Raw genomic sequence first — 576,716 nt, 5'->3', positions numbered from 1 at the left:
TTGTCTTCCAAGGGAATTCTACTTTTATTTGACACATGAAGCATATTCATGCTTGTTCTCAACATCCAACTCTGGATTTAATGCTCAAATGTATTATTTTAATCAATATTCTCTTTGATACCTCAAACTAACTTACCTTCTGCTAACTAGACCACAGAGAGGCAATGAAGAGGTCTACAACTCCTGAGACCCCAGTCAGCGACAGCAAACAGTTGCATATGAACATTCTCTTCAGAACATTAGCCCAGTCAGCTAGGTTTCTCTCGCAGCCCTGTCTGCCTTGCCTGTCATCCCAAACACAGGCTCCCCACGGTCACTCATCTCTCCTGTACTCCCACTTCCTTATCGCTTTGCTCTTCCTGCTTCCTGAGTCCACTGCCAAATGAACTCCCTCTGCCTCTTTGCCCTTATAAAAATCTGGCTTTCCCCTGAGAACTGGCTATGCCTTGCATGTCTGGAGTTAGAGAAGTGGAATGGAGGGATTAATTACTCTGCCAATTTCTGGTTTTCACTTTAAGACCATTTTGTTCCTCCTTCATATCAAATCTTTTCCGCTTTCAGGTTTTGCCTCCTAGGATGTCATGTTTTACTTCTCCTTGCTGTTGTCACTCACATTATCTTTACTTCATTCCACTTCATTCCCCGTCACTTCTCTACATGTTTTGAGCACTTCAGAACCTGGCTTTTTGTCTTCTCCATCCCAAGTTCAACCTTTGTTCAAAGGAGCTCCAATTTCCATAGGAAAACCCTGTGTCACAGTGAGTTGGCTTCTCAAGTTTAGTGGGTTTTACTTCTTCTCCGAGCATCCCCCACAAAAAATGTTTCATTCCCACAAAATGTCCTATAATTAAACTATTAAAATCCGTGACCTTCTCTGACCACACTTGCCCTCTGTCTAAGCTCGTTTGTATTGTCTTGTTCCGTAATTTGTTGACATCCTTCAGCTTCCAGTCCCACAGCAATGACAGAGGAAAAATGTCACTTATTTGCCCTTTTTTTCCTCCACTAGAAATGTAAGGTCTGGAACTTACATTGCACTTCCAACACTTCTTGGCATTTCTTCTCCGTAGTTCACTTTTCTCCTCGCTGCTCTTTCAAAACCTTACTCTCATTCATTGCAAACATAGTCTTTTTCAGAATTATCTAGTGACGTGATCTCTTTTCCCATGAAAGTAAAGCAAAAAGGTCAATAAAGGGGGGGAAATTGTTGAACCCTCTACCTTTCTTACAGTTGTTTATGTCCCTTAATTGATGTGCAAGGAAATCCTAAGTTCCCATGTACCAACTGGGATGTAAAGATTGGCTGAGAGAGCTAGCAGGGGTTTGGGAGTCAAATGGCCAGGAGAAGGGGACACAGAGTTGGTTACTGTTCCAAGAAACCTGAGAACAACATGGCTGCATAACAGAGAAGTCAGCTGACCCAAAGATCCAAGCAGTGTCCCTATAAAACCACAGACTAGTCATCATTGAAGAAACATGGAACACCATTTACATCAAGGGAACAGCTATAAGTCACATCTGGAGAAAACATCTGTGCAGAGCCAAATCAGAACTCGTCCCCTCTCTGAGCCTGGTGGAAATTGCAAAATCCCCGTGGACCTTGGAACTGACTCTGGGAAGAATACGATGAGAGAAAGCCAGAGTAGAAAATTTAAACCTCCATGTGTGGCTAAGTTTTTAACCTGCATTAACCAATTGTAAGTTTAGTTTATTGAACCAATTGAACCTGAAATTGACTAGGCAACATTTTCTGTTATCCAGAGAAATGGGGGCTTACAACAGAATAATGTTGAATTATGAGAAAACAAGGTTATAAATCCTACTCATGAATATGGTATGCCAAGTTAATAAAAATTTTGTATAATTACCAGTGTCAAAATGCACAAATCCTACCTGAAGAAATTTTCCCTGAGAAGATATTTAGTCAACCATACAAAAAGAGATATGTGTCCTAGGTTGTTCATCACAGCATCGTTCATAATAAGGAAAACTAAGGTATCTGTCAATGAAAGACTAGTGTTTATTTAACCATAATTAATATACATAATAGTATGCAATGCAGTAATTTAAAATAATGATGTAGATCTATATTTGTGTGCATAGATAGATGTCACCACATAATACTGAGTGAAAGGGGAAAAATGACAGCTCCTCCCCATATATGAAGTATTAAATTTTCATTCTTCCTGAAATAAACAAATTCTTAATAACCACTTGGCACTCATCCAGGGCTCATTTTCCTATTATGGCCAAAGATATGCTTATCAGCATCCTTGCTAACAGTATCTTTGTGACACTTCATCAGACAACTCCTCATCTCTTCACATTTAGAAGCAGAAGGAATTTTGTCCCATCAGAAAGAGAGCGAGGGGTGAGGAGAACAGGTGGTCTGAGAGGACATTGTTGGGCCCTGATGATGACCCTACCCATAATTGTCAGATTCAAGATATGGATCTCTTAGCCTATCTCTTACCTGGGATGCTAGCCTAAGTTCCTTTGTTGGATATTTTTCCTTTTCGTTTTAAATACTCTACTTGACTGGTCTTATTCACAACAAATCTTAGGTAGACATCCCAGAAAGAGACCATGAGATGAGAATTTGTGTGCAAGCGATTTCCTGGGAGGCTAGCCAGGGAGTAGGGAAATAGAGTGGGGATTTGGAACAAAGCAAGCTAAGGTGTGGTTTGGGGAAGAGTCCGAAAAGGCAAATTATACCTCACAGTTTGTCCCAACTGGAGGCAACAGAGTTGGGCTTTTGTACACCTGTACCCCTTAATTAATGGCTAAGGTCTACCATGGGCACTGAAATAACCAGACATCCCCTACTCTCTGAGGATGCAGACAAAGCAACCACAGAACCTCCCTCCATGGGTTCAGGCCACTAGATACAAAACCATAAGGAAGTTGGGGTAGGGATGCTGGCTAGAAGACAGAAATTACAGAAGGGATCCTGGGACATCTTTGTGCAAAATATCAGTGCCCACGATAACACCCACAGCTTCAGCCAGTGTAACAAATTCCAAATCTGTATCACCACCACAGACCTAGCCCCTGAACTCCAGACCCATGTACCTGTCAATTGGACCTCTTTCTTGTCAACCAGCCTCCCCAAATACACCTTGTCCAAAATGGGGCTCACATCTTATCCTCAGATACTGCTTCTCTCAGTGAATATCACTTTCATACCCTCATGAATCAGTCCAGAAAATTCCACTCACTTTGCAGATACCTCATCCTTAATTCACCAAGCCCCCCCTGATTTTATCTATTCAGTATACCTCTGATCTATTCCTGACTCCCATGCCTTATTTCCAATAAGTCCTTTCCCAAATGTCCCCTTGTTTCTTCACTGCACCCCCAATAATACATCTTCTGTTACACTACCTATCTTGGATTATCACTCTTAGATTTAAATCTCACCATGACACTCTTCTGTTTAAAATCTTTCCATGACCTCTCATTTTGCAGCTTAAAAAACTAAATACTTGGTATTTCCAATTATGTCCATCCTGTCCTAACTTCTACTATTCCAGCATCATCTTCCACCCTTAAAATCCCAAACTCAAGACACATTTAACAATTTATAGTTTCACACAGTTGCCTTGCTCTCTTACTCTTGAGGCAATCAATGAGTACCTTTCATCTGCCAATAGTTGGTTCCTGCATTAGATTTTCTGAAGACTTCCTTGGCATACCCTTTCCATCAGGCTGATGAATTTCCCCTGTTGTTCTCCACTGCAGGCTATGCATATTCTCATGGTAGTCTTTGTTTATTCCTAGTTTGTTAGATGACTGGATCTTAAAGGACAGAAATATCATATATATCCTGGGCCTGCTTTGCATTTTGCCTGATGTTCTAACTCCTGTCCTTTTGTCCTTCTTTTGACCCCTTATCCATGATCAGGCAATAGACTGTTGTATTTGGGACCAGGGATACAACGATAAGTAATGCTGGGTCTCTGCATGCAGTCTAATAGGGAAGCTGTTCATATATGAGATGATTCAAATATAATCCTATGATGAGTTCTGAATTAGGGGGCTCTACTGGGTGCTGTGAATTTCCAAGAGAGACATTAAACCTAACCTAGAGGATTAGAGAAGGCCCGCTGTAAAAAATGACGCCTGAGCAGAATTTCAAAGGAGGAATAAAGGTTAGCCAGTGAAAGAAATGTGATTCCTCCAGATGTTTCTATTTCAGCTTAAAGTCAGCAGTATTATCAACCAAACGGGTCTTGTCCTTAAATGTCACCAAAGAAACAACCAGCCAACTTGGGAAAGAACAGTAGAATGATGGGCCTTCCTCACCAAAGGTCTGTGTGATTTTGTCACTTTGTTGCATTGTTTCTGAGACTCAGTGAAGTTAAACACCAAGCAGGTTTATGCATATATTTAATAGACTCCCCTTAATGTACGCATTATCTGGAATGAACTTTATTCACACTCATTCTAGATTTTACTAGAATTAAGCAAATTTCAGGCAAACTTTATATAGCTGGTCTTCCATTGTCTTTTTAAAGAAAGGTATCACCAGAGTCCAAAATGTCTGCAAGGGTTTTTTTTTTTTAAACATTATTGAAATAGGGTAAATTTTTATTATTATATATGGAAGCTAATCATTTCAGAGTAAACAACAGATGTTTGCACCCTTATTACTGTTTGGTACTGACATCGGTATTAAAAGATAATATGAAAACATGTCACAAATGTGAATGATGAATTCAAATGTCAGGAATGGAGGCAAAGAAATGTTTAAAATAGAAAATTTAAGGGTCTTGGATGAGAAGTAAAACTACGAGCACCTTCTTCAGGCAATGTGAAATACTATCTTTCCACAGAAAAATAATAACCTGGAAAATTCCAACGCACATTTCCCTTCAAAGAGTTATCACCAAAATGCTCACTTGACCTATTTGGTAATACCACCTGCCAAAAAATTCAGTTGTGTCAAAAGTAATAAATTTATCAGATATTATGTATATAGATAAATAAATAGACCCATTGCTAGATAGATGTTTTCATGTTGCATACTATATTTTCTGGACATTATATAATATGTTTCTAGATACCTAAGTTCATATGTTTAGATACTGATTGACCTATCTTACATGCAGTTGCAGATTATATTATTAATTTAAATTATTACCACCATTCAGTGTTTCCTGAGACAGAATCTGATTATGCTAAGCCATGAGACTGCCAAAATGGATTAGTTTTCATCCTGTAAAAATTTACTAATCTTTTTTATCCATGTAATTAAAAAAATATTGGTGCATTTCACGAAAGCAAACATTCTATGTCTTTTTTCTCATCATTAACTTAAAGTCATCAAGCCCAAGGAAATGAGACATCAAAGGCTTTACCTCTAGAGCACAGGATCTGTCTCCTCTGAACAGAAGATAGGCTCCACTTAGTTGGGCATCTTCTCTGTCTTGTTGAGTGCCTCCTCAGGGTCTATGATAAGGTTCAGAACCTAGGAAGATATACACTACATATCTGTTAAATGAATTAATGAATGACATAATAGTAACAGCATTCAGAGATTTTTGGGTTTCCATTAAAACAGTATCACCTTCAGTACAGTTTTGTAACTTTCAAGACATTGAAAGTATATTAGAAATCATAAACGTTATATCTATAACAAAATTTAGAAATAACACTGTTAATGAAGAGGCTAGAAAAGTAAGTTGAGTTCACATTCATTTTTGCTCTCCACATAGAAGTAAATGGGAATTGACTACAGCCCCCTGTTGTCTACAAGGGAAGGCCAGGGAGGCAACTGGCTCATTTCCTTCTCCACAACCATTGACTATTCATCTAGCAGTCTCTAAAGTAGCCCATGAAAAACAAGAATTGTTCATTTCCCTAGAGAATTAGTAAAGATGACATGACTTAACTTTATAGTGTAAAGACATTGTTACTGCTGGAGGGACGGTTGTGACTCTTACCTAGGGAAATGAGGTGGGGATCTAAGGCTTGGCTTCTCATCCAGGTCCCTCTGTGTTTCTCCACAGATTTGGGACTTTACTATTAATCTGAAAATATCTATTCTTGGTCACAACAGAAGCCACGATAAAAGAAAGTGACTGAATTCTTCCAGTCACATCTCTAGCATAGTGGCCAATAATATGGGCTCTAGAAGTAGAACATGGGGTATGAATCTTCACATGAACTCTTAGAAGTGAGGTAATCTTGGGTAGCTTCCATAACTTTGTTGTGCTCCTTTATTGCCTGTGAAAAATTAGCATGCAAGAAGTATCTGTGCTACAGCAGCACTAGAATAGAATATGACAGTCATTGCTTGGCCACAAAGGGTGAGAGTCTCATGTAGGGAAGAACAAACCTCCCTCCTTCCACACTTCTCACACTGGCTGACCTAGACACAGAATGTTAAACTGAGGCTATTAAAATATGTAAGGACATTTTTCACTTGCGGGAAATAAAAGGGAAAAAACTGAAATGTATTATCTCCCTACTTCTGGCATGTACTCACCATACTGTCCTTCAAGTCATCTTCAAAATAAATCTCAAGGTCACTATCATATTCCTATTTTCACATTCAAGAATATGAGGCTGAGAGAGATGAAGTAACTGGCCGAGCTCCCAGTCCTGATAAGTGGTAAATCTAGGACTCAAACTCAGGTACATATTGTTTGAAGAATGCCCTGTGCTGCTCATGGTCCTGGACCTCTTGTGCAGGGCCCTGTCCACACATCCTGTCCCAGCTACTATGAGAACACTCCCGGCAACTATGAGAACGGGTTGTGTCCCCATCGCTCCTCTGCTCCACGGCTCCTAAAGTAGTTTGAGTAATGAGAGCCTCAGCTGAGCTCTTAAGGGAAGGTAATAATTTCCTAAACCAGTGCTTCCCAAAAGCTAACATGCCCTGGAGTCACCTGAGAAGTACACATTCTGGTTGAAGAATTGTACACAAGATTCAGTATTTCTAACACCTCCCTATGATTCTGATGCTGCCTGCCCTGAAACTATGCTCTTGGGTAGTGAGAACATCCTATCTTAGGCGTGAAAAACAGAAATCAGTTTCATTCAGTGCCTGTTTGTGATGGCATGCTTTGGTTTGATCTAAAGTAAAAAAAAAAAAAAATTAAAAAATTTAAAAAAATTCAATAATAGGGATCGATGTCCTTCTCAAGTAAGTTTACTTTCCTAAATCAACTGTTTTATTTGAATGGTACAGAAGGGTCACTTACCAGTGAGGAAAAAAACAAAAAACAAAAAAACAAAAAGAAACAACTGAGAACAGCCTGAAAAAATATGAGAATGAGAGAGAGAGAGGCATATTATGAGGCATCATGACGTAAGTATGGGCACCTAGACCTCTAGCCCCTTCAAAATAAGATTCATTGACTTATCATTATTATTATACCTCTTTCAGCTATCGTATCTGGCTTAGACATCCTCACACAGAAAGCTACACCATGAGCTGAGGTACAGGAAGCTGTATGCAGATACATAGGTAAAAATAAAATAAAATAAAATCTTCCTCTCTAGTCCCTAAATACCTACTTGAGAAAATAATCTAGACAAGTGAAAAAGAAACACACATGTTCTTCCCCACTCCTCTTCTTTCCTTAAAGGAGAGGAAATTTTCCCCTCTATTTCCCAGGAAGAGAAAGGTCCAAGGGGATCCATGCAGCCTTCACATTTAGGTCTCAGGAAAGGGGGAGCAATTTCTCTTAAGATGCATTCAGGAGAAAGCTCAGCATTTTTCTCCTTCAGGTCTGCCTGACAACAGGGAGAATGTCTAGGTCCACACTTCTGTGAGTCAAGAGACTCCAGCCCTGCTAGGGAGGCCTGCAGGTATGTGACATTGCCTGAGAGGGGTGGGAGGTCTATTTACTGAGTGGTGTTTCGAGTGGTTCACCTGTTAATCAGACCCTATTTTCCACCACTTACCAGTTAAAGCTGGCATTCTGGCTTCCTCCAGCTGCCTTGAATACCTATCTTTTATTTGTATATTAATTTATTTGCCTACTTATTTATTATTGATGTATAATTAACATACAGGGTTCTATTAGTTTCAGGTGTACAACTGAATACTTAGCTTGTAATTGATTATTTATTTAGGAGAAAGAGAAGTGATTTTTACTGGCCTCCTCCGAAACCCTAGTCACAGCTTACTGGAATGGGGAAGGTTGGTAGAGAAGGGCACAGTATGATTTGGAAGGAGAGGCAGCCATCACTGGTAGATTTAGAACATGTCAAATAAATGCTGTTTTTGCTACTGAACGAATCATTAGATGGGTTAATTTGTTGGTTATTTTTTCCAAATAGCTTTGTGTGTAAAAGAAATTTTCTGATCCTTTTTCTGTAGACTACTTTGCTTTGGAGAATGTAGAGTGTTGAAGAAATAATGCTAGAATTAAAGTTTGGATTCCTAATAGTGCAGCTGACCTATTGCATGACCTCTGGCAAAAGCTATGCAAATAGTGAAAACCAAAAGATAGTGTTGATTGAATTATCATCCTTCTGACTCAATTTTGTAATCCACATGTGTATAGGGCTCTTGAGATTCTTGGAACAGAGAAGCTAAATGACTTCTATATATTCTAGCCCAAATGCATTAATTTTACTAGGACTATGAATTGTATCTGTTAAATTTCTTACCACCTTTCTTTTGATAGAAAATACCCTTCTGTTGCATTTACTCTATTCATAATATATTCTGATATTCATCTGCTCTTCTTTCCATTAATATTTCATTCAAATTGCAAGGTGACATCATTGTTTACATACTGGTATTTAAACATCTTTCCTGGGGAATATTTTCCCTTTTTATTGTTTAAACAAGGTAGCAAGCAGATGAATTTAAATTCAAGCTGAAGATAAGTTTTATATACATGTTTTTATTCTACTGAATACCATATACAACTCAAACTAAATATAGCCCCCCAAATTCAAAATCCAAAATGTAGGTGGAGGAAAAATATTTATTCTTCATTAAGCCTATTTGAGCTTTTGCACAAAATCTAGTATTCATGTCATTTCCCACCTAGAAAATACGAGATGAATTTGACATTTAAAAATACACTTTTCCCCTCCAGAACCCACTTTCACAATAGCTTCTGCAAGCACCAAAGGCTCAAGGGACAATCTTTAAAATAGCAGTTTATTTCCTGATTTCTTTTTCAGAATTCAGATAAAATTGGGAAAATAAATGCTGGAAGCCTTCAAGTTGAAACTTACCCATTGAAAAATAACATACATGTCTCCATTGTCAAAATGTGTTTAAAAGGGAAGAGCTTAATGGTTTCTCATTTTAGCAACCCAGATGTTTGTTGTCAGCTGATCCTATTATTATTAATAGGACTCTAATTGATATTAATTCTTCAACAACTAGGTTAGCACTTTCTCGCTGTTTAACTTCTTCTCTATCGTTGCCACATTTAACTGTTTTTTAAATTCCCTCCAGTCAAATTCTACATGACCTTGTCATCTGTAAAGATAAGCTGTAAAGATAGCAACTTTGTTTAGAAATACATTTTACCAAGCTTAAATGCTATCGAATTCTCATCAGCCAACGAAGAGCAAGCCACACTTCATTTTTTAGATAGCTCACATTGTTTTCCATAATGTAATGACTGGAACTTGGGATGTTTAAATGGTACTTCACAGTGCAGACGTGGTCTAAACTTCCTTGTGATTATACATATGCTTTTCTATGGTGCGCACTAATCTCTTCTGCCTTGGGTGTTTTAACAAAATGGCTGAAATTTTCAGCCATTATGGATGAGTTATTCAGCAAATCTGTAAAAAGCAATTCCACTTGACAAGCCTATAGTACTACTTTAAGTGATTGAATCTCTTTGATTCCACAATGGCAAGGTCCTTATTATTCTTGCAGGAATTTTACAAGTTCTAAGAATATTTCCAAAATGCCACTAGCCACACTGCCAAAGAGAGACAGGCAATTCAGTCAGAACTATACTAATTTGATTTAGGGAACCCAGTTAAAGCAATGATTTCTTTTAGGGAAGAAAATAAAATAAGATGATTTGTTATACTTTATACTCATACGTGCTGATCTTTTATTGGATTGAGTGTCTTAACGTTCAGTCCATAACATGGCCTTATTCTCTTGCTTAAATTTATTTTCTAGTAAATGAATGGAAGCCACAGAATTGGTGAGGTCATGAAACTTATTTATCCGAAACACTGAATTGTATACATCCCTTAAAGGCAAAGGGATGTTTTTTGCCCTGAGGGTATTAGTCATGGTCCATAGTTCGTGGGAAAAACGAAGGAAGTCTCAAAATTGTGTTCCTATTATTTCCATTTCTCTAAGACTTTGTTTGAATTCCAAAGTGAATTTTCTATTATCCCATTGTACATTGCATAGGAGGGTACCAACCAACAGCCTTTGGGGAGCAGCACCTGCAGTTACATTCAAAGGCATGACTTTTCCAAGCAGTTTGTGAACTGGCCGGCATTGTCCCCGAAAGGATAAAGGCCTAGGTTCTTTACCTGACTGGCAGAAGCATTCCAGCACCACGAAAGGACTCTAAACATTGTTTTGTAAGTAATGAGTCCTGCTGGTTTCATCCTGCAAGACACTGAAATCCCACAGGGAAAATGTGGTTGGAAATAAAACAGAGGGCTGGGGCCTTTAATGAGTTTCCTATCCACAGATGCCATCAAGCTTTTATACTATTCATTTTATTTCTACAGCTTCAACAAAGATTCCCAGAGTTGTGGGCCATACTCTTAACACTGAAGTGCATAGAACTTGGCAGAAATCTACACTTCAGAGATAATAACATATCATTCCATGAAATAAAGAAAAAGGCATAATCAAAAAAAGAAGTTAAATATGGAAACCTGTTTTGACAACAAAGAAATACAGACGAAGCCAGACAGGAAAGGTGTTATGTATGCATGTTTTTTTCATGTTTCACATAAATTATGATATTGTAAGAACCTATCAAGTTTTCTGTTTTCTTTTTTCATATATTTTTAAGTCAGATAGATTATTTATATTGTTCTCCATCTTATATCAAGGAAAATTTTCAGACTGGTGCTTTAAATGAACAGAACACTTGCAAAATCTATCAAAAACATATATGGCTCATTCCTCAATTGCATTTTATTAACTATTATAGTTGGAGATTCCTCAAAGTCACTTGGATGTCCAACAAAATGAAATTAGACTTTCTGAATTTAAAAAAAATTGGAAAAATGAAAAGCAATTGTTACTTAGGAGATGGAAATTACCAGTGGAAACAAATATTCATTACATGTATTTTGTTAATAAAGATAATTACTGAGTTATAGAAATTTCCCTGAAATTTGTACCGGAGGAAACATCAAGTCTCATCAAATTTTTAATTAAATGACAGATGAGGGATTTTTTTTGGGGGGGGGATTTGTAATTAAAAAAAAAACAAACTTAGATTTTTCCAATCTTATAAAACTATCCCTGGCTTTATTTTTCACTTACAAAGGGTTTTCATTTTTATTCAAACTAGAAAATTTTGCAAGAGACTAAGAGCAAACCAAGAATCATGGAGAAACTATACCATAAAAATCTATCTCCCCCCCTACAAATCTCTTTCCAGAAATATTTTTACTTTAAAAAATATTGAGCTTCCATTTTGAGAACTTGATATTGACACTTGGCTGAATTTTTCAAATTGACTTCTGATAAGTCAAAACTCTCTGAATGTTTTAGATTTTACAATCCTATCAAGAAAATCATTGTTGCTTAACTAAATTAATGGTAAATCTCAAAAATGATATTCTGAGTTATTATTAATAAAAAATAATGCTGAAACAGCTAGTAAAAAATTATTGAAACCATTCTACCATTTCTAACATGTCTATTCCAATGCAAATGAAGGAGAAGGTAATAATTCAGGAAAGAGACCTATAAAAACTTAAAAAAATAATAGATATGCAAGAGACCTAAGTTGATGAACCTTCTGAAGTAGATGCTTGAGGTAGTTCAAAGGTATTAATGGAAAAAAAAAGAAAAGAAAAGCTTTTTGGAAACAATGAATGAAGAAAGCTATAACATTTCTATCCCTACCCCAAGTCATGTGTTTTAAATTCCTTAATTAATAACTTTCTGCATTTTTGTTCAACTGATGTTTGTAACTAAGAGGCCAATATGATGGGAAAATTATGTGTATTCAGATTCACGGATAAAACCCAGAAGTCAGAGCCCTTACTTCTACCACATCCACCATCACCTCACACATTTTCTTTTCTTCACTGCATGAGTCAGAAGAGCAGCTTTCATTCTTGTGAGTGCCTACTATGTGCCAACCATGTTAATGTACATTTGCAACAGAACAACTTCCCACAACATAGATTGTTTATTCCCATTTTATAGATGAGACTTAGAAAGTTTACATCAGAAAAGTTTCCCAAGCTCAGACCCCTTTAAAGAAGTTGATCTAGGATTTGAACTGTCTTTTTCACTCCAAAACCTATGATCCTCACACAAAACATGCTGCATTACATGTTAACTTCTATTCCCTCTTCTTTGTATACTGTATTTATGTCTCTATTTCTTCTCTTAAATCAAAGAGCCTTTTTCCAGATGATTTGATCAGTGAATTTAGTCAAAATGATCAAATGAGTTAACATTCGCAGATTTAATCTGAAAGCATCAATTGAGAGGATTAATTTTTCTTAAGTGAATTTTCCAAGCTTGGCAGTTCAAATAATGTTAAATTAGTGGAGCTATATTTAGCACATAATACTGCTTGAACCAACTGTAATACCTGAGATCAGCATGGTGCATCAAATATGAAAACTACAGAGAACTGTCAAATAGGAATGCCATGATCCCAGCAACAATGGGAAATCATTAAAGAGAAGACACTAGCAAAGATGGGACAACTTTAACAAATTGAAAAGAAACACTTCTCATGAAACAGTAGATAATAGAGGTACACTTAAATTTAAGAGACAAGGAATTTTTTACCTCTATACTATTTGTCTTTAATCAGAATCATTGCATCTCCACATTAGGCAAATGTTTTAAAGTACATGCAAGATTTGATGCTATCAAAGAATTTTCCCAGTTGTTTTATTGATTTTGACAGCAAAATAGTGGTTTGGGGCTTCATTTGCCCTCTGACTATCTCTTTGGGTTTCCAGACAATTTAATAATTTAATTCTCTCAGAAAAAAAATAGCATTGATTTACTATTATGTTTGCATTATTTTGGTCTATTTCCTAGTATTATTTATCTTACCATGAATTTTAAGTGACAATACCTTGACATTTTAATTGCACATTATTTGGAATGTGTTAATTTAGTCAGTTAACCCATTCGAGATTTTTTGGTTTGTTTTTGTTATTCAGAATCGCAAAGACTTCTATTAACCCTTGTGGTTTTAGCAAGCAATGGTTTGAACTAATTCAAACTAATTCACTGGTTAAAAAAATTAACATGCAGGAAAAGTGACTTTATTCCTCAGTATGCATTAAACAAAGGCCTCAGTGACTTCACACAAGATTCCTTCTGTATTTGAGGGGAAAGGAACATCTTATATTTTTTGATTGGGAATCATGCACCTATCTCGGCTTTTTGATCAAGAAATAATAAAATAGGGTTTCATGTTTGTGGGAGCTATGTGAATTTTAGAAATTTTAGCTGATTTTAAGGTTTACAGACTTTAATTTGGGAGAAAACATTGGAGACTTGGATTTCACAAAGTAATTTAAAGAAAAGGTATTCTCCACATTTTAAGGACTACGGAATTGGAGTCATCTGGCAAACAGTTAATGTGAAAGTTATGCACATTCTTTCATTGTGTGTTATTAACCTTAATTTCATTTTTAAATTCTTCTCATTTTAACACAAAATGTGACATGAACCTTTTCAGTCATTTGAATCGATTTTTGTTTCCACAGGCACATCTTTAAATGAGCAGAGCTTTGGGAAACTGAAAAGAAATTATATAGGAAATCTGTAAATTATGGAGAATGTATTCTGGCAATACCCTACTACGTACCAAAAATTACATATTTTTTTAAACAAGCAACACTCGGGATATAGATAGATTCTATGCCTCATATGTTTCTAGAGAAAGTCTCTTAAAGGCTTATGGTCACATATAATGGAAAAAACAACACACAAGAAAATTTCTATGCATAATCTATTGTTACTACCTATTTTGTGTAAGTAAAATAAGTAGCAAATTATTTCAAAGGTAAATAACCATTTTTAATGCTTAAGTTAAATTATTTGGTAAAGTGAACAAGTTTAGTGCTAACTAGTATTTTGCATACATACCATAAGATACAAAATAGCACGTGCTTTCTATTTATGTTGGTTATCAATCTTGATATTCAAGGGAAGAGTGTATAAAGTTAACAAGCAATTATTATTTGGCAAATTAGTACTCAACAACCCTGAGTAAATAGGAAGTTTGAAACCTATCTGTTATACAGCTACTTTAATTTGCATAGCACACTGGTGTGTTTGCTTTGCAAATACTTTGCAATGAATCATCATTTGTACTATACAGTCCAAAGAAAAGCAATCAAAATTCACAGCAAGACAATGAAATTAATTATAACTGTTGAATTCTGTGGTGGTAATTCCTCCTCATGCAGGAAGATTAATTGCATTGCACTTTCCTTGCACTCCACTAAATGATCTGATGAATGTATAATCATTTACAGATTTCTCAAATGCTGAAAATTGATTACCTTTGATTAGCTCTGATCTGCACAAAGAGCTCTGACAGAGTATCAGTGAAACATTACAACATTACAGACAAAGTAACAAATGATTTAATTACCAGTGTGCTTATTAATGTTAGATTCCCTGCAGTGATCCTGGCAAATCAGGGGCCTGTAATAGACCTGTGGGTTTCACTGAATTCCATTAGGGTTTAAATAATATTTCTCACTATTTCTCAAATCCTTCTTTTCATGGCTCCTTAATAACTCTAATTAATTTTAATTTGCACAAAAAAAAATCCATGGCATCTTTAGAAACTTTTAATTAGCTATAAAATAAAACTCTTCTCCTCCCAAGAAGACGTATATGATCAGCTTTGGAGTAGACTCACAAGTAAGTTTTCATTACTGGTAGTTAGCTCTCCATAATATTATTAAATGAAAATCTAAAACAAATGTTGAATTGCGTATGTGGTCCAACTCTCTCTCCTCTTCTAGTGGCAAACAAAATGAAAAATTTCAAACAAGAACCAAGTTAAAAAACAGTGTGCTAAGATGTTTAGATAGTAGTGTGGTAAGTAAGCATCATCATAATACCCTCGCCTCTTTGTCGCAAACGCATACTTTCAACCATTTTGTTAACTAAAGTATAGAAAACACACTGATTAAGAAGCTTCAGTGTATGTTGAAAGAGGATTTGAAAATGCAAGAGCAAGAGAACACTGGCCCAGTTAGACACAGAATGTGATGAATAATGTTGGCACAAACAAATCAAGCTTATCTAGGCTTGTACGCGGGAACATTCTGAGATCACTTTGGATTGGCAGCTTTTAGGGCTTTCCTCAATTTGATGCCATTATATATGACATTAAATTATTGTGAAGCAATGACAATGAAAACCCAGATGATCAGAGGAGTCAAACAGAGCAGCTTAAATTAAAATATGTGGCTGCAAGTGTTTCCAGGCAAAGAAAAATTAGAGGGTAGGCAATTAAAAGGTTGTTTAGCACAGAATGCTGATATACAGACAACTTTATAATAATATTTTTTCACAGTGGCTTTGCAGTTCTGCAGAGACAAGGCAGTGCTGCAGGTGTTTCTGGGTGGCATTTCAAAGCCACTAGCTGGAAAACTTAAGACATGGGGATATGCAGCCCCCAATGCTAATGAAAACATTTATTATGTTCCGTGCTGTCAGCAGCTGAAAAGCTATCCATCACAGGGAAATAGCACCGAGTCAGGAGTCTCTTTTTGTGGAGAAATATTGAAGTCAGATTGTTGATGTCAAAAGTCAAAGTCTAGTTCAGCTATCTGTTTTATGAATCTGACTGAGACACATTGTGCCTGTGCGCAAACTGATATCTAGCAGAGCTCATTTTAGCAAATGTGTGATTTAGAAGTCAAAAAAACATTCGTACAACCAAACTCATAGCAGGCAGAGGCTGTGGCACGCATGCATAGTTTTTACATTTTAATATGACACCGTTTGGTAGTGTTTATCATCTGAAATCCAAACCATATCAACTCTCTAGCTACGATATTTAAGATCTGTGTACTTTCAAAAAAAAGAAATTCACACAGAATAAGAGAATACATTAAAATACCGCCACAATAGCAGAGTGACTGGCCTCGTTGGGCTTGGTTTTGTTTTCATTTTCTTCTGCAAATCAAACCACAAATAAATAGTGAATTCACTTTATTCCCAATTAAAAAATAGACATGCGAGGTCAAAATGAGATGAGTATTTAACAGCCAGCAAATTGCACACACGATTCAAAGGCCTTTTTTGGACATATGCACATCATTACACTCCTGAAACCTCTATTATAATATTGTTTATTATGTCTGAATATATATGTTACATAGCCTTATGAACCAAACATCTCCAATAGCCAAATTTGTAGAAACAAAAGTAAAATAAGAAAAAAAAAATGAGTGAACTCACTATGCTTAGGGCTTCTTTTTTTTTTTTTTTTTGGTTCTTTTGATACTCAGCTCACCTTGTTTCAAAAGATATCCACCTTCTTCCTTTTATCACTGGAAAAAAATTTCAAATTTATTTACAATAAAAGTAAATGAGGTAAAATTGGTTTGGGTACTGCATATTCAATCCTGTTTAATCAAATTCTTAAACTAACTTCAAAATACATGACACAGCTTGGAAACTATAGTTTTCTTTTAACAAATCATGGGGATCAAAGTGTACATTCCGCCTGTATTTCTTTAAGCAAGGGCTTTGTGCCTCCGAGGGAGCATATGCTCAGAATGCTATTACACTTGCCAGCCTTCCCGCAAATTTGTGGTGTTTAACAAAAAACAAGCACATTTTTCAATTCAAGTCAGGAAGACTCTTTTATTTTTGCTGATTTCGCTTTCTTTTCTCTTTTCTAGCACAACCCTCAGGGCGCATGATGTAATGGTCAGCGCTTGTACGTGGGAGCAAGAAAGCCTTTCATGAACTGCAAACTTTATTCAATAAAAATGATTGTGCTCCAGCCCTTATTCCCTCCTAAAGAGGAGAAAACATACAAATATCATGTAGAAATCTCGAGGAATCCTGAAGACTCCAGTAGGTCTTAAAAACATTAATTTTGGGGGTGGAGGGTTGTTTGTTGTTTGGTTTTCTGTTGTTGTTTTTAAACAAGGAAAAGAAGCAACACACACACACACACACACACACACACACACACACACACAATAGCAGAGATTATTTTTACCCTAACTTGGTTCAATGACACTAGATGTAGAGTAGGGATCTATGGCTTGAAGGGTCACGAGTTTGAGTCAAAACCCAACTTCAAGTTAATTGGCTGGCATTGGGGGCCGCACAAATTGAAGAGAGACATATTTGTTTCTAATGGGGGATGAGTAGGTCACTGTTCCAGAGCCTCTGCCCCTCCTTGCTATCTTGCCAAGAACTCACTCTCATAAGTAAGTATCTTTAGAGCAGACAACTTTCATCTTTCCTGATAATAAATAAATAAATAAAATGATCACAATAGATCCTGTTAGAAAGTGAAAGGAACAAAAAAACCTCCAAAAACAAAAAACAAGACAAAACCAAAATAAAGGTGGGACTTTATTCCTTCCAGATGCATATTTGAAAGCAATGTTTGTTTGCTAACTCTGGGGTTTGCCTGTATTATCCAGCAAATCTGCTGACACCCATATGCATTTAAGTAAAACCTAACATCCTACCCTAATTTTAATACTTTGTAATGTATAAAGGCAAACCCTATATTTTAGTGGTCATATTTTCTTCTATCTTTTTTTTTTTAAATCAATTTTTTAAATCAACTGAAAACTTCTTCGGGATAGTAGGCAGGAATGTTTTCTTCTAAAACTCTTTCCAGGTAAATATGTCAGCTTACTGCTATTTGGAATACTGCTATTCGAAAATCACTATATGTCTGTCAGGGAAAAAAGAAATCCACAAAACGGTGGGGGAAGCCACCATATGGAATTCACTAGACACTAAACCTCTTGTCCACCCAAATTACACCAGTCCTCACATAATAAGAAGACATTGCAGAGGCTGTGCTGTATGCCTTCCAGGCAGAGCTCCATAGCCAGCAATTAGTCTATATAGTCAGAGGCCAAAAAACCTTATTGTCTTACTTGCTGTATAATTATCTGTTATGATGAACTGTGATTCTAAGGACTATTGTCTTTATGCTTGGATCTGTGTGTGGAGTGGTTGTCTGGCTGAGACCCAAGAATGGACCTTCCTTTTAGTATCTCTGCCTGAGTGATTTCTCTGGTCTCTTCCTGGCGGGGTAAAACAGAGACTGTTTCTGCATGATTTCTTGGGTTGATGAGAAGCAATTATGCCTTAAATGAAGTCATTCATGTCTGCCATTTTGTTTGCATATTTTCCAGTGTTCACCTGTTATTAAACCTGTCTTTAAACTGTAAGCTAGTTTCAAGTAGACTTTTGTGTCTAACACAGTTTGGTAATCAGAGGAAAACAAAATAGATAAAATGTTTTCTGCACAAATCACTCAAGCAAGAAATCTAATAAAGTGATTAAAATCTAAAATAGCTTTTAAGAATTTCCTGGGCATTTTTATTACTTTGAATATTCCCTCCATTCACTGAAAGATGGCAATTGTCTTAGTAGTCTTAGTTTGAAACTCAAAGCAACTTTGTCATCTGTTGGGAGAGGAGGACAGAGCAGGAAAAGGAGAAAGGAAAGTGCTAGTAAATCTTATTCTCCTTGTCAAAATAGTTATGTTGTTCATTATAATATAAAAGTGATATGTTGGCATATATAATACAAGGATATTGGAAGTATTGTTTTAAATTGATGATATCTTAAAGATTGAGTCCATTAGAAAATATGTATTAAAAATTTTAAGATTCTATATTGTCACTAGGCATTATTACTAATTAAAAGTATATCCTAATAAGCTTTATAAACTAAAAAGAATATTTTACATGGACTCTTATAAAGCAAATGTTCTACTGTACACCTTCTGGTCTTAAAATATCTGAAAAATAAATGCATGTACTAGCCTACAATGCAACATTAGATGAACTATAATTTAAAGATAGAATAGTTATAAAACAAAAATTAAGATTACTATCAATTTATCTAAACCAATGCATGTTTTATTAAATGGAGCTTTATTGAATAACTTTTTTCCCTGTTTTGGAAGTTTTTACATTTAGTTAGCTATTAGCTACTCTTTGTTAGTGAATATACTTTATAGGTACAATTCATTTTAAAATAAGGCTCAGTAGCTGAGCCAGAACAATTTACTGGACAGTTTTTTAACAGTAAATACAACATGGAATTTTGTTAAGCAAGTTGCACGTATAATTGATGTTATAATTATTTAAATTATTTCATATTATTTATTCCCATTCATTTTAGAAAAGAATCTTTTTTAAAAAAAAAAAGGATATAGACTTGAACGCAATTTAATTTTAAAACAATTTCATTTTGTCTAACTTTTTAAAAATTCAGCTAAGCATGTGTGTTTGATTTTTGAGCTTCAATGAAATAAGAGAAGACTTGTTGATGGTTTAAAAGTACTTAATTTATCACCACTGAACAGAAACCATTTCCCCCCTGAAGAGGTTTGTACTAAGGTGACCTCTGCTGTTTAAAAAAAAGGCTTGCAAAAAAACAGTCCCTTTCCTAAAATACTCAGTAATCTTAAATTACAAGGATAGAAGTGGATACTGCTGTGCCTAAAAGTATTTACTAAATTCATTACTGTTTCGATTATATATGTGATTTCTTAGCCTTTTTCCTTTAGAGCTGGGAAATTTCCTTACCTCCTTGCATTTTGCGTATAAATTCTGACTGACTGGGATCCCTGCCATTGGATTTTCTTCTCACTGAAGGGTTTTCTCTACTCCTAGTGGGGCGAAGTCATGACCCAGAAAAAAATTGATTCATGAATTCTCAGGGTATAAGTAAAGAAGAGAGGAAATATGCCTTGGCTAAGCTCCGACTAGTGACAATTTAAAACCTGTAATTAGACTGAATTCAAGCTGCAAAAGGAATCTGAATTTAAAATTCATTAATTTGAACTGATATATTAACTTTAACAAACTAGGTCCCTTATTTAAAGAGTCATTTTCACAAGCTGTTGAGTTCACTGCTGGAACCTAAATTTTACTGATTTTAAAATTATTTAAAGATGGTGGAAAGACCACCAGATTGTATTACATTGTGTTTGTTCTACCTTGATAAACCTAACTTTTACTGGATCTGCTGAGTATTCACACCCTAGTCCTGGGTTTTACTTCCATCTTTGTCCTAAATTTCATGTTTGTAAATCCCCATTGTCCTGGGGAACACGTGTCCTTTAGCTGTTTCCCCCCTGATGTTTCCAAGACCCCAAGTCCCCTTTAGCTAACTCCCTGACATTTCCATGAACCACACTGCTGAAATGTTATACAGTAATTAATGTTGATCCTAGTACACACTCAGCCTCCAGTACAAATTAGGATGGAAAAGGTTATCATAATATTTTGCTAGTCTATTTGGTAGATTTGAATTGCTCCCTGTGGGGGACAAACAAAAAAGAAAGGTGTTTTCAAGTTAGGCTTCAGAAGGAAAAAACCTTCTAGGTAGTAACGAGTCCTTGAGAATCACACACATTTTAAACTTTTCATTCAAAAATACTTAACCGTCCTGCGTAAGCATATTGATTACTAAGCTATAACTCCCTCGGGACCAACGTGCAAGACTAACAAGTGGGTCGTAGGTACTGTCAATGGATGGGCTCCGGAATTCAGACTGAAACTGTTATCATTGGGTGGAGTTCAAATCCAGGTACGACCAGCAGCTGGAGCCTCTCCAACTGTCAGTCGTGTCTGAAAAACACCAAGAGACTAAATAATTTAGATTACACTATATTGACCTGTATAATTGTTTAAATGAGTAATGCAGCCACCAACTGAAAGAGGTCAACCATCTGTAGAGGAAACACAGAATTCAGTTTCATTTCCAAACAAACTTTGGAAGAGCAAATTGTTTTTTCTGTGGGAAGTAGGGGAAAGTCTGAAGACAGATTAATGGCTTCTCCCCCTAAATAAAGGTTAAAGCTTCTGTCACTTATAGAATGCAACTTCAATAGAAAAGAAGTCATAAGGCAGCTGGACCAGCTGCCACATAATCAGCATAAATGGGTATTGTTTCGGGTAGGTTAAAAGGTAAGTGGCTTTGAAAATGCAGAATTATTTCATTATATGCCGTCATCATTCATTACGTATATGTGTGAGTACATGTGTATATAAAGGGGAAAGACTTTGGAAAGACTAGATCCTGAAGTTAGACTAACCACATTTTTAGAGACGATGGCAAAGTATTTGTTTTAAATGCAACTCTACCTCAATCCTTATCTCTGAAGTTAGCTATAAATCAGGATTTGAGATGCATACATTATGCATCCAGTTTATTTTGAGAAAAAGTGCCTATTTTAACTAGATTAACACATACTGATCAAACTCTTGGCGTTCGGGCAGTTCACATCAGATGAAAGGCTGCAACCACCAAGTACCCCTACCAAATTATTGTCCCAAGCCACTACTTTTCAGTGGGTTACTTGCCAGGCAAAGTGGGTTAATTACTGGATTTCTTCCCTGATCTTCTGTTCTCCTGCCATTGTACTTGGGAATGGGCTTCTCCAAACTCTTCATGGTATACAAATTATAAAAGAAGAGAATTACACAAAGGAAAGAGATTAAGTTTTGTATGCCTACGAGCTAACTGAATTTCAGGCCATGAATTAAAAAGTAACAGAAATATCTTTGCCATTGGTCCTTACTTCCTACTTATGTGTGCACACACACGTACACACGAGCTTCCTCCTAAATTGCTTGAGGCTGTGCATAGATAAATGTTTAGTGAGTACTTTCCTCAAATGCCTTTGGGCGTGCTGCCTATCCATCTAACAAGAATATCTTCAGTATTCACCTTTGCATCATTAGTCATCTGATAAAACCTTTTATGACAATGATTCAACACATCAAGAAGATACTTGCATTGCATATGTGAAATGTTGAGCTTTTAAATCACTATTTATTTAGAGTCACAAATCTTTGCAAATTTGGGCAATATCCACATATTGTTACTGAACTATAATTTTGGGAGCCACTGGCTGATAACAAATGCTAGTTGGAAATCTATCATTTTTAAATATCATTTACTGAGAGTTGGTTCTGTGAAAAATGCAGCAATAAATAAATTCATCATTTCCTTTTAATATAATAATGTTGAAAAATCCATTGACTTATAATAGGCCCAGTCTGAAAACTATGCCCAGAGCACATAGCCGTGATGCCAGTCCCTGTACTATATTCTCATGCTGACTTTCATGAGTAAGCACTTTGTCTTCTCTCTCTGTCTCTCGCTCTCTCGTTCTCCCCTCTTCCCTTTCTCCTCCCTCTCTTTCTCTCCCCTCCCTTTTCTCTCTTTGTCTGTCATATACACATCTTACAGAGCCTCACATATTCCTCATCTAAGCCAAGTTAAATCAAGAAGAGGAGAAGAAGCAGGACTTTTCATGGTTTTTGTGTTTATCTGTGAGTCTTGCAGGCCACCAATATTGCCCTTTCCCTCCTCATTCATATTCCAAAATTGAAAGCTGCAAAGGGTGGTGATTTGTAAAATATGTCCCAATTGATGGATATTTTTCAACTAGAAGCTAACATATTGGATATTTCCATTGTAGCAAGCAATCCTAAGAAAAATGAAAAACTCAGTGGTGGCTAAGGAAAGAAAAACTTCAAATATGTTTTCCACTTTTCCGACATGGTATACCAATTACATTGACATAATCTTGACACTTTGATGTCAACTTATTTCTCTTTTGGTCTAAATATTTCTCTATTATCTATTACAATATTCACCAGAATATTGTACCAGAAACCGGAAATAGAAAAAATAGATAGTTCCAGAACACAATTACTGAAATGCTGTGCTGTATTTCTGAATATTTTTCTGGTCTTAAAACAAAAGTCATATTTTGTTTGAATAATGCTAAATATAATCATCCTTTATTTCAGCAAATCTGAGGCCCTTACCTCCTGCTAGACGCTGTACTGAATGCTGAGGATGTGGTAGTGAATAAACATACTGCCCCAGCTCTCATGGAGCTTACACATTAGCTATAAATTATGGAAACTATTAAGCCCCTTTAAGTGAAGGAGAACCCAGTTTTGATGGAAAGATAGTTTGGGGACACATATCATCTAGATCAGCCCTGTCCAGTATGGTAGCCATTAGCAACATGTGGAAATAAGAGGCTACTGCAGGTTTTCAGTGAACACGCCTTACAGTTTTCAAAGACCACTGTGGCTTCTTTGTTGAGAATAGAACAATCCTGGTATATGCCAGTTGTGTTGCAATATTATTAATAGTGCTCTCTCTCATTCTCAAAGATGCCTGTTTGGTTAACAACTACACGGTCACCCTACAGGATGAGGCTCTGGAGGTGACCCAGTAGAACACTGATCCAGGTAGTTTGGATAAAGACAACAGTAGTGAAACAATGCATATTATGCACAGGAAATTGACATTTCTATCACATAATCTTATGATTCTTTTCGTTTTTAATTGGGGCAAAATGCACATAACAAAATTTGCCATTTTGACCACTTTTAGGGTGCAGTTCAGTGGCATTAAGTACATTCATAGTGTTGTACAATCATCACTACCAGTCATCTCCTGAACTTTTTTCATCTTACAAAATGGAAACTATATACCCATTAAATAATAGCTCCTCATTCTGCGCTCCCCCCAGACCCTGGAAACTATCATTCTACTTTCTGTCTCTATTAATTTGAGTACTCTACGTACCTCATATAAATGGAATCCTTTGGTATTTCTCTTTTTGTAACTAGCTTATTTCACTTAGCATAATGTCCTCAAGGTTTATTCATGTTGTAGCAAACATCTCTTCAAGACTCCTTTAAACTCTTCTAGGTGGGTGTGCCTGGGTGACTCAGTCGGTAAAGCATCTGCCTTCAGCTCAGATCATGATCCCAGGGTCCTGGAATCGAAACCGGTGTCAGGTTTCCTGCTCAGGGGGGAGCCTGCTTTTCCCTTTCCCTCTGTGCACCCCCAACCCTGTCCTCATGCTTTCTCTCTCTCTCTCTCTCTCTCTCTCTCTCTCGTTCTGCACTCTCGCTCTCTCAAATAAATAAATAAAATCTTTAAATAAATAAAACACATTATTTGGGGTGTATACTCAGAAATGGAATTGCTGGATCATATGGTAATTCTATTTTTAATATTTTAAGGAACAACCATACTGTTTTCCATGGAGTCCACACCATTTTACATTCCCACCAACAGTGAACAAGGGTTCCAATTTCCCCACATCACAGCCAATACCTGTTATTTTTGTTTGTTTTTGGTATTTTTGGTAGCCATCCTAATGGATATGAGGTAAAATCCTGTATTTCTTAAACTCAATTAGCATATCCAGATTCAACATGGTATATCTTCCTAGAATGTCAAGTTATTGCCAAGTGTTGGGTAAAACCTATTTTTGTGCTTAAACAGATTTTTTGTGAAATTGAATATATTTTGCATAAGAATTTCTCATATATATTTGTAAGATAAAAGTTTCAGCAAGACACTTCAGTCCAAGCATGGTCCCTCCCTAGATCTCCTTGGAATGCTAGTTCATTCTTCTCTCCTTTTTGAGGTGTTTGGAAGGCAGCTATGCTCACCACTATACCACCAACGCCTTTTTGAGGTGTTTGGGTGGAAGTTTGTGAATCAGTGGGAAATCTTTCTTACTATTACTCATACCAGTTAATATCATCTAATATTTGAGTGTATGGTTAACCAAATGTCTGATTTATCAGATATGACTTTTAAATATTTGAATTTTTTTTTACTGGAGGTAAGAAATGGCTGTCATACCAGTTGCTAATAACTGTGAAGATCCACAAATCATCTGAGAACTACACTTTGGCAAATTCTTCCAACCTAATTCCTCCCTTGTTTTTTCATAAATGTAACTAACAATTATTAATGTGTCCTGATTTCTTTATTTTTATGAAGCAGCAGCATTGACAAGTAGTTAAAAGAATGGCCTCTGAAAACACACTGCCTAGATTTTTTTTTAATTATTTATTTGACAGACAGAGATCACAAGTAGGCAGAGAGGCAGGCAGAGAGAGAGAGCAAGGGAAACAGGCTCCCTGCTGAGCAGAGAGCCCAATGCAGGGCTCAATCCCAGGACCATGGGATCATGACCTGAGCCAAAGGCAGAAGGTTTAACCCACTGAGCCACCCAGGCGCCCCCACACTGCCTAGATTTTAATTTTAGTTCAGCAACTTGCTAGTTGTGTGGTCTGGATGACCTCAGACTACTTACTTATCCTCTCTGTGCCTTTAGTGACTTCACGTTTAAGATGTCAATACATGTAAAGTATTTTGAGCAGGGCTTCAACTAATGTTCATTATTTTTATCATTATTTTAATTTAAATTGTATTTAAACATATATATTTCAACCAAAAGACTAAGTGTATGCTTTCTGATTAGTCAACATTAATGTTCACTATGGTTATGAAAATTTATTATTTCTGCTAATGGATCACTGTATAGGTAAACAAAGATAAACATAAAAGACATTCACATTGAAAAATCTCCAGATTTGTCAATCAAAAGCTTTGACTCAATTAGAAGCACAGAAGAAAAAAATTATTTCAAACCATTTGATTTAACATTACTAGAAATTATTCAGATTGAGAGAACATTTCATTTGATTCATCATCTCTAAGACTACTCACCACTGACACCAGTCAACTGAAGCACTTATTTCTTCCAAAAATGTGGCATTGTATAGATGTTTTACTTTTTTAAGATTTATTTATTTACTTATTTATTTGAGAGGAGGAGAGAGAGCACCCACAGGGAGAGAGGGAGGGAGAAGCAGACTCCCCTCCTGAGTAGGAAGCCCCGACGTGGGGCTCAATCCCAGAAACCTGGGTTTATAACCTGAGCCAAAGGCAGATGCTTAACCCACTGAGCCACCCAGGTACCCCAAGATAGATTTTTTATATGGCTGTATTACATATTATTCTACAACTGCAGTGTATAAATGCCTACTCCAATGCACTATCATCTGAATTAGAAAAGGGCATTTCAACTCCACAGACATCATGATACATTCTCATCTATAAATCCAGAAAAGCCACTGACATTAAGTAAATGGCAACAACAAACTCAGTAACTTATCACAAAAATTCACAATCACTAAATTATTCAGTTCTCTGTTGACATGACATAATTTCTAGTGGCCCAACCATTGCTACAAAAGGACTGCATGTCATTATTATCAAAATATGAACTTAACCCATCATAATGACTACATCTGAATTTAACTAAGAGTTTATTAGTGAGATGAAATATTGTTTTATATGAAGATAATATTTTTTTGGTCATGTGGTCTACAGTAGGCCTGAATATGTCCTTACCTGGGAATAATTTGGCTAGTAAAAATGTTAGTTACAAAAAAAAAATCATTCTCCCCAAATTTAAAGATAAAAATACAAGCCTGAAGAAGTTTTAAAATTCAAAGATAAAAAAACCACAAAATATTAATTAAGTTCAATACAGTTTTCTCAGAATTTTACCATGTTAGTTTCTAATGAAACTAGATACAGTGTAGATTTAGTCCAGCACAGGACAGCCAGAGGTAATACACAATGGCATTTTTAGGTATCTGTGATTCAAGGAATTGTGTTTATCACTGATGACTAGTTGTCAGAAAACAGATTTAATATGGAAGGGAAGATCCAGTCAAATTCTGGTGGATGATTTTCAGTTGATTCAGCTCATTCATTCATTCATTCATTAAGTTGACATATAATTCACTTACCATAAAATACACTTTTTCAAACTGTGCACTTCAACAGTGTTCAATATATCTATAAAGTTGTGCAACCATCACCATTATCTATGTTCAGAACATTTTTTTGTCACCTAAAAAGGAACTCTTTAATCCATTAGCAGTCACTTCCCATTTCCCAATCCCTCCACCTCTGGCAACCACTAATAGGATTTGCCAATTTTCAACATTTTATATAAATGAAATCATACAATATGTGGCTTTTTGTGTCTACCTTTTTTCACTAGCATAATATCTTTAAGGTTCATCCATGTTAGAGCATTTATCAGAACTTTATTTTTTTATGATTGAATGATATTTCATGGTATGAATTATAGGATCAGCTTTCAATTCCTGCAATAAAGCAGCTGTGATTTTTATAGGGACTGAAATAAATCTGTAGAAAAATTTAGGAAACATTGCCATTAACATAATGTTGAATTTAAATCCCTGAACACAGGATCTCTTTCCACTAATTGAAATCGTCTTTAATTTCTTTCAACAGTATTTTGTATTTCTCACAAGTCTTGCATTTCTCTTCTTAAATTATTCTTAAACCTTTATTATTTTGATACTATTGCAAGTGGAATTATTTACTTAATTTCATTTTGAAATATTCACTGCAAGTGTATAAGAATACAATTTTTATATATTGTTTTTGTATCTGGTAGCCTTGCTGAACTCTAATAATTTTGTGTGTGTGAATTCTTTGAGATTTTCTGTATACAAGTTCATATCATCTGCAAATAGAGATAATTTTATTTTATGCTTTTCAATGAACTTGTCTTTTATTCCTTTTCCTTGTCTAATTTCCCTTGTTCTAATTTCCCAGGAAAAAAGTTGAATAGAAGTAATGAGAATAGATTTAATCTTGTTCCTGACCCTAGGGACAAAAGATTTGGTGTTTGAACATTAAGTATTATGTTAGCTGTGGTTTTTCACAAATGTCCTTTTCTATAAGTGCTTTTTGTAGATGAGAAATTTCCTTTCTGTTCCTATTTTATTAAATGTTTTTATCATGAAAGTAAACTGGATTTTTGTCAAATACCTTTTCTACATCTATTAAAGTGGTCATGTGGTTTTTCTCTTTTATTCTATTAATATGGAGTATTACATTGATTGATTATTGAATGTTGAACCAACCTTGCATTCATGACATAAATCCCACTTGGTCATGATGTAAAATCCCTTTTATATGTTGCTGAATTAAGGTTGCTAGTGTTTTGTTAAGAATTTTTATTTCTATATTCATAAAGAATATTGGTCTGCAGTTCTTCATTCTTGAGATTGGTTTTGGTATCAGGCTAATCCTGGGATAGGAATGAAGTAGAAAGTGTTCTTTCCTTTTCTTTTTCTTGGAAGACTTTGTAAAGAATTGGCATTAATTCATCTTTAAAAGTTTTTTTTTTTTTTTAAGATTTTATTTATTTATTTGACAGAGAAAGATTACAAGTAGGCAGAGAGGCAGGCAGAGAGAGAGAGAGAGGAGGAAGCAGGCTCCCTGCCGAGCAGAGAGCCCGATGTGGGACTCGATCCCAGGACCCTGAGATCATGACCTGAGCCGAAGGCAGTGGCTTAACCCACTGAGCCACCCAGGCGCCCTCATCTTTAAAAGTTTGACTGAATTCATAGTGAAGCCATTTGGGCCTGGACTTTCCTTTGCAGGGATTTAAATGGTAGCAAGAGGAGGAGGAGGAAGAAGAGGAGGAGAAGGAGGAGGAGGAGTAATTCCATATTCTTATTATAGAATTATTATTTTGGATTTTCACTCTTATTTCCATTCTTTATTTCTTTCTTGTCTAGTTTTGGTAGTTTGGGACTTTCTAGGAATTTTTCCATTTAACATAGGTTACATAATTTGTTTCCAGGCAATTGTTCATAGTATTCCATTATAATTCTTACTATTTCTATAATAATAATAGTAATATCTTCTCTCCTATTATTGATTTTAGTAATTTGAATCTTCTCTCTTTTTTCTTCATCAGCCTACCTAGAGATTTCCCAATTTCGTCAGCCTTTTCAAAGAACCAGCTTTTGTTTACATCACTTTTTCTCCATTTTCCCCCTATTCTCTAATGCATTAATTTCTACTCTAATCTCTATTTTCTTCCTTCTTTTGGTTTGAGTTTAGAGCTCCTTTTCCAGCTTCTTAGGGTAGAAACTTGGGTTATTCATTTGAGATTTTGTTCTTTCTTCATATAGATGTTTACTGTTACGAACTTTTCTCTAAGCACAGTTTTAGTAGTATGCCACAAGCTTTGGTATACTGTATTTTCATTTAATTTCATCTCAAAGGATTTTCTAATTTTTCTTTGTGATTTCTTCTTTGACCCATTTGTTATTTAGGAATTTGTTGTTTAATTTCCACATGTTTGTGAGTTTCCCTTAATTTTTAATTATTAATTTCAAATGTCATCTCTTTGTGGTCATAGAGCATACTTGGTATAATTTCAAGGTATTTAGTCTTATTGAAAATTGATCCACTATATAATCTATCTTGGAGAAGATTTCATGTACACTAGAATTAATGTGTAGTCTTCCATTACTGGTGAAGGGTTATATAAAACTGTTTGTTTTATAGTATTTTTAAAGTCTTCTAATCCTTTGTTGATTTTGTCTTGATATTCTATCCATTATTGATATTGGAGTATTGAAGTCCCAACTGTTATTGATGACCTGCCTATTTATCCCTTCATTTCTCAGTTTTTGCTTTAGGTATTTGGGGCTTCTGTCATTGGGTACATATATGTTTACCATTGTTATGTCCTCTTGATGCATTGATCCTTTATTATAAAATGTCCATTATCCCTTGTAAAAAATTTTTTCTAAGACTCTATTTTGTCTGATATTATTTATAGTCACTACAGCTCTATTTCAGTTAATGTTTCACAGTATATTCTTTTATATCCTTTTTACTTGTACTCTTTTGCATCTTTGGTTCTGAAATATGTCTCTTACAGAGAGCAAACAGTTAAATTGTGTTTTTTAATTCATTCTGCCAATCTCTGCCTTTGGATTAGAGTATTTAATCCATTTATATTTAATGTATTTACTGATAAGACAAGATTATACATAACATTTTGCTATTGTTTTCTATATGTCATATCTTTTTTCATTCTTGCATTCATCTATTATTGGCTTCTTGTAGGTTAAACAGATATTTTCTAGTGCAGCATCTTAGTTCAGTAGCACTTTCTTTAGTGTATATTTTTATTTTCTTTAGTGACTGTTCTGATATTTATAATTAATATCTTAATTAATAATATTCTAGTTTACATTAATACCAAATTAACTTAATAGTATACAAAACTTTGCTTCTATACAGTTCCTACTCCATGCTAATATATTTTTAAAAGTTCCTTAAATGTAATTTCCTTTAGTTCTTTGAACATATTTTAAATTGTTGATCTAAAGTCTTTGTATAGTAAGTGCAACATCTGGACTCCCTCAAAAGCAGGTTCTATTGATTCCTTTTATACCTGTGTATGGGCCATATTTTCTTATTTCTTCTTATGGCTCACAAATTTTTGTTAAAAACTAGACATTTAAAATTAATATAATGTGACAACTCTGGAAAGCAGATTTCCTACTCCAGGTTCATAGTTGCTGCTGCTGCTATTATTTATTCATGAAGTGACTTTCCTGAACTAACTGTTACTTTGGAAAGCCTATATTATTGTTATGTGTGGTTACTGAAGTCACTGTTCAGTTAGCTTAATAGTTATCTAATGAATGGACAGAGAATTCTTTAAATTCTTGAAACTGATAAGTTTTCCAGCCTTTGCTGACATTCTATGTGTGTATTTGAGGCATCCCTTCAATGTCCAGGCAGTCAGTTTATATCTCTGCTTTAGTATTTACTGCCTACTTTTACAGAGCTTCAAGGTCAACCAGAGGTGAGAACTTATATCCTTCTCAGACCTTTCCTAGGCATCCACACAGCCCTGGGCATGAGCACAGCATTGTTTATACATGGCCTTCTACCTTCCCTAAAGACATCTCATTCCCTAGTAGATTTTCATTCAGCATCCTGTTTGTTCCAACTATCACGGCTGCCTTAGAAGTGATGTTAAACAATTTCAACTAATAGTTTTCTCTCAGGAAAAAAAGCTGTTTTCACTGAGAGATCTGAATCGAGTCAAGTAAATATAAACCCTAAGTGGAGATATCCAAAGAACTACCAGTCAGGTCAACTGATGACAATTCTGAGAATGGGGCTTTAAAAAATCTTCAACCCATCATGACCTTTCCAGTGGTGGCTAAGTTGCTTGCTTTCATTGTGCTTGTGGGGCTGTTGGTTTGCAAGACCACTACAGAGTTGGGAAGTAGGGCGTGTTATTAGACCAAGTTAAAATAAAACCATAAACCTTGCTGTTCCTATCAAGATTCAATGATTTTTTTTCCCCTTAAGTAAATGTTCCTCGGATTGCTGCAGGCCTTTGCGTAATTTCCAGAGTTCTGAAAAAGTTATTTTGACCATTTTGCAAATAGTCTCATTCCTTTATGTAGGAGTAAATTTTGAAGTTCCTTACTTTGCCATTCCTGTTGACGTCCAGCCAAAGCCCTTGATATTTAAACACCAAGCTATTTATCACTTTTAAAGAAGATTTAAATAGATGATCTGGAATGTTTACTTCTTTAATTCCTCTCAATCCATTTCAAATAATAGTTATTGAAGTTCTACAGCTGCTAGGGCCTGAGAATAACTTTCCAATATGCTCTAGGTCTAGTGCACTGACTCAGATTAAATATAGATAAAATACTACAATTACTAATAGCTCAGACTTAATAAAGAGGCATCTTTGATCCAGAGAAATTATTATTTTTTTCTTATTAGTAACTCAGCACAGGTCACAATAGGTGTCACAGCTGGTGACTACAAAGAGGAGATCACATCAGTAAATTAAAAATATACCAGTGACAGCACTTCTTAGTTAATGTGCCCCCAAGTTTGGAGGTCAGTTCAGTCCAGAGAGAAGGAAGAGAAAGACCTGTTGAGTCACTGGGGTTCCCTGGTGGGCATGCCAGGAAATTTGCAGAGTATGCTATGTTCAACAGTATTGCATATTTTCTCTCCTAAGTCATGTCTACAATGAGACCCATTCCTATATTATGAAATGTTTTAAGTAGCCCTACTGAAATGTCATAGTATAGCTAAATTACCCTTTGCCTGTCTTTTCAAATCTTTACAATTTATAAGTTCTTGCCTTGTTATTGCTAACTTGTAATATTTCTGATATCAATTCTACAAAGCCAAAATTGATGTTGGCAATATTCAATAATCAGGTCTGGTACATCAATTTATTTAATTTTCTAGAAATAGATTTAACCACTAACTTTTGCTAGTTTAGCTGATGATTTTGGTAGAATTCAAGATCAAACATTTCAATTAGCAATAATCGCGCCTCGGATAAACCTCATTGGCTACGATACTGCAAGATCAAACATTTCAAAGATATAAAGCCATATCTGAGGTGGATGCTTACTCTTAAAAAAGTTTCAAGGTAAAATTACCTTTGCTGTGTACTTTTCCAATACATCTTCAGGAATTTCAGTAGCTCTAAAGCGCTTTTTAAAGGAAAAGATTAGCCCTGAGGGTCAGCATCTTTCAACTCACCTCTGTGCAGGAAGGTGCTCTTCTCTATAAACAGAATCTAATCTGACTTCCTGAAGGTCATAACAGCATATTAAACAGCCACTTGTCTGATGATAAGAGTATTCAATTAGATGTCACATATGTATTTAATCCTTGCTTAACCCCTCTCTATTATTAATCCCATTTTATAGAGGATGCTGAAGCACTGAGGTCCTGCTGCTAAAAAAGAGAGTAAATTTTATATTTGAACTTTAGCATTTTATTTCTACAACTGCACTTTATACTACTACTCTAAATACCTGAGAGTCAAACATACTTATTCCTAATACAGAACCTGTATTCAAAATGCATTTTTTAAAGATTTTATTTATTTATTCAACAGACGGAGATCACAAGTAGGCAGAGAGGCAGGGAGAGAGAGAGGGGAAGGAGGCTCCCTGCTGAGCAGAGGGCCCAATGCAGGGCTCGATCCCAGGACCCTGGGATCATGACCTGAGCTGAAGCCAGAGGCTTTAACCCACTGAGCCACCCAGGAGCCCCTAGTCCTGTAATTTTCAGTAGAGATGATGTATTTCCCAATCTAGTTTCCCACTAAAAATTCAAAGCAGTACATACCTAAAGGAATATTTAGAGGAATATGTATAGATCATTTGTCTAATAGATTGAAAATTACTTCATAGAAAGGTAAATCAGAAAGCAATAAACTTGGACCACATTATCTAAATTCCCTCACCACAATCATAGATTTGTTAAATAATTTATAAATTATTTACCAAGAAATTACCAAAATTATTACAAAAAATTTACAAATTGCTAAAATTTTGATATGATGCCCTAGATTTTTATCAAGAGTCTAAATAGGAAAACTCATACAAAACTATCATTGTAAATACCTTCTATATATTTTGTTCAATGTCTCTTATATATAATTAGAAAAAAAAAACTGGTAGCAAAAAGGTTTCCTTTGAAGAAGCAAGCTATATATTTTCCAAGATAATAAGAGTTCTGTAATCCATCCTCCTTACCTTGTTATCAGCTGCCAGGAATCTCTAAGCTAACTGTAGGGTTTGATCACAGTTAATGTATTTGCTCCTGTGAGAGAATATTTTCTTCCTATTTCAAAAAATCTTTCTTTCTTTATGCTAATAGCATTTTTGTATACATGTATTTAATAAGTTACTCTGAAACCATTTTAGAAGCAAGCAGGTGATTTTTTAAGTTGTCTTTCTCAAAATTAAAGTTAAAAAAAAAACTGTTGTAGTTGTTTCCCTGTGACTTAATACTGAAGCTCTGTAAAAACCATAAACACTATTTTGAAAAGAATCTTTAGTGATAATTTTTAAATGTCATTTACTCTCATCATATCAACTAAATAAGAGGAAAGGGGATTGATGAACTCTAGACCTTTTACTTCCACAAACCACCCCTTCAACCACACAATGGAAGAAGTAGCAATGTCTACTCTTCGTATTTATAACTTCCATTGGCCCTCCAGTAACAGTCTACCATACAGTTCGAGACTTGAGTAGTCCACAGGCTGGAGAGTCCTGATATCAGGACTGTACTAGAAATGCCTCACCACTCTACCTCATGGTATGGAGACTGTTCCTGTCCTGTGACTTAAGTTCAAGAGCTGTAGGCATGGCTCATCTCAAAAAAAGGTGATTTATATTTCTCTTTGTGTATTTGTGTGGGTGCACTAAAGGACAGGGATCGACAGATAAATCAGGTTGTCTCTTGTCTTTTGGGAAATAAATGAGAATTAACATAATTTTTGTGTACTTCTTGTACTTCTTCCTGTTTTAAGAAAATAGTTGTGTCAAATATGCCTGTTATCTCAATTTCTACACCAGACCCTCTTAATGTTGATTGCTTTATTTCTCTCCTCACTCCTTTTACCTATCTTAGACCGGAATTTTCATAGTTATCTCTATTCTACATGATATTTTGCTTCTATGTGTGAACATATCCATCTTCCCATCGAGGTTTCTAGATTTGAAGACAAAGAATGTGTATTTTTGTATGCTTCTAGAATCTGGCTTTAATCCTTGTACACAGCAGTTCTTCAGCAAATACAGAGAGATTTCACTGTGTTAGGACTACTACAGAAGGATTTTGTTGAATGGATTTTTCAATACAGTTATCCCTATTTTTTATAAGCTGGCCTTATTTTTAAATTAGGAAATAAAGTACTGGCAGTAGTGGGCTAGAGCAGTTAGAAATGTCAACTGTCTGGGTCAATAATCCTGGCAAATTATCCACCTCTTCTCAATATCTTTATCTGCGAAAGGGGATAATAATTAGACACACCTCACAGGGTGTCAAGACTATTAGTTAACACATACAGAGTACTTCATGCTTGCACAAATTATATGTTAGCAATAAAAATAAACAGGAAACACAGAAATTCTGACTGAAAAATCAATAAAGTCATGATTAAAAGAGTAACTTGTAGGGGAGAATTTGATATGTAGAATTCCATTAACAATTTATAGATCTATAGCTATAAGTCTATAGGCACTGGTGTTACATCAACATGGATTATATGACTTTCCAGAAACAATTTTATTATATGAGACATTACGAACATTGAAAAAATCTTGCCTGATAATTTTATCAGAAAAAAATTCTTATTTTATTAATGACACAATTTTGGAAAATATTGTTTTATAACTAATATAGAAAAGATAACTTTTGCATGAGTTTTGTCTCGGTGAGATTTATCCTAGAACACTTGTTTTTAGAACACCTTCCTTTTCATAACTTGGGCAACAACTTATATTCTGAGGTAATCAGCTATCTTAATAGATCACTTCACCTCTAGGGTCAAGAATTGAATAACATATTAATCTCTCTTTTGTAAATGAAGTGAAATAAGCATTTATGACATGATACTATTAATAATGTCTGTGCACTCATAACAAACGTTCATCCATTTACTGGTCTACTACATATTCTGATACTGCCCACAAAGGAAGAGAAACATATATTAGAAACCATAATCAACAGTTTTACTCTACATCAAGATCAGGCAGTCATAATTTATAAATTCAAGCAGCTAACTATCTTTATGCCTCTATTTGGATCTTTACACCTTCAAATTTAAAATAACTCTAGTTTCTGTCACAGATATTCTCATAGGAATTGCCCAAGGTAAATAAAGAAAACCTAAGAAAATTTTTTAAAAATAATTAAGTCAAAGTTTTAAAAATTGATAATAAGCCAACATTTATTTCCAAAATTCCTTCTAAATATCCCTTTGATTCTTCTTTATAAACTCTGTACTTTCTTAATAACTTAAGTTTTTCTTTTAAAAAAATTTTTTTAAAAGATTTTATTTATTTATTTAAGAGGGAAAAGGGTAGGGATGGAGAACAGAGAGGGAAAGGAGAAAGACAAGCAGACTGGCTGAGCACTGAGCTCAATGCAGGGCTCAATTCCAGGATCCGAGATCATGACCTGAACTGAAACCAAGTGGGACATTCAATGGACTGAGCCACCCAGGCACCCCGCACTCAAACTTTTCTAGTTAACTCAATATTTGTCATTTTTGTGTATTAGATTTTTTAAATACAGCCTTGTAAAATAAAAATAATTGTCCATTACCATAAAAAATAATTTCTAAATTTACTTTTTGCCATTCCTACAGTTTCTGAGAATTAAAGACATCAACATAAATCTTGGTAAGGGAAACACAAGTTATGGCTTTATAATTCTTTGTACTTTTGCATTTCTTAAAAATATTCATGATTTAAAGACCTTTTTTTAGCTTTTGGGGGGGAAGAGAATTTGGTACTATAATGAAGAAATTCTTAAACAGCAGTAAGCCTATACTATATATTAATTCTTACACAATTTAAAGATAGTTTTTTTTTCCTTTAGCATTTATCATTATCAGTCACTCGAGTTTATATTTGTTTTGCTTTTTTTTTTTTAAGATTTTATTTATTATTTATTTGACAGATAGAGATCACAAGTAGGTAGAGAGGCAGGCAGAGAGAGGGGGAAGCAGGTTCCCCATGGAGCAGGGAGCCTGATGTGGGGCTCAATCCCAGGACCCTGGGATCATGACCTGAGCCAAAGGCAGAGGCTTTAACCCACTGAGCCACCCAGGCGCCCCATCGAGTTTATATTTGTTAACTAAACATAGAAATGGTCAGAAAGGGAAATAACTTGATAATGATTTTAAACCTCATATCCATGAGAGATTTTTTTTTTAACGTTCTACTTCATGGCAAGGAATTTAAACCTTGGCATTCACAATATACTACCTTATGAGCCTTCTACAAAAAACACTCAGTTAGATTTTATAACATTTAGTATGGAGTTTGAGTCATCATCCCAACAGTCAAATTAGCATCTGAAATTTAGGCTGTACATTCCACACTGGCAATAGATGTTCCCATATTTTAAAGGAATAATAATATTGTAATTTATTTTTTTTAATGATTGAGGAGCATGCAACCTTGTGAGTTGCTGTGGAATTAATGACAGACTATCTTAATGTGCACTTTTTAACTAAAGATTGCAAAGGACTAGATGATTGTCAGATATCAAGGGAAATTAAGGGATTGATTTTGAAAGTCATTTAAATTAACAACAAACAGTTTTCTTTTAAAATATTTTTGAGAGCTGGGTGCTGCTGGATGAAAAGTATCAAATACAAAAGGAAGTTTATTTTTCATATTAATATTAGAGATTGAAAAACATGATACAGAATTCTAAAATAGCATGCTAATTTATCTCTATAAAATGTGAAGTGGACAGGCTTGATTAGCGAATTGATTAGTTAATTTCTTTAAATCTTTAGTTCTTTCTCACAATATGTTAAAATCTAAAAGAAGGCTGGAGACAATAAGCTAGACATGTTTGAAGAGATTGACAATTTAAATGTGAATAGGGGTTTATCATTTAATAACAAGGCAAATGACAGTAAGAAATATGACAAAAATGTCAGAATTTGAGATAATAACTTAAAAATATACCATAAAGATAAGTATGATTATGGACATACACACCTATGAAAATCATATGCCTATATTTTTGTTCCAAAAAATTTTAGAGTATATAAAATAACTACATGTTAAATTGTGAAAGTTTAAAAGAAAATATTAGGCATTTTAAAATATTTTACCAACAATGAAAAAGTAAAAATCTAATATTCTATGCTATTTTCTTCTGGCATACTTACACATTGAAATAATTTTAATTTCCAGAGGTAAATTTAAAATTATGAAATAGAATCAAAATGTTGAGATATGTGTGCTTGCATGTACATTGAATCAATATTTATAATCATATACATATAATATGTAATATGCATAATAAATTAGTCAATATATCCAATGTGGTGACAGTCTATAAAAAGAATAATTCCTGGGGTGCCTGGGTGGCTCAGTGGGTTAAAGCCTCTGCCTTCGGCTCAGGTCATGATCTCAGGGTCCTGGGATCGAGCCCCACATCAGGCTCTCTGCTCAGCGGGGAGCCTGCTTCCTCCTCTCTCTCTGCCTGCCTCTCTGCCTACTTGTGATGTCTCTCTGTCAAATAAATAAAATTCTTTAAAAAAAAAAAAGAATAATTCCTGTATAATAAGAAATGCTACCTATTTCCCAAACTATGGGTAAATAGCAACAGCCTGTGGTCATTTCTGATGTTGCAGTTTTCATAACTATCCTGTTACTTTAAGTATAAACACAATATTTACTTTAAGCAATTTCTTTAAGTATTACTAACAGTACTGCAGTATTCATTTACAAGAAGTATTCTTTTAGTACCTATCCTAAATGGTCTGAAATGTTCTCTATCCTCCTTCCACAAAGCACCAGCTTTCAGGAAATAAAATCTGGAACTAAAAGGTTTGATTAGCTCGTCCTTGGCTACTGTGGAGGAGGGGTTGTTACCTTCCTCCTGAAAACATAGCAAACTTCCAAACCTTGCAGACATCAACATTCTGTGTGACCCAGTTTACATCCTGAGTGGATACTAGGGATGATTCAAATCCCATGGGTGTTGGTAAGGAGTTTAGATTGTAAAGTCAGGGCAAGGAGAAGTCATTAGAAATTATTAAGCAGGAGAATGAGATGGCATTTTAAAAACACTCTGTTGGATTTCTGTGTGGATTAGTGTGGAGAGATTAGTGTGAGGACGGGCAGTGAGGAATCCGTTCAGATGCAAGTGGGTAGCCGCAAAGATGGAGCAAGATGGACAGATTCAGGAGATGTTGTGCCAAAGGGAATTTCTGATGGATTAAAAGCTGGGCGAGGGAATCAAAGACAAATACTAAGTTTTTCACATAGGTAAATACGTCATGAGATGAGAAAGGCTGAAGGACTAACAGGTTGGAATCATCCAGCCTGAAGAATTGTGCTTCAGACATGATAAATCGGCAATCTTTTTAAATGCTACCTGTGGAGACATGGGAGGGATCAGAATCACAGATCTGGAGCTTGCGAGCTGAAGAAGTCCAGCCGGAGGTTATCCTTTGAAAGTTATCAACATGTAAATAATACTTACACTTTGAGCCTAGAGTCATTCATTCATTTGCCTATCAAACAAATATTTATCAAGCACCAAATATTTATTAACCAGGTACTGTTCTAAGTGTTAGGAATACAAAACTGAAAAAATTGAGATGGAAATCCTTGCTGATACAGGGCTCACATTGTATGAAGAGATCCTCTAGAAAGAAAATGTAGATGGCAAGAAGAGAACCCAGGATGAATCTCCAGGGCATTCTCACCTTGATAGAATGATGGGGCAAAGAATCCACAGAGAATAGAGTGAACAAACTGCCAGGGAGATAGGAGACAAACCAGAGAATTATAGTTTCACAGAAGCCAAGAGAAAAAGTGATGCTTTTAAATCATCTTTTTTTTTTTTTTAAACAACTGTTCAGCTGTGCGAATGTCTGCTGGGGTGTGTAGCAAGATTGGAAATATAAAATGGCATTTTAATTAGGTGATAATAAGGTTGTGTTCTTCAAACCTAGTGAAATGGCAGGCAGAATCTGTATTCAATTATTATTTTTTTTATTCAAGTGTTTCGAGCCAAAAATTGGAGGAGGGTAACAAAGTATGGACCGTAAGTATGGACCCATTAGTGAGTGTAAGTATGGACTCATTAGTGAGTGTTCCTATCAATGGAAGTTGAGGAGTAGGCAAGTGGCTAGGAAGCAAATGGGTAGATTTATGTATGACGTCTGAAGGCCCTTGCCAGAGCAAGTGGCACAAACTCAACATTCCGTAAATACTACACATTATCATTGATGATAAGTGATATTTAAACGTAATAGTTTGGATTAAAAAAATAATGTACTGGCAGTAGGTTGTCACTGAGCCTTAGAGTTATGAATTTTTCTATTGGAAGTCTTAAAATTAGTTCAGATTACATAAATATTAAATTTACAAATGAATAAATACAGTAAACAATAAAGATATGTGGGTGGCATTTCCATCAATTGAATTGGCAATTTTTTAAAAGAATTTATTTATTTATTTGACAGACAGATATCACAAGTAGTCAGAGAGGCAGGGAGAGAGGGAGAGAGGAAGAAGCAGGCTCGCCACTGAGCAGAGAGCCCGATGCAGGACTCAATCCCAGGACCCTGAGATCATGACCTGAGCTGAAGGCAGAGGCTTTAACCCACTGAGCCACTCAGGCACCCCTTGAACTGGCAAGTTTTAAAGGTATAATATTCAATATTGGTGAAAGGGCAAGGAAATGAATCATAAGCTGAGTCTGTAGGATTATAACCTTTGTGAAAAGCAATTTTATATGTATCAAAAGCCTTAAAAATGTGCTTACTTTTTGTTTTATTTTTCTATGAATGTCATTATAGAATATTTAATGGAAAAGAAATTCTAAAGTTAGGGAAATACAAAACTCTGATACTGTAAAAAAGAAATGAAAAATATATACATTCTGTAAGAAGCATCTGATAGGGGGCTGTTCACATAAAATTGGTGAAATACCCATCCATTCAAACTTCAGTTACCTGCAGGCTAATTGCTATAAAGCTCTATCCTTAATGCTAGCCTTCAAGACCACCCAGAGTTTTCTGCAGGTGGAAATGCAGCTGTTTACCTTCTTAGTGGGGTGAGCTTCTAGGAGCACAAACACTTGAGTGCCAGCCTCCAGGTTGATTTTGTTTGTTTCCCCTATTTTCTGAAACAGTGCTAGGTTGGCCATATTCCTCCAAGTATTTAGTGGTTAGGAACTGATTTACCTACAAGAGCTCTATGCTCCCTTTAAGCATCCCTGTTTCAAAGCATTACAGTTCAAATCTGGGCTGCTTCTGCAGGGTTCAAAGAACCATACCACCACACCAGAGAATTCTGATTTGTATAAAATTTGGTGGCCCGAGGACACAGCCCTCAAGCTGGCATGTTGAGTGAAGGCAGAAGTTCTTCACACAACCACAAAACCAGTTCAGCATCTTGGAATGAGAGGATTCTGATGTGAAGGGGACTGCTGCTGATTCCCTAAAGCTTTAAAGTACAGACTTTTACAAGCTCAAGACAGGACTCATGTCACAAAGCAGTGCTACAATATTTTATATTTAGCACTTTACAAGATTTGAAATGTTTTATTACTTCATTCGAGCTTTGGAGTAATCCTCTCCCCATTTAAGATATTGAGAAACTCAAATTCAGGGACATCATGCCCTCTGCAATGAGATTTTGCTTCATAAGATTCCCTTAACCTCTGTGGGCCTAATCCTAAAATACGGACGGCACAATACATGGCAGGAAGGCTACGAAGTGTGAGCGGGTATAAGGGTGTTACATCAATTTACCTCTGCCCTTTAAAGGCCGGAGGGAATACACCGACAAGGCTATCTTTGCACTAGCTGCTTCTTACATATGGCCCAGAGCATGCTTCCGGCACCAGTGTCTTTGGAAGAGGTGTGAAAAAACTTCTCTCTGAGTCCAGGAGAGTGGGCTGTTCAAATCCTCCTGGAGACAAAAGAAAGAATTGGTTCCAGTGCCTTTTTCAATCCTAACAGCTTTCAGATGACACATTGGGAGTCATTTATACAGACTTGAATATACCCAAAAGCATTTCTCGCCAAGCCTTCCCACAGTCTACACGAGCCAATGCAGATCACTTTATTTAAAAAGGTTATATGTTATGTAAAACCCACACAACTAGCTGTCTTAGATTTTTCTCTTCCCCCTACTTGGACTTCTGTGGGGTTTCCTCCATATTTTCCATCTCTAACTATAGACTAACTGATTTATTGTCACCCATAAAGCAATGTTCATTTTAGTAAGCCACCTTCCGAAGGTACCAGCCCTTGGATGTTCTGCTCGGCTCATCAATAAAACCATACTGCTAAGAATTCACTGTCCCTGCCAGTTGACAAGCAAACTAAATTCAAAAGGCTACACTCCTGAGAATTTTTGGGGGGGCGGGGGGGGAGGTAGTAAATCAAACCAATATACTACGCAGCTTATGCCCAAAATGTCACTTTTTTCCTGATAGAAAGCTCTTGGGGTCATTTTTTAATCTCTTCCTTGATCTGTGGGTTAACTGTACTTAATCTCCTGCTACAAGTGGATGCTTCAGTAGAATGTGTTTTCCTAGATGGTCATACCAGCAGCTGGAAAGTCGGCCTTATACATTTCAAAGGTAAAGACTCCACTCAGCATGGTTTAGCAACAAAGGGGTCACTAAACTTCTCTGGTGACACTGGAGTGGGGAGACTCGTTGCTGGTTATGTCTGGACCAAATGTCCTGTCTCCATGAAAGACCTTTGACAGGTACTATTGCCTCCTATCTACACAGTGGAGAAAGGTTTTATTCTCAATTATCTGTTACTGTATCTACTATTGTAATTCTGCATGATGCCTTTCATTTGTTGTGGTAACAAATGGCTTACTTTTTATCTTTTGTTCATATTTACAAATATGGATAGTTTTAAATAAGATTTACATAGATAATATTTTTTAAGCTTGTATTCAAACTCCAGTTGGTTAACATACAGTGTAATACTACTTTCAGTTGTATAATTTAGTGATTCAACACTTAAACACAATACCTGGTGCTCATCGCAAGTGCACTGCTTAATCCCCATCACCTTTTCACCCATCTCCCCACCCACCTCCCCTGTGGTTACCATCAGTTTGGTCTTTATAGAGTTTGTTTGTTCTTGGCTTTCCTCTTCTTTTTTTTCCCCTATGATCATGTGTTTCATTTCTTAAAATCCACATATGAGTGACATCATACGGTATTCCTCTTTCTCTGACTTATTTCACTTAACATAGTCCTCTCTAGCTCCAACCACATCGTTGCAAATGGAAAGAGTTCTTTCTTTTTTATGGTTAAGTAATATCCAATTTTATATATATCACATCTTTTTAAATGTAATTTTATTTACATTCAATTAATTAACATACAGTATATTATTAATTGCACCCAAAACCATTAGATAGCTAGGAATAAAGTTAGCCCAAGAGGTATAGGATCTGTACTCTGAAAACTATACAACACTCATGAAAGAAATTCAACAAGAAACAAAGAAATGGAAAATTTTTCCACACTCATGGATTGGAAGACTAAATATTATTAACATGTCTGTTTCCCAGAGCAATCTGTACATGCAATGCAATCCCTACCAAGATACCATCAACATTTTTCACAGAGCTGGAACAAATAATCCTATAATTTGTATAGAACCAGAAAGAACCCAAAGAGCCAAAGGAAAGTTGAAAAGCTGGCAGCATCACAATTCCAGACTTCAAGCTCTATTACAAAGCTGTAATAATCAAGACAGTATGGCACTGGCACAAAAACAGACACACATATCAATGGAACAGAATGGAGAACCCAGAAATGGAACCTCAACTCTGTGGTCAAGTAATCTTCAACAAAGCAGAAAAAAATATCCAATGGAGGGGGGAAAAACACAAAACAAAAATAAAACACTCTCTCCAAAAAATGGTGTTGGGAAAATTAGCCACATGCAGAAGAATAAAACTGGACCATTTTCTTACACCATACACAAATATATATACCACATCTTTTTTATCCATTCATCTATCGATGGACATTTGGGCTCTTTTCATAATTTGGCTATTGCAGACATTGCTGCTATAAATGTGAGGAGGCATGTGTACCTTCAAAACTGTGTTTTTCTGTATTTTATGTAAATAACTAGTAGTGCAATTGCTGGATAGTAGGGTAGTTCTATTTTTAACTTTTTGAGGAACATCCTTACTTTTCCAGAATGGCTGGATGAGTTTGCCTTTCCACCAATAGTGCAAGAGTGTTTCCATTTCTCCACATCCTCACCAATACCTGTTGTTTCTTGTGTTGTTAATTTGAAGCATTGTGACAGGTGTGAGGTGATCTCTTTCTGTAGCTTTGATTTGTATTTCCCTGATGATGAGTGAGGTTGAGCATCTTCTTTTGGCCATCTGTAATCTTCTTCTTTTTTTCATATGTGTTCTTGTTTACAGTAATGTCTATTCATGTCTTCTACCCATTTTTTTTTATTTTCAGCATACCAGTATTCATTATTTTTGCACCACACCCAGTGCTCCATGCAATCCGTGCCCTCTATAATACCCACCACCTGGTACCCCGACCTCCCACCCCCTGCCCCTTCAAACTGGATTATTTTTTCTTTGGGTATCGAGTTTTGTCAGTTCTCTATATATTTTGAATCTTAACCCTTTATTGACATCATTTGCAAAAATCTTTTCCCATTCCATTCTGTATGTTATCTTTTAGTTTCGTTGATTATTTCCTTGACTGTGCAGCAGCTTTTAATTTTGATGAAGTGCCAAGAATTTATTTTTGCTTTTGTTTCCCTTGCCTCAGAACATATCTAGAAAGAAGTTGCTACATGCAATGTCAAAGAAGCCATTGCTTATGTTCTCCTCCAGGGTAGGATTTTTTATGGTTTCAGGTGTCACATTTAGGTCTTTCATCCATTTTGAATTTATTTTTGTGTATGGTGTAAGAAAGTTATTGTTTCATTCTTTTGCATGTTGCTGTCCAGTTTTCCCAACCATTTGTTGAAGACACATTTTTCCAATAGTTATTCTTGTCTGCTTTGTTAAAGACTAATTGACCATATAATCGTGGGTTCATTTGTGGGGTTTTCATTCTGTTTCATTGATCTACATGTCTATTTTTCTGTCAGGACCATACTGTCCTGATACCTACAGTTTTGTAATATAACTTGACATCCAGAATTGTGATGCCTCCTGCATTGTGGTTTTTTTTTTAATCCTGCTTTGGTTATTCATGGTTACATAGATAGTATTTTAGATATGAGAAATAATTCACTACCATGTTACAGCCCTGATGCATTTCACATGTATTTCAGTGAAATAGCAACAAGGGAAAACATTTGCTGATGGGCGTTTGTCACTCATTATCTTCAGCCTCTTTTATTTCCTCTGCTTTATAATATCACTTTTATTCTTCCTTGATTGAGCCTATATGATTTTTGTTAACATATTCTTTGGTTCAAATAATTCCAAGTACAATTACTCTCATGTAATTTCAGGCTCAGCTTGCTGGTTGACCTGCAACCTCATGTTTCAAATATGCAAATACAATTAAAATGCAATTCTTCCAACTTGAGAACCTATAGCAAAGCTAGGTTTTTATAAATATAAATATTTTTAAACCATTAAAAGGAATTATACACATATATTTATAATTTCTAATTATAACTTAGTGAAAATTTATACTTTAAAGAGTATAATTCAAGTTTTATAAGTATAAATTAAATTTTATTTATAAATTAAGTTCATGTATATGTGTGTGCATATTTTTTCTGGATTTTTTTCAATGCACATGTAATAAAATATGTATACATACTCGATTTTTAGATTTCATGTTTGAGTCTGCGACTAAGTGCAATGAGCAGTTTTTTCAAATCAGTTTTTTTTATTATTTATTTGCTAGAAATGAAAACAACATGAAATTATACTTTAATAGTGGATTGCCAATGCAATTATAAGTTATTTTCCCCAACTATCTCTATTTTTGGTAGATGATTAGTGCCCCGTGGGATCCAGAGACTTCTCTGATCGAGAGCTGTTTGTTTTCTTCATGCTGCAATTATATATTACACATACACCAATGATGAGTAGCCTCATGTGTTGGGATAAATATGTTATTATAAGTTCAAATGCTTAGATACTTTTTCGATGTTTATTTGAGCTAAGCAAAACATAGTGGTTTGAGTTCACAGGGGGCTTACATAAACCTTTTGGGGAAGAATTTCAGCTCAGAGGGGTTTGTAAGCAGATGGCATATGCAAGCAATCGCACTTCTCCTTGGTGGGAGGAATGGCATTCTCAGGGTATCAAAATAAGAGAGGGAGGTGCCATGACAAGTCTGTTCTCAGAGTCTCCACCTGGGCTTTCCCCACAAAGCAGAGATACTAAGCATAAGTTAGATAGATAACATGGAATCAGAACACAGTGAAGTGCTTCTCTCAATACCCCATTTTCCCTCTGGGAGCCTTGGAAACAAGTTGAATCATCCCACTGAACTGAGGGGAAATTGTGCGGAAATTTGATGAGATTATGTTAAGGAATGTTAGAACACAGCACTACCCACTACTTATCCTCCCAGTGTGCCATGGGTGGAACTACAAGAAACAATTTCAAAACGGGAATCAACTTTTAAAATAGTAGGACCAGCACCCAGTTCTCAAATGTACAGAACCCTGAAAAATCTAGGTTGGGGTACATGTAAGAAAAGTCCTCTTTTCAACCAGGTCAGTCCATTCTCCACCTAAATCCTAGAAGGTTCATTCTGTTCATTGTTATATGAACACAAAACAGAGATGAGTAAACTAAAGTGAAAAGAAAGAGATAACCTGGCCCCAAGGAAAGCCTTCAACCAGTATAGTAAATGCACATAGTTGGGTTGAATGGGGAGCAAAACAGAAGGAAAAGAAAGAAAGGGAAGCAAAGGGAAGAGGAGAAGGGAAGAATGGATATATCTTAATGTTATGATCCCACTAGTGAATATGTCTCAATCAAAATTCTACAATCTGGCAGAAACACTTCTTCTCCCTCTGAGAGGGGAAACGAAGAAAAAAATGGACACTGAGCAAGTCGGGGAAGACACGTTTGTCCTCTCCTCCCCACCAAATCATTGTGTTTTAAAGTCTAGCCAGACTTCAAGTCATCCTCTCTAAAAAATACTACAACTACAATAGATGTTTGTGGGACAGGTGTTCGTGGGACATCTTCTCTAAAAAATACTACAACTGCAAAGATGTTTGTGGGACAGAACATGGTGCTCACATATGCTCTAAAACAGGTCTGTGTTTTGACCACTGAAACTACACAAACATATAAAACTGACTCCTGTCATTTTGGCTAAACTGAAGAAAACTTGTTTTAAAGATTTCACACCCACACTTACCTAGCATGTCAACTCATAATAAATGTATATTTCAAAGGAATTCTTTTCTATCTTGATCAACATGGATTTCCTCAGGATTACACAGAAGCCATATTGTGGCAAAGAAAAAAACAAAGGGCACTGTCATATTCAAAGAATTTTTTGTCTAAACTCACTTCGTAGACACTGAAAGAGTCCTGAAATGTAATACCTAAATAGAAAGATCATTTACATTTCCTTATGTCATACCATTTTCCTAGTGGCTGCTACTCCAAAACTGTGAACTTAACCTTGTTCTAGTCTTCACATTCAAGTCCTTCAAAGAAAGCCATGAGTGTAACAACTGGCAATGGTGCTCATAGTTGGAGTTCCGTCGTTTCACTGGTATCTAGTTGACCCCATGATAATAAAGACAGTAAATATGTGAAAATTATTCTATAAGTGGAAAAAAATCATGTTAAATCCTGAAAATGTGGGAGATATCCTTATTAAGGCAATGGACTATTTCTTGAAAGCTGTTAGAAGAAAAACTAAGCTAATACCAATTCTAGTCACTTACATCTACTACTTACAATGTATGCCTAATTACTATGCTGTTCAATAATGAGCATGGAGGGGGCGCCTGGGTGGCTCAGTGGGTTAAAGCCTCTGCCTTCAACTCAGGTCATGGTCTCAGGGTCCTGGGATCGAGCCCCGCATCGGGCTCTCTGCTCTGCAGGGAGCCTGCTTCCTCCCCTCTCTCTCTGTCTGCCTCTCTGCCTACTTGTGATCTCTCTCTCTGTCAAATAAATAAATAAAATATTTAAAAAAAAAAAGAAAAAAAAATAATGAGCATGGATATCTCTAAATGTAAAGATTATATCTGATTAGATTACAAGACAATACTTAGGTATACACAGACTTACAGTGGGTTGTTCATATAGTAGAACCATACTAAGTTTAAAAAGAAAGAATTTTAGCCTATTATCACAACCGAATGAAAGAAGAAGGATGGATAAATTCAAAGACGTCGCAAAGGAAAAATAAAGATTTGGTGACCAGGAAAATGGGTAAATAAAAAGAGGAAGATCTCAAAGGTATACTGAAGATCTGAAAATCATTCAATTGCTCAATAGTTAAGCCATCCATTTATTCCATTAATTTATTAGTTATATAATAAATATTATATATTATAAATATATAATATATAATAATTCCATTATTTCTTATTTATTTATTTCATTAATATAACAGCTGTTTTACTCTTTACCACCAGGAACAAGACACTCACAAAGACCAGTTTTTGTGATGCTTTTCCTCCAAAGTAGGGACGGATGACTTGGTTTCTTTAATGGGAGGTAAACCAGAACGTAAGAAAATATTGTGGAAATCTTGGCTCATGTTTTTAAATGACAAGGTGACAACCAGAGAAGTCATGATGAGGTGACTCAATGAGAGCAGATGTGACAATTAGATAAATGTGAAGAATTAAAACTGCCCTTAAGATTACAACAGTATTTGGGGAGAAACCTGATTTAAAAACAAAACAAAACTGAGTTTCCTAAGAGTATATTTGTGTGGGATATTGAGCATTAGAGCAAACTATATTTTCCATATTTATTTTTCCATATGGAACATTTGGAACAGATAAAGGGCTTTAGAGAAAAACGAATGAAATCTGATGGAGTTTAGTTAATAATATTAACAATACTAATAATAACACATGGAGTTTGTTTAATGGTGATGTACCAAAGTTGGTCCATTAGTTGTGGTAAACATATAAGTAAGATGCTAACAATAGAGGAAAATAGGTGTAGAGTATTTGGGAACTCACTGTACTATTTCTGTAACTTTTCTGTAAATCTAAAACTGTTCTAAAATAAAATGCTTACTTAAAGTAAAAAAAAAAATTAAAAAGCACTTGCTAACATAGGCAAATTCCAAAACTGACCCATGAACTTAGATCAGTTCTGAGTATACAGTAAATGCTTGATAATGATTAACATTATGCACAATGTATAGAAATTTAAAAATTTAAGTAAATCTTGTACATAATATAAAGAAAGTTTTAGAAATATTGACTTAAATAGTGACTGTTTGGTGGCTGTTTTGGATAAAGTCAGTAGATGTTATAGATTCTAGGAGAGCACTTAGAAAACTTTTGTCTTTCTGTATATTGTTTTTTGTATTTATAAAATTCCAAAACTAAATTTACCTATCTCGTAGGGTTTTGTGAGGAGTCTGTGAGTTGTTAAATGTAAAATGCTTAGACAGTGCTTGACATATAGAAAGAATTCAGTAAATATTCTTATTTTATTTTTATTATCATTGCATCGTACTGAGGTTTGCTGAAGGAAAGAATAATATTAACAAAATGAGGTTGGAGGAACGGCAAAAAAACAAACAAACATAGTTTTGGGAAGAGAAAATGATCAGCTAAAAAAAAATGTCTAGTAGAGATTTGGCAACACAAGAAAACTTTTGAAGTAATCATGTAAATGAGAATAAATGAGGTCTCTAACACTATAGAAAAAGAAGAGAGCCCAAATCTTAGCCTCAAAAGAAACCCTCAACTAAATAGCAGAACAAGATACAGAAAGTTATGAAGGTTGTCCCAGGAGGGAACAGAATAAGATTTAAAAAAAGAAAAAAAGAAGAAGAAGAAGAAGAAGAAGCTCAGCCATGCAGAAGACCTGAAGAGATCAAATAAAATGACATCTAAGAAAAGCAAAAAAGGATTCACTCATGACCTGAAACGAATAGTTCAAAATAGGGTGATTATGGAGGAACCCAAACAAGAATGGTTTCATTCACCATGCATATTATTTTTTACTATGTTCTACTCCATGAATGTAAGTTGCTCTAGGGCAAGGATTTTTATCTTACTTCTTCATTGATGTAAGCTACTGCCTGGTACACAGTAGGCATTCAAAAATATTGGTGAATTGGGGTACTTGGGTGGCTCACTTGGTTAAGCATCCCACTCTTGGTTTTGGTTCAGGTCATGATCTGAGGGTTGTGAGACGCAGCCCTGCATTGGGCTCTGCATTCAGTGGGGAGTCTGCCTGAAGATTCTCTCCCTTTGCACTCTCCCTCTCTCTCTCAAATAAATAGATAAATCTTTAAAATATACATATATATATGATGAATTAAGGAGTAAAATAATTCCTATCAATTATTTTTAAAAGAGTCTATGTTGCAATATAATCGTTACACTACAGAAAAAGTGGCTGTTGTCCAAAATTATTCTTTTTTTTCTTAAACAGAAGCTTTTCTGTTAAATCTTTGGCCAAGAAATACCATAATGAAGGTAATTCAACACCTGTTGTTGTTGGGTTTTTTTGTTGTTTTTTGTTTTTTGTTTTTTTTTTAGTTTGTTTTGCTAGGTCATAGCACATTTTATACTTGTTTCTGCTAAAAGCTATATGACTTAATCTCTGATTTAGACTTATAAAAATAAATCTCCATAATTTTTACAAATAGCATTAACTTTTAAAAGATAAAAGATAAACTAATATTAAATCTTATATCTTTCTTTTCTTTGTTTGTTTATTGCTCTATTTCAAGTGCTCAGAATAATACCTGGCAGGTAGTAAGTGCTCATTTTTCTTTTTTCTTTTTTTTTTTAAATGGAATATTACTCAGTCATAAAAGAGAATGAAATCTTGCTATTTGCAACAACATGAATAAAACTAGATAGTATTATGCTAAATGTAAATACGCCACGTCAGTCAGAGAAAGAAAAATACCATATGATGTCATTCATACGTAAAATTTAAGAAACAAAACAAATGAGCAAAGGGGGGAGAAAAAAACAGAGAGGGAGGCAAACTAAGAAATAGACTCTTAACTATAGAGAACACATTGACAGTAACCAGAGGGGAGGTGGGTCAGGGGACAGGTTAAATAGGTGATGGGGTTAAGGGGGCACAGGCGATGAGCGCAGGGTGATGTATGGAAGTGCTGAGTCACTATATTGTACACCTGAAACGAATAGTACATTGTATGTTAACTAACTGGAATTAAGTACTAGTTTTCTTTCCCTTTTTAAGATTTTATTTATTCATTTGAAAGAGAGGGCAAGCAGGAGAGGCAGAGGGAGAGGGAGAAGCAGACTTCCCGCTGAGCAGGGAGCCCAATATGGGACTCAATTCCAGGACCCTGGGATCGTGACCTGAGCTGAAGGTAGATGCTTAACAGACTAGGCCACCCAGGTGCCCCATAAAGTACTAGTTTGCACTAAGAAAAAAAAAAAAAAAATGGAACTAAGACTACAGAATTCCAAACTAGCAACAATATATCTTTTTTTTTCCCCTAGGAAAAACATCCAATAATAAATATCACCATTAATCACATTTCAGCACTAATTACATTTTACTTTTTATCAAGAGGAATGGCTGGCTTTCTTTTCTAGCACACCCAAAACTATAGTTATTCTATACATTTTTCTCACTTTTGCTGTTTATTGTAAATTAAACTGTAAAATTTAGAAGTGAAGTTTCTGATTAAGAAAAAAAAATGGACTATTGAGATGATGAAGAACAAAAGGATGCCAAACTCAAATCTTGGTTGAAGATCAGGTTATCAATATTCCTTATGACAATAATGAAACTAAAGTCAAATATTTTATAGAAATAGAGGGAGAAAAGAAATGGGATGTAAAATTTCAAATTACTAAGAGATTTTTTAAATGAGCAAAGTCAACATAATCATTCCATAGATGTCAAAATTAAATAAATGCAAATAGAAGGAAGAAAACAAAAAATAAGATGTTAAAAACAACATATAACAGAGGTCATAATATAATGAATGGACTAAAAAGCCCCTTCCAAAAGCCAACCATTCCATTTGAATAAACAAAAAGGAAAATCTATAAATGCTGATTTTGTAGGGACAGAGTTAAAGTAAAATGACACAGAAGAATTGAAAATAAATAGAAAAGTAAAAACATAATCAGAAATAAAAATAAAGCAAACTTGAAAATAATATATGAATAAGTGTTCTGGCAGAAAATTTTTAACATATTCAGTTCAGATAACTTGAAGGGAGTTGAACGGAAGGAAATTATTATCATCCCTAGGTCTCAGTGGGTAAAGGGAGAAACCTTATTACTGGAATCCAGAGGCTATCTGACAGAAGCTGTGATTTTGTTCAAAACCTATAGGCATATGACAACTCTGCATGAAGGAATCAAGGAATAGGTATCCCAAGTTCATTCTGCTCCCTTCATGGGATATCCTGCCTTTGCTCCTGCTGGTCGAACCCAACTAGAAGCCAGGGGGCAAGGGCATCTCTTGATGTGTATGGTCCATACAAATTAGCCTGTAGAGGCAGAGAACAGTAAAGAGTGGAGGGTGAATCTGGGAGGAATGCATAAGTTTGCCACCATGAATTGTCATAAAAGATAAGTAGAATTCAGCTTACAATCATTAAGTGAAGAAAAGTGGGGATGGATAAAAGTGGATAAGGTTAAAAATTTCAAAGATACATAGGAAGGAGTTTTTATGTGCCAATAAATGTATCATTAAAATATATAAAATAAAAAACATCAGCAATATAAGAATAATTTGATCAAACTCTGGCTGTGGAATGACATAGCTTAAAATCTGACATAACCAGAACTGACGGAATGATTGACAAATGTGCTTGGTAAACATATACAGAGAGCTTTGCACTTAACTGAGAAACATATTTTTTCTAAAGACTCAGGAAAAATTAGTCATCCACAAGAAACAAAATAAGTCTCAGTAATTTCCAGAAGAGAATATTTATAGAAACATTCTCCGACCACAATTCAATAACTAGAATTTACCAAGCATGAATTTTACATTCTAGTATAAATCACATATGACTATAAGGAATATGTTATTATTACCTTTATTTCAGAAATGATAAAATCATAAAACTCAAGGAAAGACATTCTTATTTTAAACTCCTGTGGAGGTAGTAAATAAAACCAAATATCAGTTATATGTACTCTTGCAACAGAATGAAGTGATAAAGATAATGTGGGGGGAAAGATAGCACCAGAAGATAGTATGCATAATATATATTATAGCTACAGATTATGTATGTATATATGTAAGTGTATATATATAGACATATATATATATGCATATGTGTGGAGATTTTGTGTGTGTGTGTGTGTATATATATGAATATATATATGAAACCAGAAGGAAAAATCAAATAAAAAAGGAATTTCTCTAAAGACTCAACTATTCAGATTGAAACGGTACCAGACAAAATGAAAGGAGTAACATGACTAAACACATCTTGTAAAAATTTCCTATTTCAAAGATTGTTAATCTTGTTAACCACAAGTCTGTAGCTACAAAAACCTAAGAATAATCATAAATACATCTAACATTTAAACAGGTAGGAAAGATCTCAACTGGAAAGAAAACTTAAAATTTTTGTTCCCTTCTGCCCATCTTCTGAGTACTTACTTTCTCTTCTGGACAAATGTACCCATGCACTCAGATCATGGTTTTCTTGAGATTTCCTGTCAGTTGCTTTCAAACACTGATGTCAAGGCCTAAAAACAAAAATCACTTGAGGTCAGTTACAATTTCTCTCTATATTTTTATTAGCTTTCTTTCAAAATGCATTGATACAGCAATTGATGACTTAGATCCTTCTGAAACTTTATGTTTGGAAATAAATTACAGAACAATGATTCAGTGTATGTTGAAAAAAGAAAACCTATGAGGTGTGTGTGTGTGTGTGTGTGTGTGTGTGTGTCTAAATAGAGACTGAAACTGGAAGGACACAGGCATACAGCTAAGAGTGGTTACCAGAAGGATATCCAAAACTTCATGAAGATCCAACTATTGATCTGAAGAATATTCCCAGCCTTACCCAGGACAATCAGCACAGATCCATGTTCAGCAATCAACCAACATAATTATGCTTACATGAAAAAAAAGTCCAAATGTACAAGCAACTGTATTCAAACCAGGTGACTTCATCTGAGGCCATTTCACTATATAGATGAATTAAGTGGAAAATATCATTTAACAGACTACCACATTCTCCAGACACCTTTATTTTATTTTACTTTTATTTATTTGGGAGAGAGGGAGCAAGTAGAGATGCAGAGGGTTAGGGATAAGCAGATGTCATACTTAGCATGGAGCCCCAGGTGGGGCTTGACCCCATGACCTTGAAATCACAACCTGGGCCAAAATCAAGAGTCAGACACTCAGTGGACTGAACCACTGAGGTGCTCCTCCAGACATGTCTCTTGGCTTATGTTAACTATAATAGCTTTAGAGATATATAAATATCTCTTTAAAATTTTGAAAATTTTGTTGCAACATTTTTGCCTTGTCCATACATTTGTGGTTCAATCAGTTACTGCAATTGTTCTGATTCCCTGTGGTTCCTTAAGATAGCCCACTGAGTTGAGAGAGTTGTTATTTCTGAGTTCCTGCAGTTCACATTGCTATCTAGAAAGTGATACACGTAAACAATCACATCTTATTCACTTTGAACTCATTCATAAAAGAGCATTTGCCTGTTTCATAGCCTAGTTTTACAATTTTGTGCTTTAGTTGTGCTATCAATGCATTTTCTGTTATTGAATGTCTTACTCATTGTTCCACAAATTCCTTGAGGATAAGGATCAAATTCTATTCATTGCTGCATCCTTATTTCCTAAGATCTGCCTACCTATGACTGGAATAGAAAAATAGAAAATAAATATTTTATGGGTACATAGAATGATGGGTGGATGTCTATATTCATGTACAACCTTCAGCTTTATTTCATCAGAAGAATTTTGCATATAGGATTTCTAGAGAGGTAGTTTGTATATATCCTTTGTTAAAACCATTAAACATTGTTCTGACTTTACCGTGTTGATATGCTATAATAAACAGTTTTTAAATCTCCCTACCTTCCCCCCCAAAAAAAAAATTTAACCCAAGTGATTAACAAGTAACCTGACATGAAAAATACTGTATATTTCTATCTTTCTGGCCAACCATTTTCATTGATCCTTACAATTCCTCTTTTCTTTGTTCTCTAAAAGATTATTTCCCAATCTTTTCTATCCAGGGTCATCAAACAATACTAAGATTTTATTTCAAAATGTGTTCTCAGATTTCTAAGATACATTTTAAACTCCTGTAACCAACATTTCTATTAAGAGATAGTGCCGTACTGGGTGTGGTGAAAAAATAATGAATACTGTTTTTCTGAAAATAAATAAATTGGGAAAAAAAAAAAAAAAAAAAAAAAGATAGTGCCGTGTCTTTATTTGACCAATTCAAGATTGACAAGTCCCACAAAGTGATAGAGAAACTCCTTCTCTAAAGCCTGTCACTCCTAAGTCTTTACCAAAATACTAAATTCATTTTTACTTTATTTTTGTATCATCAGCCCAGCTGCAGGTTAATCATCCCATGACAGCTGTTGCTCACTGAATTAAACCAAAATGACATTAGTGAACAAAATTGAGCAAGCAAACCATAAAAATCCTAGAATGGAACAGATTATTTTTCATTGTGTTCTCAATCTGAGAAAAGAAGAGATGTTAGAGGAGCTGTTACATTAAAAATTTCACATTAAAAAAATCCACTTCTGGCTACTTTCCTGTTTTCTTTTGGTCAAATGGCTTTAAATTGCCATTAAAAATCAGTAAAGAAATAATAAGAAGGAAAATCTCAATCTAAACTGAGATCTGTGAAATTAGGCTCACTCTCTATTGAATATACCCTGCACCTGTTACATTTTGCCACTGGAACGGGATAAGCATTGTAACTAAATGGATTACGCTGCATTTTACTAGAAACAAATTACCCAATACTACCATTTATGAGTTAAGACTTCCTGTAAGAAAATAGTGCAGGAAAAAAGAGGGATTATTTCATATCTTTGAAGGGTGTTTTATCACACTGTGCAATTGCATGCAATTTAACACCTAAACTGCTTAAAGTGCAAATGATATCAACTAGTCCACCCTAAGGGCTTGGTAATAGTCCTGCGTTTGTGCTGCTAGGGCTGGTTTTGTCAGCACTTCCATTATAAGCCTGGTCTTTCAGGATTTTTTTCCACTCAACCATGAAAATTTGCTGTAGTTTACAACTTGGCATAGCAGGTTTTAGCTTAACAGCTCCTATTTTTCTTCCAGCTATTTTGTTCCAAAAGAAGTCAGTTGGCCATCTCTTTGTAAAGAAAGGAAGAAAAAGAATTTATGCTATAAATTATAGAAAGTAAATTTCAAATTAATAGTTCAACTCGAGTTTTATCTAACCTTATTGATGCTAGGGTAGTTTTGCCCTTATGGTCCCATCTCCTCATGAGGCTCCCGAAATATTTGGGGAACAAGAATCAATCCTTTCCAAAGTAACTTCTGGCCTGGCAAGTTTTCCTCGGTCCATAAATACTGGGACTACAGTGGAAAAATAAGAATATGTTTCATAAATGGCCAGGTAAATCTCAAGAGGGTTAAAAAGGATGGGAGCAGAGACATGATGACAATTACATCTATTAACCGCCTCCTGGAAACACACATGTCCTCAGAAGAAAACATTGTCAGCCTTAGGCCATTGGAAGCAAGGTGTCCCAGTGTGGATGTTCCAACTTTTCTGATTTCTCTCACTTCTCCTGCGGATAAAGGGCATTTCTCAAGTGCACTTCTGGAGACATTCTCCCCATTTCTCACAAGAAATAATTTTTCATCTACAACCTCTAGTTTTCATGAAGAAAACTACATTTTCGTTTCTTTTGTTGTCTTGACAACCTAAAGCATCTCTACACCTGTGATAGCTCAGCAGAAGAGGGGCTGTGGTCTCTTTGGGTTGACCGTCTCCCCTAGAGAAATAGTTTAAAAATAGTTTAAACAACATTGATGTACTGGTTCCTTGGAAGTTAAATATAATGTACATATAAAATTATTTTGGCCCCCAGCCTTATCTACTGGTTTAACATTGACTACATTTTAAATTTCTTCCACTGCCATATGTTTAGAAATCCTTTTGTATAATACTGATAATATCATATTTATCATAATAATATAAATTTTAAATTTAGAATATTGTAAATTTGCTTGCTTTGTCTCATTCATGTCAGGGATTTATACATTTTATTCAATAGTTTCAGGTGAAAACTTTTGGTTTTACTCATCATTTCTACTTTTTTCCTATTCAATCATTTTTTTAATTGAGGTAAAAAGACTTAACATGAGATCAACTCTTCTGGTAATTTTTAAGTGAACCACACAGTATTGCTAACTATGGGTGCAATGCTGCAGAGTGGGTTTCTAGAATTTCTTTGTCTTGGACATTGATGGACATTGATGTGACTTTCATTTTGTTGCTTTTCATTTTTTTCTATGTTTACAATGAATATTTAATAATAAACTACTCAAAGCCATAGATCTTAAACATGGCCTGCACCGTGGTCATGGGTTTTGATATATTCATGTTTATTCTCTTAAATTGCAAATCATTTGCTTTCATTATGACTGGCTGTTTAGTACCTGTGTTATCTGGAATAGCATTTTTCTCAGGTTCCTAATTCTTTTGTATCTTTTTATCCCTAGTTTTTTGTTTTATTTAATCATGTACAGCAAATTTTCTGTAAAAGGTACCTGTTATGAATTATAATTTAAGCTTCATTTATAACCTTCCCTTGAATGAAAGTTTCTTTCCTTCTCACAAATGTTTTGTGAAAATAAAACCTCTGTATCCTACAGAGAATACATATTCTGCCCTCCTCCCCTCACTCTCTCTCTTTCTGTCTTTTCTCTATGTGTATTGGGGGGTATAATTAAGATTTTTTAAATTTGTGTTAATCAAATCTTTCTTATCATTTTTATCATATTTATCATATTTCATCTAGTTCATCTGTTAAATTCTAAGATAATATATTAAAATCTGCTGTGATTATGGTATTATCAACTCTTTTTATTTCTAAGGAATTATGAATATTCTACTACTGGATTGTTTGTAAGATGAACATTAATGTTATTATGTCCTTCGTTTAGTTTAATTTTATCCATACACAGATAAATTAGACATAGATAACAAAGACTTAAATATATTTGTTAAAAATAATGAAGATAACCACCAGAAAAACAGACTTCATAGTACAACAGGGAATTCAGAAGACATTGCTATCAATTGAGCAAAAGCAAGGAATGGGACAAGAGGAAAGTAGAAAGTGATACTGAAAGAGTAGCAAAGAATCATCATACAATTGTAACAAAATAGAACACAACAACAAAAGATGAAAGGAATGAACATTTCAGTCATCCAGAATAATATGAATTGATTAAATTCTTATATATTAAAACAAAGATTGTTGAATTAAATTAAAAAACAAAATGGAGAGGGGTGCCTGCATGGCTCGGTTGGTTAAGCATCCAATTCTTGATCTCAGCTTGGGTCTTTATCTCAGGGTCATGAGTTTAAGCCCCGCATTGGGCTCCACTTTTCTGAATAGAAAGAGCCACATTTAGAACAAAATGGCAAAAAAAAAAGTCAAGTTACATTACTTATCAACCTTTACATTTGCAGCATCCAGCCCATTTTAGTATGTCCCCACTGATTTTATTACAGTAGTCTTTCTCCATTCTGATTTTGACTATAAAATAGCTCTTTAAGTGGACTCCATACCTGCAAATTTGCTACATCTAATTCCTCGACATTATAGCTTGAGTAATCTTTCTAAAATGCTCTCTGAGTTCCTCTCAATGTCTCCGACTGCGTTTCTCCCTAAGTCTCCAGTTTCATCACCCACTGCTGCCCTGTGAATCTTTGCCTTTAGCCACAGTAAACTGCAGTTCTTAAAGTTCTCAACATAACCCGTAGTATAGCATGTCTGGGTTTTATTATTCAGTAAAAGCTCCACGAGAACAGAAATCGTGTCTGCACAGGCTCTCAATAAATATTTGTTCAGTGAATGAATGAGTGTGTGAATAAGTAAATGAACAAGGAATGAGGGAATGGCTAAATGGATGAATAAATTCTATTCCCTTTTTCTGGACTTCCACTTCCATCAGACTGTCCAATACCTACACTCGTTTTTCAAGGCTCCTCTGAGAAGCTTATGACAGTGTATGATATAATTACTTCTTTTGTAAAAACTTCTATATAAGCTGGAAGTAATGCTTGATGTACTACCTAAAAATAACATCCTTTTATCAAGTGACCGGGATTCATGTTCATTCCTCTCTCTGCCTTTATTTCCTTCCTATTCTTTATCCAATGATCCCAATCCTTTCCTTTTTGTTTTGTTTTGTTCCACTCAATTCAGGATTTTTCTTTTTCTCAGTGACAAGTATTCCTCTTGTCTTCTAATACGAAGTCAAGAGTTCAGCTTTCTGAGGTTCTGGAGAATGAGTTACAGTCCCAGGAGATGACTCACAGAGAGAAAGGAGATCAGCCCACACACTTTCACCTACGCTTTCTCTGAGCTGACTCACGTCTAGAAAAGAATGGCATAGTGGAGAGGAAGGGCAGGGACAAACTTTCTTGGTCTCAGTTTCTTTTTGTGTAAAACGAGGATCTCAGATCTGATGATCTTGACCACGGCTAATCTATGACCCGAAAGAAAAATATTTTGTACCAAATAATCCCAGTTCTACCTTAGATACCTAAAACTCTGACAGTTCTTTCCTTTACATGACTTTTTTCCAAACCCTCCTACTATATCTCAAGAAGTGAGGGAGGGACTAGTTTTAAACGAAACTGACTATGGGAATTAGGGTAATGAAGGAAACCCTCAGCCTCTCACTTTGGAGCCTATTGTGATTAGATGACGAAGGCAGGCGTAAGGCAGACCAAAACCCAGCCCATCTACGTATACTCTTTTCTGTGTCTCTTAGACTAAAGGACCCTCAGCTGGAGTCAAAAACCTGACCAGTTTCCACACATATTAATTTGTTCTTCTCAATCTCCAAATAGCTCTAAATTGTGGTGTGCCTTGATTAATTGTGAGGTGTGCCTCAAGTAATTTCTTGCTAATCATAAACTACCAAATTTTGCAAATAATTATTTTTTTAAACAAATTAGATATCTACAGTATCATTCTCACTAACTTGTAGCCTAGTCTTTCCTGGAACAACAAAGATGAAATTAGAAGCAAGAATATTTAGAAAAATAAGCATGGGTTCTGCATGTAGACATCATTCCTTATATCTGTTACTGGAAAGATACTATTTAGGACTAATGTAGCAAATGATTAATTCAATTAATAACCAATCATTGATATGAGAATGCATGTATGGTAAATAGGGGAGGATGATCTAAGTGAGAGGGAATGGGGATAAGAAAGAAGTGCTTTGATTAGCATAATCTTATATAAGAGGGAGTCTGGGAGGTAGGCTTTCCTCTGCTCCGTAAATTAATTTATTACTCAACTCTTATCTACCAAATGCCCTTCAGAGGGTCTGTGCTATGATTTCTTGCAGTGTTTCTCAGCCGCAGCTACATATTAATACCACTTAGAAAACCTTTTATAAGATATCCTTGCCTAGGCCTTGACTTCCAGAGATCCAGTTTCAACTGGTTTCCCATTAATCCAGTGGTTCTCAAAGGTTAGCATGCCTCAAAATCATCTGGTTGTCTTGTGAAAATACAAATTGCTAGGAACCACCGCTGGGGATTTTGAATGGTCTTGGATAGAGCCTGAGAATTTGTAAGTATCGCTGGTCTGTGAAGCACATTTTAAGAAACACTGTATTCAACCATGCCACAAAAAGCAGCAAAGGATCATAACACCTTGGAAACCTATTAAAAACACAGCTTCTCAAACTCTGCTTGTTACAGGTGGGAGAGCCTGCCTCATGTAAATGGAGGTTTCAAGTCGTGGATTCCCCATAAAAGATTTACGCGAGGATCCACACTCAAATGAAGACAACCAGAGGAAAGGTAACAAGTACAAAGCAGTTCATTATGGACACTATGCTCTCAAGAAGGGAGCGTGGGCAGGCCCGGAGGTGGCAGTGCACCAGGATTAGGAGTGTCTTTTCTTTGTTTGCATAGGTTATGGGTCATAGGTAGAGTGGTCTCCCACTGAGGTTGTTTCCAGTCATCTAAAGGATTCCTTCTAGGGGCACCTGGGTGGCTCAGCTGGTTAAGCGATTGCCTTTGGCTTGGGTCATGATCCCGGAGTCTTGGGATCAAGTCCTGCATCTGGCTCCCACTGGGAGGGAAGTCTGCTTCTCCTGCTGACCCTCTCCCCTCTCCTGCTCTCTCTCTCTCTCTTGAATAAACAAAATTAAATAATACAAAAGACTCCCTCTATCTGTTGGTGGGGGGTGTTTTGGCTCTATAAGGTTCTTGCCAGAATGTCTTGGCCATCTTAGGGGTGGGGTGGGGGGAGTAGGTGTCAAAACCACAATGTAAATTTATCATACTGAAGCTGTAGGTTGCCCTGGGGGCAGATGTTGAAGAGGAGAGTGAATGTTCTACACCTGTGGCTCTTGGTCTGTCAGCCCCAGAGGATGGAAAGCCATAGAGCCAGGATGGTAAAAGACACAAAGGCAGGATGTTTTGCCCTCAGGCTTCTAATGTGTCACGTATTTACCCCGACCTTTGCCTCTGGCTGGTGTCTAACTAACAGCCTGCTCTATCATTCTTGTGAAGATTTTGATCAGAATGTTTGGCATGGAACCGGGAAAGTTCAATTTTAACAGTTCCCCTCAATGACTCTTCTCACCAGGCTAGGTTGGTGATCCCTCCAACAAGAGACCTCTGGCAGAAAGTGGAGATGGACAGTGGGGATGGTGTCTCAGTTTTTTACATAGTGTTCGTCATGGACTGAACCCAGATGGCAAGGTGCCTTGTGTTATCCATGTATTTCCAGATGGCAAGTGTCAGAATAGATCTTGTTCCACCATAATCTGCTCTCCCTGGCCTCTCCTTCCATGACTTTCTAACCACACTGGCTTCACATCATGCCCAGGTCTTCCCTATCTTCGCCCAGCCTGACTAACTCAGCTGATTCTTCTAACACCTGCCCTATTTTTCCTATTCTTTCCTCTACCGCATTTCTCTAATAGATGTTTTAAATCACTATGACCACTGATTTCTCACCCTAAACTTCCCTGAGATGAAAGAAATCTAGCTGGAATCCACATTACTCTATGAAATAAACTCTGAACAGTTTTTCTTATATTTCAGATATGTACGTTTTGGAACAGAATACTCTTTTAATATATTGGCAGTGTTAAATTATTTGTATTTCCATGTTACTTAAATATGCAGAATTTAATTTTTTTTCATCATCAACCCATAGACCCCAAGATTTATATCTATGAATTTCAGGACTACCCTGAGGGGAGTTTGAAAAAGCTACTTTAGAATACGGGTTCTCATTGGGTTGGAGGAGTTGCTTGATTGCCTCAGGCACTGGATCTGAATAAGTTGAAATATTTGTAAGCTACCCTTGTCCTACTAGGAGATTCTGGTACAAGATACTGCTTTTGGTAACTTCCTGCCCTGACAATGCATCATTGCTCTTGAGAGTGGTTATATATCTTGTGTTATAAAGAGAAAAAGAAGTATAAGAATCAGTATATTCAAAACCACCAAAAACTCTTTAAGATCAAAATCAGATGCTTTTCCTCAGTTGTAAGCCTTATCTCTCAGAGCCAGGGGATGTCTACTATCTCTTTTGTGAATCTCTATCCCATGATTCTTAAACATTTATTCTATTGTCTACCCTTCTACTTATTTGACTGTGCCTAATCTTTCTTTTTCACGGGTTCCTCTTCCTCTTATTTGCTGCTGCTGTTGTTGTTGTTGTTTACGATTTATTTATTTATTTTAGAGATGGAGAGAGAAAGAGAGGGTGTGAGCAGGGAGAGGGGCATAGGGGGAGAGAGAGAATCCTCTAGCTGGCTCCCACTCAGCACAGAGCCCCGTCTGGGACTCGATCCCAAGACCCTGAGATCATGACCTGTGATGAAATCAAGAGTTGGGGGCACCTGGGTGGCTCAGTGGGTTAGGCCGCTGCCTTTGGCTCGGGTCATGATCTCGGGGTCCTGGGATCAAGTCCCGCATCGGGCTCTCTGCTCAGCGGGGAGCCTGCTTCCCTCTCTCTCTCTCTCTCTGCCTGCCTCTCCATCTATTTGTGATTTCTCTCTGTCAAATAAATAAATAAATAAATCTTTAAAAAAAAAAAAAAGAAATCAAGAGTTGGTCACTTAACAGACTTAGCCACCCAGAAGACCCTCTTCTTTGTTCTTAAATTTATATGTTCCCTGAAAAGTTATTTTCTACATCTACATTTTCATTCTTAGCAACCATTCCCACTTCCATAAAATACTCAGAAGACTGCTTTTAATCTTCATATTATTAGTCATGGGAATAAAAAGTTCCAAAAGTAAATGCATTTGTCAAATATAGATTTAAATAATCCCATTTCTCATCACTGTACAATTACAAAAATAAGTCAATACTTTCAAGAAGTAGCCAAACATTGGAAAAACAAATTCAAATTATAACCAGAAATTTCAGTCCACACTTATCCCAGCACAATAAAAAGTTTCATTAAGGGCAAGTGGCATTAAAAAAAATCCTTTATAGAATATAGTACCTGATTAATTCAATTTTAGAACTTAAAGTACTTTAAATTCATATTTTTTTTAAATTTAACCAACTGCTAGTCAGAGAAAAAAAATCAAGAAAAGAACTTCTGGTTTCAAATATGTTCTTAATGAATAGGATTTGATATCTGGCCCATAGCTTAAAACACAAAAATAATGATATTTGGACTGAGATGATGACGAGAATAGATAGACAAGAAGGTCTTTTCCAAAAGACTATCTGGCCTAGTTGGGAGGACTTTATGTTGAACACAGATGGAAGGAAGGAGAAAAATTATATTAAAAAAAAGTAATTTGAGATGTTATTCACTGTAGAATTTAGGAATATATATTAGGTATATTTATATAGAGGAACTGAAGAAGAGCCTGTGACTCGTAACATATGAGACTTAACATTTGAAAATGATCCGATACCTCTACATTTAATCTTTGCATTCTAGTTTTGGCTATTACACAAACTGATTTCTTGGACTTTGATTTCCTTATTAATAGAATAAAGTGTTTGGATTAGATCAGATTATGAATTACGGTGCAATGATAATTAAATTCCTAAATATCAGTGGCCTAATGTAACAAATGTTTGATCCTGCACATGTCCATGCTGGCCTGCAAGGAATCTGGTCCATTTAGTCATCTGATAACCCAAAGGATGGAGAACTCGTTCATTGAGATGCCACCATCTCAGGACCAGGCTTCATAGGGTACCCTGGTGGGGGAAGATATGATGAAGAGGGCATATACCTTTTAATGATCTCCGCCAAAAAGTGATACACATCATTCCTACCAAAGCCAATTGATCAGAACTACTCTCACGATCCAAATTAAACACTAGGGTGTCTTACAAATTTGAAGGAGCACATGAAAAATTTTGTAATCATTTCTATCTCTGTCAATATCTCAAACATCTCAATGGAAGTCCTAAAATCGATGGCTCTCTAATTATAAAATCCGGTATTATACAACCCACTAAAGTGGGTCATATTACTCCAATTTTATAGATGCAAAACAGATACAGATAAAACAATTCCCAATACTTACTGGAGTTGAGCTCTAAATCCAGGGCTGTTAAACTGAAATAAACAGTAAGACTGTTTTCCCACGTCTCACTGTCCTGAGTATGATATAATGAAAACGACTTTTGAAAGCTTGTGCTTTGGCATAAGTAGGAAAACAAATCTGAAATTTGTTTTAATTATGTTAAAATGCCTAAAGGAAATTGTATGTTTATTTGTAATAAGACTACAGGTTATCTAAAATGTCACATTTCACTGTTTTGGTTTTTTTTTTTAAGATTTATTAATTTATTTGAGAGAGAAAGAGAGCACAAGCAGGAGAGGCAGAGGGAGAGAGAATAGCAAGCAGACTCTCTGCAGAGCCTGGAGTTAACACCGGGCTTGATCTCAAATGCTGAGATTAGGATCTGAGCTGAGCCAGGAGTCAGTCATGCAGGCAACCCTAAAATGGCACATTTCTTTACTTTTGATTGAAATTATATAAAATCATATGCTAACAGGGATTATGTAATACTTATTAAATAGTCATATAGCCCATCACAGATCTTGGATGAATAAAAATAAAATATTACAAAATATTGGCTCAATGGGATAAAAATCGAATCCTTCAAGATATAAATTAGATGTTAGTGCAATAGACTAGATGATGAAAAGCTTTGTAGCTCTAGCATTCCCAGATCACATTACATACATTGTTGTTCCCATATTTGCAAATTCTTTGTTCTTGCCAATTGAATATGTACATAGCATCACATTGGCTCTCCTGATGTTTTGTTTATATGGCACCAACTCTGCAGTTATTTGGAAACCCCAGGTGATTGAATGAAGTTTTCCCTTTGTATTTGAAGGTTTGACATCAATTAATGCAACAAGAAAGTCATTAATTTAATTAATAATCACTGAAAATTCTCCCTTGCCCTGCCACTTCTAAATTTATCCTCAATTACAGAGATGCTTTCATTTATTCATTTAGTTATATTCATTGAGTACCTACTGTATTCTCAGCACCATGCTGGGCTGGGATTATAAAGATGAATATGACAAAGGCCTTGCTCTTCAAGAGCTCAAGATATTATGAGTAAAAATATCTTAACGTTTGTTTTAGTTTGGTTTTTTCCCCTTAAGTGGGCCCCAGCACACTCTCTAGCAATTTACTTTACCTATTTGCTAATAAAACTAAGCTTTTCATTATTTTATTAAGGCATTTATGCTTGTATTGTCTAAATGGCACCTGTTTTCAAAATACTTAGGAATATTAATTAGCTTCTTTTTCAGCACAAAAGATAAAATCATGTTTTAAAATGTAATTACCTTTTATCAGTTGTAGTAATAACATTTATTTTACATATTTGTCTTACAATAGTATACAAACAAATGCTAGAAACAAGATATGTGTGTTTTTTTTAAGCTAATAAAATATTTTTAGGATTCAGTATTTTGAGGTAATGAGTCACTTACACCAAATACTTTAAAGTATATACTAGTTTTCATCTGACAGAAACACCAGAAAAAGAACAGCCGACTTCCTAGAGAAGAATTAATATAAGATAAAAACTTTAGAGACTTCATTTTTCTCCCCTTAAATTTTTATGATTAATTATTCTTAGTTTGCTTTTGGGAGTTGGAAATGCTTTCAGTGTTTTCCAATATAGAAAACTGTACTGAGTTAATCCATAAATGCCCTCTTGTGACAGTCTCCAAAAATGCAACTACCTTTTCCCCTATTTATTTTGCTTTGTTTCTCCTAAAATGTCCAAACTGTAACAGATTTAATAAAGAATAATCAGTTTTATATTTTAACTAATAAAATTAATATTTTTTAAATAAGATATGTGATGTTTTGAAATTTAGGCAGAAAAACTTGTGACAATACTATTTCCCTGTGTAGGATAATTATCAGAAAAACCTAGGAAAGATTCTAATCCTCCTTTACCTTACTGCCCTTTGATGTGTGTGGCAAGGGAATTCTAGATGTTGTGAAAATATCCTTTTTCGAGAACTTCTAGGTTCACAGCACATTTCTCAATGTGAGAGCTAAAAGATAATCAATAGGTTGACTTGGTTTGAGCTAAATTATTGATGACTTAGGGTGCCTGGATGGCTAGGCTGGTTAAGTGTCCAACTCTTGGTTTCAGCTTAGCTCATGATCTTGGGGTCCCAGGATCGAGTCCTGTGTCAGACTCTGCACTCAGCAAAGATCTGCTTAAGGACTCTTTCTCTCCTAGGCCTCTCCTCCTGCTCTCCCTCTTAAAAGAAAATAAATAAATTTTAGATAACTAACTAAATAAATAATGATTTTAAGCAATTATCTCATTTATATTCATTGGTCATGTTGGAGTTCCTAGAAATGAATGTTACTATTCACATTTTAAAATGAAAACAATTCATTATTAAGGCAGTTAAATGGCCTGCCTGGGATAAAAGTAAGTGTACTACTAAATGACCTGTGGGCCAACCTCTGGCCTTTACATATACCTATAAAGTCATTGGCTTTATACATACCCGTATTCAAAATCAAATGTTGGCAAAAGCTTTTCAGAGCAAATCACATGTACTTCTTAAAATTTATTTCTAATACTTTGCTATAGGCTAAGAATACCTAATTTTACTCTAGTTTCAAAACATAAAAAGAATGTTGAGAAGTCAGTCTTTCCACGATTCAATCTAGAGCTTTCAATAAAAATAAATATCGTGAATTTCTTAAGAAATTTATATACACAGAACTTTGAAATGAGCCAGACCTCTGTTGGAACAAATTACTTGATTTTTTAAAAAAAATATGTTTCTTCTTCTGAAAAAAATGGAAGTAATAATAACCCATGTCATAGGATTTTAGTGAGGTTTGCATGAGATCATGTATCTACACATTTCCTTGCCCTCAATAAAGGCTTAAAAATTATAGCCATTATTATTAGACAAAAGGCTTAACTTCATGTTGTGAACTAAAAGAAAACACAGTTTAACTTTATGTTGTGGCTAGATGGCCACATATTAATAACTGCTAATTCCTTATCCTTCGCATTTAAAAATAGTGTAAGTACACAGGTGACTCTTGAACAAAATGGTTTGAACTGCGAGGGTCCACTTATATGCAGATTTTTTGGATATATACAATAAAGTATTATATATGTATTTTTTCTTCCTTATGATTGTGTTAATAACATTTTTCTCTTGTTTACTCTATTGTAGGGATACAGTCTATAACACATAACACACAGAATATGTGTTAGTCAACTATTTTATTACTCAGGCTTCTGGTTAACAGTAGACTCTTAGTAATCAAAAGTTATATATACATTTTCCCTTGCTCAGGGGGTTGGCACTCCTCACCCCCATGTTGTTCAAGAGTAAACTGTATATGGCATAGCTAATGTTCACAAGCAGATGAGAATGATAAAAATAATCCAATAATGTGAGTCCTATTTATACTTCCATCATTAACTTCAATAATTTGTTTAAATTAAATTCTCTTCATGGTAAAACCCGATAAGTAGCAGAGATCCACAGTTTTTCTTAAAGTTGATAAGATCTTGAACTTAAAAAGACTCTCCATCACCAACTGAGGGCAAGAGGCATGTAGAGAATACAATCAATAATCTGTGATGGAATTCGGAAGCATCCTGGACAAAGAAATATCAGAGGAGAAAGGAGGGAGCAAGAATGCTTGTCTTTCTTACATCCAGGAAGGAAGCCTTTGGAGTAACATAACACTGAATTTCACCCCATTTTGGAAATAGACAAAATATTTTGCAGAGCTACCAATCCAATGTGATTTTCCATTTGGGAATCCCCCACAAATAATCATGCTCTTTAATTACAAAATCATGTATGAATTTCAAACCACAGTGCAGAAAACATGTGAGAAAATAACTGTCAGTTATGATATTTGAAAAGGCTCCCCATCTCAAGAGTAGCCTTTGACATCCTCATTTCCTCAACTCCCCTTCCCAATGTATCGCGCCATTCTTGTAAATTTTACTTTCTTAAATACATCTTGAATCTTCACACTCCATAGCCCATTGCCCTCCTCCACCTTCCCCATAGCCCTTTGGATAAAGATATCATCATCTTTCATCTGGGTTATTATAATAGTCTCCAAATCATTATTCCTGAATCCATACCATTTCCCCAGTAACCCCTCCTTGCTCCTGCCCCACCCCAAACACACAGAATTCTGTCTCCAAATTACACAATCAGAGCGATCTTTTGAAAGCACAAATATGATGAAATAACACAGTAGTTTGGAAATTTTGGCCATTTTCTGTGACTCATAGGATAAAGTGCCCAATCCTAATTTTGCCTAACATTCCTACCCGACCTTCCTTGTCTACTTCTCCAATCTTGTGTCTAACCACTCCTTCCAGCAGGTTCTAGAATACACTGGCCTTTGCCTAGTCCCACAAACACATTAAATGCATTCCTGTTTTAGGGTTCTCCTGCATCATTTTTTCTCCTTCTATCACCTTTTGCCTAATTCCTGTCCACTCCTCTTCTGATCCTAGCTCAAACATCACTTCCACATGGGGCGCCTGGGTGGCTCAGTGGGTTAAAGCCTCTACCTTCAGCTCAGGTCATGACCTCAGGGTCCTGGGATCAATCCCCTGTATTGGGCTCTCTGCTCAGCAGGGAACCTGTTTCCTCCCTCCCTCTCTGCCTGCCTCTCTGCCTACTTGTGATGTCTGTCTGTCAAAAAAATAAATAAAACCTAAAAAAAAAATCACTTCCACAGAGAAGTTTTGCCACCCATAGGACAAGTATAGCACATGTGTCATAAAACAACTCACTCTTAAGGTACCTGCCTGGCTCAGGTGGTAGAGCATGCACCACTTGATCTCAGGGTTGTGAGTTTAAGCCCCACGTTGGACACAGAGCCTACTTTAAAAAATAAATAAATAAAAATAAACAGACACAAACAAAACAAAACAAAACAAAACAAAACAAAAAACAATACACTTCTGTCCTGGTTCGTTTCTTCTAAACACCTTAGCACAGTTTATACTTACATGTTTATTTGATGGTACATTGATAAGTACTGGCTGTTGCCCTCATTAGACTATAAACTCCAAAAGACTATGTCTATTTGCTCACTATCATATTTCCAAGGCCTCTAACCGTACATGTGACACATAGTAGGTTCTTCATAATCATCTGGGATTAATTTAATTGCTTGTTTTTACTCTCTGCTAGAGAAATCACTTAATCTTTCTTCAAGATAGATACGTGTCCCATGCAATATTTTCAGTCTTTTTTCACCCTCATTCCAAACTGACTGGATTGTACTTGCCAAACAACTCAACTGCCTCAACCCATTGGTGCCACCTGTTGGCTCTTCTGTGCCTCACGGCTTCTCTTCATCCCCTTACTCCTTCGAAGGGAACTAGGCCCCTAAGGCATTCTTGTCCCATCATCCTTCTCTCAAATTTTAAACACATAACCAAACTTACCTTTGGTCAATCTCTTTCTCACAAATACACACACATCTTCTAAATTTACAGTCTTTTTCTATTTCAAGCTTTGTTCATTCATTCAGGCAAATTTCAGTGTGTCCCCCTTCCTCACTCACTCTTCTTTTCCTCCATCCTTCTACCTTCCTCCCTTCCTTTCTCCCATTCTCCTCTTTCCTGCTTCTCATCCTCTCTCTCTCTGCTTGCTATCTCTCTGCTTCTTCCTCTTCCTTTTCATTATAATATCGTATATGTAGAGAGTTCCAGAAATCCACTTTCCAAATTTTAGCTTGTAATTATTTGTGAGAAGGAACTTTCCAAAATACCCATGGCTTACAAAACCAAGGTGGTATATATTTGTCCCATTACCGCCTTGACAAATCCCCAAATTCTAGAATGGTAATATTGTGTTCTGCATCTGTTTTATGGATAAACTTAGAAAATAATCTTAGTAAACTTAAATAATCTCAATGAATTACTCTGCTATTAAGTAATAATCAACTTGTATGTACTATATATGTGTATGTATATATATATGTATATATTCAATAAAACAATTTATTATGAGCTTAAGAACAGGAAAATAAAATAAACATTTAAAAGGTGAAAGGAAAATGTTTTATACTTTTTGTATACAATTATTTGCTTCCTCGCTCTTACCAATTGTACTTAATATTGCAAATTTAGGATTATGTTTTTTTAATAAGATATTTCTAGTAATAACCTAAACAGGCAGAAAACTGTGAATTCTGAGTAGAATTTAAATTATAATATTGACTAAATAATTCAATCTTTCTGGAATTACATGTAAAACTCAATAAGCTCCATGCTCAATTGAATGGAAACTTCCCTACGTAGATAGATGTTTTACAAGTACATCGAGGAACACTGAAAATAAAAATATATATCAAAGCCTTCTTATATGTCAAAGTTAACTTTTGAAAATTATTTGGTATGAGTATTGATTACCTGCCTATTCTATTGATTACCTGCTGAAGGCAGAGGCTTTAACCCACTGAGCCACCCGGGTGCCCCACCATTATATTCTTTTTAAAGTTTCTCAGCATGGGTGCCTGGGTGGCTCAGTGGGTTAAGCCGCTGCCTTTGGCTCAGGTCATGATCTCAGGATCCTGGGATCCGGTCCCGCATTGGGCTCTCTGCTCAGCAGGGAGCCTGCTTCCTCTATCTCTCTCTTTCTCTCTGCCTGCCTCTCCGTCTAGTTGTGATCTCTCTCTGTGAAATAAATAAATAAAATCTTTAAAAAAAAAAAAAGTTTCTCAACATGAATGTTAAAGTGGGATTTATAGAAAAAAGTACACACCCTTTATTGAAAAACAAATGAGAAATTATTATCATGGTAGAAGTTCTACAAGTAGCATCTCTATATTAAAGATGGAAAGTTCCAGTTCTGATATGAATATCTTAGTATGTACTCTTGGTTTATGAAATAGTCTTTGATTTTATCAGAAGAGAATATGGTTTATGGGGATCTGGTTTTCTAGACAAGTGTTTTTTATATAGGCCCAAATTTTATTTTCTAAAGAAAAATTCAAATTTGAAAATGTGTACTTTTCTTTAGTACATTTTTTATCCCCCACAAGAATCTTTCTTTCTGAGGCATAAGTTTCTTTCTTGGTATTTAATAGGAAAAAACAAAACAATCAAACACAAAGAAAACCCTGTTGTATTAACTAGCACATAAGAACCTGTAAGTGAAATGTCCAGTCTTCAGATATGATTATGACTTCCTATTATACTGCTAAGTTGGGCTGCTTATCAATTTGACCAGAAGTTAAAAAGGAGACAAAACTCAAGAAAACACATGGTATATATCTGAACAATCTTAACATTAACTTAGGAAAATTTCTATCTTCCAACTTGTTCTCTTTAAGTCAACTTGAAATATACAAGAAACTACTACCCAGTGCTCCAGTATTTCTTTTAAAAGTCTTTTATATACTTATTATATTATAAAAGTATGGGTTGTATGTGCTATAATATGTCCTCCTATACCATATGAGGTAAGCTTGGAAAATAATTTACCAGGACTAGATATTTTAGCATACACTAATCACCAGAATAGTTAGAAATAAGTTAATGGCCAACAAATGTTTGTTGAGAAAAAAATATAAAATAATATTATGTATATTTTTTAAAATAGTGTAGCATGTATCTTATATCTTCCTCATTTACTTGGGAAGTGTTATATGTATAGCATATAATAAATAAGGAAAATTTAAAACAGAGATCTGAATTTTCCAAGAAAAGAACACAGCCCAAATCACACCATTATCTTTATATTGACATATTTGTCTCTATCGCCCTAAAGCATTTTTTTCAGTATTCAACTATTTAAAGTTTATTATTTGCATCACATTACATACTTTGTGTTTAATGAATTATGACAATAGCAAATTACATCTCAGTTTAAAATATCTTTTGAAAACTTAAAATTTGCATTCTTATTGTACAACTATTTTAATACAATTTTATGGTAAAGGATTTGAGAGGCCATTTAATTCTTTTCCTCCTTTTCCACCACTGAGCAAATTTACACTGAATTCAACTGGACTGAAACCTTACTTTATAAAAGAGGAACTCCATAAGTTGAGCGTAATTACCTACCGCTAAATTTTAAATCCTTACTTTAGCACTCTTATAATCAAAATGCTCCATGAGTAAGACTGGGAACACTATAAATTTAGTGAGTATGTGACTAGAAGATTGGTATGAATGCAAGTATACTTACATATTTTATTGTTCACTCGTTTATTCAACAAGTATTTATGGACTGTTATTTGACCTGTACCATTTAAAAAATATTTTAATGTTGGTTTTTTATATACTTCCTTTGTCCCTTTATAGTTCTTAAACAAATACTCAAACAGCTCAAAAATATCTATTTATACTTGATATGAATCGGCTATATTTCATACACATTTCAAAATAGTGACGATAATATGTATTATCTATAAAGAATATTTTATAACATTGTGGGTAAGAAGTTGTGAAACACATAATAATTTAATATTATCAGAGTTGAACTCCTCAGACTCAAATACATTAACAAATAGATACATAAAGCTGACCTTGAATGCAGTTAGCCTTCATGACTGTTGTTCTCGATTCTCATATTCCTGCATGGAAATAAAGCAAACACAACTGATGGTATCAGTGAAAAAAGGATAGTTAACCTGATGAGAGTATACATCTAAACATAATAAATCGACTTCCTGCTAATTTTTATTTCATCTTTTTTTTATTGTCATGTAGGTACAATAGTTTTCTTTGGTCTTGCCAGTAAATGTGGATTTTGGAAATCATCATGAGAAAATAACAGGAAGTTTCACTAAGGTAATGTTAGATAGAAAACCTATGGTTTTATTTATCAAGAGAAAATTTTAAAATATATTAAATAACATAAAAGTATATGTGTGAACCTATATACACATATAAACTTATATATGTATGTTTTCCAGTTTACAATCTTTTTTTCTATCCTTACATTGATAAATATATTAATTAATGGGGTCGATGAATACAAGAAACTGTTAAAATCAAAATGATTTAAAATTGGAGGTGTTATATACCACAAGATAATTTTTTTATTTAACCAAAGTCATAGTAATATGTGCCATATTATTATAGTAAGCCTAATCAGTGAATTTTATTATAAAGCTACCCATAATTTAGTGTACTTAAAGCATAAATATGGTGTCATTTAACTGCTGACAAACCAGTTTTATTGACAGAAACAGCTCGAGTTGAAAGAAGGATCTTGAAAAGTTTACAGCTTATTTTTTCAAGCACCACAAACTAATAAGTAAAAACATATGAATTAGATAAAATACTTCATTAAGTTACTTTTATTGGGTGAGTCAATGTGATATGATTACATTTCAGAGACATTTAATTCCCTATCATATAAAATCACATTGATGTTTGGTTATATTTTCTCTTCTGGTGATGTAGCCATTCAAAGTATTTTACCCATATCAAAGCAGAGATATTATGAAGTTAAAACTAAAGTCATTTTCATCAAAGCTAATCATAAATTTTATTTTCTTAAGTGTTTCCCAGAGTAATCGCATTGCAGGTCTGTAAAGAAGACTCTTAAAAGTACTCTTGGGTCTTGGGTTCTAATTAGAAAGAATCCCATCAAACTCGGGAGCACTGCAGTGAATATAGTCAGGAGAGCAAAAACAAAAACACCCACATTTGGTTCATGAAGCTTTGGATGAACCCATTGAATACCAGCACTTTAGGAAGGTATTTCTTAATGTTGAAAGTATAATTGGCCATTCATTACTTAGATGGCCAATTGCACTCGTTTGTATAACTTATGGAAATGTATAAATGGCTTCCTTTGAGATGACATAAACCTTGAATCGCTACATAAACTGGTAAATGATAGTTGCTCGCTATCTTGTGCACGGGTCCCTTTCTATTGGTTCGAGAAGGTAGGTGAACATCACAGATGCAAACTGTTTGTTGTTAAGAATGTGTGTTTACAGGTGTGGAATACCCTAAGGATGGGTAGAACCGATATCCTTCTGCAGGTGCAGACTTTAATAAACAGGAACTTGTCTTTCCCCTAATCACTTCTCTCCTTTATCATGCTTTTGGATTATCTCAATTCACATTAAGTATCACTTGTGCATAAAGCATATACAGTGTTCTATATTTATTTAGATATACATGTGACTACATTTTCTGTGAATAAAACCCAAAATGCATTCACATGAGAAAATGGAGTGGTTTAATTTAAATATTTTAGGAGTGCTAGAATACTAATAAACATCTGGAAGAACAGATAAAACTAGATAAATGTTTAGTCTTGTTATGAGTAACACACTAGCATACGATTAGGTTTATAATGGTTGTAATTTAACAAAACTGTTGTATGAAATATTTTGTTTAGCATTCATTAAAAACTGTTAATGCACTTGTGTCTTCCATGGACTAAATTTTTTGCAGCAGACGCACGTTATTAGTATAATACAAATATGCTAAAAAGCAAACAGTTTGGTGTTAAAATGTTTTAACTAGGATTGTGAAGAGGAATTTTACACCAATCTTGATTTTTTTTCATTTTTACAGGGAAAATTTTACCACAAATTCCATATTTTAATGATATTATACCAACTCTATTTTTTAAACTCATTTTGTCACTGTTTTGTAACAGAAACACTGTAAATATTATAGATGTGGTAAACTATTATACTTGTTTTCTTATAAATGAAATGATCTGTGCCAACACTGACAAAATGAATTAATGTGTTACTAAGGCAACAGCCACATTACATGCTTTCTCTTTCACAGTAGGCAGCAGAGCATATGGTTTTCTCTTAATGGAATGCTAGCTTCTCATTAACATACCAGTAGCAGTGTCAGAACTTACAAACCAGCATAACAGGGAGATGGAAAAACTTATAAATTAGACCCTTTCAGTACTATTGAGAAGGAAATGACTGATGTTCTAAGGTACAATATTTAGCTAATACTGTGCCCTTTTCTGCACCTCCTTTCCACAAAAAAAAACTTTTTTCTTATAATAAATATAAATATAAATATTGAAGTGCAAGTAATTTTTACCCTGCTTCTAAAAGTGATTGGCACCCTGATTTTGATAACTCTTCTTAAAAAGATTTCATTGCCTTTTTGCTCACAGTATGTTTTAAACAGCTGTATTTTCACCATCCTGTTTCAAGACAGTGAAGCAGCTGAAATGTAAAGCTCATTGTCATGTCTTCCTAAAAGAGGAAATCCATCAGGTAAACAAAAAATGAGAATGAGAAGGAAACCTTTCCTGGAGGCCAGAGATGACCATTCCAGTTACAGAAGTGGAGCCACCAAGAGGTCACGCTCGGTAGTGAAAGAAGAGAAGAATGAATTTTTTATTTAGTCCCCATTTCGCTATGTTGTTTAAACCATATTTAGCTGTCTTGTACTAATTATGGTGATTTGAATTTTTCAGCCACTTTTTTTCTTTATTTCAAAATCCTTCTTGCTGAGAATTCAGCTGTATTTGTAGATGGAATATATCAATGTCAAGTCTTGAGACACGTTTTAAAATTTAAACCTATACACAGGGCATCGAAATGATACTTACATATGGATAATCACGACACGACCTCATATGCCAGGAATTCTATAAGATGAAGTTGGTTTTGTCACATATATATATATATTTTTAAAAATTTCATAATATTTACCTATGATTAGACGGTTGAGTGCTATTAAAAAGTGAAATATCAAGTCCTGGAAAAACAGCTTGTGTATTCTGGGCCACTGTAGAGTCATTGTCAGGAAGAAAGCAGATGTATTAATCCTCTGATAACCAAACCTCCGGGGAGATAGCAAAGTGGGCTGATGTTTCTTTCCAAAGACTTTAATGTCTATACCAGTTCAATTCACTGAATGGAAAATTTCACTCCTAACAGTTCACCCATTTACTAGACCTTTTTTCTGCAATATTTGCTGTAGGTGTATTCCTTATGCCTGCCCATCATGGTGAATGACAAGAATCTCTTTTAAAAGAATAAGTCAGGAATATATAGATAATACCAGTATCTTTTGAATCTTAACCATAAAGATACCAAACAACCTTTCTAACAATTATTATTCTGAATAAGTAATCCACTGATATATGTAGTTTTTAAGATTACTTTTTCCCCCCTTTTTGGTGAAATTCAAAATTTTCCTGATATTTGATAATACGCAAAGCTAGAATATTTGTGAGTTCAGTTTCTATAAATGTCTGAAGAATGGCCCAAAGGATCAGGAATCAATAGTATAATTGCCATAATAAGAAGGTATCCCAGTTATGTTATTCCCAGAGATCATCAGCCTAGTCTTATAAATTGAATCCCAGTGTTTAACTTTCTGAACTTATTCATTTTCCTTTTGCAAAGAGAAAGATACACTTCTATTCACAGGAGAATTTCCTTTTTCTCATCCTCCACAGGACTTGACAATATGTTCATTTCACAATCATTCTCTTTTTTCCCCCTGACACAAAATTTGCCATTACCCCCAACATGACTGCAAATGCTTTGGAAACTAAGTTAATAACTATGATTGATTCAGACCCAATGTTATTAATGCAAACTATTAATTTAAGGGTGTTTCCATACTTTCTCAGTAGCAAGCAGCCAGATAACCATGGCCCATGCTGCAGATTTAATCTTCACGTCAACTAGATTCGGTTTACCCTCTGGTAAGCAAACTATGATTTTCCACTTTACCAGGATCCAGGAGCACCACAGGAAAGAACTGGCTGCTTGGCACACTCCTTTCCTACACACAGATAATGTCTCTAGAACCTGAACAAAGGTGTGTGAAAAGTCGCTACTTCTCCGTGTGTTTTTCAACACCATGGAATCAGGACCATCTCTGCATACAGGTGTTAAAAGAAGCTTCCACCTCATGTCTAGCATTAAAACTTAAACTGTTATTCAGCTGAAGACAGTATCAGTGTAAAGTGTCACCGATCTGGTCACTATCTCTGGGAGGCTGCCAGAGCCTCTACAGTGGCTTCGTGGTGTCGTCTGTGAAGGAAGCCAATTAAGATCACAAGATAGTGGCTGGTAATAATAAACTTCTAATGATGTTCCTGACTGAAAAGAGGTAATTAAAATGTGTATATGGATGACCCCAGCTTCTGTCAGCTCAGTGTAGCTGTTACATTGACAATGTCCATGTTTTGTTTCGGGGGGGAATAAAAAAAGAGTGTTGCCTAACAACAATAAAATAAGCAATTCAATAATATATAAAGGATTGCCTTGGAAATGCACACCAGTTTCAATTCTGTTGCATCCGTGATGGAATTCCATTGACAGCTGTCTCTGGACTGGATATTTTGTTTTTTTGGTTACTGACTAGTAACACCACCCTCCTCGCCCCTCCATCCTTCCTGTCCGTGCACTACACTCCCACCTCCCATCCCCATTTGAGTTTGTGGTTGCTGTTGTACTAGGACTAGGTTTTACCTTCTTCAGGTGCTTCTTGAAATCAAAGACCATGTTTTGAAAAGAAAGACAATTAATTAGAAAGCAAAGGAAGCCGGTCCTCTTATCACTCGATCTGGTCATGGACATAAGTGCTTCACACTTTTTCCATTCCCTAACCCTGCAGCGCAAAGCTTTCCTGTACACCTGCTCAGCTCAGCTCATCAATTTTCTGTGAGCCCGTTAAGTTCCTTTAAGCCTGTCCACTGAGAGGTGGTGATAGCTCTCTGAGAAAAAGAAGAGAAAGAGAAACAGAATGCTGCTCCAGGCCTTTATCTTGATCACACTGTTTGTTTTCTAACTGATGTCTGTAATGAAACAAAGAGGATTTAATCGTGTTAAACAAAAGGCTGTTGGTACCCAGAGGAAACTCATTTAACTCTTCTCCAAGTCATCGAGTTTCAGGTTTCTTGTCTTCCTCTTTGCCGATCCACCAGGCTGAGTTTCTTACCTGGGGCTTAAAATTGTGAGGTGTGAAACTCTTCTTTTGTTTTGACAGGTGCTCTTTGCTAAACATCAGCCTAGCCCTGATGGTGATAATACACAGAAGGGGGAAAAAACTTCAGAGACGCTAATGACTGTAGTTACCCAACTTCTGCCTTAAATGGGTTTTATTAGCTTCCCTCCTTGGAGTTCTTTAGGATAAAGTGGGAAAACAAATTGGCCTGATGGGAAGTGAGTTGTGAAAAGAGAATCGCTAAGGAGAAGACTCAGGAACCATCCTGTCTGAGAATTCCAAGAGGAAAATAAAGGTGATGAAACAGGGCCTAGACTGCTCTTTCTTGATCTTGAGCTTGATTCGCTGGCAGATCTGACAACATGACGTGTTACTGGGGAGAAGAGACAGACTCCACGAGCCACATCAGTAACTTGACATTTGGCCAAGGAGTCTCCAAACGGGATTCTCAACTCTAAAATGCTACGAAGGTGGGAGACTGTGAGCTGATAGCACTCGGAGACACAGAAAAAGTTCTCTCTGGGTAGGAGAGAGAAGCCTTGAGGCCCTCTGCCCTGACTTGAAGCCACCCCAAGTGCTCCTTCGCTGGCCACTCCTTCAGTGATTCCAAGATGGGCTCCGAGATTCCTTCCTGCAATTTGTTTAAAGCGCAAGTTTCCTATATTCAATTCTACCTGCTACTGCATTTCTCCGTGCCTCCCACTCTCTCCTAAATCACTCTTTCCTTGACATATTCTTGAGGAGTGGGAACTTTCCCCTTCCGCAGACACTGATAGATCTGCTGTGCTGACCAGGCATCCTGGGGTAAGGACCAGCTGAGCTACATTTCCAGAGGGTGAAAAAAGGTGTTAGGGTTGAGCTTTGTTATCAACACTGAGCGTTCCACTGCTCCAAAATTAAGTAAAAAACCAACCAACAAAAAAGCTTTCTCTTTTTGCCATATGAAACCTGTTTTTTCTCCATCTCTATTTAGACAGTAGTGAAGTACTCACAAAAGGTTTGTAGAAAATAATTAAAGAGGTGATATGGATTAGTGATTAAAAGAGAACTGAGACCACTCGGGGTCAATTTGGGTAGAGCTATTAATGCTTTCGATTCCTCAGCTTTAAAATGTATATACTGCAGGGGCGCTTGGGTGGCTCAGTCAGTTAAGTGTCTAACGATGGGTTTCAGCTCAGGTTATGATCTCAGAGTCCTGAGATCCAGCCCTGCATCAGGCTCTGTGCTCAGAGGGAAATCTGCTTGAGATTCTCTCTCTCTCCCTCTCCATCTGCCCCTTCCCCCTGTTATTCACTCACATACTCTCTCTCAAAATAAATAAATAAAATCTTTTTTTAAAAAAAAATAAAATGCACATACCATACATTAGCAGAAAGATCACATGATTGGTATAGCATTTAATTAATTTATATACATGTTTAGAAGAGTCCCTAAGTGACAGTTTGTGCTCAGTGTTAATCATTCTTGCTTACAACTGGATGATCTTCTCCAGGCAGGTTGTAAATTCACGGACCTTCATCTCCTTCTCTGTGAGGTTCATCTTCCAAGCACTGGCCTCACTTGGTTCCCAGGCTTTTGGCGGATGTGGGCTGCTTTTCTCATGAAAAGGACTTTGCCTCCAGGAACCATTCTCTTTCTTCGCAAGTAAATTACCCTAATTTCTTCCCAAATACCCTAGCCCTAAAATACCTAGTCAGGTTGTTTAGCCTTTCCTTCTTTTCATTCAAGGCCTTCAAGAGGATGGAATTATATACTTAATTTCAGTCCTTTCTTGAGCAAGACGTAGCAGTTAGTGTACAGAGAAAGCAGATCGGGGCTGAATGTAGTTACTGCTACCTCCTGTTACTGCTGCCATGTACCTAAAGTTTCCATCTCAGACAGAGGGTTGGTCTTGGATCCTGGGGAGTTTTTATACCCAAGTTTGACTCTTTCATTACAGTTCCTTGCAGAGTTAATTATAAACCGATATATTTGTAGAAGAATTGTTAGGGACTGAGGCAGGTGAGGGGGTTTAGCCAAAGGCCAATAACTTGGTTACACTTTTCAGAGACCAGAAAGTGATGGGTAAACTGTAGATCTGGTTGATTCCTTAAATCAAATACCTGGAATTATGCAAAAGATGAAGGAAAAAAAAAGTGATAACCCTAACATCTTCCAAAACAGGAATATACTAATCCCTTATGGATGCATTTATCATGACCTTGACAAAATATTCTGTATTTGCTTTAAAAAAAACAGCACATAAATAGCAAGGGGGGGGGCATTCAAACACTAATTACCTAATTGGAATAATTCAAGCTGAGTAGGTCTGAAATTGAAATGGGCATTGTGGCAGGTATCTTGGGTACAGATTTCATGTTTAAGTTCTTCTTAATTAAAATGTATAAGACAAAACAAAACAAAACAAATCCCTAGTGACATGTCTGACAGTGGAAGCAATCAAAAAGAATATTTATTTCACCAAATTCCCTTTTTTTTTTTTTTTTTGGCTGGAAACCATATGGATCAGTCCATTTTATTCCTTTCTGTGTAATCATGCTACCTTTTCTAGTTGGAGTTTTCTGCAGATTTATAGAGGATTTTCTTATAATAGTGATTCATCTAGCTAGGTATTCACAAAATAAAGAGTAATAAGGAAAATGTTCTTTCTCCTTTCCTCCTCAAATAAAAATTGTCTGACTCAAGAAGAGCAAGTGTTATCTTTGGTTTTTCTCTTTCTATCCTGCATATCCAAATACAGTGAACTTGCCTTGCATTTGAATGTACAGAGGGCTCTGAAAGTTCACCTATGGCACACAAATTATTTTGTTAGGGTGCCATCTGCTGGTGTCAAACTACCAAAGACTTATTTTTCTTAAAGATTAATGGAAAGCTTCTAATAACACTAAAGACTTTGGAATTATCTGATTCAAATAACTCTTTGTCTTTTCTCATTTATAATAACAGCATAGACTATTTTCAAATGGCTGTCTGATGCATAATTCTTTAACACCCCAATATAGTAATATAAAATGTCACTTTTTTATTTTAAAGTTAGGAAAATGAGGCACCAGACCTAGCCTTGACTTATTGGTTCATGACCTGTTTGGATTCAAATTTCATTTTTCAGTTTCCATGGCTCCCTGACTTTTAAAAAAGTTCCGTTCAATTTTCCCCCTTAGAAAAGCAATTTAAGTGCTCGCTTCGGCAGCACATATACTAAAATTGGAACGATACAGAGAAGATTAGCATGGCCCCTGCTCAAGGATGACACGCAAATTCGTGACGCGTTCCATATTTTAAAAAAAGGAAAGCAATTTAATTGCCGTGTTTGTATTACATCGATTTCAACACTTAATGTATCTATTCACTGAATTTGTTCTCTATGCCACGATATAAGGTGTGTGCACAATTTGTTGCCTCTGCATAAAGCAAGCTTATCACCATAGTCCTAATTATTTATGATCAATATCAATGCAGTTCTCAAGTATTTTTCCCGATCTGCCTTCTATAGGAGGTGAGGAAAAGGAACTATACCCCGCCCATCTTCTTTTAAAATCTCTATCTCTTACTCTCTGTGTAAACCTTGAGTAAGTCTTTTCACTTTCCTGTGACTCTTCTTCATTATCTGTAATTTTCAGATAAAAATAGTAACTACTTGATAGGGTTATCTATCAGGTTACTGTGAGTGTGTTAAAGAAAGTCAGGGGCCCCTGGGTGGTTCAGGTGGTTAAGCATCTGCCTTCAGCTCAAGTCACGATCTCAGGGTCCTGGGATTGATTCCCACACAGCGGGGAGTCTGATTCTCCCTCTCCCTCTCCTCTGTGTGCTCGCTCTCTCTCTGAAATAAAAAATAAAACCTTTAATTTAAAAGAAAAAAGTCATAATACCCAGGGGCAGGTGGGTGGCACAGCCTATTGGGCTCCTGACTCTTGGATTCAGCTTAGGTCATGATCTCATGATCTCCAGGTTGTGGGAGTGAGCCCCCCTGTCGACTCTCCTAGTACAGAGTCTGCTTAGGACTCTCTGTCCCTCTCACTCTGCCCCTGTTCTCTGGGCTCATGTGCATGTACTGGCTCACTCTCTCTCTCTCTCTCTTAAACAAATAAATAAATCTTTTAAAAAAAAAAAAGTCATGCTTATAAAGTTCTTACTTTACAGTGCCTGTAACATAGTAAACACACAATAACTATTAGCTGCTTAACTACACTTAACCATAGTTAATTAAGCATGTCAAATATGGGTTAATATCCAATAGTCATTGCTTTACAGTAATCTCTGGGATCTTTAACTTCCTCCCAACTGAGAGATACAAAGTATGTGTGTTTATATTTTGGAGACTAGGGGAAGAATAATCACTTTGTTACCTTTTATTCTCACTCTATGAGCACTTAACTCCCTTAAATCCTATGTAAAATCTTCTATTTACTTTTCCATCCTCATTTCTCAATATTCTCATTTTCAGATTCTGTATTCCAGCCATAAAGAACTTCTTTCAGTTGCCTGAATGAGTCAGGAATTCACTCTCCACATCTTTGTGCAAGCTCTTGTCCCATGTTCCTGGAATGCCCTTCTCTTCCCAACCTGCTTCCAGTAGCTGACTAACACCTTCTTATCCCTCAGCTCTGCAGTTAGGAAGTTTTAAATCAAAGATCATTCTTTCATGGGCTCCTGGAACACTCAGTACTCTTCTACCCCACCCTTAGGCCAGCACATTTCCTCAGGGTCGGGGGGGGGGGGGGAGGTGGGATCTGGCATGTTTGCCATTCTACTCCCAGCGTCTAGAGAGGTGCGGACGCTCATTTGGGACTAAATATTTCCTCGCCCCCCACCCCCCACCCAGGGGAGCATGTTTATTTTGGGGGAATTGAGAGAGAAGGCATGAGTTATCTCCTGCTTACAAGGTTGAATTGTATCTGAAGTAGTGAACATCTTTCTCCAGTTATTTCCATTCGGACACCACCAGTGTCACTCTCATTCTTAAATATCTTTTTTATTCAAATATTTGAATATATGTACAATTAAATATATGTAATAAAAATGGATGTGACTGAAGGTTTTTTGTGTGCATGTAGGAATTTATTTTTAATTTCTACATTGGCAAATCATAAACATTATCTGCTGAACAATTAAAGTTCTCATTAAAAATTATATGTATAACAATATATGCAATAAATATGTATCGAGGGGCGCCTGGGTGGCTCAGTGGGTTAAGCCGCTGCCTTCGGCTCAGGTCATGATCTCAGGGTCCTGGGATCGAGTCCCGCATCGGGCTCTCTGCTCAGCGGGGAGCCTGCTTCTCTCTCTCTCTCTCTCTGCCTGCCTCTCCATCTACTTGTGATTTCTCTCTGTCAAATAAATAAATGTTAAAAAAAAATATGTATCGAGTGCCTACTGTATGCCAGATACTCTTCCTGGCACCAAGCAAAGCAGACAGAAATTCCTAACCTCACAACTGAGCTCTATGTTTTTGCTTAAGTTTTTCTGTATCTATCATGAGAAAAACAGAAAAGGAAAAGCTAGTCCAGCACCCTGGGGCTCACAGTGAGAGGAGCTATTCCTCTCCCTGCCTCCAGAGGGAAAGGGAAGGAGTAGTTCCCTAAATTCTAGTTAGGTGATTGCATGGGGAAGGCTGGATGATGGAAGCAGCAGCCTTCAGTAGAGGATGTAGCCAGCATGCAGTGTATCGCTAGCGAGGGGACCTGGGAAGTCAATTCTAAGACTTCACTTCTTCCTCCTTCCTTCTTCCTTCTTTTGTGTCCTCCATTAGCTGAAGTCCAGGGAAGCCACAGGGCTTCCCTCTGTGCACAGAGCTCACCCTCCCAAGCACGGAACAAGTGCCAGGAACAGCGGAGTGACTTGGAAGGACAAATGGAAAATAGGCAGCACTAACCCTGATCAAGAACATTTAATTACTATTTTCAGTCTCTCAATCTTTTTGAAATGCAGAGGATTCTTTCAAATAATTGGCAGATTTTGTGTAGCATGGTGGGTGCCACCTGTTGGATATTAGGGCTGATTTTTAATTTATTTTTTATTTTTTTAAACCCCTGCCATTTAAACAAATAATAACATTCTGTATATTTGGAAGCTCTTTTCTGGCATCAAAAGGAGAGAGTTAAGTGATTTAACGTGAGCAAATAAACATGTTCTAGGTTGTGATTCTGAGGCTCACGTCAGAATTTTTTAAAAGGAAAGAACACCAGCAGGGTTTGAAACTCTCTGACTATGGAAGAACTAGGGGTGACATCAGTTTTGTGCAGCCGTTCTGGGCTTCTCCTGGAGCTGTTGCACATGGCCTTGTGCTGTAGCTCATGACCTGAAAAGCAGGCCCTGGGAAAGTTACACTGAGGTCCCATGGCATCTTTAAGGAGAGCATGATTTCTTTTAACAGTTCAAGTTTAATCTGAATATACCTAAAATCCAAAGGCACAAAATGCAAGACCGCTATATTAACCTTTGCATCCTACCATCCAATTATCTGTCATTTGCTTTATCCTCTATCTTGAAAACCTTACTAGAATTTCGCTTGGTACTACACATAGGATTTATGCTCTCAGAAGAAGTACTGTTCTCAATCATTTATAAGTCAGGTGCGTATATTTGTTATATGCTCAACTTTTTTTCAGAACACCTGACTCAATTACTTCTTTCTGAAACCACACTTGCACTCCTTGTCCCCCGTAAATATTAATTCATTAATCTAACAGCTTAGAACTTAACACCAACAATGTTTTCCATGTTGTGAGGTTACCAGCTTGTTTGATTTCCTTCTAGGAGTTATAAACGAAGGAATACTTGGGAACACTAAGAATGCCTTACAAATGGGTACTGGAAAATTTTCACAACATTGTCATGTGCCTTTTTGAAATTGGATGCTCGTGATATTCTGTGCAGCAAGACTTTGACTCCTATAAAAAAATAAGAAAGCAGGGGCACCTGGGTGGCTCAGATGGTTGAGCGTCTGTCTTCAGCTCAGGTCATGATCTCCAGGTCCCACGTCAGGCTCCCAGCTTGGTGGGGAGTCTGCTTCTCCTTCTTCCTCTGCCTCTGCCTCTCCCCAGTTTGTACGCTTTCTTTCTCTCAAATGGATAAATAAATCAGAAAGAAAGAAAGAAAGAAAGAAAGAAAAAAAAGCAAGCAAGCAAGCCGGCCAGCCAAGAACGTAAATGAGTCCCTAAAACAAATCAATATATGAATTTGGGTTCTGTGGTGCACTCTCTGACAAATAAACAGTGCTCCTATGAGCCTCAGAAGCCCTGCCTTCTATTCCTAGGGAGTCCATAATAAGTGAGTCTCTCCGAACCTCAGCTTCATCTTCTGCATCGTGAAGGGCTGGGCCAGATGCTTTGGCTCCCTTCCAGAAGCTAGCTTCTATGGAATTATCTCTGCGCGTTTTGACATATTGTTCTTTTGATTTTTTAATCTTCTGGATTAAAATCTACTTGAGGGTTGAATCCTCACTACACAGCACAGTGCCTGCAAAATGAGTATAGGAAGTCAATAATCATGTGCAGATCTGAGTATTTTGCTGAGCTGTTCAAGCATCACCAGGTCTCTAGAACTATTTCAAAACATTTTGTAACTTCTACAATGTTACCTTTCAGCTGCTAGCGATGTACAAAGATGTAGGTCAATGTAGTTAGTGTTTTGGATGTTTTAGAAAACATCCAGGGTTAGAACTCTCCACTCGATTAGATTTCTGGAAAGAGGATTCAAGTATATTTATCTCAATTGCGCAAAAGACCATGTTTGCATCTCATATTTTAGCTAGAATCAGACATTTGGTTCATCTTTAACTAACACCCTTAAAAAAAAAAGGTAACCCTGTGCAAGTGCTATGGACTGAATGCTTGTGTCCCCCAACTTCATCGGTTGAAGCCCTAACACCCCATGGGATGGTACTTGGAGGTGGGGCCTTTGGGAAGGAATTAGTTTGGATGAGGTCATGGCACCGGAGCTCCCATGGGGAGACTGGTGCTTTTATAAGGGCATGAAGGGACAGAGGTCTCTCTTCACAGTGTGAGGAACAGCAAGAAGACGATTGTCTACAAACAAGGAAGTGGACTCTCAGCAGAAACCAAACTTACTGGCATCTTGATCTTGAGATTCCCAGCCTCTGAGACAAGTAGAAATAAATTTGCATTGTTGAAGCCACTTTGTCTGTGGTATTTTTGTTACAGCAGCCCAAGCTAATGAAGACAGCAAGTGAATCTGGTTTGTACACACACATAAAAAATGGAATCTCGTGGTTGAGAATTCGGTTGGTAATGGATTCTTTTATATGTATAATGAAGGAGTAAGAAATCTAACAATATATGGGCACCTGGGTGGCTCAGTGGGTTACGCCTTTGCCTTTGGCTCAGTTCATGTTCTCAGGATCCTGAGATGGAGTACCACATCCAGCTCTCTGCTCAGCAGGGAGCCTGCTTCCTCCTCCTCTCTCTCTCTCTCTTTCTCTCTCTCTCTCTCTGCCTGCCTCTCTGCCTACCTGTGATCTCTCTTTGTCAGATAAATAAATAAAATATTTTCTAAGAAAAAAAAAAAGAAGAAGAAGAAGAAGAAATCAACAGTATAATCATAAGGAAAGACCACATGGAGCACTGACACCAACAGCAGAAACGACCAACTCCAGCCAATCCACAGCCTAGATGGATGTATTCAATGGCAGAGATATTTCTAGCCCAAAGAAGAACTTCCAGAGTTTGCCAGGCTGTGACTCCATTGCTGGACTTGAACTTTTCCATTTATTTTCCACTGAAAATATTTTCAGTGAAGATATTTTCACTGAAGATATTTTCCACTGAAATATCTTCTTATGGATCTTCTCAGAGAACATGGGTTCTCTATAAATGCTGCTTTAAAAAAATACATAAAAGTAAAAATACACTCTTTAGTATTATCTTGGTTGTATCAGGTCACACCAGGTGGAATTCAATTCCTATTTTATCTTTATACTGTCTACAAAGAATATACTACTTTTGTTATAAATGGTAGGTTTTCTTCAAACACTGATGAAGTGAATGTGTCTATCAAGGCATATGTGTTTGAGAAATCCAGTTAAACCAGTTCAACAAAAATATTCTTCTTTTTTGTAATAGAATGTGCTCATCAAAATGATATACAACTAAGTTATATCAAGTACAACCAAACTATCGGTGACTTGGTATTGGGACAGGAACCCCTTCATGAATTACAATAGCTACTTGCCCATTTCTCTTGGCTTTTCTTATCTGTTGTCTCTCTCCTACTCTTCTTTTCTCTCTTTTTATCTTCTTTCTCCATTTCTTCCCCGTCTTTCCATGTTATTTCTAGCTGCTTAATTTATACGGTAGGTTTCCTTTTAATACATACTGTGAGTTTATTGTTTCCTGGACTTTACAAGTGTCTTATGACTGGTATTCCAAACCTCCTAAAACATATCCCCAGTTATACTGCTATAATAGCAGGACACAATTTCTGTGAGGTCCCAGAAAACTTCACCTTTGACTAAAAACATTTTAGCCTGATTTCAGACCCCAGTTGACATCAAACCTCTGTGGTGAAAGGTCATGTCTCCAGACCAGACTTTGGGATTATCCTGTCTACACAAGCAGAACTTCTACATTCCTAAGTGAGTGTTTCATTCTAGTGAGGCAAGAACTTAGTATATGGAACTAGAAATTCATGACTTTTAAGGGCACGCTCTTTCCCTGCTCTCATAGACCCTAAACACTGAAATATTTTCATTAACAAAAAAATCGAGGGGGCGCCTGGGTGGCTCAGTGGATTAAAGCCTCTGCCTTCAGCTCAGGTCATGATCCCAGCGTCCTGGGATCGAGCCCCGCATCGGGCTCTCTGCTCCGCAGGGAGCCTGCTTCTCCCTCTCTCTCTGCCTGCCTCTCTGTCTAGTTGTGATCTCTGTCTGTGAAAAAAAAAAAAAAAAAAATCGAAACCACACCAGGTCAAGTAGGCACTGTTCTTCCAGGTCCTATCAAGAGGTTAACTACCACCAAGGGACTGTGGTGTGCCCATTACTTCATTCTCAATCTATCTTTTCCTGCTTTTTTCTGAAAATGTTACATCTCCCATCTCTCTTTCTCTTTGGCCATGCCATGAAAGGATTGGTCCTGAACTCTAGCTCCACAATTTTCTGGTCTTCAGTTGCTTGATGCCTACAGTTTGGAATAACTATGAGATGATTTAAATAAATAAATAAATAAATAAATAAGGAAAAAAGAAAACAGAAAGAAAGAAACTTGGGTGAAGAGGAATTCTGGAAGGAAAAGAACTGAATTCCAAGCCTGATTATGCAGCTTGCTATCTGTACATGACTTCTTTGATCTTCAACTCCTCCTTTATAAAATGAAGCAAAAACTATATTGCAGTTTCTTTGTGAATACGTGAGATAGAGCACAGACTGTCTCCAGCAGAGTATGTAGCACGTAGCATGTAATAGACAGATAACCAATAGCATCTACTGCTATTACTATTCTAAGGTAAATTCAGTAAAGAATATTTAAGTAAATTCTAATGAGTATATCATAAGACTACCAACAGCGTATTTCATAAGCTCTAAGAAAGGCACTCAGGACTTAATTACTTTTCATAAAAGATAAACTACCAACGACCATTTAACAATTGTCTTTACCACCCTGGTTGCAGGAATATATGGTCTTGTCTTGTTTGTCCATGCATCTCTATATTCATGCTTAATCTACAACAAAACATCTGCCTTAGCATTAAAAATTAGAAAAGATGATTTAACAAAATCAATATTACTTCCCCTAAGTATGTTTGAATATTAATTCAAAGGAGTTTTGATTTAGGATTTCCAAATAGCCACATATTTCTGTAACACTGTAAACGGTGATGCTATTTTCTGTAATTTTCTAAAATAAAGTGTTTGTTTTGTATTATTTATAATAGCTACCTGATTTCAAGTGAGACCAGAGAAAAAAATAAATTTGTGTGCACTGTAATTTGTTTTGAACAGAAACACAGGACTTATTGAATGCTGCAATTTGACTTACTACATATACAAACATCCTTAGGGAACAATAAAAAATCATATGCACTACTTTATCAAGTAAAATTGAGGTAGCAACATGAGTAGCCAGGGAAATACATTCCAAGTTCAATGGCTCCCTCTGTGACCACCTAAGTATTGGCAAGTTCTACAAGCAGAAGTTTTAACCCTCTGAATCAGGACACATTGTTTCATGGTTTTGGGTAAAATTGTATCACAAGAGGGCACCTGGGTGGCTCAGTCCCTTAAGCAGCTGCCTTTGGCTCAGGTTGTGATCTTGGGGTCCGCTCCCTGCTCACTGGGGAGTCTGCTTCTCCTTCTGCACCCACCCCCAGTCACACTCTCTCTCAAATAAATAAGTAAAATCTTTTTTTAAAAAGTTGTATCACAAGTAATCTGTTGCCAATAATTATAGAAATCGACATGCTTTTCAGAGAAATTAGAGCAGATTTAAGTTTATCCCCACAATGTCACTCTTGCTCCCAATTTGCATGCTTATCGTGATGGGAAGAGAAATGGGTGAAGTCTCCTTAGGAGGGAAACGCTGGTTACTGAAAACCTGCATACTCATTTAAAATTACATGAAAATGCATATGTAGAGAAGTTTGAAAAGATAATCAAAATTTTGAAAAGATAATGGGATCATGCTTAATATGTATTTCTTTATGTGCATCTGTACTTCTCATTTTCCTACAATAAAAGTACATTGCTTGTAGTAACAATCATTGGTTTCTACATGTCCTTGTGCCCATCTACATTTCCAAGCTCCTAGGCCTCTCCATAAGATCATGTGACGATCTCTCCGTTATCAAATACTAGGGGAACTGATGTGTTACTTCACGTCCTAGAAAATGAAAATTGGGTGTACTTTCTATTGTGTGCTCTCTCCCATCAGTGCTGCTAGAAACCCAGGATCTCTGAGTCTTGGCTTGGAAAAGAGCTGTGCCAGCTTTACCTCACACTGTAATACAAGCAAGAAAAAAGACTTTTTAATGTTAAGCCACTGAGATTTGGGGGTTTATTTGTTATTACAGCTTAGTCTTTGCTAACCTAATACCTTTGTTATTTCTAATATTTTCCTATTTAGTGTTCCTGAGTTCACTTGAGGGAAGTCTAATTATTTGAGGAATATGAGGAAGCCGAGAACCAGAGACATTTACTAACTTGCCTAACTAGGAAATGGTTGAACTGGGTTTTAAATCCAGCTTTCATCTGGACTTTTTTTTTTTTTTTTTTTTACCTAAAAGTATTCCTTTATTATATCACATATAATGTGACTTGCATGTGAATTGAGCTACTGTTTTTGCATCATATCACCCTGATAAGTAAACAAAAGTAATTCCTTTTATCCTGTTTTATCCTTATGTTTTTCAGCATATCCCTGCTATGACCATCCTCACTGCATAAATAAAGTTTCTTGGATCCTTGAGGAAAAATCCAACTTCAGCCATGAGAGTTAAAGCTTAAGAAGGTATTATGATTTGTTTCCAATACATAGCAGAAAACAATCTATTCTCTAAGAAATCTCTCTCCTCATTTTTGTTAAAACTGGTGGGTAACTGGGAGCAAATATGGGGCAGAAACTTGTGTGTCCTGGCTACTTGATAGTTCTGCAGGGACTTGGTCCTTTTTTGGACATATAGCCAAAATACTTCTTGAGAGCCCATCATGTAAAAGAAGTACTATGGGCCTAATCTTAAGAGAATCTTTAATTTGGTTTGGTTTTCCAGTAATAGAGACAGAATTCTATCATTTCTCCCTGTATTTTCTTACAGTCAAGGCTGAGTGTTTTCACATGGCTCCTTTACTACTGGTGTAACTTTGGGAAAGTCTCTTCAGTTGAATAACATGAGTATATAAGCAGTCTATCAACTGGATCAGCAGAGATTAAATGAGTCAAAAATTTCTTTCTTTCTTTTTTTTTTTTTTTTTTTGACAGAGAGAGAGATCCCAAGTAGGCAGAGAGGCAGGCAGAGAGAGAGCAGAGAGCGTGACTCGGCACTCCATTCCCAGGACCCTGAGATCATGACCTGAGCCAAAGGCAGAGGCTAAACTCACTGAGCCACCCAGGTGCCCCCAAGGTGTATCTTATTTTAAAGGAAAAAAGTTTAAGGAAATTTAGCTCAGCTGTTCTTTGCTAAATTTTAATGGTATCTCCTATATTTTGAGAGGTAAAGTGCAGCTTAAGAATGGTTAATTGCTATAAAACCGTTTGTTCAAAACCCAGTTTATTGCCTCAAGACACAGGGAGCTAGTGACTTGGAATGGCAAAAGACCTCTGTTTATACCTCAGAAAGAGCCCTAAAACAAAGATGAAGCTCCCTGCAGAGCTTCCAAGACAAACACTTGAATATTTCGTAGATTCACAAACATTGGAAAAATCGAATCTCATGTGAAAAGGAATCAGAAGATGAAACAAAAGTATAATGAAGTGTACAGTAATTATTCTCTTTCAAATCACCCAAACCTCTCAAAAATGCATCTGTATTACATTAGTTATCTGGCAATGGCTACTAAACCTCTAGAGGCATTTTAAAAATTCATTTCTCCAGCACATTTGTTTCTAATAGAATGAACTAGAAAAATAGAAACTAGAGCTTAACCTAAACACTCCTGGATGCTTCGGCTTGAGTTTTACAGAAAGCTGTCTTACTTAATCATATATATACTCTGTATATGCCATATCATGAGATTTATTTTCTGTTAAAACTTCAGTGAAATTCAAAAAAAATATGCTAATACTCAGACTGTCGAGAGTAATAAACATTTTCTTATTATTATTAACATTTATTCTGTATGAAAATGATTACTGTAGCAACACGTGGAAAAAACACATTTAAGAAAGGTCCAGAAAAAGTTATCAAGCAAATATATCAGCCTGCAATAAATTCATCAGATAAATATTCATCTTGGCATGACAATCTTTTTTGTCAAAGTCACTCAAGTTTATTCTAATATATTTGTGCTAGTATTGCTGTTAATTAAATACATAAAAACATCAAGCCATTTTAACAGGAAAGTCTTCAAACTACAGTACAGATGGAGTCATGCAAAGAACCACAATGACCACAAGGTGGCAAAGCATACAAATCTACATGGTTTAGATGGGCTCTTCCAAAAGAAAAAAAATGTCTTTCAGCTTGGGGGATGGGGTAGGGGTAGGGCTTCTCATGATTGTCTGCTGGCTAGAGAATAGCAAAATTATACTAATTTCTCAAAATTTGGTAATTACTCCAAATTCCTGGTTCTTGAGATGAGTGTATGTATCATGTTACTATTCTAATTTGTTATAAATTTTTTTCTTTTTAGAGCAAAATTGAATTTCTAAAATCCTAAATGTATATTTTAAAGGCAAAATTATTGGGTCCCTCTCTTACCACATTTTAAATCTATTTGATATGTATAAAACGAGTCAGTCGGAAAGTGGGCGTTATTGCTACACAAACTCAGAACCATGATGTGATTGTATGATTAGAGCTAGTTATCACAAAATTACAGTTATTTATATTTCAAAAAAATTCGGTTTAGAGAAGCTAGATTATAAGACTTCTTAATATTGTTGCTCCCAAAACTCTGTGCTCTGGTTTCTCTTTTCCCTGTCATGTACTTTGAGTGATCAACCAGTTTCCAGTGACCTATAAAATAATGACTCTCATATCTACATCTGAAGTCCTGGCTTCCTGAGTTCTTGACCAGAAAATCTAAAATAGCCATCTGGATATGCCATACACAGTTTATATTTAATATATTTAAATCTGATCTCATTATCTTTCTTCCAAACTGACTACTCTTTTCATCTGATTTCTCTTTGGGTGATCCAGTAGACTCATCCAACTCAGAAACCTAGGAGTGCTTAATATCTATTTTTTTTTTTTAATTTCCCTGTACGTCATGGCCTGGATCCTGCCTGCTTCTGTCGCTCTTCCATGGCTGAAACCACCATGTTATCTCACCCTGTGTGTCTTTGCTTATGCTATCTTTTGTTATCTAGCTAGTACTCCTGGGGTTGTAAATTGATGTAAGCCTTCTGGAAGCCTTTTGCCTAATGTATTAAGTACCTTATAAAATTCACATTCTTGTATTTGTCAATTCCACTTTTAAAAAAGCAATTATCAAAAAGTTGGTCTGACATTTGTATAAATATTATTTATAATAGCAAAAAGATCCCAGAAAACTTAGATAAGGAATAATAAAATAAATTACAGTAAAAATACAAGAATGTTGTATAGCTCTGTCGACAGCATTTTCAAATAATGGTAATTATTTAGGAAAATGTTTATTGTATAACATTAAGGAAAAACCCAAGTTTTGGGGAGTTGAGAGGACTCTGGAGCAAAACTACCTGGTTTGTATCTTGGCTCAAGTTATTTATTCTCTCTGATCCTCAGTTTTCTCATCTATAAAATGGGAATGATAACAACAGAACTATTTTGAGTATTCTATGAATTAGTGCATGTGAAGCACTCACAGTGGTGTGCCTATGTCATTGTTCAGGACTGGAGTTCTGGTGCCATGAAACCACTGACATTCTCTGTTGACGGTTGTTTTGATTCATACCACTTGATTAATTCTCTATGCTAATGTAGAAAATGATGGGGCAAATTATTAAACCAAGCTGAAATCATTCACTTTTGGTCTAAATAGGGTACTCCCTAGAGAAATTGTTTATAATTCAATAGAGCAAATTTTTTTATATTTCAGTAACTGAACTGTTAAAGAACAATAATCTCCTTAGAGAAAGGTCTTGAAAAGATTAGCCTCAAACTGAATGTTCTAGACAAAAGCAAGGTTTCATATTCCAGCTTTTGTTCTTGAAATAGAAACTATGATACACTTTTCCCAAATGAATATTAATGAATATAATTAAAAGCACATTATGATAGTCTACTGATTTACTTTTAGGGTAGCTGAAAATTCCTTAGATCACAACCTAACTTAGATAAGTAGATATGAAGAGCCTCATCTTTCCTATTATTTTCTGATATTAAAAAAAAGATAATTTTAGTTTGCTTAGCCAATTGGTGAGAAATTACTGACATTATAATATACCTGTGATATTGTAGGTCAAGATTTAGGACTTTAATATCTTCTTTCTTTTTTTAAAATGTTATTTATTTATTTGAGAGAGAGAGAGAGAATGAGAGAGAGAGAACATGAGAAGAGAGAGGTCGGCAGGAGAAGCAGAGTCCATGCCTAGCAGGGAACTTGATGTGGGGCTCAATCCTGGGACTCCAGGATCATGACCTGAGCCGAAGACAGTCGCTTAACCAACTGAGAAACCCCCGGCGCCCAAAATATCTTCTTATTTCTTATTAAGCCCATCAAACTGGGACTTCTTCCAGAATATAGAATAATACTAATCTATAGGAGTATGTTTTGAGATAAACAAGTGTCCAAGTGAATTCAGGTAAGTTTAAATTCTTCAGCTATGGAAATCCTCATTCAACTTAAAAAAAATTGTGAGTGTTATATTTTATAAGCTCAAATTTAACTGATTTCTGAATATTCTAAAGAGCTCAGCTAAAATTGATTCTACCTGTGATCAAAGTATCTGTAACCATCTCAGCAATCATACATTATAATATAAAGAATAGTCTCAAGGGGTAAAAAGAAGTTTCAAATTTCCACTTTCATTTCCCTGATATCATAATTCATTTACTAGATTGTTAGCTTTGCTAAAATTATTGTATATACTAAAATATAGCCAGATTTTCAAGTATTTTTTACCATTTCATGTTTACCCTAATTCTACCCAATCAGTGAGATTTTTCTAGAAAAGTTTTTTTCCCCCCTACTAAGTTTATTATCCATTTTCTGAGCTGTGCTGGGTTGACCTGTGGTCTCAAAAAAGATATGTCTGTTTGTAAATTAGGCTGCAATAAACATAAGGATGCATTTTTTTTTTTATAATTAGTGTTTCCATTTTCTTTGGGTAAATATCCAGTAGTGGAATTACTGGATCTTATGGTAATTCTATTTTTCATTTTTTTGAAGAAACTCCATACTGTTTTCCACAGCTGTACCAATTTGCATTCCTATCAATCATTTATAGTAGCAAAGATATTGAAGACTTAAGTGTCCATCCACAGATGAATGGGTAAGGAAGATGTATCTATCTACAAAGGAATATTACTCAGCCACAAAAAAGAATGAGTTCCTGCCATTTGCAAAAACATGGATGACCTAGAGAGTATAATGCTAAGTGAAATAAATCAGTCATAGAAAAACAAATACCATATTATTTCACTCTTGTGGAATTTAAGAAACAAAACAAATGAATGAACAAAGAAACAGAAATGAGACAAACAAAAAAACGGACTCTTAAATATAGAGAACCAATTGGTGGTTGCCAGAGGGGAGATGGGTGAGAGGAAGGGCAAAATATATAAAGGGGTTAAGAGTATACTTATTGTGATGAGCACTGAGTACTGTATAGAATTACTTAACCATTATGTTCTATACCTGAAACTTACATAACACTATGCTAATTATACTTCAATTTTTAAAAAATTGTTAAAAAAAAAAAGGTATACCTATATCCTAACTTCCCAAATCAGAGAATGTGACCTTATTTGGAAAAATAGTTTTTGCAGATGTAATTAAGTTAAAGATGAGATCAAGATGAGATCATCATGGCTTAGGGCAGGCACTAAATTCAATGACAGCATATCCTTACAAGAAACATACATAGGTGAGCCTGGTGGTGGGTATTATGGAAGGCACATATTGCATGAAGTACTGGGTGTGGTGCATAAACAATGAAGAGGAATAAAATAAAATAAAATGGGGAAAAAAAAGAAAAAGAAAAAAAGAAACATACAGAGAAGCCACACAAAGTAGGAGGTCATGTGAAGTGTGAGGTAGAGATTGGAATTATGCAGCCAGAAGCCAAGGAATTCCTGGAGCCAGCAGAAGCTGGAAAAAGAAAGGAAATACTCTCTACTAGAACCTTCAGAGGGAGCACAGCCCTGACACCATCTTGATTTTGGACTTCTGGTCTCTAATACTACGAGAGAATACATTTCTGTTGTTTTAAGCTACCAAGTTTTTTTGGTACTGCAGCCCTAAGAAACTAATACATGAACAGTATCTAAAAATTCAGTAAGTAGAAGAATAAGTTTGGTTAAATATTTGAAAGTTTGTTGGCTTTTTTCCTTAGAGGTCTGTTAGTATGAGATTTTATTTCTTTGGAAAGAGTGTTTTCAATATAATTTTACCTGAATTGATTAAACAAAGAAATCCAAGTCTTTATTTCTTATTTAGATTTGCTGCTTATAGCTTATTACAAGATTGAATGTGGAACAATATATTTTTTTTAAGTAGGCTCTAGGCCCAACCTGGGGGTGGAACTCAAGACCCTGTGACCAAGCGTGACATATTCTACCGACTAAGCCAGCCAGGCACCCCTGAAAGTGGAACCACATTTGATATGAGTTTTCTAAGAGTCACTTTCCACCCAATCTAACTCTCCTTCCTTCAACGATGGTTTCAATACTGGAGATCGCTTCGGGTAAAATCAAATTATAATTTGGGGCTACTTTAACTTTTAATCTCACAAGTGATTGGCCTGACTCCAACTGTTAGAGTAGTGGAGCAATTCCTCCTTGATAGGTCACTTGAGCTTGGGCAATGAACGGGTCCATCAAAAGATTCCTGGTCCCATGTCTGACATGAGACAAGGAAAAGGGGACAGGGAGAGAGGGAGAGGGATACAGAAAAAAAGATATATAGAGAGAGACCCTGAGCAAGTGAGCTGAGTTCCTTTGCCTAAGAAAAGTTAATAGGAACTAAGATATGTACAGCTGGGTTGAAAGAGTGATATCCATACCATTAACCCTAAATTAATAATAACAACCAGCATTTATTAGATGTTTACTGTATACCAGGGAGTTCCCTTTCATATGTTCACTTTATGCTCTTAACAGTTCTATGAAGTAGGAACTATTATGAACCCAGTCTTCAGGAAAGGTTTACAAAGCACAGATGCCTTGTGAAGTGATAATTTAGGGAAATGAAAGACTATCGTTCACATTTGGGTAAATACAGACTAGAAAAAAAAAAAAACACAAGGAGATCCAAACTATTTTTTTGTAAGCAGGAAGAGATATCACACTGGGAGAAATATCAGGCTGCCCCAAGAATTTCCAGGAAATCCTGGACAAAACACTGGGTTTCCTATCTCACAAAAAACATTTATTAATTTTTACAAGATAGATTTGCTCAACTATTTGGAAAGACTTAAATGTATTTAGGCAACTGATATCAGAAGGCTATAAGCCAACACTGATGGACAAGTTTAGAGGACATGATATATATATAACAACTTAATTTTCTTTTCTGTATTTTTTGACTAATTCTTATTAGTATTTTTGTTAGAACAAACTCAGACATTTATATGTCCCAATTTTCAAATTCTGTAAATACTTTTGTTTTTATAATACTGAGATTTGGATCTACTAGGGGGTGGAAAAGGCAAAATAGAAAAGAAAATGTCTTGAACAAATTTGGATAGGTTTTTCTGATTAAATGTTATAAAACTTTATCACAAGGAACACAATCTCCACACTGTAGACCATTCTTTTCTCTAAGAACAAATTTACTGTTTGTTGCAATACATTCTTTTATTAAGATCTAATTCTAGATATTTAAGGAAACCTCCAGAGAAGTTGGCTGATTGTTGTGTTAAACCAGACATCAATGTTTATGTAGCATGTGGGTGAAAAAATATTAATTAGTAGGATGTTGGTTGAGCTGATTAAGAGTAAGATCTGTTTGTTGTGTTGAGTAATAAGGTAAATAGCCAGTCTTGTGCTGGGATGCACTTGCTTCCACTCCTCTCTCTTTGGTCTTCACTGCCTTTTATCTCCTAAGGGCTAAGAAACGAACAGTGGTCCTCAAGGATGTCCAGTCCCCTGAGAAGTCCCACCCAGGCCAGGACCTTACCTGTCCTCAGTAACCTTCCCCTGTGGCAGCAGCTTTTGGGCTCTTCCTTATGGAACTGGGGGGTGCTTACTCTCCAAGCCTAAAGTTCAAGGGAAAAGAAAGAAATATAAACACCAGCTTTCAGAGATTCAACATTAGTTCTGGGGACTTTCTCTGGGACTTCGTCTCTTATACAACCTTACTTAAAATGCCAGGCATACTTTATAGAAACACTAAGAATCTCTGAAGGAAGAAAATCATGTCAGGGACCCTGTGTTCTAATTAATTTTGCCACTGTTTCTTCTAAAATTAGAAGGCAGTGTGGCACTTTTCAAACTGGTGAGGTAAGCAGGGGTTTTTTCTGTTTTGTTTTGTTTTAATTTCCAATCCAAAGTGTAGTTACACTTTTAGAAAGTATAGTAAAAATGAATTACTATAAGAGTAAAATAAAAATGAGGACAAAAAATATGAGTCTGCTTTTTAGTTATTATATTTAATAACAGAAAAACTATCAAATTGTCATAAAAATACCTAAACACTTATTATTTCTGTACTCATCTTGTGGTAACCCAAGACTAGCTCTACTTAACAGATTTCACTTTTTATAGGCTTACATTAGTATCTTGGTTGAGGTTTTAATTTTATAGATAAGGGAAAACTATTGAATTTTTAAATAAAAAAATATATTTTGATAGCAGGGACTGATTCTAACAAAAACCTCCTATCTTCCATATGCCCTTCTACTTAACATTAGATTTTAAAGATATGAAAGGAAAAGAAGTGTGTGAATAAATCCAGCTGAGACACACATATATTCAAATGATCAGTGGACTTTAAAATTGTTTTGATTCCCAAAATATTCTCTCAGTTTTTCTGAGAAGTGGTCATATCACTGCTTTGCTAACTAATCTTTTCTGCCTCCTAAACTTGAGGTAAAATAAGCTATGCTTGTAGCTATATAGTTATATTCACTGTTCTCTCATAAATACACAACAACACATACACTAAAATAAAACAAAAAGAAAATAGAAATAGAATATTAAGCACCTGTGTATGATTAAGGGCTGGGTCTGTGGAGTCAGACTATCTAGATTAAAACCTGACCCCATTAGTTATTGCTGTGTGGCCTTGGGTAAGTTACTTAATTTCTTTGTACCCCAGTCCCCTAACTGTAAAGATAAAAATATATAAGACACCTATCATACAATTTTCAGAGTTATGGCAGAGTTAAATGAGATGTTTGAGTCTATGGCAAAACCTTTGCTACTTAAAGTGTATATACTTTTACTGTTTGGACATTTGCTTTAGGCTTTAGACTAAAGCACACTTTCAAGATTGGTTTGATGACCAGGACTCAAGAACATAAACCTTGGTTTCTGGTTCCAATCAAAATGGAATAAACATATTCCACTCCATTTCTTCCCCCAAAGAGACTAAAACCCTTGAACATAATGCATACAGCCGCTATCTGAGGACTGTGAAAAGTAAATTGTAGTAGGCAGATTGGGGAAGGAAACCAGAATGTGAAGGAGCATCAAATCAGTAATAAATTTCCCATTTTTTTTCTTCTCTGGTATCTCTTGGCAATGAACTCACAAGCAGCCTGGAACTTGAGACTGTGCATTGAATGTGAACAGAAACAGCTCCAAGAGAAGCTATCACCTAGCTAATGAGCAGGAAAGGGCCCCTGGTCAGAGAAAGGGAGGGAAAATACTCTATGCTTTTGTCTATGATATTTCACCACAGCTAACCCTAAAACAGCAGTGATAACAATGGTAATGACTGGTAGGCACTTAACACTCAAATGAAGGAGTGCTTCTCCTTGACCAGAAGAACTCTTGTTGCAAGAATGTAGGAAAATACCCCACTGCGTCTTTTTCTCTATATCTGCTTGGTCCTGGAGACAGACTCAGACATGCTGATTATGTTACAGAGTGGGAAAGCCACAGTCCTGACTTTCTAGACAGAGGACCATTAAAAGGGTGCTCCTGTGAGACAGAAGTTGTCAGGAAGATCTCAGAGAAAAGGGAGCTCAGGAAAATAACTCCAAAAAGTTGCATATGAACTTTTGGGCTCAGTCACAAGTTGTGCATGCTTAAACCTTATCTAATCTGCTTATCAAAGGCTTTGAGAACTGAATTGTGAGGTAGACCATTTTCCAGATCCTAGAGTGCCCCTGGATAGTGCACACAAGAGACAGGTCCAAATGGCACAGCACAAGTGTTAAAAAGTTAACTGACTTTGGAACTATAGCCCATAGAAGGCAAATAGGAATTTGTAGCTTGAATCTAACAGGATTACTATTAAAATTGAGAAACAAATAATGCAATCAATACTCTACAACATTAAAGCAAAGCCAAAAAACCCACATAATATTCAAAATGTTCATGATAAAATCCCCAAATTTAGCATACAAAGAAGCAAGAAACTCTCAACAGATGGCATAGATGTGGAAATTATCAGGAAAAAATTTAAAGTAGTGGTTTTAAATGTACTTCAAGAAGTAATGCCAAATACTGTTGAAATGAATGGAAAGGTTAAAAAGTCTCAGAAGAGTAATAATAGACATGAAAATAAAACTGTAGGTAAACTTTAGAGCTGAAAAATAAAGTAACAAAAACTAGAAATTCACTGGATGGATTCGAGAACACAATGGAAATGACGGAGGAGCAAATTAGTTTGAACTTGATCAACAGAAAGTATCTCATTTGAAAAAGAGAGATTAAAAAAATGAAGGGAGTCTTGGGGATCTGTGGAACAATACTAAAAGGTTAAACATTCATGTTATTGGAGTCCCATAAAAATAACAGAAAGACTGTGGTTAAGAAAATCCATTATAAGAAAGAATGAGGAAATACTTTACAAATTTGGCCAGCTGTAACTTAAAGATTCATGAAGCTCAGTGAAACCTAAACAGGATGTGTGCAAAGAAATCCATGCCCAGAAATGATGGCATATTTCTATTATTATTACTATGTTATGTTAGTCACCATACAGGACATCATTAGTTTTTTGGTGGCAGATTTCTTATCAGAATCCAGAAAGCAGTGGTCTGAAGGTGGTGGGAAATTTTCAAGTACTGAAAGAAATGTCAACCTAGAATTCTACATTTAATACAAGAATCCTACATTTAATACAAGAATCCTTTACGAATGGAGGCAAAATAAAGATATTCTCAGATGAAGGAAAACTAGAGAAGTGTTGCCAGCAAAAATGCTCTTACAGAAACATAAAAGGGAGTTTTTTGGGTTGACTCAAAATGGCATTGGAGGACAATTTGGAATGTCAGCAGTGAAAGAAGAGGGACAGAGGTAGTAAAAATAAGGGTAAACATAATAGACAAATCTCCCCTTAAGCTCTTCTTAAAAGCGTATGTTGAAAGCAAAAATTTTAACAGTCTGATGGGATTTTTCAGTATATGTAGATGTAATATGTATTACAACCACAGCATAAAGAAGAGAAGATAAAGCATCTAAAAGGTGGCAAACTTTCTATATTTCACTTGAAGTGGTAAAATATTACCTTTACATGCACTATGAAAATGTTAGGTATGTCTACTGTTATCCTTAGATCAACCACTAACAAAGAGAAATAGTAAAACTCAACAAATAAAGCAAAATGGAATAATGTAAAGTATTCTAATAATTCAATATAAGACAAGAAATAGAAAGGAAGGGAATAAAAAAAAGAGAGGAAATGAAAACAAAAAATCATGGTAGACTTAAATCCAAAAATAAGAATAATTATGTCAAGTTTAAATTGTCTCAACATACCAATGTAAAAAAAAAAAAAGATTTCATAATGAATTAAAAATTCAGGACCCAATTACATTTTATCTACAAGAAAATTACTTTTAAATATATGGATGTAGGTTTTGGATAAAAGAATGGAAAAACATATACTGTGTAAAATTAACCAGAAGGACACAGAAGAACTGAACGACACCATTAATCAAATAGATTTAGTTGATCTTTGTAGAACACTTCAGCCCACAATAGCAGAATACATATTCTTTTCAAGTTCACATGACACATTCTCGAGATTAGCCATCTCTTCATCATAACAAATTCAAGAGGAATGGAATCATACAAAATATTTTGCCTGATCATAAAAGAATTAAACTAGAAATCAATAACAGGAAGGTAACTGAAAAATCTCCAAGCAATTGGGAATTAAAGAATATACTTCTAAATAATCCATGGGTCAAAGAGGAAGATTGAAGGTAAATTAGAAAATATTTTGAATTTAACAAAAAATTAAAATACAACACATCAGTATTTGAGAAATGGAGCTAAAGTATGCTTGAGGGAAATACTTAGCAATAAAATGCTGTATTAAAAATAAAAATATCAAATTGATCATTGAAGACATACCTTAAGAAATTAGAAAGAAATTTAAAGGAAGCAGAAAGTAATAATAAAGATAAGATCAATTAGGTTTAAAACAAACAAACAAAAAGCAGTAGAAACAAATAATTAAAACTGAAAGGGGGTTCTTTGAAATGGTTGATAAAATTATAAACCTGTATTTGGACTAACAAAGAACAAAGAGAGAAGATACAAATTGCCAAAATCAAAAATGGAATAAAGAGTACCACCACAAGCTCCACATATTAAAAGGATAATAAGGGAATAATACAAATAAATGTGTGCCTAAATTTGACAGTTTAGATACAAAGATTAAGAAATAAATGCCTCAGATTGGGAATAAGTAACATTTTGTCTATTTGCAGATGATCGCCTGAGTAGAAAAGTTCCCAAGAATCTATAAAATTTCTAGAACTACTAAGAGCAGAACAGTTGAACAGACACTTTACTAAAAGAGATATTCCAATGGAAAATAAACACGGGAAAGATACTAGTATGATTACCCATTATGGAAATGCAATGCAAACCACAATGTCATACCATTGCATGCTGATTAGAATGGGAAAAATAAATTTTTTAAAAAAGATTTTATTTATTTATTTGACAGAGGGAGAGAGATCACAAGTAGGTAGAGAGGCAGGCAGAGGGGAAGGGAGAAGCAGACCCCCTGCCGAGCAGAAAGCCCGATGTAGGTCTTGATCCCAGGATGCTGAGATCATGAACTGAGCCAAAGGCAGAGGCTTAATCCACTGAGCCACCCAGGCGCCCTCGAAAAATAAATTTTTTAAGAGTGACAATACCAAGTGCTAATGAGACTATAAAGCAGCTGGAACTTTCATATGCCTCAGGTGGGAATATTGAATGGTACAGAACTGAAAAACAGTTAATCAGTTTCTTATAAGGTTAATAGACACCATGTAACTCAGCAGCGTTGCTCATGGGAGTCTAATCTAGAGAAATGAAACTTATTTTCATACAATCTGTAGATAAATCTATTAAAAACCAACTCAAACTGGAAACAACCCCTATGTCTTGCAATAAGTGAATGGATAAATAAACTTGATACATCGGAATATTACTCAGCAATAAAAAAGAATAAACCACTGACTCATGACACGACACAGATGACTCTCAAAGGCATTATGCTGAGGGAAAGAAACCAACCACAAAAGTTTATAGACTCTGTGATTCTATTCATATGAAATTCTAAAAAAGTCAACTCTGTAGGGATAGAGAGCAAATTAGTGTTCGCTAGGGGTGAATGTTGGAAAGAACTTGACTCCAAAGGAGTATCATAAAGAATTTTTTTTTTTTTGAGTGATAGGATTATTCTGTACCCTGAATGTGATGATAGGGACATTGATTTATATGCGTTAAAACTCATCAAAAATGTAGACCAAAAAAAGCCAATTTTACTATACGTAAATTTTAAAATAAAAAATGAATCTAACTACTTCCACTTCATCTGCTCATAATTCAACGTGGAACATTAGAAACAAACTGTAGCCCTTCTCTGCATCAATTTCCTTAGCGCAGAGATCTATTTTTTATTGCTTTACTCATAGGATTAATGAGATAATGTTTGTGAAATGTTTTGAGCTCCTTAAAAGGAAGTTGCTATGCAAGTATAAAATGTTGTTATCATTACCCAGGCCCTATTTTTTCTTTTGCTTATATGATGAAGTTTATGATCATCTTCATTTTCACATTATTTTTAATGAATTGTAACAATAAAATGTGGTAGCCAGGATATAAAATGAAGCACATGCATTAACAAGGCTAAAACTTTGTAATTAGAATTTGAAACATCAGTCTGTCTAAAGATAATTGGCTCTAATGATTATTTCTCTATGTACACAAGCTACAATTTTATGAAGTCCAAGTGTGGCTTATTCTTCAAGTCACTATCTCCTTTGAGATGTTCTTAGTTTATCTCGGTGTCTGAAGAAAGAGAAACAAGTGTGAGGAAAAAATTCACATCTGAAAATTAAAAAAAAGAGTACTCTGTCTTCAAAAGGAAGTAATGAGAGAATAGTCTGTTTAATTTGGACTCTGCTTGTATTATTTTTCAAAATCCTTTTACTTTCTATTAACAAAAACATGACTTAAAGATAATATTTAAATTCTTAGAAATCCCCCTCCCAAATTTTCTTCTTTCTTAAGTGCAAAATAAAGAATTCTGTGATTCCCCTAACAAAAAATTTCTGATAGCTTCCTACTTATTTGGGGGCTAAGGTTGAATTCCTCTTCCTGGTTTTTGAGGCTTTTGCTAATTTAGCTTTACTTAACCTGGAAATGTTACTCCCTGTGTCTTCCTTCATATTAGCCCTTTACTTCATCAGAAGCTTTCCCTCCATTCATGTCAGTGGTTCTTCTGACTTCCATATCAAGTGATTCCTTCTGCTCCTCTGCCTGAAAGGATGAAATCTCCTGCATAGATTGCAGCTAGAGACTTGACACAAGACCTAATAAATATGGGTCACACTCAGGTATTGGCCTCTAATTATCCCTGTCTCTGTGGAAGCAAAATTATGAGAAGAAAATAAAAATTTCCTTGACAATTGAGATCAGTTAAGTGCCCAAAGCTCAGGTAAAGCCTAACCTTTGTTCTCAGACTAAGCTACACTAAAATATTTCAAAAGGAGAAGATCCAAGTGTTTTAGGGCATATTAAAAAAAGAAAAAACAAACAAAACAAAGCAAAACAGCAGAAGACATGAAGATTCTTCCATTTCCGAAAAACTAAATCTTATTTCAAAGTCTTACCATTTCACTTGATACAAAAAGAAGTTCTGCAACAAATGTTCACACTTTTCAGTAGATTAGCTGGTAGCCTAGATTCGCTTAAAGAAGTCACCTATTGTCAAAATTTCCTGGACACAATCTTTGACACAAGGGAGACCAGGGAAGGATGTGATGGTCCCTTTTTCAAAACAGCATTGCCCCAGAGAATTAGAAACAAAGAGAGTTGAGAAAAAGTGTGCATCATTGACATCTTGATGACATTAAAATTAAACCATGCTTTCATAAAAATCTATGAGTTAGGAGATAGTTTAGAAGTCATATTGTCTAGCTTCCCATTTTGTTATAGAAATGAGAAAAGAACTTCAAAGAGGTGAAACTAATTCCTGTCTAAATCCTGAAATTCTATCTGTGGTCCAGAAACCTGTGAGATACATAGAATTCTTATTGAATAGGGCTTTATTAATTTTTGGACCCCTCGACTTTTGTAACATTAGGGAATTTGAATGTATCTTGTAGATAACTGGGAGCAGAGTCTTTGAGGATTTTAAAACATGTGAATAAAGGATGAAAGCAATTTTGGTGAAGATAAGCCTGGCAGTGGTGTAGGGAGTAGATGGAAAGGAGAAGAGCCTGAAGAAAAAGGTTCCACTTAGAAGAAGTCTACGAAGCAGCTGATTTGAGGGTGAAAATGATAAAACTGATTTTAGACATGTGGAATAGAGGTTACTGTGGGAACTTTAGATAAATAGAGTCTATATTCATAGAGAGAGTAAACTGGATGGCTAAGAGTTTAGGGTAGCCAATATGGATTTGGAAATAAACCACAAGGAGAAAAGATTGAAAAACAAAGTAAGAAAAGCCTTGGCAAATACATACAGAGTTCGGGGAGTGGAGAAAATTCGTATCTGTTGACCTGCAACGTATGCCAGCAATTTGCCTTAGAAATTTACACACTTACCTCAGTTATCCCACCTGCACTTTAAAATGGGCCTTGTTGCCCCTCTACTCATGAGGAAACTGAGATTCAAGGTAGTTCGTCTAAGTTTACTTAACAAAACCTGGGATTGGGATTTGGATCTATGCCTGTTAAGCTTCAAAGTTCATGCCCCTTTCAGTAGCCATCAAAATAAATGGAGGCAGGACCTCAGAGAGAACAGGTCATAGGAAATATGGATAGTGACCATATCTACCTCTCGGCTGCTCTAGTCCCAGCACACAGAAAGGAGTCAAGAGTAGTTGATGAATGACTGAAGGAAAGCAAACCACTTATTGACGACTTTATTGATGTCTGGAGCCAGTTATGCATTGAACCGTATGTTTGTATTATTTTAGTCTTTCACAACACTCCTAAAGATGTATGAGGGATTGCAGACCTTCCATGGTCACCCAGAAATCAAGCCAAAGTTAGTCTGTCTCTACATTTGGGTTTCTAATCTCTAAGCTATATTGAGAAAATTCATCCATTTTCAGTTAGAGGACACTGATGACTTTTGTGAGATAAGCTTTATCAACAATAAAAGTGAAAATTGTATTCCATGGTATATAAACACAGAAGCCAAAGGGGGAAAAAAAAGGAAGAAATTTGCCAGAGAAAGAAAAGACAGAAATTAGATATTTGCGAAAAGGAGACGCAAGGTTCAAGCCGATTTGTTTACATTGTTTTCTTGAAAGTGGGAAGCTGAGCCTGCTTTAAGTCAAGGGGTAATTTGTTGGTGGATACTAAAATATCTAACAAAAAAGAAGGTAGTTAAAGAGAAGCAGGGGAGCAAAAACAATAGGAGACATAGGTCAAATGCAGGGTTAAAGGATGACTAGGAGTAAAGACAAGGGAGTGGGGTGGACAGAACCGTCTTTTAAGCAATGTGTAAAGGCTGAGATGAAGAAACTGTTCCTTTTTGGCCGCTGAAAGCAGTCAGCCCTTCTCCATGGGCCTTGGTGGATCTTCAGATGAACCAGTACGTGGTTTCTTAAACCAAGTCCAAACGAACAGTCTGCAAACATAATCACTTCACAGGGGTAGTCAGACTTAACCCTGACTGGATAATGAATGCAGGGGAGACAGATGGCTGCCTTATTTTCACCGCTGTACTTGTTTTATACATTCAATACAATGGTTCACTACATATTTCTCAAAACAGTCTCCATTGGAGTGAGTATTCACTAGATGTAAGACGGTCTCTTCCTTAGGGACAAATGGACATATCAAGAGCATCAGGGATCAAAATACTTTTCTCAGCACTGGCCTCTTGCTCAGGCCAAATGCAAGAACAGTGGCAGTTTCTGCTGATGACTCAGGATACGTAGAGACCAGCAATTTTTATGGCATCTTGGGTGGGCTGATAATGTCATTGCCTAAGGAGTATCGCCTCTGAGACAAAGTCAGAGGACACAGCCTCCCTAAGACCTGCTTTTGTCATTTCTCTTCTTTTTGTTAGAATCAGAAGATACTTCTGTATCAAAAATGCTGGGATGTCTTTTGAATTAAACATAGACTACAGAGCTGCCCATATCATTTGATACCATGAGATACCACAGATGTGAATTCTGGACAGTTTTATTGATGATAATTTAGCATAGAAAGTGAGTGCTCATTCAATGAAAGTGGATTCTTTGCAGCATCCCTGATATTTTGGGTGGAAGAAAAGGGGCATGATTTTCAGTGGCCCCCCTCTTTCTCTGAACATCAGCCTTCCCCCCAACCCTGCCCCGTGCTTCATAACAAGGCACAACAGATTGTGTCAATAGCATTGCCACACAGTTGTCCCTTTGACGTGGCTGTTCTGAATGTAGCTGTAGTCATATTCATTCCAAAATGCTGGAATGGTTGGCAAGGGTGGTCCCCAAAAGGTTGAAATCATTCTCTTTCCATAGAATTTTTTACTGTTGTCTACTTCATTTTTGAACTTGTTCCTTTGGCTTCTGTAATATTGCTTCATTTAATTCCTCCTTTAAACATTTCTTTTCAATTTTCCTTTCATTCTGACTGAACCTTCCATATTGGTATTTCTCAGGTTTGTGTCCCAAGATCATTTCTGTCTCACTCTATCCCCAAGGATCCAAGTCATTTTAATCAACATATGGTGGGCTTTTGACTCACAAATATGTACCTTCACCTCCAGAATTCTTCCCTAATCTCCAGGCACATATATAAATACCTTCAGGATATCCCAAACTTGGTGTTGTATAGAACTTTACATTCAACATGTTCAAATATGAACTCACTCTTTCTAAGGCTGTAACTCCTTTTTATTATTAATTCCATCAATCATCCAAGCCAAAACCTAGGATTCATTCTGGATTTCTTTAAATTCCACATTTAAATTCCATTTACTACTATTTTATATCCGGTCCTCATCATCCCAGAAGGTTTATTACAATAGTTTAACTGGTCTTTTGGCTCACTCCTTGTCCTGGCTTCTATCCAGACTTTGTCTGGCTGGCCAGGTGAACTCTATGATGTCGCTTACTCTTCTGCTTGTAAAGTTTCAGTTGGTGCTCTGAGACATAAATTTCAAACCCCTTAGAATAAGAGATAAATGACAATATAAAAGAATAAGGAAAGGTAATAATACAAAATAGTGACTAACCACTGGAAAGATCCAACTCTCCTGCTGCTATCTGTACATATTGTGTAGTCTTAACATGTTTACCTAATACATTCAAGTATCTCATAACAATTAAAAAATTCTTCCAAATATTTATAACATTTCTGTGACAAAGTAACAATAATACATGATAATGCTCTGTCATCTTCCTATAAAGAAAAATAGCCCACATTACCCATTCCTTACCCCAAAGTCTGAAAAGTCCAATATTAGGTCTCTCTTTCTCAGGCTATAGAACTTCACCCCAGGTGGCTTTCTCCTTAGGAATTATTCTCCAGTCTTTGTGTATTTTTGTAGTTCACTTTAGAACCTTCTTGTTTAGATAATTACAGAAAGAAATTAGAGCCATTATTTAACAAAACATGGTTTTATATTGACTAAACCAGAAAGGTACATTGAGATTGCCATTTGTAATATTCTCATTGATGCCTCCAGGTCTCCTGTTTGGCTATGGCTGTTTTTCGCTTGGAGAGCTCTTTTTTCTACTGGAAACTAGATGACACACAAGACAGCAATCTTCATTACGCTTTGAAACATACGTTAAGGCTTCAGAGTAGTTAAAGCTAAATTCTAAACCATGAGAGTTTCTCTGTTTTTTGAGTAGATACCTCGGCTCCCAGATGGCCTGAAAGCAGATGAAAATGATTCAGTCAAGTGGACACATGCTTTGACAAGAATATTTATTTGTTATTATTGAAAAATACACAAAAGCAAAAGTTTGCTTAGCTGCTGATTTTCCATAGTACACAGGGTATTGTAAGAAAGGGGGAAGTATCTGTAACATACGGCAGTTTACATTTCTAAGGCATTTAGGCTTATGAGTAGTAGGCGCACCTAGGTCCATTTATTTGAGTTTAAACAAACTGAGGCACACCAGGCAGGCAAAGGATTTGAAACTATACAGTAAACTCTTCTGTGCACTTTTGTTGAGCATTGTAGATCCATCTCCCATTCCCCATTCTTCTTCTTCTCCCCCCCCCCCACATGAGTTTTGGAGTTGTTCATAGAACTGGTAATAATCTACTCTTCAAGAGTTTCCTTATAATGACAATGCTAATGGGACACAAAGAACAGAACTAGTTCATGGACAGGTTCCATAGACTCTTACCAATTTGAGGCTCCAGGAAGAAAGACACCGATTTGCAAAGGCACAGTGGAGACAGGTTTAATGTATTAAATACAACATGAATCATTCACAATAACAAGTTTAGTGTTTCAGGGAACTTTTGTTAATACAACACAGTTGGTCACACAAAATACAAATGCTTCTGTTGATTTGTCTTGGCAACTCAGATACATCAACAGTGCTAACAGTTTAACAGCTTTGTTCTCATCTGACAGAAAATAATGGCAGTTCTGCAAGGCAAATGTTAAACCTGACCGTATGTATTTATTAATTCCACAGTGTTTTGACAGATTATAGGGGATGGAACTCAGAGGATGCTGACACGCTCACTGAGGGCTTTCATCTCTGTTTCTTCATTTTCGGGATTGTCACTGTGGCTAGCACTTGGATTGATCAGGTGAGCAGGGTACTGTAGCCCCTGCTCGCCTGCGTACTGCTCCCACCGCAGGTCGTCGCTTTCGTGGGTGATGTAGCGTTCCCCGATTTTGCACTCTAGCTCTCGTAAATCTAACCAGGTCTGATAATCCTGAGGAGGAAATTCCAAAATATTACCATAGAGATGATTACAACTCATTAAAACACGGTTTCATGTCTTGTCAGTTCCCTACAACCTTTTCCTTTCCACTCTATCTGTGCTGTGTCTTTCCTCAGGCACCCTGAGGGGACAACATCAGCACCAAAGCCTTCCTATTTACCTAAACTCTGCCAATGCAGACTGTATATACAATATCATGCATAAAAGAGTGGGCAATTATGCTTGCAGTCAAACAGTTAGGAATACTGATATTCCTTTGAAATTTAATGCCTACGAATAATCCTTCAGTATTGCATAGTATCATTTCTCTAATGTTTAATGTGAAAATAAATATATAAGAGGAGCCAAACACATGCATATACTTGATATTTGCCATGCATTTGTTCCACACATATTAGCCCAGGACTTAAAAATATAGCCTCCAAATAAGCACAGTGCTTGACCAGATGGGCATCTGCTTGGACATTTATCAGGATTACACATACAGATGCTCTTGAAATCTGGTCCTTGGAGTTTTATAATGACCCTTAGATTTTGTTTTGTTTTGTTTTGTTTTTCTGTTTTTATTTTTGGTGCATGTATAAGTGCACATATGTGAGTGTGTAATGTGGTATATTTCTCCCCTGTCAAATAGTCATGGGTAGAGAGAGAGAGAGAGATTTAGAAACACTAAACTGTTATTAAGTCCTAAGAAGTTGCATGCATTTTGGCAAACAAATTGATATAAGACTAACACTTTTAAGAATGTAACAAAAGATTTTTTACAAATAATACCAAGATCTCGTAAATATTTATAAGTCCATCTGATTGGGAAAATATCCAGTGATTAATGTTTACCTGTAGCCAAGGGTGACTCAAGGTCTTATCCACACTATAGCGCTTTCTCATTTTTACTTGCAGCAAGTTATTGATAAGATCAATGGCTGAAAAAAATTTCAATTATTGATAAAAACATGACAAATGTGGAACATATGCACAATTCATTTACAGTTTATTTCACATCTGCTATTTCACACTGTTAAATGCAGCATAGTGATAACAGGCACTAGAACCTGAAGAAAATACCTCTTGAGAATTCTAAAACTTTGGCCTTCATTTTATTTCGGATGTTAAAAAACGAAATTGAAAATAATTACGGAGGAGGAAGTCTGAATCTTCTGTGAATATGATGTGAATTTCTCTTGGTCTGGTCTTTAATACATTTTTTTAAAGCAGGGGTTTGGTTTAAATGTGCATCATTTAACTATTTTTTATACTAACTGTAGGATACAACTGATATTCAAGAGAAAGCATTTACTAATTTTGTTACAAAATGTGCTTAAAGTTTAAATACACATAATAGGCTTCATTGTCTTGAATCAAATGACAGACAGTTAGATACCAAATTTAAAAGGAATAAAATAAAACACAACATGGGCCAAGACTCAGCATAAACTCAGAGCTTAAAAACCAATGGCCCAATAGGAAAATCCTCTGGTTTCTTTCACTTTGCTTTTTAAAATACCCAATGAATTGGAATTATATTAGACTTCACTGTTTTCTAGAGGAAGACAGGAAAGAAACTTCTCTAATAGGAATTATTCAATGAGGTTAGAACCAGTCTACCCAGCTTAGTGCTCTGACTTTGATTGGGACTCCTATGGAGTGTAATTTAGGAGGGAAAAAGTGATTCTTCCTTTTTTTTTTTTTTTTTAAAGATTTTATTTATTTATTTGACAGAGATCACAAGTAGGCAGAGAGGCAGGCAGAGAGAGAGAAAGAGGAGGAAGTAGGCACCCTGTTGAGCAGAGAGTCCGATGTGGGGCTCGATCCCAAGACCCTGAGATCATGACCTGAGCTGAAGGCAGAGGTTTAACCCACTGAGCCACCCAGGCACCCCAAAAAAGTGATTCTTCTAGTTATCTAGTCTACAGATCACCTGAGATACCCATAGCATCATGTGACATGACACCTTTGTAAAAATTATATTTTTGGCCTAGATTACTAATAGTTAACTTATTAAATTCACTATTACACTTACTTATGCTTGTAATAACTTCCCGTATTTCCTTCATCTTAGCATCTTCTCAAAAAAGAGCTTAGTGAAATCTTCCAAACCAATGGAAGCATTCACATTTCACCAGAGTTAATTTCTACCCCTAACCTACCCTGGTCATTAGGTTTCCTGAAAGATGGATCTTTCCCCTCCAAATCTTAATCAAGCTGATATTAAAAAAATGTCAATCAATTCCCCAACTTCCCCAACCAACCAAGCGCCTTTGACTCTATAGTATGGTCCCCATCAGCCTGTATGGATCTGAAATACAGGTGATCACAGGGGTCCAGAGGCAACTAGGACAGACTGCTTCAGACAGAATGAATCAGAATCCTTCTCATTATCAGGAAAAGAGAAATTATTTCTAGAGTCTTTTGGCAACCCAGAGTTCTTCTCTCTGATACTAATACTCCAAATATTTGTCTGCATGCTTGAACGGCTGGAGAATCAAACATCTCAGAATTCTTTGAGACTGGGGAAAGTAAATGCAACAGCACACATTTCAATGCCGTCTAGGCCCATACACCCTTGCCTTAGTTAGGGTACCTCAGGAAACACGGTACTTAGTATAATTTCAAATTCCATGCATGTGTTCCCAGAGAGCTTTTGAAAGTACAGTTCTCTCAGTGAACTGTGAATTGGGCATGTGCTTTAAAACAGCCATTCACATGATTTACTCACTGGTGAGTAAAGTGCACCTTCCATTCTTGCTGCTGTGAAGTCACAGAGCAAAATGGAGGATGAGGGGAGACGGGAGAGCTTATGTGCTACTGTAAGTGCGCCACGGCATTACGCTTCCCCGGACCCTGCAGGCAATAAATACATGTTATTAATTCACTCATTCTGCTTTGAATTCTATAATTAGGAAGGTAGGAGTACAGTAACTCAACAAAAGGTCTGGTTTGTGCCCAAATGCACCCCAACGGTGAATCACACTGCCTAATGGGAAGGGAAGGACTGCCAGAGGAGAAACTGTAAGCGTCTGAAGGGAATGGAATATGTGGAGATGGAAAAATTTTTCTGCTGAATGAAGCACACAATCACAAGTTTGACTACAGCCGCAGTACCCGGGCGATGTGAATAAACACAGCAAAATAATGGCAAGTACCGCCAAGAGAAAATAGTTGAGGATATAAGGAGAGAATTAGAAGGGATACATGTGCGGATAAAAATAGGTGTGTGTGTGTTTGTATGTTTATAAACATTTTGTAGGTTTTGGTAGGAAAAAAACCAGGATAATTAACTTTGGGCATGTGGTATTATTCCGAAAATAGGCCCATCGTTTGTGTTTGAGAGCTCCATTCTACTTGTCCCTGTTTCTGGAGCTCTTAAAACATCCATCAAGTCATACAATCCACCATTAACTGCACTATCCAAAGTGCCTAAAAGAAATTCTAAAGTTTTGTTTTGTTTTCACAATGTTCTCTTTATTGGCTATGTTCCTCACAGGTGTCAACCATTCATTCATCTGTTCATTCACCAAATCTTCCCTAAGGAATGACTCTTGGCAACAACTTAGGGGACAAAAGCTTTTTTTTAATGATAAAGCTCTAACCCTAAAAAGCTCCCAATCTAGTTGCAAAGGCAAAATGTGAGCGCGAGCACAGACACACCGGAGACGGTATGAAACGGTCTCCCATGGTCCAAACTATTTCCTAGGTCAATGAGTTACATGATACTAGTGACAAGAATTTGTTTCTCCTATATTGTGCCACAAACTGTCTTTTTATAACTAAACCACACGAACTTGGCTCTATTCTGTATGACAGTTTTTCAAGCCTTAGGGCCAGCAATTCCCCTTTGCTTCAGCTTCCACCTAGCGTTCCTTCAGCTGTTCCTTCACATTCCTCAGTCTTCCCTGGCACCCTTATTTTGACTTTCACTAGCTTTTCTTCAGTGTTCCTATTCATTGTTGACAGAAGCTTCCTCGTAATTAACTGACTTATTTGTACACATAGATATTAATTCAGGTAGCATAGAATTGAGGGTTTTTAAAGTTCACATTCATATTCTTAGATAGTCCTGATAACAATCCTATGAAAGTAGTTTTTATTATTTTCATTGCCACTTTATATAAAAGGAAAAGGTCATGTAACTTGGCCTAAGTCAGAAAGCTCCTGGACTGAGGCTGAAATCCAGGGGTCTGGCTCCAAAGCCCTTGCTCTTAGAGACTATGGCATATAGTAACTAGATCATACTATTAACTCATTATTATTAACTGATTGAATGTTAAAACTTAATTAAGACAATTATCATATGATCTCCTTGATATAAGGAATTTGAGAGGCAGGGTGGGGGGCTTGGGGGGTAAGGAAGGAAAAAATGAAACAAGATGGAACTGGGAGGGAGACTCTTAATCTCACAAAACAAACTGAGGGTTGCTGGGGGGAGAGGGGAGGGAGAGGGTGGTGGGGTTATGGACTTTTGGGAGGGTGTGTGCTATGATGAGTGAAGTGTGTAAAACTGGTGATTCACAGACCTGTACCCCTGGGGCAAATAATACATTATATGTTAATAAAATAATTAATTAAAAAAATTAAGTTTAACATTTTTTCTAATTATGAACATTAAATTCTTCTTAATTATGTTTTTACTATACTTTTATGTTCTCATGTTCTTCTGTGAGTTTAACTCAACATTTTGGTGTTCAAAGACTATTCTGAATGTGATATGAGCCCCTCCTACCATAAAGGCTAAACATCCTAATTACCTACCACTTCCAACTGAATGAGTCTATCTGCTATGTATTAATTAGACTTTAAGAAACCTTTTTTTTTTTTTTTTTTTTTCCGGTAAGGAAAATGCTTTAATATGAGGCTGGATGACTCTATCCTAGATCACAACCCCCTACTGGTTATTCTCTGAGCAAGGCTGATGAAAAAAGGCAACTGCCTCCCAGGAGTACTGCCATCCAGTCCCTACTTTATCATCTTTTCTAAAGATGGAAGATAGATGGGAGATTTTTTCCAAACGTTTTATTATACTGAAGGCACATTAGTCCTTAGTAGTACTCATTCTACCATTCTTATTTTAAAAGAAAATTCAATTAGTCCAGAAAAAATTTTAAGTAAACTAATATTGACTAATACTGACTTATAGTCATCTCCTTCTAAGGGCCAGGATTTGTTTTCTAAATGTCTGCACACTATCTACTCAATCATTCAGTCTAGGATTTTGTCAAGGATAAATGTTAAGCTTCTTGTTGAATGACTTTAGAATTTATTCTTTCCCCCTTTCAGAAATTCAGAAAACTCTGGCCTGTCTGAAGTATTCTAGCATCTCTCTCATTTTATCGATGATTTATTAAAAATTACTCACAATGGTTCTAAGAGTACCACTGTGAGCTTCTTTAACATGCAGTCATTAACATCTATCATATTTATAGCTGCCACTGAGTGTCCTCTTTCTTGTGATACAACCACCCCCTGCCCCCCCCCATCCCCAGGTGCTAACTCCCAGCGGAAGCTGCTAGGTATAATTTAAGAGTGCAGAGGATCCAAGCTAAGGGAAGAGGAAGCGAGTAACAAATAAGCAAAAAGACTAGTAAAATGGGCATAGTCCCAGCAGTCCCAAAAGAGAGCCAGCAATCAGAAGAAAAGTCCAGATGGGGGTCTTAACTCCAGTTCCCAAACTTAAATCTAGGTGCAGCAATCTGATTTAGAGGGAATGCAGGGGAGGAGGGGGAGGGAGAGAAAATGGGAGAGTTAGATGCAAAACTGGGCCGTTCTGTGAATTACTCTCAAAACTAAGCAACGGAGACCAGAAGCACAGTCTGGGTCCAGCTGTGGGAAACAGGAATAAAGAGGACTGATGTAGCATGGGAAGTCAGAAGGGAAGGTACATGCTGGCACTGCAGCAGAGCAGGATGCCAGTGCCCAAGGCGGAAGATAGGAGGCAGAAACTCCAGGTTCCCCAGAACCCATGAGGATATGCAGCTGGGGAAGAGGTCTCTGTAGTCCCATGAGAAAGGGATATTGGAGAAGGAGATAATGTCTCAGAAAATCTTGATATCTTACACTTCCTTCCCTAGATAGAGCAAAAAGGATATATCCAAGTACCTGCCTTTCAAGAGTTGACGTTTATTGCAACACAGTGCTGGTCTCCACAGTTTTGGGCAATCAGCAGATGCCATTTTGAAGAGCTGACACTGGCTGGGGCCAAAGCTATGCAGGAACTCCTCTATTCCCTGGCATTATATATATATTTTTTTGTTCCACATTCTCCCCCCTTTACTCTCTCAGTTCGAAGACTCCCCATGCCTCCCTGAAGAAAACAGGAGAAAATGGGCACTGGCTGATTTCTCCTTCTCTTTGCAGTAAATATCATAACTTTTTCAGAGACTGGTAGGATTGCTTTTCTGATTTTCCTGCCCATTTATTCTGGGAGTTAGCCTTTCTCTTTCTCTTCCTTAAACTCAATCCCTTCTTTGTCATTAATAAATAAATCCAAGCTCTCTAAACACCTTGGACAGCCCCATCAAGGTTATGAGGGAGAGAAGCAGAAAAATATTCACCGTTAGCCCAGAAGGCTGCCGATAGCCTGCAGAGTTTCAGTAAAGATCAAATACATGCTGGGTGCTACCATTCTTTTTATTATTATTTTAAAATCTATTATTTATTTTTTATTATTATTTATTTACTCGACAGAGAGAGACACAGTGAGAGAGAGAACACAAGCCGGGGGAGTGGGAGGGAGAGAGAAGCAAGCTTCCCACTGAGCAGGGAGCCCGATGCGGGGTGCCATCCCAGCCTGAGCCAAAGGCAGACACTTAACGACGGAGCCACCCAGGCGCCCCTGGTTGCTCCAGTCTTAAAGGGTCTCATGACTGCCTGTCTATCTCACCGATAGCTAATACTGAACTGAATGATAAGCACCAAAGAAATCTTATGAAAGCAGTTTTATGAGTAGAAATTCGAAGAGGACATTTATGATGTAATACTCCCCGCACCTTCCCCCTTGAGCACTAGGCATATAACCATCAGCTTCAATCAGCAGAAGTGCAGCTCCTGTCTGCTCATGGGTCCTGTCCTGGGCTACTCAAATAACCTTATGAAGTTGCACCATAAAAAAATTCAAGAATTCTTTCTTAACCTTTGTGCCTGGGATCCCACAACAGAGGCCATGTGGGCAAAGTCTTTCCTTTTTCTTTGTTTACTGGAAAATTTTAGGCAATTGTATGGTTCAGGTTTCATTTTTAAAAGAATACTTTATCCTTTGTGCCTTCTAAAACATCTCTAGCCATGGATTCACACTAGTGTTTCCTATAAGTCAGAAAATAAGAGAAAAGAAAATCTGTTTTTTGAAGCCCGAGGTTTCTTTTTTGCTACAATAAATTCTTGGCTAACATGGTTATTTCCCCCCTAACTTCCTGTACAGCAATTTCTCTCATTGCCCCCATCAGCTGAAAGACTAAAATGTCAGGAAAGTGCAGAGAAAATTTAATCAGACGTTCTCTTTTGCTGGAATGGAACTTTCAGCAGATGTTAGGAGAGCTAAAGTTCTGGGTAGCCTGTGTGCCAGGTGTACAAGTATATCGGAACAGAACCAAAACTAAATGGTATATGCAGGTGCTGAAGGGCTTTGTGTTTTAAGATGAAAAGAAATGTTCCATCGCAGTGTTAATTGTATAGATTCCATTTTCTTCTGGCATCAAAATTCAGAATTACCTCTGAAACTGCAGAGACTATATGGCAGTCATTTTGTATTTCAAAGCAAGTACCAAGTGTATGGACAGAACAGATTCTCTGTGGGGGCCTGGCTGGGTCAGTCGGTTGAGTGTAGGAGGGTAGGACTCTGGATTTCAGCTCAGGTCATCATCTCGGGGCTGTGAGATGAGCCCCAGGTTGGGCTCCGTGCTGTGTGTGGAACCTGCTTAAAATTCTCTCTCTCCCTCTCCCTCTGCATACCCCTCCCCTGACCTTTCTTCCTCTCTTTAAAAAAAAAATAGGTTCTCCCTATATAGATAGCACATTTGCATATGCCGTTACTATGGCTAAATTGAAGGATGTCCAAAACCTGGAGAAAATCCTACCAAATGAATAGAACTGGCCATATTTGAATATACATTAGGTCCCACGGGTTAAAACTCTCAGTCACTTCCCATTTCCCATCTTGTATTATCTCAGTATATGCCTGACCTCCCCCCACCCTTTCCACTAGATTTTTACTCCTTTAAGGTCACACAGATTATGTACTGATTTTTGCACATAAGTTTCATAAATATTTAAAATAAAATGCATCATTCAGTGCATTAGAAAAATGCTCGCTAAACAGCATCTGGTAGATTGAATACATTAATTAGAAATTTAAATGGCCATTTTCTCAGCTCTAAGTTTTAATATCCACATTGTGTGCATATGGTTCGTATTATTTTGGATGGAAAGACTCACAACTCAATAAAATGTAATCGAACGCAGTACTGGGGACTCCTAGCAGAATTTCAGAATAATGCTGAGAATACCGGCAATAGAGATCATGTTATTTTGCAATGTTGATCTAACAGAAGTGAAATTACCTGTGAATCCCATGGGCTGACCTCTTTTCTCCAGAAACAGTACCTTTTCAACATTTTTCCCACACTGTCTTCTGTCCACCCACAATTAGTCAGGTACAAATTTTCAAATGGGAAACCAGATCAGAACTATTATTCTAGTGATGGGGCCATCATCCGTCGACCACCGAGCTCCTTGCCTTCTTTTTTCATTTTTCCCTTTCGATTCCGTCTCCCTGCCTGTCACAGTGTAGTGCTCAGTACTTCTCTTGGTTTGCTTCATGCTGATGGTAAGTTGTGTGTTTATTTTAAAAATCGTTTTGCAACACTTCACATTCCAGCTCTCAACCCAGCAAGCTGTTGCCCGGCAACACTAACTGGGCCGCTCCTCCCGGGCTGAAACTCGAGGCTGCAGGCCGCAAACAAGGCCACTGGAAATCCTCCTCTGACTCTGTCTGAAGTCAAGGACCACAGTCCAACAAAGCGCAGGACCCTTCCAGACTCAAGTCGGTATCTTTCCTTTTCCAGTTCTTTCCTCTGTAGAAAGTTACTCTACCAACGGTTATGCCTTTGCTTTATGTTCAATTTCATTTCCTTGTGAAAACTAGAAACACCATCTCGGAAATCATGAATTGTTCAAACACAGCATACAGCAGCCCCGAAATGGATGCCAAAGAGATTCAAAATTTAAGGTAGAAATTGAAATACACTTATATGATCCTAATGATGTTCGGGTGGACTTTTTTTTTTTTTTTCCCCTTTTCACTGCACATTAAAATCCTTTGGAGAGGTTTCTGCATTTCTGGTTTTCAAAAAATGCTAATACCCAAGCTGCAGGTTCAAGTGAAAATCTTTAGGGAGGGGCTTCCAGGTATCAGTATTTTTAGAAACACCTCGAGTGTTTGCTAGTATGTGCAGCTAGCATTGAGAACGACTGCCCAACCGTGCTTCTCAGAAGCGTGTTACAAACCTGCCTATGAATAACCCAGGGATCCTGCACTGAGAATTCTGATTTGGTAGATGTGGGGTAAGACCTAAGAGTCTATCTTTTAGTAGATCCCAGGAAGAGCCTTAGACCACATTTTGAGTAGCAAAAAACTAGGGGTATGAGAACACTGACAGTAATTAATAGTTGGTTTCATGTCGTCCAAAGGGCCCCTGAATGGATGGACGTAAACATAGAGAAAGGTCTTTAAACACAAAGAAAGCTATCTGTCCTCAGCCCCATCTGGTTCAGTATTCTGCAGGGAAGACACAAAAGGGTTTTAGGATTCAGAGGATGCCAACAAGAAGAGCAAATGAAGGGGATTACACAAATAAGTTCCAAAGTAACTGTATCTGGAGTTATGGGCCCTCTTAGTAAGATGACATTTAACAGGGATGAATGAAACGAAGTCCTCTTTTCAGGGTGAAGTCCTCCTTTTGGGTCCCACTTCCCTACCCGCCAAGGAAAGGTTGAAGCATAGACTCGGGAAACCTGGCTTATCAACAACATCCGTGAGAAAGAATTCCGGATTCTAAATCCACAGTAAACTCATCATTTGTTCCCAGCTCAACTGTGAGTTTATGCCACACTCAAAGAAATGTATTCTTCATCATGAGGAAGAGGCGGCTTCACTTTACACTTAGCTAGACTCACAGAACCTTGATTGTGAACAGTTTTGAGGCGATTTCAAAAGACCATAGACAAAGATGAGCGTGTTTGGACCGGGGTGAACAAGAGACTGAAGGAAAAGCTGACTGCCCAAGAGAAGAGAAAAGAGGAGGGGAGTGGAGCTCAGGGGTGGCATGACAGCTGCTTCCAAACCTCTGATATGAGCCTCTATTTGGAAAAAGAAGCCGGCTTACTCTACCAGTGGATGTAAACACTGAGATATTTTTGCCGATTGTGCAAGGGTCAAATTCAGAAGAAGCAGGGCTCCTCATGGAACTTTGCATTTTCTCTCACTGAAGCAATTTAAGAATGTTCTGGATATCTTGGAACTATAGAGCAGTATAGGGGTTAAGTAAGATTTTTAAGATGCTGTACTTTGGAGTATTCTGTGTTGTCATTATAGAAGAAAGCAAACTCAAAGAGTGCTTTAAACTTCACTGCTCCTCTGCCCTGACATTTCAGATGTCATATTTCAACTCAATTATGATATACATTCATAAGTGAAATTTTAATTTTATAATTGAGATATACAGGAAACACTTCAATTTGGGGGACAAATAAACTACCAACTTTTGAGCACCTATGTCAATATTCTTTTTTTTTTAATGCCAATATTCTTGCTAAAACCTCTCAGCAGTTTCTGTCTACAAATTACCGTATTTTAGAGAAAATTCTATTAGTTTTATCTTACTTACTATCAAAATAAATGATTCCTTTCCTGGAGGTACATCTTTTCATATATTATCTCATTTAGATTTTGAAATGCATGTATACATACATACACATACATAATACAGAATTCACTCTATCAGATTTTAAAATATTACTCTATGCCTTTGGTTCATAATCTTAAAGTTCCTTATTATTGAATGAATTGCATGACTTAAAAAAAAAAGGAAATATAAGTAACTCCAGAATTTCAAGCGGGGATTATTAAACTCCAGTGGAAGTTCAAACCCACATTATTCACTTTAGTTTACCAATCGTGATAGAATTTCCTGGCACTCAGTCAAGCATTTTGAAGCAGTTCACTGGCTAGTCCCCTCACATCTCCTCCATGCTGTTATGTCTGACAGTGGTGCTAATATGTTGACAAATCAATCTATTCATTAATATTCAGCAGGCTTGCCGGATCTGCAAGCCTCATAAACTGTTACAAACAGAGTTTAATTATTAAAATGACAATTGTCTTTCTTTTGTTTCTTATACATTTGGATTTCTGGGTCTCATCTACCCAAGGCTTATTTTCAATGGGGTTATTTTTTGTTTTGAACAATATGTAGTGCAAGAGGGACCTACAGCTGGTTCCTTTTCATGGCAAAGTGCTACTTCCAACTTAAGTGTTTAGCGTTCTGGAACACTGTTGGATTTTGAAAACATACCATGTGGTATTCTTGGTGCTAGGCTTTTATTTAGCTTTGCTTTGTGTTTGTACTGGCTGTATTTTTCATCTTCAATTTCTGAGGGAAAAACACACTTGTGACCAATTTTATTTGAATTAACCACACTGAATGGTTAAAAATTGCTTTTAAAGTAAAAGTGAGGTGCTTTGATAAATGTAGTGGTATATTAGGATAGCCATTCCATGATTCGAGATGCCATGTATTCTACCTTATGCATCAATGTCACCCTAGGATTGAGACCTGCTGGAAGAATAAATTACAGCTATGTTTATCAGGGCAAGGAGGAGGCAGAAATACTAACATTGAGGCTATTTGAGTATACAGGTGGAAAAAGCCCATGTCACTGGGGCATTGTCATTATTTGATCATTTTGAACTGAAGACAAGCTACAGGATTCATGCAAGGAGTTTTCCTCCCCCACCCCTTTTAATATGTGGAATGTCAAAGCTTCCTGTCAGCTCTTAATTCTTGATAATACCATCTAACCATGTGACTCTGACGCTGAGCAGTAACAACACAGCAGGTGATTTGAGAGTAGGTGCTCCTTCAGACTTCACCTGTGAATACAGAATATGATCTCTGTCTGCGGGGGTTGGGGGCTCATTGTGAGACAATTGCCAAGGTTGCCTCTGTGTTGATTACTGCCTGCATGCCTCCCTGATGGCACATAAAGGAATATCAAAACTCAGAAGGAAAAAAAATAGTAATTTCCCAGGTGATCTTCACTGTCTATTGCTAACCTTCCTCAGATTCAGCATGTGTCTCTAATGGAACACATCGATTCAATTAAATGATGGACATATACTTTTGACTTTAATAAATGCTTTCCCATTGCTGTGGGTTTGTCCTCATTCTGGTATGATGACTTGCACTGGAGAACTGTGATATCTCACTTTACCAGCTATGCAACCCATATCACTCAGTTATCTATGTCACTTCCCTTCTTCCTCTAAAACTCTTGGAAAAACAAAAGCTGCCTACTAAAGTCATACATAAGAAAGAATATGTTAAGATGTATGTTACGATTATCAGCAATTGAATGAATACAGGAAAAGAGAATTTGTATGACTTTCACACTTGAAAATTCTCCTTCGTGTGGGCACAGGTTTAGAGTGAAGGTTACATCTTCATCTGCCCAGTCACAATACAAGAGCTGGTGTTAAGGGAAAGGAAACATAATCCTGGCTCTTTGGTGAATAAAACTTATATATAAAATATTACATATATTGTTTGTGTATTTAAAATTTTAGACATTTTCAGACCAGGCATGGAAGAATGATAGTTACATAAAAGGTTGTACTCCATTTATTTCTGGAGCCTTCTTTCCCCTCCACACACTTTTGTTCATTTTATTTTTTATATATTTTTAAAGTAGGCTCCATGCTGGGCATGGAGCCCAACATAGCACTTGAACCCACGACCCTGAGAGAAAGACCTGAGCTGAGATTAAGAGGCAGAAGCTGAACTGACTGAGGCATCCAGACACCCCACTTTGATTATTTTGTAATGAAAGTATTACAAGCACTTGGTAAAAGATCTAAATTAATCAGCAAAAGAAGTTCAAAATGAAAAATAAAAACCTCACATCTCATTATGAGACCCATTTTCCAGAGATTACCTCTTTCAACTACTTAAAAAATTTCTTCTGATTTAAACCAGTGCTACTCAGAGGAGGTCCATAAACCACTGCCAATCTGTTCATTGGTCTATGGCGAGATAAGTATAGAAAGTAAGACCAAGTCTTTGGAAACTTTTATAGCAATCTGATACTGCTGTCACATTTATTTTATTTTACAAAGTACTAGTCCATATGTTTGGAAATCAAGATAAAATAAAACTGGTCCTTTATCACAGAGTTTGAGAAAAACCACCTTGTGGTCACCTGGGTGGCTCAGTCGTTAAGCATCTGCCTTCAAGTCATGATCCCAGGGTCCTGGGATCCAGCCCCTGCATTAGGCTCCCTGCTCAGCGGGGAGCTTGCTCTCTCTCCCATTCCCCCTGCTTGTGTTCCCTCTCTCGCTATGTCTCTCTGTGTCAAATAAATTTTAAAAAATCTTAAAAAAAAAGAGAGAACCACCTTAAAAACGAAACAAACAAAACAAAACAAAACAGATTCCCTCCCTTTAAGGACAATGAATCATTTCATTTTTTCCTAGACCTTATTGTCCTCCTTCCCCCAAGTAATGAGATTATCCTAAAATTAATGTATTGGTCACGTTTGTAATTTAGAACAGTGCCTGGCACATAATATGAATATGTATATAATATATAGAGTGAATATTTATTCACAAGTATTAACTCTTAAGATTAAATTATACATTAAATCATATACAGGTAAATTTGTATAACTCAGTCCATTCACCTAGGCAGAATCTTACATGAACTCTGTGAAAGCTATGGCTCTTAGAGCTCTCTTTACCTCTTCTCTGTTCTCCTTCTCAGCATTGTAGATGTTTCATTATCTACATTCTTTTGCATAAGTATAATAAAGTCTGACATGCTTGGTCTAAAGGTTATCTAAAATTTTAAACCAATAATATGTGGAATAATCTATATGTAACTATTATGAACTATAAAATTATAATGCCTCCCCCCATACCCTATAATATCAAATTTGCAAAACTATGTCCATTCAAAGGAGAATTTTCATGTGTAAAAAGGATTCTCTTTTCCCATATTCTTTTAATTGCTCAAAATCATGGCACCTATGTTAGTTTCTTCTGTATTGTATATAACTTTATTACACAACTTTTTGTATTTCCTGGAGTTTATATGTTTTTTTTTTTTTATTCTTCACAGAAGAAACTGGTCAAGAAGCTTTTTCTATTCTTACCAATCTCATGACAATGTATATTGTACTACATTTAATATTTGGAAGAAATTACATGTCCTGATATTAAATATCTGATGAAGAAAATGTGAGTGCAGAAAGAGGTTGGGAATTAGGAATTTTATAGTTTACTTATATTTAAATCCTGGGAATTTATTTTAAAAATGTTTTAGAAAAAAAATTTAGAACACTTTTCAGCTGTCAGATCTTTCAGAGGATCAGGGCTCTGGAGCAGCGTTTTTGAAAGTGTGATCCATGGACTTTTTACATTCTCAGGGCGGGATTGCTATTTATGGGGATGGAGACTGGGAATCTCCATTTTTAACTAAAAATTGTTGGCATGCCGAAGTTAAAAAATGCCTGCTATAGACCTAGAGCTAGACTACGACAGGTTATTTAAAATGAGCCATAATCAAGAAGGTTCTTTGGCAAAATTATTAGAAATCCCTTGCCTTGCCAATATTCCTGTGTCCTATTAGCTAGTTTTTCCAATTCCCATTTCTAAGCCCTACACTCCTGTTATCTACTTCTTAAATCATAGACAGAGTCTTGTTTGTAATTTTCTGATGTTTTGGCAATGTCCATCCAAGATTTACCCTTATTATCGTACCAAATGTGGTAAACATGGAGAATAGCCTGATCTATCTCTTGTTCTTTTGGAATTGCTAAAAATGCAATGAAAGGAAGGGCATATTGACGCATGATCAGGTAAGTCATCATTTTCCTTAGTTTCACCCAATTATCTAAAAAATGTTTAAGGGAAAATGGGCTGCTCTTTCCATAAGACAAATTTGCCTAATCAAGTAAGTATTTTAAAATAGGTATATGTCCTTTCAAGGAACTGAGAAAGGTCATAGGATGAATGTGTTGAGGGCCAAACTGAACTTAGTATGTGATAAAGCTGATCACTGATGGGTAACTGGATGTGAAAACTGGATGGTGTCAAACACCCATCTAGTAGTCACAATGACGACATGAAACAAGATGAAACACACAACACTGGCTTCGAATGAACTGTAACATTCTCAAACTCCCATCTCATGATTACCAAAAGTCTTCTCTTGTGTAATTAGTTGTAATCATGTGATTCATTCTGGAGTGTTTTATTGTATACATGTATTCTTATTTAGCTGTATTTATAATGTGTTATTTGGTTATATATATATATAAATACCTATACATAACTGTAATTAAATGTGTTTAGTTACACATATAACTTTAAGTAATTATATACAAGTGTGTGCGTATAGCTAAATACATATATATAGACAGATACACCGATCATGTAAAGTGGCTGGAAAACAGAAAGTGTTCATATATTTAAGGTACTCTAGCTATGTCAATCACTGGGCTGAGCACTTTCCAGTATAATTTCATTTAGTACTTAATAAAACCCAGTGAATTAGGAATTACTGTCACCATATTTCAGACAAGAAAACTGAGACCTAAGAGAGTAAGTAACTTGGATGGGGTCACCATTACTCTAAGTGGAAGAGCTCTCAACTCAGGTCATTATCACAACATGATCTTGTTTCCCTGTATTTTAAGACATTATTGAAAATTGTGTTGCTACTGTAGCTCTAAGCTAGTGAAAGCATATTAAAAATTTAATGTGACAGCATGGCAAAATCCATTAGGATAATCAAGAGGCTGTAAATGTAGTAGATAAGAGCCTCTACCTTGGAGCTAGCTGACAGGATTTGCACCCTGGCCCCACTTAGGCAAGTCACTTAACCCTCTGTGTCTACAGCACTTCATCTTCCAAACAGAAACAATTATCGTATCTATTCAAAGGTTGGGGATGAGTAAATGAATTCATATATATAGAGTGCTTGGCTATAATGCAAATGTTATAGAAGGGCTAGCTATTGTTATTTTTTTCTTTGAAAGTTTAATTTTATTATCTCTCCTTTACCTGTAACATTTGGTCAGTGAAGTTTTCCTCAATTTTTTTTTTCTCATTTTTCAAATCATACCTTGATTCACACAAAAAAATCTATTTTTATAATGGACATCTGTTAATGCTTTTGTGTTTGTTTTTAGCCTACTATCCTTTCCCTGCAGGAACTTACTCTCTCCAAACTGGAGAGGCTCTCCATCATCTATATGGCCAATCAAAGCCAGGTTCCTGTGGTGACAATGGGTTTGTTCCCAGGGTATTACGGGATTTAAGCAGAGCCAATCAGTGCCCCTTTCAGAGACTCTGTGGCTACTGAGAGATAATTACTCTTCCATTCTGAGATCATGTACAATGAGTAGCATGTAAAACCTGGGGCTGCTGGGGATCACTTGGCACCACATGAAGAATCTACCTGAGAAGGAAGCCATCATAAAGGAAAGCAGAGATGATGAGAGATGGAGGAATAGGACACTTGAACTGCCGGCTCCAAAGAGACGAGATTCACCTTTTGGTCTTCCCAGTTGTGTGAGTCAATAAATTATCTTCTGCTTAAGTTAGTTATAGGTTTCTATTATTTGCACACAAGAGTCCTGATTAATTAATTCACTGCTAAATTATTAGTAAGCACATCTCTAGAATGCTAGTACTTGACTTATATTATCATAGCAAAAATAATGAATGAGTTTAAAATATTCTCTATAGTGTCCTAAATAAACATCAAGCCATGAGAAATAAGCACCCTTTCATGTACAACAATGTATGATATAAAGAATGAAGGCAGTAACTTCAAGTCCAATTCCTACCACTGTGTGACTTTAGGCAAGGCACTTAACCTTTCTGGTTTCTGCTTATTACAGAAACGAAAACAAGTTACATATTGGAGGACTGTTGTGAGGTTCAAATGGCACAATGGTAAGTCCAGAACTCCAGTATATATATTATATTATATCAGGTACAATTCTATACCAACAGAAAAAAAATGCAGGATCCAGGAATTTTTTCATCTGACACATCTATGTATGCTACAAAGACCTTACAACTTTCTTTTTTCTTTTGCATTTTCATGCCAAGAAAAAAAAAATACAACTACCAATATGTCTGAAGAATACTTGGGAAACATGCACATCAGTTTGCATATAATTTCTTAAAATTATACAATCAATTCCTGGTTACCCGCCAGAGCAACTGCTTAACTTAGTGTTCTAGCCTCCTCCTAACTCGAAGTCCTTGGTTCACCCCACACCTGCCTTTGTAGATGCTTTTCCCATCCTTTATCTCATTCAGTCTCTGTTACAACCTCATTCTATAGGCAGGAATCATTATTCTGTGGTACAGTTAAGGAATCGAAGCTCGAAGAAGGTTAACTGACGACTAATTAGAACGGCAGGCAGCATGATAACTTGAACTGTTGGGCTGTTGCTCCTTACCTTTGATTTTAGAGCCCCTGAAGCGCTTTATTTTATTTCCTTGTATCCGGATTGTTAGGGGTTCTTGGTGTGGTTTTAAAGTATAATGAGACTAAAAATTCACTAAGATCAGTTGTGACCATCCTCTGCCAATACTAGTTTGCTTGTGTATTTCTCAGATCCCATGTGCTTGAAATTATGTTGTACCAGCCCATTATTACTTTTCACGAGAGAATGGTTTGTTCTCCACCAGACAGTGGGACAGACTCCAGGCCAGTAACTACCTCTATAACATCTCAGCTGTATTAAGGCATCTTTAACTGACTTTTTTAAAGATTTTTTTAAATTTATTTATTTGACAGAGAGAGATCACAAGTAGATGGAGAGGCAGGCAGAGAGAGAGAGAGAGAGAGAGAGAGAGAGGGAAGCAGGCTCCCTGCTGAGCAGAGAACCCGATATGGGACTCCATCCCAGGACCCTGAGATCACGACCTGAGCCGAAGGCAGCGGCTTAACCCACTGAGCCACCCAGGCGCCCCTAACTGACTTTTTTATATTCAACTATTAGTTCTGTTCATACACCAGCAGCTAGGTAAGTCATTTGCCATCTAGAGCCTCAATTAGCAAGTAGTACAACTCTTGTGCCTCAAAGGCAAAGATGAATCAGAAGAAGATACTGAGGAGAAATGCTAGTTAATTCCCAAACTGACTTGAGTGGTTTAGAAAAGCGAGGTTCTATCTGAGCTGGAATCCACATCACTTTGTCTCAGTGGTAGGAAATTTTCGGCACTTAGAAATATGTACAGCAAGTAAAATACGTACTTCCTGGTCAAATATAAATGTCTTCTAAATTGCCCATGTAATTGTCTTTCTGAAATGCTACATCTCTTTCTTTGCAAATTTTCATGACTTGCCTAAATTCCATCTCCTCTGAAAATACTAGTCTGACTAGTCAAAGCCACAGTGATTCTTCTTCCTTTGACTTGACATCTTTCCATTCAACTTTAAGTTCTTTGAAGAATATTTTATGTTTTGTCCTTTGGAGATATGATATCTATATCTATAGATATATATGTGGTTTCCCAACAGCAGTTCATTGAGGCATTAATATTTAGGTCTCTGGTATCTACTATCAGAGATAATTAAACATTCACAATCTGTAGCTGTATGTTTCTGGCCTCAATAGGTTGTATCGACACAGCTAGGCCAGCGCATTTCCATGGTACCAGAGAGGGAACGTCATTTACTCCACTACTCCAAGAAAAAGATTTTAAAATGTGGAGGCTCTTTTCCTAATGTCCTATTCCTGCATAACAGGAAAATGTTGACTGGCTTCAGAGGTATTCCAGATTTGTACTGTGGTAACAATGTCAAGTCATTTTACTGGATTTCTGGATTGCAGGTATCAAGCATAATGGTCAACCATATTTAAAGGTAGTGTTTCCTAACAAGGATACTTGTCACAAGATTATGTGATAATCCCACCTTTCTGCCTTCTAGAAAGGAAACATAATGGTAACTTTGCTTTTTGCCTCTGTTAAATTATCCTAAATATTTCATTAGTGCTTTGGCTACATGATAGTTCTTCTGTAGGTTACAGATTCCTTTAAGATTTATTCATCCAGCTATAACTTGCAACTAATTAGAGGATGTCAAAGGGTTGTTGCTAATAGTAACTCAAAGTCCTGATAATGTATAGCTCTTGCCATTTAATACCAACCATAGCCTCAGAACGTAATTACCTCAGGCAGTTTACATACACTCTTTTCCGATTCCTACATCACCACACTCAGTAACAGGTGTCAAACAGATGTTTATCTATGACCGTATTTGCCTTTTTAAGTGGCGAAAAATCTGAATGAGCTTAGAACTAGATGTGGCCTGAAAACTAAAGAAGGACCAGTCATTAAACCATGGTTAAAGGATGTACGCACAGATTGTCTGGGTATGAATTCTGGATCTGCCACTTATTAGCTTTGTCATTTTGGCCTGTGGTGTCCCTTCTCTTGCCTCAGTGCTCTTACCTGAATTACAGATATAATAGTAAAACTTATCTTATGGGGTTGTTGTGAGAATTAAATAAATTAAATACTTAAATAAAGTATGTTCATCGGGAATTCTATTCCAAAGTGCTGAGTATGTCATTTTCTCTGCCTTGATTGCCCCTGCCACTTTTAAAACTCTCTCTCAGGACACCTGGGTGGCTCAGTTGGTTAAGCCGCTGCCATCAGTTCAGGCCATGATCCCAGGGTCCTGGGATCGAGTCCCACGTCAGGCCCCTTGTCCTGAAAGGAGCCTGCTTCTCTCTCTGCCTCTGCCTACCACTCTGCCTGCTTATGTGTGCTCTCTCTCTCTCTGGCAAAAAAATAAAAACAAACAAACAAACAAACAAACTCTCTCTCTTTAAGAAGGAAAAATTTTTTAAGAATTTAACTTAAAATTAATGCAACATTGCCAAGGCAATCTAACCTAAATAAATCAATCAGAGATACACATAGTAATTATATATGTAAGGATCAAAAAGGAACAACCTAAAAATAGAATACCAGGGAAATGGCTAAAGAATGTCATATGAAGGAAATCAGCACACAAAGAACAGGCATACTAATATATAATATGATAATTAAAATATCACTATCAAAGTTCTTGTGTCCGTAAGAGATTTAAGTGCTTAATACAGAAATAAGTATATGGTTAGTAAAGATTACTCCTAATAGAGATTAGCCATTTCCATTACACCAATGTTTATAAGTTCTAAGGCAATATGCCAAAATATTTTGGTTTTTTTTGTTTCATTTACCTCTTAATATGTATCACTCAATTTGTCTATAAAATATGTACACTTCATCAGAAGATGTTATTGGTCTCCATTTGCTTTACTCCTTCCCAATCCACCTTAATTTATGCCTCTGCTCCAGTGGACAATTTACAATGAACATTTGACAATTTAGTAATTCACAATTGAATTAATAGTATAACACTGAAGCATTAAACCACTATCATTTATGAATGGCAGATTACCTTCGTGAGAGATTTCCTTCCAGGGATTTGGTGGATACATGAAAGCTGCGTTCTGGATTTGGTCGTGTATGTCTTCATCTTCATTAAACGGGAACGTGCCACTTAGGCTTACATAGATGATGACTCCAACAGACCACATGTCTAGAGAGCGGTTATAGCCTTTGTTCCTCAGAACCTCAGGAGCCAGGTAAGCTGGGGTCCCCACCACTGACCTCCGGAAAGACTTTTCTCCAATGATCCGGGCAAAACCGAAGTCACAAAGTTTCACCTGTTGGTAATAATGGTTTACAGAAATGGTAAAGTCACAGATTGTGTGTCTATGTGTGTCTTAGCCCAGGTCTACCAAAGACAATTAGAATACTTTGCATATCCCGTATAGACTTCTCATGCATGACAGAAGTAATAGCTACTTTCCATTTTATATTCTTGAAGACAGTGGCTGAAGTATTGGTACAAAAGTATATTTTCATTCATAAGAAAAAATCATGTAAACATTCACCCTTCCTTTGCCCGCAAAACCAAGAGATAAATGTGAAAATATGTATACTCAGAAGTGGGTAATACTCTTTTTTTTTTTTTTTTTAAGATTTTATTTATTTATTTGACAGATAGAGATCACAAGCAGGCAGAGAGAGAGAGGAGGAAACAGGCTCCCTGCCGAGCAGAGAGCCCGATGCGGGACTCGATCCCAGGACCCTGAGATCATGACCTGAGCCAAAGGCTGCGGCTTAACCCACTGAGCCACCCAGGCGGCCCTAATACTCTTTTACCAGGCAGAAAAACATCACACAAATCTGGAAGTGACAGATTGAACACAAGGGCTTATTATAAATAAAGGTTGAGGGATCAGCACAGGGACCCGTCATGTTACCTACAATAATCCTCAAACTCAGGTCTGCATGGGAACCTAGACAGGACCTGAAGATGTCAGGGAAGCAAGGTGGACAGTCGCCTTAGGTCATGTCAGATAGAAGATTCCCTGGGGAGATGGGCAGTAGTTTTCTATGCTCTGAGATGAGGAAAACCAGAAATGTTTGCCCTTGTCCCTCAGAACAACGCTGAACTGAAATAAGTCCCTGGGAAGTGTTCTCTACCCTCTCTGGCCCCAGCTTTCAGCACTGGCCTGGGGTTGCCCCTGCTGCAGGCTGTGCCTACGTTGGCCGCTGAATGAGCACAAGGAGAAGGCTCATTGTTGCACTCGGGGAGGCTGAACCGAGAAGCCAGAGTAACAAAGCCGTAGTCCCCAAGATCTAAGAAGGAAGCAAGGGGATGAAAACGAACAGGTAAAACGTGAAACAAATAAAGCTTTTGAGAAAAAAAATATCGCAGGGGAGCCAGTACTGGCGCTGCCGTCAGCTGGCTTTGCTGAGAGAGGCTTTCAGACTTGCCTGGGGGAAAGGATCTGCCGATGCCAGCAACACGTTTTCTGGTTTGAGGTCACAGTGAACGATATTTTTAAAGTGAAGATGCCGCAGAGCCACAAGTATCTAGAGAGAAGAAAATCATCAAGATAATCTTATTTTGGTCTATTTTATTTCAAAATGTTTTTTCCTAGGACATAAATTGGAGGGGTCACGAGAAAACCCACAGTGAACAGTTAAGCCTCTTTATACGCAAGACACGGAAATGAGCTAAATTCACATGGCAGGTTTCTAAGGAAACGTCAGTGGAAAGAGTGGCCTATTATGGTATTGATACAGCAACCAAGACAGGTGTAGATAACAGATGGCAGGACTAGCTTCCAGGGGCATCCATTCTTGAATCATTTCAAAGAACCAGGACTCAGCCACTGTGCAACTGAAAGTTTCATGAGTAGTTTTAATACAAGGGCCTGCACACGCATGACTCCCTTGGTACGCTGGATTCTGGAGACCACAGATAAAAATAAATAATACAATAAACCCCCCGCCACCTTTCTGAGTGTTAAGTCAGACTTGGGACTCAGGGACTAAACAAGGCTAGGAAGCTGCAGTAAAACAGTGGTAACATTTGATATTGAATATTATCTTTTTTTTTTTTTCTGCCTCTAATTGATTTCTTACCTGAGTAATTAAAAACTTCGTTATGTGCTCTGGCAACCTGCCCTTTTCACTTGACAAGATCATCTCCAACATGTCTCCATGGAGTTTTTCCATAACAACAAACACTCTTTCAGGCGTCTCAAACATACACTCCAAATTTACAACACCAGGGTGATGAAGGTTCTATTAAAGATAAATAAAGCACTTGAAGAAAATGAGTTTTTTGATACTGTTTGGCAAGCTCACTGATTATATAAAACTGTTCAAGCTTAAAGCTATGGAGAAACCCACACTTCGGATTCTTAACATTTCTGAATTCCACATGTGCTGTCTTATATTTTTGAAATTCTAATGTCTCCAAAAAATATATCTTTACTTTCTATGCAGAGTGAAATTATTTTCTTCTACGCTGAAAAACCTAAGTTCCAGCACAGTGAATTGCTAATTAGGTTTTAATTAGAATGCCATATTGAGAAATCCGAATTTCGCAGGATCATCTCCAATATTAAGCACAACACCCTAAATAAGCATACCAGGCCATCTCTACACCCTTGATAGAAAGTTAACGTCGACAAGATGAAATCTGTACTTGCAGCACATCTGACGGCACTGAAGAAGCACATTAGTCATAAACCGTTCGGAACCGCTCTGCTATCAATTGCTCTACAACAGAGTGAAGACCGCCAGGAAAACCGTGGGAAAAAAAAAAATTATTGAGCTCACGTTCTGCTTGGTACCCCATGCTATGTGGTCATCCTGTGTGGTTCTCAAGCACTCAATAAATATTTCCACAATAAAGCAATGGCTCATGAGAGGCTGCATTTGGCTTGACATGTTAATTGTCACATATATCAAGCAAAATTACTCTTAACATTAGATGGACCGTTAGGAGGATGCTTCAGTCTGAATGTGGCTGTGGGGTCATCAACAAAGCCTTCGATCATCTGACCTTTATCTTATTTTTCTTCTGGGCACAACAACAACAACAAAATCCTAACATTAAAAGAACTCTTATACATTCCACTTACATTTCAATGAGAAACAGAAAGAAAAAAATCATCGTGAACATAAACTACCTGAAGAAAAAAATCAGGGACTCACTGAAATGCACTAACAGCTGAACAGAGAAAAAAATAAAGAAATGATTTTAGAAAAAAAAATTCTCCATCAGGGATAAAAGTGCATGTAAAATGAAATTCTCACAAACTTCTCGAAACCGCAGACGGCTTTGCTATTTAGACCTCACAGATGGATACTGGCTGGTGAGCAGCAGAAGGGACCACAGGTGAGTCTGTACCATTGCCGTCCTCCTTCTGCCCATGCGCAAGGAGAGCCTGGCGTGAACTGGATACGGAGGCTGGCAGAAGCTCCCATGATGACGACCCGTTTCTCAGGATGCCCTGCCCCTACTTGGGCCGTGTTGATCTCTACCTCATACATCTGATGGGTCTTTTGGATTTTGGTGCCTTCATGCCCAATCTTGTCACCATTAATGGGGTCAGGGAATAACAAGTTTCTGAATGTGGTCTGAGCTGATGTCTACACCTCTACCCCAAAACCTTTCACCTCCAGAGGGCTGGAGTCACTGTCCTTGAAACTATCACACTGTTAACTGGTCAAAACTGGCTACTTTGGGATAGACTAGCCCTCCAGAGTCAGAGCTGAAGCACATGGGTGGTGGGGGGGGATGAGATGACCAGAACTGCTACTTTATTTGTCCTGACTGATTACAAATAAGACTGGACAGCTGCTGGGGCTTTGGCCAGCATGCGGGTGCCAGATCAGTAAGTGGGAGATGCTAACAAATGACTCCATGGATGCATTTGATACGTATTATGGAAGACCAATGATAGCACTGCTCGTACCTGAACCCATGCCCAGGCTGTCACATGGTCTTGAATCCACTTCCTGGATCCAAAGAAGCCACACCAGGTGGAAAGATCACCAGCCTCTGGGGTATCCGGGCATTTCAGCTATCCTCTTTTAAATCAGTGATGACAGTAAAGGGTCTAAGAATGACATTAGAGGGGTGCCTGGGTGGCTCAGTTGTTAAGCATCTGCCTTTGGCTCAGGTCATGATCCCAGGGTCCTAGGATCGAGCCCCGCATCAGGTTCCCTGCTCAGCGGGAAGCCTGCTTCTCCCTCTCCCATTCCCCTTGCTTGTATTCCCTCTCTTGTTGTGTTTCTCTCTCAAATAAATAAATAGAATCTTAAAAAAAAAAAAAAAAAAAGAGTGACATGAGAGTCCTGCCTAGGTTATTCTTCTCCTGGGGCAAGTCCACTGTGAAATGTGCTAAGTGTACCTTCCTCTGTGAATATCTTCTGAACTGCTTCTTTTTAAAATTTATTCTAACTTTAAGCATTTAAGCAGTATTCTGAAGAGTTTGGCTTTCTTTCTTTCTTTCGTTCTTTTTTAAAAAAGATTGTATTTATTCATTTGAGAGAGAGAGACAGAGAGAGCACAAGCAAGGGGAGTGACAGGCAGAGGGAGAGGGAGAAAGCAGACTTCCCGCTGAGCAGGGAGCCCGATCAAGGCCCAGTCCCAGGACCTGAAGATCATGACCTGAGCCGAAGGCTGTGCTTAACCCACTGAGCCACCCATGCGTCTCTGAGTTTTGCTTTCTTAAATGACCAAGGCCTTGTTGACTGAGTGAGGAGCAGGAAAAATGAATAGGAAAGCAAGAGACCGATAGAAGATAGCAAGGCAAGGGGTCTCCTGTGTAGACCCAGGAAAACTGGAGTGTGAAGAAGATCAATGTAAAGGGGCTCAGGAAGGACAGGGGAGAAGAGGGAGTCAGGAAATGGCCAGGAAGCTCTCCTACCTAAATTATCCAAATATAAATGCAATGTGATTTCTCATGTGCTTCTTCTACTTGCATTCCTCTAAGTAAGTGAGGTCTTAAAAATACTAACGTCCTATATCAGTATTTCTTTTTTCCTTTTCCCTATTCTAAAACATGATTTAAGAAGCCCCTATATAGAGGTGAGGACTTAAATGGGCTTATCTCTTTGGTGTATTCCCAGAACGTTTTAGGCCAAAAGTATGGAACAGACTAAGGAGATTGTTCATTGTCAACTATCTTGTTAAGTTTACTTATCTATAAACTCTGAAGGACTGTGAAACGTCCCCTACTAACATCTTTATGAAAGGGATAAGGGAAAATTTTGTTATTTTTAATAAAGGACTTTATAGTTAGGTATGTAGATTGATAAAAAATTCAGTAACATGGGGTGCCTGGGTGGCTCAGTGAATTAAAGCCTCCGCTTTCGACTCAGGTTATGATCCCAGCGTCCTGGAATCGAGCCCCGTATCGGGCTCTCTGCTCAGCAGGGAGCCTGCTTTCCTTCCTCTCTCTCTGCCTTGTGATCTCTGTCAAATTAAAAAAAAAAAAAAATTAAAAAAAAAAATCTGTAACACTGAACTAAAAGTCATGTATACACAACTGGTAAAGAGATGTTTTAGAAAAGTTTAGACTAATACGTTTGCTGTACTTGGCCCTTGCTCTTTTATAAAAATCTTTATGCTTTATGGGTTGGCTAAAGAGAAGATTGAGTGGTAGTTGAAAAATCTTTCCAAGAGGAAAATGACATTTTTTTTCCCCCTGCAGAGCTGATATATAACAAGTTGACATTTTTAAAGATTATCATGTGTAGCTGAGACAAGGCCATCATAGATGCTCACTCATAAGCTATATTTTTTGCATTGAACCAAATGACCAAACTTGTTTTTGTATTTGGCAGTAACAAAAGAAAAGAGAATAGAAAGAATCATGCCTTATTTATCCACATTCTCCATACTATACTGATGAATACTTCTCCACTCTAGAGAAGATAATATTTGGAGATAGGAAATTAAAAAAAAAAATTCAAGGCATTATATTCTATTACAATTCATATTACCTTTTTAATTCCTTAAGGGTAACTCTAAGATAAGCTTCAACCCAAGTAGTCCATGTCACTTGTTCACAATTTTACTCTTCTATATAAAATATGAAATAGCTTCTCAATTTTTCCTACTAATGTCCAAAGTAACTGAATTAACTTAAAAGTGGCTTGATGACCAAAACACTATGGCAGACTGGTGTTCAGAAAGAATTGTGCTAACTTCTCAGGCCTACCTCAGGAATTCAGATAATAAATTTCATGGCAGAATAATCTACTACTGGACTCTCTGGCCATCTGTTTGTTGCATTTAAGTAACTTAATTTTCAGGAAATGAAACATTTGGTCAAGTACAGGAAAGAATAGTGTCCATTCACACTTAACAGATTGATGACATATCCATGGGGTGAATATAAATTATTCTGAAGTGTGGAGGAAATACCATTTGGAGATCGAGACAAAAATTTTCCTGATTCAACCTGCCTAGAACATTCTTATGTAATCAATGGAAATTCATCACTAAAAGCAAAAGTTTTTATAAAAGTTACGATATTTTATCTTAAAAAAAAGGAAGGATTTAATTAACTAACATTTTTAGAGTATGCATACATTCTATTCTATATTTTTTGGATTCATGTTAAGCAATATTTCATTAGTACTTATATTCTTTAATTCTAATAGTGTTGCTTTATTTTAATATTCAACTCTGAAGTTGAGTATTCATTCCAAATATTTAGCTGTGATAAGTTAAAGGTGTCATGTTTTCCCCTTCTTTATCCTGCCTTCAGGATTATTATATTCAAACATATGAGAGGGAGGAAAGGGGAGAATTAGAATCAACTTATCTTTTTAACAGGTTATTTAGGAGTAATACAGCCTTAATATGGGGACTTCTGCCTACTTTCCTATCAAACATCTGAATGATTTAGTTCATAATGAGACAGAGAGATATAATCGGTGTAATCAGTGATGAGTCCAAGGTCTAAATTCTAAATGGCATGCCAAACAGAAGGAAGCATGTGCTATTACACAGTGGTATTGGTGGGGACGTGAGGTGCCGTTCTCAGAAGTAAAGCACTGTGGCAATGGCTTTGTTAATCCTCATTACTGCCTGTTTGCCAGGGTTGAGAGAAGAGCACACTTTCTTATCCATTTTCCAATCACATTCTTTTTCAATCCATACTTCATTTAAGGCCCCTTGAAATCACCATCTTTTGATGTCTTATAAAGGGGAAATAGCATATAATTCCCAGAGAGATGCTATAAATGTGAATGTAGAAAGCGGATGTTTATAAGAAGACTCAGTAAACCTAGTAACAAAATGGTAAGGGAGGCTCAGCTCTCTCCCCTAAATTCCAGAATCTTTTATCCAAGTGTCTTTTAGGTTTGTTCATGTAAATGAATGATGCCAACAATGGGATCAGTGTCTTTCCATCCAAACTTACTCTTCTGGTGTTTCCTCTCTTGGTAAATGGCCTGCCATCTAGGTCAGAAACCTGAGTCACGGGGTGCCTGGTGGGTGCCGGGGTGGCTCAGTGGGTTAAAGCCTCTGCCTTCAGCTCAGGTCATTATCCCGGAATCCTGGGATGGAGCCCCACATCAGGCTCTCTGCTCAGCTGAGAGCTTGCTTCCCTTCCTCTCTCTCTGCCTGCTTGTCTACCTACTTGTGATCTCCGTCTGTCAAATAAATAAATAAAAATTTTAAAATAAAATAAAATGCTGTAGGTTAAAAGAAAGAAAGAAAGAAAGAAAGAAAGAAAGAAACCTGAGTCACCCTAAACATTCCCTTCCCTCTCACTTCTAACAACCACCTGGTCTCTGAAAGTTTCAGAGTTCATCCCCTAATGACTAATATCAGAGATGCCACCACTGGTGTGAGTTGAAAAATGATTTTCTGAAGTCTCAAGGGAATGACAAAGACATTCACTCCTTCAAAATATACAAATTTTGGTCACTGCTCAGGTAAAGACTTCAGCATCTTTGGTAGGAAGAAACCCATAATTTTCCTGCTACTTGGGTGACTTGTATTTATTTTATATCTAATTCTCAATAAGGAGATATTCATAGTTTCAGCTAATTCTCAAAGGCTACTAGGCAAGAGTAATCAGCAAGAGAGAAGCAAAGGAGCAGCAGCTGAAGGCCACCATCATGATGTTCCTTTTATATTATCCATTTCCCTCCATGCCAACCTCCACTCCCTCTGGATACATGAGTTATGAAAACCAAATTTCTTAGGATTTCATTACTGTCCTGAGGATGAGAAATAATGCAATTAAAATGGACTTTTCAGATAATAAGGATCACTGCACTTCCACCTTCTTGTGTAGTGAAGACTTTTGGACTCCCTTCTCTTTCTCCATTTTTGCTTTAGCTGGGAGCAGGCATGACTACAAGGAAAGTCTCAAGGTGTGGAACATAATTTTAGGAGTACAGTCCTTGGAGACAGACTGCCAGAGTGTATTGGAGCTCTGCATTTCCCAGCTTTTGACTTCCATTTCTTTGTATGTAAAATGGCATAAGAATAATGTGCCTAAATCGGAAATGTGACTAGGACTTAATTATTTAATGTGTATAAAATACTTGAAATGATGCCTGGTACATAGTAAAAGTTAACTGATATTATTATTAGGCAGATTTTCGGTGATTTTAAAAAGATCTGGATCACATTTTTCTCTCTAGTTTGATACCTGTGAGTTTACAGTAAGTGGCAGCAAAGAAGATTTCCTTTTGCTTTTCATCTAACAGAGGCTAAGGGTAAGTGTGAACTGCCACAAACTTGCACCTTCTAGTATATCCACCGCCATTCTTCCCCTCACTGTGATCTTAGACCTCAGTGATGGCAGAGATGCATCTGCTCTGAGGTCAACGAACTGAGGGCTGTGTCACACTAGGTGAAGGCCCTCCTGGCCTCAGGTGAGAATGAGATCACCTGGTTGTTGTGTGTAAATGTGTACCCATTTCATGCTCAGCTGGCAGAAGGTCTACAGTTTAAATGAGCTCCTACTGTAAGTAGGTATCTTTTAGCATTTTTTGCAAACTTCATCTGCAAACTTTTGCAAAGGTACATTCATAATAACCTAGAACAAAATAAAACTAACATGTCAGAGGAATAAATGCACACAATATTACTTCAGCCACGACACCGGATAGAACAATCCATCCTCCTGTATACAGATGTCACTGGCTGACATTTAGATCAATGGGGCCACAATCAACGTAACCCACTGGATTCTCAGAACTCAGAGACCTTCATACAAGTTTTGGTAAGAGTTGTCTGTCTGCTCATACCATCCATCACAACTGGAACGTAATTTGCTTTTGTTGTAGCAGTAGTTAGCACAGATTAATGCCAGTTTCATATAGTAAAATTTTGTGAGAAAAACAGTAAGTTGAAGCCTGTTCATTAACTGCTAAAAACAAGAGATACGCCTGTATCATGCCTGGTTCTCAAAACAGTCAACTTGCAGGTGGCTAGCTTGTAACGAACAGTTGACAACAGCGTCTTAAAGAGCTGTAAGTCTTAGGGATTCTATTAACACTGGCCCAAGAAATAAAAAGAAAAGAAAAAGAAAAAGGACCAATTCAATATTTGCACAGCAAGAAAATCAGCTGAGGTCTGATGCACGATTTTGTATTCATGTATACCCATAAGCCTATCCACACATCTCTGAGTCATTCTTCTCTTTATCAAATCTGGAAAAGCTTCAGTCTAGCTTTGGATTCCAGGGTTGCTGCAAACACATGATAAATATAATGAGTCTTCTCCTTTCCCTATAATCGAAGCAGCTAAGGGCGGGGGACGGGGACTGGGAGGGAGTATATATAAAACAATTCTTAAAAAAAAACAACAACCCTTCTGTCATCTTCTCTTATACTGTTTCAAGCTTTTTTTGACTTCTTATCAGGTAGAAATAGTACAAAGATACGTGATATTTTCCATCCATCACCAAGAATCCTTCAAATTAGAGGTACATGGAAGATTTAAAAAAAAAAAAAAAACCAACCAAATCTAGATGTTCTAAGTTTGTCTTCTGGACTGATACACTGAGGTTTCACTGAAATTAATGTTTATATATGGGTGAATTTGATACTGTGATTTTGGGGGGAGAAACAGTGATTTCTATCAGGAAAACTTGGGACAGGCCATCAGTAGACAGAATCTTGTCCATATTCTGGAGCCCACCCCTTGACCCCTAACTAAGTCCAGAATTTCAAGTTGACTAGGTAAAAAAGTGTTGATATTTGAGAGCCAACAACAAAGAATTCAAAGACAGAAAATCAACGACTGATCAATACCTTCAAAAAAAATCAGTGTTAGTAACATTTCACCCATAAAATATGACCCCCCCCCTTCTTCCATGCTATTACTCAGTTTGTGCTTTGGGGAAAGGCAAGATTTAAAGTATGGTTGTTAAAATAGAAAAATTGGAATTTGTAAATCTAGATGTGCTTATTATATATAAAAGCTGAAAAACAGCTCAAATATCTGGATTTTTTTCCCCAATCTGCTATCAAATGCATAGCAATGGAGACACATCTGGAATACTTTTTTTATTTCCTGTTAATCTATCTGGCTAGAGACATGAATGCATAAATCCCATCTAGTCTTGGTGTTAGATTTAAAGTGTAATTTTTAACAAATCATATCTCTGTAGCCCAGCTTCTATATTTAGATGCCAGCACTCCAGAAAGTATAACATTCTATTATGCCATTAAATGATCTGTGCAGATACATAATCCTTCTGATGTCTTATATATCAGATAATGGGAAGTGGAGCGAGTATATAGGGTCTACTGGACAGGAATAGAAGATAGACCTTATGTGCAAAAAGGTCAGTTGGTGATATTTCACATTTGTGTAAGCATTCTAAGGCAAAACGTGTTTAATTGGCATATTCTCAAAATTAAATAGGTTCTTAATTATGGGGCTTTTATAAGTGAAAAGACTGTATTCACCTTCAAGACATGGATATCATAGACAGCATTTTCTAAACTGTCTAATGAGGGAAACTTGACTCCCATCCCCCTTCATGAAGAAACTCAAAAGACTAGTGTTCTTCCAAAAATATGATGGGAAACACTGATTTAAAAAACACTTTATATATTATTTAATTTAGTTAGTTCTCCAAAGCATTCTTGCAAACCAAGTACAGCAAGTCAGATAAACTCCAACTCATAATTAAGGAAAGCAAAGTTAAAAATGATTCCACCCCCACCCCCCAAAAGGGAATAGTTTTGACTTGGAACCTGGCTTTCTGACACTTAAGTTTTCACTACGACTAACTTCTTACTGAACAGAATATCTATTTGGAAAAATTTCTAAGTTCCTTTTCCTTTTCTTATAATAGATGTTTGTTTCTTTTTTGCCTCTATTTTAGATACGTAAAAACCTAATCATTGGGCTTCATTTTTTGGAACATGCAGAAGATAACAAGATTACCTTAGAGCTGCAAAACATGTCTTATTTGAAGAAACAATTTCATGAAAATTCTTCATGAAATAAAATATGAGGAAATATTTGAAGAAATATAATAAACAAACATATTAAATGAATTGACAGAAGTATAAACTAACGTTTCCCTACACACTTAAAGAAAAAATCAAATTTTGCAAATTGTTCTCTAGAGAAAGAAAAATTGGCTCCTTCATGATTTTTCTGAAAAAAAAAAATCACCAGTTTGCAAAATTTTCATTTTCCCACTCACACTTAGCAATACTATTCTCTGCTTGTCTATCATGATCATTTCTTCTCCACCTCCTGATCATCTTTCTAGACTAAGAGAACAAAGCTGTTTACTTATAAGATATATATTTCTGGGGCACCTGGGTGGCTCAGTTGGTTAAGTGGCTGCCTTCGGCTCAGGTCATGGTGCCAGAATCCTGGGATGGAGCTCCACATCAGGCTCCCTGCTTAGCGGAGGACCTGCTTCTCTCTCTCCCTCTGCCTGCTATTCTGCTTACTTGTGCTCTCTCTCTATCCCTCTGTCAAATAAATAAATAAAATCTTAAAAAGATATATATATATATATATATATATTTCATCTTGCTCAATGAAGACAAATTGCCATGTTTTTAGACAAATGATAAGGAATTGTTTATTATCTTATTGGCATGCTCTGCAATTCTGTATTTCCTGAGCTTCTTCAAGGTGACATAATTTTTTCAATAAATATTTACTAAGGCCCTTCAGGGGCCAGGCATATGTTAAGGTATGTTTCAGCCTGAGTCTAGGCTTTGAGTCAACCATGTTCTTTGTTATGATGAAACAATGTGTTTCAAGGTTCTCTACTTAGGGAATTCACCAGCAAGTTATTGGAACTGGTTTCTAGAAGCTAGACTTTACAACCTAGTGTGGCAATACTAATACTACTTTAGTAAGTATGTAACCTTTCCTATCTGCCAGGCACTGATAAGAGTTTCACAAAATTATCACATCTGAGTCTCACAACATCTCTACAAGGTTTTCCAGAGAAGGAAACTGAGGCTTAGACAGTGCAAGTAACTTATCCAAGCTCCGAAGAACTCTTAAATTAAAAGTTTGAGCTTTGAAACCAGGCATCTGATTCCAGAACTCATGTTCTTTAAATGCTGTATTACACATCGCTTTAATTTTTTCTGTGGACTCAAATCCATTTAGGACTGGGGTCCTAACAGGGATGCTTCAGGTGCTGTGCCACGTAAGCCTCCTCACTGTGATCTCACAACCCATCTGGGCATATTGTCTGGTTTTCTGAATGCTGCCTCTGGTCAGTCTTCTCAGTGTTCCCTCTGCCTGTTATGACATCCATCTTGACAAGCTGCCTTGATGACTCCTTATTTTCCTGACTGGCAGGACTTCCCATACAGCTCATTCTATTTCTAAACCCATGTACCACCACCACATTGTAGTTCTATGTTACCAAATCCCCTCTCGATTTTGAGGTTCCTCTGTCTTTAAAGGTATTGCCCTGACATATTATCTGACTTCTTTTGCACCCAAAGCCCAATTCCCCCCCGCCCCCCAGGATCCAGCTTTTGAGACAGCCTGTAACATCTGGAACAATTAACATCTATTCTACAAACTCTCGCCCCTCATCAAATACCACAATTTTCTAATTAGAGCCTAAAATTTAATGATTCATGCAAAAAGTTTTATAACAAAGGCCCTAAAAGTTTAGTATAGTATGTGATTTAAGACAATTTTGTCAAACGTTAACCTATTACTTTTAATGTTTTTACAACTATGCTAGGCATTGTGGAAACTGAAAACGAGGTGTTGCTGAGACCTTCATATTTTTTATAATCTAATTATGAAATAAGAAGTATTTGATAAGTATTACTGCTTTATATGAAGACTAGAAACCATACGTAAACAGGAGATATGGAAGAGCGCATAAGACAGAAAGGATTGATACCTCTCAAAGATCAATCAAATGTGGATAAACAAAGGAAACCAAGATGGGCATCCAGGCTTGGAATTAAAAGCTGACCAATGGCCAGAGATTAAGAGTATGAAAAGAACAGTAACTTGAAGAGAAATGAAGGACTCAGTTGAACAGGAGTGATAAGGTCCAGCATGATTAATGCACAATGCTAAAAGTGGATTTGATGAAATAAAACTAAGCTAGGGAGGGACAGGATGGAAACCCACTAAAAACTCATCTGACTAAGATCTTCAGGATGGACCAGGGGAAAAGGCAGGGTTAGCAAGATGATGAGAGAGTGGGGTCAGGGGAGTGGGGAACCAAACTATCAGAATATCACCCATTGCAGTAATCAAGTCATGAATTTAAAAGCCTGGTCAAGGGATGCCTGGCTGGGTCAGTTGGTTAAGTGTCTGCCTTCAGCTCAGGTCATGATCCCAGGGTCCTGGGATTGAGTCCCACACTGGGTTCCTTTTTCAGTGAGGAGCCTGCTTCTCCCTCTGCCTGCCACTCCTCCTGCTCTCTCTCTCTCTCTCTGATAAATAAATAAATAATATCTTAAAAAAAAAAGAAAAAAAAGTATGGTCTAGACTAGTGCCAACAGAAATGTTAAGGATGAAGCCAAGACAACAACATAGCAAGAAAGAAGAGGAACAGGGGTACTTTGTCACTACCAGCTGAAAATAGCAAATAGTCTCCAACAAGGTTTTTTTTGGCCTTTAGACATTTTTCTCTATAATATGCCATCTCCAGATGCTAATTTGATCATAACATTTTTTCAAAACATTTCAATAATTTACAATCACCCAAGCATAATACAATCCAATCAACTTGGCACAGTATCTAAGGTTCTCCATGAACTCACATGAAAGCCATTTCCTGGTTTTACTGCACACTATGTCCCACCACAAGCAGTCTCCTAACCAAGTAGGCATACTCTTGGGGAACAGAAAGATTTCTAAGAGATATGTGAGCAGAGCATAGTTTTAGGAAAATCTGTTTTGTTTATATAGTTTTAACAAAATCTGTTTTGTTTATATCTGTACCTTACTGCCTGGAACATGGTGGGCACTCAATAATATATGAGGAATAAATGAACGAATCAGACCAGTCTACAAATAACTGCTAATACAGAGCTGAAAATATCTGTGTAGTCCTCAAATTCTCCATCCCCATGTTTCCTTTCATAATAATTTTTCTTACTTTCTACGGATGCTTCTTACTCACTCCAAATATTACTAGAGTGCCTTGCCATGGGGAGAAAAAGTAGAGAGAAAATTTGAAATACTGTGCCAGTCTGAAATGAATGATTCTAACATGGAAATCATTTCATCTGTAACTTAGTTTCTAATTCACGCTTTCATCAAAATTAGAGATTTAATAGATTTATTAGCAGAGAGAGGGCTGAAATGGGTTTCTGAAGATAAATGACTGTTTTTGTTTGTTTGGGTTTTAACTTGGCTCCTAATGTTTTAAAAAAAAGAAAGAAAAAGGTTGCTGAATTCTAATTCAAACAAGTAATATTCACATGCCAATTTATGAACTAATTAAAAAAAATCAATCTCAATAGTGTATTTTCAGTGTATTTTTTATGTTTAATAAGTATAGATAAAATTTTATGGATAAAGTTTTTACTAATAATTGTAATGATAACTGAACTCAAAAGAATGTTTTAAACACTTATTAAAGTGTTATAATCAAGAAATTAAAAATATATACTTATTTTTACTGTATATAATTAGGAAAGGGGACCAATAAAAGGCTTTCAAGTATAAAAACACATTACATCAGAACACAATTTTGTGGGACAAGTGTAATATATTCAATGAAAACAAGGAATATTGTGAATCATATTGTTAAAGAAGAGCCCATTCATATATTTTCTTAAATGGCTGGTTAAGTATATCAAATGTCTACAACAATTAGATTCAAATGCACACTTGGAAAGGAGTGATATAATGGCTTTATTTTAAAATATCAGTATTTTTAATATAGTACAAAATTAAAACTCTTTAAGTGAGAAAATAGTTCTAGTTGTCATCTTAAAAATATACAACCCAGGTACAAGGTACAAAGTTTTTCAGAATTCTTTTTGAAGAAAAAATGCAGAAAATGTTTGAAAGCTACTCTTCTAAAATGATCTAAATTTTTCTACTCATTTTTCATAGAATATTTATTTTACTAAGGTAGCCCCTCAGCCTAATAATTCTTTCCAACATTTCTTTGGTTATCAAAACCCATAAATCTTTCAAGACTTCACCAATGCCATATTTCTCTTGGAACTGATTCCAGCATCCTGGCCTCAGTCATAAACCATGATTCCTTTCACTATTCTTCCATAACTATCCTGACTTGTGGTTACTTGTACCTGACTGCCCAGATAGATGATAAACGTCTTGAAAGACGTCTTGAAAGGTTTCATTCATTTTTACATGGCCCAGAGGCTCAGTACATCGCCTTGTATGAATGAAGCAAGAAAGTACTTATTACTTAAAGCAGGTATTGTTGATTGACTTTATATTTTTATTAATTGAGGAGGAGGGTTCTTGCCTTAGCAAGTGGAAGAATGAAAGCCAAACAAAGTTAGGTAGAGAGTATCTTGCAGGGAAAGACAGGAGGATTAAGTATTTGGTTTTAGGTTGGCTGGTATGGGGTGAGAATTGCCCAGCAAAGTGAAGATGTCCTAACGTCAAAACTATGAGACTCAAGCGCCACCAAGATAAATTAAGGAATGACCTGGGAAGGGATGAGGGAAGATGCATTTAAAGTGGAAGACCTCACTCTGGGAATGAGTCCTACATTAACACAGGCCAGTTTGCTAAAAGAAAGGAGAAGTTCAGGAAGAAGGCTGGAGGAACTAGCAGGGAAAGAGAAAAGGGATCTTGTAAATGCGGGAGGAACAAGTGACCAATGCCTCATGAGGACTGAGATTAGTCAAGTTGGATAAAAACTGAAAAAAGCCAAAGGGTGCTAGATGGGCAGAAGGAGGAAACAAGGGGATGGCAAAAGGACCTTGCATTTTCTTTAAGAAAGGTGTGGAAACCAAAGACAAGGGAGTGTTTGAACAAGAATGGAAAGAAGAGGAGAGCACACATCTAAAGTGTATGGAAGGGAGAATTGGATGCACCTGTGCAAGGCAGCCTGGACAAATTGAGACCATATTTGATTGTTGCTACTGTTTTGCTTTTGAGTGAAGAGGGAATTGAATGGGAAGAGGAGTGCCTCACAACAGAAAAACCAGAATAATAGAGGTAATTTTGGAGGTAAGTGTAAGGGGATACATTTAGTTTATGGCTTATAAAATTCTCCTGTATTTTTTTCTATATTGTGTATTCTATATTCAGTTCTTTTTAAAATCCAAAATGCAGGTGGGAGGTTGGGGTACCAGGTGGTGGGTATTATAGAGGGCACGGCTTGCATGGAGCACTGGGTGTGGTGAAAAAATAATGAATACTGTTTTTCTGAAAATAAATAAATTGAGAAAAAAAAAAAGGATGGCCAAAATTAACAAGACAGGAAACATTGTTGGAGAGGATGTGGAGAAACGGGAACCCTCTTACACTGTTGGTGGGAATGCAGGTTGGTGCAGCCTCTTTGGAGAGCAGTGTGGAGATTCCTCAAGAAATTAAAAATAGAACTTCCCTATGACCCTGCAATTGCACTCCTGGGTATTTACCCCAAAGATATAGATGTCGTGAAAAGAAGGGCCATCTGTACCCCAATGTTTATAGCAGCAATGGCCATGGTCGCCAAACTATGGAAAGAACCAAGATGCCCTTCAACGGATGAATGGATAAGGAAGATGTGGTCCAAATATACTATGGAGTATTATGCCTCCATCAGAAAGAATACCCAACTTTTGTAGCAGCATGGACGGGACTGGAAGAGATTATGCTGAGTGAAATAAGTCAAGCAGAGAGTCAATTATCATATGGTTTCACTTATTTGTGGAGCATAACAAATAGCATAGAGGACATGGGGAGTTAGGAGAAGGGAGTTGGGGGAAATTGGAAGGGGAGGTGAATTATGGGAGACTATGGACTCTAAAAAACAATCTGAGGGGTTTGAAGTGGCAGGGGATTGGGAGGTTGGGGTACCAGGTGGTGGGTATTTAGAGGGCACGGATTGCATGGAGCACTGGGTGTGGTGAAAAAATAATGAATACTGTTATGCTGAAAAGAAATAAATTTAATTAAAATAATAAAAAAAAATAAAATCCAAAATGCATTCACACATTGTGAACAGAACTGCTCATGTTGTACTTCTGACCAAACAAGTCTGTGTTAGGAAAGTACATTAGATCTACCAGTACTATTTAAAGTTTAAATTTCTACGTTTTGTAAGATATAGTTGCCATCTCCTTGTAAAACGTCAGTTTTCTGTGATATCCCTAATCATAAAACAACAATCTTCTTATTCTTACTTTGCTGACATGAATAGAAAAAAAAAATCAAATTTGCTACCTTTTTTTAAATCAAGACACAACTTTTAAAATAATAATACAAGTAGGATTCCTTGAGGATTTTATGAAATATTTAACATCTACATTAATTAACATTCTACTGAAACATAATAATAATGAGGTATTTACATCTAATGAAAACAGGCTTTTCTAAATGCTATAAGTAAGCAATGACTATGCCATAAGATTCACACTTGCCTTAATTTTTCAACTACTCAAAAATATCTGCAGAGCTTACTTTTGTAATGACTGAATCAGATTTTGGAAAGCCCTCACCTGGGTTATAAAGCAAAGAGAAAAGGGAAAAAGAAAGAATTCTACTGTTTCATATATTCCTTATTTACATAATTCTGAAGCCTTCCATAAGCAAAGGTACTTTTCTACAAATAACAGAAACAAATCAGAATTTAACCAGAGGACTAGGAGAGCTTCATGAGCAAGGACTTCTGCCATTAGTCACTTCAGTTCATATGGCCGCTTCTGGAGAACCAGGAGGAAGGGGACAGGGCAGAACTCGTGAAACTCCAGGCACAGCCATAAACTAGGACTCCAGCTTTTGTAAGTAAGGGACCACAAGGCAGAGGATACCAAATGTTTCTAGGAATCACTTTTATATCCAGAGGGACAGAATTCTGTTCTCAAGAGTAGTAAAAAACAAAACAAAACAAAAAAAAACCTTGCTCACCATCCAGTTGACTTCAATCATGGTACTTTTGCTGAACATGTAAGTTAGTGAGTCAGAATTCTAACCTCCACTCTCTATCCCTGTTACCACTTTGTGTTTTCAGGTCCTAAAAGATGAATTCTTACTTTTGATAAGAAATAGAAAATGAGGCAATGGAGGGCTTTCAAAGAACTAACCCCGTTAACCATAGTTAATCCTTCTTAACTAACCAATGAACCAATTAACCATTAGTAGCAAATGCAGACTACACTTCTGCTACCTGGTTGGATACTAGTAGGCCATTTTATGTGACAGGATGGTGTTTCTGTACAATTTTAATTCAACAAATATTTGCTAAACATCTGATGTATGCCAGGAACAATTTCTGCTATTTGGGATATATCAGTAAACAAAAGAATGATATCTACCCCCACCCCCGAAGTGTATATTCTTGTGAAGGGGCGGGGGCTGGGGGTGGGGAAACACACAACAAATACAATAAATGAAATTCTGTAATAGGGAACAAGGTGATAAGTGCTATAGAAGAAAAAAAACAAAGATCAGAGTAGGAGGGATGAGGGGTAGGAATGGGAGGGGGTTTGAGTGAACTGTAGCTTTCAATAAGGTAAGAAGGGTACTTATACAGTATATTTGAGCAAAGACTCAAAGGAAGTGAGCTTGAACTTCACTGTCTCTGGATATTGAATTATAATCTTTTCTGAGAGGCTGATAAATCAGACAATGGTTAAAGGGTTAAAACATTTTCTTTCATTAGTTTCAGTTGGGAGATAGGATGAGTCCCCTAATTTTGAGGAACAAATTTTGAAATAATTGGCAACTTTATGACAAAGTATGAACCTCTAAATCCCGTATATGCATATAATGAAGCCAAACCTTAGTAATTGGAATCACTTAGCTATACCTTCAGTCAGATGTTTGCAACTTATTTTTCTGTTGAATTTTCAATCACGTGTTACGTTGCAAACATCTGACTGAAGGTATAGCCATGTGATTCAAAGTAAGACTCATGGCAACGGGCAGCTCTTTCTGTCCATGCTTTCATAAAACCACCTTAAAAAAAAAAAAAAAGACCCATGAGAACAAGGATCTTTGTGTCTTGTCCCCACTGTATTCACTAGACCCAGGACAGTGCGTAGCTGATGACAGGTACTCAATGAATATGAGTTTGATGAAGAAAGTGAATGGTTAGGGACAGAGGGGATGAGTGATAAGCGAAGACTTTTTTTTTTTTTTTTTTTAAAGATTTTATTTATTTATTTGAGAGAGAGAGAGAGAGACAGTGAGAGAGAGCACGAGCAAGGAGAAGGTCAGAGAGCGAAGCAGACTCCCCATGGAGCTGGGAGCCCGATGCGGGACTCGATCCTGGGACTCCAGGATCACGCCCTGAGCCGAAGGCAGTCGTCCAACCAACTGAGCCACCCAGGCGTCCCATAAGCGAAGACTTTTGAGATTCCAGGCCATAATATGAGAACTGGTCAAACTCTTTACATGCTCAAGGGGCAGAATTTGACTTTTAAACCAAACAAACTTTTTTTTAATGAAATTTTAATGAAAATTTTCCCAAATGTATGTTTCTTGTATCTGAGTTGCTGATTGCACCTATTCTTTTAGAAGAGGAGCTGGGAGGCAGTTTAGGCTCAGGCATATCTTATTTTTCTACCTCACTATAGAGTCCTCAGCTGATACCAACTGACAGGCTTGGGAGAACCAATTACAGGGCTTAGATACAGAGAATTAGACCTCCAACATCTATCCAATCACTCTATGCCACTGCAAAAACAGGTAGAATGACAGAGCATGTTAATCAGGAAGCTTCTCTCTCTCACGTCTGGTTAGCAAGAATAAATGCCTCTGTACATATGCCAGTCTGGAGGTTGGTATGTTGCAAAGGATCTGCCTTCAGGACACCACTTGGGAGTGGAGACTGGGAGAGCAGGGGCCAGGTTTGGCAAGATGTCATTTACTAAGTTTTCAGATGTCATTTACAGCTCAATGTTGCCAAGTTAAGAATTTTCTAAAAAATCTTTTTTGGTAACCGATTAGCAAGCACTACACTATGAATGTATGTAAGTGGCACCTTCAGAGCCTAGTTATCATCTTTCCCAGGAAAACAGAGAACACTGTGGTAGCTCTCTGTGTTACACAGTTGTCCAAAAGCACAAAAACACCATCTTTAGAAATTCTGAGTCCCAGAAAATTCTGTGTTATTTTTCTATGTATAACAGGCATTATTTTTGGTTGTCTGTACACATGAGCTCCTTTGGGGCAGAAATTGCATCTTTCTCCATTTTTTATTGTATGAAACTCAATAAATGGCAGTTCAATGAAACAATAAGTGAAGAAATGCAATCTGTTTTGCTTTGTTGGCCATGTTCAAATGTAAATTACTCAATAAAGCTATGAATTAAAAATTATGACCAGCTTGCACAACAAGTAGAGAATTACGGTGGTTATATAAAATATGGGCACTTATCAATGGTCTAATTGTCTAGACTGAATAGCTAGGTCGACTACATTGAGCAAACAGTTGCTCAATTTCCTTTCAGTCTGTGGAAAAAGTTTTAATGGTTACAAAAATTATATATACCGCATAATAACCTTGACTAACATATTCTGGCTTGAGAAGGGGATTACTGTTAATGAAAGGAGTTAAGTAACATGCTCAGTATTAAGGGAAAGGCTTACAGTGAGAGACAAAAAGGACATTAATAATACCAAGACGATCTGATTCTCAGGCATACACTACTCATTTACCTGATATGCTGACAGTTACATACTGAATTCATGTAATTATCACAGCATAAAGGAGGGATGTTTATGAAGGCAAGGTCATTTATAATGTAAAACAAAATGGTCTCAGCATGTCCCCCATGAGCAAATGCTGAAACATTACCAATTTAATGAGCATTAATAATATATTAAAACCCAGAATTAAGTACATAGAAAAGAACAACTCCTGCCCAGACTTTGGAGAGATACTACCCAGGCAATAGTTTGATGCTCAAGCTGCCTTTCCAGTTATGTTAAAGTGTACCCAAAAAATCTACACCACAGATATCTGGAGAACTTTTCTTTGTTCTGTGCAAGTTGAGGGAGTGTTTTAGAGACTCCAAACGAAAAACAAAGAAGTACCTGTAAAATTGCAACCTCATTACGAAGCTGGCTTTCTTGTTTGGTTGGAAATCTTAATTTGTCAATGATTTTAATAGCTACATCTCTTCCTGTTTTACGATGCTTTCCTTTAAAATAGAAAAGGAAAGATATAAGCATAATGTTATTAAATATCACCTATATTAAAGAACACCAGAATTTACAAGGACAATTTTGGGAAATACAAAAATGTTTCATTGAATACATTAGGATTTCTAACAAGCAATAACTTATATCCATCAAGATTTCATTTCTTAGCTCCATTATTCTAAATCAAATATGTACTATAAAATTAGCCACAGTTTAGAACATAAAAGTGGGACATTAAAAGCTATACATATCAACAGCCTGATATTTTCTCACAAAAATATATGTTTTAGAAACAGGATATCAAGCTACTTAATACACACAATCTTATACCTCCAGCAAAATGCTCTCCTTAAGAAATTATAATTTTAAAGTCCTGATAAACTAATGCATGTCGCAAAGGAAAGAATAAAAAGTCTTGGCTCTCACTTACTAGCTTGGTGACCCTGAGTTTTAGGTTCCTCATCTTCAGTGGAGGGGTTGTTGTGAGCTTTAGGTGAGTTAAGATACTTGAGTGCACTCAGTGCCCAGATAATAATAGAAACTCAAAAAACCTTCATCATCATCACTGTCATCACAAAGACAGGTGTTTTAGATAAATTACACCCCACTGAAGCCTCACAACAAACCTTCAGGGAATCTATAAGGCACCCTCAAGCTCTTGACTCCTATACTACTACACTGTATTAGTATAAAATATAGCAGTGTTGGGGCGCCTTGGTGGTTCAGTTGGTTAAGAGACTGCCTTTGGCTCAGGTCATGATCCTGGAATCCTGAGATTGAGTCCCGCATTGGGATTGAGTCCCACATCAGTGTCACTGCTCTCTCTCTGTTTCTCTCTCTCAAACAAATAAAATCTTTAGAATATAGTAGTGTTAAATAAGTATGGAAATGACCTAATTACTCAAGTTTTTTTCATATACAAACTAACCTGAAATTCCATTATATCAACCATTTCTTTGGGTATTACCATTTCTTTGGGTATTACAAATTATCTGGTACCTGCTGGTCCCTCTGACCTGATTTCTCACCCATACATGATGTGCAGTTATGTATATTCACTACGTTCTTTTTTTTTAAGATTTTATTTGTCAGAGAGAGCATGAGAGCACAAGCAGGGGGAGCAGCAGCAGGCAGAGGGAGCAGCAGGCTCCCCGCTGAGCAGCAAGCCTGACGTGGGGTTTGATCCCAGGACCCTGGGATCATGACCTGAGCCAAGGGTAGACACTTAACCGACTGAGCCACTCAGGTGTCCCTATTTACTATGTTCTGTATATCGCATGACTTTTTTTTTTTTTTTGCAAGCAGTGATTACACTGTACAGCACTGTTACACTGATGTGCATTAACAAAAACCACAGTGTCTGCCGATTCATTGGTGGGTTTTCCATAAAAAATATCATTTCAGCATTTTATAAGAATCAGAATTATTTTTTATTTTTTTATTTCTTTAATGTGAACTCCACACCCAGTGTGGGTCTCAGAGTCTCAGAGTCACCACCCCAAGATCAAGAGTTGCAAGTTCAAATGACTGGACCAGTCAAGTACAGCGCAAATCACTTTTTAGAACAGAATATAACTTAATCAGTTTTTAACTAAAAAAACACATATTATAATAACAGATAATATTGAGTGAGACACTGTGATTATTTCAGAAACCTCCCACCTCACAAAAAAGATAATTTTTTTAACTGGTTATACCCAGGAACTGAAAATTGTGGGGTCAGTTTATAGTAGAGATAAAGCATAAATATTAAATGTTTCTTAAAGACTTGAAAAATATAACTGAACTGGCTAGACTCTGTAATAGCAGAGGATTAATAATAATTTTACCAGATAGCCTGACAATAAGGAAAAGGGTAAAAATCTAGTATTTCATTTCAAAAATTTAAAAAATGACAAGCGTAATGAAATACATTCTCATGGATATTAGAATTAAAAGATTATTCCTCTAGTTATGTGAATCTATTTCTGTAGAGTTCTGATTAAATATGCTAAAAGAAAATGGAACTAATTTCTTTATGAATTATGACTTCCTTGCTTCTCAATATTTTGTCTAAATATGCCAATATTTAATCAGTATTATGTGTAGACTTTGTCAATAGTTAAGCAAAAGAAGTTTTTTAGTAGTAGAAAAACTTCTCTTACAAGACAGAAATACCGAGTTTTTCAGATAGTGACTATCTCAAGAGAAATTTCTGAAAAGGTAGAACATGGAAAGATATACATACAAAAATATATATACACAGGTCTTGTCTTTTTTTTTCTTGGAGATATTACTGTTAAATACAAGTAGCTTAATACTTAAATACAAGTAGCTAAAATTCCAAGTTAATAAAAATACTAGTGAACTAACCTACCTCCATAAACAATCCCAAATTGTCCAGAACCCAGTACTTCATCAGGAAAAATCTGATATACTGTGCTGATATCCTACAGGTTCAAGTCCAATGAAAAATAAAGATGAAGTGGAAAAAAACATTAGCCCTGATAAATTACATAATTCTATTATATATATTACTAATATTACTAGATATTTTAAGGTAAATGATAAGATTGTAAATGCTAGATGAAATGTACAGCTTCACTACAGAAATCAAAGCACATTCTTCAATTAATCAAATAGTGTAATGTTTTTGCAAACTATTTGGTTCTTAAGCAGCAGAGGTTTTGTAATGTTCAGTCAAATATTTTAGTGGAGAGAAAAAGACTTGAAACTATACTAGGCTACTTACTCTAAGTATTCAAAAAAGGATTTGCTAGTGGGGATGGTTATTTAGAAATTTCAGGTGAAATAATCATAGGTCCCTGTCACATGTCTGTGTGAGTCCTGATTCCAATCACTTCACTCTTTATGGCTAGGATGGTAGGATGCTTCTTTATCAACCATTCATCCCCAGGTGGATTAAATGCAAGGGGCTGAATCACTGTGAGTTGGAGACACCACAAAGGAATGGCAATCCATTGTGACACTCTTGTCCGTGAGGTAGCTATTTTTACTATTTTTTACTACTTTTGGAGGCCAAAGGATCCAAATGTCTAGTCTTTTCTCTTTGAAATAATAATTGCTAAAGAAAGCATTAGGTTTTAACATCTCACAGCCTCTGATTTGATGATTACACTCATGAAAACACAAATAATACTTTTCACTTTATATATTCCTATTTTATCATACTGAATTTTCTGCCCATCCCCCACTCTTAGTCTTTGTCCTTTCAGAAAGTCCTTTAACATCAAATCCTACCCTCTTCATCTCCTACCCACTTTTATCTTTTCCTTTGTTCCTCTTCCTATAAAATAACTCCCAACTGTCTCTATTTTGTTACCCATTCAGAATAACCAGGGGGTGAATTCAAGGTTGTCTAGAGACAAGAAAACAAATTAATACTGTTCAGTATTTTGAGTACCAGCTGTTCCATATGAAAAATCATAGGGCTCAATGGCCCACTCCAAATTTTGAGTGGATTAACAGTGCCTCAACAGGATGGAATGACCTAACAGGTATCTAGAATTTACCAAGAGGCTTACAGATTAACCTTCATTTCCCAAAGTCTTCTCTGGCTGAGCAAGAGCAACAGGAATCCAAGTGTTTACAAATATATTTCAAGATTAACAGCATAAGACCACAACTAACCTTCACCACGAGGTTTTCCTAATTCTCTTCAATTTGGCTTTGGTTTTCAGTTTACTTTATGCCATTAGCAAAGGATGCAAAGCTATAACTAGTGATGAATAGTTTCATGGATTTTAGTCATCAAAAAGTAAACTCACATCAGGGAAAGTAAGTCTATAAACGTTTTGCTTTTGGTCATAGGTATAGCAGGGAAAATAGAGCAAAAGGTCTGAGTCAAAGGACAGGATAGGAAAGGCTCTATTGTATTTTGGCTCCCTGCCATGACAAAATATAATACATTATCTCATGTCTATAATTTTCCAAAAATTGAGTTGAAAGGATGGAGTTATGGGGCACAGCCGACTAGGGTGTTGGAATATGGACCCATAAAATCTGATGATTTATGCAGTTTTTGGAGGTCTTGATATGCACGAGTGACTCTTAAAGAATTTGCAACTCCTTGTCATAAGACAGTACTCCTAGGTAGCAATCGAAGAACGAGAATAAGGGTATATTTAAGCTACTTGTGCAGCTCAAAGAATTAATTTTGTTTGGTATTGTGTTATATCAACCATTAAAATTCTAATACTGAGGTGGGCAAATGTGGGAAAAATCAGTCACTGCATTATAATTGTTTATCCGAGATGAATACTAGGTATTTAGCTCTCCACAACATGATATAGAAAATCACTTAAAAAATCTACATAATGTAATGTTTCTAAAATCTTATGAAGAAAAATTTCCTAATAGACCCTACTTTACTTTCTAGAAAATACTGAAAATTAAAATGTTAGATAAATAAACATGTACTTTAGGATACTCTTATTTTCCAATAAAGAATCACATTACCAAGTTTTATATAAGTAGGTACATACTCACCACATTTTCTTGAATCTGGCAATTTGATACCGAAATACTCACAGAAATATCTCCTGGAAATATATGTTAAAAAATACACAAAAGAAGTAAGAGAAGTAACAGCAAAGCGACCAGATAGATGTTTACTAATCAAGTTGCAGGGCTATTTTTAAATCACAGCAATTAAATGTTTATAGGAAAATGTTCATTGGAACCTTTCTTTCCTTTTATAATTACAGATTTACCCTGTGCTTGTCTTTGAAAAATAATATTTTGTCAGCTTAGAGTCTGGAGTCCTGAAGCTTTGGGTTAAATGCTGACTACTGCTTCACAACTCTGGTAAAGCTGAGACAACTTACTCTCTCTAGGGCCTGATTTCCTCACCTGTAACACAGGCAAAATCATTAATGTCCACCTGCCAGGGTTGTTTTAGGTATTAAAATAAAGACCTCACATAAAATGTTTAGCACCCAAATAAACATATATAACTTATTAATCCATATATTGGTTTATACATCAATTAAAAAGTTGTAATCATTCACCAAATAACTTACTGAGATATGAAAAACAGGTTTTTCCCCCTCATAGGCTTCATTATTAAGAGCCATTATGAAATATAAAAATTAAACATTTTTACATAGATATTACTTTAAAATACGTTTTTAAAATTCATCTCAACACTTGATTATGGTTGCATTTTGGTAAAATCTGTCTCATTCTACTAATTTACTAACAGAGATTTCTTCCTAGGATACAATTAACAAGTATTTTCAAGTACTCTGCACAGAGTACCATGTTAGGGGGTTTTGAGGGAACATGTTAACTCAGATTTACAAAGAACAAGACTGGCATTCCAGATCAAACACAAGCCAAGTAGATTATTTGTTCTCTTATGACCAATAGCTCTGGGTTTCTGCTGTCGCCTAATATATAGGGTTTACATGAATTTGTTCAATGTTCAAACATGAATTTGTTAAACTGTTCATATAAAATAAAGAAAACAATAACCTAGGATAATTTAATGAAATACTTTAGTAGGTGGGGCAGCTTCTACCTAAGAAACCCTATGTTCCCCAATAAACTAAGTCAGCCCCAAAGAGGCTCTCTTCAACTGTCCTCCAGACATGAAAGTAGAGCAGACTCACTGTGCGAGTTGGTTCCCGAACCTACAGTCGAGCCCTTGGGAATGACGGGCATGAGGGCATGCTGGATCGCCATCTCCCACATCCTGGCCACATCCGCACCAACGCCACTGGTGAGGACGCTGCTATTTGGTGGTGGACTGGAAGGATTGACCACGTTTTCTCCCACATAATACACTACATTGGCCGTAGTGATCTCAAAACAATGAGGATTGGCCCCATTAGGAATTAAATCTGAAGGTTTTGCCGGTTCCAGCGATAAAATTTCTGATAAAGGAATTTCCTGTGGATGAAAGAGTGTACTAACTGCAGTTTATCAAAAGCCTATAAACGTTCAAATAAAATTCATGCTAGGCACATGTGACAAATGACATTACAAATAGCCATCGTTCTTATAAAACAGTTTTATTAAACATAGAATACTGTTAAGCAAATTTCAAAAATACCTTTACTAGGGGAAACTTTATCATCTCCTCTTGCCAGAAAAATTCAAGGGCCTTTTTTACTATTCATGTGGCAAGAAAAAGTACAAATAGTAATGATGACTTTGAACCTGCATCAAGGTCTAAGAATACAAATGATTAATTTTTATAACTTTGAGATAGAATCACAACACTTTTGAAACGCATTTGGATATGCATGGCTGCTGCTAAGCTTTAACTATCCTTTTGGGCCCTGAAAATGAATCATATACTTTCATTCAATAGATGCTAATATAATAATATAGCCAAATGAATGATTTTAGTGAGGTAGACCACAGAGATTGGTTTTAAAAGTAGTTGCTTTTAAGACAATTTTGTTAATAAAAAAAATTAATCACCACATTGTCTACCCAGAGGTATGGAGTGACTAAGAAATAATAACTTTTAAAGTAAAGTTTTTCATTTAAAATTTAATGAGGTTTCCTTTTTCTGTTAGAGCTATGTAGACACTGTGAGTCACGTCAGCTATGGCTGAGGTTGCATTAATTGTGAGGGAGTGAGTATATACTGTTTTCACTATGAACTTCTTTTGGAACCATGTTTTACTGGGTGATACATTATGTGACATCTGTATTATTTCACATAGAGAGACAAAATGGAAACTGCAGCCAAATTTTTCTCTAAAGGAAAGTCTTCCTTATGCATATTGGCAATGCATGGAGATATCATACAATGTTTCTTAACCCCCTGTGGAATGTGCTGCAAGACTACAGATGAACAAAAAAACTGGATGTAGTCGATTTCAAGAATTGTAGCTAACCTGCTGGACCTTGAATATTCTAGTTAAGATACACATATCTAACAAACTCTATTAAACCCTCTTCTCCACCACCATTACGTGGAGCCAGAAGCACTCCTCAGGGAAATTTGAAATTCACAGATGACTAACTTGGGGTCACAAATGGATTCCCCCCAAGTACAAAACTACCTGAAAAAAAATGTGCAACAAGCACAAAACAGTCATATCTAGTAGACGTATTTTCTATTCCTAACATCCTACATTCCCAAAAAGACAAGAGGAAGTAGGAGACGTCAGTTAAGGCACGAATCATCCTTACCTTGTAGTACCTACTTCCAGTGTCATTCTGAAAGAGGGTAATACATTTGCTATCCAATCTCCAATAGTGCCGTTTCCGCTGAAACAGAAGGGAGATTTAGGATCTTTTAAAATTTATCCATTCATCTGTTGATGGACATCTAGGTTCTTTCCATAGTTTGGCTATTGTGGACATTATTTTTTTTAAATACCCAGGATTAAAAAAAACACCCAAGAATGATAAAACCAAAACATTTTCCCAATGGAGACATGAGATCTGATGGTGGGAAGCTCACAGGCTCAACCAGGAAGACTCACACTGAATTTTAGACTCTAGAAGATGACTATTTAGCAACTGTGTGGTTAAGTTTCTGCTTCCACTTCTACATCAGAGTAGGAGTAATAGAGGAAGTAATATATTTGCACTCAGTGTCGTGCCTGGCACTTAATGCATGCATAGTAAATATTTCTGGTTTCTTTCTTTTTTTTTTTTAAAGAATTTATTTATTTATTTGACAGAAATCACAAGGAGGCAGAGAGAGGGAGAAGAAGGCTCCCTGCTGAGCAGAAAGCCTGATGCGGGGCTCGATCCCAGGACCCTGAGATCATGACCTGAGCTGAAGGCAGAGGCTTAAACCTCTGAGCCATCCAGGCTCCCCTCAGTATTTCTGGTTCCTTAAAGACGTATTTATTTTAGAGAGAGCAAGCATGCATAGGTAGGGGCAGAGAGAAATTGATGGAGAATGAAAAGCCCAAGGAGCTTGATCTCCTGACCCTGAGATCACCTAAGCCAAAACTCAGAATAGGATGCTTAACCTACTACTCCACTCAGGTACCTTTCTATTTTAAAATATTTCTATTTCTATATATTCTAATATTCCTATTTAAAATATTTCTATTTTAGGGGCACCTGGGTGGCTCAGTGGGTTAAAGTCTCTGCCTTCAGCTCAGGTCATGATCCCAGGGTCCTGGGATTGAGCCCTGCACCGGGTTCTCTGCTCAGCAGGGAGCCTGCTTCCCTTCCTCTCTCTCACTCTCTCTCTCTCTCTCTCTCTGTCTGCCTCTCTGCCTATTTGGGATCTCTGTCAAATAAATAAAAATAAAATCTTTAAAAAAATAAATAAAATATTTCTATTTTAAAATTTATTTGACTGTGTGAAGAACTAAAGGTGAACTTGTAGTTTTTAATATAATAAAGTTAGATATAAAAGATGTAAAATTTATGTATACTCATTATTTCAGAACATAGGGAATAACATGTTTATCTAGTCAAGTATTCTGGCCTTCATGAGAAATGGAAGAATTCTGAATTTTACAGAAGAACTAAAAAATATTTTGTTGATATCAAGTCTGACTCCATGACATCAACATAACACACTTGATCTTAGCCAAAAGGCCGAGAAGCGATGACATCAACATAACAAAGTCAGGGAAAGGCATCAAGCTCTACGTTCTCTTAAGTCCACTACAGATCTAAACTTCCATGATCTGATGATGAGGTTCTTTCAGTCTAGGTATATGCTCCATAATTTTAGGGTGTGTGTGTATGTATGTGTGTGTGTGTCTGTGTCTGTGTCTATGTGTGTGTGTGTGTGTTTATGTATATTCATCTTTTTAGAATAGGAAGCCCTAGCAGTATTCTTGGTCTCAACCACAACTAATCTTAGACCGGTCAAATATATTAGATATGTTTTAAATACCTTTATGTATGCCATGTCTAGGAAGAACTAGAAGATGATATTCAATTGGATCCTATAGTAAGTCATATAAATCTCTCTTCAGCAGAGAACACTGTTATTATAGATAGAGTAATTATTAGGTTATGGGCGTCTATCTATCTAAAGAAATGTTGGGGATCCTATAGATAGGAGGTGAGGAGGAAAACAATACCAGTAACTGAGAATGATGCTTAGCACCAAATGTCAGTAAATTCAACAAAAATGATGATTTTTTTTCTCTCTTACACACATGCACAATCTTATTCATCACCTATTAGAAAAATCTGGAGTAGTGAACACCCCAGACTACATTTTAAAAATTAAAATATATGTCTTTTATCAAATAAAATACAGGACTACTGTATTCCCAAATAGGTCAGTTTTTAAGTGAACACTTAGGGATTTAAAAGCATATTAACAGTTATCATTGTTTTTTCTCTCCCTAAAATGTAGTAGTTGCTTTTTTTTTTTTTTTTTTTTTTTTTAAATTCTGAATCACGAAGGAGCATTCTGAAAGCACATGCTGTCATTTCCATGACTGCTATAAAATGACAGGCAGACATTCAAGTTGTTTGGAGATCATCTCAAGTAACAGAGGTAAATGACTTTGTTTCTCTGAGATTGCTGTCTACAATTTCTTCTAACTCAGTTGCTTACTCAACTACATCTGACACCTAGAGACTGTTAATGTGTTCTACCTGATCCTCCGCCATGCCCAAACACAGCTTTGCTCCTGGTAACTCAAGTCTCCCGTGGTCTTGACAAGGCATTAGCAATTCTTCTAATGAAAGCTAGGGAGCCATGAGTCAGCTGTGGGCTGTAGATCTTACCAGGGTGTCCTTGCTGGTGTAGTGGACCATCCACCCTTCTTTCAATACTGTGCTGCTTTTCCTCTTCGTGTGTTTGACAGACTGCACGACTCTCATGAGTGGGATATTGTTGCTTGTTGATGGACTTGAAAAGTCAAAATATTTTGGGAGAGAAATGTTTTTAGATACAGATCCTTTCCTGCATAAAACCTTATTTCAGCTATTTCAGAGTGAAAGTCAAAAAAATATTCAGATCCCATTTTTGGTGAGATGGATTGTCAGAATACCATGGTTCAGAATCTGGATTACTTTAAGTGACAGGCACTTCACATGTACTCTTTAAAAATCCCAAGGGAGGATAATAACCACCTTAGTTTTTAGGTTGAACCACATGGTGTTCAGTTTGCAGGGAAACACAGATAGATTACCGTCTTAGTGTACTGAGGCGACGGTATTTGGAATACACATAAAAAGTTTATTTGCTTATTATCACAGACTACAGGCAAAATATTAATCATGTGCATAATATCACAGAACATGAATTTGAGTCTGGATAGTTTCATAAAAAGTAGAATCTGCTATTTAAACTCTCTTAAATAACTATTATTCATAGAATTATGCTGATCCTTTATCTCTTTGCCTTTCCCTTCTGTCTCTTCCTATTTTCTTCCTCAACCACTGTGCATATATGCAAGCACCTTCTCCAATATTCCCCCTCTTGGAAACTACAGAAACGTATGCCTTCAAGAGACAGTTCTGTCATAAGACTAATATTTTTCAGTATATTTCTTATGCCATTAAATGGAAAAACTCCAACTACTTTATTGCTCTGCCCATGTACAATTTCAGTTTGCCAATAAATATGGCATTTGTAAAATGGACACCAAAGCCTGAATACATTTTATAACATAAATCAGAGGCTGGAAACTTTTTTTGCAAAGGGCCAGGTGTAAACATTTTTAAGTTCTGCAGAAGACTTAACTCTGCCCCTGAGGTGCACAAGCAGCCACAGACAATATGAATGGTCATGCCTATGTTTCAATAAAACTTTATTATGAAGCAGTCAGGAGCCTCATTGGCCATAGTGTACTGATCCCTGATACAAAAATGGCGTTCATCTAGTAAATAAGAAGGATAGATGATTAAATCCCAAGTATAAAATTTCACATACTTCTGAAATAAAATACATAACAGTAAGATGTAGACATAAGTGATATTTGTATAAGGGGTCAGCTATAAGATAGATAGTGTCCACTGAGGTTGGCCCCTGATCTTTGCAGGTCCACACAATGAGCTATGAATCATCATTAACTTAGCAGTAAACCTGTGGCTGGCAAATATGAGTAACTCTCACATGCAAAAGAAAAGAGATCACAGAAAGAGGCAGCTAGGAAAGGATGCAAACCTATACCTCTCTAGGGCCATCCAGACCTCCTAACTCCACTGGCTTTCCTCTACAGTTCACAGCGCATTCATAAACAAATCAAGCACACACTTTAAATTTCTTCTCCAACAGATAAAAATAGCAAAGACTCTTAAAGAGGAAATTCCCCTGCTGGAGTGAGACCAGGAGTGCAGCTCCCACCTGATGGTTCTGTTGGAGTCCTCTGGGTCCGGGTCTGGGTCCTGCATTTCCCCACTGTCATTCTGGCACTCTGCCATCACCACCTCAGCATCTTGAACCATTGCCTCTTCCATGTCATCCATGAGCCCACTGTTCCTTTCACTGTCATTGTCATCACTCCCTTCTTCCATGACCACATCAGACTCTGCCCCAGGGCTAAGCAAATCTAAAAAATTGTTTGCATCCATGAAGATAAGCCTGGAATCCTAGAGTCAGGGCTTAAGAGGGTTAGGCAATCCTACAATATATCAATTGGAAGCCCTGAAAAATACTTATTTCAAGAATTTATCTTTCCTTTTTTAAAAAATTTTAGTTCATAAATATCTGAAGTTATCAGAGGATGAACAGATAATTTTTCAACCAGATGTTTCTTTTTCATGCCCCTAAGCCTAAAAACATGAAAAGACATGGATAGCCATGGCAGGAAGCCAAGTGCGGGATAGAAGCAAAGTTCTAGGAAGCAAAGTGATATCAGGAATGAGTGAGGAGGAAACTGGTCTATTTCAGTACATAGCCTTGGTGGGAGAAAAGGGATACATGGGAAGATGAGGGAAACTTTCACATGCAAGAAAAGTCAGGGTCATTGATTCTTGCTATTCCAGTAACTTTTTAAGTCACGGATTCCAATATATCAAATTGGTCACATAAGCAGCAGTTTTTAAATACTTAAGATATTTGATATTTTAAGTAATATTGAATCCTGTCATCAAGCATTTGGTGGTAATGTAATAAATTATAATTGCTGTTGGTCCTTGAACAACATGGATTTGAATGATGTGGGTCCATTATGCAAATATTTTCTTCAATCAATACAGTACTGTAAGTGTATATTTTCTTTACAATTTAAATAACTATTTTCTTTAGCTTACTTTATTGTCAGAATATATTATAGAATACATGTAAATACAAAATATGTGTTAATCATCTATGTTACTAATAAGCTTCTGGTCAATAGTCGGCTATTAACAGTCAAGTTTTTGGGACCCAAAAGCTAACAGTCAGATTTTCAGCTGCCTGGAGGGGAGGCAGTGGGTAGCTAAGCCCAAGTCCCAAGTTGTTCAAGTGTTGACTGTACTTACTAACGCAGAGTCCTTATTTTAAAACTGGGAAATGGATCAGGGACTGCAGCCTGCTAAGTCTGAGAAATTCACATTTTTACCAAATTTTTCTAACTGTGTGGGAAAATGCAATTTCAAAGTAATCAACAATATAAAAATCTGCACTGTTTCCCCTTAGTTCCAGTTATCAAGAACATACTGACATTTCCTGGCCTGAACAAAGTCAATTCCACATGCCACAGAAAGTAGGAAAACTGCCAAGCTTTCCATTTTGGCAGCTAATCCATGAATCTCCAAGGCAGGAACTGGTAAAGAAATGCTTTCCTTGAGAGATTTCCCCTCTTCTTCTAGGTACATATTTCTTCTAGAGAAGAAAGTTCTAGAGTAAAGATAACCCTTTATTCTTCAGAGTTTTAGCAATAAAAATATTTGTTTCTCTGGCCTTCTGTCCACCATTTTTTTTTTCCCTCAGAGGAATCACAAAACTGGTATTAAACTGAAGGTATAAAGCAGTCTACCATCTATAGATAAAGTTAGCCTGGGGTACTAAATCAAATATTTTGCTAAAGACTCTATTAGGAATACTATTTGGGAAGAAAACATCAATTGTTCCTTTAGGACATTGTATTTTTCTTAGGAGTCCTTCAGTGTTAATTTTTACAGTTGAGTTTTCCCAAAAGAATATTCCCAAGTATAAAAAACAATATATATTTTTAATTGACTGAATTAAAGTTCTTTTTATTATTATTGAGGATTCAAATTAATAAGCATACATATAATGGAATTAACTGGGTAGAAGAAGGAAATGGGTGATTATTTCTTGATGGGTCAGTTTCTGATTCTTCCCTCCCTTGACAGGAAAGATAGATTAATCTTTATCCCAGTGCTTGGAATGAGAAGGATGGAGAAAAAGAGACCAAGAGCTATAACTTGCAGGCATTCCAACATTTTCTACACTTCTGAACAAACTAGGAAAGGAGTATTAAGAAGAAAGCTGAGAAAGAAATTCTGGACATCCAAGACTTCAGTACTGGCTGTGCACTGCATAAAAATCATGCAAAGCTCTTTGGATTCAGTCAAAACTCAATGACGAGCCCTTTTCTAATGTAAAATAGGAAAAACTGAGCCCATAATTTACTTTGGGCTGGGTCACATGTATATGAACAGGAAAAAAAAAAAAATCCTGCCAAGTCATTATGGACACACTCTTGAATAGGGCAGAAGCACAGATGTGACGGTTGATCTTTTGCTTACCTCCATTAATGGTCACTTCACCAAGGCAGTTGTTGGGCACTTTGGAGGCACAACGTTTGTGACAGTTGAATCTGCAATCTGATTGTAATGATGTAGAAGGAAACAAAAACCAAGCACTTGTCAGAAGGAGAAGTTGTGGACTAAGTAAAAGAACAGTGACTTCAAACGGATGAGGACTACTTTCTAGATCAACATGTGGCTGGCGACAAATGTCCAGGGGGGACAAGATCTTTCTCACCTTTGCACTGAAGGCCCTGCCGAAAGAGGCCCCTGAGCAGCTTCTTGCAGTACTGGCACACGGTGGGCCGGGTGTATGAGTGGATGACGAACGTGTGTGGCACTTTCACCTTAGACATCAAAATCTTGTCGAGCTGAATTGGTCGTCCAATGTATGACTGAGAATTCGACCTCTTCTCCCGACCAATAAAGGACTCAGATGGTGACTTTTGCTATTTTTGCAATACAATAAAGGATAATAAGATGTAAGAGGTGACTTGATTTATATATACATATAAACATACAGATATCTATCCATCTATCTGTATGTTTATTTTTTTAATTGTTTTGTTTTACTGCTTAGTGATGGTCCATAAGGAAGTGAAAGAAATAAACTAAAGCCGTGTTTCTGTTATTTAATATACTTTAATACCCCTTCTATTTCTCATCTGACTTACCTTATTTTTATAGTCTAAAAAGAAGAGAATTAGAGATCAGAATATTTGAACCTGATTTCCAGGACTTTCAAATTTGGGGGTTTTAAAAAGTAAAATCCCCATAGTGTGGGGTCCTTTACCCCACTGCACATGTCATTTCATTGATGTTTTTTGAGGTATGACATGCACATGGTTTAAAAAAGGCAAGGAATTCTGCATATGACATCATTAGAAAAGTGCTTACAGTTCCTCTGAAGTTCCTCAAAGAAAAAATAAATGTGGCTTGGTATTATTCCTCAACAAAAGAAAGTTAAGGGTTAAATTTATACTATCATTTTATAATTAAAAACAAAGCAACTAGTGGACTATACAAGACACTCAAATATGGGTGTTTGGTTAGAATTACACATCTGTGCACTCTTGTGTTTCATTTTAAAATTAATCAGTCCAGTACGTAGGTTTTTTCTCTTTTTTCTTTTTTTACTTAAATGAATTAAAATTAACTGTGTTTCTATGTTTTTGGGCAATTTCATGTAGCTCTTGATATCATGGAAATGTACTTAAGAATTATCAGAATACAAGAGAAACTGAGTTACTTTTTAATAGTTATGACTTACAGATCTCATGTATTAAACTTCTACCCTCAGCTATCATTGTGTGAGACACTTACAAGATAGGCTTTGTTATCTAAAGTCAAGGTATCTAAGCCCATAAAATTTAAATATATTCTTTTGAGTTGAATGTCAGAACACGAACTTCCATTTGTTTGCCTCCAGAGCCCTTATATTATTACCTTACTCAGCTTCTGATTTGAATGGCTACTGACAAGATGAGAAGAAAATCATATTTATGTAAATTTCCACCCATTTCAATGCCTATCAGCACCAAAAGGTAGCACGATTTGTTACCAAATGGGGGTATTTTGATTTGCAGATTTACTAGCTACAATAAAAAGAAATTTGAGATGAAGTTCTACATAGGGATAAATTTATAAGTACAATCCTATAAAAGAAAACTATAAAGGATAATTACTCTGGAAAGTTCAACTCTTCCAGAGAAGTTTAAGGAGCTTATAATGATACGCCAAAGGTTTGCCAGACCAGAATCATGAACACGAATATACCGAATAAGTATCTTCAATGGAATTGAAAAATAATTAAATCCACAGGGTTAGGTCTCAGTTTTATGTGTCCTTCTTTAGTAACTGTAGTTAACGGGCCAGTTTTAAGTATAGACTAAAATGAAAATTGATATTTTTCCATAGTTGGAAAGTTTCAACACTCAGAATAAAAGTTGATCTGATGTCACATTTTAAAATGTTCTCAGATTTGGAAAATCCTATGAAAAGCTGACCAAATCACTCATCAACTATTTTCCTTAATTTAAGACACCTAATTCTAGGCTATGATAACAGAACCCATTTCACAAAGGACTATTTACCGTGGAGCAAAGTCAGTCAGAAAAGCAAGAGGCAATCTGATAAATTGAAATGTCTTCTTCTTAGCCAACACGGTAACATTCACATAAACACTGCCTTAAACTACAAGTGATTTCCTTTATCACCTTCAAGGCAGGATTGCATCCGGAATTTTAAAATGTTATGTGAGTTTATAGAAGAGAAGTTAGCTGTCACTGTAGCCCAGAGACTGTATTATACACACATTGAGGCAATGGTGAGATTCACACAGTTGCATGTGTGCTTGGCACAGAATAACAACTCAAAAATTCTGTAATTTATAGTGTCAGAAATTAAGACTTCAACAGCACTTAAAATTTAATAGCAATTTAAGGTTTTAATAGCATTAATGAAGAATGCCCTCCTGGCATTCATGACATTTTAAAATTAAAATCAGCTAGCATCACAACCAGAAATATATATCATTACCTTTCTTATAGTTCCAAATGAACTTTCTTATAGTTCATTACTTAATTTCAGTGTGGCCTATTTTCTAAATTAAAAAGTAAATCTTTAAAATCTCGAGTTGGGTTGCATGCATGGTGACTTATGTGGGAACTGATCTACTGCTGGAAAGAGCTTGTGTTGACTAATTTTACTAGACAACACACTCTCTGGGAATGGAAGAATGGGAAAGGCTTTGGAAATTTTGTTTGCAGAATTAGAGTCTATGTTTCTGGAGTGTACGCACACACACACAGATGAATGTGCTTTCCCTTGTGAGGTTGCAAATCTCAGAAGCTAAGACGAAGAAAAGAAGACTGGGTCATTATTTGATAACTCTATAAGTGCTTATATTTACCTATTCTTCGATCAAAATGCAAAGCAAGGCCTTCACTGATATACAACAGACCGTAAAACAAACTAAAGTCTAAAAAATAAGGCATTGCCCTGTAATACACATTCACCATTGTTTATGTAAATTTTAAAGAACCAACTTTTCTGTAATCCTGCCAATCATCCCTTTAAAACCGCTTCTAATGATGTGAACACAAACCAAATATTCCTAAGGATTTTCAGAATCAGTGTACATTTTCCCTTAATAATTAATATTCAGTTACCACTTTAAGCCAAAAAAGTAATTTCAATTGTGTGAAGTTTTATTTGAAGGTATGTGCACCAGAAAGCCATAATTACACTGTTTTGTTTGTTGTATCAAGTTACAGAGTAGGCAAAATTTAGAAATTGGTAATGTTAAAAAAAACCGATCCTTAACAAAATCTCACTGATCTAAATCCAACTAGCTTAGTCTTTAAAATAACTTCAACATGAAATTAGACTTAGCCGTGAGTCAAAGAACTGGGCTTTTGTGCCTGCTGACACATTGTCATACAAAACAAAGAGAAATAGTCTTGTCTCATTCCTTCCTTAACTTACTTCATTTTATTTTTTTATTTATTTGTATAATTACCATGTGCACAGTCCTTTAAGATCTTCCTTTTCTCTCTCTCTCTCTTTTTTTTTTTTTAAAGTAGGCTCCATGCCCAGATGGGCTTGAACTCATGAAACTAAGATCAAGAGTCAGATGCTTAACGACAGAGCCACTCAGATCTGCCCCATAAGATCTTTCTTTAAAGTTAACTCTGATAAAGGGAAAAATTCTTCTTTACTCATCAACACTAGTGGAGGTTTTACTGGGTAACTAAATGCTGCTTCAATTATCTTCCACTGTTACTTGCTGTTCCAGCTTGCCACCATGAATTGGGTGAACCTGAGCAACCTGCAGAATGATTTTTTTTTTTTATGGGAATAGTGAGGATAAGTGGAAACGCTCTGCAAAGGGAACAGCTACATTGTGTTTCATTCTGCTTCATTATTGTGTTCCCAGCAAAAACTGGCTCAAAACTCACAGAGCAGATCTCAAATTCCCTTCTTTAGAATTATGGCAAGCACATGCAGGAGAGAATGTACTTCTAAAAATTTCTACATTTCTACATTAGCCAGTGGTATTATGAATTGTTCTCTTCCTGTGAAGAGTTTAGATCAAGTTACAGGTGCACAACTTTTGGGAGATTCGACACAACTGTTAAGTGTGGTATTGGGATGCCTGTGTATAAACGATGTGATTTGGCAAATTGTACCTGATGCAAAGTGTAAAGATTTCTTCTCTGTTCTCAGTGTAAGATGTATCACATCACAGACCGGAGAGAATATGAAAACAGAAAAATTATGAAAGCTGATTTTTAAAGCCAGGATTAGAGATGAAATAAAGATTGCAGAGATTAATTTTTAAGTCTATAGTATTGTAAAGTATCTGTAGTATTCTTATGCTAAGAGTATTCATTTGCAATTACCGCCAAAGTTAAAACTACATGCACTGAACACCTACTCACATAGATAATATACCCCGCTTCTCTACAGACTGAACTTGTTTTTTAACCTGGTATTCTAAACTAATGACTCAGCAAGTTTGGAACCTTCCCAGGAAATGATTGCTTAGATTACATTATGGAAACTCCAACTGCCAGCCCGTCTTTAACATTTAACAGGACTCTGAAACCATTTCCCAACAAGGTATATTCCACTTCGCAGTTGAAAATGAATTCTCTGCATTAGAAAAGCTAGAAAACAGAGGAGGAAGAGTTGCCTTTCCATGTCGTTTGCTGATTGCCAATGATGTAAAAATTAGACATAAGATTTTGGAAGATACACCTCACTTTACAAAATGCCTGGTTCAAATGAAAATTTCTGCAGTGTTAATATATTTATATTAACTAAAATTCACTTCACAGCCTCATATTGGGAATAGATTTGGGGTGACATAAACACCCCCTGACTTAAAGAGAACAGAAAAGTAGAGAATGCTTTAGCATACATGTTGACATCCTTTTTGGACTTGTCTCAATCATTAGGCAATACATCCTAATAGATACTAGGAGAAGGACACTGTCTTAATCATATTTGTCCTCTGTTAATGGAAGAAGTGCTCAGTACATGATAAACAAAAACACTGCTTGAACTGAATGGAAATAATGTTTTTAAGAAGTAACTGCATGGAAATAATAGATGTGACATTTCAATAGAGAAATTCAAATACACACTATCATATAAGCCTCTTTTTAAAAAAAGTTGGTTTTTTTGTTTTGTTTTGTTTTTTAAATTTGAGAGAGAGAAAGAGACAGAGAGAGAGAAAGAAAGAAAGAACAGGGGGAAAGAACAGGCAGAGAGAGAGAAGGGGAGAGGGAGAAGCAGGCTCCCCAATGAGCAGGGAGCCCAATGTGGGGCTCGATCCAAGGACCCTTAGATTATAACCTAAGCCAGAGACAGATGCTTAACTGACGAGCCACCCAGGCGCCCCAGGCCTCTTTTTAAATTATTAAAATTTAGTAGTATTATATGGGTTGTAACTTTGACGTATTTGCTTTACAGGATTTCAATTTTAAGAGAATACAGTTGGCTAAGGAATGTTTTTCATTGCAACTGCTCTCTGTACTTATCTGCCTGTTTCTGACTCCTACTTGTGTATCCAACACAAATAGAAAATCTGTCAGAACTCTTCTGCTCTAGAAAGGGAGGGACAGTTCAAATACTTGTAGGTTGCAATACAGAATTTTATCAGTAGCAGTATCAGGGATGCAATAGGGAGTAGTAGAGACTCTGGAAAATTGGAGGAAGATTCAGAATAAAAGGAATGGCCACTGTTCATACACTGCTGATAGCTGCCATGTGAGCATGTGGCCTAGTGTTGTCAGGCCTCTCCGTTTTTCAAAACAAAAACAAAACAAAACAAAACAAATTCTAGTTGTTTTATGAAATAACTCTATTTCTAAATGTTGGCAACCCTGGAAAAAATTTCATTGTGCCTGTCAATTCACTTGGGGAATAAACCTGGTCCATGGAGATTCCCAGATCTGTGAACTAGACAATGACATAAAACACTTTCTTTAAACTTTATATGTGCCAAGCTCTTTTCATAGCACTTCACATTCACTGATTTATTTAAACTTCATGCCCACTAATGTTATGACCCCCTTTTACAAATAAGAGAACGGAATCTCAGGGAGGTCACACCATCTGGTCCAGATCACACAGCCTGTTGGTAGCGGAACTCTGAATTCAGGTGGTTCCGTGCTGGGTAATAACAGTGACTCCTCTTCCTTAGCCCCTCCCAGCTCTCACATCCCCTGGTTTTATGCCAATGTGAAAGCAGAAAGTATTTTCTTCCCTTCACTTAAGTCATGATGGAAGAATTCTTGGGGGGAGGGGAAGAGTGAGAATAATTAAGTAATAACATGTTCTACACATGCCAAAATGCAGTGTGAAAATATTGTGAATCTCTTAACCTTGACCTACAGAAGAGACTTTCAACCAGCTTGTCTGTGCTCAGAGGAGAACATCTGAGTCATGCATGTTGTCTAGAACAGAATGACTAGATGAATAAACAGCTTCTGTTGTCTGAGCATCACCCAGTTGTCTGCCTACTTTCCTACTCAGGTGCTGTTATACTTAAAAGATATGAGCACAGCTGTGTGAAAACATCCAACCAAACATTAATCCTTTATTTCAAAAGTTTTAAGATCTAGCATTTTGGACTATCACTCCAAGAACTATGTGGAATAGCGCCTTATGATAGTTCTCTTCTCCTGCCAACATGATTGATCTATTTAATTGAACAAGTGTTTCCTGGGGCAAATCTTTTTTTTTGAAGATGTTATTTATTTATTTGACAGAGAGAGATTACAAGTAGGCAGAGAGGCAGGCAGAGAGAGAGAGAGAGAGGGAAGCAGGTTCCCTGCTGAGCAGAGAGCCCGATGCGGGACTCAATCCCAGAACCCTGAGATCATGACCTCAGCCGAAGGCAGCAGCTTAACCCACTGAGCCACCCAGGTGTCCTGGGGCAAATCTTACCTGAAAGCCGAATTCAGATGCTGCAGGACAGAGAAAGATCAGTAAATAAATCTCTGTGCCAGGTAACCTTAAATCCAGGTAGAGTTCTGGATACAAAATAACTTACTATCAACAATCACAATATGTGCTCTTCCCTTCTTTCTGCATACCGGGTTCTGCTTTATTCTTTAGATTTCAGCTCATATGTCACTTTCTCCAAGAGATCTCCAGACCACCCAGCCTACTGCTCACTCCGCATTCACACTCTATTACTCTCTGGCACGCCATTCTGTCTCCTTCAGGGCTATTATTGCAGCCTACGACTGTCTTATTCACCCACTTGGATATTGGGTTTTTACTGTTTCCTTTCAATATAATGTAAGAGCCATGAGGAGAGCATCTTGATGATTTTGTTCATCACTGTATCACCAACTTCTGAAATGCCGTCTTGCATAGATTAAGTGCCCATATATACGAAGGTTTGAAGAAAAGAGAAACCACCCCCATGGTGGAGGCAAAGGTGGTCATTCAGAAAAAAGGCTTCCCTAAGAATAAGCATTTCGTGTCGACCCTGACGTGAATCCTGCCATGAATGACTATGTTGAGACAACTTGGAGATTTCTTTTACATACTCTGATACCTCTTTAATTTCTCTTTGAAATGATTATCTAACCCTACCCCGAGTTGCTGCCAGTAAAACATCACCATGAAGGTGCAGTCTGAGGCTGACCACTTTCTTTCTTTTTTTTTTTTTTTTAAAAGATTTTATTTATTTATTTATTTGACAGAGACAGAGAGCACAAGTAGGCAGAGAGGCAGGCAGAGAGAGGGGAGAAGCAGGATACCTGCTGAACAGGAAGCCCGAAGCGGGGCTCGATCCCAGGACCCCAAGATCATGACCTGAGCCGAAGGCAGAGGCTTAACCCACTGAGCCACCCAGGCGCCCCTGAGGCCGACCACTTTCTGAAGCAAAAAGAAACGATCAACTTCTCTCAACACCATTTAGATGAGCACACTACATCTCACACAAGGAGTGAGGGATTTTCCTGCACAGACCAGTTGTTGGGTAAACGATACACATCTGAAGACCGCTGGGAAATGGAATTCATAGAGGAACAATCATGTTTCCATGCCCTGTACTTCACTGAGTACAGGGAGGTTAGGGGGTCTGGTGACTTGATTGTTCAGTGCTGTTCTGCTACAGGTCTGATTCTACATCCCTTGAACTGTCTGCCAAGCGTGCCAGATAAATGAGTTTGCCTCCTCACTCAGTTGGATACCCTAAATATATATAGCATAAATAAAAGCTAATCAACACCTTTTCATAGCAGTGAAAAGAGTTGCTATATGGCAGGAAAAAAAAAGTGTGCCCTTGCTTAGTGGTGACCGAAGCCATATTTTACAGTGGAGAATGCATTTCTTAATGTTGGTTGCAATTTGTGAAAGCTTTCATGGTAATAACATATATATGTATAGTCTTGTATTAAAAATACAAGGTGGTCTGGATTTCCTAAGTGCTAAAATAATCGTGAAAGTTACATTAACTTTTTTATTGCATTACTCTATTTTGGGTAAACAGAAATGAAGGGTAAAGGAGCCTTACTATCTGCTTAAGCAATCCACCCTTTGCACGGGAAGCACCAGACTGTTCAAGAATTGTTGCAAATTACATGCACTGTTCTTTCAAAATGTCAGTTACCAGCACCCTACAAATCGTGGGCTCTTGGAGGAAAGAGGAAACATAACAGAAGATAACCTCTCTTTTTACTTGAAGGCAATGTGACCTTAATGCCAGGCACTCTAAATTTACACAATACAAAAGGAGCACTTTCACTGAGGAAGAAAATAATTTTGCATGTCAACAGTTTCTTCTCTGGGGCTTCAAATGTCAGAGTTGGTCTACACATAGAAAGTAGAGCAGAAGGTAAATAGATTACGTGGAAAAATCAAGAATAGTGATGTCAGGAACATCCATTCCTGTAGTATCTGATCCTGCCTAGATTGACAGGGGCCTGGTCTGGGTTTATGAACTCACAGGAAAGCTGAATGAAATGATGTGGAAAGAGGCTGTCACACTGACTACTGCCTTAGAGACACCAAGGAAAAGCTGGAAAAGCACGCCATAAACACAGTTCAAGGCTATAAAGGTTAGCCTCTCCCTTCAAAAATAAGGTTAACTTAAGGCCTCATAAGAATAATTTTATAGTGTTTTATAGACTCTTAACCTATAACAGTGAATGCTGAACACACAGCGCTGTGTGTGTGTGTATGTATGCACACGTGTGCTTCTGAAACATGGTAGAATCAAGAGCTAGATTTTAATATAACTCATTTAAAAAAGAGAGAAGAAGATGAGACTTTTTCCCCATCAATTTTGAGTTTAAAAAATACAAGAAAGCACAACCTCAATAAAATTATACCACTCAATAGTATTTTCAATGCTCAGCTACAGAAAAGTAGTTAGCACCCAAAACATTGGGCTATTTGAGGAAAGAGTATATTTGTTCCTAACTTCTGGACATTGTTTCATCTTGCATTTCACTATATTTATTATCAAAATGGTAATATTTTCACTCTTCTTGAGAAGGAAGAGAGGAATTCATCGGATCAAATAGAACCAAATAGTAGAAAACCATGTCTAATGATTGAAGTAAAATCACGTATCTAAATATTTCTGAGAACACAGATAAATACGTTAGAATCTGAATTATTTTTCAAGTTTCTGGAAGTGTAATTCATAACACCAATTCTAATCTTCCATTTTCCTCACACTTCATTATTTCTCTTAGACAAAACTTCACTTTTTTTTTTTTTTGAGTAGAAACATTCATGAAGACACAAGCTCTCAGAGTTAACATCGAGTAATCTTTCTTTTCTTTTCTTTTCTTCCTTCCTTCCTTCTTTTCTTTCCTTCCTTCTCTTTCTTTCTTTTCTTCCTTCTTTCCCCTTCCTTCTCTCCCTTTCTTTCTTTCTCCATAGTAGTCAGCTAAGAACCCACTAGGACCTCTGTAGTGGTGACTGGTCAGGAATTAAATGAGAAGGGACTGAAATCTGGCTAGGTCTGGCATGACAATAGACTAAACAAATGTCTCTTATTGATAAGAAGGGGTGGAGGCTGTTTTGCAGGGCAAGGTAGAGACCAGTGTTTTGTGTCTTAAGGCTTAGCTGTGGGAAGAGTTAGGAAAGCCATGGTCCCTTTTCTGAGGGGAACACAGGCCCTTCAAAGCCTGCTCTAAAGATCCATTAGTTCCCAAGACCTATATGCTTTTAAGTGTGGGCAAGTGGTAAATGCCCCTCTCCCAGGGGGGAGTTCATGAAGAACACTCCTGAGTGTTTACATTTAGAGTTACATCTGGAAGTTTTTGTTCAGAGTATGAATTAATAATATACATGTACTTAATATTACAGAGCATGTAATTAATAATAAGGCGGACATGGTGAATGAAATTAGGCAACAGCTGATTAGTAACACATCAAGCAGACCACACACTCTTAATTTTACTGAAGGGCTCCTTCCTGACAAACCCACCACTGCACGTACTCTCCTAACTCTCAGGGGATGGAGACGTGCTGGTTCAAGAATTCTTGGATGTCTTTCCTCACTGAACATATACACTACTCAGGTCTGAATCTGGAGAAATAGTTTACACAATCATCAAACGAAACCTTGCAATATCTGGCAAATGTACTGCATGGACGTTATGGTGCGTATTTCAGTGGAAAAATGACTTTTTTAATTCAGATGAATCATGAGGATTCCAGGAACCCCAGAACACAAGAGTAATAACAATTCAAGTCGCTTTTCTACATAGACTTTTCTACTTTGGAAAATATCCTGGAAAATATTTTATTTGGTCAGAAATATCATCATAGTTTCATTCAGGATTAGAAATAGCTCCCCCCCCCATTATTTGCTCATTTGAAAAGAATCTACCTGGACTATGATAAAGCGTATCAGGATATCCAGTAACTGATAGATAATTCAATACTGGTATTTTCTTGTCTTTTTTTTTTTTTTTTTAATGAGCAGAAACAGTAACTGAATGAATCATTTGTGGGGGAGATTTTTCTAGGAAAGTATTCAGGCATGAGTTCCTTTTAATACAATGCTTATGTAATTAAATGTGAGTCAGTAAACGTTATAAAAGTAATAGCAGTTTGTGGCAAATTATTATTTAGAAAATATGCACCCTTAATAACAAGTTAAACTGAATATTATCTAACTTTCATAAAAACTAAAGGATGCAAAAGGTGAGGATATAAAACAGTCAAACACAGGGAAAACTTTTGGAATTAGCAACTTATTTCCTAATAATTTCTGTAAGGCGGTCTGAATATTAGGAATTACCAAAAGGACTAGACTAGAAGCATTCAATTTTACCAAAAATAGATTCTCTGTAAAGCCCTTTAACTTCAAAGCAATAATAGCAAATGATTTCTGAAAGATATTTAAAAATAATTTTAAAACTTTAGTAAAGTTCTTAAATTTTGAAAATTCCATAAGACCCCCAACTTATTTTTTAAAACAATGTATCATCACTATATCTTGTGACTGCAAAGGACATCACTGTCTTAAATTCTGCTTCATTCTACTAAAAGCGGTGTGGGAAAAGACAGCAAAAGCACACAGGAAACTGAAAATATGCTTTTACCGCAGATGAACAGAGGGTTAATCATATATAAAGATTCTCAGCAACCAATAAGCAGCTCAACAGAAAAAAGATAGGCAATTTACCACAGGTGAAATACAAATGGCCAATAAATATATGAAAAGCTGTTTATCCTCCAATAAGGAAATAATACTTAAGCACAGAAATTTTTCACCTATCAAATTAGTAAATAAAGCAAAACAAAACCTTTTAAAATACTGATAAAATCTATTGTCAGGAAGAATGTAAGGCAGTAAAAACTTTCATACACTGTACTTCTCAAGGTTATAAAGTTAAACTCTTATAACTTTTTGAAAACCCCTTTGGCAAAAAATTGTATATATTCTTCAGTCCATTTGGCTTCTAAGAAGCTAACTTACCAAATACACTCAACAAATGTTGACCGGAAAACCTACTAACACTTTTACAAATGAACAACAAAAACATACGTATGCTTATTTCAGCTATGTATAAAATAAAAGAAATGAAAACAAACTACTCAATAGGAGAGATTAAGAAAATTAATATATATCACTGCATTATAACACCAGGAAGCTTTTACAAAGACATATATACTATAACTATTTGTTTGTACATTGGCCATTTATGCAAGCTACATAAAAGCAGAGAATTTAAGTAATTTTGTATGCTTTCACAATCCAGAGTTATAAACCTAAAAGCGTTAATTGACCAGGACACGAGCGTGGAACCGTGACCAGGTTTTTATAATAATTCTGCAACTTACACTACTATCACGAATTTTATGCATCATTTTCTTCCAAGGCAAGTATAAAGACAAAAGTCTGCTATCTTTTCAACAAACTGGATATAAACAAGTTCAAGAACAACAGCTTGTGCTGAAAATGCATCTTATTTGCATCAGGAGCCATCTTGTGAAAGCCTAGTGGCCTTTAGGTTGTATAACTTTCACATAAAAGTAGACAATCTCCCTCAGTCCCTTAGATAATCTTTCCTGATTGTAATGTAGGAGAAAGAAGTGAAAAAATGCTTCTCGTTCTTCTTTGGCTTCATTCCCAAAGGACAGTCTGAAGGGAAAGATACTAATTCCCATTTCAAATTATGTCTGGAAGGCATTGTAAATTACACAATTTAAATTTGCAAGAATATAAAAAAAATTACCTAGCTTTCACCCTGGACTTTTCTAAGTAGGGCATGTTTTGCCCAAACACAGAAATTTACTATTATTGAAGTAGATTTCTTCACTTTATAATCCTATGAATCAAGATATCTTGACTTCTCAATTCTATTTAACCTAGAACACGTTCTAGTTGTGTTTTCATTAGCTTCCTTTGTTAGAGTTACTTTAACAAGACCATCTAAGAATGGACACTAATAATGGTATTTGAAATTTATAGTCTCTTGAGAAAAATAATATGTCAATTCTCAATTTGCCAGAAGTATGGAAATAAGGAAAACTAAATATTAACATGTCAATTGGTCAAAACAAGTTATCATAATAAAAGCACTCTTGTATACTCTGCTTTAACACTTGATCTAAATGCCTTTCCCCATATTCAGGCTATCAATTCCTTAAGATAAATAAAAGGCCAGTTTTGGAGGGGTGGGGGCTTAATTAAAACCTCAAGGAAGGAAATTTGTGAATTTTCTAGATTTAATTTCTTCTTGGGCTGAGACCTGATATATCTATTTGCATACCATCCTTTTAAAAAATAACTAAATAGAATGTAATAGATAATACATTAAGGATTAAAACCTCCTTTCTTAAAAAAAAGTTAAGTTCATCTTCAGGCAGTTCTTGTTGTATACCTCACCATGCCAGCTAAAACCTGCGTGTGTGTGTGTGTGTGTGTGTGTGTTGGGATGGTGGCCTCACTCTGCACGGTTCTGTGGAACCTGTCTTCAGGATACAATTCTAATATGCACGCATTTCAGTTAACATGCTACCGGTGAGGTGCGTGCTGACTGTATTGTTCTATTCTCAACCTGACTTTTCAATTTCCTAGAAAAACCTATGGGCTTTCTGTAGTTCAACAGGTTGGATTTTGAGCTAAACTCTGACTTGACTACTCTCACAGAGTCAATGTAAATAATTGTCTGATGTCAACCTATTAGCATTATGCTGGTTTGTAAAAGATGGGGAAGCATATTCCTACTGTCAGGTAGAATTAGTACCTACCTCAAAGCCAGGACTCACAGGAGACTGAAACATGAAGTTGGAAGAGCAAAAAACAGGCAAAGGTGCAGAATAAAGGGGAAAAAAGACAAGAAAATGATGTTATTTGAAGAAAGCAAGGCACGTTACCAGTAATGTTTTATATAGATGTATTTTTAAGCAAAATATTACACTAATTAGCCTTTAGGGCCACAGAGACATCTGAGTTGGAAACCACTTTTTAACATTTAAATGGAATTATGGACACTAAGCCAAGACTGCAGAAGCACAGTTTACAATTGTGAGTTGGGAGAGGTGAAAAAAAAAAAAAAAACCTACTTGTTAAGATGTCAGTGATGAAAGACAGCTCCTTCACCTTGTTGAAAATAAATTATAGTCAAAATGAAGCATTTTTGACCTTTACGGGAAAGATTAGATTTTCTTCACAATAATTCATCCTCTCAATGGGAAAAGAATGAAAAAGGTCATCAAAGTAATCAAATGTTACATAGCTGTTATCTGCCTGCTGGCGAGAATAACCTGATGAATAATCGGTATTAGTCAGTGGCTTACAAACCTGGAAAGTCCAACAGTGGGTTAAAGTTTTAATGAGAGAAATATGCCTACAGTGCATTCTTTGCTCATCTTAAAAGTCTTTGCTGCCTATCACTGTTTTCTATCTGATTTCATTCAAGGTTGAAGTACAATTCAAAAAAAGAAATTTGGTTAAGTAGACTTACATATCCTGTATTTACACTGAATATGTCGTTTTCATCCCAAATCAAAACCAAAATACAGCTGACTCTTTTTTTTAACAAAAAGGCATGGCCATTGTTTTCTGGACCCTGATATCCTATTCAACAATCAGAGACATTGGGAAGTAGTGGACATTTATATTGAGGTTCAGCTAAGATTGACTGTTACCCAGTAATATCTGCTATATTTCTAGATTGACAGGAAGCAAGTGCAGAACTCAGGGTTAATAACTGCTCGTTTGAACAGATCCAAACAGACTACTGGGGATGTTAGGGAAGAAGAGCTTCCTCTGCCTTATGGTCCTTCTAGCTGGACTTAGAGGCGAATTGACATGAAGAGATTAACAGGAGAAAATCAAATTTAATAGGAATACATATGGAAAATCCACACAGACTTGAAATTTCAAAAACAGTGAGGAAACATGAAGCTCGTATGAGTTAATGAAGGGGGTAGAGTCTGAGGATATGTAAAGGGAAGAAGGTCTTTGGGAAGAAGGTTTTAACAAGAAGGTGAAGGGAGATGACTGGAAAAATAAAGCTGCCCTATTATGCAGATAAGTTCCTTAGGTAAAGGGGAGTCTCTATTAATAGCTCTCTTCCTGTTACAGGCTCTCTTTTCCAATGTAAATTTAGGCAGTTGTGGGGGAGGCCTAGAACTTTTCCTGCATCTGCTGGGTTTTGATTGCTTTTAACTCAAAATAATCTTTATGCCAAAGTGGCCCATCTTGGGACAGCCTGCCCTGTGTCCCTACAAGATAAAATTATAACCCTGTTTTTGTGTACTTTTATGGAACATTTTCCTATGACAAAGCTTTCTTTTTGGGAGAAAATCAATTTTCTTAATTTCCAAAATAAGGTATTATCCTTATGCTCCTCAACATATCTGATATGTAAAGTTCATGATTTTCTTCTCATTTGTAAGTTCTGAATACCTTAACTCAGGGCTCTCATCAGCATTCAGTTTTGGCTGAATGCTATTCATCTCATGATATTTGAAGATGATCTATGCAACATATGTTCATTTATTCCTCTAAATTACTGTTTCTCAAGGTGCATTCTGCCCCCAAATAGGATATCCCTAGGTTTTATGAGAAAAAGGGATTCCATACTTGAGTTAATTTAGGAACACTGATTTCATTATTCCAAGATTTCTGAGACCCATAATTGTTCTTAATAAATATTACAATGTCCAATACATGAATGAACTGAGAAGGATTTCCCAGTATTGTCTGATCAGGATTTTTTTTTTTTTTTTTTTTGCAGAGTATTTGATAGGACCATTACTTTAAAGAAAAAGTTGGGGGAGAACACACAGCTCTTTCTACTTTGCTATCAAGGTAGAATCACCAGAAACACATGATGATAAAGATAAAAGATAAAGAGAGCTGCCTATTTCTTTAGTAGTTGGCTGTAATATTATATATAGAACTAAATAATGGAGAAATATTCCATGTTCATGGATAGGAAAATTTAATATTGTAAAGATGTCAGTTCATCTCAACTTGATCTAAAGATTTGATGCAATCCCAATCAAAATCCTAGCAAGTTATTTTATGGACATCAACAAAATAATTCTAAACTTTAGGAGGAAAGGAAAAACATCCAGAATAGCCAACATAATATTAAAGGAGAAGAACATTATTGGAGGACTGAGACTGATGTTACTTGACTTCAAGTCTTTCTATAAAACTAGAATTATCAAGACAGTGTGGTACTGGTAAAAGAAGAGACAAATAAGATCAATGGATCAGATTAATGAGCCCCAAAATAGTCCTTTATAAATAGAGTCACCTGATCTTGGACAAAAAAAAGGCAATACAATGTACAAAAATAGTTTCTTCAACAAATGCTGCTCAAACAACCAAACTCCACATGCAAAAAAAATAAAAAATAAATAATAATGGTAATAAAAACTCTAGACACATACCTTACACACTTCAGAAAAATTTAACTTTAATCATAGATCATAGACTTTAATGTAAAACACAATACTATAACATTCTTAGAAGAAAACATAGGATAAAACCTACATGACTTTGGATATGGTTGTACCTTTTGAGATATAACACCGAAGGTACAATTAATGAAAGAAACAAATGATAAGTTGCACCTCATTAAAATTAAAAACTTCTGCTCTGCAAAAGACATTGTCAAGAGAAGTAAAAGACAAGTCACAGACTGGGAGGAGAACATATTTGCAAAATGTGTGTGAAAGACACATCTAATAAAAGATCATTACCTAAAATATACAAAAAACTCTTAAAACTCAACAATAAGAAAAACAACTTAATTTTAAAAATGGGCTAAAAACCTTAACAGACATCTCACCAAAAAAGATATAAGCAGGGGTACCTGTCTGGCTCAGTCAGTAGAGCATGAGACTCTTGATTGCGGGGTTGTAAGTTCGAGACCCATGCTGGGCATTGAGATTACTTAAAAATCTTCAAACAACAAAAAAAGAAGACACAAGCAGATAGCAAATAAGCATTATGAAAAGAAGCTCCACATCATATGTTATCAAGAAAATGAAAATTTAAACAATGAAATACAATCATACACCTATCAGAATGGCCAAAATCCAGAACAGTGACAATACCTAATGCTAATAAGGATGTGGACTAACAGGAACCCTCATCCCTTGCTGGTAGGAATGCAAAATGATACAGTCACTCTGGAACACTGTTTGATGGTTTCTTATAAAACTTCACATACTCTTATGATCTATTAATCAAGCTTTTTGATGCTTACTCAAAAGAGTTAAAACTTATGTCAACACAGAAACCTATACATGGATGTTTATAGTAGCCTTATTCATAATTGCTGAAATGTAGAAGCTACCAATATGTTCTGTGTTCAGTGCATGGATAAATAAACCATGGATATCTAGACAATGGAATATTATACCATGCTAAAAGGGAAGAGTTCTCAGGCTAAGAAAAGACATGGAGGAAACTTTAATGCATATTACTAAGTAAAAGAACCCAATATGGAAAGGATACACACTATATGATTCCAACTATATGACTTTCTGGAAAAGGCTGAACTATGGAGAAAATAAAAGGAACACTGGCTAGCAGAAATCAGGTGAACATGAAGAGGGAAGAACATGTGGAACACAGAGGACTTTCAGGACAGTGAAAGTACTTTATATAATATCATAATGATGAACAGACAATCACACATTTGCCCAAACTCAAAGAATGGACAGCAAGGTCGAACACTGAGGTGGAACTTTGGGTGATTATGATGCATTAGAGTAGACTCATCAGTATTAACAAAAGTACCACTCTGACAAGTGATGTTGATAATGGGAGGGGCAATGCATGTGCTTGGGGCAAGTGGTATACGAGAAATCTCTGTATCCTTCTTTCAATTTTGCTGAGAACCTAAAACTGCTCTAAAAATGAAGTCTAAAAAATTAAAAAGCAAGAAACAAAAACGATGCTTGTACATATCTTTCTATAGAAAGACACATATAGAAATATATGTCTATAAACTTTTCTGTTGAATATAAACCTAGGAGTAGAACTATGGAGTCACATGATACACATATGTCCAGCTTTAGAAGATAAAGGCCAACCATTGTCCAAAGCTGTTGAACCAATTTATATCCACACAGTAGTAGTATATGTGAGTTCCAGTTCCTCCGTATCTTCATCAATACTTGCTATTGTAGGGTTTTTTTTTTTTTTTTCAATGTTAGACATTCTGGTGTGGAACTATTTCACTGTTGATTTAACTTTATTTTATATTTTTAAAGATCTTTATCCACTTATTTGAGACAGAGACAGAGAGAGCGATAGACAGCACAGGAGTGGGTAGGAGAGAGAGAAGCAGGCTGTGCAGTGAGTAGGAAGCCTGACATGGGGCTTGATCCCAGGGCCCTGGGACCAGGACCCAAGCTGAAGGCAGATGCTTAGCCAACTGAGCCACCCAAGCGCCCCTTGATTTAACTTTAGACTCCTTATAACTAATGAAGTACATTATTGGCTGTGCTCTTTTATAAAGTGCTGTTCAAGTATTTTTTGCCTGTATCTTTTATCTTATGCCTTATCTTTATCTTATCTTTATCTTATCTATATCTTATCTTTATCTTATGCCTTATCTTTGAATGGAGTTGTCTATCTTCTAAATTTTTGTAGATGTTCTTTGTATATTCTGAATATGAGTCTTTTATAAGACAGATAACTTGAAAAGATCTTTTCCCATTCAGTGACTTACTTTCCACTCATTGGTATTTTTTGCTGAAAACAGTTTCTTAATTTTAATGATCTCCAATTTTTCACTCTTTTCCCTTTGATAACAGTGAGTTGAATCTTATTTTAAAAAGCTTTCCAACCCCAATTTCTTGTAGCTATTCTTCTATGTTATCTCCTTGAAGCTCCCAATCTACCTGGAATTAATCTTGTATATGGTGTAAGGTAGGGTCAAGATTCAAATATTCCATATAGATAACCAATTGGTCCCAGAAATATGTGTTGAAAAGACCATCTTTACTCACAGCAGTGATATCCTTGTCAGAAATCAGTTGGCTAATACATACATACAGGTAGTTTCTAAACTCTCTTTATTCTATTTGATTGGTTTATTGTTCTGTTCTTGTATAATACCACCTTGTTTTTTTAATACTTAAGCCTTGTGCTTAAGACAATCTATATTGTCTTCACTGTGACTTTATAATATGGAAATTCTCCAGCATGTTTCTACCTCAAGGGTTCTCAGCCTCAGTACAACCGACATTTGGGGCCAGATAGTTGTTTGTTATGGGGGCATGTTGGGTGTATTGACCTCTCTGTGACTTCCTTCCTTCTGAGACATTGGTACCTCAAATCCTGATTGCTTTGGTAGCTCTTGGGTACCTCCAAGTATTATTTTGTTCTCTTTTCTTCTGTTATGTTTTATTCAGCTTTTATAATTGTCCCTTGTAGGACACTGATGAGATATAAATAAACTTCTTCATAGTTCTGAAAAAGATCAACTTTTTGTCTAAGACTAAGTCTTGTAAAACATGGTTTCAATTGGTTTTGACTTTTCCCAAATACCACAAGAACATTTGTAAACTAAAACAAAAAGAGGAAAAAAAAAATGAATAAAACAGACAGAAATGACAAGATCATCTAACCCTGACTTCTACGATTTTCTTAAAAGCATATAAAATGGTTATCATCTTAATAAGTATACTTATATATAATGATAGAATATATTAATGTATCCTACTTAAGAACCTGTTGAGTTTTTCTCATTTCCTTCTAATACTGGTGATGGTTCACTAAAAGGTATATACCCTGTTGAGTTGTTATGCCATAAACTGACTGCATTTTGGGTCTTCCTAAAAGAGGGGCTGCCTCATGGTTGTTATAATGAATAGTTTACTGCCAAAATTGGTGACAGACAGAGCCTGTCATATGATCTATGTTGTTATGCTTTTTTTTTTTAAATCTTAGCAGTAATATGAAAATCTGAGATTCAATTCATGTGTCAAAAATTAATAAATTAATAGAATTACCAGTGTCTTCATCTGTATGTGAAATGATGATTTTATAGTCAAAATAACCCATCAACAATGGACAGGAAAAATCATTTTCTTATGTTTGAGAGAAAAATCTATACACTTGTCATGGCATAATTGCAACATGGATGAATAATGGAATTAATAAGCAATGCTGCAAAAAAAAAAAAGCAATGCTGCAATGCCATCTTTTTATCTTGGTCATTGTCTTTTTCAGAAATGGAAAAATATCTTTTATTATATCTATTACTAAAAGGTTTTATTATTATTGCCATAATATTACTTTTGATTAGACATTTACTATAAATTTTTAATTGCAATTACTGACCTTTCATGTCTTGCCCAGGGATAAAGAGGGACATAATCAGTGTACTCCAAAATGCCTGGGTAGGCCAGGGTGGTTTTGTCCCTACATAAAGTAGGTAAGGCATGACCATGACCCAAGACAACCAGAAAATATGTGCCCTCTCAAAGTGGGCCAGTGTTGGCTTCCTTTCTCAGGTATTGGATAAGAAGAAGAGATAAACAGGTATACCATAAGGGCACAAAGAGCTTTGATACGTGTAAAACATGACTTTTCAAATAGTGTCACAAATATTATTTCGAAAGTCATTTCTCATTTAAAGGCTACCTGTTGGGCATTTTATAGTATGTTATGAAAATTTATGATAATAGTATCTTTCAAAGTATTTTATGGCTCCAGTATTTTCTCACCTCACAAATTTCTAAGTTGGTCACAATCTTATAAGCCTCTTTGACAGACATGGTTAAAAACGGATTTTAAAAAATACATTAAAAAAACATTTTAAGCATTCTACTATAAGAATTTCCATTCAGCAATAAAGCACTAATGAATTTCAAGATTTCGTGTAAAATATAGCTTGTAATCAAGTAATTCAAATGATGAAATAATTATTTAATTTGGTTAAATAAAGCAATTAAATAATTTGATTTAAAAACCCATGTTAAAGACTATAGTTACGTAACCTAAATTATATTTACATATAAATTATATATATTTATAAATATATACATGCATATAATTTAAATATGTAATTCAATTTATACTTATAAAGTCTAAATTATGTATGTAATGTTCTATATTATTTATATGGCTGTATGTGTATGTATATATATAAATGTGATAGATGTATATGTACATATTATAAAAAGTTAACATAGATCTAAAAGAAGGATCTTTAGCATTAATCATCTAGATTCTAATCTAGTCCAAAAATGAATGACTTTAGAGCTTTAGATTTCTTGTGGGATGTTAGATAAAATTTTAAGAACTTTTCTTGGTAAAACTAAAAATAATATACAATTAATTTACAATTTTGCTTCTTAAACTTACTTTTAAGTATTCTATAAACATTGTCTCAGTGACTGACTTAAAAGTGAGAGTAACTGCTATAACTTGAAAAATCACAACCTATAAAAATTAAAACTAAATCAAGGAATTTCAGAATTGGGAAGCTGACATGAATTATTTGAAAAAGTAAATAGCTTTTGATTTAAGCATCTTCCAATTAGACTATCACTAGTTTCCATTAATGCAACATTACAGGATAATATCACACACATACATTTTGATAGTTACCAAACATAAGATATTCTTCTAGTTAATGGCAGGATTAAGTACTTGCCTTCCCTCAACAGGTTTCCTTCATGAAAGACAGACTGAAAACACAACAAGGTCTCAAAAGAAAGTCTTGGGAAGACAGACTATAACATTTTCCTATTTACCAAAATGGGCATTCATTTGGGCGATATGTCTGGTTTATGCTGTAATAAAATTTAAATGATATAAAGATCACAATAAAACATTTTCCAAACAAGGGACTCATTGATACACCTTTTTTAGAGATGTCTTCAAAATTTATTGCCTCTCTCTACTCCAAGAAGGATGAATTTAACCTTAATGTTGTAATAATTTTTAATGTTTTTCTTTAATTGATTTTTATAATAGCTAGATTATAAAAAGTCTTTGTAATATTCTTTGGGGCGCATGGAGTAAATATGGGAAATTTAATGTTTCACACTGTTAGCTTATGTTCTTATTTTAAATAATTCACATAATTACCACAATTTTTACTTGGTTTTGTATGTTTGGAAAAATCCAATTTAACTGTCTTTAAAAAGAATATTTAAGTGATATCCATAGGATAAGTATTTTTAGAGCTAATGGAAATATTTAACGTATTCAAGTCCAATTTTTCTCTCAGCATTTGTCAATCAGTGTCACTCTGACAATATTCCAAAATGTATGCTAGTGATGCCAAGACGTTAAAGACTTTCCTATTTTCATAAGAGCAAATTTAAAATTTTCTCCCAGAATAAATATTCAGCTACGTCACAAAGTACTCTAATCATCTTCGGAGAAGTACTTCTTTTATCTCTGGTTTCTAAATTCCAACAAACTATGTTTTGCAATAGTCACACATGAATTTGTGCTGCTCTGGCCTGATGACCACGATGAAACTTCACATATCTCTAATTGCAGGAGGCTCACAGATAAAAGCAAACTCAAAGCTGTTGGATATTTGATGAAGCACTGACCAACCTATAGCACAGGCCCTGAAGAAACCTAGTCATTAACACCCTGGCTGTGTCCTCCCTCCCAGGGCCCTGTCTTGATTGACACTGTTATCACATTGGCCCACAGGTTCTTATGTAAAAGTATAAATGGATAAACAGGAGGCTGTACCAGGAGAGGCTCCTCAGGGGCGCTGGTGGAGAGCTCAGCAGACGCTGTACGGACGGTGCTGAGCCCAGTGAGGGAAACGTTGGAGAGCCTTCTCCTCCTCACACCACTGCAATTGTTGGGGATTTTAAATGCACATCTCTTATGGTAATTTAGACCGCATCCTGGAAAGAGAAAGTAAAAAATGATTTTTGTTCAACCATAAATTAAAAGCTCTTCTAGTATTAAATTATGCATTTTTAAAAATAGTACTGTTTCTTGAGGCTATTTGGAAATTCAAATTTTCTCTTGAGCTTTTTCTGATCTCTTTTCACATTTTGTAAATAGGGTGGGTTTTGAATTCTGATTCTATTGGACAAGCTCAGCATCTACTCTAGTTACCATTTTAAAACAAATGTTCTTTGATAGAATGGACTTGGGTTCTGAGGGATCTAGCAATAAAAACCCAGAGGGATCACTTGAGGTGCATTTTTACTGCCACAAGTTTTAATGTGAGTGGATACATAAGGGAAAGTTAATCAGAGTGCATCACACTTTTGAACTACATTGATTTGAATCCTGGGTTTACAATTTTTTGTCCACATGACCTTGCAAACCTCAGTTTTGCTATCTATAGAATAGGTCTAATAACCATGTAGAATTAAGAAAATATGTAGGATAACTTACATGGTAATTTCCACAAGGTAGATAATTAGCAACACACTATTCTTTTCAATATTCCCACTATTCATTGTTTACATGAGAAACAGGGGTACAAGCTCATCTGCCACTCTCCAGCTGAATGACCTTGCATGGTTTGATGAGCCTCCTAAATCTCTGCTCCTTTCAACAAACATTTATTGAATGTCTACTAATCTAAATTCTGACTAAAGATGCAGATATTATTTTTAGTTTGTTGCCAAAATAACACAAAAGAAACATAGCTACAAAATATGGGGGAAACAGTATGAGTGTCAAGTTTCCTGGATCACAGCAACTATGCTGAAGACAGGAAATGTAAAGAAATGAACAGAACAGAATCCATGCACCCCAAAATCACTGGAAGACATTCGAGGGAAAGAAGACATTATTGTAGAGGACACAACATAAGCAGAGGGCAAAATGTAAGCAGATAGCTCATATGTTCCCACATGTGACTTGACTTGACTAGGGAAGGAAAGACCTTACCTTCACATTTAAGGCCTTGTCGCACCAACCCCCACAGCATTTCTCCACAGTGATCACAGAAAGCTGGAGCTCTGTATGAATGAACAAAAAGAGCGTGGGGACGAATCTGAAAGTCTTCAAAGGTGGCAGAAGCTGTAGAAATAGTAAGATCAATAAGTGAAATGGATACTCTGATCTGTAGGTAATTAGCATACAGGATAATTAATATACAAGTATGGATATAACGCTCTGGGCAAAGTCAGGAAAAATAAGATGCAACGGTGCTTGGCGTTAGCCGTGAGATTCCATTCTTCCCACCCACAGCTTTACCATTGATGGCACGGCATAGCCTCTCTGCCCTCTTCCTACAAGTCAAAGTCTCAGGGTACTTTGAGAATAGGTAAAATGGGGAAGAAAGCATGAATCAAAGGACAGTTCAATCAGATTTATAAATACCAGATGTTACTTTAAAATATTTTGCTTTTTCTTCCCCAGAAAGGCAATCAGAAATACTAATGAAAAAAAAAATTTGGTGGATTGAATTCGATAGATAAGAAGATGGGATAGTTGAATATGACCATGAAAACCTACATCAGAAGAGTGGGGCCCCACTGGAAGACAGATGAGAAATCTGAGCATCTTCTTCTTGGGGAGATAGGGTTGTTTGAACTCTTAGGCAATATAAACGACCATTTATTATGACCTAAAAATAACTAAGCAGCTTCTTCAACAATATGTAAGAGGGACTTAAATACACACTCTGGTGAATTCCAATCCACTCCTTAAGAAATACACTTAAGCATCGTGTTGATGATGTGGGGTACTTTTTGTTATTGGATATTGCTACTTATGGTACTCCAGCAAAGTACTAAATTTCATTACTCTTTTAAGTTATATTTTTCCAAATGATATTTTTTATGGTGTTTCAAAAGTAGTTTATGGTTTTTATTGTTGTTCAAGTCAAGAAAGATACAGAGAATTGGAAGTTAAAGACCACCCACCTTCCCAAAATTCTAACGGGCAGGAGGTATATCTTTCTGGATTTATTTGCGTATGTAGATTAATGCTGAGCTTATCCACAACTGTCCAGGGAGAGCTGACAAGGGAGGGAGAAGAGCTGAATGCAGCTTTGCTATTATTCAAGTGACACCTCACTTAATCATCATGAGCGTCAGTTTCCCAGACATAAAAAGAGATCTGGCTGATGGTAACTTCTCCAAGCCCTAGAAGTTCACACTTCCATTAAAGTTAGGACCATGTGCACTTGATTTCATGAGGTTTTATTCAAAGAGAACTTGGGAGGAAAACTTAGGCCTTAAATATATTGTTCTACTCTGCCCCTCTCTCTTCCTTCTGGTTGCTTTCTTGCCTTACTTTTTCAAGATACCTCTGTTAAGCACCTTCAGTGTTGTCGATGGTACAAATGGGGATAAAGATCTAATGACGATAAGACATCTCTACAGAGCCTACACAGCTAGCAAGAAAGATAGGTTAAAAACAAACAATCCCCCTCCCCGATAATAAGTATAAAATGACTCCCAAATTTCAGAGAAACAGTAAAATGTGGCCTACAATACTAAAGAAAACTAAAACTACAACCCATAGATGTTCTGGCTCCCAAATCACTGTCCTTCTCATCATGCCAGCGTTACATTTTGTCTTCCCTATCTCCACCCAAAGAGTTATGTCCAATAGCCCAATGCTATGGGGAATAAATATTCACAGTTTTCCCACTGCTGCCTTGGAGAGCAGGCTACAGGTTAACAAATCACTCACTGAGTGTACTTCGGAAGTGTTTACCTTGTTAACTCAGGTATGAAGGTATCATAGAGTGCATACTGAAAATGTAGGCCATTCACCTCTGCTAGGTAGGTGTCCAAAATTATGAGGACAACTCTGAGGGTATCACGTCCCTCAGGGCAAGTGATAAGAGAACGTTCAGGAAAGTGAATCACTTCCAGTATAAAGAATATTACTGATGGTTCACAGGACATACAACTGGACCATAATAGAAGAGCAAAAAAATTTTAATGGGTTGATTGTTCTTTGAGCCTTGAATAAAAGCACTTTATTCTCAATTAATGTGCTTTATTGTTGAAAATCAGCTTATTAAAATTATGACTTTTACTCAGTTGGAGAGATAATTAAAATAACAAGAATAATTAGGATTTCTTGAGCTCTTAATATATATTGAACATTATGCTAAGAGATTTAAGTATGGGAAGAAGAAGCTGACAAAAAAGCCACCAACAACCACGTACCAACACTGTCTACATGAAGTTTTGACTAGTGTTAATATTCTTTATAAAAAGGATATCAACTGAAATAAGTTTGAGAGATTGCATACTATGTTTCTCACTTCAAGATTCACAATATTATAGTCAATGCCTATCAGTAAAGGAGCATGATTTGGGTACCAATCATCTACTTTTGTGGTTTGGTCAAAACACATCTAATTTGGGGATGGTAAATTCTCTTTAAAACTGAGCTCTCTTACTTACAGATAAAATTTATTTTTAAAATATCAAAGAAAATACTCTGTGCAGATCGTTAACTCCTTCCCTCTTCTTTTCCCCTACCCCTAAAAAAGTTACCCCTTAGGACCAAACAACTATGATGATACTATAATACAATAGTTAATCATTATTGTGGCTTTCAAAATAAGGAACATCAGTATTTGAGAATACGAATACTAAGCTGTGCACTCAGATATTTTTGAATTAATCAGAAAAAATATAAATAATTTACCTGAAGATTTTCAATGACCACATTCCTCCACCCCCCCAACCCCATTTATGTGAGGTAAGTTTATTTTTTTCACTTTTTGAAGGGGATTAACATTCATAAGCAGTTAGCACCCTTGACTTATGTTTAAATGCCATTTTCTAAAGTTCAATTTTAATATTCTCCTGTTAATTTTAGAATAATTAAATACATTTTTAAAATAAAACTACCAAGTGTGGGGAGGTTTTACATCCATTTGAAATCAAAGCACAACATCCATTCATTATGAATTTACCTGTTCTGCACCCTGGGGGAAATCAGCATTAGCTGAGAGTATGCATGCCATCTCGTCTAATCACAAAATTGCACTTCAGAGATAATCACTTAGCACAGGAAAACAAAGTGAATGCTGTAATTCCATTTCACTTAAGTTTTGGAATCAAAATGGACAGATAAGAGTACGAATATTAAAGTGTCTAGAGACTCTAAGAGAGGAACAATGTGCTATCTGTCAGTTTGTCATAATCAATCAACCGACCTAAATTAAAAGCATGTGACAGGGCTACAAACTAAGCACAATGGGCCCCTTATACTGGTATTTGTGTCTCTTTGATTTGCTCTATTCAAAATCTATTGTTATACACCAGTGTGCAGGAGAGGAGAAAATGACATGCTTTCCTTAGTCACTGAGCATTTGAAACAGGTAATTGAGCCAAAAACTCTAAAATAATCAGTAGTTCTTTTAAGATTCATTATGAATTGTTGCACAAAATGGAATAAACTGTTTGGTTAGCGGTACAGAAGAAATGAGCCTTCTGAAGCAAAATAAATAATCTCTGGAGGTCAAAATTATTTGCATAATAAAATAAAATAATGTCAGCTCCTCCAAGATTTTCAGTAATTTTTTTTATTGATAATTTTGGCAATTTGGGAGAACCATTAAGTCTTTTTTTTATAAAGATTTTATTTTATTTATTTGACAGAGAGAGAGAGAGAGAGAGAGACAACTAGAGAGGGAACATAAGCACGGGGAGTGCGAAAGGGAGAAGCTGGCTTCCAGCTGAGCAGGGAGCCCAATGGGATGTGGGGCTTGATCCCAGGGTCCTTGACCTGAGCCCAAGGCAGATGCTTAATGATTGAGCCACCCAGGTCCCCCAGAAACATTAACCCTTCCTGGCATTAACAATTTGGGACAGATATAAGAGAAAAAGTTAACACATTGCAAGTATCATCTCTTTCCATTTTTAACAAACAATCTATGAAGTAGATATTATCATCCCTACTTTACAAAGGAGAAAACTGAGTCTCAGAGAAATTAAGGAGCTGTCCTAGGTGAAATAAGATCTTGATTCAGTCTTCACACCTGAACCATACAAATTCTTTAAGCTGCTCTGGATCAAATTATCATATTTCTCTGACCATTAAAAACACTGGATTATAAACTGCATCTTTATTTTATTAATCACTAGAAAAGATTTTTTTTAACTCGCTATTAGATATAACACACTAACCTTGTATCATGCATCCTTATCTCAGATGCAAAAGATACTGGAAGAAAAGGAGTCCATGTAGTAACCATAGAATGAAATTAATTCCAATTAGGATCAACTATCCTTTTAATATGCTTTCTGCATGGACTCCATTTTTTGAAAGCCTTCTGCTTCCAAACAAATAGGAATTAGTAACAATAACTTGTTTTAAAATTGTCACAAAATCAAAGGTAATAATACATCACTAACTCCATTGGAATTTTGTGTCCACGTGATAACCAGTGTTGCCGGTTATGGCCAAGAGCAAAATATTATGAAGTTTTTTAAAGCTGTTAAGATTTGTTGTAGATAAATTTGCCTTTTCTTAACCTTTTCTTAACCTCCAGAATATTGCAAAGAGCTTCTGGATACCATTCCCACATACTCATCAGTTTTAAGGCTAAGAAACCATTCTGTCCTTTAACATTCCATCATTTATCCAGACACACATAATAGATATACACAAATCATCCTCTGTTCTTTGAGAGCTTCCACTGGTGGAATGATGACTCCTCGCAAATCAGTTTATTGCATTTGTGAGTATCTCAAATTAGTAGAAAGATTTTTTTTTTTTAAATACTGAGACCCAAACACTCCTTTGTAACTTCGATATGGTCCACATCTTTCATAAATTAGCTCACGGAGGCCAAGTGGTCCTAATATCTTCAAGCATGTAGTTGACGGACACTAGTTTATTTTTTTAATTTTTTTTATTTTAAAGATTTTTATTTTATTTATTTGTCATAGAGAAGCGAGAGCAAGCAGGCAGACAGAGTGGCAGGCAGAGGCAGAGGGAGAAGCAGGCTCCCTGCTGAGCAAGGAGCCCGATGTGGGACTCGATCCCAGGACGCTGGGATCATGACCTGAGCCGAAGGCAGCCGCTTAACCAACTGAGCCACCCAGGTGTCCCGACGGACACTAGTTTTATTGACGTATCTACAGCCTACTAACTAATGTCGTACATGTTTGAAATAGAAACATGACAAGGAACCGTATCTGTTGTTGAGGGTTCAAAGTCAAAGTGAGGATGACAGATCCATAAAAATCATAATAGAAAATGCAGAGAAAAAACACAAAAGAAAGGGTGACTAGAACTGCCTGGATCTGTCAGGGAAAGCTTCCTCAAGGACAGAAGCAGAAGAGGACTGAAGGATGAAGTGTATTGTATTGTGAAAAGTAGAGAATGGGACTAAGAGGGAACTTTTTTTTTTTTTTAAGATTTTATTTATTTATTTGACCGAGAGCGAGATCACAAGGAGGCAGAGAAGCAGGCAGAGAGAGAAGGGGAAGCAGGCTACCTGCTGAGCAGAGAGCTGGATGAGGGGCTTGATCCCAGGACCCTGAGATCATGACCTGAGCTGAAGGCAGAAGCTTAACCCACTGAGCTACCCAGGTACCCCAAGAGGGAAACTTTTTTTTTTTTTTTTAAAGATTTTATTTATCTGTTTGACAGAGAGAAACACAGCAAGAGAGGAACACAAACGGGGACAGTGGGAAAAGGAGAAGCACGCTTGCTGGAGAGCGGGGAGCACAATGCGGGCCTTGATCCCAGGACCCTGGGATCTGGACCTTAGCCTAAGGGAGATGCTTAGCGACTGAGCCAGCCAGCTGCCCCAAAAGGGAACATTTTTATATAGTCCGATTTTATTTAATTATAGACAATTTATAGGATTAGCTACATATTTCTTTATATTATGATTACTGTGCACTGTCAGGATGGTTAGCAAAGGGATTCCCAACAGTCCATGAGACAGTTACCTGAAGTTTGACAACAGATCATTTCGATGCTATTGTGGCCCACATATTTGACGGTGCTTATAAAATTAAGTTTGCATATGTCTGTACTACCTCTGCCCCCCATATACACATATCTGGTCATTTCTTTCTGCTTCTTCATTTGTCCCAGTCTCTCTAAGCTATGTTTGTACCAGATTCTCCCTTTGAAGAAATGAGATGGGAATTTCCATTTTTGACTCATATGTGGCCAGAAAAACATTAGTGAGGTGCAATGATGGGAACTTGGGAGGCTATGAATATCCCAGAGATTAAAGCAGCCAAGAGGAAAAATACCATAAAATGTATTTAGATATGTTTGATTAGGCAGTTCAGAAAGTTCTGGGAAAGTATTTTATAAGTCCATGGCCAGAGACCCTTAAAAAAATACAGCTCTAAGAGGAATGGTCTCTCAAGCCAGACTGATAGCACAATACCAAGTTACCCTATTTAGGAAGAAAAAGGGGTGGGAGCTAGAGAAACTGATGTAACCCCCCAGGGAGCTCTCTGACAAGCTCGTACTGAACAAGAAAATGCATCAGCTGCAGAAGGAGTAGCACAGACTTGGGTGAGGGCAAATGGTGGTTCCGGACAGTAAGAGCCACCCTAAGAAGACTAACAGAAAGAAGAAGCCAAAGCTTTGAAAAATTCTGAAACAGAACTAAAGGCCTTGCAGCCGTGTTATATGTGGAAAGGATGACCTGAGATAGCCCTTAACCATGAAAAACAAAACACTTTAAGGCTAGCAAACAAAATAGAAAAAGCTGAATTTTTCAGTTGTAATTCTTTCCCTATTTTTTCTAGGGGAAGACGACTATTTTCAAACAACAAAAAATTAGAAGAACAAACACATTTGAGAAGAAAACAGTGTAGATGAACAAAGATTATCTAAGGGCTTTAAATGAACTATTTTAAGTAGGTCATAATAAATTATACAAGAGGGCTCAAAATTCACTCTTCATCTTAAGAAAACATCTACTGCAATAACCTAACAGAATATTCTAACAAAATTTTATTGGGCTTAATGAAATATTCTGAAGTCCTTCTATAAGAAAAACAGAAAATATTCTGATGCAAATGGAAGAGTTTATAAGGAGAAGAAATTAAGCCCTAGTTAATATCAGAATATTCTATAAAGCTATGATATTTTAAAAATGTCCTGGCTGTGTGTAAGACAAAAGAGAGATAAAAAGGACAGGTGTTGATTGCATAGTAATCCACTCTACGTAGGAATTTAAAATATGATGCAGGAAATACCGTAAATCGGTGCAGCAGGAAAATATTTAACAAATGATTAACAATTAGCTACATGGGGGAAAATATAATTTAGAAACTCATTTCCTATATTATAAGAAACACATTTTATATAATATTTATAAATTACAAATAATTTATAACATATTTATAGCTCATAAAAGTATTTTATATTATTTCCTATATTACAGGAAATAGTCCTATAATAGAGTAATAAGGAAACACAGGAAATATATGTACATATACATACACATATATCTGTGTAATATTATAGTATATGTATTATACCTGATGAATAAGAAGTTCAAATAAAACACCAACATGAAGAAAACAGAAGTGAATGCTCATCACATCTATGTAGAAAGTGACTATAGAAAGTAAGAGGAGCTCATAAATCTTAATAGGGATGGCATAAACTGAATGGGAAAGTTCATGAACATGAACATGTAGCAGGCACTACTGGCTGGCTGACTTGCCAAAGGGTGATAATAATAGTCTCTTTTTAAAGTATAGTTACAATATGTTTATTTATGATAATTATATAAAGCCAGGTCACAGAAAGCTAGTTATGTTAATACTTTCTGGTATTCAGAATATAACTACTAACATACAAAGGAAGCCCCCCATGCATTTTAGACATCAGACGTATAGGTGACAAGGCCTATATTCTGTTATGAAAACTGGGTAAGTCTGCATGTATTCATTCTTGCTCAGGAAGAAATAAATCCTTCTTTTTCTTTTTTTTTTTTTTTCCCTCTGTGTAACCAGAAGCAAGCAGCAAGACAGTAGCAGTGTTGGATGGCAGGGCTACAACCCTGCTCAGGAAGCAGCCTTTGATCTGTTCATGAACCAGCAGAGTCAGAGTTAAGGCCTCAGTGACCCACCCTTTGGTTCCCTCCCAGGCAAATACACTCTCTGGTTGTTGCAGAACATCTGCTTTAGAAGCAGCAAGGCCTCCCGCCTGGAAGTGCTACCAGCATGAAATAGATACAAACGAGAACCCCATGTAACTAAAGGCTAGCTATAGGCAAAGTTACTGTATTCCATCCATCTCCATACTGAGAAGCCTACCAGGAACACTCCCCTCAACATACTTTTTGCTCCAGCTGCTACTGATATATGCTTCCCTGTCTTCTACCCAAACCTTTGTTTTGTTCAGTATGTGGCTACTCCCAGGTAGCTAACTTCACTCATCCCCAAACTCAGGCGATGAGTAACACCTGCTCTGGGAAGCCTTTTGTGATATGACCTCTCCCCCACCCCCAAACCTGATGTAAAACGTCCTTTTCTCTGTTCTCATAAGATCCTGGGCACCCTTGTATTATAAAATGTATCACTCTATACTGCAATCTCCTTCCTTACTCCTTTATCTGTTCACGTCTGACATAACAGATTGCTGGAGATAGAGATCATACCTTCTCTCTCACTTCATATGCACATATTAATGATCAATTAATATGATTCAACTACGGTTGAATAAATAAAGCAATGCCTTCAAAACTCATACGCTTGTCTGCAGATCCCAGGTTCCACATTTTAGGAAGTCCCAACAATCTGTAAATACAGTATTTGAAGTTTAAAAGCGAAGCCTGTCAAAACCATAATTTAGATCACATTTTAAAAAGTGTCTAGCAATGCTTTTCATAGATGTCCTTGCTAGTTCTTTATTACTGTAAAGGTAATACGGTGTTGTAGTGATGAAAGTCATGGACAGAGCATCAGAGCAGACCGGGCTACTAATCTTGGTCATGGCAAATGAGTGGGTAAATCACAGTTTACCTCTCTGAACCTCTGTCTATTAAACTGAACCTGTCTATTAAACTGGCTTAGTAAAGCTCACCTGACTGAGTCATGAGGAAGTCACAAAGAAACCAGCCCAGTTCCAGTGGTGGTTATCACAAAAATGTCTTAGCATAATTTAGATTAACAGTATGGTGGCTTTGTGATCTGGAAGACATGGGTTTGAATCCCAGTTATTATTAATATTATTTATAATATTACGGTCACCATCAATATTAATAGAAGGCAATACTGCTTTTAAATCTATTACCAATCCATAGCACTTAAAAAATCCAAGGGGTTTAAAAACTATTACTCTTTGTTCCCTCTATTACCTCATAAAGAATAAGTTTCCACTCCAGAGGAAATTGCTTTTCTATCTACTGTTCTGGTTAACACTAATTAAATGGAGCTAAGCCCACAGGACAGTGTCTAGTTCCTTCTCTAAAATGAATCAATTAACAGTTAGGAATTGCCATGGGGAAAGAAGGGTCACCATATCCTGATGTGACTGAATGACAAATGCCACAGCTGGAAAGAGATTAGAGAGCATCTCAGGTCAAGAAAGAACATAAATGGTTGCCCCATGTGTCCAACGTAGAGGAAAAAGAAAATTAAGTAAAAATGTCATGGAGTCAAATTCTAGCTAATGAGGGCTGGCTCTGCAGGCACCCTGAATGAGGGAAAAAAGGTCAAGTCTATTTCTTCAAAAGCTCCAGCGCATACAGGAAACGTTATACCTTTAAGAGGATAATGACCTCATTTACATGAGGAACAGCCGCGCACAAACCACCCTTTAGACTGCTTACAAATGGCTGGTGGTACACAAGGCGAGGTAGAGTACTCTCTGAAATTCTCTGATAGACCGTGGGGTTTCCGGCAACAATTGGCATCACTGTTGACAAGGACAGTTGCACAAAGAGATACCAAACTGAGGTCCTAGATGCTTGCTTAGAGTTGAAGTTTCACTGTATCTTTCATAAAAACAGATGCTTACTTTGGACTCATAAACAACGGAACCCTTAAGAGCTGTGAAACCTGCTGGGTATTCCCACTGCAGAAGAAGCAAGAATTCAGTGCAGGCTGAACTGAATCCAGGGCTTGCTGCAGGCAGGAACAGTTCTTGCTACTGCTGAGGGGACCCAGAGCAGGAGACATGCTTTTAAGAACTAGGCTGACTCATTCATTGTTCTACTCTGGCTCACCAGAATAAGAGCTTGATCCATTGAATATCTAAGGTGATGCTTTTTAGTCAGGTGCACTGAGGTACAACTTACATTAAGTAAAATCCATGCTTTTTTGTGTACGGTTTTGATAAATAAATCATTATATAACTAACACCATAATGGGCCAATTTTATCAACTCCTCTCAAATTCTCCCACGCCACTGTGTAGACAATCCCCTCCTCTCCCCTCAACCCCCTCCCCTGGCAACCCCTGATTTATTTTCTGTCCCTTTTTCAAAATGTCACATACATGTAGCCTTTTGAGTACAGCTCTGTCAACATAATGTGTTTCAAATTCATGCATGTTGTATGTGAATCTGTAGTTCGCTCTTGTGTATGGCTGAGTTGTAGTCCACTGGTTGATTTGAAACAGCCTGCTTACCAACTCCCCAGGGGGATGCTTCTCATAGACCATCAGTTTATCCATCTAGCAGGGTATTAGGGCATACAGTCATCCTGAGATTGAGGCTGGTAGGGTTGTTAGGATCCAGGGCCCAGGTTCCAGTGGGACGGCAGAGGCAGAAAGGAATGTTTGTGATCAGTCCAAGACATCCAAACACAGACTTTACTGTTGAAACAATTTTTTTTTCTTTTTTTTACAACACTGGACAGCAAATGACTTTGGGAGGGGATGAGGTGGCTACACTGCTGTTTCCACCTACCACTTGTAAGCTGCAGGATCGCTCTGTACCTCATTTCCCTCATCTTTTGAAACAGGTATTAATTATAAACCCAAATAACAGTTTCACAACCATTTTAATGAGAAAACATTTAAAAATAACAGTATTATCTTTGGCACTACACTGGGGTAGTACACAAAATATGGTGAAACATAGTAGACATGGAGATTTATAATAATCTTATGGTTTTTTGTCATTAGCAAAAAATAAATCCAAAATAGATCATAGACATAAAACCTAAACCGTAAAACTTCTAGAAGACAACCTTAGAGAAAATGTTTACGACCCTGGGCTAAGCAAAGATTTCTTAGATACAACCAACACTTTCATTAATTTTTAAAAATTGGTAGACTTTATCAAAATTAAAAACTTCTGATCTTCAAAAGATCTCTTAAGAAAATAAAAAATAGGTTTGAAAGACAGTTGATCAAAGAATCTAAGGTAGATGGTAAATAAGCACATGTAACCTAGTTCACTGGGGGTACATTGTAGGTTCCGTGGGCTTTGGTACATTAGTTTGGAACTATTATCTCTATTTATGATACTCTTTCTGGTGTAAAATTATTCTTTTTTTTTTTTTTTTGAAGATTTTATTTATTTATTTGACAGACAGAGATCACAAGTAGGCAGAGAGGCAGGCAGAGAGAGAGAGAAGAGGAAGCAGGCTCCCTGAGGAACAGACAGCCCTATGTGGGGCTTGATCCCCGGACCCTGGGATCATGACCTGAGCTGAAAGCAGAGGCTTTAACCCACTGAGCCACCCAGGTGTCCTGGTGTAAAATTATTCTTGTTCTAAATATTTAATTTACAAATTAACATGTTTGGGGACATAACCCATATACAGGTCTGTCTATACTTATTATAGGATCTTATATCACATTCCACCTTTATAATTGAAATTACAAACTTTGGTCCTATTTAAGAAAATATTTTGGGAGATCATCATTACCAATTTTTAGAAAACACCACGAGTACTTGCAGATTATGATTTTTAATCTAAATTAACTATGTTTGGACAAGCTTTAATTAATTTTGTGCAGCAACATTCACGTTTTGAATATCAAAATGCTCTGCATGTGTATGGTAAGTGAAATACTATTGCAACTGTTCATTTCCTCATTCAATATGCATTTTATTCTCATACAGAATAGTCATATCTGAAATTTAGCATTTAATTCCACTTTCCTGTTTCAAATTGCAAATCCCAATATCATTATTATTTAAAGCAACAAAAGGTTTATTTTATCAGCATATAAATTCTAAACAAGCTACCTAGTGATTTCAGGACAAAAAAGGATAAATAGCATAGGAAAAAAAACATTTAAAAGAAGAAAGATGTAAATTTTTTATGTAAATTTGATATTTCCTGTTCCAGTTTTAGGTAGTAATGCTCTTCCCATGGGATACACCAAGTACTGAGAGGGAGGGGAACAAAGTAGTTTTCAAATTATATATGTAATCCTTGAAATTCAGATAGTAGCTCCTTTCCTAGTCTACAGTAATATTCTCCTATGGTCAAGTATCATTTCATGTGATGGCAGAGTTCACTGTGCACTGGGCATGTAGATAACACAGAGGCAGAAAGGACTGTGTTATTCAATACAATGTAACGGGTTAGGAAGGCCAGTTGTGGAGCAAGACTGCCTGGTTTGAAACCCGGCTTCACCCCTTATGAGGTGTCTAAGCCTGGCCATGATTCCTGATTCTGTAGGAATTGGTGACCGCATCTGCACAATGAGAGTGATACCAGTAACAGCAATTCAGGTTTTGAATGTGGACAAATTAGGCTGAAACTCATGACACTTTTGAGAGGGGAGTTCTGGAGAATAATTTAGATCATCTTGAATCCAGACCTACATATGGATTTTCCAAATTATCATATCTGCTACAAATTTAGTATCACTTTGCCTGTTCCTTTCCAATATTTCTACTTCATTTCTTTTTTGTTGCATTATTCCATTTTCTAAGGATTTCCTGAACAATGTTGAAATATGCTCTTTAATTCTTAAACTTAATTGGACTGTGCTTTGCATATTCTTGTTAAAAATGATGTGGATTTAACTATTTCTTATTAAAATTCATGAAAGATTATAAAAATTGACTTACTAATAATGTCAAATCAACTTTTTATTCCTAAAGTAACTTGGTTATTTTGTATTATTCTTTTGTATTCTTACAGATTCTATTTTTCTCAATACTTTATTTAGGACTTTTATAGCCAGAAAGAAAAAATATTTCATTAATTGCTTGTAGGTTCTGATTTCAGGTATTCCTGGGTTTTAAGTACAATTTTACTACTAAGTAACTGACTGATTTCTGGCAAATTATGTAATTTTTCTACACTTCTGAAAAAGGCTTCTCACAGTGCCTAGTGAATGGTTAAGTGTTTAAAAACACTTGTCATCCCATTGGTGGACACAGTCTATTCTTTCTTAGTTTCCTTTCTGTCTTAGTCAGCTTGGGCTGCTATAACAAAATATTACAGACTGGAGAGCTTATAAACCAACAGTTCTGGGGGCTGGGAAGTCCAAGATCAAGGCAGTAGCAGATTCAGTGTTTGGTGAATCTGTTTCCTGGTTCACAGATGGAGGTCTTTCCCTGTCACTAATTGTAGATGGCAGAAGGGGAGATAGAGCTCTCTGGGGTACCTTTTTTTTTTTTTTTTTTTTTTAAGATTTTATTTATTTATTTGACAGAGATCACAAGCAGGCAGAGAGGCAGGCAGAGAGAGAGGGAAGCAGGCTCCCTGCTGAGCAGAGAGCCCGATGTAGGGCTTGATCCCAGGACCTGGGATCATGACCTGAGCCGAAGGCAAAGGTTTTAACCCACTGAGCCACCCAGGCACCCCTGGGGTATCTTTTATAAGGATACTAATCCCATTCATGAGAATCTACCCTCATGAACTAATCACCACCTAAGACCAATCACTTCGGAGCAGGGATTTCAATGCGAAGTTCAGGGATGTAAACATTCAATCCGTAGCATTTCCTTTTCCTTCTTCTTCTTCTTCTTCTTCTTCTTCTTTTTTTTTTTTTTTTTAAGATTTTATTTATTTATTTGACAGACAGAGATCACAAGTAGGCAGAGAGGCAGGCAGAGAGAGAGAGTAGGAAGCAGGCTCTCACTGAGCAGAGAGCCTGATGCGGGGCTCGATCCCAGGACCCTGAGATCATGACCTGTGCTGAAGGCAGAGGCTTAACCTCTGAGCCACCCAGGCACCCCCTTCCTTTTCCTTCTTAAACTGTCTTTTCCAGGTTTTAGTATTAAAATTTTGCTGGGTTAGGGTAAGGTATTTGACAAGAGTTTCAACTTTCATGTGTTCTGAAATAGGCTGTACTTAGGTGTTTGATAGAAATTCTACCAAAATTGCCGATACATTTCTCTTTCTTTGAGTGTGCGGGGAGAAAGTTAATACATCTTAAAGAAATTGTAATTTTTTTTTCTATCAGTTAAGTGTGTGTATGTGTGTATGACTGTATATACCAGAGAGTAAAGAGAACATTCCAGTGAATTATTACAACCCAAATCATATGACAGTGAATAAATCTTACAGTTAAAATATATTTCAGTACTCAATTGATTTAATTTTATCTCTAATGAAAATAATGGACTTTAACATAAACGTGCAGTTTTAAATTAATAAACTGTGAATACTTGAATCACAACATGATTAGCATACATTTAACATGATAATCCCTACCTTAAATCATAAAATAGTATTTGAAATGATAAGTAAGCATTAAAATAAACCTTAAAAACAAAGGACAATTTGTACATCAACTTCCAGCTTTGGTAAGTTAAATCTCCAGCCATTATTAAATGCTGCATTCTATCAGAAGGCCATATTGCAGAAGAAAGTGTAATCATTTTCCTGGACTCTTTTTTAGTAATTTTCCTAGATGAAAATGATAAAGAAAAAAACCAGAAACCAAGCCATGTGCCACATTTATCTAAAAAGCTGATGAAAATAAACCCTAAAAGTGGAAATTTTAATGGAAGAAAATTGATTTGATAATAAGCAGAGAATAGTTTCAACATGTACCATGTGTCAATTTTAGCCCATCTTCCTAAAGGGTGCTATAAACATAATATTAGCACAAGGGATTCTAAGCAAAATGATCCAAAAGGTGATTTTGCCTGTAGGATTATTACATTTGGTAGAGCTTTGAAGTCTTTTCAAAGGTCATTGTTCTTGGCACTCAAAGATGGTATCTGGCCTTCAACATTTCTTGGCTCGCTCTACATTTACAGTAACACTCTCTGGATTATTTCTACACTCAACATGATTAAAGCAAACAGATACAGCCTCCTCCAACATATTCCAAAGTAGCAAAAGATTCATGGTCATTCCTCTAGGATTTTATATTCTAGCTGAGGAAAGATGGTAAATATACTAAAAACAAACAAAATAGGTCAAGTAGACCATAACACAGTATGTAACCAAACATGGATTTGGAGATTATAAAGGTCAGGAGGAGTTCCTGGGAAGGAGAAGGGAGACTGCACAGAACGATATGCTGTAAAAGTTGAAGGCAAGTATTAATCTTGGATTGAAGAAGAAAAAGAATTTCTCAGTTAGAAACACAGTGGGAATAAGGTTCAGGAGAGGAAATAAATGTGGGACATTGGGGGTATTGAAGGAATCAACATATTTGGATGGGAAGGTTATTACAGTCAAAAAGTAGGAAAGACAGTGGACAGTTTATTGGAGGTCAGCTGATGGCCAACTTTGGAATTTCAAGTTGAGACTCTAGAATGTAGTAAGACATCATTTAAAGTCTTTTTTTTTTTTTTTAAAGATAGGAATTTATTTTAGTTAAAAGTATCACATATAGAAAAGAGCATATAAGAACTAATGGGTAGGGTAAAAATAATAACAAACTTTCTATCCAAATGAAGAAAATTACCATTACCTTAGAAGCTGCCTTGTGATCCCCTCCCTAGCTAGGCGGATTACATAAAAAAGGGTTTTGGTGAGATTAGCTGACTCATGTTTAGAGCATGTAAAGGGAAAACACAGAAAATACAGAGACACTTGAGAAAGCAACAAGAACCCAGGAGGCCTTGAGCTAGGAAAGAAGCATGGGAACAGAATACAGAAGAAAGGAACAAGCTATGGAAGAATGGGAAGGCAAATATGACTCCACTTGTTTGTTCTGCTTGTTTATTTCTGGAGTTGTTTTAGTTTGGCTTGTTTTTGGATGCATGAAACAAAATATTGGCACCACTAAAAAAAAAAAAAAAAAAAGGAAAGAAAGGAAGATTTGAAGGAAAGGCCCATGTTTTAGACCCATAGTTGAGAGAATGAAATGTTTAATTGTAAAAACTATATCAGTCTAGTAGAGACTACACAGACCTTTGAGAAGTAATAAGTAGAGCAAGACTTAGGATTTGAGGCCTGAGGGCTAAGAAAGAACCAGGTGGCAGGATTGTTAGAGGAGGAAGTACAGGGCAGGGGGACCCAGGAGCACATGGTCACAGATGAAGGAGGAAGAAAGCCTTTGGAGAAGGATGAATTGTGTGGCCTGAGAAAACAGCTCCATACTTTAAACATCAGGTCAGTTAGAGACTTTTGCAAGAGTAAGTGAAGCAGCAGAACGCAGCCTGCTGGAAGCTAAGGAAGAGAAAGAAAAGAGAGGAAAGCAGTTATGTTAAGTACTTCTTTCCTCATTTAGAAAACCAAATGAATCTCCTGTACATAGACCAATGGGACAGAATAGAGCCGAGATAAGGACTCTCAACTCTTTGGTCAACAAAAGCAGGAAAAAATATCCAATGGAAGAAAGACAGTCTCTTCAATAAATGGTGCTAGGAAAATTGGACAGCCACATGCAGAAGAATGAAACTGGACCATTCTCTTACAACACACACAAAGATAAACTCTAAATGGATAAAAGACCTCAATGTGAGACAGGAATCCATCAGAATCCTAGAGGAGAATGTAGGCAGTAATCTCTTCACCATCAGCCACAACAACTTCTTTTTCTTTCTTTTTTTAAAGATTTTATTTATTTATTTGACAGACAGAGATCACAAGTAGGCAGAGAGGAAGGCAGAGAGAGAGGGGGAAGAGGGCTCCCTGCTGAGCAGAGAGCCTGATGCAGGGCTCCATCCCAGGACCCTGAGACCATGACCTGGGCAGAAGGCAGAGGCTTTAACCCACTAAGCCACCCAGGCGCCCCGGCCACAGCAACTTCTTTTAAGACAGGTCTCCAAAGGCAAAGGAAGCAAAAACGAAAATGAACTTTCAGGACCATCAAGATAAAGCTTCTGGGAGTGCCTGGGTGGCTCAGTGGGTTAAGCCTCTGACTTTGGCTCAGGTCATGATCTCAGGGTCCTGGGATTGGCCCCGCATCAGGTGCTCTGCTCGGCGGGGAGCCTGCCTCCCCCTCTCTCTCTGCCTGCCTCTCTGCCTACTTGTGATCTCTCTCTCCCTGTCAAATAAATAAATAAAACCTTAAAAAAAAAAAAGATAAAAAGCTTCTGCACAGCAAAAGAAAGTCAACAAAACAAAGAGGCAACCCACGGAACGGGAGAAGATATTTGCAAATGACACTACAAACAAAGGGCTGATATCTAAGATCTATAAAGAACTCCTCAAACTCAATACCCAAAAAGCAGATAATCAAGTAAAAACAAAAAACAAAAAACAAAATGGGTGGAAGACATGAGCAGACACTTCTCCAAAGAAGACATACAAATGGCTAACAGACACATGAAAAAGTGCTTATCATCATTAGCCATCATGGAATTCAAATCAAAACCACACTGAGATACCACCTTACACCAGTTAGAATGGCAAAAACAATAAGGCAAGAAGCAATAAACATTGGAGAAGTTGTAGAGAAAGGGGAACACTCTTACACTATTGGTGGGAATGCAAATTGGTGTAGCCACTTTGGAAAACAATGTGGGGGTTCCTCAAAAAATTAAAAATAGAGGTACTCTATGACCTAGCAATTGTACTAGGTATTTACTCCCAAATATACAGATGTAGTGAAAAGAAGGGCCATATGCACCCCAATGTTCATAGCAGCAATATCCACAATAGTCAAACTGTGGAAAGAGCCATGATGCTCTTCAACAGATGAATGGATAAAGAAGATGTGGTCCACATATCAAACGGAATATTACTCAGCCATCAGAAAGGATGAATACCCAACAGTTGTATCAACATAGATGGGACTGGAGGAGATTATGCTGAGTGAAATAAGTCAAGCAGAGAATGTCAATTATCATATGGCTTCACTTACTTCTGGAACATAAGAAATTACATGGAAGACATTAGGAGAATGTCTTTAGAAGGGAGGGGGTGGGGGAATGGGTGAGCCTGTGATGGGTATTAAGGGGGTATGGATTGCATGGAGCACTGGCTGTTATACGCAAACAATGACTCATGGAACACTACATCAAAAACTAAGGATGTACTCTATGGTGACTAATAAAACACAATTTTAAAAAAGAGCTTCTCTTATGCAAAGCAACTGGCATTATAAGGTAGCAGAGGTTCAGAGAGATGCCTTTAGTTCTGCAGCAAGATCAAAATGTCCTTAGATTGTAGCTGTATCATGATAATCCTGCTGAGGCATCCCATAACTAGCCCTCTGGTTCCTTTAATAAGCCCAAGGCAGAGCTGAGATTTTCATCACCTCTCTCCTCTTTCATTACTTCTTTTCCTCTTTATGCCTTAAGAAGGAGAAACAAGACATATACATATTTCCTATTCAGTGTCAAAACAGTTGGACTTTCCTAAACCTCCCTGTGCTTTCTTCTCACAAATGGCATACATCTACTGCAGAAGTTCTTGATCTTGGTTGTGCACTAGAATCACCTAGAAAGTTTTAAACCCATGGAAAGTTCTGGTTCTAACCCTTAGAGGATCCAATTTAATTATTCTGGTTTGGAGCACAGACGAGAATTTTTTTAAACTCTCATGAGTGAAGAAGGTTGAGAATCACTGCCCAAGGCTGACCTCACTGATTTTCATGGGTCTCCAGAAGCTGATCACTTAAAAAGGACTTAGGACCTAGTATCAGTTTATTGTTTTTCAAGTTATTGAGGGACATATTTGAAGTAAGATGTGATCACCATCCACAATTTTGCTAAGCAAGGAAATTTAAAAAAAAAACTCCTATATATAAAAATTTTAAGAATATCAAATGCCATATGTGACTCTGAACTCTATAATGGCAATCAGTGAGGACTAACACAGTCAAAAATACATGCCTGATGCCATGCTTCAAAGCACAGGAGCAAATACATCAGTTTAACACAAGCCTACTAAAATCAGAAACCTATGAGAAAGACAGTCTATTACTTCAGTTAGAAGTAATAAATTCTTCCATCTTCCAAACATCCTTTACCACTGATCAGTGTTTGCCTGCAGGTTCAATAACTCTCTGCAGGCAATGCTGTGAACATCTCCCATAAGAATAGGGAGTGACGGTAGCAAAACAGGGGCCATACAGATGTCATCTTGCCTAGCATCTCTACCTTCATTAGTTGCCAGGATAAACAAGGGAGAGAAGCTATGCGTTTCCCCTCTGGGGACTCTAAAATACAAGTATATTTGGACTTGGCCACTGTGGCATGAAAGATTACATAAGACTCAGAGCTATGGTACCATTCTATTAAAAATGCCACTTATTGAGATCTGATGGTCCACCCTGGACCTTGGTGAAACTGATTCTAGGCAGCAAGAAGCAGGCTTACTGTGTCTTACTGAGTTTACTTTCTTGATGAGAATCATTCACCTCTAATCCAGTAAGCTCACTTGGTATCTATTTCCTGTCAAGTCCTTCATCAGAAATTCTCATCTGAATTCAGCTTGGCCTGGGGACATCCATACCTAAAGAAGCAGATCCCCCTGATGGGGGTCACCAAGGTGACCATTTCTGGATTACCACTGTACCTGGTCCATTCTCAAGGAGGAGTTACATTGTAATTAATTGGTCAGACTGCAAGAAACTATGTAGACTTCAATCCTACAAATGGGTGGATAAAGTCAGCTGGAGGTAGAAAAGGTGTGGTCTCTTCTCTTCAATCTTCCTAGCAGCCTACAAGGTGGGAGGTAAGGGTAGCCTTTTACGGTGTTTTCTCTAATTGGCTCTGGCCATCCAAAGCTGAAGCAACTGGCCTCATCAACTTGACCTATAGGTGGAGCAAGAATAGCCACTGCAGTAGAACAATATGACAGATCTAAGTCATGGCCAAAAGTACACACTGGGGTCAAAGCCCTAGGCATAAGCCTTTGGCCTCCTCCTTCCCTCCCACTTATGTGTGTGTGTGTGTGTGTGTGTGTGTGTGTGTGTGTGTGTGTGCGTGTCCACTAGATAGCATTGATTTAAAGTCTGTCAAAGACCTGCCCTGTGTATCTGATCCAAAAGTCTAAATCCAAATCTCACGAAAGGTTTTCCAACAATACCCACTAAAGCTTTTGGGAAAAAAGTTAAATTCTTGCTATTTAAAATGTGGTCCAGGGACCTGAAGCATCAATATCTGAGAGGTTCACTTAGAAAGGCAATCTCAGGGACGCCTGGGTGGCTCAGTTGGTTGGACGACTGCCTTCGGCTCAGGGCGTGATCCTGGAGTCCCGGGATCGAGTCCCACATCAGGCTCCCAGCTCCATGGGGAGTCTGCTTCGCTCTCTGACCTTCTCCTCGCTCATGCTCTCTCTCACTGTCTCTCTCTCTCAAATAAATAAATAAAATCTTAAAAAAAAAAAAAAAAAAAAGAAAGGCAATCTCAGATGACCATACCTCATACTCCTACCCACTATCCTGCCAGGCCCACTGAATTAGAATCTACATTTTAACAAGATACCCAGGATATTCAAATGCACATAATGAGATCTGGGACGTTTGAACTGATGAGGTTTTGGACTTTGAGTTGATTCTACCATGACTCTGGGTGATCTTGGGATGTGGTCTGTGTATTTTGGAAATGGGCTGGATGTGAATCTTTTCAGGCCAGAGGGAAGACTGTGATAGGCAGAACAGTCACTCCCTCCCCTCCTAAAGATGTCTACATCTAAATCCCCCACACCTGTAAATATGTTATGACAAAAATAAATTAGAGTAGCTGTTGGAATTAAGGCTGTTAATCAGCTGACTTTAGACAGGGAGATGACCTTGGATTATCTGGGTCAGCACGATGTAATCACAATGGTCCTTATATGTGGAAGAGGGAAGCAGAGGAGTTGAAGGCAGAGTGATACAAGATGAGGAGGACTGACTTGGTCGTTGCTGGCTTTGAAGATGGCAGAATGCCAAGGGCCAAGGAGTGTGGGCCTCTAGAAACTGGAAAAGGCAAGGGAACATGTTCTCTTAGGCCAGTGAAACCCTTGGATTTCTCACCTCCAGAACTATAAGATAAATCTGTGCTGTTTGGAGACAATAAAATTGTGGTAATTTGTTAAACCAGAAAAAGAAAACTAAAAAGGGAAGAGCTGCTCCATTTGTTTCAACTTTGCTCTGTAGAGTTCTATACCAGTATTTGGGACAAATATCCTGCTACAAAGAAAGTATAACTGCTGCTTCTTTACCTGCTCCCTTTCATATTTTTTTTGAAAAAACTGGGAGACTAATGCATTCAAAAAAATCCCCAAACTTTATTTAGTTACTGCCTCCAATGTTTTCTCACAGTAAAACTTCAAAGTTTTCTTGCATAGTTTCTTATGTACTTTCTGCTCCCTGACCTTTGCCTTCTCATGATAATGAGAACAGGTGATGAATTAAAAGCTTAAGAATAAAAAGGGAAAAGAGAAGGGAAATAGTATCCTGGCAAATTTGTTCTGTGTCTGAGTAAACACAAACCAGTCATATTTATACGTGTCTGAAACAGAGATGAGTAATATTTTCACACTTGGTGAAGGGAAAGGTGAATAAGTTGTCTGTGTCACTGTTACACAGTGCCCACATGGGACATGCCTCCCTCACGTCAACAGTCAATGTGTATTTGGAAAGCCATTATGACAGGCATCATTCTCCATTGTATTAATACGAGCCATGTGGAGACTACTACTATGTTGAATTTATTAGGCGGGCACATAGACAACAAGTCAAGCAATTACACATTGAATATCTTTAAATTAAGTAAGAAAAAATATCTTTGAGAAATGTTTCTCTTTTGCCAGAGTTACATTTTATTGTCCTTGGTGTATAAGTAAAACCTGCCCTCATGGATCATAGTTTCAATTCTGGGCTTTTTATTCAAATATGCAGCATGGCACAATTTGTATTCCAGAATTCACATACTTAATGGTGAAATGCTTTTAGAAGGATCAGTAGAAGCCAAAAACACTACGAGAATGCTGAGAAAATGAGCAGTTAAGCTTTTGAAATTGCTGAGTATAGATGTACTTCTAAATTATACTACCAATGACATTTGCCAGAGCAAAAAAAAAAAAAAAAAAAAAAACAAAACAAAAAAAAAAAACTACACTGAACCTAAACAGAATGAACAAATGGGAAAGCAGAAACTAGCAAAATGGCTATGGATCATTGTATATAACTTGGAATCCACTGAAGCATAAAGTCCACATGTCTGTGTATGTGACTGTTCATGTAATTAAGGGAGTAGGTATGCAATTTGGCTTGTGGCTCTTTATCATACTAGTTCATATATAAATGTCAATGTCATTTGGGACTATCAACAAGGTTTGGTAATTATTATGCACTTATTTATCTAGCATTTACAAAGTGAGGATACTGAACTTTGCATATTGGTAGGGAAGAAGATATACATTAAAGAATTTCTTTTGACCTCTACCTCAAGAGCTTTTTCGAGACCATCCTTATGGTTGAAAGGATGCACTGGGTTTATGGTCTTGTTTAAATAACTTTACTTTCCCTTGTATGTTTCAAGTATTTTGAAAAATTAGCTCAGATCCTTCATGTAATCAGTGTTGGACCAATATTCCTGAAATACCACTTTCATCAATATTCCTCCCTTGCTTAAAATTAAATGGTTTTGTTTTTCACTGCATTATTCATTCAAGAAATACCTGTTGAACAGCAATTGTATGGAAGACACAGTGCTAGGAAGGGAACAGGCAAGGGGGGGGTGGGGATGCTAAGAGAAAAAGTAAAATATGGTTGGGATTCTTATGGAGCTTATGGTCTAGTGGAAGAGATCCAATACATATAAACACTACATAAATGTGACAAGTACTATTAACAATGGAGGGGAAACTTCATGCAGAACTTGGGATCTCATCTGGATCTTGAAGAGTAAATGTAAACCTTAAAAGGCAAAGCTGGGAAGGGGCTGGTATTCTCAGCAGAAAGAAATGCCCAGAAAAGCAAAGGACAATTCAAGAAGGGACAGCTGTTCAGTTTGGCTGAATCACAGAATACCCAAAAAGCAAGTATAGAAGTATGCCAAAAGGTGAGTCAGGGCTTGTCTAGAAAGGGCTGGATGCTTAGGGAAATGGTATTCAGCACATGGTGAGATGGAAGGCATTGGGGGCTTCAGGCCAGATTATGGTCATGTTTTTGGAAGAGTAACACACAGAATGGTCACAGAGAGAATGGACTGCAGAGGGGCAAGGACACTAGCTAGAAAGAGCTACAGGGGTTCTGATGGTAAAAACAAAGGAGAGAAGAAGAAAGGCAAGTTATCAACTTGATAACAGGAGCAATGAGACATTATTGGGAAAAGCAGTCAACTGAGCCCTTACAACTGACTGGGAACCAAATGCTACCATCAAGGATAATAGATCACCAGCAGGAGGTGTGAGCTGAGCCAGAGGATCAATGAATTCTGTTCTGGATATGTTGAGCTAGGAGTGCCACTAGGATATCCAAGTGGTTATGTCCACCAAATGGTTAGAAATGTGCTTTGAGAAAGAGGGTTTCAGACAGAGACTGAGAATACGAAAGTCACCCACCCCACAGACACAGGAGTGACCAGAAGGAGTACCAACAGAAGGAGTAAAGAGGGCTAGTGGAGGTCTTTGGAGGGATGGAAGAGCTACAGTCAGAGAGGAGGCAGGAGTTCAATGGAAGCTAAGGGAGACGCAATGTCCAAATAAAAGGGTAATTAGACCAGTATCAATCACTGAACAGATGACTATGGAGTAAAATATGGAATGAGAAATGGAAATAGCTAACATTTATTGTGCAAGTAGCGTGTATCAGGCACTATGCTTAACACTGTATCCATGGTCTCATTCACTCCTGACCCCAAACCACAACAAGGTAGACAAGATTACAGCTTTTGGAGTTTAAGGAGCTTGTCCAAGGACATAATGCTGGTTGGTATTGGCAGAACATGGATGTACCCAGGGCTATATTGAACCCTAATGACCATTTTCTCACAGTTAACAATTTCCTTGGGTCCACATGTTCACACTCCTCAAAACCAGCCCTTAGGGCCCAGTTCATGAATGATCATTTCCAGAAAGTCTTCCTGGGCTCTCCAAATATCCTCTCTTTATAATGTTGACAGCATTTGCTTTTTAAGACATAGAGCATCATTTAGTTCTATGTACTGTCCTATATTATACATCAATAATTTAAGTGCATTTCTCTCCCCTCCATTAAGGAGCTCAAAGAGGGAAGGAAACATGTTCTTTTTAGGCCCCTGAGACCTATTTATCATATTTTACATTTCTGCTGTACCCTACAAAGCAACTTGTCATTGAGAGGTATGGTGTTCCCAGTGAGGAAATATTTGTTATAAATGAAACCATATCCCAGGACGTTTAAAGAAATTAGAATTGAATGAGGGTTAAGGGAGCAGAAACGTTCTCAGTTAGATGGGTTTAACAGGATGATTCTAAGATAGCAGGGGGACGTTCCCAGACCACTGAAAAGCCTGTGCAAGCTTGAATGGACAATGAGGAGGAAAGAAAGACCCTGCTCACTGGGTGGGGCTATGTAGGATTATTCTGAGCTAAAAGCTCTGAAAATACACTTGGCTTCTCAGGCAGTTATCACACCCCTGAGGTTGTTAACAAATTAGGGCATACAGTTTTTCCAGTGGACTAACAATTTAAGCTTATTTTAGAAGACCTGATTTCTGAATTCTGGAAGAATTTTTTCCCCCCTATTCAGGGAGTATTCTACAAAAACTGTCTCTGAAACAAAGCTTTACTGTGATAGAATCCTTCTTTAGAGTAAGATTTAGACAAACTCCAAAATAAAAGGCCCTCAAACATCCCGGTTCATCTCCATGCAGGTGATACTTCTCAGGTCACAGGCCCAAGGTGACTTCTCACAATTCCTCCCTCGAAATGCACAAGTGCAGCCCATTGCAGAAGCTTGACTGCCCTTGGGATTTGGGACACCTTATCTGAACCCAGAACATCTAACTTGATGACTGCTAGAAAGTATGCCTTTGCCCTGCTTTGAGGGCCTGTTTTCAGTTCGTTTAAATATGCTCCTCAACGTCAGTCTAAATTTATTTGAGAAAGTGAATGCCAAACAAAATGCATTTGAAAGCACCGTTCCTTTTATCGTCTGCAATGGAACTTGACTCTGACAGAAATGACAGAGCAGATCCAAACATCTAAAAAGTTTCGTTTTGGTGAAAGAAAACCATAGCGATGAAGCTCTCTACAAATGAACTTTCTGCATATACCATAAGTGTATATGATTATATTTTTCCCTAAGTTATCATCATTTATCTCTCTGAAATATTAAACTGAATAAGGTTCTTAACTAAATGCAGCTTTTCATCATCTGCAAGGAAAAAAAAGTAAAGTACTCCTTTAATCTCACAGAAATGAATTAGGTATCACAAATTCTGTTACAAGGGGAGCATTTAATTCAACTTGGGCTTCATCTTGTTCAAGATACTTTCAGCCAACTGAACAAAAAATGTAGATAGTTAAAATGCCCGATCCTGTCATAAATACTGTGACATATTTTCCAGTAAAGGTGATACATTTTTGGAGGCAAATACCATCCTTTGAGGATTTTTCATACTTAAGAAAGATGAATAGTTGTAATTCACAGAATGAGCAAAGATGTATCTTTATCCTCAGTCTTTGTGTATGTGTTAACAGTCTTTTCTATGCAATACTGGACCAGCTAACTATAACTCAAATTTCAGATGTTTATGCTTAGAAAAAAAAATTCTATTTTGGACTGTATAGCTCTCATCAGCATTTAGTTTTAGAAATAGAAACTTTTTAAACTCAGAATTTCTAACACTAAGACAGATTCTCATTTTGATGATGACAGCTGATTTAGGGAAAATGTTTATTTCCATTTAAAGTCTTCAAAGACACACACATAATAACTTTCCATAGTAACCGTATTATAAGGGGGAAGACACGATGCGGTTTTGGATTTGGTTTGCACAATACTTACAAAGGGCTTGCTACTTTCTTTAACAGTTTTGTGAAAGGGGATACAGAGCTCCTGTCCCACCACTAGCTCAAAACCTCTTCTCTTCACCTTCTTCCTCTTAATTGGAATGCTTTTTGGTTCTTTCTTGTTTGAGTAGAGAGTGCTCCATTATTCAGGGGGTGACCCACTTGCCCGATGTTATCTGACTCAGACTGGATGGACTGGGAAGCACCGGGGATCTTCTACTAAGACTTCTACTAAGTCTCTGGGTGGAGGGATTTAGGGAAATAATTATACAGTGTTGTCAACTGGGAGAGATTTGAGGGCTTTACGCTGATGCTTTGCCACTGACCTATGATCCAGCCACCTTTTTAATCAACTGTGACGACTGTGCTCTTCAGCCTTCCTCTCCACACTCGGGGTGCTCCAAGTACCCAGTTTGGACGACTGATTTTCCCCATAATTTGTGCTGGGATCCATGCCGAGGTCATCCTTTCTATATCTGTTACCCCATCTTGATTTTACCAGTTGTCATCCCAGAGGTTCAGCCACTTACACTAAATCAGGGGCTGTCATTATCTCACAGATGTTCTGGATTCCCCAGCAAGGGCTATGATATAGACCATGTAACTCTATTCGCCAATTACCGACTATGTGATCTTGGCCGAATTCCTGTACTTCTCTAAGCTCCAACTTTTTCATCTGTAAACTGGGAATGACAATCGCATTGCTTCTCTAACAAAACATTTTGAAGATTCCTTGTGACATGATTAAGTTCGTACTTGGTACTCTGTTAAATATTCAAGAAAGAAATCTATTATCATTACCATTCTTTCTACCTGAGGTTAGACAGGGCTGATGCTGACCAGTGAAGAACTTACCACTAGCTGACCATTAGCGACATGTCACCGTTTTGTTGTCAGAGCTTTCTTTGGGCCAGTTCCTGAAGTGTGGTCTGTTTGACTTTATCCCTGAACATTGAAATATTGAGCGTCCCTTCCCTGTCCCAAGTTCTGTGATCTGCTAGCTCAAGCCCTCCTGGGGCAGAGGTCATACCCCGTCAGTCAACCCTAATCTTTCTTTGTACACCCCTTAAGTCCTCGTCACCATTTGCAACACATTTCTTTCCATGATATGGGCTTTAAAAAATATATATATATCAGAGCTGAGAAATTTCCGTCTATCTTTAAAAAACAGACTTTAATCTCTTAAGGAGAAGTAAAGCACTTGAAGTTATTTTACTGGCTGTACAAAAGCCCAGTTGAAACTGTGTCTTTAGATTTTTGGAGGGAGAAACTGGTTGAGATTAGGGATGGAGAAGACAGAAGCAGGGGAAAGGGGTTAATTATGTATACACTTAACTTTTCAAGCAACTCTACAATGACCTATCACCAGGGACTAAAAAGTTCTGCTAACTTCTTCAAGGTCAGCAGTGTGTGTTCGCAGCTCTTCTAAGACTCCAGCAGGTCACTGCGGGTACAGTCAAGCCTCTGCCACATGGAAAGGGGGCCCCGAATGTGCACAGTCTTTGCTTGGGGTGGAGATGCTGCCTTTTGTTATCATAACCACTCTGACATACTACTCAGCATTCCACAGATATATAAATACCCCTCATTGTCAACGGTGTTTTGGGGTGCCATTTGTCTCCTAATCATTTTCCCCATTACTTCCTACCTACTTAGTGAGTCTAATATTAAAATCGCTCACATCTAGTGCAATTCAGCCACCCCCAGTGCTCAACATTTATCACTGAAATTAGCAGAGGCACACATAAACATGCTATCAGAAGCACACACATTTGTATATCCATTTGCTATATTTGAACCTATTTCATATCCACATCTAATTTTATCCACCCGACACCTGAATTAGTTTCTACTGGTGCCATATCGCAAACTGAGTGGTTTAGAATCACGTACACTTATTATCTTATAGTTCTGGAAGTGAGAAGTCTGAAAGGGGTCTCAGAGGGCTGAAATCAAGGTGTCAGCCACCTGCGTATCTGCTGGAGTCCACAGGGGAGAACTGATCTCGCCTTTGCAGCTTCTGGAGGCGACAGGCATTCCTTGGCTCATGGCCCCTTCATTCCTCCATCTGCAAAGCCAGTAATGTGAGGCCAAGTTCTTTTCATGGTGCTATCTCTCTGCTTCTCTCTCTTTTGTTTCTCTCTTCTACACCTAACACTTAAGGACTCTTTTTTGATTATACTGGGTCAAGGAGGGTAATGTCCTTATTTTAAAGCCAGCTGATTAGTAACCTTAATTCCATCTGCAACCTTAATTCTCATTTGCCATGCAGCTAACATCTTCCCAGGTGCTAGAGTTCAGGACATGGGCATCTTAGGTGGGGCACAATTCTGCCCACCACATAACCCTATGATTTAGGTGGAGGCAGGAATTTCTCATGGTATGGGTTTAAGAAAATGAAATGAGAACAATTAAACCACTTGCCCATGGCATAGTTATAAGCAGTGGCAAAGCCAGAACTAAAACCTAGTTATACCTACATCAGGTATCCTAGACAGGTCCTCCCACTACAGACTCCTTGTTCTATAAACTTTGAAATATAGGCTCCCTTCTCACTTTCTGAATGAGGTCATCCACTCTCCTGGTTTGACTATCCTGTGAATGTTTATATCCCCAAGTCTTTCTCTAGTACCACTATCTGGTAATGCATACCTAAAGCTCATGACAGATACTGGAACTAGGGATAGGCTTGGGGAATATATTCCGTTCATGGGAGCCTAGATGTAATTTATTCTAAAACAATTCATCAACTTCTCCCTGAAACCTGTTTCTCCTCCTATGGTTCTTAATCTGGTCAAACTACCCACACTCAAACCATGGATGCCTTCATCCTCTTTTCTGTCTCCAAATACCCAATAACTCACTCCTATTCTTCTAGCAGGCTTTCTACTTCTTTCCATTTCTATTGATGTGACAGAAGCCACCATCGACTCTTATCGAGATTTCTGCTTCAGTGTCCCTTCTTTCTTGCCTCCTTGCTCAGTCTATTCTCAGTGCCACAACAAGAGTCAAAACCATGGCTTGTATGAAAAATGACATGACTCTATAATCCTTAGATCTGTTTATCTGCTTGACCTTCTTGAACTCCTAACCTTGGGCCCCCCACTCCAGCATTACTGAAATGCTTTCATTTTGTGACAGGCACACACACTTTCTTGGCCTTTGAGTTCCTATTTTCCTCAGAATACTCCCCATTCCTACCTACCCTCTCATCTGAGTCCAACCATCCTTCTGTTTTTAGCATAGACTTCATTTGTCTGCCCTTGACTTCCCATTCCCCACCATTTGGGTAGACACCTTCACCACTTGTTTGTCTTTATTGAGCTCCTGTATGAAAACAGTCTAGTGACTTGTTTACTCTACAACAGGGCTCCAAGTCCTGTAACGGCAGTTGCATGGCTATTCTGAGCAACCATTCTATCCTCAAATTGGCACAGTGTCTGGCACATAGTAGATGCTCAAGACACCACTGCAACATGAAGAAATAATAGGCTAAATTATATTAAAGACCCTCAACTCTATGGTCAAATAATCTTCAACAAATCAGAAAACAATGTCCAATGGAAAAAAGACATTCTCTTCAACAAATGGTGTTGGGAAAATTGGACAGCCACATGCAGAAGAATAAAACTGGACCATTTCCTTACATCACACACAAAAATAGACTCAAAATGGTTGAAAGGCCTCAGTGTGAGACAGTAGTCCATCAAAATCCCTTGAACACAAGCAGCAACCACTTTGACCTCAGCCACAGCAACTTCTTCCTAGAAATGTCATCAAAGGCAAGGGAAGCGAGGGCAAAAATGAAGTATTGGGACTTCATCAAGATAAAGAGCTTTTGCACAGCAAAGGAAATAGTCAACAAAACCAAAAGACAGCTGGCAGAATGGGAGAAGATATTTGCAAATGACATATCAGATAAAAGGCTAATATCCAAAATCTATAAAGAACTTATCCAACTCAACACCCAAAGAACAAATAATCCAATCAAGAAATGGGCAGAAGACATGAACAGACATTTCTGCAAAGAAGACATCCAAATGGCCAACAGACACATGAAAAAGTGTTCCACATTACTTGGCATCAGAGAAAAACAAATCAAAACCACAATGAGATACCACCCTACATCAGTCAGAACAGCTAAAATTAACAAGTCAGGAAACGATAGATGTTGGCAAGTGGATGATGAAGCCTTTTGCACTGTTGGTGGGAATGCAAGCTGGTGCGGCCACTCTGGAAAACAGCATTGAGGTTCCTCAATAAGTTGAAAACAGTGCTATCCTATGATCCAGCAATCGCACTACTGGGTATTTACTCTAAAGATACAAATGGAGTGATCCGAAGGGGCACATGCACCCAAATGTTTATAGCAGCAATGTCCACAATAGCCAAACTATGGAAAGAGCCTAGATGTCCATCAACAGATGAATGGATAAAGAAGATGTGGTATATATACACAATGGAATACTATGCAGCCATCAAAAGAAATAAAATCTTGCCATTTGCAATGACATGGAAGGAACTAGAGGGTTTCAGGCTAAGTGAAATAAGTCAATCAGAGAAAGACAATTATCATATGATCTCTCTGATTGATATGAGGAATTCGAGAGGCATGGTGGAGGGTCATCATGGGTAGGTAGGCAGACAAACCATAAGAGACTCTTAATCTCACAAAACAAACTGAGGGTTGCTGGGGGAGGTGGGGAGGTACGAATAGGGTGGCTGGGTTATGGATATTGGGGAGGGTATATGCTGTGGTGACTGCTGTGAATTGTGTAAGCCTGATGATTCATAGACCTGTACTGCTGGGGCAACTAATGCATTATATGTTTATAAAAAAAAATTCTATTGGGGTCCTTTACACAGGTGCTGGATTATACCAACAAAAAGTAAGTCTTGGGGACAGTGAAGAATAGGTATTTTTAAAAAATATACCCCATGTGATTTTAATAAGCAGCCACAGTTTAAAACCACTGATGTGGTCTACTTTTAAATTACTGGTGGTGGGTACTAAGGAGGGCATGTATTGCAAGGAGCACTGGGCGTGGCACATAAACATTGAATCTTGGAACACTGAAAAAAATAAAATAAAATTAAGATGTTAAAAAAAAAATATTATTGCCATGACAATAAGGGCTTTCTGAGAGCATATGGTCCATACAGACCTAAACAGCTTGAGGCCCACAGTGCCCAGCAGAAGTTGTCAAAACAACAGCAACAAGAGGACAGTTTTATTCCATCGAGACAACATCTTATCCTGGGGCTGTACTTGGAGGGGTAGAATTAGTTGGATTAGCAGTGTACAAAGTGTTAAATATGACTGTTGATCACTTCTTCAGCATTTAATATTTATAAAATTAAAACGAAAGTTCCCTCAATTTGTCACCATTATATGTCACAAAACAAAGTATATATTTTCATCAGACTTTGAAGGTGTATTTAGAATGCTCTGAGCTAAGGTACAGCTATGGGAGCTTAAGAAAAGAGTTTTCTCCTTCTCCTGCCTACCTTAACAAAGAGGCACCCTTCCTCCAGGGCTTTATCAAGATGTACACATAAGGGGCGCCTGGGTGGCTCAGTGGGTTAGGGCCTCTGCCTTCGGCTCAGGTCATGATCCCGGGGTCCTGGGATTGAGTCCTGCATAGGGTTCTTTGCTCAGCTGGGAGCCTGCTTCCTCCCTCTCTCTCTGCCTTGTGATCTTTGTCTGTCAAATAAATAAATAAAATCTTAAAAAAAAAAAAAAAGATGTATACATAAGATTCTAGGTGTTCAAGATGTACACATAAGATTCTAGCTCCATCAGAATAAGTAGCATAAACAACTTTCATGGAGGTATTCAAATGCAATATTTTAAATGACACTTAAACCACACAGCCAAGCACTAAGTAAACTTAAATCTTCCCATGATGTACTGTGTGCTGGAGATAATTAATTTATAAGTCAGTCTCCTCACGATAATCATGGTGGTCTTTTACAAATGTAAAAATGTCTTTAAACGAAGTTCACAGGAGAATTCTCATTCATTTTTTTAAAAAATTCTGCTCAAAAGAAAAGTGTCCCAATACTCTTTAGTCCAAATGTACCTGTTGGATGATTCAATTCTTGCTTTATACCTTTCTATGTGCATAGTGCCCTAGAGTTTCTGGTTGTCTTAGCACTTGACCTCATTTTTATTTTGAAAGCAAGAGAGCACGAAGACGTAAGGACTGGGTTTTTTTTTTTTTTTTTTTAAGATTTTATTTATTTATTTGTCAGACAGAGATCACAAGCAGGCAGAGAGGCAGGCAGAGATAGAGGAGGGGAAGCAGGCTCTCTGCTGAGCAGAGTAAGGACTGGGTTTTAACCAAGGAGAAACACAGAATGATTGTTCTTGGGTGGCTTTTAGGTAAAGGATTATTTTTATTTACATGTAGGAAAAATTGCAAAACATGATGGCCTCCAGAGAAAGGGACTTAAAAATGTTTTGGAAGAGGAGGTAAATAGAATATTTTCCTTTAGTAATTAGTTTAGTTTGAATGTAATTACTGGAATCATTATGCATCCAAAGTTAAAATCATTTTTTTACAAAATGACAGTGGCCTGATTTAACACTTACTCCCCATCCTCAACTTCCCCTAATTCAGGTTACTCTAAATGCTACTATACAATTGATTCACCCATCCTTCCCTTTCAAGAAATTGTCATGTCCTCATAGGGAGCCTGATTAATACAAGATTTATATGACTCTGGAAGTTATCTGAGATACAAGTTTGCCAAATATCTATAGTAGTTTTCTCTACATTGGCTGATTTTGATTCATCCCACCGTAACTAAATTGTACATGACAACAAATATCCTCATATAAAGAAGTAAAGTGCAGGCCAAATGTAATAAAGCAATTATTTCATGGCCCTATTATTTCTTAAACTATTGCTCAGTAATATATTGCACATGATATATTTTGAAATCTTCTGTTATTTGACAATGAACTTGTATATTTTTTCAATGCAAATTACAAACATCTGTCTTATACTTAGAAACAATGTCTGGAAAGCATTTGAGTTAAACGTGCAGTGCAGTTCTAGTGCCCCTACTAACCGGTTATTAAACTCTAAAGATGTTGTACTCATGTTGTCACTATTTAATGGTGATAGTCAGAAAATACCTCTTCTAAGTCAGAAATTTGGAGCTTCAAGTCCTTTGTATTCTACAGACCATCAAGATTGAATTTTGAAGGCCAAGAGCTGTTGAAGATGCAGTTAAATCTGAAACTCTGTGCTGCAAATTTGGGGAAAATAATTTCATTTATTTACCCACAGTTGTAACAAATATATAGTTTCCATATTATAACTAACACCAATTGCAGGAAGTCCAGAAATCCACACAAGAAAATAGCAACGTGATCATTTTATGCCAATGCAACTGGGTCATGTGGCGTCCACATATTTAGTTAAATATCATTGCTGGGTATTTCTGCGAGGATATTTCCAAAGTAGATTAGCATTTGAGTTAGTAGACTGGGTAAAGCAGACTGCCTTCCCCAGTGTGGGTGGACATCATCTGATCCATCAAGGACCTGAATAGATCAAAAAGTTTGATGAGAGGAGAATTCACCCCGTCAGATGGTTGAGTTGGGACTTTGGTCTTCTCCAGCTCTCAGACTGGGGCTAATGGCACTGGCACTCCTAGTTCTCAAGAGCTGAGACTTGGATCACAACTTATACAACCAGCTCTTTGGTTTTCAGTACTTTGGACTTGGACTAGAATGTATACCATCAGTTTTCCTGCTTCTCAACCCGTCAGACTTGGAGTCGAACTACACCACTAGCTTTTCTGGTTTTACAGCTTATAGGATGGCATATCACGAGACTTCTCAGCCTCCAAAATCATGTGATCATATATATAATATATCTACACACAATTATTATATAGTTATAATTACATGTAACTGCATAATATATAATAATAATGTATATATAAAAGGACATTTAATATTTATTATGGGGACTAATTATATAAAATATAGGATTAAGATGACAACTATAACATAGAAATTAAAATATAGATTACAAGGAAGAGATTATTAGGAGATATATATATATATATAAAAAATACTGTAGTGTATGGATTATATATAATTGACCCTTGAGTAACAGGGGTTTGAACTATGTGGGTCCAGTTATACACAGATATTTGACAGTACAGTACTCTAAATGTAGTTTCTTTTCCTTATGATCTTCTTTATAACATCATCTTTTCCCTAGCTTACTTTATCCTAAGAATACAGAATATAATACATACAGTATACAAAATATGTGTTTCTTGACTGTTAATATTATCAGTAAGGCTTCCAGTCAACAGTAGGATATTGGTAGTTAAGTCTGAAGAGTCAAAAGTTATACATAAATTTTTTTTTAAAGATTTTATGTATTTATTTGACAGACATCACAAGTAGATGGAGAGGCAGGCAGAGAGAGAGAGGGAAGCAGGCTCCCCGCTGAGCAGAGAGCCCGATGCGGGACTCGATTCCAGGACCCTGAGATCATGACCTGAGCCGAAGGCAGCAGCTTAACCCACTGAGCCACCCAGGTGCCCCTATACATAAATTTTTGACTGCACGGAGAGTTGAGATCCCTAACCTTTGTATTATTTAAGAATCAAGTTTATATTGTAAGAATTATTAGGTAGAAAAATTTAAATACTGTGGCTAAGGAACTCATTGAGAAGATACCATCTGAGCGAGAGTGGAGGAAATGACTAAAGGAACTGCATTGATATCTGAGGCAAGAGCATTCAAGGCAGACAGCCCAGCACGTTCGAATACCGGAAGTGGGAGTGGACTTGGTATGTTCAAGGAACAGGAAAAAGACCAACTCAGAATTGAATTAGATCAGCTAGCTGCTATATTTTGAATAAACTGTGTAGGGGCAAGGACAGAAGCCGGTGAGAGATGATGTTGTCTTGAACTAGGGTGGACACAGTAGAGAAATAGGGAAGCGATCAGCATCTGGAGGTATGCTGAAGGCAGAACAGATATGATTTAACAACTGAGCACATGGAGAGTATGAAAGAGAGAAAGAAAGGATGGCTCAAGCATGGCCTTTTACCACGAGGGGAAGAGTATGGGCACAGCCAGTCTAGAAGAAACAAAGGAGTCCAGCTTTGGACGTGATGCCTTTGTAAAACTGAGAAGACATTCCAAACAGAGATGCTGAGCAGGCAGATGGATAGGAGAGTCTAGAGTTCAGGGGACACACCTTCAAACTATAAGAATTTAGAGCAAATCATTAGGGTAATATCAAAAAGGAGGGGGACTGCCAGCCCATGGAAACTGGCACATGTTAGCCTAGATTAAAAAAAAAGAGAAGTGCCTGGGTGGCTCAGTTGGTTGTCTGCCTTTGGTTCACACTGTATCCTGAAGTCCTAAGATTGAATCCTGCATGGGGCCCCTTGTTCAGTGGGGAGTCTGCTTCTCCCTCCCCTTACCCCCACTCATGCTCTCTTGCACACACATGTGCACGCTCTCTCTCTCTCTCTCTAATCAATCAATCAATAAAATCTTTAAAAGGAGAGAGAAGAAAGCAGAAAAATGATAGCCCAGTGAACTTAAAATATAAATTTCATATTGGATTAATAGATGAGTTGAGAACACTGAAGGAAAAAATTACTGATTAGTCAAATAAAGTCACTTTGTCTTAGGAGTTAGTCTTTTATACAGGTTCATTTTGTTATATACTCAAAGACAAGGGAATAGCCGCAGCATAAAGCTTCTTTTTTTTCTACAAAGCATGTGTCAGAATTGCAGGTTAGTCCAATAAAGTAAAAAAATCCAAGAGCTGGACATTAAGTGTACAAACTACTGATTAATGGATTCATTTCCATCACTACGAAAGCATCTGGTGATACTCCACAGAGCCACATACTTGCCTACGTATGTGCATAGGTATAGGTTTTTGGGGTTTTCTCTTTTCAAATAATTGTTTCAGATAAAGACACAAGAGACTTGGTTATAAAACTTGAAGTATACAAAAAACTCGGAAAGGCCAGATGTTTATGAGACATGAAAACCATGTTTCCCAACTTTTGGAAAAGAATCTGGATAACAGACTAAGGCTGATTCCTTCGCTTCATGTCTTCTATCACTTTTATACTCTTTTAAAAATTTTTATTTATTTATTTGAGAGAGAGAGAGAGAGAGATTGAGCATGAGTGGGGCGGTGGGGCAGAGGGACAGAATCTTAAGCAGACTCTGTGCTGAGTCCGATGTGGCGTTTGATCTCACAACCCTGGGATCACAACCTGAGCCAAAATCAAGGGTCAGACCCTTAACTGACTGAGCCACCCAGGGGCCCCCACACTTTTAAATATCTCTAAGACTGCTAATGGTTATGAGGTTTCTTTTGGGGGTGATGACAATTTTTTTTTTTTAAAGCAAGAGAATAAGCTTGATGGGGGGAGGTAGGGGCAGAGCAAGAAGCAGAAGCAGATTCCCCCTGAGCAGAGAGCCCAATGCAGGACACGAGCCCAGGACCCTGGGATCATGGTCTGAGCTGAAGGCAAACATTTAACCAACTGAGCTACCCAGCCACCCCAACAATTTCTAAAACTAGATGATAATGGCTACCCAGTGCTGTGACTATACTGAAAACCAGTGAACTATAAATCTTCAGTGACTGATTTTTATGACCTAGGAATTTTATGCCAATAAAAGAAATGTATAAGTGTTCCTAAGACCTGACAAAAAGTAAGCAAAAATGAGTTAAGTGAGGCACTTTATATCACTTGAACATTTTATACTTGAAACATGCAGCCATTTCAATTTTTTTTTGTTTTCTGTCATTGGCTAGAGACACAGTTCCATTATATGTATTTTTTCCCATTATATCTTAATAAAAATAATTTAAAAAAATAAAAAAATTTAAAAAATAATAAATATTTCTGAACTATTAGGGACACTTCGCAATTGCAAAGATAAGTATTGAGTGGTATTCGGCCTCAGCGACGGAAGACCACGAAGCGTGGCAGCGACTGCAGCGAACAACAATGCTCAAATTCAATCATTCCAATGGTGGGGAGACTCCCCACAGCAGGGATGGGGGGTGGTGGGGTGAGTGGTGGCTGTTGTGGAACACTGAGGCTGAGTGCCAGTTCCTCTGAATTTTCAAGACAACCTTGAGTCCAGAGTTCATTTCAAATCTCCATATTTTTAAACGTATATTCTAATTTTCCAGAAAAAAAAACCAAACACCATTTTGGGCCACCTGGGTGGCTCAGTCCTTAAGCATCTGCCTTGGGCTCAGGTCATGATCTTAGAGGCTGGGATCAAGTGCTGCATCAGACTCCCTGCACAGTGGGGAGCCTCTCCCTGTTCACTCCCTCTCCCTCTCCCTGTTTCACTCCCCCTGCTTGTGCTCTCTCTCTCACTGTCTCTATCAAATAAAAAAAAAAAAATCTTCCCAAAAAAAAAAAAAAAAAAACCAACACACATCATTTTGTTGACTCCTACTGCATTTCTGCAGGTTTTATCTGACCCACGAACTGCCCATCTGTTGCCATATTTTGATACACAAGAAGGAAAGAAAAAAGTCCACTCCTACTCTGACAGGACAATTTAAAATCTCGGTAGTAGGAGCTGAAACATACAGCTGCATATTTTGAAAAGTGTTCTTAACACTTACAACTCAGATGGCAAGTGATAACACCAACACAACTCCTGGTGTTCCTACTGCCTAAGTGAGTGAGTGTATGCACACAAGATTAGACATTTAAGAAAAAGTTAAGACTTCACCTGAATTGCTATCTTCTAAAATAAGGATGGTCTGTATCATCAGATCAATGAAATTGATAATCAAATGAAATTTTAAATTTCATGAAACCATTTCAGGGCAGCCGCTGATTTACAATACGTTATCCCAACATCTGTTGTATTAAAATACATGTGCAAAACAACTTTGGGAGAATAATGTTTTAATATAAAATTGTGTTTCATGAATTGGACTAAAGAAATTTTAGGTAATCACACTTCACTTCTTTTTCATTTTTTTTTCTGACATGATTGTGCTTGAATTTCTCCAGCAATTTCAGCAAATGTATTTTTAACTTTAACAAACAGTAAGCTTTAATGTATTCCTGTTTGACATAATGAAATTGTATAACTCCCACAGCTTTCTACTTTTTTGATATTATATAAGAACCCTGTAATTTTATATGCCAGAGAAGACAGAGCACCTGAGAATAACTGCCTATTCAAACTTGTAAAGCAGTATCTGAAGGTGTGTTAGGCATTTCTAAAGTAACCTGAGGTCAAAATTCACATGAAAACAAGAGATGCTCAAAAAATTTACAGAAATACATCTTTCTGATTACATCTTATATTTCTAATTTTTCTTAAAAACTGTTACCATTTGTCATATGAGATCTGTCAAAGTGTCAATATTTGGAGCATGAACCTGATGTTTCCTCACTACAAAGATTTGGATATTTGAAATGAAGTTTTAGAAAAATTGAAAAATGACATTTGAAACATAAATACATGTTTCTAGTGACTGCTATCTGGATCATGAGATATTATGTAAAACTTATACAATTCCTAAAACTGTGAGAAGTAGGTGCGGTTCTTTTGGATGCCATTTTTCAATGAAGACAGCAAAGTAACAAGCTTAACAGTGTTATTTACAAGGAAAGCTATTTATAGTTTCAAAAATTCATGAAGTAAGCTTTAATCCAGCTCTGTCAAACTTGACAGGGCAGAAATGAAATATTAAATAATGACCTATTAAGGAAAAATCCTGAATGGTAGATATACTTTGACCTCCTAAATTAACTGCTGCCATTCTATGTTATCACTGAAATTTAACCGACTGAGACACCCAGGCTCACTATCACTGAAATTTAAGTACTGCAGAAAATTCTAGCCTTTCCAGTTCTCTAATATTAAAAGTCACTTATTATAGCAGATTTCTAATGTGTTGCTAATAACCTTGTAAGAGTATTTTTATTAAATCCAAGAGCATTTCTAAAGAACTGAGAGCTAGAAGGAGAACTGCTTGGTCAACAAGTTTTTGTTTTTGTTTTTTGTTTTGAAAGAACTAACCAAGTTGCCCATCAAAAAACTTTACCAGTTTGTTTTCCAACTAACAGTAGTGAGGCAGCACATTTCCCTATACCCTCATTAGTAATGGATATTGCCCAGGGTTTTCATTTTAGACAATCTGCTAGGTGAAAACTCTATTCTATCAATTTGCATTTCTTAGATTACAAATCATGTTGACCATCTTTTCAAATTTTTATTAATAGTCTCCTATTTGTCTTCACATGTTTTTAGTTCTTCTTTTGTAAACTAACTCTCCAGATCTTTACAAATTTTCCCTTTAATTTCATTTGTTCACATTTCTGCAAGAGCTCCACACACATCTATACTCTTAATTCTTTGTCTTTCATGGCAAGACAGTCTCAAATTCTTGTGTCAGTGCTTTAAGTTTATGATATTTTTAATTGTTCAGAAATTTAAACACGCTAATAACTTTGAATCTGGCAATAACCTCCCTTATGGATTTAGATTTCTGTGTCATACTTCAGAAACCTACAACTTATAGATTGGCTTCTTATCTCTTGGCCTCTTAGAATTTATTTTTCTAAGTGGATATCCAATTGGTCCAATATCACATGGCATAATGCATTCTTTTTTCTAATGACTCAAAATGAAACTAAATGTTTATGTACAAATATCTCTCTTTCTTGACTATATTTTTCTACTGAGCTGCCTGTCTCTCAGTCAAAACCACACTTTTTATTATGTAGATGTATAGGATGTTTTGATATCTGGAAGGGTAAGTGCCCCCTCATTATACTTTTCAGAAGTTTTAAAAAAAAATACTATGAAAATTTTCAAGTCTGGAAAAAAGATAAGTACAGCAATTCCCATTCTCAACACCAGATTCAAAAATTGTCAAAATTGCCTTATTTGCTTCACTTATCCCTTTTAATTTTCTCCTTTGTCGATGTATTTGAAAGCAGATTCCACACATTTTGTCATTATACCCCTACATATTTCAGAATGTACTTCTCAAAAGATATTTCCATATGTAATCAGAAATGCCATAAAATACCTTTTAAAACTAATTAAAGACTTTTTTTGATAATTTCTGCTCCATAAACAAATGTCTCCAATAGTTTAAAAAACTTTTTATGATTGACTTGTGAGAATAAGGTCCTAACAAGTTCAATACATCGCATCTGGCTATTATGTCTCTTAAATCTCTCTTGGTCAAGGACAAGCCCCCCACCCTTTCTCTCTCCTTTTTTCCCCTTTCCTTCTTCCTGCCTTCTCTCCCTTCCTTCCTTCTTTCAGTACCACTGACATGTCAAAGAAGTCTACTCACTTCTATTCCTTGTTTTATCATTTACCTTGCTCCTCTTTCTCTCATTAAAAAAAAAAAAAAGAGTTAGCTGTAAAGCCTTGCCTAGATTCAGGTTTTTGGATTCAACATTTTGGCAAGAGCACTTTATGTTCAAATGTTACTTTTAAGTGTCAACTTGGCCAAGCCACAGTACCCAATATATTTGATCAAACATTATTCTAGATATTTCTGTAAAAGTATTCCTAAGGTGAGATTAATATTAAAATCAGTAGACTCTGAGTAAAGCGGATTACCCTCCATCATGTGAATGGGCCTCATCTAATCAGTTGAAGGTCTTAACAGGAAAAAACCTGACCTTCCTCAAGGAGAGGGAATTCTGCCAGCAGACTGCGTTTGGACTTAAGCTGAAATATCAAACTTCCCTGCATCTCCAGCTTCCTGGCCTAACTGCAGATTTTGGATTTGCCAGTATCTACAAGCACATGAGCCAATTCCTTAAAATCTCTCTCTCTCTACACACACACACACACACACACACACACACACACACACACACACCCCTGACTTCTTTATTGGTTCTGTTTCTCTGAAGAACCCTATCTAATGCAGATCGGTACTATGTACTTCATTTTACATAACATCTGGATGTCCATGGTATCTGGTTGCCCAAGTATAGTAATGCTTACTGATGAGTTGATTCAGGGGATAACAGCTTGATTTTTCCATTCTGAAGTTCCCCACCAAAATTCCCTTTAATGCAGAGGCTCTTTAGGTGTGGTTTTCAGACCAGCAACATTAATATCACCTGAAAACTTATCAGAAGTGCAAATTCTTGGCCATACTTAAACATACTGAATCAGAAACTCTGGGGATGATGTCCAACAATCTGTTTTTAACAAGTTTCCCAGGAGATTCTATGCTCACTAATTTTTTTTTTCTTGTTTTTTTTTTCAATTTATTTATTTTCAGAAAAACATTATTCATTATTTTTTCGCCACACCCAGTGCTCCATGCAAGCCGTGCCCTCTATAATACCCACAACCTGGTACCCCAACCTCCCACCCCCCACCTTGATTGAGAATCCAATCAAATTTTAGTTCATCCTGAAACAATTTCATTATTGGCTGCAAAATAGTGATTTTCTAATTCTATTATTCATACCATATTGTTAGGTGGGATGATTCTATAAAGCATATCTCTTCCCTTAAACTGGTGTTACTGGTTATCCTAAAATACAGTTAGTATAGAAAAGGCAAGATAAACTCCTATATTTTTCCCTTTTACTTGGTATTATTTTAAAAAAATTAGTTGGTGCCCTAATAATTTCCAATATAAGTATTTTTCTTCTTTTTCACTCTTTGTCTTATATGTCATGAGATTATAAATTTTTATATCTCAAATATGTTTCCATCAAATGAACTTAATTTTCTTTTGATGCTTAAATTGCACCATATTTACTCAATGGGAAATACTTCATGTTGATTCCTATATCCATTCAACAAGATTTATTAATCCTTTTTTTTCCCTTGGACTAAAGAAATGGTTATTATTGCTGTTTTTCCAGTTTCACTGAGAATTGGCATACATTATTGTATAAATTTAAGGCATACAGCATGATAATTTGATTTACATATATTGCAAAATTCTTGCCACAATAGGTTCAGCTAATATTTATCTTCTCATATAGATACAACAAAAAGGAAAAAAAAAAGAAGGAAAAAGGAAAAAATTCTCATTGTAATGAACACTCATAGATTTACTCTTTAACAGCTTTTCTGTATGTCATACAATAGTGTTAGCCACCATTATCATCATGTTGTACATTATATCCCTAATAGTTATAAGGAAGTTGAAAGTTCACACTTTTTGAACACCTCCTTCCAGTTTTGCTTCCACCCTACACCTTTGTAAACACCTTTCTTTTTCTATGAATTTGTTTCTTTGTTTAGATTTCACATGTAAGTGGGATCATACAGTATTTGTCCTTCTCCATCTGACTTATTTCACTTAGCATAATACCTTCAAGGTCCATCCACGTTGTTGTAAATGGTAGGATTTCCTTGTGTGTTTTTTTTAAATGGCTGAGTAATATTCCATTGTGTGTGTATGTGTGTTTTAACAACTTCTTTATCCATTTATCCAACAATGTACACTTAGGTTGTTTCCATGTCTTGGCTATTATAAATAAAGCTATTATGAACAAGGTGGTATAGATATCTTTTTGAATTAAGTCTTTTCATGTTCTTTAGATATGTTCCTCTGAAATTTCCTCTTATAACTGCTTTTTCTGTTTCCCATAAGTTTCAGTATGTTGTGTTTCTATTTTTGTTTTTTTCTGGAAAATTTATTTCCCCTTTAATTTCTTCTTTGAGCCATTGGTTGTTCAGGAGAGGATTTCCATTTTTCCTCTTGTTATTGATTTCTAGTTTCATGCCATTATGGTCAGAGAAGATACTTGGTATGAATTCAATCTTCTTGAATTTACTAAGACTTGTTTTGGCCTAACATATGGTCCAACCTAGAAAATGTTTCATGCGAGCTTGAGATCAATGTGTACTCTGCTGTTGTTGGATAGAATGTTCTGTATGTGTCTGTTGTCCATTTGATCTATTGTACTCTTCAAGTCTGCTGTTTCCTTATGATTCTCTGGCTGGATTAGGCAACCACAGTTGTAAGTGCGGCATTTAAGTCCTTATCCATTATTATATTATTGTTTATTGCTCCTTTTTGTTCTACTAGTTTTTACTTTATATATTTAGGTGTTCCAATGCTGGGCACATAAATACTTACAACTGTTATACCTTCTTTACATATAAACCTCTTTATCACTGTATGCCCTTTGTCTCTGAATATAGTCTATTTTAAAGCTAAGTATAGCTACCTTGCTTTTTTTTTTTCTTGGATATTGTTTGAAATGTCTTTTTCTATCCTTTCACCTCAGTGTATGTGTGTCTTTATGGCTAACATGAGTCTCTTATAGGCAGCATACTGTTGGACCTTGAGTTTTCTTTTTAATTTAGTCATTCCATTTCTTCTAATTGGAGAATTTAATCCATTTACATTTAAAGTAATTTTGATAGGCAAGGACTTACTATTGTTATTTTGTTTAATTTTTTCTGGTTGTTTTGAAGATCTATTGTTCTTTGTTTCCTATCTTGCTGTCATTTCTGTGTTTTGATGTCTTTGGCATCAGTATGATTTGACTTTTTCATCATGTTGTTTTGCATAATTACTATAGGATTTTCCCTTGTGGTTACCATGAGGATTACCTAAAATAGCTTAAAATTCTAATACCCTATTGTAAACTGATAGCAATTTAACTTCAAATAGAATTCATAAACTACAGTTTTGTTTCTCTCCACACTTTACATTATTGCTGTTACAATTTATATTTGTTTTATATTATGCAATGAGTAATAGATAATCATTATGGCTATTTTACCATTTTTTCTTTACTTTTAAATGACAGTTTAAATGAATTACATCCCACAATTACCATATTTTGGAAGCTAACTATAACTATATATTTAGCATTGTAAGTGAGATTTACACTACATTATTATGTTTTTGTGACGTTAACTAGTGGGTTTTTTGCATCCACTCAAAGAAATTCCTTTAGCATTTCTTGTAAAGCAGGTCTGGTGGTAATGAATTCCTGTAGTATTCACTCATTTCAGAAAATCTTTATCCCTCCTTTGTTTCTGAAGAACAGCTTTGCCAGGTATAGAATTCTTCACTGACAGTTACTTTCTTTCAATATTTCAAATCCATAGATTTGCCAGGTATAGAATTCTTCCTTGACAGTTACTTTCTTTCAGTATTTCAAATGTGTTATCCCATTCTCCCCTGGCCTCAATATCCTACCAATATTCTGATGGGGCTTTCCTTGTAGTAACTTATCTTTTTTTCTCCTGTTGCTCTTAAAAGTCTTTCTTTGTCTTTGATTTTTGGTAAGTTAATTACAATGCGTCTCAGTGTAGTCATATCCAGGTTCAGCCTACTTGAGGTCCTTAGGCCTCGTGGGTCTGGATATCTACTTCTCTCCCCAGCTTCAGGGAGTTTTCACCCATTACTGTTGTGACTATATACTTTCTGTCCATTTCTCTTTCTCTTTTCCTTCTAGGAATTTCCATAATGCAATTATTATTTATTTTCATTGGGTCATATAATCCTATAGGCTTTCTTCACTCAATTTTGTCCCTTTTTCTTTTTCCTCCTCTGGCAGGGTAATTTCTCATGTCTTATCTTTCAGGCCACTGATTCTTTCTTCTGGATGGTCAAGTTTACTTTGAAACCCCCTACTGAATTCTTCACTTCAGTTATTATATTTAAGTCTAGAATTTTTGTATGGGTATTTTTTGGTGATCACTATTTCCTTGTTGACCTCATTTTATTCAAGCATGGTTTTTCTAATTTCACTTAGTTGTCTGTGTTTTCTAATAGTTTCCTAAGTTCCTAAAGAGAAATATTCTGAATTCAGCATCTGACAGTTCTGATATCTCCATTTCTTTATGGTCAGTTAATGGAGCTTAACTAGTTTCCTTTGGCAATGTCATATCTACCTGATTTTTCATCTCCTTGATTCCTTATGTAGGTATCTTTGCATTTGAATAATCAAGCTCTTCTTCCAGACTTTAGAGGTTTGCTTTGGCAGAGACAGTTCTTCACCAGTCAGCTAGGTTGGGTTTCTGGGTATGTCTGTTGGTAATGTCCTTGAACAGGTGAGGTCTATGAATATGGTCTATTTTGGAGCAAGGAAATTATTTGAGCTCTGAGATTGGAGATGAGGATTGTGCCAGTGGTTGAGAACAGTTCGACAGGGCATTTGGCTTGGCTTCCTACCCACGTGAGGTTGTAGTTAGGCTCTGCAGTTGTGTGGATTCCCTTGTTAGGCTTACTAGATGGTCGGGACTAGCTATTATACATAGTAGTTGTTAAGGCTATGAGCTTCCCTGTCCTGGCAGGGCAGCAAAATGAGACCCAATGTATATCTCATTAGGAACTCAAATCAGTCCAAAGGTTGCACTGAATTCCACAGGCAAATGAGGTCACTGGTTTTGCTCTACAGATAGGGGAAGCCACAGGCTGTACTCTCTGTTCAAATGCCACCATACAAAGTACTGAGCTCTGAGGCATCACATGTGCTCTGGTTAGGTTCCCTGGTCAGACAGGTTGAAGACTATATTCAGCAATGAACAGGGATAAAAATTAGATTCCCTATCCACTCATAGCAGGAGCAGAAATTCTAAAGCTGGTAAAGTTCTTTGTTTTCTTGACTCAAGCCAACCCACGTTCCAAGTTGAATAAAGCTGCTGATTGAGATCACTCTTTGCACAATGCAGAGATGAGCTCAGTCTGACAGGATCCTGTTGCAAACTACACCCTCCTCCATCAAGGTAAGATTCCCAGTGGATGAGCCCCACAGATTGCCATACAACCCCTCTAGTGCAAGATAAGAGTAGGCGCTTCCACAAAGTGATCCACAATGTTGGAGAGGGGCTGGTGTCCCCCTGAGCAATCTTGCCCCACCGAAGGAACTTTAGGATCAGGGGAGACCTGTCTGCATGGTTCTGTGTTGGACTGGGGAAAGAACAGTTTGTTAACTGTGTCTCTTAAACTTCTAATGCAGTCTGTCTTGGTCTGTGTGGTGCTGTTGGTACTTTAACTTCACTCTTGTGTTCTAGAACTCTCTCAGTGGTGTCCTGTTTTTGAATAGTTGTTAGTTCTTCTTCTTGTGAGGTAGAGCGAGATCAGGAACAACTCATGATTATCATTTTGGTGACATTATCCTCAACTCATTAGTTCTTGATAGCTTTTTTGTTTCCAGGCACAATGAAATACTGCAGGCTCATCTTGCATTATTTCCTGTCTCAGGTCTAAATCTTCCACCTTTCTAAGAACTGCAAGATGATAATCTGGATAACCCAAATAGTCTTATTCTTGGACAAAATCAGCTTTTCATTTTAAAGAAAACTCTTTCAAACTTTACTAAGGGGTGCCCCAGTGGCTCTTAGTTAAACATCTGCCTTCAGCTCAGGTCATGATCCCAGGGTCCTGGGGTTGGGCCCTGCATCAGGCTCCTTGCTCAGCAAGAGTGTCTGCTTCTCCCTCTCCCTCTGTACATCTACTCATGTGCACATTCTCTCTCTCTCAAATTAAAAAAAAAAAATCTTTAAACTTTATTAAGATCGCAGTAAACACATGATTAATCTGGGAGGCACTGAAATATTAAATTTATTGAATCTTCCAAAGTAGGAAAATCGAACTATCTTCTTTGCTCTTCTTTGAATGTCTTCCAGGAATGTATCATAATTTTGTTCTAGAGGCATCAACATTTCTAAGGTTTATAGTTAAGTATTTTATAAATTTCTCTCATGAGTTTTGATTTATTATTACTTTATCCTAACCCTCTAATCAATCTTGAGATCTTTTCAGTTAAATTCCTTAGATTTTAACTATTAGACAATCAAATTGTTGAAAAAAAATAGTTGGCTTTGCTCTTAATACTTACATAAAATTTCTTTTTCATATTTCATTAAGAACTCTTGTACAATATTTAATAATGGTGCATGAGACCAGACTTCTGTGGTTTATTCTAGACTTTTATGAGAATGATTCTTTTTTATTATTTATTATTATTAATTTTTAAAGATTTTGTTTATTTATTTGACAGACAGAGATCACAAGTAGGCAGAGATGTAGGCAGAGAGAGGAGGAAGCAGGCTCCCCACTGAGCAGAGAGCCCGATGCGGGGCTCGATCCCAGGATCCCGGGATCATGACCTGAGCTGAAGGAAGAGGCTTTAACTCACTGAGCCACCCAGGCGCCCCTGATTCTTTTTTTAAAAAAATTATTTATTTATTTGACACAGAGAGAAAGATAGAACGCACAAGTGGGGGAAGCTGCAGGCAGAGAAAAAAGGAGAAGCAGAATCTCCACTAAAAAGGGAACCCGATTAGGGGCTTGATTCCAGGATCCTAGGATCATTAGTTGAGCTGAAGGCAAACACTTAACCTATTGAGCCACCCAGACGTCCTTAGAATGATTCTTTCTCACTTCACTGTTTCAGGAAATGCTTGATCCGGGTTTCTTAAAATATGCTTTGTAAAGTTAAGGAAGCTTATCTTTATTTCTAACTTGCTATAGATTTATCTCAGAAAAAAATACAAAACTTCTCCAATACATGCTGCCTTAATCATATCATTTTCTCATTTCATCCATTCATGTAGTTTAATGTGTAAATTACATTAATAAATTTCTAAAAAGTGTGCAATCCTTCACTTGTAGAATAAGCCCAATTTCTATTTTCAAGTGTATTAGTAAAAATTATGAATAATATACTCTTTGATCTTAAGCAATTCACTTATTTTAGTGTTCCCTTTACATGTTTTAAGTGAAATGATAAATTATTTCCAAACATTCTTGTGTTCTAATAAATGCATTTAAGAAATGTATACTTTCTTTCTTTTTATTTTGATTAAACAATTTTGTGGGTATTTTAATTATTTTTTTATTTAGTGCTTCATCACTTACATCTAACAACCAGTGCTCAAAATAACAAGTGCCCTCCTTAATACCTATCACCCATTTAGCCCATCCCTCACCTACTTTCCTCCATCAACCCTAAGTTTGTTCCCTATCATTAAGAATCTCTTATGGCTTGCTTCCCTCTCTCTCTCTTTTTTTCCTTCCCAAATGTTCATTTATTTTGTTTCTCAAATTCCATGTATGAATGAAATCATATGGTATTTGTCTTTTTCTGGGACTTATTTCACTTAGCACAATATACTCCAGTTCCACCCACATCATGGCAAATAGCAAGATTTCATTCTTTTTGATGGCTGAGTATATATATTCTTTATCCATTCATCAGTCAATGGACAGTTGGGCTCTTTCCAAAGATTGGCTATTGTTAATAATGCTGCTATAAACACCAGGGTGCATGTCCCCTCCCTCTGAATATATATTTTTCTATCCTTGAGTAAATACCTAGTAGTGCAATTGGTGGATCATATGTTTGTTCTATGTTTAGCTTTTTGAGAAACACGCATATTGTTTTCCAGAGTGGCTGCCACAGTTTGCATTCTTACCAATGGTGTAAGAGGGTTCCCCTTTCTTTGTATCCTCAGCAACAGTTGCTGTTTTCTGTATTGTTAATTTTACCATTTCTGATAGGTGTGAAGTGGCATCTCATTGTGCTTTTGATTGGTATTTCCCTGATAACAAGTGATGTTGAGCATGTTTTTGTGTGTCTGTTAACCACCCCCTGGATATCTTCTTTGGAAAAATGTCTTTTCATGTCTTCTGCCCATTTCTTAACTGGATTATTCATTTTTTGGGTGTTGAGTTTGATAAGTTCTTTATAGATTTTGGATACTAACCTTTTAACATATGTGTCATTTGCAAATATCTACTTCCATTCCATAGGCTATCTTTTAGTTTTGTTGATTGTCTCCTTTACTGTACACAAGGTTTTATCTTGATGAAGTCTCAGTAGTTCACTTTTGCCTTTTTTTCCCCTTGCCTCCAGGGACATGTATTGTAATACTATGTGCAAGGTCAAAGAAGTTGCTCCCTGTGTCCTCTCATAGGATTTTGATGATTTCCTGTCTCACATACACTTTGAGTTTATTTTTGTGCATGGTGTAAGAATGTGGTCCAGTTTCATTCTTCTGCATGATGGTATCCAGTTTTCCCAACACCACTTGTTGAAGAGACTGTCTTTTTTCCATTGATTATTCTTTTCTGCTTTGTCAAAGATTAGTTGACCATATAGTTTGGGGTCCATTTCTAGGTTTTGATTCTGTTCCACTGATCTATGTGTCTGTGTTTTACTGTCACTACCATACTGTCTCAATGACTACAGCTTTGTAATATAGCTTAAAGTCTGGAATCATGATGACTCCAGGCTTTTCTTTTTCAGGACTGCTTTGGCTATTTGGCTATCTTCTGTGGTTCCATATAAATTTTAGGATTCTTTGTTTTAGCCCTGTGAAAAATGCTGGTGGTATTTTGACAGGGATTGCATTAAAAGTGTAGATTGCTTTGGGTAGTATAGATCTTAACAACATTTGCTTTTTCAACCCATAAGGATGGAATGTTTTTCCATTTCTTTGTGTCCTCTTCAATTTCATTCATAGAGGCTCTACAGTTTTCAGTGTAGAGGTCTTTTACCTCTTTGGTTAGGTTTACTCCTAGGAATCTTATTGTTTTTGGTACAATTGCAAATAGGATCAATTCTTTCATTTATTTTTCTGTTACTTCATTATTGGTGTATAGAAATGCAACAGATTTCTGTATGTTTATCTTATATTCTGCAACTTTGCTGAATTCCTTTATTACTTCTAGCAATTTTTTGGTGGAGTCTGTCAGGTTTTCTACATTGAGTATCACTTCATCTACAAAGAGTGTAAGTTTGACTTCTTTCTTGCCCATTTGGATACATTTCTTTTTGTTGTCAATGTTTGCTGAAGCTAAGACTTCCAGTACTATGCTAAATAATAACAATGAGAGTGGACATCCTTGTCTTGTTCCTTATCATAGAGGAAAAGGTCTCCATTTTTTCCCCATTGAGGATGATATTAGCAGTCGGTCTTTCATATATGGCCTTTATGATGTTGAGGTATTTTCCATCTATCCCTACACTTTGTTGAGGATTTTTGTCAGGAATGGATGCTGTATTTTGTCAAATGCTTTTTTTTTTTCTTTTCTTCTTCTTTTTTTTTATTTTTGCATCTGTTGACAGGATCATATTGACAGGATCACATTATTAATGTGGTTTATCATGCTTATTGATTTGCAAATATTGAACCACTCCTGCAGCCCAGGAATAAATCCCACTTGCTCATGGTGAATAATTCTTTTAACATACTGTTAGATTTGAATGCTAGTATCTTGTTGAAAATTTCTGCATCCATGTTCATCCAGAATATTGGTCTGTAATTCTCCTTTTTAGTAGGGTCTTTGTCTGGTTTTGGAATCAGGGTATTGCTGGCTTCATAGAATGAGTTTGGAAGTTTTCTTTCCATTTCTATTTTCTGGAACAATTTGAGAAGAAAGGTATTCAGTGCCTGGTAGAATTCCCCTGGGAGGTATCTGGCCCTGGACTTTTGTTTGCTGGGAGATTTTTTTGATTATTATTTCAATTTTTTTGCTGGTTATGGATCTGTTCAAATTTTAAATTTCCTCATGTTTCCATTTTGGGGGTTTGTATGTTTCTAGGAATTTTCCCATTTTTCCAGATTGCCCTGTTTTTTTGACTTACAATTTTTCAGCATATTCTCATATTTTCTATCTCTGTGGTATTGGTTGTGATCTCTATTCTTTCATTTGTGATTTTATTTATTTGGGTCCTTTCTCTTTTCTTTTTGGTAAGTCTAACTAGGGGTTTATCAATTTTATTAATTCTTTCAAAGAACAAGCTCTTAGTCTCCTTGGTCTGTTCTACTATTTTTTTGTCTTGTTTCTTTCTCATTTATTTCTTCTCTAATCTTTATTATTTCCCATCTCCTGCTGGCTTGAGGCTTTGTTTGCTGCTCCTTTTCTAGCTACTTTAAGTGTAAGGTTAGGCTGTGTATTTGAGACTTTTCCTACTTCTTGAGGTAGGCCCGTATTGTAATATACTTCCCTCTTAGGACCACACTTGCTGCATCCCAAAAGTTGTAGACTGTCATGTTTTCATTTTTATTTGCTTCCATGTATTTTTTATTCCTTCTTTAATTTCCTGGCTAACCTATTCATTCTTTAGTAGGCTGTTCTTTGACCTCCATGTGTTCATGGTCTTTCCAAGTTTTTTCTTATAACTGACTACCCATTTCATAACATATTCTGAAAATATGCATGGTATGATCTCAATCTTTTCGTACTTATAAGGGCTGATTTGTGACCCAGTATGTAATCTATTCTGGAGAATGTTACATGTGCACTTGAAAAGAATGTGCATTCTGCTGCTTTAGCATGAAAAGTTCTAAATATACCTATTAAGTCCATCTGCCCAATGTGTCATTCAAAGCCATTGTTTCTTGTTCATTTTCTGCTTAGATGATCTGTCCTTGGCTGTAAGTGGGGATGTTAAAGTCCCTTATTATTATTTTATTATTATCAATGAGTCTCTTTACATTTGTTATTAACTGATTTATATATTTGGGTGCTCTCAAGTTGAAGGCATAAATATTTACAGCTGTTAGATCTTCTTGATGGGTAGACCCCTCATTTATGATACAATGACCTTCTTCATTTTTTGTTATAATCTTTGGCCTAAAATCTAGTTTGTCAGATTTTGACAAACTCTGGCTTTCTTTTGACATCCATTAGCATGATAGATGGTTCTCCATCCCGTCATTTTCATTCTGCAGAATCTTTAGGTCTAAAATGAGTCTCTTGTAGGCAGCATATAGATGGGTCTTTTTTGGGGGGGTGCATTCTGATACCCTTATACCCTATGTCTTTTCTTTGGGAACATTTAGTCCATTTAAGTTCAGAGTAATTATTGATAGATATGAATTTAGTGCCCTTGTGTTACCTGTAAACTCAGTGTTTCTAGTGATATTCTCTGTTCCTTTCTAGTCTGTTGCCTTTGGTTTTTTCCCCCCACTCAGAGTCCCCTTTAATATTTCTTGCATGGCTGGTTTAGTGGTCATCAACTCCTTTAGTTTTTGTTTGGGAAACTCTTTATCTCTCGTTTTCTTCTTAATGACAGCCTTGCTGGATGAATGACAGCCTTTCTTGGCTACACATTTTCCCATTCAGCAGGTTGAATATATCAAGCCATTCTCCTCTGGCTTGTCAAGTTTCTGTGGACAGATCTGCTGAGAACCTGCTCTTTCTTCTTTTGTAGGCTAATGACTTTTTTCCCTGCTGCTTTCAGGATTCTTTCCTTGTCTGTGTATTTTGTGAACGTCTTGGCAATGTTCAGCTTTTGTTAAATTTAATGGGAATTCTCTTTTCTTCTTGGATTTAGAGGTCTATTTCTTTCCCCAGAGTAGGGAAGTTTTCAACTATAATTTCCTCAAATAAGCCATTTGTCCCTTTTTTCCCCCCTCTCTCCTCTTCTTCTTCTGGGATTTCTATATTACAAATGTTATTACACTTGAAGGAGTTGCTGAGTTCCTTAAGTCTGCATTTGCAATCCAATACCTTACTTTCCCTCTTCTTCTCAGCTTCATTATGTTCCTTAATTTTATCTTCTATATCATTGATTCATTCCTCTCTTTTGTCCTTCCTCACTGTCATTGTATCCAGTCAGTTCTGCATCTTGGTTATAGCATTTTTTTTTTTTTTGGCCTGATAAGTTTTTAGTTCTTTTATCTCTTAGTAAGGGACTCTCTAGTGTCTCCTATGCTTTTCTTAAGCCCAGCTACTATCCTTATAATTGTTTTAAATTCTGGTTCAGGCATCTCGCTTATATCTGTATAGATTAAATCCTGGCCATTTCTTCCTATTCTTTCTTTTGGGGTGAATTCCTCTGTCTTGTCATTTTGTCTAGGTCACTGTTTCATGCCTGTCATTGTTAGGAAAGCCTGTTATATTCCTGCTCCTAAGAGTAATGTCTATATTAAGAAGAGTTCGTATACTGTCATGTGCCTGGTTTTTCAGGAGGTATTTCAGAAAGTGTACTCTGCTGTTGTGTTTGGGCTGTTCCTTCCCTTAGGTCAGTCCTCTGCAGAGTTTCTCCTTGCCTGCAGTGGTGGGGGGTGGTGGTGCTTGGATTGTCCACTGTGTGGCAGGTTTTAACTAGGTGTGTTAGGGGCTGCTTGTTAAAAGAAGATAGATCTAGAAGGAGAAAAAGAAAAAACAGCAGCAGCAGCTAGATCTTATTTCCTCTAGATCTAAAGCTTTGCAGCACTCTATGATCAGTAGACTTGGTGTGTGTGAGGAGTATGTGCTTCTAGGGGAAGGTCTTCTGGGTGGGGGCCTGCTGTGCTGATTCTCAGGCTGACTTGCCCTAGTGGAGATGCACTTGTGGGGTTTGGTGTAACCAGCTCCGGCCTCCACTGGGGTGTGCTGTGCTGCTCACCAAAGTTAGTTAGTGCTCATGGGAGATGGAGGAGAAATGGTGTTGCTGGCTCTCTCATCCCCAGAGCAGAGCATTCATGCCCATCATTCTTTGAAGTTCTCAGAGAAGAGCAATCAATCACCCTCTTGTGTTCCTGGCTCCTGTCAGATTTCTGCATTCATTCGGTCTGTATCTAAGCTGTCTGCCTGCCAGGTGGCACAGTACTCCTGTGTTTTCTTAGGCATGTGGCTGGATTTCAAAACTCCCAACTTTTGGGACCCAGGTGCCAAGGACCTGTGCTTATCCTCTGGGGTTGAGTCTCAGTGGGCTGAGGCCAGTATTGATTTGTCCCAGAAAAGCAGTCCCATGACTACAATGCAGTTCAGATTCTATGTTAAAGCACAGCCACAAGCCTGCACCAAGGCTTGTTGCTGTCAACTGGTGTCTTTGTTCCTATGGTAGGGCATGGGCAGTGTGCAGGTGCTGCCAGTTCCTCTGTCTCCAAAGAGACCATGCCACCCTCTCAAATCCACTCCAAGAAAGGGAACTGTTTCTCCCTGTGTGATCCAGGGGATCCTCAAACTATGCTGTCTGATTCCAGGTCTCTGCCCTCCTTCCCCACTGGAGTACCACCAAACTCACAGGTGTGACCCCAGCGATGATGTGGACTTCTTAAACTTCACACTTTGAGCTCTAGGACTTATAAAAACTTGTGGTAGTCAACCCCTCTCCTTTTTCCAGTCAATTCTCCTTCAGAGAAGAGTTTTTCTTGTGCAATCCCCTGCCTGCTGCATTCTCTCCACCACCCCCAACCTCTGCAATCAGGGTTCCCTCCCATTCACACTACCTGCAGTTCTTTTCTCCCCCAAACCAACTCTCTGCAGCCCCTACTGTCCACGAGGTGGTTGTTTTTCTACTTGTAGATGTGCAGTTTTGTTCTCTCAGTCCCCGGATTGATTTCTTGGGTGTTCACAGTGATTTGATATTTATCTAGCTGTGTTTAAGGAACAAGGCAAGCCCACAGTCCCCCTACATCTCCACCATCTTAACACCTCCCTCTATGTACTTTCTTCTTAAGACCATTTTGGCAATGTCCTAAAGTACAGCATGTACAGTATTCTCATTATTATTTGTTTCCAAATAGTCCGTAATTTAACTGTTTGTTTTTATTCTGTAATCTGAATTTTTAGAAGGGTAGTTTCAAACTTCCTAGTTGATATATTATTTGCCTTTTATTTTTTTAAGATTTTATTTATTTATTTGACAGAGAGACAGAGAGACAGCGAGAGAGGGAATACAAGCAGGGAGAGTGAGAGAGGGAGAAGCAGGCTTCCTGGTGAGCAGGGAGCCCATCACAGGGCTCGATCCCAGGACCCTGGGATCATGACCTGAGCTGAAGGCAAATGCTTAATGACTGAGCCACCCAGGCACCCCTTGTTCGTCCTTTAGATTATTTTATCTTACTTTATTGCATCATGTTAAGAAACATACTGTGGGTGGTTTCTACTTTGAGGAATTTATTAGGATTTTTTCATGATGTGATCAATGTGGTAAAAAAAAAAAAAAAATCCATGATTTTTTTTTTCCCCATGGGTTTTTGGTTAACCTTTTCCTATGCTTTCATTTCAGTTACCTCATCTCCATTTACTGATCTTCAGCTCACAAAGTTTTCCCATTTAAATAGAGAGGTTTCCTACCACCTTCCATGCAAAAACCATGATAATATTTAGGAATCTATCTACCAGATTGTGGACTAAAGCTAGTGACTCCTTTTCACTTTCTGCCTTTCATTCCTCAAGAAATCTGCTTCACCTTTGCTAACTCCCCACCACACCAGGTGTGACAATTAAATTCCAGGGCTATGGTTCTGGTATGTAGATGATGAAGAGTTCTACATCATACTGCACTGGGTTTGGGGGTGTTTCTACTGCCCTTAACTCAAATGAATACATAAAAATCTATGAGTTCATCAAATGTAAGACAGAGTGAATGAGAGAATAACTAAATATTTATTGAGCACCATTGAAAATAGGGCAGCAGTTAATTATTTTACTCTATTTTATTTTATTTATTTATTTGAGAGACAGAAAGAGAGAGAGAGAGAACGAGAACAAGCAGTGGGAGTGGCAGGCAGAGAGAGATAGATGCAGGCCTCCATTCCAGGCCCCTGGGATTATGACCTGAGCTAAAGGCAGACCAACTGATCCAAAGGCAGACCAACTGATCCAAGCAGGTACCCCACACCAGCTAATTACTGAACACACACACACACACACACACACACACACACACACACACAATTCATTCTATGCAATTTTTGGTCTGTCAAAGCTAAAGATGTAGTATTGCTCTATCAAGAATATCATATCATTGCATAAACAGGTATCAGGTAAGGAGAAGAGATTACTCTGCATTGGCAAGAACAGAAAAATCTCTGAAGCAAAAGGATCAAAAGTATATTACACATCAATATTGCAATGTGCTAAAGCCAAATCCTTTGAATTACTCACATTGACAGGTTATCCTAAGAAGATAATTTGAATAATAATACTTCCTTAAATAAGTCCCCCAAATAAAGCTTATATTCAGCTTCTTGACTCTGTAATCCTTACATTCTACTGATCTTCAGCAATTAAAAGTTCTTAAACGAGGAACTGAATTTGTGTATAAAAGACCTCCATGATATTTTTGATATAATATCTTCCTTTGTCCTCGCTCTAGAAACCTTTATCCTCTAGGTGAACAGAAAAGCTAAATTCTTCTGTATTTTTCTTTTATTTTCCATCTATTTTCTGTCTTTATGGTTATGCATATTCTGGTTATGCCTATTATTTCACAGAAATGAAATTATAGAGTAATTCACCACTTGTATCAGATTTTTTTCATTTAGGATAATACTTTTAAGGTTCATCTGTGATGTATCATGTATCAGTATTTGATTCATTTTTATGGCTAAATAACATTCATTGAATGGATATACCACATTTTGTTTATGTATTCACCAGTTAAAGGAGTTTTGTCTTTTCCTACTTTTTGGCTACCATGAATAATTCTGTGAATACTTATGTACAAATTTTTATGTGAACATGTTTTCTCTTGGGTATATACCTAGGAGTTAATTATTGGGAAATTGTGAGGAACTGTCCATCTCTTTTCCAAAACAGCTGTATTACTTTAGATTCTAATCAGCAATATAGGGTCCTAATTTTTTCACATTTTTGCCAAAAAATTTGTTATTGCCTTTCTGTTTGATTTTTGGGTATAAAGTGGTAACTCATGTGACATTGATTTGCATTTCCCCAGGGACTAATGAAATTGAGCATCTTCATATGTGCTTATTGGTCAGGACTGCAATTTCTGTGGAGAAATTTCTATTCAAATCCTTTGCTCATTTTTTTTTTTCAAATTCTTCATCCTTTTTAAAAATTTGGTTTCTTCATTACTTTTTAAGCCTTTGAACTTTAGTGGAAATTCAATCCATGTATATACTGATGAGAGATTTTCAGTAACACTGTTGTTAGATGTTATTCAAGTTATGAATTTTTTTAAAAACCACACACAAAAAATCATTAAACATTTTTTTCTTTTGATTGATGTGTAATAATGATAATGTTCTAAACTGATTATCACCCACATCATATTTTTTAAATGATTTTATTTATTTGACAGAGAGAGTGAGAGAGCATAAGCAGGGGAACAGCAGAGGGAGAAGCGGGATCCCTGCCAAGCAGGAAGCCCTAGGTGGAGCTCGATCCCAGGACCCCGGGATTATGACCTGAGTTAAAGGCAGACACTTAACCATCTGAGCTACCCAGGTGCCCCCATATCATATTTAAATCGAAATCTGAGTTAAGCACCCATGCTTATTCATAGTCATAAAATGACCCCTAGGATCCATCTATCTTTCAAGTTGACAGATCGCTGACCCCGTCATGACTTCGGGAAATATCTGACTCTGACATTTCAGTCTCAACTACCCATTACTTCTGACTGTAGTGCCAGCTGACCGTTAAAGGTAAGTTTATCAATCTTACTTTTGGGGGCTCCTCTATAATCCAAAACACAGATGTTGCTTAGTAAATACATATTGTCATTCTAGTATTCTTATCATTCCTTCCTAATAGAGTAACGCATAGTGATGTCTTTATCAAGCAAATAAAATTTGAACAATTTAAAGAGATGGACAACTTAATGGGATTAGGAAGGACAATTTAATGGGATGACCAATTAAATGATCTTTAGGCAAGTGAAGCAACTATAAAAATATATTCTGGATATAAGATGATTAAGGCCTGAGGATCTAATATATAACATGGTGACTATAGTTGATAACACTGTATTGCATAATTTAAATTTACTAAAAGTAGAAAATAAATGTTTTTAACCACAAAAAAGTAAATTTGTGAGGTGATGGAAGTTATGTAATTCAGTGGAGGGAATCCTTTCATAGTATATACATGTATCACTCATAATGTTGTACACTTGAAATATTTTACAATTTTATTTGTCAATTATATCTTAATAAAGCTGAAAAAATACCAAATGGAAACACAGAATAAAACATGACCTAGAAAAGAGGAGATTTTATGGCATTAAATATTTCAAGAATGGCATAAAGAAGTGAGAATACGATTGGCTTTGCATGTAGTCAGTGGGCAAACTCAGAAAAATGAGTTAACTATTAGGGCTTGAAGCTTGCGAGCCTTTGTTTTAGGGATTGTATAACTATTGTTGTAAGTGCATAAACATTTGACATTTTTAAAAATTTAATTTCAAAATGTATACAGTGGCCATAATGTAAAATAAGAGATTTGTCTAAATATTTTCTCCTTACCTATTAGTCTCAGTGAAGACACCAAATGTCTTTATAACTTATAATACTTATTTTAAAAATTAAAAATAAGTATAGGTCTTTAAATTGAAACAAAGCTATAATCATTCCTTCCACAGCAAGATAGTAAAGTGTTGTGTAACTGCTCCAAGATATATTTTATATGACATAGCATTTATTATAGTACTAATATGTCAAGTTTCTACAATTTGCACTACAATACTTGAAAATTGTTATTAAGCAAATGTCCTTTTTTTTATGGCAAATGAGAACTAAATATGAGGATCCTTATCCATTGATTAGCACCTGCTTCAGAAGCAGATTATTTATGGAATGAGGAAACTCCTTAAGAGTTAGTTTATTCAAAGTATGCTTTATCATTGTAGCTACTAAAGAATTAAGGAAGACATGCATTTTATTCTCCTAAACAAAAGGAGAATATGTAAAAGTAGAAAAGAACTATTTTAGAGAGTTTGCTAGCTCAGATTCATAACTATTCGGTAGAAGAATATCTTAGAAGAATTTTTAACTTATAAGTTGTAAATCTCACCACATAAAACAATAATTGCTAAGAGGTGATTAGTATAAATCTCAACAGAAAGAGACAAAGTCAGGAAAGGGGCACAGAGAAGGTTTTCAGGCTTACAGTATTTCTCGAATTCTTCAGTGGGATGATTGGGGTAATAGTCAGAATTCTCCAGATTAAAAACAGCCAATAGGATGAGATTGGCTCTCACAATTATGGAGGCTAACAAGACCCAAGATCAGCAGTCAGCAAGCCCTAGAGTCAATGAAACAGTTCCAATCCCAATCTCAGTCTGAAGGCAAAAGAAGAGCAATGTTCTAGCTCAGAGACAGTAAAGCAGATTTTGTTCCCTTGCTCTGCCTTTTTGCTGGTCAGGACTAAAAGAGATTGGGTGAGGAGGCTCACCCACACTGGAGAGGGCTCTCTGCTTCACTCATTCTATTGATTCAAATGTTAATCTTATGCATAAATATCCTCAAAGGCATAACCAGAATGTTTAGCAAAAACTTTGGGCACCCATGGCCCAGTCAAACTAACAGAAAATTAACCATCACACTTGACCATACCGGTATTCATTGGTATTCACAATTATCTACTTAAATTATACATACGTGTGTGTACTCTCTTATATGTACAGTAAGAAAAGCTGTACTCAAAAATATTGCTGACAAGTGGCATTAAAACTTGTGTTGCCAAATGTAGTAAAACAACAACAACAACAACAACAAAAAAAAACCCCAAAACAAAAAAAGCCCTAAAGTTGTGTTTTGAATAAATAAATGGAGAAGAGACAAATTCTCCTTCCCATAGAATTAAACTTAATATATATAGGTAGTTCCCTTTCCAGAGGTGAAACTTATCCTCACCTCTTCCCTTGAAGGCTAAACTTAGTGACAGAGTAGGGGAAGAATGACAGTGAGATTACAGTGGAGAAACCTGGTCAATACCACCCTAACCTGGTGATGGAAGACTCACATCATCAGTGAGGTTGTGTTGACACCTGAGAAGTATATAGCACTTCCCTGGTACTTTATACAAAACATCCATAACCCAGTTTATTCATGAGAAATCCATCAGGTAAACCCACATAGGAGACATACTACAGACTATCTGGTCCATCTTCTTCAATACTGTCAAAGTCAAGAGAAAAACAAGGAAAGTCTGAGAAATTGTCACTGACCAGTGGACACTGGAAAAACATAACTAAATGCAATGGTGTACTATGACTGGGTCCTGGATCAGAAATAGGACCTTAATGGCGGGGGGGAGGCAAAAAACCCCCACAGAACTGTTAAGTTCAAATCATGGACCAATGTTGATTTCTTAGTTTTCACAAATGTACCATGACGGTGTAAGATGATATAACATTAGAGGAAAGCAAATCTGGGTGAGGTGAACTCTCTCTACTATCTTTACAACTTTTCTGTAAATCTAAAACTATTCAAAAATTTAAAGTTTGTTAAAAAGCATTTGGGTCTTGACTGTTGATTCACTTGCTAGACTGGTATCATCTATGGAGGCTAGTCTGATTTTAAAGCTGGAAAGATGCATTTGGGCTTGTCTCACTTGTTCTGCATGTTAAGTACTCCAGGAGACCAAAAATAGATTTCAGTCATTAAAGATAGCAAACCAAGACCTATGCTCAGCACTAAATGTTTTTAAAAGCATAAAACCAGCAAGAGTAGAGATTTACACAGGAGATAATCCTGAAATTGCTATTAAGCTTGAAGGACAAGATGAATCGATTTGGCTCAATATATAAACATTACACATTTTTTCTACATGGAAAAGGTAGTATAACAAAACTATAGATGAAACATATTTTTTATTATAATTTTACATTTTTTAGAAAAAATGTATGATAACCATTAGAATAACAATCTGAGGGGTTTGAAGTGGCGGGGGGGTGGGAGGTTGGGGTACCAGGTGGTGGGTATTATGGAGGGCACGGCTTGCATGGAGCACTGGGTGTGGCGAAAAAATAATGAATAATGTTTTTCTGAAAATAAATAAATTGAAAAAAAAAAAAGAATAACATGTCATAAGGAATAATGTCTCTTTTAGCTTGGAAATTTTCAAATATTTTAACTCCCTAAAATCAAACTTAAATTTTTCCTTTCATGTTGAGAACCATATACAAAATCTTAAATTAGAAAGTAAAGTATATCAATCATGAACAAGTATTTCTGGACTGCCTACTATGTATCTAGCATTGAGCTAATTGTTACAAGCTTTTTTTCTACGAACAATAACCTACTGTTCTGTCCTTCAGGATTATTAATCATGTTGAATATGTGAGATAAATGCATATCAAGTACATCCATTTCAGCAAACTTGTGTCTTGCTTTGTCATTGCTCTTCATGACCTGATTCCATAGGAAGTAATTTTTACAGGTCAGTTCTCACAAATACAAATGACCTTAAGTGCTCAAAATTCACATGGTCTAAGATCTCATGTGGAGGAAATATTAACACATCACCAAATGAATTCAACTTAGACCTTTAAACCTATATGAATATCAAAGTGTAAAGGTTGGAGCAAACCAATTTCAAACTTTAGTTTCAGAAGGGTTATGTCTAATCACTGTGAAAAAAGGTGTCTCCAGATGGTTTGCCCCATACCAGATCTTCATGGTTTCCTAATATCATCCCTAGACAAACATTGCTTGTGGATAACATAGTGAAGCAAGGGGTAATTTTTGCTTTGCTTTTTTGTTTTTGTTTTTCAACATCAAGGGATTACTGTGCGGGGAGAAAAATCTTTTTTCTCTTGATTTTTTTTTTTTTAAATAGAGGATCAACGGTTTGCACTCATTGAGAATTCTCTACACAGCTTTATATTACCATGCTCTCAGGATTAACAAGCTGTAACAATCAGAACCTCAAAAAACTTCTGAGGAAAATAAAAATAGAATAAGATGAGACCCAGAGTTAGCCAAAAAAAATTGTCATTTTCTAGAAACTGAAAAACTGAAATTGCCTCACAACATGAAAAAAAAATATGAGTTCAGAGCTCGATTCAAATCTCAATTCTTGTATTAAAATACATGTAGGAAAAGAAATATTTGGTATATTTATTTATGTGGCAACTTCACTTGAAGCCTGAAGTCAACACTGGTAACAGCCTATAGCTGTCTTAAAAATAACTAAGAAAAGTGGAGGTACAAATCCATTCTGGTGTAGTACTGCTCTTTTCAAATACATCTTTCTATTTTATTCCTCCATACTGCATAATGAATAGTGCTATTGCTGTTGAAGACTTAAAACAGCTGCATTTCTAATTTTGGCAGATTATGAGGGATTTTTACATGGGTTGCATGTTAAAAGCAAAGAAACGACACGCCACCCGGCAGAATGAAAGTGCTGGGCAGATGGCGGCACGGCGGAGCTACTGAATTGAAGTGCTACGAGTCACCACCCATCATGGGACATCCAAAAGGGGCATGTGGCAGCTTTTCAAGTGAAGCCCAACCTTTTACCTCAAACAAAAATAACCCATGTCCATGAGGTCTCCAGAGGGCCATGCAGTAGCCATTCTCCAATTGGCCTTTGTTAACAGAGACAGCCTTCCATGCCTTTATTTCGCTGATTTTGATGGTATATGCAATTCTGACTTTCTTTCCTTCCTTTCCTCCTCCAAACTCTCCTGTCACGTGTGTATGCGTGTGTGTGTGTGTGTTGGAGAGAGAAGGAGAGGAAAAGAGAGAGATAAATAGGGAAACAGTGTATATGTCATAATTCTTCCCATTACTAAGGGAATTATCCCTGCAGAAGACAAGAAAGCATTCCAATGTCTTCACAGGAAAAAAGAAAAGATATAAGATCATAAATAGTCTTGATCAATATCAATTTTTACTGACCAATCTTGACCAAAACATTTTTAAAACCGCATTCAGAATGCTGCTATGTCAATTTCCCCAAAACCTAGAGAGGTGATTTTCCTGAGAATAAACAGATGGGCACTATACCAAAAAAGGTTTGGCCTTCAAAACCAGGTTTCCTTGAATTCAAAGCAGCTTATGAAGTATGAGGATAAAGTATTATGACTGTTTCTTAATAAATATTCTAGAATTTACATTAATTAAATGGTATCTTTTTTGGGCACCTGGGTGGCCCAGTTGGTTAGGCATCTGCCTTCAGCTCAGGTCATGATCCCAGGGTCCTGGGATCAAGTCCTACAACCACCTCACTGCTTATGAGGGAATCTGCTTCTCCCTCTCCCTTTCCCTCTGCCGCTGATCACTGCTTGTGCGCGCGCTCTCTCTCTCAAAGAAAAAAAGAAAAAAGAATGTTGTCTTTTTAAACTCAGACAACATCCACTGTCAATTAATGACATTTTTATTATATTTTTTTATGTTTTTGTAAGCCAGCAAAAATTTATGTTGGAAAAAGGTAAGTAAAACAAAGAAATGAAGCCATTCATCAATTGTACAATTTGTGTATGTATTACACCATGATGCTGTGCTCTTCTTCCTGACCATTTTTTCTCCTAACAACACTTCCCATTTCCTTCATTTGTATTATGATTTTACAAGATCCTTATGTTCTAGGGAGTGTGTTAGATACTATACATTATTATCATGTGCTTCCCCAGTTTGAAGGTGAGGAAACTGACACCCAGACCCTAACTAGCCTTCCCAGTGCCACAGAGCTAATAAATGCAGTGCTGGGAACTGAACTCAGGCAGTTCATTTCCAGAGTCTATGCTTTTAAGCAGTAAGGTGTTTTGTGTAGCATGCAATGAAACAAGATAAAGAAATTAAGAAACCTGGGGAAATGGGATCTTGTGGCAAATACAAAGAATTAGTACAGTGAAAGTAACATAGCATTGACTTGTGCCATATCAAAGGTGGCCCATGAATTCCAGTCTCAGAGGGTGAGGTCAAAGCAAGAAGAAAAACCAGACATCATGTAAGAGTAACATTACTTATAAAATAAAGCTGTTTAGGGGTACTAGGGTCTTGGGAATTTGTCCTATAAGGAAGTCACAGGGTAATATAGTGGACAATTTCTCCCCTGAGATTTTGGTAATAAATATACTACCAAAGTATTCAGGCGTGTTATTTCTAATATTCCTCTAAATGTCATATCAAAGAACGTTTCAGTAGAGGCATTTCTGCAGCATGTGTGTGGGGGGTGTGTGTATGTGTGTGTGTGCAAACAATGTGTTTTAGATCTTTAGGAGTAAATTTGGTTTATCTCCCTGCTCTAACAGAATTTTTTTTTTTGATAGTGAAATGTTTATATCAATATGGCAGCTATTAGTTAATGTGTTTATTAAATACTTGAAATATAATGTGACTAAGGGTCTCAGCTTTAATTTTACCTATTTTTAGTTAAATATAGTATAGCCACTCATAGTTAGTGTGGACAGGATGGAACTAGAGAAATGGTTGGGTTGCCTATCTCTCAGCCAATTCTCATGAACAGAATTTCATGTTTTTATAATAGATGGACAAAACAAAAACTGAACAGTTTTATTCTCCAGTTTAAGCCTAGAACACAAGAATTTTGTGCTAACTCAATACTAATAATTTTTTCAAAGACTATGACAAAAACCATATTCAAATCACCTCTATATAGAAGTTAGCCAAGGAAATACCTATTTACCAGATACTATGATTGCCTAAAACATTTTTAATATTAGGATCTGATTCTGTAATCACCTATTTCGTTACCTCTGATGTGTAAAAAATCTTCATTTTTGAGTTGGAGTGTAATTTCTTAAATAAGTCCTACATAATTCAGACTCAAATCTGGTAATTGAGGTAGAATAATAAGACTTTTGTGTGTGTTGTGTATTTTATACGCCAATTCATGTAAAAAGGCAAAAAGAATGAACTAGTATCTTAGGATATTTTCTAGAATGATTCTGAATAGGCAAAGTTCTCTGAGATCCTGTTACACATTGAGGTGCTAACATGGTAAGATTTACATACATGAGATGGTTAAATCTCCAACCTAATAAGCAAATATAAAGAATTTTTGGTTACACAGAGATCAGAAAATACAGAGAAAAAGTTCCTTTTGTGTGGTTTTCATTATTCCTGTGTTCTTTTCCTGTTTATCTGAATGAGTTATAATACTGGCTTCAATTAGAGAAGTAATAGTTGAAAAGAGAAGAGAGGGAAAAACTCTGATTTCTGGCTGGATATCCACTCACCAGATGGTCAAGAATTCGGCCTTAGGCTAATTCTGTGTGAACAGAGGGGCTTGATATGTCTGTCTCTGAAAACCACGGTATGTACATGGAGAGATCTATGGAGATTTAGACTCTGGTTTTGGAGCACATGACTCAGCTTTTCCTATAGATGGTGCCAACTGACCCTTAGGCACAGACAGCTGTTCTGTTAGGTGGATAAAAGCAATGGTGTTCCAATGGGAGGTCTAGGGGTGGGGGAAGGAGGAGGAGCAGGAAAGGTCAGCCAGCATCCCAGGATATCAGTCCTTGTTCTTTCCAGACATGGAAATAGAGAAGTCCGGGCCTGAGGCCAGCTCCAGTGTCACTCCTAAGAGCTAACACAGGTATGGAGCACTGAGGTCCCAGATGAGGAAATGACACAAAACTGATGAAGGCAGGTGAGATAAGCACGGGGGGGGCGAGGGGAGGTGCATCCAAAAGGAGTGATTACTGAATACATTTAAGAAAAAGAGCAAGAATATTTGAAAGAAAAGAGCAATGGCTAGGAAAACTAGTTGAAGGAAGAATGAACTGAGGTAGGTAACAAAGGAGTTACTTGGGCATGGTGAAGAGCATAACCTAGGAGTTGTGGGAATCAGATGGGAAAACAATGGGTGTTTTATGAATTAGGTCTCATTTTACATAAGAAATGTGAAATACACAGAAATATTTTGAAAGCAGAACTGGATTTCTAAAAATAAGTAATTTCTAAAAAATAATAAGTTTTTGACAACATGTAGAAGATCGTAAGAATCTGGAAAAGGATTAGTCAAGTGATAATAATATTGACATTACTAATAGATTAGGCCAAGGAGAGCCAACAGTAAGCAATGAAATTCAATTCCTACAGAACAGCAGTAACTTTTGGAGTACCAATTTAATAATGTGCTTATTAGTTTGTTCATTTTGTTACTTCAAGCATCCATTCATTCACTCAACAAACAGACGTTGATTGCATGTGACATGCCAGGTCCTGAGGATTCAATATAAAAATAAATGGTTCTTGTGGTACACAAATAATGAATTTTGGAACATTGAAAAAAATTAAATTAAATTTTAAAAAATCTGTAGTCCATTGGGGTGGCAGTGGAACAAGAAGGCAGAGTACCTCACATTCACTAGGCATCTTGTGAAATGCTTTATATATACCCTCATGAAATCTGCAGCCCAACATCAGAGTAAAGACACTACTATTGCTCTAAGGACTCAGGGAAAAAAGGTGACTAGCCCATCATTACAAAAGACATAAATGGCAGATCTAGGACTTATTCCAATCTTTGACTAGAAGTCCACTAGTTATCAAACTGAATTTATATGAATATATGCCATAAAATAATTGTGATGTGTATTTCTAAGTTAATATATGTAAAGCAGTGCCTAACACATAATGAATGCTATACGTCCTTGTATCATCATCACTAATGTTGTTTCTCTTAAAGAGCAACATGAGGGGGAATATTATTTATTCAAAATTAAACAAGAGAAATTGAACACAGCAGAATGCAAAATGTGTATAAAGTTTTCAAATGAAATAAGATTCTTCAAAGAACTTTTCCCTTTAGGGTTTGTCTTATGCCCCATGTTACCTGGGGAGAATGTTTTCACTCTGCCTTGACGATTAGTGTAAAAAGACAGAGAAGCAATGCACTATTGTGCCACATCTCCCTAGAGACTCCACTACACAAAGAGACAAGTAATAGAGAAAACTATCAAATTAAGGAAGGAGTCCTCTGAGCCACACATCCCAGTTGAGGTCACAAGTTGGGAAAGGTGGAAAGTCTACGGAAACATTCCAATAGCCTCCTCTTTGTATTCACTTTTCTATGAAAACAATTAAAGGTAGTGCAAAGAATCTAAAATGAGGTTTACTTGCAAGATAAAGAGGAAAAGGAAAGAGGATTAGTATTAACAATAATAAAAAGGAAACACTGAAGACACACTTAACATAAACCATAGGTCGAAGAAAAGAGTAATGACCTGTAATCTTACATTGCAGTTTTCCATTATTACAATACTGCCAGCACAGATAATTGCACCTTATGTTGGACAGAAATCGGCACCACCAAGCCTGGAACACTTACGTGTCCAAAACAACTACAAAAAAATATAAAGACCAGATCTTTGACAGCCTTAATTACTCAACCAGTATGAAGACTGGGGAGGTGCTTCCCATGATTAATTCTCCCTTCTTAAAAACAAACACAAAACTATGTCTATCTAATGTATTCCTGGGGAAATAATAATACAGTTATCTAATGTATCACTCTCATGGTTTTCCTCCTCCACTCAAATTTCAGAGGAGTAGAGAACACTGCTAAGCAATGTCCTACATCTGAGAAAAATGGATATAACTGGGACAGTACCATATAAATCAATAATTTGCATTTTCTGTAAAAATAAAAGGACCTTGCTAGAATTTTGCTTTGTTTTGTTTTATTTTGCTTTTGGCTCATGGTTTAGGTACAGAATCCTAGTAATAGCAAAACATGGTCATAAGGATTCCTTAAATATAGTGATGCTAAGACACTATTTCAATTTCGATCAGAGTTGTGAAATTATATGATGGGATCCTGTTTAAGCAGGGGCATGGTTACTTTTTTTCATATTTTGTACTGTAACTGTATGAAGAAGAATCTCTGGGTTTTCGTAACCTGATCACAGTTTATATATTTATTAAATATTTATTCTTTTTAATAAAGAAGAGGGAATAAGGGTTCTATGATAAAAATGTCAGTGGAACCCGTAGCTCATTACTGGTTTTGTTGTTACAAATACCATCAATATTTTGCTGAAACAGCAATGGACCACAGTAGGAATTCTTTGAAGAGATTCTCAAGAAATCCTATTTTTACTGGTCCAAGTTCAAAGGGTTAACCTTTAGTTGAGGTAATGTTAACAGCGACTAAACACTTAGATTCAAGCTCTGGTACTACCTCTACTATTTCCTGCAGGATGTAGGCAAGTTAAAATGTTATATTTTATAGCTTTAAGGTATCTGATTTCACTACCTCCCAGAGTCTTTGTGAAGAAAACCTTACTTATGTAAACCGATTCAAAAGCTTGTACTATAATGTAAACAGTACTATAATGTAAACAAAGCTCTCTTTCTTCTTAACTCCTGTTTTTCCATGTTTCAAATATTCCCCTCTGTGAGAGAAAAGTGGGCTCTGTGTAGACAGAACAGATACACCCTCTCAGACCATTGATTCATGGGCTTGACCCAGAGAGAGTAGTATCGCCAGTGTAGATTGCTGAGGCCAAGACTCACCATATACTTGGAGGGGAAAAAAATGTGTCTGTGTTAAAGTGAATTTGGGAAGTGAACTTGGAGACTCCTGCTTCATATTAGCATGCACCAAATTTCTGAAGAGTCCTGCAATAAATAACTCTTTTAACAATGTTTGACACAACACTTCTCAAAGTCATCAGACCAGGATTTCCTAACAACCATGAACACTGAGGAGAAAGGCTGCTTAGAGTGTGAAGAGGAGAAGCAACCAGAATAGCTAACATTTATTGTGTAGTTGCCTGTGTGTAGAAATCTCTGAAGTGCTTTCCATGCATTAACTTACTTTTAATGTTTATAGTAATCTTACAACGTAAGGGCCAGTGTTGTCTCTGTTTCACAGGCAAGGAAACTAGGGCATATAATGACTAAATGTCTTTACAAAGATGTGAATAGTGAGGAATAGAAAAAGGATATGAAGCCAGATGATCTGGCCCTGGAAACCGTTTAATTGTTAATGCACAGCACTTAACCTGCAGATTGAGGAAAATATGGAACCCGTGCACTATTAGCCCTTTTCAACACTTTCATCCAGTTCTAAGGTTCTTTTTTGACTGAAAAACAAACAAAACCCCCTGAATCTCAGAGACTATACAACTTGTTCAAAGGAAATCAATGATATTATATGCCCAAGAAATTCGTTCTCCAGCTTCTTGGAACAGGAGCCAAACCACTCAACAAACACATCAAACAACATGTGAGAACAGGACTTGGTGTGAGGGAGAGTATGTGATCACTCTTAGGTGGCTGTTGCTCTCCTTGGAGTCCTCTTCATACTCTCATTTTTCCTTCATCCGTTATATCCAAATGGGTATACATCTCTTCACTTTTACTGCTAAAATACTTCTTAACCTCTCTCTAGTTTCAGCTCTTGAATCACTGCCTGAAAATAGGCCCACAGCCCCCTCTGTTTGGACTATAGCACTAGCTTTCTCATGAGACTCTCATCTCTAGATGGTGTGGAATAACTACCCAGCCACATGTGGTAACAATGCTTTGCAAAAGTTCTAAGTAATACTGCATAAACTGCTGTAAAAAAATGGTAAAAAATATCTGGAAAAAAATTGATTTTTACCATCAATGAAAGAAGAAAAATTCAACATTTAGCTCTAAGACTTTAAATTGTAATTTTGCTACAGAAATTCTTAGAGTCTTTGTCTATTTTCCATTTAACCATCTATTAGATACACACACACACACAATTATTAGAGATCAAGCCCCCAAAAACCAAAAAACAAAGAGTTGAGTCATGGGAATGCAGTTCTGTTATTAATTTGCTTTGCTACGGCTGAATTATTATGCTTTGATGGAGACCCATCGTGAAGAAGGCTTCAGATAAATTCCATGAACTTTATTTTATAATTTAGTACTATACACTTGAACTTGACTTTGGCCCTAGTAAGAGAAATTTCCACTTGCAGTGTTTTCCTACTCAATAACAATAGTAACAATGCGAATCCTTTGCTTAACAGACAAAATTTGCCAGTGGTGGGAGTGTGCATGGTGGGGAACTTCCATGGAGTTATTTCTTTTTTTTTCTCCAGAACCCAACCCATCCACCCATGAGCAATGTTTTCCTGGCTTACTGGGTCTAAATGCACTAGCTCACACAAGCCCTGTTTTTCAAAAAGAAAAGGAGAGAGAAAATCAGCAAATTAGCCAGGAGCAGCCTGGTTAGTACTAACAGATGATGAAAGGTCTCAACCTAAAATGACATAAGCAAGAGAAAATTCTTGATGTTGCCTGAAGAGACAAGAGTATTTCACCTTCCTCAAAATTAGTTTTTTCTGTATTTTCTCACATTTTACTGTATTCCTATGTCAGAACATGTTGCTATTAGAAGAACAGTGGTTAAACATTAAAAGAACCAGATTATGTTCATGCTGAACTACAGACTAAAATTTATTTTTTCATGGGGAAAAACAGAAAATTTGGATAAATGAATTTTAACAATAGAATTATAGTCGTTAAGAGGAAAATCTCCACCGCATCATGTTCTGAAATGGGTTGAAAGGCAACAGAGGGGATACCCAGTGTTTTGTTCCCCTGCCTCCTACAGCCATAGCGTTTTGAATGAGGTTGATCCTTAATCACACCTTCAGGAAATGTGTATTTCTCAAGTACAGCACTTCATATTCTTCCGGGACTGGGTCAGGAATTTGTAAGTGATATGAGCTCGCTTGCATCCATGCCTGAAGTGCCTTCGTTAGCAATCATTTGTCCTGCCTCCAATTATAATGCAATGCAACCCTGCCCACATTATAGGCACTAATTTCTGGTAAGGGCTGAGTCAGAGCACAGCAAGGAGACGTGAACTTTCTATTTCTTACTATTGAGGACATGCTTAGAAATAATAGTTTTACAACAAATCAGTATTTTTTTCAAAATTTTGTAAATGTGATAGCTTCTAATGTGAAAGCCACTCATACATATTTATTGAGAACCTCATCTATGGTAACAAAAGGATGTGGGGGCAGGGGGAAGAAGAGATTGCTGAACAGTAGTTAAGGCCGGTAAAGACGAATCTGCATTGAGACACAGAGGCAGGGGACTGTGTCTAGAAGCCACGTGTAGCTCAGGACCAGGAATGGCAAAAATGGATGGTAAAGTCATTCAGATTACAGACCTATGTAACAGGTCCCGTGAGGGTGTAAGGGAACACGAGATAGTTGAGACTGCATCCACATGACATAAGACATGCCCATGGTGGCCTACATCTTGGGGGGAGAGAAAAAAGAAAGGTAAAAATACAGTCCGAAGATGGTAGGGGGGCAAGGGACTGAAAACTATAGTCAAACAACAGGGCCCAGGATTGGATTTGGTACCAGCAAGCAAGATGGAGGAGGAGTGCCCAAGCGAGGACCTCGGAACTGGACCAGGCCTTTGTGGTGAGCTCAGGCACAGGCAACTGATGACAAGCAGAAAGGAAAGGGGTGTGGGGAAAAACAGAGTTATAATGAGGGGAGGGGTGGTTAAGAAAAAACCATTTTTAACATTTACTGAGAAAATCACAATGTGAAGCATAACAGTGGGAGAGGAGGGACGAGAATCCAGCCGCCGAGGAAGCTAACAGGGAAACGCAAGAGATCATTAATTAAATATAATTGAATGTGTATATATATAAAAAACACACATACTATACATATTATATATAATAAATAATTATAAATACATATATTTAATTAAACATATATGCTTGTATATTTAAGGGTTAAATGACACTGAGGAAGTGAGACTACATGGGCTGGAAAAGTTGAAAGCCTCCAGGGTTCAAATTTGAAACTAGTCTGTTACAGAATGGCTCATGTTAAATACCGACAAGACGGCTGATAAGAGTAGAAGAGGGCTTCCTGAGCCTGGCATTGGGACAACAGGTAAGAAAAAAGGCTACCTTTAAGAGCCCTCTCAGCAACTGGGGCCAGGGAACCAGGAGAGGCGAAACATGGAACAGAAAGGGTGGCTGGCAAAAGAAGTGGAGTAGAAGCACAATGAGGGTCTTGGTTTGCAGAGATGGTGAGGAGAAGCATCATGCTGTTCGCTGGGCGGTGGGGCAATGCAGAGGGCTGTGTCAGGTCAGTGTGCTGAAGAGCAGGTTCCACTCACTGAGGTAACACTCAAACAAACAGCCCTCTTCCCTCTCCCACAAGCATAAGCACACCCACACACAGCTTGCATTCAATCTGTCTGGTATCACTATAAAACGCTTGACAACAAAACTAAAATGGCAAGAAATAAATCAAATTTTGAAATGCAATTAAAAAAATTCTCATATATTTCTGACAATGCCAGAGGCAAAAAAAAAAAAGATTCATAAAACATATTACATTATTTGCAAAGCAGTCTGGCTATGAGTTTAATATGAATTATAGAGAGAATGGATTCAGGGCATGATTTCCCTGAATAATTTATTTCAGGCAGCCCCCTCTGATTCAGAAATAGGAAACTTAAAAAACAACATCATGTTGTTTTTTGAGGCCAGGTGCGCTAGTTTTGTAAGAGAGCCAAAGAGAGGTAACAGCATACAGGTTTCTTAAAAAATTAAAAATACAACTACCACATGATCCAATAAGATTCCACTACTGGGTATTTACCTAAAGAAAATGAAAACACTAAATCAAAAAGATGTATGTATTTCTATGTTTATTGCAGCATTATTCACAATAGCCAAGATATGGAAGCAACCCAAGTGTCCATCAACAGATGATGTGGTATGCGCATACAATGGAATATTACTCAGCCATAAAAAAGAATGAAATCCTCCTTTGTAACAACATAGACATCTAGAGGGTATAATGATAAGTCAAACAAGTCAGTCAGAGGGAGACAAATACCATATGATTTCACTCATGCAGAATTTAAGAAACAGAACCAGTGAACAAAGGAAAAAAGAAACAAACAAAAAACCAGACTCTTAACCTTAGAGGACAAACTGATGTTTGCTGGAGGGGAGGTGAATGGGAGTGATGGGTAAAACAGATGAAAAGGATAAAGAGTACACTCATAACAAGCATGGAATAATGTACAAAATTGCTGAATCACTATATTGTATACCTGAAACTAATATAACACTATGTTAATTATACTTGAATAAAAGATATATATGAAAAAATAATAAAGTGGTTGGTATTATCTACAAAAAACACATGAAAGCTTTTGCTTTTTTGATTTAGCAAGTGGCAACCCTATAAACAAGAACTTAATAACTTCTATCTAACAAAACAAGTTGTTTTACAGGATCTAGCTATACAGTGAAAATGTGGCAATCCGAGGACCTCCCACTGTGACAGGTGATCAATAAAGACAAAGACAAATTGGAGTGAATCAAAGCAAGGTCCAACTGAATTATAAACAGAGCAACCAAGGTCTGGGCTCTGAACAAGTTGAGGAACTTGAGGAAGTGCAATCTAACATCACTAACGCTAGTGGATTTCCTTTAGTCAAAGAGATAACATGCAAAGATGGCAAGAGGGGAGAAAAGAGCAATATAATCGGAGTTTCTCAATAATTCCTCAATTTGCACAAAAATCAACATAAAAATCTGGATCTCTTTGTATTAGTATTGCACTGATCACTCTTGTAAGGATACCCACTACAGCTGTTCTCTGGTACTTTTTTTTTTTTTTTTTTTTTTTTAAGTTAAATACGCCTATTTTTTTTCCTGCATTGATACGCACAGTCTGATTAGTAATTTCTAAAACCTAAATAAGAAATATAAATCTGGGCAGAGGGAAACACAGCTGCTCCTCAGAACTGGCTGGTATCACATGATATGGCTTGACCTGCTATAACTCCTGAACTCAGGTTTCCAAGTTGGTCCTGGCTTAGAGTGAGTAGACATCTGACTTAACTAAAGCTACGTATTCCTAGTCCTGTTGCTATCTCTTGGCTTCCAGACCCTCCATGCATGTATTTGGGGCCCTAACATCTGTCTTTCACCGTTGGGTAGGTTGTTTTTTTGTTTTTTTTGCTTTTGCTGCTGCCCAAATGATTCAAGATGATGAATGGAAAGTATGCTTGTGTGTTGCTGGGAGGCCGCGGAGATGGTAAAGTTGAGGAAAGTGACTGGGACAGTACTGAGGGCAGAATCAGCCAACTCAAGACAAACTGTTTGCTTTTTCCAAAAAATAATTTGAAAGTTCCTGTAGATAGAGGCCTAATATTTTCTTTTGGGGCAGAGTTTGATGTATGTTTTCTATGTTGCCTTAAAAATTATGCCAAAGATTTCTTCAAATACAAACTATTAATCTATGGATAGAGAAATAAGTGTACTACCTGACAGGACAACTTCAATAAGATCACCTTCCTGGATATCACTAGCCGTTTTCACCAGCTGAAGGATGTTTTCGGAGGTAGGGTCATGGCGAAAAAGCAGGATCTTATCATACATTCCATAGAAACCACACTCAGGAAACTGTAAATACAAATACCACAATAGGTTACATGTCAAATCTTCCTAAATTTAGAATAGAAACAAACAAAAAGTGTCAGGACACAAATACAAGTTAATTGATATTTTTATGCTACGTCAAATAGTTAAGGTAAAATTGACACTCAGTAAAATTCACCCTTTTTAGTGTGTTGTTCTGCAATTTTTGACAAATGTATAGGAGAACTACATACCATATATGTGGTATACACAAAACAGTCAAGATACAGAACAGTTTCCATTACCCCCTAAAATTTCTCCATGCCCATTTTATTATAAACTTCTCCCCTGACACCCAGCCCCTAGAAAACACTGATCTTTCTGCGTCCATAATTTGGTCTTCTCAAGAAGGTCATATGAATGGTATTGTACCATTTACATTGTATAATTTAAAATCTAACGTTTTTCTTTTTCTTTTAAGATTTATTATTTATTTGAAAGAGAAAGAGAGCATGAATGGGGAGGAGGGGCAGAGGGAGAAGCAGACCCCCAGTGAGAAGGAAGCCTGATGCCAGTCTTGATCTCAGGACCCTGAGATCATGACCTGAGTTGAAGGCAGCCACTTAACCTAGTGAGCCATTCAGGTGCCTGAATCTGATGTTTTTCATGTAGTATAATGGATTTAAGGTTGTCCATTCTGCTACATGTATCATTAATCTTTTCATTTTCATTCCTGAGGAATGCTCCATTATACTGCATGGATATACCACAGTGCATGTAGCCATTCCTCAGTTGAAGGGCATTTTATTTCCAATTTTTGACTACTACAAATAAAGCTGTTATAAATGTTTACTTAGAGGTTTTTGTGTGAACACAAGTTCTTCTTTGGGGTGTATGGGAGTATCTGGGTAACTTTATAAAACATTTCTACTAAGATTTAGCACTTAGATAGTATTACTTAGATTTCCATTTCCTCTTAAGTAAGGTTTGGTAGTTTTCTTTCAAGGAATCTATTGATTCTATCTAAATTGTTGATTTTCTGGTCAAAAGGTTTTTTAAAAAAATATTATTCTTTTATCATACTTTTAATGCTGTAGGGTCCATAGTGATGTCTCTTTATTACTTTTTCATAATTTGTGTCTTTTCTCTCTTTTTGTTTGATCAGTCTCTGACCATCAGTCTATTTATCTGTTTTTAAGTCAGTTCCATATTATTTTTGATTACTGTAACATATTTTGAAATGAGGAAGTATCATGCTTCTAGCTTTATTCTTCTTGCTCAAAATCACCTGAGCTATTTGGAGTCTTTTGTGGTTCCTTATGAATTTTAGAATTGTTTTTTCTACCTCTATAAAAAAAATGCCATTGGTATTTTGACTGGCATTTCATTGAATCTGCAGATTGCTTTGGGTAGTACAGACATTGTAACAATATTAATTCTTCCAATACATGAAAGTGCAATGTCTTTCTATTTATTTGTGTTTGTTTCCTTTCTTTTAGTAATGTTTTATAGTTTTCATTGTACAAGTCTTTCATCTCATATTTTCATTAAAATGCTTGAAAGTTCTTCTCTACTAAGTCCATTCCATTTACCATTCTGGTCTATTTTCATTAATTCTTTTAATTCTTATGGGTTACATTTCCTCCTCCATTTCCTGCTATTTCTTTTTTTTTTTTTTTAAAGATTTTTATTTATTTATTTGATAGACAGAGAGAGATCACAAGTAGGCAGAAGGCAGGCAGAGAGAGAGGGGGAAGCAAGCTCCCCACTGAGCAGAGAGCCCGATGCGGGGCTCGATCCCAGGACCCTGAGATCATGACCTGAGCTGAAGGCAGAGGCTTAAACCACTGAGCCACCCAGGCGCCCCCCTGCTTTTTCATATGTATACTTTCTAAAAATTGAAGTATGGTTAACATACAATGTTTCATGAGTTTCAGGTGTACAATATAGTGGTTCAACAATTCTATTTGTTATGCTATGCTCACCAAAAGTGTAACTACCATCTGTTACCATAGAATGCTATGAAAATACCTTGACTACATTCCCTGTGTTGTACATCCCTGTAATTTATTCATTCCATAACCAAAAGCTTCTACCTCCTACTCCCTTTCACCATTTTGTCCAACCTCTTACTCTCAGGAAACCACCAGTTTGTTCTCTGTATTTATGGATCTGTATCTGTTTTTTTTGTTTGATTGTTCATTTGTTTCTTAGATTCCACATATAAGTGAAATCATATGGTATTTGTCTTTCTCTGCCTGACTTATTTCACTAAGTATAAAAATAGAAATGCCATATATTCCAGTAATTCTACTACTGGGTATTTACCCAAAGAAAATAAAAACACCAATTTGAAAAGATATAGGCATGCCCCTATTTACTGCAGCATTATTTACAACAGCAAAGATATGGAAGCAACCTAAATGCCCATTGACAAATGAATGGTTAAAGAAAATATGGTTTTTATATAATGGAGTGTTATTCTGTGTATAAAAGAATGAGATCTCGCCATTTGCAACAACACAGATGGACCTAGAGGGTTTCATGCTAAAAGAAATAAGCAGAGAAAGAAAAATACCATGTGATTTCTTTTACACGTGGAACATACATCTACTTTTTAAATTAGATGCCAGATTTTACAAATTAATGTGAGCAGTTGCCTTTGCTGTCTTCCCTTAGAGAATGTTGTTATTTGTCTTGGCAAAATATGAAGAAAATTGCAGATCAGCTTTGTCTTCTCAAGGCTTATTTTTAAGCTTTATTAGAGCTTTAGAGTAGTATTTCCTCTAGGGATAGTTTAACCCTACTACTAATACATAACTCTTTGAACATCTCCATGGAATATCTCAAGTGTTCACTGAAATTTCTCCCCTTTGCCTGATACAAACTCAACGTCTCTCAGTGCTATGTGAGCTCTGTAAAGTATTCATTTCAGAGCTTCCAGGCAACTGCTCTTTCCTCTGCCTTACTAATTTTTATGATACACATACACAGATTTGTATTCAGCCTAATACTCAAGCAGGCCTTTAAGCAGATTTCTGAAGCTCTATTTCTGTATAGGTCCCATCTTTCCAGTATTTCTTCCCTAAAAATCCTTTCAACCGGGTCACCTTGAGCTCTACTCCATGTGTCTTCCCCACAGCCAGACAACTAGGCTCCTCTTAGGTTCTTTCTCCCCACACTATACTTTGGATCCTGCCTCCAGGAAGAAACCTCACATGACTGTAGTGCTCACCTTGTTTGTTTCTCTTCTCAGGGATGACAGTTCTGCACTGCCTGTTGGACAATGTCCAAAAACAGGCATTCTACACATTTTGTAGTGTTTTCTATTTGTTTGGAGCAGGTGAGCATGTCTTATACCAGATACTCCTTGTGAGTAGACCCCAAAGTTTCGTGTGCTTTTAAAATATAGATTGCTAATCTTTTCTATCTAACCTTTTGACTACCCAATTCTATGTAAATAGCATTTGCAAGAAAAGTCAGTTAAAGACAAATAAAATGTCCACAATTGGTTAGAGTACATTTTAAGATTATGTTGAAATAAATATACAAAATACATTAATGAAGTAAAATTATAAATTTAATAATTATCATAAAACTCTTAAACCTCAGTTTGAGAGTTTGAATTATACTTTAACTTAAAGAATCTTCCATGATTTGATCACAAATGTTCTTCAAAATACAATACATTAATTAATACACAGATCACCTTGGCATATCCTTTCCAAAACTGTGGGTAGCTGATTCTGACTCAAGATAGGAGAGAGAAAATTCAAGGGATTTAGTGTCTGAGGTGGGGTGAGTAGACAATAATAGCTGGAGAGGAAGAGAGATGAAACAGCAATTGTCTTCCCAAAGTTGAGCCAAACTTTACAGTGTCTTCTAACTAATGTCTGAAGGATGTGCTATGTAGAGGAAACATCAGGTGGCAATACTGAAGAGGGGCTTAGGAGGCAAGGATTCTGCCACCTCATCACAATTTCTGTCAACATGTCCACATACCTCTTGCTTTCTTCAACAAGGAATTTGTCCTTTCTTCAAGGACATTACAAGATATCTAATCTCTTGTAATGTCATTACAAGAATGACAACAAGAAACATTACAAGAATATCTAAATTCTATTTCTCTATGGTCTTAGCTTGCTGACACTTGAGTATCCCAGTCTATATTGTGCCTCTTCGTAAAACCATGGGTATATGGAATGGATGATTTTGTACTCAAGTAAGGCTTGAGTGCCTCACATCGTAATTATTATATTTCTTTCTCAGGGTGACTCACAAAACACTTTTAAAAATAAGAATAGAATAATACCAGGATATACAACCCATATTAAAACTATTATGTTAAAAGCTGAATTTAAAAAATAAAGATAGCATTATAAATATTCATAGAAGTTATTTGTCCAAGATATAGAGCACTGAGGTGTGGATAGCCTCTCTTCCACATTCCATTTTACTGGGTTATAAACAAGGCTTTTCGCTCTTCATTAACAAGCCATTCAAAATCAGGTTGTAGAGCCCTGTGAAGCAGGGCACAGGGGTGAACATGAAGGCTTTGCCTCATGGGACAGTTGTCATGGCAGCAGAAGAAACTGAGGATTAGATTTTTTTTTTTCAAATTGTACCTTTTCTTATTGGCCAGAAAAAAAATATACACACATTTGCCTTTTACTGTTAAAAAAAAAAAATTTTTTTTCCTTTGATGTAACATAACATTCTGCTTGAACAGAAACTATACAATAAGACTTCCAAAAATTATATTTAAAAATGATGTCAGGAAGGTGGAAAGTATAATGAAACAATGCCTGGCAACTGAGAAGAGAACATATTGGGGGAAAAATATTCATGGAACAACATTCCCTAATTTGGTCATAATCATCTGTTTTTATGTGAAGGTGTGTGAGCTTTGAAATCTGAAAACCCTCATTAAACTAAACAGGCTTTCAGAAAGGCTCAGAGGCTTGTAAACTCAGCTGGAGCTTATTACAAGATCAGTTCTGTGTTTCTCAGAGGCTTTGTGGTTGTGAGCACAAATATCTGAGATAAGTGATTTCAAGCTCTCTCCAAGTTCGACTGTAACAAAACTGGCCACTGTGAAAATACGGCCAACAATTACGGCACTGGTCCTAAGCTCTTTAATTCTACCCTATGCTGGAAACCTCTGTGCTGCTGTGTGTATCATTTGGCATTTTTGACCACAGAGCACAATTTACTGTTACATTTCACTATAAATTCATGGCTGGCCAGACAATGTGCTCCAGAGTAGAATAAATACATGTTTTAATGAGTTGCTGAAATGTGACCTGGCCGACGGGAACTCTGAGGAACAAAGGGTGCTTTTCCATAGTTGAGGCCAATCACAAAGGGCAAGGAACAAGCAATACCAGAAACAAATTAATCCATGATTCAGTCAAGTAGAAAAAAAAAAAAAGAGTGAGAGAGATGGCCTGATTAGGAAATGAAAACACACTGCCAGTTTACTTTTGCTAAAAGGTGATGAACATCCTGGGATTAAATTATTCTGCTCAGTAACGGAACACATCAGGCAGGTGAATATTGCACTCTTCTCATCGAAGGCGCTTTCCAAGTTATTTTCCAAGAACTCTCTTGTTGCTAACAAGTGGTGCCATGACTGGCCACCCTTAATGAGCAGAGAGATAAAAAAAGGTGCTACCACTTACTAGTTGGGCCAAAATACTACCTAAGTACTGTTCCCGGGAGTACGGGGACAAGGATGAGCAACTATCTTAAGAGAATAGCTATACAATTGGGTGAAGCGGTCTCTGGTGTCTCTTGTTGGAGTTGCCCCTGAATGGTGTTAGCACTGAGCTGTGAAAAGCAGAAACGATTAGGCAGCTGATGATGGTTCTGAAAGCAGATCCTGGATCCTGCTGACGGATGTGGTGGGTGAGACCCAAGACAACAGTGGTAAATTCGTATTCTTAACTTTGCCTAGGCAACTAACGCATCCCCTTTTTAATAACCTCACAATCTAAATAAAAAAAAAAAGTCTAATGACACTGAAAATTTAAGTATATAAGAAAGTTAAGTGTGTGAAAAAAAAAAAAAAACAACAAATACTTAGTGAATAACCACTGGTGATTATCATGTACCCAGCGCTACAGCTGTAGCAATAAAATTATGAGCTGGTTCAAGCTCACCAAAAGCATGAACACTAAATTGTCATTTAGAAACACAAGTTATGAAGTGTAAATGAAGGGGAAAAGAAAGTGAATACTCTATATTATCTGGAGGCATATTTCTGAAATGCATTCAAATTTGGGCACAAGCTCTTTGATTTGGTGATTTCATATCCTCAAAAAGGCACACACGAAAAGAATTCCACCCTATGACCACATAGCTATGTGACTAGTTACTGAATCTAATCTTAGGAAACAGAAACCAGAGAAAAACGTTTAACTTTTTCTTTTTAACTCCCTCCCTCCTCTACCCAACCACCCCTCCAAGCCAGGCAGGAAACTGAATAGTGTTCCATCACAGTCACTAAGAATCACTGTCAAAGGCAGACCTTTGCTATCTCTCCTAGTGGCAACTGTGGGTATAGATTCTTGGCTGAATCATGGATCTCTCAGTCCAAAATATATGATTCATGAAAATAAATCTGGAACGCCTATTTTCAAGAAATATTTTAAAAAGTCTTTGCAGAATTTCAGTTTCTGAAATGACGACTAAATGACAGTTACAGCGCTGCCACAAGAAGTTGCATTATATACTGCCCAAGCCATGAAAAACAGCATAACTGTCCCCTGCAGAGCCAGGAGTGCAGGCATTCTCCATTTTACTTTGCTATTTTCTGGGCCATGGATATGCCGTCCAAATGCCAAGAACCCTGGTGAACAATCACAGCCCTTGCTCCCTCTGTAATTCTTTCTCTCACCAGCAGCAGCAATCATGTGACCCTCTGCTCTACTAACCCAGTGCTTCCTTTGAAACTGGATGCCTAACACCAAGGGTCTATCAACTTCAGAAGTCTTCAAGGTCTGAATTTACAAACACAAAAGTCACTGTGGCTAGTCCTCCTCTCTCCCCTCTAGTGCCAAAACACTTGCTTTTCTCATTCAAGACAGGGCTTTAATTTATTCCATTTTTGCTTTCCTAAAGGCAGATAACCCACGCACTTTCTTCTGCTTAGATTTTCTTTTTTTAGCCACTCTCCTTTCCATTAAGTTCAAAATCCCAGGTTTAAACAATCATTTTCGCTCACAATTTTACATTTGGACCTTAGACTTACTTTCCATTTGCACTACAGCAAAGAAAAATAAAGAGAAAAAGATATCTGAGGGGAAAAAAGGAATATACTTCATCAAGGATAGGTTAGCTTGTAATCTTTAGATTAAAGTAAAATGGTAGATTTTGGTTATGAGATTTAAAAGTTGGCTGTACTACCAGACACTGAAACATGCATATAACTTGAACTTGCAACACCTTTGGAAAATAAAGCTAGACTAGAAATTCTTCTCCCTAGAGCATATAAATATATTGACGTTATATACCAGATATTGCTAAAGAAGTCTGTTTAATAAATTACATGCTTATCTTTAAGACAGCAGATGTGACTCAGTGTGATGCTTAATTGTTAGTAGAAAGTTTTCTTCTACGTTAATTTGAATAATATGTCATCTATTAAAAAGACAAAAGCAGTAAGAAATGACTTAATACATCATTAACTCTAATGCCGCAACTTCTGTGTATAGACTTCCTGGAGGTATTTTAAATCATTATTTTGTTGTCTATAATTTTTAAGGTTTAAAATAAATGTTCATATCTAGGCAATTATAGGTGGTAATAATTAATGAGAGCCTCACACTGTTGTGTAAAAACATATTATACTGCATTATACCTTGACAGATTACTAGTCAGTAATAGCTATTACAAGTCTTAGTAGGCACTCTGAAATTACACAACAGTAATTAGGTGTGTAGATGTGCAGCTTGGAAATGGAAAAAAATGTACTTTGTACTCTATGCCTTACTCTGAATTCAACTGTCATTATAGAATACTGTATATTTTTTGCATTTCTTAATACGGCTACATGGTTGTTCATTAGTTAATGAATTGATGATCATGGGAGCATGTATTGGATAAAATGAAGACTATAATAGCAATTAAAAGGTTTTACCAAAATTTGAAAATCATTAATTTTGGAGAAGAAAAATACCCAGAGTTAATTTATTTTCTTTTCATTTAGAGATGATTGGATTGACCCAGAATTTGCTAAGGAATTTATCCAAGGTCACAATACTAGGTAATGTCAGAACAAGGATGAGAAGCCTAGTCTCCTAACTCATACTGCTTGATCGTGCCTCTCAGTCCATTTCTCCTAGGAAAGAAACACAGGAAGAGTGGCCAAATGTCCAGCCAACAGTGATTCAGAACTAAAGACCCTGAGCACTTTTTTTGGCTAGAAAGTGCTAGACCCAGACATATAGATTTTGGATTTTGAACAAAACTAAGGTAAATGACTTAATGAACTTTAAAACAGCTATTCCATGGCAATCTTCAGTTCTTACTAGATAGATAAGTCATTAAAAGTGTAGTGGCCGGGCGCCTGGGTGGCTCAGTGGTTAAGGCCTCTGTCTTCGGCTCAGGTCATGATCCCAGGGTCCTGGGATCGAGCCTCCCATTGGGCTCTCTGCTCAGCAGGGAGCCTGCCTCCTCCTCCTCTCTCTCTCTGCCTACTTGTGATCTGTCAAATAAATAAAAATCTTAAAAAAAAAAAAAAGCGTAGTGGCACTGAGGCACCCCACTGAAGGCTAGATGACAGCAGAATGGACAGCTTATAGCAGAAGAAAACCTGGTTGGGGTCATTTAAGACAAGGGCAGGCAGTCTTCCACATTCTATCCTCAAAGGAGAGGTTTATTTTAAGAGAACCATAATTAATATTTATAGTATTTTTGGTCCTTTAGAGAAAAAGAAGCATAAGCATATTGTTGGGTAATATGTTTGAAAAGATTTCCACTAAATTACCTAAGATAAAATTGGAAAAAAAAAAAGTACTATTATTTGGAAAATTTGTACATATGTCTATCATGTACTTTGATGATAATAAATGGGAGATAATTAGTGTATTACAATCTGAGTTTGTATTTCAGATGCAAGAGGGGTAACTTTTTATTACGTTAAAACTAAATTTTAATATTAAATATACATAGACCAATGACCAGAAAATGCTAATTTAATTACACACATTTACAACAAAGTATTTATGTAAACTCTACTATGGCATTAATCCTCCAATTGTTGTGGACTATATAAACAGATGGCCAATTTATGTAAATCAGTTAAAAAAATCAATCTTTAGTAGAATACCTAAATGAGTGAACCATCTCCTTTTTAACTGTTTTACTCTTATGTTCTAAAATGTTTGATTCTGACCAAATTAATTTTATTCCAGGCAATTTTCTTTTACACAATAATTCTATAGATCTAAGTATGTATAATTATCAGGGATATAGTTCACGGGAGAGAGGCGAACTGCCTAGATTATGCCCCAGATCATAAAACTAGAAATGGAGGTTAGGAAGAAGTATTTAGAGGTAAAATACTTTTCTTATAAAAGCTCTCTGAATGGTGTACATAAAGGAACAAGAAATGGGTATGGGACACAGACCTTCCAAGTCAAGTGGAAAAGCTGATGCCACAAATGTAACGGTCCTGCTGAGCATCCACCTGGATCACTACAGCACACGTGACACACAGAACAACTCTCTTAAGAGGTCGGGAGCCGTGTCATGGCATACCACAAGTTCATGCACCCAAACTTCTAGGTACTGTGTCCCTAGCTAGAGACGCAATGATAAATCAAAACAGATATGGTCCCTTCTTCTCAGAAGCTAACGAAGGGGAAACTGTCTAAAGCAGGAGAGCACAAGTTGGGGCGGGTGGCAAACATCAGACAGTTAATCCCACAAACGAAGGTATACCAGCAGAGTGAGAGAAGGATAACAAAGAAACAGGCACCTTCTGAAGAAAGCATACAACAAAGGACCAGATGGAATGAGGAAGGCTTTTCCTGAAGAAATGGTGTTGCAGCTCAGATCCAAAGCTCAAAAGCAGTAACTTCAGAAGGAGGGTGGTAGAGGGTCAGAGGGGCTGGCAGTACAAGCAACTGTGCAAAAATTTTACATGTTCTTTAACAGTCGTGGTGATAACTCTCCTTTGATCAAGGGTAGAAAAAAGTATTTCAGGTTCCCACATCATTACGCCTTCATATTGCCTGGTGATCCACACTGGGACCAATGCCTGTGTCAGGATCTACCTTATAGCTCTGATACCAAAGGAGACTCCACAAACTGCTTCTTCATTAAGAATCCCCTGGACCTAGATCAAGATGTGAATTCAGTGATAAAATTGACCTTTCCTAAAGCCTATATACTTACTCCATGAGAAGCGCTATGACAAGAAGGTCTGAAATAAGTTTGGAAAATGTGGTATGTACTATACCCTTCCTGAAAATTCACTATGCATTTTATCATAATATTTATCAAGAAACTTGCTTCTGAGTCATACTTCCGTATTTGACATATATATATGTGTATATATATGACATATATCATATGTATGATAGGCATATATATATATTATAATATATATATATATATTTGTTTCCTGATTGCTTCCCAGAACCACTGTAGAGATTAAATAAACTAACTCTACAATATTTATAATAAACCTATGGAAAATGATAATGTTTGTTGCTGTTATTACTTAGTTATAAGTAAGTTATAAGAAAACCAAGATTTTCTAGTCCACTCTGTTCTTCATCAAAAACTCCAGATGAGGGAACATTTGGATGCACAGGAAGGCATGCATACTGTCCTACAGTTTCTGCTTAGTTCCTGTAGCTTCAACAGAGCTCACATGATTTCTAATTTGCTCTAGCCAGACCTTCAAGCTGGAAACCTACACTGAGGCTTTCTTCACTTTCAGTGTTGTGCATTTTCTGATACAAATATTCATTAAACCTAATATAACTATTATTTTCCTTCAAAACTAACCTATATTTGGTGAAAGTTTTTAAATTAACTAGCTTTTTAAACAACTCCCTTGTATATATTCATACTATGACATTTTCATGTTAATTTCACGTACTGTACTAGGAAAAAAAGCAAAGACCACAGATTTGGATGTTGGCATTGATATTGCGGAATACCATTGTTCTGATTGTGCTGCTAATGATCCTTTGGTTCCATGGGTAGAAATCTCATTTCCTGAAAACCAAATCCCCAAGGAGCTGCTGTATTTTTTTTCTTCTTTGTACTGATAAGCAGGCAGTGCATCTGATTTAAAGGATCAAAATGAAAACAATTTCTCTCAATTACTTTGATGTTCCCCAAGATAGGAAAGAATTTCTTCACCCCCTGTAAAATGCCATACAGCTTCTGGAAAGAATGCTGTAGCTTGTGGAAGAGTTAGTAGGGGCCAAAGATAATAAAACCACCTGCCACCCCCACCAGAAGTAACATTTAATAAATTGGCCTTTCAGTTAACTCCCAAGGGGCCAGATGTCCTCAGCTGGGCTTTCAGGCAAGAGCAGCTTTGGCCTCTCCTACAAAGACCTCTTTACGGTTGTATTAAAAAGGTATCTGCAAAAGCTCTTAAGGATATCTGTGATGCCTTATAACCTTGGTTCAGGTTATTGGGTCATAGAGAAATGTTTTCTATTTCCAGCAAAACCGACTAATGGTCTATTGCTGTCTCTCATAAAGGCAGGTGTAGATAATTTACAAAGATGAAATCTGAAAAATGGTGAGAGAGAGCAAGTTCAGCTGATCCCAAGAGAGAAAGAATTAAAGAGTGAGATGTTGAGGGAAAAAAAAAGAAAAAAAGAAAAAGAAAAAAATCTATAGACATTTGTGTTCTTTGATGAAGGGCACAGAAAAAATGAATAAGTCTCCCCCGACTATCCAAAAGTAGGACATTCCTAGAAAACCTTTTGTAAGCCGAAATGTTGGTAAAGGGAAGAAGCAATTACCATTAATTTACATGGGAGAATTGTTGAACATTCTCAGACACAAAAAATAATCTTTCTTAGGCACTTCTGATGCCGGAGGACACATCTTGCCAAGGGATGCACAAAATAAATCGAGATAAAGCACAGATGCTCACAGGTACAGCTCAAAGCTGTAGAGACCGGGTGCTGACACACTCACTGAGTGTAGCCCAGGGGAAGGTTATTTGCAGGGCCCCTCTCACTGACTGGGGTGCTTCTTTATCTGCCCCTGCAAAGCCAATGCTCCACACTATTTTTGCTTTTTGCCTTTCTTTTGGTAAAAGCAAGAAGCCTCTTCAAATCCCTTTCAGGTAGCTAAAACAAGTCTTAATGTAGGTCTTTCACAAAAGCAAAGTGGCCTGACAAGAATTTTCAAAAAGTGGGAGAGGAATACCTACACGTAAGTGAAATCATATACTCTGACTTAGCATTAAGTCAGTTAATTTCTTTCATTTATCATACATATCACAATTGATCTATAAATATATATGCTAATACAAAATAATGATTTTTTAAGAAGAAAAGCAATGACACTATACTAATACCTTGTGACGTAAATGATTCGGGTACAAGTTTATATTTTTATGTTTTGGCTGCTTGGAGAACGGTGGTAAACAATATAGACAAAGGTCCCCCAACTTCAAGAAGATCTAAGATGCCCTTCTCCGTTATCTCCGTGGGAACTTCAAGTATTTCTTAGAGTTGCCAGAGGCAGTCCCCCAAGAGTTAACTTCCTGTTCCCTTTGCACCTGTATGATCCAATCTGCCAATAATCACAAGACAGTACAGATGGAAGAAGTCATTGTATGTTTTAAGTGAGACATTGTGAGAGAAGTTCCTATTTGACTTTATTATTTTTTTCAGAGATTTATTATTTTGAGGGGGGTGGGGAGGAGCAGAGGAAGAGAGAGAGAATCTACAGCAGACTCCTCATGAGAGCAGAGCCCAACAGGGGTCTCACCACCCCGAGATCATGACCTGAGCCGAAATCAAGAGTCTGATGCTTACCTGACTGAGCCACCCAGGCGCCCCTTCTTTTTGACTTTGAAAGGGGACAAAACAAAGCCCTCTAGAGAAGAACCTGGTTTACACTGTAATAGCTGAGAAATCTGGGCCATCTCAATAGCCCAGCAACTGCAAGTTGTCAAAGCCGCCTATTGTATTCTTTTTTTTTTTTTTTAAGATTTTATTTATTTATTTGACAGAGAGAATTCACAAGTAGATGGAGAGGCAAGCAGAGAGAGAGAGAGGGAAGCAGGCCTCCCGCTGAGCAGAGAGCCCGACGCGGGACTCGATCCCAGGACCCTGAGATCATGACCTGAGCCGAAGGCAGCAGCTTAACCCACTGAGCCACCCAGGCGCCCGCCTATTGTATTCTTGAGGCAACTGGGAGTAAATAAGAGGGCGGTCTGTGACTACGTTATCTCATCTGGGTCCAACATTGCATTAACTCATATTCCTTTCCACAGGGAGGGAATGGGAGCATACAAAAACAGAACTGAGACATCTGAATTGAACATAATATTTTAAAGCTCACTTATACATTTATATGTATATAAATATATATATATATCTCACTCTAAATTCAGAGAAAATGAAATTCATTAGTTGAGACTGAAACACATTAAGAATCAAAACAATATCCTTCACAAAACTTCAAAAACATTTATCAGAATTCACGTCAGTAGCAAAATACTCATGATGTATTGCACTCCAAATTGCACCCCATTTCCCTCAGCCTGTTTACAGAAATTGTCCTCAGCCCTCCTTGCATACATTCTCACTGGAATGGGCTCCAGGCGAGCTGTTCTTCACATTGCCAGGTTCGGCAGGTAACCCTCCATCCTCTAGGGCAACATGTCAGAAGCATTTGCCCCAGGGGATCACTCCCTCCTTCCAACACTTCCTTCCTTTGATTCCAGAATAGTGCATTCTCTTGGTTTTCCTTCTACTTGAAAAGCTATAACTTTTCAGTCACTGCTACTGAATCTTTCTCTTTTTTCCAACCTATTAGAGAAATGCTGGGGTGGTCCGGGCTCATTCGGCAGTAAGTCGATTTTCTCTATTTATAATCACCCCAGAGGATCTCATCCAGTCCATTGGCTTTAGATACCACATATACTCAGATGGCACAAATGTCTATCTCTAGCAATGAGCATTTCCCTAAAACACAGACCCATTTATCTAACACTAATCAACATCTCTGTGTGGCTACATCTACGAGATTCACAACAGAACTCTTGACTACTCATCCCTGATTTTTTCCCCTTCACTGTCCTTATCTTAAGAAATAGCCCCAACATCCAGTAGTTCGGGTCAAAAAGTTTGGAATCATCTTTAAATTTTCTCTTTCTCTCTCCTTTCACATGGAACCCATCAACAAATCCTATTGGCTCTACAATAAAAGCATGATATACTGCAAATCTACAATCTGTCACCATTTCCTCTGCTATCTCCCAAGTCCAAGCCACCATTTCTTGCCCATACTACCGTAACGGATCAAGCCACCTGCTCCTCCTCTTGGCTGCACAATCTATTCTACACACAGGAACTGGATTCGCCCTTTAAAATCGTCTATGAGGGGCGCCTGGGTGGGTCAGTGGGTTAAGCCGCTGCCTTCGGCTCAGGTCATGATCTCAGGGTCCTGGGATCGAGTCCCACATCGGGCTCTCTGCTCAGCGGGGAGCCTGCTTCCCTCTCTCTCTCTCAGCCTGCCTCTCCATCTACTTGTGATTTCTGTCAAATAAATAAACAAAATCTTTAAAAAAAAAATAAAATCGTCTATGAGATCAGAGCCTTCCGATGGCTTCCCTTCACATTTAGAATTATCCTTCAGTCATAACCAGTCTCTGCCCTCATCTTCTGCCACCCTTCCTCCACTCTGGTCCCATTATTGTTTTTCAAGTTAATCAGAGATAGTTCCTCCTGAAGGCTTCTACACTTGCTCTTTTCCTCCTGCTTGATATTTACATGGCTAATTCCCTAATTCCTTCATGTTGCTCACTTGTCACCTCCTCAGCAAGGCTTTCCCTGACCACCCTAAGTAAACAGCAAGGCTTTCCATGACTACCGTAAGTAAAATACAGCTCCTCTAATGCCTTTATCCAGTTTCCTTTCATATCAGAGAAATCATCACGATCCGAAGTTAGAGATCTGCACTTTAAAATATTATCTGTTTCTCGGGCACCTGGGTGGCTCAGTGGGTTAAGCCTCTGCCTTCAGCTCAGGTCATGATCTCAGGGTCCTGGGATCGAGTCCTGCATCGGGCTCTCTGCTCAGCAGGGAGCCTACTTCCCCTCCTCTCTCTGCCTGCTGCTCGGCCTACTTCTGATCTCTCTCTGTCAAATAAATAAATAAAATCTTAAAAAAAAAATGATCTGTTTCTCAACCACAACAAAAACCCCATTAGAGCAGGAACTTATTCCGTCTGATTCACTATTCCAACTCAACGGCCTAGACTAGTGTCTGGTACATAGTATGTGCTCGTCAATATATAGTGTTAAATGCATGAATAAATAACATGACAAAGCAAGCTATTTTACCTCATGAAAGTATTAGAGGAATTGGTTACTTCACTTTTCTTTAACATTATCAACCCCACCGAAAGTTGGGTAAGTACTGAATTACCTAAAACTAATTCATGACTTGTCAGTAAAGGTTTTAAAATCTATCTGGAGATATTTTTAAAAATGGGTACCTAGCTGTCCATAGATTTAAAGAGATGATCTCTCTTCATACTCTAAATCCACAACTAAAACATGTCAATGACCTGTATTTATTGGGAAGATCTGTTCCCCTTTGACTCTTAAAATAAAAACAGTCTTTATTTTTAGAAACCAGGATTTCCTTTCCCTGCAGAGGTTACAGCCCAGACACATTCAAACACTCAAATGTTTACAATGACTTTGGCAGACTGCTCACACAGAAGAAGCATGTTTCCCCAATTTAGAAAGTCCAGGTCTCTGAGGGTCTAATTCTCATATTCTGTGCCACTATGGTTATTTCCTCAGTTGGCTTATCAGAGTATCTTATCACCTCTAGAAACTTTAGATTAAGCAAAGAAAAGTGAATATGCTGATTCACCAAGTCAACAGACAACCACCAATCTTGGTTCAGTTTACCTCTCTCCCTCATCAACTACCACTTCCTACTCTCCTCTCAGCCACTCTACTTGTGAAGCTTCATAGCTAACTCATGAAGCATAGCTAACTCATGGTCTCATTCTTGTTGTTCCTTTTGTCTGGAATACTTTTCCACCTAACAGTCTACTAGCACACACCCTCACTTAATTCAGGTCTCTGACCAAATACCTTTGTATCATTTACCTTACTGTGTATATGTATAGTATCTCTCTGATCAGTAAAATGTGACCTCACTTGAACAGGGACAATGTGTTTGATTCATTGTTGTATCCCATCACCCCGGACAAGGCCAGGCACAGAGTAGTAGTCAATTAACGGTTGTCAAATGAATGTTCCATAAACAGCATATCTTCATCATCCCTTTCCTATTCCCCCATTGTTCACTGAATGAATTTTCACTTACTTTGGCACTAGCAGCCTATTTTGACACCCTTAAAGTATAATTTCTTCTCTTAGTTATGAAACAACTCACTTTATTGATTTGGAGAATATTGGAATGTAAACAAATATTACTCATAGCTAACGATTATTAGTATAGTTTGCTAATTTGTGAACTGGCATATTTTAGGAATCCATGATTTTGTTTCACTAATTCTCTGGAATAATTTCCCCAGTTTCATTCTATATGTTCCTACTGCCAATGTACTGTAAATAATTTCAGCTTAGGTAGCTTCAAAGAACTAGAATTTTAAAAATAGAATTTGTAAACTCATATATCAAAACCATGCCAAATACTTTATGTACATGTCTATGGGTACTGTATAATTTGGCTATTACTACCTGCAGGATTTCCCAATAAAAAAAATCAATACAATATACTAATTCCATTAATAATTAGAGTCACAGTTGAGGTCCCTCAGTGGTACAGTCAGTTGGGCATTTGCCTCAGATCATGGCTCAGGGTTATGGGATCGAGCCCCATGTTGGACTCCACGCACAGCAAGGAGTCTGCTTCGGACTGTCTCTCCCTCTCCTTCTGCCCCTTCCCCCATTCAAGTAAATGAATAAATCTTAAAAAAAAAAAAAAACAGAGTTAAAGCTATAATTATTGAATACCTATAATGTGCTATGATTTTGGATTTTAAAATATTGGAGAAAAATAAACTGAAATTGCTACAACCAACCAAAATGCATGGTAAAGGAATTAAATATAAAACAAATAGTTAAATAAATAAATCAGAAAGAAATATAAGAGTGTATCTGTCTGATTGGGGACAGTCCTTTCTAATCATTTAACCCAATAAGCCTTCTGGTCCAGGGTGGCAGATGAAGCATACACATTAAACTTTTATATCTAAAAGAAATTAAAAAATAAATTTTCATTTCTACAAATTCTACTGAAACTATAGTAAAGTACAAAGGGAATTTAATCTGTATTACCCCAAACTTGGAAGTGGAGAGAGCAACAGAAGAACCAAAACTTCTAACAAGCATCAAGAAAGTGGAAATCTGATGGAAACCAATCACATACAGGTTGTCACCTTTCCCGTGCATATGTTTACATGGAGACTCTGACTGGGTTTCCCCGAGTATCAGTTCAGGGAGTAGGAGTCTCAGCTGCATCATTCCCTTCTGCATCCTCAGCACCTAGTACACTCCAAGTACATAAGATGTGCTCAATGCATATTCATCTATTGAATGAATGAATAGCCATCAATAGAAAATTAAAGAAACAAAGATGAGTCATCCTAATGTATTCCTACACCACCTTTAAAATTCAATGCCAACCACAAAAGAAGTTCTCAATATGTTCTGAACAAATAAGCAAATGGTGGAAATAAAATCTTTAATGTTGTGAAAAATTTGCCATGATGTCCCAGCAAGTGAAAAAGATCATAAAATCGTATAGACAATGAACCCATTTGTTGTTAAAAATAAATGCATTCATAGAAAAAGAACTTGAGGAGAATCCAAAATTACCAACTGAAGATATATCTAGCAAAGGGATTATGAAAGACTGTATTATCTTTTGTGCTTTTTTACATTTTTCAAGTTTCTCACTACATATGTATAATCCCTTTGTAATTAAGGAGGGGGGGAAGCTATTGTATAACAGAAGGCTTTGGTTCTGCCATTCTCTTGGAAGTACTATGCTTTATCTTTTCTCCCACTTTGAAGCCAGCCAGCTCACACCATGTTATGTGCCAGACTGTAGTCCCACTCTTCACACAGGAAAGGAGGGAAAAAAATGGAGGTGTGACAAGGATGCAGTTTCATAGACAGGCAAGAACCAGGCTATGGGGTGTGCTCTGCATTCTAGGATAGAATTTCATAGCCTATCCAGGTTAGAATACAGGCCAGATACATCTGTATGTATGTATATATGTCTATCTTGGAATGGTATACAGCTATAGGTGCTTCCCCCACCACGGTACAGTCACAAGCACCAAGATAAGATCTTGGAAAGAACACCACCAAGGTCAGCCACACTTTGCTCAAGTACCTGCTTACTGATCATTACTGATCCATGCTTGGTGTCAGCTTCCTTACCTATGTGCAAAAAAATCATGTGGCTATCTGCATCGCTGGGTGATATATGCAAGTGTTAAATCACCATACTGCTAAATCACCACCTGAAGCTAGTATTGCCCTGTATATTAACTAACTGGAATTGAATTAAAGCTTAAAAAAAGGATGAGGCATGCCAATTAAGCTTTCTCACAGCCTTGATCCTCAGATATCTTCTGTTTTTAATCAAGGTTTGTGAGGCCATGAAGTCTAGGAAGATAGGTAACAATCTCATGACCAAGGGGATAAAGTCAAAGGAATCACAGAGATACTATCCCTGCAACCTGACATTGTGGAGCAGCAGAGGAGACCCTAGAGTCCCCTACCCACAACACAAACTCCATGTTAAATACACTACATGCTTTATTGTTCAGGATTGTTCTGAGGGTTTCTGTGATGTGGGGCTGAAGGTATCTATGATGGATGAAACATAAAAATGACCACTAATTATTTCCTTCCCTGTCTCCATGTCTATTTAGCTATCCTGTAATCTTTAGTGCCCTCCCACTCTGGTGCTGAGATCGACCGCGTGACTTGCTTTAGCCAACAGGATATAAGCGAGCACAATTCAAGTTCTGCAGATTAGCATTTGTGTTCTCTTGCCGCCTGGGAAAACTGCCACTGCCATGTGACCAGCACACACGTGCATACACACACACATACACACACAAACTGAGAAAATTTTCTTCCAGTATTCGAAACTATTATTTGGTTCAGCAAAGAACTCATTCCTGTCATTGATGACCATGTGAAGTTCTGCCATCCACCTTTGTTTCATTTTCATCTTAGTCACATAAAATTATAAACCAACGGTCCTGTCAGAACTACAACTGCTTATCATTAGCAACCACAGGTTGCCACCATAAGATACAAGAGTTTGGAAAAAAATAGATACAATTACTCTATGAGATATAATTGGCTATCTGGAATTTATAATAAAGGGTACTGAACATTTCATTATTATTTGTAAATTATATGTTATACTACCTTTTATATCATTAAAATTAACAATAAATTATTTTTTTCAGCATTTCTTGTTAAACATTTACAAGCATACTACTGAGTATAATATAATGTGCCATCTTGCCCCATAAATCCCAGAGGAAGAGACAAAGTAGATTCTTCCAGTTCTCCATCATAAAAATATATAATATATATATTTTATATATAATAATAAATTAAATTATCTTCCTCAAGGAAATGGTGCTCAACTCTTTAGGAAAGAATGACATAGTTAGTAAAAGTGGGCTGCAACTTCCTTATAAACCTGAAGGAAAAGCTAGAATAATGCTTTGGAGGTGAGGTGGGGAGCTGGATTTCTAAAAACAAGAACTTTTTATTTGCATTCCTCCCTATGAATGAACAAGTTTTTCTTATTATTATACCCAGGCTCTCTCAAATGTTTGCACCAGTTAGAAATAGGAATCAGGTAACAGCTTCTTATATGGGCCTCATTTTTGAGGACCCGTGAGGGCATCACCAGCTTAACATAAAGCCAAAGGTCAAAATACGATATTAATTGATAACAGTGATTCAATTTAATTTTTCCATCTGTGAAATCATCAAAGAACAACCTAGGGGCTCCTGGGTGGCTCAGTGGGTTGAGGCCTCTGCTTTCGGCTCAGGTCATGATCCCAAGGTCCTGGGATCGAGCCCCACATATGGCTCTCTGCTCAGCGGTGAGCCTGCTTCCTCCTGTCTCTCTGCCTACTTGTGATCTCTGTCTGTCAAATAAATAAATAAAATCTTTAAAAAAAAAAAAAACACAACCTAGAGTGCTAAAAAAAATTTTTTTAAAGAAATGTATTTAGAAAAAAAGTTACCTGAATTCCTAATTTTTTTCATAAACTTTACTTACTATTGCCAAAATACGTGCATGAAAATAAGTTCTAGTAACCTAGTAGTTTATTCCTTCCCACCATTTTCCTCCCAAAGTCATATTAGGAATAGAATGTGGGAGGTATGCAAGACAGATACCCAGGCTGAGGAAAATCAACCTCTTAGTAGAAAGAAACGGGAGAGACCTTGTGTGACTGTTTGGAACAGGAAAAATGTAGAAAGAGAAATAAGACAGTAGGGTTTTTTTAAATTTTGTTTTTAAGAGAGAAAGGAAAAAACAAATTGGAAAAGACAAGTTGATGTGGTGAAAAAAACACTTGTGAAAAGGGCAGGGCCAAGAAATGTAACTAGTGTTCCAGAAAAAATAAGGTGGCATATAAAAGAAACAGGAAGGGTGGGGGGGAAGAGCCAGAGAGAATGATTAGTTTCCAATTTACTGTGCCATGATGAGTACTTCAAAATCCATTCTGCTAATGCTTCTCCTTAAATTTCTCCTTACCTTCTCCTTAAATTTAAGTAGCTGGCCACTCCCCCCACATTTTAGAGATATGGGTCTTTGAATGGCTCTTAGTTTGATAATAGCTATAAATGAAGTCAACAGGAGGCTGGTGTTCACACAGTATTACATATTCTGTTAGTCTACTTTTTTTTTTTTTTTAAGATTTTATTTATCTGACAGACAGAGATCACAAGTAGGCAGAGAGGAAGGCAGAGAGAGAGGAGGAAGCAGGCTCCCCACTGAGCAGAGAGCCCGATGTGGGGCTCCATCCCAGAACCCTGGGATCATGACCCAAGCCAAAGGCAGAGGCTTTAACCCACTGAGCCACCCAGGCACCCCTGTCTGTTAGTCTACTTTTGATATCCTGACTTCTTGAGACATTCCTGAGACAGGAAACACTTGATATTTTTGGCAGACAGGATTCATTTTTCCTTCTTTTGGAAATGATATCTATGCTTCCTGCTTCCTTTGGCATGTCTTTCTCTCTCTCTCTCCTTTATTCCTAAAACTTATTTCCTTTTCTCTTTCCACCCCAGGGAAAGCCAAGCCATTGTAATATCTTTCATGTGTATCTTTGGTGTGTATATGCATGCATATATTTGATTTATAAAATAATATTATGCAACATTTCATTTTAGTCCTTTTTTGCTTTTGAGATGCAGCCATGTTGCTACATGCACATCAAATTCATAGTTTTTACCAGATTCATTCTATTCCCTGGTGTCCACTATAAACTACTTACCAAATTTTCTAGTGATGACCCAGATTTCTACCAACTCACTGCCCCCTCAAACAGTGCAATAATAAACAGCTTGATCCCTGCTCTTCGTGTATCTATGTAAGAAATTTCTTGAGGTCATATGTACCCGAACTGCTGAGTTATGATATTTGTATAGTTTGATTCAACTAAATAGTACCGGAAGGCTCCCTAGGATGGCTACACCAATCTACACTTTCACCAGCAAAGCCTGAGGCTTCATAATTATACAAATCCTTCCCAACACTTGGCATTATCCAGCTTTAACATTTTTGCATTTTAATAGGTGAAAGGTGACATCTCAAAATTCTTTTAGTTTGCCTTTACCTAATTACAAAATGATTTAAGATTGTGGGCATTAGGAGTTTCTTCCTCTGTAAGTTAGCTCTTCACATTCTTTATTTTTCTTTTGGTGTTGCTTTCTTTCTGTGGCTGATTGTTTGGAGCTCCTTGTATTCTATATATTGGGTTTTAGATATGAGGAATATCTTCACCCATTTAGACACACATTTATTAATGTCCCTGATGGGGTCTTTTTAGTGAGTAGAAATCCTGAAAGTGATGTCACCAATTTCATCAGTTTTTCATTTTATGATTTGTTTTGAAATTTTGTTTAAGATAGCCTTCTTCCTTCTCTGCACTACAAGTCAGTCTCCTAAATTTTCTTGGGTCAATTTATAATTTTAGCTTTTACACTTAGGTCATTCATCTATTTAGAATACACCTTTGTGTATGAGATTATAAATGCATGTTTTATTTTTTCCATATTGTAAGCCAATTTTCCCAAATATCATCTACTAACTAATTCATCTATTCCTAATTGATTTGTGTTGCAAGTCTTTATCATATATTCTTTATCATATATAAAAATTTTCCATATATATCAGTTGAGTTCTGAGCCCTTCATTCAATCTTTTCAGTCTATCTCTCTGTTCTTATACCAACAAAACTTAAAAAAAAATTACTATGACTGGGTATCATCTTAATATTTGATGGCTGCCTCTGTTTTCTTCTTCTTGAGGTTGTTTATTTACTTCTGAATTTGTATTTTTCCACAAAAAATTGTAATAAAATTAGTATTTTTTAAACTAACTGAAATTGTGATCAATGTTAATTTGAGCGAGGTTTGACATCTTTATATTGAATAATATCATCCTAAGTGCATGGACTATCTCTTTTCATACACATCATCTATTATGCTATTTACTAAATTTTAATATTCCCCAAAGAAGACTTATACAAACTCAATTATATTAATTTCTAGATATTTAATACTTCATATTGCTGTTTTTCCCATTGTAATATCTAGTTGATGTCTCCTAGTATAGAAAAATATTATTGATTTATGAAAGCTGATTTTGCAACCAGGACCTTAGCTGACTCTGTTAATGGTTCTAGAAGTATGCCTATAAATTCTTCACAGTTTTTTCTTTTAAGATAGATGGTCATTTCATCTGCAAATAGCAAGAGCTTTCTCAGAAAGCTCTTATTCCAATCCTTCCATTTCTTTTTTTTTCCTAAAGCATTGTTCTTTACCTACTCACTTTCTAATGTTCCAAAATATGTACTAAACTTTTCCATGAAATATAATTATTTGTTTTTTGTATATGATACTTCCTATATTAAGAAATGCCATTCTAATCCTTTATTCCCAAGATATGTTTTTCATAAACAGGTACTGAACCTTATCAATTGCTTTCCTGGAATTAATCAAGATAATCATTTGGGGTTTTTTCCTCCTTTGATCTAATAGTAGATGAATTATTCTGACTTTTTATTTTTTTTAAAGATTTTATTTATTTATTTGACAGAGATCACAACTAGACAAAGAAGCAGGCAAAGAGAGGGGGGGAAGCAAGCTCCCCACTGAGCAGGGAGCCTGATGCGGGGCTCAATCCCAGGATCCCGAGATCATGACCTGAGCCGAAGGCAGAGGCTTAACCCACTGAGCCACCCAGGTGCCCCTATTCTGACTTAAAAAAATATATATATATACCAAATATCAAGTTCTACTTTATCATGAGGCATTATTTGTAATACACTATAGGATCTGCTTAGCTATTGGTTTACTTTGGGTTGTGCTGTCTATATCACATGAGAAATAGACCTATAATGATCTTTTCCACTGTCATGCTCATCAGGTTTTAAAGTTAAGATTACACTAGTCTCATTTAGTGAGCTGGACAATTTTTGCTCATTTCAATTTTCTGGAACAATTTTCAGCAACAGGAATTAGAGTTCCTTAAAAGTTTGGTATGTTTGACTTATAAAGCCAACAAGGTATAGATTATGTGTTTTTAATAGTTTTTAGTTAATTGGTTAATTCAACCCGTCATTGCAGTGAGTATACCCCTCAGCTCTCCAGGTGGAGCATGTATTTTAAACCTACCAGTCTGCAAAATCTGTTACCTTTGTTACAGTGAGTGATTCAGGGATTGGGTATATCACCTTAATGGCTCAGATAAAATAAAACCCAGATTTTTTGTGTGTTTGTGAAGGGTTGGAAAAATAAAGCTCTTCATTGTATGGCCTAGTAGTATAAGAATATGAACCTTGAGATCATAAGGGGAGAGACTGGACTTTAGGGGTTCACTGTGAAGGCCTGGAGGCAACTGCAAGGTCAACTAAGCCAGGAGATAAACCCGTAGTACTGTTTGAGTCCTGGATAAAACCAAATCCACCCCACTCAATATGGTTTGGTGTGGCAAGTTCCTCAAGAAAAAGTTTTTCAAATAGTTTCTGCATTTGTAATCACACAGTTCTAAAAATTTGGTCTTAAAGCCTCAGCCTGGAAACTTGGACCCTCCCTGGTTCTTTGTGGATTACTGACCTTCTGCTCCCTAAAACACTGCCTGAGGGAAGCTGACAACTCTGTGGCCCTTGTTCTCAAATGTGCTGGGACAGAGCCTTCTTACTCAATAGCCTTGATCTCACTTTCAGATCATGGCTTGCTTTTGACCCTGTGAACAACCAGCTTTCTCTTTAGCTCTCCACTCAATCAGCATAGCCTCACAATGCCCAGGTCACAGAGTCACCGATTTGCAGATAAAGTGGAGATTTACCAATTACCACTCACATTCTTCACTCAGTTTTCATAGTTAGTGTGGACATAGTATAACATTACAGTTTCACAATCTAATGAGAGGAAAGAAAAAAAAAACAGGAAAAATATCTTGATATATAGTCATATCTTTATCTATATCTATAATGGTAATACATACATATTTTTTCCTCTAGTAAGTTCTGGCACTCACAATACCCCCACTGAGCTTCTAGAACATATGATATCATTTCAAAGACATATGACAGAGAAACAATGTTTAGATTTCTAAAAGTGACACAAACTGAATTTTAACTGTAACAAACTGTTGTACCAAGCTATGTTTAAAAACTTTACATTTAGAAACAATGACACATGCTGCCAAAGTCTGTTTGAAGTGTTCTCTCTTCGTACTATGCATAAAGACTTTCTATGTTTTTAAATCAAAATTTAAATCAAAAATTGATCAGTGATGAAGGTATATTCAAGATTTTGAGGATTTCTTCTTGTACATTTTGAAAATATACACATGGTAGTTCCTCTTTTACAAATTAAACTTTCAAGATAAAAGCAATATTACGAAGAAGAAAAACTAATATTCTTTGGATATTACTTTAAAGCAAGATAAAACTTTCACCAAAATTGCCCAGTGTCTGTCCTTTATTCTATCCTTGATGGACGAAAATAGGACCAGTGTGGATATGGAGTACTCATGTGATTTAAGGAACTATGCCGCTATTCCTTCCTAAACCTCACTGCAGCCTGGAGTTTTTACCATGTTATCAGAAAGTCTGAGGTTCTGCAGACAAGGCTCTGTGAGCCTGCCTAGTGGCAAAACCGCAGTAGTAGTCCCAGACTTAAGAGATGTGTTCTTTCGGAAATTATGTGACAGGCTCAGGACTCAGTGAAACTACTGCCCTTTGAGACAGCTGTTTATGAATTTTATGAAAAGGGTAGAGTGGCTAAGGACAAATTTCTATGCTACTTTTTTTTTTTTTAAGATATATTTATTTATTTATTTATTTGACAGACGGTTCACAAGTAGGCAGAGGGGCAGGCAGAGAGAGAGGAGGAAGCAGGCTTCCTGCTGAGCAGAGAGCCCGATGCGGGGCTCGATCCCTGGACCCTGGGATCATGACCTGAGCCAAAGGCAGAGGCTTAACCCACTGAGCCACCCAGGTGCCCCTCTATGCTACTTTTAACTTAAATATATTCTGTGGTAGAATAGACTTTTTGACTTTGAAGCCCCTGTGTCTTAGTCCGTTCAGGCGGGGCAGCTTATAAACAACAGCGTTTACTCTCATGGTTCCAGAGGCTGGTCGTCAAGACAAGAGTGCCAGCATCATCGGGTAAGCGCCCTCTTACCCTTATGGCTGGATGGCTGGATGGCTGGATGGCAAAATTCTATTTCTTCACAGGGAGGAAGGGGATTGGGAACTCCGTGGAGTCTCTTTTTATAAGAAAATTAATCCAAAAAATAAAACAAATGAATAAACAAGCAAAAAAAAAAAAAAAAAAAAAAAGAATCAGATCCATAAATACAGAGAACAAACTGATGGTTGTCAGAAGGGATGGAGATGGAGGAGATGGGCAAAATGGGTGAAGGGAAGTGAAAGTTATAGTCTTCCAGTTATGGAATGAATATATCTCAGGAATAAAAGGTAGAGCATAGGGACTACAGTCAGTGATATTTTAATAGTGATGTATAATGACAGATGGAAGCTACACTTGTGGTGGGCATTGCATAATGTATAAAGATGTCAAGTCACTGCGCCATATACCTGAAATTAGTGTAACAGTACGTGTCAAGTATATTCAAAATTTTTTTTTCTTTTTTTTTTTCTTTAAGATTTTATTTATTTTATTTGACAGACAGAGATTACAAGTAGGCAGAGAAGCAGGCAGAGAGAGAGAGGAGGAAGCAGGCTCCCTGCTGAGCAGAGAGCCCGATGCGGGACTTGATCCCAGGACCCTGGGATCATGACCTGAGCCAAAGGCAGAGGCTTTAACCCACTGAGCCACCCAGGAGCCCCCAATTTTTTTTTTCCCTTGAAAGAACACTTACCCCATTCAGGAGGGTTCTACTCTAGTGACTTAAGCACCTCCTAAAGGCCACATCTCCTAATACCATCCCACTGGGCATTAGGATTTTAGCATATGAAACTTCAGGACGCAAAGATTCAGGCCACAGCAGCCTTATACCATATGCACTTCATCTTTTTAATTTTTGATTCATTTATCTGTGTATTCAAAAGACTAAAAATCATGTAATTATAACCCAGAGTTTTCAACTATATAAAAAATAATAATTGTAGGATATTGTATATGATTATGAACAAGGATCAGCAGAGTCAGTATCATATTGCTAGGAGACTGGAACAGCTCTATACCCCAGTATGGAGCAACTGAAGCCGGTTAGCTGTTCTACCATTCTCAGGTTCTAGCACAGTGCCTGGGCATACAGACAAGCATCATATTAATAGCCTAAGGATTCTGGAATGAAAGCTCTTTCTTGATTTCAAGGAGCTCCCAGTCTAGTAAGAGAGCTTAAGAGCCATGCAGTATTTACACAATGATGCAGGGTGCCAAGGGAGCGTGGTTGGGGGGGGTACCCAGCTCCACCTGAAAGCTACATGGAGAAAGTGTCATCTCACCTGAGTTTTGAAGCATGAGGTGAAGCTGCACAAACAGGGAGGGACATGTGCAAATATATACTCCCTGCGTGAATGACTAAGGATTGAGTACAGCTGTATCAAATTGTATTTCAGGAAAACGGCAGGAGAGCTAGGCAGGGAACAGTCCTTGATTGCTACAACAAGGACTCTCTGTTTTATTGTGGACACAAAAGAGTTTGATTGTTTTTTATTTTTAACTAGAAACATGGCCTGATCACGAATGAGGTTTCCCACAGACTGGCTTACAGCGAGTGAGAGTAGGAGCAGCATTGATCCACACAGGAAATGCTGAGGGCCTCCCCAAGGGCAGAACAGTGAGGGCTCAGTGAAGGGCAGCAGACCGGATAAGGAGGGTGAGGTGTGCCCAGGGAAATGGCAGAGTCGAGACAACGCTCAGAAATGGGGATTCAATCACCAGACGGTTGATGTTGAAATACTTTGAAATTAGGAATCTAGGGGCAGAACAGACTGGCGAGGAGATGAGGAATTGTTCTAGGAGCGACGAAATGCCAGGACGCAAGGTCTGTTTTCTGGGTGTGCCTCACTTTCTGAATGCACTGCTGAAAAGCCAGTAATTTTCTGCCAAAATTATAGTTTCCTATGGGATAAATAAAAAGCTCTTCTCACCAAGAGAGGAGGATAAAAGCATAGAAAGAAAAAAAAAAAGAAGAAAAGAAAAAAAGAAGATACATCAATGAACAGAATGAAGAATGTGAAAGAAGGGAAAAGTGAAAGCGGTTATCAGAGCAGAGGGGTGGGGGGAATGCTATGTTGTACATCTGAAAGTAATAGAATGTTGTATGTCAACTATACTTCAATTAAAAAAAGTAAATTATTTCTCTTGGTTCAAAACAGAGGGAGAGAAGGAAGGAAGGAAGGAAGGAAGGAAGGAAGGAAGGAAGGAAGGAAAGGAGGAAGGAAGGGAAGAAGGTGGAAGTGCTAACCACAGAGAGTAGAAAGACAATAGAGTATGAGCCAAACCTGAGCAGTTGCCCAGATGTGACTCCAAAGTGGCTACAAGTGAGTCTTCAAGTCTGGCAACCCAGTAAACCATGACAATAAAACTTCCAGACATAGCTGGTGGTTCAGCAGGAGGTCAGACAACTCAGACATCTCTTTTAGTAAAAGCCTGTTCTCTCTCTGAGGAAGCCAGGGAGGGAAGGGATTGAACCGTGTGTATTTTACTTCTTTTTCCATATTTGCAGACAGATGGCAAATATATTACTATAGAAGTTTAATTGCAAGGTCAGGACTTATTTACATTCTATTTATAAAAAGTCAATTCCTCAACAAGCTTTAGAGCACATGAGGTTCAAATTCCACCAAGGTGTTGGGTGTAGTTCATACTTTATTTTGTTGGCCAATATGTTAAAACTGGGAGATTTCATATCATTTCTGATTTCTCCTAAGTTGGGACCAAGAGAGGCCTTCAAATGCAGAAACAGGATGATTTTTGAAACCTTAATCTATCACTCTTGAAGAGTATTCTTGTCACATTATTTTTCATACTGCAGTTATATTCTTTGATAAAAGCACATTCTCTTCCAGTAGAGAGAAGTTTTTAAATACAGGAGCTCCTATCCTCAAGAATTCTGTTTATAAATTTTATATATAAGACTAAAGCTGTGTCCCAGAGCAACAGCATGTCAACATTGTACAGGTGGTGTCCCTCAGTCATATGTGGCCATTTTGGTCTTAATCGTCACGTGGTTCTAATGCCTAAGGAGGCTTGTAATTGTGTTGGGTGTTAAAGGTTCCAAAACTGTAGTCAGCACACACAACTGAGATTAGGTGCATAGGCAGTAAGAGTGGAAGGTGGTACTGAGCAGCACTTCCTTACACTAGTAGGAAGCAAACTAAAGAAGAGAAAAAAAGGAAAACCAGTAATTGAGACAATGCCAAGTACACATGGAATTCGCCTCAAAGGGCACGTGGATCACCTGGTGTGTGGAAGGCACAGGGCTCATATAACAGACTCTAATTTAAAAACAGCAATCTTTCTATTGGTATGAAAGTAAGCTCCATGATGAAACTGATCACATTCAAAAACATGGGTTAACACAGCTCTGCACTTTAGGTAACTTTAACCACTGTCCTAACACTAATTTGAAAATGTAATCATCTCAGAAGCCACCACAGATGGGGACATGACTGCGTCACCAGTCCTCCTCATTTCGGCAGGAGTTTGGAGCTCGTGCAACTTAGTGATCCTCAGAATACATCTGGGAGTTATTTTAGCACAAAAGGGAGGCTTCTATTGAGATGCACAATGCTGTACTTCCACGTAAGATGTACGAGAACTCACCAAACACACAGGAACTAGAAGAGCTGCCACAAGCTGGGTGACTGAAGTTGGGATGGTGCGTCGAAGGTGCCAGCCTTACGCATACCCAAAACTGGGGCGCTGTGGCAACATTCGCTGAGTGAAAATTCTTAAAAGAGAGTACTCTTATTCTTAAAAGAGAGCATTCTTACAGAAATTTCATACATATATTTTTCTTCATGACTAAGAAACTGCATGTTAGTCACCGGCAAATACTTATTTATAAAAATGAATTTCAACTTTTTTCACATTCAGAGGCTTATGGTCAAAAGTTAAAATAATCTGGCTGACCTACACTTGATTGTAAACACATGCAAAGGCTTGGGAAATACAGACAGACCTCCCCAATGTTATTAAATCAGAGACTATTGTGTCCAGTGAATGGGCAAGCAGCACAGTTTACTATTTTTGCATGATGGCAGTTTTCAATAGCTCTCTTATTTTCTTTTTAATAGGCAGCATTCCATTCAGCCAACCCCAAATTCCCTCTTTCCTCATATTGGAGAAATTGTTCTGCATTCTACTGCGTTATGCCAATGCGAGACTCACACAGTTCCATCCTGCTTGCACCAGTGGTTCATTAGAACAGCTTCTGCATTTCAAATTCACTTTAAGGGGCACTTTTGTTTCACCAACTGGAATTTTTTCACCTTCAGCTAACATTCAACACATAAACTAAAATACACATTGGGGAATTATTTTTTGATTACTACCCAGAAGCTCCATTCTATCGAGCCTTACAACACAACTCATTCCACTCAGTCTTTCTTTCTAGATCCTTTGCGATAAAATACACACACACACACACACTAATAATAGTTTCTTATTAGTTTTTGTTTTGGTGGCTTATATTTATGTAACAGTAGACAGCTATTCTGTAATAGATATACAATAATGGATAAATAATACTAGATACTTTGTTAGTTTTTGTTTTGGTAGCTTATATTTATATCGTTACAGTGTGAAAGTTAATCCTAAATAAAATTCTTATAGAACTGGTGGTCCGAGACACACCCCTGTTCTCTAGATTTTATAATGTTTTAATTTTAATTATCATTCTAACCTCTTATTTTAAGTAACCAGTATTGAAATTCCTTTAAAGTAGAAAATGTTTCCTTGCCTCCTTAAGTATAACTTGTTAAACATAACTTGAAATTTTAAACATTAGCTTGAAGTCATGATAATAAACATCAATAATTACTGAAAGGAACGGAGTGGGCCATCAAAAGCAGAGGCATTTTCAAGCCCTGGGCTCAAAGCTCAAATTCATCAACTAAATTGGGATTCTCGGAGCCTGGGATTGCTTATCCACCAAGTGGGAATAAGAACACATTTCTCATCTGGCTGTTGGGATGACTGAGTTAGATAATTAACAGTACTCAAAAAACAAGTCTTCATCATTTCTCTAGAAGGCTGGAGTATACTCAGAATCTGCTGAGATAGGTGAAATGTTTGCTTCTAGTCTAAATAGCACCACACTACTTCACTTTTAGAGTGCTCAGGCTTGATTTTATTACTTTTGACTATCTGCCATGCTATCATAAGCTCATGCTGTCACTGGTATCATTATATTAGCCAGTAGTCTAATGGGTAAAATAAAAACGGGGCACGGGATACAATAAATAAAAGAAGCTTCCTATACACACAAAAGAGTTCTCCTTCCTCTTGCAAGCAAGACAAGTGAGTTTCCCTAAATAAAGAGGTTCCTGTGGGAAAATGGGAGAAGAGGTGTTTGAAACTGATCTACACCAACTGGGCCAGTCACAGCTGCCCAATTCTTTTGGTAAACATATGAGCAGCCTCAGATAATCAGCAAGATGTGCTTTAATGAAAACAAGTCCTCGACTGAACCAGACCACAAGTTCAAACAAGAATTAGCAAGCAGGCATAAACCATCATACCACCTGTTACTACACACCCTTCAACTCCCCTCTCTTAGTCTGCTCTCTCTCTCTTTTTAAAGATTTATTTATTTATTAGAGGAAGAGGAAGAGAGGAGAGAGAGGGGGAGGAGTTGGACAGAGGGAGAGGGACAGAGAATCCCAAGCAGACTCCATGCTGAGCGTGGAGCCCAATGCAGGGCTCAATCTCACACGCTTGCAATCAGGACCTGAGTGGAAACTAAGAGTCAGAATCTTAATTAATTGCACCACACGTAGGTGCCCCTCCCCTCTCTTAGTCTTTTTAGGCACTCCATATACCACTCTGCATGAAAGACGTGCCATTTCACAAGAATCAGCTAGCCTCTAATCAAATCAGAAGACAGAATACTTTGGGGCACCTAAGTGACTCAGTGGGTTAAGCCTCTGCCTTCGGCTCAGGTCATGATCTCAGGTTCCTGGGATGGAGCCCCGCATCGGGCTCTCCACTCAATAGGGAGCCTGCTTCCCCCTCGCTCTCGGCCTGCCTCTCTACCTACTTGTGATCTCTCTCTCTGTCAAATAAATAAATAAAATTAAAAAAAAAAAAAAAGAAAGAAAGAAAGAAAGAAAGAAAAGAAGACAGAATGCTCCTTTGAGTGAACCCGTTAGAATTCTCAATCATGGGGCTTTACTCTGAAGGGTTACCTGTTCCACTTGCAAGATTCCTATACACCTTTCATTCCAAGGATGGAGGTACCTATAGAACTCCCCAAAAATCTTATTTCATCATTGAAGAATTCTAGCATCCATTTTACTAATTAGTGAATTCTGTGGTTCGTATTTATATGTAGTTCATATACATTTATACATTTGTATATATTATATAAGTTTTGTGGTTCAATATTGAAGTGTTCTTAGTAACCATTTTCTTAACTTTTATGTTGGAACAATTGTATTAACATATAATTTATTTGTTTCAGGGGAGATCAGTCTTACACAATTCACAGCACTCACCAGAGCACACGCCCTCCTCAACGTCCATCCCCCATCCACCCCATCCTTCTCCTCTCCCCTCCCCTCCAGCAACCCTCAGTTTGTTTCATGAGATTAATGGTCTCTTACGATTTGTCTCCCTCCCCTGCCCCATCTTGTTTCATTTTAGTAGTGACTATTTTAGATTGCAGACTCCCCTTAAAAGTCCTTCTTATATAACTAGCCATGCCTACCAAGGAGAGTCAACGTCTATACATATATGACCGTCCATACTAAAGTATTTTAAAAGTAAATTACAGATTAGTAATCAGGAGGGGTGGTTGTGATTGTTGTTAATTTTGCGTTCCTTGTGGTAGGGAGAACAAAAGGCAGAAGCTTCACATCCAGGAAACATAGCTCCCATGGCCTAGATGGTGCCCCGGGTCTTCCATAGGTATTCAAAGTACTCAGGACACGGTTTGCTCCTCACAGGAGCCATAGAATGAACAATGGGCTGAGCACCTAAGACCTCATTTTTCTCCTGTGATTCTTTCTGCTGTGGAATCTGCATAGAGAACTAGCTACACTACCTCCTCATCTAGTTAATACACATTGTCTTGTGACTTTTGGCTCATCCTGGATCCAAATGCAATCTAAGCAATTACCCCTCTTTTTCTCTTATTTATTAATTATAATCTGCTTTAAATTTATAAATTAGAATACTCTTTACTTTTTTTTTTTTTGCAGATAGATTGATTTTGTTTTTACAATGATAACTTATCTGCAGAACAGAATCATCTAGGGAAACTTATCTTATCCCACAAACATAATGAATCAGAATGTCCATGGTGGGACCCAAGAATGCATAGTTGAAGGGTTAAAAAGGGGAAGATCCCATTCGGCTCTGATGTACACTCTTGATAAAGAATTACTGGAAACTGCCAGTTTCAGATAATGACAAGCTAGAGTTTCAAACCAATCTTCCTCCACTGGGGAGAGATGGAGATATATATATATATATATATATATATATATATATATATATGGATATGGTGGGTAGTTTCTTTTTTAAGATAAATCACTTTAAATATATCAAAGAACTGACAAGATAATAAGGAATCGTTAGCTCAATACTGCAGGAACCCAGAGAGATAAGCTAGAAATGGAAGTTTTCTTTCCACAAGTCTATTAGCCAGCTCTTACTTTAAAGTTCCTGCAAATTTGACCTCTGTTTTCATGGTCTCACTAGCAAAAGGTGACTGAATCAAAGCCCCAAACTGACAAAGGGTGGAGGATTTAACAGATCACCCTGGTAGAAGCAAATGTTTTTTCCTTTTGGAATCCCAACTTAAATTTAGGGCACAGGTGAAATAGAACGGATTTGCAGCCCAAATTGGCATTATGAAGATCTTCCAAAGAAATTCAAGCCTTAAATATGGGTGGTGCTAGACTCAAAGTGTCGCCTCATGCTCAGCAGAAGCAAACATAGATTCTTTCCAGAGAAAGTTAGCTTAATTCCAGAACTCAGCTAAATGTGACTATGTTCAAATAAACTACTTCTGTTCATCAAAAGACATCATAAAGATAGGGGGAAAAAGGAAGACAGTGGATGGGAAAAGAATCTGCAACCCATGTAAGAGACATAGGACTAGTATCCAGAATATAGAATTTATACAGATGGTTCACAAAGAGTAAATCTAAATGGTGAAAATACATGAAAAGGTGCTCTACCTTATCAATAATCAGGGAAAAAATTTTTTTAAAGCCACAATTAAATTACATACACTCCTGATTGCTTGATGATAAAGCCTAAGAATGGGACATGTTTTTGATTATTAAGAAACAGAACCTCTCATGCCCTTCCAATATGAATATAAATTGATTTTTAAAAATGCTTCAGAAAGCATTTGGCCTTTTCTAGTAAAGCTAAAGAAATTCACATGCTATAGAAATTCCACTCTGGGGTATACATCCTAGGGAAACTCATGAACTGGGAACACCAAGAGATATATCTGTATAATAAAGTTCTTTGCAGCACTGTTCTTGAAAGCCAAAACTAGAAACAACCCAAAAGTCCGCTAACAGCATAAGAGATGAATGAATTGTAGTATAGACATGGAATAGAATATTTTATAGCAGTAAGAATAAACAAACTAAATAACATAAATCATAATAGTAAATGAAAAAAGGCAAGTATGATTAAATTTGTATGAAAGTCTAAATTAGGTAAGACCAACCAATATTGTTTAGCTGTGCATTCGCAATGGTAAAATTTTTATTTTTTCTTTTACTTTTTTAGGATTTTATTTTTAAATAAACTCTACACCCAGTGTGGGGCCTGAACTCAGAAGCCTAAGATCAAGAGTCACACACTCCACCAACTGAGTCAGCCAGGTGCCCCACAGTGGTAAAATTTAAAGGAAAAGGAAAGGAATTAGGGAGTGGGAGAGGTTATCATTGGAAGAGTTGTCAATGTTCTTTTCCTTGACTTGGTGATAACTGCATGAATTTGTACTTTATAATATTCATTAAACCATATTTTCAGCTTATAATGTGAAACTCTCCTGGTTTCATATTTTATCTCATAATGAAAGCAATATTTAAAAAAAAAAGAATAAGAAAGAGGAGTAATAGGAAGAGGGAAGAAGGGAAAGAGAAAAAAAAAAAAAGAAAGGAGGGGAGGAGGGAGGGAAGAAGGGGGAGAACAGGAGAAGCAAGACTGATTTAAATCCCAAGTTCCATAAGACCCATAACCGTATCTTTTCTCTACAGTGTACAGTGTCAGATCAGCTTATCATATAGTGCCTTCAGTATACCCACTGACCCACTGTGTTCAGTGTAAGCTCTAATTTGACCATTGACCTGACTTCTGGTTCTCTTTGACAGCTTTCTCAATAAGCTAAAAATGATAACACAATACAGTCTAAAGTAAGTATTCAAGGAGCAAGGGAAATAGGGAGGGTATCACAGGATGACCGTTGCTCAATACAATTTTAGCCTTATTTAATCTTATAGTCATCATCTTGACAGGTATGATTAAGAACTTCAACTGTGGCTTTCTTTCCCTGGGTATTGTCCATGAATCTCACCAATGCTAACAGTGCTGACAATATGGTAATCGATGTCACCCTCTCCTAATACAAGGAAATATGTGACTTGTTTCTCAGGCTCAGCAGGAATAGAAGTACTACCTATAATTTATATATGTATATTCTCATGGACTTGTTTTTGAGTACCTTAAAAAATTTAAGTTAGAAAAATGTGGTTGGTGAACATAATTCATGAATTCTAACAGATTTTGAAACAAATAATAAATAACTGAATAATTGAAATAAATAATAAATTTTAGGGACCAAAGTATGTGATTCCTTAAAATGTAAAACTTTTATTCAGAATTTGGGATTATAGATGTTTGGGGAAAGGGGAAGAAAACAAACATATAAACAAACTTTTATTGTCAACATTTGCTCAACATACTGCACATTCTTTGGGGTTACTTTGGTATCACTGGCTGCCCTGAACTTAAAAAAAAGGCTAATCAATTCCTGACTGTTTTGAGGGAGAAAGTCTCCATAGGGTAGGAATTTGTTCCTTCTTCCAGTTGAATCATGTTTTACACCAAACACACTCTCCAAAGATGAATGGTTTGTATTCCATGTTTTCTTGTTTAAAATTTTTAAAGTTATGTGATTAATCTTATATTATTCTTAATATAATCCCCAGCCCTCACCCCTAAAATCCTCATTTTCATGCTACCAGATCTTTCTGAATCTTTTCTGTCCCTGAAACAAAAAAAGTCCCCAGATTTTCTGCTCTATCTGAACAATCTATTCAAATTCTACAGGTCTTGTTCAGTTGGTCTACGGAACTCCAATTCCGAGACAAAGAGTTTCCAAAAATCCCATGCAATAATCCCACCCAATTCAACTCTATAGAGTACTTATCAGCAGTACTTCAGCAATGGCTGCTCAATCTCCCATTAGACAGGATCCATCATATGAGTAGCTTAAATTATAAGAAAGTTCTAACTAATGCTTGTAAATGGTACCAGTTGGACTTTGTTGTGCATTTTGGAGCCACATAAAATATCTCTATTCTCTCAACCTTAGGCAGGTCTATCAAAAAATACCTCAAGGGAGTTCTATTTTCTTTTTAAGATTTTATTTATTTATTTATTTGACAGGCAGAGATCACAAGTAGGCAGAGAAGCAGGCAGAGAGAGAGGAGGAAGCAGGCTCCCTGCTGAGCAGAGATCCCGGTGTGGGGCTCGATCCCAGGACCCTGGGATCATGACCTGAGCTGAAGGCAGAGGCTTTAACCCACTGGGCCACCCAGGCACCCTGGGAGTTGTATTTTCTTATTTCTGGGTTAAACATATTCCATTTTGTCAACTGTTCTTCAAAAGATAGGGTTTCAAGACCCATTACTGGACTAAACTCCCGTTTTGTCAATGTTCTTTCCAAAACAAAGTGCTCAAACTGAACATGGTACCTTGTACTTAATTCATGTTATTATTAAATATGCAGCCTAGAAGAAAGTCTATTTTTGTCAGCAATCGAATACTGTCAATTGAAAATCAGTCAGCAAACCCTTCAGAATCTCTTTTGTTCTCGTGCACATTATATGATGTGTGATTAATTTCAATGGTTATGTTTAGTTTTATACTAGTATATAATAAATATCTCCCTGTTAATTACAGAACAACTTTTGAATTACTTGAAATATTTATCTTTATTCTTTCAACTAAGAAATTGAAATCAGTTAACATTCAGTGAGTATCTACCGTTTTGTAACAGAAAATTGGTTGTTATTTTAAGGATAAGGAAACAGAAGTCCAAAACTTGAAAGTGACTTGCCTTGGAATCAGCATTCTTATCTAGTCTGTGTGACTCCAAAGTGTGTGCTACACCTCCCTGTCCTTTACTAACCATCCCACTACTTTAGATATACACAGAATTAACAATAGGCCTTCTAGTCTTTATGTAAGTCAATGATATGCTTCTGAGTGGAGCAAGGCCCAAGGAGGGAACTTTGCAACACATAACTAGAAACCCCCACAGGGAGACATATTGATCCACTAAACACGAGTCGTTGATGGGTTAATTTCACAGTTAAGAACTAAGCTAAATGTCTCCATCAAGCCTATACATTTCCCTCTACTCCATAAGACCATCAAAAGTAATTTTGTAAAAATAAAGAAATAAACAAAAAGTCCAAATTTACCACATACACAAAATTCCATGCATGCCCTTGAATCAAGCAATTATTTAAAAAGAGATACCAAGTGTTAAAGTGAGGCATATTAAAATTTTAAGTTTATTTGAGCAAAAATGCCTTGGAATAGGACAGTGCCAAACCAGATGTGGTTAGAAGCATTCCACCAACAGGAGCTAGGGGCAAGACATTTATAAGAAAAGACCCAAATAATTTCCAAAAGGAAATTATTTGATTGGTTATACAGCTTAAGTGGTTGCCTTGTTTAAGAAAGCTTGGTTGGCTGTTTGTGACTGGTTGTCCTTTAGGTTTTGATTTCTTAGCCTTGAGGAATTACAGGCTTACATTTTGGTTTGTTTATGGAGGTTACTAAATCAATAGAACCTCCTGTGTCTAATGGCCTCCTTATTTAACTAAGTTAGCATACGTTAGTAAAGCACAATTTCTTCTTGGATTCTGGAAGCGATGCCATCATCTACTGTTAACTATCACTGCTACTTTTCTGAAGGCTCACACAGTTTCATCATCTATTCTGAAATTTGGCTGAAGAGTTTGAGGTTAAACTTACTAACCGGGAATTTACAAATTCTTCTATTACCCTTTCTGGAAAATTGCTTTTAATCTCTTAGAGCTCTTCAGTTCTTTGAATCTGTGAAGATTCCAACATCCCTCCACGGTGAGTCTGGGCTCAGAAGAAAATCCCTTCATTACCTAAGGGCTCATTCACTATTTCCACATATTTTCAGGCATCAAGTTCCTGTTAGCCAGCTTTGTTCTACCTTTTTTTTTTTTTTCTCGTTCTACCTCTTGAGTTGGAAGCTCCTTCTCTTTGATTTAAAAAAAAAAAAGTTCAAACAAAACAATTACTAAGTGCTTTTGTTACCTTGTTGTCATCTAGAAATACCACATAACAGGACTCAAACTTAAGCCTATTTCTCTCATGGTCTTCTTATTCTGAAAGTAGTTTCAAATTCTTTCTTTTTGGCAGGATGCTGCATATTTAACATTACTCCATGCATTAAACTTCCTCAAAGCAGTTTTAAAAGATGTTCCCCCTGTTATAAATATCTTTGGTTACATATCTCTCAGGCCCAGCATGATACCCACTGTCCTGAATCTGGGAGACCAAGTCACTCTTTGTTCTCTTTCAAGATTTTGTTTAAACTCAAGTTAGTTAACATATAGTGCAGTATTAGTTTCAGGGGTAGAATTTAGTGATTCGTTCAGTTGCATATCATACCCAGTGCTCATTACATCACATGCCCTCCTTAATACCCATCACCCAGTTATCTCTTCCCTCTACCAATCTCCCCTCTAGCAACCCTCCATTTGTTCCCTACAGTTAAGAGTCTCTTACAGTTTGCCTCCCTCTCTGTTTTTATCTTATTTTACTTTTCCTTCACTTCTCCTATGTTCACCTGTTTTACTTCTTAAATTCCACATATGAGTGAAATGATAGGGTATTTGTTTTTCTTTGACATATTCTGCTTACCATCACACACTCTAGCTCCATCCACATCATTGCAAATGGCAAGCTTTCATTTTTTGGATGGCTGAGTAACAGTCCATCATATATACGTATGTTTCATATATTCATGTAAACACACATATCATGTATCATTCCATCACATATGTATAAAAACCACATCTTCTTTACCTATTCAACAGCTGATGGACATTTGGGTTCTTTCCATTATTTGACTATTGTGGATAGTGCTGCTATAAACATTGGAGTGCATGTGCCCCTTTGAATCAGACAGGATACAAAAATAGTGAGACCAAGTCACTTCTAATCCCTGAACTCCACATTTCCTTCTGTTCCCCCACTTCCCAAAACACTGAGCCTGGGCCAAATATTAGCCAATAAGAAGGAAATTAAAAGTATTACAGTGACTTATACAAATAGGAAATAACAGAAGTGTCAACAGATAAGAGTTCTGAAAAAAAAAAAAAAGAAAAAAAAAGAAACAGGGGTCATGGGAGCTCCACATATCACCAAAAGGAGAAAACTGAAGCACCACAGACAGGTCTACCCTTCAGGGACACACCTAGAAAGAAATTCCTCCATACCCAGGAATTTTCCCACCTATTTTTCTTTTTTAATATGGTTATCTCTGTTCCTCAGAATTCATGTAAAAATCTCTTGAAAAAGAGTCCATGCCAATATTTTCCTTTATGTGGAAAAAAGCAGCAGTTTGCTACATCAAACCCCAGCCCAAATGTATAATAATGTATAGTAAGGAAACAAAGAAACTAGATACCAGGTATGCATACATACAAAGGTATAAGAAAATAGTGCTGTGGACTGTTATATAGTGAAATTTATTTATATAAATGAATACAAACACTATTAAACACTGTAATTATAGGGGTGCCTGGGTGGCTCAGTTGGTTAAGCAATTGCCTTCGGCTCAGGTCATTATCCCAGAGTCCTAGGATCAAGCCCTTGCTCAGCAAGGAGCCTGCTTCTCCCTCTCCCACTGCCTACTAGTACTCTCTCTCTCTCTCTGTGTCAAATAAATAAATAAAATCTTAAAAAAAAACCACTGTATATTATATAAAGTAATACACAATGATATTATATATTATGTATTATATACATTATATATGTCATATATCCTCTATTATACATTACATATACTTCATACCAACTTTTGTATATAAGTACATATATTTTTCTTCTATTATCACCCAAAATGTTCCTGACACTCACTCAATACCAATACAACTTGACAATTGCCCAGAGGGTGCAAAGCTCTGCCTAAAATATAACATGTGCTCGTGTCCATCTGATCCCAAAACTTCACAACATTTAGAAGATACTACGGAAGTACTTTGGGGCTCCACAGGAAAGCAGTAGATAGCAGTTGTGTTTTAAAGAGATACCTATAAAAGATAAATCATGGGAGAACACTGAAAAGACTTTACCAAGAAGCTATAGTTATCATGCCAATAGAGATGAGAAACTGGGTATGACCAAGGCCAATTTGAAGCATGAAATGATAAGATCTGATGAAAGTTTAGATAGAAAAGTCTGTATCATTGAATGTCCTTAGGTAGAAGCAGCAGAAGCAAATTCTAATTTATGAACCTAAGGAATTTACTTAGAGGGATCTGAATAGCTTGCAGAATCTTGAGAGGACCAGAGAGCCTGAGAAAGTTCATCCGTTATGAAATACCTCAAGTTACAAGACAGAGGCCTCACCACTGGACAGTGACCATAGCTTGTGAGCCCACAGCAAGGCACCGCTAGACACTGTCATCAGTCAGCTGCCACTGCCTTCTCCTGTAGCCACCAACTGACAGAAGCATCAGGGAGGACACCATACACAGGCCCGAAGTGGATCTGGCTGTGATAAGTTAAAAAGAAGACTGGGAAGGGGTTTTCAGCCTCGGTAATGGCTGAGGACTCTGCCTCAAAATACTAGAGAGCTCCCCAAATATAGGAAGATCTAAAAATAATAATAATAATAATAATAACAAACGTCCACCACCAGCTGGAGTAGGAACATTTTTTAAATACTTTTCAAATTTGGGGGGGGGTGGAGACAGAGTGAAATAAGTGGGGGTGGAGGGGTAGAGGGAAAAAGAAAATCTCAAGCAGGCTCCACACCCAGCATGGAGCCTGACACAGCGCTCAGTCTCACCACCCTGAGATCAAGAGTCAGAAGCCTAACCAACTGAGTCACCCAGGCACCCCTGACACATTTTTTAAGCTCACTTTGTGTATTGCATATCCAAAGATTATAGTCTATAGGAACACTTCCAAAACAATCAGAGAACACAATTTTACCAAACTAACTTGACAGGTAAAAAAAAGAGCAGTCAGCATATTCTTCCTTATAAGTATTTAAAAGGAGGGGCACCTGGGTGGCTCAGTCAGTTTTAAGGGTCTGCCTTCGGTTCAGCTCATGATACCACACTCCTAGGATTGAGGCCCACATCAGGCTCCCTGCTCAGTGGAGACTTCTCCCTAGGCCTGCTGCTCTGCCTATTTGTCCTCTCTCTTTCTCTCAGTCAAATAAATAAATAAAATCCTTTAAAAAAAAAAAAAGGGTATTTAAAAGGAGACCATTGTATCATTTGTGAAAATTCTTGGAAAATGCACTGAGATATATGATTCACTTTACTGCTACGTCTATGAAGTTACTGTTGTATGTTCTTCTTTGATTAAATAATTCTTTCTTTTGTCAAGAATATCCATATGGTTTGTGTATCCAGAAATAGGTCTATGTCTGTATTCCTCGAGGATCTGAAAATATTTGTTTTGCTAAGATACCATATCATGATGCTTTCTAGTTGAAGACTGAAATCCTACTTCTTTTGAGAAGGTTCTGGATAAGCAAGAGATGTCTTCAGTGATAATCTAAACAGTGAACATATATTTATTTGAATTAGTGGAGTTACTGGATTATATAGTAGTTCTATTTTTAATTCTTTGAGGAACCTCTTTACTGCTTTCCACAGTGGTTGTACCAATTTGCATTCCTGCCAACAATGAATGAATATTTCCTTTTCTCCACATCCTCAACAACACTTGCCATTTCTTGACATTTTTGATATTCAACATTCTGATTGATTTGTGGTGATATCTCAACTGTGGTTTTGATTTACATTTCCTTTATGATTAGTGATACTGAGTATCTTTCATATGTCTGTTGGCCATGTGTTTATATTTGGAAAAATGTCTATTCAGGTCTTTTGTCCACTTTTTAATCAATTTTTTTGCTTTTTTTGTTGTTAATTTATACAAGGTTTTAAATATATTTTGGATATAGAAACATCATATGATCCACTAATTCTGCTACTGGAAATTTACTCTAAGAAAATGAAAACACTAATTTGAAAAGACATATGCACTCATGAATTCACTGCAACCTTACTTACAATAGCCAAGATATGGAAGCAACCCTAGTGTCCATCCATGGATGAACAGATAAAAAAGATGTCGTATATAAGAACAATGGAATATTACTCAGCCATAAAAAAGAATGAGATCTTGCCATTTGCTACAACATGAATGGGCCTACAGAGTATTATGCTAAGGGAACTAAATCAGAGAAAGACGAATACCAATTATTTCACTTACATGTATAATTAAAAAAAACCAAAACAAATGAACAAACAAACAAAAACAAAAAGACTCTTAAATACAGAGAACAAACTCATGGCTGCCAGAAGGGAGGTGGGTAGGAGATTGGTGAAATGGGAGAGGTACAAACTTCTAGTTCCAAAACAAATAAGACATGGAGATGAAAAGGACAGCATAGGGAATATAGTCAATAATACTATAATAACACCAGAAGGTGACAGATAGATGGTGATTATACTTGTCATCGTAAGCACAGAATAATGTACACAATTGTCTAATTTCTATATTGTATATCTGAACTAATAAAACATTATATGTAAACTAGAATAATAATTGTTTTAATTAAAAAATAAATAAAATACTAGTGAAAATTTCTGAACATTAGCAGTGCTTCCCTTGAATCAGTCAAGTGTTTTGCTTGCAAGAATACTTGAAGAATTATGTTCTGGCCTGATTCACAAATACATTTTGGGGAATTTGCCTTATCTTGAGGACTATTCTAGTTTAGTGATTTCTCCTGAGTTTGAGTATTACTAACAACAACAACAAACTTCTAAAACAAAATGCAAAATATGATTTTATTTTAGGTAGGGGAAATGAATTATAACTATAAATATATCCTTTGGACAATTTTAATATTTAAATTATATTCTATTAGTATTTTGTTTTGGAACTCTTCACTGTTTATTTAATAATAAGGATGAAAACTAGTAGAAGCATTATCCAAGTATGTTACATTTAAAGATGTGTATCATAAAAGTCATACTTGCTAATGGTGTGTGCTTGGCTGAGTGAGCAACTTACAATAAAGAGATATATATTATGGATAAAGTCCAATTATTACTCAGTTTTTATCATGCCAGCTGTAATGCAACATAAGATTCATAATTTATTCAACAGCATGCTGATCATATGCCATAAATACCACTAGGTCTTTACTTTTGCTTTTTTTTAAAAAAAAAAGGAGTTGATGCCTCTCATTAACAAAAGTATTCATCAATTGATTGAGTTTAACAACCCCTGGAATAGCCAGACTCAGAGAATTTTCCTCTATCTGATTTGACTGATCTACAACATAGAAAGCAAACAAACATAGAAATTGTTTCCTATCTCGTTGCTCATATTACTGTTGTGTTTTCTTTTCATTTGTTTAAAATTAAAATTATCTCTAACCATCTTTATACAGAATGTGGAATCAAGACTTTTCTTAAAAAGTCTTTCAAGGAAAGTCTTCTCTGAAGGGTACCATGAAAATTAAATGCTTGAAAAGCACTCAGCGAAAAGGCCACTCAGTGAAGCAATGGTGATGATAAGGATGAGGATAAAGATGATGATGATGACAATGACAACACAGTTAAATCATTCAGCTCAACCTCTTTCCTACTCCTCCAGACCAGGCATATCTAGTATATACTATGAATAGAAGCAGATATGCTAGGAGTAACTACAGGTCATCTATTGTTTCAGGAATAACAACAAAGGACCCGAGAGTTTGTTGCTATTTCACTGTTGTTATCATGATTTTGTCACAGAATCTGCTCATCAGAGGCTTAAAGTGTATGCTTAAACCCATTTCTGGTTCTCCTACTCTAATACATTATTTGAGATCTGAATGGAGGTTGCCATGCTCCTTGAAAGACACAGAAGGGGTAGCGGTGAGTACAGCAACTCCAGTCATAATTGCGTCTCTGGATTCTCCAGTTTGCATGAAGCCATTAAAACTGTCCAGGTCTACCCTTCTGCTTCTCTCCACAGTCCTCAGTCAGCTCCTCTTCAGTCCGGGCCATCTCAATGAACCCCAGATTCAGCGGTCACCTGGAGATCCCATGACCTGACTACTGTATTTACTTCTTCTTAGTATTATTTATTTACTTACTTGTTTTACATACCTCATGACTGGGATAGGTGCTCTTATAAGAAAAGACATGAGAGAGATGGTATCTCTCTGTCTCTGTCTTTGTACCATATGTGGATACAGTGAAAAGGTGGTATCTCCAAGCCAGGAAAAGGGCCCTCACCAGAACCTGACCAAGCTGACACCATGATCTCAAATTTTCAAGCCCCCAGAACTATATGAAATAAATTTCTAAGGCTTTAGCCACCCAGTCTATGGTATTCTGTTAGAGCAACTCAAGCTGACCAAAATAGATAAAAACATATCGCTTCCCAACAGCTCCTTTGTTGTCCCTCTCTCAGGTCCTTCTCACCCTCTGATTCCAGGCAATCACTGATCTGTTCTTCTGCACTATGGATTAGATTGCACTTTCTGGAAATTTCTACAAATGGGATCATACACTATGTACTTTTTGGGTGTATCACCTTTCAATCAGTATAATTACTTTGAGATCCTTTCGTGCTGTACCATATATATATACTCCACTCCTTTTTCTTGCTAAGTATTATTCCACCATATGGATATGGATATACAACAGTTTGTTGATACATTCACATGTTGAACAGTTGGGTTATTTTTAGTTTGAGGCTACTGAAAACAAAGCTACTATTGGTATTTGCACATAATTCTTGGTACGACATACCATACCAAGGTACAGTAAATTTCTCTTAGGTAAATACCCAGGAATGGAATAGCTAGAAATATGCAAAGTATTTGTTTAGCTTTTTAAGAAACTGCTCAACTGTTTTCCAAGGCGATTATACCATTTGATATTTCCAGTAGCAGTGTTCCAGTTCCTTCACATCCTCACCAACACTGAGCACAAGAAATCATGTTAATTTTTGCCATTCCAAAACTGTACCTGGTTTAAGTCTATAAAACATACATATCATCTTCATGTCATCAGAAAAGTGAAGCTCTGCCTATATTTTTCTCCCAATGAGATAAATTATAAAAAGTCCCTTCAGGGGTGCCTGGGTGGCTCAGTTGTTACATGTCTGTCTTTGGCTCAGGTCATGATCCCAGGGTCCTAGGATCCAGCCCCGCCTCGGGTTGCCTGCTTCTCCATCTTCCCCTACTTGTGTTTCCTCTCTTGCTGTGTCTCGCTTGGTCAAATAAATAAATAAAATCTTAAAAAAAAAAAAAAAAAAGTCCCTTCAAAGAACACAAAATTGTGTTCTAATATAGAAAAATAAAATTTTTTAAATGTCAAAATTCTTATGCTATTTAATATTATAATTGAGGTTTTATACTACAGATTTAAGTCACAGTAAAATTAGCAAACAAATGAGTTTTAATACCAAGCATACACTAGAATTTGAAATAGCATAAAAATAAAGTACTTTTACAAGGTCAGAAGGTCCATATTTTGTACTGTAATCACATGGTGTTAGGCAGGTTGAGATAGGGACTTTCTTAGTATACTGAGTTATCAAATATTAATAATGTTACAAATGTCTCACATATCAATTTATCTCAAATGTTCTCAGGAGCAATTCCTTTGTAGAGAAGAATTTTATTCAATGTTTAAAGTTTCCAAGGTCAACCCTTGGAACAGCTTGGCCTTGTGAAATTTCAACCAGGATGCTAAAATGTGATGACCATTATAAGTAAGTCAAAAAATGGGGAGGAAATAATTTTGCTATCCAATGACAGCAGCAGCCAGGAAAACTGCTCAGATGTCATAAGTGCCAGAACACAGAACCATGAAGAACTCAGGCAAAAAGAAAAGGTTTATTATCTATATGGAAACTTGCTACCAACTCCCAAATGCCTGGATGCAGCAGTCCTTGTGACGAAAGCAATGACATGATGGAAACCAGACAAGAAAAATAATTCACTTAGCAAGGTTTAAGTAAAGCAGCCAATATTAAAGTGCTACCAATTTGGAGTCACTGCTTTCAAAAGCCAAACATTCCCCTAATGTTCACTGGATCAAAAGTTATCTAATTGCAAAATAAAATGTATTAAAAAAACATAGAGGAGAATAGAATGGCAATACACAGACACCTACAAATCAGATTCCTTTTAAAAGACTTCACACTTGCATCATGGAAAAAAAATGACAATCTGCAGATTATTAGTGCTGCCAAAACTGAAAAAAGTTCTTGTGGCTAAAATAAAAGCAAAATATGCATAAATATACAAGGGTAACAAAAGACTATTTTTTGCTTGTAGGAGCCCTGTAATTTTATTTAAATGGTAGGTGTTTCTACAGAATAGAAAATGGAATTGCACTTAAAAAGACATCCAATTCCATATCATATATAGTAGTCATCTTTAAAATGTTGGCAGGAAAAAATGCCTTCAGGAAAAATAAAAGAAGCGAACTATTTTAAAGCCATCCATACCATAATAACTCAAGAAACACTTCATCTAATCACCTTTCCCCCCTTTCAGGTAAATCTGAGATATGTTCTCCTTAAAGAAAACAAAAGCCTCTATCGAGCGTCAATTTGTTCTAAGATACTTATGAACCTAAATCCCACAACTATCTTTACAACGATATGTTCCATGGGAAGTTGGGAGGTAAAAACAGTATTTCCTTTGAACAATTTGTGGTTTCTTACACTTAAATAAGAGCAATCTTCAAAATCATATTCATGAACAATAGGTATTTCTTTTTTTTTTAATAGGTGTACTCTTTATTTATTTGAGAGAGAGAGTGCACACAGAGCAAGAGAGAGCACATGAAGGGCCACGGTCAGAGGGAGAAGCAGACTCCCCACCGAGTGGGAAGCCCAATGTGGAGGTTGACGTGGAGCTTCATCCCAGGATGCTAGGCTCTTGATCTGAGCCAAAGGCAGACACTTGACTGCCATGCAAGTGCCCCGAACAGTGGGTATATCTGATTCAGATAGGAACAAACAAGTACAAGTGTGGTCTTTTGCTCTGTTTTGGGGTTTTGTTTGTTTCTTTAATTTCTTAAGCTTAAAAATGAACTTGGTCTCCAGAACTCCTATGCAACACTACTAAAGCAGTGGATTTTAAATCACCCACAGCTACTATCTCACCACAGAAAATGAGATGTAAAATCTGATTAGATTTTTTTCTAAAACATATAACATTATGTTTATTCCATGCATAGATATCTTTTTCATTAATGGAAGAGCTAAAGAGAGACAATGAAATAAGCAAGCTACATTTCTTCTTTCTTTTTCTATTAACAGTACCTTTTCTAAACAAACACAGCAATTCAGGGGCTCTGTTCTGAATTTACTAACATCAAATGTTCTTCTCAAGACAGATTTTTTACTGTGGCCACTTTAAATCAAGCTTATTAGCAGTTTGCAAATTTCTGCATAGTGATGAAGTTTGTTTTGTTGGCATAAAATGCAGATATATTAACAGATGTTTTAGGTTCAAACCCAACTTGTAATTCAAGGTTAACATGCTGATTGTATAAAAAGGGGCTCAGAATTTCAAAAAGTGATTTTAGGCTATTTTCAAGTTTTAATTTTATTCACACAGGATAAGGGCCATGATTTATAATACACACTATGCTATACAGTAGAATATACTTTAGTATATAAAATTATTGTATCCCTTTTATTTTTTTAAAGATTTTATTTATTTATTTCACAGACAGAGATCACAATCAGGCAGAGAGGCCGGCAGAGAGACAGGAAGGGAAGCAGGCTTTCTGCTCAGCAGAGAGCCTGATGCAGGGCTGATCCCAGGACCCTGGGATCATGACCTGAGCTGAAGGCAGAGGGTTTGACCCACTGAGCCACCCAGGCACCCCTGTATTCCTTTTAAAAGCATGGATATGCAACAATTATTACAACTTCAAGTTTTAAATTAGTAAAGAAGTAAACAAAGCTATAAAGTTCCTCTTGCACTAAATAAAATCTATCAATTATCAATTACTAGGGAGTTTTTTTGTTTGCATTTGGGTTTTTTTTTTTTTTCCTGTTCCTTTCATTCCCCTTCTACATATAAAGGGGTAGGTATTTATAGTCACCATGGAGAAAAAATGCTGCATCCTGATTTATTTATTTATTTCAAACATAGTTCTTCATCATCAATATAAAAAACAAAATGCAGACACTTCCCTCTCGGTCTGCCTCCACCACTGTATTTTATTTTGGAATCATTTTCTCAAGGAAAAGTCTCAGAAAGAGAAGACAAAAGATAGAACCAAAGGAATGACCACAGTTTTTGCCCTCTAACATAAGGATAAACTTTTCCAATGTATCATTGTGTGAATTCACACATGTCCCTATAGACTCACCTGAAATGATTTATAATTTTTAGTTATTTAGTAATTTAGTAGCTGGACAGTATTATGTACACTTAATTTATGTTTCTGTAATATTACTAAGTCGAACATTTTTCCTTTCAACTTTGATAACTGTTTTCATTTATATGAAAATTTATTTTCATTCTCAGAATATCTTCTTTTGCATATCACTCTTATACATTTTCATTAATTCTGTAAATGACATTAATATTAATTTTCTAGTCACCAAACATATCCAATAGTTCATCATATCATTAAATTTACAGAGAATCTGAAGTAGTATCTGCTGAGGATGTGGAGAACAGGGAACAAACCCTCATGCACCATTGGTGGGAATGTTAATAGGCGTAGCTACTATGGAAAGCAGTATGGAGGTTCCTAGAAAAATTAAAAATAAAACTACCATATGATGCAGTAATTCTACTACAGAGTATTTACCCAAAGAAAACAAAAGCACTAAGTCAAGGAGATACACGCTTTCCTATATTCTGTGCAACAGTATTTGCAATAGCCAAGATACAGTAGCAATCCACATAACCAAGGATGAATGAATGGATAAAGTTGTGGTATATATACACAATGGAATACTACTCAGCCATAAAAAAGAATGAAATCTTGCCATTTGTGACATAGGCTAAGTGACATAAGTCAGACATAGGCAAATACTATATGATTTCACTTATATGTGGAATCTAAAAACAAAACAAAAAAGAAACAGTCACAGATTCAGAGAACAAACTGATAGCTGCAGAGGGGAGTTAGATGGATAGGTGGGCAAAACAGGTGAAGAGGATTAAGAGCTCTAAGTGTTCAAGTATGAAAAATAAGTCCCAGGGACATAAAGTACAGAATAATATAAAAAACTTTGTATGGTGACAAATGGTAACTAAACTTAATGGGGTGACAATGCTATATAAACATAAATATACAATAATAAAAGTATAATATAAAATATAAATAATATAAATAATATAAAAACTTTATATGGTAACAAATCATAACTAAACTTATTGGGTGGCTATTCTATAAATGATTATAAACATCAAATCACTAGGTTGTATACCTGAAACTAATATAATATTATATATATCAATTATTATTCAATAAAAATTTTTTAAAAATTAGGGGGCGCCTGGGTGGCTCAGTGGGTTAAAGCCTCTGCCTTCGGCTCAGGTCATGGTCCCAGGGTCCTGGGATCGAGCCCCGTGTTGGGCTCTCTGCTCGGCAGGGAGTCTGCTTCCCTTCTTCTCTCTCTCTGCCTGCCTCTCCGTCTACTTGTGATCTCTGTCTGTCAAATAAATAAATAAAATCTTTAAAAAAAATTTTTTTTTTAAATTTACTGAGTATCTTTATAAAGCCAGAAATATGTCACCCCTACGCCATTTTGCTTTTGTCTATTTTTGTTTTTCTTCTATTTTTATTTTAAATGTTTATTTATATATATATTTAATTACTTTTAATCTATTTTACATAGTAAATATGTCTTCCTGTTTTTGAATCACAGGAGATATAGAAAAAGTTTATCTACCTCCATATTCTTATATCAGTTTTGCAACATTGTGTGTTAAATAACTCATGTTCCCATTATATTCTCACCCAAGTTTCATATAATAAATTCTAATAAATATTTCTGGAATCTCTGTCCTTTCTTCAACATGAGTTGCAGTGTAATTTAGTAATGGGTATACATTTTGGTGACTTTATGGGTGAAATGAAACTGTCTGAAATTGCTTTCAAATCAGAGTTCTTTTCTAGTAGGAAATTACAGTAAAATAGACCAACAAGGTAAGAATGATAAATATAATAATTTGGAATACTGCCAAACTCTAGGTATTGAAACAATCATTCAAGACACTTAGCAGAACACAAAATGTTCTAGGATGCTCATTATTATCATCATTTGGGACATTTTAAAGCCTAACAATATATGACATATGCTGTGAACTGCATATTTAAGTAATAAAATTAAACTTTCAGCTTGGTTAAAACAGTCAACTTTTTTTTTTTTTAAAGATTTTATTTATTTATTTGACAGACAGAAATCACAAGTAGGCAGAGAGGCAGGTAGAGAGAGAGGAAGGGAAGCAGGCTCCCCGCTGAGCAGAGAGCCCTACACGGGGCTTGATCCCAAGATCCTGGGATCATGACCTGGGCCGAAGGCAGAGGGTTAACCCACTGAGCCACCCAGGTGCCCCAAAACAGTCAACTTTTTATTGGTAGATAGGAAATTACAAAAGAAGACAAGCAAAATAAACATAATTTACTAAGATCATGTTAAATGTGTTAGCTGGTCATATTAGTATGTGTGTTTCCTACTTAATTATAAATGCTACACTCTTCTTTCATCTATTGATATATAAATAACAGTGATATGCATATTTGTAACACTTCTAAGCAAGCAAATGATTTCTCTGGCTAAATGATATCTCCCAATAGGTTTACATGGTATATTATGTTGGCATGAATTAGTTTGTTAGGTAAATAACCTTAAATATGAAATAGCAATCAACAAATATGCATAAAAATCACTTAAATGTGTATGATGTGCTTTCCTGAATTGAGTTATTCTAGTTTGTATATCTGAAGTAAATTCCTCAACTCCTGAATAGGGAAATCAAAATGAATGTTTAATTACAACAATATCAAAGTTTTTAAATTGCATCTTTATTTATCATCTTATAGATGGCTTTTTTTGAGTGTGTGGAAGATACAAAACTGGTCTATTAAAATTTCTGGATGTAGAACCAGATATTCCTGGAACTTGTGAAATAGGAAAATCAAATGTTTGGGATAAAGTTATGGTATAAAGATATCAATCTAGTAGTCATCAACCCATAAATGGTCTTTAATCCATAAATGTCATGAGACTGAATGAGATCTCCAATAATAAAGTACAAATAGAGAAGAGAACCAAGTACTGATCCCTAGGGTACTCTGACCCAAAGAGGTCTAGAGAAAGGGAAGTAAGGAACAAGTGAGTTACGGGCATCTGGGTAGATGTGCTGTCTGCTGCTCTAAGGTAAGTCAGGTAATGTGAAGACCAAACAAGGAGTAATGGATATAGGAACTTGGAGGTCACTCTCGAACCTAATCACATTGCTGGTGGAGTGGTGGGGATAACAGTGTTAAATTGAGAAGTATGTTTAAGAGAAACCTAAAGGAGAAGTACAAGTATAGACTTGAGTTTCAATGCCAAAGGCAACAAAGAATGGCTAGAGAAAGGTGAAGAGGCAAGAGGGGTTTCTTGGTTGTTTTAAAGACAAATGAAAATTTGTAACAATTAATTCTTTCTAAAGTTTCTAAATAACACATTCCCCTAATCCAATCAAAAGCTCTCATGAGGAAAATCCACTGAGAAATGATGACCTGTGAGCTAAATGGTAAGAAATATTTTTGTCTAGAAAAGTTGGTCATCAATTAGGATAGTCCTATTTTCAAAGTGATTAAAATGTACAGTAATTCTAACTACATATAAAAAGCAACAGTCAATTCTTCTTCTGCCTTTCATAAATAATAGTAGGGTAACGGATAATCCCCTGATCACCAGTATTCCCAGAACAGGTTAAAAAATAAAAAATTAAAAAAAAAAGCAAAGCTGGACAAGGTGGTCTTTCAGGAAGGCTATTCGTATGACTTATAAACAAATTTTATGTAAGTGATGAATTAAAATTCCTTTGGTATTTATTCACTGGTCAAATGTAGTAAGTTTAATTCAATAAAATAAAGCTGGAGAGGTGAAGTTACTGTCACCAGTTTAATGCTCAAAATGTACTCTGAAAGAAAGTGTTTAATGTCGGAAAGTATCAGAACTGTACTGTTAGAGCATATAAAGTACGTAAATATAATCTAATCCTGCTTTAGCCACATGAAGTAACAAGGTTTCTCGAACACCTGAAACTTTAATGGAAGAGGCCACTTTGCAAGAACCATAGTGGGTACTTAATTCAAACTACCCATGGGGGCACACACAAATGGTACAGACCCTTTGTCCCACTGAGCCCAGGAATCTCAAGCCATGCCCCAGACCACTCCAGGAGCAACTATTCACCGTAGCCTTCCTGTTCTCCCTCCCCACTCTCCCGGGTACCGTGACCGAGGCCTGGGGACCATAGAGTGGAAGAGATTGCAATTGCACTACCATTTACTTTGCATTTCTTTGCTAAAATGAACACAGTTTTGAGGTAATCACTGGTTAATATAAAAATCCACGGGACATACAGAAACTAACCCTTACACTGAAATTTAAGCTGAACTCAACCAATTCATACCAGTAATAAAGCCATTTAATCAGGATCACTTATAACTACAGAACTAAATATCATCAAGATCTCACCTCGTATTAATACTTAAGGCGTTCCAGAAACCATCGTGAAGATGTATGCACACTTAAATACGCAGGCTTGTCCTCAAAACATTTCCAAGTTGTTATGTTATGAAAATGCCAACAGAAATTTTAATTTAATTAAAATGGACAAATATCAGCTTTTCTCTCTTGGAAAATTTTGTCTCTGAAGACACGTCTGAAATGAAAATTTGCCCCTATAATTTTTTTTCTTTGAGAACTGCACTTTCCTGACAGCAATATGCAGTTCCACGCAGTTACACCCACTTCCCACTGCTTTTCAGACTTCTGTAGCAGAAGCGCCACCAAAATACACATACATATTCATAAGCTGTCTGAAGCATTAATTCCACACATGGCAATGTACACTTGCATCTGTGGTTGGAGCTTCTAATTTGCAAAAGCAAATATAATGTGTCTAAAAATCTTGATGAGTGAGTCTTTCAGATTCAAGCCCAGAACATTAAGGATCCACATATACATAATTTCAAGCAGCAATAGGCTTAAGTTTTCTGACTACCTAATATAATTCTCTCCAAGTCAGAGTGTCACTATATGAATATAATTATTGCCAATGCTAATTTCTCTAATTTACTTCTTATATGTATTTCAAGTTATAAATATTCATAACCAAAGTCCTCCGGTAGGGTCTCCTTCCACCAATAAAAACTAAATTCTTCTTGCTATAATACATATCTATTTTCCCCCGTTCTAATTTATGATATGGCTAAGAAAAGTGGCTTGCAATATCTTCTCAAAATAAAGAAATAACAACCCGCCCTTTCTTTTTTCTTTTTCTTTTTTTTTTTCAGGGTACAAGGGTCTAGTGGTGGAAACACTGACAATAAAATGTTCAAATCTTCTTCCACATTTCTGATTCTTTTTCAGTTTTTTCTTTTGTTCTTTTTTTTTGTAATAATTTCACCAGTAGTTGAGCCGATCTATTGCCTCTTCCTTTGAGTTCTAATTTTGCTTCAGTACCTAAAAATGGCATCTCCCTTACTCTCCTCTTTCTTGGGTCGGGGTACCTCCATAATGTGGCAGCTGGTGAAGCCAGGAAAAGCCCGGGGTTGCTAATTCATGACTTTTAAGCACAGAAATTTGCACATAAGTGCTTCACAAATAAAGAACTGAAGGATTGGCATCAACCTAAAAGTACATAAACAGTTTGCAAGATTCAAAGTTGTAGACTTGCTAATTTCTTGGCAAATTTCAATATGATAAAAATCATCAAAAGGTGAAAACCTCAATTAAAGAAGTAATTGTTTTAACATGGTTAAACACGTGACATGTTAATGAATTGACTTCACAAATCTTGGTGAAAGAAAACAAACTGCTTCTCCACTAATATTTTGGAAAAGATGACAAACTACTTTGCCTGGATTTTGATTTCTTGTTTATTTGTGTGAATTTTATTACACATGCTAGTGGTTCAAAACAAACACCTGAAATTGCTCAGGGTTTCCTAAGGAAAGCCTCCTGCCATATTTGGAGATCTGTTTATTTATAGAACTTATTTTCTCTTCCTAAAATACTGTAGTAGCAAAGATTAAAAATGTTTATTAAAGAATCTTGCAAATGAACATAAAATGTTTGGTAGCCCAAGGACTTGGCCAGCACTGCACTCTCACAGAGTGGCTTCTCACGAGACTGTTTACTCACAAATATATGCATCTTCCAGAAAGATCCAAGCTGTTTAAAGTAGATTCTCATTATTTGTTGATTCTGTATCTGTGAATTCACCTACCGGCTAATATGTATTTGTAACCCCCAAATCAATATTCACGGTGTTTTCAGGGTCTCTTCAGACATTTCTGGGTCATTCACAGAGTGGCAAAATTTCTGAGTTGCCCACTGTGCACATTCCCAGCTGACACTCTGCATCCTCGTTTTAGCTCTCATACGGTAAACAAGTGTATTTTTCTCAGTCTAGTAAGTGCCACCTTTTTTGTACTTTGTGCTTCTCATTGGTGATTTCGTTATTTTAAATGGCCCCCAAGCATAATAGTGAAGTGCCGTCTAGTGTTCCAAGTGGAAGAAGGCTGTGATGAGCCTTACGGAGAAAATATGTGGGTTAGATCAGGCATGAGTTATAGTACTGTTGGCCATGAATATATTAAACAAGGTGTCTTTAAAATGAAACACACACATAAGCAGGAATATGTCTCCATTGGTAAACAAAAATATAACCAGAGACTCATAGGAATTAATACTGTATTTCCCTAGGAGCAATGAATGGTTCGGTATTTGCTAATTCAGTGTTTGAAGTGACTTTGTAGAACATTACTACCATTAACTGTATATTTCCAATCAGTTTCACTATGGTATACCATTCTGAGGGGAGGGGGCAGAGGAAATAAAGCAGAGTATTCACATTAGTTTAAAACTTTGTTTCTAGATTTGGCCCAATTTTTATTTAATTAAAGTCTGTATTTTGGACTTTGAGCTTTATTAGTGTTATCTTTGATTTATAGCAAACAAAGAAACAGAAAATACAATGTCTATAGGCTGACCATATGACTTTGAATCTAACAATGAAATTACTTTTCTACTGCAATCCTAAAAATCACTATTCTTCTTCCTTTTCAATGCCTTCTTATTTGGGAAGACCATGTCTCAAGAGAATATATGACTTGCTGTACCGTGTAAAACCCAAACATAAAACTGTGAACACTATAAACTCTGCATATAGCCAAATGACAACTTCAAATAGAAAAGAAAAAAAAACAAGTTTGTCTTTGCTGTTGTCACTGGTGGATTTTCTTGAAGGAAAGTCTTTGCCAAATGTATAAATCTTTCCCTGCAGATATCACTTGAATATCTTCAAGTTGTTTCAACTTTCTGTTTTAGTCACTTTAGGAAAACAATCCAATCCCTCACTCCTCTCCATCCTTCTCCACATTTGCTCCTTACCTGATTAGGACCACTGGTACCAACTGTACCTATTTTTTAAATGTTACTGTATGCCATACAGATCTTAAATTTAAAACATTATTTTAATTTGGAAATACAAGATAATGCAATAAGCACTTTTTTGTATGATACTTCTGTCAATTTAATTGTCAGAAACCATATTAGATAGCCAATCAATCTTTGTTTCCAGAGAAACAAAACCCAATAGTGTGTGTGTAAGTATTTATATATACATATATGTATATATACATACTGAAATGACTCACATAAGTGCAGAGGCTGGCAAGTCCAAAATTACAGGGCCAACAGGCAAACTTGAAACCCAGGCAGGAATTGACGCTGCATTTTTTATTTTTTTAAAGATTTATTTTTAAGAATTCTCTACACCCAACATGCGATTCCAACTCACAACCCCAAGATCAAGAGTTGTATGCTCTATTGACTGAGGCAGCCATGCACCCTAATGCTGTATTCTTGACATTTCTTCTCAGTTTTGTTTTTTTAAGCCTTCAACTGATTGGATAAGACCCACCCACATGATTATTTAAAAACAATTGGTTATGGATGTAACTACTACAAAATACCTTCACAGCAATATTTAGATTAGTGCTGAACCAACAAATGGACAGGACAGCCTAGCCAAGTTGGCATATATAACTAACACACATAGTACCTTAAACCATAAAGGTGCCTCCAGTGAAAACCAATAAAAAATAGGAAACAAGAATAAATTGAGGCAACAGTCCTGAGCTCAAATCTCAGCTATTTCACAAACTTGTGTATTTTTTCTCTTAACTTCAACCTAGCTGCAAAAATGGGGAGCCAGTGTATTCATAGGTAACTTTTGGTAGTATTATATGGATTTGATGAAGAACTTAGTGTAGTCAATGAGTGGTAGTGCTATACTATTAGTGTCTATGTGTTTTAAAACTGATTGGCAGACATTGATATATTCCTGGCAGGTAGTAGGAGTTTCATAAGGCTAGTTTGTAAATAACCATAAAACAAACATATTAAGAAAGAGATGCAGAAGTGACTGCATCTAATGCATAAAGCAATTTAAGAATTCTGGTGTAAATTTAACAAAAGGCACATTCTGAAACCATAAAAGGTCAAAACCAAACACATGACATATGAGATCTGCCATCCAAAGACACCACTGTACATAGATCTAAATGTGGTTGTGTAGACCTGGATTACCTTACAAATCAATTGATAAAGACAGAGTGTTGCTAAATTTAAAACAAGGTCACAACGCAGCATCTTCCAAATGACACTATTGGAACATGTAAAGGAGAACTGTAATTCAGTCAGTTGGGATGACGGATAAGGGATCAGAACCTGAAGATCCATTTATTGTTTATATCAAAGTATCCAAGGAAAAGAGCCTTATCAGGTGACCCAATAAGGCAATGAGGTTTTTACACAACCTAGATGGAATATCCTTCAAGACCAACCAATTCCTCATGTTTCAACTCTGAGCTGATTCAGCAACTTTCCAGTTTCTGATTTGCTGGTGTCTTGCTATGGAGAGGCAACACCTTCTCCACCATTAAAGCACATCATTCACTGTGAATTGGCAAACAGCCATTCTAGATCATGATAATTTTTTGTAAGTTTTATTAGCAGGGGTTTATCTTCTAGGAACTACAGCAAGTCCTGCTGGAAGGAAAAAATAAAACTTCTGGAGTTTAAAATTTGAACAGTCAGGTGCCAGGCCATGCAGGACTGCCCTCTCTGTACTCCTCCCCAGTGTTGGCCTCTGAGCCATATCTGTATACTGGAGGCCAAAAAGGACCCAGTAGCTTCAGCAAAAAGATGGTAGGAAGTATTTTAATGGGCAGAAATTGTGAGTAGACCATTCCAGATGGAGAGAAAAGCACAGCTAAGGTTGAAAGATGGGGAAACACAATGTACATACAGACTAAAACAGTCCCAATTTGATGTTCGTACATAGGAAGGTTGAATAAGAATACTGTAAAGGTGACCCGGCCATTTGGAGCACTGTAAATGACAAGATTGGAAAACATTTTGTTCTTATTTTACTGGCAATGGGAAGCTACCAAGTTTTGATTTTTTTTTTTTTTGAGCTGGTAAATATCAAAATAGTAACTATATTAGCATAATTAACTTGTTGAGAGCATAGGAGATACCTTTGAGAAGGGAGTGACTGGCCAGCAAAATTTACTGCAAGAATCTACATAGAAGGTAATAACAATCCAAGCTGGAAAGACAACTGTTAAAATAAAAACTGAGGATGAGAAGGTGAAACACTCAGGAAAAGACAATCATTGGAATTCACCAAACATCTGATTGGATGGGAAAGATGGGGAACCTGGAAAGGCTGATATGTACTCCAAGGTTAGTGATTCAGATTTCAACAAGAGCCACTAAGAGAAACACACATGGCAAAGAAAAAAGTGGATATAGAGTAGCAGGAAAGACAAAGAGGTTGAGTTAGACAATTGGAATTTGGCCTTAAATAATGAAGTCAAGTATAGGTGTTAAATAGTGATATTAAGAGATACAAACGATTAGTGTAAAATGATGATTGAAAGTTATATAACAGTGTAACATTATGTTTTTTAAAGAGCAATTGTGAACACATATACAAATATGAAGAAGAAAAAAGGAACATCAAAATATACTAAATAATCCTGGGAGTTTTGAGAGAAAAGAGATTTGAGAGAAAAGAAAAGAGAAAAGAGTTTTGAGCTATATTTTCAAAAACTTATAAAGATAAGATCAAAATAAGGAAACTGCCTTTTCAGTGGTGACACAAGATGGAAAAAAAACGGACACTAAACACTTACTAAGCAAGTGTACTTAGTATTATATATACTTGGGATTTTTCTGAGTGAAAATAAAAATAGCATTTATTTACATAAATGATACAGAGCTCTTATTTTTAAAACAAGTTGAATCTCAATTCTTCCACAGATCTTTTCCTCTCATTGTTAAAACCATATTTTGCAAGTTTAATAATAAGGCATATAATGAATTTCTACCAATATATAATGTATAAATTATTGCTAATAAATATACTACTTCCTCTGTTTCCTTTCATTTAAAACTATTAGCAAAGTGTCAATGGAGAACTTCATTATGAATCATGGGCAAATTGACTTAAGTTTCTAAGGAGTAATACATCTAAATGCTAGAAATACCGGGGCACCTGGATGGCTCAGTGGGTTAAATGTTCCACTATTGATTTTGGCTTAGGTCATGATCTCAGGGCCTGAAATGGAACCCCTTGTCAGGCTCCGTGCTCAGTGAGGAGTTTGCTTAAACTTCTCCCTCTCCTTCCACTCCTCCCCTCACTCATGTGCACTCACTCTCTCTTTAAAATAAATAAATAAATCTTTAAAATGATAATCAATGTGGTGCCTGGATGGTTCAGCTGGCTGGGTGTCTGCCTTCAGCTCATGTCATGATTCCAGGGTCCTGGGATCGAACCCTGCATCGGGCTCCCTGCCCAGTGGAGAGCCTGCTTCTCTCTCTCCCTCTGCTACTCTCTTGCTCTCTCTCTCAAATAAATAAATTTTAAAAATCCTTTTTAAAAATTAAAAAAATGAAACTTTAGTTAAAAAAAATTTAAAAATAGTAGAAATAGTATTTTTTTAATTTCACAATTTAAGCAATCTATAAAATAATGTTTAGGTACTTAAAATGTTTGTTTGTAATGTTTAGGTACTTAAAATGTTTGTTTATGACTGAGGGAGCTCACAGTCCTAAGGTGGAACTACAGGTACATAAATAACCAGAGTATGCCATGTATCATGGATAGTTTTATGTGTCCACCTGGCTAGGTTGCAGTACCCAGTTATTTAAATCAAACACTAATATATATGTTACTGTAAAGGTATTTTGCAAATGTGACTAATGTCTACAATCAGTTGACTTGAAGTAAGGAGATCACCCTCAATAATCTCAGTGGCTCTCGTCCAATAAGTTAAAAGACCTTAAGAGCAAAATAAAAGTTTCCCTGAAGACGACATTCTCCCTCATGATTGTAGTACCCTTTCCTGCCTGAGAATTTCCATCCTGACAGTCTGCCCTTCGGATTCCAGACTTAAGAGCCGCTATAATCAAATAAGCCATTTCTTTGAAAGAAACTTTTTTTTTTTCACTTGCCCCCACACATCCCCACCCACACCCACACCCATATTTTACTGGTTTTGTTTTTCTGGAAAACCCCGATTAATACAACATGACAAATCTCATGGCAGAAGTACAAACATGCAAGATAAACAACCTGTGGGGTTAGGGAAGCTTCCACAGAGGTGATATGGTTGGGTTGAGTCTTAAAGCCATGATACCAGGCAGAGAAGGGAGGCTATAATGTCATGTAAGTTAGAAGAACCAGGATGGTCAGAGTCCATAGGTTTTAGAAATCAAAAAGTGTTCAGGATAATGCCAAGTATTTCTCCAGGTACGATGGAGAACTCCAGGTACACATAGGAAGCTGTCTTCATGAGTCATGGTCTGTTCAGGGGTTGATGGGAAGCTTCAGGGAATTTTAAGTAACAGACAGATTTAAATCACATTTTAGTAAAAAAAAAAAAAAAAATTAAGTAGGCTTCCATACCCAGCTCGGAGCCCAATGCAGGGCTTAAACTTATAGTCCTGAGATCAAGACCTAAACTGAGATCAAGGGTTGGACTGCTTAACCAACTGAGCCACACAAGCACTCCAGGGAAGGTTACTTCTGTAGTAAGGCAAAGTAGGGGTGACAAGTAATACCAGTATTATATTTCTGCTGTCTCTCCTTACAGAGAGGCAGCAAATGTTATGGAAACTCAAGTAAATTCTACTTTAAATTAATACTTATCACTGCAATTATAAAGAATTATAAAGAACTTTCTTCTTTATAATTTATAAATTCTTTATATTTATAAATTTGTAAATTTATATATTTACAAATATATAAATTTATAAATTCTTTACAAAGAATTAAATAGGTAGGTGAGGGAGCTGAAGGAGTAAATACACTCGATTTAGAGGTCTGTAAATCAAAATTCCACCTAGCAAGCTGAGTCTTCACTCCCCACTACCACAGAAATCTTGAGATTTTCCAAATGTTTCACCCACGCATAAAGACAGTGGTATGTGAAAGTCAAGGTAACAACCTAACAACACGGTTTATAGAACTAAACTGTTCAAAAAGCAAAGTTCTCCATCTAATAATCTCCATCTAATAATCTAGCACTTAGGTCCTTTCTCCATACCTGGCAGAGATAGCAAGAATCATAATACTAGCTTGACCCTTCTGTATGTTGTCTATCCCTTAAACATATTCAATGCCTCCTCTTACCAGAACCTTGTTTTATCAAAGCAATATTCAGAAAACATCAAGAACACTAGACTGTCAGCAAGTATATAACCAGTAGTAGAAGCCCAAATGTGCTTCTTTGTGTTACCCTCCCCACACTCAATCCCAGCTAAGAAAATGCATCCTAATTTTTAAAACAGAGTTACCACAGCAACAAAGTGAACAGTTAAAAAGCAATGAACTTAATCAATGCAAGTCATTGTTGGAAAGATTATCCCTTGAGACAAATCTCTCACTGCTAAGATTATTGCTATTTATCTGAAGTGTTTTCTGAAAAGGTAAGAATGACTGACTGAGGGCTTCAAATCAATGAGGTATGTTTTTTTTTTCCCCCTTTCAATGAGCTAAAGCTCCCAGTAGACCTAAGCTACACTTTTAATCACGACATTAATCGATAACAATTACACCCAAGAGAATGCCAATATAAGTTTTCCAGGAAATCACATAGGGTTTAAAGTGCTATACTTGTAAAAGTAGTCAATATGATGTATTGTAAAACAGAATTTGGGTTGATGTCTTCCTATTTCCCTAGAGCAGAATTTTGGTGCTCCAGACCCAGAAATGTTAGCCTACTGTTTCTCAAACATTAATGTACTTATGAATCACCTGGGGATCTTGCTAAAACGCAGATTCTGATTCAGCTGATCTAGGGTGGGGCCTGAGACCTACTTTTTTACAAGCTCCAAGTGACGTCCTCACTGCAGGTCAACAGACTGCACCTGAGGCAGCAAGGTGTCAGCACATCAGGAGAAAGGGCACACAAAAGACATGCATACTGGTGGAGAGATGCTCGCAAAAGAAGGATTGGACCATAAGATTCTACTTCTAGAATTTTCACCTCAAACTACCCTCCTTGGGAAATAGTTGAGAAAAATGGTACACTAAACATATCCTGAGGAGTAGCACTTTCCAAATGTATTCCAAGGAACCCCAGTTATCTAGCATATTAATAGGTGATGCCAGAAAAATCAGGCACTAACAGGTGACTCAAGAGTCACATAACTCGGTTAACCAAATGTTAAGTAATAATAATGGCTAACATTTGTTAAGCACTTACTACGTACCAGGTCTGTTCTAAATATGTGGCATGGAATAACTCATTTAATCTTTCTGGCACCTTTACAAGGGAGAAACTATATAATCATCCCCATTTCACAGATGTGGAGAAGGAAGCAAGGGAAGTCAAGTAAGCCAAGAGTCACAAGGCTGGTGCATGCTGGAATCCAGGGTGAAGCCACTCAGGGGTCCTTCCAGAGCCCTGCCTCCACTCTGTGGAACATGAGCACGTTTTAGTGTTGATGAGAAGTCTGACTCACTACAAGGTGAAACAAGGACTTGTAAGTGGTCAAGGAAGGGGGGATACGCAACAGAGAGGAGAAAGGAAAATCTAGAAGTTAGGGCAAGATCAGAAATAAGAACAAGCTAGAGAAGGGAAAAATTAGAAAATGAAAGTAACATTTGGACAAAAACAAGAGTTAGAGAGTGTACTGTGAAAACAGAGGCATCATCCACTCATATCTGAATGAAGACCAGTCTGCTTAGCAAATAAATGCCCAGGAGAGGAAAGCAGGTCAAGTGGTGGACCTCACCAACCCAACTGGCAGGAAGACTTGAAAGCTTTACTTGACCAAACACATGAAAAAGCACTTAAAGATGACAGTCATGATTATTCTTATACTAATTACCTAATTTACAGATTATCTGTGTCCCCTGCTGGGTCTCTTTCTTCTTCCTACAGGATTGTTTGGGTATTTTGCTTCCAATTAGCAATTCTGTAAAACTGAGTTGGGAGAAGAGAAGACTATTAAATGGTTGGGGGGGGCGCTGCTTGTTGAGTTTGTTGCTCTTATTTTGGGATCTAGCAATAGGGTTGGGAGAGGGCATAAGATATGAAACTAATATTGAAAGTACATTCTTTTTAATCCTAGATTTCAAGGAACCCTCTCCGCCTTGACTTCATGTTGCTAGACCCAGTCTGAATTATGTAGTCTGAGCTAAAAAACAGCCGGGGCATTACACAGAGTATACCTCAGGTCAGGCAGAACTATAAACAAAGTAGTTGTTTGGTTAGATGAACACTGGGACACAGTTCAGACTGTTCAGACAAGCATTAAAACAAAAACTGACCTCGGAAACTTCTGACATTCACTGATCCCTAATGCAATATATATACAGAGATGCACATGGAAAATTCTAGCACTAGCTTTAAGGAAACGAAAAACCGGGAGACAAGGAACTGCCTCTCGGCATCCAGAAACGATCTGATGAGTAAATGTATTTACAAGTACAGAAATGAGGCTAATTCTTTCAAATCAGACAAGTGGGGTCCCTTGGCCTCCGAGACTGAACTGCGTCCCAACAACTGTACTTACTCTGCACCATCCCCTCACCCTCACTACCGCTGCCCCCCTATAGGTACTGGGCCCCTCCGTGTGTAGAGTTCTAAGGTGAAGCGATCTAATTTTGTTATGCTGGTACTTCAACCTACATTTACAAACTTTTCAAATATTTTAATTTTATCTAAATGTTTTCCATCAGCATGTTCCTTTTTACAAGAATTCTTTATTGTTCCAAGACAGAAATCATATCCCTTTGAATTCCAGATGAAAACATTTTAGGCCTATTTATGATTGTATTTCAACAGACATGTATACACATGTAAAGCAGCTTCAGTGTTATTTAAAAATACACTTGAATAGTTCTCATTGTGTTGATATTAGCAAGGCACTTAAGAAAACGCTTCCAGGTGGCAGGCACCTGCTCTGGCTTTGAAACACCAACCTCAAAACCTATAGTCAAGCACCAAAATGGGGAAGAGCAACAAACTGTATACTTCAGCACCTAGCAGTTTTGGCAGCTCATTTGGAACTGGTTATTGCCAGCTGGGCATTTTGCCATTTCCTTGAGGCAAAATTAAAGTGGAAGATGCAAGGGTTTTATTGTAATTTTCCACCACATATTTATATCATTATGGGTTTTGTGCTGCTCTAGTCCCCACACAGTCTCACTGAATATCTTCTTATTATGTCACTGAAATGTGAAGCAAATATAGGATGATGCAGGGAAAACAAGTGGGCACTGTGTATAGTAAATGATTGCTGAAGATAACACTATGCCTATCAGAATGGGCTACATAATTTGCAGGCCCTGTGCAAGATGAAAATGCAGGGCCCTATGTTCAAAAGGCAGAAGAGAAGTTCCATTAAAGGTACTAAAATACCAAGATTTTTCCTTTCCTCTGCAGTCTCTCTCTCAACCTGCCATGGTATTGTTCATCTGTGAGTCTGTGTTGTGATCCCTCAGGCGCAGGGTTACCTGCAGAGTGCAGGCACACTTCCATACCGGCATGCGTTTTCCCCCAGGTGCACACAAACTGCCACCTCCCCATTGGGTATTGAGTCTCTTCTCCCTCGAGTGGCAGACCAATGCTCCATTGGGGGAAGTGGAAGTCAAGTCAGGGACCTCCCTTCCCCAGGGCACACTACCCCAACCCATCCCCAGGAGCACGGAAAATCTCTATACAATGATACATCAGGCACCTGAATTGGGATAGGTGAGAAGTTCACCCCACTGAGGCACTGTTGTGACACTCTGGGAGGGGGACAGCTGTATCGATGTCCAGTCCTGATATGTCCTGGGCTCTTGCTCTAGAGCCCACCCCATCCCTGCCAGGTACTGAAAGGCAGCAGCAGTTGTGGGACAGGAGTATGAAGGAAGAGGCCAGGTCTTTGAGTTCCTAGGAGGTGGGGGTGCAAAGCAGTGGAAAGCAGAAGAGAACCTGTCCCAGACCAGGGACAGCCTCCATTATCCCATCAGACTTCACTTAGGAAACACAAATGCAAACATAAAACTAAGGATTTCAAGACAGCAAAGCCAGAGCATTAAACCTTAACCAAATCCTCTGGTCACAGGCCTATACGCCAGTCCTGATCCATTTAAAAAAAAAAAAACAAAAAAACAAAAAAACCAAGGCCCATGGGCCTCTACTTACTTCTGCAGCGTATGTCCTAAAATTGGACAAAAAAACATTAGTGTGACTCCCGCACAAGGATGACACACAAATTCATTGTGTTCCATATTTTTATTTTATAGACCTAAATACAAATACACAACGGGGTACACACAAAACTGGGAAAACCTAAGTAAAACAGGGGAAAGTGGATTGCATCAATGTTAGTACCCTAGTTGTGATATTATACCACGGTTTTGCAAAATGTTACCACTGGGAGAACCCAAGTAAACTATATAGGAATTTCTCTGTATTATTTCTTACAACTGTATATTGTAATTATCTCAATTTTTTAAAAGATCCAAGGCCTATTAAATGGACAAAAAACCAGCATACAGGCCATCATTACCAAAACTACCTATACCTGGATATATTCAGAATATTAAATTGAATATAATTTGACTTTGATATGATACAAAAGAACAATTCTTTAAATAACTAGGTCAAATACAAAATCTATAATCAGCATGTTAACCATACTGTACGCTACCAAGAGAAATGTGCTCAGTTCTATTTCTTGTTAAAACTTCTCTTACCTACTTAAAATAAAATGAAAACACACAATCTAGAAACTATAAAAATACTCTAGAAACCAAAGTGGTCTTTCCAAAAGCATGCCTTTATTCACAAAAGGGGGATAAGTGTGTATTAAGCAGTGCAAAAATCAACTTTAAAATTATTGCACCCAGAAAGTTGGCTTGGGTACCATTTACAACCAAAAGTACATATTTGATGCTGGTACAGTTACTTAATTTTTATGTACATAAGACAAAACATCTTGCCTGTCGAATGCTAAAAAAACCCCTAAAGTATAACAGGGAAAATCCGAATTCTCCAGACTGAGTTCCCAAGGACCTGAGCCAAGTGAGAATTCTTTGTTGCTTTTTCAGACTGTGTACGTGAACAAATGCCCAAAGGGGATCAATCTTGTCACAGTCCTGGGGGGAAAGGGCATGGCCATGTCTGTGGGGCCTCAGAGATGAAGAGTGCTCAAAGGACACCTAGTTCTACTCAAACAGCATTAAGTAAAATAGTAGAAGGGAGGCCCTCAACACCACACAGCCGAACACATTAGCAATTTCTATCAACTATGGCAGCCGGTTCCCATTCTGACCTCTCAAGTGCTTAGCACCAGCTCAGTATAAATTATGCATCCCATTACTATTTCTTGCTCAGTCAGACAGCATTCAGAGCCAAGATAAACCCACCTTTGGTTCAAGCCAGGACTTTACAGAGACCTGAAGAACTGATTACACAAAGCAAGAGGCTTGGGATCCAAATTAATTTTGCCGCTGCTAACTCTGTACCTCTGGGTAGAACACTGAGCTGTTCATTAGTAAAATGGAATTTGAATTTCAAAGATAAATGAATATTCATTCACGTTGGGGAATTACATACTAAGGCATTCAAAAAAAAAATTTGTTGAATGAAAGACTGAATTAATGAATGGATATGTACAGACTTTCCTCCAACCTGGCTTTTTTCTCTCCACTAGCTAAATTCCCTTTCGGCTTTATTTCAGAGTTAAAATATCGAAGGAGAAGGGAAAGAACCACAAAGAAGACAGCACTTCGCTCGTGACCTCGCTTGACTGGATCGTGCTGCACCGCGACATAATTCATCACTGTCAGCCCCAGTCAGATGTGGACATGCCGGCAACGCCAAGTCAGCATTTGCCAGGTGTGGCAAATTACCCAGTCTTCATCGAGCCAAGCTTTGAGCCTGGGAGTCTAACAAAAAGCACTTAAGAAACCTCCCGAGGCAGGATAGCAGCGCTGGCCGCCTATCAATGCCTCCTTGCTCGCAGTGCCCTAGTTTTGCCCCGGCTGGCTCAAGTTCCTGTGGACAGATTCCGAGGCTCCTGACCCAGCCAGTGTACTGAGGAACTGGGCTTCTCCCTGTCCCATCCTGGCTTACCCCTGATGTCTGCACACGTGATTTTGATACACTTTCTCAAAGGCATATTCAAACCCCTCTCCGCTTGGTGTAGGCTTGGGTCCCAGGCTGGCGGGGCGCCCTCTCGGCAATTCCCCGCCTCCTCCATCGCGGGCACCGACACAAATACTGCTTTGTATCTACAAAATCCATGACTCTGTTCTAGTCCATCATTGATTCCTTAGCACTCAAAACTAAGCCAGTTACAGTTCGTTTAATGAACTGTAGTTCATTTAATGAACTATGATGCAAAAATATTAAGGACTAAGCAAAATACAAGTTAAGAGCCAACCTGAACTGTGTGACTGTGTAAGTAGTGGAGAGGATGGTCTAATATTTTAAAAAACACCAATCTAAAAGATGACAAAACGTGTGGTTGAACATAGATGAACAATGCAAAGTGTTTTGTGTTGTTTCTTAAAAACTAGTTTTCTACAATGTGTCATTCAAATCAGCGGCCACTCTAACTCCCAGCTTTTCTTCCAAGCTCTATTTCACAGGTTTCTTACCACCTTTAAAGTTAAAATGCTACTAAAAATGTGCATCAAATGACCTTTTAATCATCAAGAGAAATTAGCACAGTCAACTGCACAGTGCCATCACATTAAATAATTAATCATGACATGGCAAAACTACCATTAGAACTATATAAATTATTTAAGCTAAATCAAACATATGGTAGTTAGCTATTTCTTTCCAATCCACTAGAACATCCTAGTTAACATGAATACCATTGAGGGTCCCGTGATTTATATCCTTCCAACATATTTTTACCTCTCCATTCCAGAAATTCCGTTTCAAAATGTTCCTAGAGGGAAATGGTTGCGAGCAAGAGGTGAAACATAAGAGAGAGGAAAATCCAAGTACATAATACAAGCCTGCGGTACAAAATGAGGTCTGAATATGAAAAGAGGAAATGTGGAGAAATTTATTGATAACAACCTAACCATTAATCCAAGTTGTACTTCACTGGAAAACTTGAAACCATTTACAGAACTATGCAATGGAACATTCACTAAGAACTCAACCTGACGTATCATGGAACATCCTCGTATCTGGAGAGTCTCCTCATCTCAGGGATCTTCCCAGACTATTAACAATCCATGTACTTTAGAAGTCTTTAAAGTGGACTCCAAGTTCACTGACCACTCTGACTGTGATTCTCATATAGCACAACTTCAGATCTCATTTTTATTTCCAAGTAAACTAAAGAAATGATAAAAGCTCCTATGTCTACCAGTTTCGGTATGGTGCCAGTGTTCTGCACATTAATAATACTCATTTCTCCATTAACTTAAAAAAAATATTTCTACCTTCAGTGTAGATACAGGCAAAGGGAAGAATTTAATGAATGGAACACAGCCAAGTCAGTAGTTAATCAGAACTCCCCTTGGGAGCTTTTCATCTGCAGTTTATAGAAATTAGCACAGAAAGAAGGAAGAAAGAAAGGCAGAGACCCTGAGCTAACACCACAGCCTACTCAAAACAAACAAACAAACAAACAAAAACACACCAAAAACAAAAACTACGTGCCACAATAGAACCATAGTGGTATGGAGTTGATTTTCGTTCTTTTTTAAAAATATGGTTTACTGGGGTGACTGGGTGGCTCAGTCTGTTAAGTGTCTGCCTTCAACTCAGATCATGATCCAACGGTCCTAGGATCAAGCCCAGCTTCGGGCTTTCTGCTCAGAGGGGAGCCTTCATCTCCCTCTCTAACCTGCTCAAGCTCTCTCACCATCTCTCTCTTTCTCTCAAATAGATAAATAATAAAATCTTTAAAAAATATATGGTTCACTGTTGCTTACATCTATTGTTATGAAACCTGTGAAACATAATAATAGAAAAATTGTTAGCCATGAACACATTTAAATAATCTGGAAAGTTATCCACTTTTTAAATTCTCATCATTCACTGTCCAATACATAAACTTCTTTTTGTTATCTACTATAATTGTTTGGGTGATTTCTTTTTCTATTAAATATATATATATATATATATATATATATATATATATATCCAAGCCATATCATTAATAATCCTGTAGAAGTTTACATTTACTCGGACTTTCGCCTTGTGTTAAAAAGGTTGCTTAGGGATTCTTTAGCTTTGCTAACAGTTTTATGTTTCAGTGGACTGTAAAAGCTGTTGCTACAGACTGAATGTTTGTGTCCCCACCTCCCACCCCCAAAATTCATATATCAAAATTCAAATCCCCAGTGTAAAAGATGGGGCCTCTGAGAGGTAATTAGGGCATGAGGGTGGAGCCTTCGATTAGTGCCCTTAGAAGAGAGACAAGAGAACTTACCCTTGCTTGCTCTCATCTGGCAAGATAATAAGATGGCCATCTACAAACCAGGAAGTGGGCTCTCACCAAACACCGGATCTGTTGCCACCTTGATTATGGACCTACCAGCCTCCAGAACAGTGAAACATCAATGTCTGTTGTTTAAACCACCCACTCCATGGTAATTTGTTATAGCAACCAGAACTAAGACAGTTGTCATTCAGGATATTATGTCCTCAGTAAAGTAAATAATCTATTTCATGTAATGCTATGATTATTAAAAATGGTCTCCACATACCAAAATGTCCCCAAAGTCCTGGCAGTCCAAGAGATTGTGTTTTCTCTATGGCTACTTTCAGAATAAAATAAATGTGACCTACCAGGCTTCAAAAATTACTCAATTTAACCACATTTAGATAAAAAAAGACATTTTAAGGACTGAAGGCTTCAATTAATTTTTCTAAACATACATTTACATACCCTACTTTTATGCCAGCTGGGTGTGTGGAATGTGTGGGGCATGTGTGTGTGTGTGTGTGTGTGTGTGTGTGTCTTAAGAATGAGCCTATATCTCTTAGAAACAGCTTGGGAAATGTGTTTTCTTACAAGTTTATATACCTGACATCTGTGAAATTTTAAACTAAATGTTCTCCACAAAAAGCGGTAGAGTAGGGTTCCTTCTAAATCAAAATAAAGTCATATTATGAGTACGACGAAGTCCAGAAGTGAACAAATATACTTAGCCTTTTAATGATGCCTTCTCTCAACGAAGCCGAAGCACAAAAATGAGTACAAACTGATGCACTGCAACTTTTGGAAAGATTAAATTGCAGAAATGTTCAGTTAGGGTTCCCCGACTTCTCTGAAGAGAGAGCTATGGACTGTCTTCCACTAACACACCACGAGGAAAAGAGAAAGTATAGTTAAGATTGTGGGGGGGAGGAGGATATTTGTTTTTATTAAACAAACACATGCCATTTACTATATTCTAGGCACTATTTTAAGTATTTTACAAACATCCACTCAATAAATCCTCATAACAACTGTATGAGTAGGTACAGTTATATAATTCCCATTTTACAGATGAGAATACAGAGAGACAAGGAGATGGAATAAACTTGTTTGGTATAAACTGCTTGACCCAACATTTGAGCCCAAGTTCTAAGAATTTGGAGTCCATGCTCTTCATGAGTCCATGCTCTTAATTTGGAGTCCATGCTCTTACTCTGCTTCTCCTGGCCATTGCCTCAATTCTTCTTTTCAAAAATTCCACCCAAAAATCCAATAAGAAAGAAAAGACAACATCTTATTACAGAGTAAAGTAAAAGTGGTTAGCTTTGGAGATTTTTCCTTTTCAGTAAAAGGCAACATAACTCTTTTTCATTGGGGGGGGAGGGACTTCCAAACACAAATGACAAAAACAGCAGGGAAGGAAATTCTATTTTCAAGTTTCTAGAAGGTTATCATAAACAACGAAAAGAGAAAAACAAATTAAAGTTTTCAAAAAATGGCATTTGACAGTGTCTCTTCTCCCTGGCTGCCCATGACAAGTTGCCTGCACTGTGGATGGTGACTGTGCAGAGCGCCCTAAGGTGTGAACATTAAAGATGACCATGCTTGGAAAGAAAAAGGAAGCATATTGTAAGCTAATGTAAATGCACAGTAAGGTCTGAATGTTGTGGAAATAAGCCCAGTCTGCTTCTCAATTCATGAGTTTAGCTGAGATGTCAGAACAGATGACAAACAACAACAAACAGAAACACCATACCACACAATTCTCTCCAATAGTGGGGATAAAGATCCATAGCAGCTTATTTAATTTGATGCTAATTTACTTCCTTGTTTAAACATTCTAAATATTTGTTATCTACTAAATATTCATGTATTATGCTTTACCTTGAGGGTTTTATTCTCCAAGGAATTAATTTATAAGCACCTGTAGTATAAAGTATTTTCCTCAAAAGAACAGCAAAAACTTTTATTTCAAGACTTAATATCAATTAATTGGTCAACATATGGAACTGGAGATGAACTCAATCTTCTTGGCATTTAAAATTTCAAATGCTGAGAGAGATATTTCATTTGAAATAAATACTTCATTTTATTTCAAGACAAATCAAAATTTTATCTGTTCTTCAATACAATTATTTTTGTTTGGTTTTAGTATAAATGAAAACCTAATAGTAGACTTTTTTTTCCTCACAGTACCAGACATTGCTTATTTATTCACCAAAAATTGGTTTATTTAATCTGTTTCTTTTGAACATAAATGTTTTTGAAGGATCTGCTTTATTTCTGTGTAAAGTTTCATAAGTGATATTAATTTACTCAAAGAAAATTAAATAAGTTTTATACAGTAATTACTTCTATTAGATGTAGTAATAGACTATTAGCACAAATTCAGTGATTAGGTAAAGAAAAATATAATAAAGCAAAACCTACCAATAGATCAAACTTCCAAATAAGGAATATTCTAGTAGGGAAATAGGGTAGAGTACATTGTATTCTTCAAAAGTCAATGTCACAATATATAAAGGAAAGCTATGGGAATGCTCACATTAAAGGAGAGTAAAGACATAAACCCACCAAATGCAATACCTGATCCTAGGCTGGCTCCTATGAGAGGGGGAAGATGCGCTAAGGGAAGTCACTGAATCAGTTGATAAAACTATAATACAAATGACAGATTAAAGTATTTACCCATGATAAATTTATTGAGGCTAATAATTATACTTTAGTTGTATAAAGGAATACCCCATTCTTGGTAAATACACACTAGAGATGATAGATGCAAAGGCTCATGGTATGTACCACACTCAAATGGTGCAGCGGGTAAAAAAGCATGAGAATGAGGGGAAGACAAATGCGGTACAATTATTCAGGTGAACCTGTGTAAAAGCCAAAAGACCAATCTTTGTATTATTTTGATTTTGCAAATTCTCTGTGAATTTAAAATAATTTCCAAACAAAAAGTTTAAAAAGGGGGTAGGGGGAACAACAATGAAAAATTATTGCTCTGAACCAGAAGTATGGATTGAGCTCACTCTTTACAGCACACAAAAACAGAGTCTCTGAAACTTGCCCTCAAGGTACTGATATTGTGTTGTAGACTATCACTGATATTTGAGTCTCAAAAGACTTTGGTCCACATGGAGTGCCAGTTATTTCTAAAACTAAGGTCTCCCAAACGGCACTCCTAAATACACTCCAGTTTCTCAGCCACTATAAACTCACAAAGTGCACAATGAGAAGATGAGGAACATTCATCCACCTTAAACACAACGATTGTAGGATCACAGAGCCACCCCAGATCAGCCTTGGAAATAAGGTTCATCCACACCACCAAAGCTGCAACTCTAGTAGTCTGACTCAATGAATATTTACTTAGTGCCCATTATGTGCAGGCACTGGACTGTATTCCAGGAAGAGAAAATGGATAAGCTTTAGCACTCATCTTAAGGAACGTACAATCTAAGGAGAAAAAGACATATAATCTGTAATTACAATATCACCTATGAAATGTTGCTGCAATAAAGGTGTATATAGAGTGTTCTGAGACGGTCTAATGAATAGGTGAGCTTCATTCAGTTTTTCAATAAACATTTACTCTATGTCTGAGAAAGGAACCTTAAGGATGAATAAGTGCCTCCCCAACTGACAGGAAAAGAAGTGAGAAAGAAATTCCGGGTGAAAGCAATTAATAAGACCTAAGACAAAAGCATAGAATAACAGAAGTGTAAGCTGTTTTTATTGACTAGTAAGATCAGAATGGCTGGGAGCACAGGATCTCCTGGGGTGTGGATAATGGGTGAGATAAACCCAAACAGAACCAAATCCTGACTGGCCTTGTATAGCATGCTAAGAAACTACAAAGTTATTCTATGGAGGAAATGGTAGAATATTTGCAGCAGGAAAATTTAAGTGATGAAATTTTTATTTTAGAAAGATAATTCTCGTTGAAACATCAAGAACGTATTACCAGGAAAAGACAGGAGTCAGGAAAAAGAGTTCACATGTAATTACAACAATCTTCAAGAGTTGTGATCAGAGGAAAGAGACATTTAAGGAAGCAGAGTGAGCAGGGCTCAGCAACCAGATGACTGCATACAACCCAGTATGGTAGGGATGGGGGGTCATTAGCAGTGACTGAGTTTAAAATGCCAGTGTAGTATGCTTAGAGATGCTCATTATGGAATTTAGCATTATGGCAAATACACTGAAGTTCAGAAGAAAATTTAGAGTACATGTAAAGATGCTACGGTCATACTGATGATGATTAAATATAAGATAGTTTTCTTATATTCTCCAAGAAAGATTGTGTAGATTCAGAAGACAGTTAAGAATAAACATTTAAAGACGATCAGAAAGGAAATAAGCTAAGAGAAGGAAGAATAACGAGAGGACAGAATTATATGGTAGCCAGCATTACAAGATACTTGTATATATGAGTTAGACACCCAGTGACCACAATTCAACCAACATGTAATACACATTCCCTGCAGTGTTCAGGTACCAGATGGCTTTGCTACATCCTGATTATTATAATGGCACCAATTTTTCCACTACATCTGAATAAGACGGTGACTTTTAAGTGTGGATACAGTTCAAGTTAAGTTCTTGCCTAACACTGAACTACAAAATTAAACAAGAGATTTCATTTTAAAAGGAAGCATAATCATGGACACACTGGAGCCTTTATATCCCTTTAGGGCTTATAAAGCAACACAAAGAAAAAAGGTTCACAAACTCACTCTTGAACACTAATTTTTCAACCCTTCTTCTAAAAAATTAGGGATGAAGGAGCACCTGGGTGGCTCAGTGGGTTAAGCCTCTGCCTTCAACTTAGGTTACGATCTCAGGGTCCTGGAGTCCAGCCCCCCACTGGGCTCTCTGCTCAGCAGGAAGCCTGCTTCCCCCTCTCTCTCTGCCTACTTGTAATCTCTGTCAAATAAATTAAAAAAAAAATCTTTAAAATAAAATAAAATAAAAATTAGGGATGAAAAAATATTAAAACAAACCATGGTTCAAATAATGCAAACTTCTGATTTCAACACAGCAATGCCAAGTGCTTCTGGGTTAAACAATGAGCCTCCTCCGCATGGAATGCCTGCAGATCTCATGTGAGAGCATGTGCGCATGCACACACACACACCAACACACAGCCTTCTCAAACACAGACTTTATAGTCATAGCAGCCTTTTAAACATGTTGCATTTACCCCCCACGGTGGCCACCAGTTTCATGCAATCATCTATCCTCTCATAGAAATGGTGATACCCATAATAGTAACTCAGCATAGCAACCAGGTTTTATAACTAACTCCATAAACCAATTTATTCTCTATACAATTTTTTTCCTTTTTAAATTTCATGATTAATGTACTACCCAGATCTTCAATGTCTTTGGCCTCCCAGGTCACCGCAGAAAGCAATCTGTTTTTCCTGTACAATCTTTTGAATAAATAATACCCAGTCATCTGACTGCAAGTATTCATTACACATGAGCTATAGAAAATAAATCGGTCACAGATCAAGTTTAGTAGCTTCAAAACAAATGACGTAGGTATGATTTATACAAAATTCTTCAAGTGGTTCACCAGAAATGATCTGAATTTTGTTCTACGCACATTATACAACCTTCTCTTACATTTTGTGAATATTTCTCTTGGGCCGATATTCACTTTATGCCTTTCTAACTCAGCAAATAAAGGCTCAGATCCAAAATGGCTTTGCCATTGTCTAGCATGTTAATAGAGCAATAATTATTTTAGTGCTTCAGTCTGGTCAAAAGATGACCTTATGATGAACCTCCTGTAAGAGAAACAGCATTGTTTATAAATAAAATCTCATGCAGAGAGCTCTTTAGCTTCCAAAGGAAGAAAGCAATCACTATGTTTGCAGGCAGTTAATGTTCTGCCCTTTGCTTTAGGTACATAATATCTACATTTTCATCAACATTTTTTTAAAATGTTGCTCTAAGTACAGAATCCTGGGTTTTGTTCATGCATATCTGGAAACTATTCTGTTTAAGGAATATCCCACAAGCAGCTAGGATGCAAAAAGGACATTCTTTACAGATTCTTGCTACTAAGAAAATACTCCCACAGTTCTTGGTTCGGTCCCATCACTGTCTTAAAGGGGCATCTAACTAAAGAAGAGCTGCAAATTTCTGAGAAGAATAAAGATATCTACACAAACCTAAGGAAAATATAAAGTTGTGTCAAAAGTAAATTATACAAAAGTCTAATTCAGCATTGCAAATAGTGCAGTCCAGGTTTAAACATCACATTTGAATTCAAACAGACTTGAATTCCTGGATTTACAGGCTGGATAACTTTGGACAAGTTACTTGACTTTGCCAAGAATCCACATGGAAATAATTGAATATAATAGGTGAAAAAACTGAGCCTAGCACTTGGTAACACATAGACACCCACTAAATATTACCTTCCATCTTGACTTTCCATTTTGATACTGTCAGTGATAATACCATTAGGGAATTCCATAATTTTTCATTATGCAAGTTTGTGGTTTGCATTTCAATGATTACCTGCCATTCTGTAAACCAAGAATATCACAAATAGCCCATTTTGATACCTGGTAACTATCAAAAGTGGACTCATAAGTTATTTTTAACGTTAATTATTTCCATAGCCTATGTGTTCATAGAAAAATGCAAGAGAAAAACTATTCAAATGTGAACATATTTTAAAAAGATTTTATTTATTTACTTGCGAGAGGGAAAGAGAGAGAGTGCATGTGTGTGCACAAGCCCTTACGCCAAGTGGGGAGGTGGGTAGAGGGAAGCAGACTTCCCTCTGAGCAGGGGCAGCTCAGTGCGGTGCCTGGCTGAATCCTGAGACTTCAGGATCCTGAGCTGAAGGCAGATGCTTAACTGACTGAGCCATGCAGGTATCTCTCAAAGGCGAGCATGTGACTCTTAATCTCACGAAACAAACTGTGGGTTGCTGGGGGGAGGGGGGTTTGGAGAAGGGGGGTAGGGTTATGGACATTGGGGAGGGTATGTGCTTTTGGGTAAATTGGAAGGGGAGATGAACCATGAGAGACTATGGACTCTGAAAAACAATCTGAGGGGTTTGAAGTGGCGGGGGGGTGGGAGGTTGGGGTACCAGGTGGTGGGTATTATAGAGGGCACAGCTTGCATGGAACACTGGGTGTGGTGAAAAAATAATGAATACTGTTTTTCTGAAAATAAATAAATTGGAAAAAAAAATATATAAACAAGGCTCATAATTTTAAAATACCCAGGGTCTTCATCCTATTAGACTGATACAAATGACAAAATCATTGAATGAATACCACGTTACCACTCCCTTTGTACTACCCTAGTAAACTGGGTCAAATACAAACACTCTTTAGTGGGACACTGTCCTTATTATATAACCCAAGAGCTGACTGTAAAAAGAACCCGAGAGGTGACAAGTCCACCTTTGTAAAGTTCTTCAGTAATAGGTCAGAGGACAGAAATAATAGGATGAGACCATTATAAAATTGTTGATGGGAGCTGGGGGGGAGATTTATAGTTTTTGATTCCCAATTGTAAATATCCCCCAAAAATATCATATTCACATTAATAAAATTTTTCATCTAAATGATGAATAGCCACCTGCTGAAGTAAAACAAAAAAACAAACAAACAAAAATCAGGAGCCCACTTCTAATTGGAAACAGCAAGATTATGTGTATTTTCCATTGTGTACTTTGGCTCTCCAAATGTTCAATTTGAGAACTCTGAGGTTAAGCCTTAGAAACTCCCCCAGTTCTTCATAAACTGACACATTCCTCAAACACACACTGCATGCATTCAGTATAATCAGAATATGCACAGTTGGAATGCCATGCTTGAGGCCTTTGCATTTTTTAATCAGTTTGTGTGAATTTTAAGTGAGTTATCAGCTATGCTGATAGTGCAGCAATTCTGTATTTGGAAAGTTTTTAAATGGAAGTAATAGGATCTGAATGTTTTAATGTTCCTTTATTCATTTCAGAGAAACAGACTCTGTCACACTTGCTACCTTCTGCCAAAGTCTACAAGGATCAAACTTAGTGGTAGCAGACTAAGCTAAATAATGTTTTGTCCAAGTTTCCAAAACAAGCTTTCACAATTTTCCACTTATGAAAATTAAAGGTAGGAGCTATACTCTATCATTTTGAACAACCAAAATATTTTGAAAAATAAGCTTGATTCTTAAATCTTCTATCCCCCTCCAAAACTCTAACCACCATTATTTCAAAAAGCACCAACACATGGTGGTCCCCTTCCCTTCCCTGCCAAATGAGCTCTATCAAGGGGAAATCAATTTAGTAAAGTCAATTATCATTTTCTGTTCGGGGTCCTATACAAATAATCAGGCACAATGTTAGTCTTTCCAATTATGATCCATATAGTGTCAAAATGTTACTTGAAAAACAACTTGACTAACCCACCAGACCACATTCCCATTCAAGAAATGTATTCACCATACTATGAAATTATTCTGTCAAAAACTGTTGAGTATCTTCTTTAACTGGTTGCCATTCTAGGAGACTTGGGGATAGTTATGCAATCAGCCATATAAAATCACTAGGTAGATTCTTTAGGATATATCTTGCCTTTTCATTTGTTTGTTTGTTTTAATTTGTGAGCCTTGAGGCTACAAACATCCCAACATATGTCAGTATTGATGACAACATACCATTTAGTCCAACTGGACACTAACTCAGTAATCAATTCAGTATGTCAGTACATACCGAAAAGTCAGAGAATTAATCCTCTTGACAGGAGACCCTTTCAGATTAATGGTGTATCCCATGGGAGGACTGGAATATTCATGTTTTAAAATTTTATGGAGTATGAGAATTTTCCCAAAAGAAATAGTATTTTTCATTCTAGAATCTAGTGAGTCTCCAGTTTTCTTTAATGAAGAATCAGAGATAAATTTTCTTTTCTGGATTTCAGAAGATAATTTTTCTCAGATTACACGTGCCAATAAAAGTCATAGGTGCTTCCCGGTGAAATGAAAATGAAGACCTAACATATCCAAAGGGGAATATAATTCATAAAAGGATCAACCTAAGTATTTTAAACAAATCTTCTAATTTGGAGGGCGAAAGAAAAGGTTTGTTTGTATGTCCCTTTGTTGATTCTAGCTACTCTTGATACAACAAAAAGCCTTTTAAGGAATTACCCTTAGGCATGAAGCCTATCGTAACATATTTCTCTACTAACACAGAAACCTCACATTTAAGAAAAACAGAAACTTGTTCAAGTTCAGACGATTTCCTCACTTAAATCCTAGCATTATGCCTACTTTGAACCAGATGTTGTTCCTAGTCACATGCTACTTTTCTTTTTCATTTCACTGAGGTCATATTTACTGCTAAAACAGTTCTTTTAAACTTGCGTTTGCATATCAGAGAAAATAAACAAAACACAAAAATGAAAGACAACTGATTCACTTATTTCCTTTAGGCTGACAGATTTCATAGAAAGTGCTTTTGTAATAAAAAAATATTAATGAAGTAGTAATGTTTTGTGCAGACATTTGCTCCTCTGTCTACTTCATTTATAAATACATTTTAATGAGGTAATAGAGACTACACAGATCTGCAAATGTTCCTTTTTCTAACATTTGTTCTGAATTCAAAGATTAGAAACAGCTAATCTGCCACATTTTGGGGGCTGGTTTATGAATACAGCATTTAAAGCACATTGTTCGAGCATCTGGAAAGCTAACATCTCATAAATAGCCCATCCTCCCAAACATATGATTAGACAATAAGGGTAATCTGAAATTGTTTAAAATCAGTAGCCATAAAGTAGATACAGCATACTACAAATTGTCCCTCCCTCCCTCCCCACTCTCCACCCCAGAGCTTGTATTGAAACATGCCTTAATGGGCCTTCGTTTGCCAAAAAGACATTCAGACTGGAGTTTGCCTTTGTACAATTAAATTATGCACTTTGTCAAATCTTCTCATTTAAGAAATCTATATTTTACTGAATTATATCTGAGATTTAAGTCAGGTCTATCCTGGAAGTACTCTATGTCTCCATTCTCATGTTACATGATTAAATACTGTTTTCTAAATAAAATATTTTTTCACTCTTCTTAAGTCAGTATATATTTAAACATAACAATCAGCAGACTTAATAAAGGACATGGTTCAAATATAGTCTCCCTTCTGATAGACCTTCTGATAGAAAAAAAATCCCACATAACACATTTAAAATTTTTCCTTATTTCACATATATAGGTATATATATATATTTTCCTTTCCAGATTAAAAAACTACAGTATAAGTGATATTTAGAAAGAGTATAACCATCTTATTTTATACATAACATGAGTCCCTCGGAGTCACAAATTTACCAAGTCCATTGTAATATCCTGGAGTAACTTATGTAAAAGAAGTCTCTAAAGAGGAAAATAATCTTTATGATTTAAGTATCCATTCCATAATTGATCTGCATCATGAATTTCAACTTTAAAGTCATGTTTGTAGTAACTTACATTTATTGAGCAATGATATCTGTCAGGCAGAGAGTTAAGTGTTCTACATGAATTACTGCATATACTCTTCAAAATAACCCTATTAAGTAGGTACTACTACTCATTCCATTTTACAGATGAGTAAACTAAGACAAAGAATGTTTCCAAAATAGGCCCAGTGTCACAGAGCTACAATGCTCACAAAATTTTTTAAATTTGGACAAAACATTTAAGATGGCCTAACAATATCATCTTGTTTTGGAGATAAGCCAGACAGTTTAAGTTATGCTAGTAGCAGAACAAAACTTAAACCTAGGTTTTTTTTTTTTCCTCATTCACAGTCCAGTAGTCATTTGCATTTTTAAAAATTTCTTATTCTATACAGAGGTTTGTGATTTTTTATTCTTTTGTATTCCCCATTTGTGACCATCCCTTCCTTAATCTGCTATGTGTTCTTCCAGCCCATGCTTTAATCAATCCCTGACTACTTCATAATCATTCATTGTAAATGTTCACAACTGACACAGAAGAACTATTTTTTATTTACGCACACCTTCTACACTATCAGTATGTTGCTTTGTTGCTCAAAATTATGCTTAGGGGAATCTGTCCTTGTAACATATATATGTATATCTAGGCCATCATTTTTTATTTCCAGTTATATACATCCTATGAACATATCATATTATCATGTAAGTTATTCCTGTTTTTCATCATAACAATGTTATAGTGAACATATTTGAATGTGTCTCTTTGGGCTTATGTGCAGAAATTTCTGACTCCGTGTATATGTCCAGCATCACTAGACATGGCCAAATTCTCTGAAAGAACTGTACCAATGCACACTTTTACCCACTATATAGACATTCAGCCCCTTCCAACTCCCCTGCCAAATATTCTCTAATGCATAATATTATCTAAACTCTTAAATTTTGTTAGTGGACTTAAGTGGTTTTCTCTTTCTTGTTTGATGCATTTTCTTGAATACTAGTGCATTAATATTGTTTAGATTTCCTTGCCTTTAAATTTATTTATCATTCACCCATTCCTCCATTGACTTATTTCCATTTTCCTTATTGATTTTGTAAAATACCAAACAAATATTGACTTGTTATATCTATGGTTTTCTCTCAGACTAACTTGGCTTTTAGTTTTTTCATAGTTTCCATTATTATATAAAAATTTTAGGGCACCTGGGTGGCTTGGTGGTGCGTTAAGCCTCTGCCTTGGGCTCGGGTCATGATCTCAGGGTCCTGGCATCGAGTCCCACACTGGGCTCTCTGCTCAGCAGAGATAAGAGGAGCCTGCTTCCTCCGCTCTCTCTCTCTCTGCCTGCCTCTCTGCCTACTGGTGATCTCTCTGTCAAATAAATAAATATAATCTTTAAAAAAAATTAATTTGGGAATAGTAAAGTTTATTTTTTTCTTGATTATCACAATACAGTCTAATTGATTATAATAAACATGTATAATTTTCATCTGAAACTTTTAGAAATGGCACTCTTATTCTTTGCTCAAAGAAAATTAAGAGAACAAGAACTGAACTTTCCTTCTCTGAACTGAACAAAATGACCCTCATAGTGACTATTTAATTCGTTGGCTACTATCAATAAAACTCAGAATTTATCACCTCATTTTTAAGTGGAATTATCTTTTCATTTTATATCACTTCATTTTAAGTAAAAATATTTGAATATTTACATTTTTATTAAAGTAACATCATCCATCTTATCAAGGATCCCAGAACTTATATGATTGTACATTTTATCAACTGGTCAATCTATGGTATTTTATTTTAGCACCTGTTTGTACCTGGGTATCATATTTTGCATATGCTTTCTTCTTCCTTTGGAGTCAATTTTTCTGATCACTGAGGTAACCTACACTTTTAAACTTTTGGAAAATTTGGAAACACAAAATTACATACAATTGAGGACTATTATATAAGAATTACAAGGACAAAATCTATTTTTCCCTATAATTCATCATAAAATATTTATTTTGAAAAATACATCTCAAAAGTATAGAGTTTGTAAACAATCCATTTTTGAAAGGCAGCCCCTAATGAATGCCTTCCCTATCTTGCATTATTCTTGTGGAAATCATGTGGATGACTAAACAGTACTTTAAGTTGTTCCACTTATCTAACATCTTGCTATTAGTTATATAACAACAGGTAAGTCACTACATCTCATTTTGCTTTTATGTAAATTAATATATTAGGCAAACTGATCTCCAAAATTCTACTCCTTTAAAGTCTGCTACTCATACCTCTACTCACAATTCTTAAGGGCCTAAACAGCAGCTATGAAACTAGAATTTCATTTTAACATGCAGCTGCCCAAAGTGGGATGGGCAACTTCCTTTCTTCAATACAGCTACTGAAATAAAAAGCATTACTCACAAACCAGAGGCAGTGTGCCTCAGAGGAAATGGATTCTGATGATGTCAGGTATTTATTGTTTCTTCCAGAGCAGACAGAATTGAACACCCTTTCTTTCCCCATCAAGTAGGAAACACTTCAGTATAAGAAATGTATAATATAGGATTCTACTTTACAATTGACCACATACCCATTTTCTGAATTATCTCTGAAAGAACTTTAGTTGATTTCCTATACATTGAAATTGCTATTTGTTGAATTCTACCAATTTCAATTTCATATATAAAAAAGCAATCCCTTTTACTCCTCTATTTTCTACCCATCAGCCCCATTATTGAATAGATGGTAGTGAGTTTGAAAAAAAAAAAAAAAGAAAAACTCTCCAGAGAGTAGCTATTCAAACCTCTCAAGACGAAATACAGAGGAAAGCGAGACAGCTCTCTTCTACAGAGCCTGCCCTTCTCAGTCTTCCCTTGAGAGTGAGCCTCTCTATAGATTTCCTACAGCAGTAGACATATTTTTTTTCCTTTGAAAAGTAATTATATGGGTTTTAATATTAAATTGCATGTGTTCATAAAACTTTAATTTGTTTTAAACTACACAAATATGTTTAAGCAGAGTTTCTCAGTTAAAAAAAAAAAAAACTTAATGAGTTTCATCAAACTGGATCTGCTTTAGACAGAAGCTGTCAGCTGTTCATTGTTCTGGTTGGGAGAACTCATAAATCCAAGTTGTGATTTGGGCAAAAATATAGCTGTACCATTTATCTAGTTTGTTTGTGTTGACATACTGTTGTCTAACTTTTCTTGTTTTGTTTGAAGTAGAGGCCTGATTTTTTTAAGTGATTTTTTTTTTTACTTTTAAAATAATTCTGTCTGGTTTCTTTCACACAGCACAAACATTACTGGAATTTCAACAAAATATTTCTTTTTCCTTAACATTAGTTCCTCACATTAACTAAGTCCTTGGTTTTGCTTGCCCTAAATCTTAGAACAAAGCAGAATAATGAAGGCACGCTCTTGATTATTTAATGTTTGGTTTTCTCGGTTTATTGATAATCACAAAGAATAAATTTTCTCCCAGTGCTTTTGTTTTCAATTTCACTAAATATTAGTGGCATTATCTTATAACATATTTATTAAAAGAGTAGCAACAATACTAAGTTACTAACATTATGAAGCAATTATTATGTGCTATGTACTTCCCTAACCATTTTACAAGGATTATCTCATTAATGCTCATACATCCTATGAAGTAAATATCTCCATTTTAGGGAAGGAGGAAACTGACTCACATCTGTTAAGTAATTAGACAAAGGTCATACAACTAAAGGTGGTGGAGCTAAGACCCACATTCAGGCAGTGGACTCCAAAGGCAATGCTTTTAAATGCTATTCATTACTACCTTCTATTACATAATGCTGCACTAACACTGATTTTTTTTTTCCCCTCTGAAGAACTAGCTTATCCTTCTCATTTATGAGTTTACAATCTGATAAGTTAAAATGAACATGTAAAAAAATATAAACAAATATAGAAACACCAACAAACAAGTACATTTAATTGGAAATGTGTACTCGTGCTGTGAATGATATCCCAGTGCACTGGGGAAAAAAAAACTATTTTATACAAACACCAGAGCAGTTAAAGAAAATGAAAAGATCAAAAGTATTCATTGCTATGACTTAGCAACTTCGTTGTACTGATGACCATAATAATATTTTCCATCACGTACTCTATTTCCTGCTTTCATTGGCTTGAATAATTGAAAACTGGATAACATATTCTGCTTTTGCTTTTTTTACTGGGTGAAAAATCTTAGAATTATATAGTGCAGTATACCTCTACAGATAAAACAGTGTGAATTACTTAGTTATATTAGACAAACTTTGATCAAAAATTGGCTGCTTCTCCTTCAAAGACTCATTTCCTCAATTGCACTGACCAGACTCTGTAATTTGTCCTCTCTAGGCTTTGCATCTGAACAAATTATTTAAAAACCTACATAAAACCAATAACAGGGGTGCCCGGGTGGCTCAGTTGGGTAAGCATCCACCTGCAGTTCAGATCACGATCCCAAGGTTCTGGGATTGAGTTCCGGCATGGGCATCGGGCTCCTTGCTCAGCAGGAAACCTACTTCTCCCTCTCCCTCTGCTGTTACCCCTGTTTTTGTGTTCGTTTGCTCTCTCTGACAAGTAAATAAATAAATAAAATCTTTTTTAAAGAAACAGGAACATATCCCTCCTAGGCCCAGGACCCCTTTTCATATCTCATGCAATCATAAATCCTACAAAACATTAAAATGTGTAATAAATGTCACTTAAAAAAGGTATGAACTAAGTACCATGAGAGAACAGGAGAAAGGACTTCTCTGCCGACACAGTCAAGACAGGCTTCATCGGGAAGGTGGCAATTATGCCAAGTTTTCACTACAGCATGGTTAAAAGGAAACAGACCAGTGGGAAGCAGACAATTCAGAAAAGGGGGAGCATGCTTGGAAACATCAAGTCCACCTAGCCAGCTGGGAAATAAAGCTGTTTGGAAGTAAACTGGGGCTGGTTCAGGGGGCTGAGGCAGGACTGTCAGACTGAGGTTTTGACTCTATTTGCTAAACCTTGAGGAATCACTGACAATTTTAAATCAGAGACATGAACTAGGAAAATTACTATGGTAATTGAGAGTAGGATAGAACCCAGAGAGGTTTATTACAAGGTTAGAGGCTGAAAAACCCAGTCACGGTATTGAAAACCCTGAAGAACTACAAAGTGATGTTGCAGACGTAGAGCTCAAGAATGACAACAGGCAAGAGGTCAATCCACAGGGATGAAGGTGAGCAGAGGCTGCTGGCGTGAAGTAGAAGGCTGAACTGCAGAGAGGAAATGCTGAGAAGTCACATGACCAAAGTCTGGATGTGGCTGTTGGCTGTCAGGTTTGCTAATGCCTCCTTCTTTTCCTTATTCAGAAGCAGCAAGGAAAGCAGCCTCCCTGGAGAGAGCGCTGAGAAAGAGACTAAGGTCATCAACTAGGGGAGCAAGCCAGAATTGTGAAGGCCCTGTGGGGTGAGCAATGGAACATGCATTCCTTATGGACAATGTAAAGGTGGCAAGGCCGGAGTGATCCTAGGTCAGGAAGAAGCTTAAGAGAAAAGAAAATCAGAGGAAACAACGGCAGGCCCCATAATTCCACGAAGTATTCCTAAAAAATCAAAATGAATTAGAACCATAAACATATCACCAGGATGGTTAGCTTAGCTTCTGGTTCTAAGTGTTTAAAATGATTTCATCTTGTGCCTTACCCAACAAAAAGTGTTCATGTCCATGGGGATTTAGACCTACGTGGCCCTAAAAACTGAAGGGAAAAAAAAAATCGTGCACTTCCTCAGCATAGTAATTCCAATAAATACACAAACTGCACAAGAAGGGGGAACGGCAACTAAGCACCTTTTATTCTTATGGTGACTGAAGTGTTCTTTCTCTTTTTTAAGACTTCAAAATTAACTTACTTCCAGAACTAAAAGAACAAAAATAAACAAAAAATGCTGTTTTTAGGTCTCCCTGCTTTACTGTAGCCCGAAGGACAGGGTTGGTCTACCTTTAAAAAAAATGTAATTTGATTCACAACACATAAACCACTACACTTTCAATCAACTGCTTCTCATAAGTATCAGCCATTACCATTAATGATATTTATTCAACTTTCTTCCTATGTATTTGGAAGAGCTTAATACTTAACACTATGAAAATGAATCCAGTTCATTTGTATGAATGAACCTTTAAGCAACTAAAAACCTACTTTCAAGAAAAACAAATTATGATGAAATACAGTGACATAAAATATTTGATGTAAATGGACACCTGCAACCTATAGCTTTGTCAGGTATAAATTTAGCACAAAATCTACATTTTGTACCTAAAACTTACATAAGTAAAATAAAATTTATTGTCATTAATTACAGTAATAGCTAGAGTAATAGTAATTGGCATATATAATCATAACTAAAACAATGATTCTCAATCACCAATAAGATTCACTTGGGTTTGCTAACCATACTGTGATACACACAAAACTATATATAAATATGTAAAAAAAAACCGGTTCATCTGTGTTTTAGGAAAATTTTATTCAATTTCAAGCAATACAGTAAAAAAGCTTTTTAAATAATTTTGAGTATACCAGATTCACTTCACCATTACATCCATTTTTCAAAACCTCTCAATTAGTAAATGTCATACTACATTAGAAAATACTGTTACTTCATTAGTGCTTGACTTTGGAAGGTACATGAAGTTTGGTAGAGCACAAAATTCACTGGTGAATTTTCTGTGCTGTTAAGTCTGAGATAAAGCTTCTATTTTGCCCTTGCACATAAAATTCATGTATTTGGGTACAAGTTACTAAATCTCTTTTATTTTTTTTTAATTAGAAATATTTAGAGGGATGCCTGATTGGCACCTAGACAGTTAAGTGTCCAACTCTTGATCTCAGCTCAGGTCTTGATCTGAGGGTCATGAGTTCAAGCCCCACACTAGGTATGGAGCCTACTTAACAAGAATAAAAGAAAAAAAAAAAAGAAATACTTAAAACAAAGAGAAAACTTCAGAGTAGAATAAAAAAACATCATCTCAATTTGTCCATTCTTAGCATTGTGCCATATATTCTTCAGCCCTCTTTATTAATAAAAATATATTATAGGTAGACTTGAGATATCTTGTATAAGCCTATCAAGAAATTACTTAAATTAATTTAACTAGTAATTAAGTAAATTAAGTGACGTAAGTACTTAGAAGTATAAAGCTTTACAACAATACTTTTCAGATACCTGGGGTTTTTTAGTTAGCTTTTTATTACTGGTATTTAATTATACAGTGATCAGAAAAGTTATCTGTATTATATCAACATTTGGTGCCTATTGAGTTGGCTTTCTGTCACAGTACTTGGTCCACTTTGTAAATATTCACTGTATGACTGAAATACAGTTTATTTCCTAATTACTGGGTGTAGGATTCTAATATGTCCATTAGACCAAGCTTGCTAATTGTTATCAAGGTCTTCCAAATCCTTACTAATTTTTCACTGTTAGTTGTCTGATCCAGTGGTTCTTAAATTATGATCCCCAGACCAGCAGCATCAGATTACCTGGGAAATCACTGAGAACAGAAATCCTTAGAGGATCCACCCCGGACCTACTAAATCAGAAACCTTGGGGATGGGGAGTGGGATCCTGTGATCTGTTTCAACAAGTCCTCTAAGTGACTCTACTGTGTGCTAAACTAGGAAAAACACTGGCTTGATCTACAAATATCAGAGCAAAATATGTGAAAACCCATCCATTCCCATTATGGATTTGTTGGTTCCTCCTTGTAATTCTGTTTGTTCTGCTTTCAGTATTAAGGGCTATGTTATTTGTTGTTTTTGTTTGTTTTATTTAAATTCAAGTTAGTTAACATAGAGTATATTATTAATTTCAGGGTAGAATTTAGAGATTCATCAGTGGCATATAACACCCAGTACTCTTTACATCAAGTGACCTCCTTAATGCCCACCACCCAATTACTCTATTCCCCTATCCACCTCCCCTCCAGCAACCCTCAACCTGTTCTCTATAGTTTAGAGTCTTTTATAGTTTATCTCCCTCTCTGTTTTTATCCTATTTTATTTTTCCTTCCTTTCCCCTATGTTCATCAGTTTTATTTCTCAAATTCTTACATCAGACTGAAATCATACGGTATTTGTCTTTCTCTGACTGACCTATTTCACTTAGCATCATACACTCTGGTTCCATCCACATGATTGCAAATGGCAAGATTTCATTCTTTTTGATGGCTGAATCATATTCCATTGTGTGTGTATGTATAAATAAAAATTCATAGTATGAAGTCTTAATCCCTAGTACTTCAGAATGTGACTATATTTGGAGATAGAACCTTTAAAGAGGTAATTAAAGAAAAAAGAGGTCATATGGGTGGGCCCAAATCTGGGATGACTAATATCCTTGTAAAAGGTTAGGACACAGAAGGGCAGAGAAAGGACCACATGACAACACAAATAGAAGATGGCATCTGCAAACCCAGGAAAAGGTCTCAGAAGAAACCTTTAGTACTATGAAAAGATAAACTTCTGTTTTTTAAGCCACTCAGTCTAAAGTACTTTGGTATGGCAGACCTAGAAAATTTACACAGAAGGTAAGTACAGAAGAGAAACTGGTGGATACAGACCAAAACATGCTACAGACTAAACAGAAGTAGGTGTTGATGAAGGGCAGGATATGGAGCTTGAAATCTGCTCACTGAGTCTCTAACCCAGAAAAAAAGAGAAAAATTTAAATTGTTCCTTAAACGTTTTTGTTCATTCAATATATCTTAAATATGCTAATACCACCATTATTCAACAAATATTTATGGAGCCCCTTCTATGTGCCAGGCACTATTCCAAGGGACATTGCAGTAAGCAAAAACAGATTAACATTCTTGCCTTCACTGAAGTGTCCCGTCTGGTGGGAGACAGTAGACAGTGAACAACAGAGGGGATAAGAAAATAGATGCACTATACAGTATTTTTGAAATAATAAATGCTATAAAGAAAACAGAGTAAGAGAAATTAAGAGGATGTGGGTAGGGATTTTTACAATTAAAACACAGCTACAGAACAGGTTTCCTTGAAAAGATGACATTTGAGCAAAGACTTGAATGCAACAGGGTGTTTGTTAAGGATTGATCTTGGGTCCAATATTAAAAGAAGCAATGCATAGGCATTATTTCCTTTATCCTCAAGATGCTCACCATGAAAATATACATTACACCAATTTTACAGATAAACAGACACAAACTTAAGAGACGCTAAGAGCTACTACATGGAGAGACTGGGATAACCGAGTGACCCAAATATTCAGCAAGTAACCAAACCCAGCTCCAGCCCTTCCTCAAAGGCAAGTGAGGGAAACAGAAGAAAATAAATAAGTAGAATAGGATAGCAGGAAGGCCAAGTGCTATACTAGAAGTAAGTACAAGGAATGATAGGAGGATGGAGGTTTAGCAAAGCCAGGGCATATTTCTCAGAAGGAAGGGATCTGAGAAAAATGAAAGTGAACTACATGTACTCTGTTTAAATAGGGTTTTTGATACAACATATACTCAGTTAAAATATAAATCAAAATATTCCTAGGATAAAAAAGACTGCTATATAGTGGGTGCCTGGGTGGCTCAGTGGGTTAAGCCGCTGCCTTCGGCTCAGGTCATGATCTCGGGGTCCTGGGATCGAGTCCCACATCGGGCTCTCTGCTCAGCAGGGAGCCTGCTTCCCTCTGTCTCCCTCTCTGCCTGCCTCTCCATCTGCTTGTGATCTCTCTCTGTCAAATAAATAAATAAAATCTTAAAAAAAAAAGACTGCTATATAGTAAAAATAATTACCTCAAAACAGTAAACCAATTAAACAAATTAAATAGATATAAAAAATGTTTAAAGCTAATCTAATGATATGAGAAAATGAGGATCTAACATTGAGACAAAAATATTTATTTATTTATTTATTTAAGATTTTATTTATTCATTTGACAGAGAGAGATCACAAGTAAGCAGAGAGGCAGGCAGAGAGAGAGGAAGGGAAGCAGGCTCCCTGCCGAGCAGAGAGCCCGATGCGGGACTCAATCCCAGGATCCTGAGATCATGACCTGAGCCGAAGGCAGCGGCTTAACCCACTGAGCCACCCAGGCGCCCCCGAGACAAAAATATTTAAATTCAATAATGTGCACTATAAGCAGCTTAGCCTCAGCTCTGTGTGGGTTTGTATATGTAGAATGTGCCTGTATGTGTATCAGATACAGAGATATAGGTAAAAACTGAAAGAAGGAAAGCAATTTTTGGCAGGGTAACAGATGGTCACCTGCAAATAACAACAGTTTAAACAAGAGAAAAGTTTATTTTTTTTTTCCACTTTTAAAAATAAGTCTGGAGGTTGGAATTCCAGAGTTGGTATGAAGGTTCCACAAATTATCAATAACTCAGGCTCATGCTAGTTCATCACTCGCCATCCTGATGATATGACCCTCATCCTCACAATGAGGCAACTGAGCTTTATCCATCAGATACCAATTCTGGTCAGTAAGGCAATCTTAGAGAAAAAAGGGAAGAGGGGCACACTCTTGCTGGTAAGATGACTTCTTATAAAGACCACATAACAATTCCGCCTAAAACATAGGATATGCAATCTTCACATGAATAGCAGCTACTGTTGCTATTTTTCCCATTTAATAAAAAAGGGTGAGGAGATTAGGAAGGGATGTAGCCTCTGCCATGAGACTTTTCTACAATGTACAGGTAATACAGTTGACCCTTCAACAATACAATTTTAAACTGCACAAGTCCACATATATGTGGATTTTTTCATTATTTTTTCTTATAAATATAATACAGTACTATAAATGTATTTTCTCTTCTGTATGATCTTAATAATGTTTTCTTTTCTCTAGCTTAATAATCCCATTTGCAACTGCATTGAAAAGAACAAAACACCAAGGAATAAATTTAACCAAGGAGTTAAAAGAACTGTACACCTAAAACTATAGGACACTGATGAAAGAAACTGAAGAAAACTGAGGATTACACAAGTGGAAAGATATTCCAACCTTATATATTGGAAGAATTAACATTGTTAAAATGTTCATACTACCAACACAATCTACAGATTTGATGCAACCCCCATCAAAATCAATTTGGTATTTTTTTATAGAACCAGAACAAGGAATCCTAAAAAAAATTTTTTTTTTTTTAGATTTTATTTATTTGAGAGAGAAAGAGAGAGAGAGACAGAGTGAGAGTATGAGAGAGGAGGTCAGAGGGAGAAGCAGACTCCCCATGGAGCCGGGAGCCTGATGTGGGACTCGATCCCAGGACTCCAGGATCATGAACTGAACTGAAGGCAGTTGCTTAACCAACTGAGTCACCCAGGTGCCCCAAGAATCCTAAAATTTGAAGGAACCACAAGATTATGAATACCCAAAGCAAACTTGGGAAAGAATAACAAAGCTAGAGGGAGCATGTCCCTGAATTTCAAACTACATTTCAAAGTTAAAGTAATCAATGGGTATGGTACTGGAAGGAAAACAGACACATAGATCAATAAAACAGAATAGGCCAGAAATAAACTCACCCACATATATAGTCAACTAGTCTACAATAAAGAAGAATATTCAATGGGGAAAAGACAGTCTCTTTAATTAATGGTGATGGAAAAACTGGACAACAACATGCAAAAGAACAAAGGTAGACCGCTAGCTTACAGGATATAAAAAAAAAAAAAATTCAAAATGAATTGTAGATTTGGATGTTAAAATATGAAACATAAAACTACTAGAAGAAAACATGGCAGTATGCTCTCTGACTCTGATTTTAGGAATAGTTTTTTGGACTAATCTGCTTAGACAAGGGCAACAAAATCTAAGAGAAACAAGTAGGATTACATCAAACTAAAAAGCTTTTGCACAGAAAAGGAAACCATCCAAAAAATGAAAAGGCACCTACCGAATGGTGAAAATATCTGCAAATCATACATCTCATAAGGGGTTAATATCCAAAAATATATGAAGAATTTACACAGCTTAATATGTTAAAAAAAAAAAAAAACTAACTAAAATATGAGCAGAGAATTTGACCAGACATTTTTCCAAAGAGACATACTGATGACCAACAGGTACAGAAAAAGATGTTCAGTGACACTAACTATAAGGGAAATGAAAATTAAAACCAAAATGAGGTATCACCTCACACCTGTCAAGATTGGCTAGTATTAAAAAGATAAGAAATTACAAGTTTTGGCAAGAGTATGGAGAAAAGGGACCCTTCACACCCTGCTGGCAAGAATGTAAATTGGTGCAGCCACTATGGAAAACAGTATGGAGGTCCCACAAAAAATTATTAATAAAATTAACGTAAGATGTGATCATTCCTCTTCCAGGTATTTATCCACAGAAAGTGAAACTAATTTGAAAAGATATATGCACCATTATGTTCACTGCAGCATTATGTACAATAGAAAAAATACAGAAGCAAACTGGGAGTGTCCACTGACAGATGAATGGATAAGGAAGACATGCCATACATACACACACAGACACAGACACAGACACACACAGGAAGATTACTCAACCATAAAAAAAAAAAAAAAGAATAAAATCTTGTCATGTGTAACAACAAAGATGAACCTTTAGGTATTATGCTAAGTGAAATAAGTCAGATAGAGAAAAGCAAATACTGTATGATTTCACTTACATATAGATCTAAAAAACAAAATAGATACACATACAAAACAGAAACAGACTCATAGACATAGGAAGCAAACTGTGGTTACCAGAGAAGGGAGTAGTTAGGGAAAGGACAAAATAGTTGAAGGGGATTACGAGGTATAAATTTCCACTTATAAGTTAAGTCATGGGGATGCAATGTACAGCATAGGGTATTTAGTTAATAATGTAATAATTTTGTACAGTTATAGATGGCAACTAGACTAATTGTGGAGATCATTTTATAATGTATACAAACACTGAATGACTATGATATACACCTGAAACTGATAAGATACTGTAAATCAATTATATTTTAATTTTTAAAAAAGAAATTATTGAGAGCTGAGTCGATAGAAAAAGATATCATCACTGAGTCAGTGTTGGCAGAGAAGAAGCCAATAAAAACGTAGAGATTTTCTTAAACATAAACCCAGGTCATATCCTACCACTGAGCTTCAATTATCCACTAAACTCTAACACTGTAGCTCCTCTAACAGTGAAAACAATCAACAGGACTCTTACTGAAGAATCTTGAGAGACAAGAGATCTATGAAATTTGCTTCTCAAATTTGAAAAGTGTTGTTAAGATGTGGGAAAGTCAAAATGTGTGGGGCTGCCCTCATCCTTGAGTTTTAATGTATTCAATTATTTTGGACATCGATGTTCTCTTTTATTTTTTGTTAATAATCTACTACAGTTTCACCCTTCTTAAGAAATGAAAATTATAAAATGTTGAATAAACAACTTGTAAAGGTAAAAAAAAAACACACACACACAGGCCCAAAAACATACTTTTAAAAAGAGCTGCAAAATTACACGATACCACTGAAGTTCAACATTTGGAAAATATTTAGATGGACTTTGAACATAAGACAATGTGATCAAGGGATACCTGGGTGGCTCAGTCAAATAAGCATCTACTCTTGACTTCAGCTCGGGTCATGATCTCAGGGTCATGGGATTGAGTCTAGTGTCAGGCTCTGCACTCAGTGGGAGTCTGCTTGAGATTCTCTCTCTCCCTCTCCCCCAGGTCCTTTCCCTCTTGTGCTATAAATCAATCAATCTATCTATCTATCTTAAAAAAAAAAAAAAAGACAATGTGATCAAGATCACTGCAGAATTCCAAAAATATGAGTAAATGAAAGCATATGATTTTGATAGTATGTGATTCAGAAAGTGTCACATTTTATACAGAAGCATATTTTGTTAAATTGATAAATACAATTGCAAAAAACAAAATAAAAAAAGAATCAAAAACACTATCTATAAGGTAACTATAGTATGACTTACAGGACATATTACAACGGAAATACACATATATATATTGGAATATATAATGGAACATTATTCAGCCATAAAAAAGAATGAAAACTTGCCATTTGCAACAAGATGGATGGAGCTAGAGAATATAATGCTGAGTGAAATAAATCAGTCAGAGAAAGACAAAGACCATATGATTTCACTCTTAGGTGGAATTTAAGAAACAAAACAAACAAGCAAGAGGAAAAAAAATAAGACACACAGATAAGAAACAGGCTCTTAATTGCAAAGAGCAAACTAATGGTTGCTAGAGGGGAGGTGGGGAGGCAGTTGAAACAGGTATTGAGGATTACGGAGTAGACTTGCCATGATGAGCACCAGTTGATGTATAAAAGTGCTGAATTACTACATTGTATACCTAAAACTAATATAACACAGTATGTTAAATAATTGGAATTAAAATAAAAACTTAAAATTAAAAAAAATTCCCAAATAAGCTATGCATCTATTGTTATTAATGTTTGATACGGACCAGACCAGTATCTTGCTTAAAATTTCTCATCTAGAATAAGATGTTGATAAATCTATTTAATAACAGACCAAAATGTTGTATTAGAATACTAAATGCAAATGACACCAATTGTAAGATGAAACAGGATTTCAAGTAATAAAATATGAAATAAAATCTTAATCTTAAGGAAATATGATATAAATGTAACTAAGCAATAAAGTTTCATATTTTTCAAAGGTTAAGTAATGATAGTTGTTAGTAGAATTTATTCATTCATTAGCAAACTCAATCAGTATTTAGTGATGTCAGGCTTTCTTCCAAGCTCTGAGGATACAGGTGTCAAAAAGACAAATCCCTGACTTACAGAGTTACATTTTGCTGTGGGGCACAACTGACAAAAAGATATAAAAGCAAACCGCTGGTGGTGTTAAGTGCAACAAGGAAAAATAAAACTGGTGTGGGGGTGGGGGGAACAACCATGAGAGGAAGATGAGTGTAGTTTGAATTTGGTCAAGGCAAGTCCCTCTGAGGAGGTGATACCTAGGCAGAGCTCTGACCGGAAAGAGGAAGAGCACCACATGAGTATCCAGGGGCAGGTAGAGAGAAGAAGATGCCAACAACAGAACCCTGAGGGATTTCAGCACTTGGAGGTTGGGGAGAGAAGGGGAAATCAGCAAAGACAACTGGGAAAGAGGCACTTCTGTTGTATGGAGAAAAGCAGGAGACTGCATTGTCATGGTATCCGTGAGAAAGTTATTTCAAGAAAGGGGAAGACAATGACTACGAATCAAACGCTACCAACAGCTTGAAAAAGATGGGACTAACTTTACTCTGTAACATTGAAAATGGAGCAGTTGGCGTTTTTGTTTTGTTTTAGTTTTGTTATAACTAACAGAAACTAACCAGAACTATTTCTGGTTATTTTTATTTATTTTATTTTATCTATTAGATAGACACGGAAGTCTCTTTTGCAGCTAGGACAGAAATGAAGTTGAACTTCAAAATGGAGAAAGGGGACCACCCCGCAGCTCCCCAATTTAAACACCTGACACAGCTCTAGCTGTACTTGGAGACCAACTGCAGGGTCAACAGCCAAATCCCAGAGAAAGACCATCTAACTGGTACAGTTTGGACCATGTATTTACCCGAGTAGTTTATGTGACTCCTGCTAGGCAGAGGAACTGTGTCTAATCCCACTGGCTTCATCCAGGACCTGGTCAAGCACAAATGTGCTGGGCAATCCTAACTACAACCAAACCCTACCTTCATCCTGGCCATTGTTTTAAAAGTTGTGCCAAGGATAGCGCATAACATTATCTCAGCAATCCCCATCACCAGCTGAAGTAGTGTAAAGATGAAAAACCCAAGATTCATGAATGCTAAATAATGCACCATTTTAAGTGGGAGAGTTGAGATTTTTCTGACGTTCGTGAAAACCTATCTAAGCTAATTAGGTCATGCTCAATAGGAAGCTCTCTTTGATAGCTACCAATAGTCAGAAGTCAGTGAAGGGTCTGGATTTAGGGGTTCTGATCATATATTCCATGCAACAATGTACAGAGAGGATTGAGTCATCCTTAAACGGATATACAGCAACCCGAATCCTCTAAATTATCAGCTGGCTAGTTAGGATGCAGCCTTCCACTGCCATTCCTGGTCTTGCTAGATCCTGATGCCATGTTCTTGCAAGGGCAGGATGTGTCTCTAATATATTGTAGCCAATCCATGAATTCTGAACACCACTTTTTATTTCAAAAAAGTAAAAACTCGTTTTTGCATCCCTTATGCTAATAAGCCAAAAATTTTACCAATGAAAACCCATTGATAAAATTAAAATGAAAATGGCTTCCTGGTAAAACTTCTCATGGTTGACCAGAGATAAAGACAGCTGGTGGTATATATCTCTTCAGACTGGCCTTTTGATTAAATGCTTAGTTCTCAATGATGTGTATTCCCAATTAGGCCAATGGCCACCCTACAATACAGCTTAAACTAACACAAACACATTATAATACTGTCATGATGAAATGTTTTACTGTTGTTACAGTAGTATATTCCAAAATCCATAACCTTTCTACCACATCTCCATACAACCTGAGATTTACATACGAAATTTTATATTTTGCTGTTGCTTCCATAGTTCGTCATATAGTTTTAATTTTTCAGGCTTATGTATGTTCTTCATTCCTAGAATGCATTTCTCTGCACTCTATTTTATTTCTGGCCTTAAATTATAGCCTGAGACCTGAATGAAATGGCCATCTTAATAATAGCTTTAACTTATAAACTAGGAAATTAAGACCTACAAAAAAAAGGAATTAATGAAAGGCTACATTTCTAGTCAGTACCAGAGATGGGACCATACACATACCACCTAGATTCCTAGTCTTTCCATTCATCCCACCATCTTCACTGGTGATGAAGTTTCTGACACAAAAGTACACTTGATATCAACTTCGCTAATGGAGGCTACATCGTTACCTGTCTGCAAACCTATCACAATAGGATCATTCTGTTCCTTCAGCTTTGGGCTTCACTAAAACATGTGCATCTGGATGAAGGATGACACAGTACAAAGACCAGTGCATCCAATATCTCACATCATAGAATAAAGGAAGTTCAAATTGGCTGACTAGAAAATACTAGAAAACCAAAAAGTGGCTGCCAGTCTATACAAAGACAAATCCTTTTGCCAAAGTCTACAAGGAGTCTTTCACTTGAGCCAAGCATATCATTTTACATTCCAAATATAGCTACCCAGGCATCAGTGTCCGTTCCTCAACCCCTCAAAAAAAAAAAAAAAAAAAAAGGAAAGAGAAAAGAAAAAAACTTAATGCAGCCAGTTGTTGAATAACTGCTAATACAACCACAACCAAAGCTCTGTCAGGGGCACTAAGCAGAACAACAGAGGCAGGAAAACCACAGATTTCTCATTAGAGTTTTGGGGAATAAAAGTAAACAACAAGTAAAAGTGTCCATGGAGAAAGAAATACAAACAGATTACAGGTGTGAATAATGAGAAAACTTTTCTAAAATCTGCAGCAGGAGGCCCTGTCAATAGTGAGCATGAGAAGGACCAACAGGGCTGTCAGCTCAATGTACTAATGAGCTGATCCATGTTTCACCTTTATATACTCCAAAGAGAAGGGAAAGAGCAAATTCAGGACCAAACTGAGTACAGAGGCCTCAGAGGCCTATTGGGGAGTGACTCCCTGAGGTAGGAACCCCCTTGCAGCCTGGGGAGCTGACAGGAGAAAAAACCAAAAGGAACTCTGGAAAGACTGTTAGTCTTTCCAGAGCTCACCCAGCTGCCTCAGCATCTAGGACATGGGAGCTGCTTGTTGGTCCTGAGTGAACAGAGCTCAAGCCTACCAAGGGACTAATTTCTCTGGAATCATCACTGGCTTATTTCTGGGATAATGGGGCTAAGGAGAAAAGAGACTTCAGAATCAAACGAACCTGAATCTGAATCCCAACTCCACTACTAAGTTTCACTGGGCAGATTACACAGCCTCTCAGTGTCTTCCCCTGTCAAGTTACACACCCTGAGGACTGTGGTCAAGACTGAACAAAATCATGAATGCATGTGAAGTATCTGGCATATTAGACAATCAGAAAACACAGTCTCTGATAGAATCACTGTTACGGTCACTTTTCCTGGCTCCCCAGTTGCACGTGGTGGCAGACCGGACTACCTACCCTGACAGAACAAATCTACCCGAACCACCTCTGACCTACAAACGTCTAACTTATAAAGGCAGAGAGTAAAAGTGACTTCTATAACTGCTCTCTCTTCCCTGACCATTAGGGGAGCTCTCAGAGGAAAATACTCCAGTTTATTCATAGGAGGGAAAGGAAAAACAGTGAAAGGCAAAGCTGTACACCTTACCTCATTGTAGACAAAAAGGAAGCAATGGCGTTTGTGACCTGGTGGCCCCTGCCTGACAGTAGTTCCACTACATTTTGAGTATTTCATCTAATTTTGTTAGCTTACAAATCCAGCAATTAGTAATTCAAGTATCCTCTTTAGAAATGCAAATCCCTGGGGCACTTGGGTGGCTCAGTCAGTTAAGTGGTCAGCTCAGGTCATGATCTCAGGGGCCTCAGCATTGAGGCCTGCATCGGGCTCCCTGCTGTGTAGAGCCTGCTTGAGATTCTCTCTCCCACTTCTCTTCCCCCACACTCTCAAATAAATAAATACATAAATAAAATCTTTTAAAAAAAGAAAATGCAAATTCCTTTATTCAGATTAGGGTTATGCTCACATCATACCTCACATCATACACTTATGGGAAGTAGTAAAATCAAACGTCTCTTCTCCTATGGTACCTGAGGAAGAACCAAAGATAAAATATTAGAATGCCATGGAATACTTTCTAAGAGCAGAACAGGGTTAGTAGGACTGAAAAGTGCAGCATGAGGGAAATTAAAAGAAGTCGGGGGGGGGGGGGGGAGGCTGAAAATCTGACAGAATAATGGGAAACCCAAACTAGCCAATTTAAAAATCTGCCTGCAAGATGTTTGCCTGGTGTCCAGGAAAGAGGAGCAAGTCCTCTCCTTCTTTCCCTTCCGAAGTCTTTGTTTCCTCTTCCTCCCAAGAACCAGAATGCAGAAGTCCCTCATTAGGACCGCAGTGAAGTTTTAACATGAATTAGGGGGATTTTTGCAGAACAGTGAGGAAACTTAACTTCATCTGTTTAACATTATTTTGTATAGGAAAATGAGTTCTAAGTTCTACAGAACTCACTCACATGACTCCCTGAAGCAGAAACTGTAAACGTCTCTTCCAGATCAATAGCGCAGTTCATGAAGCGAATTGATGAGCAGACGCATGATTGAACAAATACACGGAGGGAAGGCCTCCCTGACAAGCAAGGTCAGGCAGCCACCTGATCGATCTCTCTCCCCTGATTCTGGTTTTCTCTTAAACACGTATTATTATTATTAGATGTTATAATACATAATGCATTATCAGACCTTACAATAAATATAGTATTTATTGTTGATTCAATGTCTGCCTTCCTTATTTGACTATAAACTCCATGAGGGTATACATTGTTTCTCACACTAAGTCTTCACCTAAAACTGTGTGGTAAATCACAGATGCTCAGTACCTATTTGCTGAATGAGTGAATAACTGAACTGCACAGGAAATGCTTCCATGTGACTCTGTAAGCGTGAACACTAAGCCCTGAGGAGCAGGAGCAGCACTCCGGATCCTTCCCCCACTCAGTCTCTCCTTGTTGTTTCACCCCACAAGTACCAGACTACACCTGAGCTTGTGATCATGTCCTTTTAAATCATGCCCTACCAATCCCTTTGAAACACTAGAGACCGTGTCTCATGAAACTGGGGCTTCTCCTTGGCATCAGTCCTCCCTGAGAATATTTTTGTGTAGAAAAAGGGCAGACTTTCAAGAATAGTTTCCACCTGTGCCAAAAGGAGAAAATTCTACCTATGTAATGATTTCCCCTGCTTGTTTACAGTGCCAGAAACGTCTTATTCTCTTTCTTTGAAAAGACCTCTGAAGTCAAAACACATAAATGGAACTTAAGAAATGAACTTCCCATTTCATTTTCTGGAGAAAAAAAAAATACTGATATTTAGAAAAGTAAGGGGTGAGGACACTACAAGGTGCTTTATATTTGGTGCCTGAAAGTCACTTCCTCAGAAACCATCTGCTTCCAATATTGGAGAAGTCTCCCTTATTTTAACAATGGCACAATACCACCCATGTGTTTTCTCCCTTTCAATTTTTTTGAGTATAGGTGACATACAATCTTATATGAGTTTCAGGTGTACAACACAGCGATTCTACTTCTCTATACATTATGCCACGCTCACCACAGGCACAGCTACCATCTGTTACCACACAACACTATTAAAATATCACTAACTATGCTGTACCCTCTATTCCTGTGACTTACTCATTCCATAAGTGGAAGCCTGTATCTTCCATCCCCTTCCTTCCGTTCCCCCCATGCCCTCCACTCTGGCAGCCACAAGTTTGCTCTCTATACTTACTGGTCTGATTCTGCTTCTTGTTTGTTTATTCATTTGTTTCATTTTTCAGAGTCCACATATGAGTGTAATCAAATGACAATACTGTTTATTTCTAATAATTTACCTTAATTATAAAAAGACCATGACTATTACATCAATGGCAAAAGGCAAGCCAAATCTATGTTGTTAGAACAATATATTCATTATTTATACTAACTAACAAAATAGACCATTTCTCTACTTGGATAGACTCACACATTACATGCTTGATAAATCTCAAAATAAATCAGGCCATCAGAGCACTTGGGTGGCTCAGTTAAGTGTCTGACTCTTGGTTTTGGCTCGGCTCATGATCTCATGGGTAGTGAGATCCAGCCCTTCGTGGGCGCCACGTTTCGCCGGGAGTATGCTGGAAGATTCCCTCTGCCCCTCCCCTAACTCATGCTCTCTCTCCCCTTCTCTCTGTCTCTCTATCTCAAATAAATAAGTTAATCTGTAAGAACCTTATAATAATGTCTCTTTTATAGTCAGTCACCCAGCTTCCCCATTAAATAAATGGGTGAAATAAAATAAACTTCATTTTATAACCCTTATGTAATTGTAAGAATTCAAAGATGGAAAGGAGAATTTAGTAACTAATTAATTACTAATACTCATAAAATTACATGACTTAGGTAAAAGCATTCAAAACCTAGAAAAAGACTTGTAATTCAACAGGTGAAAACAATGCTCAGGAAATAATATATTTTTTAAAATAATAAACTCAGTCTAAGACATTTCTGTAAAACCAAATACAATTAATATTTTTCACAATCTGAATGAGTAAACTGATCTTTGAACTAAGTATACTAAAGGGTTCTTGTAGACTCTTCAAACATTTCTTCTATCATTGAGCAGCACTAGTCAAATTAACCATTCATTCTCAGAAAGTTATGGGCAACAAGGGAGAGACAAGAAGTGGCTTCAGAAAATAAACACTACGCTCAGAATACACATGAATATACCACATTTGCGGTCTCCAAACAAGTATACTTCTTTCTGCTGTGAGTGCTTGTCCTAAAAGTAATCATGATTATAAGACAAATACATTGATTTTAGGCATGACCCACTGCGTTGTGCTGAAGGCTGTGGAGGAACAGAAGGTCTACTGTAGAAAATATTTCTGGCTATTAAAATTTAGAATGAAATCCAATCTAAATTGCATAGGCAATGTGTAACCCAGAAGGGGGCACAGTGATACTCTTCTTAACATAAGGCAAGACAGATGATAACAGTGCTCCTAAGAGTAGAGACTACAAAACCAGTGGTGTAACTAGGCTTCTCAGACTTGTTGCAACCATGTGAAGAAACAATACAGGGAGGTTTCATGGGAGCCCTAATTTAAGGTCCTTTAGTTCAAATATCATCTGAGATGTTGTCTAGAACTGATATATAGAGTTATTTCTTCTACAGCTATAACTCTAGAAATTAAGATCATTTTAGTCATTGCTTACTGATGTCACTGTAAGATTTTCACCCATCACAAATGCCTTTTTCATTGCACAGTCATACCCTATATGTGTTCAATCATTTGCAATTTAGAAAGTGCTTTAATAAAGCACTTTCTATATCTCCTATCCTTTAAAGTAAATGTTTAAGTTCTCTCTCTATAAATAAAGCAATTGAGGCTTAAATAATTTAAATGGCATTCCTAAGGCCACTCGATAAGAAAAACTTGGACTCAAATTTAGATTGTTTGACACCAGGGCCAATAGACTTTCCACTACATCAACTTCCCAGCTTTCCCCAGATCTTTATCTTACCCACTTATGTTTTAATTCTGTAATCAGACAGGTTACATTTTCCACACTGACTAAGAAAACAGACTAGTCTAATTTTTAAGCCGAGATGAAACAGGCCCTCCCTTCCATCTTTTACTTTTTTAATATTCATTAAAAATTACTTGACAATATATGAAACAAGCCAAATTAAACTCATTTTTCAGTTAGGAAGAAATAACAAAAGCAGTCCAAATAAACTATAACTAATACCTCCTAAACCAAGCAGAATTTCAACTGAGTAATAGCTGTGGGGTAAAAATGCAAAGCAAAAAGGGAGTCCTCATGAAGTGAGTTGGTTTTAGCTTACCTCCAGTAAGAGGTGCCCCAATTTGCAAACTACATCCTGACACACCATTTCTCGAAGCTTCTATAACAAAAATAATTCTATCTTATGTCTTCACCAACTGTTTTCATCTTTGGTAGTTTCATAGAACAAAACTCTGGCTTTGACAAACCATGACATTCTACTAGTTGGACTAAGCTGCCACCCTTCACTGAGAATTTTACTGAATAGCTGTAGCAGAGGCTTATGGGTTTCCTTTCACTGACCTCTCAAGTGGGAAAAACAACGTATTAAGTAAAACTGGCAGAAGACAGTCTGTTTTGGAGTAAAAAAATCAGAGGTTTTCTAATTTCCTACTCTGGACATTTTGGAAGGTTCCCTAATTATCTTTTCAGAATCGTTCCTTTTGTGTTTTAATCAATAAGGCAAGTATAAAACCTACTCACACCTCCTCTGAGGAAGAAAAAAACAGAAAATCAGATATAAAAGTATTTTGGAAACAGTGGAACCCAAAACAAAGTGTTTTCAACTGAATGCTTCACCCATATGAAGAAAATATATCACTTCCCTGGAGCCAAGACCAAACCATCTTATTTTTCGGTTCTATTGTCTGTTTTTCATCTGGGGGACCATAAGAAAAGTTGCATTCTGTTGTTGTCACATGACAACATTCACACCACTTATTTTTCATATTCTTCTGTCTTCACAACATTTTAATCTTGTATTTTTTTTTAATTTTTTATTTTTTATAAACATATATCTTTATCCCCAGGGGTACAGGGCTGTGAATCACCAGGTTTACACACTTCACAGCACTCACCATAGCACATATCCTCCCCAATGTCCATAACCCTACACCCCTTCTCCCAACCCCCCTCCCCCCAGCAACCCTGAGTTTGTTTTGTGAGCTTAAGAGTCACTTATGGTTTGTCTCCCTCCAAATCCCATCTTGTTTAATTTATTCTTCTCCTACCCCCTTAACCCCCCATGTTGCATCTCCACTTCCTCATATCAGGGAGATCATATGATAGTTGTCTTTCTCCGCTTGACTTATTTCACTAAGCATGACACCCTCTAGTTCCATCCATGTTGTCACAAATGGCAAGGTTTCATTTCTTTTGATGGCTGCATAGTACTCCATTGTGTATATATACACATCTTCTTTATCCATTCATCTGTTGATGGACATCTAGGTTCTTTCCATAGTTTGGCTATTGTGTACATTGCTGCTATAAACATTCGGGTGCATGTGCCCCTTCGGATCTTGTTGTATTTTTAATGCACTGAGCCCACATGATACACTCCATGCTGTTTACTGGGATTACCAGGGAGAGACAGAGTATCATTAAATAATTACGTTTACTACTGCAAATGGTGCCAGGAGGGAAAAGGTACCTAGCACTAGGAAAAAGGAGAAGAGGCACACCTGACCTAGTGAAGAGGACAGGGAAAGTTCTCATGAGGAAATAATATTTAAACATACAGTCTCTTCTCCCCAATTTTCACTTCCAAGTATAAGAACTGCGGTTTCAGTTCATTAGTGTTCTTAAAATGCTCTTGTTTTCCTCTCTTCCAATTCTAATCTGATACTACCGAATTAATCTTTACATTTTAAAAATCTTCAACTCATGTTTTTTCTTTCTCTTCAGATCTGTTTTCATATTTGAATATTATCCATTACCCTAGAGAACAGTGGCTTGAAATGCACACTTTTCCCCAAGAAAAAACAGAAAGCATATAGTTTCCCAGAGAACCTAGGGTAAGATGGTATCTCAAAAACCACAAAAGAATAACAGCAGTTTTAGCTACTTTTAAGAAACAGAGGAACTATATGAACAGCCAAAATATTTTTGAGGCAAACTTAAATGATATAATTTTGCAGTAAAAAATACTCATTTTAAAAATATGAATGCATAGTATCAGTTGTAAAGCAATGAATCCATCTTTAAAGCAAGATACTCAACAATATTTATGAGTTAAAAAGCAGAACTAAATCACATTAATTGGGACATCTGGTCACTACTAGGCAATGACCAAATGGGAATTCAACTAATAACATATTAATATTCCTGCCAATGTAACTTGGTCAGAAGTTATCCTTATAAATCTACAGAAAGAATCAAAGACAACAATATGGAGAGTTTCACCTAATATGTAAATAGTGCCCATACTTAAAAGTCTTTAAGGGTGCCTGAATATGGAATATCAACTTATCTACCAATTAATCTAATTCTCCCTTTTAAATGTAGACCCTGACTCTCAAAAGAAGGCACATTTTATCTGACTTACAAGCATAAGCAAACTACGTCTTAGGCAGTCCAATGTTCTGGGTCCAATACCTATTCTTCCCCATAAGCCCCTCATACAGGCAGCATGAAGAAAAGAAAAAAAAAGCTACTTTTTCTCCTAAGAATACCACTCCTTTTTACCAAAGGTATGTTGTCATTTTTGCATTGCAAAGGCTCAGGAGAGACATTACAATGTTCCATACCACACAAGGCAAAGGGAGAGTGTGAGTATGTAGATAAATTGAGGGACATTTTGGTACCCAAAACAAATTACTCTGAGAATAACTTTAAGGGGAAGCAATTTAGGAGTGCCTAGATGGTTCCGTTGGTAAAGCGACAGACTTATGATTTCAGTTCAAGATCTCAGGGTCATGAGACGGAGCTCCATGCCAGGCTTTGTGTTCAGCTCAGCCTGCTTGTCCCTCTTTCCCCCTCCCTACTCCCCCCACCCTCTCTCTCTCCCAAATAAATCAATCTTTGGGGAAAAAAAGGAGCAATTTACTTAAAATCCCAAGACCTTGGAATTAAGGTAGAAAGGCCAGAGAAATAAAGGAACGAGAGGACTATAGTTAACGCCCATGTGAATAAACTTACCACTACATTTCTCATAGTTTGCTAGAGGATTCTCTTGAATTGTCCCTAAATTTGATCTTTCAGCCAAAGTTCAAGTTATTTTATCAGGTTTTTCCTCAAATAGCTGTATCTTAAACAAACTAAGAAATTACAGTAGTCTTTTCAGATCTTCAACAATTTTCTATATTTTTCTGGAACACAAGTCATGTGTGCAAGCAACATCTAATTATAAAAATATACACAAAACAGCTACCATATATTTATGATAATATCAATCAATCTGGGAGTACTTAGTGATCATATGAAATTAATATACAAAATGCAAGGGAAGTAGGAGCCAAAAATTGCATGCTCAATTGCATACTGAAGATAATGTAAGCATCATGGGGGTGGATGACTGTGCTAGTCTTATTCTCTTTGTAATTATCCCTACCCTCCAACACAATGAAATAAGCATTAAATCAACATTTGCTGAATGAGTAAGTTTTCAAAAAATCCTACAATGAGGAAATCAAAACGGCCATTAAAATGTTTTGGTTATCTATGTCTTGCCATTTGCCCTATCTCTATGTTATTTCTGGTACTGGCAGGAAATCCCAAATTCCACTCACCTGGCTATTTTCCATATTACCTATTACAACAAATCCTCTGCTAACCCTGTATTTTATTCAGAAAACTGTCCATTAACTTCCATACATCTGAGATACAATAATACTTGTTAATAATTACAACTTATATGAGACCTTAGAAAGTACCTTTTAATCAATGAACATTACCTTGTGCTCAATACTCTTTAAATGTAATTTAATTTTTTAAAAAGATTTTATTTATTTGAGAGAGACAGCACAAGCAGTGGGAATGGCAGAGGGAGAGGGAGATGCAGGCTCCCCGCTGAGCAGGGAACCCAACTTGGTGCTTGATCCCAGGACCCCAGGATCATGACCTGGGCCTGAAGGCAGATGCTTAACTGACTGAGCCACCCAGGAGCCCCAGTGTAATCTGTTCTTTTAATTTTTTTTTTTAATCTAGAATGTTCCATTATCCAAAAACTAAAATGAACAAAAATACTATTATTCAACCATGTTGAATGATGAAATTCATTATACATTAGTCATTGTGAAATTTCACATAAGATAAAGTGATAGAAAACAGTGCATGGAAATTTAGAAAGTATATTGCCATTATTCTAGAACTGCCCCAAAGAAATTAAGAAAGAAAGATTGATTAGCCTTGAATATGGCAACGATGTCATTTAGAGGTCTAGTCTGTTTCTCTCAGTCAGTCTTCTACTGAAATAATAGGCAACACAAACATTTTATAAACAAAATAGTCAAATGGTTAATTTAATTATTCTATTAACACCATATAACACTTTGGCAGCTGCTATATATGATAAGAAATTCTGACTTAATTTTCCACCATCAAATGTTTGTCCCATATCTTCCCTAGCACACTTCCCTGGGACATGATATTACAGAGATATATGAGGAAACTGCTTTGTGCTGCAGGTGTTTATATCTAACTAGGAAAACAAGATCTACGGGGCGAAGGATAAAATACAATGGTAGCAGAGACATAAAATGGTATGACCAACTCTCTGCATGTTCAGGGGAGAGACAGATTACACATACCAATGAAAGGATGGGGGCCATTAGGAAGGAAAGTACTTCTCAGAGTTGAGATATACAGGATGAACAGGATTCAAACAGTTAAAAAGGAAAGGCAAACAGTAGACTTAAACAGGATTTAAAGACAAGAATGTGACAGAGGTAGAAGGTTAATAAACAAAACCACTGGGCAAAGAAGTTAGAAATAATAATAAAACTGCTATAGTGGCTTTTGAGTTTTGGATTTTATTTTTGTGTTTTAATTGAGGTATAATTGACATACGACATTATGCCAATTTCAGGTGTGCAACATAAGGATTCAGTATTTGTATACACTATGAAATGATCACCACAATAAGTCTAGTTACTATCTCTTACCACACAAAAAAAGTGTACAAAAAGTACAAAAAATTGTTTTCTTGTGAAAAAGAAATTTTAGGACTTACTTTCTAGGCAATCTTCAAGTATTCACTAAATACTATTGACTATAGTCAACATGCTGTACCACTCATGACTTATTTTAATTAAAAGTTTATAACTGAAAGTTTTTATAATTGAAACCTTCTGGCTCTCTTCACCTATTTCATCCACCCTTGATCCTCCCCTCTAGTAACTACCATTCTGTTCTCTGTATGGTTTTGTTTTGTTTTTTAGATTCCATATATAAGTGAAATCATACAGTATCTGACTTTCTCTATCTTACTTATTTCACTTAGCATAATTTCCTTATTGCCCATTAATATTATTGCAATCAACATGATTTCATGCTTTTTATGGCTGAGTGGAGATAGATAGATAGACAGACAGATATACCATACCTTTAGCCATTCATCCATTAATAAAGTCTTAAGTTGTTTTCAAATATTGGCTATTATAAATAATGCCACAATGAACATAGGAGTACATATATATTTTCAAATTAGTGGGTTTTTTTTTTCTTCAGATAAGTACCCAGAAATGGAATTGCTATATTATATGGTAGTTCTATTTTTAATTTTTTGAGGAATCTCAATACTGTTTTCCACTGAGGATGCACCAAATTACATTCCCACCAGCAGGACACAGGGTTCCCTTTCCTCCACATCCTCAACATGTTATTTCTTGTCTTTCTGACAAGACCCATTCTAATACATGTGAGGTGGTATCTCTTTATGGTTTTGATTTGCATTTCCCTGATGATTAGTGATGGTAAGCATTTTTCATGTGTCTGTGGGCCATCTGTATTCCTTCTCTGAAGAAATATCTCTGCCCATTTTTTTTAATGAGTTTGTTTATGTTTTTGCTATCAGGTTGTGTTCTTTATATATTTTGGATAGCGACCCTTTACCAAATATATGGCTTGCTAATTTTTTTTCCCATTTGGTAGGTTGCCTTTCATTTAATTGATAGTTTTCTTTGTTGCACAGAAGCTCTTCAGTTTGAGGTAGTCTCCCTTGTTTATATTTTTGCTTCTGTTGCCTTTTTTTTTTGGAGTCAGGTCCAACAAATCATCACCAAGCCAAATGTCAAGGAGCTTGTTACCTATGTTTTCTTTCGGGAGTTTCAGATCTTAATTAAAGTCTTTAATCTATAGTGAGTTAATTTTTGTGTATGGTGTAAGATAGTAGTCTAGTTTCCTTCTTTTGCATGGTGTTTTCCCAACACCTTTTATAAAGGAGACTGTCCTTTCCCCATTGTATATTCTTGCCTTTGTCACCAGAAAATTACATGTTAATATCCCTGATGAACACAGATATAAAAATCCTCAACAAATATTAGTAAACCAAATTCAACAATATATTAAAAGGATTATACATAACAATCAAGTGAGATTTATTCCAGAGATACAAGGATGGTTCAACACTTGCAAACCAATCAGCATATGAACAAAATAAAAGATAAAAATCATATAATCATCTCAAAAGATGCAGAAAAACCATTTGACAAAATTCAACATTCATTTGTGATAAAAACTCAACAAAATGGATATAGAGGGAATGTACCTCAACATAATGAATACCATATATAATAAACCCACAGCTACCATCATATTCAATAAAATACTGGAAACTCTTCCACTAAGACAAGGAATGGCAAGAAAAGGCCTGGGCAATGATGGCCACTACCCCCACTTTTATTCAAGATAGTATTAGAAGTCTTAGCTACAATAATTAAGCAAGGAAAGAAGTAAAGGGTTTCCAAACTGGAAAGGAAGACATAAAACTATCATTATTTGCAGTTGACATGACACTATGTATAGAAAACCCTAAAGATTCCTATAAAAAATTACTAAAACTAATAAATTAAGTAAAGTTGCAGGGTATAAAATTAATATACAAAAATCTATTATTTCAATCAGAAAGATAAATTAGGAAAATAATCCATATATAATTGCATCAAAATAATAAAATACCTAAGAGTACATTTAACCAAGAAGGTGAAAGACCTGTACCCTAAAAATTATAAGACATTGATGCAAGAAACTGAAAAAGATTCAAATAAATGAAAAGATATTCCATGCTCATGGATTGAAGAATAATATTGTTAAAATGTTCATATTACTCAAAGCATAGTACAGTTTCAATGCAATGCTTATCAAAATTCCATTTGCATTTTTCACAAAAATGAAATAATCTTAAAATCTGTATGGAACCACAGAAGATCCCAAATAGCGGGGCACCTGGGTGGGCTCAGTCAATTAAGTGTTGGTCTCTTGGTTTTGGTTTAGGTCATGATCTCAGGGTCATAAGACCAAGCCCTGTATCAAGTTCTACACTCAGCATGGATTCTGCTTGAGATTCTCTCTTCTGCCCTCTAATACCCTCCCTCAGGGTACATGCACGTACATGCACACATGCTCTCTCTCTCTTTCTAGAATAAATGAAAAAATATTTTTTTTTAAAAAGATCCCAAATAGCCAAAGAAATTTTGAGAAAGAAAAACAAAGCTAGAGGTATCAGTCTCCCTGATTTCAAACCATATTATAAAGCTATAATAATCAAAACAGTATGGTAGCTTTGCGCAGTGGCAGTATCGTAGCCAATGAGGTTTATCCGAGGCGCGATTATTGCTAATTGAAAACAGTATGGTACTAGCATAAAAACAGATACAAAGATCAACAGAACAGAAAAATCCCAGAAATAACATGCATATATGGCCAATTATTTTATAAGAAAGGAGGTAAGAATATACAATTTGTATTTTGTTTTGAGGTTTATATACCCAATGATCAGAGAAGTTTGACTTGCAGTAGACACTCAAATCTAGGAAACTTCATTTTATCTCCACTTGACATTGGGCTCCTACACCCACAGCTTCACCCCAAAAGCTGTACTGATAACTGATGCACATTTAAGATCTTAGAAATCAGGGGCCTGGGTGGCTCAGTCGGTTAAGCAACTGCCTTCAGCTCAGGTCATGATCCCTAAATCCCAGGATGGAGTCCCACATTGGGCTCCCTGCTTAGCAAGGAGTCTGCTTCACCCTCTGGTCCTCCCCCTTCTCACACACACACTCTCTCAAATAAACAAGTAAGATCTTTTAAAAAAATAAAATCTTAAAAGTCAATCTTCTCACAGTGTTTCTTTAATCTTTCTGGCTCTTTAAGAACTTCCCCCCTGTAAGGACCTATTTAGAAACTGTCCTTGCTCCCTTTCCCCCAGGGGATTTACAGGTAACAAAGCCCAGATACAAAGGTGGGTCAGGCCAGGTGGAGACATCTGATCAGTGGGGGGCATGCATAATGTCTCCCTGGTTACCAAGGAGTATGGGCCCCGCCCTTTGGGAGCCCTTTTTGGCGCCAATCCCAATCAAGGTGTAATAGGCTGGTTCAAATGTCTACTAGGGTAAATTGTAATTCAGTTGGTCACCTAGCATCACTGTGGAGTTTCCTGTGTGTGTTACAATCTCATTGGTCACCTGTGCGTGGCCAGGCCCGACCGCATGGCCTTTGTCCTTAAAAGCTAGCCTGTGAAACAGAGAAGGGTTGCCCTCTCATGCAAGAGATGCGGCCCTGATCGTTCGGTTAGACTCTTGATGCTTGGCGCGAAATAAAGCTTTGCTTGACCTTCGCTTTGTATCAGTCTCGCTCCTTTAATCACGGACCCATTATTGGGGCATAATACCCCCTACTACACGTTCTCTTCAACCTGATAGAAACTCTACTCTCACAGTCTATAAACTCCCTCCTGATATCATTTTTTATAGAAAACAGAAGAAATTAAAGAAAGCAAATGAATATAAACTTAGAACTCTAAAGATGCTCTAAGATAAACAGTATAACAAAAGAGAGTTATGGGAAGGCCTATTTACATAGTATGGTCAGAGGAAAAGTCTCTGGGAGTGACAGTTAAGATAAGACATGAAAGAGGAGAAGGAGCCACCTCTGGGAAGAAGGGAATAGGGTGTTCCAGTCAGAGGGAACAGCACGTACAAAGGCTTGTAGGCGAGAAAATCCTGGCCTCTTCGAGGCACAGAAAGGTGGTCAGTGTGGTTGGAACACTGACCGAGGGACAGAATAAATGCAAAGTTCAGACAGGTGGCAGGGGGCATGATAAGGAGTTTGAATCTTGGGCCAGTTGTAACTGGACTAAGTTGTAACTCAGTTGTAACTGAAATGTTTTAAACAGGAGGGTAACACGGTCAAATCGGTGTTGTTAAAAGATGACCGTGACCGTGGTTCTCAGAGGTGGCACTAGCCGTGGCGCTTGGGACAGAACCGGTGTGGGGCTGTATAAAGGAGGTTTCTGACACTCTGTCTAGTATAGCACCTGGCCCATGCTAAACGTCCCAAAAATAAATAACAGAAGTAATGGATAAGTGAGCTGACAACCTTTGAAGCTGGAAGGGGCCGTCGAAAATCAGTCTCAGAGTAATTAGTCCGGCAAATGCGTTTTAGACTAGAGAGAATCTAAGTGGGGAGAACGTTAGTCATAGACCCTGAATATCCAGACCACTCAAAAACATTCTACAGTTGACTATGACTTCCGAAATTTAGAGTCAAGCTTTATAGGCTTTGCATATTCCAAAACAGCATAGCAGAGTAGGAATCTTATTTATATGCAAAAAGGATTAAATGTCTCTATGTAAGCTGTTCCTGGAGTTTAATAAGAGTCTTTGTTTGTTTATCTTGTGTCTGGCCAAGTGTGTGTGTGTGTGTGTGTGTGTGTGTAATATATGTTTAGAGATGCTGAAGACTGATGGTCAATCAAGAGAAACCCACACTGACAATGTTAAGAGCTGGGAAGTGAGCCAGTTTGCAATCACTATAGGAACTGCTTGAGCTGAGTTCCTTGTCGCCACTCTGGTAATGAGCATTCCTCAAAGGATGCCACTTTGCATAGTTTAGTCCTCTCTGATGCAAAATATGTCACTTCTGAAATCAGGCTGAATTGTTTTAAAAAGAAGTGTCAATAAAATTAAGCTCAACCTATTCACTGATTACAAGAACAATAAAAATAAATGTTGGCCCTTATGCTGTAAAAAGTCCACCAGAAATATATGAAAGGAAATACACTTTGAGAAATTTAGATCTGAATCTGATCTTCACTATATATATTTTTTTCATATGCTTTTCATGGAATCATATAAGAGGGGGAAAAGGGCTGACAAATTCATCAATTCATGGTAGGAATTTTTCTTCAGAAGTAATGAAGAAGAGAAAGATATTTTCTCGGAGTAAAGTGGAACTTTTCAAAAATATATAATATTATAAAAAGCCAAATGAACAAACTTCCTAGATAAATTCACATTTTCTTGCTTAGGAAAGGTCCACACAGAACAATGAAACTTTAGGCATAGTCATATCAATTTATTATTTCTAGTTCCTATGGAAACACACATTCAACTTAATATCCTTAAAGAGGACAACCAACATGGACACAAGCGCAAAGCAAATAAACTTAGGGAGAAATCATATAATTTTTATCTCTAAGAAAATAAGCTCTGATATATCAGAAACAATCACCAAGAAGGGTCCATAAGTCACTGTGAAATGTTCTCTGAAGCTACTAGCCACTAGTGCCATTAGAAAAACAAAAGCAAAAACATAATCCTACACTTTGTAGTCCCACAGGTAGAAATGCCATATGTAAATAAACATCACACACAGCAGTAAGAAGGCTGAGAAAAGATTAGGCCAAACTCAAAGAAAGAAGAAAGACAGACAGAAAGACTGATTTACATATGAATAGTGCCTTGTTCAAGGCATCCCAGTATTTAAAAATGAATCTCCTAAACAAGGTCATATAAATGAGAGTACAAACAGTTCTTGTTTACAAAGCTGTTAGGCAGAACCCATGACCTCAAGAGAGATAATTAGGTAAAAGTATAAATATGTTTAAATCAATCAGTAAATATTTATTGGGACTCTATGCTAAGCACTATGGTAAGGCCTAGAAGGGAAAAAATGAATTTTAATTCATTTGACAAGAATTTATTGTGCATTATGGTTGGGCCACGTACTAAGACAACCATCAGGGAACATAAAATAGATAAGATACTACTCTACCACACCGGAAATTGTTTGCAGTATAATTTATGGGCAACACACACTACTGGAATGGCTTTATAAGATGAAAAATGGACCAAATGAACATAACAGACATGTGTGCTAATAGTTTTCAGAAAAGAGAGATCGTGATAGTTTTTTGGTTAGCGAGGTTTTCAACAAAGACATGAGCGTTGACCTGGGTTTGAGTAATGGATGAAGGGAAATGGGCAGTGAATATAACTGACAAAGGTGACAGAGAAGGAATTTACAAGGTTGGTCTGGGCACTGGGGAAAAAAACCTGAGGAGGGGAGACAATGATGGAGGGCTAGGTTGGGGCCAGAAAGAGAAATGCCCCTTACTAGATAAGGTGTTTTACTCTGGAGTGAAGCAAATGCTCTGGAAATAGAGACAGGTGATGGATGTACAATACCATGATTATTAGAAGAATTTCACCTCACTAAGTTTTTTTAATGTCCATGATGATGATAAAAGTATTACTATTATTAATTGCAAAATATTGGAAATATCTAAACAACCAACCATGCAGAGACTGGATGTTGGAAATCTATAGGATAACACTGGACATTCCACTGATTAAAAAAAAAAAGTAAATAAATAAACCTGAATATTTTCTAAATATAATTATCACAGGAGAATATTTAATAACACAGAATTAGTTTCATAGTGTATTGTGTAACAAAGCAAATCCCAAACAGTTTACCATATCAAATCTATAATAAAAAGAGTGGAATGATATTGTCTGAATGTTAGAATCATGAATGATTTCAATTTTCCTTTTCCTGATTTTTCATTGCAAATATTTGAAAAGTTGTTAAGATAATTTTTTTTTTTAAGATTTTATTTATTTGACACAGAGAGAGAGATCACAAGTAGGCAGAGAGAGGAGGGGAAGCAGGCTCCCCGCCAAGCAGAGAGCCTGATGCGGGGCTTGATACCAGGACCCTGAGATCATGACCTGAGCCGAAGGTAGAGGCTTAGCCCACTGAGCCACCCAGGTGTCCCTAAGATAAGTTTTATTAAAAATGTGTTTCCATGTAAAATACAGAATTTTATCAGAGTAGAGTCATTGCAGATCTAGAATTTAGCAAGATTCAGGATCCTTTTCTAGATAGAGCCATGCATAAAGTAGAAGAACTGCACACAACATAGGAGTTTTAAGTACAACTTATAACATTTGCTGGAATTAAGATGAGCTTTAGGTGACTAGCTTACTCCATAGCACATGTAAATTTTCAAGGATTTTCTTTCTCTCTCTTTTTTTTTAATCTGATGATATTTTTTCTCCACTTTGCCTGAGGGTGACAACATGAAGACTAGCCTATTTCTACACTGTTTTTCTGTTCTTGAAAGTAGGTTGAATAACACTGACTTCCATGTAGTCCATGGTCTTTCTCCTTTTCCTTTGGCTTACAATCCTTGTTTTTCTCTGAAGGTGTTGCCACAGAAAGGGCTCTTCCTCTCAAAATACGAAATTCACCAACACTGCTCACTTCTTCCTTTCCTCATTCTTAACAACACCCCTTGAATACGGTTAACTTACGTCACTAGAGTCATCAACTCCAGGTTATTTTCATTTCTTCTCCTTACTATTATCAAGGTGGGGTAAAAATAAAGGCAATCAGATGAAACTCATACCTTTACTTCAGATTTCTTCCATATTTCATGAAATCCATCAAACAAATGCCCAGATTATATTTCATAGTAAGATGAGCAAAAGCACACCTCTTCAGCTGTAGGCCCCTTTCCTTGTGCATTCATGGATGCCAAAATCAGAACCTACAGTTCGGGAGCTGCACACAGTTGCATCTTGTTTTGAGTTTTTGTTTGCAAACTGTCAGTAAGATCAGAATAAATTGCATGATATGCAGTCCAATATGTATATTCTTGAGCACATCTCAATGTATCCACCAAAAAATATTCATAGCTGCAGGTGTACAAAAAAAAAGGCAGAATTATGGCTTGATTTGCCTTGATAAGCATGGCAATTTTCTGTACACTTTTCATAAAGTGCTAATCAATTTCAGCTCAAAATAGATTGAAACACCCAACAGATTGCTGCCATAGTCCACAAATGTTTGTCATTCGTAGGATGTGGCAATAATGTGAATTCTGAGGAAGAAAACTGCAACTGAACTATACCTTGTAAAAATCCCTTCCATTTGTCTTAATAACCCCTGAAGCAATGCTAGGAATTATTTTGAAATCACACAAGTCTGAATTTTCCATTTCTTTCTTGTTACATCTAAGTATTTCTTGTCACATAGTAATATCTGTAAGTATGGTTATAGTTGGATTATATTTAGATTCAGTGTAATGATGATATTTAAGAATCAGATATCACATCCATATTGTTTAATATCCTTCTAAAATATAATTACAGACATCACATTCAATTTGGAACTAAATCATTGCAGACTTGTGCAATAAATTACTCTTTGTATCTTTATCTGCTAAATACAGAATAATTTTTTGATAATGTTTTGTCAATATTCTAGTCCTTCCATTAAGGTTATTTCACAAACACTCAAGAGGTGTTAATATTCATATTAACGCACCTTTCCGAGTAGCAGTGTTCCTGCCATATGAATCATTCATCTGCCTGGGACGTTTTGCCAAACACAAGTGCCAAAACTTTGCTGAGCCCTGTTACACTCCTACAAGGGAGGCTCTGCTCAAAACTGAGCAGATACTTTCTCTTTCTTTAAGTATGAGAACCAAATGGTAATGACATTTAGATCTGGGTACAATATGCTCTCCACGTAAAGTAGGAAATTAAATGAGAATAGATAACATTTCAAATTTTCACACCTTCCTCTTTAAAACTACAAAAGTGATAATATAATTTGGGTGTGGGGGGATAAAAGCTACACAGTTTGTCCTTAGAGAAAAAGGGTACTTGAAAGTTTTGACTTAAAGCAACTTCTGTGATCACCATCTGCCAAACAATTCGTCACCAAAATCACTGGCAGTAGAGTGTCACAGATTCAGTCTCTGTGGTCAGAAAGCCCGAGTTCTTAAGTTGACTTGGCCATTAAATATGTGATCCTGAACAACTCAACTATATCTGTCTCCCCATCTATATAAAGGGGGTTATGAGTAACTCATGGTAAGTGAGATAATGCATGCAAAGTTCTGAGGATTAAATGAGATAATACATACCAAGTTCTTAGCAAAGTAGGTTCCAGTCAATTCTCAGTAAACATTAGCTGTTCATATCAGCAACATCACCATCAACATCATCATTTGAAAGAGTAGTTCTAGTCCCACAGTCTGAGTATGATGGTAACTGTTCTTACCTGCTTTACATCAACTTGTCTTGCCAAAGTGTGTTTCTAAGTCTGGGTCCTCATGACTCACACACATTAACCTATTTTCTAAAAGTGATGATAACGTCTTTGGAAATCCAGTCAGCTCCCCAAGAAATGCTAAACTTTCAGGTGACTAGCTTACTCCATAGCACATGTAAATTTACCACTCACTAATTACCACCCACTAATCTTGTTAAAATAATGGTGAAAATGGTATGTAAAAAAATGGGAAACACACTTAGAAAGTGTTCTTGACTCTCCTATACAAATAGAAAACTGTCATCTTTTCCTTATTCCACACCTAGTGTAACAGTAGCTGTATTCATTGATCACCTGTTCCCATAATGTCACTCTTCTCACTCATTAGTGTCATCTGAATTTAGCTAGACAATCACCTGCATGGAGCCATGTGAGTTTCAAGAGTCACTGAACAAAAAGGTGATGCATTCTGACCCTGAAAAATTGAATCTGATGTTGTTACCAGAGAAGAAATTCATTTATTTACCCAATGAAAAAACAGATTCACACCATTCAGGAAAAACTTAATAATGTACTTAAAATGTAACCACAAAGATACATTTTAAATCTTCTTAAACAATTACAACAGTCAAAAGGAAAACAGCTGACTGCTCTGACTCAAAAGCCATTTAAAATCTCCACACCAAACACCTTCTTTTTCTTTCCTCCCCTTTAGAATAGCTCTGTTTGGTAGTTGCTATGGAGCAAATGAAGGCACAAAAGCAGTCAAAGCAGAAGCACATTCAAGTAAATTCAGGTTATTAAATATATATATATACATATATATATATGTATTTTAGACATTGTTTTCCTGAGATCACACAAAGTGCTTTGCCAGTTTCCCCTCAACACTGTATTAAATTTTATGTACTCGTGTTTTTCTTCAAAATGCCAAAACATCAGCACAAACAACTTCATGTGATAAACTATCACCTAGTTCACTTTTCCAAAGACAATTTAAATACAAATTATAGATGAAGGTTGCAAACATGGCTTTATAAGTAAATCTGATACAGCTTTTACTCCTTTTCTCCTACAGTTAGAGGCACTTCCTCAAGGGCAATCTTTTGGAACCTTAGCTAGATACAGTTACAATTAAACTTCATTGCATATTTTGCAGAGAGCAAAGCAAGATCATATTATATAAAAAATGCTTTGTATGTAGTAAATATTCAACATGCAGTTGTGAATTCATTTGTGTGAATATCCTTCTCATACAGAGAATGTTTTAGTATTTGTTTTTAAAAGTGCCTGAACATATCACACAAGATAGCCATTTTTTAAATCAGTAATTACCCAAGTAGATGTGCACCCAACCCAAAATTAGCTAGAAAAGCCACTGTATAGAGAAAGAAAATAGAGCTTATGTTCATACTCATTACCTTTGTATTGTTATTTCTACCAGTATAAAATATACTGTTTTCATTTTATAATTTGTAAGTTCTATCACTGCAATATCATTTATTAATACAGATCATATATATAGGAATACACGATCAACTTGATTTTCACCAGTGGTGTGGATGTTCAAAAGAGTTTGAAGAACTACACAAAATGGAAAACTCTTCATTCATGGATCAAATTCATGCAGTTATTTTATGTTTTTGAGATCTATCCTCTAACAATTTTATCAAATGTAGCTGTCAGGTGTATTAATAAAGGTTTTCACTGCTTGCTAGTCCCCACAGCTAAAGCCGTGTGTGTCTTGAATAGCAGGTTACACATTTGAGCTTCAGGTTTTAGCTCCTATTTTAGTTTTAGTTTCAGTTTTAGTTTAGTTTGGTTTTGGTTTTAACCAAACCATTTAGTTCAATGACAGGAAAAATAAAGACCAAAGATGAATATGTGTATATTGTCTTTATAGCTGTACAGATTTCACCCTGAGAAATACAATGCACTTATCTTGGGCAAACTCCTAAGCCTCAGTTATTACACACATAAAATGGAGATAATGCCTCATAAACAGAAAAAACTGGCAGGCAGGGTAGGGGCAGGGCAGTCCACAAAAGCCCAAACAGGAGGAAGTATTATCATTATTAAAGTTCCAAAAATTAGGGGCGCCTGGGTGGCTCAGTGGGTTAAGCCGCTGCCTTCAGCTCAGGTCATGGTCTCAGGGTCCTGGGATGGAGTCCCGCATCGGGCTCTCTGCTCGGCAGGGAGCCTGCTTCCTCCTCTCTTTCTCTGCCTGCCTCTCTGCCCACTTGTGGTCTCTCTCTGTCAAATAAATAAATAAAATCTTTAAAAAAAAAAAAAAAGTTCAAAAATTATATGTACATAATACAGAAAGCAAGTGTTTGCAATAATGTGGGGAAAATGGAACCATGATCCATCGCTGGTAGAGGATGTAAAATGTCACAGTCTTTGTGACAAACAGTCTGGGATTCCTCAAAATGATTAACCTAGAATTACCACATGACCCAGTAATTCCATGCCCAGGTATATATCCAAAAAAATGGGAAACAGGTACTCAATGAGAGTACCCACATTCTTAGCAGTATTATTCACAATAGTCCAAAGGCTGAAATAATTCAGGGTTCCGAGAGGAATCTATAAACAATTTACAGTATATACATACAATAGAGTATTATTCAACCATAAAAAGGAGTGAAGTTCTGATACATGCTACAACACACAGGAACCTTTAAAACATTATGTTAAGTGAAACAAACCAGTCACAAAAGGACAAATACTGGGTGACTCCACTTATATGAAATGTCTACAGTAGGCAAGTTCAGAGAGACAGAAAGAAGATTAGAAGTTACCAGGGGTTAGAGGGAGGAAGGATTAGAGGGTTACTGCCTAATGGGTATAGAGTTGTTATTGGGGTGTTGAAAAAGTTTGGGAACTAGACAGTTGACTGCACAACACCATGAGTATACTTAATGCCACTGAATTGTATACTTAAAATGATTAAAGTGGTAAATTTATGTTCCATGTATTTTATCACAATAAAAAAATTTTAACAAAAATAAAATTGTAATATCCTCTTTAGTATAATTCTTTCTACTCTACTCTCCTCCTCTTTACAGTAAAAATTCTTGAAATGGTTGTCTTGGCTCCTAGCCTCCACTTCTGATGTCACTCAGCAACCCACTTCAACCTGCCCTGGGCCCCACAGCACTCCTGGAATGCCGTCCACCAAGCACACCCTGCGGCCAAATCCTCCCCTGACAGTCTATTGACTACCATCTCATTCCAAAACCACCCTGCTCCCTGGGTTTCTTGAAAGGGCCTTCTAGGATTTCCTGTCCTTCTCTGACCCATCCCTGCTCAGCTTTGCTTTGCTTGCTGTTTTGGTTTTTTTGTTTGTTTGTTTTGTGTTTCGTTGGTTTGCCTATGTTTGGCTGTGGGCTGTTCACCCTCTGTTCATTCTTCCATTCTTTTCCCCTCAGGTTCCCTATTTGGGACCTCTTTTCATCCCATTCCATGGACCCCACTAGGCTTATCCATCCCCTCCCAAGGTTTCAGTGAAGATTGTTGTTCTCCCAAACCCTCTCCTTCCTTTTCTGTCCTTACCTTGGTGAATTGCTCCACCATTCACTCAATAGTTCAAGCCATAATGTCATCCTTTTCCCACCCCCACAAATTCAAACACACACACATACACTCAATATTCTTAAATCTTAGGTCCAGCTTTAAAAAAAAAATCCAAATCAATACAGCTTTAATTGCATCTTTAAAACACAAATAAATACTCCTCTGGCTTCTCTTCAGAGTGAATAAATCTTTCACCTTTTAGTAAAAATAACACAAATAAGTCTGAAAAATCATCTGACATCTTGCTGTTTCTATAGCTGGGCAACTTAGATCTTATTCACCAGCCTGCTCAACTATTCCTTTTTCAGAAACATATATATATACCTTCCAAAAAACTTTCTGATATCCTTGTTTTTAAATGCTGTGGCTTGCTGAATCAAAGCAGCTGAGTTTGATACAAGGTCAATGTCCTTTCCTTCAAGAATTAAGTCAGTTTTCTTGAGATACCAAACAAGCAACACCTACTCTCATCCGAACTCTGCGGATATATTTTTCACCCAAGAAATTTCTGATTTCAACAAAAGAACCATTCTCCTCAATAACAATATTGATGGGGAAGTGAGTATGCATAGACCTCATCTTGTAGGGAAGCCCAGTGTAATGCCATTGATCATGTTCTATACTTGGCTACAGATAGGGAGAATAGTAGCCAGAGGTTTCCTAGTTCCCCAGCACTTGTCAATCCAGAACATCCTCCTTCCAAGGAGATTGGGTACTATCCTCATATGACTGAAGTCCCTTCACAGGGTTCCTCGGAGGTCCTTTCATTGTAACAGTACGTCCCTTCAGAGTGATGCTGACGTTTTCTGGAACGTCAATAATCTGATTGCTGAGAATGGTTTTCAGTCTCACAGTAGATGTGGGAAAGAGCAAGTCTAGCTTTTTAATAGCTCTGGAATTCACTCACTCCTTTCTATCCTTGCAACCCAGGTCAGTTATTTTCCCTACCAGACTGCTACCTTATTAAGTGATGGCCTTGCCTCTCGTTCCACTTCAAACTCTTCTTAGTGAATCCAGAATCAAATTTCTGAAGTACCAATCTGTCTATACTACTCTCCTTTATAAAAATCTTGCACAGCTCGTCACTGCCAGAATCGTGCTATGAGGTGGCACATGTCTTCATAATGCAGCCTCACCTTACATGTGGCATCCCTCCTCTCCCCCATCCCAAACCTAATGCTCCAAGCACAGTAAACTACTCTCAGTTACTGAGCCATGTTTTCTGAGCCCTACAGGCATGCCACCCAACCTGGACTTAGGACAGTGAAAGAGAAACCATGTACTTCAGGATAACAGACATAAAGAACTATCCTAGCAAAGTTGCAATGGAAGCTGTCTCAACCTATAGGTCTCTGCATTTATTGTTTCCTCCATTTTCTCTTTCAACCATTTCACCAATTGAACTTACATTTTTCATTGAACAAAGCTACTGGTTCTTCCACAAACTGTTTCCTGAAGCCTAAAAATAGAAAGCCTGAGCTCCCAAAACTCTGTATTTTTCCATTACTCTTAATTTACCCCTTTCATAATCTTTATGGTACTTTACTGTAATTTTCTGTTTGTTACTCACCTCCTGATCCACTGCAAATGACTTTAGATTCCTTGAGGACTTAACTTACTCATCATCATATATCTGAACCCAGCTCAGTCTCTTACTATAATAGTAAGCTGTCAATAAATACATGAATAAATCAATGTTTCTGGATTATGAATTAATAATCATTAAAAGCAAAACCCTTTTAAATACATATTTGAACACGGTGATTTTAATACTTTAGTTAGCTTTTAATTATCCTACAAATAATAATTTACTCTGTGTTTTACCAGTGTTTTCTACCAAAAATAAATAAAATATACAATTTAGGGACAAATGACTTGCCACTGAACTTTTGGTTTTCTAGGTTTTCTTATGTATCTGCATTTGATTAGTAATCATGTATTATATAATAACCCTGTTAAAGGTACAAGACCAATCCTAGTTATCTACTCTCTAGAAACAATTATGGTTAAAAATAAATAAGCTCTAGTCTAAAAAATTATACTGTCTCCAGTTTCTCTCTCTCTCTCTCTCTCTCTCTTTTTGGTGGCAAAATAAACATAATATAAAATTTACTATCTTAACCATTTTCAGCTGTATAGTTTAGAAGGGGTAAATACATTCCTTTTTATGCAACCAATCTCCAGAACTTTTTTATCTCACAAAACTGAAAGTCTATACCCATTAAACAACTCCCCATTTCTCCCTCTCCCCAGATTCTGGCACCCACCATTCTACTTTCTGTTTCTATAAATTTGACAACTCGAGATACCTCATATTAGTGGAATCATACGTGCTTGTCTTTTTGTGACTGGCTTCTTTAAACTTATCATGTCCTCAAGGTTCATCCATGTTACACCATGTGTCAGAACTTCCTTCCTTTTTAAAGTTGAATAATAGTTCATTGTATGTATATACCATGCCTTGTTTATCCATCTATCCATGGATAGGACATCTGGGTTGCTTCTACCTCTTAGCCACTGTGAATTATGCTATTTTGAACGCAGCCACCATTTCTTTTAATAACAGAAAATAAATACACAACCATTAAAAACAGAAAAGTAAAAGTTTACAGAAAAAAGAAGTATTTTTCCATGTGTGTATTTATTGCTTTTTTCTATAGATATTATTTTTAGATGAAATTTTCTTTGTGACTCACACTTTCACTAACAGACATATGTTTAACACAATCCAAACATCATGTCTGTTCTAAAAATGAATATTCATTCACTTTAATGACAAAGTAGCTCTTTTTAGCTACATTTAGAAGGAACTTACTTTGGGGAAAAAAACTTGTCTTCTGATTTCTGGGTATATTTGATTGACATATTATACAATACTTTATTTCATGCATGAATATGTAAATGGCTACCAGCCCTTTGGGGTCACATCTGAGATTTTCCATCTAAAATTGCACAGTCCAGAGACCCCAAGACAGGGAACAAACATAAGTAAAAATGAATAAATTGAGAACACAATTCACAATTATGAAACTTCTGCAATCTGTCTTTACTCACTGCTCTCAGATGCATCATTGTCAGTATCTGACCCCGTTAGGTGCCTGATAAGAGAATTTTGAAGGCCAGCAGATTTTATTTTTAACCTCTCCATATGGGTGACCTTCTAGTTTCAATGTGAGCATCATCTGCAGAGATGATCATCAAATAGTAACTCCTACCCTAAAATGTTTTGGGTAATTTTGTCAACTCAAAAATGATGCTCAGTTAAAGAACAATATGTACAGTGTGATCTCTCTTTTACTTAAAAGTTTGTACATAAATACATTTTAAAAGGTCTGCAGGAGTATAGACAAAAATGTCATGAGTAATTTACTGACATTAGGACTAAAAGAATTTTTCAAAATGTATGCAATGTTCTGCTTGTACAATGAATAAAAGTTTAAAACTGACTTTTGCTATCAGGATTTTCAGTGAGCTAACTTCTTTTTTAATGTGAAACATATACATCAAATACTATTTCAGAAGGAGGAGCAAGATGGCAGAGAAGTAGGAGACCTAAATTTGATCTGGTTCCAGCAATTCAGCTACATAGTTATCAAGCCATTCTGAACACCTACAAACTCAACAGGAAATCAAAGAAAAGAGTAACAGCAATTCTATGAACAGAAAAGCAACCAGTTTCTGGAAGGGAGGACATGAAGAGAAGTGAATCCAAGGTGATATTTCAGATAGATTGCAACGGGGAGGAGTCTCTGTCAGCTGGGTACCAGCAAGTGATAGAGCAGCAGAGCACAAAACTGGAATGCTTAGAAGTCTGTTCCACTGACCGACTTTGCTCCAGTGGCTCAGAGAGGTATGGAGCCCTTGCTGGGACAGTGTGGTCTAAGGACCATCTGTGTCACAGAAAGACCAGGGGTACCTGAGTGTGACAGAGCTCCCAGGTATTGGAAAGGGAAATCCAGCTGCAAAGATGGAGCCTAGGAGTGCACTGTCAGCTCAGGGTTGCCATAAAGCATGATCCCCAGCACAGCTGGACCACTGCTCTTCGAGCAGGGTCCCCACAAGTGGCAGATCCAGAGAGACCCTCCCCTTCCTCCACCAGGAGGAGCAGTGTGGGAGCACGTTTCAGGAATCTGATGGGTTTGGAAATGCCAAATGGGGTTGTGTGCCACAGATAGAAAAGCTCTGTCACAGAGCTCAGAGTACGGCCAGAGACCAGGAAGACAGGAGTGATGGACTGCTTTTCTCTGAGGGAGCACTGAGGAGTGGAGCCCTGAGCTCTCGACTCCTGTGGGGCTAGAGATTGAAAGGCTGCCATTTTCATTCTTGACCTCCAGAGCTGTACAGAAAGCTTCAGGGAACAAAAGCTCCTGAGAGGAAACCCAAGCAGATTATATAGCCTGGCCCCTGGCAAGGGTGGTGTAATTCCACCTCAGAAAAAGACATTTGAGAATCACTGCAACAGGCCCCTCCCCTAGAAGATCAGCAAAAACATACAGCCAAGACTGAGTTTAACAAACAATGAGAACTCCAAAACTCCAGTGCTAGGGTAATACAGCAAATGGAATTCATGGCTTTTTCCACATGATTCTTTAGTCTTTCAAGATTAAACTTTTTTTTTAATTTTCTTTATTTTTATCTTTTTCTTTTTTATCTTTTGAATTTTTCCTTTCCTATTTTAACCAACATTTTACCTTATCAATACCTTTTTAAAAATCTTTTAATTTTCATTTTTACAGTCATATTCTATCCCTTCATTGTATTTAACCTTACTCTCTCTCTATATATATATTTATTATATATATATATAAATATATGGTTTTCTTTCTTAAAAATTTTGGGATACAGTTTCTTCTAACAGACCAAAATATATCCTAAATCTAGTATGTGGCTTTGTTCTAGTCTCCCACCTGATCACATTCTTTTCTTTCTTTTTTTTTTTTCTTTCTATTTTCAACCAACTTCTTATCAATTCCTTTCTTAAAATTTTTTTTATTTTCATCTTTACAGTCATATTCCATCCTTTCATCGAATTTACCTTTATTTTTGTGTGTATATATATATTTTTTTCTTTCTTTAAAATTTTAGGAAGCAGTTTCTTCTAACAGACCAGAATCCCAAAATCTAGAGTGTGGCTCTGTTCTATTCATCAGCCTCTTTATATTCTTTTTTCCTTTCTTTTTTTTTTTTTCCCCCTTTCTTTTCTCCCCAGTTGCGGGTATCTTCTAATTTGTTTAGCGTATATTTTTCTGGGGTCTTTGTTACCCTTTTAGCATTTTATTCTCTCAATCATCTATTCTTCTCTAGACAAAATGACAAAACAGAAAAACTAACCTCAAAAAAAAGAACAAGAGGCAGTACTGACTGCCAGGGACCTAATCAATATAGACATTAGGAAGATGTCAGAAAAGGAGTTCAGAATGATGATTATGAAGATACTAGCTGGGCTTGTAAAAAGCATAGACGATTGGGGCACCTGGGTGGCTCAGTGGGTTAAAGCCTCTGCCTTCAGCTCAGGTCATGATCCCAGGGTCCTGGGATCAATCCCCATATCAGGATCTCTGTTCAGCAGGGAGCCTGCTTCCCTTCCTCTCTCTCTCTCTACCTACCTCTCTGCCTACTTCTGATCTCTGTCTGTCAAATAAATAAATAAAATTTAAAAAAAAAAAAGAAAAAAGCCTAGAAGATACTAGAGAATCTCTTTCTAGAGAAATAAAAAACTAAAATCTAACCAAGTTGAAATCAAAAAAGCTATTAATGAGGTGCAATAAAAAATGAAGGCCCTTACGGCTAGGACAAATGAGGTGGAAGAGAGAATTAGTGATATAGAAGACCAAATGATGGAGAAAAAGAGAAAAAGAGAGATCAACATCTACTGGAACACAAGGGGAGAACTAAAGAGATAAGTGATACCATAAGAAGAAACAGTATAGAATAATTGGGATCCCAGAAGAAGAAAGAGAGAGGGGGGCAAAAAGTATATTGGAGCAAATTATAGCAGAGAACTTCCCTAATTTGGGGACGCAAACAGGCATCAAAATCCAGGAGGCACAGAGAACCCTCCTCAAAATCAATAAAAATAGGTCAACATCCAATCATCCAATAGTAAAACTTACAAATCTCAAAGAAAAAATCCTGAAAGTAGCTCTACAATGGTAGAAATATTAGAAGAGCAGCAGACCTATCTACAGAGACCTGGCAAGCCAGAAAGGACTGGCATAATATATTCAGAGCACTAAATGAGAAAAATATGCAGCCAAGAATACTATATCCAGGTAGATTGTCATTGAAAATAGAAGGGAGAGATAAAAAGTTCCCAGGACAAACAAAAACTAAAAGAATTTGCAAACACCAAATCAGCCCTACAGGAAATATTGAAAGAGGTCCTCTAAGCAACGAGTGAGCCTAAAAGTAACATAGACCAGAAGGAACAGAGACAATATACAGTAATAGTGACCTTAAAGGCAATACAGTTGCACTAAATTCGTATCTTTTAATAGTTACCCTGAATGTAAATGGGTTAAATGCCCCAATCAAACACAAAGGGTATCAAAATGGATTTAAAAAAAGACAATATGCTGTCTGCAAGAGACTCATTTTAGACCCAAAGACACCTCCAGATTTAAAGTGAGGGGGTGAAAAACCATTTACCATGCTAATGGACATCAATCTTTATATCAGACAAATTAGATTTTAAACCAAAGATTATAATAAGATATGACGAAGGATACTATATTATACTTAGAGGGTCTGTCCAACAAGATCTAACACTTTTAAGTATTTATGCCCCTAACATAGAAGCAGCCAATTATATAAGACAATTAATTACAAAATCAAAGAAACACACTGATAATAATAGAGTAATAGTAGGGGACTTTAACACCCCCCCTCACTGAATTGGACAAATCATCTAAGCAAAATATCAAAAAGGAAATAAGGGCTTTAAAACACGCTGGACCAGATGGACACCACAGATATATTCAGAACATTCCATCCCAAAGTAGCAGTATACACAATCTTCTCTAGTGCACATGGAACAGTCTCCAGATTAGATCACATCCTGGGTCACAAGTCAGGTCTCAGCTGGTACCAAAATACTGGGATCACTCCCTGCATATTTTCAGGCCACAATGCTTTGAAACTAGCACTCAATCACAAGAGGAAAGCTAGAAAGAACTCAAATGTGTGGAGGCTAAAGGGCATCCAACTAAAGAATGAATGGGTCAACCAGGAAATTAAAGAAGAATTAAATAATTCAAGGAAAGAAATGAAAATGAAAACACAACTGTTCAAAATCTTTGAGATGCAACAAAGATGACCCTGAGAGGACAGTATGTACCAATATAAGCCCTTCTCAAGAAACAAGAAAGGTCTCAAATATACTACACCTAAAGGGGCTGGAAAAAGAACAGCAAATAAAGTCTAAACCCAGCAGGAGAAGACAAATAATAAAGATCAGAGCAAAAGTCAATGAAAAAGTAACCAAAAGAACAGAACAGATCAACAAAACTAGGAGCTGGTTTTTTGAAAGAATTAGTAAGATTGATAAACCCCTGGCCAGACCTATCAAAAAGAAAAGAGAAAGGACCCAAATAAATAAAATCATAAATGAAAGAGGAGAGATCACTACCAACACCAAAGAAATACAAACAATTATAAGAACATATTATGAGCAACTCTATGCCAGCAAATTAGACAATCTGGAAGAAATGGATGCATTCCTAGAGACCTATAAACTATCAAAACTGAACCAGGAAGAAATAGAATACCTGAACTGACCCATAACCAGCAAAGAATTTGAAGCAGTCATCAAAAATCTCCCAACGAATAAGAGCCCAGAGCCAGATGGCTTCCCGGGAGAATTCTACCAAATATTTAAAGAAGAATTAATACCTATTTTCCTGAAACTGTTCCAAAAATTAGAAATGGAAGGAAAACATCCAAACTCATTTTATGAGGCTAGCACTACCTTGATCCCAAAACCAGACAAACACCCTGTCAAAAAAGAGAATTAGAGACCAATATCCCTCATAAACATGGATGCAAAAATTCTCACCAAAATACTAGCCAATAGGATCCAACAGTACATTAAAATGATCAGTCACCACGACCAAGTGGGATTTATTCTTGGGCTGCAAGGTTGGTTCAACATCTGCAAATCAGTGTGATACAATACATTAATAAAAGAAAGAACAAGAACCATGTGATCCTCTCAATAGATACAGAGAAAGCATTTGACATGGTACAGCATCCTTTCTTGATCAAAGCTCTTCACAATGTAGGGACAGAGGGTATATACCTTAATATCATCAAGGCCATCTATGAAAAATGCACAGCAACTATCATTCCTCCTTACACCATGCACAAAAATAGACTTAAAATGGTTGGAAAAAAAACTCAATATGAAACAGGAATCCATCGAAATCCTTGAGGAGAACAAAGGCAGCCACTTCTTTGACCTCAGCCACGGGAACTTCTTCATAGAAACATCGCCGAAGGCAAGGGAAGCAAGGGCAAAAATGAACTATTGGGACTTCATCAAGATAAAGAGCTTTTGCACAGCAAAGGAAACAGTCAACAAAACCAAAAGACAACTGAAAGAATGGGAGAAGAGATCTGCAAATGACCTATTAGATAAAGGGCTAGTATCCAAAATCTATAAAGAACTTATCTAACTCAACATCCAAAGAATAATCCAATCAAGAAATGCACATTAGACATGAATGGACATTTCTTGAAAGAAGACATTCAAATGCCAACAGACACACGAAAAAGTGCTCAAAATCATTCAGTATCAGGGAAATACAAATCAAAACCACAGTGAGATACCACCTCAAACTAATCAAAATGGCTAAAATTAGTAAGTCAGGAAACAACAGTTGTTGGCAAGGATGCGGAGAAAGGGGAAACATCCTACAATGTTGGTGGGAATGCAAGCTGGAGCAGCCACTCTGGAAAACAGTATGCAGTTTCCTCAAAAAGTTGAAAACAGAGCTATCCTACAACCCAGCAATTGCACTACTGAGTATCTACCCCAAAAATACACATGTAGTGATGTGAAGGGGCACATGCACCCCAATGTTTATAGCAGCAATGTCCACAATAGCCAAACTATGGAAAGAGCCTGGATGTCCATCAACAGATGAATGGATAAAGAAGATGCAGTGATTATATATACACAATGGAATATTATGCAGCCATAAAAAATGAAATCTTGCCATTTGCAATGACATGGATGGAACTAGAGGGTATTATGCTAGCGAAATAAGTCAATCAGAGAGGGACAATTATCATGTGACCTCGCTGATTTGAGGAATTTGAGAAACAAGACAGAGGATCACAGGGGAAGGCACGGAAAAATGAAACAAGGTGAAACAAGAGGAAGACAAACCTTAAGAGACTCTTGGTCTCAGGAAACAAACTGAGGGTTGTTGGAGTAGAGGGGCATGGGAAGGATGGGGTGGGTGGGTTATGGACATGGGGAGTGTAAGTGCTATGGTGAGTGTTGTGAATTGTTTAAGACTGATGAGTCATGGGGCCCCTGGGTAGCTCAGTGGGTTAAAGCCTCTGCCTTCAGCTCAGGTCATGATTCCAGGGTCCTGGGATCTAGCCCCACTTTGGGCTCTCTGCTCAGCAGGGAGCCTGCTTCCTCCTCTCTCTCTCTCTCTCTGCCTGCTTCTCTGACTACTTGTGATCTCTGTCTGTCAAATAAATAAATAAAATCTTAAAAAAAAAAAGACTGATGAGTCACAGACCTGTACTTCTGAAACAAATAATACACTATATGTTAGTTAAAAAAAAAAAAAAAAAAGATTAAGCATATGTGAACTTAAGAGTGTTTTGAAATTGGGTCCAGTACCACAGTCTTTACAAACCATAGGTTTTATATGAGCCATGGATTTCTCTTTCTCATGAAATTTCACAGTGAAGTTCCAACATGGGTAATAACTCAAATGATAGTTGCTTATGTAATTTACACTGTCTGGATTAACTTTGTAGGGAAAATACCTTTTTCTATGTTTCTGCATAATAAAGGTTTAAATACCGAGAAATAAATAAATAAATATTTCAAATGTAAAACTGGGCTGAAACACAGGTAATAAGATTTTATAAAAACATACAAATATACATCAATGTATTAATCTTTCAAGTTAGCAATGCCAATAATAACAGAACATATTATATAACTTATTTCAAAATTAAAAGAGACACAAATTAGTTTATCCGCAATTTATAGTCCAAAATGTTATATGCTCATGAACCTTAAAGATACTGAAGATGATTCTCCATATAGGAAACTTTTGCATACAAGAATAATACAATATTATTCACCCATCTCTTTGTTCATCAAATATGTAATAGATGCTGTAGCATTCCAGAAACAGATTCAAAGATGTATCTAATAAAACAAAAAAGAGAGCAGTCTCAACACCTCAAGGACTCCAGTCAGGTGACAAAGACAAATGCTGGCTTATTACTAGAGCATGAGAGCAATTCACTCAGAGTAGAAGAGAAAGAGGCTGGGGGTTCGGAATGAAGCAGGCACAGAATTCTTCCGTGAAAGGTCAAAAAAAGGCACTCCACAAAGAAGATGAGGAAATTAAGCATTGAGAATGAGTAAAAATTTACCTGGGGCTGAGCCCAGGTTTACATAGGTAAAGCATCAAGTCTCTAGGCAGTGAGAACAAGTAGAGCAAAGGTACAGAGATCGGCAAAAATTGCCTAAATACTTTCCTTTGTAGGCTCTATTCCTCAGTCCTGAGAAAATAAAACACAGTTTTATTTATCTTTGAGATGAACTTTCAGTGGGCCCTATAGTTCAGAAAGACAAAACAGTGTAATTCTTTAAACATTCATGATCTCTACTCCTCCAGAGGTCCCCTTATTTTTTGGACTATGCAGACTCTTCCTTCATATTCTTTAATAAATCCCCATTTACTCGGGATTTAAGAACACCACCACATACCAATATAGGACAAAAGGGTGACTTCGGATACTTAACAATTACCTAAAAAATGCCCCCATTTCCTGACAAAACTTGAATAAGAACAGCATTTAGGAGGGTTAAGGGGGAATTCCCCGTTTCCTAAGAAGTGTAATTTAAATAAAAATATACTTTTTTTTTTCAGATACAATGGTTAGAACGAGTTTATAGAACACCTAAGCTATGAGAAAATACTTTCTGATACCTCTTGAGGCAACAGCACGACGTGGCTGGCAGGAACCTGAGCAAGGAATGAGGGAAAGGAAAGGAAGGCGTGTGCTCCCTACTCTGACACATTCTTGAACAAGGAAGGCTCACGGTAAGGTCCAGCCACTGGCAGACACTGCTATTCATTAATATTCTAGAAATCAGTGGAATTTTAGGGTGTACCTGGTATGTTCAATGTGCTTCTGTGCCCTGGCATTCTTGTAATGCTTAGCAGTAGCTGCCAAAATTAAAAAGGTATGAAACAAGTACATAAGGATTCCTAATATGTCTAAATGCAGATACAGCCAGACCCCGGTAAAACATGAAACGATTTTTTTAAAAACTCAATTGTCACCATTTATTACTCTCTCTGGTTCTCTCCCTCCCAACCAAAAGGAATAAAACCATAGTTTCAGTAAATTGATGGCAATGTCTTTTATGATATAAGAATCTCAGGGGAGAACCTGTCAGTGTGTTCAAATGAACAAGTTTATTTTCAAAAATCATATTTGGGAGAGAGTTCCTGGAAGCATACTAAACCATGCAATGATAAAACTTACTCTGTGCCTAGCACCATCTGCTGACACCCTTCCAGCCAATTCTCTTAATATAATAACCCACACAAGCCAAGAAATGTAATGCAGTCAGCAGAATGGAACCACACCCACTGTGCATGTATATTCAATGAGAGAGTCTTTAACAGATTCCATAGCTATTTTGCAACAGAACAAAAGATGGACTGAGCAACTATATTTGTTAGTTTTCCTCTGTCAGCTACATTTATCACAGTATTAATCATCCAGATTTGTATGTGATGGTAAAGGAAAAACATGAATTGTAGTTGTCCTCCATCCTCTGATGGTAGGTGCTGTCATTTTAACTGGAATGATTGACATTCGACATCGAGCAGTTTTCTGGAAAGGAACTTGTGCACCTCTCAATGGCACATCTGGTAGCTGCAGATGGTGAGGATTAGCATAATTTTCCCAGCAACGATGCGCCAAAAGCATAACGCAAATTAAGACTTATGCCTGATGTCAATTGTTTGTTTCTTGCCAATGTTAATATAAAATCTTCTAGAGATGGTAATGCTTACTCTCAGCTCAAACTCCAGGAAAAAACCCAGAGAGCAATCCTAACTGCCCTGTGGATGGACGTGAATACTTTTAACCCAGCCTGATGCCACTACTGCTCTCCCTTCCTCTTGTACAAAGATGCTTAGGTCTCCTGCTAGGGGTGTAACCCGTTGTACACGATATGGAGTCAACAAAATGCATGCCCTTTATGATGCATGAAGATTTGATCTGTATCATACCTGCATGTGTAGTATATTTACTATGTCCATATCATTGATGCAGTAGGAGCAATATTTCAAAGAAGCATTAAGTAAAGTATCTATTCTGTGAAGACAAGAATGAGAAAACTGAGCACCTAATCTATGCAAGGAACAGTGCTAGGCTCCCTGAGAGACATGACAGTATACAGGTATACTGCTTTTTCTCACAGACTGCAAAATGAAGAAGAAAAGCTTAAGTTATAAATATACAATGTAATATGTTGTAAATGATATGAGCCCCAGTGAATAAGACTTGAGGCAATGTATAAATGCCCAGATGAGTGGACCAACATAATCATGCAGGAAGACCTAAAGAAAGATAGATCAACTTTTACATGAATTAGCCTAGAGAGGCAGACCATGAAGGGATCCTTGAAAACTGGAATATAGGGTATATTTTAATAATCTATTAGTAAGCAAATATATTCAAGAAAAGAAGAAAAAAAATCAGACCTAAATGGTACAATTCAAGGTTAACAGGACAATAAATCACAGTAGTATTTGAGGGACTCTGTAACATCCGTATTGACCCACAGGGTTAACACAAGTGAGTAATGGGAATAAAACTACATACAGCAAGGAAATGGGGGAAAAAGTGTTAGAGTGACAGAAAGAACAAGTACACCACACATACCAGAGATTCAGTTCCTAGGTAAGACATAAGTTATTATTACTACAACCCTAAGTTACTTACTATATTTGATACATACTCAACATTGTTTCTAAAACGGTTAAAAAAAGAGTTCATTAAAAAAGCATACAATGTACAAGATGAAATAAGGTAAAAATAACATGGTGGGTAAAGCAGAACAGAGCTCTAGCCATTTATTACTCAAGTAGTGATACTGGCCTAACCTCTGAAGGAGGTGTCTTCCATCCCCTGAACTGCTGTGTTCCCAATTTGTGCAAACACCCTACAACCTTAACATGCTTGGGTTCTCCTCAGAGTAACATTACCAAAGTCAGTGGCATTAGACCTCTAGTTCTTGATAACTCTTTTCTTAACTTATCTTAATTGTAATGCAATTTAAAATTTTAAGTACTGCTAGCCTAATATGAATGAAATTATTATTTTAAAGGCAACTATGTTTCAGATATAAATTAGAAAGACTATTTTGAAACCAAAATTCTGATTAAGATTTGTAGTTGCAATGATCTCTACCAGTGTTCCTTTAATACTAATAGATGTTTATACTATTATCTACTAGTATTAGGGATTAAAAAAATTTTCCATTTACATGAAAAAAAACTATATGAAATAACTAATATCATTACCTAATAATGAAGCACTGGGAGTATTCCTATAGAAATACTGTTGCTCACATTTTAAACTTATTTTCTGAAGTGTTGACCAATGCCATGGACATTTGAAAAAAGAATAAAAGAGTTATCTATTGAAAATGAAGTACCAATATCTTCAGTTGAGTATAACTGCACACCTAAATAGAGACAGAAGCACCTGAAAAACTAACTATTTGCAAAAAAAAAGAGAAAGATAAAAAATATATAATTCTAGGGGAACCTGGATGGCTCAGTGGATTAAGCCGCTGCCTTTGGCTCAAGTCATGATCTCAGGGTCCTGGGACTGAGCCCCACATCAGGCTCTTTGCTCAGCGGGGAGCCTGCTTCTTTCTCTCTCTCTGCCTGCCTCTCTGCCTACTTGTGATCTCTCTCTGTGAAATAATTAAATAAAATCTTTAAAAAAAAAATACAATTCTATCTTCCTTTTAATTTTTAACTAAGTGATCATAAGAAAATAACTTCACCCCAATTTTCTCATCCACAAATATAAGCAGGTATCTAATATATCTTGTTACTTTCTTTGAGGTAAAAAAAAGTTTTGGGGAAAATCAGACAAGAAGTCAGTATATCCAGGTGTTTTTAGTTACGAATACATCCAAATAAATCAAAGAAGGATTTTTAAAATGGGAAAGGTGTCATTTAAAAGCTATAGGGGGTGCCTGGGTGGCTCAGTGGGGTAAAGCCTCTGCCTTTGGCTCAGGTCATGATCCCAGGGTGCTAGGATCGAGCCCCACATAGGGCTCTCTGCTCAGCGGTGAGCCTGCTTCCCTTCCTCTCTCTGCCTGCCTCTCTGCCTACTTGTGATCTCTGCCTGTCAAATAAATAAAATCTTAAAAAAAATAAAAAATAAAAAATAAAAGCTATAGGCTGGGGCACCTGGGTGGCTTATTCAGTTAAGTGTCTGCCTTGGATTCAGCTCAGCAGGGAGTTTGCTTCTCCCTCTGCCCTTTACCCCAGTCATGCACTCTCTCTCTCTCACACACACAAATAAATAAAAAAGATATTTTTTAAAAAAATTAAAATTAAATAAAAGCTATAGGCGACTAAAGACAATTCCATCTTTAATAGGTTTTTTGAGCATTTAGAAAATAATGCCGACAAGGATGGCATAAAATGAGTTCTTATCTAGCCTGGTCTAAATAAAAGTTTGTCAGAGGTCCTTTTCTTTATCTAACAAGAGTTTACAGAGCATATATGTATGTGTGTATGTGTGTGTGTGTGTGTGTGTTTGTACATACACACATATATCCTAGGCTCTAAGGCTACAGAAGAAAGCAGAAAAGTGTCCTTGGGGAACATGGAGTCCAACAGAGGAGACAGCAGTTACACAATCACACAAGAATATGTGAAGTTACAGTGTGGTAAGACAATAATGTGATAAGTGCTACTAAGGGAAAAATAAAGAAGTATAGAGACAAAGTCAAAGGTCTACGCTATGCTATCCTAACATAAAATCTCTAAGATCTTTTCACTATAAAAACTGTTCACATTGGAGTTGAAATAAAATGACATAGTTATACCCTCCAAATTATGAGAAGAATAAAGGTATACTCTAGGCTGTGGATTGAGAATATTGGAGATAATAGCTAGCAGTACACCAGGCATTTAGGGAATCTAATTTGAAGAAGCTCATACATAGACTTCGATCCTATGCATTCTCCTTGACTCCAAAATAGAACTCTTGGAAAACACAGGAAATAATTTAAGCAAAAAATCTTTCCTTGGTTATTCTCTAACAAGGTTCTCAAATCATTTGTATCATTTTCTGTAGGCATATGAATGTCTTAAATCCCTGGATGATTGCATTATTTATACTACCACAGTATTCTTTTAGTATTTTTGCCAATCTTTTATCAAATGGAATTCTCTCTAGACACCATTCTGTTCTCCGAAGATAAAGCAAAGAATTGCTAGTTTCTGACATGCTCAGATATTTCAAATGTTTACTTTTTTTCTCACTGTTAAGAATTTTTGTCAGGTCTCTGAATCTGTTTTAAGTAAAAAAATAAATCCCTCAGGGGCATCTTTTGAAAGTGAAAGCCACATCATCAAACAAAGAATCTTTCAAAACTCAATTTTTGCTCATACTTTACTAATTGAGTGAGAGAGCTAAGCCCCCTAATTCTTAATTCTTCATCTATAAAGCAAATATGCTGAAAGGAATAACAAATGTGACCTAGCACCTGATGTAATAGATGGTATATTAAAATAAATACATATGTATTCGTGTATGTGTGTGTGTGTGTGTGTTTGTGCGTGTGTGTCTATGTGTGTGTGTCTGTGTGTAGGTAGGAGTAGATGACAGGTGGACAGATAGCTGAATAGACACACAGATGGGCAGATAGGTGATAGAAGTAGACAGACAGATGATAGACACGATAGATACAACAGATACAACAGAAATGATACACAGATGAATAGGTAGATACATGGATACACAGATGACAGAGAGACAGACAGAAAGATAAGAGATGCAGTGATGGTTGGATGAATAGACAGGTGAGAAAAATGACAACATAACAAATAAAGGTGAGTTAGGCAATAACCTTAGAAATACTCCTAGATACTCTTAAAGGACAATCAACAAGACTGAAAGCAGCCCCTTGACCTGCTCCCCCCCTCTTTTTTTTCTTTCAATAAAATGGCTAAAGATAAAATATTCAAAGTATCTTCCAAGGGAATGAAATCTTCTGATCCAATAACTCTTCCAAGAGAAGACATTGCCTAACTAGTACACAGATAGATGAGAAGGCAAATATTGAAATCAATTACACATAAAAAGCCTAATTGCTGTTTGGCACTGCATACTCTGATAAGCAAAGATATGTAATTTTTTATGAAACTGATCAATTGTGAAAGTAGATGCTTCATATGATTGAAAATTGGATCAACACCATGGTCACAATTTCTTGTGCTAAGTTTCATCTGCCTTTCACATAAAATATACCTGGTATTAAACAGTAAGCAAGTATCCCTACCAAAACCACTAACCAAATATTTAACAAATGCCTGCTTATATCCAGGCACTGTTCGAGACACTCAGAACTTATTAAAGAAGAAATGTCCCAACATACAACAGCTCTTCTCACAGGGCATGAATATGGTAAATGGATGCTAGCAGGATGCCCAAAAGACAGCCATGTAATAAGCTACAAAGATAAAATGAATGAGTAGAAAAAGTCTTTTGCAAGAGCATAAATATCAGTCGTGTAGCAGAGGTACAGGCTGCTTAGAGACTCAGGCAATAATCAGAAATACAGTGGAATTTAACCATATAAAGCAGAGCCACCCTGGATGGCAAAACCCTCTGTCCAACTGTGTGCTGTAACCAAAAACCACATGTGAAATGCTTAGTTAAGATATCAGTTTTCCTTTTCCTCTCCTCTCATGCACATACACATGGGCTATTACACAATTACAGTCCATCACTGACAGTCATAATGTTTCTCCCTTCTCCACCTTCATATAGACAAATGAGCTGCTCCTCTGTAAGGTCTATTCCAGTGCACACCTCTTCTGCAAGCATCCCTCTGACTGAATAGGATCTGACCCTCTTCTCTTTCTCCGAGGCACTGTCTCTCTGCTTTTACTACTGAATGGTACATTTTTGGTATTTTTTAATCCCCCTTTGAGATTTAAAAAGTAAAATAAAACAAACAAACAAAAAAAACCACTTTATTTTAGCCCTTATAAAAAATACATATTCTCTGAAAAATCTAGAGAGATATTCATGGAATTAAATTCAGAAAGAGAATTTATACGTAGCTAGCTATTTAAAAATATATACATATATAAACAACCAAAATAACCTAAATTTATTTTTTATAAACATTTTTTAAAAGAGTTATTTTAGAGATGAAGGGAGGGAACGTATGTGCATGTAAGCAGGAGGGAAAGTTGGAGGGGGGAGAGAGAAGAGAATCTTAAGCAGAGTCTTCACAGAGTGCAGAGCCCGACGTGGGGCTCAATCCCAGAACCCTGAGATCATGACCTGAGCCAAAATCAAGATACCTAATTGACTGATCCATCCAGGCACCCCTATTTTTTATAAAAACCTCTAAAGGACTATCTATTCACCTCTCAAAAAATTTTTTTTAAGTTTTACTTATTGGACAGAGAAAGATCACAAGTAGGGAGAGAGGCAGGCAGACAGAGGGAGGCAGGCGGGGGGTGGGGGAGCAGGCTCCCCACTGAGCAGAGAGCAGGATGAGGGGCTCGATCCCAGGACCCTGAGATCATGACCTGAGCTGAAGGCTGAGGCTTAACCCACTGAGCCACCCAGGCGCCCCTCTCAAAATTTTTTGTCAACATTTTTCAGCACTGATGCTGACAAATAAGTCACTTAATTCATTTCCTTGATATTAATAGTAATGACTTCACTTTGGCATAAATTAAGAGTTATTGAGTTTCACCAAATTTCATGCCCTCTTCATATATGGCAGATGTTTTATCACACACTCCTTAGAGGTCACACGTTCTCCAGGTATTTTTTTCCACACACAGCTCTTTGGCACCTTACTTTCTTTCATTTCAACACAACCATTCCTTCATTTAAAAACACACCAACGTATTAAGTGTACTACCTTGATAAGTACACAGTAGGTCCTAGATAAATAATTATTAATTGAGTTTTCTCTTTTCATTTAAGTATTCAAATTTTTGACACACCTTAGCCAAACGATGGAGGAAGTTTCTCTTTGTATCAAGAACAATCTTTTGTGCCTTGTTCTACCAAATGTGGACTCATTTCTAGTCATCATACCAGAAAGAAAGAAAGAAGGGAAAAGAAAGAGAGAGAGAAAGGAAGGAAGGAAAGAAGGAAGGAAGGGACTGAGGGAGGGAGGGAGGGTGGGAAAGGCAAGAGTATTTGGCATTTTCTCTTTCAGGAGTTTGTTTTGCAGTTTCCATGCTGACAGACTGCACAATAAAAAAGTTTTACACAAATTACCCTCCTTTGCAATGCCAAGAATGACTTAATGCTCAAAGGTCTATTGCATATATGCCCTGACCTCCTATCATATTATTAATCTTTGGAAAAGGCACAGGATCAAGGCTGAATCTTAGGTGTGCTTTCACTTTTGTGTACTGAACAATGGTATTTTAGAAGTGGATTCATTAGACAGAGACCACATCAAATGTTCTACAGTGCCCAGCTGGCATTCTAAAACTGATTATTATTAGAATTGATAATAATAAATATGAATGGCCATTCATTGGAAGGGAAGTCACTAAAATTCTAGGTGGCTTCATTCACTGCTTACAAATAAGAATCTGTCAACATTTCCATCAAATACATCTATTTCTAGAATGTCACAGCCACAGAAGTTATTTTGGAATAGAAGCACCATTAAAAATGTCCATGAAAGACTATTTCTTTATAAAGTTAAAAATAAATTCCATTCAGCTCTATGAATTTGAAATACTTAGAATACCATATGTATTTAAATAACATATCTGTTTATTTGCTTCTGAAATAGCTATTGATAAACCTTCTCAGAGTACAATTTGAACTTTTTAAAATGAAAAAAAAAATCCATGAAATAAAAAGTTATACTACTCTGATAGTTTGATACATTTCCATTCTCTAGTATAAAGAGTAGAATAAGTAAAGTTTTATAAAAGAAAATGTAAAATATCAGATTTCAATACATTTAATGCATATAACAGAGCAGTTTTTTTATTGCCAAGACCAAATACTCCTGTTTCAAGTTATACTTTATTGAGAGTGTTAATGACCAAGGTTATCGTTTTAGAATAAATTGAATTGTTTTTGTTTTTTAAATAACTCGTTTTTAGCTTTAGTTTTGTTTTCCAAGTCTTATAAGTGTCACTCTTTTGTCTTCACACAGGTACTGGGTGCCAACGTTTTCCTCCTTTCTCATTTCTATTTGTTGAATGTAACTTTGTTCTTAAAGTTACCCCCCAAAATGTCAATAATTCCAGTTACTTAAGTGACAATAAACACATGAAATTTTTTAAAAAATTATATACTCTTTCAACTTCAAAACTGAAAGCTAAGAAATGCCTTGCAGATATTATTTTTTTTAGAGTGTGGTTTTAAGGCTTCTACATAGATAGTCCTGCTGGGTTCATGAAGATCAGTTCCAGCACAGGAAAGAATGCACAGACACCTGGCTTCTAATTCTAGTTCTCACTGTAATTTGAAATTCTAGTTCTGCTCCTCAGTCTGACTCTACACTGACACATTCAAATTTCCTTGATAATTACTGAAAACAACCCATGAAGCTATCTTCACTTTCAGGATGCATTTTCTGGGCAGTTTGTGAGTTAGTGAGTACTTCGTATGGCTCAAGTATTTCTGAGACAGAGATTTAAAAGATAAACAAAAACTTGCATATCTTTGACCTCACAAAGCCTGGAAACTAGCAGAGAAGAGAAACATTATGCAAATAGTTATATGAATATTTATGTAGAGTCATGCCACCTGCTACAAAGGAAACATTTAGTGAGAAATGGAGTGTATAACCATGTAAGGTTTCTCTGAGAAAACAACACTAAAGCTGAGACATTCGGGATGGGCAAGGGTGAGACAAGTGAAGGAGAAGGGAAGTAGAGGAAAAGTGGTCCAGTCAGAAGGTATGAAGAGTACCAACTCAAGGAGGTAGAAGGGGCTCGGACGGAGTCTTTAAGAAACTGAAAGACAACTGTCAGGGCCAAAGATGGAAAAAGAGGCCAGCTTCATCTCCTGAGTGGATGGGCGGATCAAACGCTGGAGGCCTTCTTTGCAGATTTTTATCCATGTCATAGATTGTGAACTTCATCTTACGTGCAGAAAAAAGTGTAACATCTTCAGTGGGAAGCTAGAAGTCAGAGGATTTCTGGTGATGTGGTCTGCACCTCCTGAGATACAGAGCAGGACAGAGTCAGGTGAAAAATGGTCAGGAGCCTGCAGAAAATAATCTACAGAAGTCACTGAAGGTTTTTACGCAGGGGAGTGATTTGACGCCACTTGCATCTGTAGAAAATTCTGTTTGCTAAGTAGAAAATGGAAGAGGATACTTGTAATACAAGCAAAACTGAGAATGGTCTAGGACTGTGGGGTTAATAGTGGAGATGGAAAGAAATAATCAAATATCACTCAAAAACACAATGGATGGGGCACCCGGGTGGCTGTTGGTTAAGCATCTGCCTTTGGCTGAGGATCCCAGGGACCTGGGACCAAGCTGTGAATTGTCGGGTTACCTGCTCAGCAGGGAGTTTGCTTCTCCCTCTCCCTCTATGTGTGTGCGCGCTCTCTCTCTCTCTCTTTCTCTCCCTCCCTCCCACCCTCTCTAATAAATAAGTAAAATCTTTAAAACACACACACACACACACACACACACAATGGACAAGACATGGTGATTATAAAGCAGAGAGGGGACAGAGAGTGGGTGGTGGTGTGTGGGACATCTCAATTTCTCAAACAAACCAGGGCAATACTGAACTACCCCTGGATCATACACTACATGTACTGTCAGTTGAGCTTAAAACTTCAATTTCTTCAAAAGAACTCTAGTAAAAGTAAACTCAAACTAAGAGGTCACATTTAATTTCTAGACATCTGATATTAAAAAGTATACGTTCAACATATATTTAAATTCTAAGCCCTTAAGAAAATTTAGGAGAACTGGATACCCTTTATCTCAAGGTATTTATAAGAATAAACACACCTGGGGCACCTGCGTGGCTCAGTTAAGCGTCTGCCTTCAGCTCAGGTCATGATCACAGCGTGCTGGGATCGAGCCCCGTGTTGAGCTCCCTGCTTGGCGGGGACCCTGTTTCTCCCTCTCCCTCTGCCGCTCCCCTTGCTTGTGCTCCCTCTCTCTCAATAAAATCTTTTAAAAAAATAAATTTAAAAAAAAAAAGAATAAACACACCTTCATTTCTATGTGCTTCCTGGATGACTGCCCCTACCCAAACCACTCACTCTCACCCAACCCACCATCACCTCTCACCTAATTTCCTGTAAAAGCTCCTAACCAGGCCCTCTGTTCCCACTCTTACTCCCACAATCTAGTCACCACACATCAGACAGAAGTGATCCTTTAAGAATTTAAATCAGCTCACAACATGTCTCCTCTCCAAACCTATAATGGCTCCTGTCTCCTTGAGAGGGAAAGCTAGAGTCTTTAAAAAGTCCACAATGCCTTGCAATCTGACCATACCTACCTAGCTCCCTTCATCTCATTCACTGCATTTCAGCCTAAGTGGTCTTACTGCTGTCCCTCAAACACTACAGGACTTTGGCCTCGCTGTTGTCTCAGGCTGGTATATTCTTCTCCCACATTTCCACATACCTACATGGCTACTCATTCTTCTAATTTCAGTGTTTACTCAAATGTCACCTTCTCAAGAAGCTCCACTCTGACACCCTATTAAAAGCTGCAAACTGCTCCCCTGTCCACCACTATTCTCTTCCACCCATAGCACTCTCAGTTCTCCTTACCCATATCTTTTACTCTTATCCATAGCACTAATCATGCTTTATATAATTTACTGTTTATTATGCTTCTTTTTCATTATCTCCACCTGCTAGAACATAAGCTCTAAGGAAGTAGGGCCTTTGTCTGTTTCGTGCACTGATAGATTACGCGCCTAGAATAATGCTTAGTATACAGTAGGTGCTCGATATATATTTGGAGAACAAATGAAGGAAGGAAGGACAAAGTATCACCTCATTGAATCATGTCCAAACCCTGTGAAGTAATATGGACACAATTACCTCTATTTCATAGATAAGAAAACAGAACTTATAAGAACTTAAATAATTGAACTATGTAGTTAATTTAAGCCAGAACTTAAATCAGATTTCTTGACTTTTAAGTTCAGTAAATTCATTTATCCTTAATGCTACCCAGGCAACAGATTGTAATTTTTTTTTTGAGTATAGTTGATACACAATGTTACATTAGTTTCACGTGTACAATATAGTGATTCAACATCTCTATATGCTGTGCTATGCTACACAAAGTATAGCTACCATCAGTCTCCACACCACCCTACTACAATATCATGGACTATATTTCCTGTACTGTATTTTATTCCCATGACTTATCCACTTCATAAATGGAAGTCTATATCACCCACTCCCCTTTGGGCATTTTGCCATGCCTTAGCCCTCCACCCTCTTCCCTCTGGCAACCACCAGTTTATTCTTTCCATAGCTGCATAATATTCCATTATAAGTCTATACACCACATCTTCTTTTTCCATTCATCTACGGATGAACACTTAGGTTGCTTCCATATTTGGATAGTGTAAATAATGCCCCAATAAATGTAGGGGTGCACATATCTTTATGAATTAGTGGTTTCATTTTCTTTAGGTAGATATTCAATAATGCAGTTATTGGATCATACGGCATTTCTATTTTTAATTTTTTTGAGGAACTTCCACACTGTTTTCCACAGTGGCTTTACCAGTTTGCATTCCCATCAACAGTGCACAAGAAGTTTCTTTTTCTCTACATACTCAACAATACTTGTTATTTCATGTCCTTTTGATTTTAGCCATTCCCATTCCCTGTCATTAGAATTACAGCCTCTCTGTGCCAGGTGCAGACATACACACATGCTCATGCACACATGCACACACATATTCCCCATCCAGACTGTTAGCCTACCTTAAGTTTGTTTATCCCTGTTATGAGTAGTATTTGCTTAAGTAACAGGAGAGGAAGTTGCTATCAGTGGTTTTATCTCCCTGAAAATCAGTAAGCTATCAGGAAAATAGAAAGAAAGAATTTATTTTTCCTACCATCAGCAAAATCTTCAGATATGGTTATAAAGTTGGGCAAACAATACAAAACAAGATAGCATGGCAACCAAGTTAAAGTTCATTATATTATGGTGACTAGCCCTTAGTCACAAAAAATTCTCTGAAAAGGCTGAGCTTTAAGGTGTTCCAATTACAATGAGAATTAAAGACACAGAAATCATGGAAGAGGTAAGAACCTCCTTGGCTTCTATCACCCCAATTAGCATGCAAGTGAGTCTTCTTTTAAGAGCCTTAGAAAAAAACAAACCAAGTAACTAGAATGGGGGAATGAAAGGGGTTACAGATACAAAGTCTGAGAAAATAATGACGTTTATCAATAATGCAAGTTCCCCTCTCCAGAAAGGTGATTCCAAGTTTATACTCATATCAACAATATAAAATAGTCATTTCCCCACACCAAGTATTACTGTTTTCACCTTTACTGATTTAATAGGTGAAAATTACTCTCTGAGAGATGTTTTATGTGCATTTTTGTTATAAAATTTCACATGCTTATTAGTACAATCTTCTTCTACTTCTAATTTTTTTTTTTTTTTTTTAATAATGGCCTGTTTGTAATCCCCAAATCCACAGAAGTAGAATCACTGGGAGTGAATAGTGAATCCCAGGACTCTGCACTCAGCACTCACACACTCACTAGCTCATATGTTAAGTATTTATAAAGCTGAAAAGCTTACAAAAGGTTTAGTTTACTCTGTTTCAATAGACATTCAATAAGCAGGTAGAATGTGAAGATCTGGAAATATCTCCAGATGTTTAAAAAGAAAAAGGCTCAGACAGGCTTAGTAACTTATCCAAGGTCACACAGCTAACCAAAGAAAGAACTCTTCATTATGCTACAAGAAAGAGATAAGACACAATCCAATTTCAGAAATAGTCAAAGTTGGAGCCTATTTGATAGTAAACAGTGTGACTCAGGCAACTCACATTTAAACTTAGAGTTAAAACTCACTACATAGGGAAGAACTATATAATATTTTTACATTTCGAACTGATACTTTAAGAAAGTAATTAAAAACAAACACTCTTATGGAAGAAACAAAGAGGAAGTACGTGTTGGGAAGGACGGTGTATTCCAAAGCTCCCGTGAACTCTCTACACTGATGGAACCACACAAACAGCTGTAATGTTCCCAATTCACTTTGAAAAAGGGAATGTTTTCTATGGCTAGATGACAAATACCGTACTTAAGGCAACCCTGTGCATTGCATTGTAATGATTTCTCGTGTGGAACTACAACCCAGTGAGAAAACAAGAGTTTTGGAGTGGACTTTTGCCATTTACTAACTATGCAGCCTTGTTATTAAATTCTTTGTGTCACAGTTTCTTAATCTGTAAGATGAAAATACAATTCCAACCTCAGAGCATATTTTATGAAGATAAAAAGAAAACAGATAAAGTGCTGTGTACTTAGTAGGTACCTACTTTATTCTGTTTTTTCCTAAAGATATGATTAAGAATCAGAGCTCTGAAAGACTGACTTACTAACTTGGCAGAAACTGACTGCTTCCATATGATCTCATAGTATTTTGACAGCTAGCTAACTGTTCGGTGTACAATAGCTGTAGTAAGCTATCAAGCAAAATAGGGCCCACTGAAAGCCTATTAAGTCATACCAAAAAAGCTCAGTTATTGCTAAAGAGATAATGATGTACAGTTATCAGGGAAAAAAAGACCTCTGCAATACTCAAAACATTATCTGCATGTGAAGTTGGATTTGGAGGGCATTTTACATAAAAACAGAAAACCAATAATGTTTTCTCTTCTTGAGATGAGCTCAAACAGTAAAGAAATGAGGACACACCCAAGATGGAGGCTTAAGAGATCCTGAACTCCACCTACAGCCATACCAAATCTATAGCTACGGATAAAACAATTTCTTCTGAAGAAGACCTGAAAACAGCTAAACAGCTAAACAGTTCCTTCCTAACAAACAGTAATAGGGCCACTTCAAGGTGGGTAGGAGAAGCAGAGATATAGCCTTGCCAAAAATACCAGCCCCCAGTGCCACAAGCCATCACTGAGAGGGATGTCACAAAACCAGAACTGCTCCCCAAGGAGCGAGGGGTTCATGCCCACATCAGGTACCCCAAACCTTGGGACCTGCAATGAAAACATGAGCCTCACAAAACATCTGGCTATGAAAATCAAAGAAGATCGTATGAGAAGACCCAAAGGATTATACAGAACAGAGATACTTCTCTTAAAGGGCTTGCATGCGGACTCAATCCAGGGATCAGCACGGAAGTAGAAGTTTGAAAAGTACCAAGACTGTATGTGAAGGTAATTCATTTACTAATCTTAAACCATCTGCCAGGGGGCAGGGGCCCAATAAGACTCTCTCAGGAGATGGGAGGTGTTGGGGAACACCATCTTTTTGCTCTCCTATTACCCTAGTAAAGATGACAGGACACCCTGGCCCTGTGCTCTCCTACAAACCCACAAAACCTGGCAGACATGCCCTAGTCCAGCCTTCCTAAGTCCTCCTAAGCCAGGGGCCAATGCGCTACACAAAGGGGATACCCCTTGACCATCTGGTGGCCAAGGGCTTCTGTTGGTGGGCCTCAAGGGACTATAACATTAAAGAGAAAGTTCTTGGTAGTCTACCATCCCCACAGTACTACACAGACAACACACTGAACAACACCCCACCCCCACAACTATCCACATCCCCAGCCTTGGGCTTTCAGTTTCACCCTGAAGGGTGGACTTTAGGATTGCCACACATGTAAAAGCTACTGAGCTGCTCTCAAGGAACATAAGCTGGGTTGCCATGTTTACACTCTCCCTTAGTTTCACTATAGCTCTCCACTACCTCCCAGAAAGAGGCTTATATACTTGTCTGAAGCTCCAGTTCTTATAGCTTGGCCCAGAGGATATCTCCAGATCTCCTGGTCTGTAGGCCAGTAGGGTTTACAAATGCAGTGCCACAGAATAGAATATATTTGCAAACCTTAAAAGCTGCTACCCGAGGATCTAGCTTCCAATCAGCCTGATGGAAGGTGCTGATGGAAGTCCTTCCTTTTGGAACACTCGCAGGTCTTAAAACACCCTCGACCACTAGGACCTGTCAGGAATAAATCCAGGGTGCTTAGACAATCACAAAGGTTTGAAAGACAAACAAGAGCTAGAGCAAAGTTGAAAATAAGATCTATAGCCTACAAAAAACCACTCTTCCAAGACTGGAAGAAGTAACTGTTTCACCTAATACATGGAAACAAACACAGAAAGTCATGCAAAATGAGGAAACAGAGCAATATGTTGCCCCAAAAAAGAACAAAATAAAATCTTCAAGAAAAAAAAAAGAAATGGAATGAAATGGAAATAAATAATATATCTGATAAAGAGTTCAAAGTAATTGTTACAAAGATGCTCACTGAACTCGGGAGAACAACAAAAGAGAGAGATAAGGTGAACACAGTGAGAAAGAAATAGAAATCATAAAAAGGTACCAAACAGAAGTCACAGATTAAAGAATACAATAACTGAATTGAAAATAGACTAGAGAGGTTCAACAACAGATGAGATGAAGCAGAAGATAGGATCACTGACCTTGAAGACAGGGCAGTGAAACGCACCCACAGCAGCAAAAAATAAAAAAGAATTTTTAAAAGTGAAGACAGTTTAAGGGACCTACTGTACAACATCAGGCAGAATAATATTTACATTATAGAGAGAAGAGAAAGGGAATTAGAGAAAGGGACAGAGACTTATTTGAAGAAATAATGGCTGAAAAAGCATTTAACAAAATTCAACATCCATTTATGAAAAAAAAAGTTCTCAACAAAGTAGATATAGAAGAAACACACATTAACATAGTAAAGGCCATATATGAAAGCCCACAGCTAAAATCATACTAAATAATGAAAAGCTAAAATATTTTTCTCTAAAAGCAGGAACAAGACAAGGATACCCACTCTCACCACTTTTATTCTATGTAGTATTGAAAGTCGTAGCCACAGCAAATAGGAAAGAAAGAGAAACAAAACCATCCAAATTGGAAAGGAAGAAGTAAAACCATCACTATTTGATATTTGCAGATGACATGATAAGTGAATTCAGTCCAACTGCATCAAAAAGAATAAAATACTACTTAATTTAACCAAGAAGATAAAAGGGCTGTACACTGAATACAAGACACTGATGAAAGAAATTGAAGAAGACACAAATAAATGGGAAAATATTCCATGTTCATGGGTTGGAAGAATTAATACTGTTAAAATGTCCATATTACCTAAAACAATCTATAGACTCAATGAATTCCCATCAAAGTCCCAATGGCATTCTTCAAAGAAAAGGACAACAATTCTAAAATTTGTATGGAACCACAAAATACTCAGAGCCAAGAGCCAAGACCAAACGTAGTCAAGGCAATCTTGAGAAAGAACAAAGCTGGGGATATCAAGCTCTCTGATTTCAAACTATATAATAAAGCTGCAGTAATCAAAACACTACAGCACTGGCATAAAAACAGACACACAGATCAATGAAATAGACAAGAGAGCCCAGAAAAAAACACATATACATGGTCAGTTAATTTACAATAAAGAAGGCAAGAACACACAATGGGGAGAGGACAGCCTCTTTAGTAAATGGTGCTGGCATCAAAAGAAATGAAATCTTGCCATTTGCAATGACATGGGTGGAACTAGAGGGTATTATGTTGACCAAAATAAGTCAAGCAGAGAAAGACAATTATCATATGATCTCTCTGATATGAGGAATTTGAGAGGCAGAGTGGGGGACTGTAGGAGGTGGGGAAGGAAAGAAAAATGAAACAAGATGGGATCAGGAGGGAAACAAGCCGTAAAAGACTCTTAATCTCACAGAACAAACTGAGGGTTGCTGGGAGTTGGGGGGGTAGGAATAGGGTGGCTGGGTTATGAATCTTGGGGAGGGTATGTGCTATGGTGAATACTATGAAATGTGTAAGCCTGATGATTCACAGACCTGTACCCTGGGGCAAATAATATATTATATGCTAATAAAATTTTTTAAACTAATTAATTAATTAAATGGTGCTGGGAAAACTTCATAGCCACACACAAAAGAACTAAACTACTATCTTACATCTTACACAGAAATTAACTCAAAATAGTTTAAAGAGTTGAACATAAGACCTGAAGCCATAAAACTCCTAGAAGAAAATATAGCCAGTGAGCTGCCTGACACCTATCTTGGCAATGATTTTTTGGATCTAACTCTAAAAGCAAAGGCAACAAATGGAGAAATAAACAAATGAAACTACATCAAACTAAAAACCTCTGGACAGCAAAGGAAACCATCAATAAGATGAAAAAGCAGCCTACAAAATGGAAGAAAATATTTGCAAATCATAAATGCTCTAAGGGCCTAAGATCATACACACACAGACACCCACATACATATAACTGACTAGCAAAAAAACAATCTGATTACAAAATGGGCAGAGGATCTGAATAGACAATTTTCCAAAGAAGACATACAGATGGACAACAGACACATAAAAAGATGCTCAATATCACTAATCATCAGTTAAATGCAAATCAAACAATAATGAGGAATCATCTCACACCTGTGAGAATGGCTAGTATCAAAAAGATAAGAAATGACAAGGTTGAAAGGGATGTGAAGCAAAGGGAACTTCCAGGCATTATAGCTAGGAATGTACATTAGTGCAGCCATTCTGGAAAACAGTATTGAGGTTCCACAAAAAATTAAAAACAGAATTACCACACGGTCCAGCAATTCCATGTTTTAACACCCAAATAGCATTTTGTTAAAACCCAAAAAGTAATTTGAAAAGAGATATGTACCCACCATGTTCACTGCAGCATTATCTATACTAGTCAAGATAGAGAAACAATCTAAGAATCTATCAGTGAACGAATGGCTAAAGGTGTGAAATAAAAGGAAATACTACTCAGCCATAAAAAAAATAATGAAATCTTGCCATTTATGACAACATGGATGGACCCTGAGGTATTACGGTAAGTGAAATAAGAAAAAGCCAAATACCATAAGATACTATTTGTATGTGGAATATAAAACAAAACAAAATAAAACAAAACAAAAGCAATCAATCAAACAAAACAAAATTCATAGATACAGAGAACAAAATGATAGTTTCCGTGGGGCAGGGAGACTGAGGATGAGTTAAATGGATAAAGGGGGTAAATTCCAGTTATAAAATAAATAAGCATGGGGATATAATGTACAACATGGCCAATATACTCAATAATACTGTAGTGCCTTTTTTAAAATGTTAATAGAGTAAATCTTAAAAGGTCTCATCACAAGAAAAAAATATTTTTGTAACTTTGTATGGTGATGGATGATAACTAGACTTATTGTGGTTATTGTTTTGCACTGTATACAAATATTTCATATACAAATATTGAATCATGATGTTGTACACCTGAAACTAATGTTAAATATCAATTATTCCTCAACTTTAAAAATATTAAGGAATGAAACATACATTGGTCACCTATGCTTATCACTCAAACCAGATACAGAATTTTCAAAGCTAGTGAAAAAATCAAAAGTTTTTAAATAATTTGGTAAGTTCTTTCCCTCAGCAGTACTCAATGATTTTTGGTAAAAAAAAAATAAATTCTGAGTACTAATTTTCAAGAAATGGTGGTTGGTATTTCTTATATACAGAAATGTTTCCTCAAAAATAATCCTATATACTAATATAGAACTGCCTATGTTTCTTGAAAGGTAAAGGAAAATACAATGTATGTCATATGTTATTTTATCCCTTAAAATTTAAAACAAGTTAAAAACTGAAATTAATTTATCCTAAAACAACTACTAGTTTCTTAATTCCACAAATTTAAAAATCAATTTTTTTTGTTATTCACTAGATCTCCAAAGTTAGTAGTATACCCAATATTCCAATTCGGGATTTTGCAGATCTACACTTATGTGTAGATTTGTAGATTAAGACAAGAAAATCAGGGACTATTTATAACATTTATGCAGGGACTCTCTGTATAATGTTTATTTAATATATAATTATTAATATATAATAAATACATAATAATATACGTTATTTACTATAACCTAAACTTAAAATAGCAAAAAAAGGCTACTTACATCTTTTTTAAGAGTCAGATTTCACTACCTTTTAGCTAATAGGACTAAGGAAGCCCTAAAGTGGTCTGGGAGCTCTTCAGGGAGGGGCATGGTCTTTCTCTCTTCATTTTACATCAACAAGTTTATGTGTGCCTGGGACAGACAATAAAGTACATTACAAAATGTATACTGCATAAATGAATCCCATATTATTCAAATACTGTTGCTTCTGATGTGTAAGTGTAAAATACTTCACATTTCATCACTTCACTTGGCTATTAGATTTCTTAATTTAAGGTGAAGCCCATCATCAGTTCATCCACATCATTATATCTTCAATGACTAGACTGATAATTCTGATCAAATTAGAAGTCACATTATGACTATTCATGTTGGTCTTGTTTTTAATTAAGGTGGCTGAGAATCTGACTAAGTAGGCTCTGATGTCCAATTGATTAGATCAATTGTGTTCACAAACTGTGCTATCCTTCCTTTGTTATTTAGCACATTTTTAAATATTTCTTTGAAAACAAAAAGAAAGTGAGTTACATTTTAAAGAACAAATAAATACTACAGACTCTTTATCTGGATGGTAGTTTAGAGGACAGAAGGCAGAGAATATCTTTGTGGGCTGGCAAATTTCAATACTCATCCAGAAGGCTGATTTACAATATCTTGATCACTGGAGTGTTCTGAAGTTTAATTGATTAATATTTATGAAATGTTCAAAGTGCAAATTCTCATACTTGTGATGCAAATATGAAAATATTTATATCAAGGTTAGCACTTGCTATTTTTAATTCAATCTACAATTCACTAAGAATCAGTACAAGCACACACCAGTAGAATGCAGTTTACATCAAATAAATAAAGTATTTTCATAACACTGAATTTAGATATATTTGTAAATAAAATTTAAACCTCTCTTCCTGAGAGTTACTATTATGTAAATCATTTGCCAGTTTTCAATTGTCAGAAAACTGTAGAATCAATTGCTTTTGTACAATTCACCCTTCAACACAGAGAGGTTGTTTACATAAAATAAGAATTTACCATTTAGTATTTTGCCCATACAGGTCTGAAATGATGACCTTCATAATGAATGCGATACAGGAGTATGTAGGAGCTAGCATGGACTGACTGCTTAGCATGTGTAAAGCACTGTGTGTTACAGATTTTATCAACCCACATGCTAAACTTAGAAAATAATTATTATGATGCACAGACACTTATTAGCCCATCTTACAGAAAAGACAATTAGGATCTTAAGCAAACTGCCCAAAATTATTCAGAAAGCAAGTAACCCAGGCTTGTCCTCTAAATCGTTCCCTGATAGTGTTCATAGCAAAAGCCAGTGTTAATAAAAACCCTTGGCTTTCAAAAGAGAAAAAGAAAAATCTTTATAATAACACTACTACAGAGCAGTTCGAAAGGTAAAGCATTAAAAGTCCATTAATTCCATGTGTTTTCAGCTCCAGATTTATCATTTAATCAACTTACATTTGCATCTGATCCATAGTAACAAAAAAAATGTTAATATTTCGCTCGATCATACTACCTTCTAACCATTAACATTGCTGGGCCCTTTCCAAAAAACACTCCCTCAAACTATTTTTCTTTTGATCTTTGCAACAACCCCTGGTGGTGGCAACAGCAGGGACTGCTACCCCTGTTAGATGCGATAGGGGTAAAGATGTGGAAGCACAGAATTCAGAAGTTGGGAGACTATGGAGACTCCCAGAGCTGGTGGAGCTTCTCTCTCCCATGCTTAGAACAGAGCTTAATACACAGTAAGTACTGGATTTACATCCATATAAGATCATGACCTGGGTCTTCCACTCATAAGCCAGTGTCCTCTTTTCATATTGTGGTGTTGTTACTCTCCTTACAAGTGTACTGGGCTCAAAGCATGACCTGGAGCAAGGTGCACTGGAATTATGATTTAATCATTTTCAAGAAACTCATTCAAAATACATTATGCTATTGGAAGAAATGAGTAAAGTTATTTTTATCGGTAATATGGCTTATCAAAAGAATACAATGCCTTCTATTATCAAAAGAATACAATGCCAATACAGTAAAGCTAATGCACCAAATTCACAGCTGTTTAACGGAAGCTGTTATTTCCTTTAAAAGATACTTTGTGAGAATGGATCATTACATTTTTTTTTAGAGTTTTCTTTTTTTAAAAGATTTTATTTATTTATTTGACAGAGAGAGATTACAAGTAGGCAGAAAGGCAGGCAGAGAGAGAGAGGAGGAAGCAGGCTCCCCGCTGAGCAGAGAGCCCGATGCGGGGCTCGATCCCAGGACCCTGAGATCATGACCCGAGCCGAAGGCAGCGGCTTAACCCAGTGAGCCACCCAGGCGCCCTGGATCATTACATTTTTTAAGTGACCCAAAGAAGAGGGGTTAAAAATTTCTCTCCCACAAGGATGCTCCAAGGAGGGAACGAGATACTGTTCAGAAAGTGCTTAGCATACAGCCTGATCCATAAAGGTTTACTTGGTAAATTCAAATAAGTTTAATTCAAAATGACAAAATAAAAAACTGTACCCACAGATCCCATCAAATCTCATATGAACTTGGCTTTTATTACTGGTTCATTATTCAATTTCAATTTTTTTTTAAGATATTATTTGACAGAGAGAGAGCACAACCACAGCAGCAGGAGAGAGAAAAGCAGACTCCCCGCTCAGCAGGGAACCCTGTGTCGGCTTTATCCCAGGACCCTGGGATCCTGACCTGAGTCAAAGGCACACACTTAACCTACTGAGCCACCCAGGCACCCAGTATTCACTTTGAATTTCTACAAGTGTTCACATCTTTTCCTTATTACATTTATAATCATGCATACTATAAGAAATTTAGAAAAATAAAAAGAAAATAATAACATCATCTGCCTTTTCCCGAACCAAAGATAGCCCCTATTAGGGCTTTTGCTAATATGTTTATATTCTGTTTTACCTAAAAAAAGCAAAAAAGACACAACAAGGGTGAGGATAAAGGGGAAGTAGGAACAAATTTTAAAACCATGCCATAACGTCCTATAATACCTACTCTTGAAGCCCCAAATTTGGCCCTGACCTTTAGGACAATCAACACAAGATGGAAAAATGTTAATTTCACACTTCACACTACCAGTCAGATTAAAAGCATGGAATGGCTCAGAAGGGAAACAAGTATTCTTGTAATTAAAATTTAACAGGAAAATTTTCTATAGGTTCTTCATAAAGAAAACTGAACATTATAATGACCATGTATCAGTCCTTACCCCAGACCTGAGTTTCATAGAATCATCCTGTCTTACAAACCTAGAAATGAGCACTGGGGCACCTGGCTCAGTGGGTTAAGCCTCTGCCTTCGACTCCGGTCGTGATCTCAGGGTCCTGGGATCCGCTTAGCAGGGAGCCTGCTTCGCCCTCTCTCTCTCTCTCCCTGCCTCTCTGCCTACTTGTGATCTCTCTCTGTCAAATAAATAAATAAAATCTTATTTAAAAAAAAAACTAGAAATGGATGAGTGGCATCACAACAATAATGCAATGCCTTTTAACACAGAACTTTTTTTTTCTTTAAAAAAAAATTTTTTTATTTTAATAAACATATAATGGATTTTTATCCCCAGGGGTACAGGTCTGTGAATCGCCAGGTTTACACACTTCACAGCACTCACCATAGCACACACCCTCCCCAATGTCCATAACCCCACCCCCCCCTGCCCCCTCTCCTAACCCCCCTCCCCCCAGCAACCCTGTTTGTTTTGTGATATTAAGAGTCACTTATAATTTGTCTCCCTCCCAATCCCATCTTGTTTCATTGTTCTTCTCCTACCCCCTTAACCCCCCCATGTTGCATCTCCACCTCCTTATATCAGGGAAGTCATATGATAGTTGTCTTTCTCCGATTGACTTATTTTGCTAAACATGATACCCTCTAGTTCCATCCACGTCATTGCAAATGGCAAGATTTCATTTCTTTTGATGGCTGCATAATATTCCATTGTGTATATATACCACATCTTCTTTATCCATTCATCTGTTGATAGACATCTAGTTTCTTTCCATAGTTTGGCTATTGTAGACATTGCTGCTATAAACATTCGGGTGCACGTGCCCTTTCGGATCACTACGTTTGTATCTTTAGGGTAAATACCCAGTAGTGCAATTGCTGGGTCATAGGGTAGTTCTATTTTCAAAATTTTGAGGAACCTCCATGCTGTTTTCCAGAGTGGTTGCACCAGCTTGCATTCTCACCTGCAGTGTCAGAGGGTTCCCCTTTCTCTGCATCCTCGCCAGCATCTGTCATTTTCTGACTTGTTCATTTTAGCCATTCTGACTGGTGTGAGGTGATATCTCATTGTGGTTTTGATTTGTATTTCCCTGATGCCAAGTGATATGGAGCACTTTTTCATGTGTCTGTTGGCCATCTGGATGTCTTCTTTGCAGAAATGTCTGTTCATGTCCTCTGCCCATTTCTTGATTGGATTATTTGTTCTTTTCCTTAGCGGAAAAGCTTTCAGTTTTTCTCCATTGAGAATGATATTTGCGGTGGGTTTTTCATAAATGGCTTTGATAATATTGAGGTATGTGCCCTCTATCCCTACACTTTGAAGAGTTTTGATCAGGAAGGGATGCTGTACTTTGTCAGACGCTTTTTTAGCATCTATTGAGAGTATCATATGGTTCTTGTTCTTTCTTTTATTAATGTGATCACATTGATTGATTTGCAGATGTTGAACCAACCTTGCAGCCCTGGAATAAATCCCACTTGGTCATGGTGAATAATCCTTTTAATGTACTATTGAATCCTATTGGCTAGTATTTTGGTGAGAATTTTTGCATCTGTGTTCATCAAGGATATTGGTCTGTAGTTCTCTTTTTTGATGGGATCCTTGTCTGGTTTTGGGATCAAGGTGATGCTGGCCTCATAAAATGAGTTTGGAAGTTTTCCTTCCGTTTCTATTTTTTGGAACAGTTTCAGGAGAAGAGGAATTAGTTCTTTAAATGTTTGGTAGAATTCCCCTGGGAAGCTGTCTGGCCCTGGGCTTTTGTTTGTTTCAAACTCCTTACTGGTTATGGGTCTGTTCAGGTTTTCTATTTCTTCCTGGTTCAGTTTTGGTAGTTTATATGTTTCTAGGAATGCATTCATTTCTTCCAGATTGTCAAATTTGTTGGCATAGAGTTGCTCATAGTATGTTCTTATAATTGTCTGTATTTCTTTGGTGTTAGTTGTGATCTCTCCTCTTTCATTCATGATTTTATTTATTTGGGTCCTTTCTTTTTTCTTTTTGATAAGTCTGGCCAGGGGTTTATCAATCTTATTAATTCTTTCAAAGAACCAGCTCCTAATTTCGTTGATTTGTTCTATTTTTTTTTGGTTTCTATTTCATTGATTTCTGCTCTGATCTTTATGATTTCTCTTCTCCTGCTAGGTTTAGGTTTTCTGCCTTGTTCTTTCTCCAGCTCCTTTAGGTGTAGGGTTAGGGTGTGTACTTGAGACCTTTCTTATTTCTTGAGAAAGGCTTGTAGCGCTATATATTTTCCTCAGGACTGCCTTTGTTGTGTCCCACAGATTTTGAACCATTGTGTTTTCATTATCATTTGTTTCCATGAATTTTTTCAATTCTTCTTTAATTTACTTTTAATTGACCCATTCATTCTTTAGAAGGATGCTGTTTAGTCTCCATGTATTTGGGTTCTTTCCAAATTTCCTCTTGTGATTGAGTTCTAGCTTCAGAGCATTGTGGTCTGAAAATATGCAGGGAATGATCCCAATCTTTTGATACCGGCTGAGACCTGATTTAGGACCCAGGATGTGATCTATTCTGGAGAATGTTCCACGTGCACTAGAGAACAATGTTAACACACAACTTTTGAATATAACTTGATTCAGGAATGTACTTGAAAAGATCTAGACTAAATGGAGGGATAGATGTTGTTCAAGCAATTTCTATTGACAGCCATCTCTCATATGAGATACTACTAAGTAGCAAGCATCAGTAAAATGCCTGGAATACAGTTTTTCTTTTTGCCAGTTGAACAGAGAACCACATGTCCTATCAGATAATAAAATATAAATGTAAGGATACCTTCAAAGCCAAACACCTTGAAATGCAAGGTATCTAGCCTCAGAGAGAGTACTACTATACCACCAGGACTCTCTCCAAAATTCATTCCTGAGACTCTTCAGAAATTGGATTAAAATAAACCTTAATACTTAGCTTTAAAATAATCCAGGGAGAAGATGCTAAAGGAGTAATGACTGGGGAACAAAAAAAATTAATTATTAATGAAAAAGGATTGCTATATTTTAGTAATTACTAAAGCTGAGTGATGGATATATGAAGTTCATAATTAAAAAGTGAAAATGAAAATTGAATAAAGTATTCATGGTACAGCACTAGTTGCTGTTGTTGTTGTTTTAAGATTTTATTTATTTGACAGAGATAGAGAGAGAGCACAAGTAAGCAGAGCAGCAGGCAGAGGGAGAGAGAAGCAGGCCTTCCGCCAAGTAGGGAGCCCAATGTGGGGCTTGATCCCAGGAGCCCAGAATCATGACCTGAGCTGAAGGCAGCCGCCTAACCAGCTGAGCCACCCAGGAGCCCCTGTACAGCACTAGTCTTAATGTACTCTTGAAGATAAACTATGAGGATACCAAGAAACTTAAAATAAATATACGTATATATTTCACATATAATTATACGTTTTTACAAATACATATGTTTATATAACACAAATATATACACACATAAATAATACGATTTATGGGGCACCTGGGTAGCTCAGTGGGTTAAGCCTCTGCCTTCTGCTGAAGTTATGATCTCAAGGTCCTGGGATCGAGCCTCACATCAGGCTTTCTGCTCAGCAGGAAGCCTGCATCTCCCTGCCTTCTGCCTGCCTCTCTGCCTACTTGTGATCTCTGTCTGTCAAATAAATAAATGAAATTTTAAAATAATAATAATAATAATATGATTGCTTCTTTTGAACCAATTATAAGCTTGGAAACATTGACCGACGTAATAAAGTTAGATTTAGAAAAGTTTATAGGTACCTGTTTTTATGGCAATAATTAATTAACAGGGTCAGTCCCCAGTCTGGGCTCCTCATAATTCCAAATAATAAAATGTATCAATTTATTAAAGAATAGTTTCTTTGTGTTCTCTAAAACAGGCATCTAACTCATTCAGAAGAACTATCAAATAATTAAGAAACAAGTTAAAGGGAAAAGTAGGTAATTTTTCTCCACTGGATTTGTTAATTCATCCAGAAATATTTAAGACATTCTACACATACAGTCTAGTTGTTAAGTACATAAACTTTCAAGCTTAGATACCTAAGTTGAAATCCCAACTCTGTCACTGTCTATGTAATCCTGGACTGTCTATGCCCCAATTTTCTCCCCTGTAAAATGAGGGTAAAAAGTAGTTATCTACCTCTTAGGTAAATGAGTTAGTCTAGGTAGGCCCTTTGAAAGACTGGTATAGTAATGGCTGATAAATGCTAGCTATATTAAAGATAAAAATCATTATTATAATAATGACTGCTATTAATATTTTAACCAGACTATCAGAAATTGATTCCTACTAATGTTTATGCCAGTGGTCCCTTACTGGGCAGATTCTGATGGAGCTTAAATGATCAGGGTTATATGTTGAGTTCAAACAGATTAGCTCCCAACTGGTTCTTGATCATGGATTCAACGGCCAAGGTAAAATTAATAAAACCTGAAAGCAATTTGGTATTATTCCTGATTTTAAAAGGTAGCACTAAAGTATATCTAAATCCTAACCATACCCAGTATAAAATCATTGGCCTAAAATACCCAGACTTAGATTTTTATTTGGAAATCAGTTTGGACTAAAGATCAATAAATCAATAATATGTGGAGAACAAACACATGGTCACTTTTCTTGAAGACAGTTTAACTGTATTCTGGATCTGCCAGATGAGTGATGTCACTTCCTAAGATGATTTTCAGGTGCACATCTACAGTGACTGTGTGAGATGGAACCCCCCGCAAAAGATAAAAGAGCACACCTTCAAGGAAGTCAGAAAAATTCTTGGAGTGGAAAGGCAGAACGGTCACACTACATCAGCAAGAGCTGTAATTTGGCCCAATTCCTAAAATTTGACCAAGTTCTAGGGACTCCAGTCTTCCACACCCCTGTACCCCAGGAATGGTGGGGGGAGGGGCCTATGGTCAATAATCCAAAAATAAACAGGATAAATGGTTTTGGTTTTTTGTTTTTTGGGGGGAGCCGGTTGTTTTGTTTTGTATAACAAGAGGCCTACTCTTAAAATGTCTGGATAAAAGGTGTTATTTGCCAATGGAGAAAACACACTGCATTGTGCAAATCCAAGCTGAGATAACTCCTGTTCTCACCAGCTGCTTAGTTCTTTATAAACTCTTAACAGGAAAGGTGGAGACCATCCTTGGAAAGCATAATACTTTAAAATTAAAAAAAAAAAAAAAAAAAAAAAAAAAGTCTACAAAATTACTACCATTCTACCTCCTATGAATGAGTGACATGAGGGCTTCACTCCCCTGGTTTAGCACCAAGGTCTGGGAGAAGCCCTCCCCAGGAGTGACTGTAGAGATTATATATAACTTCTGGCTTACAGCATGCAACTGCTCAAAATACAGTGGCTATGTACTTGGGAGTGACAGATTCTTCATCCAAGGACTGGATGTTATGCTAAAACACAATAGGGTTCCAGAAAATCAAATATGATATCTACCCAGCGGGGTTTATGACTCTGGAGAAAATCAACTCATGAGGATCTATCAGACATTTAAGAATGTCCTAGGAGGTTTAAAACTGCATGAGAAAATAAATTATAAAGAAAAAAAAAAACCAACAAAACAGCAGGGCAGAAAATTTAAAACATATGAGGTGTAAATCTCAGTTGTCAAGAGCTAGAATTCCAAGAGGAGAAAATTAAAAGAATTAGGAAAAGACTTTAAAAAAAAATCCCAGAAAATAAGATAAGAAACTCAAACAGAAATGTACATATAGATGGATAAACATAATTTAACACCTGTCATCTAGGATACAATAAAGAAGTATTGAAAGTATGAATAAAATAATTTTAAAAGAAGCACAATTTTAAATCATTTAAAAAACTAAAATATGACTTAAGAAATACAAAACACAGTAATTGAGGCTTTAAAAAGTGCAAAATTAAAGTAACTAAGGTTAAGAATTGGTAGGACACAAAGGTAAACGTTTTTAAATTATAATCCTAGTAACTCACATGAAAGCAGCCAAACTAGAGACTATTAACTATGAAAAAGTTCCTCACTGGGGGCCAGTCTGCTGAACGTTCCCTGTCAGCCCATCGGAGTTTCTCAAATTCACTTCACAAGCTTGTGGGAAACGAAACAACAGCAAAGGGACTTCCAGCTAACATTGGTTGAGTTTGTCATTTCCTGAATTTTCCCCCAAAGACACTGTTCTTCTCCACCACCATCTCTTCTGCCATTATTTTTCATATGTGAGGTTTTCAATATTTCCATAATTATGTTCTTTAAATCTACAGGAAAAGTAGGCTGAGATTTGACAAGTAAAACACTGAAGTGTCTTTCATCTTTCAACTAAGTATCCACTAACAACCACAAAAGACTCCTGTTTCAAAGACTCAATTCAATTCAACAAATATTTATTCAGGCTCTATCATAAAATGTTTTCAGGAAGGAAGGCTTTCTCTGGCTTTAAATCCTTGGCCCAGTTAAATAAGAAGAATATCAACTCCTCTGAAGAGACTCAAATCCCAGGGTTTTTTGGGTTTGTTACCTCAAATACAAGTCCAACATTCTCCCCTAAGTACCTCTTATCTGCCAAAACACTTCTAATCCACTTTTTAAAAACATTGATTTGAATAATAATTACTGATCAAAGGTAGAAATAGCACTTCTTAGAAAACAAGTAGCAAGGATAAAACAAAAAAAAATTAAGTTACATACAGATTGGCCATACAGCTTTGCTTCTGGGGACTTAACAGTAAATAATGGGACAAAACATTCTTTCCTATCATTCAATGCCAGGCACTGTTCTAGACACCTGGGATATAAGAGTTGGTGGGGTTGGGGGAGAGACAAAGATTATGGCCCAGAGGGTGTTTATGCTTTTAGGTGATCTGCTCAAATTTATTGACTTCACCTAATAAAAGATGTTCTGAAACTTTCTGTGTAAATCAAAGTTATCTCAATCAAAACATATGTTAAATTAACAAAGACAGCTCTACAATGTTTAATAAGCAATGTAAAGGCTTCTTTTGCAAAAGAAAGGGCAATGGGTGAAAATGGACATATTAAAGATGACAGCCACACTTACGAAACTTTTAAAAAATCAGGTTTTTATATTTCAGGTTTCTAAAGAACACTATCAAGAACTGACAAGAATAAAGTAGAGTGAAATTTTACTCTTAAGAAATTATTCTATGTAATTTTCTTAAATATTTATAGAAATGTTTATTTCTCCTCTCCCGCTGCCCATTAAAGAGAAGATTATTTTCTAAAAAAAGAAAGAAAGAAATGTGTATTTCTCAAACTGCTTTCTAAAATATGAAAATGAATTTGGCTATACAAAGAAATTATCAGGCCAGTGCTTACTGAAAAAAAGCAGGAAAATGGGAATTGTTAATTTTTTTAAAATTGTGTTATTTGTTCATTGAGAATTTGATAGATATATTTCATATGCAGTCAACCCAATACTGGATTTAAGTGTTGGTTATTAAATATAACACTTTATTCTGTACCTTGTCAGTTGCTTCTTCTCATTTTTCTCTTTAAATACAGAATAACAACAAAAAAATCTATGCATTTGCTTTTCAAACTCAAAAAAGCAAAGAGTCACTATAAAAACTATAATCTAAATATTAATCTTAAGAATATTACTGATAAAATTTTTTAAATATTACTGATGATATCAAAATATTAAAAGATAATAGTAATTTAGGAAAATTAACAGACAAGTTCAAATACAAATATATACATATAAGTAGAAAAAAAATTTGCCAAGGTATATGCATAAAGATGTTTAGAAACAAAAACAAAACTGACTCTTAAATATCCAGGAGTAGGGAACAAGCAAAACATGTTGTGATAAATCCATACACCAGTTCTTTTTTTTTAAAAGATTTTATTTATTTATTTGACAGACAGAGATCACAAGTAGACAGAGAGGCAGGCAGAGAGAGGGGGAAGCAGGCTCCCTGCTGAAGACAGAACAGGATGCCGGGCTCAATCTCAGGACCCTGGGACCATGACCTAAGCTGAAGACAGAGGCTCTAACCCACTGAGCCACCCAGGCGCCCCTCCATATATCAGTTCAGTGCAAATATTGAAAACTAGTCCTGAGGCACTTTGGTGACTCAGGCAGTTGGGCATCTGACTCTTGATTTGGGCTCAGGTCATGATCTCAGGGTCAGGCAGCCATCAGGGAGTCTACCTGGGATTCTCTCTCTCCCTCTCTCTCTACCCTCTCCCCCCAGCACACACTCTCTAAATAAATAAACAAATAAAATCTTTTTTTTTTTTAAATGGTGTCTTAAGCATTCTTTCTTATACTTACAGAGGAAGATATTAAAGTAAAAGAACAATTTTATGAGTTGTGACTAGGAGATAGGCAAAACCCCAGAGGCTGCCAATAGCCAATTACACATATTTAATATCTGTAAGAATTATGTAGCCTTATGAGGAAAAAAATATAAAAATTCGGTAATCCATTAGGTTCAAAGTTCTTTAGTGTAGATACAAAAGGGATTCACTTATCTTAGGGGCTAAAGAAATAAAAAATCCAATCAAATCATCATTTTGGGTAGGAATGTCAGGCTTTTTGGCATACAGAAGTAATATTTGAATCCAGGGAGGTAAGTTACATGACTACCCTCCCTCCTTTTCTTCAAGTTACAGAAGCACACAGAAATAGAGTTCTATGAAACTGATCTACATTGTCCACAAGAATCCAATCTCTGTTTCAGCAAAAAGCACCGAGGTTTATACAACCTTAATGAAGCCAGGAAGATAACAGGAAAACTTATACAAGAAGGGAACTCCACAAATTTTGTGGGATCAAATAATTATTTCACAAGTAAAAAACATCTTTTAAACACAGGACTATCTGAAATTAAATTCATAAAAGTTTGAGAATTAAAACTATAATATCAATATTTTGTGCATATTATATACACATAATTAAGCAACCAATTTTGGCTTTTGTGTATAACACTGGAACATTTAGGAACTTAAACTTTATTATATTTGCATATTTATGAGTTTCATTTGCTAGATGTATAAAGCTTTATCAGGCATGTGATTACAATATTTAAAGGAAATCAAACATTAAATTTATAAATTCAATTTAAAATGTTCAAAAGTATCAAAATAATTGGGTTTGTAAAGGATACTAATGATTCTTCAAAGGTTCTTAAGTGTAACTGTTAAAATCTGCTAGACTTAAAAAGAAGTATAAGTTGTCCTAGAAAAATTAAGACTCATATCTCAACCTGTAACTTGAACTACTTGAATATTAGATTCTAGAGCCAAAATAAATATCTGAAGAGCATTTCCTTCATATGAAAATTACCTCCAAAACACTGGACATTTTATATTTAAAAACTGACATGGAAAGAAAAAGTAACAAATTGTCAAGATATGGAAACAACCTAAATGTCTATCCATGAATGAATGGATAAAGATGTGGAATGTATACAAAATGGAATATTCCTCAGCCAAAAAAGGAAATCCTGCCATTTGCAACAACATGCAGGGACCCTGAGGGCATTAAGCTAACTGAAATAAGTCAGAAAGACCAATTCCATATGATTTCACTTACATGTGGTATCCAAACAACCAACCAACCAAACAAAACTCAATGATACGGAGAACAGATTTGGGAGATTATCACAGGAGAAGGGATTGGACGGTGAATAAAATGGGTAAAAGGGGTCAGTTGTATGGTGGCAAGTGGTACCTAAACTTACTACAGTGATCACTTTGTAATGAATGATAATATCTAATTATTATGTTGTACACCTGAAACTAATACAAGATTAATTAGTAAGAGACATCCAAGAAAATGAAATAACTCTCTGAAAGAGATATCTGCACTCCCATGTTCACTGTAGCATCTTCATAATAGCCAAGACATGGGAACAACCTAAGTACCCATCAGTGGAAAAATGAATAAAGAAAATGGGATAGATACACATGCATATATGCATATATACAAAGAGGAATATTTTTTTCAGCCATAAAAAAAGAAGGAAATCCTACCATTCGCAACAACATGGATGGTTCCTGAGAGCATTATGGTAAGTGAAATAAGTCAGAGGAAGACAAGAACTGTATGATTTCACTCACAAAAGGAATCTAAAAAAGCTGAACTTATAGAAACAGAGAATAGAGTGGCAGCTGCCAAGAGCTGTGGGGTAACCACAAATGGAGAGATGTTGGTCAAAAGGCACAAACTTCCAGTTATAAGATGAATAAGTTCTGGGAATACAATGTAAAACATGGTAATTATAGTTAACAATCATGTATTATATACTTGAAAGTTGCTATAAAAGATCTTAAATGCCCTCATTATTTAAAAAACTATGTGAGGTGATGGATGTGTTAAGTAATCTCATGGTGGTAATCATTTTGCAATATATACAGGAATCAAATTATATATTGTATACCTCAAACTTATACAATGTTATGTGTTAATTATATTTCAATAAAGTTGGGGGGAAAACTAGAAAAAAACATAATATCAAAAGAAAAGAGTAAAAAAAACCATATAGAACTTATGATGAGCATATTCACTTGTAGGAAAAAAAAAAACTGATACTAAAATACTTTAAATCTGGGTAATATCCATTTGGGAGCTTACATGTATTTCTCACTTTTTTTCCAATGAATGTGGCATATTAAATTTTCAGTTACTGCTGTAACAAACAACTACAAACCTAGCAACTTTTAAAAACATAAACTTACTCTCTTCCAGTTCTGGAAATCAGAAGTCCAAAATCAGTCTCCCTGGGCTAAAGCCAAGGAATGGTTCCCTCTGAGGTTCTTTAGGAAGATCACTTTTCTTGCCTTTTTGAGCTCTGAGCTCTCATTTTTGACTGAATTACTTGCTTCCTGCCCCCTTCCTTGCATCACTCCAACCTTCTGTTTCTGTTGTCACATCTCCTACCAGTATTGTTCTCTAACTCCCCCTGCTTCCCTCATACTCAGACCCCAGCATTCCTTGGCTCTTGTCCATTTCTTCCATCTTCAAAGTCAGCAACAGAGAAGAGAGTCCCTCTCACGGTTAGAATCTCTCCTCAGTCTCATCTATCTGACCTAACCTGGAAGATTCACCACTTTTAAGGCCTTCATGTGATGGGACTGGGCTCACCCAGTTAATCCAGGATAATTTCCCTGTCTCAAAGTCTTGCCTTAATCACATATGCCAAGTCCTTTTTACCTTAACATTCACAAATTCCAGGGATTAGAATGTAGACAACTTTCAGGGTCATTATTCACCTATTACACATGGTAATTTTATAATTTTCAAAATAAAAGAAAAATAATTAAGTAATTGAATTATAAAAGTTATAATTTTTCATGTAGGGAAATCTAAACAGAAAAGATTACACAAAATCAAGTTCCTTTTCAAGTGGCTTTAGACCCACCGACTTGCATTATTTTTCTGGAGCCAGAACCTTCAACATTATAATTTCTGAACCTGTAATTGTTAGTATTATTTCAACAACATATTTATCAACAGAAATCAAGTGAAGAGTGATAGGTATAACATGTATTTGCTTTATTCAGTCTATGCCTCTGAACATCTTAAGAAAATATGAGCTACAGCCTACACATTGTGATTGTGGGACACTATAATTTCCAAAATTTTACCTTACTTATTTGCCTATATTTTTTTAAATAGAAAACGAGTTTTCTGAATAATAAAGAGGATTTGTATAAAAACTCTCTCTCTTTTTTTTTTTTTTTTTTGGCTAACCATGTTATTTTCTCCAGCACACAGAATATAATAAAGTACAGCTTGAAACTATGATGGTATCCTTCTGCATGTAAGTCAGAGTATTTTGTCTTTGTGATGGTTGCCGTGGGTGCTGAAGCTTCAAGGCAGACCTTTCCTGTTTACCTATTTGAAATAATAAAGGTAGTATGAACTACCAAAATAAGTAAAATTATTTGCTGTTTGACACAAAAAACATGTACAAACCTATCAAAGTATCTTGATTTACACTGACTGGAGAAAGTGGACTTGAAACTACTTCAGATTCTACATTCAGAGTGAGATCTAATTAACTAGTTAATGAAACCATTTCTAAATGTTTGTTGTCTGTTCATCTTTAAGTTCTACAAAAACTTTTGATCACAGGGTTAAGTTTTGTTTTTATGTTTTAATATACAAGGATTTTTGGCCAGAAGACCATGAAATGTCTTCCCTAAGGAAGATTTTTCTTTCTGGTTTTGCTTGTTGTTTATTTTTAACTTAAAACTCCATAGCTTTTATTGTTGAACATACACTCAAAAGGAATTCTAAGACAACACACATAACGGAGGTTTCTGGACAAGTGGGTATACAGTCATTCTATTTAACATAGCGTATTAGCTCAGATCCCAAAGAACTGAATAAAAGCAAAGATCATGCAAGACCTCGTCTTTTATTCTTTGAAAATCTATTCAAGCTCTTGGCTGTATTTAATTATTCTAAAGACGTACATCCCAGGGTGACCACGTCTCTTTCCATATCAATAGACGAAATTATTATCCGTCACAGGGAAGGGCACAGAGCCATCCAGTCTAGAAGCTACTCTGAAGCTAATCAATTATTTCTCAGTACTAGTCATTTAGTAGAGAAGAGCTAGGCATGAGTGACCCATCTAACTACTCCTCAAACAATAATTGATGCCCCGTGTCCCACTAGTTAGATGAACTGTCTCAAGACAGGGCTTACAAGGCACAGTACTTGACTAACAGATATCTAGCAAAGTCAGACTTCTAGTGCAGCTGGAGAGGTCTGCTGCCTTTCTGTCAGCCAAGAGACTACCAGAAGTCGTATCAAAAGAGAATTCTTTCTGTAACCCATCCATTCTGCAAAAGTTCTAAATTTATCAAAAAGAGGCAACATTTTAGTCACCCATCTCATCTGTTATGAACAAATAACTACTGCATACTTCCAAGGAGTCATGCAGGGCAGGAATCCTTAGGATTTAATTGAATTACCAATATACTTTAGATTATATCATGTCTATCTATATCTAAAGCTACATTTTTGTAAAGCCTCAAGATTGTACAATTAGCCTACAAGGGAAGTATTGCCCTTAGACCTGTACACAAGCAATACAAACGAATGCAAGGCAAGTCACAATCTGGAATAGCCAGTAGTACGTAAGTGGAAAGAAAACCTCCACAAAGCCTACAATTAATCGTGCACAACAAGAGGGAGAAAGTAGGGAGTGTTCATTCACAAACTGACCAAAAATAAGCAAACAGACACATAAAATTTATAAAAAGTGAAAATGTATCTGCAAAGCGTGATCCTTACCATAATGGCAACCTAAATACCAAATTCTGCTACCCCACTTTAATTTAAAAAAGGCTTATTAACTCATGGGTGAGATATGGCTCTAAAATACTTTGGGCAATCAGCTATCTGTCATGACCCTGATATTCCTAGGAAGAGTCCATCTTTAATGTTCCTTACATTAATTATCAGTACTTGGCTGGGGGTGGGGGGCAGGGTGGAGGCAGTATCTTGCCACCAATAAGAAACACATTGTTGTGGTGGCCACCAGAGTGGCTATACATTTAGCTGACCATGAAGGGTGATATTAATTCCAGATAAAGGAAGCCTTCCAGAATAAGGATTTAAACACACACATAAATAATACACTGTCAAAGCTTCAGTGCCTTTAAGTAAATTTCAGCCAACACAATAGGAAATTTAACATTTCCCCCTCTCCCATACTCTGATAACTCCAAAATCTCTATGCAGATCTATGAGCAGCCCAGCACCCTCTGTTCTTAGGAATAGCTATAGTGAAATGAATCAGATACTAGGGGGTTTGCTTTCTATTTATTAGCCATGTGGGGGATAAACAACTAAACTTCCCTCAGTTTTCATATCCTTAAATTGAAGGGAAAATGTCCATCACAAAGGGCTACTATGAAAATCAGAGATGACAAATGAAAAGAAGCCAAGATACAGGCAGGCACACAGAGTACATGCCAGGAAGGTTTTGTTTCTGGAGGCTTCCCTCTGCCAGCCATTGTTAGCATGAGGCCCAGAACCTTACAGAGCATGACCCAATGTTCCCAAGACAAGCTCTTCCTAAAACTCTCCCATCACGTCATCCTGGAATTGCTCCTTGAACGTCTCATCTGTGACACTGAAAACTTCCAAGGAGAACTACTCAGCTTGTAAAAAGCCAACTCTAAACCTCTCCCCACTGCTATCCATGAGTTTTGTGGTGGCACCATTCGCGCCAACTCAATCCACAGGAGGTCAGAGCTTCCCTGTCCTCTTCTGCCCTCTGGTGCCACTAGTCTCATAATCCCAGAGGCCTCGCCTACTGTAGCCTGCTCAGGTCTGTTCACCACCACTGATCTGAAGCCAATACCAAAGTTTAACTTCCACCCCTCCAACCCCACTGTTTGCCTGAGACTCTTTTCAGCTTTGGGTGAGAGCAAAAGCTACAGCTGTTTGCCCTAGACCATTGCTTTTGGTCAAGCAGCCTAGAGCCCTACTGTTATTGTTCTGAGTGTCTAAATGGACCAACCAATACCTAAATAATTTTAACTCTTCAAGTCACATATGTTCCTAGTTGCAGCTTTTCATATCCAGGATGCACAACAAACCTTTCAAAGACACTGAGTGCAAAGACAATACACATGGTTCCTCATGGTCAGGAGACTTGACTTTCACATAAAATGAGAAATATCCTCCTGTCCCACCCTAATAATCTCTTTTCTTTGATAAAGAAATCACCCTTAGGTGTTTTCAGATTCCTCCAACTCCACATACCAGATGCCCTAGAGCTCTTATGTCCCTCCCTGAAAGTAGGTCATGATATTCCAGCATTATGAGAAGGATGGAGCCAGTGTGAGGTTTGTAAGAACTCCTGGTCCCAGCTGAGATGCCCTGCCAGACCATGAGCCTACCACCATTTCTCAAAACCTAAGGAATTAAAAAATGGGGGAAAAATGTTTGTGTTTAATTGATAAAAAGGTTGAGACAATGTCACGAATAAATATATGACCTGGCCTCATTCAATTAAGTTCCCTGGAACTTACTTAATTCAAGCACCTGAACTAGAATTGAATCTCTGGTAGCTCTACTCTGACTATAGTTAACCCTGCAAAAGCCAGTAATGGTTCCATAATTATCTGCTAGTTATTATATCACTAGTATGAGTTATTTAGACAACCTAGGAAAAGGATCAATTTTTTTTTTTTTTTGTATTTTCAACATTGACAATTTAAAAACTTCATTAACACTTTAGCCTGTTGGTTTAATCTTAACTAATGATTCCTGGAAAATATTCTGTTTCTTAAGAAAATCTGAAATTTTTATCAACATAAATCAAGCTAAATAAATTTCCAGCAAAAAATTTTTACTTTAAATAAGTCAACTTAAAACATTTATGAAAAACAGACAAAAAGCAAACTGATTTAATGGTATATGGATTTCACAATTGACTAGACCGTTATCTTATTTGATACACAAATATGTTTTTGTCTATGACATATCTTAGCAAATCAGGCTTTGATTATATTCAGATTCTTTTTATCTCATTGTTAATGAAAAAGGAAAGAGGTTCAGATCTTTACTTCACATATTTAATTCTCTTTTAACTGGATCTTAACTGTATTATTTTTGAAACAGAACTTGTATACTGAAGCAAACTTCAATTGCTCGAAGTATGGCATTTCTCCAACAATACGAACAAACAAAAGGTACATATAATTTTTTTAACAAAATAAGTTAGAAGAGTTTCCTGCTTATAAAATTATATTTCTTTTATTAATAAGACAATGTACTATTCTACAGACCATAGATTATCAATAATACCATTTATTAGGTACATTGATACCTTTTGCTCAATATTTTCATTGTCACATTCATATTTTTCATTTATTTGATGATACATATGTGAAAAAAAGTGGCTGTTGACAATTAGGGAGAGTAGAAATCAGATTTTTTTTTTTTAAATTATGTCTAAATACAAGCAATAAATTCAACAAATTCCTCATCCATCAGTGGCTTAGTCAGACTAAAAGCCAATGAACCAGTGAAGGGTACATATTTTTCCCCCTTTCACCAAAATAAGTGGAACAAAATTCCTTCATGATTGCATATTTAAAAATCTAATCTTCGTATTTGCCAACATTGCTAAGCTGCTGTATCAACTGTTTAGGTTTAGCCAAATAAAACCTTTTTTGCAACTTTGGAAGAAACTTCTACACAGGAAACTATAAATTTTGACAGGCAAAATTGTGTCTTAATATGTGGTGCTTTTACACCAATTCTTACCTTTCTATCTAAAATATGTGATATTCCATAACGGCTATAGTGGTCAGGTAATCAAAAGCTTTGTTTATTTAATTATCTCTTTTCTGTGTGAGACTAGAAAGAGAAAGTAAGAGACAGCAAAATGTGGGTTTCTCAGCTGCCAAGTAGCTTCAAGTGGTGCTGTCATTATTGGTTTTTAATGGTGCAAAAATACTTGGTTGACAGTATCAAAGAAATTCCTGGGGGAAACTTCATATATTCTCGCAGATGGAAAAAAAATTGTGAATACATGTGAACAAAATAACCATTTTCTCTGTATCTAATTTCTACAACACAGAAAAATTGAGGCACTTTTATCATGTTCTTTTGTGTTCTAACATATGCCAACATTAAGAAAAGTTTTAAAAAACCAAATTCTCATTTTCAAAGCCTCTCTAGAATAATGCTGAGGAAATTAAAAGTTAAGCACTATCTTTAAAAAGATCCCCCCCACACCTCTTTATTTAACCTCTGTTTCCACATTTGGGCTTAGATCTTTCAGATAAATCAAGGTGACTCTAGAAGGTCAAAGGTCAAAAATATTAGTTATGTCCAACTCAGAAAAGGAAACAAATATAAAAATAAAACAAAGAACACTGATGTTATGATCAACTCCTATGAACTGCATTTTACCCACCTCCACTCTAAATCTGGATCAAGCCCTGCTACCTGGATCATAGTAGTTTCTTGGTACAGCTTGAGCTTATTCAGTGACTCCAGTCTAAATCACATATACACATTTCATGTAATTATCTCTCCTACTCTTCTTTAAAAGATGGATGGATACTTATTGATTGTGGTTGTTTAAAGGTTTCATAATGGGGAATGGACTTCAATAAGAGGTAAGTGGTAATTAGCGAAAAGATCTGAAATAGACTTGTGATTGGCTCAGTGAACTGCTAACCCAGTTTTTTTCCCAGTAAAACTGCCTCTCATCCCAATATCACACTTGGGTATGTGTGCAAACAACTATGTTATATGAGCTAATCATCAGATGTAACAACTTAGCAAACAACCCCTAGAAGCTAGTATAGTAGCAAAATATGATCTCCCAAAGTCATTTCCAAGTGCCTTCCTCTTCCTACCAGGAGTAGATTTGGAAAGAACTTTTGATTTCGGTCTTCGGGACCAGATCTGAAAATCATTATGTTGCCAAATCCTGTATCCTTACCTATTTTTTTTTTTTAAGATTTTATTTATTTATTTAACAGAGAGACAGAGAGAGAGAGCATGAGAGAGGAGAAGGTCAGAGGGAAAAGCAGACTCCCCGTGGAGCAGGGAGCCCAATGTGGAACTCGATCCCAGTACTCTGGGATCATGACCTGAGCTGAAGGCAGCTGCCCAACCAACTGAGACACCCAGGCACCCGTCCTTACCTATTTTATTTCTCTTTTTTATCAAATGAAGAATCATTGAAATTACACTTGCAACTGAAAAAGAATTAAATCAACTTCTTGTCAAAACTAATAAAATGTAATGAAAATGTGCTGTACTTTTATCAGCATATGTGTCTTACATCTATCAATAATCAAATTACTTCTTGAGGAAATCTTGAGAGGTTGAAATTTGAGAAGCAGTTTCAAACACCAACTCCTAAGATTTTCCCTGTTATAGAAGGCAGAGAAAACATGTTATCTAGGCTGTAGAGTCATACTGTTTTCTAATACCACAACTTTATTCATATGTCGCTATAAGAATAAAATAATAAAGTACACATTTCTTTTGCTAACAAGACAGCATACTAGTTCATAAAGCCCTGGAATATCAATAATCCTATTTATTATATATCTATTTGCCAAGCACTATACTTAATCCTTCATGTGTGTGTGTATACATATATTATAAAATCCATAATACTCAAAGTAATCTTAGAGAAGTCAAAACCATATATTCATAGGCTTACAAATTTGCTTGTACTGTCCAGTAAGGTCATTAAAAGTCATTCATGCATAAACTGGTTAAGATCTATATACAATCACCTCACCAAAAAACAAAAACAAAAAAAGAGTAATAACAAATGTTAAATAAAGTTCTAAATCTCCCTTAATAGGCTGTGATAGGAGTCTGTTGATACAGACCAACACGGTTATCAAGTATGGGGAAAATTTTCAGACTTTACTAATAATTTTCCAGCCCTACACCTACCCTTCAACTCCCACTCCCACATACACACACACTATAGATTTCACAGAAAATTCTTTCAAATTTATCTCAGTGCTGGATCTAAAGACCCAAATTAATATCTATATTTGTCAAAAGAGCCAATCATCTAATTCTTAGAATATTTTCTAGAATATTCTAGAGAATTCTCCTTGTGGGGTGCCTGGCTGGCTCAATCAGAAGAACATATGACTCTTGATCTTGGGGTTGTGAGTTGAGCCTCACGTTGGGATAGAGATTACTTAAATAAATAATTTTTTTTAAAAAAGAATATTCTTTTTATGAAAATTATTAAATAGCATACAGCTATAAGAAAATGTTTTCTGGGGTGCCTGGGTGGTTCAGTGGTAGAGTGTCTGCCTTGGGCTCAGGGTCCTGGGATTGAGTGGCCCCCCTCCCCTCACTGACATCAGGCTCCCTGCTCAGGGGTAAGCCTGCTTCTCCCTCTCCCACTCCCCCTGCTTCTGTTCCCTCTCTCTGTCTCTCTGTCAAATAAATAAATAAAATCTTAAAAGAAAAAAAGAAAGAAAGAAAGAAAAGGTTTTCAGTTCTGCATACTGATAGAAAATGCAAAGCAAAGTTTCTCTTTGGATTATGAGCTATACATGAGGCTCCACTTTTTGCAGGCTACAATACAACATATAAAACAATACTTCTGCACCTGGAGGCTATACATGACAAAGTAGGCTTTTAAAAATATGTTCCAAAACACACTTATATACTTTAATAACAAACTACTATGTAAATATGTAAATTTTGCATATATACAGTACATGAGCTTTACATATATATCAAAATATATTCCTACTATACTACTAAGCTTAAAATCATAATTTTAAACATACAGCATTGAATTACATTAAGAAATCACTTAATGAGAGGTGCTTGGGTGGCTCAGAGGGTTAATCCTCCACCTTTTGTTCAGGTCATGATCTTAGGGTCCTGGGATTGAGCCCCACATGGGGCTCTTTGCTCAGCAGGGAGTCTGCTCCCCCCCCCCCAACTCTCTGCCTGCCTCTCTGCCTACTTGTGATCTCTCTCTGTGTGTCAAATAATTTTTTAAAAAAATCTTTAAAGAAATCACTTAATAAAATGACTTCTGTACTGTTGTATAGAATGATACTACAACTGTTAAGAGAACAATTTTACAATTCAGAAAGAAAAACAATTACAAGCATAGCAAAGCTGCTCTCAAACCAAGGCACTGACCTTTATTATTCCTTTAGTAAGCTATCATCTATAAAATCTCACTCTTTAGTTTCTCCAGTCAGATACATGACTGTGTAAACTGAAACTATATGCCAGAGTCTAACTGATGCTACTACTTCATTTTAGTAAATTCAAAAGGGAAATATGAGTCATCTAACAAGATAAAAACCAAAATGAATGGACAGATAGTCATATTAATTGCATCTCACATCCCTAAATTAATATTGCTTGTTTAAAAGAAGTGTGTGTGTACATGTGTGTGTGTAGAGACACAGATAGACAATGCACTACGAAATCAAACTAATTCTTCCTTTGGAATACTGTTCCTTGCTTCAAAACAATTCCTTCTTCCTATATATTCAAGGTTCTTTTGATAGTGAGAAGTAACACTGTTTCAAAAGGAAGTCAATTACTGGGGGTTTTTTTAAGATTTTTTAAAAATTTATTTGACAGACAGAGATCACAAGTAGGCAGAGAGGCAGGCAGAGAGAGAGGAGAAAGCAGGCTCCCCTCAGAGCAGAGAGCCTGATGTGGGGCTCGATCCTAGGACCCTGGGATCATGACCTGAGCTGAAGGCAGAGGCTTTAACCCACTGAGCCATCCAGGTGCCCCTACTGTTATTTTTTTTTACCTTCCAGAAAACAATCATGTATACTAACAGAATGCATGTCTTTATACACAACCAGCCTTCAAGGTTATATGCTTGCAAAATAAAGAAATAAGCATAAGTAAACCTTTAGGCTAATACTTCCAAAAAAGAAGGAATAACATATTGTATATCTAAACATTGTTTTATACAGAAGAGCAGGACTAGATTTTTTTACCCAAACTAAAAGATAAAAGAAATATTTCTTTAGTCATATAATTCAGAACATATTTGGAGTATATCTATCTTAAAATACTGAATTACCATTAAAAATTTTTAAATACACTCAAATGTCTGCCACTTTCCAAACCTACACAATCAAAGACAAACTATACTCTAAATTCTAAATAACAACAGTATTAACTTGAAGATGAGTTTCTCAGGGACAGGATCTCTCTTATTCACCCCTATACACCTCAGTTGCATGCTCCACAAGAAATGCCCCACACATACTGCCGAAATAAACTGAACTGTCAGCTAATACTTCCAAAGATGTAAGCTAGTCTGATCTCTTTTAGTATGAATACTTAGGGAATCCTCAAATCCTATGAAACCTCTTTTCAAAAAGTTAAGGAAACAATGAAAGTAGAGGGCTCAGAAAATCAGAACCTTCTGCTGTAAGCTCAACATGATCCATGTCTACATTATAAATTGTAAGTGACTTCAAACTCTCAGTTCTCACCTAAAAGATTCATTTCCCTCCCTCTCTTTCGCTCCTATCATGGTTGGTATCTTCAGCCAATACTTAAGAGAACCTGAAATAAGGGACAAAGGATCTCCTCCCATTTCCTTAATTCAGCACTGACCCTGTCTGCCATTTCCCTTGTCACAAAGCAGAGAGATCTCTGCTGTCCTGTGATGGATATTCAGCCCTCTTAGTCTTGTTTCTGCCTCGGATGATAATGTATCTCAAGAGAGATGATAGAAGACAGATAAACGGAAATTTTTCTGTCCAGACTCACCAATAAATATTTATTTACAGTATTCTGTATATAAAAACCCCTCAAATCCATACCTCTAAATGGAACTCTTTGCCATAACCTTTAAAAACAAAAAAAACTACAAGGGAGTTTTTACTTTGGCTAATCCAAGCCATTAAACTTCTCAAACTCTTCTTTCAGAAACAGAAGAACTACAAGAGGAAATACAAAAGGAAGAGGGTCCCCTTATAAATCCGCCACCAAGGCTGATGAGTTTCCCTTTCCAGTACCTTTCCAGGTCTCTCCCCAGAGTGTTGGCTCAGGTCCCAAGTAACTCAAGACTAAACTTCAGTTTTCTTTCTACCATAACACTGTTAGCATTCTAAAACATCTTCCACACAGCAAATCCATCTTTCAGATGTCCTTGGTTTGATATCTCTATGTGGAAGATTACGAAGGCTTCTAATAATTTGAGTTCATTTTAATTTTAAGGACTTTTCACAATTGTACTTTCTCTAAATACCCTAGTCACTACCCTCAGGCCTGCTGTAGTCTGTAGGTGCTTGGAGCTCTCTCCCTTCGCACTCATATTATATTGTTCCCTCCATATAACCCCCCTCTTGGTCGCTGACACTACTAGAGTTCACTCTCCACTTAAAATCCCAATCCCCAAACCTCTTAAACCATTAATGTTTCTTTCCATCCTAAACTCCATCAAGGGTGTGTGTGTGTTTTAAAGCTGGTCGAAAATAGTCTGTCCATATTAATCTGACTCAATCTGAATATTCCCTGTGACTCTATCACTTGTTTTAAATTTAGGTAAATTAGTGCCTGGGTGGCTCAGTGGGTTAAAGCCTCCGCCTTCAGCTCAGGTCATGATCCCAGAGTCCTAGGATAGAGCCCCACATCTGGCTCTCTTCTCCTCGGGGAGCCTGCTTCCCCTTCTCTCTCTCTGCTTGCCTCTCTGCCTACTTGTGATCTCTGCCTGTCAAATAAATAAAGGAAATCTAAAAACAAACAAACAAACAAAACAAACCCTAAATTTAGGTAAATTAAAATTCTATAAAATTGCATTGGATTTTTGAGAAATTTTATTATATTGTTTTTATGCTTATCCAGTAATGCTCTTAAATCAACTGGTTTGTACACTAATGGAGACTGCTGTAGACTACACCTTCCACTAAGAAAAGGCTTTCAGTGCCTAGAGAATTCTCCTGTTCACCTGCAACAAATATTCCATAATATTGATGAGAAGGCACGTGACACGACTTGTACTAGAATTAGACAGAATTTGTCATTCACATGGAAGTTGAAAAATTGAGTCATACGCAATATAAAATGCCACTACATTAAATAACCAAAAATTCTTGACACTCATTGTTGCCTTAGTCTAGCCTCCAGAACTTTTACAAACTTCCTAGATTACTGGTTTTTTTTTTTTTCCTTCCTGGGGCTTTTTCCTAACACCCCTGTGCCTGATGCCACAATTAACAACACTTGGATTTAGCAAACTCTGTTCCAAATACTTTAAAGAAAACAGTCATGATTATTCAAGTGACCTTTATAAGGCAAGTACTAGCCAGTTCTCCAGGGTTGAAATTCAGCACCTTCAAAGACTTCTGTCCCCACTCCCTAAACCCTGCCTGTTTATACTGAGAAGACTGGCGCCAGGGCCCCCTCTCCTTCACACTCTTATCACCCCTTTCCATGCAGCATCACTCTGATGGCTACAGAAACAACCTGAAATTCAGAATTGCACTATAAACAGTGGTGGGCAGGCTGGGTCTCCTCCCTGGGTGGCCTGGCCCTGGATAATGGCCCTCTTTCCAAGCTGCCTTTGTGACTGCTGTCCAGAGTCCCACAGCCTCAAACTTAAGGGCACAATCAGCCTTGGGGTGTCCCTGGGAGTACCCCTACCTTTTATATGTCTGTGCCTCCACTTCAATGTCCCACTATCAGTATCTCGGGGTTGAAAAATTCGCTTTCACGTTCACACAAAGGTAGGACTAAAAAAGTACCAGGAGGTGAGTGGTTGTGTTCTGATCAGTTGTTTTCACAGCTGGCTGAGTCAATCATCCCCTCTTAAAAGCTTATTTGACAGGTGAGAAATTCCTCATCTCTAGATCATTGCAGCAACTCCTTAGCATCAGTGTGAGCTGGGAGAGGGGCCTGAAGAGGAAGGGAGTGGTGCTGAAATCGTGTTGAGTGTGTCCCGGGGGAGGCGGGGCGGGGGGGGGGGGGCCTCTCGTACGGGAAGGAGGAATCTGGCGCCAGGAACGTGCCGGTCCAGGGTCCAGCGGGAAGAGAGGGGGGAGCCGGGAAGTCTTAAGCCGAGGCAGAGGCGCTAGAAGAAATGGACAAGCGACATACCTGGAAATGTCCCGAGAGGGATGGAAATGGGTGAGGAGGATGCGGACTGCAGAGAAATCGGGAATGCAAGAAGATGGGGCAAGGGGAGAACCAGACAACAGGGAATGCAGTGCCTCAGATGCAGGCGTCCAACCCCGGCCGGTGCCAGACCCTTCCAGAGCGCCGGCGAGGTTGGCTCCCGGCCGAGCCCCCGGAGCCGGAAAGTTGGTACCGCGAGGGGCGACCGGACAGGCAGCGCCCCCTGTACGGAGCCTTACCTTCTGGTCGACGATGGAGCAAGCCATCTCGCGGACGTGCGCCAGGCTGTAGTCCCCGGACGAGTCCTGCAGCAGCAGCACCGGCTCGCGGCTCAGGCCGATCTGCAGATGGAACGAGATGCCCCCGGCCGGGGCCGCGACGGAAGCCAAGAACTGCGCGGGCCCCGGCCCCGACCCCGGGACCAGCGCAGCGGCAGCCGCCGCTGCCGCCGCCGCCACGGGCAGCAGCGGGCTGGGCGGCCGCAGGACCGGAGGGGCGCTCATCGCTCCTCGGGGCGCGCCAAGGGCCGCGGGGCCGGGCAGCGGAGGGCGGGGGCCGGCGGAGCGGCAACCGAAAAGTTTTGCTGCCGCGGAGCCGGGAGCTTCTTTCTCCAAGAGCCGAAGCGGAAAATAAAAACTTTCCGGAAAAGTCCCCGCGCGGGGGGAGGGCGAAAGGATGAGGATCGGAAGGGGAGAAGGGGGGAGGGAAAATGGCTGAGGCGGGAGGGCTGCGCCGCCGGGAGCGCGGGCGCCGCACGGGGGAGGCGCTGCCGCCGCCGTGGAGCAGCCGCCGCGGCGCGCTCCGAGGGACGGGGCGGCGGGTCAGCGCGGCCGGGGCGCCGGGCGCCGGACGGGGGCGGGGAAGGGGGCGCGAGGGGCGGGGAAGGGGAGCTTGGAGGCGGGCACTGCGGAGACACCACCCGGCGGGCGCCGGAGCCGCAAGGGCCGCGGCCGCGCGGCCGCAGTAGCCGCAGGGTGCCCGGTCGCCGCCCCCTCCGCCCTGGGCTCCCGGAGCCTGAGCCTCCCCGAGCCGGGGCAGGGCTGAACGGCGGGGCTTGAGGCCGTCTCCGCGGGCATGGGCCATCCCTCTCCGTCCGGACTCCAGTGTCCGCTGGCCGGGTTGCCCGGCCGCAGACGGAGGGGACAGGGCGCATCTCCTCCGACCGACTTCCTAGCGCCGCCAGTTTCCAAGTCCCCAGTCCCCGCCACCAGTTCCTAAAGCCCGAAGACAGCGCACTTCTACCCGTGAGGTGACCTGTGATGGACGGAAGAACGCCGAGCCCTGCGGTTTTCCGCGGGTCTTACCTTCGAAGCTTCAAGGGAGGACGAAAATAGAGGGTCCTCGGAAATCCAGTTACATCCCGCCTCCTTCTGGGAGCCCTTGGGTTTCTTGCCAAAGAGGGTAGGAAGCCTGTCCACGGAAATGTATTTAAACCTGTCCCTACCTTTTTGTCTCTGACACACCCTGATCCCAACTCCACCTACCCCACCGCAGCTCCCAAAGGCACCAGACATACACAAGTGGCTGAATTCGGGAGATGGTCTCTTGAAAGAACAGACATTGTCTACATAAAGACAAGAGGAAGGTCTGATGTGGCCTCTTTCCCTTTACCTTATTCTCTATCCGAAACCTTTATTTCTGGAGCCTCACAAACCCTGGTTTCTTTCCTCTCCCATCATTCTAAAGTCGGCTCTGTAAGACCGGTCGGTACTCCCAGCCTCACCCAGCGCAACCACCACCACCAGCACCACCATCAAGGTTGTGCACTATCTTCTCCAATTCCGGTAGTTGCTTTTTGTTGCTCTGGCTGTTTTGACTGGGATGGGGATATGGGTACTTTCTAATCTGTGGAGACGAATTCTAATCCTATCATCTCCCCAGGATGGGCTTCAGGTGTGTGGCTGTGCAGGTGCTTAGGGCCCTGACCTCGGAAGGGCCCTGCTGGGTGTAAAGCCCTGACACAATGCTTTGCTGCCTGTCACCATCTTGGAATGTTTAATAATTTTTCATTTTGCAGTGGGCTGGGCAAATTATGTAGCCCACTCCTCCAGTCTTTCCCTTACACTGCACAAGAGCGCATACCACGTACCCAAGCAAGCCAGTATGTATGTTGTCTCTTGTATTCAGTTGCATTTTATTCTATTTTGTTCTATGTATGTATGTATGTCTTGATCTCTGCTTGTGACCCAGGACAGGACATCAAAAGTTAGTTTCCTGTTAGACCCCTGTTCTCAGGGTTAGCAAGGGAGCCTTGAATGTCTCCAGTGACACTATGTCATTCGCTGCTCTAGAAGAGATTTAAATTTATTCTCTCTGATCTGATGGTGTGATAAGCTCTAGCTGGATGCACTGGCATTTTCCAGGCTTACTTACTCATGAAGTAGTTCTCTTCACCCATGGTAGAGTATAGTTTTCCTAATATGTCAGATTCAGGTAAAGTAGGAGATCAGTGAGTTTATTCTAGACACAATGCTGTTCTAAATTCTCTGGGAAGCTTTTTTTTTTTTTTTATAATATCAGAAAAAGTGTTTCATTTTCTTTTAAAGTTTGGATAAAGGGGCGCCTGGGTGGCTCAGTGGTTTAAATCCTCTGCCTTCGGCTCAGGTCATGATCTCAGGGTCCTGGGATCGAGGCCTGCATCGGGCTCTCTGCTTAGTGGGGAGCCTGCTCCCCCCCCACCATCTGCCTCTCTACCTACTTGTGATTTCTGTCTGTCAAATAAATAAATAAAATCTTAAAAAAAAAAAAAAGTTTGGATAAGGTAGTCCCACAATTTTCTATTGCCAGAAAAAAGGTTTGCTGGTCGGTTTACAAGGTACTTACAAAAAAAAGTTAGTTTAGCTAAAGACATTTGTGTTTAATAGATAACGCAACAAAGTACTGAGGCCTTCCCTGTGTCAGGCACGATATGGGCACCAGGTATACAGCTGTGAAGACAGACTAGGGCCCCACCATAACAAATCACATTTAAAAAAGAAAGAAAAAAAAAAAAGAGCAACTAAGATTCTTTCTGATCATCATAATTGCAATGAACAAAACTAATGCAATAAATAGTAATAAGAACGACTTGTGGGGAGGATAGTAGAGAAAGGAACACTGCTTTGAACTAGGGATAAGGGAAGGTTTCACTGAGTTTACATGTGAGCCAAAACCTAGATAACTGAAAAGGGCCAGCCTTAAGAAGATCTGGGTTAATTACACTGGAGGCATAGGGACCAGTTAGCATAAAGTGTAACAAAGGGATATACTTGAGGTTTCCAAGGCACAAGAAAAGGGAAGAATATGTAAAATGAGGTCAGATAGCTGGCAGAAGCCAGATCACAAAGGGTCTTGAAAACCATAGTAAAGAGTTTTTATTCTGCTGCACTGCCAAACCACTAGAAGGTTTTTTAAACCAGAGAGTAAGATTTAATTAGCATTTTTAAAATCACACTCTAGCTACTATGTATAAGAGAAAAGAATCAAAGCAGAGACACCAGGTAGGAGACTTGCTGTTGTCCAGCCTAGAGACATTTGTGGTTTGGATGATTACAGTTGTAGTAGATTTATTAAGAAACAGAAAGATGCAGGCTCTATTTGGGGGCAGAACTAAAGGTCTTGCTGATGAAAGAGGTTTATAGGGAGAGAGAGAAGAGGGGAGTTACGACAGACTCATGAGTTTCTTAGCAATTAGCTTATTGGTGGTGCTGTTGACTGAAACAGAAAAGATAGGGAAGAAGCAAGTTTTGAGAGAAATAAGATTTCTTCTTTGACCGTGTGGAATTTGGGATGCCACAAGATAGTCAACCTGCAAATAACATCTACAACTGAACAGTTGAGCCCAGAGTTCAAGAAAGAGAATAGGGCCCAAAATTTGGAAATCATCAGGGTGGAGAGGTTAGATGAGAAATCTAGAGAGAAAGGGCTTCGGGCATTCATCAGTTACATACAGCTTACAGGCACTTAGATGTCCTACTTAGGGAGAAAGTAAGCTATGTAAATAACTGCTTCTTATATTCTGGTTTCTCAGTAGTTTGAAAGATTCTTGTGGGATGCTGGAAATCATTGAGACGGAAACAGGGGCAGGGGAGAAAATTCTAAGGAAGCCTTGAAGAATTAAGATTACTCTCAAGAAGTTGATTAATTACTAAATGGAAAAAAATGAATAAGGAGAAAGTACTTATTTTCTTGAAAGTACTTGAGAAAGAAGAAGAAAACTCAAACCAGGGGAGGTCCCTATAAGAAGCAGAAAATTCCCGTTGAGTTGGTTATTACAGTTTCGGTGGCAGGCACCTGAGATCTGACCGTTTGCCAACTACTACCCACTTTTGCTGAATGACAAGAGAATGAGCGATAGATAATACCTGAAAGAAACCTGATGTGTATCTCCAGTGACTTCAAAATTATACATAGAACACATGAAAGGTTTTAGAGAATTCAGTGGTTTTAATGCCTTCTGGATGTTTGAACTTTGAAAAAGAGGATATAGAAAGTGAATAGCTGTTTATACAAATTATATTCATGAAATTGGATTTCTTTTTTTTTTGAATTGTGGATATCTTAGAAAGGAGGTTCAATACCCTAATGAAAACTCCATGTAAAAGTGATTTGGGTGTGCAGAAGCATATGAAGGTACTTAAAACAATTTCCAAAGATAAATGCTAACTAATGCTGTAGGATAGTCTCTAAAAGAGTTCTGGATGTTGAAATAATTTTAAAAATAACTGAATAAATTTCATTTTTTGTTATAGCTTATAAATTAAATTAACATTTAAACTCTCAATGTAAATTAGCAGCGTAAAGGCACTGAGAAGCCCTACAAGGTTTATTTCACTTAACCCAATACTTTCTAGACATTCTTCACCTCAGAATCCCTCCTCGCTTGTTGCTATTATTGTTGTTTTTACCACATAGCATATCCTAACATTTCACATAGCTAGAGTTCCACAGAACACACTTTGGGAAACAGAGTACTATACAACAAATGTAAAAGAATATAGCTTAAAAGTTGAAGGTAAAAAAATTGCTCAGATAATTAAAAGCAAATACTTAAAAGAAGAGCATGAATGGTGAAAACAGATGCATACTATTGGGAGGTCCACTAATTCATAATTGCCAAATTCCACACGGTCAATCCTACAGCAGAAAGAGGATAAAGAATAATCTGATTTGAGGGCGCCTGGGTGGCTCAGTTGGTTAAGCGGAAGGATCTGCTCAGGTCATGATCCCAGGGTCTTGGGATTGAGTCCTCTGTCTGGCTCCTTGCTCAGCACAGTGGGGAGTCTGCTTCTTCCCCTTCTCCCCACTCATACTCACTTACTCTCTTTTGCTCTCTCTCTCTCTCAAATAAATTAAAATCTTAAAAAAAAATGATTTGAACAGAAGTCACTCTGGAAGCACTATATGCTTTGTTCAGATGAAATGGACAACAGAGAAAGAAAAGTGAGTAGAAAAGATACGCAATTCTATAGCTGAAAGCATCCTATCCTCTAGAACAACCATTTTACAGCCTAAAAAACGAAGGGTCAGAGAAATTATATACCAATGTGGAAATGAGAAATTGGAAAGAGGAAGTATGGTCCCGTGATGTCCTTCTTTTTACATAATTGGACACTGGAAATTGTAAGCATGAGGATAAAGATGATGATGGATAGATCATAGATGATTAATATATATGATAAAAACATTTTATACTGTTGTTTGTTTATGTTTCATAAATCATAGTTTGTAAGATCAGGTTAAATAAGGATAATGTGACAAAACTGGTACAACAGAAAAATAAGGTCCTAAGGGAGATGTCAACCATAGAGACATATGCCAAAAACCTACTAGAACCTGGGTGTGTGATAAAATGTTGCTTATCTTGCTGATATCTTTATGAAAAATAAAAAAGAAGCAAACTTGTTTAGTCGCCAAGAAGAAAAGAAAATTGATATGTTCTTTAAGAAAGCAGATTTTGTAATTCTGAAGGGGGGAAAAAAAAAGACAAGTAAGATTGTAGAGTTAGAAACCCCAAAAAGGACAAGAGGCCTTGGAAGACAAGCCTTCAACTATATAATCATCATGATCCAGGTAAAGAATAAACTGACTCCAGTATGACCACATGTCAACTTCTAGATGAGTACAGATCTGCAAAGAGAATGAACGAAAATAGATACAAGCTATATGAACAAGAGTAAATACAAATAAAAGTTATTTTAAGCTAAAACCAGTAAGTAATAGGTATACATAAAATGCTTAGTGTTGGGGGCCATATGGCTGGCTCCATTGGTACAGCCTGTGTTCCTGATCTTGGGGTTGTGAGTTCAAATACCATGTTGGGTGTAGAGCCTACTTAAAAGAAAAAAAAAGAGGGGCACCTGGGTGGCTCAGAGGGTTACTCTGCCTTCAGCTCGGGTCATGGTCCCAGGGCCCTGGGATCGAGTCCCACATTGGGCTCTCTGCTCAACGGGAGCCTGCTTCTTTCTCTCCCTCTGCCTGTCATTTCCTCTGTTTGTGCTCTCTCTCTGGCAAATAAATAAATAATAAAAAGAGTGGTCAATTTTTAAACACTCTCCCACCCCTGAATAATTAAGTTGTAGGCAAAAATTGAATTTTTTATTTTAATTTTTACTTACATGAGGTTAAATATTTTAATGTGCTTATTGGTCACTTGCATGTCTTGTTTAAATATTATACTCTAAATTCCTTATGTGTTTTTATATTGGACTATTCCTTTTCTACACATTAATAAATGAGAGATTGTTACAGGTAAGGAATGTCATTTCTTTGTTATATATAAAAGCATTGTCCAAAACGTTAAAATTTTACCTTTGCACACATACATTTACATTTCTGTTATACCATTTTTTGTTGTTGTTGAACTAGATTCCCTAATCATTCCTTCCTGGACAGTAATAACTGACTCTGCTATTCAAGTAAGAACTAAAATCTGTTGGCCCTAAGGTATAAAATTTGCTCAGGTTCCCTATAGAAAACAGAATGAAACGCTCTTTCTTGATCTTCAATATACTCACAGGCTATTGTTTTAGAGTTGCCAACTCTAATTGTGAATATCAGCTTTTATTAAGTCAACCCAACATTCAAATTCAGAAACCATTAACAGCAGTACAGTTCTTTTTATAAAGATGCAATTCTTCTAATCCTGTTTTCAAGGCCCATTGGTTCCAGGAATACAAACTTTTCTTCCCTTATTGAATTTTATTTGTTGTCATAGCCTAACACTTTCCAGCTATGACTATCAAATACATTCCATTTTGATAATATTCCATAACCTAATTTATTCTTAGTACATGTCATTTTGTGAGATCCAATATTATTTTATTTGGTACATTTTATAAAACACTGACTACATTTTGAAAAATTAATAAGAAAGAATAAATGAAGTACAATTAATCCAAAGTTACTTTTTGGGTTCCTTCCTGGAAAAAAATTTTTTTGACCTGAAATTTCTTGTGTGTGGTTTCTGATGCTTGATTTGGAAAATGAAAATTTTAAGGGAAAGAATCTGGCAGATTTGCTTCTTAGTGACATAACCAGGAAAAATAGTTTTAATAGTTTAAGAAAAAATAATTTGCTTTTCTTGGCTTAGAAAAATTTTAAATGGCATTATTTCTGAAATTCATATATTATTATAAAATTCATATGACACTAGTGAAAGGATGCATAATTAAAATGAAGTCATTTATATGGCATTAAAACCCTATTTTATCTAATCATCATGCTGCATTTTCTTTATTAATTCTTATCCTCAAACATACAATCCTGGAAAGTCATATTGTTGCAACCATAGTAAACTTTCTTTCCCATAGTTTACTATTTTTCAATTGAATTATTTATACATATGATCTCATATGCATTCAAACTAAAAATCTCTGCCTTAGCATTAAGTAGAATATTTACTTCTTGATTAAATACTAATCTTTATTTAGCTTAAATATTAAATTATTTATATTTATATGATATTATAGGTACTTTTCATAAATATATTTTGTTTTGTTCAATCAGTCAACCAGACTATCTAGGAAAACTGAAGTCCTCATAAACTGAAAAAGAAAAAAAAATCATTAGATTTTTAGACTTTAGAATGTATTTAGGAATTATGCACATACCCTTTTAGATGAAAGAACATTCTAGAATACCTGAAACTTTGTGCTTTGTTTCTCTTGTTAATGCCAACTTGAAGTCGACAAGTGTAGATAATGGGATTTAAATGCTTTCTAGTTTGTCCATGCTACAGCTGTCCTATGACTGTCCAATACATCTTTGTCTTCTCTTTATTTCGATACATGTTCATCGACATCTGACCTTACAACTTGAACTTTTTTAAAAAGATGTATTTATTTGAAAGACAACGTGCCTGGGGACGGGGGTGGGGGGAGAGACCCCCTATTTGACTCCCTGTGGAGCACACAGCTCCTGAGCCAAAATCAGATGCCTGACGCTCAATTGATTGAGCCACAGGAGCTCTTTTACAAGTTAAAATTTTTAAAAATGTAGTTATTGAAATAAATTTTACTTGCTTCGAAGAAATAAACAATTTAAATAATCAATGAGGAAGATTTATTTTAACCTTTATTTCCTTTACCAAACATATTTTCTTTGTTTTTACATAGAATATTAAAATACTTCTTAAGTGAATGACAAAAAGCAAATATGTGGTTTTAATTAATGATTTATCACCTATGTTCTTTCAAAAAACAAACCATTTTGAAGAATAGAAAAATCTTATTACCAAAATTAGTAAGTAGCATAAATACTTTAGCTAATATCCATGATTTCTGCTGTAACATTTAGCTTTAACTTTCTTTACAGGCAAAACAAAAGAAGGAAAACAATTAATTCCTAATTCTTATTGTCTGATTTTAAACAAAAATTTTAGATTAAATTTATCACAGGTGTCCATATTACACAAGACATGGAAAAACTCTTGATTTACACTCTGAACTCTCTGAAAGCTAGACTCTTGTCTTACTTACCTTTCTATACCTTAGTACCAGTACAAAGCAAATGCTTATTACTGTGCTTTTTGAATAAACTGTTCAACACCACTTTGAAGATTAAAAATTTGCAAATTTTTTTTTCAAGGTAGTAGTCATTTATATCCACTCTGTTCAAAAACTCAAGTCAGGGGATGCCTGGGTGGCGCAGTTGGTTAAACGACTGCCTCCGGCTCGGGGCGTGATCCTGGAGTCCCGGGATCGAGTCCCACATCGGGCTCCCAGCTCCATGGGAGTCTGCTTCTCCCTCTGACCTTCTCCTCGCTCATGCTCTCTCTCACTGTCTCTCTCTCTCAAATAAATAAAATAAAATCTTAAAAAAAAAAAAAAATTTAAAAAAAAGCTCAATTCAGAAACCAGCTCTGTCAAACAGACATTTCCTATGTTACTCAGTGAATGAGGTTCACATAAATGCTATCGGGTGATTTAGTCAGATCCAGATTGACATAGTTAGCTACACTGTCCAGATAGACTTATAGCACTTTCTTAGAGCTATTTCCCTAGCACCCATCACATAGTATTGATTTTACTTGCATCCTATACCCTGTGGGAGCCATTTTATAACCATCTCTACATACCCCTGTTCACATGTCTCCAGAACCATATCTGGCATAGACTAGGTGCTGATATTTGGTAATAGTTCAATAATTGTTTACTGAATGACTCAATAACATGAGTTTAAAATGCCTCCAAAAAATGGACAGCATAATCTAATGGCCTAGCTTCCTACAGAAACATGGCTGTGGAATAACATGTACTGTTATTTCTCTGATTATAAATGCAATTGTATTAATTTTAAAAATTAAGAAATAATTAAATGTAAATTTAAAAAATTATAATCTCCTAACTCATAGTTACTATTAATCTTCTATTTTTTCTATGTAAGTGTGTGGGGGGATCATACTAAAAATATTGTATGTTAATTTGATTTTTAAATTTAATATACCAAGAATTTTTCTGAAGTCATTAAATATTCTTCAGAAACATTTGGAATGGCTGAAGAATATTCTAGAATGTGGTTTGTGAATCCCTATAGTTGAACATTTCTTTATTTCATTTTTTTGCTGACACATTTTTAAAAAATGTGAATAACAGCACTATTATTTAGGCAGAAAATATATTCATAAATTGTAATAAAGATTTAGAAAACATAGTTACAAGAAAAAATAAGACAAATTGTAGGGGGGATTGACTCTGCTAACAAGGATTGTATGTAGAAGGTTTTCAAATAGAATAATATAACAAAGCACAAAATTTTCAAAGAATTAATGATGGTGAAATACATTAAGCTGACATAAAACCTAAAAACCTGTTTTTTTAACTAGTAAGACATTTTATAGGTTTTTTAAAATTGAATATTCAAATCAAATTTGACACCTCAGGAGAACATCAGCTCTGCTGTCAGAAATCAAAACAGTGATGTATGCTATATTTAGGGAGTAAGTAATAGAATATAAATATATATACAATTTTCACTGTATTTTATTATGACAGAAATTAACTTCATGAAAAATCACTGACAAGCAAAATTGTAAAGTATTTGCTTTGCTACTTCCCAACCATACTTTTTGTTAATTGGCTAGAAATATGAGTGCCAAACTAATCTTCTTAATGCTAAAGTATAGTACTTTAAAAATGATAAGCACATGGTTCAAAAGCAGATGGAATAAAGGATGTTTAAAATTAATTTTTAAAACCTTGCAAAATACGTTAAAAAAAGTCTACTTTCATAAACTAACCCCAGCTTCCAAACTTAGAAAGTTACAGATTACTTTTATTTTTATTTTTTGTATTTTCTTTTTAGTTAAAGTCTAGTTGACACACGTTACATTAGTTTCAGGAATACATGATTCCACAACTACAAAGTCATAGATTACTGAATAATGACGCAATTGATTAAACAATCCAGTTTTTAGTTTAAAAATTAATTAAACAACGCTATTCTATTTGGCCCAGAAAATTTGCCTGGCTTATCCCCAGATTATGTCAGAGTAATATCTCTAACTGATCCATACTCATAGGTACTGTTAAACTGCATATCTGTGAAGCACTTTACCAGTCAACAGCCTTGAAGCAACAGAGAGAAGCCTAGTTTCTTCTGAACAAATACCAAACACACACACACACACACACACACACACACACACACTCCAGTGCACTGTATTAGCCAAACTAAACTATGATCATTGTAAAACAGTCCTTCTGAGACTCATCTCAAAATCTTAACTTATAGAGTTCTTTTTTTTTTTTTTAAGATTTTATTTATTTATTTGACAGAGAGAGATCACAAGTAGGCAGAGAGGTAGCAGAGAGGGAGAAGCAGGCTCCCTGATGAGCAGAGAGCCCGATGTGGGGCTCGATCCCAGGACCCTGAGTTCATGACCTGAGCTGAAGGTAGAGGCTTAATCCCCTGAGCCACCCAGGCTCCCCTAGAATTCATTTTTTAATGGCAGAATGATAAATGTGATTGTTATGGGCTAAATTATGTCCCCCGATAATTCATATGTTGAAGCCCTAACCCTCAGTACCCTGAAGGTGACTATATTTGGAGATAGGGCTATTAAGTTAAAAAGAGCTGTTAGGGTGGGCCCTAATCCAATCTGCCTGGTGTCCTAATCAGAGGAAATTAAAACAACGTGGCAAGAGGTTAGGAGCATGAATGCCCAGAGGGATGACCATGTAAAAAGGCAGCAAGCGGGGCGCCTGGGTGGCTCAGTGGGTTAAAGCCTCTGCTTTCGACTCAGGTCATGATCCCAGGGTCCTGGAATCGAGCCCCGCGTAGGGCTCTCTGCTCCGCAGGGAACCTGCTTTCCCCCTTCTCTCTCTCTGCCTGCTTCTCTGACTACTTGTGATTTCTCTCTCTGTGTCAAATAAATAAAATCTTAAAAAAAAAAAAAAAAAAAAGGCAGCAAGGGCACAGGCATCTGCTAGCCAAGGGGGCCTTAAAAGAAACCAGTCCTGCCAGCATGTTGATGGTGGACTTTCAGTCTCTAGAACTGTGAGAAAATAAACTTCCGTTGCTTAAGCTGTCTAGTTTGCGGTGTTTTGCTATGGCAAACCAAGACAGTAGCATGTAATATGTTAGGGTAGAGTGAATGTATTTTATGTACACATACAGAGCACAAAAGATAATGGTCTATTTTTCTGGACCACAGGCACAGAGTACAATAGCGTCTCTTTCCAATTTTTGACCTTTTGGGTTCCACCCGAAAAGTGTGGGAGGGGAGTATATTTCTGAAAAATGTCAAGGAAAAATACTAAATTACTTTATAAGATAATACAACCCTGAACTTAACAATTCACAGAAAATTAGAATAATAGACTCTTTTTAATCAAATCTATTTTGCTGTTTTTGAGTAACAATTACATTTATGAGATCAATCTTGATTAAGTTATTATAATACAAAGTGGATTAAATTTTATCCTTGAGGGAATGAATATTTTTCAGGATTTAAAAAATGCTTTAAAAAAACCACAAATAAGGAAAACAATTTTCATATGGTGTTTTATATCTTTTGGAAGGAATACTAGCTGTTATTGTCTATAGAATACCAGAGGTAGAAGTTGTATTAAAGACCATCTTACCAAATTGCTTCATTTTAGAGGTGAAAAAAAGAAATGCTTCAAATCACACAAGTTAGTAAAAGTGTCAAGCCAAGAATGAGTCAACGCTGTTTTGATTACACCAGTGGTCTGCAATCTGCATTTGGCTATGCACCCCACTGTAAAAAAAAAAAAGAGAGAGAGAGAGAGAGAGAGCAAGAGCGAGAGAGCATGTACTTCTGATATTTGTACATTTATTTGTAATTTAATATATGTATAATTACATGAATGTTATATGACTGGTATAAAATAGATACAGAAATAGAAATTCAAAATGGCATTTAAAGGGCTTCCAGTTCTGAATAACATGAAGTAGATACAATTTTCCCTACACCTACTGCTCAGTACAACTAATAACCCCGGACATTGTATGTTAAAAAAAAAAATGGGGAGACTGGAAAGTAAAGAGAAGAGGATGGATCAAGTAGAGACATTGAGACCCATGGAATAACATGGAAGAAAGTTCTCTATGTTTTCTTTTTGCCTCACATGCCTACACTGGACCCTAGAGAAGCCCACAACCTAGAAACACCAATAAGTGCAAACAAAAGCCCTAAAAAAAGTCTGCTTTCTCTGGCCACAGGAGCAGGAAAGGGGAAACCTAGTAAGAACAGAAAACTGAGACAGTAACTGCCCTACTTCAGCCTAACACCATGGGAAAAACTGGACCCCACACATAATCAAAGGCTAAAAGAGAAGCCTAGACTTTGCTTATCATCACCCCACTATAATTGGCACCCCCCACCCACACACCACCCCACCACTCTCCCCTGAAATGATATCAGAGTAAGTCAAGCAGACTTTCAGTCCTTCCAGGTGTCAACAATCTCCAACCAGTAGAGAGAACATGATAAACCTAGATTCCCACTCCTCTCAGTGGTAATGAAGCATCTCCCTTCCCCTACTGCTAGAGTGTTCTCAGCAGAAGAGTAGTGGGGAGCCTGAAATTGCACACCCATCCAGCAATGAGGTGATTTTCCTCACTGGAACAACAACAGAGACTGACAGAGCAATTAGATTTCCATCTCCACCTGGCATCAATTAGGTGGCACCTCCCTTTCACTCCTTGCACAGTATCAGAGAAGACCTGCTGAAACAGAAGATTTTAATGAGATCCAGAGTTTCATAACAAAGGACCCAAAATGTCCATATTATAATTTTAAAAATTACTGTCAAAACCAGAACCAGGAAATCCTTACTTGAGTAAGAAAAGAAAATCAGGGAGCCTGGGTGGCTCAGATGGTTAAGCATCTGCCTTTGGCTCAGGTCATGATCCTGGGGTCCTGGGATCGAGTCCCGCATTGGGGAGCCTACTTCTCCCTCTGCTTCTCTCTCTCTCTCTGAATAAATAAATAAAATCTTTAATAAAAAGGAAAAGAAAAGAAAATCAACAGATACCACCTCATCTCTAGGAGAAAGTTCAAATGATGGTGGATTTCTTTTTTTTTTTTTTAAAAAAGAGGCAGGCAGAGAGAGAGAGAGAGAGGTGGAAGCAGGCTCCCCGCTAAGCAGAGAGCCCGACACAGGGCCCTATCCCAGGACCCGGGCATCATGACCCCAGCCGAAGGCAGAGGCTTTAACCCACTGAGCCACTCAGGCACCCCGACAGTGGATTTCTCATTAGAAACTGTGGTGGTTAGAAGAAAGAGCCACGATATTGTTTAAGTGTTGAAGGAAAAGGCTGTCAACATAGAGCTCTATATCCAATGAAAATATCCTTTAGAAACAACAGATAATTTAAGACATTTTCAGATAAAAGGGGACTTAAGTGAATGTGTTGTCAGCAGACCTACTCTGAAAGAATGGCTAAGGAAGTTGTTGAAACTGAAAGGAAATGATAAAAGAAAGAAACTTGGAGCACAAACAAGGAAGAAAACTATGAGAAAATAAATACATAGTAAATACAATACACTTTCCTTCTTTTGAGTTTTTAAAATTAGATTTTCTAGTTGAAAGAAAAATTATAACATTGTATGATGTCACTCTTGGTCTATATAGAGGAAATAGTTAAGACAATTATAATGATGATAGGCAAAGGGACTTAAAGAGAAATAAGGCTACTACACTTTACTCAAATAGGTAAAATACTGATGCCAGTATACTATAACAAGTTATGTATATCTAATATAAAACATAACGCAACCACTAAAAAAGAAATCTATACAAAGATATATACTCAAACATACTACAGATAAATCAAAATAAATTTATAAAAAAATGTTCAAGTGACACACAGGAAGGCAGAAATAAAAATTAGAAGAGAAAACAGGATAAACCAAAAACAAATAAAATACCAGATATAAACCTTAATACATCAATAATTATATTAAATGTAGATGTTCTAAATATAGTAATTAAAAAGCAAAGATTGGCAGGGTGGATTAAAAATCACAACCCAATACAGGCTGTCTACAAAAACTCACTTCAAATATAACACTATAGAAAGACTGAAAATCAAAGGATGGAAAAGATATACCATATAAACACTAACAAAAACAAAGTGCATGTATTAATATTAAATAGACTTCAGTGAAGAAAAATGCTAGGGACAGAAAGGGACATTACATAATGATGAAAGGGCCAGTGTGCCAAGAAATCACTGCAATCCTAAGTGGATTGCCCTATGCCTCAAACATCACAACTGCAAAGTGAGTGTGGGGGTGGGGGACAACTGATAGCAGTGGAATGAGAAACAGACATATTCACACTTAGAGTTGGAGATGTCAACACCCCACTCTTAACAAAGGATAAAACAACTAGACAGAAAATCAGCAAGTATATAGATGAAATTAACACCGCCATCAACCAAAAACATTGGATTTACAATCTTAGGACCCTCGCCACAACATGAGCAGAATACACCTTCTTTTTAAACACGCATTGGGCATTTATCAAAATACAGCATATTCTGGGACAATTAAACAAATCCCTACAAATTAGAAGGATTTAAATCATACAGAATGTGTTCTCTGATGTAATGCAATTAAACTCGAAATCAATTACAGAACAATAATGGGAGAATTTTAAAACACTTGGAAACTAAGCAGCACACTTCTAAGTAAACAATGGACTGAGGAGGAAGTCTTGAGGGAAATCAAGAAATACATTGAACTAAATGAAAATAAAAATACAACATATAAAAATTTGTGGGAGGCAGCTAAAGCAATGCTGAAAGAGAAATTTATTGTACTAAAGACATATAATGGAAAAGAGGAAAATCTCAAATCAACGATCTAAGCTCCCATCTCAAGAGCCCAGAAAACAAAGAAAACAAACCCAAAGCAAGCAGAAGGAAGGAAATAGCAAAGGGCGGAAATTAAGAAAATTGAAAACAGAAAAATAGAGAAAATCAATTAAACAAAAATTCAGCTCTTTAAAAACATTAGTAAAAATGGAAAGAAGACTCTAGAAAAACTGACAAAGAGTCGAGAGAAACCGCAAATTTCTGATATCAGGAATGAAGCAGGATATATCACTACAGACCCTGCAGACATTGAAATGGTAAGGGAATACCATAAAGAACTCTACACACATAAACTTGACAACTTAGATGAAATGGAGCAATTTTTCAAAAATAACAAATACCACAACTCACTCAATAGAATGGGTAAATGAATCACCCTTTAACTATTAAGGAAATTAAACCCATAATTTTAAAAAATTCTTAGACATGACATCAAAAGCATGGTTGTCTCAGTCAGTCCAGAATGCTATAGCAGGATACCGTAGACTGGGTGGCTTGAGCAACAGATTCATTACTCACAGCTCTGGATGCAGAGAAATCCAAGGTCGAGGTCAAGCATCGTCAGCTTCTGGTGAGGGCCAGTTTCCTAATTTGCAGATGGTCATTTTCTCCTTGTACCCCATTTGGGGGGAATCAGGCAGAGAGAGAGAAAGAGAGAGGAGACAGAAAGGGTGAAAGTTGGCTTTCTGGGGATTCTTCTTAGGAAGACACTAATCTCATTCATCAGGGCTCCACTCCTACAGTGTTACCACCTAGAGGCCCCACCTCCAAATACCATCACCTTGGAGATGACTCAAAATATGAATTTAGGACCTGGGGGCACAATATTCAGTCCATAGCAATAATCCATAACAGAAAAATCAATAAATAGGACTTCATCAAAATTTAAAATGCTGTTAAGCAAAAACCCCTACTGAGAGGATGAAAAGACAAATTACAGGGGCACATAGGTGGTGCAGTCGGTTAAGCGCTGGACTCTTTATTTCAGCGCAGGTCCTATCTCGGAGTTGTGCCATTGAGGCCTGCATTGGGCTTGGGCTCAGTGCAGAGTCTGTTTGTGACTCTCCTTCCCTCTCCCTCTGCCCATCTCCCTCATGCTTTCCCTCTCTCTCTCAAATAAATAAATAATTTTTTTAAAAAAGAGAGAAAGACTGGGAAAAAATATTGGCAAATGATCTAACAGACACAGGACTAAATCTAGGATATCTATTAAAAAAAAAGTCTTTGGGGTGCCTGGGTGGCTCAGTGGGTTAAGGCCATTATCTCAGGGTCCTGGGATCTAGTCCTGCATCAAGCTCTCTGCTTGGAAGGGAGCCTGCTTCCTCCTCTCTCTCTTTGCATACTTGTGATTGCTCTCTCTGTCAAATAAATAAACAAAACCATAAAAAAAAAAAACCTTGAAAATAACCGAAATTAACTTTTGAAAATTTTTGATCTAAAAATGTAAGAACCAGGGTATATTAGAGTGAAAAATTTAATGTATTTGTCACATTTTGCCAACTTCAAGTCGAAAGCATAAATGGTTTTTACATCAGATCTGAAAATCTCAGACCTTTACTGTAAGTTTTTATGAACTTCTGTCCTCTAATGGAGGATTCCTCTACAAGGTAACAAAACTCACTGTTAGCTATTACATTCTCTTTTTTTCCTGAGAAGATATTCTATTTATTTATTCATATTTAAAATTAATGATTGCAGACTGATGGATTTAACTGAAGTGCTGAAATCTTTTGTTATTTTTTATTCTGATGCTCAAATTTTCCTATACTTAGCCAGTAAGCCCCTTCCAGCTGATACCTGTGTCATTTCAATGTGTTCTTATCATAGATTATCTTACTTTTTGGCAAAAAAGATATTCCAGACTCATTTTGTCCTCCATCCTCAGCCCGAGAGTCAGTCATTTCCCCAGGAAGTTATGGTTCTCTTTCTTTGCAGTGGAAGGTAGTTACCGAGATCAGGACCTTGCCAAGGCCTGTTGCTTTTTCTGGGTTGTACTTTCACGGCCTTCTTAGTAGACAAAGTTAGGAAACTTTGTATACATACATATGTATACATACATAGACATATACACATTCACACTCCTAGCACCATTTTATATCTATTTTCATAAACAGATTATAAAAATATTGAGTTCATGTTGATATCCTCAATTGTAATCCAATACCTCAGAGCTTTCTTTCTCCTCTTCTGAGCTTGTTAATATGTTCTTAAACATGAGAAATGGTTCCCATCATCCTCAACATATCTATGTATTTGCTCAATTGGCTTACTTATTTTTGCAGTGTAACCAATATCTCAACAACACTACCTCACCCTCCACCATTACAGCACCCCAGTGCCACTCTGTGTCCTTGACCACAGAACCTGCTGCCTTGTATCTCTGTGCAGTTCTCCACCATTCTTCAGGGCCTACATTCTTAGCTGGAAAGCTAAGTGGCTCATACCCCAAGTCTATTCCCATTTCTCATAGTTCCACAGCCTTAACTTCTAGATCACTGGCCTGTGCTTCTATGGGGCTCAACTCTCTCTCACTGTACCAGCTACTGTGTAACTCCTCCATGATTTAATTATTCTCCCTTCATTCCAAATATTTAATACTTCCTTCTGGTATCATTTTCCTTCTATGTGAAGAGCCTCCTTTGGTACTTCTTTTAGAGCAAATCTGTCAGCTACATTTGAATTCTCTTAGTCTTCTTTCATCAGAGACTATCTTTATTTTTCTCTAATTCCGGAAGGATATTTTCACTAGACACAGAAATCTGGCTGGACAGATGAGGTCATGTCAGTCAGGGCTCCACAGTTGCCTAGCTGCTATGAGTGAAGCCCAGCAAGATGCTGAATATACACTCCTACCAAACCCTTGGGCTACACCTCACTAGGTGATTGCCTTCTAAAAGAAGATTAAATAGGATCCAGAGTTTCAGAATATCCCAAATGGGCAGGATGCAATAGAATATCACTCATCATACTAGGAAAATCATGTGACTGAGAACAAAAAAATCAACAGATTCCAATACTGAGAAGAATTAGATGTTGGGATTATCAGAAAAAGAATTTTAAAGAAACTATTATAAAAATATTTCAACAAGTCATTATAAATTTTGTTAGAACAAATGAAAAGGTGGAACATTTCAGCAAAGAATACAAGTTAGAAAAAAAGTAGCCAAACGGAGATTATCGAACTGAAAAAATACATTATGTAAAACAAAAACATGCTTTAGGAGCTCAATAGTAGAGATGACGGAGGACAGAATCAGTGGACTTAAGCACAGAGCAATAAAATTTATGTAATCAGAACAACAAAGAAAAGATAGACTGCAAAGGAAAGAAGGAAGGAAGGGAGGAAGGAAGGAAGCAAGCAAGCAAGCAAAGAAGGAAGGAAGGAAGGTTAGTTTCAGAGACAGATGGAACAATCCAAATAGCTACCATTTGTATCACCAATGTTCCAAAAAAAACAAGAAAGAGACAGTGAGACCGAAAAAGTATGCAAAGAAATAATAGCTGAAAATTTCGAAAATTTGGCCAAAGACATATAAACCTACATATTCAAGAGGCTGAGTGAAACCCAGGATAGATAAAACCGAAGAATTTCATAACGACATAATATAATTAAACTTCTGAAAAATAAAGGTGAAGAAAATATCTTGAAAGCATCTAGAGAGCAATGACACTTTAGGGGAAAAACAATTCAAGTGACAGTAGATTTTTCATCAGAAACCAGAGAGGCCAAAAGAAAATGGTACAATATTTTTAAAGTACTGCAAGTTTTCTTTCAGTTGAGAATTGTAGCTGAATTGTGCAAATTCTTTCACAATGTACACATCTATCAAATCATTATGTTGTTTGCTTTAAATATATTACAATTTTCTGTGTCAATTATACCTCAGTAAAGCTAATAAAAGTTTACTTTTTATTTTGGAGACATTCTCAGAAAAAAAAAAAAAACGGAAGAATAGAATTTGTTTCCAAGAAATCTAGCCTTAAAAAACAGTGAACAGAAATGTTCCAAAAAGAAATGATTTTATAACAGAAGAAAACTTGAAACTTCAGAACAGAAAGAATACTAGAATGGGTAAAAATAAGGGTCAATGTAATAAACTACATCACTCCTCATGAGCTTCTCAAATCATATTTGATGGTTTAAGCAAAAATTATAACACCATCTGATGTGGTATGTGATGATTATAGAGGTAATAGTTGAGGCAATTATATTTTAAAAGTGGGGAGGGTAGAGGGACATAACAGTGTAATGGGGGGCACCTGGGAGACTCAGTCGGTTAAGCATCTGCCTTCTGCTCGGGTCATGATACCAGGGTCCCGTGATGGAGCCTCACATCAGGCTTCCCACTTGGTGAGGAGCCTGCTTTTCCCTCTCCATCTCCCTGCCACTCCCTCTACTTGTTCTCTCTCTCTCTACCGAATAAATAAATAAAATTTTGAAGGAAAAAAAAAAAAACCAGAACAGTATAATGGGCATGAAGAATGCCAGATCTTTAGGGTGAGCCAACTACTAAATGTGCTGAGCATAGAAAGAAAGGAAATGACAAGCTTAAAGTTTTAAATTCTCAGTTCAAGAGAGTCAAAAAGCCAGGGCGATAAAATGATTACCCTAAAATTAGCTCTCATCTCTGCAGGGCTGATGAAACTGAAAATTAAATGCACAGTCTAATCCTGTGGTTTCTGAATTACGTCAGTTGAATTCAAATGGTACAATGTCTTTTATTTAAAGCTAAGAACTCTGGAATCTCAATTGTAATCGGGATAAATGGAAAAACCCTGAAAACTCAGAGCACTTTGGGTACTCTCGGTCATTAAACATCCCTTGCTAGAAGAAATAGTTTTTCCTCCAGCATTTGATGAGCTGCTTCTGCCTTCATTGAAAATTATGTAAGCACCTTGCCTGGGGCAGTTACTTTGCAAGGTGGAATAAATTTCCTCACAACCTCTTCTTGATACCCTTCAATGCCTCAGACTTGTAACGTGGGTCTGAGTACAGTATGCTCCATGAAGCCACTGCAAAATCAAACCCAGAGCTCATACACCAAAAAGAATGCAGTATTTCACCAAGTTACATTGGCAAATACCTGCAGGAGTATATGTGGGAATGGATTCTAAGGTTCAGAACAAGAACAAATGGAATATAATTACATATTGAGGCAAAGTTTTAGATAGAGGTTTAGAAAAAAAGGAAATTTGTAATAAAAGTAAGACAAATAGACACAAGCATCTTTGCAAAAGATGCCGAAAACAATGATGGGAGATGCTGCCATTAATATGGCCTTCATTAACAACACTTAACCCACATAGTCATAATCAGAGTTATTTGACACACGGCACTTGGCCTTGCTGATGGATTAGGAGATTCTTGGGTTTAAAAAAGTTGTATACCCACTAAGGTCCCATTTTATCTGTATAAGCAAAACAAAACAAATGAACCAACAACAGCAACAACTCCACCTGGGAAACAGATTCTAGGATTGGGCCTCCATGCCATGGCTCCCCAACTCAATTCACAGCACAGGATTTCTTGAATGAAGAGGAGGCTGAGAATTCTTGAGAATGAACCCTATGATGACATTGTCTTAGACTGGGTTCCCTCAGAAGAAGACTCAGTAGTGAAGGTTCCTGTGAAAGTGGCATATTTTAAAAGTGCTGCCAAGAAGAGCCAGGAGATGAGTGGGGGAAGCTAGACTGGGAAAAGGAAAAGCCAAACCAGGTGCAATTTCAGGCAACATCCTAGCCTCAGCCTGACTCCGAAGGATCTCTGGAGCACAAATTGGACCTCAGAGTTTGTCCCCACTCAAGGTAAGGAGGCAAGGGAGCTGAGCTTTCATATTTTTATACCCACAATCACTGGCTCATGGTTACCTGAGGGGTCCAGGATTTTGCTTCCAGGTACTTTGATTCTCTGTACCTGAAGGCTCAGAGTGACTCCATTAGTCCACGGGGAGTTTCTAAAAGAAGAATTGCAGATCCAGGACATTCACAGAAAATGGTAAAAAATCTGAGTAGATTTGTATGGAGCACATACAATGCTCATTACACATATTACATAGATCACTATAAATATTACTGTTAGCGGGGACACCTGGGTGGCTCAGTTGGTTAAGCAGCTGCCTTCGGCTCAGGTCAAGATCCCAGGGTCCTCGGATCGAGTCCCACATTGGGCTCCTTGCTCGGCAGGAAGCCTGCTTCTCCCTCTGCCTCTGCCTGCCTCTCTGTCTGCCTGTACTCGCTCACTCTCTCTCCCTCTGTCTCTGACAAATAAATAAAAATCTTTAAAAAATATATTTTAAAAAATTACTCTTAACCTTCTTCCCAAAGGACCTGAAACACATAACTATGCCCCGAGGCTTCTGTGATCAGGTAATCTGACCTAATGCTAATCCCTGGGGCCCAGAATAGGATAATGTTCCTGTGGACAACGATCTTTATGGGGGAAGGAGGGGTCAAAAGATAAATAGAGTTTGGGCTTGAATTCATAGCATGATGGGATCAGGGTCTATGAACACATCTTGTGGGTATTCTTCCCATTCTTTAATTTATTGTTTGAACAGAAATCCTCAGCAACTGGCAGAATGTCTGAATTAGCTACTTAACCTGTGGAGTTAGGACTATTAAGGCAGAAACAGCCAAGTGAAAACCAGGGAGATCTTACTCCCCATAAAAAGAACAAAACAAAAGCAATGTTGCTTTTTTTTTTTTTTAAGAACATCAGAAGTTAGAACCTCCATAAAAGACTGGAAAATTTCAGGAACATTGACTTCTATCACATCTTTATACAACCTTTCTGTAGTCTTTATAGATAATTCTTGGAGAATTGCAGTAGTTTCTTGTAAGACAAATCCAGTAACAATTGTTATTCTATATCTGCTGTTATAGATAGTAGTTATGGATAACTACTGCTTCTTGTAATTGTTTCTGGACCATTCCAACTAAGATGCCCATGGTTGTCATCTAAAACAACAATCAGGCATACATAGCAGCACAGCACTCTTACTTCAAACGCGAAGGATAGATACTTCAATGGGTGTAACAGACCCTACAGGCACAAGTGAAGTGCATGTCCATGTGGTACTTCTGCTTACTCCTGCTACACAGCACTTTTTTCTCTCAATCTACAACTATGGCCTCATGAAGAATTCCCTTTTGTCAGTTCTCAAAGGAGGGTAAAATCTGAGTCCAGTATACTTTGGCTCTGTAGTAAGTATTGGTATCCGAAAGCAGTATACTCTGTAGCTACTCAAGGGTGATCTGAAGAACTACAGAGAAGTGAGATACTCAAAATGGACAAAATTTCAAATGGTGAATCTCAGGATCCAGAAGTGATGGCCCGAGTTATGGATATACACTGATTCGTGGCTACATGTTTAGATTTTACGGGAATTACAAGGAAAAAGATTGGAAAATAGATGGCAAGGAAGCTTGGGGAATAAGACGGAATAAGGAGGAAAATATGACACAGAATATGGGAGAAAAAGAACTATGTCTCTTTGAATACTCATGAAGATCCTCTGGCTGAGAGAAAGGCTTTCCATAATCAAGTGGTCAAATTGGCTTGCTTTGGAGTCGGCCATTTTCCTCAAAACCAGTGCTGAGAGTTATGGAGGTGATGCACAGTCTCAACAATGTGGTCTTTTTAGCCAGGCTGACCTGGCTAATGCCGCTTCTGTGTACCCAACTTTCCAAAATAACCAACATTGAGCCCCTGATAAATTACATAATTGGCTAGGGAGGACAGCCATCCAGCGTAGTTTAATTATAGTAAGCAGTAACATCCTCATTGAAAAAGGTAGAGACTTATTCTACACTGGATTTGCCTTCCTTTCCTTCTCCTTCCTACCGTGTTTCTGCCAGCAACATTCTGTGAATGCCTTGTTCACTCTCACAACTTTCCACATTTAGATTTTAACCCATACTAGATTACTTCTAACAAAAGAACCTAGTTAAGGGTTTCCCAAGTGTTATTGTAAACCTTATTACTTACAATCTTTGGGGATAGAATTGTTGACTAGCCTACTAAAGATTTATTTATAGTTTTAGATGGGTGTCAACACCTTGCTAGATTGAAGTGATGTCTTATATGATGTTATAAGCTTGGAATCAGCAACCAACAATGGTTCTAATTCTCCAGTAGCCAGGACACATAGAAATGTAGAAATGGGATTGATAGCTTGCACCATTATACTTAACCATGCACTTATAAAAGGTTTACTTCTTGTCCTTGAAGTGGAGGATTCTACTGTTTCAAGGTCTTTGATCCAATGGATAAATACTTTTACAAGGTCACAGACAAGTGGTTCCATTAAATTGGAAGTTGATGTGAGCAGGGGTTTTTTAGTTTTTTTTTGTTTGTTTGTTTTGTTTTTTTACTTTTTGTGTTAATAAAACAAAAAGAATATATCATATTGGCTGTGGGTAATTGAGCCTTATAATTGGAATGCAAACAGATATATTATTCACAGAGGACAGGGAGAATTATATTCCAAATCTAGAGTAGCCTAAGGAGGCTCCATAAAGCCTTGTCCAGGAATAAAATTAATGAAAGTTTATAATAACTTCATACAAGCAAGTCTATAAAAGGCTTAACTCCCTCAAAACTAGAGATTTGGGTAACAAGGTAAAGAACCATAATCAACTAAGATCTTGGTTGAGAGTGAAAGAAATATGGAATGTGCAGTGAAAGCACAAAATTTTGAATACCAACTTCAGCTTTATGATTAGTTTCACAAAAGGAGGATTCCTGTAGAAACTCACATTTTACTTCTTGATGGTCACGTTTATATTCATGTAATAAATTTTCCAACGTTATTAACATATAGTAACATTTTCCAATTTTTAGTATATGTGCTGCCGAAGCGAACACTAACATATAGTAACATTTTCCAATGTCTCACTTTTTCCAATATTATTGTATTTTAGCCTCTAGTTTAGAAAATACCAAGAAGGAATTGTGAGAACACCAGAGGAGAAAAAGATATCACCTAGATCTCATACTGGGAGCTGGATTAAGTAATTGAAGAGAAGCTGGATAATCCCTTCATGACAAGAGTGAACGCTTTTAAACTACAATGGATATTTATAGACTATTGGGCTGAAAACTATTGTTGCTGTGCTTTTTCTAAGTTTTATACGGTAGAGAAATTGATGAATTTGTCAACTGAAAGATGGGCTGAGATAGATATTCCTCATTTATATCTGCCTATTAAATAAATTGTAAATACCTACTTTGCATTTTGATATATTACCACATTCTAAGTTCTATCTTCTCAAGTTTGATTCCTTTTTTTTTTCTTTTTAAATCTTATATGTCCAAGAGAGTGCAGTAGCTATATGGGACATATAGCCATAATTCATCAATCAGAAACATTCACAGAAGACAATGATTCAGAAATGAAGTACATGTGAAAAGTCTCTGTCAGTAACTTTTTTTTTTTTTTCCCTACTGCAGGTAGTGCTATCATTTCTGAGACACTGGTGACAGATTTCTTGTCAGGCCAGCTCTCTGGTGTGTTCCCGTTCGTTTCTGGAAGCTTGTGTGATTTCTTTATTTCTTCCTTCTTCATTTCTTTTCTGTAAGTAGTGGAAATGAATTGTCCTGTTTGCAATTAAGAATTTTAATTATACCTTATATTATGCAATGTTTGAAGCTAGTCTTCAAGAATATGTGGTATTAGAGGGGAGAAATAAAGGACTTTTCAAACATCTCCTTTGTTTGATCCTTTTGTAGCGTTCTCTAAATTCATTTCTCAAATTGCTAATCTTAGAGAAGAGAACAATAATGAGAAATATCCACAACTTTCTCACTGTGAACTTATTTGAAAAAAAAAAAGATGGAAATATTCTCTTCCTTGGCCACTGCTTCTATTTCCAAATAATTTTACACTGCAATTTGAAGGCATGACTAGGGCAGTCATTACCTCTTTTAGCCTTATTATAGTACTAGGTGGGAAGACTAGAGGAAGTATGACAGAAAATGCAAAGAAATTGCATTTTTACAATAATGACTTAGGAAAACTTTTGGAAATCGACTTAGGGTGGTCATTGAATCAAGTCATTTGACCATGGAAGAAAGAAAATAAAAGAGAAGGAGAAGGACTCCAAAGAATAGAAGTTGATTAACCTGTTGTGGCACATTAAAGATGGACACAAATTCGTTGACAATTGTCTCCATGCTTTTACCATAAAGTATGGTGGAGGTGATGTTATATCAGATTGAACTGAGAAATGAGAAATGAGAGAGAGGGAGAGGGAAATTCTGGGTCTTTTAACTATTCCAGCCCCCCAAAATTATAGTCTCAAAGTCATCCAAGATGAGGCCTTCGACATCATGGAGGAGAAGAAAGCCATCTACTTTGTGCTTATCCAAAATCCTGACCTCCAGAATCAGAGATAATAATGTATTAGTTGTTTTTTTGTTTTGTTTTGTTTTTAATCACCAAGTTTGGGAGTAGTTCACTATACAGCAACAGGTAACCAGAACACCATACTATCTTCATTTATTTCTTTAGTAACTTACATATGCTGACTGTTATGCAGTATACCCATCTCTGAGCTTAAAGTACATTGGAATAAATTTCTCTCAAACTGGGTTGTAGTTCCCATTTTATGAAGGGCAAATATTTTCAAAAGCCACAGAAGTTGATTGTTTGTAATTATTAATGGAAAAAGGTAAGTAAGGGAAGATTTGGAGTATAGAGGTAGGAAGGTGAGAAGACCATGTCAAGAGGTTACTTTAGTGATCTGCAGAGATTCTTCCCCCAGAGGGACAAACAAGGAGATGCCAGTGACAATGAGAAGGTATGACAAGGGTGGCTTTTGGTCTAGGGAACACAAAGGAGCAATGAGCAGAGAATTCTAATAAAGGTAGAAAGAATAATGTCCATAACCAGGAGAATTAATGCAAACAAACAGAAATAGAATGAAGAGTTACCTGCAAAGACTAATCCTAAAAATAAGTGCTGTGATCTTTCTTGATCTGATCAAAATCTTTTTTGGAAGGAAATACAAATGCAAGCCAACTATCCCAGATGTGTTTGGGAATTTAAATTGTTTCCAAAATCTAGAAAGGAATGTCATACATTTATTGTTTATTTGTTAACAACCCTGTCCAGGGCTAGGGCCACACTCTGTAATCAAACACATTAATGTTTTTGTATTTTGTAACAAAATGTACAAAAACAGATAAAGATATAAATAGCTTCACATCAGTCCAAGTCAAGTTTTGCCACCTAATGAGTACAGTTTAGGTTTGATGCTGGCTCCAAATGAATCATGGAAAGTTTTTAGTTTTCAGAGCTTTTGAAATTTTTTTTAAAGATTTTTAAAAAATTTTTATTTATTTGAGAGAGAGACAGTGAGAGAGATCATGAGTGAGGAGAAGGTCAGAGGGAGAAGCAGACTCCCCATGGAGCTGGGAGCCCGATGCAGGACTCGATCCCGGGACTCCGGGATCATGTCCTGAGCCGAAGGCAGTCGTCCAACCAACTGAGCCACCCCGGCATCCCTAGAGCTTTTGAATTTTTAAATGTGGACAAAACATTGTTCATCTGTAATAGACCGCTTGTGGCTAAATATATATGATGACTATAAGAAAACATGATTCCACGTGGAAAAAGACTACTGTACTTACGTTTAAGTTAACAAAAAATATGTTTGACCATTTTGAAGATAAAATGAAGATTACCCTTAGTGACTGATAGTTATTATCCTGAAACAAAATCTAAAATTATTTCTAACAAAAAAGTATTACAATTATATATAACAATTATTTCCAACCTCCAGCCAACTTTGAAGTGTTAATAAATATAACAAAAAATTTAAGGCGACAATATACCTTAGATCACCCCCTAACAGTTTACTGTAATAGAATTTGTATTCTAATACTTTGGGACTAAATAAAAGATGGAAAAGAGACTTAAGACATAGCAAACTTCCAACTTCTGTAATTTTCCTTCCACCCACTCTTTCTTTCTCTCTTTCTTTCTTTCTTTCTTTCTTTCTCTCTCTCTCTCTCTTTCTTTCTTTCTTTCTAATTCAGGGCTTGGACTCACATCCCTGAGATCAAAACCAGAGCTGAGATCAAGAGTCAGACACCTAACTGACTAAGCCACCCAAGTGCCTTCCAACTTCTGTATTATAGTAATAAAATCTTATATTTGTTTATCAGTTTAGAGCTTTAAAGTATTTCAGTATGGTTATATAAATAATAATTTTCATTCAATTCAAAATTTATGATACTCAACAGAAGTATTAAGTACTACGCTATAGTTTTTAGCCCCATGATAGAACTCTGGAAAATATAAAATAAACATATGTCCTGGTCCCTTGTTCTTAACACATTGAAATAATTAGATAATGTGATGGCGGCGTAATGTAGATAAATGTTAAATGAACAAAGTCAAGAGCCTGAATATTGGGCTGTTGGTCAGAAAGTGTCATCTTCCCTTTTCAGAGAAAGTAAACATGTACAAAGCTATTACTAAATCAGTTTCCTTTTCCTCCAGCCAGGCCTCTGTCCACTCCCCTATCCTGCCTCTGGGGAAGTCTTTGAAAGGTTACTTGGGAGGTGAGTCAAAGGACTGATTTAAAAGATTGTGGTCTCGGGCAAAAAACAATGAGAAAAAAGATTCTGTGGATGAGGGTTCCAATTAGAAAATTTTTTCTGACCAGAACAGCCTCTGGAATGATAGGGAGAAGGTGCAACTCTCACGATCATGTTTTAATGGTGTAAAAAAGAAATTTTTTTAAAGTCGTGCTCCACTTGCAGTGTTTAAGGTTGCAAAATAAACTCTGATATGACAAGCTCATATTTCATTTATTCTGTCTATAAATGAAACACCACCTACAAACTGCCAGAGCAAGGTCAGTGTTTTCTCCTGAGATCCTTAAGCAGAAAATTTCTCTTGTGACAAACTTTTAGATCATAAATCTTCATTTATGACTTCTAAAGTTTATTTTGAGGAAAGTCTTTAATGACAGATTACTACACTCCAAGGTCAGCTTTGTTTCCACTTTAAAACACTTACCAAAGACTATAACAAAGTCTTTGAGAACACAGAATTCTTCAACTGTATTAGAAGTTGCTGTCTGGAATAAAGCTAAATAATAAAAAAGAGGCACATTTGTTTATAAATGATCAAATCAGCTAAAAGATGATCTCTTATCATTTCTACTTGCTCTTAAAACACAAATATTTGAAAAATAAAAATTTAAAAGACATTGTGCTACTTTAAATGTTTTACCAACAACTCTTATTTGGCCCGTTTCTTTTACTCATTATCTATAGAAGAAATAGAGGATTACTTTGTGTGATCTTTTTTATATATATTATCTTTTGAATTTTTCTCTTTACACTTCATTCATTCTTCACTCAGTCTCATTAAGTGACTTCATTCTTCCACTTGCAAACACGATTATTTTGGAATGTGTATTTATTTCAATTGTCCTTATTTGGATTTGCCTAACTTTTCAAACGCAACCATTTGCCTCATTGTAAGTTCCTAGAGATGAAACACCAATGTGTTTTCTGATGAGTCCTATGTGATTAAAAATACAAACATCTATTGCAAGGTTTTTAATTTACTATTAGTTTACTTCCATGTTTTAATTACTGTACATTTACAAATGTTTTTTAATATTAATGAGGCAATTTCCTTCTCATTACTCTTCTTTACTTATATTTTTTCTTGAAATAGTTGCTCATGTGTTTTCCAGAAGCATCATAGAAGTACTTCAAGATTGTTAAAAGATTCTGTTAAGATTTTTATTTGAACAGAATTCAGCATATAAATTAATTTGGGGGAATTGATATATTTACTATATTGAATCTTACCAAAAAGCTCTGTAGAAAATAAATGCTCATTCGTTTAAATCTCTTTTTTTGGTAATATTTTCTAGTTTGCTTTTCCTTCCTTCCTTCCTTCTTTCCTTCCTTCCTTCCTTCTTTCCTTCTTTCCTTCTTCCTTCCTTCCAGATTTTATTTATTTAGAGAGAGAGTGAGAGAGCACGGGTAGGGCATAGGGTAGAGGGAGAAGCAAACTTCCTGCTGACTGGAGAGTCTGATATGGGACTCAATCCCAGGACTCTGATCATGATCTGAGCTGAAGGAAAACGCTTAATAGACTGAGCCACCCAGGCACCCCTGCTTTTGTTTTCGTAAGAATTCTGTGCTTTTTCCTTTTTTGTTAATGGCTAACATTTCCTTGGAGGCACTGATATAATAATCCTGTTACCTCCAAGTGCATTTCTGTCTTTTCTGATATTTATAGCCTTCATTTTCTCTTTCTTGCACACTTCCTCCACTCTTCTTTCCTCTTCCACTTCTCTCCCTTCCTTACCTCTCTCCTTCCTTCCTTCCTTCTTTATTGGTTTGTTTCATAGCATTAGCTTGAATTCCTGGGGAAAAAAAAAGATAGAGATGGTGAGGCAAGCCATGTCACTCCCAAATTTAACTTGAACATAAATGCTCCATTAATAATAAGACCAGCAGTTGGTTGAAAATAAAAACTCTTGATCATGTTGTTAATATATCTTTCCAGTTCAGTAAAATTTTTTTCAACGTTGATCTGTATAGTGAAACTTTTTCTTTTTTGATTTACTAATACAAAGATAGTAGTTTTTCCTCCCACTAATCTACCTTTTCCTTCACTAATCACTTTGAAGGATATTTTCAAATTTGTTGAACATTTTATTCTTCTTAGGACTTTTGAAATGATATCCATCAGTAAATTTATTAATTGTTTTTTCCAAATTTCTTTAGATGGTTGTGATCTCTTTCTACCTTTTTAAGCATTATGGTTAACTCTAATTCATTTTGGTTACTAATAGAAACATTTAAGCATTGCTTCAAGTATGATTTTGTATCTATGAATTTTCATACATAATATATTTTAATTTTATTCTAAATCAATGTTTCTCAAAATTTTAAAGCAATGTCCCTTTAACAATATAAAAATCTTATGCTTACAAATTTTATTCAAATTCCAAAATGAATGAAAAATAAGCTCTCCTTCAACTGCGAATTTCTATTTTAAATACTCTGTAATTTAACTACTAGAGCAATTTTTTTTTGTTTCCAAGATGCCTATGATTAAACTTTAAAACATTAATGTCTATAGTTATTGTGTGTGGTCAGAATACGTGAACTATATTGAGTGTTTTACGGCTTACTATAAGCGGAAGTAATGTGAATGCTCCATGGATTCTGAAAAGGGAGTGTTCTCAAGTATAGGACAAAAAATGACATATTTGCAATTTCTCAAATCAAACTCTTAATTATATTTGTCACATCTGTACCTTATTCATGTATCGCCTTAATTTGTCAAAGATTGATAGAGTGGTGCAGTCTCCTACTTTTACTGAATTTTTTTTCCTAAAGATTTTTTTTTAAAAATTTTATTTATTTATTTGTCAGAGACAGAGGGAGAGAGAGCGAGTGAGCACAGGCACACAGAGAGGCAGGCAGAGGCAGAGGGAGAAGCAGGCTCCCTGCCAAGCAAGGAGCCCGATGTGGGACTAGATCCCAGAACCCTGGGATCATGACCTGAGCCGAAGGCAGCGGCTTAACCCACTGAGCCTCCCAGGCGTCCCAAGATTTTATTTATTTATTTGACAGAGAAAAACACAGCAAGAGAGGGAATACAAGCAGGGAGAGAAGCAGGCTTCCCCCTGAGCAGGGAGCCCAATATGGGGCTTGATCCCAGGAAGCTGGGATCACGACCCAAGCTAAAGGCAGAGGCCCAACCCACTGAGCCACCCAGGCGCCCCTCTACTGAATTTTTTTCAATAAATCTTAGTATCCTTAAAACATTTTCTTTATATATTTTTACACATTCTGTATTTCAAGGTCCATAACTAATATCTTCATTGTGGGTTGTATAACTTTCATTGTTTTCTTTTTTTTTGCCTTGAATTCTACAAAAACTGCTTTTTAAAAGGCTTGTATTGATACATTTTTCTGCCTTTTAAAAAACCACTAAGCTCTCAATTTCTTTAACAGGAACTTACCCACAGTTGCATATCTATTAATTAAAAACATCTTTGTCCAGAGGTGGCTTAGCCAGTTAAGTGTCTGCCTTTGACTCAGGTCATGATTACAGGGTCCTGGGATCAAGCCCAGCATGGGCTTCACATTGGGCTCTCTGCTCAGTAGGGAACCTGCTTCTCTCTTCCTCTCCCTCTGCCTGCCACGCTGCCTACTCTCTCTTTTTCTGTCAAATAAATAAATAAAATCTTTAAAAAATAGTAATAAAACAACCTTGGTCCAAAGGCTAAAATATGTAAAGTTTATACTTATAGAGGTAGCAATAGGAAAAAATATATAATTGTCTTTATTTTATGAAAATCTTTATTCTTTATCGGGAGGGCTTAAGCTGTTACACATTTTTGGTTATAAATTATTTGCATATCTCTTTGGCCAGCTTGAATTTTACAAACTTCTCTTTTTTTGGGTACCCTCTATAGATATATTGCTCCTTCTTAGTATACTCAATCACTTTTTGACCCAGATAATTTTATTAAAATGCAATTTTTATATGACATAACTTCTTTTACAATATTGATTTTTGATACTAGTTTTGTAATGACATTTTGAGTCATTTATACTTAGTCCTCCTATTTTTGCCTAATTTCATTACTCATCATATCATATAAATTCTTACAAGTTCCCTATTCTTGAGCTATTAATTTTGCTTCATTTCTCAGTTGAACTAAGTACGTTTTTGGGTAAACTTTTTTCCTGAAAAATATGTGAAATTTCCTTTTTCAAATCTATTATCTCAGAACGTCTCTCTGCTGCCTGAACTTTAGCTTTACCTCTCTTTGAATCAGAAGGCATACATCTCAAGGTGTTATAAAGTGCCTCCTTACTCTTAGGAGTACAGACTTGGTGAGAATCCAGACATGTCACAGTGAAAAGCCCCAGCTGTCTTTCTCCTAATGGTCCCGTTTGGAGGCCTCGCCTCACTATCATGGTAGATCATGGTTTCTCCCCTGTCAGGTTAAGTACTGGAGGCCTAGATTCAATTACCATCCTACCTGCGATTCCAACAGCCTTTAACACAGTGACCTTTTCAACCCCTAGAAGAATCTCCTCCGTGACCTCAGTGAGAGCAGTTTTTGGTAAAGCGCTAGAAGCAGAACCAAGATTGTAAGAGGACTAGGAGAAAATAAATGAAGAGGAAATGAACTCAACCGATATAGACTATTCCTTCCAAGAGGCTGGTAGATGAAAGAAATCAGAGAAGAGCAGGAGTACTGAAGCAGGAGACTAGTTGAAGAAAGTTATTTCCAGGGGCACCTGGAGGGCTCACTTTTTCAGCATCTGCCTGCGGCTCAGGTCATGATCCCAGGGTCCTGAGATTGAGCCCCACATGGGGCTTTCTGCCCAGCCATAGGCCTGCTTCTCCCTCTGCTTGTGTTCCCTCTCTCACTGTCTCTCTCTCAAATAATAAATAAATACAGTCTTCAAAAAAGATTAAATTAAAATTTTTTAAAAAGACATTTCCAGAATGAGGGAGACCTTTGCATACCTGAAGGGAGAGAAAAAGGAGGTTGTACAGCAAATAGGTTGAAAATGCCCAAGAATGGGGACTAATGTGTGAGGCGATATCCCAGAGAGCACCAAAGAAATTAGGGTCAGTATACAATTTCCAAATCTATGCTTTGAGAAGCAGAGGATGTTTGTTTTTCCCAAAAGCCTGTCTTTTTGTAAATCTCTAGAGTTGATAGGCAAACCTCACCCCTCAGAAGTTCTGAATTTGAAGTAGGGTCTACTTTTCAAAAATCGAAGTATAATTGTCATGTAATGTTATGTTTTCAGGTGTACAACTGATTTGACAATTCCATATATTATTCAATGCTGACTATAATAAATGTTGTCACCATATGTCACTGTACATTATTACAGCATTCTTATGCGCCCTATGCTGTACTTTTCATTTCCTTTTCGTGTTTCATCTGACTTATTTATTTTAGAACTGGAAAACTGTACTTCTCAGTCCCCTTTGTCTTTTTCGCCAGCACCCCTCATTTCTCCTTTGGCCATTTTTTTAAACAAGATTTTTACAAAGGGATTTTTTTTAAAAGCCTGAAACTTTATGATAAGAGTAAATAATGTCATGTTAATTTTGTTAACCTGCTGATACCTGGTATAGTTTGACAACTGTGCTCTTACCTCTGATTTTCATTCATGAGCATGAGAAACCTTTCTCTAGAGATGATCCTGACATAGTCTCTACTGTATAGTTTAGCCAATAAACTGTAACGATAATTAAGGAGAATTAGCATATACTGACAAAGACTAAAATTATTGTTTTTATTCATAACTGTACATTTTTTGTAAAAAAAAGTTCAGTGAGCAGTGGTGCAATTGGTAATCAGTAGAAGACTTTTCTTTTAACATGTCCTTTTCATCTCAGACCCTGTTATTAAAGCATTTTTTGATCTGTGTATTTTAGTTGGTTAAAATCACTTTCCTTAACTCCTAGTGTATATACATGTGTTAATGTAAGCAGATACAACTCTTCTCCTCCAATTAAAGTAATAGGGTAATGAAAACACATATATTAGTTGTGTATAGGCATAGCACCCGTGGTTTATGCTTATTAACACTGGAAAGGTAAATGTATAGACTGACAAGCCAGATATTAATCAAAATTAAAATCAGCACCATCTTACCTACATTACTCCCCAAATATTGGACTAAATGGCTGATTCCACACTGCCACATTTCCCAAATTTGCATATGCTATTTGCTTTGTTCTACATGTTTTAATAGCTGATTAGAAAGCTAAGTTAAAAGAAATTACCAATTTAACTATTATTTTAAATAAATTATTTTAAATATTAAGTCTAGCATATTTGAAAAAGAAGATAAATTTGAAGCCATATGATTTTAGGAGGAATCATTCTCAAGTACTTTCAGAAACATTAACAGTCTTGGGTTTTCAATTTAAACGGATATGTAGTCTTTAGAAGCAAATCTTCTGACTAAATCAAATGTACTTTGCTGGGCACCTGGGTGGCTCAGTTGGTTAAGTGTCTTGCCTTAGGCTCAGGGGCTCAGTTCATAGGGTCCTGGGATCCAGTTCCATATCGGGCTCCCAGCTCAGCAGGAAGCCGGCTTCTCCCTCCCCACTGGCCCCACCCCAGCTCATGCTCTCTTTCTTTTTTAAAAAAAGATTTTATTTAGTTATTTGACAGAGAGAGAGAGAGATCACAAGAAGGCAGAGAGGCAGGCAGAGAGATAGGGGGAAGCAGGCTCCCTGCTGAGCAGAGAGCCAGATGCAGTGCTCTATCCCAGGAACCTGAGATCATGACCTGAGCCGAAGGCAGAGACTTAACCCACTGAGCCACCCAGGAACCCCTATAGCTAAAATCTTAAAAAAATATATCAGATGTACTTTTCTGTTTGTATTTTAAGAGATTATCTGGCGCCAAGCAGTAACCAAGGCATTCTCTCTAGAAATGGGCTAAGTTTAGAAAAACATAGAAATAATTGTGACTTAAAAAATTCATTAATATATCTACTTTAATCAAGGGTTGGCAGATAGAGAGATTCATTAAAAAGTATACAAAAAAGTATACAAAGTATAAAAAATTAGGGGCACCTGGGTGGCTCAGGTGGTTATGCACCCAACTCTTGGTTTTGGTTCAGGTCATGATCTCAGGGTTAGGAGACAGAGCCTTACATTGGGCTCTGCACTCAGTGTGGAGTCTGCTTGAGATTGTCTCTCTCCCTCTTTCTCTCCCCTCTCTCACTCTAAAAAAAGTATACAAAATTAAGTTTATATTGCTCAAGTGGACAAAGCTAATAACTTAACATTTCTTTAATTGACTGGGACACAGGGAGATAAAGAATAATCTAGCTATAATATTTTGTCAATCAATTCAAAACTAATATTAAATTCTTTATTTAGTCTTTAGTTTTTTAGCCCCTAAATATCCCAAAAAGACATTTTGCAAACTAAATGGGCACAGACTATAATGGAAATGAGTTAAAATAATCACAAGTTTGTTATAAAAAATCCAGACTACAAATCATAGGTTTTACTCTATCAGAAAAATAAAGCAAGGCAAAGACAATGAACAAAACAAAAGCATGAATAGGGTGCAGTTTTCTGACAACTAGAACAGATTAAACAAAACATGTTTATTTTTATAAGCATTTTCACAGCTCAAACAACCTAAATTTAAAGGGATCACAGGCCCTTCTTAAAAAGTAAAAATGCAGAAAGTGATGACTAACTTGTGGAATACTAAATAAGGAAACTGAAACTTAAAAGTTATAGGACCAATAAATTATGTCTCAGGAGAATGGTCTGAAATTTCTGCTGCTGAATTAAAAAAATATATATATATGTGTATGTGTGTGTGTGTATAAATATGTATATATGCAATATGCATAAATAAATATAAATATATCTTTACAAGTATATATATGCTAATAAATTTTCCCTTTGTTGTTAGTTTATAAGACTTAGAGTTTTAACAAGAGGATCAAAGGTAACATTATACAATGCTAACATCACAATATATTTAGAACTCAGCAGACTAAAGTGAGCATGATTGCATGATATCCCCCACCCCACCTTCTGTCAAACTCTAATTTTCTAATTTCTTGGTAAACAAATGAACTGCACACATCTATTAGTACGTTTCATAGATAGCTCTGTTCATGTGAGAAAACTGAATTCTGACGGGGCAGAGGCACTGGCGGGTGTCACAGCAGACTCTGACATGAACGCACAGTTCATGCTAAGAGAAGGAACGAAGGCACTCCAAGCATTTAGTGACGATCTGAACCTGGCGGCTCACATTGCCAATAGACTGGTGCTTCCTTTTCATTATTAATTTTTGTTGTTGACTACCAATCTGTATTCTGCAACTTGATGAATTTTTTAGATATTTACAGCAGGAAGTAAAAAAATTTTAATAATCTGTACACTATAAAGTATCACTTTAAGGAAATGGTGGGGAAAGGGAGAAGATTCTGGGCACACATATAAAATGACTGTCCTTCAACTCCAGTCTCTGATGTTTCAGCTTCTCTTATCTGCAGTGGTAGGCCTTTCTCCCAGGGACAAGAACAAGTTTGGGGATGAATTGAGAGACTCTGGGGACAGGAATGGAGTACATACTGTTCAGCCTTAATGAGGGAAAAGTTCATGTTCTTGAGTATAAGCAAGACCTCCATCCCTGCACCCTTGGTGCTCTCTCCTAGGCTCACTTAGCAAGCATTAAGAGTGGCAGCAATTAAAAACTGACTGGTATCTATGGGTTATCTCATCTTACTCACTGACCTATTAAAAGCTTTATTTACCAGTCTATTAAGGGCTCATCCAGATGCCTCGCCCCTTCTTCCTTGTTACTATTCTCCTGATGTTGTTCTTCCCACGTCCCTGCCCAGCTAGTAACCTTGTTAGCTACTCTTAGAAATCAGCATAAACCTGCATCTCAGGGCATCTCTCCTTTCCTGCCAAGTAGACAACTTGATGTTCTTTTTTTTTTTTAGAGGATTTTCCTTAGATAATGTCTTTCAGGGCAATCTCTGGGTGGAGTGATGATGCAGTGGCTAGCTACTTGTGTTAGCATACAGTGCTAAGCCAGAGATGCAAGTTAAGACAGAAGGGACAAAGCAATAGAAGAGCTACCATGGGATTCTGAGCTACCTACTCATTCATTCTGCAGACTCTTCCAGATCTGCTACTTAGCAGATCTGAATCTCATACAGACCATTTTCATTTAACAATGAAATCTCATACAGGCTACTTTCACTTAATAATGAAATACTACTGCACGTGTGCAATTTTTTGATTCAGTAGATCATAACATGGGCAGTTCAGGTAGTAGAGTCACTCAATCTCTCATGGTCAGGTCTTCAATCTCTACTAAAGCAGGCCAGAGGTTGGCTTTCAAATAGAAAATGGTTAATAGCAAAAGAAGACATGAACTTACTCCAAACCTTAGGGCTTTCCTATCAAGGTTTACCAGATCCTCTCTGTCTGCCAAAAACTCTGAATAGAGATCTATTTGCTGGGTCCTAAGGCTTAGGTGGCAAGGTAGTTTATACTGCCTCTATCTCCCTTACAGAATATTTTTATGCTTTTAAACATCACTTGAAGCTTCCTTATGGATTATTCAGTAAATAAATCGGAGCCACGTGCCCAAATGTAGTATATTAGGTCCCCGTTATCCAGAGATGCATGAAATCGTGCTTCATTGTGGTGGGCTGTATCATGAGCCTCTCATTTTAGAAAGGTCAGCACAACAAGCTCCAGAAGACACAGAGGCCTAGAAACTTCACTTTGTGAAAAGCACAGCACTTTTGTAGGGTTGACCCCCTCTCCTTTGGCATACACGTACTTTGATAAAGCATCTAGGGTGCTTGCTACTTCCTAATCCCCAGATTGAATGGGCCTAAAAGACCTGACAAGGCTGCATATGTAATTGGCACAACAGCCTGCAGCTCTTAGAGTCAGACCAGGGGCTTGACACTTAACCATATCTGTTTTGCAGCTATAAAGGATAAAACATTCCTTTCTATTAGCCATAAAGGCTTTGTGAATTTTCCTTTATGCAAAGACTTTAGCATTCAAGGCCTTCAACTTGTCTTCTTCTCTTTAGGCACTATAGAGAATAGTCAGAAATAAACAGCACAAGCCCCAATTATGTAGTCACCATCATGCCCAAAGTGATCAAGTGTCACAGACACTTAGTCTTCCAATATTCTGTCCTTTACCTACTCTCTATTTCCTGCCACTATAGGTGATAATTTGAGTAATAGTGATGCTACCATATGCCATGATTTCTTGTCATATATCCCTATAATAAGGACGTTATCCGCAATCTTCATAAACGTGTTAGTAACTCAATTACAAAATTCCATTTTAAAGGTTTATTTCCTGGGGTCACTAGTGCCAGTTATTTTTTTAGGATCCTAGAAGGAAATAGATGTAGAAGGAAATAGATTCTCAAATGCAGATATTAAAGCAAAACTAATAAAGAAACCATTTAAAATATGTGGGCAAGGTTAGGGGTCACCAATCAGAGATGGCTATGTTCCACTGGGCTAGCAACAGCAGAAGTTATATACATAGTTTTATAGCTTTTGGTATAATTTGCTTGTCTTTGGAAAGTATATTAATAAAGGGCATGCTTACTTTGAATGTAGAGGGATGAGATTATATTCCATGGCCTATAATAGAATAACTTATTTGCATTTTAGTGATATACCATAGAATGGATATAATTCTAACATCAGTAAAAATGCAGTAATTCAAAATGGCAACATTAGCCTGAGTTTTAAGCAACATGAGTATATATTAATATTATTTAAAACATGTGTTTTTTAAATATGTGGTCCCTTGAAGATCCATTCTTACATTGGTGCTTTAGAATCTTCCAGATCTGCTAAATCTCACTTCTAAGGTACTTAGAAATATTTGTGAGAAAAGTGTGTATGCTAGAAAGCCATTTAGTGGGTTGAATGGTGGACCTTACAAAGATATGTCTACATCCCAGAATCTGTGAAGGTAATCTTACGTGGAAAACAGGTTTTATTTTTAAAAGATTTTAAAGGATTTATATATTTTAGAGAGAAAGAAAGTGACCCTGGGGGTTGAAGGGGAGAGGAAGAGAGAGAAATTCAAGCAGACTCCCTGCTGAGTTTGGAGCCTGTGACAGGGCTCAATCTCATGACCCAGCACTGAAATCAAGAGTCAGATGTTTAACTGACTGAGCCACCCAGGCATCCCTCGAAAAGAGCTTTCAACAAATGTAAATAAGCTAAGAATCTCAAGATTATCCACTTGGGTTCTAAATTCAATGAAAAACATCTTTATCATGTGAATGGAGAAGAGATACAGAAAAGAGGAGAAAGCCATGTGAAGGTGGAGACCAAGAAGTATCTGGAGCCACCAGATATTAGAAGAGGTGAGAAAGGATCCTCCCTTAGACTCTTTGAAGAGTATGGCTCTGCCAATACCTTGAGTCCAGAAATGTGAAAGAATAGATTTTGTTCTTTTAAGCCACCATGTTTGTGGTGATTTGTTATGGCAGCTCAAAGAAAATAATACAGTTACCCATAAACATTCTACTTCAGCACATTTTCCTGATGAAAATGACACTAGGTATTCAAGGCATAAAGAATGATTACAGCATAATTCCTTTAAGAACTCACTTTCTAGAGGGCAAACATATATATACAATTAGCTCAGTGTAATAATGCTGAGTTAGCAGTAGGAGAGGAACACAGAGGAAGAAGTTATAAATTTTGGCAAGACTATTCACTAAATGTCAAATGTTTTGATGAGGTTGGAGAATACGATTGCATGATGGAAACAGACAAGACATGAAACTGTAAAAGGTCACAGGGACAGACTTAATGATTTTGATTACTATTTTAAAGAGTATAGGACTTTGTCCTGTAGGTTAGAGATGGCTAACTTCAAATGCCATGGTCGCTACCTGGAATTTGATGTTTAGATGGATTACAAAGCATAATTGCCTCATGTATTCATTCATCAAAAGATGGGATAGGGAGGGAGAGAAACCATAAGTGACTCTTAATCTCACGAAACAAACTGTGGGTTGCTGGGGGGAGGGGGGTTGGGAGAAGGGGGGTAGGGTTATGGACATTGGGGAGGGTATGTGCTTTTGGGTAAATTGGAAGGGGAGATGAACCATGAGAGACTATGGACTCTGAAAAACAATCTGAGGGGTTTGAAGTGGCGGGGGGGGGTGGGAGGTTGGGGTACCAGGTGGTGGGTATTATAGAGGGCACAGCTTGCATGGAGCACTGGGTGTGGTGAAAAAATAATGAATACTGTTTTTCTGAAAATAAATAAATTGGAAAAAAAAATAAAAAAAAATAAATAAAAAAGAACTATTATTATCATGACAAAAAAAAAAAAAAATGTATTGAGACCATATGTGCCAGTGGTATGCTAAGGATTTGGAATTTAGTGATTGGCAAAACACAAACCCTGCCCTCATTGACGATATAAACTAAAAACGAAAAAGAACTTTGGTTGATGAGCCATGGGCATGTAGGGAGAGGACATGCTTCTAGTTTATTTATTAACCAGGCTTTGGGAAATAGGGAACTATTGAGGGTTTCAAGCTGAGATCTGAAGGTAGCTGTGTTTCATGAGGATCACTCAGTGTTGTGAAGGATGAATTGGCCTGAGAAGGGCCAAAGACAAAGACAAAGAAAATTATAAAGGACTATTGTAACAATCTTGGATGAAATTACAAGGATTATAATTGAGGGGGAAAAAGTGGGAATGGGGGAAAATGGCGAGCTTTCCAGAAGAAAAAGTGACAAGGCCTTGTAATTAACTGGGTAAAGGCAGTGAAGTTGTGGAAACCTCTGATCATCTCTAGCTTAGATTTTTACTGACCTATGGCAACCTTGATTGTAAAATGCTCCGTTACTGTACCTATTACTAAAAAAAAAAAAGCCCCCAAAACTCTATTAAAGCATGACACAATGCTTTCTTTCCCCTTAGAATTTTTATCTTGAACAAACTGGAAGGGCTATTTTGAATTTCAGATAGAAAATGTTTAAGTCCTACTTCACTCTTCTGAAAAGAAAACATAAAACAAATTGGCTAAAGCATTCCTAAAACATTTTCTTCAGAATCTAAATCTTATAAGTCATTTTCTATTCAAAATTATCAAAAACCATTCTGTCTATACAATGTTATCCTCTCTGGCAACAAGAGGTCTCTATTATTGTTTCAGAGACTGTCTTTGAAGTTATAAGCTTTGATGCTGGTATTTGTTGATCTTGCAAGAATGTGTCAAAGGAAGGCTTTTAGACAATGCCTAGGATTTATATGCCTTCAAGTGATCCTTTAAATTTTTCTTGACGAAAGGTCAGGGGATTGCCATTGTCCAGCTATATTAACAAGAATAATTAAGATGTTGATGCATGAATGAGCAATGGAAATTATATTACAACTGTGTCCTGGGCCAACAATAATTAGAAGATGTCATCAATTATGAGATACATCCCGATTTCAGAGATGTGAAAATGAGGGCAGAAAGTGCACTTTAGCACTGATGAAGTATGGGAATGATGACATTAAATAAGATAGGCAGCACGCGGGGTGTAAAGATGTAAATTAAATTAAATCTTATTATCATTTCACTAGAAAAACAAATGTCATGTTAAATTCTCAGAACATGATAAGAGGAATGAGCGATGGTGGGCATTTTACTTCCTATGTTTCCTTAAACAATTGGCTAAAATCTTTTGGTAAGATTCCTGGGTAAATTTGTTCTTAATTAAGCGTGTGTACATTTGACTGAAATGGGTACTGAGGCTCAGGGTGCCTGGGTGGCTCAGTTGGTTAAATGACTGACTTGATTTTGGCTCAGGTCACGATCTCGGGGTCATGGGATTGAGTCTACTTGCGCTGAGCATGGAGCCTGCTTGGAATCCTCTCTTCTCTTTCTCCCTCTGCCCTATGCTCTCTGTTCTCTCTCTCTCAATTTAAACAAACAAACAAGAAAATGTGTACTGAGGCTCTCTGTATTTCCCTCCTTAGGTACTTTTACGGGGATTGTACTGTGTACTTTGTCTGACAGATCAGTCTTGCTTGGGTCAGGCAGCAGAACACACAGAAACACCCCTGGCTGCCTCTGTAAGCTACTGAATCTAAAGAAAACAGCAAACTTCACAGGTGCATTCACCCAGCTACCTTTGACACGTTTAGGTAGTTTTTGTTTTTTAACAAAAGCTCATCAGAGTCTGTACTAAAAGGTACTTTAAAAATAAAAAAAAAAAATAGAGAAAAATTGCATTTGAAGAATTACAGGGGGTAGTTTAGCCCAGGTTAGAGGTAGTGAAGTAGAAATTTAAACGGTTCTTATTTTCTATTGCTTTTTAGTTAAGTTAGTTGTTTTACAACTGTTTTATTTTGAACTCATGTATTTCAACTGAAGTTTGTGGGGGGTTTTGTTTTGTTTTTATGGCAGTGAATGAGAAAGTAGTTATTTTTAATTCCAAGCTGACACCTTGAAAACATAGTGAAACAGGTTATCTTTCAGAAAATAAAATGAATCAAACGAAAATGAACTTCTATGATTAGTGGGAAGGGATGTGATATGCACACTTTGGAATTAGGCAAAATTAAGACCACCAACACCATGACCTCCTTGCTGTGTGAATTTGGCAAAATGTTTACCCTCCTTGAGCTTCACTGGCAAAATGGATGTGCCAGTGTCTTGTTTGTAATGATTAAATATGATAAATAACACAAGGTTCTTAGCACATAGTAGATGATCAGTAAGTAGCAACTGCCATTATTACCATTGTTACCATACTTTGGCATCACACAGTTTCGGCAGTTGGAGGGTTTCTTTAGTTTACACCTGGAAGCTTTACCTTTGCGGTCTAGAAGGGCAACAGCAAGCCAGTTTAGACGAGGTCTGTGTGCTTTGTTATTACATCAAAGCACATAAAACGGCCATTTTTGTAGGTCAAAATGGCACAACACCAACAATTTCATAGGGTCACCTAGTATTACGAGACCTGTTTAATGTGTCAATCTTTTATGCGCCATTTTGCTTTTTTTTTCATCACTACACTTTAAAACTGACATGAAAAACCATCACTGCTGGGATGAGAAGTCAATCTGGATAGTAATCTTTTTATCTTTCCAGTGGTGTTTTATAGTTTGACTATTAAATAACTCAAGTAGTTGTTATAGCAAACTAGAAAAATTAGAAAACAAATTTAGGAAAAAGCATAAGAAATAACAATTAATAAACAAAATGGGTAACACGTTTTTTTTTTTTTCCTTATTTACATCACTAGATCGGGCCTTGTGAGTATTTGCGGGATGACAGAGAAACAGTGGAAAGGCGCTGCCCTCAACTGTGTCTGCAATCTTGTCCTTTCCTCTGTGCTGAATACATCTCCATTTATTAAACAGCTTCTAAGCTGAGACTATCTGAAGGGAGAGAGGTGCTAAGCAGGGAAGACACTGAAGTTTACCCCAAGACAAAATGTGATACCTGACAATCATCTCATACATTGCATTGCACATTCTTCTACATTGTTCTCTGATATTTGAACCCCCAAAAGCCAGATGTGAACACGCACAACTGGTACTGTTATGGTTGGTTTATCATTCCTGGCAACTGTTAGTCTTCCTAATCCTACTTCCTAAAATTACACTATGTCTCAGAGTTCCTTGTCACTTGCAGATAAAAGCTAATTTGACTTTAGGTGCATCAGATTTGTCCTTCCAACAAGAACTCTTTTCCCTGAGAAGAGTTTTGTGTGTTTTGATGAGGACAAGGAGTAAAATGTAAGTGATTGAAAAGTGGGCTTTTCCTATAGAATTTCACTTCCATCTGACCCCAGATGCTCAGGAAATGAGAACAAATCGATTGTTGACTTCAAGTTTTTCTAACCAAGTTGCACTTCAGATGTCTTAACTCCAGTTTAGGTAAGGTAAATAAAGACATAATAAAGGGAGGCTTTGCACTGAGGAACTCTCTCCTTTCAGGAATTCAATCATTAATAAATAATCACTTTTCATTCCATGTTTATCCAGGCTAGACCATAACTGATTCTTATTAGCGGAGTATTTGATGGTAACAAATGGTCTCATATGTATTTTTAAGGAAAAAAAAAATATATATATATGAGGGTGTGCGTGTGTGAGCTGGGAAATGAATTTAAGAAAAAGATTTTAATTTTTAAAAATGAATGTGTTTCAGAGAAGGGTGGAAAAACTAGTGGGAAGTAAATGGAAATGTGAATACATTTGTAAAACTGAGGTTCAGAATACAAGCAGACATTTTGATGACAGATATACTTATTATTTTTTTTAATAATGTGTTTACTTCTGGAAATAAAAGTTACCTTTTTATCTCTTTCAATAAAACCTGTTTATCTTGTTCTACAGAAGCCAATGGCTCAGAAAGAAATATTTTCTCCAGAATGTTTTGTTCTGGAAAACAGAGTCATTTAATCACTTGATAACCCAGCTAAAGACTTAAAACATTCGTAGACTATACACAGATGAAAAGGACTTTCAACCTTCTGATATTTACTACCATTTCAGCTGTGAAGAGAAAACTTGCTTAATTAATTTTTTTTTAAAGAAATGTGTGTTATTTAGCTACTGGGTTAGAATGAATATGGGTACTTTCCCTGTATTCTGTAAACCCCTAACCCCATGACTGTGTACAAAAATCTAGACCTCTACACCACACTGCAAGGAAAGAAAGGATTAAGTGGCCAAATGAGCTTGAGGACACTGTGCATAATATTCTCTAGCTCAGGATTTCACCTGCCTCCGTTGGTGAGGCTGCCCACGGTCCTATGTCTTCAGACGTACTCTCAGAAAGCCATTCAAAGCCTTCCCACCTCTTCGATCCTAGGACGTTTTTTCTAGTCCCTGGGCATTTTTTTTCTCTAATGTTTTTGTCCTAGCTATTTAATCTACTCCCTAAAACCTCTTATATTCTTTCTCTGGGGCTGTAAAGATAATCTTTTATCTGTCTTTTTTTTTTTTTAAAGATTTTATTTATTTATTTGACAGAGAGAGATCACAAGTAGGCAGAGAGGCAGGCAGAGAGAGAGGAGGAAGCAGGCTCCCTGCTGAGCAGAGAGCCTGATGTGGGACTCGATCTCAGGACCCTGAGATCATGACCTGAGCCGAAGGCAGCGGCTTAACCCACTGAGCCACCCAGGCGCCCCATCTTTTATCTGTCTTAATGGGGGTAGTAAAAAGGAGGAAATACTAGGATATGAAACATAAGTAAATATTGGAAAAAATATCACCCCAACACATTCTTCTAGAAATCCTTATCTTTTCTGCAAAGAAATTTTACTTTTAATCCAGATATCACTTCTGCCATCATCTCAAGAGGGACTTGTGTCTTTGTCACAAATAGGGTTTTGAGAACTCCTACTGCAATAGCACCAGCTGGCTGTGCAGTGACCTTTCCCCTGGTGTGGAGCGGGGGAGCCTCATTACAGAACACATATCTCATCTCTTTTGTTTGTAGGTCACCACATGTTTCCTCAGGAGAGTCTCAGTCCTGTTCTCCAAAAGCTCAGCTAGATGTTCAAGCGAAATATTCCTTGTCTGGGATAACCCTCTAATAGGCCTTGAATAATTGGCAGGGGAGTAAAATGGAGAATTGGAGGAGATGACTAATGTGCAGTTCTTCAACCTGACCCCAACTATGACCTTGTCCCTCTCATTGATCAGACACCTGATATAAGAAAGTAAACAGATTCAGCTCAGCCTGGCTCTTATGGAACTAATAGGGTTTCACTTTCTGATCCTATTCATTTCTGTGGACCCCCACAACCACTTGTCTGAGCAGATCAGAAATTGCAGCAACTGGAGTCTGTCCATAAACCAACACCCCCTACATGGCTACTGTATTCCTCTAGATAAAAATATCAACCCTGCAGTCTTTCAGAAAGGGTTGTTTACCATTAAAAAAGAAGAAGAAGAAAAAGAAGGGGAAAAAAGAGTCTATTTGCTCCACAACCAGGACAAAAAGAAGTGTGCTTGCACTTCTGTAAGCCTTAGAAACATTATCCCATTAGGATGAGAAGCATTAGGAACTCTACCCTTGGTCTTAGTGTCTCCTTTTGTGCCCAAGGCCTCCACATGGGAGCAAATTTAGTGTTTGCCCATTTGAGGACACTCATATGTCTCTTTGCCTTGACCCAATTTTGGAAGGTCAGTGGCTGTTCCACTAGGAGTTCCATAAAATCAGGAAAATGCCAATCAAGACTTTTAACTAGGTAAGAGCCCATTTAAGTGTTAGAACCAGAACTGAACTTCTGGAATCATGTACCTCTCATTTCTCTTTTTAATTCAGACTTGAAAATAATCTTTAAAAAGGCTTTAAAAATCACCCTCAATGCCGTCGTTTTAGGTATTTTCTTGGGAAACTGAGAATTTAACTTGTTGGCAAATTTACAAGGCTATATTTTCCTTTCTTTTCCTATGCCTGTCATCCTGCATATGCTCAAAGTTACAGGTATTTTGTAGTACTCTCTGTGGCTAGCTTCATCACAGTCCAATGGCATTTCTGAAATCAGCAGTGACTGATAATATCCTATGAAGTGGGGATTGAGAGAGTAAGCTCCAAAATCAAATTGATCGGATTTAAATTCTGGCTCTGACAAGTATTAGAAGTGCGACCTTTTTTTTTTTTTTTAAGATTTTATTTATTTATTTGACAGAGATCACAAGTAGGCAGAGAGGCAAGCAGAGAGAGAGAGAGAGAGAGAGAGAGAGAAGAGGAAGCAGGCTCCCTGCTGAGCAGAGAGCCTGATGCGGGACTCCATCCCAGGACCCTGAGATCATGACCTGAGCCAAAAGGCAGAGGCTTAACCCACTGAGCCACCCAGGTGCCCAGAAGTGTGATCTTTTAAAGAAAACTAACCTCCCTAATTATTTCCTTTAATTTACCTAAATTATTTCCTTTAATTTAAATTAAATTAATTTTATTTTATTTCCTTTAATTTACTTCCTTTATCTAAAGTAAATAAGGAAAATAAGACACTAGGGTAAAAATAAGGAAAATAAGACTAAGAATTTAAGTGACTGATACATTTATAATAGTATTAAAAATCATGATAGACCATGTTCATAAATTGTATTAAAAAGTAGTCCGTAAGTGTCTGTAAATGAAATTTCTGGCTAAGTGACAGCACATTTTGTTTTTTGTGGAAGTCAGCAAGATAATCCTAAATTCACATGGAGATGTAAAAGACTAAGGAGAATGGGAACACCTTTAAGGAATAGAAAAAAAAATGAGAAAACTTTGTGACATTATTACAAGGATAGGCTAATAGACTAATAGAACAGAGTAGAGAATCCAGAAATAGACCCATTCATATAAGGACAAAAGAAGCCCTGAAAAGCAGTGGAAGTAGAATAAACTATTCAGTAAGTTATACTGAATCAATTGAATATTAATTTGGAAAAAAACATGAAATAATATCTATCTCAAATCATGCACAAAGATCAAGGGATTGCAAGTTAAATATGAAAGATAATATAATTTCTAGAAGATAATAAAGGAGCATTTCTTCATAACAGGAAAAAATCTTAAATAGGGCAAAAAAAGTATTAACTATAAAGGAAATGATGATCAAACTATTCTATACTAAAATTAAACACTCCTCTTCTAAAAACAAAATCATTAACAGAGGGATATCACAGTTCACAAGGGAGAAAATATTCGCAACACTTTTACCTGGTAAAGACCCTGTATCCAGAGTATACAGGGAACTCCTATCAATCAATAAACAAATGACAGACAATACAAATAAATGGGCAAGAAATCTGACATTAGACTCTAAAGGCACTCATATAAATATCTAAGAAGTTCCTTAAACCTTAATCTTCAGAAAAATACATGTTATAACCTCAGTGAGATTAACTATATTTGGTCATTGTGTATAACCCTTTGTATATATTGCTAGATTCTATTTGCTAATATTATGATAAGGATTTTTATGTCTATATTCCTGAGAGCTATTGGTCTATAGTTTTCACTTTCTTTGGACTGTTTCTCTCTAGTTTTGATATCATGGTAATACTTTCCATAACTAAACTGGGAATCTGTTTCCTCCCTGGGAATTGCTGAAAGATTTCATGTAGAATTGGTGTTAATTCATTAAGCATTTCACAGAATTCTCCAGTGAAACCATATGGGCCTGGAGATTTCTTTTTTGGTAATTTTTAAATTAGTAATTTAATCTATTTAATAGTTATAGGTCTGTTTAAGTTACATAATTCATATTAGGTGAGTTGTAGTAGATTAGATTGTGTTTTCCAATGCAGTGTTCCATTTTATTAAGTTGTCAAATTTATGTGTGCAGAGCTGTACATAGTAAGACTTTATTATTCTTTCGGTGTCTGCAGAATATCCTTTATCATTCTATAGATATCCTATATCATTCCACATATTGGTAATTTATGTCTTCTTTCTGTCCTGTCAGTCTTGCTGGAGATTTGTCACTTTCACTGATCTTTCCAAAGAACCAGGTCTTTGTTCCATTGACATAGTCTATGTTTCTATTTTAAATGTTACTGATTTCTGCTCTTATCTTTAATATTTCCTTCTTTCTGATTACTTTGGGTTTACTTTACTTTTTTTAGGTTCTTGAGGTGGGAACTATAAAATTCTTTCAACTTAGCTGTAGGTTTGAAAAATTTCCATAACAAAATGTTGAGAGGGAAAAGACTTAACTCGGGCTTTCCTGACCTGCATGCTCACCTTCACACTAGTATAAATCTTATTATTTCCCCATTCTTTGAGTTTCTGTAATTCCTTATACATATTTTCATCATTGCATTTGTTATCTGTTTGCATTTGTCTCCTCTATTAAACTCTGAGCTTTTTGAGAATGCAGATTATGCAATTTATCTTTGTATCCTAAATACTGGTCTAGGTACTTCTTCAACCTGATAAAGATTATCTATAAATTCCTTCCAGAAAAATATTATACTTGACAGAGAAAGACTAATGCTTTTTGCCTATGATTGTGACCAAGGCAAAAATGTATGCTCTTGGGGCACCTGGGTGGCTCAGTTGTTAAGCATCTGCCTTCAGTTCAGGTCATGATCCCAGAGTCCTGGGATTGAGCTTCACATCCTCACATAAACAAGGAGCCTCCTTTTCTCTCTCCGTTTGCTGCTCCCCCTGCTTGTGTTCTCTTGCTCTCTCTGTCAAATAAATCAATAAAATCTTTAAAAAAAGAAAGTAGATGGTTTATATCCTAGAAGTTACATAACATTGATGATAGAAACCAAAGACTATATAAATCTAAATAAATGAAGAGATATAGCATTTTCATTGATTAGGAGACTCTACCTAGTAAAGACATCAATTCTCTCCAAATTCATATATAGGTTTAACATAATTGCTACCAAAATCTCTAAATTTTTTATTTACAAAATTATTCTAAAAACATATGGAAAGGCAAAGGAACTAGAATACCTGAAATAATTATGAAAACTAAGAAAATTGTGGGATGAATTGATCTACCCAATTTCAAGATTTATTATGTATGATATTGTACAGATAGCCAACAGACACATGAAAAGATGCTCAACATCACTCATCATCAGGAAAACTCAAATCAAAACCACAATGCAATATCACCTCACACCTGTAAGAATGGCTAAAATAAAAAACACAAGAAACAACAGGTGTTGGTGAGGATGCAGAGAAAGAGGAACCCTCAAGCACTGTCGGTGGGAATACAAACTGGTGCAGCCACTGCAAAAAACAGTATGGAGTTTCCTCAAAAAATTAAAAATAAAACTATTATGTGATCCCATAATTCCACTACGGGGTATTTACCCAAAGAATATGAAAATGCTTTGCAAAGATATAGGCACCCCTACGGTAACTGCAGCATTATTTATAAATTATTGTCACAAGTTATGGAAACAACTCAAATGCCCATCCATAGATAAATAAAGAAGATGGGTATGCAACAGAATTTTACTCAGCCATAAGAATGAATGAAATCTTGCCATATCCAACAATATAGATGGAGCTAGAGAGTATAGTGCTAAGTGAAATAAGTCAGTCAGAGAAAGACAACCATGTGACTTCACTCATATGTGGAATTTAAGAAGCAAGACAAATGAACAAAAACACTAGAGACAAACCAAGAAACAGGCTCTCAACGATATAGAACAAACTGATGGTTGCCAGAGGGAAGGTGAGTAGGGCATTTGTGAAAGAGGTAAAGAGGATTAAAAGTACACTTAGCCTTTGGCGACTAAGTGTACTTACATCGCCAAAGGCAAGGGAAGCAAGGGCAAAAATGAACTTTTGGGATTTCATCAAAATCAAAAGCTTTTGCACAGCAAAGGAAACAGTTAACAAAACCAAAAGACAACTGACAGAATGGGAGAAGATATTTGCAAACGACATATCAGATAAAGGACTAGTGTCCCAAATCTATAAAGAACTTAACAAACTCAACACCCAAAGAACAAATAATCCAATCAAGAAATGGGCAGAGGACATGAACAGACGTTTCTGCAAAGAAGACATCCAGATGGCCAACAGACACATGAAAAAGTGCTCCATATCACTCGGCATCAGGGAAATACAAATCAAAACCACAATGAGATATCACCTCACACCAGTCAGAATGGCTAAAATCAACAAGTCAGGAAATGACAGATGCTGGCGAGGATGCGGAGAAAGGGGAACCCTCCTACACTGTTGGTGGGAATGCAAGCTGGTGCAACCACTCTGGAAAACAGCATGGAGGTTCCTCAAAATGTTGAAAATAGAACTGCCCTATGACCCAGCAATTGCACTACTGGGAATTTACCCTAAAGATACAAACGTAGTGATCCAAAGGGGCACGTGCACCCGAATGTTTATAGCAGCAATGTCCACAATAGCCAAACTATGGAAAGAACCTAGATGTCCATCAACAGATGAATGGATCAAGAAGATGTGGTATATATACACAATGGAATACTATGCAGCCATCAAAAGAAACGAAATCTTGCCATTTGCGACAACATGGATGGAACTAGAGCGTATCATGCTTAGCGAAATAAGTCAAGCGGAGAAAGACAACTATCATATGATCTCCCTGATATGAGGGAGTGGTGATGCAACATGGGGGCTTAAGTGGGTAGGAGAAGAATCCATGAAACAAGATGGGATAGGGAGGGAGACAAACCATAAGTGACTCTTAATCTCACGAAACAAACTGTGGGTTGCTGGGGGGAGGGGGGTTGGGAGAAGGGGGGTAGGGTTATGGACATTGGGGAGGGTATGTGCTTTTGGGTAAATTGGAAGGGGAGATGAACCATGAGAGACTATGGACTCTGAAAAACAATCTGAGGGGTTTGAAGTGGCGGGGGGGTGGGAGGTTGGGGTACCAGGTGGTGGGTATTATAGAGGGCACAGCTTGCATGGAGCACTGGGTGTGGTGAAAAAATAATGAATACTGTTTTTCTGAAAATAAATAAATTGGGGAAAAAAAAAAAAGGAAGGGTCAAACCCTAAAAAAAAAAAAAAAAAAAAAGTACACTTAGCATATGAGCACTGAGTAATATATAGAACTAGTTAATTACTATATTGTGCACTTGAAACTAATATAACACTGCATGTTAATTATGCCAAAATTAAAATTTTTAAAAAATATATAGAAAAATTGAATAAGTCAGGATTTTTAAAAAACCATATAATACTACCAGAGATAGACTCATACATCAATAGAATAGAATGTAGAATCTAGAAATAGATCCCTATTTGTCTGACTGTTTTTTGACAAAGGTGAAAAAGCAATTCAATGGAGAAAAGGAAACGTTTTTAACAAGCAGTGCTGGAGCAACTGGAGATCCTTGGATTAAAAAAAAAAAAAAAAAGGAACTTCAACCTAATATTATACCTTATACAAAAATTAACTCAATAATCGATGATGGACTTAAGTGTAAAGTGTAAAACTATAAAACTTTTACAAAAATAAATAGAAGAAAATCTTTGGGATCTAGGACTAGCCAAGAGTTCTTAAACTTGATGCCCAATGTTCAATCTGTAGATGGAAGAATTGAAAAATTTGAACTCCATCAAATTAAACATTTTTTGTTCGCAAAAGATCATGTTAAAGGACAAAAAGATAAGCTACAGACTGGGGAAAGGTATTTGCAAACCAGATGTTCAACAAAATACTAGTATATATAAAGAACCCTCAAAACTCAACCATAAAAAACAAACCAATTAGAAAATGAGCAAGATTTGAGGAGATATTTCACCAAAGAGAATAAACAGATGACAAATAAGCACACAAAAAGATATTCAACATTATTAACCATTAAGGAGATGTAAATTAAATATTGCAATGATATAGCACTACACACCAATCAGAATGACTTTTAAAGAATGACAAGAAATTCTGGCAAGGAAGGGAAGAAATTGAGTCATTCATACATTATTATTGGAAATGTAAAATGGTATAGTCACTCTAGAAAACAATTTGATTTCTTAAAAAAATTCAACATGCAACTACCATGTGACTCCACACTAGTATTCCTGGGCATTTAGAGAAATAAAAATTTATATTCACACAAAAACTTATGCATCAATGTTTACAGCGGCTTTATTTATAACAGCCAAGAATTGGAAACTCAGATGTCCTTCAATGGGTGAATGACTAAACAACGGTACATTTGTACTATGAAATATTCTTCATTAAAAAAATTAATTGATACATGGAACAATCTCCAGATGAGTGTCCAGATAATTATGCTGGGGGAAAAAAGCCAACCTAAAGGATTATTAACTGTATGATTCCATTTACATAGCATTCTTGAAATGACAATTTATAGAAACGGAGAACAGATTAGTGGTTATGAGGGGTTAAAGAGGGGGTGAGATAAGAAGAAATTAGTTGTGGCTATTAATGGAGAATATTAGTAGTGATAGGAAGTCCCTTGTAGTAACAGGAACATTCCTTATCTTGACTGTATGAGTGGTAATACCCTGATATGTTATTATAGTTTTAGAATATGCTACCATTGAGGGAAACCAGGCAAAGGGTACATAGGATCATTCTGTATAATTTCTTACAACGGCTTGCAAATCTGCAATGGCCTCAAAAGAAAAAGTTTAATTAAAAAAAAACACAATGAGAGAATACTACATAACACTAGAATAACTAAAACTAAAAAGATTGAAAATATCGAGTCTCTCTGCAGGTATAAAACAATGGAGACTCTCATTACACTGTGGGTAGGACTGTAAATTGGTGTAACCACTTGGGGCAACTGCTTGGAATTATCTACTAAAGTTAAACATTTTTGTACAATATGGCCAGCAATTTCACTTTAGATTTATATCTAACAGAAATGTTTAGAAATGTGTTCCAAAAGACAAACATTTTTCTTAATTCTCTCAAACTTGAAACAACCTAAATGTTCTTTAACAGTAGACCAAATAAATAAATTATGATATATTCATACAAGAAAACATTATACCATGATGAAAATTAACAAAATAAACAGCATTAATGAGTTTTGCAAACAGAATGTTCATTTAAAAATCCAAATATGTTAAACAGTATTTACTGTATGATTCAACATCTATAAATCTCAGAAATGGGCAGAACTAGCTTGTGATCTTAGGAGTTTGGACAGAGGTTACCTTTGGGAAGGAAGATGGGGTTGGTGACTGAAAGTGGCATAAAGGGGATTTCTGGGGTTCTTAACCTGGTTGTGTTCACTTTGTCATAATTCATTAGTCTGAACACTATGATTTGATATCAACAATAAGTGCACTTTTCTGTAGGTACATTATGCAGTTGAAAAGGTGTTTTTTAAAACATGGTAACAGAGGCACTTGGGTGGCCCAGCGGGTTAAGCCTCTGCCTTCGATTCAGGTCATGATCTCAGGGTCCTAGGATGGAGCTGCACATTGGGCTCTTTGATCAACGGGGAGCCTGCAATCATCCCCTCTCTCTCTGCCTGCCTTTCTGCCTACTTGTGATCTCTCTCTGTCAAACAGATAAATAAAATCTTTAAAAAAATAAAAATAAAATATGATTAACACCTTCAGGAAAAATTGGCAAATCTGTTTTCTATGACAGACTTTACTATACCTCTACCAATTGATCGGTCAGGTAGGAAAAAAAAAGTTGAGGATACAGAAAATTTGGACAACACAATTAACAACCTTACCCAATAATTAGAACATATAAATGTTTATGAAATGGAACCACATACAATGTCTTAACATTTCACCTGTACTCTAAAATTCTTTCCTCTCTCTGAGGTTCAAGCTTTTTGTTTACAAAAACAGGACATATGGATTTATTTCTTTTTTCTACCCCATAGCATATTCTCTGTATTAGTGAACTCAAAGTGAATTGTTTTAATTGTGGAATGGAAAATGGGAATTCCACATACAAAACAATTTTAAGCTAGTATCTCAAAATATCTATTAAGCACCTATATTGTACCAAGCACTGTGGTAACTTGTAGGGATACAAAGATACATGATACAGGATTCCTGGCTTTGAGAAATTCACCATCTAGTAGAGGAGACTGATACACAAAACAATGATATCCATTGACGTGCTGGAGCTAGCTGCTAAATGCTCATGAGAGCCAACTTTTGACCATTTAGGAATTCTTGCCCGTCAGTTGTTAAAACCAGTGATAGCTTCATATTGGCCAAGGTGAGAGTATTTAAAACAATGGAATCAACAAATACTACTAATCAGAGATCCCCCACACTCTCCAAGGAGCTTGTTTACTAGCATACTACTAACTGTATCATAAAGCAACTTGATAAACCGTAAGAGACTCTTTTAAAAAAAAATAATTTTATTTATTTATTTGACAGACAGAGATCACAAGTAGGCAGAGAGGCAGGTAGAGAGAGAGGGGAAGCAGGCTCCCTGCTAAGCAGAGAGCCTGATGTGGGGCTTGATTGCAGGACCCTGGGACCATGACCTGAGCTGAAGGCAGAGGCTTTAATCCGCTGAGCCACCCAGGAGACCCCGTAAGACACTCTTAATCTCACAAAACAAACTGAGGGTTGCTGGGGGTGGGGGTAGGGAGAAGGTGGTGGGGTTATGGACATTGGAGAAGGTATGTGCTATGGTGAGTGCTGTGAAGTGTGTAAACCTGGTGATTCACAGACCTGTACCCCTGGGGCTAATAATACATTATATGTTAATAAAAAATAAAAAATTATAAATACCAAAAAAAAACCCTTGATAAATATTTTGCAATACAAAAGGAACCATCTGTTGTGAGTGCACAGAGAAGGCTCAACAAATCAGGAGAATAAAGTTCCAGAATATTCCAGTAGATATGTTCAATTTGACTTGTCTGCCACAAAATGAATTGAATTTTGTCATAATTATAAAGGTGGCCATAACATTCCAAAAGAAGGGATTGTATGTGCAAATCACTGAGAAATGGGTCATATTACGGGACAGGCCTGCATCACACACTTGTTTGGGTTATACGTTATACAAAAGCACTGTATCGAATGGGTTTTAATTCACATCTTCATTGTTTTTCAATTTTGCATGTTTTCTTTATAATCATTGAATCCAGGAGCTTCTTTTCTGACAGATGTACTGCTTAAGGGGCATATATTTGCATTTTTAAAAAGGTGCCTTATGGTTAATCTCATTGTGTAGTTAATATGATCTACAGTTACTCCATCAGAATATTTGCTAGGCTCCCAGTTTAAATCTACAAGTACTTTTGCTAAGACATGATTCACATGTAATTATATTAATAATTAATATTTAATAATACTTATCCATTTGTTGTAACAAAATCCAATTTGAGTAACAATTCTTTTTCTATAACTTTTGCTATTGACAAATAAGGAAATACACTAATATAAATGTTTTTTCCTTGTAGAAGAAGTGTGTTTTTCTAACACTCAAAAAGGTCTTTATGTGTGGTCAGAACCTGGTGGGGGAGAACAGAAGTGTAGGGTAGTAGTGCTCAGGGCATGGGAATAGAAGTACTTTCACCTATTTGCCTGTTTCTTGAAAGTTAGGATATAATGTTTTCTATTCAGTCCTTCATTTATTTCCTAGTTCCTGTTTGTCTACTATACACAATTTAAATTCTGTAGTAGTTATATGAAGCACATAAGAGGAAATCAAGTATTGTATAATTGAATTAATTAATGAATTATCAAAAGTTATTAAAGAAAATTCTAACCCTTACTGTCCCAAGAACTCTGGAAAGATGTGCTTGTGATCACCACTCATGAAATCTCCAACAAATCCAGGAACATAAAACGATATGAATTTGTATAGTCTATATGAAGTAAAGATGTTAAAATTACATTTAAAAATAACTTTTGTTTTTATGTGCCCTTTTAAATTGACATTCTTATTTATAGTAGCAACACAGTAGTTTTCATTTTACAAGCATGAAACCATAGGCCCAAAGAAATGTACTGGGTTAACCAAGATCACACAGCTTATAACAGCAGAAATACAGCTAGATTTTTTTTGATGATTGTTATCCTTGCAGTGATTCCTAAAGACTTGAGCACTTTCCTCTTTACAATGATAGAGTGGATATTTCTGGGGCAATCCTGGCCTTTGAATTGTCCTAAAGAAGACGAATAGGGAGAGGATAAAGGGAATCAAGTCAAGTTGGAGGTCTAGAATAGTTTACTGAATGAAAATGAAGAATTCTCTCAAATTGCCTGGCTATCATGCTCATATTTTAGAAAACTGTTGAATATTGTGATGGGTAGTAAAACCTTCACTAAGGATAGGCAATGCATTTACAAACAATGAGAGCAGATAAACGAGATTACTTAAGTGCCTTAAAAAACTACATCTATGTGATCTTTGTGCCCCAAATTACCTTTAAGATTCATGCAATTGAATTGAAAGTTGTTTTACTATTACTTAGAACATCATTATGTATTTGCACTCTAGCAAAGTAACCATTTATTCCAAATTTGGGGGGGTATTTGTTTTAATTTTGACACAGTTCTTAGAAGTAGTGTTTTATGACTCTCTTTACCACTTGCTTTTTCTTAGGATAAAATGTCTGATTAGTTGCTTTGAATAGCTATGAATGCTGAGCTCTTTTAGCTGATTAAGGAATTTTCTTATGTAATAACATTCCCATCATCTGGGATCTTATGCTTTTTTTTACCAGCAGTGCTTAAAGGCAAGAAGTATTTGATTGGGCTTCCACACCTAAAGGGATAAGGAAGATATATAGAATCATAGAATTGGGATCCAGGAGTCATGATGAGAGCAGTGCTACAGGTATGTAGTTGAACCTAGATGAACTTAGGACTCCTGGTCTGAAATACAATGTGAATACTTTTATCAATTGATATTTAAAAAGACTATAATGGAGTATTATGTAGCCATTAAAAAGGATGAGCTCTTGCCATTTGTGACAGCATGGATGGACCTAAAAGGCATCATGCTAAGTTAAATAAATCAGACTGAGAAAAACAAGTAAAATATGATTTCACTCATGTATGGAATCTAAAAAACAACAAATGAACAAAAAACAGAATCAGACCTATAAATACAGAGAACAAAGTGATAATTGCCAGAGTGGTAGGGGGTGGGGGTGGGGAGGATGAGTCAAATAAAAAGGATTAAAAGTCCACTTAGAACTGTGCTGTATTAGTTTTGGGTGTACAATATAATGGTCTAACAATTTTGTACATTACTCAGTGCCCATCACCTAAGTGTACTCTTAATTCCCTTCATATATTTCACCCACCCCCCCACCTCCCTCCTGGTAACCATGTTCTCTGCATTTCAGTGGGGTTGTCTTTGTTTTGTTTCTTAAATTTCACATATGAGTGAAATCATATAGCATTTGTCTTTCTCTGACTGACTTATTTCACTTAGCATTATATCCTCTGGATTCATCCATGTTGTAGCAAATGGAAAGATTTTGCTCTTTTTTATGACTGAGTAATAGTCTAATACACACACACACACACACACACACACATCACATCATCTTTATCCATTTATCTATGGATGGATACTTGGGTTGCTTCCATCATTTGGTTATTGTAAATAATGCTGCAATTACCAGAGGGTTGCCTATATCTTTTCAAATTATGGGATCATAGGGTAATTCTATATTGAGGAACCTCAAAATTTAACACAAAATTTTTCGCAATGGCTGTACCAGTTTGCATTCCCACCAATGGTGCCTGTGGGTTCTTTTTTTCTTCATATCCTTACCATTTCCTGTGTTTTTGATTCTAGCCATTATGGCAGGTGTGAAGTGATATCCCATTGTGACTTTTATCACTGATAATAAGTTTTTCATATGTCTATTGGCCATCTGTATGTCTTCTTTGAAAAAATGTCTATTCATGTCCTCTACTCATTTTTAATAGGGTTATTTGTTTTTATGTATTGAATTATATAAGTTCTTTTTATATTTTGGGTATTAAACCCCTATTAGATATATTATTTGCAAATATCTTTCTCTATTCAGTAGAATGTATTTTTGTTTTGTTGGTTTCCTTCACTTTGTTAAACCTTTTTATCTTGAGGTAGTCCCAATAGTTAAATCTCTTTTGTTTCTTTTGCCAAAGAAGACACATCTAGAAAAATGTTTCTACAGCTGATGTCAAAAAGATTACTGGTTATGTTCTCTTCTAGAAAATTTATGGTTTAAGGTTTCACATTTATGCCTTTATTCCACTTGAGTGTATTTTTGTGTGTAGTATAAGTAGTCTACTTTCATTCCTATGTATGTAGTTGTCCCATTTTCCCAACACCATTTGTTGAAAAGACTGTCTTTTTCCCATCATATATTCCTGCCTCCTTTGTCATAGATTAATTGACCATAAAAGAATGGGTTTATTTCTGGGCTGTCTACTCCATTTCATTCATCCGTGTGTCTATTTTTGTGCCAGTACCATTCTGTCTTGATTACTACAGCTTTGTAGTATATCTTGAAATCTAGGATTGTGATATCTCCAGTTTTGTTCTTCCTCAATATTGCTTTGGTTATTCATAGTCTTTAGTGGTTCCATACAAATTTTAGGATTATTTGTTCTAGTTCTATGTAAAATGTTGTTGGTATTTTGATAGGGATTGCATTAAATCTGCAAATTGCTTTGGATAGTATGGACATTTTAACTATTGGTTCTCCCAAGCCGTGAGCATGGAATATCTTTCTATTTGTTTGTCTCATGTTTTATTTCTTTCATCAGTGTTTTATAGTTTTGAGAATATAGGTCTTTTACCTCCTTGGTTAAGTTTATTCCTAGGTATTTTATTCTTTTTGATGCAATTGTAAATGAGATCATTTCTTTAATTTCTCTTTCCACTAGTTCATTATAAGTATTTCAAAATTCAACAGATTTCTATATATTTATTTTTTACTCTCAACTTTACTGATTTCATTTCTCAGTCCTAGTAGTTTTTTGGTGGAGTTTAGAAGGTTTTGTATATATAGTATCATATCATCTGCAAATAGTGCAAGTTTTACCCCTTCATTACCAATTTGGATACCTTTTCTTTTTCTTTTCTGATTACTGTGGCCAGGACTTCCAGTACTATGTTGAACAAAGTGGTCAGAGTGCACATCCGTGTCTTGTTCTTGATTTTACAGGAAAAGCTCTCAGGTTTTTCACCATTAACTGATGTTAGCTAGGTTTTTTTTTTTAATATATGGCTTTTATTATGTTGAGGTATATTCCTTCCACACCTACTTTGTTCAGAATTTTTATTATGAATGGATGTTATACTTTGTCAAGTGCTTTTTCTGCATCTATTGAAATTAATGTGATTGATCATGTTGACTGATTTTACCAATATTGAACCACCTGTACATCTCTGGAATAAATCCCACTTGATCATAGTGAATTATTTTTTAATGTATTGTTGGATTCATTTTACTAATATTTTGTTGGGGATTTTTTTGCATCTATGTTCATCAGAGATATAGGCCTATAGTTCTCTTTTTAGTTTCTTTATCTGGTTTTAGTATCAGGGTAATGTTGCCCTCACAGAATGAATTTAGGTTTCTTTTATCTCTTATATTTTGAAATTCTTTGAGAAGAAAAGGTATTAACTCATCTTTAATTGCTTTGCAGAATTCACATGTTTGCAGAATTCACAAGTCTGGTTCTGGACTTATGTTTGTTAGGAATTTTTTGATTACTGGTTCAATTTTTTAAAAATTTTTATTTATTTTTTAAAAATTTCTTCTCATTGCTCCAGAATCCATTGTTTATGCACTACACCCAGCGCTCCATACAATATGTGCCCTCCCCAATACCCACCACCAGTCTCACCCAACCTCCCACCCCCGGCCCCTCCAAAACCCTCAGTTACTTCCTCAGAGTCCACAGTCTCTCATGGTTCGTCTCCACCTCCAATTTCCCCCAACTCCCTTCTCTCCATCTCCCCATGTTCTCCGTGCTATTCCTTATGCTCCACAAATAAGCGAAAAGATATAATTGACTCTCTGCTTGACTTATTTCACTCAGCATAATCTCTTCCAGTCCCATCTATGTTGATACAGAAGTTGGGTATTCGTCCTTCCTTTTTTTTTATATATATATTTTTAATTTTTTTATTAACATATAATGTATGATTAGCTCCAGGAGTACAGGTCTGTGAATCGCCAGGTTTACATACTTCACAGTACTCACCATAGCACATTGATTACTGGTTCAATTTTCTTGCTAGTAATGGGTCCTTTCAAATTCTATTTCTTCTTGATTCAGTTTTGATAGGTTATATGTTTCTTGGAATTTATCAACCTCTTCTAGGATATCCAGTTACACGGCATATAATTTTTCAAAACATTCTCTCATATTCCTTTGTATTTTTTTGATGTTGGTTGTCATTTTTCCTCTTTCCTTTCTGATTTTATTTACTTGAGTCCTCGCTCTCTCTCTCTCTCTTTGATGAGTATGGCTGAAGGTTTATCAAATTTGTTTATCTTTTCACAGAACAGCTAATTTCATTGATCTGGATTTTTGTTGGTGGTGTTTTAGTCTCTATTTCATTTATTTCTGCTTTAATTTTTATTATATCCTTCCCTCTGCTGGTTTTGGGATTTGTTTGCTCTTCTTTTTCTAGCTCCTTTAGGTGTAAGTAGAGACTATTTAATTTTTTTCTTGCTGCTTGAAATAGTCCTATATTGCTATAAACCTCCCTCTTAGAAAACCTTTTGTTGCATCTGCAAAGAGTCTGGACCATTGTGTTTTCACTATCATTTTTCTCCATGTATTTTCGTATTTCCTCTTTGACTTCTTGGTTGACTCATTCATGTTTATTATCATCTTATTTAACCTCTGTGTATTTGTGTTCTTTTCAGACTTTTTCTTGTGATTGATTTCTAGTTTCAGAACATTGTGGTCAGAAAAGACACACAATATGATTTCAATCTTTTTGAATTTGTTGAGATTTGTTTTTTGGCCTGGCATGTGATATATTCTGGAGAATATTCCCTATACACTTGAAAAGAATGTTTTGGGATTGAATTGTTCTGAACATATGTTAGATCTATCTGGTCAAATGTGTCATTCGAAGCCAAGGTTTCCTTGTTGTTTTTCTATCTGGGTGATCTATCTATCCATTGATGTAAGTTGAGTGTTAAAGTCCCCTACTATTATCAATCCCCTACTATTACTATCAATTTCTTCCTTTATGTCTGTTAATAGTTGCTTTATGTATTTGGGTGTTCCCAAGTTGGATGCATAAATATTTACAATTGTTACGTCGTCTGTTGAATTGTGCCCTTTATAATTACATAGTATCCTTTTTTCTTTCTTTTCTTTGTTTTAAAGTCTATCTTGTCTGATGTAAGTATTGCTACCCCAGCATTCCTTTCACTTCTATTTGCATGATAAATGTTTTTCTATTCCTTCACTTTCAATCTGCCATGAACCTTTTGAAATGAGTCTCCTGTAACCAGCCTATATCCATCCAGTCATCTTGTGTCTTTTAATTGGAGCATTTAGTCAATTTACATTCAAAATTATTATTGATAGGTATGCACTTATTGCCATTTTGTTATTTGTTTTATGTGGTTTTTGTAATTTTTCTCTGTTCCTTTCTTCTCTTGCTCTCTTCTCTTGTGGTACGATGGCTTTCTTTAGTGATATGCTTAGATTCCTCTCTCTCTCTTTTTCTTTTTTTTTTAAGGTTTTACTTGTTTGACAGTCGGAGATCACAAGTAGGCAGAGAGAGGCAGGCGGTGGGGGGGGAAGCAGGCTCCCTGCTGAGCAGAGAGCCCAATGTCGGGCTTGATCCCAGGACCCTGAGATCATAACCTGAGCTGAAAGCAGAGGCTTAACCCACTGAGCCACCCAGGTGCCCCTTCCTTTCTCTTTTGTATGTGTATCACAGGTTTTTGATTTGTGGTTACCATTAGGTTTTTATGTAACATCCTATGTATATGGTGGTCTACAGTAGAATAATGGTCATTTAAGTTTGAAACAATTCTAGAGATGGTTGGGTGGTTCAGTCTGTTAAGCATCTGCCTTCAGCTTGGGACATGATCCCAGGGTCCTGGGACTGAACCCCACATCAAACCCTACATCAAAGCCCACATCAGGCTCCTTGCTCATCAGGGAGCCTGTGTCTCCCTCTGCCTGCAGCTCCCATGGCTTGTGCTCTCTTTCTCTCTCTATGACAAATAAATAAAATCTTTTTTAAAAAAAAGTTGGAAACCTTTCTAAAAGCACTAAATTTTTAGTCCCTGCCCCAAGTTTTATGTATATGATGTAATACTTTCATCTTTTTATTTTGTAAATCTCTTGACTGACTTTTATAGATATATTTTATTTTACTGTTTTAACTTTGGTAATGGTTTTATAACTGATTAATCTACTATTTTTACTATTTTGTATGTATCTGTGAAATACTTTCCTCTCTTAATTTTCTTACTCCAAATTATGGCCTTTTCTTCCCACTCAAGGAATTCCCACTAATGTTTCTTGTAAGGGTGGTTGAATGGTGATGAATTCCTTCAACTTTTGTCTGGGAAACTCTAGCTCTTTTTCTATTCTGAATGATAGCCTTGTTGGATAGAGTATTCTTATTGCAGCTTTTTTCTCAAATAAAAAAAAAGTTAAAAATAAAATAAGAGTAACTACAAATCTAAAAAAAAATTACGATCTTTTCTCTAAAAATATTGAGTTATACTAAAGCAGTTTGATTCTAGACCATCACATCAAGACTTTGGTAGCAACATTTTCATGTAAGTCAAGAAGGGAAAATAAAAAATCACAAGCCAAAAGATTCTCACTGCTGATTATTCATATCTGAGTAGTCAAGGGGTCAAAGTCAGAATTTCACAGGAAAGCAGGATCCAGAGTCTGTGAAATATACCAAGGTGTTTGAAAATTGGCTGTGGCGGGTTGTACAATCTGACCAAACTTTCCCTTCTCTTCCCTCACAGAAGTCCCTGACTTGTCCTCTTTCTTCTTTTAAGACACAGTATCCTGGGTGCCTGCTGGCTCAGTTCATTGAGCAACCAACTCTTGGTTTTGGCTTCAGTCACGATCTCATAGGTTGTAAGTTCAAGCCCTGTGTCAGGCTCTGAGATCAGCAGGCTGTCTGCTTGAAGATTTTCTCTCTCTGCCACAGTTTACTCACTTACTCTCTTTCTAAGATAAATAAATCAATCTTTTTTAAAAAGGACACAGCATCCTACACGAAAGAGAATATATTATTTCATTTGTGCAGATATCCAAAACAGGCAAGACTAATCTTTGGTGGAGAAAATCGTGGCAGTAGTTGCCTGTGATGTCAGTGGATATGCATGGGGATTGATGGGGCACGAAGGATCTTTCTGAAGTGATGGTTATGGTCTGTATCTTGATAGGATTTTCTCTACACATCTGTCAAAACTCATCAAAACTCAACAATTGTTACAGTTTGCATGTTCTATTGTATTATACAGTTTATATCAAAAGAAAAACATTGGACACAAATAGTGAACTCTAGCTAATGATATGCATGCAAAAACATTTAGGAGAAGTGTACTGATGAGATTTACTTTGAAATTAATTAAAAATAACCTGAATAGATGTGTAGATAGAGGAACAGACAGACAGATAGATGTGATAATATATAGTGAAATTGTAATGATAGAAGTTTGGGGGATTTTTTTGTTTTTTTGTAGGCTCCTTGCCCAGTTTGGAGCCCAATATAGGGATCAAACTCACACAACCCTGAGATCAAGACCCAAGCTGATATTAAGAGTCCAACACTTAACTGAGTGAGCCATCCAGATGGCCCAATAGAAGCCTTGCTTAAAAAGCTTTGCTAAATTTTTTCAACCTTACTGTATGTTTGAATTTTTTTGTAATGTTAGGTGAAAAATTTAATTCCAACACTAGTCCCTTCAATGTATCTCTCCTGACCCTTACTCTCTAGCACTAGGATAAACTAGGCTATTTGCTAGTCCTAGGATGCTTTACACATATTTGCATATTGACTAATTGCACCCATCTCCTCCAATTATGTTGAAGGCTTCTTAAGGATAGAGATTATGCAATTTACCTTTATATCCCAAGCAGTAGTCTAGGCACTTTATATCCCAAGCACTAGTCTAGTAAGACAGATACCATATGATCTCTCTTATATGAGGAATCTAAAATAAAAGATAAACCAAGCTCATAGATAGAAAGAACAGACCGGTAGTTGCCAGAGTTGGGGAGTGGGAGAAATGGGTGAAGGGGCTCAAAAGGTAAAAAGAAATAAAGGAATCCAATACTAAAAGGTTACTTGAAACCAGAGCTCTGTGGCCCATCTTAATGGATATAAAATAACATTATTATTTGTATGAAATACATTAAAAATAAAAAATGAGAAAAAAAAGAAATATATGCAATGTACACAAACACTAAGTGTACAGCTCAGTGAATTTTATGAAGTTAATTACTTGTGAAACCACCACCCAGTAACAGCAAGTAGGAAACTTCCTTCACATACATTCACCTTTATCTCCTATGGAAAAAGAGAGCCCCTATTTTACATCTATTTTCGTAAGTTAGTTTTGCATCTTTTAAAAATTCATATAAATGCAATCAGTCTTTCATTTAATACTATATCTATAAATTTAACCATCTTGTCTGTAAAAGTCATTCATGCTTTCTCATCGCTGCATAGTGTTCTACATGAATGAAAGAATTTACTTGTTTTACTTGGCTCTTTGTTTCTGTTCTGATTTTGAACAATTAAAAATAAAGCCATAATTTTAAAAGCTCAAAAAGTATAGTATTTTAACAAATTGTCATAGGCATCACATTTTCCCCAACACAAAGGAATTTTGCTCTTATACTCAGCAGGTTTAGAGAGTTGACCATTAAAGAAATGAATAAAGACAGCACAAACCACAGAAATTCCTGATAAAATAAACAACTATGAAACACAGGCTGTGGAACACAAGTAAACACGGCTTGCTCTACAAAGTGATAGAAGAAGGAAAAAAGTGTAGAGGAATGTGTTGAGAAAGCAGTAGTAGCTGACAATTAGGGGCTACACTAAGAGAAGGCACAGGAGATCACTACATCCACAGTCATCACTAATGAGCAATGAAAAAATAGAAAATTGTTTTCAAGAGTTGAAGAACATGGCACGAGAGTGAAGCACAACTATACTGTTGCCGAGAAGGCATTTTGCAGGACGGTGAATGACATTTTTCTTTTCCTTTACATTTCTCTGCTAGATATTTCATCCGCCTACACTGATGACTGGAATTAGAGGTTGTTTAATGATCCAGAGAGAGACCCAGCAGAACAGTCTTAGTAGAGCTGCACTGAAGCATTAAGCAAGTGCCAAGGTTAAGGCCTTCTGAGCTTAGTCTATGAGCACCAATTGCTAAAACCAAGTTGAGACTGTGTAAGCAAAATGAAAAGAAGAATGGAATAATCAACCAAATTCAAGGTAGCTGGCCTTTCCAGATAATTCACCCACAAAATCCTACATATGAGTCTTCTTGAAGACTTTTTATAATCGTCTCAGTATTCCCTGATATTAGACCTTTAAGTGAGTATTCAAATGGTAAGAGCCAACTGCTCCTCAACACCATCGGCAGCTTCACTCATTTAGCACTTTTAATAAAAACTACTATCCATTTGCTACAAATGAATCGCTTCACTTATACACTCCATTACATGGCACATATGTATGAAATAACATTTTCCTATGTCACTGGCCTTTATTTAGTAATTTACCCTACTAGAATGTTCCTAAAATCAACCTAAAATCAACTCAGTCATTTTGTTTGTAATCCATAACATTATCAAAATGCACAGACTAGTGACATTTTTGTGTCCAAGTACTGATCCAAACATTTTACCTGTGCTTTTTAGGTTTCTTCAAATTCGGTTTTTAATCTTATATAGTTTATTTTTTAATAGATAATTTCACACTCTGAAGTTCACCTATTTAAAGCATACAATTTAGTGGGGTTTTTTTTAATATATATTTGCAGAGCTGTGTAACCATCACCACAAGCTAATTTTAGAACATTTTAAGAGCCTAAAATATTATTTCCTTTGGCCACAGTTTCAAATCATAATCATATTTTTTAATTAATAAGGAGTTAATTAACAGGGAATCCCACATTTTAGAATCATTTCTTTTTTTTTTTTTAAGATTTTATTTATTTATTTATTTGACAGAGAGAAATCACAAGCAGGCAGAGAGGCAGGCAGAGAGAGAGAGAGAGGGAAGCAGGCTCCCTGCTGAGCAGAGAGCCCGATGCGGGACTCGATCCCAGGACTCCGAGATCATGACCCGAGCCAAAGGCAGCGGCTTAACCCACTGAGCCACCCAGGCGCCCCAGAATCATTTCTTTTTCACATGGATTCAATGGCCTCAGTCTGTGTGTGTGTATACGTGTGTGTGTGTGTGTGTGTGTGTGTGTGTGTGTTAAGAGTCAGAAAGAACAGAGATCATCTATTTCAAGCTTCTAATTGTATAAAAATGTTCCTGCAGCATTTTTTGTGAACAGAACTATTTTTGTCTCCTTTGCCTTTTAGGTAGCAAGAGTGTATATTTAGAATTATTGGAAATGTATGATAGATTCTTAACTGGAGCTGAAGGATTTTCATCCCCAGACAGCTCTTTAAAAAGGCAGCCCTGGAGTGCCTTGGTGGCTCATTCAGTTAAGCATCTCCTTCAGCTCAGGTCATAATCCCAAGGTCCTGGGATAGGGCCCCATGTCAGGATCCCTGCTCAGCAGGGAGTTTGCTTCTCCCTCTCCCTTTGCCTCTCCCCACTCACTCATTCTCTCTCTCTATCTCAAATTAAGAAATAAAATCGTTATGAAAAATACCTCAGAGTTAAGGATAAAGCTAGCAAATTTTAAATAAAAATAATAAACAAACACACACAGCTTTTCCAGGGGTACCTGGGTGGCTCAGTTGGTTAAGCATCTGACTCTTGATCTCAGTGTAAGTCTTACCTAAGGGCTGTGAGTTCAAGCCTGGTGGTGGGCTCCATACTGCGCATAGAGCCTACTTTAAAAAAAAAAAAAAAAAAAAAAGCAGCCTTTCCTGAATGAAAGCAAGACAATAAGAGAACTCCTGGAAATTGCTTTTGCTGTGGCCATGAGGAAGCAGAGAATGAAATATCTATTTCATTGTTCATATGACTAAAGAAACCTGTGATTAGACATGCACTAAGATTCTACCTTAGCAGGTTATAATGCACTTGGAAATAATTTCCTAAGTTATGATTACCCTCTATCCACTCTTAACTGTTTATATCATAAAAATACTGAAGCCTTGGCAGTGATGATTTCTCTGAGCCTGGTTGACTGGATGACTCTGGGTTGGACTAATCAGAAATCTAAAATCAAGATGAGAAAAGCTGGACTCAATTTCTGAAATATGCGGCTCAAAGATAGAACCTACTGGTGAGTGTCATCTTCCTGCCCTGTGGACCAGAGAAGCAGAGGCAGTTAATACTCAGTGAGAGAGAAAGAAGAATGAAGTTGTTGTGTGCAAATGAGCAGACCAGATAGAAAGAAAAGGGATCTGAGGGGCACCTGGGTGGCTCAGTGGGTTAAGCCTCTGCCTTCGGCTCAGGTCATGGTCTCAGGGTCCTGGAATCGAGCCCCGCACGGGCTCTCTGCTCGGCGGGGAGCCTGCTTCCCCTTCTTTCTGCCTGCATCTCTGCCTACTTGTGATCTCTCTCTCTCTCTCTGTCAAATAAATAAATTTAAAAAAAAAGGGGGGGGGATCTGAGTAGTGAAATAATTCTAGAGTTTTCCATACTCTAGTTCTTAAGCCTTCCAATGTTCTACTGAACTTGGGCCCTTAGATTCTGTGAGAAATGTCCTTATGCTTAAGTTGGCTAGTTTTACTTTGTGTACTAGAAACCCAGAGAGTCCTAAAAGTAGATGACCTTAAAATAGAACGTAAAGATTTAAGTTTCTGAATCACTTATGAATGATACCAAAGAAATAAAAAGATAAACTTTCTGCTTTTGATTAACTTAAAATCTTATTGTAGAAAGAAGAAATTCACTTATAAGAAAACTTTCCAAAACAATGCAGCTTATTCTCTAATGAACATTATGTGGCATAATTAGTTGCTATGGAAAATGGAGAAATCCATGTGAGCTCTAGCAATGAGGGAAGACCTCAGAGGATTAATTCTTTGTGTTAAACACTGAATTATGAATAACATTCAGTTAAGTAAAAGTGACAAGTGTTCTAGATTAAGAGAAAAAAAACCCAAGAACTTGCAGAAATCCAACCAAAGAATAAAGATAAAAGATGAGATTGGGTTGGTGGGGAATGGATCAGATGATGAAGAGGCTTGAATTCCAGAATGAAGAACTGTTTGGACTTCCTGTAACCAACTCAGTTGGTTAAAAAGAGAAATTGTAGATCCTTAAGCAGAGGCACAATGTGACCAAATACTTAAAAGTTTGTATCTGGTTGTGGCGTGCTGTATAGTTTAGCGGCAAGTGAACTAACTTAGAAGACTTGTCTCTCTTGGGAGATTCATTTCTCTGTGATTAAGGAAAGGTGAAAAAATCTAGGACAGGAGGAAGAAGAAACAAAGTTACTTAGATCAGTGCTTCTCAAACTTTACTGTGTGCATGAAACACCTGAGACCCTTCTTAAGATGCAAATCTTAGTAAGTTCTAGGCTGAGGCCCAGAATTCTGAATTTCTAACAACCTCCTAAGTAGCACCCATGCTTCTAGTCTGTGGACCACACCTTGAGGAGCCAGGTTTTTGAAAATGATGATCTAACTCAAAGTGCTGAAGGAAAATAAAAGAACCAAAGATGACTCCAAGTTTTCTAGTGTGCTAGAGGAGAGAGGAGAGAGAAAAAGAGGGAACTGAGCCAGTCCAACGTTTACTGAGTGACTACTCTTCATTATTTTCTTTTATTCTGCGACCTTACCATATAAAGTAAACCCATTCATTCACTTAACACTTACGTACTTAGCAACCACAAGTGTCAGGCACTTTTCTAAACGTTGTAAATTCAATAATGAGTAAAACTATATAGTAACTCTGTTTACAATTTAAGGGGAAGGGCAGAAAATAAATGAAATAACTAAAATGCACATTATTAAAGTTGGGAAAACCAAGCAAATAGTTCAAACTCACATAACTATAATTTTGGCTGAGTTCCATTCAAATGAGTCCCATTAAACATCTTCTGCATAATACAAATATGATAAATTTATAAGGATTTCAAGATATATGTTGAAGTTAAAACTATTTTTAAGTACTTGGAAAGTATTTTAAGTTTAAAAAAATATTTCTGGGAGAGTCTGGGTGGCTCACTCATTAAGCATCTAGCTTCCGCTCAGGTTAGGATCCTGGGGTCCTGAGATCGAGTCCTACCCATGTTGGGCTCCAGGGAGCTTGCTTCTTCCTCTCCAACTCCTGCTGCTTGTATTCCCTTTCTCGCTGTCTCTCTGTCAAGTAAATAAATAAAATCTTAAAAAAAATTAAAAATACAATAAAAATAAACAAATATTTCTGAAAGCCCTGGGTACCTTAGATTTGTCATCCTGGACACTTTTTCAACAAAAGTGTGTCTATGAAGATCAGTGTGTCTATGAATGTGTAAAGGAATATTTTCTGGCTTTACAGTCATCCCTCCCAAAACAAACATCTGTCTTACTAGTCAGGTGATGTATGGTCTAACTGAGTGTTCATTTTTCATCTGTAAGGGGCCACCCCAAGTATTCCTCTTTGTTTCTTATCATAGGTCACAGAGAGGAATTTCTTTCCAAATACACTATAGAAATTCATTTCTGCAGTAAGTTGAAGAAAACATTATGGGATTCATTATTCAAAGAAAGCCAAGAAATGGGTTGAGAAATCTATCTTTGTCTGTATGTATATACATATGTATGCACTTATCTATCTATATTTGTACTTCTGCCATCTATGAATCTATAAAAAATGAATAAATAAAATGTAAATGGAAGCCTATTAAACTATAATTGCTATAAAACAATAGTTTCTCATCCTCTAAAATTTATATTTAAAAATTGCTAAATGTATCTTTGTTCACTAAGCACTTTAATTAACATCTATAACGTGGTGATTATATTATTCAACATTTAAATGCTTAATTTGCAATCTGGAATTGCAGGCATTCCCTGATAAAGACATATTTTCATTTGTTGCATTTGTATTTTTAGTAGAAGACAAAAATAAGAAGATACTTATATGGTAATATGATACGAGATCCATAAACAAAAGTTTCACTCCTTCTTTTTTATTGCTCTTGAGATTTAAAACACGGTAACAATCTACATTTACGTATTGAGCTGTTGGATTTTTTTTCATGTTGTGAGAGGTTTGAAGTACTGTACCTGCCATCTACTGGAAGTCTATGGGAGGTACATTTCCCCACTAGCAACTCAAGGCCTCCAGAGAATGAGTCTAGAAAATGCTAGCAGTGCTATTTGAGAAAATTATATCACAGGATTTGAGGTTCTTTACTACTGGTGAAGAAAAGTAAAGATAAAATAATCACATTAACCACTGGTAAAAGTACAGAATGAACTCACATACATTTGAGTAGGCAAAATGGAAAGAGTGATTCATCTCTGAAATATTAAAATGACTAAAAGGCCACAAGCAAAAAGATCTACAAATGTCCTTCCCAGCATTTTTATCAAGGGGAGTATCCTGGCCATAGAATATGAATATGTAATTCCAAACTACTACACGGATCTCTTTGGATCCAGGGCAGCCAAGATTCAGAGACCTTCTCTAATGACTTCTGTTTATTTCTGAGCTTAACTAGATTGTGTGAAAAGGAGTAAGGGTAAATGCAAGAGAAGACAGGATAAGCATAGGCTATAGCTGAAATGTCAAATTACTGTAAAGAATGAAACACAATAGTTAGTTGTTTAATTAATTATATGCTTTGTGACTCCATTTAATTCCTTCAACTATGCTCTGGGTCAGAATAGGTATTTCTAGCCTTTCACGTAACCTAGACACCTACATGTCCAGGTGCCTAGACTTTTCCTATCCAGATCATATCAATGTATTTTCTTACCCTAAATAATTTTAATATAATGTCTCCAGCCACTCATTTTCCCTGGGGGAAAACCAGACACTAGGAGTTACTCTTTAATTCAATTTTTATGAATGACTTTAAAAAGTGTGATTTCAAATACTTGAAAATAGGAAACCTTCCAGCTTTTAATCATTCTGTACTTTGGGTGTCTAGAAGGAATTCTTAGCAGTAACAAGCTCCAGAATTACATGGTCCTAGACAGAGCTTGAAGGTTTCATACAGATTAACAGTGGCACTAAGAGGCAGGATATTTACCTCAAGGTCATACAATTTAGTAGTAGCCAAACTATAATTTGATTGTTTCATTATAGTTAGTTACTATTGTTTCTAGGACCGTGTATTGCCTCAAATGTAATTGTAGAATATAAACTGGACTTCAAATTGAAATGGGAATGCCCTTGAACTATTGTCATGGAAGAGAAGGGAATGTAGGAGAGAAAGAATAAAGATATTTGCCAGATATGTCCTTGGCATTGTCAATTATGTGTATTCATTTTCACTTTGAAATTCAAACAAGATCACTCCTCACATCAAAGCTTCAGACTTAAATAAGCTCCTGTTTTCCCCTAAATATACCAAAGAGAACACATGAAGACAGTGGTGTCCAGAGTTACTTATAAAAGCAGGTGACATCCAGACATTTCTAATCTAAGTGATGAAACAGTAGGCCTTTTATGTTGGACAATATTATAGATTATTAGATCCTGAAAACTTTCAACTGCAAATACCTGTAAGTATCGGCTAATCACATTACTAGCTATGTTTAAAATACATAGTCAAACTCAACAAAGAAGTTGTAAAACCTGCAGGGGAAAAAAGCACGGAACACATTGAAAACCAGATTAGTAAACTGATGCTGACATGTTTCCAGTTTAAGGGAATAGGAGATATAGTCAGTCTTGTTATTTAATAAACATCATGAACCAAAAAATAAGATATTAAGACTGCTTCAGTTGGGGAGTTGGACTAGCAAAACTTCCTTTCTATTGAAACCTTCCTTTCTATAACAGAGTTATAGAAAGCCAAGACATATAAAAGGCTACACCCTTAGGGAATGGTAGCTGGGGGAAAATCCATCTATTGGCAAAGCGAAATGAAAGGAACCTTATTGAGTTGACCTGGGATCTAGGTAGGAAAAGAAGCCTACACCGAAAAGTTGCATTGACAGAAAGAGCAGAGAAAGACCTCAGGAGTTTAGGTAATAAGACTGGAAATACACTAAAAGAGAAGTATGTTTAAACTGAGTTAAACAAATAATCAAAAGTCTAAGAAAGTAATGTCATGTTATTTAAAAAGCATAAAATGGAATACTTTGCAGCAATAAAAAAAGATTAGGTAGACCCATATATGCTGATGTGTAAATATTTCCAAAGTTCATTATTATAGAAAATATAGTTACAAAAGCATCATACAGTATAAATACATTGTTGTTTAAAAGAATTAAAAAGACAACTATATGTTTGCTTTAAGGATATGTATTTTTGTTTACATCTGGTTCTAGTTAAATGCTTTGTTCCTATAATTTTGATTGAATATAGTACAAAATTATTACAAATAAAAAATTGGACCAGACAAATTTGAAAAAAATTGAATGAAAAAAAAACTTGTAGAAATAAAAAATGTAGTCACTGAAAGAGAAAAAAGGGATTAGTTATGGCTAGAGATAGAGTTAGTGCATAGAAAGATAAATTTGAAGATATTATTCACAGAAACAAGGAAAGACCAAGAAACGGAAAAATTAGAGAGGTTAAAAAGACATGAAGGTTAAATTAGAAAGTCCTATACAAATTCAAAAGAAATTTCAGAGAGGAATAGTAAGATAATGGTGGAGTCTAGCTATGAAGAAAATGACAGAATTTTCCAAAAGTGATAAAACAATCTAGTCCACGAATTCAAGAAATCTTATAAATCCCAAGAAGTTTTTGATTTAGCAAAGACAAGTAAATGATTTCAAAAGCAAGCCAACAGATTAACAATCAACATTTAGACATAGCTGTTTTATCAATAGCAATAGTGAAAAAGGGAAGACAGTGAATTATTTTCTTCAATGAAAAAAATTAAACTCCCATAAAAAAGAGTATTTTGCATTCATCTGAAACCATTTAAGAATGGGATCAAAATAAACATTTCACACAAAAAAGACTATATTTATAATCAAAAGACCATCACTGAAGGAATTTTTAATGAATATTCAAGAAAAAGGATATTGAATCAATAAATAAAGATTAAGTTGGAAGAAGGAAAGATAAGCAAGTAAACTGGTAAAAAAGTAGATAAATCTAAAGCACTGACTGCATTACACAGCGAGGACAATAATGGTTAATTTGGGGAGGAGGGAAGAGACAAGTGGAAATTTAAATACCCAATAAAAATAACATGTAAGTTGGAGTGGTAACACTTTATTTCAGGAAAGCCTAGTGTCACAGTTAATTTTATGTGATAACTTGCCTGGGCCATGGAGTGCCCAGATATTTGGTTAACATTATTCTAGATGTTTCTGAGAGGGTGTTTTTAGATGAGATTAACATTTAAGTCAGTAGGCTGAGTGAAGCATATTGCCTTCCCTAAAGTGGATAGGGCTCCTCCAGTTGAAAGTTTAAATAGAATAAAAAGGCTGACCCTCCCATGAGCAATAGAGTTCCTGACATTCTGAGGACTGAGATACTGTTTTGTTTTGTTTTGTGCCTTTGCACTCAAACTGAGATCTCTTCCTGGGTCTCAAGCATTGAGTAGAACCACACCAGCAGCTCTCCAAATTCTCAGACCCTCAGACTTGAGCTGGAACTTAACCATTGGCTTCTTGAGTCTCCATCTTGCTAATTCACCCTGCAGATCTAAGAGTTACTAACCTCCATTATGGTGGGTGCCAATTCCTTGTAATAAATCTCTCTCTCCATCTCTCTTCTATCCCTCACCCTTTCATCCTGCCCCACATCTCCATCTTGAACTTGATCTCTATCCTACTGGTTGTTTCTCTGGGGAACACTAAATAAAACAAATTTTGGTACTGAGAACAATTTTATAGAAATAGAATTAAAAGGATGTGCTTTCTGAATTGGTTCTGGGGTTTGGGGAACTGGTTTTCTAATCTCATTAGATTTAAAGCTGCTAATTACTGTATTTCTATTAGTAAAGAGAGGACAGGTAGTCCCTGGGATGATCAGGCAATAGAGATAAGCACACTATCACTGCTAGAGACTCCCAAACAACCACTTATAAGCAAGGGTCTGAGTGTCTATGTATATGATACCTTTGAACATTTTTGTCAAACTAACAAGTATAAAGATTGGCCAGTACTTCCTAATGCCACTGGACAGAGTGAGTAAGGAAAAGGATGAGCTTAGGAATTCAAATTCCCAGCACAAGCACCACTGAAATGACCTGAAAGCTCCTGTGTGTGCCCTACAGATCCCCTGTAGCTTCAGGGCTCAAATTGCTGAAACTCATAGGCAGAATCTCAACCTGCAACTGACCGAATTACAATGCAATTTGAACACCTAGCCTTGTAGGGTGTCTACTATTAAAGTAAAGATATTGACTGGACAAGAATGGGATCTTGAAACGTGGAATGGAGATGTATGGGAATACCCTGATGAAGCTGGAGACACTGAGACCCTAAATTCTGATGAATCATCTTTGTCAATGGGAGTAGCCTCTTCAATTCCCCAGCCCCAGCAGAAGCCTCCCCATCCCCATTTGAGAGGATTAACCCTGCATTGCCTAATGAAGCTATAAGGGCCTCCCCTGAGATAGCTAACAGGCAAGACAATGCTGATTCTCTTCAGAACTCACTCTTACAACAGCTCTTTGGTTTTTTGTTTTTGTTTTTGTTTTAATTTTTATTTATTCATTTGACAGAGAGATGGAGAGAGAACACAAGTAGGCAGAGTAGCAGGTGGAGGAAGAGGGATAAGCAGACTCTCCCCTGAGCAGGGAACCCGATGTGGGGCTCGATCCCAGATCCCTAGGATCATGACCTAAGCTGAAGGCAGCTGCTTAACCTACTGAGCCACCCAGAAGCCCCACCCCCCTTTGCTTCTAGACTTAAAATTAGCTTCAAGTCCCAGTAGGCTCTTAAGATGAGTTATATATATAGTTACACAGATTATGACCCATAAAGAGGTGTAATATACTCCCAAAAAACTACTTGAATTTTCTAACTTAGACAGAAATTTGGAGAACCTGAGTGGGAATGGACTATGCGGGACAATCGTGTCAGAAATATAAAGTTGATTGGGTTAGGTTCATTGGTATGGGCTCACTAAGCAGAGATTCTGCATTTAATGTTGCACCTAGGGGAGTTAAAATGGACTCTAACATTTTCTTTGGTTGATTGGTTGAAATATGGACTAAAAGGTGGCCCATAGAGAGTGAGCTGAAAATGCTGGACCAACCTTGGTTTAATGTGGAGGAAGGGTTTCAAAGGCTTAGGGAGACTGGAATGTTAGAGTGGATTTGTCACTTAAGACCTACTCACCATCCTGGGGGCATCCAGAAAATATAACTCTCACTACAACTATGAATAATATGTGCAGAGAGCACCATCACCCTTGAAGAGCTCTCTAATTGCTTGTCTCTCTAGGCCAGAACTTACTTCGGGATCTGCAGTCACTCAACTGGGAAACCTAAGCGCAATGGGAGTAACTGGATCCCAGAGTGGCAGGGGCCAAGTGGTGGCATTCAATTGCCAAAAGAAAGATGAGTGTGATTATTGTCATGGATAGCAGAGGAAAAGCAATACTCAGAATAGTCTGATTCAAGCCTACTTGTGGTATTGGCTAGCTGATCATGGTATTCCTAGACGTGAAATAGATAGATAGAAAGTCTATTAAATTCTTATTTGATCTGTATAAGCAGAAAAATTCTAGGTTAAGTGAATAAAAGTCTGACTTGAATCATAAAAACAGAGTCACAGTCCTTCAACTAATTCCCAGATTTGAGCCAGTTTAAAGACGCAGAGCCCTTTAAATGCAAGGAAGGCCCTCTTGAGGAAGGAACTCTTGAGGAAGGAACAGCGTACACTGCCAGAAATTCATTCTATTAACCTTTAACCCAGCCTTCCCCGAAGGGGCATATGGCCTTTTACCAGGGTAGCTATGCATTGGGGAAAAGGAAATAATCAGACCTTTCCAGACTGGCAGATACTAATTCTGAACTGACACGGATGCCAGGAGACCCAAAACATCAACGTGGTCTACCAGATAGAGTAGGGGCAATGGAGGTCAGGTGGTCAATGGAGTTTCAGCTCAGTCTGACTCACAGTGGGGTCAGTGGGGCCCCAAATCCACCTTTTGATTATTTATCTAGTTCTATAATGCATCATTGGAATAAGCATGAGCTTATTCAGCATGAGCCGCTGGCAGACTTCCCACACTGGTTCCTTGAACTATGGAATGAGAGTCATTATGGTGGGAAAGGCCAAGTGGAAGCCACTAGAACTGCTTCTACCTAAAAAAATATGAACTAAAAACTACATTCCTGGAGGGTTGCAGAGAGTAGTGCCACTAACAATGACTTCAAAGATGCAGGGATAGTGATTCTCACCATATCCCCATTCTACTTGCCTATTCGATCTGTGAAGATGACAGATGGATCTTGGAGAATGATAACTGATTAACTTAAGTTTAAGCAAGTAGTTATCTCAATTGCAACTGTTGTACCAGATAGGATTTAATTGTTTGAGCAATTAATTCTGGTACCTGGTATGTGGCTACTGACCTAGCAAATGCTTTTTTCTGCATATCTGTCTATAAAGACCACCAGAAGCAGTTAATTTTAGCTGGCATGTCCTATAATGCAACTTCACTTTACTACCCCAGGGATATATAACTCTCTAGTCCTATGTCATAATTTAGTTTGCAGGGATCTTCACTGCCTTTCCCTTCCACAAAATAACACACTGGTCCATTACATTAATGACATAACACTGACTCGACCTAGTGAGTGAGAAGTAACTACTCTAGACCTATCGGTAAGACTTGCGTGTCAGAGGGTGGGAGATAGATTTAACAAAAGTTCAGTGATCTTCTATCTCAGTGAAATTCCTAGGAGTCCAGTACTTTAGGGCAAGTCAAGATATGCCTTCTATGTGATATATATATCATGGGATATTACTCAGCCATCAAAAAGAATGAAATCTTGTCATTTGCAATGACGTGGATGGAACTAGAGGGTATTATACTAAGCAAAACAAGTCAAACACCATATGTTCTCACTCATAAGTGGAATTTAAGAAACAAAACAGATGAACATAGGGGAAGGGAAGGAAAAATAAAATAAAACAAAAACAGAAAGGAAGACAAACCATAAGAGACTCTTAACTATAATAAGCAAACTGAGGGTTGCTGGAAGGGTGGGGAATGAGGGAATGGGGTAACTGGGTGATGGGTATTAAGGACAACACTTGAAATAATCCGCAATGAGTATAGTATGAAACTGATGAATCATTAAATTCTACGTCTGAAACTAATAATACAGTATATGTTGATTTAAAAAAATATATATATGCCTTCTAAGATGAAGGACAAGTTGTTGCATCTGGTCTTTCCCACAACCAAAAAAGAGGCATAACACCTAGTGGGCTATTAGGAATTTGGAGGCAACATGTTTGGATGTTATTCTGGCCCATTCATCAGTGACCTGAAAAGCTACTAGTAATCCTTAAATCAGTGGATGAAATGCTTGAGTAACACCATAGGTACACTTGCCTCTAGCTTCTACAAAATAACTGGGAAGTTCTGCAACCAGATAACTCCAAATAAAATAACTCCAAATATAATTTTCAAGAGGAAATCAATGAATATGATCCACACTGCAATAGATAAAGAAATCTGATGCTCTTCAGTCTTCTAGTGTCCAAGTTTGTAGCTGTTTTCAGTAACCCCGAAAGACAACGGGTATTACTCAGAGCAGCCAACTATTATTTGGGATCCTTCATTTATTTGACCCATAACCAGACTTTTCCACGCGTGAGACATTTCCAAGTTAGATATAAATCACAGAAACCATTAAATAATACAAAAATGAAGATTAATGAACAGTTTGAAAAGAGTGAACAATAAACAGAAAACTAGAAATAATGTTGTAACATACATGTAAAACAAGGGACTAAATTAAAATCCTCTGTTAAAAAAGTATTAGAAGAAGAATAAATGAAACAAGATGGGATCAGGAGGGAGACAAACCATAAGAGATTCTTAATCTCACAAAACAAACTGAGGGTTGCTGGGGGAGGAGGGGGGTAGGAAGAGGGTGGCTGGGTTATGGACATTGGGGAGGGTGTGTGCTATGGTGAGTGCTGTGAAGTGTGTAAACCTGGTGATTCACAGACCTGTACCTGAGGCTAATAATACATTATATGTTTATAAAAAAATTATAAAAACAAAACAAAACAAAAAAGTATTAAAATAATACATAGTATATTATATGTAACATGTATATTATATATTATAACCTATAATTAATTAATGTAATTATTTAAAATAACTCTTATAAATCTTTAAGAAAAAGATAAACATCCCTGTGGAATAAGATCATTAACAGATTATCAAGAAATACATATACACAATAAGTGTGTGAAAAAATATTTAGCCTCATTAATGATAAAATTCTACCATTGATACTGCTCGTACAGGTCAGTCTCCTCAAAATCTCTGAGATTTCTCCAATAAAACATCTATAAATGTGCATAGAGGAAATATGAAGAAAATTTGCACATCTTTGTTTAGAAAGGTTTGCTCATTTTGGTATGTATACCTAAAGTATTTTGGAAGACTAAGAACCATTGTTTTCCAAACAAAGCAAGAGAAAATCTAATAGAATTTCCCCATGGGGAAAAGCCTAGTGGGATTTTACCATCAGAAGAAATTGTAAAAGTCAATTTACTTCTGAGGGGTTCCTCCATGCTACGACAGTATGTGGTATATTCCTCTCATCACAGAGTGAGCAATAGTAGCCCTTAAGACCAACACAATCTGATCAGTTGAATTTTACAAACTTCAGGAGTTGAGCTGAAAACAGAGAAATAACTCTATATCATTGGGAGTTTATATTTGATTGAGAATTACAAACATTAAAACCATTGGTCAGTCATAGTAAGTATCTGGAATTTTTTTTTTTCTACTTAAGATTAAAAGACCCCAAGCATAGACTAGACCAGATTTGGTAAACCCTACAACAATAATGACTATTTACTCATTTGTTCAGTTGTTTGCTCAGTTCATTCAGCATGCTTTTATGTAATCTATGTTAGGAATTGTTTTAGAGAACAGAGACCCAGACACAAGTCGTCCTTGAGCTCACTGGTAGTAATGCGGACAAATGTGAAGAATTAAATGACATAAGATGTATTTGATACAAAGTGAAAGAAAGAGATATGGGAATGCAAAGAGAATTTCTGAGGTTGGGTTTCTTAAAAGCAGAGCCTAAGAGACAAAGATTCTTGTGCAAATTATCTACTGAAGGAGCGTGTTCAAGTAAAACCTAAAATACGGTGAGGGAAGCAAGAAGCTGGGCAAAGATCAGAGCTCAGAAGAAGTTTGGCTTTAGTCTGATTCTTTAAGAAGGCATTACAGAGTTGTCCCATCTTGAGGTAAGGGTTCAGACCTTATATCAGTAAGTCACAGTTTTCAGGCTGGTCCTGAGAAAAGGGCACAAGCTCCTGTGCATTTTCAAATGGGGTGGCTTCTGTTGGCCAGGGACAGTTCTCAGGAATATTGCTATAGGCTGCAAACTGTCATCACAGCTGCTTGGGGGATGGGTGCCCTACCCTGGGAAATAGGATCTGTATCTACTACCTTCCACCATAAATACTGCTCAGACCCAATTGCTTCTCACATTAAGATCATATCATTATGGCACAACTTCTCCAATCTTTTGGTTAGACAGAATTTTTGAAGAAACTTGTAAGAGGAGCATTACTGAGACAACTACAGTTTCTGTTGCACTAATATGCATCATGTTCCCTACTGCCCACCCATTCTAGATTCCTCTCTGCCTTTTATTGATCCAGGTGGCTTGCCTTGTAAGGTGACCCAGCAGACCTTCATCCCCGACAGATCAAAATCCCTGGTCATCTTGACTATACTGGGTCATGGTTGCTGTATTTACCCATTTATACTTTATTCACTATTAAAATGGAGCATGGGCATAGAAAGAGATGACTCATGGGGTTACTCGTGAGCCAAAATTATTCCTCTTTATGCTATTAAGCAACAATTATGAAACAAGTCTTAACTTCCTCTTTGTTACCAGAGTTCAATTACCCCTTACAGTATAATAATTTCTTTTCTTTTCTTTTCTCCCCCCCCTCCCCCGCTGGAGCCCAAAATGACTAGTGGTATCTGTATTGCTAATTTCCCTGGTAAACTTAAAGAGTATTCCTCCCCATGGAGATCTCTAGATGCACAAAACTTAAACACAAATTCTCCAATGGGTTACTATCAGTTAGAGACAACTGAATTGTCTCACCTTGCAGCAAGAGACTGGCCTTTCGGATAGCCACATCAGCTAGTTTCCAGGGCAGAGAAAAACGTATCAGACATTTCTGAGCGAGGAGGTTCCTGTTGGTGGGAGGCAATCCACAGGTAGAGAGTGTGCTGTGTGTGGGCTATTTGAGGCCAGCCCTCAGCAGCTGACAGCTAGGTATGCTGCCTGCTAAAGAGCACTGGGGCTGGGTACCAACAGCTCTACCATAGTAGGAATGAGAAACTCTTTGCTGAGGAATTAGAAAAGATTTTATCATGAAGATGACATTTGGTTTGTAAGTAAGCTAAGAATGGGGTTGCCACAGCAGGGAGTGAAGAGTGATTCAGGCAACCAGTTCACTGAGTTCAATCTGGAGATTTGTGGTCAGAATTAAATACTACTCTAGATTTCACCATTCTTCTGAATTCAGTGGAAGTTCACCTACTAGGTGTTAATTTTTATTTAGTTTCTTTTCTTTTCTTTTTCCTTTCTTTCTTTATTCCTTCCTTCCTCCCTTCCTTCTTTCCTTCCTTCCTTTCTTCCTTCCTCTCTTCCTTCCTTCCCCTCTCTCTCTCTCTCTTTTTCTTTTCTTCTTTTTTTTTTTTTTTCCCCTGGATTATCTGCTTTAAGCTAATAGCCTGCCAGTTCTTTCTGGCAGTAGTATTACTGAATATAGCTACTTAATGAGGTATACTGGGGTTAGTTTACAACATTTGCACTAATTAAGGTATTTAAACATCCCACTAGAATAGTAATAGACACCTTATAGAAAAGCTGTATGCTTTGGCAGATGTTTAAAACAACAACAGCAGCAACAAACCTGTGTGAACAAGGTAGTCTTCTTACAGGTTCCAGAATTTCTGAAAAAATGTAGCATATAAAGTTCTATGTTTAAAGCAAAATGAGTAGGAAAATGGCCACCATGAGTAAGGAAAAAGGAATTGTGATAATTTGGGGTTATACTAATTTATTATTTGTGGTATATAAGAAGTGAGAGAAAATAAAAAATGGACATTTAATCAATAATACTACATTTTGAAATCTCTATAGTTGAAACTCAATTGGAGTATAAATGTTGTCTTCCATATCAATATTTAGATACTCACCATCACTCTGTTGAGTCACAACTATTGAAAGAGAGTTCAGAAAACGAAAGACTCAAGGCTAGGTACTTGGGGGTGAGTTAGGATGTGTGTATTTGAGTGTATATGTGTACAGGACAGAAGGACTTTTTGTGTCTGAGTGTCATTTCAGAACCAAATATAAATTACTTACATTCTGAATTGTGCATACCTGTGTATATCTAGTGTAGTATGTAGGTAATCAAGAATTGACACCACAATAAGGCCAACATTTGAAATTAGAAGAGGAGAAAAAACTTTAGAATCTATCAACCAGGATCTAGTGTTGAGCAGTCAGGGGTTTTGGGTTATTAAATGAAATCAAAAGCACATCAGGCCTATCAGCATCTTAAAAACCATTAGTGTTTCATTTAAAGAGAGTGTCTTGTTTCTGAAATATTCATAGCTGGAATCCACCACCACTGCTGAGATTTACATCTCCTCTCTCCCCATTATGCTCGCTGAATCTCTTTACTTGCTATTGTAGGAAAAATATTCAAAGATTTATAGGCAGCAAAGAGAAGGCAGCAAATTATGACATCCATTATTGGCATCTGCTCTTGTCTGTATCCCCAGGAAATGCAAATACAAATGACTTCCAATTTTCTACTACAACTGAGTTGCAAAGGGAACTGTTATATGCAGATGAGGCAACTTCTATTTGGACAGAGATAAAATGGAAGAAATTTCAGTCTACTACACTTGGCATACCATTTGCATAACTCTGAGAAAACTGTCACAAAGGGGTAATAAAAAATCATAAGGCTCTTAAAGAACCACATACAATGCCTTAGCTAGGCTGCTTATAAGAGAAATAGAAACAGCTTTAAGTTGTATGGGCTGGTGCAAGATCCAAAAACAAAAGGGTGACTAAATATAGATGCTTCTATATTCACTGGTAAAAGTGGTTCCTCTTCTTATGTTTGGCAAAAGGAGTACACTAGGCTTGAAAATAACTTATAATCCAGTATGCAGTAAAGACAGACCTCAAATTACCAATCTTTAAAAATTCTTTTGGCAGAAGTCATTGCCTCTCCCAGAGGAATGGTTAGGATGGTATTTCCCATTACACTGTAGGCTCTTTGAGAGCAAAGAACTCTTGTATATGCACTGAGGTCCTGTATCTTCAGTGTCTAAAATAGAGTTTTGAACATAAGAGAATCTCGTAATAAAATGTTCAATAGTAGGAACTGAAGGAGTCATGCTGGTACAGTTGTGGGACTTTGGAGATGAGTGTTCTAGTCTAGCCTTTTCTCCTTGTGAGAATGTGGCCAGATTTCCCTATCTTTATGGGCCTTGGCTCCCACCTCTGAAGAAAGTCGATAATAATACCTAATCTTCTTTGGTTTGGGGAAAAATTAAATGAAGTATCATGACCAGTGTTTAGTACAGCATCAGTCATAGATCGTCTCTCCTTTTTTTCCTACCTCCTATAATTCTCCCACGTCTCTGCTTGAGAATGAGGAAGGTCAGCAATTTCTGAAGTCTTAAACACCAGGCACATGGCTCATGGTAACTAGATATTCTCTCTTTGTCTGCTCTTATCTTTAAGGTTCTACCTGCCTCAAAAATTCTTCTCAACATTCATTAAAACTTTGGCCATTAACTCAATTTCCCTCTTCCCCAAGTCCTGTGATCATGCTGGCCAATAACCAGGTCCACGTGAATAATATTCTCAACTGTTCTGATCACCCTCTATCCACTCTGTGGGTGAGCAGGAGAGAAGGGGGTACCCACCCTAGAATTATGAGAATGGCCAAACGTGTGACACCCAAAGCTCACATGCTACTCATGATACAGCTCAGGCATTTTAAATTTTTTCCAGGCCATTATCAAGTTAACCTTCCTCTGATAAACAGCGGGCACAGGTGAGGTGTTACAACAGTGACATTGTATAATATGGTGATTCAGCAAGATAGCTCAGGCAGCAGGGTACAGGATGGACTGGAGGCTAAGTAAACATGGCCGATATATTTTCTTGCATATAAAATTTTAAAAGGTAGTAGTTATAGCCACAACTGCCTGTACAGATAGTGGTTCCTGTCAATATTAAGTCTGCCTGTGTTCTTGTGTATCTATTATTGTCATCCATCAATCTCCTCTAGCTACCAAATAGATGACTGACAGCTGTGCTGTCTCCAGTGACCAAGAAACTCAGAAATACTAACTTTTGTAAAGTCGCACAGTAACTCAGTAACATAAGCAAAGATCAGATTTTTATGATTTTTCTGTCTCTTTGTCTTATATAGTTCTCCCTGAACCAGTTCACTGTCTAGAGATGGGTTATCATTGTACCTTCTTTAAATAAATCTTCCCAGTGGCTTATGGAATTAACCAACACCTCATTTCCTCATTATGAAAGTGTTCAGGCAATCATATCTACTCTAGAGCCCAGGCCTTCCAAATCCTCAGAAGAAGGTTCAAATCTGAGAAGTGAATACATTTTCCCTAAGCAGAGCCTGTCAGAACATTTTTAATAAAGACCTGGCCCAATTTCAGAGCTTTCTTTTCATTAGGGCAGGTCTGAAAGCAAAGGCCTTGAAAGTGGTTAGAAAAACAGTGTAATCACTATGGTACCATTATCCTGTCCCTGGGTAATCATTAGGCATCAGCTTGCCAAAGCGAAGGGCGGCAAATTACTCATTTATTGTTACCTGAGCTGTGCAGAAGATTGAAATCCGGACTACTAATGATTTTTTTTCACCTTGTTTGGGAGATTCTGTAGAAAAGTTCACATGCAGCACAGATGCTAGCTGGCTGGCAAAGGTGCTTTCAGACAAATATGAAAGGGAAGCAAAGCATCCCCTTCCTTCAAAAGTAAAGCTGAAAAGCTCCACATCATTTCATGAAAGCAGCTCTAAGGGAGAAATGCTAAAAGTTGTCAAGATCTATAATCGGAGAAGAAACTAGTTAGTTGGCTTTGAGTAGATTTTTATCTGCTTTAAAAGAGATTAGACACTCAAAGTACAAGCTGGATTTAACACAAATTAAGTCTCAGGTAAATATTTACCAACAGAAGGAAAAAAATTCTTAGTGACATCATCTAATGAATTGAATTTTTTTTTTTTTTTTGTCACTTGCTTTGGCAAGTTTCGAATTCAACAAAGGCTCCAAGTCTAGCTATAGTAAAAGAAAACCAAGCCATTCATGATCTTGTTAAAGTTAAAACATGAACAAGATTTAGTACAGACAGGTATGGCTGGGAACATGAAAAGTCAGCCATTATGCTATCTGTATCTATACCTAAAATAGATATCTAAAGTGAACCTTGAAGTGGTTCTCGATACTGGGAGTAACTGGTGTAGGCAAGGAGGATAATTCTAGATAGGTTTAGATAGTCTTGTGAATGCAAAATGTTACATCCAAGAGTAAAGATGGAATGTCTCTTGTTTCTATAGGAAAAAGTACAGTGTGTGGAATAGGGACATAAAAATCAAAAGCATTGATTTCTACTGCTGGCTCAGCTGGTGACTGCTTCTGTAGTCTGAGGCAATTTTCCTAGCCTATTTGTGACTAAATCTCAGCATCTGCAAAATGAGGTTAGGAATCTTTTCTGTTTGAGATCCAGCTAGTATTATTAGGACTATTGTTCATGTTATTAATGTTTATGATGCCTTCAGGGATTTTCAGATAAAAAGCATTATAATAGCTCAAAGTGTTATTAATATTATTTTTCATGTTATTCTAAAAGGGTGTTGTTGAGACTGATGAATTGACATTTGCAATACTCCTTAGAAAGGGTTAGATTAAAGTGTCAGGATCATCTAATGCACAGATTAGCTCTTAAAGAACATGTAGAAAACCCATAAGTGAGAGCTTCCTGATCAACCTGACTTTAGGCTCATACCATACTCCTAGTCACTTAAAGAATTTGCCAAAAAGATTATATGTGTGTGTCTATTTTGCCATCTAAATTCAGGGTTCCAGTCTACTCATACCAACTAGAAAGGTGAAATAATGTGTCATGATGTTACATATGTTCAGAATTTTCAAAGATCTAGTAATTTGTAAATTCTGATTTTTTCCTTTGTTTCATCATTGATTTCTTAAAGTGTTCTCAATGCACTGTAATTCAGTTTTCTAACAAATGGGGTTTTAATGCCATGACATCCTTGGGGATTTTGGACTTTTGTCAGAGGTTTGCTTCATGTTTAATGCCTTATAGACGCTGAGCGTATTTTTACAGTGCCTGGTCTTGAATGGCTATTAAAGGGTATATTACAGGCATAAGGCACCTTCAATTTACAGTATTTTACCTACTTATACCATTTCCAGGGCTCTCTATTATAACATTATCATTAAGGTTGCCGGCCCTTTGCTGCCAACAACATGATTAAATCCCATTACAATTACTTTTATTATAAAATCTTCTCGTGCTTCTTGGCACTAAAGGTGCACAGAGCCAACCACGCAGGTGGTAACATAACAGGGGGCAAAGTGTTCTGAACTGAAACGTTAGGAGAGCACTAGCTTCGAGAAGGCAAATATATCCCCAAAGTAAGACATTAGTATATTCCTGTATTCTCTGGGGATGGGTTTCCTTTTGAAGTTTAGTTTATAATACCAAAGAGGTTTTGCTCTTATTTTGTTTTTCTCTCTAGGGGAGTGAAGGAGGGGGATCTAATCTGGAGGAATTCTCACCAAAGAAAGGCTCAGAAAAAGGCCTACTGATGACTAGAAAAATGACAGCTGTTTTAAGACAAAGAGGAAAGAATCTAGTCAATGAAATAATGTCTCATGTTTCCTATACAATAATGGTGCTTCTCACACCTGGGAATGATGAAGTGTGACGTGGGATTTTTTTTTTTTCCCATTTGGTGGTGAAGTATTCATTAGTCCTCCTTACAACCAGAGGCAGTAACCTCTAACAGGTGGCCAAAAGACAGAGACTTCCCTTTATGAAACTGACTTGTCTTTCAAACTTTTAAACCAGACCTTGTTAACGGATCTTAATGCAGTCTATGCACCCACACTGCAGGCAGCAGGACCTCACGTTGTGTTTCTGCAAGGGGACTATAGGAAGCAGAGGGGAGCATTGGTCAACACCGCCAGCCCTTCGCCCAACTCCCAGTGTTGACTTCCTGCCTCTGCCACGTGTTCATGTGCTTTCCAGCAAAATGCTCATGCCTCGGTTTCAGTTTCCTCATCAGCTTCTTCATCCTCGTCAGGTTGTTGAAGGGACTAAACCAGCAGATGTTTGCAAACCCCTTTGGCTAATGTGTGGCCCCCAGGAAATGTCTTGTATTTGCAGCAGTGGTCCATGGAGTTGGCAGGCTCACAGATGCTCAAGAGAACATTTACGTCTTTTCCTTCTCTGCCTGATGAATACGCAAGTATGGGGAGATTGGCAAAAGGGAAATGGAGCATACAGAAACATAAGCAATTCATTGCTATAAAATGCAATAAAAGATATTTCATATAATAATAATAGCTAATGACTACTGGACATGGACTTAAGCTGGAATGAGCATGGCGTGCGCATGGTGTCACTGAATTCTGTGGTAACTCCTGAGGTAGGCACTACCATGCTCTTCAGTTTACCACTGAGAGATGAAAGGACACAACTTCTATCTGAGGCACTGGGAGTAGTTTATCCAGCTGCTTTCTCCTTGTGTCTTTCCCTCTCCCTCTCATGTATCTATGGGAATAAGAACTGTTAACTATTCACTAAGCCACAAACGTGCACGGTTGCAAATATAAAATACATATTTGTCCAGATACAGTTTCTCAGCAGCAGAACCAGAAGGTTTCAACTAAAGAATTCATTTTTAGACACACAGCTCTAGATCCTATATTAATATAACAATCTTTTCATGTTTGCCTATGTGTTCACTTGTAAGAAGGTGCAGATGAAGCCTCTATTTTCTTGGGGCTCAATATGCATGTCTTGTCTATTCTAAATGTCAGCGGCAGAGCTAGGTGAGCATGGTGTAGGGGGGTTGTCTGCGCCAGGAGTAGGTGGGAAGGAGGCTCTATAGAGGACTGAAAAACATTCATAAAACCAGCTAAAAATCGGATTATTTTTTCTGATTCCCATGCAATTCTAAATCACATTGGTGAAAGGTTATTGCTCCTCACCAGGGCAGGCCTCTGGTCCTCTTCCACCTCCCTCTCCTTTGGTATGCCACTGCATGTCCCCCTTGGGGAAGGAAATTAAAGTGTGATGTGAAGGAAAGGCTATATTTGCAATACATATTAACTATCTGTTAGGTATTTGTTTAGCATGTCGAGATTTTTAATGACTACTGTTAGGACACTTCCACAGTAAAGAGAAAAACAAAACTTCTATGGAAACAAACAGACTCGGAAACAAAGGCAAGTAACTGTCACAAAATCCTCTTTGCTCAATCCATCCCTTAATATCCAGAAAGGCTCAGAGGCACATATCTGCTTTATTTTGTTCCTGTGGCTTGGCAGGGAGATGTGTAGTTCTTTGGTGATGAGAAGAGAATAGAAGAAGTAGTTAAGGATAAACCCTTTCCTATTTAACTGTTCTATTCTTTTCTTCTCCCCAAGATGAAGGATGATGTGTGGAAAGGAATAAGAATTCAGAACAGTGTGACTAAATCACACTTGTTAAAGTTAGAAAAGCCCTGAATAGGTCAATTTTACTGACTTCATAGAGGGAAAAAAGCACAAGAAGCCTTTCATGAGGGCTAAGAGGTGTTGCAACTCCCCACCTGAGCTTAAAAATACTGTTTACTCACCTGCCTTCTACCATTATTGTCATCAAACTTTATTGATAAGGTCATCCCGTGGCAGCACTATAAAATAGGAGCAGTTTTCCTTTGGCCTACCCTTCTTTTAGAAGACTCCTACACTTTTTAGGGCTCCCACCTTATTACATGTCGTGGTACCCGAGCCACCACCACAGCACCATCACCACCATCGTCCATACTGCTATCGCCAAGCCTAAGCTTTTGAGGGTTTTTGCAGTAACTCATGTTCCCAGCCTTCCCCACCCATTTCTTCCTTCAACATTTTCCCCTCCTCTGTCCCAAATGCTCAGAACACTGCAATGTGAAAAAGGCTGGTTGATAAATCAATCAGAGGCTACTTCCTGAAGATGGGTTGGGCTGGTTATTTTTGTATGAGTAAAGCAGATGGTTCCCTTGTGCTTTCAGGCCAAGAACTAAGAATTCAGACAAAGAATCTTTGAGATACTTACCCTACAATAAGGTCAGGATTAAAAGATAACAACCAACCAACACAGACATCCAGTTGCCAACTAGATAAGGTGTTAAAGAAAACAGAGGGGCATGAATTGTCAGCTTTATGCAGTAAAAATAAAGAAAGACCCAGCCATGAGTTTGTGATGAAATAAGTCCACGGTACAAAATTTGTCCTACTGATTAGTAGAGAGTAAGTACTTACAGCCAAAAGAGCAAAGGGGTGAGGATAATCCAGAAAGCAGGCTTCCTCTTAAGGGTTCTAATAAAAGGAGTAGACTCCTTTCCCTTCTGTATCCTTTAGGACTCCACAGAAAACAGTGGGAAGGATCACAATCAATGGAGAGGCAAATATACTCTCCTTGGAACACTTTGCCTAAATATCAGGAAAAGGACTAATCATGTCCCTCCGATTCTAATGTATATTAAGAATTCAGGAAAATCTAATTAATTATATCTCACTTTCTCCACCTAAACATATTTGAACATATTCAACCTAAACCTAACCTAAACATATTCAACCAAATCTTTGGGTGATCTGTATCTTTTAACTGGTTTAAGATGTGTTTCTTAAATACAAATTCGGGCAGCAGCAGAGATATTTTTGGTGGGAGTCTCCATTCACAGCATTAAGGATCTGTTTATTCTGGTTAGTGTGTTTAATTTACTGTCATAATAAAAGATTACAAAGGACAAAGTAGGCAAAACAAGTGTCACCTTGTTACTTCACCTTCTCATCAACTCTATACTCCTTTCTGTGTCTTCCTCATTTTTGTGTGGTGGTAATTTTTTTTTTTTTTTTTTTGCTTGACTATTTCAACCATCTTTATGTCTTTGCCTCTCATCTGTTTTTCATCTCTTTGACAATAATTTTCTTGGTGAAAATGCTCTACTCGGAATAGACTAGCTTGTAAGTATTTTGGAAATAAGAGTGAAAAATGTGGTTAAATTCACATCCTGACAGACTAAAATAGTTCAGTGAGGAACCAGCGAAGTCTTTTGAACTGAGGAAAGAACTGATGAAAAATATTGTATGTTGGTGTAAGAATGGGCTAGAAGAAGTTGATATGGGCATCTGTTTTTAAGTGAAAACTAACATAGCTGAGTATGGCAAAAGGCCCCCATTTGCCTTGATTTCTAGGGAACTACCTCAAACTCAGTCAGCCATGATAGTATCTCAAATCCCAGAGGTGTGAGAAGTGCCTTCATTGGCAAAATGAACTTATGTTCACACCACCGCCAAGAACTTAGAGGTGAAACTTGACTACCTTTGGAGTTCTTCATTATCCCTACCAAATCCTAACTGAAAGAGAATGTAATTGTAATTATGATTGCCTCTATGCACGTTAGTAACTAGGGAAGCTGATTTAAAGCTACGTATCTCTGAAATATTTTCCAAAACATGTAAGTGTAAAATACTATATATGTAACATATACAAAACAATGATACACATTTCAAATACATACAGACATACAATTAATAGTATGTTTTCCTGTTTCTTCTTTTTTTCTTTTTTTAAAAGATTTATTTATTTTGAGGGAGAGAGAGAAAGAGTGCAAGTAGGGGGAGGGGCAGAGGGAGAGAATCTCAGGCAGACTCCCCACTGAGCCCAAAGCCCAACATAGGGCTCCATCTCACGACCTGGAGATCATGACCTGAGCTGAAATCAAGAGTCAGATGCTCAACGGACAGAGCTACCCAGGCGCCCTGTTTTTCTGTTTTCTGAGTGTTGTTTTCTCTCAGTTAATGAGCATTTTTAAAGGAAACTGCAATGTAAGCTTTCAAGAAATGGGCACAGCATATCGTGCGTCCATTGCTTTCGGTCAATGATGGTTCTACTGTGCTCTTCTAAATTGAGTGCATTTGGCATCATTTGCTCTCATTTACATATAATCTTATGACTTTTCCAAAAAAATGGAAGAAAAAAGAAAAAAAAATTGTATGGTCTTCTATATTTATCCACATGTCAACCACTTCTGATGCTATTTATTTCTTCCCATGGATTCCTGTTACTATCTGGTGTCATTTCCTTTCAGCCTGAAGAACTACTTTTAGTATTTCTTGTAAGGAAGATTCACTAGCAATGAATTCTTCCAGGCTTCATTTATGGGGAAATATCTTTATTTCGCCTTCATTTTCAGAGGATCATTTTACTGTGTATAGGATGTTTGTTTGTTTTTAACTTGGCATAACTTATATATCATACAATTCATCCATTTAAAGTATACATTTCAATGATTTTTAGTATAGTCAGAGAACTGTGCAACCATTGCCACAATCCACTTTAGAACATTTTTGGATATAGAATTCTTGGTCAAAAATAGTTTTCCATCTGTTTTGGTACTTTGGTTATGCCATTTCACTATTTTCTGGCCTCTGATGTTTTTGATGAGAAATCGGTTATTAGCCACATTGTTCCCCCATATATAATGAATCATTTCCCCCCTTACTTCTTTCAAAACTTTTCTGTTTGACTTTGCTATTGATCTAGCTCCATGTTTTCCAATTTTTTCTTTTGTCATCTGAAACCTGCTGTTGAACTCCTTTAGTGAATTTTTATTTTGGTTATTTTGCTTTTCATTTCTAGAATTTCCACTGTTTCTTTTCCTTTTTCCCTCTCCTCCTTCTCTCTCTCTCTCTTCCTTTCTTTCTCTCTCTCTCTTTTTACAACCAGTTTGGAGTTTGTACAAGCTGTCTCCTCTGCAATGTGCTACCATTAGTGGCTCTACTTAGAAATTTTAAATTCTTATTATCATTAGCCTGGTTTCTAAGGTGGTCCCCTTGCATAGCTTAGTGGTCAGGCAGTAACTGGTCTGAGACTTGTTCAAACACCTTGAACCTACAAAACTTAACATTTTGCCGATGGATCTGTGTGGGATTTGAAGAGAACATACAAAGTTCAAACAATTTTCCTTTGTCCCAGATCTTATTTTTGTCTCAGCCCTCTTGGGTCTATGTGTGTGTGCGTTTGTGCATGTGTGTATGTGTGTGCGCATGCGCGCGCACAATCCCCAGTCAGTCAGCGATGTGTGGAGAACATACACAGCCCCACTGCAGCTCTCACTTTCAGGATCTCCTGGTTAAGATTCTGGCTGCTCTGTAGGCCTGCCACTCATCACAACCAGGATTGCAACCTCAGGCTAGCAGAGCTGCAGGCTTGCCTCATTCATTTCTTACCAAGTTGTCTGCTTGTACTGAAAACACCTTTCAGGCATGTGCTTTTGCTCTCAGCTCCAAACCAATTCTTACCCCTCTGACAGCAAAGCTGCTGGTTTTCACAAACAACCCTATGCTGGTCTAAAAACTGTGCCAATTAAGCTTGTAGAAAGGAGAGATGGAAGTAGCCCCAGGCAAGAAGGCCACTGCTTCTCACTGCTTTTAGCTGAACTTCTAGCAGCTTTTCATAAAATAATGGTTATCTCTTTGTTGTTTGCCTTTGGTTGGTTTCTAGAGTCTTGAAATTCTTGGGAGATTTGTTTTGACAATTCTGTATAGTTTTATAGTTGGCTTTTGAGAGTAGGATTTGCTGACCTTTTCCTTCCTCCAAGGTCCAAAGTCCTAACTTCAAATTATGCATTTTTTACCTCACAGCAGCTCTTTTTTCCACCATTTAGTTCTGTTCTGGGGAACAATTTTGACATACAATGCCTAACTAAAGTAGTGCAGAGATAGAATTGAATCTGTCCCAAATAAACAAAGGAAAAGAATCATGCTGGATTTTAAAATGCAAATTTTACAGTTGTTAAAGCCACCTTGCTAGTGTTCTAGAACTACTAACTGATCCATAAAGGAGGGTATAGATTAGAAATCAGTCAGCCTATTCCTAGCTGGAATTCACAATATCCTTGTTATTAGCAAAGGCACTATAACATTATGGCAAACTAGTAGCACAGCATCCTAGTAACACTGACCAACTATTGGGTGAAATGGTGGCTAAAAGAAATAATGGACATAACAATATAAAAATTGCTGGGAATTTTAAGAGAAATTTAAAGCCTGTTATTCAAGGCTGGGAACACATCTTTTTTTTTTTTTTTTTTTTTTAAAGATTTTATTTATTTATTTGACAGAGAGAGATTACAAGTAGGCAGAGAGGCAGGCAGAGAGAGAGAGGAGGAAGCAGGCTCCCTGCCGAGCAGAGAGCCCGATGCGGGACTCGATCCCAGGACCCTGAGATCATGACCTGAGCCGAAGGCAGCGGCTTAACCCACTGAGCCACCCAGGCTGGGAACACATCTTTAATCCCACTGTAGTCTTAACTCAGTTCCATATGTACTTCCAGAAACATCTCCTTCATATATAAAATATAGTATGGAACATATAAAATATGTTATATATATAATTTATATATGTATAAATATATAAAATAAAATATTTATTATTATATATTATATAAAATATATAAAATAAAATATAGTATATATATAATAAAATATAGTATGGAAATATAGTATGGAACAGCGTATTCTCTGCAAGGTTGTATAGGTGTTTGAAGGGAAATCAATAGAGAAGTTTGGTTTAAGGATTAATATATAATATCACAAGAATTCAAGATAGGAAACAATAACACCAGGATTCATAGGATGGGATCTGAAAGGTCAGGACAAGGCTATCTCCTGGCTTTAAAGGATGTTCATGCTAGTGGGTCTCTGCTTCTTGCAGCTTATCTTATTTGTTCTCCTACTTTCTTCTATAAACCAGCTTTCTTTCTTTGCCTATGGTTTCTCTCTCCTCCCACAAAATGACGCAGGGCTTTGGCTTGGTATACACTGACTTTCATCTGACTTTACAGACATTGAAGCTCTTTTTCTACAACTGACTTAGACACCCACTGCTCATTTTACAATTTTCAAATAAAAGAATCTGATTCATCCATTTAGGTTCAATAATCTCTGGCCAGTGGATCAGGCTTATTGGAGTAATTATGATTTTCTATGGCCATGAGGGGGCCATGAATGGAGATATCCTTGGGAAGGAGCATAGACTGGAAATGAGGACAATGATTGACATCTATAATGTAATTGGTTTATTCCTATGTGAGTCTCTCCATTCCTCAAGTGTTAAAAACTTTGTTGGATTTTCTCTGAAGCCAATACACTCAATTTGCTTGGGGTGAGCTCCTTAAATTATTTTGATAACAAATACCATAGATTCTTTTATTTTCAACTTGCCACAGCTTGCTTTTCGTTCTCTACTTCAATTTTTGTTATAGATCATTTAACATAAATGCTTACAATATGTAATTTTAATTAATGTGTGTAAATACATATAATTTAACCAAGGAAAAGAGAAGGCATTTCATGTGAGGAAAAGAGCATAGAAAAATTATGCAGGCTGAAATGATCATGGTTGACATAGTTTCCTATGGTTGTTGTAAAAAGTTACCACAAATTGGATGGCTTAAAGTAATAGAAACTTATTCTCCCATAGTTCCAGAGGCTAGGAGTTTGAAAGCAAGATGTCCATAATCATTCTTTGCCTCTTTCTAGTATCTGCTGGTTGGCAATCCTTGGTGTGCCTTGATTTATACCTACATCTCTCCAACTTCTGCCTCTGTCTTCACATGGCTGTCTGTGTGTCTGTCTGTCCAAATCTTTTTGTCCTTACAAGAATACCAGCCATTGGATTTAAGGTCTTAAACCAGTAGGACCTCATTTATACAAAGGCCCTATTTCTAAGTAAGTTCATATTCACAAGTACCAATGGTTAGGACTTCAGTAAATCTTCCTGCAGGACACAATTTAACCCATACTGGTCTAGTTGGGAAACTAGCCTGAATGGAATGGAGGACATATAAAACGGAAAAGTGAGGATAATCATGAAAATGGAATTCACGAGACCTGGTTCATAAATATTCATAATGCAGATGTAATACCATATTAATCAATTCCAAAGCTGTCTTTCCCAAAATAGCCTACATAAATTCAATGTATTAGAAGTATCTCTAGAACTCAATAATGCTGAGTTTTGTTTGCTCGTTCTTTGATGCTTTTGTTTCTTCCTATTTTTCCTGGGAACTTCACAGATTCTCTTACATTTTCTGCAACAATTTTTGATATCTGACTGTTACCACAGATATATTATCCATGCTCTTGTCTAAAGCCCACCTGTTATTGAACTCTATATCTGGAACTAATGATGTACTATATGTTTGCTAACTGAATTTAAATAAAAAAATAAATAAAACCTATCTGTAACTTTGTACCATAAATCCTATCTTCTCTTGGGTATTCAAGGCATTACTTCAACAAATCCTCCTCCCCCATTTTCCTATTTTCTTTTGTTTTTCTTCCAATTTTTCTATTTTCACTCTCAACTTCATCATTCCCATCAACATATATAAAGATAATATTACTTTGTTCATCTCAAAATAACTTTATTTGCCAGATGCTGTAAAAATGGTTTTATTCCCCTTTCCAACAAAACTCCATAAAAGACTTTATATTCCCTTCTCTGGTCCTCTCCTACACACTCCAGTCTGGCTTTCACCCAACTACTGCACCCTAAATGTTCTTGCCATGGTTATCAATAACCTCCAGATTGCAAAATCCAATAGTTCATTCTCGGTCTTCATCTTCCTTGACCTATCGATAGCATTTGACATATTGGCTACTCTTGTCTCTTTGATACACTTGCCTTCCAGATCACTATACTCCTCTCAGTTTCCTTTCACTTAGCTGGTTGTGGTTTCTGGGCTTTACTGGTGATTCTTCTCCAACTGCTCAGCAGTTGAGCATCCCAGATCATGCTTGGATCGCTTTTCCTTTACATATTTATGCATTCCTTTGGTATTTTACTCAGTTTTTGGCCTTAAATACCATGTTAATGACTCCTAAATTTTATTGCACCAGTCTAGACCACTCTCCTGCACTTCAGACTCACATATCTAACAGCTAATTCAATATGCTTAAGTGTATAGTAGTACATTCCAAACTTCCCATGTCTAAAACTATAGTCACCCTACCACCAAATGTGTTCTGCTTTTAGCTACCTCCATCTCTGATGATGGCAACTTCATTCTTTTAGTTCCTTGTGCCAAATATCTTAGTCTTTCTTGATTTCTCCCTTCTTCTCACACCCCATATCCAAGTAACAAAATGGGTCTGTTGTTCGAAATATAAAGAAGACTCAAAATATAATTGGAATCCAAACACTTTCTCCATCCCTACTGATGTAGTCTCATAACTACCACTACCATTTCTCACCTGAATTTTTACTTTAATGTCTTAACTGGCTCATTTCGCTTGCATTAATCACAACATAGCAGCAAGAATAAACTTGAACTTATATAGGTCATATAAAATCTATCTTCTGTTCAAAACCCAAATCCAATGCCTTCCTACTTCATGTAGGGTAAAAACCAATGTCTTTACAGTTGCCCATAAAGCCTCACATGAGCTGTTCCTTTGAAATTTTGAATCTCCTCTCATTCTATTTTTCTCTACCACTCGCTTCACACCAGTCACACTGTCTCTTAACATTCATCAAACGTGAAAGATTTGTCCTTGCCATAGGGACCTTACAACTGCTTTTTCTTCTCCAAATACTTGGCATTTATAATCCCCCACTCCTTTAAGTCTGAGTAATTATCACCTTCTTAACAAGGCTTATTCTGACCACACCAACACCCCTTCTAAGTATTTATTATTTTGTATTTACCATCTTATTTATAACATGTAATGTACTGATTTCTTTTCTTTTTTTTTTTTTAAAGATTTTATTTATTTATTTGAGAGAGAGAGACAGTGAGAGAGAGCATGAGCGAGGAGAAGGTCAGAGAGCGAAGCAGACTCCCCATGGAGCTGGGAGCCTGATGTGGGACTCGATCCCGGGGCTCCAGGATCACGCCCTGAGCCGAAGGCAGTCGTCCAACCAACTGAGCCACCCAGGCATCCCATGTAATGCACTGATTTCTTATGTTTATGTTACTTTTATCTCCTCTAGAATACAACGTTCATGACGACAGGGGTTTTTGTCTTTTTGTTCACTGATGCATTTCAAGCACCAAGAACAACACCTGGCACATAGTAGTAACTCAGTGAACACTTTTTGAGTGAATGAATAACTTGTTTAGGTTTTAAGACTAGATCAATACTTTTTGGAGGAAAAAAAATAATAATTTTTTTTCTTGCCCCTCTAATGAAACTTCTATTGAAGTATTAAGCTCATAATTACAACTAGTATAACACTAAACATTGCTTTCAAAAATATATTTCATCACTGATACTAGTGGAGAAGAGCTGTGCAGTGTGCTAAGGAACATCATAATTAAATGGTCTTGCATAGGTTACTTTTAAGTGATTGTAAGCTGCAATGATTAATGGTCCTCCACCTTATTGTGCAATTAAACATGGCAGGGACTGACACTATCTCTTCCTTGGTATACTGCGAAGCTCCATTTCCCAGATTTGTTCATCTTGAGAGAAGTTCTGGACAACAGAATAGGAAGGAAATTCAATAAAATAGGATTGCACTTCCCAGGCTGAGTTCTTAAGTTTGCCTTGTGATTTTGTTCTCTTTCCTTGTGTCCCGGTCGGAAGGATAGGGTACAGTGGGGGATTTGGAGGCCCGAGAAGATGATGGAATCACTGCATAGAAGGAGGCTGAGTCTCTGAATCACAGGGTAGAACACCACTCACCAAACCCTTTCTTGGACAATGACGTGAATGAGGGCTAAAGTATTTATAGTTCTAACTCAGTGCTAATCAGGATTGATTTTTGCAGTTGCTAGTCTGCCATGACCACCCAAAAGAACCAGCTTCTAATAGTATCTCAGAAAGGCCGGGTGAAACTTGATTATGCAAAGCTATGAAAAGGGCGTATGTTATCACTGAGGAAACTTGAAACCTTTGGCAAAGCAAGACGGCCATCTCCAGAAACTGCTCTTCTTCTACCGATAACATATTAGCATTTCTTCTTGGAATAAATAGGTTGGTGCTTTTTGGAACCAAGACGTGACTCTTTGGCCTATGTTAGGATTCCTCTCTCAGTTCGATGGCAGTGTCAATAGGAAAGCAAGTTGGCTGTTTGTGCTTGGCACCACCTGGCTGCAGTTACATGGCTCAGCACTAACTACACTGGCTGTGTCAGAGTTGAGGACTGTCATTCTGATGAAGTGGGGAGTGTGCTGCCCTGGCAGGAAGCCTTTTAAATTGAATGACAAGGTTTTTCTTATTTGTTACATCCCCAGGCCATTGTCAAATCATATAATGCCAGCCCAGGAAAGTAATTACAGAACTGTTGTGAGGCTGTTAGTAGCTGCTTTTCATTTTTCCCCATTGTGACTGGGAGGTGGTGGAGAAAAATTGGGATGACTAAGAACCACAACATAAACGCCGCCCAATCTATCGGCCAGTCACATGCAGCACTTACTTTTCGCCAAGGGGAAAAGAGCAGGTTCCTGAAATATTATTAGACATAGGTGCCAAATAAAGTGAAGATCTACAACCAACTCTAAGAGGTCAGGCCATGAGGACAGACGGATTTCATGGATTAAATCATTATCAAAAATCACTAGGCCACAAAGTCTAATTCCTAAAAACAAAAGCCTATGTTGATCCCATCAAGTAACCCTTTTTTCCTTTTAGCTACCTTTTTTTTTTCTTCTTTCTAGTGTTTTCTTTATTATTTGTGTAAGGACCACAATGAGCCTTCAGCAGCTCAGAGTAGGTCAAAGTTTTTAGCAGTAAATGTAGATTGTTGTAAAAAAGCAGCTATAAGACTATATGAAGAGACTAAGACAATAGTAAATGTATTTTTATTTTATCACCTCATCTTAATTTGGCCCTTTCTCATAAGAGCCTTATGAACTGGCCAGTGCTCATTTTCAAGGTTATGTCCCAAACTCTACTCAGTGAAGAATGGCACTGCATTTGATAGACGACTGATTTAAAATAAAGTATGTATTGTTTGAATGTTATAGCTGTTTAAAATTTAATGGAAAGTTCTTAAGATTCTTAACACAACTGAATGTTATGTTTCCAATCAGGTGACAATCTAATCAGGATGAACCTTAAGTGATTATTCATTATTCGTTTCTTTGAATGAAGTGGTTTAACTAGCATGTAGCTGTGCTGGAAAGTTATTAGGTTCACGTATAACCCTTTCTTGTTCTGAAAGTCATTGCTCTTCTTTCCTTCTTGGTCACTGAGACACAGGAAGTACATGGGTATGTCTTTTAAAGGTTGTGGAAGGCAGTCGTTTCCTCATACTCTAGGCAAAACTCCTCTCACTCAGAATGTATAAGCACCTTTCATGAAATAATTTATTTCTAAATGATGAAAGTGGTCAGAGGCTCAGGATCCAACAACTTCCCAAATGAAAATAATTAGAATCTGTGGTAAAGATAAGAGTGAGGTTTGAAACCTGTCGGTACATATCACTAAGTAGAAATAAATTATGGCTTGTCAAAAACGACAGATTTCAACAAGGTGCTTCCTTTTCACTTCGAGTAAGACCTTTTTCCACCCAGCAATTAACTTTATTCCCATTAATATTCAGTAGCATTGACAAGGCTGACAGAGTAAAGCTGGGTTTTATAAAACTAAAGACAGATTGATAGAGACTCATTACTTTGTCTAATAATTTCATCATTGTATGTTAGGTCTTAATAAATAAAGGACAAAGCTGTTGACTGTGGCACTGATTTGTTGTGCCAGGTAAAGGACTCAAATTTTCTGTGTACATTTTCTTTTTGTGATTAATAACTTTATTTTTGAAAATAAATAGTAATTTTGCCTAAAGGGTTGCAGAGGTGACACAATAATACATTTATACCAAACCGCAATACGTTTAGTACTAGCATAGTTTTCTTCAGATACTTCTTCACAATCTGTAAATAATAATTATGCTGCACAGTTAAATTAAATAAAATAAGTAACTGTATGTAAACGACCCTTTGATTATAGATGGAGAAAGCCTAAGAGCAAGTATTTGCTTGTGGTACAGTAGAAAAAGAGCAAAGAATTCACTAGCAACCCAAAAAAACATAAAAACCAAACATTTGTCTTCCTTTATGATATAAAAAGTTGGAAATAAAATAGAGCAGGTTTCACAAAGCTTCAAGATGTGTCAAAGATGATGTTGCTTAGAGACATAACATCTGTTCTGTTTTCATATTTGTCATATTTCCTTAAAAAATTAAAATGAAACATTGTGCTTTTCTAAGCTTATGGACACAGTTTTTTGTGTTTTTTTTTTTTTTTTCATATAGGGCACTTTGGCTGAGTTCAGTTTTGCTTTCTCTTCTAGAACAGTGAGAAAAAAAAAAAATCTCACTCTTGGTGAGAAAGATGTGATATACATGCCTAACGAAATCAACTTGCATTTTTTCCCTGTAAGTTTCTAAGTTGTTCTTTCCCTCTTCCATGACAGGTGACTTCTCACAGGTAAAAGTCCATAATTTTTACCAAACAGCTCTTTTTCCTTTAACATTATATAGCTCAGCCAATTTTTTTGCCGGGGGCAATATTAGAGAGTTGTGGATGTATTACTGACATGGAATTTTGCCACTTGTATTTATTTTCTGTGCTATGACAACCTACTGTTCTGTGGTAGAAATGACACAATTTTAGTCCTTATAAATTCATAGTTTCTGCAAAAGTCTAATTTTTCATAAGTGAAAATTCATGTAGTGAAAATGGAATCATTTCACGCAGTTCTTACTTTGGCCCTAAGCACATGCACTGAGTAGCTCTTTATTCCCCCCTTTTTGTCAGTATCAAAGTCTGCAGATGGGTAGGTCACACCTGAACACCCTGAGCAGGGAATGTGTAATTAGGTTTTAATATTAAAAACACTAGATTTGATTTCCCTATTCCGTTTGGATCCTTCTCTAACGTTCTACATCCCTTTAGATTTTTATCTCCTGTTAGCGCTTATCTCTTTTCTTTATGGCAGTCTATTTCTCTGATTTCAGCTTTATTCAGATCCCTGGCTCCCATCCAAACTCCCCTTCAAATTATCAATGCTAACATTTTCCTTCAGTTATTGTCCTGTTTTCTTCTTGTTATTCTTTTTTCCTAATCCATTTATGAATTTGTTCTTGCTCTTTGGCAATGAAAACTTTTTAGGACAGCAGACATTTAAACAGTTGCATTCTTTTATTAGTCATATTTGTTGAGAACTTACTATGTGCAAAACCCTCTGGGAGAACACAAAGATGTTTTATACACCATCATTGCCCTCACTAACAGCAAATGCTCACACAGTGCCAGTTATGTATTAGACACTGATCTCTGTGCTTTGCAAAGATTACTTCAATTGGCCTTCCCAACATGCACTATGTTTTAATATGTAGATTTTATTATTATTCAGGTATGGTGAGGCTAACAGATCAGGAGATGACTGCCACTGAAAAGACAATTTGTCATTCATAGTTCCCAAGAGGAGGGGAACATGGACCACAAAAGGAAGCATTAGAGTCAATTAGGAGTCAAAGGGAGCAGCTCCTGGATGGCTCAGTCTGATGTGTCCAACTCTTGATTTTGGCTCAGGTCATGACCTGAAACCAGGTCCTGGTTTCAAGCTCTGTGTCTGGTTCTGTGCTTGGCGGGGAACAGTCTGCCTGAGGATATTTCTCTTCTCTGCCTCTGTCCCTTCCCTACTTGTGCTCGTTCATTCTCTCTCTCAAAAGAATAAATAAAATCTTTCAAAAAAAAAAGATGTGCTCACAAACTAGTCAGTTACCATCTCTAAGAACTGGCTTGCTCAAGGAGGGGCAGATTAAGTCCTGCAGGATCAGTAATTTCCCAGACATCAAATCATCAGAATTAAAAATATGTTTAATACACTCTAGAGACTGGGTGTTTAAGACAGCCAAATAGCTAGTAAGTGGTTGAGTCCAGACTTAGACCCAGTAGGTATGGCTCCAGGGTTCACATTCTTAATTCTATGCCCTGACATAGAGCATTTCACCAAGGAAATTGAGTTTTTGTAGGGGAAATAGTAAATATGCAATATATATGTGATGTCATCTCATGTTGTAAGAAAACCAAAATGGGGCTTCAGAATTCAGAGGAAGGAGATGTCAATCAGACTGGAGCATAAGCGCAAGTTCAGTAAAGAAACGACTGAATGTGTTTTTGAAGGATAGCAAAGATGCCCAAAGAAATGAAGAGCTTATTCCAGGCAAATAAAATTGCTTCAAAAGTGCGAAGATCTGAAATCAATTAATGAGTTTGGTGAGTTGCAAACTGCCAGTGTGGCAAAAGTGTAAGCAAAGTCTGTACAGAGGATTGAAGGAAATAATACTGGGGGGCGCCTGCGTGGCTCAGTTGTTTGAATGTCTAACTCTTGATTTTGGCTGGAGTCATGATCTTGGGGTCAAGGGATAGAGCCCCCTTCAGGCTCTGCTCCCGGCGAGGAGTCTGCTTGAGATTCTCTCTCTCCCTCTCCCTCTGCCCCCCGCCTTGCTTGTGCTCTCTTTCTCTCTCTCTCTCTCTCAAATAAATAAAACTTAAAAAAATATATAGAAAACATACTGGGGAAGTTATTTGAGATGAGTATTAAGAAAATCATGAATTAAGTAATAAAGAATTTGGACTTAATTCAGGAAAAAAATTAGAAAAAGAGGTGTTTTATATATATATATATATATATAACACATATACACATATAATACATACATACACATATATGTATATATACAGAGAGAGAGAAATAAATAAATTGAAAGTCTTTGAGAAGAGTTCCACGATCACACTTAGACTTCAGAGGACAACTGGTTTCTGTCATATTAGAACTGGAAGGAGAAACAAAGGGGGGAAATTAATTATAACATTATAGAAAGAACACAAGTGGAAATTACAAATAAATCAGAGAGTGTTGGGGAATTAATCCCAAAAATGGTATAGAAATAGAGTTGAAAGCACCTGCTAGCAATATTTCAATACTTGAAACTCTGTCACATAAGGAGTGACTAAAGAAACTGGGAATTTTACCATGAAGAATAGAAAACCCAAGAGGTAGATCTTCTTGTTTGTTGCATTGGCCAAACCTCAGAGGCTCTTCTGGGCTGCAAGGTGTGAGAGAATGAAGATGTGAACAGGATTCAGCAATGCCTGTATTTTGGTTCAACTCAGAAAATGAATATAAGAAGCACAAAGGAGCCTCAGTTCCACTACAACTCAGAACAGCACTGTTAGTGGAATAGAAGAGAGTCATTTATAATCAAATAAAGTATTTCAATATGTAAGTGCTCAGGCAAGGTTAACCTAGAAGACTTGATAATGTAGACTGATGCCTGTACCTCCTGATAGTGAACATACTGGGATTTAAGAGAGCTAAGGTAGAAACCCTCCAATACAAGAAATTCAGGAAGATAAAACAGTAGAAATATAAATGGTCACTAAAATAAAAATAAGTCCTAACAGACCAGACTTGTTTGTCTATAAGAAAAAGAGGGAAATGATCTTAATTGAAATAAGGATAATATGCCAAGACAAATTACAGACTTTGGAAACAGAGAAAATGATGAAGTATGATATTAGCACAAATGAGCTGGGCCTTATTTATAAGTGCAATGTCAAAATAATTCCCAATGTTATGACGGGATAGTGACAAAGTATCTCTGAAAACACATCTCCTGCCTTGAATTCCTCCACATGTTGAGGCTCACAATCAGTCTCTGGCACTTAGGAAGACCCGGGAGACCATATCCTTCGATAAAATATGGGGGATGAAGGTGTACGGCAAAAAGAAGCAGTAATAAAAGAAATCACAGAAAAACTACGACAGAGACAGAATCTATGTACACTGGCAAAAGCAGGCAACCCCCCAAATGAATAAATACTTTCAATATGTAAGTTTTATAATCTAGACTTCTTATTATTGTTATCCAAAAAATTTAAAAACATATGTGATGGCAAGAATATGAAACATAAAAACAATCTTTATTAATACAATTCAGTGAGATCCCTGCATCTGGCATATCTTTGCTAATTTCATAACATTTAAGTCTAAGTCTGTTAGAGTCCCAGGTTTCCTTTGCTATATATTTGCATGTGGCAGCTCTGTGTGGGAAATAACACTGGTGTGTTATACTGGTCACTCAATTGTAATGAGTGGCGTTGTTTTGTTGATGTGTTTTCTGAAGTGGTGAACAAGATTCAGGAAACACGGTGCAATATTTCCTTCATTCCTTCATTTAAACAGTACTGCATTCCTGGAAATTTTAGTTCACAACTATGAAGAAGGAAACTTTGTTGTGATATATAAAATTATTTTTCTAGACCCTCAAATAATTGTAAACCAATTTTCCCCTACACAAATGTTGATGAGATATTTGAAAGTCATATACCATAATTCTCTATTGTGCAAAGCTGACATATGCATAGTAGAACATCTAGCTTCTCTATGCACCCATCCCCTCTAAATACCAGCATCATCCTCCAGTTGCCATAAAAAAATAATAATAATCACATAGTTTAAAAAGTCTCCCTGTAAAGAAATACTGACTTAACTAATGGAGCCCAATGTAAGGAGATCCCTGGCCATGGCACATATTCAACTATGTGCTAAAACCTCTTAGGGAAATGATAAGCAGAATCCAAGCATTGGGTAAATGGTTGAACTAGATCGAGGTTGAAAAATCAAATGTTTGCAGACACAAAGCAGGTATGAGAAATGTGTAAACTGGGCCAAGAGAAAGACAATAGACATGTGGTCTGTGTGGTCAGTTGTCTCAGCACTATTTGTTGAAAGAATATCCACTCCCCACTGAATCGTCTGGGCACCATGTCAAAAATCAAGAGTCTGTAAATGTGAGGGTTTATGTCTGGACTACCAATTCAATTCCATTGATCTATATGTCTATCCTTATGCCAGTACCACACAGTCTTGATTGCTGTAGGTTGATAGTAAGTTTTGAAATCAGTAAATGTGAATCCTCCAACTTTGTTTTCCCTTACCAAGATTATTTTGTTGATTCTAGATCCTTTAAATTTCCATATGAATTTTAGGATCAGCTTGACAGTTTCTGCAAAGATGCCAGCTGGATTTTGATGAGGACTGCAGTGAGTTTGCTGATCAGTTTCAGAGTATTGTCATTTTAACAATGTTATCCTTCTGATCCATATACATGGACTCTATTTCCATTCATTTGGTTCCTTAAATTTCTTTCAACAATGCTTTATAGTTTTCAGGATGTAACTTTTGTACTTCTTTTGTTAAGTTCATTCCCTAATATTTTATTCTTTTCAGTCTGGATGTCTTTTGTGTCTTTTCTTACCAAATTGCCCTACCCAGATCTGCTTAGATTTTAAAACATATATCTTAAATCCGATTTATCTTTTACTCATTATTTATTAACCTGGTTCAATCAAACCAGTTGCCTCACACTTTCAGTACTTTGCGTCTTCTGTTTTCTTTTGGATCTTTTATAATTTAATTATTTAAAGAAAACACCCCTGATTGACATTGCTCTACTACTTCAGAGATTATTTCATTAATCCTCACCATTCTGACACATCTGTGGATATGATCTAGATCAATATTTATCTTGTTACCATTTATTATTTGGGACACTTTCCTTCTTAAATTAAATTGTAAACTCCATTGAGGAGGTTCAATATTTTCAACTCTAAGGCCTTCAGGGAAAAAAAAAAAGTTCTGACAGGTCCTATGCACAAAGAAATTGCTCAAGAAATGTTTTCCCTTAGCTTTTCTTCTTTCACAGAGAAGTAATTCTGCATCATGTCAAATAATGAACTTACATCTGAGTCTGTTTTTTCATCTGTAAAATAGGAGTAAAAATGTCTAACATGATAAATATTAGAAATAGCCAAGTAAAACACATTGCCCATGGCAGGCATTTACTACATGACATGTACTTTCATTACTGATAAAAGCAATGTGGCAACTGAAAAATTAAGCTTAAGAGTTTTTGTTGCAGAAATAAAGTAAAAAGGTAAACTTAAAGGTAAAGTAAAATGGAAACTTTGGACAGTTATAAAAGTCACTTAAGACTTCAGTTATTTTAAAAGCGGCCTTAACAGGGTCCTCCCTGATTTTGGGGACGTGAGTTCCCAGAGAATGGGGCTCCGTGCGCAAGGGCAGACTGGGCAGGAGATGCCATAGGCCCCACCCCTTGGGGAGGGGCATGGCGGATACTTCCTCAGCCAGAGCTTGGAACAGACTCAAGGCCAGCAAAATGAGTTCAGTGGCTGAGGTGAGGTACCCTGGTTGGGGGCCTCATAACCCAATTCAGTCTACTCTCCCCCGCCCATTAAGGAAAAAAAAAAAAAAAAAAGACTTTAATTATTTTTTTACATGTCATATCTAAGGCTCCTATCAGTGCGATATTCTCCCTGGAACTCTCACCATTTATTTCAGGAAGAATATCTAGCAACAAACAGAAAATGTCATACACACACTCCCAATCTTATCGCTTATTTTATAGAATTTCCAGCATCTTACACTGAAAAACAGATAGATGAATAACATCAAGATTGCTGTACTGAGAGTCAATATTTAATGTCAAATACAGGAAGGTTAAAAGGCCCTATTCTAAGTCATTGTTTCAGTTGGAAATTAAGTGGGAAACCCTGGAAGCTTCTTTATTGTTACTAGTTTCATACTTTGTATCAGCTAACCAGAGAAAAATAATAGGAAGTCTTACATGTTGCTTGATTTTTCTTTTTCCACAAACTACTGAAACAATTTTCTTTGTAAAAGTTTACTTTTTAAAATTCTAACCATCAATAAGGTTTAACCAGAGAAATAGTATGATTAGGTAAAAAGTGATATTTCAACTTCATAAGTGTCACTAAAAGCACAGATCCTTTACTACAGCCATCTTTGATGGGGAAGTACTTCTTTTAAATAAAAATATTATATTCTAAATAGAGTAAGTCAACAGATGTATCAGAGTGAATTAAAAAGTTGCACATTCTTGGGTTTCCCCCTTGGCAGTTATATTTTTGGCTTTGCCCTCCGTGGGTGATGGAATAATTTCTAGTCTTTACAGAGATTAAAAAAAAAAAGTCTGAAAGGTTATTTCATATGTACTGAGGAAATTATGTGTATCATCAGAGTCTAGCCAGGAAACAGAAACCACTTGTGTAGTTAAAGACACTTTAATGCAGAAAATTGATTCCATGGGTGATGAAAGAGCGGAGACACCAAACAGGGGACACGGGAGCAATCCAAAGATTAACAACAGCAGGAAGCCAGCCTTATCCACCACTGAAGGCATAAAGGGCAAAGGCAGTGTTCCCAGCACTAGTGGAAGCTGGAGACTTTGCTGGCCTCCCTGGCAAGAGCTGGATTCATGAAGCTGCTGGCAGGGAAGGAAGAGGAGAGACCCCGGCTTATTCCTCCCCACACACTCCTCCACAATTCAATCTGAAGTCAACTAAGCATGGGAACCACAGCTGAGGAAATTAATGCCTCTTGATACAGAGAAGAGCGGGAAGGGAAGGTAGGGGATGTGAGGGCAAACAAGTCCAGGATGTACATATCACGTAATTGGCTACTTACATATCATGTAATCAGTGGGAACAGTGGGAGAGAGCAGGGGAGAGGCTGGCGGTAAAGAAAAGAACATGGAATGAGTCTGGCCATTTACATTTACATGATAGAGGATATGAATTGGACCCTTAAGTTTTACTTACTCTTTTACAGGAAAATAATCAACATGTTTGGGACTGAGATAAATTATTCTGCTCCGCGATTTTGCATTACATTACTAGGCTTATCGATGCCATTATAATCTTACTTTTAGATAGGTCCCTGGGGGCAGGGGCCAGAATCTCACCACAAACTTTTATATCCCAGTACAATATCATAGTGTTCTAGTGGATTGCGTGCGTGCGGGCGCAGGTGTGGGTGCGCACACGCACACACACACACACACACACATTTTGACTGGCAGGAACTATAGAACATAAAATGTGATAACTACAGGAAGGGAATCAGCTATGCAAATTGTGAAATATAAATTGCAATCCCAATGTTCTATGAGAGTATAAAATTCAAATCTGTTCAAGACACTTTTAATATAATGAAAAATTTTATGACTTAGTGGAAGACCTATTACAATAAAGTCAGATTTTGCTTCTGAAGTTAGTCAAAGGCTACACCTCAGCTACTGATGGACTTTCTAAAGCCAACAGAGACAGGTTGGGCAGGGAGAAGAGAGCTTGATGACAACAGACCAGAGGCAAGATGAAGAGACCATTAGGGTCCCTGGGAAATGCCACCTGGTTCCTAGTTCCTAAAGTTAGGGACTGACTCGCATCTAGTGTGCAAAACCATTAAGGATATACTATTACCCTTTATCTGATCTTGACAAGAGAATTTTTGGTGATTCAAGAAAAAAAAAAAAAAAAAGACAAGACAAATTGATTAAGCTGTACCTGGGTTAACTTTACCAAGCAGCAAATTGGCAGACAGCTGGAAACAATGTAAATTCTGCTTCTTTAAAATTGCAGTCACAGCTCATTTTTTTCTACCTACCCTGCTACTGACAAGTGAAATTGTGATGGTTTGTATGGCTCATGAAAAAGGCAATGTATAGTTAACTTGCATAGAGATTCCCATAGATGAAGCTGGAAGTAAACATGGAGGGAGCTAGGAGAAACAGCTACAGGAAGCGCCAGCCCTCTCTAGAGCTCCCACATAGTCACAAAAGGCTGTTCTGTTGAAAGTTCAAGGAAAGAGGTTTGCCAAGAACCCTGTTTTGGGGAAGGGAAATATGGGAGTTCATTTGCATACTAAATAATCATAGAAACATTTCACAGTATAGCTTTCATTGGCTAAAGACTGGCACATGATAATTTATTTGTATAAACATTTTCCCTCCTATTCAGAACACAGAACTCAGAAAATGTTTTGTAAGAAAAATACCAATAAAATGTTTTGTAAGAAAAATACCAATAAAATACTTCCTCCATCAACTTTGAAAAAAATGAGAAGAATAATATCATGGTGTGTTTGTTTGGCAACGACTGTGTTTTGATTAACTGTTTTTTTTTTAAGATTTTATTTATTTATTTGACAGAGAGAGATCACAAGTAGGCAGAGAGGCAGGCAGAAAGGAAGGGAAGCAGGCTCCCTGCTGAGAAGAGAGCCCAGGACCCTGAGATCATGACCTGAGCCAGAGGCTTTAACCCACTAAGCCACCCAGGTCCCTCATTGATTAACTGTTTTTTAGAAAGGATCAAAAGGTTAAAAATATAGAAGGAAGGAAGGAAGGAAAGAAGGAAGGAAGAGGAAATGGGAGGAGGGAGGGAGGAAAAGGAATCAAAATTGATTATAAATATTTCATATCATTAGGCCTAGTAGTTTGGGACCATGTGAGACAGGAAAGTTGGGAAGGAGGACTTAGAAAAGTAAGATGAACTCCTTTTGTATATACAAGTAGATGTCCAATACATACTTAGAAATATAAGACCGGCTTTCTTTTTCTCATGGCATCTCAGAGGAAAAGCAGCTTCTTTAGGACAAAGATGAATATTTTCTTTACATACAAATACATATCTCTCCCTATATATGAATATATGTAATATATATTCATAAATATATATTGCATTATATATTTATACATTATATATTTATAAATTATAATATACATTATATATTTATAAATATATATTATATTTGAATGTAGGCACCCTGGGTGGCTCAGTCAGTTAAGTGTCTGCCTTTACCTCAGGTCCTGGGATGGAGACCCATGTCAGGCTACCTGCTCATTGAGGAATCTGCCTCTCCTTCTGCGTGTGCCTTTTCCCCACTGCTCATTCTCTCTCTCTCTCTCACATAAATAAAACACACACACACACACAAACACACACACACACATACATATGGCCACCCATAGAAGTTGTTGGTCCTGTTCTGAGTAAAGAGTGGAAAAGGTGTGTAGCTTGAGTCAGTGAAGGGAACGACAAATAGTTTCCCATGTTCACTGCTCCTCAATAAAGGGCTTTCCTGTGATAGACCAAAGAAAACTGAAGAAGGAAGGTGCAAATATGTTTAGGGCTGCACTGTGGATGTTAATTTGAGTGTTCTTAACTTGGTTATTATAAGAAAGGCAGAGAAAAATATTCCTGGAATGACCAAGTCATTGCCTGGACCCAAAAAAGAGCCAGCAGAATCTGCAAAGTTTTCTTTCAATCCCTCTAAAAAGATAATGTCCACCAATATGCTGTGAGAAAGTCCCTATACAAAGAAGGTAAGAAACCCAGAACCCGAGTGTCCTATTATTCCATGTATTCTAGAACACAAAACACTGACATATTGCTCTTAGCATACTAAGAAAAAAGGAAGAGGCTACAGATTATGCTAAACTTTGGGCCCAGAGAATCGGATACCAAAGAGAAATGCCAGCAACATTTAAAAGCATTATATATATCATTTTATACCCTTCAGGAAATTAGCAAAAAATTTTTAATCTTTAGTACTTTTTGTCAAAGCACTGTATAAACAATTCAAGTGGCCTGACATCTCACATCACAATATAGTGGAGCCCAACTCAGATCCTTGCACTATGATGCTTTTAAGCTGCAGGATTAGGGAAAGGCCAACCACTTTCCTGAGGGGATTAAAAACCAAGATTCAACAGCAACATGATACGCAGAGCAGTTGCTACAGTTCCCAGTGGCTGGTCTGGTGTTTATGGTTAGGAAGAATTCGAGTCCCTTTCCTGGGAGTCAGGTAGGTGGGATCTAAGCCTTATACCTGGGACGACATGTTGCAATAAGTTAGCAAAGAATTTACTCCATTGATTTCATAGTTAAGCAAACACTGGCCACTCCACTGCATGAAGGGGTGAGGAACTAGGGTACAAGCCTTGAGACTGAGAAGTACTAGTGGCCTTAACCATCGGTCATAGCCACTCTTCATGGAGCTCTGTAGGAGTCCAGTATTTTGGGAAGCCAGCCAACAGGAGGTCAGTTTTTTTTTTTTTCTTTTTTTTTTTCACTTTATTTATTTTCAGAAAAACAGTATTCATTATTTTTTCACCACACCCAGTGCTCCATGCAAGCTGTGCCCTCTATAATAACCACCACCTGGTACCCCAACCTCCCACCCCCCCACCACTTCAAACCCCTCAGATTGTTTTTCAGAGTCCATAGTCTCTCATGGTTCATCTCCCCTTCCAATTTACCCCAAAGCACATACCCTCCCCAATGTCCATAACCCTACCCCCCTTCTCCCAACCCCCCTCCCCCCAGCAACCCACAGTTTGTTTCGTGAGATCAGTTTTTAAACAATTTAACCTTAACTCTATCAAGGATTAGCAAGGATATGGGGAAATGTTAGTCTCATACAACACCAGCGGAGGTTTCACATTTTATAGCTGGTTTGGATGACAAGGGACCTCTCCCTGTTCTCCAACAATGCCCCAAAGGGACTGCAATACCCCAAAGGTGAATGACTACAAGCTTCCAAATGGCCCAAAGATCCCTATGTCCAAAATATGATTTAAAATGCTGTAGAGTTATCCTGACCTGAAAGAAGTGTTTGACTTGGACAACAGACATTTCAGAACGAACCAGTGGAGACAGATAATCAATATTCACAAGATCTCCAGAATCTCTTGAAGCTTGTTTATAATATTGGATCTCTGGTGCAACTTTTGAGGATGAAGAACTTCAAGAAAGACAGAGGAGTTGCCACTAGCCAAAAGGGAAGGGAGACAGAGAGCTGGAAGCTGAACTGATTTATAGAAAATGAGGAATTGCTTTATTTCTTGCAAAAAATACAATTTACAAGGATAAATTCTAGGCAAATTTTATTTTATTTACCTTTTACCATATTGTATTCTGGGGGGATGAAAATAATGTTAAAAAGTTCTGTGATTCGCTAATGTTTCATAGTGGTTAGGAGCATTCAAAGTAAAACCAACCAGGTTTCAAATTACTCTATGGTAAGTACCTGAGGTATGATTTTTAATTTTTTAAACTGCAGCTTCTATAAGTATAAAATAGGATTGTTATTAATCACTAAGATCAATGAGACAATGTTTATAAAGCACTTAACACAGTGATCTCAATCAGCGGTACTTTATGGATAATATTCACATTGTAGGAAACTGAAAAAATAGAGAAAAGAGGTAAAGATCACCCATAACCTTATCACCCCACCACAAACACCGTTATTTTAGGTATTTTCCTTTTGAAATAGATTTTTAACTTTGGGCATTGTTTTATGGATAATTGTGCCAGCTTTGTGAGGGCAAAAAGCATGAACCTTAGCATCTAACACAGTCAATGATAAAAAATTACTGAATTTAATGAATCAGTCAATAAGTTGGAGTTAATATGTGTTTTTTCTAAATTTTTGTCTGGAAATAAAATGTAAGTCACTCTCAGATAGGCAGGAATGTTCTTTTAAAAACATTTTTGATATAGTTCTTCAATAAGTAAAGAAGATTTTCATTTTTAAATTGCCTATATTTCAAAATATTTCAAAAATATGATTAGGCAGCCTCAACTATGTTGAGTATTCCTCAACTCATTTTTAATCACTCTGTCCTTAAGCATTTCATTATTGTTCCTAGCACATGTAAATAAAGGTAAGTTTTTCAAAGTGTTATTATATACAAAGAGTCCAACTGCTTCATGTATTTGAAAAGTCATTTCCTCTTGCCTCTCTTTTTTTATTTTTTATTTTTTCATTTTTATTTTTAAGTAGGTGCCATACCCAGCATGAAGCCCAATGTGGGACCTGAATTCAAGACCCTGAGATCAAGACCTTAGCTGAGATCAAGAGCTAGATGCTCAACTGACTGAGCCACCCAAACACCCCTTTGTCTCTTTAAAAACAAAATGGCCATATGGGTGTGGAATTGCTAGCTTACTTGAGATCTTGAAAACTGTGCTGTTACTGTTGTTGTTTTTTGCTCCAATAATTTCTTCATCTTCTCTCAAATCCCAATAAAGTTATTGTTTCAGCAAAGGCAGATCAACACTTGCCATTGTGCTCAATTGGTACTTTCCTAGGTAGTATTCATTTCCCTCCTGTCATTATTAGGAAGAGAGTGACTCAAAGCAGCTCAGGTGGCCTATCCTCTAGCTCAGTACTCATTTACAATTTCTGTTATGTGGGAAGAGAAAGCTGACAGATTTTAAAACACATAAATGGAACCTAGGAAATTAGGACGATCTCCAGAAGACATGTTGGGCCTCAGATGACAATATCAATTTGCTGGTGACCAGCTCTGGCTGCTCGTTCCCCTGTTCTCCCACACATACCCTGAACAAATCTTTCAGCAGGAACTCATCAGGCCTCCTTCTTCATTTGCAGTCCAGTGAGATTCATTCTCCTCCATGTTCTTAAAGTAAGTCTCAGTAATATCATACACAAAACAAGCATGTACAGTCATCCTTGAATTAGTGAATTAGTCCCTGCCTTTTTTGATTTATTAATATCTTTGACCACTTTACCTGTAAATAGCAGTTTAAATGTCAGAGTTTTGGGTGAAAGAAAAGTTAAATTTTGTTTTGGATTTCATCACTGAATCTCTTTGAATAAAACCCCAAAGTTTTATGTACTTAGAGAAAACACTTAGAATTTCACGTTGGTGAATATATCCAAGTAATATCTCAAATAAGTGTATGTAAACTGGCTCATTTCACAAATAATGGGAAAAATAAAAAGTATATAAAGAGAAAAACATTTAAATCAGTATGTAAAAGCTATTTTAAGTGATCTATAACAATTACAACTGCTCTTATAACTTTAAAAATTAAAACTAAAATAAAAAATAAACTCATCTTTTGAATCCTTCTTTATTGAAGAGAAGGAATTTAGCAAACTCTACTTCTTTCTACCATTCCCCCACAGCCCTTCACCATCTTTATTAACATAATATGAATGTTTAGTTTCACCTATTCGATATTAAAATATTATTTTGAATATGCAGTGCTTTCTCTTAAAAATCATTTTGACATTTGTGTTGCACATTGTAATTAAAATAATTTTTTTGGACCACTATTTAACTGAAATAAAATGTTTACCAGAAAACAATGCTAATCACTAGTGCTGATACCTTATGGCTACTTAATCTTTGAATTCTTTTTTTTGAGGAAGATTAGAAGAAAGATAATCAGTTACGTGATAGTCCCTAAATAATTTTGTAGAAAATGGAAATGTAGACCTTGATCCATTTCTAATAAGACTTCATAAATCTTTGATTTAAAACATAATTCATTCTATCAACAACTTATAAGAAATGCAGAATAGGGGCACCTGGGTGGCTCAGTGGGTTAAAGCCTCTGCCTTTGGCTCAGGTCATGATTCCAGGGTCCTGGGATCCAGCCCCACATCAGGCTCTCTGCTCAGCAGGGTGCCTGCTTCCTCCTCTCTCTCTCTCTCTCTCTGCCTGCCTCTCTGCCTACTTGCGATCTCTGTCAAATAAATAAATAAAATCTTTAAAAAAAATCTTAAAAAAAAAAAGAAATTCCGAATATGCTGACAACTGGAGAAAATAAATAGATTTCCCTGCTTCACACGTCCAAACATCTAGAGAAATTCTAAGAGTTTCTAAATTATGTGTGTTGATATGACTCTTAGTTAGGAATATTTTATTTTAGACAACTAAACTAAGGACAAACTTCTTTGATTAGATTTTTCTGCTGCACTGTATCTCCTGGGAAATAAATATTTATTGTGTCATCCTTCCAATTAAAATTTTCAGGAAGGTGTTTGCAATCCATCAAAATCCTTGAGGAGAACACAGGCAGCAACCTCTTCAACCTCAGCCGCAGCAACATCTTCCTAGGAACATCGCCAAAGGCAAGGGAAGCAAGGGCAAAAATGAACTTTTGGGATTTCATCAAGATCAAAAGCTTTTGCACAGCAAAGGAAACAGTTAACAAAACCAAAAGACAACTGACAGAATGGGAGAAGATATTTGCAAACGACATATCAGATAAAGGACTAGTGTCCAAAATCTATAAAGAACTTAACAAACTCAACACCCAAAGAACAAATAATCCAATCAAGAAATGGGCAGAGGACATGAACAGACGTTTCTGCAAAGAAGACATCCAGATGGCCAACAGACACATGAAAAAGTGCTCCATATCACTCGGCATCAGGGAAATACAAATCAAAACCACAATGAGATATCACCTCACACCAGTCAGAATGGCTAAAATCAACAAGTCAGGAAATGACAGATGCTGGCGAGGATGCGGAGAAAGGGGAACCCTCCTACACTGTTGGTGGGAATGCAAGCTGGTGCAGCCACTCTGGAAAACAGCATGGAGGTTCCTCAAAATGTTGAAAATAGAACTGCCCTATGACCCAGCAATTGCACTACTGGGAATTTACCCTAAAGATACAAACGTAGTGATCCAAAGGGGCACGTGCACCCGAATGTTTATAGCAGCAATGTCCACAATAGCCAAACTATGGAAAGAACCTAGATGTCCATCAACAGATGAATGGATCAAGAAGATGTGGTATATATACACAATGGAATACTATGCAGCCATCAAAAGAAACGAAATCTTGCCATTTGCGACAACATGGATGGAACTAGAGCGTATCATGCTTAGCGAAATAAGTCAAGCGGAGAAAGACAACTATCATATGATCTCCCTGATATGAGGGAGTGGTGATGCAACATGGGGGCTTAAGTGGGTAGGAGAAGAATCCATGAAACAAGATGGGATAGGGAGGGAGACAAACCATAAGTGACTCTTAATCTCACGAAACAAACTGTGGGTTGCTGGGGGGAGGGGGGTTGGGAGAAGGGGGGAAGGTTATGGACATTGGGGTGGGTATGTGCTTTTGGGTAAATTGGAAGGGGAGATGAGCCATGAGAGACTATGGACTCTGAAAAACAATCTGAGGGGTTTGAAGTGGCGGGGGGGTGGGAGGTTGGGGTACCAGGTGGTGGGTATTATAGAGGGCACAGCTTGCATGGAGCACTGGGTGTGGTGAAAAAATAATGAATACTGTTTTTCTGAAAATAAATAAATTGGGAAAAAAAAAGAAAAAAAAACAAAGAACAAAAACAAACAAACAAAAAAACAAAACAAAACAAAAAAAAATTTTCAGGAAGCCTTATTTACTAATCCAAGTAATGCTGCCAGCATAGATAGGTCAGTCAGGTATTCTAGGCTTTGAGGAGATTCCAGATGATCCAACTATTTACTCAATGTATCTCTATTAAAAACATACTTTCTACTTTATTCTTTACATACAAAAATCTACAGAAAAATGAAGTTTTCAAATATAGATGGAGAAAGAGCATTGCTACAAAGTTCATTTTTGCCCAATCACTTGAGTAAATTTCCAGAAAGACATAAGCATAACTACGACAATATCATGGATTTATAAATTTGTTCTTTTTATGAAGAACTCAATGATAATTAATAGGGCAGATAACGTTAGAGTAAAAATCAGCTCACATAAGATGGTATAATTGTATATTTTGTTAAAATGGGACATTCTGATCTTTTGGACAACAATGCTAAAGTTTTACTTTTGCTCAGCCCAATTAATTACTATGTCTTAAATCCGTTATCATTTTATCCATTCCTTAGAACTCATGTGCAAGACTTATTATGCTCTTTCATAAGGAAAGGACAAAAAAAGGTGAAAATATGTCAAAGTTGGTCTAAAAAGAGGGACAAGAAGGTAATATTTTCTTAGCATAAGGTGCCAATGCTGAAGTAAAGCAAGTACTTTGGAGCCAACCAAGGAAACAGCCAACAAACGTAGTTTGAATACCTTCTTTCTTTCCTAGAGGTGTCAAAGGAAGCCATGTGGCCTGTTCCAGCTTTGGAGGAACTCCAGAGAAATATCTCACCAAGGTTTCATGGCAGATAGGGGGCCAAATGCATCCTGGATAATATTCTTGTGGTGTGTGAAGAAGGTGTTTAAGAGCTAAAGAAAAGTCATTCTCAGGTTTCTCTGAGCCAGATTAAAAAAAAAAAAATCCACAAAAGATAAAAGTCAACCCTGACAGAGTTCAAGATGAGTTTTAGGATTTCGTATATCCGTTGGTACTCACATCATTGCATCTCCTTATGGAGATGAGTCTGTGTTATGCTTCCCTCTCTTGACCTGTGGGAAGCAACACATCAGAAATAGAATGAGAGGGGTACTGGAAATGCAGCTGAGAAAAGAAATAAAGGGGTTCAACTTGGGGGAAACAAAGCCATTTGGCATTGACTGGGCTTCTGACACCCACAGTGGTGTACTGGAACTCATGAAAAGGTCTTGTAGGATTTTAAAAATGTGTAAGATAAAAATTCTTAGGGAATTCCCCACTGAGAAAATAGAGGGTACATATCAAGTTAATTGGCACTGACCACCAATGTACTCTTCTATTGCTGCCCTTAGGCAGCTGTTTAAAATGAGAAAGGAGAAAAATTGCCAAAAGTAAAAGGAGAAAATCCTTTGGAAAGCACAAAAGCCTCCAAACAGTTCCAATCTTAGAATGTTATGATGTTAAAATATGAGGCACATTATCAGGAGATGAAAGTTCAAAGAGGCCTCAGCTTTGTGTTGGATAAACAGGAACATATGCCCAGCCTCAGAAATATTTCAAATGTGTTGTGAAACTTCGCTCAGTTAGGAAAGAAATGTTAGAGTTCAGCTGTGAAAAATTCAATTGCATATTTGAAAAAAGCAGGTGCTGGGAAAGACCACAAACTTTCTAAGCATGTCGGCACCATATCCCATAGTGGCAAACAGAAGTGAAAATGTTATTAAGGCTCAGAACGGTTTTCTGAGCAATACATCACATGAGCTGAAGTAGCATTTCCACATCATTGTGGAAATGTACTCCTCTACAGGGAAAAAAATCAAAGTCTGAAAGAAGGAAACTGAAACACTGGAAATATTCCCATAGTTGGCTTTTGTGGAAAATATATAAAATTGATGGAAATTTGGGCAGAAGTCACCATGTACCATAAGTGAGAGATCTAATTGAAAGAGAGTAAATAATAATTTTACCCACAAAATCTAAGCCTGAAAACTGCTATGCTAAAGGAATTTTATTTGTTGATCTATGAGTCATAATGGTGTAGGGGAGTATGAATAACTTATCAAAATTTTTTTCTTAATCCTGTTAATGAAGGGATTTTTAATAAAGTTATTCCATTCCTCTTCTAAGTGATTTCTATTTCTAGTTCTTTTGTACCCACTCCACTGGGCACAGCTATCCATGAATAGTAAGGGAGAACTGACAAATGCTGAGTGATTAAGCAGCAACCGAGTTCCAGTACTGAAAACAAAGGAAAAGTCAAGCAGTTCCAGGACCCCCAAGGGAGGTCAGATATTGGGGAGCAGGACTGGCCTCTGGCTCAAATGCAAGGACTATCACTAGTTCTTCAAATTGCAGCATTCTCTGTCCCAGCCACATCAGGTCTTCCCTATTTTGGGGCCAGTCCATACACATCACCATGCCTTAACCTGTCGAATGCTCCACTCAAACATACTTATATTCTGAGCTTTTACTTTTAAATCTCACAATTTACAAACTGTTGAATGGTAGCCACATAAAAATTGATGAGAATTATTGCAATTTAGTACTGACTAAAGTTACTCATCTTGCCCTGTCTCTTTCCTTGAAGCCAGGCATTATTTTCTGCTAATCTGGAAAATTAATCCAGGTTACTATGCCATGGGGTCAAGGGGTTAATCTCCCAAATTAACTCATGCATTTGTTTGTAAAAGACTCTAGAGAGAAGAAAAAGTAATCTGATATAGTAGCAGAGTTGAGGGAAGCATTTTAGAGCCAATTACTTTTCTGAAATCTTTATTGTTCAATCAACAATACCATCTCCCTTTGCAGTGACCTCCTGGAAACTCTGGCTTCCCATTAAATATTTTGGAGGAAACGTTTAAAAAAATACACTAAAAATGCAAACACACACACACACACACACACACCCATAATCATTCAGTGTCTATAACTAACAAATACTTATAGCTTGTCACTTTGTTTCAGATTTTTAAAAAATACAGCACTTCAGATAAATTTGAAACAGTATTTGCTACTCCTCTCCATATCATCACCCACCGTCCCTCCCCCTCCAGAGGCTATCATTATTTAATCTGTGTGCTTCTAGGTCTTATTATGTTTCTAGATCATTTTATATATACATCTATGCATAAATAGTACATGATATTGCTTTGTATGTTCTTTTAATTATTCATAAATGCATTTATGCTGGACATACTCTTAAACCTACTTTTTAATCATTCACCATTGTTTTACTTGTCCATGAATACATATGTAACTAGTTTGTTCACTTCAATTGTTTGTAGCACTTCATTATATAACTGACTATACCATAATTTATATTTAGCATAATTTATTTCCCTATTCCCCAATTAGATATTGCCAATTTCTCACTATTATGCACAACACTATATGAATATCCTCATACATATCTCTGTACGTATGCGCAAGAATTCTGTATGGATGCCTATACTTACAAGTGAAATGACAGGGTTATAGGATATGAGTCCTCTCATCTTTTTTTTTTTTTTTAAGATTTTATTTATTTATTTGACTTAGAGTGATCATAGTAGGCAGAAGCAGACAGAGAGAGGGGGAAGTAGGCTCCCTGCTAAGCAGAGAACCGGATGTGGTATTCGATCCCAGGACCCTGGGATCATGACTTGAGTTGAAGGCAGAAGCTTTAACCCACTGAGCCACCCAGGTGCCCCACCCAGGTGCCCCTTTACAGGTGCTCATCTTTACTACATAGTGCCAGTGGTCCTTTAAAGGGACTGTATGAATTCACATTCCTACCAGCAACGTTTGGTAGTTCCCTTTTCTCTACATGCTCACCAGCACTTCATATTTATGTTGTCAGATAGTTTGCCAATTTAATGGTAGAAAATAAAATCTCCCTACTTTAATTTAAACTTCCTGGATGATTATCAAGCTGGAAGAGCTTTTCATAATTACTAGCCATTTGGGTTTCCTATTTTGTGAATTGTTTTTTCATATATTTTACCCAACTCCCTTTTGAGATTTTATTTTTTTGTCATACTTACTTGCAGGAATTCTTTATATATTCTAAATACCATGATTACATCCACAAGTTTGTAAATATCTTCTCTTTATATGGTGTCTGCCTTATAACTTGTGACTTACCAGGCAGATATTTTAAATACTGATATATCAATTTTTCTTAATTAATTATGGTTTTTGTGTTTTGTCTCAAATACAGCATATTGCAATTATAATATAAACATACACATGTACAATATAAAAAGAAAAATATGTAAATGTATACACATACAAATATTACCTGCATATTCATCACTTTCTCAAAAAGTCTGTAGAAGTTTAACTCACCAAATCCACTGAGTGATTTCACTAAAAATCTATGCTATCATCTGGGCCTACTCTGTTACTTAGCAATTGCTTTCATTTCAAATTGAGTGCCAACCATATTAGGGAGGCAGTATAAGATTTGGTATCAGGGAGACTTAAGAGCATGTCACAGCTCTGCCATTCTCTAAGTATATGACTGGATTTCCTAACTTCAAAAACGGATTTTATCACAAGATCAAGATTCCTCTGTCTTGATCTTCTCATGTTTAAAAAGATGAAAATAACAGCACTCTTCTAAGCCCCTTACAATTAATGTTTTCAATCTTTACAACAACATAATGAAGGAAGAGATGTTATTATCTCCATTTTAGAGATGAAGAAACTGAGAGACCAAGAGGATAAATAACTCAATCAAGGCCACATATGTAACACGCAGCAGAGCCAACACTTAAACCTGCAGACCCATGCTTCACAGCACCTCACTGGAATACCTCCCAATAATTACTTCCTTGCAAATGAGTGAAAGAATGAACATAAAACACTTAGCCCACTGTTCCGTCTATAAACATGCTCTACAAATGTTATTTATTTCCTGTGAAAGCTTTGCTAAATTTTTCACTTTATTCCAAATGTGAATATTTTCCCACAGATAACTTTACTTTAGTATGCCCTGATATCTTCTGTGGAACACCAGAGCTGTGGAATCTATAGGTTATCTATTAAAATTGTCATACAAAGAGAAATTTCCAATCTGCATGCTTTTTTTCTTCACTTCTGCCTTGTCCTTCTTCTCTTCCTCCTCCTCCTTTAAAATACCTTTGAGAACCCTCACATGCCTTGCCTTAAACTTTCAAAGTTAGGACACTCATACAGATGCACTTTCAACTTTTTCTCTTTTGACCTCCACATAAAGTACCTAGTATAATGCCTGGAAGATAGAACATGTTCAATAAATGTCAGTTTTTATTATCCAGTCTTCACTGTCAATGTGCTACAGCACAGTCACTTCCTCTTTATCAACTTGGATTTCTACAGCAGCACGAGTGGGAGGTAGGTATAAGGAACAATGGGATGGTAAAGGATAGTAAAGTGCACTTTCTCCTTTCCTTCCAACAGAGAAAGAATTTCACTTTCTTTTCCAAGATAACCCCTCTATATATATCAATGATCTTACCCACTTTTGCCTCTTCCAGTATCTTAACCACTCTTTTCAAGTCTTCATTCAATCTTTCATCTTTTATTCTCTATATTATTGACTCTTATTTTGTAATATCTATTTTAAAATATCTCTACTTTATTGGAAGTAAGATATCATCATTGGAAAGAAGAAAAAAAAATGCCACCATTAAACTAGGATAGAACACTTCATCACACATCTAGATATTCACCATATGTCATTCTTGAGCCTACCTGGAAAGGAAAACATTAGCTAGTAGATTGAATAAGGTATTCCTAAAACTTTGCACTCACAGTCCAATTCCTCACACACTCAGGGTTGTTGATGTTATTTTCCCACTCAATATTATATTCTGTGCTACCAAAAGCATGATACACCATCTCCTAAAAGTGTCCCTCTTGGGAAACATCTTGTCCCCGAGACATTCTTCCAAGAGCTTCACCCACCATGTAAGCTTTGACATGCATGTGCTGACAATGACTAAAAGTCCTCACTGCTGCCTAGTTAACAATGACTATAAAACACATCCTGATTTCAGAAATGTGAAAACATGAACCAAGAAAAAGTGTGCCATAGAAACAATGAGATATAGTAGATCCTTCTCTTTGGGTTATAAACACGATGAAGTCACCTCATAAAGTCAATGAGATATTTGAACATTGGAATTGGAAAATAGTGAAGAAAAGCAGATAGAACCAAAACTTTCTCTCTCTTCAAACCAACAATCTGTACATCATATGATTTTTGAAAATTTAACTAGAGTGAGCTTTTCTTTCATAGAATAATGATTTTTATGGTCTTATCAAGGTTATATTTATAACATACTTTAAAATAATATACTGCAATATACCTTACAGTACTCTAATACACTTTAATTCAGACAATTAATTCACAGATCTCCCAAAATGCTGATTCCAATTATCCAGCTCATTTTTTAAAGTTCTGACAACATTGTTTGGGAGACAAGTGGTTAATGATTTCCATATATTATTGAAGCAAATATCTGCAAAATTTGTTCTTCAAAATTGGCAACATTTTACTTGCATTTGGTAAAGAAATCCTGGCAAAACTTTTGCAATCATAAAAATAGCTGCCCAAAACTGGATTAATCTGCCTTTCATCTATGAGTAGATGAATTATGTAACACATAATTTTAAAAGGTGATAATATTTTGGTCATAATAATTTATATGGAAATTATTTAATTTTTCTCATTTCATACAAATTGTAGACCTCTCTTGAACTCCTGGATTGTCTGAGTTATTTCTCCCAGAACAATGGAGCATTTTTTAAATTTAAATTCAGTTAGCCAACATCAGTTGTGTATAATACCCAGTGTTCATCACATCACATGCCCTCCTTAATGCCTATCACCTAACTGCTCCATTCCCCACCCACCGCCCCTCCAGCAACCCTTGGTTTGTTTCCTAGAGTTGAGTTTCTTATGGTTTTTCACCCTCTCTGATGGCTTCCCATTCAGTTTTTTATCCATTTCCCTATGATCCTTTCGCTGCTTCTTATATTCCACATATGATGAAAATATCTGATAATTGTCTTTCTCTGGTTGACTTATTTTGCTCATCATAATATCCTCCAGTTCCAACCACATCGATGTAAATGATAAGTATTCATCCTTTCTGATGGCTGAGTTATATTTCATTATATATATATATACCATCTCTTTTTTATTTATTCATCTGTCAGTGAATATTTTGGTTCTTTCCACAGTTTGGCTATTGTGGACACTGCTGCTATAAACATTGGGGTGCAGGTGCTCCTTTGGATCAAAATATTTGTATCTTTGGGGTAAATACCCAGTAGCACAGTTGCTGGGTCATAGGGTAGCTTTATTTTTAACTTCTTGAGGAACCTCCATACTGTTTTCCAGAGCAGCTATACCAGCTTGCACTTCCACCAACAGTTTAAGAGGGTTCCCCTTTCTCCTCATCCTCACCAACATTTGTTGTTTCCTGTCTTGTTAAATTTAGCCATTCTGACTGGTGTCATTATAGTTTTGATTTGTATTTCCCTGGTGCTAAGTGATATGGAACATTTTTTCATGTGTCTATTGGCCATTTGTATGTCTTCTTTGGAAAAATGTCTGTTCATGTCTTTGCCCATTTCTTGAGTGGATTTTTTTGTTTTTATAGGTGTTGAGTTTGATAAGTTCTATACAGATCTTGGATACTAGCCCTTTATTGATATGTCATTTGCAAATATCTTCTTCCATTCTATTGGTTGCCTTTTAGTTTTCTTGTCTATTTCCTTTACTGTGCAGAAGCCTTTTATCTTGATTAAGTCCCAATAGTTCATTTTTGCTTTTGTTTCCCTTGCCCTTGGAGATGTGTCTAACAAAAAGTTGCTGCAGCCAAGAGTGAAGAGGTTGCTGCCTGTGCACTCCTCTAGGAAATTTGATAGATTCCTGTCTCACATTTAGGCCTTTCATCCATTTTGAGTTTATCTTTGTGTATGGTGTAAGATAATGGCCCAGTTTCATTCTTCTACACGTGACTGTCTAATTTTCCCAACACTATTTATTGAAGAGACTGTCCTTTTTCCATTGGATATTCTCTCCTGCTTTGTTGCAGATCAGTTGACCACAGAGTTGAGGGTCCACTTCTAGGCTCCCTATTCTATTCCACTGATCTATGTCATCTGTTTTTGTACCAGTACCACGCTATCTTGATGATTACAGCTTTGGAAGAGAGTTTGAAGGGAGACATTGTGATGCCACAATGTTTTCTCTTTCAACATTCCTCTGGCTATTTGGGGGTCTTTTCTGGTTCTATACAAATTTTAGAATTATTTGTTCCAGCTCTGTGAAAAATGTCAATGGTATTTTGATAGGGATTGCACTAAATGTGTAGATTGTTCTGGGTAGCACAGGCATTTTAACAAATATTTATTCTTCCAATCCATAAGCATGGCTTGGTTTTCCTTTTTTGTGTGCGTCTTCCTCAATTTCTCTTATAAGTGTACTGCAGTTTTTAGAGAACAGATCCTCTACCTCTTTGATTAAGTTTATTCCTAGGTATCTTATTGTTTTGGTGCTATTGTAAATGGAATTGATTCCTTAATTTCTCTTTCTTCAGTTACACTGTTAGTGTATAGAAGTGCAACTGATTTCTGTGCATTGATTTTATATCCTGCCATGTTGTTGAATTGCTATATGAGTTCTAATAATTTAGGGGTGGAGTCTTTTGGGTTTGTCACATAAAGTATCATATCATCTGAAAAGAGTGAGAGTTTGACTTCTTTGCCAGCCTGAATGCCTTTTACTCTTTTTGTTATCTTATTACTAAGGTTAGGGCTTCCAGTACTATGTTGAACAACAATGGTGACCATGGACATCTCTATCATGTTCCTGACCTTAGGGGAAAAGCTCTCAGTTTTTCCCCACTGAGAATGATATTCACTTTGGGCTTTTTGTATATGGGTTGTATGATATTGAGGTATGTTCCCTCTATCCCTACACTGTGGAGAGTTTTAATCAAGAAAGGATGCTGTACTTTGTCAAATGCTTTTCTGCATCTATTGAGAGGATCATAAGGTTCTTGTCCTTTGTTTTATTAATGTGAGGGATCATGTTGATTGACTTGTGAATGCTGAAGCACCTTGCATCCAAGAATAAATCCTACTTGGATGTGGTGAATAATTCTTTTCATGTACTGTTGGATCCTATTGGCTAGTATATTGGTGAGAATTTTGGCAACCATGTTCATCAGGAATTATGGTCTATAAATCTTTTTGGTGGGGTCTTTGTCTTGTTTTGGGATCAAGGTAATGCTGGCCTCATAGAATGAGTTTGGAAGTTTTCCTTCCACTTCTATTTTTTGAAACAGCTTTAAAAGAACAGGTATTAATTCTTCTTTAAATTTGATAGAATTCCCCTGTGAAGCCACCATCCCTGGACTCTGGTTTGTTGGGAATTTTTTGTTTGTTTGTTTGTTTTAAGATTTTATTTATTTATTTGACAGAGAGAGATCACAAGTAGGCAGAGAGGCAGGCAGAGAGAGAGAGGAGGAAGCAGGCTCCCTGCTGAGCAGAGAGCCCGATGCGGGACTCGATCCCAGGACCCTGAGATCATGACCTGAGCCGAAGGCAGCGGCTTAACCCACTGAGCCACCCAGGCGCCCTGTTGGGAGGTTTTGATTAATGTTTCAATTTCCTAACTGGTTATGGGTCTGTTCATGTTTTCTATTTCTTGTTTCAGTTTTGGTAGTTTATAAATTTCCAGGAATGCATCCATTTCTTCCAGATTGCCTAATTTGTTGGCACGTATTTGTTCTTAATATGTACTTAAAATTGTCTATATTTCCTTGGTGTTGGTCATGATCTCTCCTCTTTCATTCATGATTTTATTAATTGGGTTCTTTCTCTTTCCTTTTTGATAAGTCTGGTTAGGGTTTATCAATCTTATTAACTCTTTCAAAGAACCAGCTTCTAGTTTTGTTGATCTGTTCTACCATTCTTCCAGTTTCTATTTCATTGATTTCTGCCCTTGTTTTTATCATTTCTCTTCTCCTGCTTGATTTGGGCTTTATTTGCTGTTCTTTCTCCAGTTCCTTTAGATTTAAGTTTAGCCTTTGTATTTGAGACTTTTCTAATTTTTTGAGAAAGATTTGAATTCTATGTACTTCCCTCTTAGGATTGCCTTTGCTTCATCACAAAAGTTTTGAACAGTCATGCTTTTGTTGTCATTTGTTTCTATGAATTTTTAAAATTCTTCTTTAATTTCCTGTTGATCCATTCATTCTTTAGTAGGATGCTCTTTAACCTCCAAGTGTTTGAGTTCCTTCTAAATTTCCTCTTGTGATTGAGTTCAAGTTTTAAAGCATTGTGGTCTGAAAATATGCAGGGAATAACCCCAATCTTTGGTTATCAGTTGAGACCTGATTTATGACCTAGTATGTGATCTATTTTGGAAAATGTTCCATGTGTATTTGAGAAGAACATGTATTATGTTGCTTTAGTTTGGAATACTCGTATGTATCTGTGAAGTCCACCTGGTTTAGTGTGTCATTCAAAGCCGTTTCCTTGTTGATCTTCTGCTTAGAAAATCTGTCCATTGCTGTGAGTGGGTTGTTGAAGTTCCCTACTATTATTGCATTATTAGCAATGTGTTTCTTTAATTTTGTTATTTTTTTTAAAGATTTTATTTATTTATTTGACAGAGAGAAATCACAAGTAGATGGAGAGGCAGGCAGAGAGAGAGAGAGAGAGGGAAGCAGGCTCCCTGCTGAGCAGAGAGCCCGATGCGGGACTCGATCCCAGGACCCTGAGATCATGACCTGAGCCGAAGGCAGAGGCTTAACCCACTGAGCCACCCAGGCGCCCCTCTTTAATTTTGTTATTAATTGAGTTATATAATTGGCTGCTCCCAACTTAGGAGCATAAATATTTATAACTCTTAGATCTTCTTGTTACACAGACCTTTTAACTCTGTTATAGAGTCCTTAAAACAATCTTTGGTTTGAAATTTAAAAATTTTTCTGATATAAATATTGCTAACCCAGCTTTTTTTGATGTCCATTAGCATGATAAATCGGTTTCCACCCCCTCACTTTCATTCTGGAGGTGTCTTTGGTTCTAAAAGAAGTCTCTTGTAGACAACATATGGATGGGTCTTGCTTTTTTATCCAATATGATATCTTGTGTCTTTTGATTGGAGCATTTAGCCTACTTACATTCAGGGTAACTACTGAAAGATATGAATTTAGTGCCATTGTATTACCTGTAATGTCCCTGTGTCTGTAGATTGTCTCTGTTTCTTTCTGATTTATGTTACTTTGGAGCTCTATCTTTGCTTATAGGATCCTCTTTAATATTTTTGGCAGGCTGGTTTAGTGATCACAAATTCTTTTGGTTTCTCTTTGTCCTGGAAGCTCTTTATCTCTCCTTCCATTCTGAATGACAGCCATGCTGGATAAGGTATTCTTGGTGCATGTTTTTTTCTCATTTAGTATCCTGAATATATCATGCCAGCCCTTTCTGGCCTGCCAGCTCTCTGTGGATAGGTCTGCTGCCAGTGTAATATGTCTACCTTTGTGGCTTAAGGAGCTCTTGCTTTCAGGATTTATTTATAAGAAAAAGAAAAAAAGGGGGGGCAGGAGAAGAGAGAATATAATCTCATAGGTGGACAAAACAAGATGATCTACTTGGTCCTGGGTGTATTTTGGTCTGTTTGTTAGAAGACACTAAATTCCTCCCCCCGCCAAGAAAGAAGACACTACATCCCAAAATTGTAAAGATATATATATATATATATAAAGTTTTTATATATATATATGATATATATATCATATATATATAAAAAACCTGTAAATGCCTTGATGTAAATGCCTTGACCTAAATATATATATATATATATATATATATTTAAAAAGACTTATAAACAAAGAGTTGGTAAAATAAGAAACTAGTTGAAAAGGAAAAAAGGAAAAAGAAAAAGATAATTTTAAACTGAAAGACTAAAGACTTATGTGAAAAAAAACCCGTAATTCTACATACTATTTTCTCCTGGTGCAGGGGTTTTTCATTTCTGAGTGATCTATAAAGTTGGTGTTTGCCTGAGGGTCCTGCTGGTCTCTCTGAGGGATGGGCCTGTTACACTGATTCTCAGGCGTCTTTGCCTGGGCAGAGATGCACCACCCCTTACCGGGGGGCTTAGCTCAGTGTAAACGGCTTCTGGTTACTCTATTGGTCTTTGTTCCCTGAAGGCTTTTTGCATCACTTAAGAAGTGGGCTGGGGGGGTGGGGCAGGTAAAATATGGCAATGCCTGATTTCCAGCCCTGGAGCTGAATGATCATGGCCCCTACTCTTCATTGCACCCTCAGGGAAAGGCAGTCAATCCCTTTTGCGTGTGTAAAACTCTGCAGATAGCTGCACCCATACCAGTCCTCCCTTGGGGGGGGGCGGTAATGGGGGGGGTCTCACTTTCCATGCTGCTCACTGGACCCCTGCTCTGGGAGCTTTTGCCAGATAAGGCATGCACCCATGGCCCTCCTTCCAGGGGAAGGAGGCAGGTCCCGCAGTGGCTGTTGTTTGCTGGGTGCCTGCTTGGAGAGCAGTTGCCTGATTGTGCAGTGGTTCACAATTTATGGCAACACCTTACTGAGAGGACACTCCAGGACTCACTAATTGTAGTCAGTTTCCCCACTCCAATGTTTGGGAATTCTGCTGCATTCAAATACCCCTGTTCTTTCTGTGAATCTGGGGATCCCAAGACCACACTGTCTGCCCTAGGGTTCTGCCTCACTTCACCACCTGAGCACCTTTCAGGCAGGGACGTCCCTCACCAGAGTAGACTTTATAAGTTATAATTTTGTGCTCTACTATCATATTCTTTTCCGGTAGCTGGCTTATGGAGGCTCCCTCCCCCTGCAGTTTATCTTCTGATATATTCCCTCAGATTCACGTCTCCACACCTCCAACCTTGCAGGGAGTGGTCACTTTTCTATTTGTAAAATTGTAGCAATTCTTTTCTTATATCTCAGATTGAATTCACAGGTATTCAAAATGATCTGACAGATATCTAGCTGAATTTAAGGGACCAGATGAAATGCGGGTCCCCTACTCTTTCACCATCTTCCCCACCTCTCAAACAGTGGAGCACTCTAAAGCACAGGTCAAAGAATCAAAAATAAAAATTAAAACAATGAAGTTCCTTTTTCCCCCATCCCCATTTTCTGACAAGAGTACAAAATAAATAATATTGTTGATGAAGGTATGAAGAAATGAATATATTCATTACTGCTGTAACAATGTAAATTTGAATATCCATTCTGAAGGGCATTTTGGCATTCTGTACTAGAAACTGTAAATGCCTTGACCTAGCAATTCAAATTATAGAAATCTATCCTAAGGAAACAATTAGAAAAGTACTCAAAGATGTAGAAAGAAGGATGTTTGTCACAGAGTCATTCACAGTTGTGAAGAATTAAAATAATCTAAATGTTTGACTCTGGATGATTAAACAAACCATGATATACCCATTTAAAAAATTCTTTAGCCACCAAAGATCATGAAATAGATTCATATTTATTGATATGATATGGCAGAGATAGTAATGCCTACTAAACATTTTACTTGCTCCTTTTATCTCCTGTCATACCTTTGCAGTGAGGTAGAGTCATATTATTCATTCTGGCCACTGGAATGTGGAAGTCCAGTGTGACGCTTTCAGATTGAGACAATTAAAAGCCCTTGTAAGATTTTCTAATCTTTTGCTTCTCTTAGAGGTTGGAAATCAAAGAGGCAGAGCATTCCCTAGTTTGCAGCTGCAAGATGATGGAGCTTCTATTAGCCTGGGTCCCTAAGTGAATGTGTGGTCCTGAGCCCTTCCTTGGCTGATTTGGGATAAGTAACATGAGCAAAAACTAACATTTTTGAGTACTAAATAATTAAAATTTGGGGTTTTGGTTACTACAGCATATACTGTCCAATCCTAATATACATTCTAAAAGGTTCACAGCATATAGGTTATCTGGGCGGCCCAGTGAGTTGAGCATCTGACTCTTGATTTCCACTTAGGTCGTGATCTTGGGGTCATGAGATCAAGCCCTACATTGGGCTCTGGGCTCTAAGCTCAGCAGAGTATGTATTTATGGTTCTTTCTCTTCCTCTCCCTCTGCCCCCCCCCCAACAATTTGTGCTCTCTCTAAGATAAATAAGTACATTTAAAAAAATACAATAAAATAACAGGTTCACAGCATATGAAATGAAACAAGTACCAAAGATAAAATATGCTAAAAGGTAATATTATAGTTCTTTTGTATACAGAATGATAGTATCTTAAAAATTTTTATTATAATTTGCTGTATCTTAATTTTGAGAAATGAGCATGTTCATCAATAAACAAAATTTAGGGTTATTTTCAGTTTGTAAGAAACTTTAGAACAAAACAAATTACATTACATTGCTCAATTTTGAAAAGAGCTTCAAGAATGGATAGATAGAAAACACAAACATATCTAAATTTTACCAGTTCTTTTTTTTTTTAAGATTTTTATTTATTTATTTGACAGAGAGAGATCACAAATAGGCAGAGAGGCCTATTTGTGAGAGAGGGGGAAGCAGGCTCTGCTGAGTACAGAACCCAACGCAAGGCTCCATACCAGGACCCTGAGATCATGACCCTAGCCCAAGGCAGAGGCTCAATCCACTGAGCCACCCAGGTGCCCTAAATTTTATGAGCTCTTTTTCAAGCAAATGGTTTTTAGAAATATGAGATAAAGAGAGGTAGAGACAGGGTTACTCACCCGACTGTGTGCGTGTGTGTGTGTGTGTGTGCGTGCACGTGTGCGTGTGTGCATATAAACGGATGCTTATATGTTGCAACCCTGAGGCAAGTGAAAGAATATTCTTGCTGGCAGTAGGAAAGTTGTGGTACCATATAACATGGGATAGAACATCAAGAACAAATGTCCTCTCTATGGAAAATGCGTTGGAGGTAAGTAATGAAGCTGGAGGAGAAGAGCAGAACCCTGAATTACCCAGAAGGCAGCAGAGTTAGCTGCCTGAGCAGAGAATACTTATATACATAGGTTTTGTGGCCATTATGAAAGTCTATAAGTTAGCATACACTGGTCTACCCAGACACTGACCCCTTCTCTCTGGCTCCCCTCAACCTCTCTTTCTTTCCTACCTTGTCTCTGGGGCTCTACTGCCTTCTCTCTTCCATCATATTTTCTCCTTTTTTTATTCTCAGGAACCATCATGGCCTCAGGACATTTTCCATGACTCAGAAATTTTTCCGTGACTATAAAAGCAGTCAGGATGACAAACAGAATATGCGTGGCCTTTCAGATGAAAGGAAAGTGGGAAGAGTTTCTTCACATTCCCTCATGTTAAAGAGTTAAGGTTGTAGAGAAGAATGGAAAACACGAGTGTTCCTGATTTAGAGAAGGTTATTGCCCTAGCGGCAGAAGATTGTTTTCCCTGATATTGTTTAGTCCAAAGGACTAAATGTTAGGGCTGGGAGCTTTCCTTTGTTGCTGCTTATGCTGCTTAAGCAAACCCCTTCTTCTTTTCCATTCAAGAGGGCAAATCCATAAGCAGGGAGCTCCCTAGATCTCTGACATGACATTGATGTAAAGCTTAAAGATACTTTTCTTAAAAGCAGAGAGAACTGAATGGGGGTTTGATTCTGTGCCATGGTGATAATGAGGATCAGCTAAGGAGGTCTGTTACTGGCAGAACTGGTGTGTGCTTTAAGACACACAGTAGTGCCAAGAAACAATACAGAGTGTGAGAACAAGCAGACTGAGTCACGATCCATTGCAGATTCTAAATTGTACACTTCTGTCTCTATATATAGCATGTCAGAAGTGTCATTTCTGCTGTCATGAGAACTTTTTAGATTGTCACCACCATAAGTACAGCAACAACAGTAGCATTTCTTTATATTAACTACATCTGAATCCCACAGCACGATGTAGTTTCCCCTGACACATTTGACTTAGGGAATATTAGGCTGGGAGAATCTCTGGGGGAAACAGGGCAGTTTCTTGATTCTATGTAAAGAAAAGTCATTCTGGTTGACATAGACTACAGAGTGTTGTACTTTTTTGGATTTGGCTGTCAGAAATCTCCAAGTATGGTGAGAAAGATATATAATATTCTTTCAGCAAAGCTATTTTTTTAACCGGTATTATGTGGGTTTGAAAACAGAATGGGAGCGCCCTCGTTAATAATCCTTCTGCATCCTGATTGTGCAGCTGAGGTGGTGGAGGCGAGGGGCTGTCAGATTTTCAAATGTTGGGGGAAAGAAAAACATTTTAAAGGGTCACATGTATTTCTTTCTGTTATTTCTGCCTTCTTTAAAAAAATACATCTTTGGTTCATTTGGGGGAGAGTCTCTTATTTATGTAGACACATTATAAAATAAAGTCTTCCTTTGTTACATGAGACAAAACAATTCTGGGGAATGCTTTGGGGACACTTTAATGAATGAGCTCTCTTTATTTCCTTTCCTATGTGTATTAAAATAATCTCTGGTAAAAAAAAAATAAACCTAGTTGGTCTCAAGAACACAGAAGTGTTCTGACTACAGAAATCTTACTATGACCTGATGTAGAGAAAATTTACTTTAAATAAACATTAATCATATAGACACTCACTGTGTGGGACTAGGATGCAAAAGAAGCCAGGATCCTTACTCTTAAGGAGCTAAAATAGGATTTGTTTTTAAGCCCTAAGCATTGGTTCTTTCTTTTTTTACATTAAAATTTACATAGAGCAAAATCACTCTTTCTGTTATATGGGTCTGTAAATTTTGACAAGTGCATACAGCTACCATAACTACCACCATAACAAAAGACACTTAACAGTTGCTTCACCCCCAAACATTCCCCCAAGTCCCTTTGTAGCCAAACTCTGCCTTCACCCCCAAACCCTGGCAACTGCTTGTTATCTATCTCCATAGCTTGGCCTTTTCCATAATGTCTTATAAATGGAATC

General features: G+C 36.9%; 1 protein-coding gene, 1 long non-coding RNA gene, 1 other non-coding gene and 2 pseudogenes across 4 annotated transcripts; 3 read left to right on the top strand and 2 right to left on the bottom strand.

The window, feature by feature from the left end:
* Positions 1-32,317: 32,317 nt before the first annotated feature.
* LOC122894844 lies at positions 32,318-32,466 on the bottom strand (annotated as a pseudogene).
* Positions 32,467-60,810: 28,344 nt separating this feature from the next.
* Positions 60,811-79,173, top strand: LOC122894312. The gene is made up of 3 exons (XR_006381765.1): positions 60,811-60,849; positions 73,261-73,341; positions 78,496-79,173. It is a non-coding gene; the product is annotated as an uncharacterized LOC122894312 (long non-coding RNA).
* A 2,454-nt stretch (positions 79,174-81,627) lies between these two features.
* On the top strand, positions 81,628-81,734 carry LOC122894865. The gene has a single exon (XR_006381872.1). It is a non-coding gene; the product is annotated as a U6 spliceosomal RNA (small nuclear RNA).
* Positions 81,735-109,743: 28,009 nt separating this feature from the next.
* On the bottom strand, positions 109,744-443,689 carry PRKD1 (protein kinase D1). Of its 2 annotated transcripts, XM_044231954.1 has the most exons (19): positions 443,426-443,689; positions 264,810-264,948; positions 190,615-190,746; positions 189,451-189,611; positions 180,504-180,527; positions 166,999-167,209; positions 166,761-166,838; positions 164,410-164,614; positions 162,846-162,969; positions 160,320-160,397; positions 158,783-159,062; positions 157,659-157,711; positions 155,527-155,599; positions 153,063-153,169; positions 133,520-133,681; positions 132,866-132,964; positions 131,478-131,745; positions 111,577-111,662; positions 109,744-110,730 (listed from the first exon to the last, which is right to left on the bottom strand). In XM_044231954.1, the coding sequence occupies exons 1-19, from the start codon at positions 443,687-443,689 to the stop codon at positions 110,512-110,514; spliced, it is 2,763 nt and encodes a 920-aa protein (XP_044087889.1). In that variant the 3' UTR covers positions 109,744-110,511. The 2 variants fall into 2 exon arrangements, with proteins under 2 accessions (XP_044087889.1, XP_044087890.1); XM_044231955.1 differs by lacking the exon at positions 180,504-180,527.
* LOC122894816 lies at positions 375,282-375,444 on the top strand (annotated as a pseudogene).
* Positions 443,690-576,716: the final 133,027 nt, after the last annotated feature.

This window comes from Neovison vison, chromosome 13, assembly GCF_020171115.1.
Source record: "Neovison vison isolate M4711 chromosome 13, ASM_NN_V1, whole genome shotgun sequence".
Lineage (NCBI taxonomy): Eukaryota > Metazoa > Chordata > Mammalia > Carnivora > Mustelidae > Neogale > Neogale vison.
This window is presented reverse-complemented; position numbering and strand designations above follow the sequence as displayed.

Bases quoted from the DNA above. Each gene is read 5' to 3' on its own strand.
- PRKD1 (XM_044231954.1), bottom strand. From the start codon at position 443,689: ATGAGCGCCCCTCCGGTCCTGCGGCCGCCCAGCCCGCTGCTGCCCGTG. The intron at 159,063-160,319 runs GTAAGGATGATT...TTTCATCCACAG, and splicing joins CTGGAAGTAGGTACTACAAG to GAAATTCCTTTATCAGAAAT. The intron at 153,170-155,526 runs GTAGGTTAGTTC...TCTATTTTAAAG, and splicing joins ATTTGGGATTGTTTATGGAG to GAAAGCATCGTAAAACAGGA.